At 47.2% G+C, this 576,716-nt stretch overlaps 3 protein-coding genes and 1 pseudogene across 14 annotated transcripts in view; 3 read left to right on the forward strand and 1 right to left on the reverse strand.

The window, feature by feature from the left end:
* The first annotated feature begins 200,289 nt into the window (after positions 1 to 200,289).
* Positions 200,290 to 478,376, forward strand: LOC147120130 (melanophilin-like). 4 transcript variants are annotated; one of them, XM_085985693.1, is made up of 18 exons: positions 200,291 to 200,647; positions 204,918 to 204,948; positions 229,532 to 229,702; positions 280,973 to 281,194; positions 308,985 to 309,121; positions 313,930 to 313,983; positions 315,996 to 316,081; positions 327,839 to 327,967; positions 331,857 to 332,058; positions 341,341 to 341,585; positions 344,392 to 344,475; positions 415,516 to 415,752; positions 443,285 to 443,488; positions 445,154 to 445,324; positions 450,529 to 450,621; positions 452,937 to 453,003; positions 471,718 to 471,818; positions 474,127 to 478,376. In XM_085985693.1, exons 3-18 carry the CDS (start codon positions 229,593 to 229,595, stop codon positions 474,151 to 474,153), a joined length of 2,169 nt encoding a protein of 722 aa, XP_085841819.1. In that variant the 5' UTR covers positions 200,291 to 200,647; positions 204,918 to 204,948; positions 229,532 to 229,592; the 3' UTR covers positions 474,154 to 478,376. The 4 variants fall into 4 exon arrangements, with proteins under 4 accessions (XP_085841821.1, XP_085841819.1, XP_085841820.1 ...); XM_085985695.1 differs by lacking the exon at positions 450,529 to 450,621 and having other exon boundaries at positions 200,290 to 200,647; XM_085985694.1 differs by lacking the exon at positions 204,918 to 204,948.
* Positions 373,847 to 382,085, reverse strand: LOC147120131 (uncharacterized; annotated as a pseudogene).
* Positions 478,377 to 497,322: 18,946 nt separating the features above from the next.
* Positions 497,323 to 506,345, forward strand: prlh (prolactin releasing hormone). Its single transcript, XM_085985707.1, has 3 exons — positions 497,323 to 497,411; positions 497,641 to 497,784; positions 504,598 to 506,345. Exons 2-3 carry the CDS (start codon positions 497,685 to 497,687, stop codon positions 504,759 to 504,761), a joined length of 264 nt encoding a protein of 87 aa, XP_085841833.1. The 5' UTR covers positions 497,323 to 497,411; positions 497,641 to 497,684; the 3' UTR covers positions 504,762 to 506,345.
* An 8,018-nt stretch (positions 506,346 to 514,363) lies between these two features.
* LOC147120133 (calcium-responsive transcription factor-like) overlaps positions 514,364 to 576,716 on the forward strand; it is a 73,557-nt gene continuing 11,204 nt past the window's right edge. The window contains exons 1-14 of one of the 9 annotated variants that reach the window (XM_085985698.1): positions 514,364 to 514,456; positions 522,746 to 522,831; positions 523,959 to 524,083; positions 524,616 to 524,846; positions 526,055 to 526,168; positions 531,146 to 531,266; positions 532,869 to 532,995; positions 548,423 to 548,507; positions 550,032 to 550,221; positions 554,724 to 554,841; positions 558,143 to 558,286; positions 565,117 to 565,356; positions 567,046 to 567,208; positions 574,799 to 574,874. In XM_085985698.1, coding sequence (XP_085841824.1) covers positions 523,973 to 524,083; positions 524,616 to 524,846; positions 526,055 to 526,168; positions 531,146 to 531,266; positions 532,869 to 532,995; positions 548,423 to 548,507; positions 550,032 to 550,221; positions 554,724 to 554,841; positions 558,143 to 558,286; positions 565,117 to 565,356; positions 567,046 to 567,208; positions 574,799 to 574,874 — 1,720 coding nt within the window. In that variant the 5' untranslated portion in view covers positions 514,364 to 514,456; positions 522,746 to 522,831; positions 523,959 to 523,972. The other 8 variants (XM_085985699.1, XM_085985700.1, XM_085985703.1 and 5 more) reach the window with 8 other exon arrangements.

Genomic DNA, 576,716 nt, shown 5'->3' on the forward strand with positions numbered 1-576,716 from the left:
AATTTAATCAGTGGGATGTTTTTTAAAATTTTATTTCAAGTTTAAGTAGTGTTTTGGGCCCCTTACTTTTCATGAGTTTGACAGCTAATACTATCAAACTCATGAATGAAGTTTCCCCTCCCCTGATTGGCTGCACAGTGCTCACCTGATCCCAGCCGGCACATTGAACTAAGTACGCCGCTGGATCAGGTTAGCACAGCGCACCGACATCTGAACCGGGCCAGTCACAGGAAATGCAAGCAGGCCCAGGCTTCAGATGTCGGCGCGCCGGGTGAGTACACATCGGGGGCTTGCACGCGCAGCAAGCACCCAATCCTAATTTCAGGGCCACTGTATTTTCAGTTTCTAGATATTTTTCAATTGCATCTTTGAGTAAGGATTCCATCATCTTTCCTAAGTTAATTGGTCCATATTTCCTACATTACAACAGTGACTGCACTTCATTGGATGTAAAGCGCTTTGAGACATCCGATGGTCATGAAAGGCGCTATATAAATGTAAGTTTTTTTAAAAATGTAAGCCTTTCTATAGTTCCCTGGACTTGTTATATCTCCTTTATTAAATATAGGAATCACATTAGCTGTCTGCCAGTCCTCTGGCACTATTTCCTTTTCTAATGAACTTTCATATAGAGAGAGAGAGCTTGAGCACAGAGCGTGGAGACCGAGCTGGGAGAACGCAAATAGAGTGGCTCGCAAGCAGAATGGAGGAACTTGGTGAATGCAAGAATTTGGTGGAGAGGAGGAAGCCGGGTGAGACGTCTAACTGAAAAGGAGGAGTGGAGCAACAGAACCCAAGATCTCTACATTAATAGACAAGACAGCAGACCTGTGGGAGAGCGAGAGCAGCGGTTGCAGATAAAGGTAGGAGCAAGAGCCCAGAGCCTAGAGGGAGCGCGAGCATCAGGGAGTGAGGTAAGTGACATCAGCACAAGGGAAGGAGTTGATTGTTTTTCTTCTTTAAATCGTAAGTTTATTTCTGTTAAGTTACTTAATAGTCTATTAAGTAGAGGAATGGCAGGGTACCTCAGTCCCGTGGAATGCACATCTTGTGCCATGTGGGAAATCCAGGGCACCAGCGGCAGCAGCGAGAGCGGCCCTGGGTGGGGACTGAGCGCGGAGACCAAGGAGTTAACGAGCGGGGAGCAAGAGTGGCCCAAACACACGGGTGGCAGCAGCGAGAAGTAAAAAGTAATCGAAGTGTGATGTCACCAGAAAGCAGGTAAGTGATTGGTTGGTGAGTATTTCGCTCTCGCTTTTTCCAAACTTACTTTTTGTGGTTTAAAGTTTCTAGGGTCTCTGTTGTGTAGCGGGGAGTGGTAGTAAACAAGGGCCCTTAAGTATATCATTTAATTGTAGTGTAATTAGTGGTATTGATTTGATTTAATTTAATTTGAATTAATTAAAGGGTAATTCATGGCAGGACAGCTCGGCCCCGTGGCATGTTCTTCCTGCACTATGTGGGAAATCAGGGACACTTCCTGTGTCCCTGACGACCATGTGTGCGGGAAGTGTATCCAGCTGCAGCTACTGACAGACTGCATTGCAGCGCTGGAGCTGCGAATGGATACATACTGGAGCATTCGCGATGCTCAGGATATTGTGGATAGCACGTTTAGGGAGTTGGTCACACCACAGGTAAAGGCTGCACAGGCAGGAAGGGAATGGGTGACCACCAGGCAGAGTAGTAGGCGCAGGCAGGTAGTGCAGGGGTCCCCTGTGGCCATCCCCCTTTCAAACAGATATACCACTTTGGATATTGTTGAGGGAGATGGCTTATCGGGGGAAGGCAGCAGCAGCCAACTTCTGGCACCATGGGTGGTCCTGCTGCACAGGATGGGAGGAAAAAGAGCGGGAGAGCTATAGTGATAGGGGATTCTATTGTAAGGGGAATAGATAGGCGTTTCTGCGGCCGCAAACGAGACTCCAGGCAGGTATGATGCCTCCCTGGTGCAAGGGTCAAGGATGTCTCGGGGTGGCTGCAGGGCATTCTAGAGGGGGAGGGTGAACAGCCAGTTGTCACGGTGCATATAGGTACCAACAATATAGGTAAAAAACAGGATGGGGTCCTAAAAGCTGAATATAGGGAGTTAGGAGGTAAATTTAAAAAATGGGACATCAAAGGTAGTAATCTTGGGGTTGCTACCAGTGCCACGTGCTAGTCAGAGTAGAAATAGAAGGATATTTCAGATGAATACATGGCTAGAGGAATGGTGCAAGGGGGAGGGATTCAAATTCCTGGGACATTGGAACCGGTTCTGGGGGAGGTGGGACCAGTACAAACTGGATGGTTTGCACCTGGGCAGGACTGGGACTGATGTCCTGGGGGAGTGTTTGCTAGTGCTGTTGGAGAGGGTTTAAACTAAAATGGCAGGGGGTTGGGAACCAGTGCAAGGAGACAGAGGAAAGGCAAGCAAGGATAGAAACAGAAGACAGGAAGGAGAAAAGCAAAAGTGGAAGGCAGAGAAATCAAGGGTGTAAATCAAACAGGGCCACATTAAATAAGAATCTAAAAGGAGTGTTAAAAAATCAAGCCTGAAGGCTTTGTGTCTTAATGCGAGGAGCATTCGTAATAAGATGGATGAATTTGCTGCGCAAACAGATGTAAACGGATATGATGTAATTGGGATTATGGAGACGTGGCTCCAGGGCGACCAAGACTGGGAATTCAACATCCAGGGGTAGTCAATATTCAGGAAGGACAGGAAAAACGGAAAAGGAGGTGGGGTAGCATTGCTGGTTAAAGAGGAGATTAACACAATAGTAAGGAAGGATATTAGCTCTGATGATGTGGAATCTGTATGGGCAGTGCTGCGAAATACCATGGGGCAGAAAATGTTAGTGGGAGTTGTATACAGACCCCCAAAAAGTAACGCTGAGGTTGGGGATGGCATTAAATGGGAAATTAGAGATGCGTGCAATAATGGCACAGCAGTTATCATGGGTGACTTTAATCTACATATAGATTGGGCTAACCAAATTAGTAACAATAATGTGGAGGAGGAATTCCAAGAGTGTTAACGGGATGGTTTCCTGGTCCAATATGTCGAGGAACCAACTAGAGATCAGGCCATCTTAGACTGGGTATTATGTAATGAGAAAGGATTAATTAGCAATCTTGTTGTGTGAGGTCCCTTGAAGAGGAGCGATCATAATATGATAGAACTCTTCATTAAAATGGAGAGTGAAGTAGTTGACTCAGAGACTAGGGTCCTGAATTTAAATAAAGGAAACTACGATGGTATGAGGCACGAGTTGGCTAGGATGGATTGGGGAACGTTACTTAAAGGGTTGAAGGTGGATAGGCAATGGCAAACATTTAAAGATCGCATGGATGAACTACAGAATTTGTTCATCCCAGTTTGGCATAAAAATAAAACAAAAAAGGTGACTCAACCATGGCTAACAAGGGAAATTAGGGATAGCATAAGATCCAAGGAGAGGACATATAATATGGCCAGAAAAAGCAGCAAACCTGAGCATTGGGAGCAGTTTAGGATTCAGCAAAGGAGGAAAAAGGGATTAATTAAGAGGGGGAAAATAGATTATGAGAGTAAGCTTGCAAGGAACATAAAAACTGACTGTAAAAGCTTCTATAGATATGTGAAGAGAAAAAGATTGGTGAAGTCAAGCGTAGGTCCCTTGCAGTCAGAATCAAGGGAATTTATAACAGGGAACAAAGAAATGGCTGACCAATTAAACACGTAATTTGGTTCTGTCTTCAAAAAGGAGGACACAAATAACCTCCCAGAGATGTTGGGGAGCATAGGGTCTAATGAGAGGGAGGAATTGAATGAAATCAATATTTGTAGGGAAATGGTGTTAGGGAAATTGACGGGATTGAAAGCCGATAAATCCCCAGCGGCTGGACCTGGACCTGGGGGAGAACAGCGACCGAAGCTGAGCATAAAAAGCGGCGGCAGCAGCGAGGCCCGACCACAGCGGCTGGATCTGGACCTGGAGGAGAACAGCGACCGAGGCTGAGCATAAAAAGTGGTGGCAGCAGCGAGGCATACCAACTCAGCAGCGGGGAGAGAGGTAAAAAGTAATCAGAGTGTGACGTCACCAGGGAGCAGGTAAGTGATTGGTTGGTGAGTATTTCTCTAGTTGTTAAACTTTACCTCTGTGGTTTATAGTTGCTAAGGTCTTTCTGGTGTAGCGGGGACTGTTGGTAAACCATACAAGCGCCCTAGAGTATATCTTTAACTGGTGATATTGAATTAATTTAAATTAATTAAAAGGGTAAGTCATGCCAGGAGAGCCCAGCCCCGTGTTATGCTCCTCTTGCTCTATGTGGGAATTCAGGGACGCTGCCAGTGTCCCTGATGACCATGTGTGCCAGAAATGCATCCAGATGCAGCTCCTAGCAGACCGCATGGAGGCGCTGGAGCTGCGGATGGATAGGCTTTGGAGCATTCACGATACTGAGAGGGTTGTGGATTACACGTTTGATGAGTTGGTCACGCCGCTGGGTAGGGTTGCACAGGCAGAAGGGAAATGGGTGACCATCAGGCAGAGCAGTAGAGACAGGCAGGTAGTGCAGGGGACCCCTGTGGCCATCCCCCTTTCAAACAGGTATAGCAATTTGGATACTGTTGAGGGGGATGACTTACCAGAGGAAGGCAGCAGCAGCCAACTTCCTGGCACCAGGGGTGCTTCTGCTGCTCAGGAAGGGAGGAAAAAGACTGGGAGAGCAATAGTGATAGGGGATTCTATTGTAAGGGGAACAGATAGGCGTTTCTGTGGCCGTAGACGTGACTCCAGGATGGTTTGTTGCCTCCCTGGTGCCAGGGTCAAGGATGTCACTGAACGGCTGCAGGGCATTCTGAAGTGGGAGGGTGAACAGGCAGAGGTCATGGTTCACATTGGGACCAACGACATAGGTAGGAAGAGGGATGAGGTCCTGCAGCAAGAATTTAGGGAGCTAGGTAGCAGATTAAAGAATAGGACCTCAAAGGTTGTAATCTCTGGATTACTCCCGGTGCCACGTGCTAGTGAGTATAGGAATAGGAGGATAGAGCAGATGAATGCGTGGCTAAAGAGTTGGTGCAGGAGGGAGGGCTTTAGTTTCCTGGATCACTGGGTCTGCTTCTGGGGAAGGTGGGACTTGTACAAGTCGGATGGGTTGCACCTGAACCAGAGCGGGACAAATATCCTTGCGGGGAGGTTTGCTAGCACTGTTCGGGGGGGGTTTAAACTAAAATGGCAGGGGGTTGGGAACCTGAGCAGGGAGACAGAGGAAAGGAAAACAGGGACAAAAGCAAAAGATAGGAAGGAGAAAAACAAAAGTGGCCGTTAGAGAAATCAACGGTTTAAATCAAACGTGGCCACAGTAAATAATAATTCTAATAGGCCTAAAAGCGTTAAAAAAACAAGCCTGAAGGCTTTGTGTCTTAATGCGAGGAGCATTTGTAATAAGGTGGATGAATTGGCTGCGCAAATAGCGGTAAACAAATATGATTTGGTTGGGATTACGGAAACGTGGCTCAAGGATGGCCAAGACTGGGAACTCAACATTCAGGGGTATTCGATATTTAGGAAAGATAGGCAAAAAGGAAAGGGAGGTGGGGTAGCATTACTGGTTAAAGAAGGGATTAATACAATTGTAATGAAGGATATTAGCTCTGATGATGTGGAATCTGTATGGGTAGAACTGAGAAATACTAAGGGGAAAAAAACATTAGTGGGAGTGGTATATAGACCTCCAAACAGTAAGGCGGAGGTTGGGGATGGCAGTAAAAGGGAAATTAAAGAAGCGTGCAATAAGGGCACAGCAGTCATCATGGGTGACTTTAATGTACATATAGATTGGGCCAACCAAATTAGTAACAATACTGTGGAGGAGGAATTCCTGGAGTGTTTACGGTATGGTTTCCTGGACCAATATGTCGAGGAACCAACCAGAGATCAGGCCATCTTAGACTGGGTATTATGTAACGAGAAAGGATTAATTAGCAATCTTGTTGTACGAGGCCCCTTGGGTCGGAGCGATCATAATATGATCGAATTCTTCATTAAGATGGAGAATGAAGTAGTTGACTCAGAGACAAGGGTCCTCAATTTAAATAAAGGAAACTACGATGGCCTGAGGAGCGAGTTGGGTAGGATTGATTGGGGAATGGCACTCAAAGGGTTGACACTGGATAGGCAATGGCAAACATTCAAAGACCGAATGGATGAGCTACAGAATTTGTTCATCCCAGTTTGGCATAAAAATGAAACAAAAAAGGTGACTCAACCGTGGCTAACAAGGGAAATTAGGGATAGCATAAGAATCAAGGAGAGGACATATAAATTGGCTAGAAAAAGCAATAATCCTGAGGATTGGGAGCAGTTTAGGAGTCAACAAAGGAGGACAAAGGGATTAATTAAGAAAGGGAAAATAGAATATGAGAGTAAGCTAGTAGGGAACATAAAAACTGACTGTAAATCTTTTATAGATATGTGAAGAGAAAATGATTGGTGAAGTCAAGTGTAGGTCCCTTACAGTCAGAATCAGGGGAATTTATAATGGGAAACAAGGAAATGGCAGACCAACTAAATACATACTTTGGTTCTGTCTTCACAAAGGAGAACACAAATAACCTCCCAGAGATGCCGGGGAACATAGGGTCTGATGAAAGGGTGGAACTGAAAGAAATCAGTATTTGTAGGGAAATGGTGTTAGGAAAATTGATGGGACTGAAGGCCGATAAATCCCCAGGGCCTGATGGTCTACATCCCAGGGTACTTAAGGAAGTGGCCCTAGAGATAGTAGATGCATTTCTGGTCATCTTCCAGAATTTGATAGACTCTGGAACGGTACCCATGGATTGGAGGGTAGCTAATGTTACCCCACTATTCAAAAAACGTGGTAGAGAAAAAGCGGGGAATTATAGACCGGTAAGCCTGACATCGGTAGTGGGGAAAATGCTAGAGTCTATTATAAAAGATGTAATAGCAGAGCACTTGGCAAACAGTGACAGGATCGGACAAAGTCAGCATGGATTTACAAAAGGTAAATCATGCTTGACTAATCTACTGGAATTTTTTGAGGATGTAACTGGTAAAATAGATAAGGGAGGACCAGTGGATGTGGTGTATTTGGACTTTCAGAAGGCTTTCAATAAGGTCCCGCATAAGAGATTAGCATGCAAAATTAAGACACATGGGATTGGGGGCAAGGTATTAACTTGGATAGAGAACTGGTTGGCGGACAGAAAGCAAAGAGTTGGAATAAATGGGTCATTTTCCGAGTGGCAGGCAGTGACTAGTGGGGTACCGCAAGGATCGGTCCTAGGACCCCAGCTGTTCACAATATATATTAATGATCTGGACGAGGGAGTTGGATGTAATATCTCCAAATTTGCAGACGACACAAAGCTGGGTGGGAGGGTAAGCTGTGAGGAGGATGTCGTGAAACTCCAGCACGATTTGGACAGGTTGGGTGATTGGGCAGAAACATGGCAAATGCACTATAACGTGGATAAATGCGAGGTTATCCACTTCAGTGGCAAAAACAGGAAGACAGGTTATTATCTGAATGGCAATAGATTGGGAAAAGGGGAAGTGCAACGAGACCTGGGTGTCCTTGTGCACCAGTCGCTGAAGGTAAGCATGCAGGTGCAGCAGGCGGTTAAGAAGGCAAATGGTATGTTGGCCTTCATAGCGAGAGGTTTTGAGTACAGGAGCAAGGATGTCTTGCTGCAGTTGTACAGAACCTTGGTGAGACCACACCTTGAGTATTGTGTGCAGTTTTGGTCACCTTACCTGAGGAAGGACGTTCTTACCATGGAGGGAGTGCAGCGAGGATTCACCAGACTGATATCTGGGATGGCAGGAATGACACATGAGGAGAGATTGGGTCGATTAGGCTTATATTCGCTAGAGTTTAGAAGAATGAGAGGGGATCTCATTGAAACTTATAAAATTCTAACAGGACTAGACAGACTAGATGCAGGAAGGATGTTCCTGATGGCGGGGGAGTCCAGAACCAGGAGTCACAGTCTAAGGATAAGGGGTAAGCCATTTAGGACTAAGATGAGGAGGAATTTCTTCACCCAGAGAGTGGTGAACCTGTGGAATTCTCTGCCACACAGGGCAGTTGAGGCCAATTCATTAAATATATTCAAGAAGGAGTTGGATATATTTCTTGAGGCTAAAGGGATCAAGGGATATGGGGAGATAGCAGGGACAGGGTACTGAATTTGGATGATCAGCCATGATCTCATTAAATGGCAGAGCAGGCTCGAGGGGCCAAATGGCCTACTCCTGCTCCTATCTTCTATGTTTCTATGTGCAGGAAGTGTCATCAGCTGGAGGAGCTCAAGCTCCAGGTTTGGCGTCACTGCGGTTCATCCGTGAGGCTAAGAGCTACGTGGATAGCAGGTTTCAGGAGGTGGTCACCCCACAGCACAAGAGTGTGCAGGCAGAGAGGGAATGGGTGACCGCCAGACAGAAAAGGAGGACCAGGCAGGTCGTGCAGAATTCCCTTGATGCATCTCACTCTCTAACCAGTATACTGGTGAGGGCAATGGTTCCTCTGGGGAGTACAGCCAGAGCCAAGTCCACGGCCCCACGGGTGGTTCAGATGTACAGGCGGGGGGAGTAGGAAGATCGGGAAAGAAATAGTGATAAGAGATTGAACAGTTAAGGGAACAGATAGGCATTTCTGCAGCCGCAGACGTGATTCGAGGATGGTATGTTGCCTCCCTGGTGCCAGAGTCAAGGATGTCACTGAGCGGCTGCAGAATATTCTGAGGGGGCAGCCAGAAGTTGTATTCCACATCAGCATCAATGACATAGGTAGAAAAAGGGATGAGGTCCTGCAGGCAGGCAGATTTTAGGGAGCTAGGAAAGAGATTAAAAAGCAAGACTTCAAAGGTAGTAATCTCTGGATTACTCCCAGTGCCACGAGTGAGTATAGAAATGGGAGGATAGAGCAGATGAAAGTGTGGCTGGAAAGATGGTGCAGGAGGGAGGGCTTTACATTCCTGGGACATTGGGACCGGTGCTGGAGGAGGTGGGACCTGTACAGGTCGGACGGGGTGCACCTCAACAGCGCCGGAACCTATACTCTGGAGGGGGGTTCACTGGTGGTGTTGGGGAGGGTTTAAACTAATTTGACAGGAGCATGGGCACCAGGAAGTAGCATTAGAAAGGAGAAATAAGGTGCACAAAGGATTGGAAGAGACAGATAGCACTAGAGTAAGAAATAGTATGGTATTAGGTAGGTCAGATTAAGAGAGAATACAAGAAGGTCTAAGATAGGTTTACAGTGCATGTGTGTAAACACACAAATTGTGGTAAATAAGGTTGGTGAGCTGCAGGCGCAAATAGACACATGGGAATATGATGTTATGGCGATAACAGAGACCTGGCTCAAAAAAGGGCAGGATTGGGTACGAAATATTCCTGGATATAAGGTGTTCACTAAAGATAGGAAAGGAAAGATAGGAATCTACTGGAATTTTTTGAGGATGTAACTGGTAAAATAGATAAGGGAAAACCAGTGGATGTGGTGTACAGTATTTGGATTTTCAAAAGGCTTTCGATAAGGTCCCGCATAAGAGATTAGCGTGTAAAATTAAGGCACATGGGATTGGGGGCAAAGTATTGACTTGGATAGAGAACTGGTTGGCAGACAGAAAGCAAAGAGTTGGAATAAACGGCTCTTTTTCCAAGTGGCAGGCAGTGACTAGTAGGGTACCGCAGGGATCGGTCCTTGGACCCCAGCTATTCACAATATATATTCATGATCGGGACGAGGGAACTAGATGTAATATCTCAAGTTTGCAGATGACACAAAGCTGGGTGGGCATGTGTGCTGTGAGGAGGATGCCGAGAAACTCCAGTATGATTTGGACAGGTTGGGTGATTCGGCAGAAGCATGGCAGATGCAATATAACGTGGATAAATACGAGGTTATCCACTTTGGTGTCAAAAACAGGAAGGCAGATTATTATCTAAATGGCATTAGATTGGGAGAAGGGGAAGTGCAACGAGACCTGGGCGTCCTTGTGCACCAGTCGCTGAAAGTAAGCATGCAGGTGCAGCAGGCGGTTAAGAAGGCAAATGGTATGTTGGCCTTCATAGCGAGAGGGTTTGAGTACAGGAACAAGGATGTCTTGCTGCAGTTGTACAGGGCCTTGGTGAGGCCACATCTTGAGTATTGTGTGCAGTTTTGGTCACCTTATCTGAGGAAGGATGTTCTTGCCATGGAAGGAGTGCAGCGAAGGTTCACCAGGCTGATACCTGGGATGGCAGGAATGGCGTATGAGGAGAGATTGGGTCGATTGGGCTTGTACTCGCTGGAGTTTCGAAGAATGAGGGGATTGTAATGTCCGAGTATAAATAATACACGGACTGCAGGAGAACAATAAAACAGGTATTTACTTGAACAGAGGGTACTCTTTTTGTTCTTGAATAGAGGGTAACTTAAGACTGAAATACAGAAGCCTGCTATGGCTTTATATACAAGGGTGGTCACTGCCGGTACTGCAGTATAGAATCAGTTCTTCTCTTAAAGGTACATACACAACAATTCCTCCCCTTTTAGATAAACAGTACATAACATTCATTTAACAACTAAATAATAACTAATTACAATTACAATTTTCTCTGTACTATATACATCAACTGAAATAATCATTTATAAGTTCAGTCTTTCAGGAGGCTTCCTGATCCTGACTGGATAGCTACTTTCTCGAGTATCCTGTTCTTGCGGCGGAGTTGATTCTGGCTCATTGTCATTGGTTGGTTCATCAGCTTCCAATACCACTGCTTCTGAGGTAGACGCAATCTGTACTTCGGGTTGATTACCAGGTGCACCTGCTCGTGGTATGGGTTTGGCTTGTTCCTGTGACTCTAGAATCTGGTCAGCATGGTGTCTCATGATGCTCTCTCCAACATCCACTGTGTACATTAGTGGTCCCTGCTGTGTGCATATCGTTCCTGGCTGCCATTTTTCTGTTCGGTAGTCGCGGGCCAAGACTGGTTGCCCTATCTTGAAGCTCCTGGTTGGCTTCTCATTTATGTGCTGGAATTGCTTATCCTCAACATCTCGTCTTATGTTTGGTTTGAGCAAATCCAGGCGACATCTTAGCCTTCGGTTGAAGAACATTATGGCTGGAGCTTGGTTGGTGACTGCATGTGTCGCATTCCGGTAAGCAAACAAGAAATTATCCACCTTGTGTTGTAGTGGTATGTCGTCATTATGCATTGCCTTTATGGCCTTTTTAAAGGTCTGAACAAACCTCTCAGCCAATCCATTTGTGGCTGGATGATATGGGGCAGATGCTTCACCCCATTATTCCTCAGAAACCTCCGGAAATCCTCTGACACAAACTGTGGCCCATTGTCGGAGCAAATCTGTTCTGGCAAGCCATTCCTGGCGAAGATGGTCCGTAGGACTGCAATAGTTTTCTCCGTGGTGGTGGAGGACATTTTAATGACCTCTGGCCATTTCGAATGGGCGTCCACAGCAATTAGGAACATTGAGTCCATAAATGGACCAGCAAAATCAATGTGTACCCGTTGCCATGGAGATGAGGGCCACTCCCATGGATGTAGCGGGGCCTGTGGTGGAACGTTTTGGACCATCTGGCATCCTATGCATCTCTTGGTCATATCCTCGTTTTCTTTATCGATTCCCGGCCACCACACAAACGCCCTGGCTAGGCTCTTCATTTTTACCCCTCCCAGATGACCCTCATGAAGCTCATTGAGCAATCTATCTCTCAACTTGGGTGGAATTACCACTCGGGATCCACACATCAAGGTCCCCCTGTAAGGGGTTTCGTTCCTCGAGAGGTTTCCCTGAGGTTTCTCTCTCGAGAGGCCTCTCTCTCTTGCACAGTAAAACCTTGAGTGGTTCGACCCACTCACCCCTTAGATTCTATATTCTGGACTTAGGCGCAGGAACTACAATGTAGAGAAGACTCTTGTAGACCAAGTTTGATGAATCAAAATGAAATTTTATTGCAAATGGAAAAATATCAAATCAAATGCAACACAGATAAGAGTACAGTACATGGGAGGGAAAAACAAACACAAACAAATCATAACGACATTATACTAACTAAGGCAAATACAGGCATCTTATACTCCAGAAAGATCATCATGAAATAAGGAAGCACATGGAACATCGAGGGACAACAACTCATGTTAATTGTACCCTTAAATCCACCCCTTATTAAACCTATCTAGATCTGATTGTGAAGGGCCAGAAACATGCTCACCAATCCCACTAGGAAGTGCAAGGTTTTGAAAACGAGTCTGTGTTTGGTCCTTTCAAGCGTTTCGTCTCCACGTGGATCGTGGAGCCCCTGCGAACTGCGCCACACCTCTCTCCTGAGGTGGGGGTCAGGGGCGGCTGGACACCGGCAGGCCTGGATGTCGGCGAGGTCGAGGATCGTCGGCTCGACCCTGGTCAGGGGAGCCTTGGGCTGGTGTGACCCCTTCTACCTTCAGCTACGGCCCGGGGATGGTCGATAGTCTTCCCCGGGGCGGGACGCTGGTTCCGAAATGACTCTTTATACAGTCAGAATTGTCCTTCTGATTTCTCCAACGGTGGAGCAGAGTCCGCTGATCTTTCCCCAAGCCAGCTCCTCTTTGTCCAGCTCAAAAGCTGGATAGGCTGCTGGGGCTGCAATGACTGTCTGATTTTAAAACTGTCCTTTTTCTCAGCTCTCTTTGTGACTGTCCGAGCTTGTTGATTCAAGCTTCCTCCAGCGTCTTCTTCCAAGCTGTTTCTTCCTCCTCAAGCTGCGTGTCCGGGGTGCTGCGCTCCGTGCCCCAACTGCTGAAAGGTCTCTTCAGTTATATCTTTCTTCCCGAGGCCTCACTTCCCGCCCAAAATCAGGTTAGTCTTTGTTTTAACTTTGGCGGGCTTTGAGCACAGCGGGGCAGTTATTATATTTTAAATAATTTTAAGCGGCTGGTAACAGGCCCATCTCTGGTTGGAAATGGCTTTCATTGTTTTGAATGTCCTGCTGATCTAGTTATCTAGTCCTGGGTGCTGTTCTCATGAATATGAAATTGTCCCCTTTTGTCTGGGACAGCATCTTGATGGCCTCTGTCTCCAGGCCGATCTTGAGTGGATCTGCATCTAATCCATATGCATGCCTGTGGGTCTGGTTTCGTTCTCTCAGGAACGGCTTCCAGAACTTACTGTGGATTGAATCCACAAATCTGTCTGAGGTTGCGCAGGAACCATTTTAAAGTGTCCCAATAAGTTGGTCACATGGTATGGTGGCCATTTTGTATGCCCCTTTTTCTGGGCTTCTTTTAAAACAGTCTTAGAATCACGGCCTCTTCTGCCATTTAACCCTTATTAATATGAAATCCAATTTTGCGAATCCTACACCCCGGCACACTGACAGCTGTTCTCTCCTTGGCGAGAATGCTGGCAACAGTGAGTCGCCATGTGCTGGCCATCCCGTCACCGTCAAATCATAGACCCGAGAGAGTGTCGGGTCATTTCGGGTTTCCTTCTCTATACTTGAGTTTGTAACAGGTAGACATTCGACTATGGTCGCATGGAATAGCTCAGCAGGGTCCACTGCAGGTGCTTCCTCTACCGTAGGCAACGGTAGGCGCGACAGCCCATCAGCGTTTCCATGCTGTTTCGTACCCTTGTACTCTATGCCGTACTGATGTGCCCCTAGAAAAAGTGACCATCTTTGCAGCCATTGCGCCATCATCACCGGAACGCCCTTCTTTGGGTTAAAAATGGAGACCAGGGGCTGATGATCAGTCAGTAGGGTGAATTTCTGCCCGTGCAGATAGTGATTGAACTTCTTCACCCCCCACACCAGGCTGAGGGCCTCCCTGTCAATCTGGGTGTAGTTACGCTCGGCTGAGGTTAACGAGCGCGACGCAAAGGCTATTGGCCTCTCTGAACCGTCAGGGAATTTGTGTGACAGCACCGCTCCGATGCCGTAGGGAGACGCATCACATGCTAACCGAATCGGTAGTGTTGGATTGTAGTGGGCCAATACTTCTTTTGAAGTGATTAGGCATTTACATTTCTGAAAGGCACGCTTACACTCATCACTCCATTTCCATGTTACTCCAGTTTGCAGTAGGGCATTCAGTGGGTGCAGAATTTTAGCTAAATTCGGCAAGAACTTATGGTAGTAGTTCACCAACCCGAGGAACGACCTCACTTGCGACACATTTTCCGGTGCTGGAGCCTTGACTACAGCCTCAATCTTGTCCGGCGACTTATGCAACCCTTCCTCATCAATCATGTGGCCACAATACGAGATTTGTCTCATGAAGAACTCGCATTTGGGGCGGTTGGCTCGTAGCCCATATTCCTGTAATCTCGTGAGCACCTGCTCCAGGTTGGCAAGGTGTTCACTGTCATTTTCGCCCGTAACCAGGATGTCGTCCAAATAACACTGGGTCCCCGGGATCCCTTGCAGGACTTGTTCCATCGCACTCTGCCAAATAGCCAGGGCTGATGCTACCCCGAATACCAGTCGATTGTACTGGTAAAGGCCTTTGTGAGTGTTTATCGTGAGGTATTTCCTAGATGCTTCTTCCACCTCCATTTGTAGATACGCTTGGGCCAGATCAATCTTTGTAAAGCGTTTCCCTCCAGATAGTGAGGCGAAAATATCTTCTATCCGTGGAAGTGGATATTGTACTGTGTGCAGGACTGGGTTCACAGTTACCTTGAAGTCCGCACAGATGCGAACCTCCTTCGGTTCCCCGAGCGTGCTGCTCAATGATTTCTTCATTACAGGAACGATGGGTGTGGCCCACTCGCTCCAGTCCACCTTGGACAGCACACCCGAACTCTCCAGCTCTGCTTCAACGGCTGGGCGGATCGCATAAGGTACCGGTCTGGCCTTAAAAAATTTTGGGTTTGCGTTATCTTCGATTTTTATCGTTGCGGTTACTCCTTTTAGAGTCCCAAGCCTTTGTTGGAACACCTCTTTCACGTCAGTTAGAATTTTTGACAGTCATCCAGGTGTGACGCCATCATCCTTTTTATCAGTCACAGTTAGCGCCTGAATGGAATGCAAATCCAATTGTATTTTTCGGATCCATTCACGTCCCAATAGTGGTGGTCCTCCATCCGGTAGTATATATAGATGCAGTTTCTGATTTTCCTTGCCATTGTATTCAACTGGCACCCTTATTTTTCCTCTGGGATAGACTTTTTGCCCCGTGTATGTCTTCAATACAATGGACGTGTCCTTCAAGGGTATGTGTGAGAATAGCCGTTCATAGTCTCATCGATTCATGACAGTTAGGGCTGATCCTGTGTCCAATTCCATCTTTACTGGGGACCCTGCTATCATGAGGGTGACCCAAATGGTTCGGTGATCCTCCTTTGCGATCACGTTGTGTAACTTTAGACAACTTAGCCTCCTGCTCCCGGAGTCCTTATCACTCTTCTGGTCTTCCGAACTACTGTCTGTCAATTTCTTTACTTTCTTGTAATTTTCCTTAGTAGTTCTTGTAGTGTTGGTTTTCTTTTCCGACCTGCAGACTCTTGCTATGTGTCCCATTTTCCCACATTGCCTGCATACTTTGTCCTTAACCCAGCAGTCCTTCTGATCATGGGTTGTTCTGCCGCAGCGATAGCACTTTTCTGCTCCATACGCCATTTTGTTAGCACGGTATTCTTGTGGTTTCTGTTGTATTTCCGCAGCTCCCCGTGCTGCTGCTTCGTAGGATACTGCCACGCTGAAAGCCTGTTCTAGCGTCAGGTCCTTTTCCGAAAGTAGTCGTTTCTGGGTTCCTTCACTCTGGAGCCCGCAGACAAACTTATCCTGCAAGGTGTCTGCCAGTCCTGCTCCGAACTGGCAGTGCTTCGATAACTTGCGTAGTTCTGTAAGATAGTCAGCATTGCTCTCATCTTTGTGCTGGTTTCTTTTATGGAACTTGAATCTTTCTGCTATCAGCAGCGGTGTAGGGTTTAGGTGTTCCTGTAAGGTATTAACAATCTCTTCAAAACTTTTCTCCATTGGTTTAGCTGGGGTAATTAAATTCCCCAATAGGCCGTACGTTCTCGCGCCCATCAAATTTAATAATACCGACGCCTTCTTTCCATTGGCCACCTCATTGGCATTGCAGTACACTTCAATTCTTTCCACATACGTGGTCCAGTCTTCTACCTCGTTGTCGAAAGCAGTGATACTGCCACTCTTCGGCATCTTGGGTGATTTAAAATGGCGCCTCCCGCGCTTTTTCGTCTTCCCCAATGTAATAAAATGGCGCCTCCCGCGCTTTTCCTTCTTCCCCAATGGAATAAAATGGCGCCTCCCACGCTTTTCCTTCTTCCCCTTGCTGCCACGCTGCTCCTAGCGTTCTACAAGGTAATGGCGGTGACCCGCGGCTTTGGCGCGTCTCACTTTTCCTTCCCCGTGTTCTATCCTCTCCATGCTGCCCTGTTCTTGAGCACCGACCGCGCCCTGTGCGCTCCACCCTCTCTCTTTCTCTCTCTTCCTCCCGACGATGCTGCACGGTCGCTTTGCAGAGCTGCTCAATCGAGCCCGAGCCCGCCGCAGTCCAGAAGGGTCAGCGCACTACCTGCTACCAGCACGACTTGCTGGAACACCTCGACTGGGGAGCCAGGCCCAGCTCTCCACAGCCTCCCCTGCAACTCTCCGATGGATCCCTAGGCGGTTGCCCATGGTCGACGCCCGCCGTTCTGACTTCGACCTCCAAAAAGCTTCTCTTCAGGGAAAAGATCCCCGTGAGGTGATGCAGTACTGCAGGTGAGTTCAAATCTGCCCGTCGCCAGTGTAATGTCCGAGTATAAATAATACACGGACTGCAGGAGAACAATAAAACAGGTATTTACTTGAACAGAGGGTACTCTTTTATTTGGACCCAAAAAAAAACCCAATTGGACTGTAAATAAACAAAAGTTCAACTAAAACTTAACAAATCAAATTAAAATTTGGTTTTCCGGGTTGATAATGCACTCCAGTCCCCGCGGCGCCCAACGGTCGCGGAAATACTCAAGCGCGCCGGCGGACACCGCGTGCTCCATCTCCAGGGCCACCTGGGCGCGAACATGGCCGCGGAAGAGATGCAGGCAATCCGGCTGGACGACCACCTCGACCGCCCGCTGCCTGGACCAATTGATGGCTCTGTTAACCAGGCCCAGGAGCAGGCCCACAAGGAGGTCCTCCAACCTGTCCGCTCCCCTCCGCACCGGGTGACCGTAAATCAAGAGCGTGGGACTGAAGTGCAACCAAAAATCGAGGAGCAGCCCCTTCAAGTAGTGAAAGAGGGGCTGCAACCTCTCACACTCCATATAAACGTGAAACACGGACTCCTCCAGGCCGCAAAAAATGCAGGCGGCCTGGGAGTCCGTGAACCTACTTAAAACCTTATTGCACGGGACCGCTCCGTGCAATACCCTCCAGGCCAAGTCCTCGATGGAACAAGGGAGGACTCCCGCGTAGAGAGCCCTCCATTTGGGACCTCCGCCACCGCCAGTCGGCAAGACGCCACGCCAAGGCGTGTCCGGACGGTAGACGAAGATGGCAAAGTGGAGTGTGTGCAGGAGCAGCCCGTACAGGAAACCTCTCCGCGCGGAATGAAAAGGCACGGAGGGTATTTCCTCGAGACGGCTCAAGTTGTGAGGCGCCGGTTCCCGAGGGGAGTTTCGGGGCCGGGCGCCGATGAGGAATTCCGTCCGAACGGGGGTAAGCTCGGACAGGATCGCCCCATGTGCTTGAGCCGCCTCAATACACCTAGTGGAGTCGGGGCCCAGTGCCGCTTTCACCGATTCGATGGCTTCGACCGCGAGCCGGACATTGGCCCAGGACAGGCGCCGCGCCAGCTCCTCCGGCGCCATCCAGCCCGCTCCTCCGCCATCGAGCAGGTCCCCAACTCTGGTCACCTTGCCAAGCACAGCCCTGCCCTCCGCCAGCCGCCCGAACCCGCGTTCGTGGAGGAGCGGATTCCTGAGCAGCGGCTCCCGAAGGACAGCCGTCGCTCCTGACGGGGGAGAGCTCCGCCTGGGAGCGACGTAGTTCCAAACCCATAGCAGTTCCTGGTAGAAGACAGGCAGCTCCCGCAGGCCGGCACGCCTGCCGTCCACTTTCGCGAACAGGAGCTGCGTGTCGTAATTGAGGCCGTGCAGCTGGCGGAAGGAAAACGTCTCCAGCACACACCATCTCGGAGGATTCTCGACGTACAGGTATCGCTGCAGCGTCTGAAGATGGAAAGTCGCAGCCTGGGTGCGAAGGCACACCAGCGCCTGACCGCCCTCCCTAAGCGGGAGACACAGAACCGCGGCAGAGACCCAGTGCTTCCTTTTGTCCCAGAAGAAGTCGATGAGCTTCTTCTGCATCTTGGCGGCAAACGCAGGGGGAGGGATCAAAGTGACCAACCGGTACCACAACATGGCGGCCACCAGCTGGTTTATGACCAGCGCTCGACCCCTGTAGGACAACACTCTGAGCAGTCCTGTCCAGCGTCCTAGGCGAGCGGTGACTTTGGCCTCCAGCTCTTGCCAGTTCGCCGGCCTGGCGTCCTCGGCAGGGCTAAGGTAGACTCCCAAATAGAGGAGGTGCGTGGTGCTCCAGGCGGAAGGCCTGAACTCCTCCGGCAGGGAGTCCACCCGCCACTGACCCACCAGGAGTCCGGAACATTTCTCCCAGTTGATCTTGGCGGAGGATGCGTCCGAGTAAATCTGCTGGCATTCCCGCATCCTCCGCAAGTCAGCGGGATCCGTGACCGTGAGGAGCACGTCATCGGCGTAAGCCGAGAGGACCATCTCCATGCCCGGCCCTTGCAGAGCCAGTCCCGTCAACCTCTTCCGCAAGAGGCGCAGGAAAGGCTCCACGCAAATGGCATATAACTGACCGGACATGGGGCATCCCTGACGCACCCCGCTCCCGAAGTGAAGGGGCGCCGTCAAGGACTCGTTAACTTTAATCAGGCACTCCGCGGCGGCGTACAGAAGTCAGATCCGTGCGACGAAATGCGTCCCGAACCCGAATGCGCGCAGAGTCCCGAAGAGATACTCGTGATCCACCCTGTCGAATGCCTTCTCCTGATCCAGGGAAAGGAAGGCGACCGACAGACCAGCCCTCTGGGAGTGGTGGACCAGGTCCCGGACCAGATGGATGTTATCGTGGATGGTCCGGCCCGGGACCGTGTAGGACTGGTCGGGGTGGATCATGTGGGCCAGCACGGTGCCAAGGCGAGCAGACATGGCCCTGGCGAAGATTTTATAGTCCGTGCTGAGGAGGGAGACCGGGCGCCAGTTCTTAAGGAGGCGGAGATCGCCCTTCTTAGGCAGCAGGACAATGACCGCCCTGCGCCAAGAGAGGGGCATCTCCCCGGTCACCAAACTTTCCCCCAGGACCCGCGCGTAGTCGCCTCCCAAGACGTCCCAGAATGCCCTGTGGAACTCCACGGTCAGCCCGTCCAGCCCCGGGGACTTTCCCCTAGAGAGCTGGCGGAGGGCGCCGGTCAGCTCCGCCAGGCTTAGCGGAGCGTCCAATTTTTCGGCGCCCTCCGGGCTGACCTTCGGCAGGTCCTCCCACAAAATTCTACGCGCATCCTCGCTGGACAGATCCGGAGAGAACAGAGCCCCGTAATAGGCGCGGGTCTCCACGCTGATTCCCTCCGGATCCGAGACCAGTGATCCGTCGTCGGCCAGCAGCCCCAAGAGCTGCTTACGGACCCCCCGTCTTTTTTCCAGCGAGTAGAAGAAGGGGGAGCCTCGGTCCAGGTCCCGCAGGAGCTGGATCCGCGACCTCACGTACGCGCCTCGGGACCCGATGAGCTGCAGGTCCTTCAGCGCGCCCTTCTTCTCTTCATACACCTTCCGCAGGGCCGGTTCCTCGACGACCTGACCGAGACGGGACTCCAGGTCGAGCACCTCCTTCTCCAACCGCCCGACCCGGGCCTCCCGCCTCTTGGTCGACCCCTTCGCGTACTCCTGACAGAAGAGACGGATGTGAGCCTTGCCCACGTCCCACCATAGCCTCAAGGAGGGGAAGCCCCCCCGCTTCCTTCTCCAGTTGGCCCAGAACCGATGAAACGAATCCCGGAACCGCGCGTCCTCCAGCAGCAGGTTGTTAAAATGCCAGTACGCGGACCCCCCCCCCGCGCGCGCAGTGGAGTGAGCTACGCCCACACCAGGTGGTGGTCCGTGCACGGCACCAGCCGCATGGAAGCCACCGGAACGCAGGAGACGTATGCCCAGGAAATGTAGAGGCGGTCGATTCTGGACCTTCCTCCCCCAGACCTCACGCTAGTGAAGGCGCTGGAGTCGGGGTGGAGATTTCGCCAGACGTCCACCAAGTCAAAGGACCCGACCAGGTCCCTCAACTTCTCCATCGCCGCCGGGCTTTGCGGGGGACCCGAACGGTCCCTCGCCTCGAGGGTGCAGTTAAAATCCCCCCCGAGGATGACGCACTCGCCTGCGTCGATGGAGCCCAAAAGAGCAGACACTTCTTCGAAGAAGCGTACTTGCTGTGCACCGGTCTGAGGGGTGTACACGTTCACTAGATGGAGCGGCACGCCCCCCAGGCGAACAGTGACCTGGAGCAAGCGGCCGGGCACGTGCTCCTTGACCCCTAAGATCTCCGGCTGAAAATGCGGGGCCAGCAAGATAGCCACCCCTCTAGAATTGTTGGAGAGGTGACCCATGCTGACCCCTCCATGCCACTCCGGGAGCCATGTGGCTTCGTCTCCCGGAACGGTGTGGGTTTCTTGCAGGAAACACACCGCATACTTCCCGTCCCGAAGGACCGAGAAGTTGTTGAATCTGCGGCGCGCCTCCCTGCTGCCGTTGATGTTGAGGCTGGCTATGGTTATCTTCATGTCAGAAGTATAGTGCAACCTCTACCTACACCTAACGGGGGGAGGGAGCGCAGCCGCTGGTCAGCCGCCAGTTCCTCAGCAGCCCAGTGAGAAACGTTCTGAGCCGACGCAGCTCGAGTGGGTCCACGCCCTCGTCCGCGCCCATGATTTTAACGGCGGCGCGGATGGACACGATGAGCAGCGCCAGCTCCGACCACCTTTCGAGGGCCAACCAGATCTTATTTTGCCAACCCCGGCACGTGGCCATAAAGTCCCGGAGTTCCCTTACGGGAATGAGGAGAGACTCGGCGAGGGGCACGAGGTCATCCAGCGCCTCGTGGACGGTGGAGTCCAAATCGTCCTCCGTGCCCATCACCGAGTCCCCATCCTCCTCCAGGGGGTCGTCACCAGCGGCTGACCTGTCCGTCGCGCAGTGTGCAGCGAACGGCTCAGCCGCACCAGCCGGCCCCGCCTCCGCCCGGATCCCACCCCCAGGATTGGCGGCAGAGGATTCCTCCCTGGGCTCCTCTAGGGGCGCCAGGCCAGAAGATGGCGGCGGTTCGGAGTCCCCCCCCGCCTCAGACGCCAGAACGACCGGAGAAACCGGGGAGAGAACAATTCCCAGCTCCTCCAGTACGTCCGGCACCAGAGACGCAGCCAGGGGGAGATCCTCCTCCCCGCCACCAGCCTCCGACCCAGCGGATGGGGTGTTTTCAATTAAAATCTCCACTGGGACGAGCAGCCCCTGGGAGATGTCCAGGTCACATTGGGCGAGCTCATTTTCCTCGAGCTCGCCCGACCCAGACCCCAGGCTGCCCGACCCAGCGAGGGGTAACGGCACCGATAAAATGACAATAGCCGCGGGTTGTTCCGCGACCCCCCCCCACGGGCAGGGTCTCGTCCCCATCCCCGGGAGTCACGTGCCGGACAGACACATCTGCCTCAGCCTCCCGAGGGACAGGCGAACCCTGCCGATCGCTGGTGATGACGACAGCAGGGGGGGGGGCACAGTACCCGCGGCGGGCGACGACTCCCCCCTGCTCGGAGGGACCTTCCTCCTCCCGGCCCTCCTCCTCTTCCAGGGGGTCGCGCCTTTTTAGCATGGAGGGAGCGAGGGAGACCTCCATGTCTGCAGAGGCCTCCTCCTCTGCTCCCTCCGGCGGAGCAGGTTTGTCGGGTTCCTCGGGCCCGAGCCCGGCCGCAGGTATTGGCGTTACCGCTGCGGTCACAGGCTCGGGCACGAGGCCCCTCCCACTCGCGTCTGCCCCGATTAACTCCGCGAGGAGCGCGGGTGTAAGGGGCGCAAGGGGCAAGTGCTGGCCATCCACAGGGGGACCCGCCCTCAGGTGTTTATTTTTCCGCCGCGCCTTCTTTCCGGCCGGACGCGCTCCCTCCCCCCCGCCGGAGGCCTTGGTGGCATCGGCCCCCGACGTCGACCGTGCATCAGACGTTCCCGACGCGCGGGCAGATCCGGGGGTGGAGCGGCGGCGGCGCCAGCCTCGGCCGCACGAGATGATCCGGCGGCCTTGGAGGCGGGGCAGTTTTTTCGGATGTGCCCCACCTCCTTGCAGGCGTGGCACCGCACACCGTCCGACGTCCAGAAGACGCGCTAGGCGGTCCCCTCATGGTGGACGACGAACGCCCTGTCGGTGTCCTCCTCCCGCGCCAGCTGGATAAACAGCTGGCGCCGGAAGGAGAAGACGTGGCGAAGGCTGGCTTCCCGGAAGCCGAGCGGGATGGGCGTAATCCCCGACCTCGCCTCCCCAAGTTGGCATAAATGGGGGAGGAGGAGCTCACCAGGAACATAGGGCGGGACGTTCGAGATGACGATCCTCTGCGCGGTGGCCTCGAGAGGATCCACCAGCAGGAAGGTCCCGCCCACGGTGAGCCCCTTGGCGATGGCCAGGGACACCGCCTGCTCCGACCCCAGGAAGAACACACCCTTCCCGCACATTTTTGAGGCCGCGACGATGGCTGAGGGGCCGACAACCCCAGCCATGGCTTTAACGCAGGCCTCAATGATCATAGTGGGGTGAGTGTAGCTCTTCACCCCAAGCTTTTTTGTCATAAGTTTAAAAGGTGACGGGGCAGCAGAAGCAGCGGGAGCAGCTGTGGCTGTGGCTGCCACTCCCGCATAAGTCCTGGCTGGCCCCGCCACCGGCGAAGATGCAGTCACCATTATGGGGTGTTTTTATAAGGGCTACACTCACCCCAAGTCACAGGCCTGAAAGTGTTAATGGCCTCAGGTATTTTTTGATCCTCTATTGAGCAGAGGGAGCTGTTTAAAATGAAGACACACCTCTCCCCTTATTGATTGAAATTGGGAGAGGGGCCTTCTCCCCTCTGCTCAATAGGCAATTAATAAAAAAAGATGAAATTGAGGTGCCTCAGAGAAATAGGCAGAGAGAGACAAAGAGAGAGAGAGAGGGGGGGTGGGAAGGAGGGAGGCCGCAAAGGCAGGGTTGCCACTCAGGATGGTGGGTGGGTGGGTGTTGGCAGGGGTGCCCTCTCCGATGGGAATTTAAAGTCTTTGAAGGTGGTCTTCTGGCAGGGGGAGAAGGTGTCTTCACCTGGGAAAGCTGGAGATGCCCCAGCCTCAGTCCCACACCAGGTCTTAACGATGTAATTGGACTTCACCTAGGCAGCTCCAGCTGTCCCAGGTCAGGCAATTGAAGGGGTGCTTATTAGTGGTGTGTGTGGCCTAGTTTTTAACAAGAGTCACACACACACACACACACAGACACCCCTTGATGATCTGGCCTTGTTTCTTCTTTTCTCCCCCCACCTAAAATACAAAGTCTTTGGGAGAGTGCACCAAATAACACCAACCTGAAAGATGATGTTGTTCTTCCCTCCTTCCAAACAGTTGGTGGTTGTTGGTTGTTTCTCTCCCCTCTCTCCCTCTCCTGAAGTGGAGGCCAATTTGGGGAGGCAGTAATGGAAAGGCCTCTCCCCTGGTTGGTGTTGTTGCTGGCCTCCCTTCTCCTTCTCCTTCTCTGTCCTCTCTCTCCAGGCACCTCAGTTGCTGTGATGATGGTGGAGGTGGAGGTGGTGGTGGTCTATCGATATCCTCCTCTTCCTGGTCAGGAGACCACCACTTTCCACTCTCCTGGTTTGGCTGCTCCTTCTCCTCCTGCTGACTGAGGCAGCTGCACAGCCAGAATTGCTGGAACAGAGGGTAACTTCAGACTGAAATACAGAAGCTTGCTATGGCTTTATATACAGGGGTGGTCACTGCCGGTACTGCAGTATAGAATCAGTTCTTCTCTTAAAGGTACATACACAACAGGGATCTCATCGAAACTTATAAAATTCTAACAGGACTAGACAGACTAGATGCTGGAAGGATGTTCCCGATGGTCGGGGAGTCCAGAACCAGGAGTCACAGTCTAAGGATAAGGGGTAAGCCATTTAGGACAGAGATGAGGAGGAATTTCTTCACCCAGAGTGTGGTGAACCTGTGGAATTCTCTGCCAAAGAAGGCAGTAGAGGCCAATTCATTAACTATATTCAAGAAGGAGTTGGATATATTTCTTAAGGCTAAAGGGATCAAGGGATATGGAGACAAGGCAGGAACAGGGTACTGAATTTGAATGATCAGCCATGAGCTCATTGAATGGCGGAGCAGGCTCGAGGAGCCGAATGGCCTACTCCTGCTCCTATCTTCTATGTTTCTATGTTTCTATGTTTAGGAGGTGGTGTGGCAGTATTGGTTAAGGAGAATATTACAGTGCTGGAGAGAGAGGATGTCCTGGAGGCGTCAAGGACAGAATCTATTTGCTTAGAGTTGAGAAACAATAGAGGTGCCGTTACACTACTAGGTAGTTACTATAGTTATAGTACTATAGTTACACTATAGGCCACCTACCAGTGGGAAGGATATAGAGGATCAAATTTGTAGGGAAATTACAGAGAGGTAATGGGGGGCTTCAACTATCCTAATATGGTCTGGGATAGTAATAATGTAAATGGCAGAGATGGTAAAGAATTTCTGAATGTGTTCAGGAGAACTTTCTTGATCAGTACGTTGCCAGCCCAATGAGGAATGAAGCATTGCTAGACCTGGTTCTGGGGAATGAGGTGGGTCAAGTAGAGCAAGTGTCAGTAGGGGAACATTTATGGAACAGTGATCATCATATCATAAGGTTCAGATTAGCTATGGAAAAGGACAGGGAGCAATCTAGAGTAAAATTATTTATTGGAGGAAGTCCAATTTCAGTGGGTTGAGTATTGATCTGGCCCAGGTCAACTGGAATCAAGATTGGCAGGCAAAACTTTAATCGAACAATGGGCTGCCCTTAAAGAGGAGATGGTTCGGGTACAGTCGAGGTACATTCCCACGAGGGAGAAAGGTAGAACAATCCAAGCCAGAGCTCCCTGGATGATGAAAGAGATAGAGAGTAAGATGAAGCAGAAAAAGGGGGCGTATTACAGATGTCCGGTTGAGAATACAAGTGAGTATCAGGCTGAATATAAAAAGTTCAGAGGGGCAGTGAAAAAGGAAATAAGATGGGCAAAGAGAGGGCATGAGAATAGATTGGCAGCTAACATAAAAGGGAATCCAAAAGTCTTCTATAGGCATATAAATAGTAAACGGGTAGTAAGAGGAGGGGTGGGGCCGATTAGGGACCAAAATGGAGACCTACGCATGGAGGCAGAGGGCATGGTTGAGGTACTATAGGAATACTTTGCATCTCTCTTTACCAAGGAAGAAAATGCTGCCAAAGTCATAGTGAAAGAGGAGGTAGTCGAGATACTAGATGGGATAAAAATTGATAAAGAGAAGGTACTAGAAAGGCTGGCTGTACTTTAAAGTAGATAAGTCACCAGGATCCTAGGATGCTGAGGGAAGTAAAGGTGGAAATCGCGGAGGTTCTGGTCATAATCTTCCAATCCTCCTTGGATACGGGGGTGATGCCAGAGGACTGGAGAATTGCAAATGTTACACCCTTGTTTAAAAACGGGTGCAAGGATAAACCCAACAATTATAGGCCAGTCACTTTAACCTCGGTGGTGGGGAAACTTTTAGAAATGATAATCCAGGACAAAATTAAGTCACTTAAGACAAGTGTGGATTAATTAAGGAAAGCCAGCACGGATTTGTTAAAGGCAAATCGTGTTTAACTAACTTGAATGAGTTTTTTGATGAGGTAACAGAGAGGGTTGATGAGGGCAATGTAGTTGATGTGGTGTACATGGACTTCCAAAAGGCGTTTGATAAAGTACCACATAATAGGCTTGGCAGCAAAGTTGAAGTCCATGGAATAAAAGGGACAGTGGCAGCATGGATACGAAATTGGCTAAGTGACAGGAAATAGAGAGTAGTAGTGAACGGTTGTTTATCGGACTGGAGGAAGGTACACAGTGGGGTTCCCCAGGGGTTGGTACTAGGACTACTGCTTCTCTTGATATATATTAATGACTTAGACTTGGGTGCATAGGGCACAATTTCAAAATTTGCAGATGACACAAAACTTGGAAGTAGAGTGAACAGTGAGTAGGATAGTGATAGACTTCAAGAGGACATAGACAGGCTGGTGGAATGGGCAAACATGTGGTAAATTAAATTTAACGCAGAAAAGTGCGAAGTGATACATTTTGGGAGGAAGAACGAGGAGAGGCAATATAAACTAAAAGGTACAATTCTAAAGGGGGAGCATGAACAGAGAGATCTGGGGGTACAAAAAGAAAATACTGCAGATGCTGGAAATCTGAAATAAAAACAGAAAATGCTGGAGAAACCCAGCAGGTCGGGCAGCATCTGTGAAGAGAGAACCAGAGTTAACGTTTCAGGTCAATGACCTTTCGTCAGAACTGGAAAAAAGCAGGAAATGGAACAGATTTTTAAGCAAGTGAAGAGGCTGGGAAAAGGGGGGAGGGGATGAAAGAACTAAAGGGAAGGTCTGTGATAGGATGGAAGGTGGGAGAGATTAAGAGATATTCAAGGCAAAAGGAGATGGTAATGGAACAGGTTAAGAAACAAAGGATGGCTCTAGATGAAGTGTAAATTGTGCTGGCAGAATGAAAGGCAGCTGCCTTGTGGAGGAGAAGAAAAAAGGACATAAATATATATATTTATCTGAGGTTATGATTTGAAATTGTTGAACTGTATGTTGAGTCCGGAAGGCTGTAAAGTGCCTAATCGAAAGATGAGGTGCTGTTCCTCAAGCTTACGCTGAGCTTCCGTGGAGCAATGCAAGAGGCCGAGGACGGTGAGGTCTGAGTGGGAATGGGGCGGTGAATTAAAATGACAGGCAAGCGGAAGCTCTGGGTCCCCCTTACGGGCTGAATGGAGGTGTTCCACAAAGCAGTCACCCAATCTGCATTTGGTCTCCCCAATGTAGAGGAGACCACATTGTGAGCAGCGAATACAGTATACTAAATTGCGAGAGGTACAAGTAAATCGCTGTTTCACCTGGAAGGAGTGTTTGGGGCCCTGAACAGTGGGAAGGGGGTAGGTATAAGGTCACGTGTTGCATCTCCTGCGCTTGCACGGGAAGATGCCAGGCGAAGGGGAAGGGGTGTTGGGGGTGATCGCAGAGTGGACAAGGGTGTTGCGGAGGGAGCGGTCTCTACAGAATGCTAAAAGGGGAGGTGAGGGGAAGATGCGTTTGGTGGTGGGATCATGCTGGAGGTGGCGGAAATGGCGGAGGATGATCTGTTGAATGTGGAGGCTGGTGGGGTGAAAGGTAAGGACAAGGGGAACTCTGTCATGGTTCCGGGAGGGAGGGGCAGGGGTGAGGGCAGAAGTGCGGGAGATAGAACGGACACGGTCAAGGATCGTGTCAATCACTGTAGAGGGGAATCCTCGGTTGAGGAAAAAGTAAGACATGTCAGAAGCACTGATATGGAAGGTGGCATCGTCAGAGCACATGCGGCGGAGACGGAGAAACTGGCAGAATGGAATAGAGTTGTTAGGTCAGTGTATCTTAATGTGTCCTTCAATAATCAGACAACAGACTGCAGGGAACGATTCAACAGGTGTTCACTCAACGTGGTTCAAACTGCAACTGTAACAACAGATTACTACTCAGCGTTATATACAGGTGTGGTCACTGCCGGTACTACAGTATACATGAGCTGTAGAAAGTAGTTCCCCCGCTTAAAGGTACATGTAGTGTATGTGCCTTTAAGTCAGAACTACTTTTTACAGCTCCTGTATACTGTAGTACCGGCAGTGACCACACCGGTATATAAGCTGTGCGAATGCCTCTGTACCCCAGTCTAGAGATTACCCTCCTCCAGTAAAGACCTGTTATTTGTTAATGTACAGCATCTGTGTGATTATTTATCCACTGAACCACGGATCTAACAGTACATACATTACAATTCCTCCCCTTTTAGATTAACAGAACCATAACACTCATTTAACAATTAAATATCAAACTAATTACAATTAACACTTTTAACATGCAACATTAGCTGACAATAGTCTATTTATAAATTCAGACTTTGGGGAGGCTTCCTGATCCTTTCTGGATAGCGCCTTTCCCGAGTGTCTTGCTCTTGGTGCGGAGGCGATTCTGGCCCCCTGTCGTCGGTTGGTTCATCAGCTTCCGATGCCACTGTTTCTGGGGTAGATGCTACCTGTACGTCGGGTTCATCACCAGGTACGTATGGGCGAGGCATGGGGTTGACTTGTTCCTGTGACTCTAGGACCTGGTCAGCATGGCGTCTCACGATGCTCTCCCCAACGTCCACTGTGTACATTAGTGGGCCCTGCCGTGTGCATATCGTTCCTGGCTGCCATTTTTCTGTTCGGTAGTCGCGGGCCAAGGCTGGTTGCCCTATATTGAAGCTCCTTGTTGGCTTCTCATGGATGTGCTGGAATTGCTTACTCTCAATATCTCTTCGTACGTTTGGTCTGAGCAAATCCAGGCGAGATCTTAACCTTCGGTTAAAGAACATCATGGCTGGGGCCTGGTTGGTGACTGCATGTGTCGCATTCCGGTAGGCGAACAGGAAATTGTCCACCTTGTGCTGCAGCGGAATGCTGTCATTGTACATAGCCTTTATTGCCTTCTTAAAGGTTTGTACGAACCTCTCAGCCAATCCATTTGTGGCTGGATGATACAGGACGGATGTCTAATGCCTTACCCCATTCTTTTTCAAGAACCTCCGGAACTCTTCGGACACAAACTGTTGTCCGTTGTCGGAGCAATTCTGTTCTGGCAAGCCATTCCTGGCAAAAATGGTCCGTAGGACTGCAATAGTTTTCTCCGTGGTGGTGGAGGACATTTTGATGACCTCAGGCCATTTCGAGTGCGCATCCACGGCTATTAAAAACATTGAGTCCATGAATGGACCAGCAAAATCAATATGCACCCGTTGCCATGGAGATGAGGGCCACTCCCATGGGTGTAGAGGGGCCTGTGGTGGTGCATTTTGGACTTTCTGGCATCCTGAGCAGCTCTTGGTCAGGTCCTCGATTTGTTTATCGATTCCCGGCCACCACACAAGCCCTGGCTAGGCTTTTCATTTTTCCCCCTCCCAGATGACCCTCATGAAGCTCATTGAGCACTCTATCCCTTAACTTGGGTGGAATTACCACTCGGGATCCACACATCAAGGTCCCCAGGCACACTGACAGCTGTTCTCTCCTTGTCGAGAATGCTGGCAACAGTGAGTCGCCATGTGTTGGCCATCCCTTCACTGTCAAATCATATACCCGAGACAGTGTCGGGTCATTTCGGGTTTCCTTTTCGATACAAGCGTTAGTTACCGGTAGGTAGTCAACTAAAGTCAATTGGAGTATTTCGACAGGATCCACTGCTGGTGCTTCCTCCGCAGTAGGCAATGGCAGGCGTGATAGCCCATCAGCATTTCCATGCTGTTTCGTTCCCTTATATTCAATCTCATAGTGGTGTGCCCCTAGAAAAAGTGACCATCTTTGTAGTCGTTGCGCAGTCATCACCGGAACGCCCTTCTTCGGATTAAAATGGAGACAAGAGGCTGGTGATCAGTCAGCAAGGTGAATTTCTGCCCGTGCAGATAGTGATTGAACTTTTTCACTCCCCACACTAGGCTGAGGGCCTCCCTGTCAATCTGGGCGTAGTTACGCTCGGCTGAGGTTAGTGATCGTGACGCAAAGGCTATTGGCCTCTCTGAGCTGTCTGAGAATTTGTGCGACAGCACCGCTCCAATGCCATAAGGCGACGCATCACATGCCAACCAAATTGGTAATGCTGGGTTGAAATGGGCCAATACCTCTTTCGATGTGATTAGTATTTTGCTCTTCTGGAAAGCTCGTCTACATTCGTCACTCCACTTCCATGGCACCCCAGTTTGTAGTAGGGTGTTCAGTGGGTGTAGTATTGTAGACAAATTTGGCAAGAACTTATGGTAGTAGTTTACCAGCCCGAGGAACGACCTCAGTTGTGACACATTTTCCGGTGCTAGAGCCTTGACTACTGCCTCAATCTTCTCTGGGGACTTCTGTAACCCCTCTTTATTGATAACGTGGCCACAATACGAGATCTGCTTTCTAAAAAACTCGCATTTGGGGCGCTTAGCTCGGAGCCCATATTCCTGCAATCTAGTGAGCACCTGCTCCAGGTTGGCAAGGTGATCACTGTCATTTTCGCCCGTGACCAGGATGTCGTCCAAATAACACTGGGTCCCTGGGATCCCTTGCAGGACTTGTTCCATTGCCCTCTGCCAAATAGCCGGAGCTGATGCTACCCCGAATACCAGCCGGTTGTATTGGTAGAGACCTTTATGGGTGTTGATTGTGAGGTATTTTTTTGATGCTTCTTCTACCTCCATTTGCAGATACGCCTGGGCCAGATCAATCTTAGTGAAGCATTTCCCTCCAGATAGCGAGGCGAAAATATCTTCAATCCGCGGAAGTGGATATTATACGGTGTGAAGGACCGGGTTCACTGTTACCTTAAAGTCCCCACAGATGCGAACCTTCCTTGGTTCCCCAGGCGTGCTGCTCAATGACTTTTTTATCACAGGGACGATGGGTGTAGCCCACTCGCTCCAGTCTACCTTGGACAGTACACCTGCACGTTCCAGACTCTCCAGCTCTGCTTCGATGGCTGGGCGGATCGCATAAGGTACCGGTCTGGCCTTAAAAAATTTTGGGCTTGCGTTTTCTTCAATTTTAATCATCACTGTCATGCCTTTTAGTGTTCCGAGTCCTTGCTGGAACACTTCTTTCACATCAGTTAGGATCTTTGACAGTCGCCCAGGTGTGACGTCGTCATCCTTTTTGTCAGCCACAGTCAGTGCCTGTATGGAATGCCAATCCAGTTGTATTTTCCGGATCCATTCACGTCCCAGTAATGGTGGTCCTCCATCTTGCAATACATACAGGTCTAGTTTTGGTGTTTCCTTACCGTTATATATAACGGTCACCCTTATTTTTCCTTTGGGGTAGACTTTTTGCCCCGTGTACGTCTTCAAAATAATTTTTGTGTCTCTCACGGGTATGTGTGAGAATAGCCGCTCGTAGTCCCGTTGGTTTATGACTGTTAGAGCTGATCCTGTGTCCAATTCCATCTTTACCTGGACTCCTGCTATCTTGAGAGTGACCCAAATGGTTCGGTGATCCTCCGTTGTGATCACATTATGTAGTTTCAGACAACTCAGTTCCCTGCTTTCGGAGTCGTTATCACTCTTTTGTTCATCTGAACTATTCTCCGTTATCTTATGTACCTTTTTGTACTTCCCTTTGGTCGGTTTCTTATTGCTGGTTTTCATTCCCGACCTGCAGTCTCGTGCTATGTGTCCTACTTTTCCACACTGTCTGCACACTTTGTCTTTGAACCAGCAATCATTCTGGTCGTGTGTTGTTCTGCTGCAGCGATAGCACTTCTCTGTTCCATATGACATTTCATTTGTGCCATATTCACAGAATCACAGAATCACAGAAACCCCACAGTGCAGATAGAGGCCATTTCGGCCCATCGAGCCTGCACCGACACATATCCCACCCGATCCCCGTAACCCCATGTATTTAATCCCCCTAACACTAAGGGTCAATTTATCACAGCCAATCAACCTAACCCGCACATCTTTGGACTGTGGGAGGAAACCGGAGCACCCGGAGGAAACCCACGCAAACACGGGGAGAATGTGCAAACTCCACACAGACAGTCGCCCGAGGCCGGATTCGAACCCGGGTCCCTGGCGCTGTGAGGCAACAGTGCTAACCACTATGCCACCGTGCGGTCTCTGTTGTATCTCTGCCGTGCCCCGTGCTGCTGCTTCATATGATACCACAATGCTGAAAGCCTTTTCCAGCGTAAGGTCCTTTTCAGATAAAAGCCGTTTCTGGGTTCCTTCACTTTGAAGCCCACACACAAACTTGTCCCTTAAGGTATCTGCTAGTCCCGTTCCAAACTGGCAGTGTTTCGATAGCTTGCGCAGTTCCGCTAAATACTCAGCATTACTTTCATCTTTATGCTGGTTCCTTTTGTGAATCTTAAATCTTTCTGCTATCAGCAGCGGTGTGGGGTTTAAGTGGTCCTGTAGGATTGACACTTTGTTTTCAAAATCCTTTTCTACTAGCTTCTCTGGGGTTACTAGGTTTTGTAGTAAGCCATACGTTTTTGCACCCATTGAATTCAACAATACCAGCGCTTTCTTGTCATCTGGCACTTCATTCGCCTTGCAGTATACTTCTATGCGTTCGACATATGTCGTCCAATCTTCGACTTCATTGTCGAACGCTGTGATACTGCCACTCTTCGGCATTTTTGGGTGTGGTTAGACTGGCTTAAAATGGCGTCTCCCGCGCTTTCCTTTCTTCCCCGCTGCAGCTTAAAATGGCATCTCCCGCGCTGCTGCCAACGCCGCTCTCGGCGGTCCTCGTGGCAAATGGCGACACCCTGTGGGTTTCGGGTGCTGCTCCTGCGCTGCTGCCAATGCCGCTCTCTGCAGTCCTCATGGCAATGGCAGCGCCTCGCGTTTTCCTGCATGCCTCTCTCCCCCATTGACGCTGCTTGGCCCTTGAACACCGGCTGCGCTCTGCTCTCTCTCGTCTCTCTCCCCCGTTGATGCCGCTCGGTCCTGAACACCAGCTGTGCCCTGTGCGCTCTGCCCTCTCTCTCTCCCCCGTCGACGCTGCTCGGCCTTTTTCTGTGCCGCTCGGTCGGGCTCTAGCCTGCCGCTGTCCGGGAAGGGTCTGCGCAGTACCTGTTGCCAGCCCGTTTCGCTGGAACACCGTGACTGGAAAGCCAAGCCTGGCTCTCGACAGCCTCCCCTGCGATGCTCAAATCTCCGCTGGATGACTGGGCGGTTGCCCGTGGTCGACGCCCGTGCTTCTGGACTCGACCTTCTTCCACTGTTCTCCAGGAGCGAATCCCTGGGAGGTGATGCAGAGTTGCAGGTAGGTTCGAATCTGCCTCGTCGCCAATGTTAGGTCCGTGTATCTTAATGTTGTGTCCTTCAATAATCAGACAACAGACTGCAGGGAACGATTCAACAGATGTTTACTCAACGTGGATCAAACTGCAACTGAAACAACAGATTACTACTCAGCGTTATATACAGGTGTGGTCACTGCCGGTACTGCAGTGTACATGAGCTGTAGAAGGTAGTTCCCCCCCTTAAAGGTACATACATTACAAGAGTCCTTACAGGAGGTGGGGTGGGAGGAAGTGTAGTCCAGGTAGCTGTGGGAGTCAGTGGGCTTGTAGTGAATGTTTGTCAATAACCTATCCCCAGAGATGGAGATGGAGAAGTTGAGGAAGGGAAGGGAAGAGTCGGAAATGGACCATGTGAAGGTGAGGGAAGGGTAGAAATTGGAAGCAAAGTGAATGAAATTATCTAGTTCAGGGCGAGAGCAGGAAATGGCACCGATACAGTCATCAATGAGCCAGAAAAAGAGGTGATGGAGGGGACCTGAGTAGGACTGGAACAAAGTGTGTTCCACATATCCCACGAAAAGGCAGGCATAGCTAGGACCCATGTGGGTTCCCAAAGCAACACCTTTGATTTGGAGGAAGTGAGTGGAGTCAAAGGAGAAGTTGTTCAATGTGAGAACAAGTTCAGCCAGGTGGAGGAGGGTGGTGGTGGATGGGGACTGGTTGGGCCTCTGTTCAAGGAAGAAGCGGAGCGCCCTCAGGCCATCCTGGTGGGGGATGGAGTTGTAGAGGGATTGTACGTCCATGGTGAAAAGGAGGCGGTTGGGGCCAGGAAAATGGAAACTGTTAAAGTGGCGGAGGGCGTCAGAAGAGTCGCGTATGTAGGTGGGAAGAGACTGGACAAGGGGAGAAAAAATAGGGTCGAGATAGGAAGAGATAAGTTCCGTGGGGCAAGAACAGGCTGAAACGATGGGTCTACCAGGGCAGTCCTGTTTGTGGATCTTGGGAAGGAGGTAGAAGCAGGCTGTGCGGGGTTGGGGGACTATGAGGTTGGCGGCCGTGGGGGAAGATCTCCAGAGGAGATGAGGTCAGTGACAGTCTTGGAAACGATGGCTTGATGTTCGGTGGTGGGGTCATGGTCCAGGCGGATGTAGGAGGAGGTGTCGGAGAGTTGGCGTTCAGCTTCCGCTAGGTAGAGGTCGGTTCGCCAAACAACAACAGCACCACCCTTGTCAGCGGGTTTAATGACAATGTCGGGGTTGGATCTGAGAGATTGGAGTGCTGCAAGTTCAGAGGGAGGTAGGTTGGAGTGAGTGAGGGGAGCAGAGAAATGGAGATGGCCGATGTCACAGCGGCAGTTTGCAATGAAAAGATCTAGAGAGGGTAAGAGGTCAGAGGGAGGGGTCCAGGTGGAACTAGAATTCTGAAAGCGGGAGAAAGGGTCAGCCGTGCGGGGGGAAGACTCCTAGCCAATGAAGTGGGCACAGAGACGAAGGCAGCGGAAAAAGAGCTCAGCATCGTGCCGAGCTCGAAATTCATTGAGGTGGGGGCATAAGGGGATGAAGCTCAGGCCTTTGCTAAGGACTGATCGTTCAGGGTCAGAGAGGGGAAGGTCAGGGGATAGTGAAAATGCGGCAGGGGGTGAGATTGGGAGAAGGGATGGGGTCAGAAAAAGTGAAGGGGAAGAAGGTTCCAGAGGGGCGTTGGTGTCCAAGAGTTGCTGAAACTTGCGATCCTTGACACCTGAAAGGAAGAAAAAAAGTTTTTTGTTAAAGCGCCGGATGAGGCGAAGGATGAAATGGAACTGCAGACCAGGACAGCTTTGAGATAGAGTGAGTTAGTGCTGCTGAAGAGAGAGGTTGAGGGTGTTCATGTGGCATCGCATGGCATCCAGCGTGGATCTAAGGATACGGCGAAAGCAGTGGTTTGAGGAACGTTGAATATCTTGGAGATATCTGTAGTCCTGGGTGGATCCAAAACACGGAGGGTGGAATTTCAGTTGGAATCCACGTGGAGTAAGTCGGAGCCGGAGACAATTGCTGAGGAAAGATATGTGGCTGTGAAAGTGAGTTTTGGTAGAAACCTGATCAAACAGGAGAAAGGAGACAGAAAGCAATGAAGATGTACAAGGTAAAAGAGACAAACGGAACTCCCGTCGGAGAGAAGAGCAGAACTTCTTCAAGGTGGGCAGTCCTGGAAGAGAAGTGGCAGTGAATTAAACACTAATACACAGGTATCACAATTGTGCGGGACAGGCTCGATGGACCAGAGAGTCTTTACCTGTCCGCCATGGTTTGTATGTTCATATGTTCGTAATTACTCCAACTGACACTAAGGGCTGGATTTTGTCAATGGGGAGCTTTTGGAGGCGGGACTCCCACTTGCCGGGTTTCAGTCCCGCCTCCATCAACTTCTGGCCAACCCACGCTATTTTCCCTTGATTGACTTTGTTAAGCCCGCCCAGCGGGCTTAGCAGGCCAATTAAGGGAAAGCCAGTTTCAGAGCACGTCAACGTATGACATTTCATCTGTCAAATTTTTGACAGATGAATTTTCATCATTTGACAGCTCTGTGAAGCTGTCAAACGCTGACATTCTCTGTAGTTTGATGAGTTCTTGAATTCAAGACCTCATCAAACCTCTTTCTTTTGCAGAAATTAGATGGTTGTTGCATTGGAAAATGCAACGGCCATCTGTCATCTCTACCACGGAGGTGCGAGACTCTCCGCATACCCACCGACTGAAGCCTGCAGGAAGAAACAACGGTAAGTAAACTTTTACTAACACTTTCCACTTACCTCAGATACTCACCTCTCCACACTTGCACCCATCACTTAGCTTCACAGCACACTTTTGCACCTCTCCAACCCCCGCAGACCCACTGCTCGCCTCGGTGACCCTGTCGGGGTTCGGAGCCTTCGGGAAACCCGCGCTTGTGTAGGTAAAATGGGGATAATCCTCTTATCTGCCTGTTAACTACCTGTTAACAGGCAGATAAGTGGCATTAATCCCCTTCCCACCTCCAAGGAGTCCCCCCGGGTCCCCTCCCTCACCTCTTTTTCCGATACATTGATGACTGTATCAGTGCCATTTCCTGCTCTCGCCCCGAACTTGACAATTTCATTCACTTTGCCTCCAATTTCCACCCTTCCCTCACCTTCACATGGTCCATCTCTGACTCTTCCCTTCCCTTCCTTGACTTCTCTGTCTCCATCTCTGGGGATAGGTTATCGACCAATATTCACTACAAGCCCACTGACTCCCACAGCTACCTGGACTACACTTCCTCCCACCCCGCTTCCTGTAAGGACTTCATTCCATTCTCCCAGTTTCTCCGTCTCCGCCGTATCTGCTCCGACGATGCCACCTTCCACACCAGTGCTTCAGACATGTCTTCCTTTTTCCGCAACCGAGGATTCCCCTCTACCGTGGTTGACACTGCCCTCGACTGTGTCAGTTCTATCTCCCGCACTTCTGCCCTCACCCCTGCCCCTCCCTCCCGGAACCACAATAGGGTTCCCCTTGTCCTCACCTTTCACCCCACCAGCCTCCACATTCAACGGATCATCCTCCGGCATTTCCGCTACCTCCAAAGTGATCCCACCACCAAACGTATCTTCCCCTCCCCTCCCCTTTCAACATTCCGTCGGGACTGCTCCCTCCGAGACACCCTAGTCCACTCCTCTATCACCCCAAACAGCCCTTCCCCTTCACCTGGCACCTTCCCGTGCAAGTGGAGGAGATGTAACACCTGCCCCTATACCTCCCCCCTTCCCACTGTCCAGGGCCCCAAACACCCCTTCCAGGTGAAACAGCGATTTACTTGTACTTCTCGCAATCTAGTATACTGTATTCGCTGCTCACGATGCGGTCTCCTCTACATTGGGGAGACCAAACGCAGATTGGGTGACTGCTTTGCGGAACACCTCCATTCAGTCCATAAGGTTGACCCCGAGCTTCCGGTTGCCTGTCATTTTAATTCACCGCTCCATTCCCACTCAGACCTCACCGTCCTTGGCCTCTCGTATTGTTCCACGGAAGCTCAACGTAAACTCGAGGAACAGAACCTCATCTTCCGATTAGGCACTTTGCAGCCTTCCGGACTCAATATCGAGTTCAGCAGTTTCAGATCATAACCTCGGCCCCTATTACACATTTTTTCTTGTAATTTTTCCACTCCTTTTCTCCCCCCCCCTTTCCTTTTGTTTCTCTCTCACACCTGGCAGCTATCTCTTGCCCTGCCAGTACACTTTACACCTAATCTCAGCCTATTACCATCTCGTCTAGCTCTTTTACTTCTTTTGTTTCTTTCACTTCTTTTGTCCGATCGCAGCCCTGCCTTCGATCTATTTTCTTTTCTTTCCAGTTTTGAAGAAGGGTTCGACCCGAAACGTCAACTCAAATTTCTCTCCACGGATGTTGCCTGACCACCTGAGTTTTTCCAGCATTTTCTGTTGTTATTTCCAAGGAGACATGACCCGGCGTGGGTCGGCTACCCGCCTCCTGGCAAGATGGCACAGAGTCGGGTTGGGGGCGGGTTGGGCACCACCCCCCAAATTCAGCCATTTTCCCGGCAGTCCTGCCTCCATACCCACCTCTCCAGGGCTGGCAAGATTGTGCCCTTAATGAGGTGCAAAGAGTGTGAACCACTAACAATTCTTCAGTCTGATTGGTTAAGGAGATACCTGCTGCTTTCCCTGTTCACTCAGGTCCAAAATGCCCTGTAGGGGGCGCTGTGCTTTTCGGATGTTGGCTGACAGTAACTTGCCGTGCAAGACCCCATCGAAAGTCTATGGGCAAGTGCAAATCTAATGAACGGCTGATACCATTCGTTCATCCCTCAGAGCAAAATCCGAACCATTAATTTTCAAACTTTTTGGGCCTTTTTGAGGCAGCCTCCGATGGGCACTTTAAGAACTACTGGTTATGCTGCTCTGCACTTGGAGGATCTAGTCAGATCTAGCACATGTTCTGCATAATTGCTGTCCAGATTCACATCCGGGTCCCACAGCTTCCATAGGACCCCAATTCCAATAACCAAGTCAGCATTCTGCCTGTTTCAGGCGGGCGCTCTGGGTGACTAAAATTTGCCTGATTCAATTTTGCATGAGATGCATTTTAGGGTTCAATTGGACGTGAGAGATCATGACCCGATTTTGGAGCCATCTACCCAAAAAATGGGTGCATCAATGGCCAATCTCTCCACCTCGCACCCCCCCCCCCCGCTCACACCCCGCCATATGTCTACCACTGAAAATAAGCATAATTTTTTGAATATGTGCTGGCAGCAAGGAACCATTTCTGTCACCAGTGAATATCGTAAAATCAGAAGTGCACTGCCCACGATTTGCACCCATTGAAATCGATTGATCTTATTTTATTTTTAATATTACTGTTTGATTAATTTAAACTAAGGTTGCCCCACAATTCCCCCAATGTGTTTAATTCTTTCACTAAAAATTAAACAACCTGTTGTAGAATTATTGTGGAGTTTTATTTGAACAGCAGTTGAAATGCAGCCCGAGCTGATGATGCTTTGTGAGGGGCCTAAGTCGACAATACTGGGCCAGTCTCCACTCATCTGCCACACATATTATCATATGTTATCAATTATGATTCTTGTGGAGATCTTTGTTGTGTTCTATTTTTTTTTGACCAAGGTTTATTGTTTTGTTTTTGTCATGATGAGAAATAGAACGCATTGCACTTTTTTGCACCAAATGTCATTCTGACCTTCGGTGTCAGATAATCTATGGGGTAAATACATATTAAATTTCTGTTTCTCTGTTCCAACAATATACTGAGACTGATCTTCCTCTCCCAGGACTGCCCAGGAACATATTAATGCAAAGGCTACAGCAACCCAAGCAGCAGACTGAGCATCCTTGCAATCTGCTTTGGAGGGAGTGGGTAAGAGGGTAGTGCTGTAGTGCCAAGCAGTAGGTGGAGGAACAAGGAAAACAAGTGTGGGTATGAAGACTGATGGTTTGGGAATAGGAGGAGGGGGCTAGCTTGAATATGAGGCTCCTCTTATTCAAGGTGAGATGAAGCGTTGTATGTGTAGGGGTCAAAGTTCCCATTAAGCTGCGCGCAGTGGTCTGGAGGTCCTGCATAGGCCGCTCACAGGCTTTTCAATACAAGAAACCGTGCATGCGCAAAAATTTAAATGGGCCATGCTGCTCATTAAAGGGACCGCGCACCCAAAGAAATTAGAGGGAACATTGGTAGGGGGAAGCAGGAGTCTTACTTTGTGGTAGGGAAACAGTCATTAATAGCTTCAGAGAGACCTTCATTACTGATGCGCCATCAATTACTCAAAAGACTGAGGTTGAGCGAGTAACAATCAGGCTTTTATTAACTAAAGAATGAAGGTCTTGTCTCGAGTGGTCGACCCATCCAGAATACTAAGGGACTGGGAGGTAGTCACTTATATACCTGGAATAGTGGGAGGAGTCAGCCGAGGCATGTCCAGACCTGTACCTAGTGGAATACACATACCTCTACAGACAGGTATAACAGTGGTTTACCACAATTACTAAATGAAAAACTATTTTTTATAAATGCAAGTCTTTCTTTTTCTTTCTGATCTGCCACTAGTGCTATTACAGGAAATCTATGTGCAGAACCCTCTGACACTCATTTGCATAAAATTTACATTGCTGCATCTTCTCCTGGTGCAGTCTAGAAAAGCCAAAGAGGAGAACGGTTCAGGAAAAAATGGGGGGAAAAGTATCATCTATTGTTTGCTGTGTTGCACCAGTTTTTTTCAGGTATTAAGTGGGAGCATGGCAGAGGAAAATTAGTCCCATCATATCATCTACCACATAAAGTATTATCATCGCACCACTCTGCCATTTTCATTTCCCACATTTCAGTAGAAAGACTGCTGATTTAATGCTAGATTGTTGGTAGTTAAAGGTACTATCAACCCACACCTACTCGGGTCTGAGGTGAGTCTGACTCCCTTCTTTTCATTTAGTTCCTTCACAAAGCTGGCATCTCATCCGTCTGGGCGGCATTGGAACTTGGAGCTAAGAGATTAAAGAAATGGTGTGATTAAGCCACTGTGCTAACTAGTTCAATGGATAAATCGGGAGGAACGAAACAGTCATGCACCCTGTGCGGTCATTGGTCTGCTGGCCTTGCCTAATTCAGCAGGGTTGGCTCAGTTCAATAATTATAAAATGGTCTTTGTGCATGGCGTGTACAGCTCTCTAATTGGAATGATCACCAGACCAATGACAGCACAGGGTGCATGACTGTTTTGTTCCTCCCGTTTTATCTATTGAACTAGTTAGCACAGTGGCTTAATGATGTGAAACTGGTCATCCATTAGTAGTTTGTGTCCTTTCTCTGCCCTTAAAACAGGCTCAATAAGGCCCATTTCCTATTCCCAGTAGTTTAACAACATTGTTGCCTCCTGGACTGATCCCTCAATCACTCAATGTTCCCGAGGTTGATTTTTCTTTAGATTAGACCATATCAGTAAACTCGTCCCCACTTTCTGCCGTAAAACAGGAATGTGCACCGGAGTACTTGTGCCTGCTGCATCCTCAGTGGAATTTCAGGCCTTATAAAGCTCTCACCTAATGTGTTGACGTCACAAGCATCACGGGTGAGCAAGGTTTAGAACAGCGCAGTGTCACATTCTCCATTATTAAGCACCTTTATGTAATTCAGTACATCAACTTGCCATCTCTCACCAATTTATAAAACCTTGTGCTGGACATGTGTAGCGTTCAACACTGAAAAATGTCAAACTGTTCAGGCCTTACAGTTAATTTTCAAAATACTGCTTTAGAACAGAGGAACATAACCTTCATAGAATTCCCATGAGCACGGCCCCTCGCTGGGAATCTCTGAATCGACCCTCTGATGTCATCACAGCGAGGAGGCGGGGAGAAGGACGAGTGTGTAAAGGAAACAAAGAGAAAAGCTGAGAGCAATGATCATAATGGTGCCAATAAGATGGAGACAACCACCTGAAATTTCTGTGGAGGATCCGCCCGGAGAAATGGTAGAAGTACTGTAGTTGAAAATGGCTATTGGCACTACGTCTCTGGGGGTTTCAGCAGAAGATCGAAAAACCCCGAGGAAGTTAAGGGCCTACAAAGATTACAATGGAGAAGGAGGTTGAACCTAGAAAGCAGGAAACTGTCTTGGGGTTATTTTGGCCAAAGGATGAAAACAGGCACTAAATGGGTGCTGTGCTAATAAGAAACGCTTGTTTGAAAGTGTGGATTTAGCACGCAATTTTCAGACTAATTGATGATTATCATGATTTAAACATGTCTGCAGGCGCTGAAAGTGACAACTGCAGGTTTAGCGCTCAAGCGCTGATTAAGTGCAATTTTCCTGGAGCTGTATATGTAGCCTACACTTTCCCACTTCCACTGAAGGAGTGGACTGCGCTGGCTGGGAGAGAAGCCAACGTGGAAGGATGTCTCAGCCACATAGAGAGAGGGCACCCAGGTTCTCCAATGTGGCACTGGAGATCCTGGTGGAGGAGGTGCAGAGGAGGGGAGAGGTCCTCTACCCACAGGGGGCAAGGGGGCGACAGAGGCAACTAATGTGGTGCATGTGGGAGGAGATCACCTGGGAGGCGACAGCCAGGAGCCCTGGCCTCAGGATATGGCTCCAAGAAATTTAATGACTTGACACGAGTGGTCAAGGTATCATCCCATCTCACAAACACACTTCTCAATAACTGCACCACCACCTGCAGCATCACAACCTCAACACACTTCATCCACCATCTAGCTAACACTGACATTCACACACCCCACAATATTGCATCCTTCACGGACACCTCTCACGGTGCTTCAGCCATGTGAGGCATCACACGCTCACAAACACACCTGTCAATACATTCATTCACAATCACCACAATTTCTCTTCCAGGAAAAAATAGCACGTAACCGGTGGCCGCAGGACCTGACCAGCAGAGGTCAACTACGCCTGCATGATATCACTCCCCTTGTGGAGGCAGTGCTGGCCATGATCAGGAGGGGAGTGGGAGACGCTGTGGCCAGAGGCAGAGCAGGGGGCATCTCAACTAGAGGTATGTGACCACTCCAGCTTCCTTACAGATACACAACTATTCCTGATCCCTCATCCCCCAAAGCTATCCTCACTCCCAAGCTCCATATGGTCTCATCACCCACATCCTGCTGTAGTGTCCACAAGCGCTGCACCCTAACACTTCCAGCTTTATCATTGCAGGCTCCCAGGAGCAAGATGCAGCTCACCTCCTGGAGCAAGTGCAAGACGAGCAACAGTCACCTTGCCCCACTGGAGGGGGAGAGCGAGGAAGAATACACTGTGTCAATGGCTAGCACTGTCCCAGGCACCAGCTCACAGACAGGCACCACGCGTAACTTAGAGGCTATCTTAGAAGAGGGATCCTCACAGTGGGGTGCACCGGGCACTAGTAGGCATCAACCATGCATAGTGCCACCTTTCTGGGGGGCAAGATCACATATTAGTTCTGTTGTAGAGGAGTTAGATGAGGACCTCGCAGGGTCAAGATTCAGAAGAAAGCTGATGGGTTTGACAAACCAAATTCTTGGTGCAATGGAGAGCCTGCCTGAAAGCCTATGCGTCATGTCTAGGGGGATAGAGAAGTCCGCCTCCACCTTGGTCCGTGGCTTGATGCAGAGCCTGGAACCCATCCTCTCCAGCGTGGAGAGGCTGGACAATTCCATCCAGCGACCTGTGGAGCCCAACATCATGTAGCGTCTGATGACTGAGGTCGTAACTTCCACTGTAGTCATAGCAGCTTTCATGGAACGACAAACTGCTGCAATGGTGGCTCTGGGCTCCTCAGTTGAAAGGAGCTTGCAGAGTGTCTCCGATGGTCAGAGATCTGTCCTCCACCAGGTCACTGGGCTGGCTGAGCAGATGTCCCGAGGTAGTGGTGTGGGAATCATGGAGCAGTAACCTACTGGCCTCTCTCCGTATGCCAGCATTGCTGCTCCCTCCCCCGCCACTCCACTATTTCCCTTGCAATTGCCTGTCAGCCAGGCAGCCCAGACTGCTGAAGCCCATGCTGAGATGGGGCAGTCCAAGGCGGGGCCATCACGGCCCACACCCTCTCGAGGGCAACGCAGGAGGACATCTGAACTGTCCTCTTCAGATTCTCAGCAGCATCCACCTCGCCTGCTGCTGCCAATGAGGTTGCACTTCATAGAAGCACTAGTGTTAGAAATCAGGGGTGTTCAGAATGTACAGTATCTGGTTTTGCAGATAGAACTGTGATGCAAGTAATGCTGTATTTACATGATTGTATTAGAATTAAAGACAGAGGCCTAGAAATTGAGTGGGGTTAGCGCCCACTTTGAGGCGCTAGAGGGCCTAGCGCCGCAAGTACAGCCGATTGAGAAATTCACTTGGGCGCTGCCATCGGCGTTAGCCGGTTGCGCTGCGCCGGCACCGATGACGTCATCGGTGTGCGCAGCGTCCCGGTTGCCGTGGCAACGCGCCCGAACGCCGAAATTGAGTTGCGGCCGCCTCGCCCGTGGCAGCCGCAACCAACGATTTTTCAAAAGTTCGCTACGGGTCTTAGCGCCGGCGCATTAAGGTCGCGCGGCGGCCGGCCGCTTTCCCGGCGGCCGCCTGCCCGCACCTCCCTCCCCGGACTCCTCCAACACCCCCCCGCGGCACAGATGCATGTGGGCCGCGAGCCCGGCACTTCTCCGAGGTGCCGGGCTCATTTTTCTCCACAGATCAACGGCCAGCGGTCGGTTGCAGGCAGCTCCTCCTTAACGGAAGGAGGAGGCCTGCACTTCCCCAGCCTGCCGCACCGCATCGGGTGCCGCAGCGGCGGATTAGCGCCGCAATGCGGCAGTCAGCGCCCATTGCGAGGCGCTGACACCCTCCAGTAGCGCCGGCAGCCGTCTGGGCGCGGCGCTACTGAATTTTTGGCGCGCGCAGGGGGACTTAGCGCCGGCGCTAAATTTCCGGCGCTAAAGCCCTGGCGCGGCGCCAACTCAATTTCTAGGCCAGAAAGTCTCTCAGCCTAGTCTTCGAATAATTAGATAGATGCGTAGAATCTGCCTGTGGTTTGGTTCCCTGCGGACGTTCTAGCATTCTGCAGTGTGACGGTCACAAATAATCTTGTTTTCAAGTTAGGATTTCAACCTTGTTTATGTTTCTCTAATTTAACCAACCAAGGCCCAACGTTATATTTTTCCATTACTGCTAATAACCATATTATAATGCTAAGTTAGGATTTTGACTTTGTTTAACAAAACTGCTTTAAAATGCGTAAGTTAACAAGTGTGTGAGAATAGAATAGAAGATATCTTTGGGAATTTAATGATTCATTCCATAGTACAATAGTCTGATAATGAAATAGTCAGTTTTGCATAGCTAAAGCTGCATGGACAGCATGAACCTAAATAACTGATAACAAGCAGTTACGAACATCTGATGGCCGAGAATGGCATGTCCGACTCCAAACTAGGGACAAGAGAGATAAGACACGAATTCCAAAGGAAGAACCTTCAGAAAGATTAAACAATAAGACAAATTGAATGAGGTAATGAGACCCCCTTTTGGAGAGGGCTTTAATCCAAGAATCCAGACAAAGATTCTGACGCCCCATTGGTTGATAAGGTTTTAGAGGAACCTCTATAGGTTAAATGGTCTTGTCAATAACTTGGCCTCAGGCCCACCCCTAAAAAGAGAATAAAAGTGACACCCTGAGTGCTTGTCCACACAGACAGTGGAGGGGAGAGCCGAACAGAAGCTGGGCTGGTCGAACGCTCTTTTGAGAGTGACCCCACACTCACCAACTCGAAGGCCCTAGAGAGAGAGAGAGAGAGAGGCCGGAAGCCAGAGAACTGTTCACGCATGCCAGCCGTCTGTCCGATTGGGACCGGTACCAGCTACTTGTCACGGTTGTATGTTTTTGCTGTATAACTAACATGTTATATTCCGTCTTAAACTCTGATTAAACACAATGGGGGAGAAATTCGGTATCGCCCCATTTGGGGCGCAATTATCGGCCGGGCGCAAGGATTAGCGCCTGGCACTAATTATCGCCTCCGACTGCAAACTTGGCTTTTATCGCCCCTGGAGGTGATTGGAGCGCTAAATCAGGCGCTTCACATCTGTCTTAAGGTGCAAAGGCCAAGGAGCGAGGCGCTAACTCACAGCGCTGGAGAAGCTCATGTGATGTCAGTCAGCAATGGAACACAGACACACTGGCACTGGCCAATTCTTAAAGGGGAGGTCTGATGAATGGTCATCAACCTGAAATGTTAACTCTGTTTCTCTCTTCACAGATGCTGCTTGCCCTGCTGAGTTTCTCCAGCATTTTCTGTTTTTATCTTAAAGGGGAGGGTTTATCTTGGTCTCCATCTACATCCTGTTCATTGCAGCCTTGAGTCTCGGCCTGGAGAGACCTGTACATCAAATCTGCTGGAAAGAACAATGGAGAGGCCCAGGGAAAGAGCTCAGAGTGCAGCCCCCACAGTCTCTTCTAAATAGATACAAGGAAGGGCAAATCAAAATGAACCTGCAAAGTGCTGCTCAGTACCCAAAACTCCTTCACACAGTGTAGAATCTCTCCAGAAGTCTCTCTCTCTCTCTTTCAGAATGCATGGTGCAAAAATGTCACCAACAAAAAAAGGCAGGAAGCGGTCGCCTTTAAATAGCACTCCCCCAGTCCCTTCCCGACTGCAAGACGCTCCCCTCAACCTGTCATTGCTAGCGGCAGGCGTTAAGGCAGGGGGCGCCACTCAGTTTCCAGTCCGGGGCGTTGCGCACTCGGCTGACGTCACGATCTGTCGGCGCAGGAAATCGTGGCGGTAGTGTTTAACGCCGCCGCAAAATATCCGGTCAATTTCGCGAGAGGCACAGATATCGCCGCGCCTGGGCGCTAGTTGGTTTGCGCCCCACTTAGTGCCCTCTTAAGGCACTAACGGGTGGCACTACCAACTGAATTTTTCCCCCAATATACCCACCATTATTGGTTTGCAGTCAATACTGATTATTTGAAAGGCTAGAGGTAAGCTACTAATTGGCCTAATCTCTACACTAGATTACACAAGAGCACTTCTAGATAGCCACTAAGGGTAAGCACCACAGTGAATAGTTTAATATTTTTAAGTGCAGTTGGTTGTGTCATGTTTACCTTGGTTTTTTTTTGAAGTAGATCAAGAGTGATGATGGTAATTGGGTAGTGGTGGAAACAGTGTGATCTTTTTGGGGAAGGGATTGAAAGGATTGAGTGCAGATGATGGACTGCCTAATGGATACTAAGTTGTGGAAGGTACATCATGTGGCAACAGTGCTTTGTAGTCTGATGGTGGAGCACCTCTCTCAAAAACACTCTTCAATGAAATGGCGGCGAGCGTCCCTCCCAGGTGCGGGCCGTGTACCTGGAAGCCTCTGGTGCCCCCCCGGTTCCCCTCCACTTCCTTCTCCTCCTCTTCCTCTTCTTCCTCTTCCTCTTCTTCCTCCTTCTCCTCCTCCTCCTCTTCCTCCTCTTGTGGCTCCTCAGCTTGACCCTCTGGCACAATTGCTGGTGGTAATGCAGGTCTATCATGAGCATCAGATTGTGGAGTCTGCAGCAAATCACAGCGAATCTGGGCACCTTCTCGGCCGAGCACTGCAGGGCACCTCCTGACTGGTCAAGGCATTTAAACCTCTATCAGGACCCCAATGGTCTGCTCAATGATATTCCTGGTGGCTGAGTGGCTCTCATTGTATGAGTGCTCAGTTGGTGTCTGGGGCTTTGAGGGGAGTCATGAGCCATCAGGGGGTATCTCTTGTCACCTAGTAGCCAGCCATGCACATTGTATTGGAACTCAAAGATTTATGGGACAGATGACTGTCTCATTATAAACCCATCATGGCAGCTCCCTGGACAGCAGGAATGCACCTGCAGGATGTGTTGCCGGTGGTCGCAGACAAGCTGCACATTGAGGGAATGGAATCCCTACCTGTTCCTGAACACCTCCGAGTTTAAATGAGGGGCTCACATGGCCACACGTGTGCATGCTCCCTCAACTATGGGGAATCCTGCAAGCCTGTCGAATCCTAGACTTTTCTGCCTCTGATCTTCTCTGGCAATAGGGAATGAAATATAGCCATGCCTCAGAGCGTATCGAGGCACAAAGACCTCCCTTATGCAGATGTGCACAGAGGATTGTGAGATGTGAATTATATCACCTGAGGCAGCCTGGACGGTTCCAGTAGCATAAAAATAAAATGCTACTGTGGACCTTGACTACCACAGGCAATGCAAACCTGGCTGTGCTGTGACATCTGAGTCTTCGTTCCATGAGGCCACAGATCTGTGTAATGACCTCTTTTTGATAAAGCGCAGCCTCCTCATGCACTGGACTTGGGTCATGTGAATGTAGGAGTAGTGCTCTCTGTAGTGTCCGCGCCTTAATAATACACGGACTGCAGGAGAACAATAAAATAGGTATTTACTGAACAGAGGGTAACTTAAGACTGAAGTACAGAAGCCTGCTATGGCTTTATATACAGGGGTGGTCACTGCCGGTACTGCAGTATAGAATCAGTTCTTCTCTTAAAGGTACATACACAACAATTCCTCCCCTTTTAGATAAACAGTACATAACATTCATTTAACAACTAAATAATAACTAATTACAATTATAATTTTCTCTGTACTATATACATCAACTGAAATAATCATTTATAAGTTCAGTCTTTGAGGAGGCTTCCTGATCCTGACTGGATAGCGTCTTTCTCGAGTATCCTGTTCTTGCGGCGGAGTTGATTCTGGCTCATTGTCATTGGTTGGTTCGTCAGCTTCCAATACCACTGCTTCTGAGGTAGACGCAATCTGTACTTCGGGTTGATTACCAGGTGCACCTGCTCGTGGTATGGGTTTGGCTTGTTCCTGTGACTCTAGAATCTGGTAAGCATGGCGTCTCACGATGCTCTCTCCAACGTCCACTGTGTACATTAGTGGTCCCTGCTGTGTGCATATCGTTCCTGGCTGCCATTTTTCTGTTCGGTAGTCGCGGGCCAAGACTGGTTGCCCTATCTTGAAGCTCCTGGTTGGCTTCTCATTTATGTGCTGGAATTGCTTATCCTCAACATCTCGTCTTATGTTTGGTTTGAGCAAATCCAGGCGACATCTTAGCCTTCGGTTGAAGAACATTATGGCTGGAGCTTGGTTGGTGACTGCATGTGTCGCATTCCGGTAAGCAAACAAGAAATTATCCACCTTGTGTTGTAGTGGTATGTCGTCGTTATACATTGCCTTTATTGCCTTTTTAAAGGTCTGAACAAACCTCTCAGCCAATCCATTTGTGTCTGGATGATATGGGGCAGATGTGTAATGTTTCACCCCATTATTCCTCAGAAACCTCCGGAAATCCTCGGACACAAACTGTGGCCCATTGTCGGAGCAAATCTGTTCTGGCAAGCCATTCCTGGCGAAGATGGTCCGTAGGACTGCAATAGTTTTCTCCGTGGTGGTGGAGGACATTTTGATGACCTCTGGCCATTTCGAATGGGCATCCACAGCGATTAGGAACATTGGGTCCACAAATGGACCAGCAAAATCAATGTGTACCCGTTGCCATGGAGATGAGGGCCACTCCCATGGATGTAGCGGGGCCTGTGGTGGAGCGTTTTGGACCTTCTGGCATCCTGTGCATCTCTTGGTCATATCCTCGATTTCTTTATCGATTCCCGGCCACCACACAAACGCCCTGGCTAGGCTCTTCATTTTTACCCCTCCCAGATGACCCTCATGAAGCTCATTGAGCACTCTATCTCTCAACTTGGGTGGAATTACCACTCGGGATCCACACATCAAGCTCCCCCGGCACACTGACAGCTGTTCTCTCCTTGGCGAGAATGCTGGCAACAGTGAGTCGCCATGTGCTGGCCATCCCTTCACCGTCAAATCATAGACCCGAGAGAGTGTCGGGTCATTTCGGGTTTCCTTCTCTATACTTGAGTTTGTAACAGGTAGACATTCGACTATGGTCGCATGGAATATCTCAACAGGGTCCACTGCAGGTGCTTCCTCTACCATAGGCAACGGTAGGCACGACAGCCCATCAGCGTTTCCATGCTGTTTCGTACCCTTGTACTCTATGTCGTACTGATGTGCCCCGAGAAAAAGTGACCATCTTTGCAGCCGTTGCGCCATCATCACCGGACCGCCCTTCTTTGGGTTAAAAATGGAGACCAGGGGCTGATGATCAGTCAGTAGGGTGAATTTCTGCCCGTGCAGATAGTGATTGAACTTCTTCACCCCCCACACCAGGCTGAGGGCCTCCCTGTCAATTTGGGCGTAGTTATGCTCGGCTGAGGTTAACGAGCGCGACGCAAAGGCTATTGGCCTCTCTGAACCATCAAGGAATTTGTGTGACAGCACCGCTCTGATGCCATAGGGAGACGCATCACATGCTAACCGAATCAGTAGTGTTGGATTGTAGTGGGCCAATACTTCTTTTGAAGTGATTAGGCATTTACATTTCTGACAGGCACGCTTACACTCATCACTCCATTTCCATGTTACTCCAGCTTGCAGCAGGGCGTTCAGTGGGTGCAGAATTGTAGATAAATTCGGCAAGAACTTATGGTAGTAGTTCACCAACCCGAGGAACGACCTCAGTTGCGAAACATTTTCCGGTGCTGGAGCCTTGACTACAGCCTCAATCTTGTCCGGCGACTTATGCAACCCTTCCTCATCAATCATGTGGCCACAATACGAGACTTGTCTCCTGAAGAACTCGCATTTGGGGCGGTTGGCTCGTAGCCCATATTCCTGTAATCTAGTGAGCACCTGCTCCAGGTTGGCAAGGTGTTCACTGTCACTTTCGCCCGTAACCAGGATGTCGTCCAAATAACACTGGGTCCCCGGGATCCCTTGCAGGACTTGTTCCATCGCCCTCTGCCAAATAGCCGGGGCTGATGCTACCCCGAATACCAGTCGATTGTACTGGTAAAGGCCTTTGTGAGTGTTTATCGTGAGGTATTTCCTAGATGCTTCTTCCACCTCTATTTGTAGATACGCTTGGGCCAGATCAATCTTTGTAAAGCGTTTCCCTCCAGATAGTGAGGCGAAAATATCTTCTATCCGTGGAAGTGGATATTGTACTGTGTGCAGGACTGGGTTCACAGTTACCTTGAAGTCCCCACAGATTCGAACCTTCTTCGGTTCCCCAGGTGTGCTGCTCAATGATTTCTTCATTGCAGGAAAGATGGGTGTGGCCCACTCGCTCCAGTCCACCTTGGACAGCACACCCGAATGCTCCAGACTCTCCAGCTCTGCTTCAACAGCTGGGCGGATCGCGTAAGGTACCGGTCTGGCCTTAAAAAATTTTGGGTTTGCGTTATCTTTGATTTTTATCATTGCCGTTACTCCTTTTAGAGTCCCAAGTCCTTGTTGGAACACCTCTTTCACGTCAGTTAGAATCTTTGACAGTCGTCCAGATGTGATGTCATCATCCTTTTTATCAGTCACAGTTAGCGCCTGAATGGAATGCCAATCCAATTGTATTTTTCGGATACATTCACGTCCCAATAATGGTGGTCCTCCATCTGGTAGTATATATAGATACAGTTTCTGTGTTTCCTTGCTGTTGTATTCAACTGGCACCCTTATTTTTCCTCTGGGGTAGACTTTTTGCCCCGTGTATGTCTTCAATACAATGGACGTGTCCTTCAAGGGTATGTGTGAGAATAGCCGCTCATAGTCTCGTCGATTCATGACAGTTAGGGCTGATCCTGTGTCCAATTCCATCTTTACTGGGGACCCTGCTATCATGAGGGTGACCCAAATGGTTCGGTGATCCTCCTTTGTGATCACGTTGTGTAACTTTAGACAACTTAGTCTCCTGCTCCCGGAGTCCTTATCACTCTCCTGATCTTCCGAACTACTGTCTGTCAATTTCTTTACTTGTACTTTTCCTTAGTAGTTCTTGTAGTGTTGGTTTTCTTTCCCGACCTGCAGACTCTTGCTATGTGTCCCATTTTCCCACATTACCTGCATACTTTGTCCTTAACCCAGCAGTCCTTCTGATCATGGGTTGTTCTGCCACAGCGATAGCACTTTTCTGTTCCATACGCCATTTCGTTAGCGCTGTATTCTTGTGGTTTCTGTTGTATTTCCGCAGCTCCCCGTGCTGCTGCTTCATAGGATACTGCCACGCTGAAAGCCTGTTCTAGCGTCAGGTCCTTTTCCGAAAGTAGTCGTTTCTGGGTTCCTTCACTCTGGAGCCCGCAGACAAACTTATCCCGTAAGGTGTCTGCCAGTCCTGCTCCGAACTGGCAGTGCTTCGATAACTTGCGTAGTTCCGTAAGATAGTCAGCATTGCTCTCATCTTTGTGCTGGTTTCTTTTATGGAACTTGAACCTTTCTGCTATCAGCAGCAGTGTAGGGTTTAGGTGTTCCTGTAAGATATTAACAATCTCTTCAAAACTTTTCTCCATTGGTTTAGCTGGGGTAATTAAATTCCACAATAGGCCGTACGTTCTCGCGCCCATCAAATTTAATAATACCGACGCATTCTTTCCATCGGCCACCTCATTTGCCTTGCAGTACACTTCGATTCTTTCCACATACGTGGTCCAGCCTTCTACTCTCGTTGTCGAAAGCAGTGATACTGCCACTTTTCGGCATCTTGGGTGATTTAAAATGGCACCTCCCGCGCTTTTTCTTCTTCACCAATGGATTAAAATGGCGCCTCCCGTGCTTTTCCTTCTTCCCCAATGGAATAAAATGGCGCCTCCCACACTTTTCCTTCTTCCCCTTGCTGCCACGCTGCTCCTAGCGTTCTGCAGGGTAATGGCGGCGACCCGCGGCTTCAGCGCATCTCACTTTTCCTTCCCCTTGTTTTATTTTCGCTACGCTGCCCGGTTCTTGAGCACCGACCGTGCCCTGTGCGCTCCACCCTCTCTCTCTCTCTTTTCCTCCCGACGACGCTGCACAGCCCCTTTTGCAGAGCTACTCGATCGAGCTCGAGCCCGCCGCAGTCCAGAAGGGTCAGCGCACTACCTGCTACCAGCACGATTTGCTGGAACACCTTGACTGGGGAGCCAAGCCCAGCTCACCACAGCCTCTCCTGCAACTCTCCGAACTCCGATGGATCCTTGGGCGGTTGCCTGCGGTCGACGCCCGTTGCTCTGACTTCGACCTCCAAGAAGCTTCTTCTCAGGGAAAGATCCCCGTGAGGTGATGCAGTACTGCAGGTGAGTTCGAACCTGCTCGTCGCCACTGTAGTGTCCGCGCCTTAATAATACACGGACTGCAGGAGAACAATAAAACAGGTATTTACTGAACAGAGGGTAACTTAAGACTGAAGTACAGAAGCCTGCTATGGCTTTATATACAGGGGTGGTCACTGCCGGTACTGCAGTATAGAATCAGTTCTTCTCTTAAAGGTACATACACAACACTCTCTGAATACCCTGGGTGGATAGGACCTCCTCGCCCTCCTGTACCTCTCCCCTACAGTAGCTGGTGCTGCTCTGCCTGGGCTCATCTCCTCCTCCAAATCCTCATGCAGAGCAAGGGGGACCCCTAGAAAGATACCCTCCCTTTCTCCTGGTGACTTTTATAAGGTGTCCAATAAAGTATAATGGCACAGTACTCACTTTTTAGAGTGAATTTCCTGGAAAAATGTTGATCGAGTGTTGCTGAAGTCTTGACTAAGTGTCCCAGAAAGTCTCCCGGTGTGTCTCAAAAGCCTTCTTCAAATGTAGTGTAGTCAGCCGATCTCAATCAGCAAGTGAAAACTGAAACCTGAGCATGGCTTTAAGTTGCGCTCGAAATCCTCAGCAACGACTTGTTTACTCCTGTTCAGCTGGTCGGTGTTAGGAGAGGTTGTTAAATGATGTGTGCTGTCCATCAAAATGGCATACAGCCTCTTTAATGAGTGCTGGCTGGCAATTGTCAATCAGCCCCTCCGGGCAGCCGTTCCTAGCACGCGGTTTAACTCCTTTACCAAGATGGCGTCTTGCACTAAACGCAGGCTAAATCGGTGTTGCAGTTCAAGACCCCACCTTGGCCACCTCAGAGGCTCTTGAGCACCTAAAGTATCCGTGGAAAATCAGCCCCCTGTGCTTTAGATGCTTTAAACCAACAGTGCCCAAGACATATTCTGGAGGTCAAATCTGGTCTGCGAGGTCCTTTGAACCAATCTGCAAAGTCCCTGCTGATTCATTTCTTGTTTGTGTACATGTGTGCAAAGCTCATTTTAATTTCAGCTCTTCCTGGTCCTGGTGGACTGGACAAGGATGTTCGCTGATGGTGGGATTTGACTAATCAGGGATCAGCCTTCAACAGTCCTCCAGATATTGGAAGTTTAAAGAGCTGAAGCTTCCAAGTTCTGACTTTGGAGGAGAGCACGCGATTGTAAAATAAGGGGAGGATGGGGAGGAAGCGAGGATGATGGGGCAAGGAGTGTAGGGGTTTTGCACAGGCGTGTTCGGGTCAGTCAGCTTTGCCTCTGAATACCTTCCTTGAGCAGTTCGAATCGCTCGCCCCCTGGGTTCTGGACACTGGACTTAGATACAGGCAGCGATACAGAGAAGACTCGAGTAGACAGGTGGTTGGATGCAAACAAAACCGATAGCACCCGATAGTCCACCGTGGCCCTCCAGGAATTGTCCGGTTTTCTAACCGGCCACAACGGAGAGTTCACATGGGTGGCTATCGGCCTCAGAACTCCCTGCTGTACTAACGAGAACATGGCTGCTTCCATGTCCGGCTCTGCTTCCCTGGGGAAGTTATGCTGTTTCTGTGGTCGGGTCATGGGGTCCCCGTCTACTCTGACCTCAAACCCTGTAACCCTCCCGCAGTCGTGTTTGTGAGTGGCAAATGCGGCCAAGTGGGCCTGCACAAATGCCTGGAACTCTGGTGGGGTGTTGCTGACCATGAGCCCGAGGTTATAATCCTCTTTGGGCTTCATGGTGCAGAGGGTCCCCTTCCCTTCCTTACCCGGGATAACTACGATCTCACCGTTCTTTACCTTTCCTGCCCCCCAGAGGCAGTGATTCCTTAAATACACCAGGATCCCGTGACCTACGATAAAATCGGCCCCCAGGACCCCTCTTCCACCCTCCACTTCCCAATTCATCAGGGCACACGTCCACTTGGAGCGGAGCAGTCCTATCCGAATGGCGAGCGGGATGGAGACCGAGCTAGCCTGTTCCTTACCCGTGAACCCCGATAGACTGTATGGGACCCCGCTAGAGAGAGGTGAGGTGGTGGGGTTAGCTGAGTAGATCACGGTGCATGATGCCCCCGTGTCCAACAGATAGGTCCCTGTCACCTTTTCCACCTCCATCTCCAAAAGGGGTCTCCTCCACTCATCATATCAGAGCGAACACAGATACACAGGCTGTGCCGGCTCTAGTCACGGCCGTGGGTTGGATGGGGCTGACGGGGTGAGAGCACTGGTGGCGGCTGCTACTCTCCCCTTGGCCAGTCAGTAAGGACCTCATGGCATCCAAAAGCGACTCAACTTCTGCAGAAGGGGTCCCTACCCCCGCCTTTTGGGCTGGCGCTGTGGGATGCTTTCCCTTGTTATCCTTCCAAGGGTTCTTACACTCCTTCCGCCAGTGACCATCCTTCCCACACCCGTAACAATTGGTCTTTGTGCTGGGGAGATTACTCCCTTCCTGGTGCCACTCTTTCCTACCTGGTCCGGGTTTTACCTCATGCAGCTTACCCTTGGGTGGGTGTGCATCGGCTCCCCTACCGTTTTTATAGGCCAGAGTGAGCTGCCTAATTACCGTGATCTCTGTGGTCTGGGGATCTTTGGGGTCGAACCAGGCTTCTGCCTTGGCCCGGATCTGTGGCAAGTTGTTCGCCACGAGACAACGGAGCCAATGCGTCAGAGAATCCCCGTTCAGGAATCCCCGGTCCCGCGTCCCCGGGCAGGCTTTCCGGTACACCGGCCACAACCGGTCCGCAAAAGCCTGCGGGGTCTCCCCTGAGAGTTGTACCGTCTTCTCCACGCGGGGGAAAGGACTTCCCTCATCCATCCCCATGGCCTCCAGAACCGCGTCTCTAAGCTCCTCGTACCCGCTCTGTCCCCTCTTACACTCTTCAGAGAGGGATTGGAGGAGATTACTCTCCAGGGAGAATAGCAGCATCTTAGCCTTTTCAGCGTCATCGCAGTCGTTGACGCTGACGGCCTGCTCTATTTCCCTGAAGTGGATCGAGGGGTCTCCCTTGGCAGAAAGCTTCGGGACATGGTTGACCATAACCCTAAGCTGTTGGGTGTTAAAGGGTAATACGAATTGGTTTTGGAGGGTCCCTCATCTTCGCCATTGGCGGGTGGGCTGAACCTCCGATGCTGGGCACATCGGCTCCGGTTCCGACTTTTCGGGCGGGGGTTGCTCTACCTCCGCCCTCCACCTCTGGCTCCACTCTGGGCTCCACCCCCCCTTGCTGCCAAACCTCGCTGAAACTTGGCGCTATGGGTGGTGGTCGTGAGGTCTTCTCTCTCAACCGGGTCGTCCCTAGGCACTACCGGTGACACTGGAACTGTCCTCCCCTCGTTCCCCATAAAATCTGCCTGACCTGCCTTTGGGCTTATGAGGCATACCATGCCTTTTGCCCTCCGGAGGGCCCGGCTCAGATTTTCTATCCTCTCTTTGCAGGGGCCGTGGCCTGCCTCCTCAAACCCCTGTTCATTAGCTAGCTTGTAAGTGGCTTTTACCTCCTGCACTTTCTCTTCCTGTTCCCTAACCTGCCTTGCCATGCGGGCGTTTTTCTCCCGCAACCTTGACTCATTTCCCTTGGCCTCGGTGACTTGACACCGTAGGTATTCCAACTGGGCCTTGTGTTCTCTCACTAGATGTACTCTTTCTTGGTTCAAAGCCTGCAGAGCTACTAACAACTTTTCCCCCGCGAGAGCCTTATCCTGGATCTCCAGGGCTGACTCCCTTAACTCGATTGCCTTTGCGGCAACAAGCCCGTCGAGAAGCTGGATCTGCTTTTTAAAGCACATCAGCCAAACTGCTTTCTCTAAGGACTTCTTGTGTTCCTTTCCCTCTGTCCACTTGGCTGCTGCATCTACCGGACGCCCAGCCTTCAACAGAGTGGTGATCCACTTCTTAGTGATATTCACCTTGCTAAAAACATAATCAGAAATCCTTTCCTCCATCACGGTTCGCTCATCTGAACAATTGTCTACCGTATCGCAACCTTATTACCGGTGTCCTGCCACGGTCGCCATTTCTGTAGGGGGTTTTGCACAGGCGTGTTCGGGTCAGTCAGCTTTGCCTCTGACTACCTTCCTTGAGCGGTTCGAATCGCTCGCCCCCTGGGTTCTGGACACCGGACTTAGATACAAGCAGCGATACAGAGAAGACTCGAGTAGACAGGTGGTTGGATGCAAACAAAACCAAGATTTTTATTGAAGAGGAAAACTTGATGCAATCTTATGGAAAATCACTAGTGTACACTTCTACAGGCAAAAATTACAAGGGAGTCATAATAATACTATACTTATATACTTATACAGGGAAATGGGGAACACACGGCACATCGAGGGAAAACAATTATCTTAACAATCCCCTTATCATTATCCCACCCCCTATACCTAACTAGGCTAAGCTATGAGGGGTCCGAATTCATGCTCACCAATCAAAAAGGGTTTGTTAGACTCAAAACAGCGGTTGGGTTCGGGGTTCGCTCTTGGTGCTCTCTGGAGCCTGCCATCGTCACGTGGGCTCCGGGTGCTGCAAGGGCATTGTCCAGGTTCGAGTACCCCAAAGTTAAAGTCTCTGCTTGGGTACTTTACCTTGCAGGGATGGTCCTTCGTCGACAGTTTGAGTTTGCATGAAGGTAGTTGCGGGTCAGCTGGGGCTGAAGGCCCGATGATTCGAAGCCTTCCCTCCGGTGGTCTTCCCTCCTCCTCCCCTCTTAGCGTCCCGCTTCGCCTGGCCTGAATTGCCCATGTTCACTCGACCTGGTGCCGGGGCGAGTCCAGACAGCGTGGGAGAGGGCACGGGCAAAGGCCAGGGGGTAAGCGCGGGACGGGGGAAGAGCGGCAGCCATGAGGGCGAGGGGCCGAAGAGCCGGGGAGCGGCAGCACCAGCACCAGCACAGCAGTGGAGCAGCAGGAGAGCAGAGCAGGAGTTCACCGATTGCTACCTGGGGGCCTTCAATTATACCTTCATCGAAAAACCCTTATCTGTGCGCCAAATCAGGTTAGTTCTTTGTTTTAATTTTGGCGGGCTAGTTAAAATAATGGTAGCAATCTATACTGACGGTTTTTAGATGGCCGGTATTTGCATCTACCGGCCCGATAATTGACTCGTATTGTCCTGAAAGTCCTTGATGGGCTTGTCCAGCCTCGATGGATGTGCTTAATCTGTTTCTGATTATGTATGCAGACTGTTTGATGGCTTTGCTTAATCTGTTTCTGATTATGTATGCAGACTGTTTGATGGCTTTTAACTGTAGGCCTCATTGAATTTAGATCTGCCTCCAATTCGGTCTAATACATAATTCACAGTTCTGTCTGGGTCCCAAAACACAAAGTTCTTTTCACAGAAAACCTGCAGCCTTAGTTTCGATTTCCCCCAAGCTGTTTGCGCTGCAGAATCCATTTTGGAGACCCGTAAGCTTTCTGCCACGAGGCACGGACGCCATCTTGGGTACCCTTTTTAATTCAAAAATGTCCACGCAGGGTCCCTTTTATCGATAATAACCTTCGGGGGGATGCACAAATTTTGCAAATCTTACAGGAGGGGAGGATTGGAAGTGTTTTCTATATGTGTTCTTGGCAATTTTGTGTAACAGGTGTTGGAATTTTTGTGTACAGGGAACTTGCTTTTTGTGTGTATGGGGGGAATCGCATCTCTGGGCAATCAATTGCGGCCCAGTCACTGGAGGTCATTTTAACTTTCTCTGATCGTGTAAATGGATGATATTGGATCAGCCACTCATTATACACACAGCCCAATTTCCCTTTCTGTTGAAGTCAATAGAAAGGAAAATCGGGAGAGGTGTATAATGGGCAGCTGATCCGATATCACCCGTTTTACACCATCGCCGAAAGCTAAGATTATCCCTGCTGGTTTACACACGTATTTCCAACTCCAAGGTCCAAAAGGTTTGTCACCCCTGCTTCCAGGGACAAAAAGATGAGAAACAGTTTAGCAGTCACCCTCCAGCATTTGAGTGCATTGAATTATTATTTATGCACCTGCTACATTTTAATGTCATTGGCCGCAATATTTACTGAGCCGTGTGTTCGCAGCGGGGGTGGGGGGAGACATGGACGGCAAACCAAGAGGTACGGGTTTCTCCGAACGCCCTGCAGTCGGTGGGGTGGGTGGAGAGATCGGGGGAGAGACCGGGGGAGGGGGGAGAGATCGGGGGGAGGGGGAAGAGATCGGGGGGAGGGGAGAGATCGGGGGGAGGGGAGGGGAGGGGGAGAGACCGGGGGAGGGGGGAGAGATCGGGGGGAGGGGGGAGAGATTGGGGGGAGGGGAGAGATCAGGGGGAGGGGAGGGATTGGGGGAGAGACCGGGGGAGGGATTGGGGGAGAGACCGGGGGAGGGGAGAGATCGGGGGAAGAGGGGAGAGATCAGGGGGAGAGGGGAGAGATTGGGGGGAGGGGGAGAGATCGGGGGAGGGGGGAGAGATCGGGGGGACGGGAGAGATCGGGGGGAGGGGAGGGTTTGGGGGAGAGACCGGGGGAGGGATTGGGGGAGAGACCGGGGGAGGGGAGAGATCGGGGGAAGAGGGGCGAGATCAGGGGGAGAGGGGAGAGATCGGGGGGAGGCGGAGAGATCGGGGGAGGGGGGAGAGATCGGGGGGACGGGAGAGATCGGGGGGAGGGGAGGGATTGGGGGAGAGACCGGGGGAGGGATTGGGGGAGAGACAGGGGGGGAGAGACCGGGGGAGGGGAGAGATCGGGGGGAGGGGAGAGATCGGGGGCGAGACCGGGGAGGGGAGAGATCAGGGGCGAGACCGGGGAGGGGATTGACCGGGGGAGAGACCGGGGGTGGGGGGAGACATCGGGGGGAGAGATCAGGGGGGGGGGAGAGATCGGGGGAGAGACCGGGCGGGAGGAGAGATCGGGGGGAGGGGAGAGATCGGGGGAGAGACCGGGTGGGAGGAGAGATCGGGGGGGGAGGGGAGAGATCGAGGAAGAGACCGGGGGGGGGGAGATATCGGGGGAGGGGAGAGATCGGGGGGGAGGGGAGAGATCGGGGGGGAGGGGAGAGATCGGGGGGGAGGGGAGAGATCGGGTGAGAGGAGAGATCGGGGGGAAGGCAGAGACCGGGGGGAGGGCAGAGACTGGGGGAGAGACTAGGGAGTGGGGAGGAGAGATCCGGGGAGAGGAGAGACCGGATGGGGGGGAGAGATCGGAGGAGAGGAGAGACCGGATGGGGGGGAGAGATCGGTGGAGAGGAGAGATCGGGGGGAGGGGAGAGACAGGGGGAGAGATCAGGGGGAGGGGAGAGACAGGGGGAGAGATCGGGGAGAGGAGAGACCGGGGGGAGGGGAGAGCCCGGGAGGAGGGGAGAGACCGGGGGAGGCGGGAAAAGACCGGGGGAGGCGGGAAAAGACCGGGGGGGAGGGGAGAGACCGGGGGGAGGGGAGAGACCGGGGGGGAGGGGAGAGACCGGGGGGGGGGGGAGAGACCGGGAGGGAGGGGAGAGACCGGGAGGGGAATGGAGAGACCGGGGGGAGGGGAGAGATCGGGGGAGAGACCCGGGGGGAGGGGAGAGATCGGGGGAGATACCAGGGGGAGGGGGGGAGGGGGGAGAGGAGAGATCGGGGGAGAGGAGAGATCGGGGGGAGGGCAGAGACCGGGGGAGAGACTGGGGGGTTGGGGGGAGAGATCGGGGGAGAGGAGAGACCGGATGGGGGGGGGAGAGATCGGGGGAGAGGAGAGATCGGGGGGAGGGGAGAGACTGGGGGAGAGACTGGGGGGGTTGGGGGGAGAGATCGGGGGAGAGGAGAGACCGGATGGGGGGGAGAGATCGGGGGAGAGGAGAGATCGGGGGGGAGGGGAGAGACAGGGGGAGAGACAGGGGCGGGGGGAGAGATCGGGGGAGAAGAGTGACCGGGGGGAGGGAAGAGACCGGGGGGAGGGAAGAGACCGGGGGGAAGGGAGAGACCGCGGGGGGAAGGGAGAGACCGGGGGGAAGGGAGAGACCGCGGGGGGAAGGGAGAGACCGGGGGGGGGGGAGACCGGGGGAGAGACCGGGGGGAGGGAGAGACCGGGGGGGAGGGAAGAGAGACCGGGGGAGGGAGGAGGGGAGACCGGGAGGGAGAGACCGGGGGGAGGGGAGAGACCGGGGGGGAGGGGAGAGACCGGGGGGGAGGGGAGGGGGGAAGGGGGGAGGAGGGAGGAGACCGGGGGAGGGGAGGGGAGGGAGGGAGGAGAGACCGGGGGGGAGGGGAGAGACCGGGGAGGGAGGGGAGAGACCGGGGGGGAGGGGAGAGACCGGGGGGAGGGGAGAGATCGGGGGAGAGACCGGGGGAGGGGAGGGATCGGGGGAGAGACCGGGGGGAGGGGAGAGATCGGGGGAGAGACCGTGGGGAGGGGAGAGATCGGGGTCGAGACCGTGGGGAGGGGCGAGATCGGGGGAGATACCAGGGGGAGGGGGGGAGTGGGGAGAGGAGAGATCGGGGGAGAGGAGAGATCGGGGGGAGGGCAGAGACCGGGGGAGAGACTGGGGGGTTGGGGGGAGAGATCGGGGGAGAGGAGAGACCGGATGGGGGGGAGAGATCGGGGGAGAGGAGAGATCAGGGGGAGGGGAGAGACCGGGGGAGAGACTGGGGGGTTGGGGGGAGAGATCGGGGGAGAGGAGAGACCGGGGGGAGGGGAGAGACCGGGGGAGAGACTGGGGGGTTGGGGGGAGAGATCGGGGGAGAGGAGAGACCGGATGGGGGGGAGAGATTGGGGGAGAGGAGAGATCGGGGGGAGGGGAGAGACCGGGGGGAGGGAAGAGACCGGGGGGAGGGAAGAGACCGGGGGGAAGGGAGAGACCGCGGGGGGAAGGGAGAGACTGGGGGGGAGGGGAGAGACCGGTGGGGGGAGGGGAGAGACCGGGGGGGTGGGGAGGAGAGGGGGGGGAGGGGAGAGACCGGGGGGTAGGGGAGAGACCGGGGTGGGTGGGGAGGGGAAGGGGGGTAGGGGAGAGACCGGGGGGGTGGGGAGGGGAGGGGGTGGAGGGGAGAGACCGGGGGGAGGGGAGAGACCGGGGGGAGGGGAGAGATCGGGGGAGAGACCGGGGGGAGGGGAGGGATCGGGGGTGAGACCGGGGGGAGGGGAGAGATCGGGGGAGAGACCGTGGGGAGGGGAGAGATCGGGGTAGAGGCCGTGGGGAGGGGAGAGATCAGGGGGGGAGGGGAGAGACCGGGGGGGGAGGAAAGAGACCGGGGGGAGGGGAGAGATCGGGGGAGAGGAGAGACCGGATGGGGGGGAGAGATCGGGGGAGAGGAGAGACCGGGGGGGAGGGGAGAGACCGGGGGGAGGGGAGAGACCGGAGGGGAGAGACCGGGGGGAGTGGAGAGATCGGGGGAGAGACCGGGGGGAGGGGAGAGATCGGGGGGAGAGACCATGGGGAGGGGAGAGATCGGGGGGAGGGGAGAGACCGGGGGGGAGTGGAGAGACCGGGGTGGGCGGAGAGATCGGGGTAGAGGAGAGACCGGGGGAAGGGGAGAGACCGGGGGGGAGGGGAGAGACCAGGGGGAGGGGAGAGACCTGGGGGAGGGGAGAGACCGGGGGGGAGGGGAGAGACCGGGGGGAAGGGAGAGATCGGGGGAGAGATCGGGGGGAGACCGAGGGGCGGGGTGGAATCGGGTGAGTGGAGAGACCGGGAGGGGAGAGATCGGGGGGGAGGGAAGAGATCAGAGGGGAGAGATCGGGGGAAGGGAGAGATTGGGGGGAGGGAGAAATCAGGGGAGAGACCGGGGGAGATCAGGGGGGAGATCAGGGGGAGGGAGAGATCAGGGAGGGGAGAGACCGGCGGAGATCAGGGGGGAGATCAGGGGGAGGGAGAGATCGGGGAGGGGAGAGATCGGGGAAGAGACCGGGGGAATGGGGAGGGGGGAGTCCGGAGGGCGGAGATCGGGGGATGGGGAGAGATCAGGAGGAGGGGAGAGACGAGGAGGGGGGAGATCGGGGGGAGATCGGGGGAAGAGATCGGGGGAGGCGGGGAGGGGGAGATCGGGGGGGGAGATGGGGAGGGGGGAGATCGGGGGGAAGAGATCGGGGGAGGGGGGAGATCGGGGGGGAGAGATCGGGGGGAGACGGGGAGAGGGGAGATCGGGGGAGATCGGGGGAAGAGATCGGGGAGGGGGCAGATCGGGGGGGAGAGATCAGGGGGAGATGAGGAGAGGGGAGATCGGGGGAGATCGGGGGGAGATGGGGAGGGGGGAGATCGGGGGGGAGATCGGGGGGAGACGGGGAGAGGGGAGAGATCGGGGGAGGGGAGAGATCAGGGGAAAAAACCGGGAGAGGGGGGAGAGACCGGGGGAGTGGGGATGGTGCATCCGGAGGGGGGAGATCGGGGGATGGGGAGAGATTGGGGGGAGGGAGAGACGGGGAGTGGGGAGATCGGGGGGAGGGGGGAGATCGTGGGGGGATACGGGGAGGGGGAGAGATCGGGGGAGACGGGGACAGGGGAGATCGGGGGGGAGATCGGGAGAGGGGAGAGATTGGGGGAGGGGAGAGATCAGGGGAAGGTGGGAGTGGGGAGGGGGGATTCCGGAGGTGGGAGATCGGGGGATGGGTAGAGATCGGGGGGAGTCCGGAGAGGGGAGATCAGGGGATGGGGAGAGATCGGGGGGAGGGGAGAGACCGGGTGGGGGGAGATCAGGGGGGAGAGATCGGGGGGTGATGGGGAGGGGGGAGATCGGGGGGGGAGATGGGGATGGGGGGAGATCGGGGGGAGACTGGGGGGGAGATATCGGGGGGAGACGGGGAGAGGGGAGATCGGGGGGAGATAGGGGCAGGGGAGAGATCGGGGAGAGACAAGGGAGGGTGAGATCGGGGGGAGGGTGAGATCGGGGGGAGGGGGAGATTGCGGGGAGGGAGAGATCGGGAGAGGGAGAGATCGGGGGGATTGAGGGAGGGGAGAGATCGGGGGAGTAACCGGGGGTGGGAAGAGATCAGTGGAGGGGGAGATCGGGGCCTGGCAATCAGGGGTCAGTGATTGTGGTGGGGGGTCGGTGATCGTGGTTGGGGGTTCGGTGATCGCGATGGGGGGGTCGGTGATCGCAATGGGGGGGTCGGTGATCGCGGTTGGGGGGGTCGGTGATCACGGTGGAGGGTCGGTGATCACGGTGGAGGGTCGGTGATCATGGTGGGGGGGTCGGTGATCGCGGTGGGGGGTCGGTGATCGGGGTTGGGGGGGTCGGTGATCGTGGTTGCGGGTCAGTGATCGCGGTTGGGGGGGTCGGTGATCGCAGTTGGGAGGGTCGGTGATCGCGGTGGTGGGTCAGTGATCACGGTGGGGGGTCAGTAATCGCGGTGGGGGGGTCGGTGATCGCGGTGGGGGTGTCGGTGATCGCGGTGGGGGGTCAGTGATCCCAGTGGAGGGTCGGTGATCGGGTGGAGGGTCGGTGATCGGTGTGGGGGGGTCGGTGATCGCAGTAGAGGGTTGGTCGCGGTGGGGGGGGTCGGTGATCGCAGTGGAGGGTCAGTGATCGCGGTGGAGGGTTGGTGATCACGATGGGTGGGTCGGTGATCGCGGTAGGGGGGTCAATGATCGTGGGGGTGTCGGTGATCGCGGTGGAGGGTCGGTGATCGCGGTGGAGAGTCGGTCGCGGTGGGGGGTCGCTGATCACGGTGGGGGTGGTCAGTGATCACGGTGGGGGGTCAGTAATCGCGGTGGGGGGGTCGGTGATTGCGGTGGGGGTGTCGGTGATCGCGGTGGGGGGTCGGTGATCCCAGTGGAGGGTCGGTGATCGGGGTGGAGGGTCGGTGATCGGTGTGGGGGGGTCGGTGATCGCAGTAGAGGGTTGGTCGCGGTGGGGGGGTCGGTGATCGCGGTGGAGGGTCAGTGATCGCGGTGGAGGGTTGGTGATCACGATGGGTGGGTCGGTGATCGCGGTAGGGGGGTCAATGATCGTGGGGGTGTCGGTGATCGCGGTGGAGGGTCGGTGATCGCGGTGGAGAGTCGGTCGCGGTGGGGGGTCGCTGACCACGGTGGGGGTGGTCAGTGATCGCGGTGGAGGGTCGGTGATCATGGTGGGTGGGCCGGTGATCACGGTGGGTGTGTCGGTGATCGCGGTAGGGGGGTCGGTGATCGCGGTGGGGGGTCAGTGATCGCGGTGGAAGGTCGGTGATCGCGGTGCGGGGGCCGGTGATCGGGGTGGGGGGGGTCGGTGATCGCAGTGGGGGGGGTCGGTGATCCTGGTGGGTTGTGGTGATTGTTGTGGGGGTCAGTGATTGCATGGCTTAAAAATAGAAATCGTGTTAAAATGGAGGTACACAGCCTCTTTAAATGATTTTGCTGTCCGACCCACCTCCTGCCAGTGGATTGGTCACTCGCCCAAATGTCCCGCCTCCGTTAAAACTGAAAGTGGTCAGGTTCAAGGTGGGTTGGGTTCGGGTCAAAATTTTTAAACATTTTTACTTCCCACCCGACCCAAACCCACCCGTTTTTGAGGGTTAAAATTCTGCCCATTGTCTCTACGTACATTGAATTTTAACACCCATAAGTTAAGTGCATCTTTGAGGGGCTGAATGTTTAATCAGTATTAAATATCAATATTCCAATGCAGGCCGTGTTGTTTCAAGCAGGTAATGTTTTATGTTCACTAGTCGAAGATGCAGCTTTTTAATCTGTCTACCCTTTTAATAAGCAGCAGATAAACTGGGCCTGTTAATGGAAATGGAAAACTTTAATATATTGAAAAAAGCCAAAATGTCTGCTTCAGCATCTGAAAGTGATAAACTTTTGTTTATTCAAATATCTTAGTGTATGATTCTTTTTAAGCACCCTGCTGTGCAAAAACATGTAAACTACATATTCCAGATGCCAGAACATTAAATTTTTTGATCTTTAATGTGCAGTTAGACTCTTGACTTGGTTTAATTATCTCTTATTAGTAAATACCACAGAGAAAAGTGCTTTTTTTCCAGCATATCAAGTCTCGCCACATGACCTCCGATCATAATCTCTTCTTTCTTTTGCCCTCAAAACTGGGTAACACCTTATTTCCCCTTTTTATACCGCTAGCCATCTGTGCTTGATGTATCTGGGCATCTCTCCTATTCCTCTCAATACTGCTGATTTTTTATAAAGCTCATCATTTAAAAGCACCTGTCCCGCATTCGCAGAGAATCTGTAGGTACATTTAAATCTCACCAATATATTAAAAACTGTGCCTTGGCCTTTCTCTTAAGTTTGGCAACTTAAAAAATTAACAAAGCAATAACTCCTCCAATAGCAACCAGCAATTCAGTCCTATTGATTTTGATACAGAATATATGCTACCTGAAATTTGAATTGAAAAGTGTCAAAGTAATGGATAACAGACGCAAAGATCAAAATGACGGTGAATGAATCCACTCACTAGTTGCCCATGTCTACTTTTACTGGAGCTTTGTAATGGGAACCTTATTTCACCACCTGTTTGTTATAAATTGGACCATGTAGCATCCGTTTTTTAGGCGCTAAGCGGCAACTGAGACTCAAAAATTGGGTCCGAGATGCGCGCATACATTTCCGATGGGAAGTGCCATCTTGCTAAAGGGGTTTGTACATCTAATGACCGCCGGCAGCATGCAGAGCAGCGAGCTGATGAGGCAAATCAGTGTGCAACGCAGATTTGAAGCCACTCCTGCTATTTTTGAACGCCACACTTCAGCCAACATACAGCTGAACACGTGTTAAATGGAATGAAGAACCCCCCACCAGCACTATTTAAAGGGATCATGAAGTACCTAGAGGCTGCTGATGCAATTGTAAGAGCTTTTGGAGGTTTCCTATACTTGGCTAAAGTTTGAGCTGTCGACAGGGAATGGTCTGGCTTGTCTTGCAGTACATTTTTGTCACATAAAATATTGTGCTGAAAGAAGTTGCTTCCAGACATGGATGGGCCGGTTAGGGCTTCCTCTGGGAATTGAGCATGACTGGGAGAATGAAGAGAGGCCACGCAGAGCAGGACAAGCTGCTCGAAGAGGGAGGAGGAGGAGGGGGGAAGGAGGTCTCTCAGCAGGAGGCCTTACCCATCATGGGCCATTAGGGAGCAATTCAACTTTAGCGAGGACCAATGCATGGGGCACCTTTGCTTCACAAAAGAGGTCATGAGTGAAATCAGCCAATTGCTGCAGCCAGAATTGTAGCCTCAAAACCGAGCAAGGACTGCATTGCCTGTGGTTGTCAAGGTGACCATGGCTCTTAATTTTTATGTGTCTGGTTCCTTTCAGGCTGCTGCCGGAGATACAAGCAACATCTCGCAGTTTGCCGTCCACTGCTGCTTAAGGGAGGTCACTGAGGCTTTCTGTACAAAGAGAGAGAACTTAATCTCATTCCCTCTTGACAGAGAGAAGCAGGCGGAGCGAGCACAAGGGTTTGCATGGATTGGAAGCTTCCCCATGGTGCAGAGTGCCATTGACTGCAAGCACATTGCCTTGTGTGCTCCTCATCTGAACTCTGTCATTTTCCTGAACCGAAAGTGATTCCACTCCTTCAACGTGTGTGACCACAGGCAGCGCATCATGCTGGTAAATGTCTGTTATCCTGGCAACAGTCACTATTACATCATTCTGCGGCAGTCCTCTGTTCCTCCTGTATTTGACCCACCATGGCAAGTCAAAGGCTGGCTACTGGGCGACAAGGGTTATCCCCTCATGACATGGCTCATGAATCCAGTCAGGAATCCATGCATGCGCACAGCAGAAAGAAAGAAAGACTTGCATTTATTTAGCGCCTTTCATGATCAGTGGACGTCCCAAAGCGCTTTACAGCCAATTAAGTACTTTTTTGAAGTGTAGTCACTGTTGTAATGTAGGAAACGCGACAGCCAATTTGTGCACAGCAAGGTCCCACAAACAGCAATGTGATAATGACCAGATAATCTGTTTTTAGTGATGTTGATTGAGGCATAAATATTGTCCAGAAAACCGGGGATAACTAACCTGCTCTTCTTTGAAATAATGCCATGGGATCTGTTATGTCCGCCTGAGAGAGCAGCCGGGGCCTCAGTTTAACGGCTTATTACAGCAGGCCTACAATAAGAGCCATACTGCCACAAGGAATATTATAGAGCACACCATCGGCAACATTTCCGCTGCCTGGACCATTCTGGAGGAGCCCTGCAGTACTCAGCTGAGTGGCCATCAAGATTTGTGGTAGTATGCTGAAAAGCAGGAGCATGAGGAAGAGGAGGGGGAGGTGGAAGTGGGGGTTACAACGTAGACAGCCCCTTTCGACTCGGGCTCTGCGTGATCAGATTATTCATGAGCGATACCAGTAACCTCAACTATAGTTCCCCATTCACCAACAGTCCCACACTCCTTACCTTTCCTCTATCACTGACCATCACATCATCCTCTTTCAGACAACACAAAAATAAAAACCACCAGCAAATGCAAATTCAAATCCGCTTTTATAAATTAACTCTTTCAATAATTTTTAAAAATGAAACTAATCACCCTTGTACATTCCCTTAGTGCCTGTCTTCCGTGTGCATTTGCCTATCCTAGTGCTCCTACGAGGTGCTTCCCCAGTGACTGCAGCATGGGCGGTGGAAGACTGCTAACCTTCAATTGAAGAGACTGCAGATGGCCTTGGAGGACGACCTCGAGCAGCTCTGGGCCGAGAGGGCCCAGCTTCAGAATGCACCATCTCGGCCTGGGCTGCAGCAATCTGGGCTGGCTGGTTGGCTGGCAGGCAAAAGCAAGGGCACTGGCAGAATGGCAGGGGTGGGAGAACGAATGCTATAATCCTGTAAGGATACAGCAGGTTCATGCTCCAGGGAGCCTCTGCTGCTCTCCCAGGGCGGTGCCTCAGCAATCCTACTGATCAGTTGGAGAACAGATTGATGGAGTGCTGTGTTGCTCTGGAAGCCCCTTTGAACAGTGGTATCCACAGCCATGATGACACCAGTCTGAGCTTCCACTGCAGCACTCAGACATTGGGTGGCTGCTGCTTGTATTGCAGTGGAAGCTGAGACATCGGCCATCAGATGCTGCAACATGGTTGGTTCCACAGGTGTGTTGATGGGGGTGGCCACCCATTCCATGTTGGAAAAGATGGGCTCCAAGGTCTGCACAAAGCCCTGTGCCAAGTTGGTGCTGGACTTCTCCATGCTTCTTGACATTGAATGCAGGCCTTCTGGCAGACTTTCCAGTGCACCAAGCATTTGGTTATCTACACCTATTAGCCTTCTTCTGTAGCTTGCCCCATCGAAGTCCTCCGCAGCAGAACTAGTGTGCAACCTCGGGCGAGCTGGCACCTGCGCTATCCTTTCCACCCACTCTGGCTCCTGCGCACTTGTGCCCGGTGTCTCACCATATGCAGATCCCTCCTCTGTCCTAGCCTCTAAAATACATCCAGTCTCTGAGCTGGTGGCTGCGAGTGTAAGATCGAGTGATGGTGTCTCTTCATCTTCACTGTTCTCTTCCTCCTCTGACTGGGAATGTTCCTCTTCTTGGGTATCTGAAATGAAAACAGGACAAGGTTGTGGTGAGGGGAGAGGAGAAATTAAGAAGTGCGTGCTTACAGCATCTGCAGCTTGTGAGTCAGAAGAGATTGAGGGATGAGGGAGAAGTGGGATGAAAGAAGGAGAATTAGGTATGCGGATACTCTCATCATCAATTCCTCCAGTGCCGCTAGTGGCCACAGCTTCAGCAATGCCTCTTCCCATGATGGCCAGCACTGACTCCTCCATGGGGGTTAAAACATGCAGGCACGCTTGCCCTCCTCCAGTTCTTTGCTGCTGCCTCCTGTTATGCACCACCTTCTCCTGCAAGAAAGAGGGAAGTGTGTCAGTGAGTGTCCTGCAATGTGTTTGGGTGATGTGCCTGTCATAGTTAAATAGCTGTCAGTGTGTGGCAGCTGTGAGTTGTGGCTGTGAGGCTTGCCACAGTGCTAATTACATGATGGTGAGGTAAATCACACGAATTGAAGGGCTGAATACTGATTGATAATGATCCTTGGTAGGTGGGTAATGGGGGTGTAGGGAATTGAGCTGTGGATGAGGCTAGTGGTGCAGTTGATAGGATATGCCATTTGAAGAGTGAATTCACTCACCTTGACAATTCATGTCAGATCATTGAACTTCTTCCTGCACTGCATCCATGTTCTTGGAGCTATGCTCCTGGCATTGACTTCTGTCGCTACTTCTTCCCACTGCCTCTTGAGCATATGTCTGGAGGCCCTCCTACCACCCCGCACCAACCCCCCCACCTCCCCACCCCAACCTCCCAGCGGTTTTCTAAGATTTATGATTTTGGTTCAACATAATACAGTATATTCTTTTAAAAGCTCATTGGATAGGGTACTGTTGCTTTGAATAATTAGGTTTTGTGTTATTTGTTTAAGGGATGATTTCAAAAATCCTGGGCACAAACAAAATTCTTTTCATGTAAGATGTTTAGACTACAGTATTTGAGGACTTGCTGCTGTGTGTCAATGAAAAAATCAACAGAACTTTCAAGTAGAATTTAAGAGAGCAAACACAGGCGGTTCTGTAGCTTGTGTTTGTAAATGATTAGAAATTGTATTACTAAAGGTGAAAATGTCTCAGTGCTGGTTAAAATTTCACACACACTATTTAGACTTGCAGCTGTAAAGGCGCTTTTGATCATAGACATATGTTGACCTCATTCGTTTACTGCCAAGATGATAAATTGCTATTTTGCAATCCAGTGCAGCTTAATGGATAAAGCTGGACATGTTTCAGTGAGTGGATGGTTGCTGTCAAACAAAAGAACTCCACCATAAAAGCCCAGGGCCAATAAGCTGGTTAGAAACAGGAATGCTCATTTATGGCACACAAAGAACGTTGCCTCTTTGAAAGAGGTATGAAGGCCAGATATGTCCAAAAAGGTTGGTTTGGTGACCCCCGCCTAAGCTTGGGTTTTAAAAGTTGCAAAGTTTTGAGATTTTGTTAGGGAGTGAGTTAGAGCAGGAAGTAGTACAATGAGTCTTGATTTGAACATAATGTGGATGTGGGGAAAAGGAAGAACAGGCCATAGAAGTTATGATGGAGGACATGAGGCTTAAATGGGGAACTTCCTTTGGGGTACAGCACCACAAGTCTCCAGGGCAAGTTGCCCAATAAGAATAACAAGAAGTAGTATGGAATAACAGTGTGAATTCCATCAGCAACAGGCTATGTACCTGCAGACAATGTCAGAAGAAGTGGAATGATCTTGCCAGCCAAGGTAAGAATACACTGTGGGCCGTATTTTGCGACCCCTATGGGTGCGTACAAGGCGAGTACATGCCCATAAGGGCCGCGCAAGTTCCGGGTTTAGGCGCACGAAGCACATGCGCTAAAACCTGGAACTTGCAACCTGTCAAGAATCTTCTTGACAGATCATTCGCATCCCCGGGAGAAGGGCCTCTGCAGGTGGAGAGTTGTGCTATTTGCATAAGGCCTGCTTTTACCAGCATAAGAGTTTTAAAAAATAGAAAAATAAAATTTTATCACTCATTTATACATTAAAAACCTTGTCCAATAAGGTAAGTTTATTTTTAGCCCTGTTAAAACATATTTTTAAAAATTCAAAAAATTAAATTTTTGTTTAAAATATTTAATTAAATGGCATTTTAATTAATTTTAACTATGTAGCTTTCTAAAAATTTATTTCATGTGTTTGTGTATTTTTTAAGTGATCCCCATTCATACTTATGGGAGTTCCGTATGTACAGAAACTCCGTAAGTATGAATGGGGATTCCCTTTTATTGGTTGGGCCGGCCCACGTGATCCCAGGGGCGCTTGCGAACTGCATGCACCCCTGGGATATGTGGGCCTCTACCCGCATGTACCCGGAGAGGCCCAGGACTGCAAATCTTCACACCTCCCGGGCCACCAGGTTAGTGTGTAGATATTTTACAGGTCGGAGGCCCCTGCCCGCGGGAAGCCTCCGATCGCAAATTTTGGGCCACTGTCTTTTCATTCTTTCAATGCATAACCGATAAGTATTACAAATACTTAATCCTCACACTGTTTTCAACACCTTTCAATACTTTTCATGAATGCTTTTTAAGTGTACTCAGCACCACCAGCATTCCCCTGGAAGTGTTACTTCACTTGCAACCATGCATGCCTTCAGTCCAAAGTAATCGTCTTATCTAATGTAGCTCCATGATTCATGTAGATGTCGTCACACCCACTGTGGGCTGCATGCTGTCACTATCATCAAGACCATTGCAATCACTCCTTCTATTCTACTTCAAGTAGAAGACAGCCAATGACATAAGAGAAAGAATATGCACAAGCCTTCATACAGACTCCATATGAGAAGGAAGTCCTGCAATTCCTGGGAGAGAGGTTACAGAAGGAGTAGGAATGGCCCAACACTGGTTCATACTAACAACTTTCTCCTGTTCATTCACTCACAGGTGACAAACCACATACTGCAGCACTTTACCATGTCACTCCTATTGGAAGCTTTATGTGAAGGCTGTACAATCTCGCCCTCTTTTTCTCTAGGTGTTCTAGTGGAAGCTGAGCTAGGCTCCAGTGATATCGTCTCTGCTCACTCTGTCCCTCATTTACTCTATACCTCCCAAGAACTAGCTTAGATACATCCATCAGGGGCAGGGGGATTATATAGTGATGTAGAGAGAAGAGTGCTAGGTGAGATGACGACCGTGACAATCGGGAGGACCTCTGGGAAACCTATACTTCTGACTTCTGGATTTCCCGGCCGCTAAACCACCACCCACCCCCCCCCCCGCCCCCCGCCCCCATCCCCCTCACCCCCCCGCACCCTTCCCGCCTCCCTGTTATTATCGGGGCCTATATTTCTGGAAGTAATGGGAAGATGTAGACAAGACTTAACGCAGGGGCACATTTCCAAATTAAGCACTGTCTCTTTTAGCTAGCATCAGGTTCTGTTCTGCCGCCTCATCTGGCTCCTCCTGCTCTTACAAGTGGTCCCCTTTATCCGACTAGAAGCCTGCCTCCTATGGAGCCTCCATGATGATGTCTCCTTGCCGGACAAAGTTGTGCACCATCCAGCACATTACCATAACGCTTGGAAACTTAGCCAAGCTGTGCTGCAGGATGCCCTTAGGTCTACTGATGCACCTGAAATACTGCTTCAGCATTCCAATGATGCGCTAAACAGCGACTCAGATAGATGCATGCATTGCAATATACCTGTGTGCAGCTATTTTCTAGAACACCACAGAGTTGTCATCAGCCATGTTTGTAGACAGTCGCCTTCATCACCCAGGCGTCACCCTGAGACATGCCTTTGTGAGACCATCGACCATCTTAAAACAAAGGCATTGTTACAGCTACCTGAGAAGCAAGCATTGACTTCAAAAATCCAGTGCTGTGGCTGCAAAAGAGAGGAACAATCAGAGAATAAAATTATTTTTGATTCAAGTAGGCATTGGCAAAGTACAATGGGGCACATAAGATCACACTGGTGTAATTTATAGCGCCATGCACCTTCAGAAATCCTACCATTTGGTAAGATTGCAAAGCCGTCTCTTGCTGCTAGTGGTTTACACTGAGAAGATGAAATTGGCTGCTTGAGCAAACAAGGCAAAGGTCACATGGCTGATACATTTATTACACTGTAGATTGACTAATATGGGTGGTGTTGCCTACGGCACCTTGGAAGGATCCAAAGGCATATAACTTGCAGGCTGTTATGAACTTCAAAAGCCATTGGCAGCACATGTCTGTGGAAGAGTTTAGTTGCAGGTCACTTTGCAGCATGTGACGCAATTAAGTTACAGCCTCCCTTATGAATCTCAGCCTGTGCAAGCACTGTTGTAATTCTGTGAGTCCCAATCAGCAGAGGTACCGGCACATGGGTGCAGAGCAGCTCGGGTGCAACCGTTGATACTCATTTTATATGGGTGAGTAGATGGCAAAAGGTTAGGCATGTAGGAACATTAGAGAATGACATGAATACTTAAATATTGTGATCAGGATGACATTAACACATTTGGGCTGATTTTAACCCCCGCCCGGCAGGAATGGTGCGGGCAGGAGGTGTAAGATGATAGGGGAGGTTCAGGTGCATTCCCGACGATTTCTCACCCACACCAATTGTACTTGCCTGAATTCAGGCATGAGATGGCCACCCGTCGCAGAGGAGCAGGGACCTAACTTAAATGGCAAAGTTGTGTCCCGATGCTGTCATTGGGACGCGGGCACCATTTTAACCTCGGGCTCGACTATGGCTTGCACAGGTCCCCACCCAATAATCTACCCTAGTATTGCTGCAAACCCAACAGAAATGCAGTAGAAAATCCTGTCTGGACTCATACATGAAAAGTAGCTACTTCGTCAGAGGCCAGCTAGTGCCCCATGAAACCACATCCAGTACAAATCAGTCCTTCAGGAGAGGAGGGGAGAAAATTGAACAAGTAAATCACATAGTTGAGATTTTTTAAATGTTGATGTGTGAATTATCAGCTGTTTACAAGATAAAATTATCACTTATTTGCGTAAAATAAATGCATGGTGTGTGAGCTATTTTGCTTAGTGTGTTACCTGTGTTTATTCTGGTTATTTTGCTAGTTAAAAACAGATGCTGTTGAACAGCTTATTTGCCCATCGCATTGAGTTCACACCTATGATTCCCCACAGAGCAAGGCCACAGTCTCAGAAACCAGCTAAGGAAGGTGCTGGGCAAAGCTTTGCTGCAGAGAGGGAAGAGAAACCAGAAGATAGGTCGATCCTCGCGTGTGCACTATTGGCCATTGATTATAGAGCAGCTCTCTTTCTCACTCCCCCATTTCCAATTTTATCTTCTGCTTTCCTCGAAAGTGCTGATTTATTCTGGTGTCCGGTGCTACAGGTGCTGGCAGTCCTTTAGTACCTCATCTAAGTGAGAATTCTTCAACACTGATGCCAGGCAGTGAATATTGGCAGGCTGTTTGTCCTTGGAAAATCCTGTAATCACCTGAAGCTCAGGCACAGTTTCCAATGAAGGTCACTAGTTGGTGATGAGGAGTGGAAACCCTGACTGGTATTTTGAGTCCCCTCCAAGTCACACACCATCCCGACTTAGACATGTATCACCATTCCTTCATTGTCTCTGGGTCAAAATCCTGCAACTCCCTACCTAACAGCACATGGGAGCATCTTCACTGCACGGACTGCAGCAATTCAAGAAGGCTCACCACCACCTTCTCAAAGGCAACTAGGGATGGTCAATAAATGCCAACCTTGCCAGCGATGCTCACATCCCGAGAATGTTTTTTTTATTAATTCAGTACAGCTCAGCAATTGAACCTGGGGACTTTTTGGTTTATTTGGCTCATTACCACACTAAGCAGTGCAATTATCACACCAGCCAGAGTGGGAGATAAAGACTGGTATCTTGCACCCTCTAATTATAGGGGCAGGGGGTTGTTTGGGCGAGTGAGATTGTCCTTCAGTTTGTCCCTGCCAGGCTGTGGCTTTAGGCTCTATCCTGCAGCCTATAGTCCTTGCAGCTTGGTTACAGATGGAAACTGTATCGTGGCATCTGAAAAGAAGAATTATCACGTTATACATGGGCCACTGTTATATCTTGCCATTTGCTCCTAGTCACCTGTACCAATCATCAGCTTTAGACCTTATTGCTACACTACCAGATTGACACCAATGCTGTAACTATTCGTATTGACTTATCTCTGCTTTCTATTAGAAGGAATCACTGTTCTTTCCTTTTGCATTATAACTTTTTATGTGATGTTTAAAAGCTTGAATAAAACATGGTTAGAAAAGGATAAATGACTATGAGAGAAATAGGTTAACCTCCAGAACATGAGTTCAAATCTAGGTCAGACATATAGAATAAAAGTTTCCTTCTAGCTGATTTTAAATGATCTAAGGATAAGGGGTAAGCCATTTAGGACAGAGATGAGGAGGAATTTCTTCATCCAGAGAATGGTGAACCTGTGGAATTCTCTACCACAAAAGGCAGTTGAGGCCAATTCATTAAATATATTCAAGAAGGAATTTGATATATTTCTTAAGGCTAAAGTGATCAAGGGATATGGGGAGAAAGCAGGGACAGGGTACTGAATTTGGATGATCAGCCATGATCTCATTAAATGGTGGAGCAGGCTCGAGGGGCCGAATGGCCTACTCCTGCTCCTATCTTCTATGTTTCTATGTTTCTAAACTGTTTACTATCCAATTAAAAATTATAAATCACTGTTTATCCAGAAAGAACTAGCAAAATATCTACCATTTCCAATTTACTGTCGCACATTTCTTTAAACATCTGTTACCAATCATGATTCATGCTCTTAAAAAGTACGGCATTCCAGTTACATAGTTTTAACTTTTGGACAGGCCCAAATGCCATCCAGATTTCAACCACTGAATAAATAGGATTAGTAGTGTCGGCTCCTCAGAGTGGAAAGTCACAGTCATGGGATAAGGATAAGAGGATGGATTTAGAAGGGATCTCTTCGAAATATCAATCATGTCTAACTGAAATATTCACTGTCGAACTCAAACTATGACAGAGGATCTAGCTTGAAAAACAGGAACTGAGTTGTGCTAAGAGTTATACTTGACTTAATGAAGCAATTTCCTTGGAATTATTGGAAAAGCGCTTGCTCTCTATCCCCCATTCCCAGACAGAATATAAGAAAAAGCTAGTTGTTCAAAAGGCAATTGTTCTCCTCACCTGCCTCCTGAACAAATGCCCTGAAGTGCACAAGAACCGTGACTGATCTCACAATCCCCTCAATCTCAATGGTAAGTGTGCCCAGCCTGTTGCCCAGTGAATGAGTGCTATCAGCATTATGCAGGGTTGCCCTGCCCTCTCCACTAGTGGTGAGAAGAAGCATGCTTTAACTGTGGAGCAGGCTGGCCTCCACTACTGTGGACAAACATCTGTGAGACATCTGTCAGTTGAAATGAATATCATGTGGACCTCACTTGAAACTGGAGAGATATCAAAACATATGGGCCTCCTTCCTGTGTGCCTACTATGCCCTGCCTGTCACTCCACCATCCCACCCACCCTAGATGTACCAAGACATCAAAAGGACTAGAAAGTTTCCAATTCCGCACAACTCTCCTAAATCCTACGAAACACCTTAACACCATCCTGCTGCTCACTCCAAGTAAATAATGTACCACGCTTTTGGCTGAAACCAGCAGTCAGCAAATTGACATCAATTGTGTCTTTGTACAGTGTTACTCAACTGTATAAAACTCTCTGTGGGAAATTTTCACTTTATGTCCACTGAAGTCTACGGAAAGGAAAGTCGAGCAGGCTGTATAACAATCGACAACCGATCTTACATCCATGCTGCAATTGAAAATTATCCCCTATCTCTAGAGCTTAAGAAGAACAAAAGAGGAGAGTCCAGAGGTGCAGAGACCATAATACCATCGCTAAAATAGCGACAAGGTTGTTTGTAATGGAGAAAAAGTTGGAGACTAGAGGTGAGAGAAGAATTACTTATGAGATGACCAGCTTCATCTTGTGTCCTCTCCAAGAGTGCAAGAAAGGTGCTAGAAGAGGCTCCCCTGATGTACGAGCGAAATTCAGGAAAAGAAGTGTTTGACAAAAAAAAGAAAACCAAACTTTTTCGAGATTGTTTTAGCAATGGGGAAATGTAGGGGTTCCAGTTACAATCGAATAAGATAGTGAAGTTAAGAATGTGATTAGGTGAAAGACAAAGGGTGGGAGGTAAGAGGCAGTAGCTATTGATTGAATTAGACTAAGTGCCATACCTAGAGATATTAGGATTTATTAATCCCATGCTCCAAGTGGGAAGTCATATCAAAGGGAGCACAGGTCAGAGATAGGAGTACAACACATTAGTAGCAATTCTCTTTGAGTATTGCCCTCCACTAGGATTGTAGGCTCAATGAATTTACTCTATTAAGGATTAATATGTAGACTTTACAATGTTTATTATCCAATAAAGATGAGGTACAATATTAAAGATGGTTCTTATAGTGATACATGTATGCAGTTAACCTATGATTAGCAAGGTATAGCTTTAGGAAAGTAAATTTGCATAACATTTCACATTGCATATTATGTAATAAATTTATATTCATTCATTTAGTTAAATGCATTTTGCATAATTCTTCCAAATAGTTCTTACCAATTGGTAGCTTACCAATTCTGTATTATGACAAGCTGGTATATTATGCATTATTTAATAAGATCCGCATGAATTTCTGTCCATTAACAGATTTTGAAGAGGCTATTCTCGAAATTGTTGCCTTCTCCAAGGCTTTGAAGGAGCAGGAATTGAAGAAGTGAGAAGCTACCCAGAGGCATACAGTTAGTATCATGCATTGCCTACAAAACAACAGTGACAACACTTCAAAAGAACAGTAATTAATTGGATGTGAATCACTTTGGGGCATTCTATATAAAAGCAAATGCTTTCTTTATTCTCCGGTCCATCCTTCTCACCACCACCCTGCCCTCCACCCAGCATCAAAGCATACCGTGAAGCTCAATACCCTCAGTACATATTCATGTAAGCTATAACTGAATCTTCTTCTTCTTCTTAGGCAGTCCCTCGGAACCGAGGATGACTTGCTTCCACATTAAAATTGAGTTTGCAGGTGACTGATGAGTCCAATGCGGGACCTACAGTCTCTGTCACAGGTAGGGCAGACGGTGGTTGAAGGGGGCGGGTGGGTGGAGTGCTTGGGTTGACGTGCACTCCTTGTGTTGCTTGCGCTTGGCTTCCGCTTGCTCCCGGCGAAGAGACTCGAGGTGTTTGGCACCTTCTCGGATGCTTTTTCTCCACTTTGTGCGATCTTGGGCCAAAGATTCCCAGGTGTCAGTGGGGATGTTGCACTTTTTCAAGCAGGTTTTGAGGGTGTCCTTGAAGCATTTTCTCTGCCCACCTGGGGCTCTCTAGCCATGCCGGAGCTCCGAGTAGAGCGCTTGTTTTGGGAGTCTCGTATCGGGCATGCAGACGATGTGACCCGTCCATCGGAGCTGATCGAGCGTGGTCAAAGCTTCGATGCTGGGGATGTTGGCCTGAGTGAGAACACTGACGTTGGTGCGCCTATCCTGCCAATGAATTTGCAGGATCTTGCGGAGGCAGCATTGGTGGTACCTCTCCAGTGCTTTGAGGTGCCTGCTGTACAAAGCATATAACTGAATAGTTGTATAATGACTGAATATACACTAATGACTAACAGTGGCCCAGAAATTCGGGTCGGAGGCTTTCCGTGGGTGTAAGCCCCCGACCTGCACTTACTTTGCGCGCCGGCCGTTGTGCTGTGGGCCCCCGTGGAATTGCGATCCTGGGCCTCCTCCAACTGACGGTGCGCAGTGCTTGCGTATCCCAGGGGCGCAGTTAGTTCGATGCGTCCCCTGGGATCACGTGGGCCATGGAGAGCCAATCGGAGCAGGGAATGCTTCATTCATAAGTTTGACAGGAAGGACTGTCAAACTTATAAATACTATAAGCCCCAAAACATCACTAAATCTTCAAATACATTTTTTTTAAATCACATTTTTTAAATAAACTATAAATTACATGACATAACTATTTTAAACAATAATTTAAATTTTTGAAAGAAATAATTTTATTTTCTAACGGGGCTAAAAATAAACTTACCTTTCTTTAAAGTATTTAAAAATAATAAACCTGTGGAAAAATGTTTTAATTTTAATTAATTCACCACTTACCTTGTAAAAAGCAGGCCTTGCGACTGCTTTTTAAATGTGTAAATTCTGGAGATTACCCTCCTGGGAAATCCTGCAAAAAAAACGTAAGTTCGATGCGCACGTGCAGCCTCTCCTGTGCACGCGTTCCACCTCTGAACCCCTTCTTTCAGGGGAACGGAAGTGCCGGTTTCCCGCGCATGCGCAGTGCATGCAGGAAACCGGCACTTCCATTGGGCTTACGGGTGAGTACCCTGTGCGTACTCACCTGTGGAGACCCGAATTTCTGGGCCAATATATGTTCCTCTTCTATTTCTGCACTGAGCCCCAGGGCATTGCTGTAGGAACAGGGCCAGGAAATGCTAAACGCCTCACAGCATCCAGCTTCACCCATCCTACCTGTGTCAGCTTTGTCTTGGGTACATCCACTCTAGGGGGAATTATAGAGTAACAGGAGGGAGCTGCACAGAGAACAGATGGTGGTGGCAGAGGAGGAGCAGGAGCCAGTTGCATGGAGGGCCACCTGCTATCTGTCCTCAGTTGTTGAGCCCTGGGTTTCCAACCTCTAAAGGCCGCTGTTTAAAAGGAAGCTATTTTCTGAATACAGATTATTGATACAGTGATTGGAGGGCATGCCAATCCATCTGGGGGTTAATTTGGAAGGGTCTACTGGTCTACCCACATCTTTGCAACAATCAAGGACAGATTTGCAATCTTGCAGTCTTGCCAGGTCAGCACAAGACGACTCCAGGGGCATCTGCAGGGCAGCCCCCTCTATCACAATCCTAAGGCAAGTTGCAGCATCTCTCATGAATGCGGAGATGGCTGCCCTAGAGTTCATGTGGAATAGGGCACCTCTTTGCTTCTACAGGTTGGAGGATTGGGTAGAGAGGTCCATAAGGCAGGGCATCACTGGTCTGATTGGTGCCATGAGGTCTATTCAGTGGGCATGGTGGGATAGTGTTCAGCAGCATGAGCATTGCTGGAATGGGCATCAATGATGGTGCTGTCTGTCAGGATGACAAGACATCAGGACCCTCCCGCTTCCCTGCTCCAATGACGCCAGGTGTGGCAGAAACCACCCCGTAGCTACAGAAGTGGCGGAGCCAGTAGCTGGGCCATCTCAGGACACAGTTCACAGAGGTCAAGGATCTCAATCCTAAGAGGCTCTCATCGACAGAGAGCAGCTAGCCACCTCATTTATTCTTGCCACTGGGAATCATCTACAAAGAGCACTAGGTTTTAGATTTCACAAATCATACACTGGAAGAAGTACCAGAGTGAAACAAAGCTAGGCACACATACACTTCACATTTAAGGAAATAAAATTTGGTTGATCAGAAATTCAACTGTTCTGGTGAAATTTTTCTTGGTTTGATGAAGATATGGAGAAGATTGTAGATGCAAGGGGTAGACAGAGGATTTAGCTGAAGGTCTTGCCTGTGAGAGCTTGGTGTATAGCTTCAGCTGCAGACAGAATCTTCCAGGTCCTCCCACTTATCTTGTGCACCTTTTGTTCCAGTTGGTTATCCTCTTGTTCTGGATGCTCCACAGTAATACCTCATTGGATGCCAAAGTTATGCAACAAACTAAAATGACCCTAGAGACTTTGGCCAGGCTCAACTGTAGAATGCCGTCTGATCTGCCAAGGTGTCTAAAAGTGTTGCTTCAACATGCCTATGGTATGCTCTAAAACTATCTTGTTGATAAACACGAGAGGGACAAGCTTGGAACTGTTGTCTCTGTGCCAGGAATGAGAGGTCACAAGGCAGAGTCACTTGTAGATTTATTGGAGGAAGTAATATCACAGACAACACACACAATGATGCAGATACTGCAGGAGACTTCACATTACAGTTGCTGAGCTCAGCAATGATCAACACAAGGCCGGCCTAACTTTGCATTATACTAGTCTCGCTTTTATCCCTCAGCTAAAAGGCCATACATCTTATCCTGCATTCCATGAACTTTACCCTTGGTTGACACTTAGCTTATCAATCCACAGATCTGGTATCAGCAGATGAAAGTTTCATAGTGAGTCTCAGGACATAACGAAAGCTGTCATGTCTCCTTATATATACAGAAAAGGTAAATATATAGTCATTAAACAGGTAGATTTATCTACCAGAAGCTCAGAACTATACAAGGAATCAGAAAACTATCTTTTATGACCACAGTTGGTATGAGCCTTGCAACGGGCCTTGGCGATTTGGGCTGTTTTGTTGACATTCTACAGATACTGCCTGTTTCAGTAAATTTCTGGAGAGACTGGGGGAGAAATTGGGTGGAGCCGCAAACGGGTCACCAAGCTCGCCTGGGCGCCGGATTTAGCACAGCGTTTGGAGCAGTAGCAACTGCCGGAAATTCAGCTTGAGCACCCCAAGAGGGACACGGGGCGAGGCTCGAGGCGCTCCGTGTCCCTCTTAGGGCGCTGAAACTGAATATCGCAGCGCAACGTGCCGCAGCGCCACACGCTGCGGCACGGCGCACTGCGGTACTGCAGGTCTTCCTCCCATTCTTAAGGGGGAGGGGCCTGCACCAGCGCAATCAGAGATTGCGAGTGCCGGCAAAAGAGCCCGGCACCGAGGAGAAGTGCCGGGCTCTCGTAAAACAGCCGGCAATGCCGCGGGGGGTGATCAGGAGGCCGGGGACGGAGGCGCTGGCAGGTGGCCGCCGAAAAAAACGGCCGCCCCGCACCTCCACCTTAATTTGCGCCACTGCCGCCACAGGAAGGCCCCGTGAACCGGGCGCCATTTGCGAACGGCGCTACAGAGGCGGTCGCTGCCAAATATCGCGATTGGGGCAGTAGCGGGGCGCTGCGCACACCAATGACGTCATCGGAGGTGGCGCAGCGCAACAGGTTAACACCGCCATTAGCGCCCCAGCTAAATATCGCGGGAGGCGCAGCCAGTGGCGCTAAAGCCACTGAGTACCCTCTTTAGGCGCTAACTGGTGGCGCAGCCCACCGAATTTCTAGGCCACTGTCTTTAACCACAAAATGGAGTCCTGAACACAAAATGGATTCTTTAATACAACCTTCCCTGCTAGAGTTCCTCACAATCCTTGCAGCTGCATGGACTTTCTTGTATCTGTGCTCAGCATTTGTCATACAAATTTTATGAGCGAGGACTCATAAAGTTAGCCTTGGTTTTCTAGGAGCTAACCTTCAACTCTTCTTTATGGTCAAATAATGACTGGAGCTCAGGTTTCAACATGTGACATAACCCTGTCACAGCCTCTATAGCGAATCATAGTTTATAAAGTTAGAGATTCTCTGACAAGTTCAGGTGAATGCATCTCGGCCTGGATATCTAGGTTTTAGGTGGTGGTGAGTGCGAGCTGCATGCCTCACCTCCCTGACATCCTTCCTCCGCTCCTCTTTTTCTTCCCCCAATAAATGTAAAGAGATTTTCCTTTGAAACACCCAAGATGTAAACTTTATCGATACAAAATGAAAATGGCAGTTCCAAAAACCTTGGCATAAACACGCCAGACTCCAAAAGTATGAATCCAAATTCAAGTGATCCTCCAATCTGCCATGATAGTACAGTTTGGGGTTTTCCTTAACACTTTTGTGTTAACTGACTGCAAAAAAGGTGACGTTCATAAGAGACTGAGGTAATCTGCAACTTGCTCCCCTGTACATGTTTTGCATGGGTTAATGAGCCAGGATTACCAAGAAACCTTTAGTTATTGTAACTATTGTTAACTGGGATATCCTTCTCCCCCTCCAGATGCTTGTCTCCAAACTTAACCCTATCTTAAGCCATTGTTGCTCAAGTCAACCTGTCTTTGATTTTGAAACTTTGCTTGTGTTCAGGTTTTCTGAAACCTTTCTAATTGCAGCCCTGTTGCTGCAATATTGGCCACACATGGGAATTTTGTATTATGGAGACTGCTGTTAGTGCTCACATCATTCAGCAGCTTGAAACTTCTTGACTACTCCATGATCATCAGTATGGTGTTTGTCATGACATTTGCAATAGTGATCTTGTTGTCTATGTTTGTCCACTGACTCAACTTTTAATACTTGGGTGAATCATCTATCATTGCCTTGGATAGCTCCCAGAATCTTTTGAAATGACCTTTTGCTAAAACTATAAACTTGGTTATATAACTTCTTATTGTTCTCTGCTGCAGTTGTTGGCTCCTACTTCAGTTTCCATTAATTCAGTTGTCTCCCAAGGATCTGATCTCCTCTCCCACTTTGTTCCCTGCTCATATCCCTGGCTTCCTGCACTCATCCCTAATCCTCCTGAATTTTTGCGCACTGACTTCATTTAGATTGCGTAAAACTCTGGCCTAGAAATTGGGTTTTGGCGCAGCGACGGCTTTAGCGCCGGAAGTTAGTGCCGGAGCTAAGTCGCGCTGGGCGGGCCAAAAGTTCACTACTTCTGCGCCCAAACGGCTGCCGGCGCTGCTGAAAGCTGTTAGCGCCTGAAAACTGGCGCTATGCGCTGAATTTCGGCGCTATTCCGGCGCTGCGGCGCCCGCTGCGGTGCGGCAGGTTCGGGAAGTGCAGGCCTCCTCCTTCCCTTAAGGAGGAGCTGCCTGCACCCGGCCGCGGCCCGCGATAATCTTTTTAAAAATGAGCCCGGCACCTCGGACAAGTGCCGGGCTTGCTTCTGTTCCGGGGGGGGGGGGGGGGGGAAGTCCGGGGAGGGAGCTGCGGCCAGGCGGGCGGCGGGGAAAGCGGCCGGCCGCCGCGGGGCCTTTAATGCGCCGGCGCAACGTTCTGTAAGGCACCTCTGCCAGAACGTTGCTTGCGGCTGCCACGGGCGAGGCGGCCGCAACTCAATTTCCGAGTTCGGGCGGGTTACCATGGCAACCGGGACGCTGCGCACACCGATGACGTCATCGGTGCCGGCGCAGCGCTACCGGCCTAACGCCGATTTAGGGCCCCTGTCAATTTCAAAACTGGCCATAACTTCGCCGCTAGGCCCTCTAGAGCCTCAAAAGCGGCGCTAAGGCCAGTGAATTTCTAGGCCTCTGTCTCTCTCTCGCTCTCTCCCAGTCACTCACTTATCTCCACCTAAAGCTGTTTCCTCTTTTGTACCAAATGCAGCTTTTCCTCTTAAGAATACATAGGCATAGAAATTCGGTGCCAAGCTCGCCTGGGCGCCGGAATTTCCGCTCCAATCGGAGCCGCTTGCGCCAGTGCGATATTCAATTTCAGCGCCCCAAACGGAAGCGGGGTGCTGCTGGAGGCGCCCCGCGTCCCTCTTGGGGCGCTGAAACTGAATATCGCAGCGCAACGTGCCGCAGCACCACACGCTGCGGCATGGCGCGCTGCGGTACTGCAGGCCTTCCTCCCCTTCTTAAAGGGGAGGGGCCTGCACCAGCGCGATCTCCGATCGCGAGTGCCGGCAAAAGAGCCCGGCACCGAGGAGAAGTGCCGGGCTCTTGGGACACAGCCGGCACTGCCCGGGGGGGGTGATCAGGAGGCTGGGGAGGGCGGCGCGAGGAGGTGCTGGCAGGCAGCCAGCGAAAAAAATGGCCGCCCCGCAACTCCCCTTTAATTTGCACCACTACCGCCACAGGTAGGCCCCCCTGAACCGGTCGCGAATTGCGCCCGGTGCTACAGGGGGGGCGCGACCCAATATCGCGTTCGGGGTGGTAGCGGGGCGCTGCACACACCGATGATGTCATCGGTGGCGGCGCAGCGCTACAGGCTAACGCCGCCATTAGCGCCCCGCTAAATTTTGCGGGAGGCGTGGCCAGTGGCGCTAAAGCCACTGAGTGCTCTCTTTAGGTGCTAACTGGTGGCGCAGCCCACCGAATTTCTAGGCCATAGACTTCCTCTTTTGTAAAAAGTTATCAAAATGCACTACTGTGTGCAATATTTAGGTATGCGTTTCTGATACTGTTGAAACAAGATCTAAATATGTGATAGGAGGCCCTGTCCCATTTCCAGGCTCCTTGACATAACCTCTTCTTTTATTGCTATCAGGTCTTGTCTGAACTGTTCCCTTCCAAGCACGCCAATATCTATTGTCTGTACTGTCCCCCCAAATTTTGCTGCTCCCTACATCCTTGCCATGTTGAAATGTACCATTATCTCATTGCCACCTTTTCCCTTTCCCCAGGGCATCAACTATAGAAGCACTGAGCTGCAGTCTTCCTTTCTTCCTACAATCTTCAGGCTGTTAAAAGTGGATGAGTGGTGTTACCCACTTCCTCTATTCTGATTGTCTCTCCTTTTCTCCTTTGCTGTTTTGAACTACAGGCCTTTCTCTTTAGCCTTGATTGATGAATTTAAAAAAATCTTTAGTAGAAAATACTACCATAGCAAAGACTGTTGGAGCATTCAACCAGAGAAAAGCATCACCTTGCAACCACAAGTCTGATGCAGCAGTCGAGAGCAGGCTTTCCCTTCCTCCTTTCCCCTTCTGGTGACCGGCCAACTGTGGCCAGCTCAAACACCAGGTACCACGTGTACTGTTCAGTGCCATGCCATGGGCTTAACAGTCAGACTTGGTGATCTGAGCAAACATTCGATACTGTGAACTGATATTCCGCTCCCTTTACTCAAATTAGTAGTACTATTTTATAATGTCCCTGATGAACAGGCTGAATGAGCTGCAGTTTGCAGCACTTGAGATTCAAATAGAACAACGGCAAGGGGGATGAGCAAATCTCCCACGGCAACGCGTAGGTTAGGTTGGATGATGTGCTGCCTTGTCAGTTTTACAGTTACACCTGCACAATATATACTGCTGAAGTTGAGGTGAATGTAATTTGGGTTGTCACTTTGAAGACCTGACGATCTAATTTTTGTAACTACGGAATTCCTGAGGTGAATAACAGCCTAATTCTTCGGCACATGCTGAGCTCAATATGAAGACAATTCGTTCGGCATAGTTTGGCAGCTGGTGATAAATCCTTAGCTTCTCTTACTCATCTCTCCCCCCCATCTGAAAAATCAAGAATTGCCTTGCTTTTTTCCTTTTTTGTAAGGTTGTTTTAAATTGGAACTGTGACACTCCACTAATAAGGGGTATGTAACTATGCATCTACTACCACTTAAGATTGAATATTCACATTTACAAGGACATACATAAAGCCTGCAGTGTATTTGGTGATGGAGTGTAGGAGTGCACCCTTTAAGGATACATGGTATAATTTCCCTGCATTCTTGAAATGAATTGTCCAGTCAGTGTTAAGTCTCCTGCATTTGCCAAAAGTTCAATTAAACAGGAGACATTTTTGCTCCAGTTTTGCAATACAGATATTTGCAGTAGTGTGTGATGTCTAGAATGTTAATGCAGCACTTCTAAATGGCAGAATAGATATATTTCTTTCAAATAGTAATCTGGAAATCTTCACTTCACAGTTTTCAGATACTGGGGCACTTTGGCCAAGGCCGGCAGATTTATCCCCTTTTATCATTACAGATGGTTCAGAACAGTGCTGCAGATAAATTCTTGATGATGTAGCTTCCATTCTAAAGGTTAGAAATCCTGGCCACATGACTGGATTAAGGCCATTAGGTCCTATTCTCTCAGTTCTTGAAAACTATGAAACAAGAGCATTATGAGCAGCACTAAATGTCACAAGTGAACCAGAGTGCTGTAGTGAAGAACAGCTGTAGCATTAAGGGGGAGAAATTCGGTATCGCACCGTTTGGGGCACAATTATCGGCCGGGCGCAAAGTTTAGCAACTGGCACTAATTATCTCCTCTGACTGCAAACTTGGCTTCTATCGCCCCTGGAGGTGATTGGAATGCTAAATCAGGCACTACACCACTTAAGGCACTAACGCCGAGGAGTGAGGCACTACCTCAGAGCGCTAGCAAAGCTCATGTGATGTCAGTCAGCAATGGAACACAGACACACTGGCGCCGGCCAGTTCTTAAAGGGAGGGTCAATCTTGCTCTCCATCCACACCCTGCTCATTGCAGCCTTGAATCTCAGCCTGGAGAGACCTGTACATCAAATCTGCTGGAAAGAACAATGGAGAGGCCCAGGGAAAGAGCTCAGAGTGCAGCCCCCATAGTCACTTCTAAATCGATGCAAGGAAGGTCAAATCAAAATGAACCTGCAAAGTGCTGCTCAGTACCCAAAACTCCTTCACACAGCATTGAATCTCTCCAGCAGCCTCTCTCTCAGAATGTGTGGTGCAAAAATGTCACCAACAAAAAAAGGCAGGAAGCGGTCGCCTTTAAATAGCGTTTCCCCAGTCCCTTCCCAATTGCAAAACCTTCCCCTCAACCTGTCATTGCTAGCGGCAGGTGGAAAGGCAGGGGTCGCCACTCAATATCCGGTCCGGAGCGCTACCAGGGCGTTGCATGCTCGATTGACGTCACGATCTGTGGGTGCAAGAGATTGTGGCGGTAGTGTTTAGCGCGGCCGCAAAATGTCTGGTCAATTTCGCGAGCGGTGCAAACATCACCACGCCTGGGCACTAGTTGCTTTGCGCCCCATTAGCGCCCTAACGGGAGGCACAAAGCAACCAAATTTTTCCCCCCAAATCTTTACAAGCTTGGAGTTGTAGATGTGCAGTGGAAGATACTGCATCTTTTGCATTCAGTTTCTATCCTGTTCTTTGTGGACCAAAATGCTGTACCAGTTCTCATCTGCATGACTGCATCTTGGAGTTGATGTAATGTAGCAAGCACTGCCTTACTAGAAAACCTAATGTTGTGTATAAGACTGAAGCAGGCTAGAAAGTGAGGTTTAGACCACAGAGGGGAAGGATGCCTTGGAGAAAGATGAGTTTGTTCTTGAAGCTTGTATTGAGCTTTACTGGAACAGTGAATGAGCCAATGAGAAGAGAAGGCCCCATGTTTTCTATCTCTGCCTTCTTTCTCTCCCATTTTCTCATTTTCCCAGGGCTCCCTTAACTTCCTTAACTTCTTTTTATTTAATTACATTGCTAATGTCCTTCAGGGAAGGAAATCTGCCATCCGTACCTGGTCTGGCCTACATGTGACTCCAGACCCACAGCAATGTGGTTGACTCTTAACTGCCCTCTGAAATGGCCCAGCAAGTCACTCAGTTGTAACAAACTGCTACAAAAAACAATAATAAGAATTAAAACAGATGGACCACCCGGCATCGACCTCGGCACCGGCTTCAGAAATGACAAAGGCACACCCAACCCAGTTGACCCTGCAAAGTCCTCCTCACCAACATCTGGGGACTTGTGCCAAAATTGGGAGAGCTGTCCAACAGACTAGTCAAGCAGCAGCCTGACACAGTCATGCTCATCGATAAATACCTTTCAGCCAATGTCCCAGATTCCTCCATCGTCATCCCTGGGTATGTCCTGCCCCACCGGCAGGACAGACCTACCAGGGGTGACGGCACAGTGGTATACAGTCCTAATGCAGGGGCCCTGCAAGTCCTCAGCATTGACTCCAGGCCCCATGAAGTCTCCTGGCTTCAGGTCATATATGAGCAAGGAATTCTTCTGCTGATTACTGCCTACCGCCCTCCCTCAGCTGAAGAATCAGTACTCCTCCGTGTTGAACACTACTTGGAAGAAGCACTGAGGGTAGCAAGGGCACAGAATGTAATCTGGGTGGGGAACTTCAATGTCCATCACCAAGAGTGGCTCAGTAGCACCACTACTGACCGAGCTGGCCGAGTCCTGAAGGACATAACTTCTAGACTGGGCCTGCAGCAGGTGGTGAGAGAATCAACACGAGGGAAAAACCTACTTGAACTCGTCCTCACCAATCTACCTGTCACAGATGCATCTGTCCACAACAGTGTTGGTAGCAGTGACCACTGTACAGTCCTTGTAGAGACGAAGTCCTGTCTTCACACTGAGGATACCCTCCATCGTGTTGTGTGGCACTACCACCGTGCAAAATGGGATAGATTCAGAACAGAACTAGCAGCTCAAAGCTGGGCATCCATGAGGTGCTGTGGGCCATCAGCAGCAGCAGCAGAATTGTATTCCACCACAACCTGTAACCTCATGGCCCGGCATACCCCTCACTCTACCTTTAGTATCAAGCCAGGCGACCAACACTGGTTCAATGAGGAGTGCAGAAGAGCATGCACCAGGTATACCTAAAAATGAGGTACCAATCTGGGGAAGCTGAAACAGAGGACTACATGTGTGCTAAACAATGGAAGCAGCATGCTGTAGACAGAGCTAAGCAATCCCACAATCAACGGATCAAATCAAAGCTCTGCAGTCCTGCCACATCCAGTCGTGAATGGTGGTGAATGGTGGTGGACCATTAAACAACTAACGGGAGGAGGAGGCTCAATGAACATCCCCATCCTCAAAGATGGTGGAGCCCAGCACGTGAGTGCAAAAGACAAAGCTGAAGCATTTAAAACCATCTTCTGCCAGAAGTACCAAGTGGATGATTCATCTCGGCCTCCTCCTGAGGTCCCCACCATCACAGAAGCCAGTCTTCGGCCAATTCAATTCACTCCACGTGATATCAAGAAAAGGCTGAGCGCACTAAATACCGCGAAGGCTATGTGCCCCGACAATATCCCGGCTGTCGTGCTGAAGACTTGTGCTCCAAAACTAGCCGCGCCTCTAGCCAAGCTGTTCCAGTACAGCTACGACACTGGCATCTACCCGACAATGTGGAAAACTGCCCAGGTATGTCCTGTCCACAAAAAGCAGGAAAAATCCAATTCAGCCAATTACCGTCCCACCAGTCTACTCTCAATCATCAGCAAAGTGATGGAAGGTGTTGTCGACAGTGCTATCAAGCAGCACTTACTCACCAATAACCTGCTCACTGATGCTCAGTTTGGGTTCTGCCAGGACCACTTAAACATTCACTCCCTCCACCACCAGCGCACCGTAGCTGCAGTGTGTACCATCTACAAGATGCACTGCAGCAACTTGCCAAGGCTTCTTCAACAGCACCTCCCAAACCCACGACCTCTACTACCTAGAAGGGTAGCAGGCACAGGGAACACCATCACCAACAAGTTCCCCTCCAATTTACACACCATTCAGACTTGTAAATATATCACTGTTCTTTCATCGTCACTGGGTCAAAATCCTGGAACTCCCTCCCTAAAAGCACTGTGGGAGTACCTTCACCTCACGGACTGCAGCGGTGCAAGAAGGCAGCTCACCACCACCTTCTCAAGGGCAATTGAGGATGGGCAATAAATGCTGGCCTTGCCAATGATGCCCACATTCCAGGAACGAATAAAAAAAAAATTACATGCACTTCATGATCTTTTGGACCATTCCACTCATTATTCCTCGCTGGGTTTGTCTCTTATGTCTGTACATTTTGTCCCCATCCCCTTTTCCTGATTGTATTAATATGCCCATCTACCACTTCAGGTTTTGAAGGGTCTGTAACCAAAAAATGAGCTTACTGACCTGTGTTTCCAGCATTTTCTGCTTTTTTATTTAAGACTTCCACCATATGCAGTATTTTGCTTTTATTACCATCCAAATTGGCTTTGTTTCAGGAAATAAGAAGAAATTCATGCTAACTGTTTTTTAAAATGGAAAATGTATTGCACTAACATGACTTCTGCCCAGACCCACCTGGGGAATTCATGCAGTCATGGTGATTGGCACATGGTGATTCAAACTGTGCCTGGCTATTGACTGTTTAAAACAAGCCATGTTTTGTGATTCCCTGTAATCCTCTCCATGTTGCCTGGTTTGTCGTTCCACTCAGCAACGGGAAGGAAACAATCCAACTGAGGTTCGAGCTGAAATCCCTTTTGAAATAATTGATTTTGATGGAAACCATTTCCTTGCCTATTAAAGTGGCTTGTTGAGATTCCACCGTCCAAGAAGGAGCAACTGGGAGACAGGATGGGAATAAACATGATGCAGCTGCTCTTGGGAAGATAGACTTGCATGCAGGGAGGATTGTAATACAAGTGGCCCAAGCCATTTGTCTTCTAAATTGCTTTGATGCAGTTGCTATGAAATAAGTACCCAATGTTCGAACTCTTGCTCTGCAACACTCTTCAATGCCCCATGACAATGGTACTACAAACAGACAAAATAAAGGCGTAAACTGCCCCAAAGGCTCCTCAAGTCACTCCACTGAGGATCTGATGTACAGACCAGGAAGGTGGTCTGTGTTGAGTTAGCTGAATGCCAGCTAGGCAGTAATTGGGATACTGTAATTGGCCTCAACATGGAGGTTTATCGAAAGTCCAAATCTGTCTGGTTTGACATTGCTTATGACTTTTATTGGCTCTTAGCAGTGGATATTGTCTGAAAATCAATATGATGCCCCTGTGGTTGGATAGGCTGCCAATACTTGCTCAAAATGTAAGACCTAGTGCAGCACAGAGCGAGAAGACCAAGACCATCCCGGGGCTGATCTGAAACCTGTCATCTGATGACCTTTGTGGCAGCAGTTGGGGTGTTGGGGGGGGGGGCATTTCAAATCAGCCCTCGTCTCGGGAGGTGAGAGGGATGGATGGGGGAGGGAGGGGGTGAAATCAGCTAGGGTTCCAGCTCTGACTTCATGGCCATATCTGCTGGAATGTGTTAAGAGGACTGGGTCTTGCCAAAACTCGCTGTTCTGGCTCATCTTTTAGAGGATATAGGTGCTAATGGGCACCAGTGAAACACTCCAACTTACAGAAGCCTGTGCCATCAAGGGATGAGGGAATGAATGTGGAAGTAACCATGCGCTCTCATCTATTGTACCAGTTTTATCCCTGTGCTGGGAGGTCCTGTTGCTGAGACCATGCATGAAGGATGTTCGTGTTTGACAAGCTGAGCAACAATTATTTTTCTTTGGTAATTTTAAAGCAGGTTACTTTGACATTGTACTTCTAAATCTGACAGTGTGATCCTACATTTTTGCCACCTTTGTTGCAACACCTCAAATGAAACCCACAGCACGAGGAGTCAAAGAATGATGGCCAAAATCTGTAAAAGCCTGCCTTTTGGAGAGAGGGGTGTTAGTTGTAGCTTCAGTGCGCCCTTTCTCGAGGTGAAGAATACATTCAAGATGGACTTGTTTGTGCCTTGGGACCACAAGAATGCACTTCACCTTGTGAGGAGGGAGACGATGGGACAAATGGAGTTCTCCCACAGTGCACATTCATGCTGATTTCAGATCAATATCTTGGCAGTGCCTCTGTATGACCCTTCTATTCCCTGCAGCCATCAGGATGACACTTTCCCTGAAACAACGGTGTCCATTTAATACTGGAGTCAGGTTGTTCTTGGGTATTTGGTTAGGACATGCAATGTTAGTTGATTTGAAAAAATGATTCTCACTGGTATCACTTCAGTATAGGTAGAACTCAGACTGAAGTGTCTAAAACTGCTGTCTCATCATTGCCCACTTGAGGGCAACTGTGAGTATAGCCCATCACAGCATTGAAGGCAAATGAAGTTAGATTAGAAACTTCATTGCATTGAAATTAAAAGCAACGCAGGGCAAATCTGAGTGATTATGTAAATATAGTTGAAATAAATACAGATGAGGGAGTTCAACTGACACATCTGGCCCATCCTAGTATAGATACCATAAGAAGCCCTACCACCGCCCTATGTACAGAACATCAGCAACAAAATGGAGGAATCACAGGCAGTAATTAGAAGTGAAGAAATTAATGTAACAGGGATAATGGAAATGTGGCAATAGGACAGGATGTTAAATATTGCAAGCTATAATTTATACAGGAAAGGAAGAAGGGATAGTGGGGTAGTTACGTTAATCATAAAGAACGTAATGGTAGTAGCAAGAAAGGACATAATTAACAGATAGGAGCAGAATCCAGATGGATTGAAAAGAAGGATTTGTCACCTCTGTAGAGTATACTATAGACCAGCAAATTGTGGAAAGGAAGTGGAAGGGGAAATATGTAGGCATATCTATGAAATGAGTAAAAAAAACACAGAATCATAATCATGGGGATTTCAAGTGCCTCCAAACAAATTGGCAAGGAGTGTGAGTGAAAGGGGTGAAGTTTTTACAGTGTGTACAAGAGTCCTTTCTGCCTAATATATAAGAAGACTAACAATGGAGGAAGCACTGCAAGACCTAGCAATGGGAAAGGAACCAGAGCAGATAATAGAATTCATGCCACAGAAGTGCCAGGCAATGACTAGCTCCAACAAGCGAGGGTCTAACCACTGCCCCTTGACATTCAATGGCATTACCATCACCGAATCCCCCACCATCAATATTCTGGGGGTCACCATTGACCAGAAACTTAACTGGACCAGCCACATAAATACTGTGGCAACAAGAGCAGGTCAGAGGCTAGGTATTCTGCAGCGAGTGTCTCACCTCCTGACTCCCCAAAGCCTTTCTACCATCTACAAGGCAAAAGTCAGGAGTGTGATGGAATACTCTTCACTTGCCTGGAAGAGTGCAGCTCCAACAACACTCAAGAAACTCGACACCATCCAGGACAAAGCAACTCGCTTGATTGGCACCCCACCCACCCCTTTAAACATTCACTCCCTCCACCACCGGCGTACCGTGGCTGCAGTGTGTACCATCTACAAGATGCACTGCAGCAACTTGCCAAGGCTTCTTTGACAACACCTCCCAAGCCCACGACCTCTTCCACCTAGGAGGACAAGGGCAGCAGGCGCATGGGAACATCACCATCTCCAAGTTCCCCTCCAAGTCACACACCATCCTGACTTGGAAGTATATCGCCAATCCATCATTGTCGCTGGGTCAAAATCCTGGAACTCCCTCCCTAACAGCACTGTGGGATTACCTTCACCACATGGACTGCAGCGGTTCAAGAAGGGGTTCACCACCACCTTCTCAAGGGCAACTAGGGATGGGCAATAAATGCTGGCCTTGGCAACGACACCCAGATTCCATGAACAAGTAAAAAAAATAGAAGTAAGCGTGGATGAACATCTAGGGAGTAGGGATCACAATATAATATGGTTGAAGGTATTAATTGAGAGATATAGATAGTGCAAAGATCAAAATAATAGATTGGAAAAAAGCAACTGAGGGGATGAAGTTGGAGCTAACGAAGGTAAGCTCTAGAGAAATATTGACAGACAGAAGAACAACAATGGGCAATATTTAAAGGAGAGATAAATAGAGTTCAGGAGAAATATATTCCACTAAAAAATAAAAATAAACTAGCCAACAATGAAATATCATGGTTAATTAGAGGTGAGGATAAAATGGAATCTAAAGAAAAATGCATACACAAAGTACATCTATATATATAAAGGAGTCGATCTGTCTGTCCTTCTGTCTGTCCTTCTGTCTGTCTGTCCTCGGGTGTGCGTCTGTCCGGCTATGCACTCGAAAGTTACAGAGCGTACCTACACGTGCGTTACTTCAAAAGAAAGCTTACCATTCCAAAACGGCCGTAAGCGTATTTACGTTTCGGCTGGACAAAAATTGTGCCCGCGGTATCCGAAAAACCTTCAACATTCCGCTCATTATCCACTCATTACCATAGAGTGACATTGAGGTCGACCAATCGTACGGTCGACCAACCCAATGGTCGACCAATCAATGCGTGGCGGGGGCGGGTTCGTCGCATGTGCAGCCGGGCCCTCCTAGAGTCGAGTGACAGGATGATTGACCAATCCTATGCTTCGGTGACATGACGATCGACCAATCAGTGCGTGTGTGGGCGGGCCTTATCGTTCTGAACTGAGGTGAGTGGCCGCCATCTTTATTCTCACCTTCTGTGTGTTTATTTGTTAGGAGCGATTTTTTTTTTTTTTTTAATGTGTAAAACGTAAAAACACAATGTCTAAAACGTTAAAACACAATGAAGATGGTATCCCATCTTCTTAACAGCCGTTTAAAAAAAAATAACTTTTGGTGTTTTCAGCAAGAATGCGCGTTCCTTCTCTGTGGCAGCTTTTTAAAAACATTAAAAAACTTTCAAGATGGCCTCCCATCTTCTTAACATCCGTTTATAAAAAAAAATGAAAAAAAAATTTCTGTTTGTTTCACAGACTGCGCGTTCCTTCTCCGTGGCAGCTTTTTTTTAAAAAATAAAAAAAATTCTGTTCGTTTCAGACTGCGCGTTCCTTCTCCGTGGCAGCTTTAAAAAAAAAAAAAAAATTCTGTTGGTTTCACAGACTGCGCGTTCCTTCTCCGTGGCAGCTTTTTTTTCAAAAATAAAAATTTTTCTGTTCGTTTCAGACTGCGCGTTCCTTCTCCGTGGCAGCTTCAAAAAAAAAAAATTCTGTTGGTTTCACGGACTGCGCGTTCCTTCTCCGTGGCAGCTTTTTAAAAACATTAAAAATCTTTCAAGATGGCCTCCCATCTTCTTAACACCCGTTTTTGAAAAAAAATTTTTTTTGCTCTTTCACTGACCCCCTCAAAACACTCCTCCCCTCCTCCCACTCTCCCTCCTCCTCCTCCCCCCTTCTCACTCTCTCCCCCCCTTCTCACTCTCTCCCCCCCTTCTCTCTCTCTCTCTCTCTCTCTCCCCCCGGTGCCCCCCTCCCTCCCTCGCCCCCCCTCTCCCTCGCCCCCCCTCTCCCTTGCCCCCCCTCTCCCTCACCCCCCCCTCCCTCGCCCCCCTCTCCCTCGAACCCCCTCTCCCTCGCGCCCCCCCTCCCTCGCCCCCCCTCTCCCTCACCCCCCCTCTCCCTCGCACCCCCCTCTCCCTCGCCCCCCTCTCCCTCGCCCCCCTCCCTCGCCCCCCCTCCCGCGCCCCCCCTCTCCCTCGCCCCCCCTCTCCCTCGCCCCCCTCTCTCCCTCACCCCCTCTCCCTCGCCCCCCCTCTCTCCCTCGCCCCCCCTCTCCCTCGCCCCCCCTCCCTCACCCCCCTCTCTCCCTCGCTCCCCCCTCTCTCCCTCGCTCTCTTCCCCCTCTCTCCCTCGCTCTCTTCCCCCCTCTCTCCCTCGCTCTCTTCCCCCCCACAGTCGCTTGCTCTCTTCCCCCCCACAGTCGCTCGCTCTCTTCCCCTCCCACAGTCGCTCGCTCTCTTCCCCCCCCACAGTCGCTCACTCTCTTTCCCACCCCCCACAGTCGCTCGCTCTCTTTCCCCCCCCAGTCGCTCTCTCTCTCTCTTCCAACAACATGTCCTCGAAAAAGCCTCGGCACCGCCGGGCACTCCAGCTAGTAAACAATAAAGGAGAGGATGACAAAATGGAATATTCTGAGTTTAGGAAAGAGATTACTGTATTAGGAAAGCAAAGTGAAAATAAAAAATGAAAATATCGAAGACTACAGAAATAAATTATAGTAATCTGGGATGTAATGTTTAAGTTATCCACCAGATGGAGCCAAATACTAAGGGATCACATTCACCAGTTTTTAAGGTAATGTGGCATTGCATTATGGGTATGACTCAGAGGTGAATCCTCCATCTTGCATCGTGCAGTTAGAAATACTGTGTTTTGCTTGCAGCCTGTAAGAGCTATGTCTCTCTGCTACACCATGTAATAAACAGTTGGGTTTTCTGCCTAAGAACTCGCTTCTCTCAGTTTCGGACCTTACTACTCGGATATCACATATTGGCGACAAGGATCAACTGATCACATCATGACGGAGGAAAAAAAATAACAGAGCGCTGAATAACCGATCATGGCTGCTATGGTAGGAAAGCTCTCTGCATTTGATGTTCAGACTCAGACCTGGGATGAGTACTGCGAGGTGCTGATGCATTTCTTTGAAGCAAATGATATAGACGATGTCGGGAAAAGGAGAGCTATTTTGCTCACTTCCGTGGGAAGTCAGACGTATAGTTTAATGAGAAACTTATGCAGTCCTGCAAAGCCGGGAGACAGTACATTTGCTGAATTAGTGGCCTTGCTGAAGGAACATTTCAATCCCAGACCGAGTGAGATTGTACAGTGTTTCAAATTTAATTCATGGAACAGGAACCCGGGAGAGACTGTATTGGACTATGTAGCAGTGTTGAGAAAATTGGCACACGATTGCAATTACGGGAACAACCTGAAAGACATGCTGAGAGATAGGCTTGTTTGCGGGATAATGGATAATTGAACGCAGAGGAGATTATTGTCCGAGATGGGGCTTACGTATGAAAAAGCATTGGAACTTGCTCAAGCCATAGAGATAGCGAACCGAGATGTAAAAGAAATACAAGGTTCAGACTGGTCTACTACAAAGCAAGTTGGAGGTCAGGTTAATGGGCACAAGTTAAATATGCATCAGAAACCACAACGTGAGCATGTAAAGGCATGTTATAGATGCAATGGCGATCACCTGGCGAGGGAATGCAGGTTCCTGGAGGAAAAGTGCCACAAGTGTGGAAAAAAAGGACATATAAAATGTGCATGCAGGGCAAAAGCAACCGTGGAGGAATACAAACCAAAAGGGGGAGAAAAGCAAAACCTAGGAAGAGAAGTGAAAAAACAGGGAGCACATCACAGCAGCGGAGAAGTTGAGAAAGAAGACGACATGTTCATAATGCATAGTATGCTAGAGAACATTCCAAAAGTGGATCCTATCACTTTGCAACTGACAGTAAATTACTCTAAGGTCAACTTTGAAGTGGATACAGGATGCGGCGTAATCATAATGAACAGGGAGGAGTACTCAAAATTGTGGAACCGTGCAAAAGTCCCAGAGTTAAAGTCTTGCTCTATGCAGCTTAAAACATATACCGGTGAATGAGTGGCGACATTGGGTACAGCTACTGTAACTGTGCAACACAGGGACACCGTGGAACAGCTATCTGTAGTTGTAGTATCGGGTTCTGGACCAAACTTGTTAGGTCGGGGCTGGATACAAGAACTTAAATTAGATTGGGGAGCAATAAATCAAATAGAGGGAGGCAAACAATTGTCTTTGCAAGAAGTGTTGATTGAACATGAGAACGTGTTCAAGGAAGAACTTGGCATATTTAATGGCCCCCCAGCTAAGATTTATGTAGACAAGGAGGCACTGCCAAGGTTTTTTAAACAACGACCTGTGCCGTATGCCATGAAACCGAAGGTAGAGGCTGAGCTTGACCGTCTTTTGAGAGAGAACATTCTGGAACCCGTGAAATGTTCAGAATGGGCAGCTCCCATTGTACCTGTTTTAAAACCGGAAAATTCGGTAAGACTCTGTTGAGATTATAAATTGACAGTAAATAGGGTGGTCACCCCGGATCCAGAGGTGGGCAGTGACGTTGCGGGCATATGAGTATGTCATCGTTTACAAGGCGGGCAAGTACCATGGGAACGCAGATGCCTTGAGCCGTCTTCCACTGCCAGGTACACCTATCCGTGCAGCTCCAGAGGACAGAGTTTTGATGTTGGAGGACACGGACACGGCAATTGTGACCGCAGAACAAGTAAGGACATGGACCGGTAAAGATCCAGTACTGTCTAGAGTCCAAGAATATGTGATGAGGGGTTGGCCACAGCATCTGGAAGGGACTGATTTCACACCTTACAGTGTCAGGAAGACAGAGCTGAGTGTGCAGGATGGTTGCGTGTTGTGGGGAGCACGAGTGATTATTCCACAGCCAGCACAACAGTCTATCCTAGGGCAACTACATCAGTGTCACCCTGGAGTTTCGCGTATGAAAGCCTTGGCAAGGAGTTACTTGTGGTGGCCAAAGCTAGATGAGGAGATAGAAAATCTTGTCAAGACATGCAGTACTTGTCAAGTACACAGGAAGGCATCAGCAGCGGCTCCACTCCACCCCTGGGAGTGGCCGGATAAACCATGGAGAAGATTACATGTAGATTATGCGGGTCCATTCATGGGAAAGTTGTTCCTCATAATCATTGATGCACATTCCAAATGGATGGATGTGTATCCTGTAAATTCTGCTTCATCTACTGTTACTATAGACTGCCTGCGTAGGAGTTTTAGTAATCAAGGGCTACCGGAGATCGTAGTAAGTGACAATGCCACGTGTTTTGTGAGTACAGAAACAAAAGAGTTCATGAGAAACAATGGCATAGTGCACGTGACCTCAGCTCCATATCATCCGTCTTCAAATGGACTTGTGGAGAGAGCCGTACAAACATTTAAGGAGATGATAAAAAAAAGTGCGGAAGGGAGTTTGGCAACCAAGGTGTCACGAGTTCTGTTCAGCTACAGAATAACACCTCAATCTACCACAGGACTCTCTCCTGCTGAGCTGTTGTTAGGATGTCGACTACGCTCCACTCTTGACCTGGTTCACCCAGACCTAAAAAGGAAGGTGGAAAACCGACAAATCAAACAAAAGGAGAACCATGACAGAAGGACAAAGAGCCGCAGTTTTGGAGAAGGAGATGCGGTCCTTACCAGGAATTTCAGTTATGGTCCAAAATGGATTCCTGGCATCATAGACTCAATGACCGGTCCAGTATCATATACGGTCATGGTGGGAACTGGTCAGGTAGTACGCAGACATGTAGATCAGATACTGACCAGACAAGGGGAAATCGAACTGGAGGTTCCAGAGGAGATGTTGGAAGACAAGTTGGCCCCCAGTTATCCAAATGCATCGGTGGTACCACCACCACGAACAGAGCCAGTTCCACCTGGACCCCTTCGTCAAGAGGAAACCATCATAGCAGAGTCAGATACTCTGAGTACTGCTCAGGAGCAGCAGGTGGCTCTACCACAACCAAGCAGGGACTTGACTGTAAGACGTTCACCAAGGGCTCACAAGCCACCAGAGAAATTGATAACGACCTGCTAGATTTGTTCAGTATGGACTATCGTTAAAGGAGTTTCCTTATGGGACTTTTTAAGAAGGTTGTTAAGAAATTAATGTAAACTTAAGGGGGGGGGATATAGTAATCTGGGATGTAAAGTTTAAGTTATCCACCAGATGGAGCCAAATACTAACGGATCACATTCACCAGTTTTTAAGGTAATGTGGCATTGCATTATGGGTATGACTCAGAGGTGAATCCTCCATCTTGCATCGTGCAGTTAGAAATACTGTGTTTTGCTTTCAGCCTGTGAGAGATGTTCCTCTGCTACACCGTCTAATAAACAGTTGGGTTTTGTTCCTTAAGTTCTCGCTTATCTCAGTTTCAGACCTTACCACTCGGATATCACATAAATAAAGGGGTAAAAATTGGGTGCCCTTTGGGGCACTACCTTCGCCAGGGCGCTAATTTTAGCGCCCTGAAAAAGTTAGCACCCCTGCGGCCAATTTTCCCAGGTAGTGCCCCAAGAGGGAGGAGGGGCGCTACTGGAAGTGCCCTGTGTCCCTCTTGGGGTGCTGCGAGGCAATATCACGGCAATACATCACGCCATGGTACTGCAGGCCTTGCTCCCCTTATTAAAGGGGAGGGGCCTGGTGTAGCGCGTCCTGGTGCCCAGCTGGGCCACCAGGGATTGGGAGTGCCGGCAAACGAGCAAGGCACTCAAGAGGAGTGCCGGACTCACGGAGAGCAGCCGGCACCCCGCGGGGGGACTTCACGGGGGCCGGGGACAGCAACGGGAGCTGGTGCTGGCAGGCAGCCAACAACAAAAATGGCTGCCCACCACCTCCCCTTTAACTAGCGCCGCCCTGGCCGCAGGTAGGCCCCCCTGACCCCGGCGGACATAGCATCCGGCAGTAAGTCGGGGGGCGCCACCCAATGTTACAGCTGGGGCACGAGCGGGGCGCTGAATTTTGCAGGAGGTGTTAGTGGCGCTGCGCCCAGGCACTAATTGATTTGCACCCAGTTAGCGCCCTCTCAGGGCATTAACGGGAGAAGCACATCAACCAAATTTAGCCCCCAAAGTACCTATAGGCACATAAGTAACAAAAGGAGAATTAAGATAGAGATAGGGCCACTAAGGGATGAGCAAGGTAAACTCACAGGAGATGATACTGAAATGGCAGGGATATTAAATAGATACTTTGCATCAGTTTTCACTGAAGGGGCTAACAAAGAGGAAATGACAATAGTAGAAGTCAAGATGGATATTATAACTGTTAAGATGGAAAAAAAGGAGATACTAGCCAAACTTAAGGAGGTCAAGAACCCAGGTCCAGATAGATTGCACCCATGGATACTCAAAATAAACTAGAGAGGAGATAACAGAAGTATTAGTATCCAATATTTAAATTTCAATAGGAAAAGGAACAGTGCCAGAGGACTGACAAACAGAAAATGTAATTCTGATCCTCAAAAAGGGAGCTAGAACTAACCCAGGGAACTACTGACCAGTTAGCTTAATGTCAGTGGTAGGAAGATACTGGAAAATTTGCTAAAAGATGAGATAACATAACATCTAAAGATGAAGAACATAATATTAAAAAATCAGCATGGATTTCTAAAAGAAAAGTCATGTTTAACCAACCTTATTGAATTATTTGAAGAAATAACAGAAAGAGTAGATACGGGTAAAGCAGAGGATATGGTATACATGGACTTTCAGAAGGCTTGTGATAGGGTGCCGCATAGGAGACTTATGATAAAGGTCAGGGCGTGTGAAGTCAGGGGTCAGGTAGTAGAATGGATTGAAAGATGCTGCAAAACAGAAAACAGGGTAGTGTATTGATTTCTTTGTGAGTTCAATGACGAGGCATTTATGAAAGAGAATGACTTTTAATCTAAAGCTTGTTCAACTCTTTTATACAGCTTTTACAGGAGACACGATGCTTGTGATGCATCTAGAACAAAACTGAAACAAAACTCAAACTGCTTGTCTCTCACATGACCTCTGCTGGTCAGGCATAAGTAATCAATACCTGCAAACATGCTGGTAAGGCATCATAATCAAACAGGCAATTAACATCACTATTTGCTGAATCATTACATCTCCTTTTCTTAAAACAAAAGTATTTTACTTTTAACTAACAACCTGTTTTCTTTGTATTAATCTGCATTTTAACTGTAACACTTAATGAACTTACATTATCATTATCATGATCAAGGTTTTTTAACCTTGCTTTGTGTGTTCACATGAAATATGTCAATACACTAGAACTTGAAGAAAGAATAAGATAACATTACTTCCTTCTATAACAATAGTCCTTAAATTTGCTCAATGAGTCTCTCAGGAGGCTTCACGTGTCTTGAGGATTTTCTGATTGATTGTCCTTGAATCTGAGTTGTTGCCTCAGATGATTGGTTCTCAGCTGTGTGATCAGGTTGTTCAACAGTATCAGTCTCTTGACCTGCTGTGGCTGGTCCCATGAGAAGATCTCGACGATTTCTTCTCAGAACAGCACCCTCATCTGTCTGAATGGTGTATGATCTTGGTTGAACTTCACTCAGGACAGTTCCCTTCTGAGTCCATGTGTTTGTTTTGTCTTTCAACCTTACTTGGTCACCAGTGTGGAGTTCAGGTAGGTTTTGTGTTCCTCTGTCATAGTAGTACTTTTGCTTTTCTTTCTGTTGCTCTTTGAACTTCCTCACTTTCTCCCCCTCTTTTGTTTTCACAAGGTTCTCCGGGATGGGTAGGTTTGACCTTAGCCGATGTCCCATCAGGAGTTGGGCTGGTGACTTACCACACTCGAGCGGCGTTGTGCGGTATACAAGCATGCTTTGGTAGAAGTCAGTTCCACTGTCTTTTGCCTTGTACATCAGTCTTTTCACTGTGTTTGCGGGCTCTCCTGGGTCAACAGCTCTGGACAACGTGTCTGCTGTATACATCAGCTTACCCGGTGTGTACGCAACATTCAGTTCATCATAGACTGTCTCTCCTTCGCTTTTCACAACGAGGACTCTCTTTACCAGGTTCAGTCTCTCACAGGCTTTTAAACCTAGTATGGCTTGCACATCCTTTGGCACCACGATTAATGCTAGCGTGTGCTCTCTGTCCTTGTGTGTTACTTTGACAATGCATCTTCCTTTCACTGGTATTTCAGTACCTGAGTATCCTGTCACTTTCACTTTGATTCCATGTATCTTTGGTCTGGGTCTAATTTTCTTAAAATCAGTCTCTGATATCACATTAACTTGTGCTCCAGTATCCAATTTAAATGGAACGCGTATGTCATTCACTTTTAGTGTCAACATCCAGTCTCTTTTTTCTTCTTCGTTTTCAGACACAACATCTACATTGAACTCCTCTATCTTGCTTTCATCTACTGTATGGACCTTGCTTTGTTGCGCTTGGTTCTTACAGCAACGGGCATAATGGTTGTTTTTGTTGCAACTATTGCATGTTTTACCATATGCTGGACACTCTTTTGGTGGATGCTGTGTACCGCATCGACTACATGTCTTTCGATTGTCCCTTTTATTTTCGTTCGCTGGCCACGCCTCTTTTTTCACATTGGCGCTCTTTTTGTTAAACAGTTTATGTCCGTTCATTCTCACTGCATCCACGTTGCAGCTATTGTCACTGAACAGCTCCTTTGCCTGCAACTTCACAGTCTCTGTAGCCCTACACAGTGCTATGGCTTTTCCCAGGTCTAGATCTTGCTCTCTTAGCAGTCTTTCCCTTAGACCATTATCTGGAATACCACACACCAGTCTGTCTTTTATCAGCGAGTCTGTCAGTCCCCCAAATTCACACGATTTGCTTCTGTTTCTCAGTTCAGTCACATACTGATCAATAGTCTCACCCGTTTTCTGTACACATGTGAAAAATCTGTGCCTCTCAAACGTCACGTTACGTTTAGGTATGCAGTAGGCCTCAAACTGTTCCATTATTTTATCTAGCTTCATTTTGTCTCCATCAGCAGTGAATGTGAAGTTATTATACACCTCCAGCGCTTCATCACCCACGACATGTAAGAACAGTGACGATTTTCTTTTATTACTTTTCTCGTCAGCTCCGATTGCTGATAAATACAACCCCACACGTTGTTTGAACCTTCTCCAATTTTCAGCCACATTACCTGTCAACTGAAGCGTCGCCGGTGGGAGTAAACCTTCCATTTTTCACTTCGTTAGCTATTCTCTAATGGTAAGTAACGATGTTCTCTTTTGGCTTGCTAATCTGTGGAGAGCTGATTTAACTTCAGATTTTTTCTCTTCATCTCTTTCAATCACTTCTGACACCATGTATTGATTTCTTTGTGGGTTCAATGACGAGACATTTATGAAAGAAGATGTCTTTTAATCTAAGTCTGTTCAACTCTTTATACAGCATTTACAGGAGACACGATGCTAGTGATGCATCTAGAATGAAACTGAAACTAAACTCAAACTGCTTGTCTCTCACATGACTTCTGCTGGTCAGGCATAAGTAATCAATACCTGCAAACATGCTGGTAAGGCATCATAATCAAACAGGCAATTAACATCACTATTTGCTGATATCATTACAGGTAGGAGTTAAGGGAAGTTTCTGAGAACTGGCAAAATGTGGGAAGTGGTGTCCATAGGGACCCGTGCTGGGACCACTGTTGTTCACCATATATGTAAATGACTCGGACTCAGGAATTGGAGGTATGGTGTCGAAATTTGTAGATGATACCAAATATAGCTAATGTGTAAGACTGCACTAAACTACGAAAAGACAAAGGCCTAGAAATTGGGTTTTGGCGCAGCAACGGCTTTAGCGCCGGAAGTTAGTGCCGGAGCTAAGTCGCGCTGGTCGGGCCAAAAATTCACTACTTCTGCGCCCAAACGGCTGCCGGCGCTGCTGAAAGCTGTTAGCGCCTGAAAACTGGTGCTATGCGCTGAATTTCGGCGCTATTCCGGCGCTGCGGTGCCCGCTGCGGTGCGGCAGGTTCGGGAAGTGCAGGCCTCCTCCTTCCCTTAAGGAGGACCTGCCTGCACCCGGCCGCGGCCCGCGATAATCTTATTAAAAATGAGCCCGGCACCTCGGACAAGTGCCGGGCTTGCTTCTGTTCCGGGGGGGGTGGGGGGGAAGTCCGGGGAGGGAGCTGCGGCCAGGCGGGCGGCGGGAAAGCGGCCGGCCGCCGCGGGGCCTTTAATGCGCCGGCGCAAACTTGTGCAAGGCACCTCTGCCAGAACGTTGCTTGCGGCTGCCACGGGCGAGGCGGCCGCAAGTCAATTTCCCAGTTCGGGCGGGTTACCATGGCAACCGGGACGCTGCGCACACCGATGACGTCATCGGTGCCAGCGCAGCGCTACCGGTCTACCGCGGCGGAAGGGCCCCAGGCAATTTAGGCGCCGGCGCCAATTGCAGCGCTAGGCCCTCTAGCGCCGCAAAATCGGCGCTAAGGGCACTGAATTTCTAGGCCATAAACTGGTTTGTAGAGTGGGTGGTTAAATAGCAAATTAAATTCAATATAGCAAAATGTGAGGTTGTTTATTTTGATAGGAGGAATAAGGAGGCAGTTATTCCTTGGAAGGTAAGAAAATAAATGGGGTAGAGGAGCAAAGAGATCTGGGAATACAGACACAGAAATCTGTATAAACATAAGTTGATAAGGCCATAAAGAGTGCAAAGTGCCAGGGTTCATTTCTGGAGAAATAGAATACAAAAGCAGGGAGGTAATGTTAAATTTAAGAACCTTGGTTAGGCCACACTTGGAGTAGTGTGCTATTCTGGTCTCCTTGTGACAAAAAAGATATTGAAGCACTGGAGAAAGTACAGAAAAGATTTACAAAGATGTTACCAGAATTGAGAGGTGCTACTATCAGCAAAGGTTGAGCAGGCTGGGGCTCTTTGCTCTGGAAAAGAGAAGACTAAGAGGAGACCTGATGGAGATCTTTCAACTTATGCAGGGATTTGATAGGTTGGACATGGAGAAACTGTTTCCACTTGTGGATGAATCCAGAACAAGGGGGCATAAAGATAGCCACTAACAGATCAAATAAAGGATTTAGGAGGAATTTCTTCTCAGCAGTGAGAATGTGGAACTCCCTGCCACATGCAATGGTTGAAGCAGAGAGCATTCACACATTTAAAAGGAGGCATGCTGCATACCTGATGGAGAAGGGATTAGAGGGAGATAGGGGGCATGGTAGGAAGAGGTAATTAGAGTGGGAGGAGGCTCATGTGGAGTGGGACAAGGTGAGTTCCACAAAGTGAGTGGGCTTCAGCGTTGCCCAGTTTGTTGGGTTCTGTTCTTCAAGTCAGAAGGTTGTGGGTTTGAGCCTCTACTCATTGGAGTTCAGAAGAATGAGAGGCGATCTTATCGAAACATATAAGATTGTGAGGGGGCTTGATCGGGTGGATGCGGGGAGGATGTTTCCACTGATGGGTGAGACTAGAACTAGGGGGCATAATCTAAGAATAAGGGGCTGCCCTTTCAAAACTGAGGTGAGGAGAAACTTCTTCACTCAGAGGGTAGTAAATCTATGGAATTTGCTACCCCAGAGAGCTGTGGAAGCTGCAACATTAAATAAATTCAAAATGGAGATAGACAGTTTCCTAGCAGATAAGGGAATTAGGGGTTACGGGGAGAGGGCAGGGAAGTGGACGTGAGTCTAGATTCGGATCAGCCATGATCCTATTGAATGGCGGAGCAGGCCCGAGGGGCCGTATGGCCTACTCCTGCTCCTACTTCTTATGTTCTTATGACAGGGGACCATAATCTGGGCTGCCCCTCAGTGTAGTGCTGTGATATGGATAAGCTGTTGAACAATTGGAAGAGGAGCTGGGGAATTTCTTGGGTTGGCCAACATTTATCACTCAACCAGTGCTACAAAAAACAGATTTACTGGTCACTTGAGTTTTAAAAGAAAGAATGTTTTGTGATTCTGTCATTGCTCTCCATGTTACTTGGCTTCTCTTTTCACTCAATAGCTTGTATCAAAAGAATTCAATTCATGTTCCAGCTGAGATCTTTTAATTGTGGTAGGTTTTTTTTAAGCAGTTTGTTTCCAATTCCCCCCTCCATAAAAAAAGAAAGACATGCATTTATATAGACCCTTTCACCACCTCAGGATGTCCCAAAGCCAATGAAGTACTTTTTAAAGTATAGTCACTGTTGTAATGTGGGAAACGCGGCAGCCAATTTGCCACAAGCAGCAATGTGATAATGACCAGATCATCTATTTTAGTAATGTTGATTGAGTGATAAATATTGGCCAGGACACCGGGGATAACTCTCTGCTCTTCTTTGAAATAGTGCCATGGGATCTTTTATGTCCACTTGAGAGAGCAGACGGGACCTCGGTTTAACGTCTCACCCGACAGACGGCACCTCCAACAGTGCAGCACTCCCTCAGTGCAGTGTCAGCCTAGATTTATGTGCTCAAGTCTCTGGAGTGAGCCATGAAGAAACAACTGGGAAACAGGATGGAAATAGAGACTGTGTGGTTAGTCTTATGAGAGACATGCATGCAGGGAGAATTGTAGTTGAACTTGTAACCCAGGGTCAATAGTCTCCTAAGTTGCTTTGATAGACATGCTGCAAAATAAGTCTGCAATGTTAGGGCTTGATTGACACACTTTTCCTTGAATAGATTGCAAACAGTAATTAGTTTAATAAGCTGCTTCAAGGGCTGAACATGTTTCTGCAGTAAGGATCTACAGAGCTGGAAAGTCCTAGGTTCCATATATGGACTGTGCTGAGTTCCAGATAGGCTATAGTTGGGATACTATTGGTCTCAGCATTAGTCAACTTTCACATTGTTGATGGCCTTTCCACTTACGTGAATATTGGATGAAGGGACTCGGATTAAATTAAGAAATACAGAAAGAACTTGCACTTATATAGCGCCTTTCACTACCTCGAGATGTCCCAAAGTGCTTTACAGTCAATGAAGTACTTTTAAAGTGTAATCAGTGTTGTAATGTAGGAATTATGCCCTTGTGGTTGGATAGGTTGCCTATCCAACGTGCAGGTTGACCCATGAAGAGTGGCCACATGGATGGCATGCTGGAGGGGAAATAAAGCCTGTGGAATGCTACTCTAGCAAAGAATAGATGCTTGCAAAATTTATTTTGTTAAACAAAAGGTCGACATAGTAACATTGATTTCACCAATTTACAATGTGTAGATCACATCCTCCATACATTTCCATAAACGCATAGGAGGTGAGAACATGCCCAGTGACTTCTTCCTACACCACTGTCAAGTGAGACAGCAATTTACCCGTATTTTGTCCAAACTAGTAGACAATATTCACTGCACTTGATGCAGTTATTTCTGCTGGGGAGACCAAGCACAGATTAGATGAATACTTTGCCAAACACCTCCACTGTGTCATAATAAAAGCAAAAATTGCTGGAAATATTCAGCAGGACAGGCAGCATCTGTGGAGAGAGAAACAGAGTTAAGGCTTCAAGTCGATGACCCTTTGTCAGAACTGGGAAAAGTTCTCCAGTTTCTCTCTCCACAGATGCTGCCTGACCTGCTGAGTATTTCCAGCATTTTCTGTTTTTATTTCAGATTTCCAGCATCCGCAGTATTTTGCTTTTCTACCTCCACTGTGTCTGCAGGTGCTACCCTGTGCCTTGCCACTAGGGTCGGAGTGATCATAGTATGATCAAATTCTTCATTAAGATGGAGAACGAAGTAGTTGACTCAGAGACTAGGGTCCTAAATTTAAATAAAGGAAACTACGATGGTCTGAGGCGTGAGTTGGATAGGATTGATTGGGGAATGTCACTCAAAGGGTTGACGGTGGATAGGCAATGGCAAACATTCAAAGACCACATGGATGAACTACAGAATTTGTTCATCCCAGTTTGGCATAAAAATAAAACAAAAAAGGTGACTCAACCATGGCTGAAAAGGGAAATTAGGGATAGCATAAGATCCAAGGAGAGGGCATATAAATTGGCCAAAAAAAGCAGTAATCCTGAGGATTGGGAGCAGTTTTGGATTCAACAAAGGAGGACAAAGGGATTAATTAAGAAGGGGAAAATAGAATATGAGAGTAAGCTTGCAGGCAACATAAAAACTGACTGTAAAAGCTTTTATAGATATGTGAAGAGAAAAAGATTGGTGAAGTCAAGCGTAGGTCCCTTGCAGTCAGAATCAGGGGAATTTATAATGGGGAACAAAGAAATGGCAGACCAACTAAATACATATTTTGGTTCTGTCTTCACAAAGGAGGACACAAATAACCTCCCAGAGATGCCGGGGAACATAGGGTCTGATGAAAGAGAGGAACTGAAAGAAATCAGTATTTGTAGGGAAATGGTGTTAGGGAAATTGATGGGATTGAAGGCCGATAAATCCCCAGGGCCTGCTAATCTATATCCTAGGGTACTTAAGGAAGTGGCCCTAGAAATGAGAACATAAGAGCATAAGAAGTAGGAGCAGGAGTAGGCCATACGGCCCCTCGGGCCTGCTCCGCCATTCAATAGGATCATGGCTGATCCGAATCTAGACTCACGTCCACTTCCCTGCCCTCTCCCCGTAACCCCTAATTCCCTTATCTGCTAGGAAACTGTCTATCTCCATTTTTAATTTATTTAATGTTGCAGCTTCCACAGCTCTCTGGGGTAGCAAATTCCATAGATTTACTACCCTCTGAGCGAAGAAGTTTCTCCTCATCTCAGTTTTGAAAGGGCAGCCCCTTATTCTAAGATTTTGCCCCCTAGTTCTAGTCTCACCCATCAGTGGAAACATCCTCACCGCATCCACCCGATCAAGCCCCCTCACAATCTTATATGTTTCAATAAGATCGCCTCTCATTCTTCTGAACTCCAATGAGTAGAGGCCCAACCTACTCAACCTTTCCTCATACGTCAACCCCCTCATCTCCGGAATCAACCGAGTGAACCTTCTCTGAACCACCTCGAGAGCAAGTATATCTTTTCTTAAATATGGAAACCAAAACTGCACGCAGTATTCCAGTAGTAGATGCATTGCTGATCATCTTCCAACATTCAATGGAATCTGGAACAGTACCCATGGATTGGAGGGTAGCTAATGTTACCCCACTATTCAAAAAAGGTGGTAGAGGGAAAACGGGGAATTACAGACTGGTAAGCCTGACATCGGTAGTGGGGAAAATGCCAAAGTCCATTATAAAAGATGTAATAGCAGAGCACTTGGAAAACAGTGACAGGATCGGATGAAGTCAACATGGATTCACAAAAGGTAAATCGTGCTTGACTAATCTACTAGAATTTTTTGAGGATGTAACTGGTAAAATAGATAAGGGAGAACCAGTGGATGTGGTGTATCTGGACTTTCAGAAGGCCTTCAATAAGGTCCCGCATAAGAGATTAGCGAGTAAAGTTAAGGCACATGGGATTGGGGGCAAGGTATTGACTTGGATAGAGAACTGGTTGGCAGACAGAAAGCAAAGAGTTGGAATAAACGGCTCTTTTTCCGAGTGGCAGGCAGTGACTAGTGGGGTACCGCAGGGATCGGTCCTTGGACCCCAGCTATTCACAATGGGCCAGAAATTCGGGTCCAAATGCGTGAGTACGGTCTGGGTACTCACGCATCTGGCCGGACGAAATGCCGGCGTTCAGGAAACACCGCGCATGCGGGGAACGCCGGCATTTCCAGTCCTCTGAATGAAGGGGTTCAGAGGCACAGCGCGCGCGACTGCACAGGCAGCGCGTGCGCAGTGAAATTCCCTTTTTTTTTCAGAGTTGCGCGTGTGTAAAGGCCTCCGGTTTTTACGCGAGGAAAAAACAAGTGTAAGTATTTATTTTTACAGGTAAGTGGGCTTTTAGTACAATATAGAATTTTTTTTTCCACAGGTTTGTTATTTTTAAAGAATTTACAGTAAGGTACGTTTAGTTTTAGCCCCGATTTTTTATAAAAATTTTTTTTTCAAATTTTAAAATTATTGTTTAAAATAGTTTTTCATAGTTATTTATGGTTCATTTAAGTATTGCAATGTTTTTTTAAATTTTCTTTCAGGTTTAAGTAGTGTTTTGGGGCCAGCAGTTTTCATGAGTTTGACAGCTCTCACTGTCAAACTTATGAATGAACTTTTGCAACCTCCCATTGGTTGCCCAGTGCCCACGTGATCCCAGCCGGCTCATCGCACTAAGTACGCCGCTGGGTCACGCACGCACAGCGCGGCAGGACCTCAAGCTGGCCAGTGAGGGGAAATGCATTGCGGGCCAGGATTTAAATGTCAGCGCGCCGGGTAAGTGCTCATTGGGGGCTTGCACGCGCGGTAAGCACCCGACCCGAATTTCTGGCCCAATATATATTAATGATCTGGACGAGGGAACTAGATGTAATATCTTCAAGTTTGCAGACGACACAAAGCTGGGTGGGCGTGTGTGCTGTGAGGAGGACGCCGAGAAACTCCAGTATGATTTGGACAGGTTGGGTGATTGGGCAGAAGCATGGCAGATGCAATATAACATGGATAAATGCGAGGTTATCCACTTTGTTGTCAAAAACAGGAAGGCAGATTATTATCTAATGGCAATAGATTGGGAGAAGGGGAAGTGCAACGAGACCTGGGCGTCCTTGTGCACCAGTCGCTGAAGGTAAGCATGCAGGTACAGCAGGCGGTTAAGAAGGCAAATGGTATGTTGGCCTTCGGAGCGAGAGGGTTTGAGTACAGGAACAAGGATGTCTTGCTGCAGTTGTACAGGGCCTTGGTGAGACCACATCTTGAGTATTGTGTGCAGTTTTGGTCGCCTTATCTGAGGAAGGATGTTCTTGCCATGGAAGGAGTTCAGCGAAGATTCACCAGGCTGATACCTGGGTTGGCAGGAATGACATATGAGGAGAGATTGAGTCGATTGGGCTTGTACTCGCTAGAGTTTAGAAGAATGAGAGGGGATCTCATTGAAACTTACAAAATTCTGACAGGACTGGACAGACTAGATGCAGGAAGGATGTTCCCGATGGTCGGGGAGTCCAGAACCAGGGGTCACAGTCTAAGGATAAGGGGTAAGCCATTTAGGACAGAAATGGGGAGGAATTTCTTCACCCAGAGAGTGATGAACCTGTGGAACTCTCTGCCACAGAAGGGGGTGGAGGCCAGTTCATTAAATATATTCAAGAAGGAGTTGGATGAATTTCTTAAGGCTAAAGGGATCAAGGGGTATGGGGAGAAAGCAGAGACCGGGTACTGAATTTCGATGATCAGCCATGATCGCATTGAATGGTGGAGCAGGCTCGAGGGGCCGAATGGCCTATTCCTGCTCCTATCTTCTATGTTTCTATGTTTCAATTCCCCTATCCCACTCAGACTTTGACCTCGGTTTTTGGCCTTCTACACTGTGCCAATAAAGCTTAGCATCAACTCAAGGAACAGCACCTAGCCTTCATTTTGCAGGGGGAGCATTGCAGTTCTCTGATTTTAATATTGACAGTCTTCAGACCTACCTTAACTATAGATTTCACTTTCAGCAGGAAATACTGATGGGATGGGTGTGCTGGTGTTTATTGTAGGTGGTAGAGACAGGGCAGGTTGGTGGTTGAGAAGGGGTCCCTTAGTCAGAACACCATGCTGGCGGAGGGATGGACTGCATGCTTGGTATCACCCTACTTTTCTCTTCCTTTGGGCTCCTAGGATGTTGAATCCTGCTCCACTTGATCTGTTTTTTGCCTCACTTTCTACCTGTTTTACCCCTATTCCAATTGCTTCACTACTTACACAATCTGTCTCAAATGTTTTTAACGTTTTATTCATCCTATTGTCTTGTTAATATAGTTCAGACATTTGACCATCTCTTGTTTTCACTAAAGCACTTAACAGATAATTCTAATTCTTCACACCTGTCATTTTTGTTACGTCCGTGTATAAGAAGACACAGGTTGCGGAGAACTGTAAAATAGGTGTTTACTCAACGTGGCTCACACTGCAACTGATCTGTACAGATTACTACTCAGGGCTATATACAGGTGTGGTCACTGCCGGTACTACAGTATACATGAGCTGTAAAAAGTAGTTCCCCCCTTAAAGGTACATACATTACAATTCCTCCCCTTTTAGATTAACAGTACCATAACACTCATTTAACAATTAAATATCAAACTAATTACAATTAACACTTTTAACATGCAACATTAGCTGAAAATAGTCTATTTATAAATTCAGTCTTTGGGGAGGCTTCCTGATCCTTTCTGGATAGCCCCTTTCCCGAGTGTCTTGCTCTTGGTGCGGAGGCGATTCTGGCCCCCTGTCGTCGGTTGGTTCAGTAGCTTCCGATGCTACTGTTTCTGGGGTAGATGCGACCTGTACGTCGGGTTCATCACCAGGTACGTATGGGCGAGGCATGGGGTTGACTTGTTCCTGTGACTCTAGGATCTGGTCAGCATGGCGTCTCACGATGCTCTCCCCAACGTCCACTGTGTACATTAGTGGGCCCTGCCGGGTGCATATCGTTCCTGGCTGCCATTTTTCTGTTCGGTAGTCACGGGCCAAGACTGGTTGCCCTACATTGAAGCTCCTTGTTGGCTTCTCATGGATGTGCTGGAATTGCTTACTCTCAACATCTCTTCGTACGTTTGGTCTGAGCAAATCCAGGCGAGATCTTAACCTTCGGTTAAAGAACATCACGGCTGGGGCCTGGTTGGTGACTGCATGTGTCGCATTCCGGTAGGCGAACAGGAAATTGTCCACCTTGTGCTGCAGCGGAATGTTGTCATTGTACATAGCCTTTATTGCCTTCTTAAAGGTTTGTACGAACCTCTCAGCCAATCCATTTGTGGCTGGATGATACGGGGCGGATGTGTAATGCCTTACCCCATTCATTTTCAAGAACCTCTGGAGCTCTTCGGACACAAACTGTGGTCCGTTGTCGGAGGAAATCTGTTCTGGCAAGCCATTCCTGGCAAAAATGGTCCGTAGGACTGCAATAGTTTTCTCCATGGTGGTGGAGGCCATTTTGATGACCTCAGGCCATTTTGAGTGCGCACCCACGGCTATTAAAAACATTGAGTCCATGAATGGACCAGCAAAATCAATATGCACCCGTTGCCATGGAGATGAGGGCCACTCCCATGGGTGTAGAGGGGCCTGTGGTAGTGCATTTTGGACTTTCTGGCATCCTGAGCAGCTCTTTGTCAGGTCCTCGATTTGTTTATCGATTCACGGCCACCACACATAAGCCCTAGCAAGGCTTTTCATTTTTACCCCTCCCAGATGACCCTCATGAAGCTCATTGAGCACTCTATCCCTTAACTTGGGTGGAATTACCACTCGGGATCCACACATCAAGGTCCCCCGGCACACTGACAGCTGTTCTCTCCTTGTCGAGAATGCTGGCAACAGTGAGTCGCCATGTGCTGGCCATTCCTTCACCATCAAATCATATACCCGAGATAGTGTCGGGTCATTTCGGGTTTCCTTTTCGATACAAGCGTTAGTTACCGGTAGGTATTCAACTATAGTAGAATGGAATATTTCGACAGGATCCACTGCTGGTGCTTCCTCCGCAGTAGGCAGTGGCAGGCGTGATAGCCCATCAGCATTTCCATGCTGTTTTGTGCCCTTATATTCAATCTCATAGTGGTGCGCCCCTAGAAAAAGTGACCATCTTTGTAGTCGTTGTGCAGTCATCACCGGAATGCCCTTCTTCGGATTAAAAATAGAGACAAGAGACTGGTGATCAGTCAGCAAGGTGAATTTCTGCCCGTGCAGATAGTGATTGAACTTTTTCACTCCCCACACTAGGCTGAGGGCCTCCCTGTCAATCTGGGCGTAGTTACGCTTGGCTGAGATTAGTGATCGTGACGCAAAGGCCAATGGCCTCTCTGAGCCGGCCAAGAATTTGTGCGACAGCACCGCTCCAATGCCGTAGGGTGACGCATCACAAGCCAACTGAATTGGTAATGCTGGGTTGTAATGGGCCAACACCTCTTTCGATGTGATTAGCGTTTTGCTCTTCTGGAAAGCTCCTCTACATTTGTCACTCCACTTCCATGGCACCCCAGTTTGCAGTAGGGTGTTCAGTGGGTGTAGTATTGTAGACAAATTTGGCAAGAACTTATGGTAGTAGTTTACCAGCCCGAGGAACGACCTCAGTTGTGACACATTTTGTGGTGCTGGAGCCTCGACTACTGCCTCAATCTTCTCTGGCGACTTATGTAACCCCTCTTTATCGATAACGTGGCCACATTGCGAGATTTGTTTTCTAAAAAACTCGCATTTGGGGCGTTTAGCTCGGAGCCCATATTCCTGCAATCTAGTGAGCACCTGCTCCAGGTTGGCAAGGTGATCACTGTCATTTTCACCCGTGACCAGGATGTCGTCCAAATAACACTGGGTCCCTGGGATCCCTTGCAGGACTTGTCCCATTGCCCTCTGCCAAATAGCCGGAGCTGATGCTACCCCGAATACCAGCCGGTTGTATTGGTAGAGACCTTTATGGGTGTTGATTGTGAGGTATTTCTTTGATGCTTCTTCTACCTCCATTTGCAGATACACCTGGGCCAGATCGATCTTAGTGAAGCGTTTCCCTCCAGATAGTGAGGCGAAAATATCTTCAATCCGCGGAAGTGGATATTGTACGGTGTGAAGGACCGGGTTCACTGTTACCTTAAAGTCCCCACAGATGCGAACCTTCTTTGGTTCCCCAGGCGTGCTGCTCAATGACTTTTTCATCACAGGGACGATGGGTGCAGCCCACTCGCTCCAGTCTACCTTGGACAGTACACCTGAACGTTCCAGACTCTCCAGCTCTGCTTCGACGGCTGGGCGGATCGCATAAGGTACCGGTCTGGCCTTAAAAAATTTTGGGCTTGCGTTTCCTTCAATTTTAATCGTCGCTGTCATGCCTTTTAGTGTTCCGAGTCCTTGCTGGAAGACTTCTTTCGCATCAGTTAGGATCTTTGACAGTCGCCCAGGTGTGACATCGTCATCCTTTTTGTCAGCCACAGTCAGTGCCTGTATGGAATGCCAATCCAGTTGTATTTTCCGGATCCATTCACGTCCCAGTAATGGTGGTCCTCCATCTTGCAATACATACAGGTCTAGTTTTGGTGTTTCCTTACCGTTATATATAACGGTCACCCTTATTTTTCCTTTGGGGTAGATGTTTTGCCCCGTGTACGTCTTCAAAATAATTTTTGTGTCTCTCAAGGGTATGTGTGAGAATAGCCGCTCGTAGTCCCGTCGGTTTATGACTGTTAGAGCTGATCCTGTGTCCAATTCCATCTTTACCTGGACTCCTGCTATCTTGAGAGTGACCCAAATGGTTCGGTGATCCTCCGTTGTGATCACATTATGTAGTTTCAGACAACTCAGTTCCCTGCTTTCGGAGTCGTTATCACTCTTTTGTTCGTCTGAACTATTCTCCGTCATCTTCTGGTACTTTCCTTTGGTACTTTCCTTTGGTAGGTTTCTTATTGCTGGTTTTCTTTCCCGACTTGCAGACTCGTGCTATGTGTCCTACTTTTCCACACTGTCTGCACACTTTGTCTTTGAACCAGCAATCATTCTGGTCATGTGTTGTTCTGCCGCAGCGATAGCACTTCTCTGTTCCTTATGACGTTTCGTTTGTGCCATATTCTTGCGGTCTCTGTTGTATCTCTGCAGCGCCCCATGCTGCTGCTTCATATGATACCGCCATGCTGAAAGCCTTTTCCAGCGTAAGGTCCTTTTCAGATAAAAGCCGTTTCTGGGTTCCTTCACTTTGAAGCCCACACACAAACTTGTCCCTTAAGGTATCTGCCAGTCCCGCTCCAAACTGGCAGTATTTCGATAGTTTGCGCAGTTCTGTTAAATAATCAGCATTGCTTTCATCCTTATGCTGGTTCCGTTTGTGAAACTTGAATCTTTCTGCTATCAGCAGCGGTGTGAGGTTTAAATGTTCCTTTAGTATCGTTACTATGTCTTCAAAACTCTTTTCCATTGGCTTCGTTGGGGTTACTAGATTTCGTAATAAACCATACGTCTTTGCACCCATTAAATTTAACAATACCAACGCTTTCTTGTCATCTGACACCTCATTTGCCTTGCAGTACACCTCTATTCGTTCGACATATGTAGTCCAATCTTCGACTTCATTGTCAAATGCGGTGGTACTGCCACTCTTCGGCATTTTGGGTGTGGTTTAAAATGGCGTCTCCCAATGGCTTAAAATGGCGTCTCCCGCGCTTTCCTTCCTCCCCTGCTGCTGCCGACGCTGCTCCCAGCAGTTCTCGTGGCAATGGCGGCGCCTCGCGGGTTTTTGCCTGTCTCTCTCTCCCTCTCTCCAACGCTGCTCGGCCCCTGAACACCGGCTGCGCCCTGTGCACTCTGCCCTCTCTCTCTCTCTCCCGTCGACACTGCTCGGCCCTTTGCTGTGCCGCCCGGTCGGGCTCTAGCCCGCCGCTGTCCGGGAAGTGTCTGCGCACTACCAGTTGCCAGCCCGTTTCGCTGGACCACCTCGACTGGAAAGCCAAGCCTGGCTCTCGACAGCCTCCCCCGCAATTCTCGAGTCTCTGCTGGATGACTGGGCGGTTGCCCATGGTCGACGCCTGAGTCTCTGGCCTTGACCTCCAATCCACTGATCTCCAGGAACGAATCCCCGGGAGGTGATGCAGAGTTGCAGGTAGGTTCGAACCTGCCTCGTCGCCAATGTTACGTCCATGTATAAGAAGACAGAGACTGCAGAGAACGGTAAAATAGGTGTTTACTCAACGTGGCTCACACTGCAACTGATCTGTACAGATTACTACTCAGGGCTATATACAGGTGTGGTCACTGCTGGTACTACAGTATACATGAGCTGTAAAAAGTAGTTCCCCCCTTAAAGGTACATACATTACAATTTAAATATGGTTAATCTGTCATTCCTTGCAGTCTTGATTAAGGGTCTACACCTGAAGCTAACTTTTTTGTTCTCTCCATAGATGCTACTGACTGACCAAGTGTTTCCAGTATTTTCTATATCTGATGAATGTCTGGTCAGTCTTTGCTTCAGTTGCCCTGTGACAGGAGCTTGGAATGTCTTGAGCTACTCCTGGAGTGAGTCCTCAGTACCATAGAATCATAGAAATTTACAGCACAGAAGGAGGCCATTCGGCCCATTGTGTTTGTGTCGGCTGAAAAAGAGCTATCCAGCCCAATCCCACTTTCCAGCTCTTGGTCCATAGCCTTGTAGATTACACCACTTCAAGTGCCTATCCAAGTACTTTTTAAATTTGATGATGGTTTCTCCCTCTATCACCCTTTCAGGCAGTGAGTTCTAGACCCCCACCAGCCTCTGGGTGAAAAAAGTTCTCCTCAACTCCCCTCTAATCCTTCTACCAATGCTTTCTGGTTATTGATCTCTCTGCTAGGGGATATAGATCCTTCCTTTCCACTCTATCTAGGCCCTTCATAATTTTATACACCTCAATCAGGTCCCCCCCTCAGCCTCCTCTGTTCCAAATAAAACAACCCCAGCCTATCCAATCTTCCGTCATAGCTAAAATTCTCCAGTCCCACCAACATCCTCGTAAATCTCCTCTGTACACTCTCTAGTGCAATCACATCTTTCCTGTAATTTGATGACCAGAACTGTATGCAGTATTCTAGCTGTGGCCTAACAAGTGTTTTATACAGTTCAAGCATAACCTCCCTGCTCTTATATTCTATGCCTTGGCTAATAAAGGGAAGTATTGTTGAGGCTGCCGCGGAACATGAATGGAGGCCGAACCGATCTGAGGGACACATGGCTTTTTATTACATTCTCTTGAGAGATGGCTGCCCCAGCTCTTCTCTCTGCTAAACCCGAAAACCGAAAGAGGGCGACGCCCGCGCTTTTGTGTACACACTGAGGGCGACGCCCGCTCCTTTGTCATGCCTTAAAGGCAGCATGCTTCTTAAAGGCAAGGTGCCCGATTTATTGTCCACGGGCGCAAAAGTGGATTGCGCCCGTTTAGGTGGTGATCCGCCACACAGCTCCCCCCAGAATCCGCTTAGGAGGTGTGGACGAGACGGTGTGGTGGTCTGATTGGCCGGCCGGAGCAGCTCTTGTAGGACGCCGGTGGACGTGGAATGGCCGGGCGTGGAGCAGCCGGGTGTACTGGCTTGAGGGCAGGTCGGCCGCATGGCGGTGGATGAGCTACTGGGACCTGCTCACCGGGCTCTGAGTGTGCTGGCTTGAGTCAGTCAACCGACACTTTTTCAGTCCTGTCGCCCACTTGTAGGGCGAAAAATTTGTCCCCAGCCTGTAGCACTTTGTAGGGCCCGTCGTACGGGGGTTGAAGGGGTCCGCGGTGGGCGTCGTGCCGGACGAAAACGAACCATGCCTGGTGCAGGCTTAGCGGGACGTGTGAGGTGGATTCGGCGTGCCGGGCAATGGGCACCGGGGCGAACTGAAGCGCCGGTGAGGCGAAGTTGTGGCGTTGCTGGTCGGCTGACCAGGGTGTCGTGGCGGTGGGCAGGAACTCGCCGGGTACGTGCAGCGGCTGGCCGTACATGAGCTCTGCTGCCGATGCGTGGAGGTCTTCTTTAACCGCAGAGCGCAGGCCGAGGAGGACCTATGGGAGTCGGTCGGTCCAGGCGCCGTCCTGGAGGCTGGCTCGAAGAGATGCCTTCAAGGATCTGTGGAACCGCTCACACAGTCCATTGGCTTGGGGGAGCTACGCTGTGGTGCGGTGAATGGTCACCCCGAGATTGCGTGCGATGGCGGTCCGGAGTTCAGAGGTAAATTGCGGACCTCTGTCCAGCGTCATGTCAGAGGGGACGCTGAACCGTGCGACCCAGGTGCTGACGAAGGCTCTGCCGATGTCGGCGGTGGTGATAGAGGTCAGTGGAATTGCCTCGGGCCAGCGCGTGGTGCGGTCGACGATCGTCAGCAAGTGCGTGTGGCCTTGCGACGGCGGCAGGGGCCCGACGATGTCCACATGGATGTGGTCGAATCTACATGAAGGGACAGTGAACTCCTCGAGGGGTGCTTTCGTGTGTTGCTGCACCTTGGCCCGTTGGCAGGCTAGGCAGGAGTTGGCCCAAGTACGCACATCCTTGCGAAGGCCGCGCCAGACAAAGCGGTTGGCTACCAATTTGATGGATGCGCGGGCGCCGGGGTGGGAGAGGTTGTGGAGAATCTCGAATACCCGGCGGCGCCAGGACGCTGGACGATGGGCCGAGGTTGAGATAGGGATATGTCGCACTTCACCGTGACTGCGGTCGGGCCGCAGGCGACGTCGGCCAGGCGTAGCCCTGGTAGGTTGGTAGGTGCGGAGAGCAGATCAGGGTCCGTGAACTGGTCTGCTGCGAGTTGAGCGTAGTCGACTGCCAGGTGTGCGGCGTGGATGGTGGGGCGGGAGAGGCAGTCGGCTAACACGTTGTCTCGGCCGGAGACATGTTGGATGTCCGTGGTGAACTCAGACACTGCCGCGAGCTGGCGCTGCTGCCTGGCGGACCAGGGGTCGGTTGTCGTTGCCATTGCGAATGTCAGGGGTTTGTGGTTGACAAACGCAGTGAAGGGGTGGCCCTCCAGCAAAAACCGAAAATGGCGGACCGCCAGGTACAGCGCGAGGAGCTCGCGGTCGAAGGTGCTGTACTTGACTTCCGGGGGGCGTAGTTGGCGGCTGAAGAAGGCAAGTGGTTGCCAGGCGCCGTCGACCCACTGCTCGTACACGGCGCCCACCGCGTGGTCGGAGGCGTCCGTGGTGAGCGCTACTCTGGCATTGGGCCGTGGGTGCACGAGCAGGGTGGTGTCGGTGAGCGCGGTCTTGGTGGAGTTGAAGGCGGCTGATACGTCTGCCGTCCATTCGACCGCCATCTTGCCGCTCCTGCCCCGGAGGGCTTCATACAGGGGCCTCATGAGGGACGCCGCTTTGGGGATGAAGCGGTTGTAGAAATTCACCATCCCGAGGAACTCCTGGAGTGCTTTGATGGTGGTGGGGCGGGGAAATTGCTGGACGGCCTGCACCTTGGTGGGCAGGGGAATGGCCCCAGCATGGGTGATGTGGTGGCCGAGGAAGTCGATCTTGTCCAGGCCAAACTGGCACTTGGCTGGGCTGAGGATGAGCCCGTAGTCGCTGAGGTGCCCGAACAGGATGCGAAGGTGTTCGAGGTGTTCCTGCTTGGAGGAACTGGCTACCAGGATGTCATCCAGGTAGACGAACAGGAACTTCAGGTCCCGAAGGACCGAGTCCATGAGCCGTTGGAATGCCTGGGCCGCGTTTTTGAGGCCGAAGGGCATCCGCAGGAACTTGAAAAGCCCGAAGGGGGTGATTACGGCCGTCTTGGGGACGTCCGCGGGGTGGACGGGGACTTGGTGGTAGCCGCGCACCAGGTCGACTTTGGAAAAGACTGAGCGGCCGGCCAGTCTAGCCAAGAAGTCCTGAATGTGCGGCACGGGGTACCGATCAGGGGTGGTGGCGTCGTTGAGGCGGCGGTAATCCCCGCAGGGGCGCCAACCCCCGCCTGGTTTGGGGGTGTTGTGGAGTGGGGAGGCCCAGGGACTGTTGGAGCGGTGGATGATGCCGAGCTGTTCCATAGTGGCAAACTCGGTCCGCGCAATCTCCAGTTTGGCCGGGTCCAGCCTGCGGGCGTGGGCGTACACTGGGGGGCCTGTGGTGGGGATGAAGTGTTCCACCCGGGGTTTGGCGACCTCCGCGGAGAAGGTCGGGTTGGTGAGGGCCAGGAATTCAGCCAGGAGTGCCGAGTAGTCATCCGTAGCCCGGGCGTGGCACTGTGACGCGATGTCGGTGGGTTGATGGGGGGCCATGGCACCCAGGATGGGGGACATGGTGTTCATGTCCACGAGGCGGTGTCGAGGGATGTCTACCAGTAGGCCGTGGGCGCACAGGAAATCTGCGCCGATGAGAGGGGAGAGTACCTTGGCAGTGATGAACTCCCATCTGTAGCGGTGACCACGAGGTCGAGGGTGACTGTGCAGGTGCCGTACGTCCGGATGTCCGAGCCGTTAGCAGTAGCCAGCGCCTGTCCTCGTTCGCCCTTTTGGATGTCGAGGGCGGAGGCCGGGATGATGCTGTGCTGAGCTCCAGTGTCGCACAGGAACCGGCGGCCGGTTTTGTCATCCGTGACGTACAGCAAGGAGCCCGCGTGGCCCACGGCCATCGCGGGGGCTGGTACGGGGGCGGACTTGAAGGAGCAGGGAGGTGTGCACCGTTGTGCCCTGGCACCGAACCGTGCGTGGTAGTAACAGTAGCCCGGGTTTGTGGGGCGCGAAGGCCCCGTGGGCCCCGTGGCTGGGCCTTGTGGCCGCGAGGTGGCCGGTGAGGGGCGCACCCAGGCTGTGGCTGCCCGGTCTGGAGCGACGTCGCGGCTGGAGTGAGCGGACAGCAGCTTGTCGGCTTCGTCGGCCAGGACTTCTATGTCCGTGAGGCTGGACGCCACGATCGCTGGGCGGATGCTGGGAGGTAGCTGGCGGATGAACAGCGTGCGGAAGAGGGACCCGGGTGGGCTCTCGTCGGTGAGTGAGAGCATGTGGGAGAGGAGGTCTGACGATGAGGCGTCACCGAGGCCTGGAAGGTTGAGGAGGCGGCAGTTTCGCTGGTATGTCGAGGTCATAAATTTTTTAAGGAGCACAGCCTTAAGATGTGCATACTTGCCCTCCTCTGGTGAGTTCTGCAGCGCTATCCAGACCTTTGTGACTGTGGAGCTACCGAGTGATGCGATGAGGTAGTCATACTTCGTCGCATCTGTGGTGATGTGTCGCATCCGGAATCGGGACACAGCTTGGAGGAACCAGGCTTCGGGCTGGTTTTCCCAAAACTCCGGCAGTTTCACGGAAACTGCGTTCGTGTCCACCATTGCAGTGCTCGGAATATGTTCTGAGCGTTGGGGTCACCAATGTTGAGGCTGCCGCGGAACACGAATGGAGGCCGAACCGATCTGAGGGACACATGGCTTTTTATTACATTCTCTTAAGAGATGGCTGCCCCAGCTCTTCTCTCTGCTGAACCCGAAAACCGAAAGAGGGCGACGCCCGCGCTTTTGTGTACACACTGAGGGCAACACCCGCTCCTTTGTCATGCCTTCAAGGAAGCATGCTTCTTAAAGGCAAGGTGCCCGATTTATTGTCCACAGACGGAAAAGTGGATTGCGCCCGTTTAGGTGGCGATCCGCCACAGTATCCCATATGCCTTCTTAACCACCTTATCTACCTGTCCTGCTTGTTAGGTCCGTGTATCTTAATGTTGTGTCCTTCAATAATCAGACAACAGACTGCAGGGAACGATTCAACAGGTGTTTACTCAACGTGGTTCAAACTGCAACTGAAACAACAGATTACTACTCAGCGTTATATACAGGTATGGTCACTGCCGGTACTACAGTACACATGAGCTGTAGAAAGTAATTCCCCCCCTTAAAGGTACATACATTACAATTCCTCCCCTTTTAGATTAACAGTACCATAACACTCATTTAACAATTAAATATCAAACTAATTACAATTAACACTTTTAACATGCAACACTAGCTGAAAATAGTCTATTTATAAATTCAGTCTTTGGGGAGGCTTCCTGATCCTTTCTGGATAGCGCCTTTCCCGAGTGTCTTGCCCTTGGTGCGGAGGCGATTCTGGCCCCCTGTCATCGGTTGGTTCATCAGCTTCCGATGCTACTGTTTCTGGGGTAGATGCTACCTGTACGTCGGGTTCATCACCAGGTACGTATGGGCGAGGCATGGGGTTGACTTGTTCCTGTGACTCTAGGATCTGGTCAGCATGGCGTCTCATGATGTTCTCCCCAACGTCCACTGTGTACATTAGTGGGCCCTGCCGGGTGCATATCGTTCCTGGCTGCCATTTTTCTGTTCGGTAGTTGCGGGCCAAGACTGGTTGCCCTACATTGAAGCTCCTTGTTGGCTTCTCATGGATGTGCTGGAATTGCTTACTCTCAACATCTCTTCGTACGTTTGGTCTGAGCAAATCCAGGCGAGATCTTAACCTTCGGTTAAAGAACATCATGGCTGGGGCCTGGTAGGTGACTGCATGTGTCGCATTCCGGTAGGCGAACAGGAAATTGTCCGCCTTGTGCTGCAGCGGAATGTTGTCATTGTACATAGCCTTTATTGCCTTCTTAAAGGTTTCTACGAACCTCTCAGCCAATCCATTTGTGGCTGGATGATACGGGGTGGATGTGTAATGCCTTACTCCATTCTTTTTCAAGAACCTCCGGAACTCTTCGGACACAAACTGTGGTCTGTTGTCGGAGCAAATCTGTTCTGGCAAGCCATTCCTGGCAAAAATGGTCCGTAGGACTGCAATAGTTTTCTTCGTGCTGGTGGAGGACATTTTGATGACCTCAGGCCATTTCGAGTGCGCATCCATGGCTATTAGAAACATTAAGTCCATGAATGGACCAGCAAAATCAATATGCACCCGTTGCCATGGAGATGAGGGCCACTCCCATGGGTGTAGAGGGGCCTGTGGTGGTGCATTTTGGACTTTCTGGCATCCTGAGCAGCTCTTGGTCAGGTCCTCGATTTGTTTATCGATTCCCGGCCACCACACATAAACCCTGTCTAGGCTTTTCATTTCTACCCCTCCCAGATGACCCTCATGAAGCTCATTGAGCACTCTATCCCTTAACTTGGGTGGAATTACCACTCGGGATCCACACATCAAGGTCCCCCGGCACACTGACAGCTGTTCTCTCCTTGTCGAGAATGCTGGCAACAGTGAGTTGCCATGTGCTGGCCATCCCTTCACCGTCAAATCATATACCCGAGACAGTGTCGGGTCATTTCGGGTTTCCTTTTCAATACAAGCGTTAGTTACCGGTAGGTATTCAACTATAGTCGAATGGAATATTTCGACAGGATCCACTGCTGGTGCTTCCTCCGCAGTAGGCAGTGGCAGGTGTGATAGCCCATCAGCATTTCCATGCTGTTTTGTGCCCTTATATTCAATCTCATAGTGGTGTGCCCCTAGAAAAAGTGACCATCTTTGTAGTCGTTGCAGTCATCACTGGAACGCCCTTCTTCGGATTAAAAATGGAGACATGAGGCTGGTGATCAGTCAGCAAGGTGAATTTCTGCCCGTGCTGATAGTGATTGAACTTTTTCACTCCCCACACTAGGCTGAGGGCCTCCCTGTCAATCTGGGCGTAGTTACACTCGGCTGAGGTTAGTGATCGTGACGCAAAGGCTATTGGCCTCTCTGACCCGTCCAAGAATTTGTGCGACAGCACCGCTCCAATGCCGTAGGGCGACGCATCACATGCCAACCGAATTGGTAATACCGGGTTGTAATGGGCCAATACCTCTTTCGATGTGATTAGTGTTTTGCTCTTCTGGAAAGCTCGTCTACACTCGTCACTCCACTTCCATGGCACCCCAGTTTGCAGTAGGGTGTTCAGTGGGTGTAGTATTGTAGACAAATTTGGCAAGAACATATGGTAGTAGTTTTCCAGCCCGAGGAACGACCTCAGTTGCGACACATTTTCCGGTGCTGGAGCCTTGACTACTGCCTCAATCTTCTCTGGGGACTTATGTAACCCCTCTTTATCGATAACGTGGCCACAATACGAGATCTGTTTTCTAAAAAACTTGCATTTGGGGCGGTTAGCTCGGAGCCCATATTCCTGCAATCTAGTGAGCACCTGCTCCAGGTTGGCAAGGTGATCACTGTCATTTTTGCCCGTGACCAGGATGTCGTCCAAATAACACTGGGTCCCTGGGATCCCTTGCAGGACTTGTTCCATTGCCCTCTGCCAAATAGCCGGAGCTGATGCTACCCTGAATACCAGCCGGTTGTATTGGTAGAGAACTTTATGGGTGTTGATTGTGAGGTATTTTTTTGATGCTTCTTCCACCTCCATTTGCAGATACGCCTGGGCCAGATCAATCTTAGTGAAGCGTTTCCCTCCAGATAGCGAGGCGAAAATATCTTCAATCCGCGGAAGTGGTTATTGTACGGTGTGAAGGACTGGGTTCAGTGTTACCTTAAAGTCCCCACAAATGCGAACCTTCCTTGGTTCCCCAGGCGTGCTGCTCAACGACTTTTTCATCACAGGGACGATGGGTGTAGCCCACGCGCTCCAGTCTACCTTGGACAGTACACCTGAACGTTCCAGACTCTCCAGCTCTGCTTCGACGGCTGGGCGGATCGCATAAGATACCGGTCTGGCCTTAAAAAATTCTGGGCTTGCGTTTTCTTCAATCTTAATCGTCGCTGTCATGCCTTTTAGTGTTCCGAGTCCTTGCTGGAACACTTCTTTCACGTCAGTTAGGATCTTTGACAGTCACCCAGGTGTGACGTCGTCATCCTTTTTGTCAGCCACAGTCAGTGCCTGTATGGAATGCCAATCCAGTTGTATTTTCCGGATCCATTCACGTCCCAGTAATGGTGGTCCTCCATCTTGCAATACATACAGGTCTAGTTTTGGTGTTTCCTTACCGTTATATATAACGGTCACCCTTATTTTTCCTTTGGGGTAGACTTTTTGCCCCGTGTATGTCTTCAAAATAATTTTTGTGTCTCTCAAGGGTATGTGTGAGAATAGCCGCTCGTAGTCCCATCGGTTTATGACTGTTAGAGCTGATCCTGTGTCCAATTCCATCTTTACCTGGACTCCTGCTATCTTGAGAGTGACCCAAATGGTTCGGTGATCCTCCGTTGTGATCACATTATGTAGTTTCAGACAACTCAGTTCCCTGCTTTCGGAGTCGTTATCACTCTTTTGTTCGTCTGAACTATTCTCCGTTATCTTATGTACCTTCTTGTACTTCCCTTTCGTCGGTTTCTTATTGCTGGTTTTCTTTCCCGACCTGCAGACTCGTGCTATGTGTCCTACTTTTCCACACTGTCTGCACACTTTGTCTTTGAACCAGCAATCATTCTGGTTGTGTGTTGTTCTGCCGCAGCGATAGCACTTCTCTGTTCCATATGACATTTCGTTTGTGCCATATTCTTGCGGTCTCTGTTGTAGCTCTGCAGCGCCCCGTGCTGCTGCTTCATATGATACCGCAATGCTGAAAGCCTTTTCCAGCATAAGGTCCTTTTCAGATAAAAGCCGTTTCTGGGTTCCTTCACTTTGAAGCCCACACACAAACTTGTCCCTTAAGGTATCTGCTAGTCCCGTTCCAAACTGGCAGTGTTTCGATAGCTTGCGCAGTTCCGTTAAATACTCAGCATTACTTTCATCTTTATGCTGGTTCCTTTTGTGAAACTTAAATCTTTCTGCTATCAGCAGCGGTGTGGGGTTTAAGTGGTCCTGTAGGATTGACACTATGTTTTCAAAATCCTTTTCTACTGGCTTCTCTGGGGTTACTAGGTTTCGTAGTAAGCCATACGTTTCTGCACCCATTGAATTCAACAATACCAGCGCTTTCTTGTCATCTGGCACTTCATTCGCCTTGCAGTATACTTCTATGCATTCGACATATGTTGTCCAGTCTTCGACTTCATTGTCGAACGCTGTGATACTGCCACTCTTTGGCATTTTTGGGTGTGGTTAGACTGGCTTAAAATGGCATCTCCCGCGCTTTCCTTTCTTCACCGCTGCGGCTTAAAATGGCGTCTCCCGCGCTGCTGCCAACGCCGCTCTCGGCGGTCCTCGTGGCAAATGGCGACGCCTTGTGGGTTTCGTGCACTGCTCCTGCGCTGCTGCCAACGCCGCTCTCTGCGGTCCTCGTGGCAATGGCAGCGCCTCGCGTTTTCCTGCGCACCTCTCTCCCCCGTTGTTGCTGCTCGGCCCTTGAACACCGGCTGCGCTCTGCTCTCTCTCGCCTCTCTCCCCCGTTGACGCCGCTCGGTCCTGAACACCGGCTGCGCCCTGTGCGCTCTGCCCTCTCTCTCTCCCCCGTCGACGCTGCTCGGCCTTTTTCTGTGCCACTTGGTCGGGCTCTAGCCCGCCGCTGTCCGGGAAGGGTCTGCGCAGTACCTGTTGCCAGCCCGTTTCGCTGGACCACCTTGACTGGAAAGCCAAGCCTGGCTCTCGACAGCCTCCCCTGCAATGCTCAAATCTCCGCTGGATGACTGGGCGGTTGCCCGTCGTCGACGGCCGTGCTTCTGGACTCGACCTTCTTCCACTGTTCTCCAGGAGCGAATCCCTGGGAGGTGATGCAGAGTTGCAGGTAGGTTCGAATCTGCCTCGTCGCCAATGTTAGGTCTGTGTATCTTGATGTTGTATCCTTCAATAATCAGACAACAGACTGCAGGGAACGATTCAACAGGTGTTTACTCAACGTGGTTCAAACTGCAACTGAAACAACAGATTACTACTCAGCATTATATACAGGTGTGGTCACTGCCGGTACTACAGTATACATGAGCTGCAGAAAGTAGTTCCCCCCTTAAAGGTACATACATTACACTGCTCCCTTCAGGGATCTGTGGACATGCATTCCAAGGTCCCTCTGTTCCTCTACACTTCTCAGTATCCTACCATTTAATGGCCCAGAAATTTGGGTCTCCACGGGTGAGTACGCATGGGGTACTCACCCGTAAGCCCAATGGAAGTGCCGGTTTCGTGCACGCACTGCGCATGCGCGGGAAACTGGCACGTCCGTTCCCCTGAAAGAAGGGGTTCAGAGGTGGAACGCGTGCGCAGGAGAGGCAGCGCGTGCGCATCGAACTTACGTTTTTTTTGCAGGTTTTCCCGGGAGGGTAAATCTCCAGAATTTACACTTTTAAAAACCGCCTGCTTTTTCAAGGTAAGTGGTGAATTAAAATTAAAATATTTTTTCCACAGATTTATTATTTTTAAATACTTTAAAGAAAGGTAAAATTTTTTTAGCCCCATTAAAAAATGTAATTAATTTTTTCCAAAATTTAAATTATTGTTTAAAATAGTTAGTTCATGTAATTTATAGTTTATTTTCAAAATGTGATTTTTAAAACATTTATTTGAAGGTTTAGTGATGTTTTGGGGCTTATAATATTTATAGGTTTGACAGGTCTTCCTGTCAAACTTATGAATGAAGCATTCCCTACTACCATTGGCTCTCCATGGCCCACGTGATCCCAGGGGGTGCATCGAACTAACTGCACCCCTGGGATATGCAAGCACTGCGCGCCGGCAGTTGGAGGAGGCCCAGGATCGGAATCCCATGTGGGCCCACAGCTCAACGGCTGGCGCGGTAGGTAAGTGCAGGTCGGGGGCTTGCATCCGCGGAAAGCCCCCGACCCGAATTTCTGGGCCATTGTGTATTCCCTTTCCTTGTTGGCCCTTCCCAAATGGATTACTTCATATTCTCTAGATTGAATTCCATTTACCACTTTTCTGCCCACCTGACCAGTCCATTGATAACTTCCTGTAGTTGACAGCATTGTTCTGCCCATCTGATCAGTCCATTGATAACTTCCTCCAGTCTACAGCTTTCTTCTTCACTATCAACCACAAGGCCAATTTTTGTATCATCTGCAAACTTCTTAATCATGCTCCCTACATTGAAGTCTAAATCATTGATATATACCACAAAAAGCATGGGATCTAGTATTGAGCCCGGCGGAACCCCACTGGAAACAGCCTTCCAGTCACAAAAACATCTGTCGACCATTACCATTTGCTTCCTGCCACTGAGCCAATTTTGGATCCAACTTACCACTTTACCTTGGATCCCATGGGCTTTTAATTTTCTGACCAGTCTGCCATGTGGGACCTTGTTAAAACCCTTGCTGAAAACCATGTAGACTACATTAAATGTGCTACCCTCATCGACCATCCTTATTACCTCCTGAAAAGATTCAATCAAGTTAGTCAGATATGATTTTCCCTTAACAAATCCATGCTGACCTTGACTAATTCTAAATTCTAAATGACGATTAATACTGTCCCTCAGAACTTTTTCCAATAATATGCCCACCACCGAGGTTAGGCTGACTGGCCTGCAATTACTTTGTCTATCCCTTTTTCCCTTTTCAAACACGGTACAACGTTAGCAGTTCTCTCGTTGTCCGGTACCACAACTGTAGCCAAAGGGGATTGCAAAATGATGGTCAGAGCCTCTGCTATTTCCTCCCTTGCTTCTCTTGACAGCCTGGGATATATTTCATCCGGGCCTGGCGATTTATCTACCTTCAAAGATGCTAAAACCCATAGGGGTAAAAGTTGAGTCGCGCCCCCTTGCCTCCTTTGGGGCGCTACCTTCACCAGGGCGTTAATTTTAGTGCGCTGAAAATGTTAGCGCCCCCATGGCCGATTTTCCCAGGTAGTGCCCCGAGAGGGAGGAGAGGCGCTACTGGAAGCGCCCCGCCTCTCTCTTGGGGCGCTGTGAGCCAATATTGCACCGCGGTACTGCAGACCTTCCTCCCCTTATTAAAGGGGAGGAGCCTGGCACAGCGCGTCCTGGCACCCAGCTGGACTACCAGGGATCGGGAGTGCTGGGCTCACGGAGAGCAGCCGGTACCCCGCGGGGGGGCTTCACAGGGGCTGGGGACAGCAACGGGGGCAGGTGCTGGCAGGCGGCCAGCAACAAAAATGACCGCTCACCACCTCCCTTTTAATTAGCGCCGCCTCGGCCGCAGGTAGGCCCCATGACCCCGGCGGACATAGTGTCCGGTGGTAAATCGGGGGGCGCCACCTAATATTACAGCCGGGGCACGAGCGGGGCGCTGCGCACGGCGATGACATCATTGCCGGCGGTGCAGCACCACACAGCACTAGCGGTTAGCACCGCCGCTAACCTCCCACTAAATTTCGCGGGAGGCGTTAGCGACGCCACGCCCAGACTCTAGTTGATTTGCACTAATGGGAGGCACAAATTAACCAAATTTAGCCCCCTTAACATTTCCTCTCTCACTATGTGCCCTTGTGCTATGTGCCCTATTTGTACTAAATTGCCATTGTCTGTTCATTTTCACAAGGACACCAGTGACTGGTGTTAGCCATGGCTCAGTGGTAGCACCCTTGCCGCTGACTCAGAAGGTTATGGGTTCAAGCCCCACTCCTGAGACTCGAGCACGTAATCTAGGCTGGCACTTCTGTGCAACACTGAAGGAGTGTTGCACTATCAGAGGTGCAGTCTTCTGTATGAGACGTTGTACCGAGGCCCCATCTGCCCTCTCAAGTGGATGTAAAAGACCCCATGGTTCTATTTGAAGAAGAGCAGACTAGTTCTGCCTGGTGTCCTGGCCAACATTTATCTCTCAACCAACACCTAAAACAGATAATCTGGTCATTTATGTCATTGCTATTTCTGGGAGCTTGCTGTGTACAAATTGGCTGCTGCATTTCCTACATTACAATACTTCAAAAGTAGTTAATTGGCTATGAAGTGCGTTGGGACATCCTGAGGTCATGAAAGGTACTATATAAGTTCAATTCTTTTCTTTCTTTTGGTGTGGGAAATAGGACTCTTACAGCACACCTGCCCTAAATGTTCACCTAGTGGGCACTAAGCTGTACAAATAAGAGAGGTCTTGGGTCTGGTCTGATCTCAGCTTTTTTTAAATTCATTCATGGGATGTGGGCATCGCTGTCAAGCATTTATTGCCCATCCCTAATTGCCCTTGAGAAGGTGGTGGTGAGCCGTCTTCTTGAACCGCTGCAATCTGTGAGGTGAAGGTACTCCCACAGTGCTGTTAGGGAGGGAGTTCCAGGATTTTGACCCAGCGACGATGAAGGAACGCCAATATACTTCCAGGTCAGGATGGATTGTGACTTGGAGGGGAACTTGCAGGTGGTGGTGTTCCCATCCGCCTGCTGCCCTTGTCCTTCTAGGCGGTAGAGGTTGCGGGTTTGGGAGGTGCTGTCGAAGAAGCCTTGGCAAGTTGCTGCAGTGCATCTTGTAGATGGTACACACTGCAGCCACGGTACGGCGGTGGTGGAGGGAGTGAATGTTTAAGGTGATGGATGGTGTGTCAATCAAGCGAGCTGCTTAGTCCTGATCAACCCTCTGGCAGAACTTGGTGTTCAATGGTAAATAAGTAATCCAGAGTGAGGGAAATCAGTTTGGGTTTCAACTCTGATTACTTTCTGGTGACATCTGCTGGAATGTGTTGAGGGCAGGATTTCAGCAAACCTTGCTGTTGAGGCTCCTCTGGATGAAAGCACACTTGAGGTACCAAAGGGCTGCTGGCACCAATTGACCATAATTGAGTCAGTGCCTTCAGGAGAAGTGGTTGTGGGGAACAGCTGTGGGTGGAAGTAACCAAGCTGCTTTGTTCTATTGCACCAATTTTATCCCTTGGCTCAGAGGTCCTGATACTAATTCTACACATTAAGAATGCAACTTGAGCAAAAATTCTTACTGCTTTCAGGATGGAACTTAACAAATATGGTCATGTGGCGGTACCACCTGTGGTGTATGTAACTTGTTCCACCTTAAGAGAACTTAAACCTGTTCCACCTTAAGAGATGTACTACTTTCTCTGGCTGCTGTATACGGTAATACCGGTGGTGACCACACCGGTATATAAGTGCTCTGTAGTAATTTGCTGGGTAGTACAGCCCTAACCTCCGAATAGTAAAGACCTATTGAAAAGTTATTCTTGTAGTCTGTGTCAGTAATTGACCTTAAATATAACTGGAACACACAGACTTAACAGTGGCGACGAGTCCGATCTTACCCTGCGGCAGTTTACATCCACGGCAGCTTCGTCCTCAGAACGGGCGTCGAGAAGAGGCATCCACCCTCATCATCCTGCTGAACAGCACGTCGCGCGGGAGGCATCGAGGACCCGGAGTGAAGAAGAGAAATTCTGAACTTGAAGCCCCCATCAGCGGCAGACAGCTATCTTCCTTCTACCACAGTGGTGGGTAAGCCAATCAGCGAAAGTCGGCTGCGTTGGCTGTAGCGAAGGGGAGGGAAGACGGAGGAAAGAGGGCGGTGAAATCGACCGCGGCCGGTGAGGAGGGCCGGGCCGCATTCGGGCCGAAAGGCGCAGCGACTGGGGCAGCTGAAGGCGCGAGAGCCGCGGTGAATTCAAATGCAGCGGGTGCACATAACCGGGCTGCAAGAGGGGCTGCGAGGCGCGACGGCAGGGAAGCGCGAATGCCCACGGGAACCGCGGTGGAGTAGAAGCAGCGTCGGGGGAGTTGTTAACCACTGGGGAGGCGAGACCGGCAGCAGCACAGCAATCACCATTGCAGCCAGCGGGTGAAGAAGACGAGTGCGGGAAAGACCGCCAAGCGCGGGAAGCCACCATTTTGGAAAAAAAAAAATTGCAAAGATGCCTAAACATGGGAACATTAATACTTTTGATAGCAACATCGAAGATTGGACCACGTATGTAGAACGCATAGAAGTTTATTGTAGAGCAAATAAGATACCAGATGGGGAGAAAGCACTAACCTTATTAAACTTAATGGGTGCGAAGACATACGGGCAATTGAAACACCTTCTATCACCAGAGAAACCGGTGGATAAGACTTTCGCGGATATTGTTACCGTCCTGAAAAATCATTTAAGCCCCACGCTGCTGATGCTAGCGGAATGATTTACATTTTACAGCAGAAAGCAGCTGAAAGATGAAAGCAATGCTGAATTTTTAATTGAATTGCGTAAACTAGCAAAATAATGTCAGTTTGGAACAGGACTAACAGATGCGCTAAGAGATAAATTTGTGTGTGGATTGTTAAAAGAAGAGACACAAAAGCGACTGCTTGAGGAGAATGAGCTGACGCTTGATAAAGCTGTCGCTATGGCAGCATCGCACGAAGCCGCAGCGAGAGGCACCGTGGTAATGCAGCTACGGTCACCGGAACTCAGCACAAATCAAATGGTCTTGGGTACAGTAAAATGTTATCATTGTGGAAAGACAACGCATGATCAGAACCAGTGCTGGTCCAAAAATAAGGAATGCAGAAAATGTGGCAGGCTTGGTCACATAGCTAAAGTATGCCGGTCAGGAGAGAAGACCAGCAACAAAAAGTCACCACAGGGGAAGTACAGAAAGGTACACAAGGTGACAGAGAACAGTTCGAACGAACAGAAGTCAGATTCAGACGCCAGCAGTAATGAACTGGGTAGCTTAAGAGTACACAACGTTGGTAAGGAAGCAGACCTCCAGACAATTTGGGTCACACTTCAGATAGCAGGAGTCCAAGTGAAGATGGAATTGGACACTGGATCGGCATTGACAGTCATGAATAAGAAACATTACAAAAGGTTATTCCAACATATTCCCCTACGGGATACGGAGATTGTATTGAAAACATACACGAGGCAAAGAGTATACCCCATTGGAAAGATAGAGGTAAAGGTGGTCCACAAGGGCAAAGGAAGCCGAGGAATGGACTTATATGTGCTACCTGAAGGAGGTCCACCACTACTGGGACGAGAGTGGATTAGAAAAATGAATATGGACTGGCATTCCTTAAAAGCACTAACGGTAGATGCCAGGGAAACAGATGTCAAACCTAAACGATTGTCCAGAATATTGGACGATGCTAAAGAGGTGTTCCAGCAGGGACTGGGAACACTGAGAGGAATTACGGCAAACATCAAGATTGAAGAACATGCACAACCAAAATTTTTCAAAGCCAGACCGGTACCCTATGCGATACGACCTGCTGTGGAAGTGGAGCTGGAAGCACTAGAACGTTCAGGAGTACTGTCTAAGGTAGACTGGAGTGAGTGGGCTACGCCCATTGTTCCCGTGATGAAACGTCCTTCGAGCAACAAGCCGGGAGAACCAGGGAAGGTTCGCATCTGTGGAGATTTCAAGATCACTGTTAATCCGGTGCTTCACACGGTGCAGTATCCGCTTCCGCGGATTGAGGATATCTTCGCTTCATTGTCGGGCGGGAAACACTTCACCAAGATAGACCTGGCGCAGGCGTACTTACAGATGGAAGTTGAGGAAGAGTCATGCCAGTACCTCACGATCAACACGCATAGAGGCTTGTACCGGTATAATAGACTGGTTTTTGGAGTGGCATCGGCTCCAGCAATTTGGTAGAGGGCCATGGAGCAGGTATTACAGGGAATTCCAGGCACACAATGTTACCTGGACGATATTCTGATTACAGGAGATGGTGGCGAGGAACACCTCGCATATTTGGAACTGGTGCTCATCAGATTGAAAGAATATGGACTTCGAGTTAATCGGCAGAAATGTGAGTTCTTTCAGAAGCGGATCTCGTACTGTGGCCATGTCATTGACCAGGAGGGACTTCATAAGTCTCCTGACAAGATCGAAGCGGTTGTGAAGGCTCCCGCTCCGGTTAATGTATCTCAGTTGAGGTCGTTCCTAGGATTGATTAACTATTACCATAAGTTTCTGCCAAATTTATCCACAGTACTGCACCCGCTGAACGCTCTTTTGCAGAAGGGAGTACCATGGGAGTGGAGCGAGGACTGTAAGAAGGCCTTTCGCAAAAGCAAGGAATTGATAACCTCAGAGGAAGTGTTGGCTCACTTCAACCCAACACTGCCTATTCGTTTGGCTTGTGATGCTTCTCCATATGGTATTGGGGCAGTACTCTCACACAAGTTGCCAAATGGCACGGAGAGGCCAGTCGCGTTCGCATCCAGATCATTGACCTCCGCTGAGCGCAACTATGCTCAGATAGATAGGGAGGCTCTCAGCCTTGTGTGGGGAGTAAAGAAGTTTAATTATTACCTGCAGGGCCAAAAGTTTACGCTTCTGACAGACCATCAGCCGTTGGTATCCATTTTTAACCCTAAGAAGGGTGTGTCGGTGATGACAGCACAGAGACTCCAGAGATGGTCCCTTTTCCTAGGGGTACATCAATATCAGATAGAATTCAAAGGTACAAAGCAGCATGGTAATGCTGATGGGCTGTCGCGCCTGCCACTACCTGAAGAAGAGGAGACAACGAAGGTTGACCCTGTTGAGTTATTTCACTCGACCATCATCGAGTGTTTACCAGTCACCAATGCAAGTATTGAAAGAGAAACCAGGAACGACCCGACACTGTCCCGAGTCTACGAGGTGACAGTGAAGGGATGGCCAGCACATGGTGATTCTCTGTTACCGGCATTCTCGGCAAGACGAGACCAGCTGTCCGTCTGTCAAGGAACATTGATGTATGGAACGAGAGTGATTATTCCTCCTAAGTTAAGGGAAAGAGTTCTAAAGGAACTGCATGAAGGTCATCTGGGGGGAGTCAAGATGAAAAGCCTTGCTAGGGCTTATGTGTGGTGGCCGGGTATCAACCAACAGATAGAGGAGCTGACGAAAAGCTGCTCAGGGTGCCAAAAAGTGCAAAATGCACCTCCGATTGCACCGCTGCATCCATGGGAATGGCCTTCAGCCCCATGGCAACGCGTACATATTGACTTTGCTGGTCCATTCATGGACTCCATGTTTCTAATTGCGGTGGACGCACATTCTAAATGGCCAGAAGTGATCAAGATGACTACCACTACTTCAGAAAAGACAATTGCGGTCTTAAGAACGATATTCGCAAGGAACGGATTGCCAGAACAAATATGTTCCGACAACGGACCACAGTTCGTGTCAGAAGAATTCCAAAAATTCTTAAAGAAGAATGGGGTGAAACATTATACCTCTGCCCCATATCATCCGGCTACAAATGGGTTGGCCGAGAGATTTGTACAAACATTCAAAAAGGCAATAAAGGCCATGAGCGAAGATCAGATTCCACTACAACATAAGGTGGACAAGTTTCTACTGGCATATCGAAACGCCGCTCATGCAGTGACAAACCAAAGTCCTGCCATGATGTTTTATAACAGAAGGTTGCGGTCCAGGTTGGACTTGTTAAAACCAAATGTGCGGAGGGAAGTTGAAAACAAACAGTTCCAGCATATAAATAACAAGACCACTCGGAGTTTCGAGGTAGGACAACCAGTGTTGGCCAGGGACTATGGAAACGAGAAATGGCAATCCGGAACAATTCGGGCCAGACAAGGACCCCTGATGTACACGGTAGATGTTGGTAAAAATGTAATACGGCGTCATGCTGACCAACTGGTAGAATCGAGAACAAGGGTCGAACCCATGGTTACGACAGAGACAACCGTGGAAGAAGTTAGTGAACCTGAAGCATCTACCTCGGCAGTGAATGTACCTGATGATGATGTCCAAGACATAAGAGACCAACTAGAGGAGTCACCTCAGCAACAAGAATCAGAGACCCCTGAAAGGCGTTATCCAACTCGAATCAGGAGGCCTCCTGTGAGACTGAACCTTTGAACTGTTTCTACATGAAGTTGTATATGTATATATGTTATTATGTTATGTTAAATGGGGATATTACTGTTAAGCTAAAAAGGGAGGATTGTGGTGTATGTAACCTGTTCCACCTTAAGAGAACTTAAGCCTGTTCCACCTTAAGAGATGCACTACTTTCTCTGGCTGCTGTATACGGTAATACCGGTGGTGACCACACCGGTATATAAGTGCTGTGTAGTAATTTGCTGGGTAGTACAGCCCTAACCTCCGAATAGTAAAGACCTATTGAAAAGTTATTCTTGTAGTCTGTGTCAGTAATTGACCTTAAATATAACTGGAACACACAGACTTAACACCACCGGTTGTCCCTTACATTGAGATACATAATTCCCTTTAACTTACCTTACTGTATGTTTAACTTACCTTTTGGGGCCGTTGCCCTTTTAACTTACCTGTTGGGGCCATTGCCCCTTTAAGACGCACCCTAGCACGCTGACGTCATGTCACATACGACATGACGTGCGTGCGGCGGCTGTCGGCCCGACTCGGCCTTCCAGGACGGCTGCTGGCACAGCCCGGCCTAGCGTCTTCGGCCGCATCGGCCAGCCAACAGGAGCGACGGGATCTTCCGCTCCCACGGCAAGCATCGGCTCAGCCTGGCCTCCAGCTCCCACTCCTGCGCTCGCGACTTCAGCCTCAACGGCCAGCGACGCAACGACGCGCATCACGTGATGCCCTAAGCACGGGAAACGCGAACAACGTGATGATGTCACAACACAAACGTGATGACATCATCACGCTCTCCACAGGACTGCGAACTCAGTCCTCGTGGAGTCCCCGCTGGGACAAGACCTATACCACGGTGCTCCTACAGTCAGCCATCTTACCTGCCATCTTATCTGATGTAATTAGTCTGTTCCTGTAAATAAACAACTTGTTAATAGTTCATCGAAGTCAAACTCTCTTATTTAGTGGTGATCTACACGAACCGCTACATTGGTGACCCAACGACGTGAGTACAGGAGCTCATCAATTCCAATGCTACAATTGGTGAACCCGTATCCGTGAACGATTTTCACGGTAGCAATGTGCGGCTGAACCTTGTCTTCTCACAAGACGACCAACGCACAACCGACGAACAACCATGGAACAGCAACCGCCTAACACCAATTCCTCGAAAGGCGACCCCGTCTTTGCGAACGTATTTGCAAGGTCAGCACAGCCTGGAGCAGATCCCGTTTGACACGGACAAACCACAACCAGACCCCGTTCGTTTTTTTTTCTTTTGTGAGCAATTTTCACAAAAGAAGCATGCCATGGAAGCACCAGCCGTTTTGCTGTCGCTACCGCAATCCAGGGAGCCACAGTCTCCATCGTGCTTTATAAAGGTAGAAGCCCCGTTCAACGAGAACATCGATGCGGCGCCGACCACGCACTTGCTCACGGTCCCCGTACTCTTCTTTCCTACTGCCACACGGATCGTCCGCCTCTACGTCCACAGCGACAGCAAGTCTAAATCTCTCCAAGCGCAGGGTACAGCATGTTTGGGCCCACAAAATCGGAGTGCGCCTTGCGGGGATACCATGAGGACTCACCCCCGCGAAACACGAGGACTCACTCCTCGCGCACAAGGACCCACCCTCGCGAAACACGAGGACCCATCCCTCGTGAAAAACGGCGACTCCTTCTCCGCCGACGACGCACCAGCCCTTCAGCCTGCTGGTTGTGTTACCTACTACACGATTCGGCGTGAACAAAAGGCGTGCCGCCCTCCCGGCTGTTTTCTCCTAAATCTACAACTGTTACAAGTGTTGCCGCCCTCCAGGCAGAGTTAACCCCTCCTGAAAGCAACAACAACCTGGACCGTTGCCGCCCTTTCTCCAGTTTTCCCTTTAACAAACGCAAACGTCTACTGAAGCTGCACACATCGAGGACGGGTCCAACGGGCATCCTGCGGCTGCGATCAGCCACGTGAAAGTTGCTAGCCTCACCGATCACAGGTTAACGCAGTAACTCTTCACCCTCTGTTGTGTTAACGTCGTAGCACTATGGCACGCACCGTTCTGTGCATTCCAGCCTCCCGAAGGTTTCGCTCACCTGTCGGCGAGTTCACTCACCTCGCCTGTCAAGTCCTTCTGGAACGTTCTTTTGGCGTTCCTGCAGAGTTCATTATAACAAGGACTTGTTCCAACATCAACAGAGTCATCGCCCGCGTCCGCCCAACCTGCCCGTCACTCTGACAAGGCCTGCTGTTTCGCACATCTCCACGGTCCTTCGCCGGACGGATACATTTTATTTGCCATGACGCGCGTAAGGATCCGCTCACGAGCAGCATCTTCAGACCTCGCCTACCAAGTCGAGACAGCACGACCGCTGTGACCACCAGCTCGTCAGACCATCTCATCCTTGGACTTTCATTAAAGCGAATTCTGGGGGGGCCTATGTGGCGGTACCACCGGTTGTCCCTTACATTGAGATACATAATTCCCTTTAACTTACCTTGCTGTATGTTTAACTTACCTTTTGGAGCCGTTGCCCTTTTAACTTACCTGTTGGGGCCATTGCCCCTTTAAGACGCGCCCTAGCGCGCTGACGTCACATCACATACGACATGACGTGTGTGCGGCGGCTGCTGGCCCAACTCGGCCTTCCAGGACGGCCGCTGGCACAGCCCGGCCTAGCATCTTCAGCCGCATCGGCCAGCCGACAGGAGCGACGCGATCTTCCACTCCCACGGCAAACACCAGCTCAGCCTGGTCTCCAGCTCCCGCTCCCGTGCTCGCGACTTCGGCCTCAACGGCCAGCAATGCAACGACGCGCATCACGTGACGCCCTAAGCGCGGAAAACGCGAACAACGTGATGATGTCACAACACAAACGCGATGATTTCATCACACTCTCCACAGGACTGCGAACTCAGTCCTCGTGGAATCCCCGCTGGGACAAGACCTATACCACGGTGCTCCTACAGTCAGCCATCTTACCTGCCATCGTACCTGATGTAATTAGTCTGTTCCTGTAAATAAACAACTTGTTAATAGTTCGTCGAAGTCAAACTCTCTTATTTAGTGGCGATCTACACGAACCGCTACAGTCACTTATTTTACAGTTACGTCATTAATGCTGATGGCACTTCCAGCAGGAAAAACAGGAAATGAAGTGGCCTTTTATCATTAGCAAAGCTTTGGGGGAGAAATTCGGCATGTTAGCGCCTCCCATTAGTGCTTGAGGGATCGCTATCAGGGCGCTAATGGGTTTGCGGCAGGGTGCGGCAAAGCCGACGCCGCACGCGACATTCACCCTGGACTTAGCACTGCCAATAACATTTAGCGCCTACGCCTTTAGCGGCTGCCAGATCGTGACGTCAACATGTGTGGAAGGCCCCATTAACGGCCCAGATGCAAAATTGACTGCCACCCCCAGCCTTAGTGCCTGGTGCGAACAATGGCAGGAAGAGGAGGCGTGATGCAGTCGGATGGCCCGTTTGATTTTAGTGGCCAATCAATGCTGCCTTCTCAGTTTGACATAGGGAAACAGCCATTTTCAGTGAGGTAAACGTTTATCACTTTCAGGAGTGTTCCGACTGCTAAACAATTTGTCAGTTTCACTGTGCTGAGATTTCGAACTCCTACACTTGGATACGTTAATGGGGGCTGTACTGGCACTCAACCTCGCCCTCCAGCATCAACATCGGAGGCATCGGAGGCAGAGACAAAGATTAGAAAATGTGGCCAGAGGGAGGAGGGCCAACAGGGCTCTCAACAGGAGGCCTGACGCTCCCAGGGTATTCCGGGATAAATGTATCAGTGCTAATTTGATCCTGTGAGAGACAACATCATTCATGTCTGAGGCCAATCCCAGGAGCGAGGGCGAGCCCAGCAGCGAGGTCAAGGCCCAAGAGTGGCGCAGCGTGGACCAGAGCAGGATCGGGGCCCAGGGAAGGTGCGGCACAGGCCAACAGTGAGGTCGGGAGGACCACAATGCATCCTACGAAACCCAGGCAGAGAAGGCCCACGGGAAGGAGGGAAGAGGACAGCAGCAATATGTTTGTGTGTGTGTGCTAGTGTAGGTGGTTTGCCTTGGTGGTTCGAATCACCTCTCCTACTTAGTTCTAGACGACAGAAATTACAGTGAACAGGATTGGAACACAGACAAGCTTTTTGGACTCAACCGTACGGTGTTTAATAAGGTTAACACACACACCCGCCTCCAGTACGTAAAATACCTGGTGACGTAAAACAAACAGTACAACAATACCTGGACTACACTTCCTCCCACCCCGCTTCCTGTAAGGACTCTATTCCATTCTCCCAGTTTCTCCATCTCCGTCGCATCTGTTCTGACGATGCCACCTTCCATGCCAGTGCTTCCGACATGTCTTCCTTTTTCCTCAACCGAGGATTCCCCTCTACTGTGGTTGACATGGCCCTTGACCGTGTCCGTTCCATTTCCAGCACTTCTGCTCTCACCCCTTCCCCTCCCTCCTAGAACCACGATAAGATTCCCCTTGTCCTCACCTTTCACCCCACCAACCTTCACATTCAACGGATCATCCTCCGCCATTTCCTCCACCTCCAACGTGATCGTACCACCAAACACATCTTCCCCTCACCTCCCCTTTCAGCATTCTGAAGGGACCACTCCCTCCGCGACACCCTGGTCCACTCCTCAATCACCCCCAAAAGCCCTTCTCCTTCACCTGGCACCTTCCCGTGCAAGCGCAGGAGATGCAACACATGCCCTTTTATCTCCTCCCTTCCCACTGTCCAGGACCTCAAACACCCCTTCCAGGTGAAACAGCGATTTACTTGTACTTCTTGCAATTTAATATACTGTTGTTGAGATACCGCGGCAAACGTGGGAGTCGAGACCAGAGTTGATGGAACACAACTGCTTTAATTTACATCATGGCAAAACAAGTGCTTAAAAAGCCCGCGCAACCACTTAAATACTCCCCAGACAGGAAGTGCTCCCGGCAGCCTGTCCCTACGGGAAACAAGCTGCCGGAGGAAAGGGCCCACGGCTGGGGGCGGCTGCTGCCGGCAGTGCGCCTGCGTAAACTGTCCGTGCTGCTGTGAGCGGATTATGTCCAATGGTGGCATGTCGCCACACTGCATTCGCTGCTCACGATGTGGTCTCCTCTACATTGGGGAGACCAAACGCAGATTGGGTGACCACTTTGCGGAACATCTCCGTTCAGTCCGTAAGGGTAACCCTGAGCTTCCGGTCACCTGTCACTTTAATTCTCCGCTTCACTCCCACTCTGATCTCTCTGTCCTCGGCCTATTACATTGTCCCAATGAAGCTCAACGTAAGCTCGAGGAACAGCACCTCATCTTTCGATTAGGCACTTTACAGCCTTCCAGACTCAATATCAAGTTCAACAATTTCAGATAATAATCCCTGCCCCATTTTTCATGCTGTATGATTTTGCCATTCCCATTTGCAACATTTTCACAGTATGTTGTTTCAATTCCTTCCTCCCCTCCTAAATCCGCCCCCCCCACCCCCCCGTCTCTGCACCTGCTTAATATCTGTTACATTTCCAGCTTTTTCCAGTTCTGATGAAGGGTCCCAGACCTGAAACGTTAACTCTGTTTCTCTCTCCACAGATGCTGCCTGGCCTGCTGAGTATTTCCAGCATTTTCTGTTGTTATTTCAGATTTCCAGCATCCGCAGTATTTTGCTATTGTAGTACAACAATACAACTTGGCCTGTCGAACAGACCCATCTCGTATTAAGACGCCTAAAATCACATTGTGTTGCTATACAGTGTATAACATGGACTTGTCCCACGAACCCCGGAACATACATTATATAATACACACAGAACCTCCCCACTAAACCCCTCTGGCTTGGTTGGGACACACAAGACCCCCTCACACAGTACCGGTGGTCTTAAGGATGCATGGGCTTGGACAATGCTCACCCCGATTGTCCATTTTCTTGCTCGCTGCTTCCCTGTGTAGACCGTGTCTCCTGGTTCCGTATCGCCGATGCAGTATCCAAGTCCCAGTTTCGAGGTTCATTCCTACAGTCGAAGAGCAAGGCAAGGCTCTTGTCACTCGTAGTGGTTTCTTCTCTCTGTCTCGGATGGAGTGCTCGGTTCTTGGTTCAGAGATGAGGGCACACGAAGGCGAGAGCAAGCGAGAAAGAGTGAGAATGGCCAAAGCTGCCTTCTCTTATACCCTAAAAGTTGCAACACTGTGTATTGCAGTGATGTCTTTTTAATCACCTTTCTTTGTCTGGTTTCCCGCCTTTCGGGGCTATCCCATCTAGGTGCTAGTGTTAATGGCAGATGATGGGCTGCACTTCTCACCCGATCCTGGGTTAAGTGGTTTCCCATCAATTTCCAATGGCCCTCCATCTTCTGCCCGTCACCGTATGAGCCACCTACTCAGGCCCATTGTTTCCCACAGAACTCTGTCTGCTCAGACATTCTCCTGTAATCAGTTTGTAGGCCTGGCTGGAATCTCCTGTCCATCACGAACACCTGGGCCCCTCCCATCTTCTCCAAACAGGCTGCTGGTCAATCAGCAGTAACAATCATACAAAATGTCTGATACAAAAAAATCCTTGGCGTCTGCGCTGATGCTTACAGACCCCCCTTTGATATTTCAGTGTCCCCACTGGAATATCAAGCATCCTTGTCTTCTTCCACTGTGTCGAAGCATCATGAGCCCCAACCAAGCCATTCATTACCTTTAAAATCCCCAGGTTCTGTTCTTTAATCACAAATACATACTTATACAACTTTTTACAGAGAACAACACTCCTGGTTACCCTTTAATCAGGGCCTGCCAACGACTTCGGAGTGCTTTGCTTCGCTTTTTACAGGAGAGCCGTAACAAGTACAATACCACCAAACTCTGTATAATTACAAGAGCGTGCGAACATATCCAGATCCACGGAGGGATCTCGACATTTAACCCAATGTCCCACCAGGGCGGGGAAATCATCCCTTTAATTTCCTCCCCTGTGTCCCGGTTTCGCTGTTCGAGCGTGTAAAAATGTTTTGTGACAGCTCAATGGCTTTTATTAATTTTGTGAGGTGTTCAGGCAGAGGCTGTATCTCGTACGCGAACCATGAAACGTACTGCTGCAGATTCTGTACCGTGTTGTTAACCACGAGATGTACTGTGGATGGCTCTGAAATGGGAAGGATGCACTCTTGCGCCACCTGAACTCCTGTGTGGGGTTTGAAGAAGAAAGTCGAATCAGTGACCGGGCACCAAGTGTCATTGTGTACCCGATACTGGTCCATGCTTGTCGTGACACAGTACGTCCCATCACCCACATATGCTACCTGAGGTGGAACATGGCTTTGGGCCATCACCTCCATGGTGCAATTAATGGGCTCTGCACTTTCCAATTCAAACCCACACTGGTCGATCGAATGCATTCAGGTGCTGGGGACACAATGACCCAGTAATTCGGGTCCCAACGCGTGAGTACGCACGGGGTACTCATGCGTAGACCTGATGGAAGTGCCGGTTTCTTGCATGCACAGCGCATGCGCGGGAAAACGGCACTTCCGGTCCCCTGAAAGCAGGGGTTAAGAGGTGAAACGCGTGCGACGTATGAGGTAGTGCGTGTGCGTTGAACTTCCTTTTTTTTCCAGGTTTGCCCGTGCGTGAAGGCCTCCACTTTTTACACTTTAAAAAAGCAGACGTAAGGACTTCATTTTAAAAGGTAAGTGGTCAATTAATTAAAATTAGAACATTTTTTCCACAGGTTTATTATTTTTAAATACTTTACAGTAAGGTAAGTGTATTTTTAGCTCTGATTTTTTATAAAATTATTTTTTTCAATAATTTAAATTATTGTTTAAAATGGTTATTTAATGTTATTTATAGTTGATTTAAATAGTGATGTTTTTTAAAAATTTATTTTAAGGTTATGTACTGTTTTGGGCGCCCGGAGTTTTCATGAGTTTGACAGGTCTTATGTCAAACTCATGAATGGGCTTTTCCCTCCTCCGATTGGTTGCCCGTGGCTCACGTGATCCCAGCCGACGCATCGCACTAAGTACGCTGCTGGATCACGCAAGCACAGCGCGCCGGGAGCTGGACCGGGCCACAGACAGGAAATCCACGCAGGCCCAGGCCTCAACTGTCGGCGCGCAATGTAAGTGTAGGTCGGGGGCTTGCACCCGCGGGAAGCCCCCGACACGAATTTCTGGGCCAATATTACGTGTGCGCCCCTGCTCTGGCACGCCTTGAGGTCAGTGCCGGTCATGGCGTGCTCCCACTTTATAACAAGCAGTGGGGCCCCATGATACCGCACATGCACCCCATCCCTCAAGACGCCAATGTTATCGACCCGGTATACCGGCACTGGCTGCGGTAACCCACCCATTACCAGCATCCGCAGTACAATCCCCATAACCGTGTGGTTGGACCATCCACAATCAACTGGGACTGGGTAGGCTTTGGAAGCTAATTGGAGCTGACACGGGCTCATCGAATTATGATATGGGCTGAGCACTGTGAGGTGCCGGTTGCTAACCCATGACGGGACACGACCTTGTTGTAAGTCCTCCAGATTACTGCATCCCTCGTTTAGCAACCACGCACCGTACAACACACACGCATCACTTCTGGCTGCCCGTGCCGAGGCATTCCTGTCCTCCCGTATCAAATCGTTGATGGTCTTGGCGTGTGTCTCCAGCTCAGCGATGACCTTTTTTAAATGAATGGTCATCGCCTGGTCTTCTTTTAGCTGCAAACCTTCCACCCCGTTCTCTTCCCCCAGTATCTTTCGCAGCTGGTCCCTTAAACTATTAATCTGCATCTGCAGCTGGATATCATCCATACTATTGACGAGGGATGTGCCCGTGCTAAAAGCCGTGGCCATGTCATTAACCGTCCCTCACTTTGTCTACCTGGATTGCCTCTATCGTACACATCCATGCCATACAGTTTCTCCCGACTCACATCTCCGTAGCTGAGCTCGAAAAATTGGCGGAACATTACTTTAATAAGGGCTTCGTAAAACTGCTCGGTCTCCTGCGGACACCACTCGGGCAGCTGCACCCAGTTTAAATTTAAGAAGACTGAAGCGGCCGCATAATGTACATCCTGGAATAAAACCTTCCCGGTCGGGACTAAAACTAAACCATTCCCTGGGCCTGGTGTGGTGGCAGGACACCTAACTTCTGTCTCCTGTACCGGTGGGGCTGTGGGCAGGGGCTTCCTATCGTGCACTACCAGTTCAGTGGAATTTATTGTGTTGGGAGGGTCTGGGACTACGCAAGCATCCAAACTCCGATCCCATCCCATACCGGCCCCGGAATTCTGCCATTGCCATATGAAAGCAATTGACACACCTGTAATGATCAGTAACCTGTCATTCTGGAATGGTACACTAGGTGGTGCTGTATGTATATAAGAGTGGGCTACCCACAATGCACTAGGCTACCCACAAGGCAGCAGTCAAGATGGAGGCCTCTACAGATACTGTGCCTAGTCCACATGTGCTCAATAAAGTATCAAGCAAAAGCTAGCTGTTCTTAATAAAAATGACTAGTTATTAATGAACATAACATGGTACCAGGATTGGTAAGATCTGCTGAATATTGTGCAATGCGACATGGAGAATTTGAAGCCACCAGAGTGTTTGAAACTCACAGGAAATGTCAACTACAATTGGCAGACTTTTAAACAACAATTCGAACTCTACATTGCTGCCATCAGGTACGGTACGAAGCCAGATGCAAGGAAAATAGCGTTGCTGCTCATGGTTGCAGGCCCACAGGCAATAGAGGTATTTAATACATTTGTATTTAATCCAGAGGAGAACAGAGAAAAATTAGATGAAGTGCTAAAGAAGTTTGATACACATTGTTCTCCCAAAAAGAATGAAACCTATGAGAGGTACATCTTCCATTCTCGGACACTGCAGCAAAATGAGACTTTTGATAGCTTTTTGACTGATCTGAAACTGAAAGCACAGACATGTAATTTCTCTGAGCTGAAAGCATCCATGATTCGTGACCAGATTGTGTTTGGTATTCATGATAAAAAAGTCAGCGAACATCTGTTGAGAGAAACCGAACTAACATTGGAAATTGCTGTGAAAATATGCCAAGCTAGCGAGCTAGCTCGAAAGCACGTGAAGACTTTCAGTGAAATCAATAATGATGCGATTCTAATGAGTGATAATGCTGCTGTCGGTGCTGTGTCCTACAAGGGGAAGAAACATGGGCAGAACAGAAGTGAAAAGCAATCGGAGGAAGGAATTTTTAATTGTAAACGCTGTGGTTACAAACACTAGTTAAAACAATGTCCAGCGTTTGGAAAAATGTGCACAAAATGTCATGGAAAGAATCACTTTGCCAAACAATGCTTTTCAAAAGTAAAAACTAAGAAAGGGCAACGAGTCAATGTAATTGAGGACACTGATTTAAGTGACACATGTTTTGTAGGAATGGTGTCATGTGACAATATCAAAAAAGATACAGAAAATGTGCAGCCCTCAGGAATTAACAATGCTGAACATAAAGTTAATGCAGTAAAAGAGGACAAATGGATGATCCCACTGCAGGTAAATGGAGCATTAGTTACATTGAAACTAGACACTGGGGCAAAAGCAAACTTAATCAGTATGAGTGACATTAACAATATGAAAGAAAAGCCCAAAATACAGAAAAAGTCAGTACTACTGAAGGACTATAATGGACAGAAAATAGATAGCTTAGGTGTATGCAGACTTAAAGTGACAGTCAAAGACAAAGTGCATCATCTCATGTTTTCTGTTGTGGCTGAAGGACTTGATTCACTACTGGGTGACAAAGCTTGTGAGGACTTAGAACTGGTTAAGAGAGTCTACCGTATAAACTGTGCCATAAGCAGACCAGATGACTCGGTGGATTCTGTAGTGAATAATTTCCAGGATGTGTTTAAAGGATTTGGAGTTCTACCATTCACTTACAAGATCCAGCTAAAGGAGGATGCTCAGCCAGTGGTACATGCTCCACGAAGAGTTCCAGCACCCCTGCGTGACCGGCTCAAGAATGAACTGGACAGAATGACCACACTAGGAGTCATCAGGAAAGTCGAAGAGCCAACAGACTGGGTTAACTCCATGGTATGTGTAAAGAAAAAGAACAATGATCTAAAAATATGCATGGATCCAAAGGACTTAAATGCAAACATAAAACGTGAACACTACCAGATTCCCAAGCGAGAAGAAATCACCAGTGAAATGTCAGGTGCCAGATACTTTACAAAGCTCGATGCCTCACAAGGATTTTGGCAACTAAAACTGGATGAAGAGAGCACCAAATACTGTACCTTCAACACACCATTTGGCAGGTATTGTTTCCTCAGAATGCCTTTCGGGATAATATCTGCATCTGAAATCTTTCATAGAGCGATGGAACACATAATTGAAGGTCTGGAAGGAGTTCGGGTCTATGTTGATGACATCATCATCTGGGGCTCCACACTGAAAGAACACAATGAGAGACTGACTAAAGTGCTGCAGAGCATACGCCGGAATGGACTGAAGCTCAACAAAGCCAAGTGTCAGTTTGGCGTCCAGGAAGTCACTTTCCTAGGAGATAATCTATCTGGTAAAGGAATAGAGCCAGATATGGAAAAAGTAAACGCCATACTCAAAATGCCCCGACCCACTGACAAAAAAGGAGTGCTACGCATCATGGGGATGATAAACTTCATTGGAAAGTTCATTCCTAACTTGTCAGCCAAGACAGCCTGTCTGCGAGATCTGCTACGTAAAACAAATGAGTTCGCATGGACAGAAAGACATGAACAAGAGTGGATAAACCTCAAAACAGTACTGACAACTCACCTTCTTTGACCCAACAAAAAGAATCAAAGTGTCAACAGATGCATCAAAAGATGGCCTAGGTGCGGTCTTGCTACAAGCAGAGGGTGAAGATTGGAAGCCTGTTGCCTATGCCTCCAGGTCTATGACTGATACTGAGTGTCGATATGCCCAGATTGAAAAGGAATGTCTAGGCTTGGTAGTTGGACTAGAAATGTTTCATGGCTGCATATATGGACTTCCCACCTTCACAGTTGAGACAGACCACAGCCCACTGGTTGCCATCATAAAAAAGAACCTGAATGAGATGTCTCCAAGGATTCAACGACTCATGATGAAGCTGCAAAGATATGACTTTGAACTGATCTACACACCAGGCAAATACATATTGTTAGCAGGTGCACTATCCCGAGCACCCACAATGAGTCATGTGAGTTCTACTGAAGAAGACGTGGATGTTCATGTGAGCATGGTCACTGCTGCGCTGCCCGTGTCAGACACAAAATCAAAGCAACTAGCAGAAGAAACAGTAAAAGATACAGTGTTACAAACAGTAATAGAGAACATTCATCATGGTTGGCCAAAAGGTTCCTGTCCAAAATATTTTCACATAAGGTCAGAATTGAGTGTCGCAAGTGGACTATTACTAAAACAGAACAGAATAGTAATTCCACAGGCTCTACGTCAAGACATGCTCAAAAGGATTCATGAGGGACACCTCGGAATTGAAAAATGCAAAAGGAGAGCAAGAGACACTGTTTATTGGCCTGGCATAAATAAGGACATTGAGAACATGATAGGCAAATGTGAGACATGTCAGAAACACCAAAACAAACAAACAAAGGAACCAATGATAGTAGCTGACATACCAAGAGCACCATGGCAAAAGGTTGGTGTGGACCGTTTTCCTTTAAATGGTAAAGACTATCTAATAGTGATTGACTACTATTCTAACTATCCTGAGATGGCGCTGCTCTCAAGCACCACAGCAAGCAGTGTCATAATGCATGTGAAATCCATCTTCGCCAGACATGGAATTCCCAGGATTGCCGTTAGCGACAATGGTCCGTGCTTCAACTGTAAGGAGTGGCAACAGTTTGCAGCACATTATGACTTTCAACACATCACATCCAGTCCTTTGTATGCTCAGTCGAATGGTAAGGCAGAGAAAGGTGTTCAAGTTCTCAAGCAGCTACTGAAGAAAGCGACAGAAAGCAAGTCTGATCCTTATCTCGCCCTGCTGAGCTACTGAGCCTCACCTTTAGACTCTGGTTCTTCACCTGCTGAACTCCTAATGGGTCGCAAGCTGCGTACCACGCTACCCTGCTGTGCAAAAGAAAAGCAGAGTGAGGAACTGAGACAGAGACTTCAACTGTTAAAGCTGAAACAGAAATCATACTATGACAAGTCATCCAAAACTCTGAAACCATTGATAAGGGATGATGTTGTCAGGATTGAGGATCCAGATGCATGGAACAGGAAAGCTACAGTTCTTGAGGAAGTAGGACCAAGGTCATACACTGTTAGAACTGAGGAAGGACAGATTCTCAGGAGGAACCGCCGTTCCCTCCTACAAACACAAGAGACTATTGAAGAGCAAATCGATGACAATGCCGCAACTGAATCTTGTCACTCACCACCAGAACAATCTAACACAAATACACATACAGGCTCTCATGAAAACACATCAGACTTACCTGTGCTGAGAAGATCCACATGTGAAGTAAAAAAGCCTGATAGACTTAATCTTTGAGTACAAAGAAAACTACATTGAAAATGTATTGACTGTTGAAGATGTTTATGTTGTTATGATTGATTGATATTGATTGATACTGATTTTGTTTAACCTCAAAGGGGGATGTAATGATCAGTAACCTGTCATTCTGGAATGGTACACTAGGTGGTGCTGTATGTATATATAAGAGTGGGCTACCCACAATACACTCGGCTACCCACAAGGCAGCAGTCAAGATGGAGGCCTCTACAGGTACTGTGCCTAGTCCACATGTGCTCAATAAAGTGTCTAGCAAAAGCTAGCTGTTCTTAATAAAAACGACTAGTTATTAATGAACATAACAACACCCGCTCGGCAGATGTGTTTTGACCCCCACACACACACATAAATCCCCTGTTCTTCCTTCCACCACTTGTTCCAGCACACTTCCACTCCCCCCTTCGTCCCCGTGATCTGTTGGTATATGTTGTTCCCCAGTCTTTCCCAGTCCGCTGACCTGTTCCCCTTGTCCTGGCTTAACTTCCTAAGCCACCACCACCATCCCAGGGGAATGTGTCCCTTGCATCTTAAGCACACGCACTTGCCCTCGGTCACCCTAACCCATGTGGCTGTGATCTTCAGTTGAGGACATGGTAGGGAAGCCTCCCCGTACGTGAACCCAGCGTGGCTGGAGTATTTTGTCATATTGGACCCCAGCCACCCTGGCCATCTTCCTTCGTGAAGTAGGCTGCCATCCCGTCTGTGTCTGCACCCCCCCCGCCCCCAACCCCCTTAGTCACAGTGGGTCCGTCCCCCCCAGTACAGCCGTAGAGGAGGGACGACTCGGTGTCCCCTCTCCTGCTGTGCCCCGTTCCGGCCAACATCAAGATCACGCTCAGTCTCAGGGCTGTCTCCATTCCGTCCTCGGCTTCCTATGAAAAGAAAGCAACAATCCCTTTCTGTGAGAGGGTTTACCTCCACAGGCCTGGCTTCGTTATATACAAGAACTCTGTACATTAAGACCATGTACATCACTACCCGTGTTGCCGGGTGCCCCCGCTAAGGCTCTTCTCGCCAGGGCCTTTTGCGGCTCACGGTCGGCATGTAAGGAGGCGTCCACGGCGTCCTCAGCCATGGGTCCCTACTGCTCCTCCTTACTGTCCCAACCACCGGGTCATTGTCATCCCAAATCATGGGAGGAAGATCCGCGTCCACCATGCTCATTATTGGGCCTTGGTATGGTTTGACTTATGTTGTTCTCTCCCCTGGGTTAAACTGCTTGCACTGGTTAATATGGAACCACTTTGTGCATTTTGGGAGTTGGGGCTTGCCTTATCCATTATGCTATACGACCCCATGTATAGTGGCTCAAATGCCCCTACCTGGGCATAGTTCCGTACCATTACCTGGCCTCCCACCATCCACTCGTGGGTTTTCTGGGGCTCGAGCAGCAACCAATTTTTCCGGTGCTGGTTCCCCATGTTAATGGCTGCCTGCCAGTGAATCTGTTTTAATTTATCATACAGATTCTGTACAAACTTGTCCCAGTTCACTTCCCGGACTTGGGCTTCCATTAGGACCGGTGCCAAAGTGTGGGTGGGGGTGCGCATGACCTTCCCGGTCATGAGCTCATGCGGGGAATACCCTGTACTTCTGGAGAGGCTGGTCCGGACACCCATTAAAACTAACAGCAGGACCTCATCCCACTTTTTCGGGGATGACCCGGTCTCTTTCCTTAGCTTTTCTTTAATTGTCCGGTTAAGGCGCTCCACAACCCCCGATGACTGTGGGTTGTGAGCCACATGCTACTTCCCCTCAATCCCTAAAAGCTTCAAGGTGGCCTGCATTACTTGCCCCGTGAAATGACTCCCTTGGTCGGACTCCATGACCTGTGGCAGTCCCCACCGGGAGAACACTTCCTTTACCAAAATCCTTGCCGTTGCCAAAGCCGTGGCTGCTCGGCAAGGGAAGGCTTCCACCCACTTGGAGAACACGTCCACCAGGACTAGGCAGTATTTGTTACCTGCCTGTGTGGTGGTAGTGGTCCGATGTAATCGACCTGGAGGGACTGCCATGGTCCCTCTACCCTCCTTGTGTGTCCTATGGGGACTTTCCTATGCTGAGGATCGGGATTGTTTGCTGCGCACACCAGGCAGTCCGCGCAAAATTCGCGGACATCCTCCATGACTTGCAGCCACCACCCTGCCTGTTCTACCCTCTGTCAGGTAGTTTCCGGCCCTGGGTGTCCTGCTCCTGGGCCCCCGTGGGCCAACTGGAGGAAATCAAATTCGCTTGGGAACTATCCACCGATCCTCTTTAAATAGCATCCCCTCTTTAACGGTAATGTCCGCTGCCCTGAACGGACCCTCTACCTCTTCGCCCTTTTCCTTCCTCCCCAGGATAGCCTTAAGGACGGGATCCTGGGCTTGGACTTGTTTTAAGTCCGGGGCCAAAGTTACCCCAGGTGTTCCTCCTTTGTCCCTGAGTGCTGCTACCGGGCCTACTTCATAGGGATCCCAGAACTCTCCTTCCCTGGCCCCCTGCTTGGCCAACTCGTCGGCCCTTTGGTTACCTTCCCCTCTGGGCTTTGTCTTAGAGTGGGCCTTGACATATATATAGTGATCTCCCCGGGTGTCCGTTGTTGAATCCGTGAATGTTGATGTATGGTGTTCTTCAATAAATCGACAGAGACTGCAGAGGAATAATTAACAGGTGTTTACTGGATGCAGGTTACTCTAAAACTAACGTACAGATCCCTACTCAGGGTTTATATACAGGTGTGGTCACTGCCGGTACTACAGTGTACAGGAGCTGTAAAAAGTAGTTCTCCCCTTAAAGGTACATACACTACAATTCCTCCCCTTTTAGATTAACAGTACCATAACATTCATTTAACAATTAACACTTTTAACATGCAACATTAACGGCAAATAGTCCATTTATAAATTCAGTCTTTGGGGCGGCTTCCTGATCCTTTCTGGATAGCGCCTTTCCTGAATGTCTTGCTCTTGGTGCGGGGGCGATTCTGGCCCCCTGTCGTCGGTTGGTTCATCAGCTTCCGATGCTACTGTTTCTGGGGTAGATGCTACCGGTATGTCGGGTTCATCACCAGGTACGAGAGACCTGGGGTTGACTCTTTCCTGTGACTCTAGGATCTGGTCGACATTGCGTCTCACAATGTTCTCCCCAACATCCACTGTGTACATTAGTGGCCCCTGCCGTGTGCATATCGTTCCTGGTTGCCATTTCTCTGTTCGGTAGTCGCGGGCCAAGACTGGTTGCCCTACATTGAAGCTCCTTGTCGGCTTCTCATTGATGTGCTGGAATTGCTTATTCTCAACATCTCTTCGTACATTTGGTTTGAGCAAATCCAGACGAGATCTCAACCTTCGGTTAAAGAACATCATGGCCGGGGTCTGGTTGGTGACTGTATGTGTCGCATTTCTGTAGGCTAACAGGAAATTGTCCACCTTATGCTGCAGTGGAATGTCGTCATTGCACATGGCCCTTATTGCTTTTTTAAAGGTTTGTACGAACCTCTCAGCCAATCCATTGGTGGCTGGATGTTACGGAGTGGAGGTGTAATGCCTTACCCCATTCCTTTTCATAAATCTTCGAAACTCTTCGGACACAAACTGTGGTCTGTTATCAGAGCAAATCTGCTCTGGCAAGCCGTTCCTGGCAAAGATGGTCCGTAGGACTGCAATAGTTTTCTCCGTGGTGGTGGAGGACATTTTGATCACCTCAGGCCATTTCGAGTGCGCATCCACAGCTATTAAAAACATTGAGTCCATGAATGGACCAGCAAAATCAATATGCACCCGTTGCCATGGAGATGAGGGCCACTCCCATGGGTGTAGAGGGGCATGTGGTGGTGCATTTTGGACCTTCTGGCATCCGGAGCAGCTCTTTGTCAGGTCCTCGATTTGCTGATCGATCCCCGGCCACCACACATAAGCCCTAGCAAGGCATTTCATTTTCACCCCTCCCAGATGGCCTTCGTGAAGCTCATTGAGCACTCTCTCCCTTAACTTGGGTGGAGTTACCACTCGGGATCCACACATCAAGGTCCCCTGGCATACTGACAGCTGTCTTCTTCTGGATGAGAATGCTGGCAACAGTAAGTCGCCATGTGCTGGCCATCCCTTCACCGTCAAATCATATACCCGAGACAGTGTTGGGTCATTTCGGGTCTCCTTCTCTATACCAGCGTTAGTTACTGGCAAGCATTCAATTATAGTCGAATGAAATATTTCGACAGGATCCACTGCTGGTGCTTCCTCCGCAGTAGGTAGTGGCAGGCGTGATAGCCCATCAGCGTTTCCATGCTGTTTCGTACCCTTATACTCGATATCATATTGGTGCACCCCTAGAAAAAGGGACCATCTTTGTAGCCGTTGCGCAGTCATCACCGGAACGCCCTTCTTTGGGTTAAAGATGGAGACAAGTGGTTGGTGGTCAGTCAGCAAGGTGAACTTCTGCCCGTGCAGATAGTGATTGAACTTTTTCACTCCCCACACTAGGCTGAGGGCCTCCCTGTCAATCTGGGTGTAGTTACGCTCGGCTGAGGTTAGTGACCGAGACGCAAAGGCTACTGGCCTCTCCGAGCCGTCTGGGAATTTGTGCGACAGCACCGCTCCAATGCCATAGGGTGATGCATCACACGCCAGCCGAATTGGTAGTGCTGGGTTGAAATGAGCCAACACCTCTTTTGATGTGATCAATTCTTTGCACTTCTGGAAAGCTCGTTTACATTCGTCATTCCACTGCCATGGTACCCCCGTTTGCAGTAGGGTGTTCAGTGGGTGTAGAACTGTAGAGAAATTCAGCAAGAACTTATGGTAGTAGTTCACCAACCCGAGGAACGACCTCAATTGTGACACATTTTCCGGTGCTGGAGCCTTGATTACTGCCTCAATCTTTTCAGGGGACTTATGTAACCCCTCTTCATCAATAACGTGGCCACAATACGAGATCTGCTTCTGGAAAAACTCGCATTTGTGGCGATTAGCTTGGAGCCCATAATCCTTCAATCTAGTGAGCACCTGCTCCAGGTTGGCGAGGTGATCACTGTCATTTTCGCCCGTAACCAGGATGTCGTCCAAATAACACTGGGTCCCTGGAATCCCTTGCAGGACTTGATCCATTGCCCTTTGCCAAATAGCCGGAGCTGATGCTACCCCGAACACCAGCCGGTTGTATTGGTAGAGACCTTTATGAGTGTTGATCGTGAAGTACTGTTTCGAGGCTTCTTCTACCTCCATTTGCAGGTGCGCCTGGGCCAGATCAATCTTAGTGAAGCATTTCCCTCCAGATAGCGAGGCAAAAATATCTTCAATCCACGGACATGGATATTGTACACTGTGAAGGACTGGGTTCACTGTCACCTTAAAGTCCCCACAGATGCGAACCTTCTTTGGTTCCCCAGGCGTATTACTCAACGACCTCTTCATTACAGGGTGTAGCCCACTCGCTCCAGTCCACTTTGGATAGCACTCCTGAATGTTCCAAACCCTCCAGCTCTGCTTCGATGGCTGGGCGGATCGCATAAGGTACCGGTCTGGCCTTAAAAAACTTTGGGCTTGCATTTTCCTCTGTTTTGATCGTTGCTGTTATGCCTTTCAGTGTTCCGAGTCCCTCCTGGAACACTTCTTGTGCGTCAGTTAGCATTTTTGACAGTCGTCCCGGTGTGACGTCGTCATCCTTTTTGGCATCTACAGTCAGTATGGAATGCCAATCTAGCTGTATCTTCCGGATCCATTCACGCCCTAGTAGTGGCGGTCCTCCATCTGGCAATACATATATATCCATTTTTGGTGTTTCCTTGCCGTTGTATATCACGTTCACCCTTATTTTTCCTTTGGGGTAGACTTTTTGCCCCGTGTACGTCTTCAAGACAATCTCTGTATCTCTCAAGGGTATATGTGAGAATAGCCGCTTGTAGTCCCTTTGGTTTATGACTGTTAGGGCTGATCCTGTATCCAATTCCATTTTCACTTGGACTCCGTCCATCTTGAGCGTGACCCAGATAGTTTGGTGATCCTCCATTTTGATTACATGATGTAGTTTCAGACAACCCAGCTCCTTGCTTCCGGAGTCTGTATCACTTTTCTGTTCGTCTGAACTACTCTCCGTCACCTTATGTACCTTTTTGTACTTCTGTGGAGATTTCTTGCTGCTGGTTTTCTTTCCCGACCTGCAGACACTTGCTCTGTGTCCTACTTTTCCACACTGTCTGCACACTTGGTCCTTGAACCAACAGTCCTTGTGGTTGTGTGTTGTTTTGCCGCAGCGATAACACTTCACTGCTCCATATGACATTTCATTTGTGCCATATTCTTGCGATCTCCGTTGTATCTCTGCAGCGCCCCGTGCTGCTGCTTCGTGTGATACTGCCATGCTGAAAGCCTTGTCCAACGTAAGATCCTTTTCTGATAGAAGCCGTTTCTGGGTTCCTTCACTTTGAAGCCCACACACAAACTTGTCCCTTAAAGTATCTGCTAGTCCCGTTCCAAACTGGCAGTGTTTCGATAGTTCGCGCAGTTCTGTTAAATACTCAGCATTACTTTCGTCTTTATGCTGGTTCCTTTTGTGAAACTTAAATCTTTCGGCTATCAGCAGCGGTGTGGGGTTTAAGTGGTCCTGTAGGATTGCCACTATGCTTTCAAAATCCTTTTCCACTGGCGTCTCTGGGGTTATTAGGTTTTGCAGTAAGCCGTACATTTTTGCACCCATGGAATTCAACAATACCAGTGCTTTCCTGGCATCTGGCACTTCATTCGCCTTGCAGTACACTTCTACACATTCTATATATGTTGCCCAATCTTCGACTTCATTGTCGAACGCTGTGACACTGCCACTCTTCTGCATCCTTGGGTGTGGTTAGACAGGCTAAAAATGGCGTCTCCCGCGCTCTCCCTTCTTCGCCGCCAGCTCAAAATGGCGTCACCCGCGCTTCTTTCCTCCCCGCGGACGCTGCTCAGCCCTTGAAACCCTGGCCGCGCTCTGCGCATTTTCCCTTCTCTCGTTGACGCCGCTCGGTCTTCAACCTCGGCTGCGTCCTGTGCGCTTCACCCTCTCTTTTACCCTGTCGACGCTGCTCGGCATTTTTGTGTGCCGTCTATCGGCTCCAGCCGCTGCCATCCGGGAAGGGTCTGCGCTGTACCTGCCACCAGCCCGCTGTGCTGGATCGTCTCGACTGGGGAACCAAGCCCAGCTCTCCACAGCTTCCTCTGCGATGTTCAAGTCCTCTCCGGATGGTCGACGCCCGCACTGGTGGAATCGGCCTTCTTCTACAGAATTGCAGGTAGGTTCGAATCAACTCGTCGCCACTGTTGAATCTGTGAATGTTGATGTATGGTGTTCTTCAATAAATCGACAGAGACTGCAGAGGAACAATTAACAGGTGTTTACTGGATGCAGGTTACTCGAAAACTAACGTACAGATCCCTACTCAGGGTTTATATACAGGTGTGGTCACTGCCGGTACTACAGTATACAGGAGCTGTAAAAAGTAGTTCTCCCCTTAAAGGTACATACACTACACCCGTGACCTCCAAAATCCTCCCTAGCATCAGTGCTGTTGCTAGGGGCTTCCCATCCGTGGATTTAAAACTGCGCCGAGCCCAGATGGCCAGGTACTCGGAGCACAAATTACATGTAAACCTAAAAAAGGGTATCAGGACTGCCAAAAGGAAACAGACACTGCGGATTGAGGATCATTTCCACAACAACTCGGACCCCTGGCGCATGTGGCAAGGCATCCAGTCCATCACTGACTACAAGAGTAAAAACACCAGCCCCCCGATTAGCGATGCCTCCCTTCCGGAGGAGCTTAACAACTTCTACGCTCACTGTGACAGGGACAACGGGGAGCCGGCTACCAAAGCCTTGCCACCCCCGGAAGACCAGGTGCTCACTCTGTCGACCTCCGACGTAAGGGGTGTTCTATGCGGAGTGAACACACGTAAGGCTGCTGGACCTGATAGCATCCCTGGACGGGTACTCAAGGAATGTGCTGATCAGCTGGCTGATGTCTTCACCGCCATCTTCAATCTGTCATTGGCCCAGGCAGTAGTCCCTACATGCTTCAAGACCACTACCATTATTCCTGTGCCAAAGCAAACGGCTGTGACGTGTCTGAACGACTATCGACCTGTCGCACTCACACCCATCATAATGAAGTGTTTCGAGAGACTGGTCCTGGCTCACATCAAAGCCAGTGTTCCCGCCTCTCTTGACCAACACCAGTTTGCCTATCGTGCAAACAGATCAACGGAGGATGCAATCACAACTGCTCTACACTCTGCACTGAATCACTTAGACGGTAAAGAGACCTACATCAGAATGCTGTTCATAGACTACAGCTCAGCATTCAACACTATCGTCCCCAACAAGCTGGCCACCAAACTCCACACTCTTGGCCTGAACACTTCCCTCTGCAACTGGACCCTGGACTTCCTAACAAACAGACCCCAGTCTGTCAAATTAGGTAACCACACCTCCCCCCCACTGACCCTGAACACGGGGGCCCCACAAGGATGTGTGCTGAGCCCCCTCCTCTACTCCCTCTTCACCCACGACTGTGTGGCTGTTCATGGTTCCAACACCATCATCAAGTTTGCGGATGATACCACGGTGGTAGGCCAGGTCACCAACAACGATGAGTCAGCCTACAGGGAGGAGGTCCAGCATCTCATGAAGTGGTGCGCCGATAACAACCTGGCCCTTAACATCAAGAAAACCAAGGAAATCATTGTGGACTTCAGGAAGTCTAAAGGCGGAAGTCACACCCCCATCCACATCCATGGGGCTGTGGTGGAAAGGGTGGACAGCTTTAAGTTCCTCGGAGTCCACATCACGGAAGACCTCTCCTGGTCCCTCAATACCTCCTCTCTGGTGAAGAAGGCCCAGCAGCGCCTATATTTCCTAAGGAGGCTGAAGGGATGTAACCTGTCACCCCTGATCCTCTCTAACTTTTACCGCTGCACAATAGAGAGCATCCTGATGAACTGTATCACAGTATGGTATGGCAGCTGTAGCTCCTATGACCGGAAAGCCCTGCAGCGGGTAGTCAAAACTGCCCAACGCACTACTGACCATAGAGCACATATACCAGAAACGCTGTTTACGGAGGTCACTGACCATCATCAAAGACCCTACCCACCCCAGCCACAGTCTGTTGGCCCCCCTGCCATCTGGGAGACGCTACAGATGTATTCGCACCCGAACGACCAGATTTAGGAACAGCTTCTTTCCCAGGGCTGTCATCCTACTGAACTCGACAAATAAACTCTAAAGTCTGCACATCTGCCAATGCACTTTATTATGTTTATGTTAATGTATTACAAGCCAAATAAATGTTGAATGTTTAAATGTCTTAATCTAAATGTACACTCTCGGGAGCCGCAAGCCTACATTTCGTTGTACTGCACTTGTGCACTAACAATGACAATAAAGTTGATTATGATTATGATTATGAATCCGAGCAGAGGGTGTTGGGGGTGGGGAACTCATCGGGGTGGGTGGTCACATACAGCACCACCACCACCAGTTCGGCGTGCTGAGCGCTCAGGGTGCTGGGGAGTTTAAGGGCCTTAGCTATCTTAGCCATGGGGTCATAGATCCCGCACCCGGTGAAGCGCTCCCCCTTTGCTACCAAACTGGACCCATCCACGTAAATGTCCCAGCCCGTCGGGTGTAATCCGGCCCGGAACCCAACATCCACGTCCCATACCCCTTCTACCGTACACGTGAGGGCCGTACCTGGGTAAATCAAATTTGCTGCCAACTTGGGCTCGGTCAACCCTTGCACTCTCAGATTCATCTGCGAGAGCAATAAAATCCAGCGAGCAATGCAAGCACTGCTCACTGTCCCTTTATTCTCCCGGTCAACAACATTTGAGTGGGGTATGGTGGGTGAGTAGAACTATCAGGGATGATCCCATAAAGAGCTGTGAGTGCTTTACGGCCCAATGCGTGGCCAGGAGATGCCTCTCGCAGTTGGAATATCCCCGTTCTACCTCGGCGAGAACCCTAGATGAGTAGACCACGGGGCGCTCCTGGAGCAACAGCACGTTCAAACTATCCCCACTGGCTGCTACCTCTAAAAAGAATTCCTCCCCACCATTGATGGCCCCCTATGTGGGAGCTGTCTGCAAATCCTCCTTGAGGTGTGTGAACATTTTCTGGCAGTTCTGATCGCACTCCCATCCTTGCAGGGGAGCCGAAGCAGAGTGGCTGCCATGGCTGCTAGCCCACAATAAAATCCCTGCAGTACCCTGTGAGTCCCAGGAAGGATCTTACCCCTGTTACGTCCTTGGGGACTGGTAACTCCTGTACTGCCTTTCTTTTCACCTCATCTATGGCCCTTTCCCTTGCCCTTACCGTCAGCCCGAGGAATTTGACTTCCTCGCAGCCGATCTGGGCTTTCTTCGGGTTTACTTTAAACCCGGCCTCCCTCAGCAGCTCGAGCAGCTCGGTCAGCAGTGGCCCATGCTCCTCCCCCTCGGCGGAGAACAAAAGCAAGTCGTCCACATACTGTACTAGTTGCTGAGGTCGGCTAAAACCCTTTAAGGCGTCCTCCATACACTGGTGGAATATGGAAGGGCTGTTAAGAAAACCCTGGGGAAGGCATGTCCAGGTGTACTGTTGCCCTTTAAAAGTAAAGGCAAAGTTGTATTGGTCTTCCCTTTTTAGAGGAATCGACCAAAACCCATTGGAGATATCCAGCACCGTAAAAGTGGTTGCGGTCGCTGGAATGCTCCCTATCAAATCGGCAACAGCTGCAACTTTGGGCGCGCAGGCTGGGATGTTTTTATTGAGCACCCGATAGTCCACAGTGGCCCTCCACGACTGGTCGGGTTTCCTAACCGGCCAGAGTGGTGAGTTCACATGGGTGGCGATCGGCCTCAACACTTCCTGTTCTACCAGGGATCCCAGTGCCATTTCCAAGTCGGCTTCTGCCTCTCTGGGGAAATTATACTGCTTTTGTGACCATGACATGGGGTCCCCATGTACTCAGACTTCTACCCCAGTCACCCGGCCACAGTCGTGTTTGTGCGTGGCGAACGATGCGAGATTGTCTCTCACATTCGCCTGATACTTGGTTGGGGTATTACTGACCAATTGCTCCAGGTCATAACTCCCCTTGGGCTTCATAGTACACACACTACCCCTTCCTTCCCCGTCCTTAGGGATTACTATAACTTCTCCCTCCTTATCGGAACTCACCGCTCCCCAAAGGCAGTGATTCCTCAAATCTGTAATGTATGTACCTTTAAGGGGGGGAACTACTTTTTACAGCTCATGTATACTGTAGTACCGGCAGTGACCACACCTGTATATAACGTTGAGTAGTAATCTGTACAGATCAGTTGCTGTCTGAGCCACGTTGAGTAAACACCGTTTGTACCGTTCTCCGCAGTCTGTGTCTGATTATACACGGACGTAACATTGGCGACTAGGCAGATTCGAACCTACCTGCAACTCTGCATCACCTCCCAGGGATTCGCTCCTGGAGAACAGTGGAAGAAGGTCGAGTCCAGAAGCACAGGCGTCGACCACGGGCAACCGCCCAGTCATCCAGCGGAGATTTGAGCATCGCAGGGGAGGCTGTCGAGAGCCAGGCTTGGCTTACCAGTCACGGTGGTCCAGCGAAACGGGCTGGCAACGGGTACTGCGCAGACCCTTCCCGGACAGCGGCGGGCTAGAGCCCGACCGGGCGGCACAGAAAAAGGCCGAGCAGCGTCGACGGGGGAGAGAGAGAGGGCAGAGCGCACAGGGCGCAGCCGGTGTTCAGGACCGAGCGGCGTCAACGGGGGGGAGAGACGAGAGAGAGCAGAGCGCAGCCGGTGTTCAAGGGCCGAGCAGCGTCAACAGGGGAGAGAGGCGCGCAGGAAAACGCGAGGCGCTGCCATTGCCACGAGGACCGCAGAGAGCGGCGTTGGCAGCAGCGCAGGAGCAGCGCGCGAAACCCAAAGGGCGTCGCCATTTGCCACGAGGACCGCCGAGAGCGGCTTTGGCAGCAGCGCGGGAGACGCCATTTTAAGCCGTAGCGGGGAACAAAGGAAAGCGTGGGAGACGCCATTTTAAGCCAGTCTAACCACACCCGAAAATGCCGAATAGTGGCAGTATCACAGCATTCGACAATGAAGTCGAAGGTTGGACGACATATGTCGAACGCATAGAAGTATACTGCAAGGCGAATGAAGTGCCAGATGACAAGAAAGCGCTGGTATTGTTGAATTCAATGGGTGCAAAAACGTATGGCTTACTACGAAACCTAGTAACCCCAGAGAAGCCAGTAGAAAAGGATTTTGAAAACATAGTGTCAATCCTACAGGACCACTTAAACCCCACACCGCTGCTGATAGCAGAAAGATTCAAGTTTCACAAAGGGAACCAGCATAAGGATGAAAGTAATGCTGATTATTTAACAGAACTGTGCAAACTATCGAAACACTGCCAGTTTGGAGCGGGACTGGCAGATACCTTAAGGGACAAGTTTGTGTGTGGGCTTCAAAGTGAAGGAACCCAGAAACGGCTTTTATCTGAAAAGGACCTTACGCTGGAAAAGGCTTTCAGCATTGCGGTATCATATGAAGCAGCAGCACGGGGCGCTGCAGAGATACAACAGAGACCGCAAGAATATGGCACAAACGAAATGTCATTTGGAACAGAGAAGTGCTATCGCTGCGGCAGAACAACACACAACCAGAATGATTGCTGGTTCAAAGACAAAGTGTGCAGACAGTGTGGAAAAGTAGGACACATAGCACGAGTCTGCAGGTCGGGAAAGAAAGCCAGCAATAAGAAACCTAACAAAGAAAAGTACAAGAAGGTACATAAGATGACGGAGAATAGTTCAGACGAACAAAAGAGTGATCACGACTCCAAAAGCAGGGAACTGAGTTGTCTGAAACGACATAATGTGATCACAATGGAGGATCACCGAACCATTTGGGTCACTCTCAAGATAGCAGGAGTCCAGGTAAAGATGGAATTGGACACAGGATCAGCCCTAACAGTCATAAACCGACGGGACTACGAGCGGCTATTCTCACACATACCCTTGAGAGACACAAAAATTATTTTGAAGATGTACATGGGGCAAAAAGTCTACCCCAAAGGAAAAATAAGGGTGACGGTTATATATAATGGTAAGGAAACACCAAAACGAGACCTGTATGTATTGCAAGATGGAGGACCACCATTACTGGGACGTGAATGGATCCGGAAAATACAACTGGATTGGCATTCCATACAGGCACTGACTGTGGCTGACAAAAAGGATGACGACGTCACACCTGGGCGACTGTCACAGATCCTAACTGACGCGAAACAAGTGTTCTAGCAAGGACTCGGAACACTAAAAGGCATGACAGCGATGATTAAAATTGAAGAAAACGCAAGCCCAAAATTTTTTAAGGCCACACCGGTACCTTATGCGATCCGCCCAGCCGTCGAAGCAGAGCTGGAGAGTCTGGAACGTTCAGGCGCACTGTCCAAGGTAGACTGGAGCGAGTGGGCTACACCCATCGTCCCTGTGATGAAAAAGTCATTGAGCAGCACGCCTGGGGAACCAAGGAAGGTTTGCATCCGTGGGGACTTTAAGGTAACAGTGAACCCGGTCCTCCACACCGTACAATATCCACTTCCGCGGATTGAAGATATTTTCGCCTTGCTATCTGGAGGGAAACGCTTCACTAAGATTGATCTGGCCCAGGCGTATCTGCAAATGGAGGTAGAAGAAGCATCAAAAAAATACCTCACAATCAACACCCATAAAGGTCTCTACCAATACAACTGGCTGGTATTCGGGGTAGCATCATCTCTGGCTATTTGGCAGAGGGCAATGGAACAAGTCCTGCAAGGGATCCCAGGTACCCAGTGTTATTTGGACGACATCCTGGTCACAGGCGAAAATGACAGTGATCACCTTGCCAACCTGGAGCAGGTGCTCACTAGATTGCAGGAATATGGGCTCCGAGCTAACCGCCCCAAATGCAATTTTTTTAGAAAACAGATCTCATATTGTGGCCACGTTATCGATAAAGAATGGTTACATAAGTCCCCAGAGAAGATTGAGGCAGTAGTCAAGGCTCCAGCACCGGAAAATGTGTCACAACTGAGGTCGTTCCTCAGCCTGGTAAACTACTACCATAAGTTCTTGCCAAATCTGTCTACAATACTACACCCACTGAACATCCTACTGCAAACTGGGGTGCCATGGAAGTGGAGTGACGAATGTAGACGAGCTTTCCAGAAGAGCAAAACACTAATCACATCGAAAGAGGTATTGGCCCATTACAACCCAGCATTACCAATTCGGTTGGCATGTCATGCATCACCCTACGGCATTGGAGCGGTGCTGTCGCACAAATTCTCGGACGGCTCAGAGAGGCTAATAGCCTTTGCGTCACGATCACTAACCTCAGCCGAGTGTAACTACGCCCAGATTGACAGGGAGGCCCTCAGCCTAGTGTGGGAGTGAAAAGGTTCAATCACTATCTGCATGGGCAGAAATTCACCTTGCTGACTGATCACCAGCCTCTTGTCTCCATTTTTAATCCGAAGAAGGGCGTTCCAGTGATGACTGCACAACGACTACAAAGATGGTCACTTTTTCTAGGGGCGCACCACTATGAGATTGAATATAAGGGCACGAAACAGCATGGAAATGCTGATGGGCTATCACGCCTGCCACTGCCTACTGCAGAGGAAGCACCAGCAGTGGATCCTGTCGAAATATTCCATTCGACTATAGTTCAATACCTACCGGTAACAAACGCTTGTATCGAAAAGGAAACCCGAAATGACCCGACACTGTCTCGGGTATATGATTTGACAATGAAGGAATGGCCAGCACATGGCGACTCACTGTTGCCAGCATTCTCGACAAGGAGAGAACAGCTGTCAGTGTGCCGGCGGACCTTGATGTGTGGATCCCGAGTGGTAATTCCACCCAAGTTAAGGGATAGAGTGCTCAATGAGCTTCATGAGGGTCATCTGGGAGGGGTAAAAATGAAAAGCCTAGCCAGGGCTTATGTGTGGTGGCCGGGAATCGATAAACAAATCGAGGACCTGACCAAGAGCTGCTCAGGATGCCAGAAAATCCAAAATGCACCACCACAGGCCACCTCTACACCCATGGGAGTGGCCCTCATCTCCATGGCAACGGGTGCATATTGATTTTGCTGGTCCATTCATGGGCTCAATGTTTTTAATAGCCGTGGATGTGCACTCGAAATGACCTGAGGTCATCAAAATGTCCTCCACCACCACAGAGAAAACTATTGCAGTCCTACGGACCATTTTTGCCAGGAATGGCTTGCCAGAACAGATTTGCTCCGACAATGGACCACAGTTTGTGTCCGAAGATTTCCGGAGGTTCTTGAAAAAGAATGGGGTAAGGCATTACACATCCGCCCCGTATCATCCAGCCACAAATGGATTGGCTGAGAGGTTCGTACAAACCTTTAAGAAGGCAATAAAGGCTATGTACAATGACAACATTCCGCTGCAGCACAAGGTGGACAATTTCCTGTTCGCCCACCGGAATGCGACACATGCAGTCACCAACCAGGCCCCAGCCATGATGTTCTTTTACCGAAGGTTAAGATCTCGCCTGGATTTGCTCAGACCAAACGTACGAAGAGATGTTGAGAGTAAGCAATTCCAGCACATCCATGAGAAGCCAACAAGGAGCTTCAATGTAGGGCAACCAATCTTGGCCCGCGACTACCGAACAGAAAAATGGCAGCCAGGAACGATATGCACACGGCAGGGCCCACTAATGTACACAGTGGACGTTGGGGAGAGCATCGTGAGATGCCATGCTGACCAGATCCTAGAGTCACAGGAACAAGTCAACCCCATGCCTCGCCCATACGTACCTGGTGATGAACCCGACGTACAGGTCGCATCTACCCCAGAAACAGTAGCATCGGAAGCTGATGAACCAACCGACGACAGGGGGCCAGAATCGCCTCCGCACCAAGAGCAAGACACTCGGGAAAGGCGCTATCCAGAAAGGATCAGGAAGCCTCCCAAAGACTGAATATATAAATAGACGATTTTCAGCTAATGTTGCATGTTAAAAGTGTTAATTGTAATTAGTTTGATATTTAATTGTTAAATGAGTGTTGTGGTACTGTTAATCTAAAAAGGGAGGAATTGTAATGTATATACCTTTAAGGGGGGAACTATCTTTTACAGCTCACGTATACTGCAGTACCGGCAGTGACCACACCTGTATATAGCACTGAGTAGTAATCTGTACAGGCCAGTTCCAGTGTGAGCCACGTTGAGTAAACACCTGTTGTACCGTTCTCCTGCAGTCTGTGTCTTATTATACATGGACACAACAACGGTCACCCGGGCAAGTGTCGCGGCTTCCTCATACAGTGTTCCCTGGCATTCGAGCTCCAGCCTTCCAGATTCCCCTCCGATTGCTCTAGGGTCGCCTACATCATCTCCCTGCTCACCAGGAGAGCCCTCGCTTGGGCCACGGCCATGTGGGAGCGACAAACCCCTGCCTGCTCCAACTGTCGGATGTTCACCGAGGAGATGAGGCGAGGCTTCGACCATTGAGTTAGCGGGCAAGAGGCGGCCAATAGACTGCTCTATCTCCATCAGGGGAATCATAGTGTATCGGACTATGCCATAGAATTCCGTACTCTCGCCACGGCGTTTTGAATCAACTGGGTGTAATGAATCACCTGGGCATATTGAATCTCCTGGGCATATTGAATCTCCTGGGCATATTGAATCACCTGGGCATATTGAATCTCCTGGGCATATTGAATCACCTGGGCATATTGAATTTCCTGGGCATATTGAATCACCTGGGCATAATGAATCACCTGGGCATATTGAATCTCCTGGGCATATTGAATCTCCTGGGCATATTGAATCACCTGGGCATATTGAATCACCTGGGCATACTGAATCTCCTGGGCATATTGAATCTCCTGGGCATATTGAATCTCCTGGGCATAATGAATCACCTGGGCATATTGAATCTCCTGGGCATATTGAATCTCCTGGGCATATTGAATCACCTGGGCATATTGAATCACCTGGGCATACTGAATCTCCTGGGCGTATTGAATCACCTGGGCATAATGAATCACCTGGGCATATTGAATCACCTGGGTGTAACGAAGTCCAGTCAAGATACTCCGGAAGATAAACCCAGTTATCTACCGTCTCCTGTTGCCTCAATCCATGAGGATCCACCCATCCTTCCATGTCTCCCATCTCAAACCTGTGCGGACCAGTCCCCTATCTCCAGCCACCAGTCCACCTCCAGCCCCTCGACTAGTAGGGGGCCAGCCCACCTACACTGTCTGCCGTTTCCTTCGCTCCCGACGGGTCCGCGGGTGACTCCAGTATTTGGTGGACTGGGAGGATTACGGCCCTGAGGAGCGCTCCTGGGTTCCGGCTCGGGACATCCTGGATCCTGGGCTTATCTGGCAGTTCCACTGGCGCCAGCCAGAGACTACTGTGGGTACATCAGGTGCCATCCCAAGGGGGGTGCTACTGTCAGGGTCCCAGCTACACGTTCCTCTGCTGGCCGCCAGAGGGCGGTTTAGGAGGCCTCAGTACACTGCTGCCATGTCTCTGTACCTCTCTCCTCACCTGTGTCTCATTAGAGTAATTGTCTCATCAGAGTAATCAGGCCTGTTATTTAAGCTGACTGTTTGCAGCCCGTCATTCAGTCTTTAGTTCTCATGCCTGCAAGTCACAGGTTAGTTTCTAGTCCTTTCACTGCGTTTTGTATACTCGCTTTTGTTTCTTTGAATTGTTACTTTGGTCTTTTATTTTGAAGAATTCTCTGTACGTCCGGTATTTGAAGAGCCTTCTACTAAAGCATCTTTTGAGTTTTACTCCATCTCAGGTCTCTGGCTGTCTGTCTGCATTTGGGTCCACTACCACACACGTAACAACTGACCACCAATTCTTCCGGCTTTTGTCTTCTCGACCTTATTCTCAATGGCCGCACTTATTTTTCCACCCGGCTTGGGGTGCTCAAAAACCTATGCAGTGATGTGCTCCTGGGACACGATTTTCAGGAGCAACACAAAAGACTCACTTTCGAGTTTGGAGGGTCAAAGCCGGAGCTTACTATTTCCAAAGTACCGTTTTATGTGCTTTCGGCGGCTTCGCTCGATGAGCCCTCCTTGTTTGCCAATCTTTCCCCCCAATGTAAGCCCATAGTCAATAAATCACAACGTTTCAGTCAAGATGATCTATCCTTTATCGAGGCAGAAATCTCTCACCTTCTAGCGAATGGTATCATTGAGCCATGTTCAGCTTCCTGGCGGGCTCAAGTCATCGTTGTTAAAAATCCTCTGAAGCCACACAAGAAAAGTCTTTGCATCGATTACTCGCAAACTATTAGCCAGTATACCGACCTAGATGCCTACCCACTACCATGCATCAATGACATGGTCAATAACCTTGCCAACTACAGGGTATTTTCAGCTTTTGACTTAAAGAGCGCATATCATCAAGTACCATTAAAGGACTCTGACAAGAAGTATACGGCCTTTGAGGCCAATGGTCGGCTTTACCAGTTTTGTTGCCTTCCGTTTGGGGTCACCAATGGGGTGGCCGTCTTTCAATGGGCAATGGACAGCCTAGACAAACAGGAGAACATAACGGACACTTTTCCATATCTGGATAATATCACCATTGCTGGTCATGACCAGAAGAAGCACGATGCCAACCTCCAGAAATTTCTTGACATTCTCCGTCGTCGCAACTTAACCTTAAATGAGTCCAAATCCGTGAAATCAGTACCATCAGTCAACATCCTTGGCTATTAGGTGGGCAATGGTGTCATCAAACCAAATCTGGAGCGACTTTGTCTGCTTCAGGAGCTCCCTCCTCCTACGAATCTCGGCTCTCTTCGTCGGGCCCTCGGCATGTTCACCTATTATGCGAAGTGGATACCCCACTTTTCCAACATGATCCAGCCCCTGCTTCACGCGAAGTCATTTCCGTTGGAGGCAATGGCTATTTCAGCTTTCGACCTCCTCAAGCAACAACTGGAAAAAGCCACGCTTAGTTCCATTGATGAAAATCTCCCTTTCGTGGTCGAGTGCGATGCATCAGAGGTGGCGATCTCGGCTACCTTGAATCAAGGTGGTCGACCCGTTGCATTTCTATCCAGAACTTGAGGGTAGCATGCTCCATTATCTTCCTGTCGAGAAGGAGGCTACAGCTATCATCGAAGCAGTACGTAAATGGAGTCATTTTCTCGCTCGTCGCCATTTCACGCTTATAACCGATCAGCGCTCCGTGGCCTTAGTGCGTTTCCGGTTATCCAGCATAAAGGTCAAGAATAACAAAATACAGCTCTGGACATGGAATTGGATGCCTTTGGCTACACCATACATTATCGACCCGGCAAAGATAATGTGGCCCCGGATACCCTCACGTGTGCATTCTGCTCTTCTATGTCAACTTCGACTCTTGCGGGTCTTCATACTGACTTATGCCATCCTGCCGTTACCTGTATGTTACACTTTGTGCGATCTAAAAATCTCACATTTTCTACGGAAGACGTGAAAACAACATGCTCCACTTGTAGAATATGTGTGGAATTAAAACCACAATTCTTCCGTCCGTCGGATGGTTCGCTCATACACGCTACACAGCCTATGCAGCGACTCAGCATTGACTTTAAAGGGCCATTGCCTTCCTCAATGCGAAACACCTACTTGCTTACTATGGTGGACGAATATTCACGCTTTCCCTTTGCTTTCCCCTGTCCCAATATGCTTACTTCCACAATGAACAAATGCCTCGATAAGGTCTTTTCCCTTAGCGGTATGGCCAATTTCATCCACTCTGATCGGAGTCCCTCCTTCATGTCAAGCGAACTCAAAAGTTATCTTTCCCAACGGAGAATTGCCACAAGTAAAACGACACCGTATCATCCTATTGGAAACGGACAGATTGAGAGATACAACGCTATCATTTGGAAAGCTGTTCGTCTTGCACTAAGGTCACACAACCTACCAGACCAGCAGTGGGAAACTATGCTCCCTGACGCGTTGCATTTCATCAGGTCTCTCCTTTCTACCTCCAGCAATGTTACTCCACACGAACGATGCTTCGGGTTCCAGTGTTGTTCTACTCATGGGACGTCCCTACCATCATGGTTGGCAGCTCCTGGCCCCATGCTGCTCCGAAGATTCGTCTGATCCTCCAAGAGTGATCCCCTCGTCTACGAAGTAGAACTAACGGATGTCAATCCTACATACGTGTACGTGCGGTACCCTGATGGCCGGGAGTCCACAGTATCACTTCGGGATCTGGCTCCCTGCCCAACTGGTCCCACGGACCCAATCAATAGAGGGATCTGTATTAACGACGCTGATACTCTGCGCTCCTCCGAGGATGACGCCCACCCGGGACGTCAAGGAATATGCCAGCTGCTCCGCCGGACCAGCCCGGGGAACAGAGCGCTCCCTGGGGGATGACCACCCGAAGCCAGGACGCCGGTCAGTCACCGACTACTGAGCAGGGTGATGCTCCCCGCAGGATGACCACCTGAAGCTAGGACGCTGGTCAATCACTGACTACTGAGCAGGATGATGCTCCCCGCAGGATGACCACCTGAAGCCAGGACGCTGGTCAATCACCGACTACTGAGCAGGATGATGCTCCCCGCAGGATGACCACCTGAAGCCAGGACGCTGGTCAATCACCGACTACTGAGCAGGATGATGCTCCACACGGGATGACCACCTGAAGCCAGGACGCTGGTCAATCACCGACTACTGAGCAGGATGATGCTCCACACGGGATGACCACCTGAAGCTAGGACGCTGGTCAATCACTGACTACTGAGCAGGATGATGCTCCCCGCAGGATGACCACCTGAAGCCAGGACGCTGGTCAATCACCGACTACTGAGCAGGATGATGCTCCCCGCAGGATGACCACCTGAAGCCAGGACGCTGGTCAATCACCGACTACTGAGCAGGATGATGCTCCACACGGGATGACCACCTGAAGCCAGGACGCTGGTCAATCACCGACTACTGAGCAGGATGAAGCCAGCTGGGCGCCTGTGGGGGTCCGCACCTGGAGTCACGATCTCCCCAGTCCGCCTCAGGTCGATCAAGGCGACACGGGCTCTGCCAGCCTGCCGGTACGAACCAAGCGACCCAGGGACCAAGACTCGGTCCGAAGAAACGTGCCTTCCAGCCACAAACGGAGATCCAAATGACTGCGGCTATTCGTAGTCCGATTAATCCGATAGAAGGAAATCCCCGGGCTACCAATCCTTCAGGCGGGAAACATAGAAACATAGAAGATAGGAGCAAGAGTAGGCCATTCAGCCCCTCGAGCCTGCTCCGCCATTCAATGCGATCATGGTTGATCATCCAAATTCAGTACCCTGTCCCTGCTTTCTCCCCATATCCCTTGATCCCTTTAGCCTTAAGAATTATATGCAACTCCTTCTTGAATACATTTAATGAATTGGCCTCTACTGCCTTCTGTGTTAGAGAATTCCACAGGTTCACCACTCTCTGGGTGAAGAAATTCCTCCTCATCTCAGTCCTAAATGGCTTACCCCTGATCCTTAGACTGTGACCCCTGGTTCTGGACTCCCCCAAAATCGGGAACATCCTTCCTGCATCTAGTCTGTCCAGTCCTGTCAGAATTTTATGTTTCAATGAGATCCCCTCTCATTCTTCTAAACTCCAGCAAGTATAAGCCCAATCGACCCAATCTCTCCTCATATGTCATTCCTGCCATCCCAGGTATCAGCCTGGTGAATCTTCGCTGAACTCCTTCCATGGCAAGAACATCCTTCCTCAGATAAGGCGACCAAAACTGCACACAATACTCAAGATGTGGTCTCACCAAGGCCCTGTACAACTGCAGCACGACACCCTTGTTCCTGTACTCAAACCCTCTCGCTATGAAGGCCAACATACCATTTGCCTTCTTAACCGCCTGCTGCACCTGCATGCTTACCTTCAGCGACTGGTGCACAAGGACACCCAGGTCTCGTTGCCCTTCCCCTTCTCCCAATCTATTGCCATTCAGATAATAATCTGCCTTCCTGTTTTTGACACCAAAGTGGATAACCTCGCATTTATCCATGTTATATTGCATCTGCCATGCTTCTGCCCAATCACCCAACCTGTCCAAATCATCCTGGAGTTTCTCGGCATCCTCCTCACAGCACACACGCCCACCCAGCTTTGTGTCATCTGCAAACTTGGAGATATTACATCTAGTTCCCTTGTCTAGATCATTAATATATATTGTGAATAGCTGGGGTCTAAGGACCGATCCCTGCGGTACCCCACTGGTCACTGCCTGCCACTCGGAAAAAGACTCTCTTATTCCAACTCTTTGCTTTCTGTCTGCCAACCAGTTCTCTATCCAAGTCAATACCTTGCCCCAATCCCATGTGCCTTAACTTTACACGCTAATCTCTTATGCGGGACCTTATCGAAAGCCTTTTGAAAGTCCAAATACACCACATCCACTGGTTCTCCCTTATCTATTTTACCAGTTACATCCTCAAAAAATTCCAGTAGATTAGTCAAGCACGATTTACCTTTTGTAAATCCATGTTGACTTTCTCCGATCCTGTCACTGTTTTCCAAGTGCTCTGCTATTACATCTTTTACAATGGACTCTAGCATTTTCCCCACTACCGATGTCAGGCTTACCGGTCTATAATTCCCTGCTTTTTCCCTACCACCTTTTTGGAATAGTGGGCTAACATTAGCTACCCTCCAATCCATGGGTACTCTTCCAGATTCCATCGAATGTTGGAAGATGATCAGCAATGCATCTACTATTTCTAGAGCCACTTCCTTAAGTACCCTAGGATGTAGATTATCAGACCCTGGGGATTTATCGGCCTTCAATCCCGTCAATTTCCCTAACACCATTTCCCTACAAATACTGATTTCATTCAGTTCCTCCCTCTCATTAGCCCCTATGTTCCCTGACATCTCTGGGAGGTTATTTGTGTCCTCCTTTTTGAAGACAGAACCAAAATATGTATTTAATTGGTCTGCCATTTCTTTGTTCCCCATTATAAATTCCCCTGATTCTGACTGCAAGGGACTTACGCTTGACTTCACCAATCTTTTTCTCTTCACATATCTATAAAAGCTTTTACAGTCAGTTTTTATGTTCCCTGAAAGCTTACTCTCATATTCTATTTTCCCCTTCTTAATTAATCCCTTTGTCCTCCTTTGTTGAATCCTAAACTGCTCCCAATCCTCAGGTGTACTGCTTTCTCTGGCCAATTTATATGTCCTCTCCTTGGATCTTATGCTATCCCTAATTTCCCTTGTTAGCTACGGTTGAGTCACCTTTTTTGTTTTATTTTTATGCCAAACTGGGATGAACAAATTCTGTAGTTCATCCATGCGGTCTTTGAATGTTTGCCATTGCCTATCCACCGTCAACCCTTTGAGTGACATTCCCCAATCAATCCTACCCAACTCGTACCTCATACCATCGTAGTTTCCTTTATTTAAATTCAGGACCCTAGTCTCTGATTCAACTACTTCACTCTCCATCTTAATGAAGAATTCTATCATATTATGATCGCTCTGACCCAAGGGGCCTCGTACAACAAGATTGCTAATTAATCCTATCTCATTACATAATACCCAGTCTAAGATGGCCTGATCTCTAGTTGGTTCCTCGACATATTGGTCCAGGAAACCATCCCGTAAACTCTCCAGGAATTCCTCCTCCACAGTATTGTTACTAATTTGGTTAGCCCAGTCTATATGTCGATTAAAGTCACCCATGATAACTGCTGTGCCCTTATTGCACGCTTCTCTAATTTCCCTTTTAATGCCATCCCCAACCTCCGCATTACTATTTGGAGGCCTATATACCACTCCCACTAATGTTTTCTGCCCCTTGGTATTTCTCAGTTCTACCCATACAGATTCCACATCATCAGAGCTAATATTTTTCCTTACAATTGTTTTAATCCCCTCTTTAACCAGCAATGCTACCCCACCTCCCTTTCCCTGTTGCCTATCTTTCCTGAATATTGAATACCCCTGGATGTTGAGTTCCCAACCTTGAAGAATGACATGAATCAACTGAGCGGCCTGCTGGTGGCGCTGTCCAGGGAGAGTATAAATGCTCGGGCATGGGCTCAGCTTGCGCAGGACATTCTTAACAGGAACTAGTGAAGGACACAACTAGAGCTCCATGTTGTAAAGCAGTTGATTAAAGCTTTGTTAATGCTTAGACCAAGTGCCTAGTAGTTTTCTTACGTCAGTCTGTGTAGTACAGTGATGTCTTTTTAATCACCCTTCTTTGACTGGTTTCCCGACTTTTGGGGCTATCCCATCTAGGTGATAGTGTTAATGGCAGATGATGGGCTGCACTTCTCAACCGATCCTGGGTTAAGTGGTTTCCCATTAATAGCCAATGGCCCTCCATCTTCTGCCCGTCACCGTATGAGTCACCTACCCGGGCCAATTGTTTCCCAGAGAACTCAGTCTGCTCAGACATTCACCCGTAATCAGTTTGTAGGCCTGGCTGGAATCTCCTGTCCATCACGAACACCTGGGCCCCTTCCATCTTCTCCAAACAGGCTGCTGGTCAATCAGCAGTAACAATCATACAAAATATCTGAAACAAAAAAATCCTTGGGGTCTGCGCTGATGCTTACACTAGGCCGTTGTAGCAGAGCCTGATCTCCAATCATCTTGGACCTCCTTGTCATTGGACCAAGACCTTGCTCTGTCAAGCCCATGTGGTAGCTGGTGTGCAACGGCCACCCCACGATAAAAAAATTCACGCTCAGGCATCTTCCACCCTTTAAAATGAAGTTCGGGACCTGGAACGTCAGGACCCTCATGGACAACCCCAACAGTGACAGACGCCATACTGCTATTGTTGCCCAAGAGCTCAGACGTTTCGACATAGACATCGCCACCCTAAGCGAGACCCGGCAGGCAGGGAAAGGCCAGCTCTTGGAGCAAGGCGGTGGTTACACCTTCTTCTGGAAAGGCAAACCTGAAGAAGAATGCCACCTCCATGGGGTAGGCTTCACCATAAAAAGTGAACTGGTCGGGCGTCTCAGAGACTCCCCTAGTGGTATAAACGAGCGCCTCATGACTCTTCGGCTCACCCTAGCCCAGAACCAGTGTGCTACGATCTTCAATGCGTACGCCCCAACACTGAAAGCCACAGATGAGACCAAAGAGGAATTCTACTCCAGCCTCGACAGGTCCCGAGTCCCAACAACAAGCTGATCCTCCTCGGCGACTTTAATGCCAGAGTTGGAAAGGACACAGAGGTGGGGAACTGTGATTGGCAGAGAGGGGGTAGGGAAAGCCAACTCCAACAGTACCCTACTCCTGTCGAAATGCTCAGAACATGGCCTTGTCATAACCAACACCTTGTTCCGTCAGAAAGACAAGTACAAGGCTTCATGGCAGCACCCTCGCTCCAAGCACTGGCATCTGTTGGACTACGTCATCATCCGAGCAAGGGACTGCAAGGACGTCCGCATCACCCGCGCCATGACAGGAGCTGACGACTGCTGGACAGACCACCGCCTAATCCGCTCTGTCATCTCCATCAATGTAGCCCCCAAACAGCGGCGGCAACAGAAGCAATGCCGCAGGAAAATCAAAGCTGGAGCACTCAAAGACCCCGCTAAGAAAGCTCTATTCAGCCTGCGCCTCAGAAACAACCTGACGACTCACAGTGATGCAGAGACACAGAGTATCCACAGCACCTGGTCTGCACTCAAGGCCTCCATAATCAGCACCTGTGAAGAGACGCTTGGTCACTCAACCAGGAAACACCAAGACTGGTTCGACGAGAACGACCAGGAGATCCAGGAGCTAATAAGCCGCAAGCGCAAGGCATTCCTGATCTGGAAACAGCAACAGAACTCGAGAGCAAGAAAGCAGCTCTACAGATGCCTGAAGGCCGATGTCCAACAAAAAACTCGTGAACAAAAGAACAGATGGTGGGTGGAGAAAGCGCAGGAGATCCAGCAGCTAGCCGACAACCATGACATGCACGGATTCTTTAGCGCAGTCAAGACCATCTACGGGCCAAGCACCCAAGGTCCTACCCCACTGCGGGCCAAAAATGGTGAGGTACTCATCAAAGGCAGAGAGGCAGTCAGTGCCCGCTGGAAGGAGCACTTCGAAGATCTCCTTAACTGAGACTCCGTCTTCGACGCGAGTGTACTCAACTCCATCCCGCAGCATGCTACCTGCCACCATCTCAGTACAACCCCAGCCCGGCATGAGGTTGAAAAGGTCATCTGATGACTGAAGAACAACAAGGCCTCAGGAGCAGATGGAAGCCCCGCCGAGGCACTAACGCATGGCGGAGAAGCACTACTGGCGCGAATTCATGAACTCATTTCTCTTATCTGGAAGGAGGAGAGCATGCCAGGGGATCTCAGAAACGCCATAATTGTGACCATTTTCAAGAAAGGTGACAAGTCCGATTGCGATAATTACAGAGGAATTTCCCTGCTGTCTGCCACAGGGAAAATCATCGCAAGAATCCTCCTCAATCGCCTTCTCCCAGTGGCCGAAAAGCTCCTCCCAAAGTCGCAATGCGGATTCCGCCCACTAAGGGGCACAATGGACATGATCTTCACCGCGCGTCAATTACAAGAGAAATGCAGGGAACAGCAGCAACCGCTGTACATGGCCTTCTTTGATCTCACAAAGGCCTTCGACACTGTCAACCATGAGGGATTATGGAGTGTTCTCCTCAAATTCGGCTGCCGTCAAAAGTTTGTCACCATCCTCCGCCTGCTTCACGACGACATGCAAGCCGTGATCCTGACTAACGGTTCCACCACAGACCCAATTCACGTATGGACCGGGGTCAAGCAAGGCTGTATCATCGCACCAACGCTCTTCTCGATCTTCCTTGCTGCAATGCTCCATCTCACCCTCAATAAACTCCCCACTGGAGTGGAGCTAATTTACAGAATAAACGGGCAACTGTTGAACCTTCATCGCCTCCAGTCCAGATCCAAGGCCGTCCCATCCTCTGTCGTTTAATTACAGTGTGCAGACGACGCTTGCGTCTGCGCTCACTCGGAGGTCGAACTCCAAACCATCATCAACGCCTTCACCGAAGCGTACGAGAGCATGGGCCTCACACTAAACATCCACAAGACAAAGGTCCTCTACAAACCTGCCCCCGCCACACAGTACTGCCCAATTATCAAAATCCATGACAAGGCCTTGGACAACGTGGACCACTTTCCATACCTCGGGAGCCTACTGTCAGCAAGGGCAGACGTCAATGACGAAGTCCAACACCGCCTTCAGTGTGCCAGTGCAGCCTTCGGTCGCCTGAGGAAGAGAGTGTTTGAAGACCAGGACCTCAAACCTGGCACTAAGCTCATGGTCTACAGAGCAGCAGTGATAACTGCCCTGCTGTATGCCTCAGAGACATGGACCATGTACAGCAGGCACCTCATAGCACTGGAGAGGTGCTATGAGGTGCACCTCCGCAAGATCCTGCAAATCCATTGACAGGATAGGCGCACCAACATCAGTGTTCTAGCATAGGCCAACATCCCCAGCATCGAAGCTTTGACCATGCTCGATCAGCTCCAATGGACGAGCCACATCGTCCGCATGCCCGATACGAGACTCCCAAAACAAGCGCGCTACTCGGAGCTCCGACATGGCACGAGAGCCCCAGGTGGGCAGAGGAAATGCTTCAAGGACACCCTCAAAGCCTCCTTGAAAAAGTGCAGCATCTCCACTGACACCTGGGAATCCCTGGCCCAAGACCACACAAAGTGGAGGAGAACCATCCGGGAAGGCGCCAAACACCTCGAGTCTCTTCGCCGGGAGCAAGCGGAAGCCAAACGCAAGAAGCGCACGTCAACCCAAGCACCCCACCCACCCGCCCACCCCTTCAACCACCATCTGCCCCACCTGTGACAGAGACTGTACGTCCCGCATTGGATTCATCAGTCACCTGAGAACTAATTTTTAGTGTGGAAGCAAGTCATCCTCAGTTCCGAGGGACTGCCTAAGAAGAAGATTCCGGGAGCACTTCTCCTACATAAATTTAACTGAGGAACAGTGTCTTAGAAGGCACAGGAGGTGGTCACAGAGCTCTGCCAACTTCCTCAGCCAGACCTTGAGCCTCAGATCAGGGCGAGCTCGGCTCCTCAGTGGCAGTCAAGGTCACCGCCGCCCTCAATTTCTACACCAGCTGATCCTTCCAGTCTGCAGCAGGAGACATATCTAACATTTCACAGTTCGCCATCCATCGCTGTATCCTGGAGGTCACAGAGGCTCTCTACAGAAGGAGAAAGGACTACATTTCCTTCCCCATGACCAGAGAGAAGCAAGACGAGCGTGCATGTGGCGTTGCCAGGATAGAGGGTTTCCCCATGGTGCATGGCGCCATTGACTGCACCCACATGGCTTTGCGGGCACCACATAACAATCCTGAGATCTTCCATAACCGCAAAGGATACCACTCACTTATTGTGCAGTTGGTGTGCAACCACAGACAGTGAATCCTCACAACAACACCCACTATCCTGGCAGTAGCCACAATGCCTTCATCTTGTGTCAGACCGGTGTGCCAGCACTCTTCCAGCCACCACATCAAGCTAGCGGCTGGCTGGTCGGAGACATGGGCTATCCGTTCTCCACCTAGCCCATGACATCCTTTCGCAACCCCAACACTCCGGGTCAGCACGCATACAATGAGAGCCATGCCGCCACCAGGAACACCATCAAGCAGACCTTCGGAGTGCTCAAGCAACGGTTCCGCTGCCTTGATCGTTCGGGAGGAGCCCTCCAGTACTCGGCTGAGCAGGTATCACTTTTCTTCATGGTGTGCTGCATGCTGCATGACTTGGCCATTATGAGGGCCGAGCCATTGCCACCAAGCATAGCGGCACCACCTCAGGAGGAGGAAGAGGGAGAGGAGGAGGATGAGGAGGAGGACAAGGAGGAGTAGGAGCTACAGGAGGAGGAACAGCAGCGAGGGAGGAGGCAGCTGCTCAATCGGCCTTCCGGAAGGGCAGTCCATGACTGCCTGATCAGACTGCAGTTCCAATAATTTCTACCCCACATCCCGGTTGCTAACCACATCTCCATCATTCCATCCATTTTGCTTGCCATATCGCAGCACAAAGCTGAAATGAGAGACCGCACAAAATCAGCAAATTTACATTAATAAATTTATCAACATTCAGTAAACACACATATACAACAACAATATTAACTAATCACTCTTGTGCAAACCCTTACTTCCCCTCTTTACAGTACCTTTTCCTAATCTACCGCTCTTACGTAGTCTGTCCCCAGTGGCTGCAGCAGGGCTGGTGGAAGGCTGCTGAGTGACAGTGCCAGAGACTACAGATGGCCTTGCAGGACGCCCTCGACCAGCTCTGAGCCTGGAAGGCCCGGCTATAGACTGCAGCACCTCAGCATGGGCGGCAGCAGTCTGACCTGGCTGGATGACAGGCAGCAACAAGGGCAATGGCGGAGTTGCAGCAGTGGGAGCAGGAATGCTGTCATCGTGAGAGAGGACAGCAGGTTCCTGCTCGACTGACCCACTGCCACTCCCCCGGGGCAGCACCTCAGCACCCCTACCAATCTGCTGGAGCACAGTTTGCTGGCCTGCTGCGACACCATGAAAGCTCCAGTGGACTGTGGTGGACCCAGCGACGATGGCAGCAGTCAGAGCTTGCGTGGCATCAAGCTGAGACTGCATGAGAGCAGTCTGAGACTCGATGGCAGCAATCATTGACTGCCTTACAGCAATAAGACGTTGTGTCACTTCCGCCTGTGCTGCAACGGAAGCTGCCACATTGCCCATGAACACGCAGCATGAGGTCTGGGTCCCCACGGTCTCTCAGGGAGTCCACCATCCTTTGCAGACTGCCAAGGATGGGCTCCATGGTGGGCGTAGAGCTCTGTGCAATGTTGGAATGGACTCTTCCACACTCCTTACCATTGCCGACGGGCTCTCGGGCACCCTTGCCATTGCACCTATGATCTCAGTGTGCATGGCCATTATCCTTCTTGTGAACGCCTCCCCATCGAGCACCTCATCTGAGACCTGTGCAGCAGAACTCGTGGGCGAACTTGCCCTCCGGGGAGCTGGCTCCCAAGCTACCCTTTCCCCCTTGCCTTGCTGCATCCCGCTCGTCCCCGGTGCATCACCCAGTGCAGACCCCTCTACTAAACTTGCCTCTAAAGATTGCATAGTGCCAGTATCTGAGGTGGTCCCTGCGGGTGAGACATGCAGTGACATGGTGCTTTCTTCCTCCTCCTCTTCTCCCACCTCACTCTCACTGGGAAGCTCAGGGACAGGCTGGTCATCTGGTTGCTGATTACCTGAAAGCATAAAGGCACAAGACTCACGTAAATGTGAGGGCAGTGGGGCAGGAAGGGAGCAAGGAATGCAGACAGTATAATGAGCTGGAAAGTGGGAAAGGCTTGTGCTGTGAGGATAAAGTGGGATGAGAGGAGAGGGAATGAACGTACCATTGCCCCCAAGGGAGTCACGGTTGCTGACGGCCACAGCGCCCGCCATCTGGCACCCAATGACTCTCAACACTCACTCCTCTAGGTCTGTAATCTGTTGGATATCTGCTTCACCCACGCTTGTTCAGTGCTGCTCCCTCCTATTGTGGGCCAGCTTGACCTGCGAGAGAAAGGAAAGTGTGTGAGTGACTGTGCAGCTATGTGTTTGGGAGGTGTGCCTGCCATAGTTGAATATCTGTGATTGTAGGCAAGGCGTGAGATGTGGATGTGAGTTTGAGTAGGTGGAGATGCTTGGCGGGTGAGTGTTGGGGGTGTGGTGGTTTATGCAGTGTGTACAGACTGAGGTTCAGATGCTGGTATGTAAGACTTGTTGAAGCATGTACACACCCTGACCACCCGAGTGAGGTCGTTAAATTTTTTACGGCACTGTGTGAGGGTCCTGAGGACCACACTGCTGGCCGAGACGTCCTGGGCCACTTCCCTCCACATTGCCCTGAAGACATGGCCAGTGGCCGGAAACAGCACTGCCCTCCTTCTTTCGACAGCCGCGACCAATGCCTCCAATGCCTTGTCACTGAAATGGCAAGCTCTCTCCCTGGGACTGGGATCAGCCATGAGGATAAGAGGTGTAGCTGTTGAGTTGCTTGGAGGTCGCCTTCAGAGCTAGCAATGTTGAGAATGAGGTTGTGCAGAATGATTGAACCTCCCCTTTAAGAGCTGGAAGGAGTCAGTGTGAATGATGAGTCCCGATTGGACTGCACCAGAAATTGGTTATCGCTCTGCGGGTAGCGCCCCGCTCTCTGTGTGTAGCGCCCTAAGTTAGGTGATTAGCACTTGATTTAGCGCTCCGGTTCTTTATTGGCGCGCTAACAATCAATTTAGCAGGATGTCAGAAGGATTAGCGCCTGGCGCTAATTCTACAACTTTTTTAAATTTAGCGTCCCAACCGGGATGATACCGAATTTCGAGCCCTTTGTCATATGGAAATGATTCTCCTTCCAGTTTTTAAATGAAGTATGAAGAGAGTCTGAATTGTAACAGTTCCTTATATGAATAATTGCCACCCAACTTGAAAATATTATTCAAATAGCATGGGATGAATTAGCCATTTAATACAAAATTATCCCAATAATCTAATATCTGAAATCTACAAAGTTATCTCTCCCTTTTTGATTTTGATGTGTAGGGAGGGAGGATCATGTCAGCTTGATGAATATTTGTATTGTATACCGCACTGCATGGGAATAATTTCATATGAGATGCAATTGAAAGGAATGATTATAATACGTTATATGTGGTCTGAGATCAGGCTTGTGAGCTTTGGAATGTTCAGTATTTTAAATGGAACATTGAAACATTTGTTTACCAAAGCTACAATGATTAGATTATGAGGAAAGACTACATATGCGATGATTTGACTTGAAGTTTTTAGGATTTTGAAAGGAATTTATAGGGTAAATAGAAAGAAACTTTTTCCGCTGGTGGGGGAGTCAGGCCATTCAGGAGAGAAGTTAGAAAACATTTTCTCACGCAAAGGGTGTTAGAAGTGTGGAACTCTCTCCCATAAATTTTAAATATGAGATCGATAGATTTTTCCTAGACAAGGATAACAAAGGATATGGAGCTAAGGCGGATGGATGGAGGTAAGATGCAGATCAACCATAATCTCACTGAATGCCGGAACAGGCTCGAGTGGCTGAATGACCTGCTCCTGTTCCTATGTTCTAATGTTCAAAAAGTCCCCACATTTTTAAGAAGAAATTTTCATGACTTGGACTTCAATATGCAACACAATTAAAGATTTTCATGAGATGCAGCTTGAAGCTGAGATTTTTGTGCAGTTAAAGCACACTTCTGAAAATATGTTACTTTTTAACAATCTTTTGGGGCTGATTTTTAACTGGTTGCCTGGTACAAATGGGGTAGCCATCACGTAACTTAACACCCCATTTACACTGATACTCTAGCCACCACCATTTTGGTAAGGGCTTTTAGATAGGTGGCCAGAACACCCGCCTGTTTTAGCCATGAGGCCACATTTAATATGCAAATCACGGCCTTCGAAAAAAAATAGGATCTCAACTGCAATTTTGACGTACAAATGGGCAGAAAGTACACAGCACAAGCTTTGCCTATTAGTACCTGCATTGAGCGGCCTATCCAGCAGTCCTTAAAAGAGACTGCTGGAGGCTCCTCAAACTAGTCCAAAACCAAATCTTTTATGAGGTCAGGTAGAGCAGCAGTGCTCCTCCTGGCCCCCCAAAAATACCCAGCCTGTTTGCCACCCCATCTCCACCTGGCCCAGATGGTCAGGCGGTTTCCAGGTGGGAGCTGCCAGATTTCTCACCCTTCCCAAGCTGTGGCGGACGGCCGATTTGGTGTGCACAGCTCGGTGGATCCATGCACTTGAAGCCTAGGCCTTAAAATGGCTCAGGGCTCACAACAGCAATAACAAGTGGGCAGCAACCCTGCGGCATTATGGACATCTACAGTCTCTACCGGAAGTCCAGCAAGAACCTGTATGGGAAGGAAGCATCAATGGAAAAGATACAAATGACAAGGGCACAAAAAGCAGTGCAAATCCAACATGGCCAATTCAACAGTGCTACCAAGCGGCACTTAGTTTGGATTCCGCCAGGACCACACAGCTCCAGATTTCATTACAACCTTGGTCCAAATATGGACACAGGAGCTGAATTCCACAGGTGAGGTGAGAGTGACTGCGCTTGCCATCAAGGCAGCATTCAACCAAGTGTGGCACCAAGAAGCCCCAGAAAAACAGATGTCAATGGGGATCAGGCAGAAACTATCCACTGGCTAGAGTCATACCTGGCACAAAGGAAGATTTTTAAAAAATTAATTTCTGGGATGTGGGCATCGCTGGCAATGCCAGCATTTATTGCCCATCCCTAATTGCCCTTGAGAAGGTGGTGAGCCGCATTCTTGAACTGCTGCAGTCCGTGTGGTACAGGTTCTGTCTTCAAAAAGGACACAAATAACCTCCCAGAGATGTCGGGGAACATAGGGTCTAATGAGAGGGAGGAACTGAATGAAATCAGTATTTGTAGGGAAATGGTGTTAGGAAAATTGACGGGATTGAAGGCCGATAAATCCCCAGGGCCTGATAATCTACATCCTAGGGTACTTAAGGAAGTGGCCCTAGTAATAGTAGATGCATTGCAGGTCATCTTCCAAAATTCTATAAACTGTGGAACAGTTCCCATAGATTGGAGAGTAGCTAATGTAACCCCACTATTTAAAAAAGGTGGTAGAGAGAAAATGGTGAATTATAGACCGGTAGTGGGGAAAATGCTAGAGTCCATTATAAAAGATGTAATAGCAGAGCACTTGGAAAACAGTGACAGGATCGGACAAAGTCAACAAAAGGTAAATCATGCTTGACTAATCTACTGGAATCTTTTGAGGATGTAATTGATAGAATAGATAAGGGAGAACCAGTGGATGTGGTGTATTTGGACTTTCAGAAGGCGTTCGATAAGGTCCCGCATGAGAGATTCGCGTGCAAGGTTAAAGCACATGGGATTGGGAGTAAAGTACTGACTTGGATAGAGAACTGATTGGCAGACAGGAAGCAAAGAGTTGGAATAAACAGGTCTTTTTCCGAGTGGCAGGCAGTGACTAGTGGGGTGCCGCAGGGATCGGTGCTAGGACCCCAGCTATTCACAATATATATTAATGATCTAGACGAGGGAACTAGATGTAATATCTCCAAGTTTGCAGACAACACAAAGCTGGGTGGGCGTGTGTGCTGTGAGGAGGATGCAGAGAAACTCCAGTATGATTTGGACAGGTTGGATGATTGGGCAGATGCATGGCAGATGCAGTATAATGTGGATAAGTGCGAGGCTATCCACTTTGGTGGCAAAAACAGGAAGGCAGATTAATATCTGAACGGCAATAGATTGGGAAAAGGGGAAGTGCAACGAGACCTGGGTGTCCTTGTGCATCAGTCACTGAAGGTAAGCATGCAGGTGCAGCAGGTGGTTAAGAAGGCAAATGGCATGTTGGCCTTCATAGCGAGAGGATATGAGTACAAGAGCAAGGATGTCTTGCTGCAGTTGTACCGGGCCTTGGTGAGACCACACCTTGAGTATTGTGTGCAGTTTTGGTCGCCTTATCTGAGGAAGGATGTTCTTGCCATGGAGGGAGTGCAGCGAAGATTCACCAGACTGATACCTGGGATGGCAGGAATGACATATGAAGAGAGATTGGGTCGATTAGGCTTATATTCGCTAGAGTTTAGAAGAATGAGAGGGGATCTCATTGAAACTTATAAAATTCTAACAGGACTAGACAGACTAGATGCAGGAAGGATGTTCCCGATGGTAGGGGAATCCAGAACCAGGGGTCACAGTCTAAAGATAAGGGGTAAGCCATTTAGGACTGAGATGAGAGGAATTTCTTCACCCAGAGAGTGGTGAACCTGTGGAATTCTCTACCACAGAAGGCAGTTGAGGCCAATTCATTAAATATATTCAAGAAGGAGTTAGATATATTTCTTAAGGCTAAAGGGATCAAGGATGATATGGGGAGAAAGCAGGGACAGGGTACTGAATTTAGATGATCAGCCATGATCTCATTAAATGGCGGAGCAGGCTCGAGGGGCTGAATGGTCTACTCCTGCTCCTATCTTCTATGTTTCTATGTACTTCCACAGTGCTGTTAGGGAGGGAGTTCCAGGATTTTGTCCCAGCGATGATGAAGGAATGGCGCTTTATTTCCAAGTCAGGATGGTGTGTAACTTGGAGTGGGACTTGGAGGTGATGGTGTTCCCATGCGCCTGCTGCCCTTGTCCTTCTCGGTGGTAGAGGTCGTGGGTTTGGGAGGTGCTGTCATAGAAGCCTTGGCAAGATGCTGCAGTGCATCTTGTAGATTGCACACACTGCAGCTACAGTGCACCGGTGGTGGAGGGAGTGAATGTTTAAGGTGGTAGATGGGTTGCCAATCAAGCGGGCTGCTTTGTTCTGGATGGTGTCGAGCATCTTGAGTGTTGCACTCATCCATTACACTCCTGATTTGTGCCTTGCAGATGCTGGAATTGCTTTGGGGAGGTGAGACACTTGCCGCAGATTACCCAGCCTCTGACCTGCTCTTGTAGCCACAGTATTTATGTGGTTGGTCCAGTTAGGTTTCTGGTCAATGGTAACCCCCCAGGATGTTGATGTTGTGGGATTCGGCGATGGTAATGCTGTTGAATGTCAAAGGGCAGTGGTTAGACTCTCGCTTGTTGGAAACAGTCATTGCCTGGCACTTGTGTGACGCAAATGTTACTTGCCACTTATCAGCCCAAGCCTGGATGTCGTCCAGGTCTTGCTACATGCAGGCATGGACTGCTTCATTATCTGAGGCGTTGCGAATGGAACTGAACATTGCAATCATCAGCGAACATCCCCACTTCTGACCTTTTATAATGAAGGAAAGGTCATTGATGAAGCAGCTGAAGATGGTTGGGCCTAGGACACTGCCCTGAGGCACTCCTGCAGCGATGTCCTGGGGCTGTGATGATTGGCCACCAACAACCACAACCATCTTCCTTTGTGCTAGATATGACTCCAGCCAGTGAAGAGTTTTCCCCCTAATTCCCATTGACTTCAATTTGACTAGGGCTCCTTGATGCCACACTCGGTCAAATGCCACCTTGATGTCAAGGGCAGTCACTCTCACGTCACCTCTGGAATTCAGCTCTTTTGTCCATGTTTGGATCAATACTGTAATGAGGTCTGGAGCCGAATGGCCCCGGCGGAACCCAAACTGAGCATCAGTGAGCAGGTTATTGGTGAGTAAGTGCCACTTGATAGCACTGTCGACGACACCTTCCATCATTTTGCTGATGATTGGGAGTAGACTGATGGGGCAGTAATTGGGCGGATTGGATTTGTCCTGCTTTTTGTGGAAAGGACATACCTGGGCAGTTTTCCACATGGTCGGGTAGATGCCCGTCTTGTAGCTGTACTGGATCAGCTTGACTAGAGGCACGGCTAATCTGGAGCACAAGTCTTCAGCACGACAGCCAGAATGTTGTCAGGGCCCATAGCCTTTGCTGTATCCAGTGCGCTCAGCCATTTCTTGATATCACATGGCATGAATCGAATTGGCTGAAGACTGGCTTCTGTGATGGTGGGGACATCAGGAGGAGGCTAATATGGACCATCCACTTGCCACTTCTGGTTGAAGATGGTTGCAAACACTTCAGTCTTGTCTTTTACAATTGTGTGCGCGGCTCCGCCATCATTGAGGATGGGGATGTTCATGGAGCCTTCTCCTCCCTTTAGTCGTTTAATGGTCCACCACCATTCATGACTGGATGTGGCAGGACTGCAGAACTTTGATCTGATCCATTGACTGTGGGATCACTTAGCTCTGTCTATAGCATCCTGCTTCTGCTTTTTAGCATGCATGTAGTCCTGTGTTTTAGCTTCCCCAGGTTGGCACCTCATTTTTAGGTACGTCTGGTGCTGCTCCTGGCATGCTCTTCCGCACTCCTCATTGAACCAGGGTTGGTCCCCTGGCTTGATGGTAATGGTAGAGTGAGGGATATACTGGGCCATGAGATTACAGATTGTGGAGGAATACAATTCTGCTGCTGCTGATGGCCCACAGCGCCTCATGGATGCCCAGCTTTGAGCTGCTAGATCTGTTCTGAATCTATCCCATTTAGCATGGTGGTAGTGCCACACAACACGATGGAGGGTGTTCTCAGTGTGAAGACAGGATTTCGTCTCCTCAAGGACTGTGTGGTGGTCACTGCTACCAATGCTGTCAACGTTGGTCCCTTACAGGCTGAGACAGGAGAAATTATCATGGGGAAATAAGGAAATGGCAGAAATATTAAACAGATATTTTGTATCTGTCTTCACTGTAAAAGACACAAAAAGCATACCAAAAAGCAAACCAAAGGTCTAATGAGGGCGAGGAACTTAACGTAATTAATATCAGTAGAGAAAAGTACTAGAGAAACTAATGGGACTAAAAGCTAACAAATGCCCTGAACCTGACGGCCTACATCCTGGGTTTCTAAAAGAGGTGGCTGCAGAGATAGTGAATGTATTGGTTTTGATCTTCCAAAATTCCATAGAACGGTCCCTGTGGTTTCGAAGGTAGCAAATGTAACACCGCTATTCAAGAAAGGATGGAGAGAGAGAAAACAGGGAACTACAGGCCAGTTATCCTGACATCAGTCATCAGGAAAATGGTGGAATCCATTGTTAAGGAAGTGGTATTAGGGCACTTAGAAAATCATATGATTAGGTAGAGTCAACATGGTTTTATGAAAGGGAAATCGTGTTTGACAAATTCATTAGAGTTTTGTGAGGATGTAACTAGCAGGGTAGATAAAGGGGAAACAGTGGATGTAGTATATTTGGATTTCCAAAAGGCATTCGATAAGGGGCCACATAAAAGATTATTACACAAGATAAGGGCTCATGGGGTTGGGGGTAATATAGTAGCATAGTTAGAGGATTGGTTAACGGACAGAAAACAGAGAGTAGGGATAAACAGGTCTTTTTCAGGTTGGCAGGCTGTAACTATTGGGGTGCCGCAAGGATCAGTGCTTGGGCCTCAGCTATTTACAATCTATATTAATGATCTAGATGAAGGGACCGAGTGTAATGCATCCAAGCTTGCTGACGATACAAAGCTAGGTGGGACAGTAAGCTTTGAGGAGAACACAAAGTGTCTGCAAAAGGATATAGATAGACTAAGTGAGTGGACAATAAGGTGGCAGATGGAGTATAATGTAAGGAAATATGAGGTTATTCATTTTGGTAGGAAGAATAGAAAAACAGAATATTTTTTTTAAATGGTGAGAATTTTTTTAATGTTGGTGTTCAGGGAGATTTGGGTGTCCTCATGCAAGAAACACAGAAAGCTTGCATGCAGGTACAGCAAGCAATAAGGAAGGCAAATAACATGTTGGCATTTATTGCAAGTGGTTGGAGTATAAGAGTAAGGAAGTCTTGCTACAATTGTACAGGGCCTTGTTGAGACCACACCTGGAGTACTGTGTACAGTTTTGGTCTTCTTATCTAAGGAAGGATATACTTGCCTTGGAGGCGGTGCAACGAAAGTTCACGAGGTTGATTCCTGGGATGGGAGGGCTGTTGATGAGCGATTGTGTAGAATGGGCCTATACTCTCTGGAGATTAGGAGAGGAGATCTCATTGAAACATACAAGATTCTGAAGAGGATTGACAGGGTAGATGCTGAGAGGTTGTTTCCCCTGGCTGGAGTGTCTAGAACTAGGGGGCATAGTCTCAGGATAATGGGTATGCCATTTAAGGTGTGGAGATGCCGGTGTTGGACTGGGGTGGGCAAATGTAAGAAGTCACACAACACCAGGTTATAGTCCAACAGTTTTATTTGAAATCACAAACTTTCGGAGCGCTGCTCCTTCGTCAGGTGAAGTGGAGAGATGCCTATAGACACAGATTATATAGTCAGAGAATAATGCCAGATGATTATAGGTAATCTTTCTAACTGCCATTTATCACACCTCAGCAGAGAGATAATCACAGCAATCAAAGTTGTGAATGGTGTCCCAACAGGTCAGTCAGGAAAACATTACATCAAAGAACAATGAGGTGGGGTCACAAGGGGTAAAATGTTGCAGATGCTGCGACAACGGATGAACGGACACCGCGCAACAATCGCCAGGCAGGAGTATTCACTCCCAGTCGGGGAACACTTCAGCAGTCAAGGACATTCAGCCTCCAATCTTCGGGTAAGCATTCTCCAAGGCGGCCTTCGAGACACACGACAACGCAAAATCGTAGAGCAGAAACTGATAGCCAAGTTCCGCACTCATGAGAACGGTCTCAACTGAGATCTTGGGTTCATGTCACGCTACATGTAACCCCACCTGACGTAGGGTCATCCAGACTCGAGTCGTTGGCTTGTTCTCTTTACACAGATGCGGCCAGACCTGCTGTGATTTCCAGCAAAGAAAATGTTTTTTGTCTGTTTTTTGTTTTTCATACAGACCCCAGCATCTGCAACATTTTACCCCTTGTGACCCCACCTCATTGTTCTTTGATGTAATATTTTCCTGACTGACCTGTTGGGACACCATTCACACCTTTGATTGCTGTGATTATCTCTCTGCCGAGGTGTGATAAATGGCAGTTAGAAAGATTACCTGTAATCATCTGGCATTATTCTCTGACTATATAATCTGTGTCTATAGGCATCTCTCCACTTCACCTGATGAAGGAGCAGCGCTCCGAAAGCTTGTGATTTCAAATAAAACTGTTGGACTATAACCTGGTGTTGTGTGACTTCTTACATTATGCCATTTAAGACTGAGATGAGGAGGAATTTCTTCACTCAGAGTGCTGTGAATCTTTGGAATTCTCTGCCCCAGAGGGCTGTGAAAGCTGAGTCTTTGAGTATATTCAAGACTGAGATAGATAGATTTTTGGACTCTAGGGGAATCAAGGGATATGGAGATCGGGCAGGAAAGTGGAGTTGAGGTGGATGATCAGCCATGATCTTATTGAATGGCGGAGCAGGCTCGAGGGGCCGTATGGCCTACTCCTGCTCCTAAATCTTATGTCATGGATAGATGCATCTGCAACAGGTAGATTGGTGAGGACGAAATCAAGTAGGTTTTTCCCTCATGTTGGTTCTCTCACCAGCTGTCGCAGGCCCAGCCTGGCAGCTATGTCCTTCAGGACTCGACCAAGCCACTCTTGGTGATGGACATCAAATTCCCCCACCCCGAGTACATTCTGTGCCCTTGCTACCCTCAATACTTCTTCCAAGTGGTGTTCAACATGGAGTATTGATTCATCGACTGAGGGAGGGCGGTAGATGGTAATAAGCAGGAGGTTTCATGTTTGACCTGATGCCATGATACTTCATGGGGTCCGGAGTCAATGTTGAGGACTCCCATTGCCATTCCCTCCTGACTATACACCACTGTGCCACCACCTCTGGGATCGTGATGGAGGAATCTGGGACATTGGCTGAAAGGTATGATTCTGTGAGTATGACTATGTCAGGCTGTTGCTTGACTAGTCTGTTGGACAGCTCTACCAATTTTGGCACAAGTCCCCAGATGTTGGTGAGGAGGACTTTGCAGGGTCGACTGGGCTGGGTGTGCCTTTGTCCTTTCCGAAGCCGGTGCCGAGGTCGATGCCGGGTGGTCCATCTGTTTTTATTCTTATTATTGTTTCTTGTAGCAGTTTGTTACAACTGAGTGGCTTGCTAGGCCATTTCAGAGGGCAGTTAAGAGTCAACCACATTGCTGTGGGTCTGGAGTCACATATAGGCCAGACCAGGTACGGATGGCAGATTTCCTTCCCTGAAGGACATTAGCAATGTACAGAAGCATTAATGAAATAAAAAGAAGTTAAGGATGTTAAGGGAGCCCTGGGAAAATGAGAAAATGGGAGAGAAAGCAGGCAGAGATAGAAAACATGGGGCCTTCTCTTCTCTTTGACTCATTCACTGTTCCAGTAAAGCTCAATACAAGCTTCAAGAACAAACTCATCTTTCTCCAAGGCATCCTTCCCCTCTGTGGTCTAAACCTCACTTTCTAGCATTATCATTGCCGAATCTCCCACCATCAACATCCTGGAGTTCGCCATTGACCAGAAACTTAACTGGACAGGCCACATAAATACTGCGGCTACAAGAGCAGGGCAGAGGCTGGATATTCTCTCCACCATCTACAAGGCACAAGTCAGGAATGTGATGAAATACTCTCCACTTGCCTGGATGGATGCAGCTCCAACAACACTCAAGATGCTGGTCACCATCTAGGACAAAGCAGTCCACTTGATCAGCAGCCCATCCACTAAGTTAAACGTTCACTCCCTCCACCACCAGCGCACCGTGGCTACAGTGTGTACCATCTACAAAGTACACTGCAGCAACTCGCCAAGGCTTCTTCGGCAGCACCTTCCAAACCTACGACCTCTACCACCTGGAAGAACAAGAGCTGCAGGAGCACGGGAACACCACCACCTCCAAGCTCCCCACTAAGTTGCATACCATCCCGACTTGAACATATATCGCTGTTCCTTCATCATAGCTGGGTCAAAATGCTGGAACTCCCTACCCTAACAAGACTGTGGGAGCATCTTCACCAAATGGGCTGCAGCGGTTCAAGAAGAAACATAGAAACATAGAAGATAGGAGAAGGAGTAGGCCATTCGGCCCCTCGAGCCTGCTCCACCATTCAATGCGATCATGGCTGATCATCCAAATTCAGTACCCGGTGCCTGCTTTCTCCCCATACCCCTTGATCCCCTTAGCCTTAAGAAATATATCCAACTCCTTCTTGAATATATTTAATGAATTGGCCTCTACTGCCTTCTGTGGTAGAGAATTCCACAGGTTCACCACTCTCTGGGTGAAGAAATTCCTCCTCATTTCTGTCCTAAATGGCATACCCCTTATCTTTAGACTGTGACCCCTGGTTCTGGACTGCCCCGCCATCGGGAACATCCTTCCTGCATCTAGTCTGTCCAGTCCTGTCAGAATTTTATAAGTTGCAATGAGATCCCCTCTCATTCTTCTAAACTCCAGCGAGTACAAGCCCAATCGACCCAATCTCTCCTAATACGTCATTCCTGCCATCCCAGGTATCAGCCTGGTGAATCTTCGCTGAACTCCTTCCATGGCAAGAACATCCTTCCACAGATAAGGCGACCAAAACTGCACACAATACTCAAGATGTGGTCTCACCAAGGCCCTGTACAACTGCAGCAAGACATCCTTGTTCCTGTACTCAAACCCTCTCGCTACGAAGGCCAACATACCATTTGCCTTCTTAACCGCCTGCTGCACCTGCATGCTTACCTTCAGCGACTGGTGCAGAAGGACGCCCAGGTCTCGAAGCACTTCCCCTTCTCCCAATCTATCGCCATTAAAATAATAATCTGCCTTCCTGTTTTTGCCACCAAAGTGGATAACCTCACATTTATCCACATTATAGTGCATTTGCCATGTTTCTGCCCAATCACCCAATCTGTCCAAATCGTACTGGAGTTTCACGACATCCTCCTCACAGCTTACCCTCCCACCCAGCTTTGTGTCGTCTGCAAATTTGGAGATATTACATCCAATTCCCTCGCCCAGATCATTAATATATATATTGTGAACAGCTGGGGTCCTAGGACCGATCCTTGCGGTACCCCACTAGTCACTACCTGCCACTCGGAAAACGACCCGTTTATTCCAACTCTTTGCTTTCTGTCCGCCAACCAGTTCTCTATCCAAGTCAATACCTTGCCCCCAATCCCATGTGCCTTAATTTTGCATGCTAATCTCTTATGTGGGACCTTATCGAAAGCCTTTTGAAAGTCCAAATACACCACATCCACTGGTTCTCCCTTATCTATTTTACCAGTTACATCCTCAAAAAATTCCAGTAGATTAGTCAAGCACGATTTACCTTTTGTAAATCCATGTTGACTTTGTCCGATCCTGTCACTGCTTACCAAGTGCTCTGCTATTACATCTTTTATAATAGATTCTAGCATTTTCCCCACTACTGATGTCAGGCTTACCGGTCTATAATTCCCCGCTTTTTCTCGACCACCTTTTTTGAATAGTGGGGTAACATTAGCTACCCTCCAATCCATGGGTACTGTTCCAGAGTCTATCGAGTTCTGGAAGATGACCAGCAATGCATCTACTATTTCCAGGGCCACTTCCTTAAGTACCCTGGGATGTAGATTATCAGGCCCTGGGGATTTATCGGCCTTTAGTCCCGTCAATTTTCCTAACACCATTTCCCTACAAATACTGATTTCTTTCAGTTCCACCTTTTCATCAGGCCCTATGTTCCCCGGCATCTCTGGGAGGTTATTTGTGTCCTCCTTTGTGAAGAGAGAACCAAAGTATGAATTTAGTTGGTCTGCCATTTCTTTGTTTCCCATTATAAATTCCCCTGATTCTGACTGTAAGGGACCTATGCTTGACTTCACCAATCTTTTTCTCTTCACATATCTATAAAAGCTTTTACAGTCAGTTTTTATGTTCCCTGATAGCTTACTCTCATATTCTATTTTCCCTTTCTTAATTAATCCCTTTGTCCTCCTTTGTTGAATCCTAAACTGCTCCCAATCCTCAGGATTATTGCTTTTTCTGGCCAATTTATATGGATCCTTGCCAGACTTGCCCTTGAGGGTCTCGTACAGGGGCTGCATGAGCAGAGCTGCCTTGGACACGAAGCGGTGATAAAAATTTACCATCCCAAGGAACTCCTGCAGGGCTTTGATGGTCTGTGGGCGTGGAAAGGACGTCACCGCCGCTATTTTTGCTTGTAAAGGCACTACTCCCTCTGGTGTAATGCGATGCCCCAGGAAATCGATGTGCGGTCGACCAAACTGACACTTGGCCGGGTTGAGAATCAGGCCGTGTTGGCTGAGGCGACGAAAGAGAGTGCGCAGGTGCGCAATGTGTTCCTCCTTGTTCCGACTGGCCACGAGGATGTTGTCTAAATAGATTTAAATGAAATTGAGGTCCCGCAGCACAGAGTCCATGAGACGCTGAAGGTCTGAGCAGCGTTCTTCAAACGAAAGGGCATCCGCAGGAATTCAAACAGGCCGAATGGGGTGATGACTGCAGTCTTCTGCACGTCCTGCGGGTGTACCGGGACCTGGTGGTATCCTCGGACCAGATCCACCTTTGAAAACACGGTGTTCCCAGCCAAATGGGCAGAGAAATCCTGAATGTGGGGGATCGGGTATCGATCAGGAGTGGTAGCGTCGTTAAACCGTCAAGATGGCGGCCGTGACGGTCCGGTGCTGAGAGCGCTCTCCCTGCTTCGGGCGGCCAGCTCTCGCCGCTCACTCCCACAACCGGAGCGAGGTGCTCGGTGAGTCGGGCAGAGGCAGCGCAGCGCAACGAGCAGCAGCAGCAGCCATGACAACCCACTGCAGCACGTCGGCCAGCAGCTCCATGGTGGGAAACTTGCAGTCCAACTGGGAGGAGGGGAGCCGGGCATGGCGGCCAGAGGTCGGATCGTGAGTGGGAGAAGCAGGCCACCACACGTGGAGCCGGCAACAGTGAGGAGGAGGCTGCGGTGACGAGGAGGACGAAGCGGCTGAGGGACATCGTGCTCCCACTGCCACGGGAAGCCATTGTATTGACTCTCTGAACGCGACGCTGTATGTATAGCTGACGCGTCCCTACGGGGAGTAAGCATTCCATTGTAATTGTACTTGTACTGGTTACATATGGCAAATAAAATTCAACCGAAAATTGAACTGATAGTCGCCGCATGGCCGCCATCCGCCGCCAGGTTTCGGTACAATGTGGAGAGGCAAAGACCAGGGACTATTGGACTGGCGAATTATTCCCAGGCGTTCCATCATAGCGAACTCCACCTTCGCGACCGCCAGTTTGCCGGGTTCGAGGCGCCGGGCCCGCGCGTGGACCGGGGTGCCAGTGGTAGTGATATGGTGTTCCACACCATGCTTCGTGTCCATAGAGGAGAACGTAGGCCTGGTCAGGTCCGGAAATTCTCCGAGCAGGCGAGTGAACTCGTCCGGAGTTGGGAAAGCGCAGGAGACGGTGCGCGACATGGTGTTGCCCCGGTGACAGGGAATGGAGTGAAACGTGGCCGCGTTGACCAGCCGCCGGTTCCGCACATCGACCAGGAGGCCATTGGCGCACAGGAAATCCACGCCGAGGATGGCTTGTGAAAACCTGGCCGTAACAAATTCCCAAGCAAATCGCTGGCCGCCGAAACACACCTGGACCCGCCGTTTGCCAAAGGTCTGGATAGCACCGCCATTAGCTGCTTCGAGTGAGATACCGTGCCTCCCAGATTGAATAGGAATCGTCGACCAGAGATGGAATCGGTGATGAACAACAGCTTGCCAGAATTTCCGATTGTCATCGCAGCCACGGTGCACCCATCAGACCCGCTCTTCTGTCGCCGGGGTTGCAGTTGGAGATTTTTTTTTTGGGAGCGAAGTTGCAGGGAGGGCGGCAACATCGGGCTTTCGCGCCAAACCGCGCGTGGTAGAAGCACAGCCCTGCAGGTTGAGGGGCTAGGGCGGCGTCCGTGGTGAGACCACACCTTGAATATTGTGTGCAGTTTTGGTCGCCTTAACTGAGGAAGGACGTTCTTGCCATGGAAGGAGTGCAGCGAAGATTCACCAGGCTGATACCTGGGATGGCAGGAATGACGTATGAGGAGAGATTGTGTTGATTGGGCTTATTCTCACTGGAGTTTAGAAGATTGAGAGGGGATCTCATCGAAACCTATAAAATTCTGTCAGGCCTGGACAGACTAGATGCAGGAAGGATGTTTCTGATGGCCGGGGAGTCCAGAACCAGGGGTCATAGTCTAAGGATAAGGGGTAAGCCATTTAGGACTGAAATGAGGAGGAATTTCTTCACCCAGAGAGTGGTGAACCTGTGGAATTCTCTGCCACAGAGGGCGGTGGAGGCCAGTTCATTAAATATATTCAAGAAAGAGTTGGATATATTTCTTAAGGCTAAAGGGATCAAGGGATATCGGGAGAAGGCAGGGACAGGGTACTGAATTTGGATGATCAGCCATGATCTCATTGAATGGCGGAGCAGGCTCGAAGGGCCGAATGGCCTACTCCTGCTCCTATCTTCTATGTTTCTATGTTTCTATGCCTCGTGGCAGCGCAGTACTGCTGCGTCACCGCGAAAATGTTATCCGCTTCGGCTGCAAGCTCAGCGCAGTCTGTGACCTCAGACCGGGCCAGGGCAGCCTGTACCTGCTCCGGTAACTGACTGAGGAATAGCTCCCTGAAGAGGAAGCATTGCGGTTCGGAGCCAAGGAGCATGAGCATTTGGCTCATGAGTTCCGACGGCTTGGCGTCCCCGAGGCCAGGCATAGCGAGCAGTCGGCGGGCGCGCTCCGACTTCGTGAGCCTCTGGCCACAGGGGATGTACCAGAGGACTGGAGAACAGCTAATGTAGTACCATTATTCAAGAAGGGTAGCAGGGATAAACCAGGGAATTACAGGCCAGTGAGCCTAACATCTGTGGTAGGGAAATTATTGGAAAAAATTCTGAGGGACAAAATTAGTCTCCACTTGGAGAGGCAAGGATTAATCGGGGATAGTCAGCATGGCTTTGTCAAGGGTAAATCATGTCTGACCAATCTGATTGAATTTTTCGAGGGGGTGACTAGGTGTGTGGATGAGGGAAATGCTGTGGATGTGGTTTACATGGACTTCAGTAAAGCTTTTGACAAGGTCCCGCATAGGAGACTGGTCAAGAAGGTAAGAGCCCATGGGATCCAGGGGGCCTTGGCGCGTTGGATCCTAAACTGGCTGAGTGGCAGGAGGCAGAGGGTGATGGTCGAAGGTTGCTTTTGTGACTGGAAGCCTGTGTCCAGTGGGGTACCTCAGGGATCGGTGCTGGGTCCCTTGCTGTTTGTGATCTACATTAATGATTTGGATGAGAATGTAAAGGGTATGATCAGTAAGTTCGCGGATGACACGAAAATTGGTGGGGTGGTAAATTGCGAGGAGGAAAGCCTCAGGCTACAGGACAATATTAACGGGTTGGTCAGATGGGCGGAAAAGTGGCAAATGGAATTTAACCCGGAAAAGTGCGAGGTGATGCATTTTGGACGGACAAATAAGGCAAGGGAATACACAATGAGTGGTAGGACCCTAGGAAGTACAGAGGGTCAGAGGGACCTTGGTGTACATGTACATAATTCCCTGAAGGCAGCGGAACAGGTAGATAAGGTGGTTAAAAAGGCTTATGGGATACTTGCCTTCATTAGCAGAGGCATAGAATATAAGAGCAGGGAGGTTATGATGGAGCTGTACAAAACGCTGGTGAGGCCACAGCTGGAGTACTGTGTGCAGTTCTGGTCGCCTCACTATAGGAAGGATGTGATTGCTTTGGAGAGGGTGCAGAGAAGATTCACCAGGATGTTACCTGGGATGGAGCGCCTCAGCTATGAAGAGAGACTGGACAGGCTGGGGTTGTTTTCCTTGGAGCAAAGAAGGCTGAGGGGGGACCTGATTGAGGTGTACAAAATGATGAGGGGCATAGATAGGGTAGATAAAGAGGAACTTTTCCCCTTAGTAGGGGGGTCAATAACAAGGGGGCACAGATTCAGGGTAAGGGGCAGGAGATTTAGGGGGGATTTGAGGAGGAACTTTTTCACCCAGAGGGTGGTTGGAAGCTGGAACTCACTGCCTGAAAGGGTGGTAGAGGCAGGAACCCTCACAACATTCAAGAAGCATTTGGATGAGCACTTGAAATGCCATTGCATACAAGGCTATGGACCAAATGCTGGAAAATGGGATTAGACTGGACAGGGAGGGATGGGCGGCGCAGACACGATGGGCCGAAGGGCCTCTTTCTGTGCTGTAAAACTCTATGACTCTATGACTCTATGACCTGCAGCAACCGCGCCTTGATCGTTTCATACTTGCCGTCGTCCGGGGGGTTTTCGAGCAGGCTGACGATCCGCGAGGCGGTGGAGCTGTCAAGCATGGAGACCACGTAAAAGTAACGGGTCTGATCCGCAACGATGTTTCGTAGTGCGAACTGGGCTTCGACCTGGATGAACCACGAGGCCGCTTGTTGTTCCCAGAATTGCAGTAGCTTCAATGCAACGGTGTTTGTTTCCATGCTTCGCTCCTTCTGCGAAAAACGTTCGCAAAAGTTGGGGTCACCAATGTAGGAATGTCTAGTTCCTATCAAGAGACTGAGGTCGACTCAGGCGATCAAACAAACGATGTTTAATGAAAAACTAACAGAGTTTAACAATAAAATGCAAGAGAACTACGTATACAGGTCTAGTCAGTTCGGAGGCTCCACGAGGACTGCTAGGGCGGTCCCGTGGTTGGCGTCATGACGTCATCACGTTTTTCCCGCCGATGGGGATCACGTGATGAACGACGTGGCGTCATCACGTTTGCCCGCGCTCTTAAAGGGACCGCGCTCTGTACATGCAAACAGTAAAAACAAAGATACAGACTCAGGCTGTAGCTAACATATTGTTAAAGGGAATTATATACAGTTGGTCTGAGTCCCTTAGTGGCTCCGCCACATTGTAATAAAGGCCAACATACCATTTGCTCTCCTAATTGCTTGCTGTACCTGCATGTTAACTTTCAGTGATTCGTGTACAAGGACACCCAGGTCCCTCTGGACACCAACATTTCCCAATCTCTCACCATTTAAAAAATACTCTGCTTTTCTATTTTTCCTACCAAAGTGGAAAACTTCACATTTCTCCACATTATATTCCATTTGCCATGTTCTTGCCCATTCGCTTAACCTGTCTATATCCCCTTGCAGCCTCTTTGCATCCTCCTCACAACTTACATTCCCACCCAGCTTTGTATCATCAGTAAACTTGGATATATTACATTTAGTCCCCTCATCCAAATCATTGATATAAATTGTAAATAGCGGCGTCCCAAGCACTAATCCTTGTTGTACCCCACTAGTTACAGCCTGCCAACCTGAAAATGACCCATTTATTCCTACTCTCTGTTTTCGGTCCGTTAACCAATCCTCAATCTATGTTAGTATGTTGAGCCCTAATTTTGTTTAATAACCTCTTGTGTGACACCTTATCGAATGCCTCTGAAAATCCAAATACACCACATCCATTGGTTCCCCCTTATCTATTCTGCTTGTTACAACCTCATAAAGCTCTGACAGATTTGTCAAACACGATTTCCCTTTCATAAATCCATGTTGACTCTGCCCAATCCTATTATTACTTTCTAAGTGCCCTGTTACCACGTCCTTAATAATAGATTCTAGCATTTTTCCTACTGCTGATGTCAGGCTAACTGGTCTTTAGTTCCCCGTTTTCTCTCCCCCTCCTTTCTTAAATAGTGGAGTTACATTTGCTACCTTCCAATCCGCGGGAACCGTTCCAGAATCTAGCGAATTTTGGAAGATGATAACCAATGCATCCACTGTCTCTATAGCCATCTCTTTTAAAATCCTAGCATGTAGGCCATCAGGTCCAAGGGATTTATTGGCTTTCAGTCCCATTAATTTTTCCAGTACTATTTCCTTACTAATTTCTTTCAGTTTCTCGTTCTCACTAGACCCTTGGTTCTCCATAAACCTCCTTTTTCTGTTTTATTTTAACTTTTAATTCTTTTGTCATCCAGGGCACATTAGCTTTGGATGCTCTACCTTTTCCCTTCAAAGGACTATGTCTAGTTTGTACCTGAACTATCTCTTCCCTGAATGCCTTCCATTGCTCCGTTACTGCTTTTCCCTGCAATCACCTTTTCCAATCTACCTGTGCGCTATCCCTTCGTAAATTACTGAAATGAGCTCTTCCCCAGTTGAGCATTTTTACCTTTGATATTTTCTGGTCTCTTTCCATAATAACTTTAAACTAAATTATGTTGTGGTCACTGTTAGCTAGGGGACCTCCTACTGTAACATCCTCCACTTGTCCTACTTCATTTCCCAGAACCAGATCTAACACTGCTTCCTTCCTTGTTGAACTGGAGACATATTGATTGAGAAAGTTCTCCTGTGCATATATCAGAAAATATTCTCCTTCCCCACCCTATGCGCTATGTTTTTCCCAGTCTATATTAGGGTATTTAGGGTCTCCTCATATTACAACTCTATTTTTGTTACACGCCTTGGTAACCAGGAATATCAAGAACCATTCCTGGCTTTGCTTGAGCCATGTCTCTGTTAATGAAGCCATTAATCCCATGTTGCAATTTCTGTCTGCAGCTCACCAACCTTATTAGTTACACTATGGACATTGACGTACATACAATTTAATATCTCCTTCCTCACTTTTGCTATTTTCCTCAATCCTGGTCCCTGCAATTTTTGGGATATTCCTAATTTTGCCGCTGTTTATATGTCTCTGCCCTCTGATCTCATTTCTGCCCCTCTCTGCTATTTCCTGGTTCCACTCCCCCTGCCAAATTAGTTTAAACCGTCCCCCCAGCAGTACTAGTTTTACTGAGTTACCCTGTGTACATCAAACTCCCAGCTCTGAGTTACCCTGAAGCAGTTGACAAAGACTTGCACTAACCTGCAGTGTCTGTTCATTCTTTCTCACAGTCTGTTGCTTTAACATCATGTGGTCAGATGCCCATTTGAAACATTCCCTCAGTTGCATGTGATGATTTCTTCCCGGCGAGTGTGGAGAGGCTGTGACCCCGCGGGGCGAGTAGATAAAGCTCTGCAATGAGCCGTGACCTGTAATTGTGCGGTGCGGGGACAGAGAGCTCAGGGAGTGACGCAGGGCTAAGGTAGCGCAGTTCGTCAGCGACACTGAGACCTCCTGAACTTAAGTACAGTTCATCTCAGTTTAAAAGGAAATCCCGACTTTCCACTCAGTTGCATCCTGGTGGCGACCTGCATTGGTAAGCTATTGAATTATTAAACTAAAATAGGGAAGGTTATTGAAACAGGATATTGCAGTTACTAAAACTTAGTGCTAACAATGCATGGTATTAAAATTTGACACTGAAATGTACTGTTCTAAAAGTGTGGCATCATTCAAAATGGAGTATTATTAAAATGTAGTGATGTTAATGCATGGTATTAATATAGTGATAATGCATCTTGTTAAAACGAGTGATATTAATTGATGGCAATAATCGAACTGCAAGGCTTTTCTTGTTTCTGTTTGCATTCTAGTGTCTGATTTTTCATTCATAATAAACACATTGTGGGAATAATTCTATTTATATGTGCCGCGCGTGGTAAAAATGTGTTGTGAAGTTTTCTTTTGACTTGCTGTTTCTAAAAGGACACAGATACAATTTCACTCGAAACATCAGAGTAAATCGTCGCATGTGCATCTACAATGTCACGTAGAATTCTTACTGCAGAGTGTGATGGGAATCCGGTGTGGTGCAAGTTAGGAAGGGGTTAAAATGTTTTCTTACTCGTCAAAAGAATGCTAAAAAAACTTTAAAAAAATACAAGTATTGTAAAGAGTTTGCAAAGTTGCTTGTAGGTGTGTTGCTGTTTACAGATTTTACTTCAAGACAGTTTCTATGGCAACCAAAGGCCTCCAAACTTAAATGTCAAATCTTTCAATGTAATTTATTTGACACCAAGTTGAACATGCAAATTCAAATTTTAGAAGAAATTGAGAAGAACTAAATGCTTAAAAAATAAATCTTCAGTGTCCATTAAAAATAACTAGGGATATTTCAAGCCTGTATTTTTGGGGTAAATCTGAAGGGATCTGGTTTTGAATATTGTTTGCAAGTTCACCAGTAAGATCCAATTCATATTAAAAATAAACTTCCTATTTGCATCAAATTCAAATTAGCATTGAATATTTAGCAGGTAGACATTTCTATAGCGCCTTTCACAACCTCAGGATGTCCCAAAGCGCTTTACAGCCAATGAAGTACTTTTGAAGTGTAGTCACTGTGGTATTGTTGGAAACGTGGCAGAACTAAGAGAGGAAAATTCAGGAGCGTAACCACAAATTAGAGGTGTAGGCGTTAATTCCCGCAGGACCTCTCCCGCTCATCAGCCATGACTTCAGTGTAAGAACACCGGAAACGCAGATTTCTGTGGCTCTTCTGTCAAAGTTACGGCGGACAAGCGGGAGGACACCAACTCCCACACAAAAATTTACCCTCAAGTACTTTGGTCCTGGTACTTTTAGGAAACAAATTATAAATATTAATCTTAACACACATCGGGGCCCTGGAGCTGCAGTCTAATTTGGTAACATTACGGTTATGATATTTTTATGAGGAAGGGAGTGTTAATATGAGCCTGCCCAATGCTCCTAAATCACGATGACAATCGTCTGTCTCCATCACTGTTCTTTGTACCTCAATTGCTAATTGTCAGCATAATTTCGGTACATTGGGCAGGAAAACTTAAAACAACGACAGCATTTTAGTGTAGAATAACATCCCAAGACGCATCACAGAGGCATAATCATAGAAAAGGGCGCTGAGCCAGAGTAGGAGATATTAAGAGGGAGGACCAAAAATTTAGTCAGAGAGGTGGATTTTAAGGAGGTGTGGAAAGAGGGTAGAGAAGCGTAGGGTTTTACGGAGAGAATTCCAGACCATGGGGACTAGGTAGATGAATGCATGGTTGCCAGTGGTGAAATGAAGGGTGGGATGCACAAGAGACCAAGTTCAGAGGCATGGACAGCTTGGGTGGGAAGGGGCGGGGTGGGGTTGTAGTGCTTGAGAAGGCTACTGAGAGAGATAGGGAGGGGTGAATCCATCAAGGGATATAAACACATTATCAGCATAAAATCTCAAAACTAAAGGTGACACTAGGGTCTTACTCCAGATATAAGTTAACTTTTTAAAGTAAAAATTTATCAAAAGAAAAGAAAGACTTGCATTTATATAGCGCCTTTCATGACCACCGGACATCCCAAAGCGCTTTACAGCCAATGAAGTACTTTGTGAAGTGTAGTCACTGTTGTAATGTAGGAAACGTGGCAGCCAATTTGCGCTCAGCAAGCTCCTACAAACAGCAATGTGATAATGACCAGATAATCTGTTTTTAGTGTTGTTGATTGAGGGATAAATATTGGCCAGGACATAAGAGCAGCATAAAATTATATTTTTAGAAGTTAAATATTTATAATTATTAAAGTCACAAGACTATCATATTTGTTGGTGTCAGCTTTGGCTCAGTGCTAGCATAGGCTTCTAAACCGGAAGGTCATGGGTTCAAGCCCCACTCCAGAGACTTGAGCATATAATCCAAGCTGACCATTCACTATAGTACGGAGAGAGAGTTTCGGAGAATGTTAAACTGAAGCCCCATCTGCCCTATTAGCTGAATGTAAAAAATCCCACGGCACTTTCCAAAGAAGACCAGGAGAGCTCTCCCAGTGTTCCAGCCAATATTTATCCCTTAACCAACATCGCTAAAAGTTATCTGGTAATTTATCCATTGATGTTTGTTGGACCTTGCGGTGGGCAGATTGCTGTGTTTCCCTACATTATAACAGTGACTGCTCTTCAAAAGTACTTCATTGGCTGAGAAACACTTTGGGACGTTCTAAGGTGTTGAAAGGCACGATATAAATGCAAGTTCTTTCTTCGTGTTAGGTTTTTGACTGTTAGGCCTCGGAGAGATGTCAGATTAATGACATTAAGATTTTGCTGTTACATTAAAGTCAGCTCACCAGGTTAAATCCACAATATGCAAAGCTTTGGGAATGTGGGTTAGATTCAGACAAAACATCTGGAGAGAATGATATGTCTTGCATATCACATCAGTTTAAGACAATGGGGTTTTAATAAAGAATTCTAGTGACATTCACATGAGCGCAGTCAGGAGTCAGCCGTTTGTTTGCCTTTTGGAGAATTGATAGATTCCTTCCTGTATAATGAAAGAATCACAAGACTGCAAGATGTATAGTAAAAGTTCACTTGATTTAATTGTGCGGTGCCAATGGTGAATATGGTTCATGTTTTCCAGCTGTGTTTGTCTCTTGTGAACTTCTCCATTATGGTTGTGTGTGTGCTCTAATACCAAGTGCTCCCCAAGTTGGTGTAGCTTTGGCATGTGGTGCCCAGCTAAGTGGTGAGGTGCATGGGATACAGAAGGCCTGCTACCTTTGCCTGTGACTAACCCCAGAGCATCTGCTAAGGGTTTTAGAATCCTTCCTTCATAGTTGCATGTAATCATTTTCCAAGTGAGTTATGGCTGGCCATGACTGCTTCTTGGGAATATGGATGCCATAGCCTCTGTAGCATTATTGAGTGCATTCAGGAGCTATGCTCCCACTATATGCTTATGTAACATTATGATCAATGGCAGACTGCAATGCCAATGACTCTTACTCCATGATGTCACTTGTGGGAGGCAACACTATATACCTGGGTGTTGAATTTATCCAACCTCGCCAGATCACATTCCTCTGTCACGTGACTCCAGAATATTGTTGCAGTGGCTTACCAGCCGCTACATGAAATCAAACCAAATGAGATCATTTCCCTCTGCCTCTACCTTTTATGCACATGTGCACAATTTTTGTATGTTATTGTAACATATTCAAATCATAGAATTTCCAACTGACATGGCACCTAGGAGTTCTGCATTCTCCTTTAATCTCCAGCAAACTTGCACTTTTCAAGTTCTCCCTGCTGGACAGGCCTACAATGTTTATCAGGCTTTCATGGTTTATGGTTTGAAGGGTTCACCACCTGTCCCATGCTGCCACCTCTGATCATTTTCAGTTTTCCCTTTAAACATTAGAACATTGGTGACTGCAATGGTCATTTAGCCCATGAAAATTCCTTGCTGAAGTACATTCTTTTCCCCAACATGGCATGTATAATGTAATTTGTATAACCTTGTACTTTTTACTTCTATAGCTTACTTACTACAGCCTTGCTAACATTTACCTGTATCAGTACTGCACTTTTGGCATCAGTCACTGTACATTGTATGCAGTGCCTTGCACATGAAAGGGAGGATTAATGCATGGAGAAAGGAATAGAGGGATACGGGGCAAGGTGGAAAGAAGTAATTAGAGTGGGAGGATGCTCGTGTGGAGTATAAACACTGGCATAGACCACTTGGGCCAAATGGCCTGTTTCTGTGCTGTAGATTCTATGTAATCCTACATCTTTAAAAAAAAAACTGCTACTGCAGCTTTACAGTAATGTTCGTGCCTTATCTTTTTAGGTGCTGCAACTTCTTCCAGACTGTCCTTCAGGTTGGTGACATTTTGTGGACTGTTTGAAGCAAAATACTGTTATATTTGCCCCTAATTTCTCACTTCAGAGTGCCCCCCCCCCCCACTTCGAAAAGCTGTTCTCGTGTTTCTGCGTTGCAGGGACGGTTAGCTCTTTACAGCTAGCAGGAAATAGAACAGCAGTATGGGAGGTCGCCTAAGTTTCAACTACAAAAGATGAATAAATGGCAAGTATTGTGCCAGCTGCAGCATAGAGCAGTGCAGCCGACACAAAGGGAAAACATGATGTCAAGGTCACTAAATGCAAGCTTTTTCTGGTATTGGTCTAACTACACCGTGGTTTGAGGCCGCCATGAGGAGCATTTCAATGTGGCATTTCTCACAAAAGAGCAATATTGGTGATGTGGCATAGGGATGGGAGAAAACCTGAACAAGGGAGAGAAAACCTTATTTAACAACAGACCCAAAAATTTTAATCTGCTCGGTTATCACGGTAAATGCACAGCTCCGGGTGTCGAACTGTGTTGACTCATGCTCTCGCATGAATGTATCTATCGGCAAATAATTTTTTAGTGTACTCCTAAAGGGTGGCTTGTGTTTACCTATTGAATTCCATCTATTTACATCCAATAAATACTTAGCAAACAAAACCTAAACATATTTTCCGATTACACTTACAAAGCACAGGGAAGTGTCGACATATAGGTACGGTGAGCCACTCCTTTGGTATGTGGAACTGAATCTATGTACCTGAAAAGATTTTGTCTAGTTATTGTTGTAGGCAGCAAGTGTACAATCCACATGTGAATCATTTCTATCTAAAAGTAATAGTGCCAGCAGGTGAAGTGATTTTGATGCTGTTTATGATTGGTTTCTGGCAGGGAGTAGAAAAGGTACTTGGAGTGGAAATGTCAAATTACCCTTTTAAGCATTGTCCATACATACCAACCTAGAAAATTAGCAGAAGGTGACACAGCCCCACAAAGACTGACATCTCAACACAACCCTGAATCACCTCCATTACCTCCATGAACTTGTTGCCCCTTGGCAGCAGCATGCACACACATGGGGTCATCTTTTGTGTGTACACCGACACGCAGCTGTGACTCTCTGCCACCTCTCTCAACCCTTCCACTGCCTCTATGCTGTCAGACTGCTTAAGGAACGTCCGATCTTGGATGCATCTTAACCTCCTTCAGCTAAACATTGGGGAGACCACAGTTATAGTCTTTGGCTCCCATCACTGACCCCCATCTCCATCTGCGGCCACTGTCTCGGGCTATACCAAACTGGTTACAACCTTGGCACTCTGTTCGATCCCAGCTGAGCTTTTAACCTTGTACTCTCTTCCACACCAAAAACACCCACTTCCACCTCCAGAACATCGCCTGCCTCAGTCCGTCCACTGCTAAAACCGTCTTACTCATCTTTGTCATGCCCAAACTTGATTACTCCAATACTTTCCTGGCTGGATTCCCATCCTCCATTCTCCACCCTCCATAAAATCCAGCTCATTCAAAAATTCTGCTCCTCCTATCCTATCCCAGACCAATCACCTAGGTCCTAACTGATCTACAATCTCCTGTCCCAGTGGAAAAAGCTGTTTTTTCTTGCAAAACGCTGAAAAGTTGACACATGGGTTAAAAAGCGGACGGTTGGCATGTATAAGTGTCCCACCACTGCTAGCCCCATCCTCATTAGGAGAGATATCTAGACATGTTCCAGTGGCATCTGGAGAGTTGCAACTCTTGTTGCTACTTAACCCCAATTAACCCTTAGCAGGATTCCTACCGTCTCCTTACCATATTTCTGGCCTAATGACTGCCAGAGCACTGTAGGCAGTGACTTTGAATATTTAATCTGGTGCTGAGCAGCAGTTGTGCAGAATGCATCAAGCATTGCCAATTTACCACTGGTGGTTGAACCTACTTTAAAGTATTGGGATTATAAGAAAATAATATTGAAGATTTATGATTAATGAGTATCTTTATGTTTCTGTTTGTATTCTAGGCGGAGTTAAATCCTGACAATATTTTAGAAGTCAGCTGGTAGTCATGTTCACTGTTTTCATTTTCAAAAATTGAAAACTGCTGCTCTTCATCATGACTGAATTCATTGTTTGTCATTCACTGCAGCTATTTGGAAGGAAGTATTGTTATATTTACAGAAAGAGACTAATCATAGAAAGCCCATTTTATGGTCCTGTGGTGTGTGTTGAAGCTTTTAGTCTGGGGCAATTTTAAACAATGAAAGTATATTTTATAAAATAGCTCATCACTTTAAATAACGTATTGCAGCAAGTTAGAAATGAGGGCATATTCACAGAAATCACAGAAACCCCACAGTGCAGATAGAGGCCATTTCGGCCCATCGAGCCTGCACCGACACATATCCCACCCGATCCCCGTAACCCCTACACCAACACATATCCCACCCTATCCCCGTAACCCCACGTATTTAATCCCCCTAACACTAAGGGTCAATTTATCATAGCCAATCAACCTAACCCGCACATCTTTGGACTGTGGGAGGAAACCGGAGCACCCGGAGGAAACCCACGCAAACACGGGGAGAATGTGCAAACTCCACACAGACAGTCATATTGGTCCTGTACAGTGATAAAAAGCACAATGCTGCGCTTCAAACAGCTTATCCTGACTTCACAGAGCACTCTCCAACTGCAGGACTAGGTATGAAAGAGGGTAAAGAAAGAACATGCATTTATATACCACCTTTCACAACATCAGGTTGTCCCAAAGCTCTTCACAGCGAATGAAGTACTTTTGAAGTGTAGTCACTGTTCTAATGTAGGGAATGCAGCAGTAAATTTCTGCACAGGAGGGTTCCACAAACAGCATGAGAGACCTGGCCAGATAATCTGTTTTAGTGACGTTGGTTGAGGTATAAATATTGGTCAGGACACTGGGCGAACTCTCCTGCTCTTCGAATAGTGCCATGGGATCTTTTACATCCACCTGAAAGGACAGATAGGACCTCAGTGTAATGTCTCATCTGAAAGATGGCACCTCCGACAGTGCAGCACTCTCAATGTACTGCACTTAATGGTCAGCCTAATTTATGTGCCCAAATCTCTGAAGTGGGTCTTGAACACATGATCTCTGACTCAGAAGGCAGAAATGCTACGACTGAGCCAAGGGAAAGAACAGTGTGCTTTTTCCCTCTGTGATCTAACTTTGAATTGAGCCAAGACTAATAGGAAAAAGCTATTCTCTCTTTCAGCAGAATGTAAGGGCTTTAAGTGAAATGGGCTTGTGACAGACCCAACACAGTTCCTAATGGAGGTTAATGCGTAGTACCCAAAGTGCGTGTAAACTGGAAGATGCCACTTTTCATATCCTTCGCCCTGATCGCCCGGCGGGAATGAAACAATGACTTGACGAAAATGGCAGTACATCACTAACAACCCATTCCTGCTCCCACCATGGCTGCCACCATTTCCGTTAGGGTCTTCATATAGAGCGACTCAGGTGCCCACCCATATGGCACGCACTGGACATTGATGCAATTTTGAGCTACCGATGATGCATGCTCTGCCCATTGGTATCAGGCGGAGAGTGGCATAACTAGTAGGGCATGAAGTCAAGTATAGAGGACCTTTGGACCTTTATTTTCTCCAGGATCACTGTTCAGAAGAACTGAATATGGGGAAAGTCTTGAATGTATGTAGGAATGTTCCCTTGTGGCCTTTGGCTCTTCCTCTCAAGCATTTACTCATCAAAAACAACAACTTGAATTTATATAGCACCTTTAATGTATAAGAACATCCCAAGGCACTTCACACAGGAGTAAGGAAAACAGGCGCCAAGCCAAAGTGGCAGAAATTAGGAGGGATGAAAAAAAGCTTGATTGAAGAGATGAGTTTCAAGGAAGGTCTTAAAGGAGGAGATGGAACTGGAGAGGCAAAGAGTTTTAGGGAGGGAATTCCAGACAGTGGGGCCTAGGCAGCTGAAGGCACTGCTGCCAATATTGGGGTGAAGGGAGGGTGGGATGCAGAGGAGGCTTTAGTCAGAGGAATGGAGAATCGGGGGGGGGTGGGGGTGATTGTAGGGCAATGGTTATAAAGCTAAGGGGTGCAAAGCCATAAGAACATATAAATAGGAGCAGGAGTAGGCCATTCGGCCCTTCGAGCCTGCTCCGCCATTCAATGAGATCATGGCTGATCTTCTGCCTCAACTCCATTCACCGGCCCTATCGCCATATCCCTTGATGCCCTTACTAGTCAGTAATCTATCGACCTCTGTTTTGAATATACCCAATGACTGAGCCTCCACAGCCCTCTGGGATAGAGAATTCCAAAGATTTACCACCTTCTGTGTGAAGAAATTTCTTCTTATCTCAGTCCTGAATGGCCTACCCTTTATCTTGAGGCTGTGGCCCCTGGTTCTAGACTCCCCAGCCAAGGGAAACATTCTCCCAACATCCATCCTATCAAGCCCTGTAATAATTTTGTATGCTTCAATGAGACCCCCTCTCATTCTTCTGAATTCAAGAGAATAAAGGCCTAGTTTACTCAATCTCTTCTCATACGACAGTCCTGCCATCCCAGGAATCAATCTCGTGAACCTTTGTTGCACTCCCTCTATGACAAGTATATCCTTCCTTAGGTAAGGAGACCAAAATTGTACACAGTACTCCAGGTGTAGTCTCACCAAGGCCCTATATAATTGGAGTAAGACTTCTTTACTCCCGTACTCAAATTCTCTTGTAATGAAGGCCAGCATACCATTTGCCTTCCTAATGGCTTGCTGCACCTGCACATTCACTTTCAGTGACTCGTGTACAAGGATACCCAGGTCCCTTTGAGCATCTGCATTCCCCAATCTTTCACCATTTAGGAAATACTCTGCCTTTCTGTTTTTTCTACCAAAGTGGATAACTTCACATTTATCCACATTATATTCCATATGCCATGTTCTCGCCCACTTACTGAGCCTGTCGAGATCCCCTTGAAGCCTCTTCACATCCTCTTCGCAACTGACACTGCCACCTAGCTTTGTATCATCAGCAAATTTGGAAATGTTACATTTAGTCCCCTCATCCAAATCGTTGATATAGATTGTGAATAGCTGGGGCCCAAGCACCGATCCTTGCGGTACCCCACTAGTCACAGCCTGCCATCCTGAAAAAGACCCGTTTATCCCTGCTCTTTGTTTTCTGTCTGTTAACCAATTTTCAGTCCATGCTAGTATATTACCCCCAATTCCATGTGCCCTAATTTTGTTCATCAACCTCTTGTGTGGGACCTTATCAAAGGCCTTCTGAAAATCCAGATACACCACATCTACCGGTTCCCCTTTGTCTACTCCACTAGTTACATCCTCAAAGAACTTCAATCGGTTTGTAAAACAGGATTTCCCTTTCATAAATCCATGTTGACTCTGCCCAATCTTACTATTAGTTTCTAAGTGCCCAGTTATTGCATCCTTTATAATAGATTCCAGCATTTTCCCAACTACTGATGTGAGGCTAGCAGGTCTGTAGTTCCCCCTTTTCTCTCTCCCTCCTTTCTTAAATAGCGGTGTTACATTTGTTATTAATCTGCAGGAACCATTCCAGAATCTATAGAATTTTGGAAGATGACAACCAATGCGTCCACTATTCCAATGGCCACCTCTTTCAAAACCCTAGGATGTAGGTCATCCGGTCCTTGGGATTTATCGACTTTTAGTCCCATTAATTTTGCTAGTACTGTTTTTTTACTAATAATAATTTCTTTAAGTTCCTCATTCTCATCACACCCTTGGTTTTCTCATATTTCTGGGAGGTTTTTTGTGTCTTCCTCCGTGAAGACAGAAACAAAGTATTTATTTAATTTCCCTGCCATTTCCTCATTCCCCATTATAAATTCTCCCATCTCTGACTGTAAAGGACCTACATTTACCTTCGCCAGTCTTTTCCTTTTCACATACCTATAGAAGCTTTTACAATCCGTTTTTATATTTTTTGCTAGCTTGTGCTCATATTCCATTTTCCCTTTCTTTATCAATTTCTTGGTCCCCCTTTGCTGATTTCTAAAAAGATCCCAATCCTCAGGCTGACCGCTTTTTCTGACAACTTTGTAAGCTTCCTCCTTTGACTTAATACTAGCTTTAATTTCTTTTGTTAGCCATGGTTGGATCACTTTTCCTTTTGGGTTTTTATGCCCTAGAGGAATATATGTTTGTTGCAAATTATGCATTATTTCCTTGAATGTTAGCCATTGTATGTCCACCTTCATACCTTTTAGTGTAGTCTCCCAATCTACCATGGCCAACTTGTCCCTCATACCCTTGTAGTTTCCTCTGTTTAGATTGAAGACTTTAGTTTCAGGTTGGACTACATCACTCTCAAACTTAATGTAAAATTCAATCATATTATGTTCACTTGTCCCTAAAGGCCCCTTTACCACAAGATTATTGATTAGCCCTTTCTCATTACACAGTACCAGATCCAGAATAGCCTGTTCCCTGGTTGGTTCCTCCACATACTGATCCAGGAAACCATCTCGCATGCATTCCAAGAATTTGTCCTCCATACCATGAGTGGTAATTTGATTTGCCCAGTCAATATGTAGATTAAAGTCCCCCATGATTACTGTATTGCCTTTGTTACATGCACTTCTAATCTCTTGATTGATACTATGCCCTACATTACCACTACTGTTTGGTGGCCTATACACAACTCCCACCAATGTTTTCCGCCCTTTGCTGTTTCTTAGCTCCACTCAAACTGATTCCAGTTCTACATCACGATCTGCCAAGCCAAGATCTTTTATCTCTACCGTACCGATCTCATCCCTTATTAACAGCGCTACGCCACCTCCTTTTCCTTTTTATCTGTCCTTCCTAACTGTTGAGTACCCTGGAACATTCAGTTCCCAGCTTTGGTTACCCTGCAACCATGTCTCTGTAATGGCAATTACATCATACCCATTTACTTCTATTAGTGCCATTAATTCATCCACCTTGTTGCGAATGCTACGTGCATTTAGATAAAGTGCCTTTAACTTTGCCTGTTTAATATTTTTCTGCACTTTGACCCTCTTTACTGTTGGCCTTTGTTTCTGCTCCCTACTAGTTTTGCTGACTACTTTTCTAACTTGCACTTCAAGCAATGTTTCTCTCCGTTCTGGGCCCACACTTAGGTTCCCAGCCACCTGACAAACTAGTTTAAATCCTTCCCAACAGCACTAGCAAACCCCCCCATGAGGATGTTGGTCCCGTTTCTGCTGAGGTGTAACCCATCCAGCTTGTACAGGTCCCACCTTCCCCAGAATCGGTCCCAATGCCTCAGGAATTTAAATCCCTCCCTCCTACACCATCTCTCCAGTCAAGCATTCATCTGGTCTATTCTCCTATTTCTGCTCTCGCTAGCACTTGGCACTGGGAGTAATCCTGAGATTAGTGCCTTTGAGGTCCTGCTTTTTAATTTATATCCTAGCTCCTTATATTCTGCTTGCAGGACCTCGTCTCTCTTTCTGTCTATGTCGTTGGTACCGATATGGACCATGACCTCTGGCTGTTCACCCTCCCCCTTCAGAATGTCCTGCAGCCGCTCAGTGACATCCTTGACCCTGGCACCAGGGAGGCATTTAAATACGAGAATGAGCATTTAAAATTTTTAGATGTTTGGCATTCAGGATCCAATGTAGGTCAGTGAGGACAGGCGTGACAGGTTAGTGGGACTTGCCCATCCCTAATTGCCCTGAAAACGTACTGGTGGGTCTTCTTGAAATGCTGAAGTCTTTGTGGTGATGTTACTTCTATGATGATGTTAAGTTGAGAATTCTGGGATATTGACTTAGCAATAATGAAAGAAGGTAATCTGTGTCCGAGTCGGGATGGTGTGTAACTTGATTTTCCATGATGCTACTGCTCTTGTTCTTAGTGGTAGAGGTCTCAGGGGATGGAGGTGGTACTGAAGTAACCTTGGTGAATTGCTGCAGTGCATCCTGCAGATTGTACCTTCTGCAACCACAGTGCGCTGGAGATAGAGGGGGGTGGGTATTCAGTATAGTGGCATGGTCGCCAAGCAAGAGAATTGCTATATCATGGGTGTTGTCAAGCTTCCTGAGTGTTAGTGGAGCTGCACCCATCCAGGCAAGTGGTAAGTTGAGCCTTGTAGATGGTAGAGAGGCTTTGAAGGGTTAAGAGGTGAGCCATTTGCCGCAGAGGACCCAGCCTCTGCCCTGCTATTGTAACACAGTGTTGAAATGGCTGATCCAGTTAAGCTGCTGGTCATTGGTAACCTCCAGTATGCTGATGGTAACCTCCAATATGTTGATGGTGGGAGACTCAACATTGGTGATGCTGTTGTAGGTCAAGGGGAGATGGCTGGCTTTTCTGTTTGAAATGGTCATTAATTGACACATGTGGCCCATTTGTTGCCTGCCACTAATTAATTCAAGCCTGGATGGTACCACAGTTTTAGGCTGGCATAGCTGCTTCATTATCAGAGGAGTTGTGATTGGAACTAAATAATGTGGAAATCTCAAGACATCCCACTCCTCACTTTTTGACAGAGGGAAGGTCATTGATGTAGCAGCTGAAAATGGTTGGGCCAAGGACACTTCCCTGAGGAACTCCTCTGGTGATGTCCTGGGGCTGTAATGATGGGCCTCTGAAAACCACAACCATTTTCCTTTGTGTGTGATATGACTCCAGACACTGCAAGGGTTTCCCTTTGACCTCCACTGATCACAGTTTTGCTAGACTCCTTGATATAAGAACATAAGAAATAGGAGCAGGTGTAGGCAATTTGGCCCCTCGAGCCTGCTCCGCCATTCAATAAGATCATGGCTGATCTGATCTTGGCCTCACCTCCATGTTCCTGCCTGCTCCCCATAACCCTTGACTCACCTATAGTTCAAAAATCTGTCTCTCCACCTTAAATATATTCAATGACCCAGCCTCCACAGCTCTTTGGGGTAGAGAATTCCAAAGATTCACGACCCTCTGAGAGAAGAAATTCCTCCTCATCTCCATTTTAAATGGGTAACCCCTTATTCTGAAACTATGCCCCCTAGTTCTAGATTCCCCCATGAGGGGAAACATCCTCTCAGCATCCACCCTGTCAATCCTCCTCAAAATCTAAGATCACCTCTCATTCTTCTAAACTCCAATGAGTATAGGCCCAATCTACTCAACCTTTCTTCATAAGGCAACCCTTTCATCTCAGGAATCAATCTAGTGAACCTTCTCTAAACTGCCTCCAATACAAGTATATCCCTCCTTAAATAAGGAGACCAAAACTGTATGCAGTACTCCAGGTGTGGTCGCACCAACACCCTGTAGAGTTGTAGCAAGACTTTTATACTTTTATACTCCATCCCCCTTACAATAAAGGCCAACATTCCATTTGCCTTCCTAATTACTTGCTGTACGTGCATGCTAATCTTTTTTGTTTCATGTACCAGATCCCTCTGTACCGCAGCATTATGTAGTCTCTCTCCATTTAAATAATAATTTGCTTTTTTATTCTTCCTACCAAAATGGATAACCTCACTTTTTCGCTATCTGCCAAATTTTTGTCCACTCACTTAATTTATCTATATCCCTTTGCAGATTATTTGTGTCCTCCTCACAACTTGCTTTCCCACCTATCTTTGTATCATCAGCAAATTAGGCTACTCAATTCCTTCATCCAAGTCATTAATATAGATTGTAAATAAATGAGTCCCCAGCACTGATCCTTGTGGCACCCCACTAGTTAGAGTTTGCCAACCTGAAAATGACCCATTTATCCTGACTATGTTTCCTGTCAGTTAGCCAATAAATACTCAGCCAACTGCTATCTTGATATGGAGGGCAGCTACTCACTTTTTCTCTAGCATTCAGTTTTTGTGTCCTTGTCTGGATCAAGGCTGTGATGAGGTCTGGAGCTGACTGGATGTGGTGGAACTGAAACAGCATGAGTGACCAGGTTATTGGTGAGTAAGTGTTGTACCGCATTGGGGAAATGATGACTCATCCTGAGATATTTCACTCCCACTTAGTAACTTCTTCCTTCAGCCAGACGCTAAGATAGGATTGTTTTTCCATTGTTGCTCCACCCTAGGGGAATTGTGAGTTTGTTGGTCATTACTTGTCTTGCCAGTGTTTCCAGCCTCCCAGGATACTCAACCAGATGGCGAGATGTAGCCTTGCACTGTAGCACAAGCTGGGAGCAGCTGAAACCAACCCACTGAGAACGGGCAGGTTTGAAGACTGGGATTTGAATGATGTCCTTCTGAGTTGAAGACTAGTGCGTTACTGATACTTCAAATAGCCCTTTTTGTCCTAGCCGATGAGGGATGTTACTTTTAGGGAATGACACATTTTTCTATTGCAGACAGCAAATGTCAACAACTCCCATGCAAGAAGAGTGCAACCAGCTGCATAGTAAAGCATCCTGAACTCTACCCCAAACAGTGCCTTAGCCCTAGCCTCTGAATAGTGCTCCTTACTGCACCAGTGCAACACTTTTATTTTGCACAATCAGCAATCCTTATCGCCTCTGTTAATGAGAATGCTAAATTAAGGGCAGTTTTGTGCTAGGAGCTCACGTCCATGAGTAACCGGTTGAAATTGGCCAAACTCATTTCACTAGAGAAAGGAGACTTTCATCCCATCAGCTTAGACCGGTTTCAAACGCAGGTCCCAGAAGTGAAAGGACTGTGTAGTGACTTACTACACCACACAATCCCTCACTTCAAGGAACTTTGCTTCAATATTTACACAATATCTGTACCATGGTAACTTTGACAGGACTGCCCCAGATTCTGCACAGCACAGAACTCATTTTTTTCATTTATATTTGAAACACTATCAAGAACGTTCTTCAACTTCTACAAGGTTTGTTAGTTTTCCTCATAAATTCTTGAAATCTCACCGTTGCAACACAAACAGCCTTAAACACCACCAAACTGACAATAATCCTATAAGGGCCTTTTCTGGAATGTTGGGCTACAGCAGAGTTACTCATATAGGCCAGGGACCGTTTGCTGATCATTTCCTTTCACCTGTGGCCATTGGCCGCGCTGCTGGATCTCCATTCTTATTTAATTGTAAAGAAAGAACTTACATTTATACAGCACCTTTCATGACCTCAGATGACATCCTTTGTGACTGTGACAAAGGTAAACTATCCCTCCTTGTCCTTCTTGACTTGTCTGCAGTCTTTGACATGGTTGACCATTCCGTCCTTCTCCAACGCCTCTCCACCATCGTCCAGCTGGGTGGGACTGCACTCGCATGGTTCCATTCTTATCTATCTAATTGTAGCCAGAGAATCACTTGCAATGGCTTCTCTTTCCGCTCCCGCATCATTACCTCTGGTGCCCCCAAGGATCTATCCTTGGTCCCCTCCTACTTCTCATCTACACGTTGCCCCTGGCGACATCATCCGAAAACACAGCGTCAGTTTCCACATGTATGCTGACGACACCCAGCTCTACCTCACTACTTCTTCTCTTGACCCCTCCACGGTCTCTAAATTGTCAGACTGCTTGTCCGACAGTTCTGGATGATCAAAAATTTTCTCCAATTAAATATTGGGAAGACCGAAGCCATTGTTATCAGTCCCCGCCACAAACTTCGTTCCCTAGCCACTGACTCCATCCCTCTCCCGAACATCTGTCTGAGGCTGAACCACACTGTTCGCAAACTTGGTGTTGTGGCGGTACCACCGGTTGTACCTTATATAAAGACACATAATTCCCTTTAACTTACCTTTTGGGGCCGTTGCCTTTTTAACTTACCTGTTGGAGCCATTGCCCCTTTAAGATGCGCCCTAGCGCGCTGACATCACGTCACGTACGACGTGATGTGCGTGCGCTGGCACAGCCCGGCCTGGCGTCTTCGGCCTCAACGGCCAGCCGACGGGAGCGACGCGATCTTCCGCTCCCGCGGCAAGCACCGGCACAGCCCGACCTCCCGACTTCGGCCTCAATGGCCAGCGACGCAACGACACGCATCACGTGACGCCCTAAGCACGGGAAATGCGAACGGCGTGATGACGTCACAACACCAACGCGATGACGTCATCACGCTCCCCACAGGACTGCGAACTCAGTCCTCGTGGAGTCCCCGCTGGGACAAGACCTATACCACGGTGCTCCTACAGTCAGCCATCTTACCTGATGTAATTAGTCTGTTCCTGTAAATAAACAACTTGTTAATAGTTTGTCGAAGTCAAACTCTCTTATTTAGTGGCGATCTACACGAACCGCTACAGTGTCATATTTGACCCTGAAGTGAGCTTCCGACCACATATCCACACCATAACAAAGACCGCCTATTTCCACCTGCATAACATTGCCCGTCTCCGCCCTTGCCTCAGCTCATCCGCTGCTGAACTCCTCATCCATGCCTTTATTACCTCTAAACTTGACTATTCCAACGCACTCCTGGTTGGCCTCCCACATTCTACTCAACGTAAACTTGAGGTCATCCAAAGCTTGGCTGCCCATGTCCTAACTAGCACCAAGTCCCGTTCACCCATCACCCCTGTGCTCGCTGACCTACATTGGCTCCCGGTTAAGCAGCGCCTCGATTTCAAATCCCTCCATGGCCTCGCCCCTCCCTCTCTCTGTAATCTCCTCCAGCCCCACAACCCCCCGAGATATCTGCGCTCCTCTAATTCTGTCCTCTTGAGCATCCCTGATTATAATAGCTCAACCATTGGTGCCTGTACCTTCTGTTGCCTCGGCCCTAAGCTCTGGAATTCCCGGCCTAAACCTTTCCGCCTCACTACCTCTCTTTCCTCCTTTAAGACGCTCCTTAAAACCTACCTCTTTGACCAAACTTTTTGGTCACTTGCCCTAATTAATCCTTAAGTGGCTTGGTGTCAAATTTTTTGCCTTAAAATACTCCTGTGCAGCACCTTGGGACGTTTTACTACGTTAAAGGCACTATATAAATACAAGTTGTTGTTTTTTTTGTCCCAAGCGTATTACAGCCAATGAAGTACTTTTGAATTGGATTCACTGTTATAATGTAGGAAATGCAACAGCCAATTCACGCACAGCAAGAACCCACAAACAGCAATGTGATAATGACCAGATACTGTAATCTGTTATTGTAAAGATGCTGCTTGAGGTATAAATATTGGCCAGGAATCCCCTGCTCTTCTTCAAATTAGTGCCATGGGATCTTTTACGTCCACATGAGAGGGCAGATGGGGCCTCGGTTTAACGTCTCATCCAAATGACGGCAACTCCGACAATGCAGCACTCCCTCAGTACTACACTGAAGTACTAGCAACAACTTGTATTTATATAGCGCCTTTAACGTAGTAAAACATCTCAAGGCGCTTCACAGGTGCGTTATAAAACAAAATTTGACACCAGGCCATATAAGGAGCTATTAGGGCAGATGAACAAAAGCTTGGTCAAAGTAGTAGGTTTTAAGGAGCATCTTAAAGGAGGAAAGAGAGGTGTAGGGTTTTCGGCAGGGAATTCCAGAGCTTAGTGTAAGGGGTGGTGTGTGGGTCAGCTTCGCCTCTGACTTATGAACGGTTCGAATTGCTCCCACTCCCTTGGTTCTAGACCTGGACTTATTTGGGGGTTGTAATGAAATTGCAGCAAACAACTGAATTTGATACAAGAACTTTGGTTTTTATTTGAGAAGGAAAAATACAATACAATAATCTTAACACTCTAATAAAATGGGGAATCACTTCAACATACACGAGGGAAAAATTACAGTAGACAAATACCTCGCCCCTCCCAATCCCACCTTACTAGCTAAGTTGGACTGTAAAGGACCAGGGATAATGCTCACCAAACGCAGGAATAGTTTGTAGAGTGGAAAAACTTGCAGATCTTTGGTTTCTTCTGCGTTGGTTTCTTGTTGGTCGCGGTGGCCCAGTATTACCTGGTTGGCTTCTGGTAATATTTGGTTTCATGGGGCCCTTGGTGCCGCGAGGTGTCCGATGATGTGTTACTACTTCTTCGAGAGAGAACTGCTTCCAGATGCTTGCTTCTGAAACCGCCGAGTTTCGATAGTGTTTTAAACTTGAACGATGGGTCTCTCTTTTCTTCTCGAACTGGTTGAACTGTTTCTGTTGAACTCCTTCTGCTGAACTGTACTTATCGAACTCATCGAACTGATTTCTTGTGGAGACAAGTATTTAGTTTATACTAACTGAGGCCTGCTTATCTGCCCACCAAATCAGTCTCGGTTCATTGTTAAATTTTGGGTGGGCTCGTTAACATTGATTGGTCCCATTTATTTAATTGGTTTCGGGATTGCTTCGAAATTGGTTTAAGTATGTGAAGTGGTTTTGGATGTCTCTCTGAGTGGTTAAACTGTTGTGCGATTGTCTTCTAATCTTAGATTTCCTGTAAGGCCTTGAAATTCTGTGCAGGTTGGCTGGATGATTTGTTTTATGCATGTTTTTAATGGGTCTTGGATCTTAGGTGAGGCTGGTTTTTCATTGATTCATTGTTTGAATGTAAATTCCTGGATAGGGGCCGAGTTTCGTTTATTATTTCTCCCAGACAGTTTGGCTACCTCGAATATCCAAAACTGTTCCTTTGCAGAGGTCGATCCCACATTCCTGTCCCAGCCTTTTCTACAAGCCCGTACATGCCCATTTAAAATGCCAAGTCTGTGTTTAATCTTTGCATCCACCTGCTAGGCCCAACCCTGCATTTTATCTCCCAGGTTTCTTTTGCAGTGGTCCAAAATTGTTTTTAACAGGGTCATCATTCCATTTTGGGGTTCTGCTAAGTTTTGCGAATCTTACATTAGGGCCTTGGCAGCTGAAGGCACGGCCACCAATGGTGCAGCGATTAAAATCGGGGTTGCGCAAGAGGCTAGAATTGGAGGAGCGCAGAGACCTCGGAGGGTTGTAGGGCTGGAGGAGGTTACAGAGATAGGGAGGGGTGAAGCCATGGAGGGATTTGAAAAAAAGAATGAGAATTTTGAAATCGAGGCGTTGCTTAACCGGGAGCCAATGTAGGTCAGCGAGCACAGGGGTGATGGGTGAACGGGACTTGGTGCAAGTTAGGCCACAAGCAGCCGAGTTTTGGATGACCTCAAGTTTACGGAGGGTAGAACATTGGAGGCCAGCCAGGAGTGCATTGGAATAGTCAAGTTTAGAGGTAACTAAAGCACGGATAAGGGTTTCAGCAGCGGATGAGCTGAGGGAAGGGCGGTGACGGGCAAAGTTCCGGAGGTGCAAATAGGCGGTCCTAGTGATGGTGCTGATATGATGTTGAAAGCGTATCTCTGAGTCAACTATGACAACAAGTCTGGTTCAGCCTCAGACAGTTGCCAGGGAGGGGAATGGAGTCAGTAGCTAGGGAACGGAGTTTGTGGGGAGAGGGCCTAAGGCACTAGAGTCGGATGTGAACCCACAAGCTTCTGACTCAGAGGCACTAATGCTACCAGCTAAGCCATGGTAGGCTATTGATGGGTTCTATTGCTGTTCTGTTGCCTCATTCTGACCAAAAAAGAGCAAAGGAATACTCTTTCCAGAGGAAAGAACAGACCCAGAAAAGACTGTTGACCATCTGGCTTCAAAAATAAATACCTATCACAATCTCTCAGATATCTATCCAATTCTCCCTTCAGTTTCTCCATATTGTGCCATATTGTGCCTTCATTGGTCAGACTATTCCACATTTGTAACACCCTCTGTATAAAGTAATTAAATCTAAACTGTGTATCTTCCCTCTCCTAACTTAAGTCTGTGCCCCCTGGTTCCAGAGGCTGTAGCAATCTTGGACGTATTATCAGGCCTCAATTTATCTGTTACCTTAAGAATGTTGAATGAAGGAAAGATTTGAATTTACATAATGCCTTATTACTTCTCTGAAAAAATGTCTCAATGTGCTTCACACAAATTATGTTTGATGTTAAGTCACTGTCACATAGACGAAATACTTAAATAATCTCTCCCCTGAGCTTACTCTTCATGAGAGTAAACAATAATTCATTCCTCTCGCCTCCTTTCATCTGCCGGTTTGTGTCATTTCCCGTAATTTGTGTGAATTCCCTTCAATCTGTCCTAACTCGGTTTCATTAAGGTAGGTATCCATTTAGTTGCCTTCTGCTATGCTTCCTCCGATGCCTGGGTAGGAGGAGGGGGAACAAGTGGAAGGGCTTCACTAAAACTGAACGGCAATAGTTCCATTAAAACTATTGTTCATGGACTTTGTTTTCCCCTATCCGGTGGGGAAGTGCATCTGACCTCTTATTTGACAACTGCAAAGGTGGCACATTTGAATTTGGAAGCTCGACCTGATGGAGGTCTTTAAGATTATGAAAGGGTTTGATAGGGCAGATGTAGAGAAAATGTTTCCACTTGTGGGCCAGTCCAAAATTAGAGGTCATAAATATAAGATAGTTACTAATAAATCCAATAGGGAATTCAGGAGAAACTTCTTTACCCAAAGAGTGGTAAGAATGTGGAACACACTACCACAAGGAATAGTTGAGGCAAATAGCATAGATGCATTTAAGGGGAAGCTGGGTAAGAAAATGAGGGACAAAGGTATAGAAGAATATGCTGAGAGGGTTAGATGAAGAAGGATGGGAGGAGACTCGTGCGGAGCATAAACGCCGGCATAGACCAGTTGGGCTGAAGGGCATGCTTCTGTGCTGTAGACTCAGTGGGCTTAAGCTTAAAAGGCATGGGTTCGGGTCGGGTCAGAGGGTAAAATTCAAAAAATCTGAAGCAGAAACCCAACCCGCCTCGAACCCGCCCACGTCCGGTGTTAATGGAGGTGGGACGAGGGGCGGGCGACCAATCTGCTCGCGGGAGGCGGGTTGGTCATTTAAATAGTATAATGAGTCTGGCTGCCTTCATTTTACCAGTCATTCTATTTTTAACTGTTGGCTGGGTTTCCCAGGCCTCTGGAAATCCGGCAGACAAAAGGAGGCGAGAAGGACGGGATTCATGAAGTAAGTGCCTTCACAGCACTGCTGGTGGGCCAGGAGGGGCAGAAGTGCTTCCTCCAGGCCCAACAAGCTAGCCAGTAAACTAACTACCCCGCCCCCCCCACCCCCCGAAGACCATCTGTCTGCTCCCCCCGCCATCGAACCGCCACCACCCCCTGCCCCCCCCGCCCCAATGACCATCGGACACCCCAAACCACCATCGGACCCCCCCCAACCACCATCTGCTTCCCTTGACCACCATTGGACACCCCACAATTGGACCCCCTGGCCACCATCGGACCCCCCTCCTCACGATTAGCCCCCCCCCGACCACCATCAGAGCCCCCCCGGCCACCATCGGACCCCCCTCCTCATGATCAGGGCCCCCCCCCCCGACCACCATCAGAGCCCCCCCATCTACCATCGGACGTACCCCCCATGATTGGGACCCCCGCGATCGCCCCAACCCCCGCAATCGCCCACCCACCCACGATCTCCCCCACCCCACCCCACCTCCCCCCCCCCCCCCCCCCACTAGACTTACTTGCTCTCCTCAGCTGCGGCCTTGTGCTGCAGGCTTCCTCACCCAACAGGCTGCCTGTGGGCGGAAAACCAACAGAAAACAATTTAAAGTTAAAAACTGCAGGACTTTCGGGAAGCCTGATCTGCCAGGTTTCCTGACCTCGAATCAGACCACCCGCACAGATTATGCCTCCGGGCTAAAATCCAGGTCAATGCAACTTGATATATGGGGAATGGGAGGAAAGACCCTGATCGCATAACTTGGTGTTTAGTGAAACAGAGCACTACTGAAAGTGGTGTACCAGTCAGCCACTGTTGTGATTGTGGACCTCAACAAAAAATTCGGCAGTAACCCTGCTCTCCATGAAGGGCAATGTAGTAAGCAGGGAAAATTGCCAATTCTTCTTAATAGGTTGGACATGTGTAGACCAGAATTAGAAAATGTTCAGTTTAACTACATATCCCAAAAATATCATACCACTTTTCAAATCTGTATGCAGCTGTGAATGTTAGGATCTATACTATCATGAATACAGACATTCAGTTAAAGCTACATCACAATGTTCTTTTTATGTTTTAATTAAGAAGCTCTTCCCAAAGTAAATTAAAAATTAACCAGCTTCTGGTTTCCTTTAGTGGCTGTGCTATATATAGTCATTAAAAGTTGTTGTGGGACGGAAGGTAGTATTTATCTAGTAATAAGAGACTGTATGTATCTGAAATGTTGGGTGGAAAGGGACTAGGCTTGGGTATGATGTGTGCCCCTGCCCCTTATTCACATAGCCTGTTGACACTCATTAACTAGACTCACACATGAAGAAAGGCCAATTAGCTGAAGTAGTGGATGATTGCCATGTATTCTAGCATGACTCACCACCTTTGGGATAAAAGGGAAAAAATGTTAAATGTATGTGATCTCTTATATGAGCTATATAATGTCAAGTATGTGTGTGGATCTGAGACCACACATTGTCATTTTAGAACAACCTTTTTGTTGAGAAAACTAGGTGAAAGGCTGAGGCCCATAGTGCAGGACACTCCCACACTTGAAAGACGTAGGAGAGAAGTCTAGGTTTAAAATAAACCTGTGTCCTATGCCTATCATATGGTCTCCATATTTAAGGAAGGATATATTTGCATTGGAGGCAGTGCAGAGAAGGTTCACTAGGTTGATTCCTGGGATGAAGGGGTTTACCTATGATGAAAGGTTGAGCAGGTTGGGCCTATACTCATTGGAGTTTAGAAGAATGAGAGGTGATCTTATTGAAACATATAAGATTCTGAGGGAGATTGACAGGGTGGATACTGAGAGGATGTTTCCCCTAGTGGGGTTATCTAGAACTAGGGGGCATAGTTTCAGAATAAGGGGTCGCCCATTTAAGACGGAGATGAGGAGGAATTTCTTCTCTGAGGGTCATGAATCTTTGGAATTCTCTACCCCAGAGGCATGTGGAGGCTGGGTCATCTATCTATTATATACTAGCTGAAGTGCCCGGCGGTGCCGAGGCTTTTTCGAGGGCATGTTGTTGTTGGAAGAGAGAGAGAGAGAGCGACTGGGGGGAAGAGAGAGAGTGACTGGGGGGAAGAGAGAGAGCGACTGGGGGGAAGAGAGAGAGCGACTGGGAGGAAGAGAGAGAGCGACTGGGGGGAAGAGGGGAGGGGAGGGGGAGGAGGGGGAGGGGAGGGGGAGGAGGGGGAGGGGGAGGAGGAGGAGGGAAGGGGGAGGGGTAGCGGGAGGGGGGAGGGGTAGCGGGAGGGGGAGAGGGGGAGGGGGGAGGGGAGGGTGGGGGAGGGGAGGGGGGAGGGCGGGGAGGGGAGGGCGGGGGAGGGGGAGGGGGAGGGGAGGGGGAGGGCGGGGGGGAGGGAGGAGGGGAGGGTGAGGGGGGGAGGGAGGGGGGGAGGAGGAGAGAGGAGGGGGGGAAGAAGGGGCGGGGGGAGGGGGAGGAGGGGGGAGGAGGAGAGAGGAGGGGGGGAAGAAGGGGCGGGGGGAGGGGGAGGAGGAGGGAGGAGGAGAGAGGAGGGGGGGAAGAAGGGGCGGGGGGAGGAGGGGGGGAGGAGGGAGGAGGAGAGAGGAGGGGGGGAGGGGAGGGGAAGGGGGAGAGTCCACGAGCCCCCTGATCCCCGTCCCCCCAAACTCCCGAGCCCCCTGATCCCCACCCCCCGAACTCCAGAGGTTGGCCCCCCCGAGACTCGCACCCCCACCCCCGAGGCTCGCCCACCACCCACCCCCACCCCCGAGGCTCGCCCACCACCCACCTACCCCCGAGGCTCGCCCCCCCCACCAACCAAGCACCGAACTCCGGAGGCGCGATCTTCCGAGCACCGGCCTCCCGAGCTGGCTTCAACATTGCGGCTGTGCGAGACGGCCGGAGGGCCCGGTTGCCAGGGTAACCGTGATGCTGACCAAGCCCCGCCCCCCCGGCCGAGCCAGAGAGAGAGACGCCGCGTCTCAGCTGCTCCTGCTGCGCGCGCGCCGCCCCCCCGAGGGTCGCGCCGCCCCCCCGAGGGTCGCGCCGCCCCCCCGAGGGTCGCGGCCCCCCCCCCCGAGGGTCGCGGCCCCCCCCCCCCCCCGAGGGTCGCAGCCCCCCCCCCCGAGGTGAAGACCGCCGATTGCGGCTGTGCGAGACGGCCGGCGGGGCCGGTTGCCAGGGTAACCGTCGACGCTCAGCAAGCCCCGCCCCCCGGCCCGAGCCAGAGAGAGACGCCGCGTCTCAGCTCTTGCTGCGCGCACACCCTAGCGGCGCTGGGCTGAGGCTCGGCCCTCCAGCCTTCGAGTGGGGCCGGGAGGTGCCTAGCTCGGGCGTGGGTGCGGAGGAGACGCCGAGGCTTCTAGGCCTACCTGGAAAAACGGGGAAAGGTAGGAAAATTAATGAGATTAGATAAGTTAATTACTTTCTAAATCATTTTTTTTTAAAACAATATGTGTTTTAAAAGCAACGTTTTTTTTTTTAAGACGCAGAAAGCGGGAAAAAGAAAGGAAAAGTTTGGAATCAAGATGGCGGCGACTCACCTCGGTTCAGAACGATAACTGACTCCTGTAATCATGGAACTTGAACTGAACAGTGTATATGTTGTAATCACTCAAGCTCAGATCCTGACTAAACCATTTGTGCTTCATTTTTTTTAAACTTTCTGTAATTTGTTTCAGATGGATTTAACTGCGCCTATGTTTCTCTGATGTGGCCATGACAGATATTTTAGAATAAGAACAAACAGCTAAATTATCCAATTTATCAGTCTATTGAGCAATATTTTCATATATTTAAAAATTATAAAACCATTTATTACAATTATGATTTGTAATAAATAACTTTAAAAAATCAGCTTAAAATGATACGGGAAAGGATTATAGTAAGACAGAAAGGATCTACGGCACACTGATAAAGAAGAGCTCCTTTAACTCAATTCTGTCACATGCTGGACACATGTTTTTCCTACTTGCTGCATCCTCACTGTGCTAAGATTGATCAGTAAATAATACTTGCATTTGTATCATGCCTTTCATGTCAAAATGCCTCAAAATACTTTATAAAACAAATTAAAGTTAGCTAAACTAGAGGCCATCAATATAAATAGTCACCAAGAAATCAAATAGGTAATTCAGAAGAAACTTCTTTACCCAAAGAGTGGAGAGAATGTGAAACTCGCTACCACAGGGAGTGGTTGAAGCGAATAGTATAGATGCATTTAAGGGGAAGCTAGATAAGCATATGAGGGAGAAGGGAATAGAGGGTTATGCTGATAGAGTTAGAGGAGGAAGGATGAGAGGAGGCTCGAGTGGAGTATAAATGTGGACATGGACTGGTTGGGCCGAATGGCCTGTTTCTATGCTGTATATTCTATGTAATTCTATGACAGTTGCATAAGACTCATCATACTTTCTCCTCCTGAAATACATCCAGTTACAGGGCCTTAAAACTGTGGAATCCATTATCTCCCTCAATCTTTAATTCCTCCTAAAAGCTGCATGTGTTGGAGTCACCTAAATACTACTGCATGATTTCTCTAGACTTCGCTCCTGTTCTTTTTAATTCTGATGGTGTTTCACAATATAGGCCTTGGGCCTTCACCTTGATTCTCAATTTGTAAAAAGCTTAAAAAAGAATTAAAACAAAAGGTAGATAAAGTACATCTTTAATGTCAGACTTGCTTTATTGTACGGTAATATAAAAATGTTTTTAAAACTCTAAAGTGCAGTTAGATGTTTGGGTTTTGCCTCCCATTTTTGAGCTATGGACCTGAAGAATCCAAGTGATGTAAAAGAAAAAGAAAGACTTGCATTTATATAGCGCCTTTCAGCCAATGAAGTACTTTTGAAGTGGAGTCATTGTTGTAATGTGGGAAACGCGGCAGCCAATTTGCACACAGCAAGGTCCCACAAACAGCAATGTGATAATGACCAGATAATCTGTTTTTGTTATGTTGGTTGAGGGATAAATATTGGCCAGGACACCGGAGAGAACTCCCCTACTCATCTTCGAAATAGTGCCAGGGGATCTTTTACGTCCACATGATAGGGCAGACGGGGCCTCGGTTTAACGTCTCATCCGAAAGACGGCACCTCCGACAGTGCAGCGCTCCCTCAGTACTGCACTGGAGTATCAGCCTAGCTTTATGTGCTCAAGTCCTTGGAGTGGGACCTGAACCCACAACCTTCTGACTCTGAGGTGAGAGTGATACCCACTGAGCCACAGCTGACATGTAGAAGGAATGGATGAAAATTAAACATTTAATCTTAAATAAAGGATTAATTTTATATCTAATGTGTATATATACGCTTGCCATGGATCCATGATGGGTTATCAGAACTGATGTTGGTTTCTTAGCATATAAATAATTTATCATGTGGAGTATTATAATGCAGTATTCCATTTTTTGGATGTACTGTAATGTACTTCGCTGCAGTGTGTTTGTTGTAAACCAGTAGTGCTGGCACTGATTTAATGATGTTGAGAATAGTGTTGCATGAGTTGCTCGGATTTTGCCCTTGAGTCCACCCACAGGCACATTCCTGTCATTCCATTCTTCGCTGTGCATTCCTCTCTCTTTCCTCTTCCTTAGGGTACAGTAACCTAATGGTTCCAGCAACCTAGAGGTTGAGAGTTCAAATCCCACCATATCAACTTCTGAAATTGAATTCAACTAACTCTGGTCATTTTGTGGGCTGACATCAGAAAAAAATGACCATGGAAGCTTCTGGGTTATTGTAAAAACCCACCTGGTTCATGAATGTCTTTCAGGGAGAGGAACCTGCCACTTGTACCCGTGACTTGCTGCTCCCAGAATTCTTCAGCCAGAAGTGGTAACGCCTGCACATTGGTGAATCTGCATTTTCACTGAAAAAAAACATTCTTTTGTGCCAAAGAGATGCTTTTTCAATTGCATTTTATAACACCAAGAGTAAGTTCAATGATTTGCACTCGAGGGTAAAATTACTGATCCCACAATCCCAGTGAGGAGCCATACCCCTCGAGGGTCAGAGCATTGGCGACACAGTGTCACGGCCCTATCTCAAACTACACTCAACCTGTAACCCACCACCGCTCCAGTGAATTTGCCTTTAAAACTCTTCTCAAACTATTGTCGTTCACTGCTGAGTTCCACAGCGATGACTTGCACTTTACCTTACCGTGAGTTTATATTATATTTCTCATAAATGTCCCGTAGGTTTGAAGCAGTGAAATTGTAAATGTTTGAGGTGCTATTTGGCTTGTGGCAGTCGTTGTGTGGTTATCACAGAGTGCATTGCTCGGTTAGCAAATTGCGCAAGGTGACAGGTGACAGGAACTGGCCCGGCACTGAATACTTATCAGGCTCAGGAAAGTCCGACCATTCTGATTGTGATGCTGTTCTGTAAACTGGATCAATTCTAGCTATAGTCTCTCAGCAAAAGAAATGTCTCAAAATAATAATCTACGAAGGCTGTTGTTTCCAAATGCATGCTTCTGACAAGGAGACTTGCCTGCCTGGAGCACCAATCAGGAAATTGTGGGGTGCTCTCCAAAATTCTCCATCTGTTAATTTTAATGATTTCCTGATATGTACTTGCAGCGGGTGAGGGTCTCTGCCAGGAACTGCATTTGTAAAAAGTGGCTTTATGGTATCTACTCTCTCAATAACACATGTAGTTGCTATTTAAAAGGACTCCTAAAACATTTGATACTAAAATAAATTCATCTGGATTGCTCTGTCTGATTCTAGTCAGCTAATGGATGGAAGTAAAATATTGCCCTTGGCAAGTTACAGAGAAAAGAAAGACTTGCATTTATATAGCGCCTTTCACAACCACTGGATGTTACAAAGCACTTTACAGCCAATGAAGTATTGTCACTATTGTAATGTAGGAAATGCGGCAGCCAAAGTTGCGCACAGCAAGCTCCCACAAACAACAATGTGATAATGACCAGATAATCTGTTTTTGTTATTTTGATTGAGGGATAGATATTGGCCAGGACACCAGGGATAACTCCCCTGCTCTTCTTCAAAATAGTGCCAAAATTTTTTACATCCACCTGAGAGAGCAGACAGGGCCTCAGTTTAACAACTCATCCGAAAGACAACACCTCTGACAGTGCAACACTCCCTCGGCACTGCTAGCCTAGATCTTTTGTGCTAGAAGTCCCTGGAGTGGGACTTTGAACCCACAACCTTCTGACTCAGTAGGCGAGAGTGCTACCAACTAAGCCACAGCTGACTCAGAGACAAGTTTCAAAGCTGGTTCTGCTTATCGGGGATTCAAACAATGGTAAAACTTAAAGAAGTTGGACTTGTTTTCTTTGGAAAGGAGAAGACTTCAGAGTGACCTGATTTCAAGTTTTCAGGATTATGAGGAGTTGGGAACGCCGATCCATACAAATCATTAACTCTGGTGAAGGACTGAAATATCAAGTCACAAATTTGAAAAGTAGGAATTAGGAGTAAGGTGGCAACTTCTTCCACCCAAAAGTTAGTAGAGTTGTGGAATAAGTCACCAGGGGAGGCATTTGAACTGGAGAGCGTAAATGGGTGGAAGAGACAATTGAATGTATTTTTGGAGAGGGAAAGAGTAGAGGGATATAGTGAGAAGGTGAGGTTGATCAATGAAAAGGGGACAGGCCTGTTGGGCTGTATGGTCTTTTCCAGTTCCTAAAATTCCTTATCTGTTCTATGATTTTTTTTAAATGTAACCAGTATATATGTTGCTGCAATTTATGAATTTGAAATGTGTGTTTACACAGATTTCTTCAGTTTGTTCACTGGCACTCTTGTGGGTGTTAAGGTCAAGAGAATACTTAGAATATGGCAAAGAAGTTGGATCTGACAAAACTAACAGAAGACGAGGCCCAACATGTCTTGCAGGTTATTCAACGAGATCTGAATCTGCGCAAAAACGAAGACGACAGACTCGGGTAAGCACAGCTTAGTAAAATAAAATAGAGAAACTGGTTCTTAATAAATATTTTGCATCATCTTCACAAAAGAGAAGGACGATGCAGACATTGTAGTTAAGGTAGATAAATCGCCAGGCCTGGATGGAATGTAGCCCAGGCTGTTAAGAGAAGCAAGGGAGGAAATAGCGGAGGCTCTGACCATCATTTTCTAATCCTCTCTAGCTACAGGTGTGGTGCTGGAGGACTGGAGGACATCTAACGTTGTACCGTTGTTTAAAAAGGGAGAAAGGGATAGACCGAGTAATTACAGGCCAGTCAGCCTAACTTAGATGACGGGTAAATTGTTGGAAAAAATTCTGAGGAACAGTATTAATCGTCATTTAGAAAGGCACGGATTAATCAAGGTCAGTCAGCATGGATTTGTATGGGGAAGGTTGTGTCTGACTAACTTGATTGAATTTTTTGAGGAGTTAACAAGGAGTGTTGATGAGGGTAGTGTGTTTGATGTAGTCTGCATGGATTTTAACAAAGCTTTTGACAAGGTCCCACATGGCAGACTGGTCAGAAAAGTAAAAGCCCATGGGATACAAGGGAAAGTGGCAAGTTGGATCTAAAATTGGCTCAGTGGCAGGAAGCAAAGGGTAATGGTCAACAGATGTTTTTGACTAGAAAGCTGTTTCCAGTGGAGTTCCGCAGGGCTCAGTACTGGGTCCTTTGCTTTTTGTGGTATATATCAATGATTTAGACTTCAATGTAAGGGGCATGATTAAGAAGTTTGCAGATGATACAAAAATTGGCTGTGTGGTTGATAATGAGTAATAAAGCTGTAGACTGCAGGAAGATATCAATGGACTGGTCAGGTGGGCAGAAAAAGGGCAAATGGAATTAACTCCGGAGAAGTGTGAGGTAATGCATTTGGGGAGGGCTAACAAGGCAGGGGAATACACAATAAATGGTAGGACACTGAGAAGTGTAGAGGAACAGAGGGACCTTGGAGTGCATGTCCACAGATCCCTGAAGGTAGCACAACAGATAGATGAAGTGGTTAAGAAGGCATATGGGGTACTTGCCTTTATTAGCCGAGTCATAGAATATAAGAGCAGGGAGGTTATGCTTGAACAGTATAAAACATTTGTTAGGCCACAGCTAGAGTACAGTGTGCAGTTCTGGTCATCACATTACAGGAAAGATGTGATTGCACTAGAGAGGGTACAGAGGAGATTTACAAGGATTTACCAGGACTGGAGAATTTTAGCTATGAGGAAAGATTGGATAGGCTGGGGTTGTTTTCTTTGGAACAGAGGAGGCTGAGGGGAGACTTGATTGAGGTGTATAAAATTATGAGGGACCTAGATAGAGTGGATAGGAAGGACCTATTTTCCCTAGCAGAGAGCTCAATAACCAGGGGGCATCGATTTAAAGTAATTGGTAGAAGGATTAGAGGGGAGTTGAGGAGAACTTTTTTCACCCAGAGGGTGGTGGAGGTCTGGAACTCACTGCCTGAAAGGGTGGTAGAGGCAGAACCACTCCTCACCTTTAAAAAGTACTTTGATATGCACTTGAAGTGCTGCAACCTACAGGGCTACGGACGAAGAGCTGGAAAGTGGGATTAAGCTGGATCGCTCTTTTTCGGCCGTCACAGACACGGTGGGTCGAATGGCCTCCTTCTGTGCCATAGATTTCTATGATTCTATGAAGTGAAGGGCCGCAGCATAAGACATGAGGAGAGCAGGTGAGAAATCAAACTCTTTAGGTGCCAGGAAGCTTGGGTTTTTAAAAGCCTGTCGATTATAAGAGGAAGGAAAAACTGAGGCAGGTAAGGAGTTCCAGATTTGACGCCCTGGGAAAAAATTGTGAAAGTAAAGAAATGAAAGGTGCAATTTCATAACTGTGAAGACGCAGGGACAAGGTGAAGGAGCCTTTAGAACTGTACACTTTGAGCGGAACAAGAACTGGTTCCAGCATATCAATTTTTAATATTTCTCTAGTGGTGCACTGGTCTCATCACAACACAGTCACAAGTTTGCAGCAGTGCTGCTCTGTTCTGCTATTCACAATGGCCTGTATTTTCCAATTGGAGGCTTCCTGCGTGTGGAGGCCTCCGATCTGGAAAAAATCTACGCCCTTACCTGAGGACTCCAGAGGTCCGGCCATTTCCACTCCTGGGCCTCTCCACAACAAAATGCGCAGGGTCCACGTATCCCGGGCCGCAGGCGGTTTGCAAGCGTCCCTGGGATCACGAGGGTCATGGGGAGCCAACAGGAGAAGGGAATCTCCCTTCATACTTTTGACAGCTTAGACATGTCAAAAGTATGAATGGAGATCACTCCAAAAGACATCAAAACATTAAATACATTTTTTTAAACCATTTTTTAAAAATTAGTTAAAATTACCTTTAAATAATTTTAAACAAGAACTTAATTTTGAAAAAAAAACAGGGCTAAAAATAAACTTACCTTTTTTAAAAGTATTTTTAAATTATAAATGAGTGAAAAAAACTTTTTTTTAAACTTTTTAAAATCTCTTTATTTACGCTTTTACCCAGCGTAAAATTTCTAAGGGTTTTCAGCGGGCAGAGGTTCTTCAGAAAGTGGAACTCTCCACCCTCAGAGGCCCTTCTCCAGGGCAGGCGTCCGATCTGTCAAGAGGATTCTTGACAGATCGGAAATGCCGGTTTTCAGCGCATGCGCTTGGCATGCCTGAAACGGGCACTTGCGAGGTCCCTACGGGTGTGTACACAGCGCGTACCCACCCGTAGGGATTGGCAAATACGGGCCAATATCTTTAAAATTCACTTCCAGATGCTCAGCTGATCCCAGTGTGCACGTAATCTAGGTTTAGTTTGTACCTTATTTACATCCTGTGATGCTCATAGCACCCAAAACCCAAAGTTTCCCCAAAGGCTCCTGATTGAGGACAGAATTGGACATGGCTCTGGATCTTTCCTTGGTCCAGTAGCTTTCTCATACTTGTTTAGCTTCACACATAAAAAATGGCTACTTGGGTGAAGCACTGAAGGGAAATCTTTGGAACCATACCCAGCATAAGAAGAAGAGGGAAGGGAATTAAGGGAAGAAAATAAATTACAGTTGCTGTATCAGTGCATCTGAGAGACCTGGGGGGAGAAATTCAGTATCGCCCCGTTTGGGGAGCAATTATCGGCCAGGCGCAAAGTTTAGTGCCTGGCGCTAATTATTGCCTCCGACTGCAAACTTGGCTTTTATCGCCCCTGGAGGTGATTGGAGCGCTAAATCAGGTGCTACACACCTGTCTTAAGGTGCAAAGGCCGAGGAGCGAGGCGCTACCTCAGAGCGCTGGCGAAGCTCATGTGATGTCAGTCAGCAATGGAACACGGACACATGGCCCCGGCCAGTTCTTAAAGGGGAGGATCGATCTTGCTCTCCATCCACACCCTGCTCATTGCAGCCTTGAATCTTGGCCTGGAGAGACCTGTCCATCAAATCTGCTGGAAAGAACAATGGAGAGGCCCATGGAAAAAGCCCAGAGTGCAGCCCCCATAGTCTCCTCTAAATCGATGCAAGGAAGGTCAAATCAAAATGAACCTGCAAAGTGCTACTCAGTGCCCAAAACTCCTTCACACAGCGTTGAATCTCTCCAGACGTCGCTCTCTCTCTCTCTCTCAGAATGCGTGGTGCAAAAATGTCGCCAACAAAAAAAGGCAGGAAGTGGTTGCCTTTAAATAGCGCTCCCCCAGTCCCTTCCCGACTGCAAAACGCTCCCCTCAACCTGTCGTTGCAGGCGGTAAGGCAAGGGGCGCCACTCAATATCCGGTCTGGGCCATTGCACGCTCGACTGACGTCACGATCTGCAGGCGCAGAAGATCGTGGTGGTAGTGTTTAGCGCCGCAAAATATCTGGTCAAATTCGTGAGCGCCGCAAACATCGCCGTGTCCGGGCGCTAGTTGCTTTGCACCCCATTAGCGCCCTCTTAGGGTACTAATAGGAGGCGCTAAGCAACCGAATTTTTACCCCCTTATTTGGAAAGATTACCTGGAGCTCAGGGCTGATTACTGTATTACTGTTCTGAAGCAATATTTCCAGGCCTTTGTAAGTGCTTATTGAAACACTGAGGTACTGAGGCACGGTGCCATGTGCTAGTGAGTACAGGAATAGGAGGGTAGAACAGATGAATGTGTGGCTGGAGAGATGGTGAAGGAAGGAGGGCTTTAGATTCCTGAGGCATTGGGACCATTTTTGGGGAAGGTGGGACCTGTACAAGCCGGATGGGTTACACTTCAACAGAGCCGTGACCAATATTCTCACTAGTGCTGTTGGGGAGGGTTTAAACTAGCTTGGCAGGGGGATGGGTACCAGCATATAGGAATAAAAAAGAGGAATAAGGTGCATAAAAGAGTGAGTGTGTTGGATAGTACTAGAGAAGAAAGTAGTACTAGAGGCGGAAGTAGTACCATATTAGAGAGGAGCAGGCTAAGAAAGGCTACGAAAAATTCAAAAATTGGTTTAGAATGCATGTACATAAACGCAGAAAGTGTGGTGAATAAGGTTGGTGAGCTACAAGCACAATTAGCTATGTGGCAATATGATGTGGCAATAACGGAAACATGGCTTAAAAAAGGTGAGGACTGGACACTTAAGGGTACCATGTGTTCAGAAAAGATAGGGAAGGCAAAAAGGGAGGTGGGGTGGCAGTGCTGATTAAGGAAGACATTGTAGTGTTGGAAAGGGAGGATGTTCTTGAGGGGACAAGGACAGAATCCATTTGGTTAGAGTTGAGGAGCAAAAAAGGTGTGATCACACTATTGGGGGTATTCTACAGGCCTCCAAATAGCGAGAGGGAGGTAGAGGAGCAAATCTGCAGGGAAATCGCAGAGATAAGCAAGAGCTGTAGAGTGGTGATATTGGGGGACTTTAATTACCCAAATATCAATTGGGATAATACTAGGGTAAAGGGAAAGAAGGGGGAGGAATTTCTGAAATGTGTTCAGGAGAATTTCCTTGACCAGTATGTTCTTGGCCCAGCTAGGAAGGAGGCATTGCTGGATCCGGTGCTGGGGAATGAGGTGGTCCAGGTCGACCAAGTGTCTGTGGGAGAACACTTGGGTACGACTGATCATCGTATCATAAGATTTAGATTAGCAATGGAGAGGAGAAAGGAACAATCTAGAGTGGAACTTCTAAACTGGAATAGGGCTAACTTCAATGGGATGCGAAAGGTTCTAGTCAGAGTAAAATGGAACCAAAGACTGACAGGAAAAGCAGTAACGGAACAATGGGAGATCTTTAAGGAGGAGATGTTCCAAGTACAGGCTAGGTACATTCCAACAAGAGGGCAGGGTAAGGGAACCAAAGCAAGGGCTCCTTGGATGACGGGGAGATAGAGAAGATAATGAAACAAAAAAAGAGGGTGTATGATGAATGTCAGGTGAATTCTTCAAGGGAGAACCAGACCAAATACAATAAGTTCAGAGGGGAAGTGAAGATGAAAATAAGATTGGCAAAGAGAGAATATGAGAGTGGAATGGCGGTTAACATAAATGTTGTGTCCGTCAGTATTAAGATACAGACTGCAGGAGAACGGTACAACAGGTGTTTACTCAATGTGGCTCACTCTGGAACTGAACTGTACAGATTGCTACTCAGTGCTATATACAGGTGTGGTCACTGCCGGTACTGCAGTATACATGAGCTGTAAAAAGTAGTTCCCCCCTTAAAGGTATATACATTACAATTCCTCCCCTTTTAGATTAACAGTACCATAACACTCATTTAACAATTAAATATCAAACTAAATACAATTAACACTTTTAACATACAACGTTAGCTGAAAATAGTCCATTTATATATTCAGTCTTTGGGGAGGCTTCCTGATCCTTTCTGGATAGCGCCTTTCCCGAGTGTCTTGCTCTTGCTGCGGAGGCGATTCTGGCACCCTGTCGTCGGTTGGGTCATCAGCTTCCGATGCTGCCGTTTCTGGGGTAGATGCGACCTGTACGTCGGGTTCCTCACCAGGTACGTACGGGCGAGGCATGGGGTTGACTTGTTCCTGTGACTCTAGGATCTGGTCAGCATGGCATCTCACGATGTTCTCCCCAACGTCCACTGTGTACATTAGTGGGCCCTGCCATGTGCATATCGTTCCTGGCTGCCATTTTTCTGTTCGGTAGTCGCGGGCCAAGACTGGTTGCCCTACATTGAAGCTCCTTGTTGGATGTGCTGGAATTGCTTACTCTCAACATCTCTTCGTACGTTTGGTCTGAGCAAATCCAGGCGAGATCTTAACCTTCGGTTAAAGAACATCATGGCCGGGGCCTGGTTGGTGACTGCATGTGCCGCATTCCGGTAGGCGAACAGGAAATTGTCCACCTTGTGCTGCAGCGGAATGTTGTCATTGTACATAGCCTTTATTGCCTTCTTAAAGGTTTGTACGAACCTCTCAGCCAATCCATTTGTGGCTGGATGATATGGGGTGGATGTGTAATGCCTTACCCCATTCTTCTTCATAAACCTCCGGAACTCTTCGGACACAAACTGTGGTCCGTTATCGGAGCAAATCTGTTCTGGCAAGCCGTTCCTGGCAAAAATGGTCCGTAGGACTGCAATAGTTTTCTCCGTGGTGGTGGAGGACATTTTGATAACGTCAGGCCATTTCGAGTGCGCATCCACGGCTATTAAAAACATGGAGTCCATGAATGGACCAGCAAAATCAATATGCACCCATTGCCATGGAGATGAGGGCCACTCCCATGGGTGTAGAGGGGCATGTGGTGGTGCATTTTGGACTTTCTGGCATCCTGAGCAGCTCTTGGTCAGGTCCTCGATTTGTTTATCGATTCCCCGCCACCACACATAAGCCCTGGCAAGGCTTTTCATTTTTACCCCTCCCAGATGACCCTCATGAAGCTCATTGAGCACTCTATCCCTTAACTTGGGTGGAATTACCACTCGGGCTCCACACATCAAGGTCCCCCGGCACACTGACAGCTGTTCTCTTCTTGTCGAGAATGCTGACAACAGTGAGTCGCCATGTGCTGGCCATCCCTTCACCGTCAAATCATATACCCGAGGCAGTGTCGGGTCATTTCGGGTCTCCTTTTCTATACGAGCGTTAGTTACCGGTAGGTATTCAACTATAGTCGAATGAAATATTTCGACAGCAATCCACTGCTGGTGCTTCCTCCGCAGTAGGCAGTGGCAGGCGTGATAACCCATCAGCATTTCCATGCTGTTTCGTGCCCTTATATTCAATCTCATAGTGGTGCGCCCCTAGAAAGAGTGACCATCTTTATAGTCGTTGCGCAGTCATCACCGGAACGCCCTTCTTCAGATTAAAAATGGAGACAAGAGGCTGGTGGTCAGTCAGCAAGGTGAATTTCTGCCCGTGCAGATAGTGATTGAACCTTTTCACTCCCCACACTAGGCTGAGGGCCTCCCTGTCAATCTGGGCGTAGTTACGCTCGGCTGAGGTTAGTGATCGTGACGCAAAGGCTATTGGCCTCTCTGAGCCGTCCGAGAATTTGTGCGACAGCACCGCTCCAATGCCATAGGGTGACGCATCACATGCCAACCGAATTGGTAGTGCTGGGTTGAAATGGGCCAATACCTCTTTCGATGTGATTAGTATTTTGCTCTTCTGGAAAGCTCGTTTACATTCGTCACTCCACTTCCATGGCACTCCAGTTTGCAGTAGGGTGTTCAGTGGGTGTAGTATTGTAGACAAATTTGGCAAGAACTTATGGTAGTAGTTTACCAGCCCGAGGAACGACCTCAGTTGTGACACGTTTTCCGGTGCTGGAGCCTTGACTACTGCCTCAATCTTTTCTGGGGACTTATGTAACCCCTCTTTATCGATAACGTGGCCACAATACGAGATCTGTTTTTTTAAAAACTTGCATTTGGGGCAGTTAGCTCGGAGCCCATATTCCTTCAATCTAGTGAGCACCTGCTCCAGGTTGGCGAGGTGATCACTGTCATTTTCGCCTGTGACCAGGATATCGTCCAAATAGCACTGGGTCCCTGGGATCCCTTGCAGGACTTGTTCCATTGCCCTTTGCCAAATAGCTGGAGCTGATGCTACCCCGAATACCAGCCGGTTGTATTGGTAGAGACCTTTATGGGTGTTGATTGTGAGGTATTTTTTTGATGCTTCTTCTACCTCCATTTGCAGATACGCCTAGGCCAGATCAATCTTAGTGAAGCGTTTCCCTCCAGATAGCGAGGCGAAAATATCTTCAATCCGCGGAAGTGGATATTGCACAGTGTGAAGGACCGGGTTCACTGTTACCTTAAAGTCCCCACAGATGCGAACCTTCCTTGGTTCCCCAGGCGTACTGCTGAACGACTTTTTCATCACAGGGACGATGGGTCCCACTCGCTCCAGTCTACGTTGGACAGTACTCCTGAACATTCCAAACTCTCCAGCTCTGCTTCAACGGCTGGGCGGATCGCATAAGGTACCGGTCTGGCCTTAAAAAATTTTGGGCTTGCGTTTTCTTCAATTTTAATTGTTGCTGTCATGCCTTTTAGTGTTCCGAGTCCTTGCTGGAACACTTCTTGCGCGTCGGTTAGGATCTTTGACAGTCGGCCAGGTATGACGTCGTTATCCTTTTTGGCAGCCACAGTCAGTGCTTGTATGGAATGCCAATCCAGCTGTATTTTCCGGATCCATTCACGTCCCAGCAATGGTGGTCCTCCATCTTGCAATACATACAGGTCTAGTTTTGGTGTTTCCTTACCATTATATATAACGGTCACCCTTATTTTTCCTTTGGGGTAGACTTTTTGCCCCGTGTACATCTTCAAAATAATTTTTGTGTCTCTCAAGGGTATGTGTGAGAATAGCCGCTCGTAGTACCGTCGGTTTATGACTGTTAGGGCTGATCCTGTGTCCAATTCCATTTTTACCTGGACTCCTGCTATCTTGAGAGTGACCCAAATGGTTCGGTGATCCTCCATTTTGATCACATTATGTAGTTTCAGACAACTCAGCTCCCTGCTTTCGGAGTCAGTATCACTCTTTTGTTCGTCTGAACTATTCTCCGTCACCTTATGTACCTTCTTGTGCTTTTCTTTTGGAGATTTCTTATTGCTGGTTTTCTTTCCTGACCTGCAGACTCGTGCTATGTGTCCTACTTTTCCACACTGTCTGCACACTTTGTCTTTGAACCAGCAATCAATGTGGTCGTGTGTTGTTCTGCCGCAGCGATAGCACTTCTCTGTTCTGTATGACATTTTGTTTGTGCCATATTCTTGCAGTCTCTGTTGTATCTCTGCAGCGCCCCGTGCTGCTGCTTCATATGATACCGCAATGCTGAAAGCCTTGTCCAGCTTAAGGTCCTTTTCAGATAAAAGCCATTTCTGGGCTCCTTCACTTTGAAGCCCACACACAAACTTGTCCCTTAAGGTATCTGCCAGTCCCGCTCCAAACTGGCAGTGTTTCGATAGTTTGCTCAGTTCTGTTAAATATTCAGCATTGCTTTCATCCTTATGCTGGTTCCGTTTGTGAAACTTGAATCTTTCTGCTATCAGCAGCGGTGTGGGGTTTAAATGTTCCTGTAGTATCGTCACTATGTCTCCAAAACTCTTTTCCACTGGCTTCGCTGGGGTTACTAGATTTCGTAATAAGCCATATGTCTTTGCACCCATTAAATTTAACAATACCAGCGCTTTCTTGTCATCTGACACCTCATTTGCCTTGCAGTATACCTCTATTCGTTCGACATATGTAGTCCAATCTTCAGCTTCATTGTCAAATGCGGTGATACTGCCACTCTTCGGCATTTTGGGTGTGGTTTAAAATGGCTTAAAATGGCATCTCCCGTGCTTTCCTTCCTCCCCCGCTGCTGCCAACGCCGCTCTCGGTCCTCATGGCAATGGCAGCGCCCTGTAGGTTTCGCGCGCTTCTCCTGCGCTGCTGCCAACGCCGCTCTCGGCGGTCCTCGTGGCAATGGAAGCGCCTCGCGGGTTTCTGTGCGTCTCTCTTCCCTCTCCTCGACGCTGCTCGGCCCCTGAACACTGGCTGTGCCCTGTGCGCTCTGCCCTCTCTCCCGTCGACGCTGCTCGGCCCTTTGCTGTGCCGCTCGGTCGGGCTCTTGCCCGCCGCTGTCCAGGAAGGGTCTGCGCACTACCTGTTGCCAGCCCGTTTCGCTGGACCACCGCGACTGGAAAGCCAAGCCTGGCTCTCAACAGCCTCCCCCGCAATTCTCGAGTCTCTGCTGGATGACTGGGCGGTTGCCCGTGGTCGACGCCCGTGTCTCTGGCCTTGACCTCCAATCTACTGGTCTCCAGGAACAAATCCCTGGGAGGTGATGCAGAGTTGCAGGTAGGATCGAATTTGCCTCGTCGCCAATGTTGTGTCCGTCAGTAGTAAGACACAGACTGCAGGAGAACGGTACAACAGGGCTCACTCTGGAACTGAACTGTACAGATTACTACTCAGTGCTATATACAGGTGTGGTCACTGCCGGTACTGGAATATACATGAGCTGTAAAAAGTAGTTCCCCCCTTAAAGGTATATACATACATTACAATAAAAGGGAACCTAAAAAATCTTCCACCGGCATGTAAACAGTAAGCGGGTAGTAAGAGGTGGGGTGGGGCCTATTCGGGTCAAAGAAGGTGATATTTGCTTAGAGGCGCAGGGCAAGGCTAGAATACTCAATGAGTTCTTTGTATCGGTGTTTACTAAGGAGGTGGATGTTGACAAAATATCAGTGGAAGTGGAAAAGGTAGAAGCAATGGAAGTTGTGAAAATTAATCGACAGGATTTACTTGACAGGCTGGGTATGCTTAGAGTGGATAAATCGCCTGATACAGATGGCTTGCATCCCAAGTTGCGAAGGGAATTGGGGGAGGAGATAGCGGAAGGGCTTGCCATAATTTTCCAATCCTCCCTAGATGCAAGGTAGGTGCCTGAGGATTGGAAAGTGGCAAATGTGACACCATTGTTCAAGAAAGGGTGTAAGGACAATCCAAAGTAACTACAGGCCGGTCAGTTTAACATCAGTGGTGGGTAAAGTTTTAGAAACAATAATCAAGGAAAAAATTAACGGGCATTTGGAGAGGTTTAAGCTAATTAAGGAGAACCAACACGGATTTGTAAAAGGCAGATCGTGTTTGACTAATCGAATTGAATTTATTGAATTTTTTGATGAAGTAACAGGGAGGATTGATGAAGGGAATGCAATGGATGTTGTCTACATGGATTTTCGGAAGGTGTTTGACAAATTACCACATAGAAGGCTGGTTAACAAAATTGAGGCTCATGGAATAGGTGGGTCAGTGACAGCTTGGATAAGGAATTGGCTTAAGGACAGAAAACAGCGAGTTGTGGTAAATGGCTGTTTTTTAAACTGGAGGATGGTAGACAGTGGTGTTCCCCAAGTGTCAGTGCTGGGACCACTGCTTTTTTTTGATATATATAAATGACCTGGATATTGGAATACAGTGTAGAATTTCTAAATTTGTCGATGACACCAAACTTGGGGGTGTGGCTAACAATGATGATGATACCAATCGACTGCAACAGGACATAGAAAGGCTAGTAGAATGGGCAGACAAGTGGCAGATGGAATTTAATACAGAGAAGTGTGAGGTGATGCATTTTGGCAGAAGGAACAGGGAGAGGCAATATACACTTAATGGCACAGTTTTAAAGATAGGGATAGAGGGACCTGGGAGTTAATGTGCATAGGTCCCTGAAGGTGACGGGACATATTGCGAGAGTGGTTAGCAAAGCATATGGGATCTTGGGTTTCATAAATAAAGGTATTGAGTACAAAAGTAGAGAAGTTATGCTGAACCTTTATAAAGCGCTGGTTGGACCACAACTGGATTATTGCGTCCAGTTCTGGTCACCATACTTTAGGAAGGATGTGAAGGCACTTGAGAAGGTGCAGAGGAGATTTACTAGAATGGTTCCGGGGATGGGGGATCTTAGCTACAAGGACAGGTTGGAGAAGCTGGATTTGTTTTCATTAGAGGTTGCGGGGTGATTTGATCGAGGTGTACAAGATTATGATGGGTTTGGATAGGCTAGACAGGGAAAGGCTGTTCCCACTAGTTGATGGTACAAGGACTAGGGGACACAGATTTATGGTTTTGGGCAAGAGATACAGGGGTGATGTGAGGAAAAACTTTTTTACGCAGCGAGTGGTGAGGACCTGGAACTCGCTGCCAACGGAAGTGGTGGAAATGAAGTCACTCAATCTTTTTAAGGGGAAACTGGATAGGCACTTGAGAGAAATAAACTTGCAGGGCTACGGGGATAGAGTGGGGGTATGGAACTGACGGGATTGCTCCACAGAAAGAGGTAACTGACTCAATGGGTCGAATGACGTTTTGTGCTGTTATGACTCTATGGGGGAAAAATTTGGTTGCTTTGTGCCTCCCGTCAGCGCCCTAAGAGGGCGCTAATGGGGCACAAAGCAACTAGCACCCGGGCCTGGCGATGTTTGCACCGCTCGCAAAATTGACCAGACATTTTGTGGCGGCGCTAAACACTACCACCACGACCTCCTGCGCCCGCAGATCGTGACGTCAGTCGAGCGTGCAACACCCGGTAGCACCCTGGACCGGATATTGAGTGGCGCCCCCGTCTTACCGCCTGCTGCTAGCAATGACAGGTTGAGGGGAGCGTTTTGCAGTCGGGAAGGGACTGGGGAACGCTATTTAAAGGCGACCACATCCTGTGCTCGGTGACATTTTTGCACCACGCATTCAGAGAGAGAGAGAGACTTCTGGAGAGATTCAACGCTGTGTGAAGGAGTTTTGGGTACTGAGCAGCACTTTGCAGGTTCATTTTGATTTGACCTTCCTTGCATCGATTTAGAAGAGACTATAGGGGCTGCACTCTGAGCTCTTTCCCTGGGCCTCTCTGTTGTGTATGTAATATGTGTGCTACTTTGAACCTATGGACAGGACTGCACTACTTGTTGGGCATAGTGATACGCAGTACCACTCCTGGCCATAGGGGTATAAATAGTACTGTGGGTACTGATCCCCCTCAGTTCCCGCCTGTGGGCATGAAGTAAAGACCTATGTGCAGTCCCTACCTCCAACCAGTAAAGGCCTGTTTGAGTTATACGTTTAAGTCTTTGTGTTAATTGTTCAATACAATACACATACTTAACACTGGCGACGAGTCAGGCTCTTACCCTGCGGCAGTTATTCCAGGCGGCTTCGTCCAAAGACAGGACGTTGAAGAGAGGTTTCAATCCTCAACACCCCACTCAAAACTGAAGGGCAGCAGAAATCCTGACAGCTTCCAGCGACTGGAAGAGACAGGCATTAGGACCCTGAAGCCTCCATCAGCTTGTGAACCGGAGTAAAGACAGGACTGGGGAAGAGAGAGAGGTAGGGCGATAGCGATCGGCAGATAAGGGCCGGGCCGCTTTGAAGTGAGGGGCGCAGCCGGGCCAGCGATCGGGACCAAAGATAAGAGCCGCACTCGGACTGAAAGGCGCGGCGGCTGCAGAAGCTCAAGGTGTGAGAGTCGCGGTGCACAGCGCGGGCTATCGATCACGGCGAAGATAAGGGCCGCACTCGAGGGCTGAAGGGAGACGGCGTCGGGGGACGGGTGAAGACCGCCAAGTGCGGGAAAACCGCCATTTTGTGGGCGGAGGACGACGGCAAGAGCGGGAAGCCGCCATCTTTGATAACAAGTAAAGAAAATAAAATCTGAGAAATTGCAAATCTACAATGCCTAAACACGGGAATATTAGCACCTTTGATAGTGACCTCGAAGATTGGGCCATATATGTTGAAAGAGTAAAAAATTATTGTAAGGCCAATAAAATTCGTGACCAAGATAAAGCTCTAACATTATTAAATTTAATGGGTGCGAAGACGTACGGGCAATTGAAACACCTGTTATCACCAGATGAACCGGCGGATAAGACGTTCGATGAGATTGTTACTGTCCTGAAAGATCATCTAAACCCCACGCCGCTGATGCTAGCGGAACGATTTAAATTTTACGACAGAAGGCAGCTACAGCATGAAAGCAATGCTGAATATTTGCTGGAATTGCGTAAATTAGCGAAATATTGCCAGTTTGGAACGGGATTGACAGATGCACTACGAGACAAATTTGTGTGTGGTTTATTTAAACAGGATACACAAAAGCGACTGCTCGAGGAGAATGAGCTGACGCTTGAGAAGGCGGTCACTATGGCAGCAGCACACGAAGCCGCAGCGAGAGGCACGGCAGTAATGCAGCTACGGTCACCGGAGCTCAGTACACACAAATTGGGTGTGAGTTCTGGCAAATGTTATCGTTGTGGAAAGACAACGCATGATCAGAACCAGTGTTGGTTTAAAAACCAAGAATGTAGAACTTGTGGTAGGCTTGGACATATAGCTAGAGTATGCAGGTCAGGGAAGAAGACCAGCAACAAGAAGTCACCGCAAGGAAAATACGCAAAGGTACACAAGGTGACCGAACAGGAGTCCGATTCAGACGCTAGCAGTAATGAACTGGCTAGCTTAAGCTGTAATGAACTGGCTAGCTTAAGAGTACTCAACGCTGGTAAGGGTGCAGACCTCCAGACAATTTGGGTCACTCTTCAGATAGAAGGAGTCCAAGTAAAACTGGAATTGGACACTGGATCGGCATTGACGGTCATAAATAAGAAAGATTACGGAAAGTTATTCCAACATATTCCCCTACAGGATACGGGGATTATATTGAAAACATACACGGGGCAAAGAGTGTACCCCATCGGGAAAATAGAGGTTGCAGTGGCCCACAAGGGCGAAGACAGTCAAATAATGGACTTATATGTGATATCTGAAGGAGGTCCTCCACTACTAGGACGGGAGTGGATTAGGAAAATGAATATGGACTGGCATTTCCTACAAACAATAACGAGTGAGAACTCGGTGAAGATAGTCGGCCCAGACTCTGGAACGGATGATGGTAAGCCCAACTCAGGTGCAAAAGACAAAGTTTCAGCACAGAATTCCACTGAGCAACAACAACATAGTTTAACTGTGGATTCTGAGTCTGGCAAGTCTACTGATGTGCCCATTTCTGAGGGACACCGGGCTCGAACTCAACTCCATTTCAAACTACAACAGCAATTAGAACAAATGCTTCGCCGTTTTGAGCAAGAGTTGAATGCAACGAAAGAGTTCTTTGATATAGAGTTGGAGAATCTGGAAAGACAACAGAAGCAGCTGATGGAGAAAATGGAGCAGGAGCACACAAAACGTCTGATGTCAGAGGAGTTAACGGTCAGCCAACTCCTGCATATGCTGAAGGACAGGACTCTGAAATGGGAAAAACTTGAACATGAACTTCAATATTCAAACGAAAGGGGTTCGGAGCTCTCAAAGGTTATTGGAAGAGCTGAGGTGGCAACACAGACTGAGATGACTGCAACAGAGCAGCCCTTGGATGCCAAAAGTACGCTGACTCACGTCAACGTAGAACAACAGACCGCTGAAACAGCTGCTCCGGTAGAGGGATTGCATAGTCCGATCAATCAATCTCCAAAGGAAGTTGAAGTATTAAAATCACAAATGAGGTCACTAGTAAACGACTTGCTGAAAGCCCAGAAAAAGCTGGATGCAGAGGTACACATGAAGAAGTCTCTTCAGGAAAGATGTCTGGATTTGGAACAAGAGCTGGCTAACGTCCAGCTAGGTATGGAGGAAATAGACGACCCTCTCACTGGTCTAGCTCAGGACGACACCGAATATTACGATGTCCTGTCCTGCCCAGCTTGTAACTTCGACTCCCAAAGTGCAGAAATCATGGAGGAGCACCAAAAGTCTACGGAACATCGGGAGAAGCTGGCTCTACGACGGAAACAGGAGGAAGAGAAGGAGGAACTGCGCATGCAGCTGGCAGCTGTGGCAGCTGACAATGGAGCCCAGAGAGTCTCCAAGAAGCAGAAAAGGAAAAGTAAAAACAGAAGATGACCCATCTGAACCATTATCACCTCTACCAGATCACACACGTGGTCCCTCCGAACGGAGCCAATTCAGTTCGGAAGTTCAAACTGTTAAATCCATGGAAGGACTATTGAATGAGTCACTCTAGCAACGTGAACCGACTACACCACAGAGATTGAATCTGTGAACTGTTTTCCGCAGAGACTGAATCTGTGATCTGTTTTTGACATGAAGTTATCTATGTATCTATGTTATTCTGTTATGTAAACCTGAAGTTATATATGTATATATGTTATTACGTTATGTTAAATGGGGAGATGACTGTAAAGCTAGGAAGGGAGGAATGTTGTGTATGTAATATGTGTGCTACTTTGAACCTATGGACAGGACTGCACTACTTGTTGGGCGTAGTGATACGCAGTACCACTCCTGGCCATAGGGGTATAAATAGTACTGTGGGTACTGATCCCCCTCAGTTCCCGCCTGTGGGCATGAAGTAAAGACCTATGTGCAGTCCCTACCTCCAACCAGTAAAGGCCTGTTTGAGTTATACGTTTAAGTCTTTGTGTTAATTGTTCAATACAATACACATACTTAACACTCTCCATTGTTCTTTCCAGCAGATTTAATGTACAGGTTTCTTCAGGTCGAGATTCAAGGCTGCATTGAGCAGGGTGTGGATGGAGAGCAAGCTCGACCCTCCCCTTTAAGAACTGGCCGGCGCCAGTGTGTCTGTGTTCCATTGCTGAATGACATCACATGAGCTTCGCCAGCGCTCTGAGGTAGCACCTTGCTCCTTGGCGTTAGCGCCTTAAGAGAGGTGTGTAGCGCCTGATTTAGCGCTCCAATCACCTCCAGGGGCGATAAAAGACAAGTTTGCAGTCGGAGGTGATAATCAGCACCAGGCGCTAAACTTTGCACCCGGCAGATAATTGCGCCCCAAACAAATTTCTCCCCCTATGACTCTATGACCTCGATGACTCTAAAAGGAGGCATAACTCTGGTTCTTTGTGTTACACATTTATTAAATTACTCTAAGTCTCTGATACTGGTCAGTAAGAACTGGGTAAAGCAACACTTCCTTCATGAAAACATGTGTTGCTGTAATTTTTTGGGAATGGAGAAACGCCATGTGTTCTCATGGATAACTCCCAGCTCTTCTTCAAAATAGTGCCATGGGATGTTTTATGTCCACCTGAGAGAGCAGACAGGGCCTTGGCTTAATGTCTCAACCCTAACCATGGCACCTCTGACAGTGTAGCACTCCCTCAGTATTGCACTGGAGTGTCAGCCTAGATTTTTGTGCACAAGTTCTGGGGTGGGACTATGAACCTACACCCTTTCTGACTCAGAGATGAGAGTGCTACCAATTGAGTCACGGCTAACACCCAAGTGTACAGAAGAGACTTTTATCCTCTCAGTCTGAATTGGGTTCAAACCGGCATCCCAGGATTTCAATGTTTTTTAAAATTATTTCCTGGTTTTAATTTTTAATAAAACATTTAAGTTCCACAGAAGATCCCAGGTTCAGTCTCTGGTCTGTGCAGAGTCACCTGATCTCAGGCACAGTGTGAAAGTTGCCTCCAATTGAGGAGAAAAACAGCCATGATTCTCGTTCTCAATTGCCATCCATTGACCCATGTTGAAAACGTGAAAATGTGTGTTTGTCAAACACTCACTGCCTAGGCTCACAAGAGAAGATTGGCCACTTGAGTGAGGTAATGGAGGGCTGCTGGTACTTGTGGAACTGAACCCCAGCATGAGTCATTGTCTTCAAGAAAAGACAGGGGAATCTTAAGAGAAAAAGTACAAAATTACCTTTTTGGTGGGCAGAGCATGTGTAATGGAGGTCTCTGCTGCTGAATGGGGTTTCCTTCATCTCAAGTCCTGGCTGAACTCAGTTGTTCATTTTACTCAGGTTCATGGAGCACTAGGCATGGTGTGGTGAAGGAAAAGGAGTTTATTAAAGCAAAGCAACTGGTAAAATAGCATGACACATGGATCAGCACTTCTGTAACAGCAGAGCAGGGCTTACTCCAATACATCAACTAAAATCTTATAGCTCCATCACATTGGAGGTAAACATCATTTCCAACACATTCTTCCAGTACAGTACAATTACATGTATGAATGGCTCTGCCTAGTAGTATTACCTGTGGAAAAGGCGGAGAGAGGGAGGGACTGAACTCAGTGAAGGAGAAAGCCAAGCGGGTAAAGAAAGTGAGTCCATTTTTGTTTTGTTATATTAGTAGCATGTAGTTAGAAGCCACTGGTGCTACCTTTGCCTTTTCTATTGCAAGATGACAAGTATGGGGTTTCCATTCCTTGATGGATACTTAATGACTCTACCAAAGCTCCATAAAGAACTAAGAGAGTTCAGCTTTGTCTTCACTCCATGTTGGGGTCTTCATAAGAGGAGAGGGGAAATTGGTGGCCGGGTGGAGGAGAAATTCTCAGCCTGCTTGTGGTGATTAATTATTGTTCAATTCCAAAATACTTCACAAAGTTAACTGAACAAGCTAAGTGTGAACACTGGAAGCATAAACAAACATGAAGATATATATCGTGCTTGTTTATACACAGGTGTTTTGTATCTGGGTGAATTTTTGTGCTCATCAAGGGAAAGGTGTTATCCCAAGGGAATGCAACACTTTTCCCATTTCAGGAACCCAATTGCAACATCAAACATCTCCAGGTCACCTATAGCATTGTTACATGTAAAACAAAACTCCCTTTACATTACACCAACAAGGTACTCAAAAGAGCATCTACTGTTACATTAGGGTGCTATTTCCATCTCCTGCACCAGCCATCTTTTGGCCTATGATAGAGATTATTCATTAGGCTGTTGGCCTGTTTCCACTCAGAATGGAATTGAACCTTCGTTAAACTCATTTCATGCAGGACTCCTCATAGCGTAGGCTGAATCTTGTGCTCGTGAAAAAGGGGAATGGAACACTTTTTCTAGTTCAGACAGCAAGTGGCATCATCAACCATGCCCAGGTCAGATATAGAATAATTAGATGCAAAGTAAACCTCCTTCTGCTCTGCCTCAACAGTGTGGTTCAGCCCGATGTCAGATAACTATCCCCTGTTGCATGATGGAGATATTTTTCTGTTGCCTATAATAATCTTGCTGTGGCCTTTAAGTAAGATTGGCAACTTACTGCTGAATTGGGTGATGGTTTTGTGCTCTGGACCCTGTTAAGATAATACTGTTGTGACCGGTAAATCCATAAATCATGCGAAGAGTATTAGTCAAAGGATATCAGATGAATCTTGTTACTTCAATTCCTCTTAAGAAAACTGGCTTAGACCATGTCTAAGGCTTGTTAAATTGTGGCCTGCCTCTGAATTATATTACAGCAAGTCAGATTATATTAGCAGGTAAATAAACCAAACTCCTATCCATTTACTGTGTTTGCGGTACACTATTTAGTGAAGGAGTTAACTTTGTCTGGCCACAAGCATCAATGACAGTGTTTAGATGCAGAAATCTCTGAAGTAATGTTACTTTATTAACATATTTCTGATACTACGATTAATACCATCATAAGATTAAATATTAAGGTGCATACAAAATACCTGTTAGATATAGTTAATTAACACAGTTTAAATCATTACAAGCATAATTTAAGTGCATCAAAGCATCACCAGAATTCTACGTATTCAGAATAGAGTTACACTTGATGTGCAAGATTATACATTGCACAGCTGACAGATTAACAGCTTTGGACAAAAGTCTATTCAAGTATGTTTAAACTCTTATTTCAGTGCATAGCTGACTTGCTACTAGCTTTGACAATCTTTGAACTGATACAGCCTCATCTATTCGTGTTGGCTGTAGTAGAGAAGGGCTGATCTATGTCCCTCTGGTCACTCGTGTTCACCATGGGACACCTGCAAGGTTGATCTCTGTCTGTAGCCATGGTGTTTCTTCCTTCTTCCGCCCTATGCCTATCTTCCTGTTAGACCTACCCTTGCCTTTCTAAATGCATGTAACCATGCAAACTTCTGTCCCTCTGTTCCTAGACACTTAACAATTACGGACAAATAATGCATTTTCTTGTACCTAAGATGACTTCTCAAACTTTTTAAAGTCCCACACTTAACATTCAGAAGACTTGCTTCATAAGCTAATGTGGACACTCAGATTTATCTTGATTTCTCCTAACTTCTCTTAATTTCTCAAGACCTTCCCTTCTAGCTTCTGTAGTTTCCTATTTGAGTGTGACAAACCCAATATTTTATACACTTAATTTTATTAAGTAAAATCCCTTTTTTCTGCCTATTTGTTACCTGACTAACCAAGATGATCCATTTGTCACAGACATTAGCTTTGTTATGTCACTCATTTTCAATATACACATGTCAACAACTTCTGAAAAATAACCCAACCAGCATCAAATAAGCATTCAAAGTTTGGCTATTTTTCTCTTTGACTTGTTAAAAAATGTCAAGAGTGCGTTATTCACTCATTTAATACCAGACAAACATTTAGTTGCAGATAGTCTTCTTCATAAACAACCAAAAGAGTACCTTCGCCTGGAAATGTTGTTGGGGGTTCTCGAGTGGGAGATTGGCAGCAGCCAATGGAGAAACACAATAGCTGGATAGAAAAACAGTAACTGGATAGAAACATAGGAAATGGATAAAAGTGTCCGCTTATGCTGTTTCTGTTGGGATTTTGCCGAAGTTGTGAAGAGCGACCGAGAGAACCCCATGGAATTTCAGGGTCACTGTCTCTGTCAGATAATACAGTTTATACACGAGGGCGCCTGACAATAACTTGGCATCAGTTAATTCTAAAAGTCTTCTGCTCTATGGATGCTGCCTGAATTTCCCAGTGTTCTTGTTTTATCCCATTGAGTTTTCACAGAATTCTGCAGTGTGATTTAATACACCATTTTCCAGGCCACTTTTCTTACAGCCCATGCCCACTGGATTGAGATTGCTGGAACTCATTCCATGTAATGCCCTTGCAGCCAGAAGACAGAAGACTTTTGTTTGTGGCTGTTTGATTTTGGTAATTGCACTTATGCGAGTCTGCTTGCTGTGGACAAGTAGTGATTCAACGATCCGGGCAATGTAATGTTTACTAAAACTTTTGTCACGTAGACTGAATGTCCAGGGATCAAAACCACCCACTAAGCAAACAAAATCCTTCATTGTATATTTGGAGTAGGCGTGAGTTGTTCTTGTGACTAAAGTATGTCAGAGTACAGTTTTAATGTTCTTACTCCTTTAAATTAAAAAAGGTCTTTGGATACTTAACCGGCGACAATCTGCCTACCAATAAAATCCCAGATTTCATTTTGGCCAAGCAGAAATTAAAATTTTGGGTGAAATTTGGGTTCTTGTTGATTTTTTTTTTCCAATTGCTATTGCCTACCCAAAGTACTTAGGAGGGGGATGCATTGAATATTTAGATAATTCAGGTAAGCAGCCATTTCTTATCAACTTGACTCAATTGGTACCAGTCTGAGTCCAAAGATATTTGCGGTGAAATTGGATAGGGGTGGGGACGCAAAACAGGCAGAATCGCATTTGCCGACCGTTATACGACACTCCCAATATTCAGTTCTATTGACGTTAATGGAACGGAATATCGGGTGGAGCATGGAACAGGTGACCACTGTGATACTGCCTGTTTTGCGTCCCCACCTATGTCTAGTTTCACCTCACTCCAGGACTTAAGCACATAATCTAGGCTGACACTTCAGTGGGAGTGCTGCATTGTTTGAAGTACAGTCTTTTGAATGAGAAGTTATCAAACCTCCTCTATGACTTCTCTGGTGCCTGCAACTGACTGCTTCTGAACAGGCCGTGGCCATGTCAACCTCATACAAATGAATGTCAGAGTACTTTGCACCCAGATTTCCTCTAACAGCAATGAGTGTAGTTCAGGGGCAAACTGGCCCCAGAAAAACCTGGCGCTACTGATTCCTGAACTGTTGATTAAGTGAGATCAGTCTTGAAGGAAATGCTGGTATTGGCAAGAAAGGCCTTTATTTTTGACTTTAAGAATAAAATATAGTTTTGCAGCTTCTGTACCCGTTTCAGAATTCTCTTAGTATTTTATCCTTAGTGATGGAGGTCACATTCAGTATGGTGTCACTACCCCATCCCCACCCCCGCCCCCACACCCCCTTTTGTGATGCAACTTATTTTGAGGTTGTTACATTGTTATAGTATCACATCGTTAAATGGAACTACTTTGGTATGGAACTACTTTGGTATGGTGTAGTTATATTGCTATGTGGCACACTGTGCACGGGCAGTGCACAGTGCAGCATCGGACATCTTGTATCACTCCGCACCATGCGGCAGCACAGAAACAAAGCAGAACTACAGCTAAGTAAAAGCAGTAACTAAAATGAGCTAAAAGTGTCTATTATTTATAGTATAAGAACACAAGGAGACACAACATGGTGGCAGCAGTATAAGTGAGTACAAATTGTGCTAAGCGAACTACGAATAAGACGAAAAGTGATTTTATGAGCTGCTTGTGAGTGCCGGTGTCTGCGTTGATTGAGATTGAATCGTACGGGAAAGTAAAATGACGGCTGCCGCTGCACTGACTGTGCAAATGCAACCCCTCATGAACTGGGAAGCTGACGATATAGTAGAAGCATTCCGCAAGTTCAAACAGAAATGTGAGCTTACATTCAAAAGCTTCCTGAAGGGTACTACCAACGAGGAAAAGGTTAGTTACATTCTGTTGTGGACAGGGGAAAAAGGCCTAGATTTGTATAATAGCTGGAGTTTGACTGAAGAGGAAAAAGAAAACCCTGCGGCAATTTTTGATAAATTCAGCAACCATCTAGAGCCTAAATCCAATCACCATATACACAGGTACAAATTCCAGAGTCTAAGACAGGAACCCGGTGAAACAGCTGACAATTTCCTGACAAGGTTGAGAAATGAAGCCAGCAAGTGTAAATTTAAGGAAATGGAGGAAAGGCTTGTGGACCAGCTGATATGGGGGTCAGCACATGTAGAGGTACAAAAAGCCCTGATAGGAAAAGAAAAGCTCGGAATAACAGAGGCTATAGATACTGCGAGAGCTCATGAAGCCATGAAGCAGCAAATGAAAACGCTGGTTTCTCAAACGGCTGACATGCGGACGGCTTCTGAGACGGACAACAGAGTGGATGCAGTGAGAGAAAAGTACAACACACAAAGACATGCACATGACAATGGGGGAGACATGTGCAGAAACTGTGGAAGACCGCACGATTACACAGACAAGAGGAAATGTCCAGCATATGGAACAAGCTGCAATGCATGTGGCAAACTAAACCACTGGGAAAAGAGGTGTAGAACGAAGAAAGAAGGAACATACATCAAAAACAAAGGCGGACAGCAGAACCAGAGAAAGAAACACAATATCCATGCCATGGATGAGCAGGATGATGATGATGATCCCGACAATGCACTAAACATCGAAACCATAAAGATACAGCTTCACGAGATGTCCAGAGCGGAAAATACTCCGAGGACAGAATTGCACACCATCATCCAAATCAAAAAAAGGTCAAAGGTCGGCCCACAACCATCAACTTAAAGTTGAAGCTGGACACGGGCTCAGAGCAACATTCCCCCATTGAGACTGTACCAGAGAAGATGGCTACCCGAAAAAATGGTTGTTTAAAGGCAAGTAATGTCATGCTGACAGCATATGGGGGGAGTGAGATTAAACAACTCGGAATAACCTTTATCAAAGGGACACATAAAAGAAAGAACATCAACTGCATGTTCTGTGTCACCGACACTGAGGGGCCAGCGATCCTGGGATTAAACAGCTGCGAGAAGTTAATATTGATCTCAGTGCATCACGAGCTGACGGAAATGTCACTGAAGATAGACAGCAACACCCCACTGGAGAACCGCCCAAAAATCAAGAGTAAAAAAGACTTGATAGACATGTGTCCGGAATGTTTCGATGATACAGTGGGATGTTTCGGAGATTTCCAATACCACATCACCATCAATCCAGAGGTAAAGCCCGTTATCCATGCTCCACGAAAAGTACCTATTGAGCTGAAGACAAAGCTTGAAAGAGAGCTAAAGGAGATGGAAGAAAAGGGAGTGATCGTAAAGGTCACTGAACCCACAGACTGGGTAAATTCAATTGTGGTACGAGAAAAGCCAAACGGGCGTCTCAGAATATGTTTGGACCCCAAAGATCTAAACCAGGCGATAAAGAGGGACCACTATCCCACCCCAACGTTAGAGGAGATTACGCCATCACTGGCAAGAGCCAAGGTTTTCTCAAAACTAGATGCCAGAAATGGATATTGGAACGTGAAGTTGGATGAGGAATCAACAACACTGACAACATTCAACACACCATTTGGGCGTTACAAATTCCTGAGGCTACCATTCGGGTTAAAGGTCAGTCAAGATATCTTTCAACAGAAAGTAGACGAGACATACAGAGGCTGTGAAGGAGCTATAGGAATAGCTGATGATATTCAGATCTATGGAGCAGATGAAAGAGACCATGACATGTACCTACATGAGGCCATGGAGCGCACCAGGAAGGCTGGCATCAAGTTAAATGCAGATAAGTGCATAGTTAAAGTCAAGGAATGCCAATTCTTCGGTATGATTTATACACCAGAGGGAGTCAAGCCAAGTCCAGAGAAGATTGCGGCGATTGCTGAAATGAAACCACCCAAAGATAAGAAAGAGCTGAGGAGTTACCTCGGCTTGGTCCAATACATGAGTTCTTTCATCCCACACATGTCGGAACATACAACAAATCTCAGCGAGCTATTGAAAGAAGACGCCGAATACCAATGGTCTGAATCACACAAAAGGAATTTCAAACAACTTCAAGAACTGTTGTGCAAGGAAACAAGTCTGTCATATTATGACGGAAGAAAACCAGTCACTCTGCAAGTAGACGCTTCTACCAGAGGACTAGGGGCAGCTCTGGTGCAGGAAGGAAAGCCGATAGCTTTCGCATCAAAGGCCTTGACGTCAGCCGAGACGAGATACGCCAACATAGAAAGAGAACTATTAGCAGTAGTGTACGGATGCGAGAAATTCCATACATACCTATATGGCAGGCGATTTACAATAGAGAGTGACCATCGTCCACTAGAACAGCTCTGGACAAACAGGGGGCAATGGGGGGGGAGGAGCTAAACACGACTAAAATCACTAAGGAGATGGTACTCAGTAAAATAATGGGACTTAAGGCGGATAAATCCCCCGGACCTGATGGCCTACATAGGGTCTTGAGAGAAGTGGCGGTAGGGATTGTGGATGCATTGGTGATTATTTTCCAGAACTCCCTGCACTCAGGAAAGGTCCCGGCAGATTGGAAAACTGCTAATGTAACACCCTTATTTAAGAAGGGAAGTAGACAAAAAGCTGGAAACTATAGACCAGTTAGCCTAACATCTGTGGTTGGCAAAATGTTGGAGTCCATTATTAAGGAAACAGTAACAGAGCATTTGGATAAACATAATTTAATAGGACAGAGTCAGCATGGTTTTATGAAGGGGAAGTCATGTTTGACAAATTTGCTCGAATTCTTTGAGGATGTAACATACAGGGTGGATAAAGGGGAACCAGTGGATGTAGTGTATTTGGACTTCCAAAAGGCATTTGACAAGGTTACACACAAAAGATTACTGCTCAAGATAAGAAATCACGGGATTGGGGGTAATATACTGGCATGGGTGGAAGATTGGCTATCTAACAGAAAACAAAGAGTTGGGATAAATGGTTCATTCTCGGGCTGGCAATCAGTAACTAGTGGTGTTCCGCAGGGGTCAGTGCTGGGACCCCAACTCTTTACAATCTATATTAACGATTTGGAGGAAGGGACCGAGTGCAACATATCCAAGTTTGCCGACGATACAAAGATGGGAGGGAAAGCAGTGAGTGAGGAGGACATAAAAAACCTGCAAAAGGACATAGACAGGCTAAGTGAGTGGGCAGAGATTTGGCAGATGCAATATAATGGTGGGAAGTGTGAGGTTATGCACTTTGGCAGAAAAAATCAAAGAGCAAGTTATTATCTAAATGGAGAGAAACTGCAAAGTGCTACAGTACAAAGGGATCTGGGGGTCCTGGTGCATGAAACACAAAAAGTTAGTATGCAGGTGCAGCAGGTGATCAGGAAGGCCAATGGAATCTTGTCTTTTATTGTGAGGGGGATGGAGTATAAAAACAGGGAAGTCTTGCTGCAGTTATACAGGGTATTGGTGAGGCCACACCTGGAATACTGCGTGCAGTTTTGGTTTCCATATTTAAGAAAAGATATACTTGCTCTCGAGGCGGTTCAGAGAAGGTTCACTCAGTTGATTCCGGAGATGAGGGGGTTGACGTATGAGGAAAGGTTGAGTAGGTTGGGACTCTACTCATTGGAGTTCAGAAGAATGAGAGGCGATCTTATCGAAACATATAAGATTGTGAGGGGGCTTGATCGGGTGGATGCGGGGAGGATGTTTCCACTGATGGGTGAGACTAGAACTAGGGGGCATAATCTAAGAATAAGGGGCTGCCCTTTCAAAACTGAGATGAGGAGAAACTTCTTCACTCAGAGGGTAGTAAATCTGTGGAATTTGCTACCCCAGAGAGCTGCGGAAGCTGCAACATTAAATAAATTTAAAATGGAGATAGACAGTTTCCTAGCAGATAAGGGAATTAGGGGTTACGGGGAGAGGGCAGGGAAGTGGACGTGAGTCTAGATTCGGATCAGCCATGATCCTATTGAATGGCGGAGCAGGCCCGAGGGGCCGTATGGCCTACTCCTGCTCCTACTTCTTATGTTCTTATAAGAAGAATCTGTGCAAAGCGCCTGCAAGACTGCAAAGACTACTTCTAAGGCTCCAAAGCTATGACTTCACGCTTAAATATAAGCCAGGAAAGGAAATGGTGCTAGCAGATGCGTTGTCTCGATTGTCACCATTTGAGAAACACGAGGTGGAGGGCCTAACAGTAAAAATCCACCACCTAGTGAATGTTACCCCTACAAAGCTCAGTCAAATCAGAGATGAAACTAGCAAAGATGAGGAATTGCAACTACTCACACAACAAGTAATACAGGGGTGGCCGGAGAGAATCCAGCAGGTACAGGCGACAATTCGTCAATACTGGACGATTAAAGATGATATTGCAGTAGAAGACGGTATTCTCCTTGCTGGATCGAGGATCATCGTGCCAAAGACGATGCAGACACAACTTCTCCATCTCATACATGAAGGCCACATGGGAATGGAGAAATGCAAGCTGAGAGCCAGATCAGCTGTATACTGGATAGGCATGTACAAAGATATCGAACAGATGGTCTCTGCATGTGGTATATGCCAGAAATACAGAAATGCACAACAGAAAGAGGAGATGCTACCTAGTGAAATACCTTCAAGACCATGGCACACCGTTGGGGCAGATCTCTTCATGTGCAATCAAGAATGGTATCTCATAGTGGCAGATTACTATTCCAAGTTTCCTTTTGTGAGAAGGATGAAAGACTTGAGAGCCACAACTACCACCAGGATTGCAAAGAGCTTGTTTGCTGAACAAGGAATCCCGGAAAAGGTAATCTGTGACAATGGAACCCAGTTCACATCGAGTGAATTCAGAGCTCTGGCAGAAAAGTATGGGTTCAAAATAGTAACCTCATCCTCACATTTCCCAAGGGGACAGGGGTTCATCGAAAGACAGATCCAGACTGTCAAGAGAACTCTCATCAAAAGTAGTGAGATGGGGGAAGACCAAGACCTTGCCCTCTTATCACTCAGATCAATACCACTGAAAGCAGACATGAAGTCACCTGCAGAATTGCTGAATGGGAGGAAGTTTAAGACTACACTACCAGCAAAAATACATCCTCTCCAGGACCAGGAGGACTTCAGACAAAAGCTGGCAGAAGCACAAATCGTAGGAAGCAAACATTACGATAAACATGCAAAGACGCTACCAGAATTGCTGAATGGACAATCAGTGCATGTGCAAGACCCGGTGTTGAAAACCTGGAATCCAACCAAGGTCATTGGAAAAGCTGATACTCCAAGATCCTACTTCGTAGAGACTGAACCTGGTAACCAATACAGACGGAACAGACTCCACATCAGACCTTCACCTGAACTGGATAAGCAGCAGACAACATCAGCAACATTGACAACACCAGCTACCACAAGCAGTACAACACCAGAAACAAGCGCTACAAATCAAACAACCACGAGCATGCACACTCCAACTCCAAAGGTGACAGCAACGACAACAACGAGAGCGGAACACACCAAAACACCGCAGAGAGGAATGGTCACCACCAAATCCACAAGATGGAGGGACAACATCCAACCACCTGAGCGATATCGCGAATAAAAAAAAACTCACGATTCTTTGTAGTTGATGATAATAGTTTAGATATAATATTTGTTAATTTAAATTGTTAAATTTCATGTTTTAGTTTTTTGAGAAAGAGGGATGTTACATTGTTATAGTATCACATCATTAAATGGAACTACATTGGTATGGAACTACTTTGGTACGGTGTAGTTATATTGCTATGTGGCACACTGTGCACGGGCAGTGCACAGTGCAGCGTCGGACATCTTGTATCACTCCGCACCATGCGGCAGCACAGAAACAAAGCAGAACTACAGCTAAGTAAAAGCAGTAACTAAAATGAGCTAAAAGTGTCTATTATTTATAGTATAAGAACACAAGGAGACACAACAGAGGTAGACAAGGGGAGGCACCCAAAAGCCCTATTTCCAGCTGCTGAATTAATTCTAGGCCTCCCCAATGCGCTTTTCCCTAATTGCTCTCAGACAGAGTGGTGTGAATGAAATATTTTTACACTTTTTGGATCCATTATTAGAATGAGGGACTCCCAATCCAAGTATAGCATAAGTTAAACAAGTTAGCTTTGTCTACACTATATTATCAAGCACTCCCAAGATAGGAAAACAGATTACAGCTCACTTTACATTGTTCCATTAAGTACTTCTCAGTTATATATAGCACAAGTTAAGAGTAACGTTACTCTGCACTGTTCTATAAAGCACTCTCGTGCCTGGCTAGATGCAGAGGCAGGCTCTCTCTACATTGCCCTATCAAACATATGAATGTATGGAAATGAGAGACAGGAAGAGACCAACTGATCCAATTAGCCGAACCCATAGGCCTAGAAATTCAGTGGGCTGCGCCACCCGTTAGCGCCTTAAGAGGGCGCTAAGTGGGTAGGAAGCCACTGGCCACGCCTCCCGCTAAATTCAGCAGGACGCAAATGGCGGCGCTAGCCGTTAGCGTTGCACCGCTACCGATGACGTCATCGGTGTGCGCAACGCCCCGCTAACGCCCCGATCGCGATATTTAGATGCGCCGGACGCTATTTGCGACCGGTTCAGGGGGGCCTACCTGCAGCGGTAGAGGCGCTAATTAAAGGAGAGGTGCGGGGCGGCCATTTTTTTTGCTGGCCACCTGCCAGCACCTCTCCGCGCTGCCGTCCCCGGCCTCCTGAGCACCCCCCCCACCCGCAGAGTGCCGACTGCGTTCCAAGAGCCTGGCACTTCTCCTCGGTGCCGGGCTCTTTTGCCGGCACTCGCGATCCTCGATCGCGCTGCACAAGGCCCCTCCCCTTTAAGAAGGGGAGGAAGGCCTGCAGTACCGCTGCGCGCCGTGCCGCAGTGTGTGGCACTGCGGCACGTTGTGCAGCGATATTCAGCTGCAGCGCCCCAAGAGGGATGCGGGGCACCTCCAGTAGCGCCACGCTTCCCTCTGGGGCGCGCAAACTGAATTTCCGGCGGGCGGCCACGACTGCTTCCGGGGCGCTATTTTTAGCGCCCTGGCGAGGCTGGCACCCCAAACGGGGCTATAGTGAATTTCTAGGCCATATAGTTTTGATGCCTTATGTATCATGATACAGACACTCTCTACCCACCTGGAGCCATATAATCTCCTAGGAGAGGTGAAAACCAGTGCAGGAGATTAAATTTACCTTCATTTATATTACAGGGTATCTACCTCTTGTGTGAGGTGATTCAATCAAGGGAAAATAACGTGGGTTGGCCCATATTTGATGGAGGCGGGACTAAAACCTGACAAGTGTGAGTCCTGCCTACAAATGCTCCCCATTGGCAAATTCCAGCCCAAAGTCACAGAAGGAGATATCAGGACTGATGACCAAAAGCTTGGTCAAAGAGGTAGGTTTTAAGGAGCATCTTAAAGGAGAAGAGAGAGGTGTAGAGATTTAGGGATGGAATTTCAGAGCTTAGGGCCAAGGCAGCTGACGGCACGGCTGCCAATGCCAGAGCAATTCAAATCCGGGATGCACAAGATGCCAGAATTGGAGGAGCGCAGAGATCTTGGAGGGCTGGAGGAGGTTACAGAGATAGGGAGGGGCAAGGCCATGGAGCGATTTGAAAACAAGGATGAGTATTTTAAAATTGAGGTGCTGTTGAACCGGGAGCCAGTGTAGGTCAGTAAGCAAGGGGGTGATGGGTGAACAAGACTTGGTGCAAGTTAAGATTCGGGCAGCAGAGTTTTGGATGAGCTCATGTTTATGTAGTGTGGAAAATGGGAGGCCAGCCAGGAGAACAATGGAATAGTCAAGCCTAGGGGAAACATGAGGGTTTCAGCAGCAGATGAGCTGAGGCAGGGGTGGGGTCGGGCGATGTTACGGAGGTGGGAGTAGGTGCTCTTAGTGATGGAGCAGATATGTGGTCGGAAGTTCATCTCATACAGCGCAGAAGGAGGTCATTCGGCCCATAGTCCCTGTGCCGGATCTTTGGTAGAGCTATCCAATTAGTCCCACTCCCCTGCTTTTTTCCCATAGCTCTGCAAATTTTTTCCCTTCAAGTACAGGAAACTCTTTGGTATCCGGCACCGACGGGACCGGCGTGTTGCCGGTTTATCAAAAATTCCGGATGACGGAGAGGGTTATCTACCGAGGCTATTTTTAACAAAGAAAAATAAAAAAAACAAGAAATGTGCAGTATACAGTAATTGGGTACTCACCTACAGAATGATGTGTTAAATGGATGGTGGAAGATGCTTGATTAAGTACAGTACTGCCAGTTGAGGGTAATCCATAACTCTTTAATTACTTAACAGTAAAACAAAACTTATAAACGACTGTACAGTACAGTATAAAGTACTGTGGTTGACTGTACACTTATTCCAAGTCAACTGGTCCATCAGGAATATCCATGTCAGCTGGGTCATCAGGATCATGCACTTCAACAGATTCTTCAGGCACTTCCACTGCTTCAACTCTTTTGGAAGCTTTCTTAAACATGTCCCGGATGTCTGCTTGCTTAGTGGACTCTTGCCTTCTTTGTAGAAAGGTGGAATGCAGAATATGGAGGTGCATAACTTCTTGGGCAGAATAGCAAGAATGGCTTTCAGCAAATTTGAGTAATGAAACAAAATCTTCTGCAGCTTTAGCCCAAGAAATCTTGTTCTCTTCAGAAATCCCATCCTCTTCACTTTCCATCTCACTTTCCTTTTCTTTCTTTGGATTCAAAACATTCTCCATTATTTCATCATCACTTAGCATATGCACAACAGCAAATTCTCTATCTGCATCAACCCACTGCTCAATATCACTTTCACTGAGGTGACGTAGAGGGTTTGCTGGGCCTACATTTTTCACCATGCCAGCCATTTCCATTACTGTAGTCCTCTTGGGACGAACATTGAACCCATGAAATTCCTCCTCTGAAGAAGAACCTTCAGCAAACATTACAGAAGGCCACAATTTGCGCCAGGCTTGTCTCAAAGTGTGACCTTTTACCAAGTTCCAGGAACATGCAACATTAAAGATGGCATCTTTAAGATTGTATTCCTTCTGAAATGCGTGAATACCTGTATTGTCATCTTGGCTTATCAGTTTACGTAGGAAGTCTTTCTTGTAACGACACTTGAGATTTTGGATAACGCCCTGGTCCGTGGGTTGTATGAGAGAGGTTACATTTGGTGGCAAATAAATGGTGAAAATATTTCCCGAAACCAACTCGGATTCATGCAGATGGGCTCTACAATTATCAAGCAATAAAATGCATTTGCTATCTTCAGCTTTCCCTATTCTACGGAAATGTTCCCTCACAGATGGAACAAAAATATGATGGAACCAATTCAAAAAGATTTCCTTATCCATCCAAGCATTTCTTTGAGCTTTGTACTCAACAGGTAAGTGCCTCACATTTTTAAATGCACGGGGATTTTTATACTTCCCAGTGACAAGAAGTTTAACCCGGTGTGATCCAGCAGCGTTCACACATGTTAGCACGGTTACACGATCTTTATTTTTCTTGTAACCTGAAGCATTAACCTCACTAGCCCCAGCAATCGTTGATTCTGGCAAAAACCTCCAAAATAAGCCAGTTTCATCGGCATTGTAAAGCTGTGCTGGCGACAAATCATGTTGTTGCACAATCCGATTGAAATAATCGCAGTATTCTTCTGCAGCGTCGTGATCAGCTGATTTCTTCTCCCCAGAAATATCGAGTCGTCATATCCCGTGCCGTACCTTGAAGCACGTTAGCCATCCCTCAGAGAAAGCACGCTTGTCAGTGAGCTCCATCTTTGCGTAGAAATCCTTTGCTTTTTCGATTAGCATGGGTCCAGAAATCGGAACACCCTCTGAACGCTTAAGAGAAAACCACTCATAAAGCACGGTATCCAGCTCTTCAAGCTTAGGCTTACGAAGCGTACGCCATTTCTCTACACTCTCTTAGATGTCTCCGAGCTTGAATAAAACTTGAGCAGCTTATGCTTCTGCGATTTGATGTCATAGATTGTTGACGAACCGATTTTGAATTCATTCATAATGTTGATATGCTTCTCTCCCCTTTCTAGTCGTTGGCATTTATCGATTTTCTGTTTTAAAGTTAACACCACTCTCTTCCTTTTGCTTGGACCAACTTTTGGGATTTCCATAATGCAATCCAATGACTACCAGCAGCGTGGGAGACACACAGTACCCCTGTAAAATGGCAGATCAGAAGAGAGTGCCGGCAGCGCGGGAGAGTGAGACTCCTGATAGAGTTTTTGAGGTGCTCTGACTTCCGATAGCGCCAAGAGGCCGAGTAGTGGCAGTTTGGAGAACTACCCCCACTGACTAACTCGGCCACCGCTGGAGACTTGGACTCGGACTCGGCAACATTGCTGGTTATTGAGGTGTTGTTTTTGGAGTGAGAATTTTGCCGGTTAATAGAGAATTACGGATATTTAGGTGCCGTTTATGAGAGTTTCCTGTATTTAGATCAAATATATTTTCCCCACTAGTACCCAGCTGTGATCAGCTAGCTCAGTATCTGCTACAGATGAATAGAGGATTTTCCTGATGTGCATGGATCAGTAGCACGCCACATGGTACACTAATCCACTGAACCATCAAGGAGTTTTCATTGAAAGATGCCATTATTCAATTTGATGTACATGTTTTGGATGAGGACAAAAAACTTTAAAATGTATTAAATTTTTTTGCATGCTTGTTTACTTAACAAATACTGTGCTGACAGTAAAAAGAATAAGCAGTCATGCTGCATTAGTCTGTAAATCGACTGTTCACTGACATGCTTTAACTGGTTGTGCGTGGATCATTACAGAGGAGCCTTGTAGCACAATCATATCATTCCTAGCCTGGCACATCAACATTGTTCCACTGTGTCACATTGCAACTGTTTGTACTGCAGGAGATGGCACATTTCCTAAAGTATGGAATAAAAACAGAAAATGCTGGAGATACTCGGCAGGTCAGGCAGCGTCTGTAGAGAGAGAAACAGAGTTAACGTTTTAGGTCGATGACCCTTCGTCAGAACTGGAAAAAGTTGGAGATGTAACAGATTTTTAAGCAAGTGTAGGGGCAGGGAAAGGGAGGGGAGGAGAGAACAAAAGGGAAGGTCTGTGATAGGGTGGAAGGCAGGAGAGATTAAGAGACATTAAGAGATGGTGCAAGTCAAAAGGAGATGGTAATGGGACAAGTTAAGAACCAAAAGATGGCTCTAGATGAAGTGTAAATGGCAGAATGAAAGTAGGCACTTTACAGCCTTCTGGACTCAACATAGAGTTCAACAATTTCAGATCATAACCTCGGCCCCATTCCTTTTTTTTTTCATTTATTTTAATTATTTATTTTTTCTCTCTCCCACATGGCAGCTGTCTTTCATTCTGCCATTTACACTTCATCTAGAGCCATCTTTTGGTTCTTAACTTGTCCCATTACCATCTCCTTTTGCCTTGCACCATCTCTTAATGTCTTTTAATCTCTCCTGCCTTCCATCCTATCACAGACCTTCCCTTTTGTTCTCTCCTCCCCTCCCTTTCCCTGCCCGTACACTTGCTCAAAAACCTGTTCCATCTCCAGCTTTTTCCAGTTCTGACGAAGGGTCATCAAACTGAAACGTTAACTCTGTTTCTCTCTCTACAGATGCTGCCTGACCTGCTGAGTGTTTCCAGGATTTTCTGTTTTTATTTCAGATTTCCAGCATCCGCAGTATTTTGCTTTTGTCCTAAAGTATGGAGTTTTGTATCAGCCAATATTTTACTTTCAGGGAAAGAATTTTTGGAGCAGACTGTTCCAGGAACTAAGCCTGCCCAGCAGCTCTTTGAAAGGGTGATCATGGCCTGTTAAGACAGCACTGCTCATAATAAGAAAGGATAAATAACCTGCATTTATATAGTGCCTTTCACAAGCTCAGGATGTCCCAAAGTGCTTCACAGACAATGCAGTACTATTGAAGTGTAATCACTGTTGTAATGTGATCTTGGTTGAGGAGTAAATGCTTCCCAGGACAGTGGGAGAGCTCCCCTGCTCTCCTTCAAATAGTGCCATGGGATGTTTTACACCCAACGAAGAGGGCAGATGGAGCCCTGGTTTAACTCATTTGAAAGACAGCACCTCCAACAGTGCAGCAATGTCTCAGTACTCCACTGGAGTGTCAGCCTAAATTATGTGCTCAAGTCTCTGGCGTGGAGCTTAAACCCACGACCTTTTGACTCAGAGGCAAGAGTTCTATCACTGAGCCACAGCCATCACTGATCCAATGCCATTAGTTGCCTGCTCCCCCTTCTCCTGTACTCCTGTCCAGAGCTGCTGCACCCTAGGCTCTCACTCATGGACTGCCCTGCCCAGTTGTTTGGTGTTGACAGAGTCGGGTTTAATGCAGTTCATTCTTTCCTTACTGTCGAACAAACAAAGGCATGGGAATGGTATTAGAAGGCAGAGATACTCCAGTATTGTAGAGTAAATAGCAATACTAAAATAGAACTGTTTGGAGGAACTGTAAATTAGTACTATTGGAGAAAACAATTTGCAGCTGCTGTCACTGTGCCAGGAGTGCAGAGTCTTAGCTTTACAGATTTTATTCTCGGAAATGATACTCTCAGACTACACGCACGACATTGCAAAGGCTGCGCTAGACCTCTTGTTATAGTTGCTGAGTTCTGTCACAGGGTGATTCGCCCTCTGGGTCTTCCATGATTTCCTTACAATAGTCTCGCTTTTTAAGATCCTGTTTTCCTTGTATCAGCCAGACAAAGGACAATCATGTGTCTCATTTTCAGCTGGATTCAACCAGAAGTTAAGCTTCATGCTTTTGAGTATAGTGGGTGGGACTGCACTCACCTGATTCCATTCTTATCTATCCAGTCGTAGCCAGAGTATCACCTGCAATGGCTTCTCTTCCTGCTCCCGCACTGTTACCTCTGGCGTCCCCCAAGGACCTATCCTTGGCTTCCCCTCCTATTTCTCATCTACATGCTGCCCCTCAGCGATATCATTCGAAAACACAGTGTCAGTTTCCACATGTACGCTGATGACACCCAGCTCTACCTCACCACCACCTCGCTCGACCCCTCCACTGTCTCTGAATTGTCACACTGCTTATCCAACATCCAGTACTGGATGAGCAGAAATTTCTACCAACTAAATATTGGGAAGACTGAAACCATTGTCTTCGGTCCCCGCCACAAACTCTGTTCCCTAGCCATTCCATCCCTCTCCCTGGCAACTGTCTGAGGCTGAACCAGACTGTTTGCAACCTTGCAGTCATATTTGACCCCGAGATGAGCTTATTTCCACCTCCATAACCTCGCCTGACTCGGTCCCTGCCTTAGCTCATCTGCTGCTGAAACCCTCATCCATGCCTTTGTTACCTCCAGACTTGACTCTTCCAACGCACTCCTGGCTGGCCTCCCACGTTCAACCCTCCGTAAACTGAAGGCCATCCAAAACTCTGCTGCCCGTGTCCAAACTCGCACTGATTCCCATTCACATATCACCCCTGTGCTGACCTACATTGGCTCCCAGTTAAGCAACGCCTCGATTTTAAAATTCTCATCCTTGTTTTCAAATCCCTCCATGACCTCGCCCCTCCCTATCTCTGTAATCTCCTCCAGCCATACAACCCCCGGAGATCTCTGCACTCCGCCTATTCTGGCCTCTTTAATTACTCCACCACTGGTGGCCATTCCTTCAGCTGCCGAGGCCCTAAGCTCTGGAATTCCCTCCCTAAGCCTCCCTGCCTCTCTACCTCGCTTTCTTCCTTTCGTCATCTGCCCTAATATCTCCTTATGTCGCTCGGTGTCAAATTTTGTTTGATAACGCTCCTATGAAGTGCCTTGGGACATTTTACTATGTTAATGGTGCTACATAAATGCAAGTTGTTGTTGATACTCTGTTTCTGCGCTACAAACCTAATGCTTGCTTTTGTTTAGTCTTACTGAGCTGAACAGGGAGTGTGAGTAGGCTTTACAATGATGTAATGTTCATGATACGGACACGGCTGTCAGGAGATATGGATGTCTTGTGATGTTAGGAATCTGTCTTGATAGGGCAACTATAATTATACAGAATGAATGATGCAAAATACATCAGCTGCTGGAAATCTGAAATAATAAAAAGAAAATGCTGGAAACACTCAGCATGTCAGGCAGCATCTGTGGAGAAGGAGAAGTTAATGTTTCAGGTCAGTGACCTCTGGTCAGAGTTCAGAACCGATGCTGCCTGACCTGCTGAGTGTTTCCAGCATTTTCTTTTTATTTCTGCCTTTTAAAATACCTCGTTACTCCATCAGAATTGTTTGGAATTTGAATTGTTCCCTCAGTATAACTCAGTGCCATTTTTAGTTTGATATCAGGTTGATGTGTATGTTTTCATAATGTGTGAGTGGTTTTAGATGTCTGTGATGATCGATGCACTTCCTAATGGCAATAAATGAACAATAAATGGATATTTCAGCAGTCAGCATATTGCATCTCCTTTTGATCTGCATAAAATGTAACGAAGAGCATTAATGTAGGTTCTATTATAGAGATATGTTGATGAAATCATTAATTCATGAAGCATAATATACACGCAGCCTATTTTCAATGTCTTCAGCCTGTCTGTTAATGGATTAGGACATTAACCTCCTCAAGCCTGTTCTGCTATTCAGTTAGATCATGGATGACCTGTACCTCAACTCCATTTACTCACCTTTGCTTTATATCCCTTGATACCACATAACTAATAAAAATCTATCGATCTCAGTCTTGAAAATTTCAATTGACCCAGCATCCACATTTCATGTGGTGTAATGATATGGAAACTATTCTATTAGGCTTGGCACAAGTCTAATTTGCATGTTCCATCAACGAGTAGATACAGTCCGTTCATAAAAAACGAATCAGCCATTCATCTAATTGATGGTGGAGATGTGAATTGTATCTCCACAGATAGATTTGTGTAATGCTCTGCAGTACTGGCCAATATTTATCCCACCACCAAGATCACTAAAAGAGATTATCTGTTCATTATCGCACTGCTGTTTGTGGGAGCTTGCTGTGAGCAAATTGGCTGCCACGTTTCTTACATTACAACAGTGACTACACTCCAAAAGTACTTCATTGGCTGTAAAGTGCTTTGGGACATCCTGAGGTCCTGAAAGGTGCTATATAAATGCAACTTCATTCTTTTACTGTGTGAGTTCTATTTCATCAACTGCATTTAATATATTTAATCACATATTTATATGTATGTAGTACTGCATAATCTGAATCCGCCCAAAATCGCCCAGTTTGATAAGTTTTGTATCTGGAAGGTGGGAGAGCATCATCAAGCTCCAATTTCAGAATACCTCAATGTTGCATTGGCCATTTGTGACTTGCAGTATGTTACAAATCAGCTCTGCAGCTTTTTCTTATTTCAATATCGTCAACAAATCATGATATAAATTGGAAATTTATGAATAAAAAGAAGTCACCAAATTGGTAAATTGATTGTAGAATAAAATGTCAAGGAAAGGCAGTGAAGTGGACAGTATAAATGGGTATGTGTTCCTGGTGAGAGGCAGAATTTAAGGATATGACAAGTGAGTGGTTTTAATTTATCCAGGAAGAATCTTCATGCTGGCCCTAATTACCTTCTCCTGTTGCTATCATTTCTTATGCTCTGATCTTGGTTTAATGCAGCCTTATTTTCTCATTGTAATTATTGTTTGTATTTTCATTGGGATCCATGTCTTACATGACTACATTTAGTATTGTGCTGGTTTTGGAAGAATTAACAGTACTAAGCCTCATGGAAAACTTTTTTTCTCATAATATTGGCTGATGCTGTTAATTCATAGGCATAAATAACTGTGCTAATTGAGGTGATAGCATGAACTTTGGGTGTTGCTTTGTGGTAATTAAAGCAAGAGACTGCGGGACATCATTTGACAGCTATTTTGAAGATCATTTGAGCAAATGAACCTAATGGAACTATTCCACCATGAAGTGCAACTTCAAAAGAAACTTTTTGTGATGCAGTAGCCTATACAAAAGGCAGAGTGGGCTATGCTACTGCTAGTGAACAGAATTTTTTTTTTGACCATATTTAGAATTTTTTGAAGAAGAAAATCTTCCTACCATTGACCTGCTGTATTGCCCATTGGAATAACACCACTTTTGGATGTCTTAACTTTACAATCAATAGCTGATTTTATTTATTCCAGTTTACCACCTCACCTATTAGAAATAAATGGCTTGACCTGTGCAAATGACTTTGGAGCCAAAGCAAACAGGAGAAGTCCAAAATTCTCTTCAATGAATCTTAAAGAACATGCTAAACAATTTGCCAAATTCTAATTTTAAGAAGAATTGTCATCTGTAAGATACATATATCTGACTAAATCATTGTACCTATATGTCACAACACTCACATTTACATGCAAAGGCCAATTTTGCGAGGCTGGTGACACGGAGCCTCACTGGTGACACAGGATGTCACTGGTAACACAGAGCCTCACTGGTGACACAGGACATCACTGGTGACACAGGAGCCTCACTGGTGACACGGGACGTTACTGGTGACACAGGAGCCTCACTGGTGACACAGGACATCACTGGTGACACGGAGCCTCACTGGTGACACAGGACATCACTGGTGACACAGGAGCCTCACTGGTGACACGAAGCCTCACTGGTGACACGGGACATCACTGGTGACACGGAGCCTCACTGGTGACACGGACCCTCATGGGTAGGGGCTGTGGATGGTGAAGTCACGCACCCAATTTGTAGTGTGCCATATTTTGTGAGACTCAATTTTTCTGGACCAAATGAGGCTGTACTTCAAGCAAGGTGTAATTCATGTTTACGTCGAATCATTAATTAAATAATATCCCACACCAAAGGTCATGATTCTCAGCAACGCTCCACCCCATCATGCACCTTACTCTTATAAAATGGGTGCTTGGCAACTCAACATACCTGGCTGGGTTTAGTCTAATCTTTAACGCAAGGTTGCACACCATTTTTCCCTGTGAATTTCTACATTTTTGCCACACCTTCAGTTTGCTAGGCAAGGCTTTAGTGCTGTCTTGGCAATTGCTGATTCATTGTGGATAGCAGCTAACAAAGTTAGGAGGTTGGTGTAATGATATCAGCAAATAGTGATGGTATTTGCCTGTTTGATTATTTATGCCTTACCAGCATATTTACCTGATTGATTATTTATGCCTGACCAGCAGAGGGCATGTGAGAGACAAGCAGTTTAGTTTTGGTTTCGTTTTAGATGGATCTCTAAGATGGTGTCTCCTGTAATGCTGTTAACTGAGTTGAACATACTTTAGATAAAAAGACATTCTCTTTCATGATTGTGTCGTCATTGAACCCACATAGAAATCGATACAGTTGGGATTCCCTTTGGTTTGTTTCCAGTGTGCTGCATCTCTTCAGGTTTATTGACGTCTCAGGCATTATATTCCTTCCCATCAATACCCTGTATTTATACATCCTACCACTCCTACCTGGATATGTCAGAGGAGAGCTGCCATCACTGCAGGGACAATGACCGTATGTTGCAGGCAGACTTGCAAACAATGTAAAGGTCTTAGACAACCTTTCCCTTGGCTGTAAAAGTTAAAATGGCATTAAGTTTCCGTGCAACAAGATACTTCTAGACAACCACATGGACATCTATCAGACTGGCTAGTCTGCAGGTCATAACTGCACAAAGCAAGTGGCTGATGTCATGTTTACTTTTATGGTCGGATCTTACGAATAAACACTGCTGGCAGGGAACCTCGCCCACCAGCTGTGTATATCAGGAAATCATAGGCCCAATAAAATCTTTACTAAATAGGGGAAAATAAAATAGATGAGTAAATTAAACACCAGAATGGTTTTTCCTAAAGAATGTCAAAAACCTACAGCGTAAAAAAGTTTTATTGCAAACTGATTAAAAGTTAAATTAAGTTGTGTTCACTTTTGATCTTACAACATATATGAATATCAACAATAGTCTTTAGTTTAATAACTTTTTTATTGGTGTTAATATATAACTCACTACCACATTAAAACCTGTATTTTCAGATTAACTTTACAGAAGTCAAATTTAAACTATTTAAATTTCTCTTTATTTATAGATGTGTTAACTTTCTGTGGTGTTTTGAGCAGAGAAGGTTGAGAGGAGATTTGATAGAGGTGTTTAAAATCATCAGGGGTCTGGACAGAGTAGATAGGGAGAAACTGCTCCCTTTGGCGGAAGGGTCGAGAACCAGAGGACACAGATTTAAGGTGATTGGCAGAAGAACCAAAGGTGACATGAGGAAAAAAGTTTTTGCGCAGCGAGTGGTTATGATCTGGAATGCACTGTCTGAAAGGGTGGTGGAGGCAGACTCAATCACGGCTTTCAAAAGGGAATTGGATAAGTACCTGGAGGAAAAAAATTTGCAGGATGACGAGGACAGGGTGGGTGATGGGACTAGCAGAGAGCCAGCAGAGACGCGATGCGCTGAATGGCCTCCTTCTGTGCTGTAACTATTCTATGATTCTATGAGCTGAATGAACTGCATTAAACCCGACTCTGTCACCTACAGCAACAGCTCATAGAATCATAGAATGGTTACAGCACAGAAGGAGGCCATTCAGCGCGTCGCGCCTCTGCTGGCTCTCTGAAGTCCCATCACCCACCCTGTCCTCGTCATCCTGCGAATTTTTTTCCTCCAGGTACTTATCCAATTCCCTTTTGAAAGCCGTGATTGAGTCTGCCTCCACCACCCTCTCAGACAGTGCATTCCAGATCATAACCACTCGCTGCGCAAAAAATTTTTTCCTCATGTCACCTTTGGTTCTTCTGCCAATCACCTTAAATCTGTGTCCTCTGGTTCTCGACCCTTCCGCCAAAGGGAGCAGTTTCTCCCTATCTACTCTGTCCAGACGCCTGATGATTTTAAACACCTCTATCAAATCTCCTCTCAACCTTCTCTGCTCTAAGGAGAACAACCCCAGCTTCTCCAGTCTATCCACATAACTGAAGTCCCTCATCCCTGGAACCATTCCTGCAAATCTTTTCTGCACCCTCTCTAAAGCCATCACACCGTTCCTAAAGGGTGTGGTGCCCAGAATTGGACATAATACTCCAGTTGAGGCCAGACCAGTGTTTTATAAAGGTTCATCATAACTTCTTTGCTTTTGTACTCTGAGCGGGGAGTTTTGCCAGCCCTGGGGAGGCAGGTATGGAGGCGGGACTGCCGGGAAAATGGCAGAAACTGGGAGCAGGTACCGAACCCGCTCCCAACCCACCTCCGTGCCATCTTCCCGTGAGGCGGGTCCCCGACTCGCACAGAGGCCCGTCTCCTCGAGGCAGAAAGGGGCAGCCAATTAACTGCCTGTTAACAGGCAGTGAAGAGGATTGTCCCCATTTTACCCACACAAGTGCGGGCTTCCCGACGGCTGCGAACCTCGCCAGGGTCAGCGAGGTGAGCAGTGAGTCTGCGGGGGTGAGAGGGATCGAAAAGTCCGCTGTGGAGGTGAGTGATGGGTGCAAGTGTGGAGAGGTAAGTATGGGAGGTGAGTGTAAAGTGTTAGAAAAAGTTTCCTTACCTTTGCTTCTTCCTGCAGGCTTCAACCCTTGGGGATCCGAAGGCTCCTCATCTCCACGGCGGAGATGACAGAATGGTCCGATGCAGCAGCCATCTGATTTCTGCTAAGGAAAGAGCTTTGGTGAGCCTTGAGTACAATGACTCACCTTAGAACAGAGATTGTCAGTGTTTGACAGCTTCTCAAAGCTGTCAAACGCTGACAATTCATCTGTCAAAATTTTTTGACAGATGACATGTCACACGCTGATGTCCTCTGTCAACGGCTTTCCCTTAATTGGCTGGCTAAGCCCGCAGGGAGAGCTTAACAAGGTCAATCAAGGGAAAATAGCGTAGGTTGGCCGGACGTCATTGGGGGCGGGACTGAAACCCGACAACCAGCAGTCCCGCCCCCATTGATAAAATCCAGCCCTATGCTTCCATTTATGAGGCCCAGGATCCCGTAAACTTTTTTAACCACTTTCTCAGCCTGCCCTACCACCTTCAACGATATGTGCACATATACCCCCAGATCTCTCTGTTCATGCTCCCCCTTTAGGATTGTACCCTTTAGTTTATATTGCCTCGCCTCGTACTTCCTCCCAAAATGTATCACTTCGCAATTTCCTGCGTTAAAATTAATCTGCCACGTGTCTGCCCATTCCACCAGCCTGTCTATGCCCTCTTGAAGTCCATCACTATCCTCCTCACTGTTCACCATACTTCCAAGTTTTGTGGCAGATTTCCTTGTGATTTTGCAATGAGCCTTTATCTCTTGCCATGTGGTTAAAGTCACTTTACACACCCTCTGCTCTCCGGAGTTAAGCTTTCCCACCTGCTGCTGAGGAATTAGGGTCTGGAGATGCAGGGCCAGTGAAGTCCAGTTCATACGAGTCTTTTACATCTGTTGGCCTTGTGGAAGATACCTCCAGACAAAGGATATCCTCCTGCCACCAAACTCTACACTCCAGGGTCTGTTACTTAGATGGGCTTTTACTACTGTTCTTGGGTTTCAATGCAGCGTTCAGCCATTAGAGTTTCTCTGTCAATGGCTATAATCTTCACCCTCCCATGATATTGCAGTGCTATCTTGTTTGTTTAGCATGCATGTGAAAGAATCGTATATGGAGATATAAGAATAAGAAAAGGTGATTTGGCTCATCAGATCCCTTGCCTCAGTCACTGGATCATGATGAGGATTTTTCACCTACTCAATCCATGGGCACTGAGGCCAATTGTAGAACCTCAGTGCCTTTACTGCAAAACACTGGGGAATCCTCGGCAATGTTCTCTTTTAGCTCAAAATATTCCATAATGTTACTGATATAATTGTCCACTTTCAGATTTTATGTTCCTGCTGCACCAAGATTGAGTGTTACGAGGTAAAATTTAGATGAAAAATCATGTATTTAGGATACAGGTCATAAGGACTAGTAAATATCACATGTCAATGACTAGCTGTGCTTTCTTCACTCATGATTGTCCTGCTTTACCAGAACACAGAGTGCTTTGTTCATTCTGTATACAAAGCTGTCTGTGTCTATTGATAGTTTATCGAACAAAATGTCGACTTCAGTATTTGTTATGTTATCTTACCACAAGTACATATAAAGTGAGATATATTTGTATTTTGTCTTTAACATTTTGGGCCTTTATTTTTTAAAATGGCGATGTGTCTCAAGAGGGTAGTGAACCTGTGGAATTCTCTACCACAGAAGGCAGTGGAGGCCAAGTCACTGAATATATTTAAGAAGGAGATAGATAGATTTCTAGACACAAAAGGCATCAAGGGGTATGGGGAGAGAGCAGGAATATGGTATTGAGATAGAGGATCAGCCATGATCATATTGAATGACGGAGCAGGCTCGAAGGGCCAAATGGCCTACTTCTGCTCCTATTTTTCTATGTTTCTATGGATTGGATTTTGCCAATGGGGAACTTTTGGAGGCGGGACTCCCACTTGTCAGGTTTCAGTCCCGCCTCCATCAACTTCTGGCCAACGCATGCTATTTTCCCTTGATTGACCCAGCGGGCTTAGAGGGCCAATTAAGGGAAAGCCGGTTACAGAGAACGTCAACGTATGACGTTTCATCTGTCAAAAATCGTTTGACAACTCTGTGAAGCTGTCAAACGCTGACATTCTCTGTAGTTTGATGAGTTCTTAAATTCAAGACCTCATCAAACCTCTTTTGTAGAAATTAGACGGGTGCCCAACCCGCCTTCAACCCGCCTGCATGCCATCTTGCCAGGAGGCGGGTAGCCGTCCCGCGCTGGGTCCCATCTCCTTGGAGGTGGGAAGGGATTACAGCCACTTAATTGCCTGTTAACAGGTAGTTAACAAGCAGAAAATAGGATTGTCCACATTTTGCCCACACAAGTGCGGGCTTCCCGAAGGCTCCGAAACCCGCCAGGGTCACCGAGGCGAGTAGTGGGTCTGCGGGGGTCGGAGGGGTCCAGAAGTGTGCTGTGAAGGTGAGTGATGGATGCAAGTGTGGAGAGGTGTGTATCTGAGGTAAGTGCAAAGTGTTAAAAAAAAATGTACTTACCTTTGTTTCTTCCTGCAGGCTTCAATCGGTGGGTATGTGGAGAGTCTCGCACCTTTGCAGTAGAGATGACAGCTGCTTTAACAGATTCTGCCATTTTCTCAGCAGTCCCGCCTCCCCAGGGCTGGCAAAATCCAGCTCTATGTTTCTATGGCACATTATACAATTTGCAGTCAATGCCACATAGATTAGAAAGGTCCTAAGTGCAGTTGCCAGCCTTTGCTGGTCTCAACTAGGGTAGTAATAGGGGGCGCTACAGGTGAGCTATAATGCATCTGGGTTAGGGAAGTGAAAAATCGGCCAGGCCTCCCGCCCTGATTATTGTTTAGTGACTTTTGCTGTTAAGCGCGCATGTATAAACATCAGGTGCGGACAGAATCAGGAAGGAAATGATTCACAAAGACTTGATTGATCTCTGCAAATTACTGTAGTGTGTTAAAAAAAATCATTTTTGTCATGCAGTAACTGACAACTTACAGAAAGTAAGTCACAAAACATCAAGATTAAGGTTGCCCAAGTTGTTGTGAAATGGCCACGAGTACCAGGTCACATCTGAGAGATGGAGACTGCACAGAAATTGACACCTTTGCCTTTGTGGCTATGACTAATGCTTTGCTGGGCAATTTCCAATACAGAAGTGAAAGTCACAGCACGCATATGGAATATATAGTAGAAAGTAAAATCTCTTGTAAATTTAATTTTAGGATTCATGTCATGTAATCATACATCAGATATTAGTGCCCTTGAAAGGGTACTCAGTTGAACAATAAAGATGGGTCCTTGTATTAGGAATTTAACTGGTGATCCAAGGTCAAGGAAGCCAGGCTTGCTTTCTTTGGGAAAGAGGAGACTTTGAAGTGATCTAATTAAGGTTTATAAGATTATGAAAGGAATTTGCAAAGCAGAGCCAAATAAATTCTTCACTATGGTAAAGAGTGAAAAAAACAATGGGCACAAATACAAATTAGAAGGTTTATAAGCAGGCAAGTTAGGTGGAACATCTTTCATCCAAAGGATAATAGGCTTATTAATAAGTTACCACGGGAACGTATTGAAGCAGACAGTATAAATGTGAGCAATAGGCAATTAGATGTGTTTCTGCAGAGGAAAGGCGTTAAGTTCAATCAAAAAAGACTTCTTGGGCCCAATAGTCTTTTCATGTTACTAAAAACTCGTGTGTTATCGATAATGCTGGTCATTCCTAGTTATGATCAGATACATTTCCTTACTATTAATAATTTATCCAACAGAATTCTGAATTTTACATTGATCTACATGTTGGTGCAGTTGTACATTTTGTTGGTAGTGTTTACAGGAGTACACATATATATATGTCTGTTAATGAATACGTGGCTAGAGGAATGGTGCAACAGGGAGGGATTCAAGTTCCTGGGACATTGGAACCGGTTCTGGGGGAGGTGGGACCAGTTCATACCGGACGGTTTGCACCTGGGCAGGGCTGGAACCGATGTCCTAGGGGGAGTGTTTGCTAGTGCTCTGGGGGAGGGTTTAAACTAAAATGGCAGGGGGTTGGGAACCTGAGCAGGGAGACAGAGGAAAGGGAAACAAGGATAAAAGCAAAGGATAGGAAGGAGAATAACAAAAGTGGCAGTCAGAGAAATCAACAGTATAAATCAAATGTGGCCACAGTAAATAATAATTCTAATAGGTCTAAGAAAGTTAAAAAAACAAGCCTGAAGACTTTGTGTCTTAATGCAAGGAGCATTCGTAATAAGGTGGATGAATTGGCTGCGCAAATAGAGGTAAACGAATATGATTTGGTTGGGATTACGGAAACGTGGCTCAAGGATGGCCAAGACTGGGAACTCAACATCCAGGGGTATTCGATATTCAGGAAAGATAGGCAAAAAGGAAAGGGAGGTGGGGTAGCATTACTGGTTAAAGAAGGGATTAACACAGTTGTAAGGAAGGATATTAGCTCTGATGATGTGGAATCTGTATGGGTAGAATTGAGAAATACTAAGGGGCAGAAAACGTTAGTGGGAGTGGTATATGGACCTCCAAACAGTAAGGAGGAGGTTGGGGATGGCATTAAAAGGGAAATTAAAGAAGCGTGCAATAAGGGCACAGCAGTCATCATGGGTGACTTTAATCTACATATAGATTGGGCTAACCAAATTAGTAACAATACTGTGGAGGAGGAATTCCTGGAGTGTTTATGGGATGGTTTCCTGGACCAATATGTCGAGGAACCAACCAGAGATCAGGCCATCTTAGACTGGGTATTATGTAACGAGAAAGGATTAATTAGCAATCTTGTTGTACGAGGCCCCTTGGGTCGGAGTGATCATAATATGATTGAATTCTTCATTAAGATGGAGAATGAAGTAGTTGACTCAGAGACTAGGGCCCTAAATTTAAATAAAGGAAACTACGATGGTCTGAGGAGCGAGTTGGGTAGGATTGATTGGGGAATGTCACTCAAAGGGTTGACGGTGGATAGGCAATGGCAAACATTCAAAGACCGCATGGATGAACTACAGAATTTGTTCATCCCAGTTTGGCATAAAAATAAAACAAAAAAGTGACTCAATCGTGGCTAACAAGGGAAGTTAGGGATAGCATAAGATCCAAGGAGAGGACATATAAATTGGCCAGAAAAAGCAATAATCCTGAGGATTGGGAGCAGTTTAGGATTCAACAAAGGAGGACAAAGGGGTTAATTAAGAAGGGGAAAATGGAATATGAGAGTAAGCTTGCAGGGAACATAAAAACTGACTGTAAAAGCTTTTATAGATATGTGAAGAGAAAAAGATTGGTGAAGTCAAGCGTAGGTCCCTTGCAGTCAGAATCAGGGGAATTTATAATGGGGAACAAAGAAATGGCTGACCAACTAAATACATATTTTGGTTCTGTCTTCACAAAGGAGGACACAAATAACCTCCCAGAGATGCCGGGGAACATAGGGTCTGATGAAAGGGTGGAACTGAAAGAAATCAGTATTTGTAGGGAAATGGTGTTAGGAAAATTGATGGGACTGAAGGCCGATAAATCCCCAGGGCCTGATAATCTACATCCTAGGGTACTTAAGGAAGTGGCCCTAGAAATAGTAGATGCATTGCTGGTCATCTTCCAGAACTCGATAGACTCTGGAACAGTACCCATGGATTGGAGGGTAGCTAATGTTACCCCACTATTCAAAAAAGGTGGTAGAGAAAAAGCGGGGAATTATAGACCGGTAAGCCTGACATCGGTAGTGGGGAAAATGCTAGAGTCCATTATAAAAGATGTAATAGCAGAGCACTTGGAAAGCAGTGACAGGATCAGACAAAGTCAGCATGGATTTACAAAAGGTAAATCGTGCTTGACTAAGCTACTGGAATTTTTTGAGGATGTAACTGGTAAAATAGATAAGGGAGAACCAGTGGATGTGGTGTATTTGGACTTTCAGAAGGCTTTCGATAAGGTCCCGCATAAGAGATTAGCGTGCAAATTTAAGGCACATGGGATTGGAGGCAAGGTATTGACTTGGATAGAGAACTGGTTGGCGGATAGAAAGCAAAGAGTTGGAATAAACGGGTTGTTTTCCGAGTGGCAGGCAGTGACTAATGGGGTACCGCAAGGATTGGTCCTAGGACCCCAGCTGTTCACAATATATATTAATGATCTGGACGAGGGAATTGATGTAATATCTCCAAATTTGCAGACGACACAAAGCTGGGTGGGAGGGTATGCTGTGAGGAGGATGTCGTGAAACTCCAGTACGATTTGGACAGGTTGGGTGATTGGGCAGAAGCATGGCAGATGCACTATAATGTGGATAAATGTGAGGTTATCCACTTTGGTGGCAAAAACAGGAAGGCAGACTATTATTTGAATGGCAATGGATTGGGAAAAGGGGAAGTGCAAAGAGACCTGGGTGTTCTTATGCACCAGTCGCTGAAGGTAAGCATGCAGGTGCAGCAGGCAGTTAAGAAGGCAAATGGTATGTTGGCCTTCGTAGCAAGAGGGTTCGAGTACAGGAACAAGGATGTCTTGCTACAGTTGTACAGGGCCTTGGTGAGACAACACCTTGAGTATTGTGTGCAGTTTTGGTCGCCTTATCTGAGGAAGGACGTTCTTGCCATGGAAGGAGTGCAGCGAAGATTCACCAGGCTGATACCTGGGATGGCAGGAATGACGTATGAGGAGAGATTGTGTCGATTGGGCTTATACTCACTGGAGTTTAGAAGATTGAGAGGGGATCTCATCGAAACCTATAAAATTCTGTCAGGCCTGGACAGACTAGATGCAGGAAGGATGTTTCTGATGGCCGGGGAGTCCAGAACCAGGGGTCATAGTCTAAGGATAAGGGGTAAGCCATTTTGGACTGAAATGAGGAGGAATTTCTTCACCCAGAGAGTGGTGAACCTGTGGAATTCTCTGCCACAGAGGGCGGTGGAGGCCAGTTCATTAAATATATTCAAGAAGGAGTTAGATATATTTCTTAAGGCTAAAGGGATCAAGGGATATGGGGAGAAGGCAGGGACAGGGTACTGAACTTGGATGATCAGCCATGATTTCACTGAATGGCGGAGCAGGCTCAAGGGGCCGAATGGCCTACTCCTGCTCCTATCTTCTATGTTTCTATGTTTAACATAGTTGTCTATATTGGTACAACGTTACAGGCTTTTGGATTAGAATGTTTTATTGGTGGGGAGGAGGAGTACACGGGGTACCCTACCTTGTGCAGGAGTGTAGTTGGGTTGGGTTGCTGTTTTTGAGGTGTGCTTCTGACTTATCCATAAGGGTATGCTATAGTATTTACAGGCAGTGGGTATGGGGGAGTCTGATTCTATAGATCTCCAGGCGGGGTATCCAGACTGCTCAGTACTTTTCCAGTTTACAGCAGAGATCAAACAGCACTACCTCCAACTGGCACGTGTCCCACAGCTACTCTACCCACAGGTGTGTGGTGGTGGCCAATAGAGTTTACCAGAGGAGGATCCACCTTCTCTCTGCTAGGAGCTGAAGTTGGAATAGCCTGCACATAGTGGGGGGATCTTCAACCAATAGATTGGAAAGCAGATCTGAGAGCTTCACAAGGTTGGTCATGATCTTTCGTGCATTCTAGCTGGATTTGGGAGCCGGATTAGAAAATGTAATAATAAATCACATTAAGTAGGGTGCCTGTAGCAGCGGATCTCCTGTGGCATTGCTCATGGTCAGTCGGAAGTGAATTTTTTAAGTAATAATAGGGGTGGTTTGCCATGTAACGCACAAGCTCTTGTTATCGGGTTAACTGATTTTTGGTGACTAAATAAGTCAAATTACATTTTCAGTACATGACATTTTGCACTATTACCAGAATTGTGACAGAATTCTGCAATTTTTTCCATTTCTATGAAAACAGCAATTCCGTGGCCTTGGTTTTATGTTCCTTTATGTATATATTTTCTTAGCTTTTTAAAAGCTCAGGCTACACAGCAAAATGGTAGGCAACGTTGATTTCAAATATCTGTCTATAAAGTCTAATTGTTTTTTTCAGCTCACTCTAAATAAAACACGGGTTGTAAACCCCACCTTCCTCCTCCTCTTGCTGACCAACTGTCTCTGATTTATGCATTCTCTCTGAATTAAAAATTAGGCAGCTATTAACAAATGTGAAGCATTAACCAAAAAATTCATTCTGCTCGTTTTCAAATAATTTGGAAAAAGTTCAAATGAAGAAATCCTTTTATATGAGGAAATCTGCCTTTCCACTTGCAGTGAGTGAATGGCAGGGCTGACTGCAGGGAATGTTGGGCAGCATCACCCATCAGCTGACAGAGCAATACATCTAGGGCTTTGGAGCGATGCTGAGGCCTTTAAGCAGAAATATTAACCAGAGTACTTCCATCACAAAAGAAAATCTTATGGTTGTTATACTTTAATTTTTAAATTTTTCGTGAAATATTTTAATGAATATGAAAGGAGTATCACCAGAGTCAGAGGAATTCAAAAATATGATTCTGCATTGGGAGCAAATCAAAACTTGGAGGGGGGGGGAAGCGAAGTGGGACACAGAATGTGTAACTTTGTACGTTGGGGTACCATTTGTATAATATTAATAGATTATACATTTTAATGTATAATGCGCTCACAGAGAGTTCATGAAACCAAGCTTTTCAAACTGAAAGGTGCCTCTGACTTACTTCTTGGACTGTTGGTTTTGGGTATCTGGTTCTACATATTGTAAAGACTGGTGTATGCATTGAACTTTCATACATAAGGATAGATTTTACTAATCTTCACTGAGCTTTACACACTGGATACATGCCTCAGGAATTCAGGTTAGGAGCTCAGTGAATCCCACAGGATTTTCAAAATAAATTCCTGATCAACTCTACCAATGCACAAATTTGTAAATTTTATCTGATAATTTTTATATTCTCCAAATTTAGCGGAACAATTTATACTTGGTTACAACCTATAATATTTTGATTGATATGGAAACCATAAGAAAAGAGCGTGAATTGTGCATGGGGGCAACTTATACACCAGATTTTACAATTGTTTTTTTTTTGTTGCTTTCATTCACATCTTTTTTCCTACATTTTCCTCCTGTCCCTTCTACCCTGCTTCCTGTCGTCTAGGAAACTAAAGTTTGAGATTGAGGAAGAAGGGGTTAAGAGAAAGTTTCTTACAAAGCAAACCAAGTTTAATGAAGGTCATTGCATTCACTGCCTGGAACCCTTCCAGTTCCTGGTGAACAGCAAGCGTCAATGCCTGGATTGCTCTCTGTACACCTGCAAAAGCTGCAGCAAATTCAACAGAAAGGAGTATGGCTGGGTGTGTGATTCCTGCCGGATTACCAGGTGAGGCATTGCATGGAACCAGTCTCCCTTATGCATGCACATCCCATTTTTTTCCCCTTCCCATGGAATCCCATTTCCTTATGCATGCACCTCCCAATTTTCTTCCTCTCCCACGGAAGCCCTCTTCCTAATGTACACACCTTTCATTATTTATTTCCCTTGCCATTTGCTCTCCTGAAGGTGCTGACTCATGCTAGAGTTTCCACAGCTGCTGGTAGCCCCCCATTACCTTGACAAAGTGGTCATTCTTCATTTGTAGGCTCAGACTTTGAGTTTTGGCAAGCGAGGTAGAGCAATTCAGTGTCAAGCTTGATCCTGTCCTCATCCAGCATTATATAAGTACACTTTCCACTATGATCAGGAGTGGGATACGCAGACCGATTTTCCTTTTGTTAGCTCAGGAACACTGAGGCCAATTGTAGTGTCCCAGCTGCCAATTAACTCAGCATAGCGAGGGGATTGAACCTTCCTGGGTTGTGTTGCTCAGTACCAGACCAGATAGTGAATTTATACTTTTTTTTTAAACGCGTTTCTTAAGAACATTTATGATTTTATTCTGTGGGAACATAGACTGGAATCCAACTGTAGTTTAATTTTTTTATTCCAAATTTCACCCCCTTCCCTGAAGGTGCAACCCTGTGCTAAGTCAGTAGCAACCTTCTGCTATCTAGCTCAGGTGTCTATTATTCACATGTAAGCCTAGATAGTGAGGAGCTATTTACTGTAGAGGGCATCACAGCCAAGCTAATCCATTCAACACTCAACATCCACACACCTGAAATTTCCAGCAAGGGTCACTGGGTAGCAGTCAAGAGCTGGAACTCGAATGTAGCATCTGTAGGCTGGATTTTCTGACAAATTCTAGTCAGTGGTTGGAAAAACCTAGCACCGTGTGTCAGAGCAGCAGGTGCCTTGATCTATCTACATGGAGCGATGAAAGTCCACTTGTAATGCATCTGTCGATATGAAGCTTGAGCTTCACCTCCCTTTGCTGTCCCAAGTTCATCTGCAGTATGGTGCGTGTGTGCTCAAGTTGCCATCCAGCTGGTGGAAACCAGTTTGGATGGTAGCTTTTATTCTTTTGACACATCATCCCCAATACATGACTACAATGCTTTCCAGGAATCAACAAGAGCTTCTCTCAGAACTGCCACTCTAGGTATCGTCTTTCAGATGAGATATTAAACCGAGGCCCCGTCTGCTCTCTCAGGTGGACGTAAAAGATCCCGTGGCACTATTTCAAAGAAGAGCAGGAGAGTTATCCCCGGTGTCCTGGCCAATATTTATCCCTCAATCAACATCACTAAAAAGCAGATTATCTGGTCATTATAACATTGCTGTTTGTGGCACCTTGATGTGCGCAAATTGGCTGCCGCGTTTCCCACATTACAACAGTGACTACACTTCAAAAAGTACTTCATTGGCTGTAAAGCACTTTGAGACATGCGGTGGTTGAGAAAGGCGCTATATAAATGCAAGTCTTTCTTTCTAAAGGTCGTTCCTTAGGTCATTGCCAGTTGTACAGAAAGCCCCAGGATGATTTGAATGATTATCTGTAATGGGCAGGATTGCATCAATCCAGAAGCCAAAAAGTCTATTGTGATCAAGGAGGCAGTTTAAAATATGCTTCATTCTTAGTCCGAATCCCAGATCAGTTACTTGATTGTCTTTTTACATTAATGAAAAACTCAGATGAAGTACCACTTCCCATCATACAGCGCACCACCATGGTTTAGAAGAGTAGATGAGAAGAAAAGGTAAATCTAAAAGTGATGGTTAAACCGCATGGATTATTCTATTGATGCATTTGTACTCTTTCCTTGAAAGCTTCTGTAATGTACATACCTTTAAGGGGGGAACTATGTTTTACAGCTCATGTATACTGCAGTACCGGCAGTGACCACACCTGTATATAGCACTGAGTAGTAATCTGTACAGATCAGTTGCAGTGTGAGCCACGTTGAGTAAACACCTGTTGTACCGTTCTCCGCAGTCTGTGTCTTATTATACACGGACGCAACATTGGCGACGAGGCAGGTTCGAACCTACCTGCAACTCTGCATCACCTCCCGGGGATTCGTTCCTGGAGATCAGTGGATTGGAGGTCAAGGCCAGAGATTCGGGCGTCGACCACGGGCAACCGCCCAGTCATCCAGCAGAGACTCGCGAATTGCGGGGGAGGCTGTCGAGAGCCAGGCTTGGCTTTCCAGTCGAGGTGGTCCAGCGAAACGGGCTGGCAACAGGTAGTGCGCGGACCCTTCCCGGACAGCGGCGGGCTAGAGCCCGACCGAGCGGCACAGCAAAGGGCCGAGCAGCGTCGACGGGGGAGAAAGACAGAGGGCAGAGCGCACAGGGCGCAGCCGGTGTTCAGGGGTCGAGCAGCGTCGGAGAGAGGGAGAGAGAGACGCGCAGAAACCCGCGAGGCGCCGCCATTGCCACGAGGGCCGCCGAGAGCGGCGTTGGCAGCAGCGGGGGAGGAAGGAAAGCGCGGGAGATGCCATTTTAAGCCATTGGGAGACGCCATTTTAAACCGCACCCAAAATGCCGAAGAGTGGCAGTATCACCGCATTTGACAATGAAGTCGAAGATTGGACTACATATGTCGAACGAATACAGGTATACTGCAAGGCAAATGAGGTGTCAGATGACAAGAAAGCGTCGGTATTGTTAAATTTAATGGGTGCAAAGACGTATGGTTTATAACGAAATCTAGTAACCCCAACGAAGCCAATGGAAAAGAGTTTTGAAGACATAGTAACGATACTAAAGGAACATTTCAACCCCACACCGCTGCTGATAGCAGAAAGATTCAAGTTTCACAAACGGAACCAGCATAAGGATGAAAGCAATGCTGATTATTTAACAGAACTGCGCAAACTATCGAAACACTGCCAGTTTGGAGCGGAACTGGCAGATACCTTAAGGGACAAGTTTGTGTGTGGGCTTCAAAGTGAAGGAACCCAGAAACGGCTTTTCTCTGAAAAGGACCTTACGCTGGACAAGGCTTTCAGCATTGCGGTATCACATGAAGCAGCAGCACGGGGCGCTGCAGAGATACAACAGAGACCGCAAGAATATGGCACAAACGAAATGTCATATGGAACAGAGAAGTGCTATCGCTGTGGCAGAACAACACACGACCAGAATGATTGCTGGTTCAAAGACAAAGTGTGTAGACAGTGTGGAAAAGTATGACACATAGCACGAGTCTGCAGGTCGGGAAAGAAAACCAGCAATAAGAAACCTACCAAAGGAAAGTACAAGAAGGTACATAAGATGATGGAGAATAGTTCAGACGAACAAAAGAGTGATAACTACTCCGAAAGCAGGGAACTGAGTTGTCTGAAACTACATAATGTGATCACAACGGAGGATCACCGAACCATTTGGGTCACTCTCAAGATAGCAGGAGTCCAGGTAAAGATGGAATTGGACACAGGATCAGCCCTAACAGTCATAAACCGACGGGACTACGAGCGGCTATTCTCACACATACCCTTGAGAGACACAAAAATTATTTTGAAGACGTACACGGGGCAAAAAGTCTACCCCAAAGGAAAAATAAGGGTGACCGTTATATATAACGGTAAGGAAACACCAAAACTAGACCTGTATGTATTGCAAGATGGAGGATCACCATTACTGGGACGTGAATGGATCCGGAAAATACAACTGGATTGGCATTCCATACAGGCACTGACTGTGGCTGACAAAAAGGATGACGACGTCACACCTGGGCGACTGTCAAAGATCCTAACTGACGCGAAAGAAGTGTTCCAGCAAGGACTCGGAACACTAAAAGGCATGACAGCGACGATTAAAATTGAAGAAAACGCAAGCCCAAAATTTTTTACGGCCAGACCGGTACCTTATGCGATCCGCCCAGCCGTCAAAGCAGAGCTGGAGAGTCTGGAACGTTCAGGTGTACTGTCCAAGGTAGACTGGAGCGAGTGGGCTACACCCATCGTCCCTGTGATGAAAAAGTCGTTGAACAGCATGCCTGGGGAACCAAGGAAGGTTCGCATCTGTGGGGACTTTAAGGTAACAGTGAACCCGGTCCTTCACACCGTACAATATCCACGTCCGCGGATTGAAGATATTTTCGCCTCGCTATCTGGAGGGAAATGCTTCACTAAGATTGATCTGGCCCAGGCGTATCTGCAAATGGAGGTAGAAGAAGCATCAAAAAAATACCTCACAATCAACACCCATAAAGGTCTCTACCAATACAACCGGCTGGTATTCGGGGTAGCATCAGCTCTGGCTATTTGGCAGAGGGCAATGGAACAAGTCCTGCAAGGGATCCCAGGGACCCAGTGTTATTTGGACAACATCCTGGTCACGGGCGAAAATGACAGTGATCACCTTGCCAACCTGGAGCAGGTGCTCACTAGATTGCAGGAATATGGGCTCCGAGCTAACCGCCCCAAATGCGAGTTTTTTAGAAAACAGATCTCGTATTGTGGCCACGTTATCGATAAAGAGAGGTTACATAAGTCCCCAGAGAAGATTGAGGTAGTAGTCAAGGCTCCAGCACCGGAAAATGTGTCACAACTGAGGTCGTTCCTCGGGCTGGTAAACTACTACCATAAGTTCTTGCCAAATTTGTCTACAATACTACACCCACTGAACACCCTACTGCAAACTGGGGTGCCATGGAAGTGGAGTGACGAATGTAGATGAGCTTTCCAGAAGAGCAAAACACTAATCACATCAAAAGAGGTATTGGCCCATTACAACCCGGCATTACCAATTCGGTTGGCATGTGATGCCTCACCCTACGGCATTGGAGCGATGCTGTCGCACAAATTCTCGGACGGCTCAGAGAGGCCAATAACCTTTGCGTCACGATCACTAACCTCAGCCGAGCGTAACTACGCCCAGATTGACAGGGAGGCCCTCAGCCTAGTGTGGGGAGTGAAAAAGTTCAATCACTATCTGCATGGGCAGAAATTCACCTTGCTGACTGATCACCAGCCTCTTGTCTCCATTTTTAATCCGAAGAAGGGCGTTCCGGTGATGACTGCGCAACGACTACAAAGATGGTCACTTTTTCTAGGGGCGCACCACTGAGAGTTGAACATAAGGGCACGAAACAGCATGGAAATGCTGATGGGCTATCACGCCTGCCACTGCCTACTGCGGAGGAAGCACCAGCAGTGGATCCTGTTGAAATATTCCATTTGACTATAGTTGAATACCTACCGGTAACTAACGCCTGTATGGAAAAGGAAACCCGAAATGACCCGACACAACACATGGCGACTCACTGTTGCCAGCATTCTCGACAAGGAGAGAACAGCTGTCAGTGTGCTGGGGGACCTTGATGTCTGGATCCCGAGTGGTGATTCCACCCAAGTTAAGGGATAGAGTGCTCAATGAGCTTCATGAGGGTCATCTGGGAGGGGTAAGAATGAAAAGCCTAGCCAGGGCTTATGTGTGGTGGCCGGGAATCGATAAACAAATCGAGGACCTGACCAAGAGCTGCTCAGGATGCCAGAAAGTCCAAAATGCACCACCACAGGCCCCTCTACACCCATGGGAGTGGCCCTCATCTCCATGGCAACGGGTGCATATTGATTTTGCTGGTCTATTCATGGACTCAATGTTTTTAATAGCCGTGGATGCGCACTCGAAATGGCCTGAGGTCATCAAAATGTCCTCCACCACCACGGAGAAAACTATTGCAGCCCTACGGACCATTTTTACCAGGAATGGCTTGCCAGAACAGATTTGCTCCGACAACGGACCACAGTTTGTGTCCGAACAGTTCCGGAGGTTCTTGAAAAAGAATGGGGTAAGGCATTACACATCCGCCCCGTATCATCCAGCCACAAATGGATTGGCTGAGAGGTTCGTACAAACCTTTAAGAAGGCAATAAAGGCTATGTACAATGACAACATTCCACTGCAGCACAAGGTGGACAATTTCCTGTTCGCCTACCGGAATGCGACACATGCAGTCACCAACCAGGTCCCAGCCATGATGTTCTTTAACCGAAGGTTAAGATCTCGCCTGGATTTGCTCAGACCAAACGTACGAAGAGATGTTGAGAGTAAGCAATTCCAGCACATCCATGAGAAGCCAACAAGGAGCTTCAATGTAGGGCAACCAGTCTTGGCCCGCGACTACCGAACAGAAAAATGGCAGCCAGGAACGATATGCACACAGCAGGGCCCACTAATGTACACAGTGGACGTTGGGGAGAGCATCGTGAGACGCCATGCTGACCAGATCCTAGAGTCACAGGAACAAGTCAACCCCATGCCTCGCCCATACGTACCTGGTGATGAACCCGACGTACAGGTCGCATCTACCCCAGAAACAGTAGCATCGGAAGCTGATGAACCAACCGACGACAGGGGGCCAGAATAGCCTCCGCACCAAGAGCAAGACACTCGGGAAAGGCACTATCCAGAAAGGATCAGGAAGCCTCCCCAAAGACTGAATATATAAATAGACTATTTTCAGCTATTGTTGCATGTTAAAAGTGTTAATTGTAAATAGTTTGATATTTAATTGTTAAATGAGTGTTATGGTACTGGTAATCTAAAAGGGGAGGAATTGTAATGTATATACCTTTAAGGGGGGAACTATGTTTTACAGCTCATGTATACTGCAGTACCGGCAGTGACCACACCTGTATATAGCACTGAGTAGTAATCTGTACAGATCAGTTGCAGTGTGAGCCACGTTGAGTAAACACCTGTTGTACCGTTCTCCGCAGTCTGTGTCTTATTATACATGGACGCAACAGCTTCTTCTAGGTCATTTACTCACGTTCTCTTGTTAAAACTCCTGCCATCTGCCATTACCTGTGATTGACAATGAATCTGCTCAGCTGGTGATGCTTAGTTCCTCTGTACAGTTTATGTGCATGGGATGTTTACCAGTGTTTGTGATACAGATGTAAATGTTAATGTGTGGATTATTGCAATGTGCTGGGTTAGTGCTAATGTGATTGTAACACCGGGTGGAATTTCTTGTGAATGTGTAATCAGGAAGTTACACCCGAAATTGCTCCTATTCATGCGCCCATTTTGCTGATGTCTATTTACACCCAAATTTCCTGCCAATCTCATTAACATACACTGGAACGTAAAAATGGGCATAGCAAATCGGAAAGCAGCATAAACAGTCAGGACCCAGGAAAGCAGCAAACTCACACTATGGGCTCATAGAAACATAGAAGATAGGAGCAGGAGTAGGCCATTCGGCCCCTCGAGCCTGCTCCGCCATTCAATGCGATCATGGCTGATCATCCAAGTTCAGTACCCGGTACCTGCTTTCTCCCCATACCCCTTGATCCCTTTAGCCTTAAGAGATATATCCAACTCCTTCTTGAATATATTTAATGAATTGGCCTCTACTGCCTTCTGTGGTAGAGAATTCCACAGGTTCACCACTCTCTGGGTGAAGAAATTCCTCCTCATTTCTGTCCTAAAAAGCCTACCCCCTTATCCTTAGACTGTGACCCCTGGTTCTGGATTCCCCGACCATCGGGAACATCCTCCCTGCATCTAGTCTGTCCAGTCCTGTCAGAATTTTATAAGTTTCAGTGAGATCCCCTCTCATTCTTCTAAACTCCAGCGAGTACAAGCCCAATCGACCCAATCTCTCCTCATACGTCATTCTTGCCATCCCAGGTATCAGCCTGGTGAATCTTCGCTGAACTCCTTCCATGGCAAGAATATCCTTCCTCAGATAAGGCGACCAAAACTGCACACAATACTCAAGATGTGGTCTCACCAAGGCCCTGTGCAACTGTAGCAAGACATCCTTGTTCCTGTACTCAAACCCTCTCACTATGAAGGCCAACATACCATTTGCCTTCTTAACCACCTGCTGCACCTGCATGCTTACCTTCAGCGACTGGTGCATAAGGACACCCAGATCTCGTTGCACTTCCCCTTCTCCCAATCTATTGCCATTCAGATAATAATCTGCCTTCCTGTTTTTGACACCAAAGTGGATAACCTCACATTTATCCACGTTATATTGCATCTGCCATGTTTCTGCCCAATCACCCAACCTGTCCAAATCATCCTGTAGTTTCTCGGCATCCTCCTCACAGCACACACGTCCACCCAGCTTTGTGTCATCTGCAAATTTGGAGATATGACATCTAGTTCCCTTGTCTAGATCATCATTAATATATATTGTGAATAGCTGGGGTTAAAGGACCGATCCCTGCGGTACCTCACTAGTCACTGCCTGCCACTCGGAAAAAGACCCGTTTAATCCAACTCTTTGCTTTCTATCTGCCAACCAGTTCTCTATCCAAGTCAATACCTTGCCCCCAATCCCATGTGCCTTAACTTTACACGCTAATCTCTTATGTGGGACTTTATCGAAAGCCTTCTGAAAGTCCAAATACACCACATCCACTGGTTCTCCCTTATCTATTTTACTAGTTACATCCTCAAAGAATTCCAGTAGATTAGTCAAGCATGATTTACCTTTTGTAAATCCACGTTGACTTTGTCCGATCCGGTCACTGTTTTCCAAGTGATCTGCTATTACATCTTTTATAATGGACTCGATTTTCCAAACCCCAAGGAAGCGGGAGTGGTGGGAAAATTGCAGAATCGGGGGGCAGGCACCCATCCCGCCTCCGTGCCAATGTCCCAGGAGGCGGATAGTCGACCCGCGCCGGGTCCCGCCTCCCCGAGGCGGGAAGGGGATTAGTGCCAATTAACTGCCTGTTAACAGGTAGTTAAAAGGCAGTTTTTTGCCTAATCCCTATTTTTAGCCCTGAAGTGTGAGCTGTCCGACGGCTCCGAACCGCGCCAAGTTAGTGAGGCAGACCGCCGGTCTGCAGGGGTTGGAGGGGTCGAGATGTCCGTTGTGGAGGTGAGTGATGGGTGCATGTGTGCAGAGGTAAGTGTGTGAGGTAAGTGTAAAGTGTGTTTGCTTACCTTTACTTTCTCCTGCAGGCTTCCTTCCTTCAGTTCTCGGGAGTCCCTCAGCTCACCAGCACAGAAAGCAGAATGGCCGCTGAACTGTCAAAAGCTGCAGCCTCTGCTTTCTGGTCTGGAGAGCTCTCTAAGTGAGTCTGAGTAGAAGGACTCAAGTTAGAAGACAGAGGCCTAGAAATTGAGCGGGGTTAGCGCCCAATTAGAGGCGCTAGAGGGCCTTGCGCCGGAATTATAGCCGCTTCGGAAATTGATTTGGGCCCTACCATCGGCGTTAGCCGGTAGCGCTGCGCCGGCACCGATGACGTCATCGGTGTGCGCAGCATCCCGGTTGCCGTGGTAACGCGGCCGGATGCCGAAATTCAGTTGCGGCCGCCTCGCCCGTGGCAGCCGCAACCAACGATTTTTCAAAAGTTTCTTGCTGGACTTAGCGCCGGCGCATTAAGGTGGCGCGGCGGCCGGCCGCTTTCCCGGTGGCCGCCTGCCCGCACCTCCCTCCCCGGACTCCTCCACCACCCCCCCGCGGCACAGATGTGTGTGGGCCTCGAGCCCGGCACTTCTCCGAGGTGCCGGGCTCATTTTTCGTGCGATTCCACCGGCCAGCGGTCGGCTGCAGGCAGCTCCTCCTTAACAGAAGGAGGAGGCCTGCAGTACCCCAGCCTGCCGCACCGCATCGGGTGCCGCAGCGGGGGATTAGCGCCGCAATCCTGCATTCAGCGCCCATTGCGAGGCACTGACACCCTCCATTAGCGCCCGCAGCCGTCTGGGCGCGGCGCAGCTGAATTTTTGGCGGGCGCAGCGGCAATTAACGCTGGCGCTAAATTTCGGGCGCTACAGCCCTGGCGGAGGCAAACTCAATTTCTAGGCCAGATTGTCAGTGTTTGAGAGCTTCACAGAGCTGTCAAACGCTGATTTTTCATCTGTCAAATGCTCTTGACAGATGAAATGTCAATCGCTGACGTCACCTCTCTCTCTTAGGCAGTCCCTCGGAACTGAGGATGACTTGCTTCCACATTAAAAATGAGTTCTCAGGTGACTGATGAGTCCAATGCGGGACCTACAGTCTCTGTCACAGGTGGGGCAGACGGTGTTTGAAGGGGCGGGTGGGTGGGGTGCTTGGGTTGACGTGCGCGCCTTGTGCTGCCTGCGCTTGGCTTCCGCTTGCTCCCGGCGAAGAGACTCAAGGTGTTCGGCGCCTTCCCGGATGCTTCTCCTCCGCTTTGTACGGTCTTGGGCCAGGGATTCCCAGGTGTTGGTGGGGATGCTACACTTTTTCAAGGAGGCTTTGAGGGTGTCCTTGAAGCATTTCCTCTGCCCACCTGGGGCTCTCTTGCCTGGACGGAGCTCTGAGTAAAGCACTTGTTATGGGAGTCTCGTATCAGGCATGCGGACAGTGTGACCCGCCCATCGGAGCTGATCAAGCGTGGTCAAAGCTTCGATGCTGGGGATGTTGGCCTGAGCAAGAACACCGATGTTGGTGCACCTATCCTGCCAATGGATTTGCAGGAGCTTGCAGAGGCATTAAGCTCATGGTCTACAGAGCAGCAGTGATACCCGCCCTGCTGTATGTCTCAGAGACATGGACCATGTACAGCAGGCACCTCAAAGCACTGGAGAGGTACCACCAACACTGCCTCCGCAAAATCCTGCAAATCCATTGGCAGGATAGGCGACCAACGTCCGTGTTCTTGCTCAGGCCAACATCCCCACCACCGAAGCTTTGACCACACTCGATCAGCTCCGATGGACGGGCCACATCGTCCGCATGCCCGATACGAGACTCCCAAAACAAGCGCTCTACTCGGTGCTCCGGCACGGCAACCAGCAGGGGACCCAAATCGGTGCGAGGCTAGCACCAATTAAAACTAGCCTGCGGTTCTTAAAGTCAGCTTGCACATCTTAAAGGTACTGAAAGTCGTTGTAGAGTGTGTGACCTAAAGGAAGAGTGAAGGTGGCGCAACATGGCAGAGAGAGGGCTCCTATATTTTTGGATGCAGCACGCGAGGCGCTGGTGCAGGAGGTGGACAGTAGGATGGATGTCCTGTATTCACAGGGGGCCAGGAGGTCCTCTAGACAGATGCTGTGAAGGGATTGGGAGCAGATAGCCGTCGTTGTCAATGCCAGCAGTGCAGCCCTGCAGACCGGGACGCTGTGCAGGAAGAAGTTTAATGACCTCACACAAGTGGTCAGTGAATTCATCTTCAAATGCCCTATACCACAAACTGCACACACTGTTCAATTCACCACACCCCCATTACTCACCGACCAACAATCTCATACCTTACATTCATGCCACACAAGTGTTGGGCAATGACTATCTCCAACAAGTGAGAGTCTAACCACCGCCCCTTGACATACAATGGCATTACCATCTCTGAACCCCCCGCCATCAACATCCTAGGGGTCACCATTGACCAGAAACTTAACTGGACCAGCCACATAAATACTGTGGCTACAAGAGCAGGTCAGAGGCTGGGTATTCTGCAGCAAGTGTCTCACCTCCTGACTCCCCAAAGCCTTTCCACCATCTACAAGGCACAAGTCAGGAGTGTGATGGAATACTCTCCACTTGCCTGGATGAGTGCAGCTCCAACAACACTCGAAAAGCTCGACACCATCCAGGACAAAGCAGTCCGCTTGATTGGCACCCCAGCCACCACCTTAAACATTCACTCCCTCCACCACCGGCGTACCGTGGCTGCAGTGTGTACCATCTGTAAGATGCACTGCAGCAACTCGCCAAGGCTTCTTCGACAGAACCTCCCACACCCGCGACCTCTACCATCTAGAAAGACAAGGGCAGCAGGCACATGGGAACACCACCACCTCCAAGTTCCCCTCCAAGTCACACACAATCCTGACTTGGAAATATATCGCGATTCCTTCCTCGCCACTGGGCCAAAATCCTGGAATGTCCTCCCTAACAACACTGTGGGAGTACCCTCACCACATGGACTGCAGTGGTTCAAGAAGGCAGCTCACCACCACCTTCTCAAGGGCAATTAGTGATGGGCAATAAATGCTGGATTTGCCAGTGACGCCTACATCCCATGAACGAGTAAAAAGAAAATATGCTCCATCTCACCCTTACAAACTAACCAATGCCGCAATCCTCATACTCACATCTCACTGTTTGCACACTCTCCCAGCTATTCAACCATGACAGCCACATCAGCCAAACACAGTGAACCACACTCACTGACACACTTCCCTCTCTCTTGTAGGACAAGGTGGCGCACAATCATCGGCAGCTGCAGCTAACTGGAGAGGGCCAGGCACACCTCCATATCCTGACCCCACTTGAGGAGAGGGTGCACGCCATAATTGGAGTGGCTGTGACAGAGGCCTTGGCCAGCAGCAGCGCTTAAAGCATTGAAGATGATGGTATGCTTATACCTAATCCTCCTTCTCACATCCCATTTCCCCCTCATCCCACAATCTCTTCTGACTTACAAGCTGCAGATGGTGTTAACATGCACCTCTTGCTTTCCCTCCACTACCCTCGCCACAACCTTATCCTTGTGCCTTTCTCATTTCAGAGACCCAAGAAATCCAACCTGGCCAGTCGGTGCAAGAGGAAGAGGGGAGTGATGATGAAGAAACACCGTCACTCGATCTGACAGTCGCAGCCACCAGCTCAGATACTGGCTCTGTGCGGACTTAGGAGGATAAGTTAGAGGTGGGATCTGCACATGGTGAATCACTGGGCACGAGTGGTCTGCAGCCAGGCCAGGGGAATGGATAGTGCAGGTGCCAGCTTCCCTTGAGGGCGAGGTCGCACACAAGTTCTGCTGCAGAGGACTCAGAGGAGGACTTCAACGGGGCGGCCTACAGAAGAAGGCTGATGGGTATGCATAATGAAATGCTTGGTGCATTGGCAGGTCTGCCAGAAAGCCTGAGTGCAATGTCAAGGAGCTTGGAGGAGTCCAGCACCAATCTTGCACAGGGCTTTGCTCAGAACTTGGAGCCCATCCTCTCCAGCATGGAAGGGGTGGGCGGATCCATTAGCGCTCTTGTGGACCCAACCATTATGCAGTGGCTGATGGTCGATGTCTCAGCTTCCATTACAGCACAAGCACAAGCCGCCCAATGTGAGTGCTGCAATGGAAGCTGAGATATTGGCCATCAGACTGCTGTCATCATGGCTGAGGTTTTTTATTTGTTCATGGGATGTGGGCGTCGCTGGCAAGGCCAGCATTTATTGCCTATCCCTAATTGCCCTTGAGAAGCCATGATGTGGAGATGCCGGTGTTGGACTGGGGTGGACAGTGTGACTTCTTACATTTGCCCTTGAGAAGGTGGTGGTGAGCCACCATTTCAGTGGGCAGTTAAGAGTCAGCCACATTGCTGTGGGCCTGGAGTCACTTATAGGCCCGACTGGTTAAGGACGGCAGATTTTCTTCCCTAAAGGACATTAGTGAACCAGATGGGTTTTTATGACAATCCGGTAGTTTCATGGTCACCATTACTAATACTAGCTTTTTTAATCCAGATTTTTTTAATAAACTGAATTTAAATTCCCCAGCTGGTGGGATTTGAACTCACATCTCCAGATCATTCATCCAGGCCTCTGGATTACTAGTCCAGTAACATAACCACGATGCTACCATACCCTTAAACCAGTGTTCAAATTGGCTTGCAGGATTGCACAGCAGTGCAGCAATCTGTCATCCAGCAGATTACTGGATTGCTGAGGCGCTGCCCCGGGGAGTGGCAGTGGCTCTGTGGAGAAGAAACCTGCTGTCCTCTCTCCACTGCCACTCTGCCAGTGCCCTTGCTGTTGCCTGTCAGCCAGCCAGCCCAGACTGCTGCCGCCCATGCCGAGATGGTGCAGTCTGAAGCTGGGTCTACTCGGCCCAGAGCTGCTCATTAAATATATTCATTAAATATATTCAAGAAGGAGTTAGATATATTTCTTAAGGCTAAAGGGATCAAGGGATATGGCGAGAAGGCAGGGACAGGGTACTGAATTTGGATGATCAGCCATGATCGCATTGAATGGCGGAGCAGGCTCGAAGGGCCGAATGGCCTACTCCTGCTCCTATCTTCTATGTTTCTATGCTCGAGGTCATCCTGCAAGGCCATTTGCAGGCTCCCCCACTGAAAGTCAGCAGCCTTCCACCAGCTGCAGCCACTGGGTAGCACTGTGTAGGAGCACTAGGACAGGCAAAGGCACTTTGAAGACAGAGGGGGCGATTTTGCCAGCCCTGGGGAGGTGGGTATGGAGGTGGGACTGCTGGGAAAATGGCAGAATTTGGGGGTGGGTGCCCAACCCACCCCCAACCCACCTCCATGCCATCTTCCCAGGAGGCGGCTAGCCGTCCCGCGCCGGGTCCCGGAGAGAAAAAAAGGGGGAAGGGCACAAAACAAAGGTGTGGATAAAAAATATATGTAAAAATGTAATGGGGGCCGAGGTTATGATCTGAGATTGTTGAACTCGATATTGAGTCCGGAAGGTTTCCCCTTTCTTTCTCTCCCACAATGCAGCTGTCTCTCATTCTGCCAGCGCATTTCACACCCAATCTAGAGCCGTCTTTTGTCTCTCCACTAGTCCTATCTCCATCTCGTCTCATTTTGAATACCTCTTAATGTCTCTTCACTTCTCTCTTGTTCTTTCATCCCCATTTCCCAGCCCCCAAACTGGCCTTTTAATCTGTTTCATTTCCTGTGTTTTTTCAGTCCTGACGAAGGGTTTTGACCCGAAACGTTGACTCTCTTTCTTTCTCCACGGATGTTGCCTGGCCTGCTGAATGTTTCCAGCATTTTCTGCTGTTATTTCCCTTAAGTGTATGTTGTTGACAGCACTGAGCATTCTCACTGCTTGATCACCATCTTGTGGTAGGACGGCAGTATTTGGCTGTTTTTGTGTCAATGAAATAACATGCTGACCTTAATTTCTAAATAATTGCAAGTTTGTGCAAAACTTATATCACTCTGCAATATGTTCATTGTTTATTATTTTAATTGTTTGCAAATGCTTTTCTTGTATCCCGTTTAATTACTGACAATGATCTCTGTCTTTCTTGTACCTCCTAAACTCCAAATACCGTGTCCGACGTGTTCTTTCTCTGCTTCATTTAGTTCTTACAGTCTCCTGATCCAACTCATTCTTTCCTAGGTGTGAAGAACTGTGAACACCCTTGCCACCCTCAGCCTATCCTTTCTCCTACAATCCACTGGTTTCTAAGGCCCAAGCTTGTGGTCACCCAACCACTACTCTTTGATTCGCCTTGTTTTCTCCCCTACCCTTTTCAACATGGTGGTGCCCTGTGTGATGAACACGGGAATCTGTCATGTCTTCTTATATTATAAAATGTGAACATTGTGGCCCTGACCTTTTGCAGGGTTGTCCCAGTTTCCCACTGTACCTGTGGGAGACCAGTGGAACTCCCAGAGATACAATGTAAATGTCTTAAAACATATATTTACGCCATTTCTCCAGGAGTACTGCTGATCTCCCACCAAAGTTACAAGGGGAGATTGGGACATCCTCCGCAGAAGTTCAGGGTCTATATATTTTTTAATGACATTTTAACTAGTCCAATGCTCTGGGTTCCTTTTAACATGGACTTCAGCCAGTGATTCCCCCCAGGGTAGGCTATTGTTTTTGTAGCTTGGGATGTGAAGTCGAGTCATCTGGTTTGTAGCCCAGTTGGCAATTGAACTATAGTTAATAAAATTCTAGATCCTTTGTAGAACAATGGGTGTGTTATTCTGTAAAGCATATCAAGTATCAGAAGATTCAACATCCATCCACGTGTCAGAAGCCAGTAGCTCACACTCTGCCTGCTTGGAAAATATATGTAATTGATTTAAAAACTTGTTTAACTGCTTACGAAGAAAGATCTGGAACTCCTTAAACGAAATTTGCTTAATGAGGGAAATGATCTTTAGTATTCAGCAAGCTGCCCTGAATAGGTAAACACACCTACATGGTAGCCTGAGGGCCTTCAGCTCAGTTGGAAGCCACAGTTCGAGTCAATGTGATGAGAATGGACTCCAAGGCACTTAGAATCTGGTTTTGCTTCATCAAAGCTTGGTTTAATGCATGAACTGTACTTAACAGCTTGTAATGATTTCATAGGTTGATCTCGGTTTAATGTATTGGTGAAATTAATTACTGTATTTCTTCTCATTTGCTAAGTTAGTTTTTGCTTCCGTATAATTTTTTTTTTGCAATAAATGTTTAGTTTAGACTGAAATACATGGTCTGTCAAGGTGGCGTTCTTCTGCCAATATGGTGAGATCAAGAGTACATGATGCCATTCCATACTATTTCCAGTGAATATCCCAAGAGTATAAGGGTTCATTGCTCACCATGCAGCCTGCTATCGCAGATAGTTATCATATAAGGTCAAGTTTTGGTTAATAGGAAGCACGGACTTGCCTATGGAAGCTGTGTTTTATGGAGAGCATGAATAAAGAGCATTGCGAGGTAGCCTGAATTGTAACATCCTACCTTCCATCTACATTTCTCAGTTTAAAAAAAAACTCCACGATGTAAGTATGATCTTATATAATGTGAAACTGCAAAACAAAAATAGCATTACCAAGAGTATTGCATTAATTATATAGCTCATCTGTGGAAGAAGGAGATTTTTTTTTTCATCAAGGGAATCCAATATACTGTGAAGTTCTACAGCCCTGAAGAAGGCACAGAAGTTGGATGCTTTTAAAATAGACTAAGGATGTTGTGTAATAACCAAGAGGGCACTTTACTAATGAAGAACAGCCTGCAGGGTGAGATGGTTGAAATAAGAAAGGCTGTGTGCCAAATGGTTTGAGATTGGTACCCCAAGAAGTTGATGAGTTGGGATAAGACTACTTGGTGGGCTACAGTTGAAATGATCAGAATGTGTATAGGAAGCATAACAAAGGAACTGGCAGAAGAGAAAGAAAAGTGCTAGACATCTGTGGATGACCTGGTTAGTGGTGATAAGGACATCCTACATTATTCTGTGAGGTATTGTATCATCTTTGCATTATTACCTAAAACCAGCAGAACCACCAAAGATTTAAAAAAGGTCTGTGGCGGTACCACTGGTTGTCCCTTACATTGAGACACATAATTCCCTTTAACTTACCTGTTGGGGCCATTGCCCCTTTAAGACGCGCCCTAGCGCGCTGACATCACGTCACGTACGACGTGATGTGCGTGCGCCGGCACAGCCCGGCCTAGCGTCTTCGGCCTCAACGGCCAGCCGACAGGAGCGACGCGATCTTCCGCTCCTGCAGCAAGCACCGGCACAGCCCGGCCTCGCGACTTCGGCCTCAACGGCCAGCCGACAGGAGCGACGTGATCTTCCGCTCCTGCAGCAAGCACCGGCACAGCCCAGCCTCGCGACTTCGGTCTCAACGGCCAGCGACGCAACGACGCGCATCACGAGACGCCCTAAGCACGGGAAACCGGAACAACGTGATGACGTCACAACACAAACGCGATGACGCCATCATGCTCCCCACAGGACTGCGAACTCAGTCCTCGTGGAGTCCCCGCTGGGACAAGACCTACACCACGGTGCTCCTACATTCAGTCATCTTACCTGCTATCTTACCTGCTGTAATTAGTCTGTTCCTGTAAATAAACAACTTGTTAATAGTTCGTCGAAGTCAAACTCTCTTATTTAGTGGTGATCTACACGAACCGCTACATTGGTGACCCAACGACGTGAGTACGGAAGCTCATCAATTCCAACGCTATAATTGGTGAACCCGTATCCGTGAACGATTTTCATGGTAGCAACGCAGCCTGACCCTCGTCTTCCCACAAGATGACCAACGCACAACTGACGAACAACCACGGAACAGCAACCGTCTAACACCGATTCCACCAAAAGCAACCCCGTCTTTGCGAACGTCTTCGCAAAGGAAGCGCAGCTTGGAGGTGAGCCCGTTTTTCACCAACGATCTCAGAGGTAGAGCACGACCAACAGCAACCGTCGTCCACCAGCGCTACAATTGGTGGGTTTGTGAACGTCTTTCACAAACGAAGCACGCTATGGAAGCATCAGCCGTTCTGCTGTCGCTACCGCAATCCAGGGAGCCATGGTCTCCCTCGTGCTTTATGAAGGTAGAAGCCCTGTTCGCCGAGAACATCGATGCGGCACAGACCACGCACGTGCTCACGGTCTCCGTATTCGACTCTTCTATCGCCACACGGATCGTCCGCCTCTACGTCCAAAGCAACAGCAAGTATACATCTCTCCAAGCGCGGGGTACAGCATGTTCGGGCCCACAAGATCGGAGCGCGCCCCGCGGGGATACCACGAGGACTCACCTCCGCAAAACACGAGGACGCACTCCTCGCGCACGAGGACCCATCCCTCGCGAACCACGAGAACCCATCCCTCGTGAACACCGATGACTCCTTCTCCGCCGACGACGCACCAGCCCTTCAGCCTGCTGGTTGTGTTACCTACTACACGATTCGGCGTGAACAAAAGCGTGCCGCCCTCCCGGCTGTTTTCTCCTAAATCTACAACAGGTTCAAGTGTTGCCGCCCTCCAGGCAGAGTTTACCTCGCCCGAAAGCAACAACAACCTGGACCGTTGCTGCCCTTTATCCAGTTTTCCCTTTAGCAAACGCAAACGTCTGCTGAAGCTGCACACATCGAGGACGGGTCCAACGGGCATCCTGCGGCCGCGATCAGCCACGTGAAAATTGCTGGCCTCGCCGATCACTGATCAACGCAGCAACTCTTCACCCTCCGTTGTGTTATCGTCGTAGCACTATGGCATGCACCGTTCCGTGCGTTCCAGCCTCCCGAAGGTTTCGCTCACCTGTCGGCGAGTTCACCGACCTCACCAGTCAAGTCCTCCTGGATCGCCCGTCGGCGTTCCTGCAGATTTCGTCGGAACAAGGACTTGTTTCAACATCAACGGAGACATCGCCCGCATCCGCCCAACCTGCCCGTCACTCTGACAAGGCCTGCTGTTTCGCACGTCTCCACGGTCCTTCGCCTGACGGATACGTTTTATTCGCCATGACGCGCGTAAGGATCCGCTCATGAGCAGCATCTTCATACCTCGCCTGCCAAGTCGAGACAGCACGACTGCCGTGACCACCAGCTCGTCAGACCATCTCATCCTTGGACTTTCGTTAAAGCGAATTCTGGGGGGGCCTATGTGGCGGTACCACTGGTTGTCCCTTACATTGAGACACATAATTCCCTTTAACTTACCTGTTGGGGCCATTGCCCCTTTAAGACACGCCCTAGCGCGCTGACGTCACGTCACGTACGATGTGATGTGCGTGCGCCGGCACAGCCCGGCCTAGCGTCTTCGGCCTCAACGGCCAGCCGACAGGAGCGACGCGATCTTCCGCTCCTGCAGCAAGCACCGGCACAGCCCGGCCTCGCGACTTCGGCCTCAACAGCCAGCCGACAGGAGCGACGTGATCTTCCGCTCCTGCAGCAAGCACCGGCACAGCCCGGCCTCGCGACTTCGGCCTCAACGGCCAGCGACGCAATGACGCGCATCACGAGACGCCCTAAGCGCAGGAAACGCGAACAACGTGATGACGTCACAACACAAACGCGATGACGTCATCACGCTCCCCACAGGACTGCGAACTCAGTCCTCGTGGAGTCCCCGCTGGGACAAGACCTACACCACGGTGCTCCTACAGTCAGTCATCTTACCTGCTATCTTACCTGCTGTAATTAGTCTGTTCCTGTAAATAAACAACTTGTTAATAGTTCGTCAAAGTCAAACTCTCTTATTTAGTGGCAATCTACATGAACCGCTACAGGTCAAAGTATAAAAGGTGGGTGGTGGTTGTTAAATCCGTGAATCTTGATGGGTGGTGTCCTTCAATAAATAGACAGAGACTGCAGAGGAACAATCAACAGGAGTTTACTGGATGAGGGTTACTCTAAACTAACAGTACAGATCCCTACTCAGGGTTTATATACAGGTGTGGTCACTGCCGGTACTACAGTATACAGGAGCTGTCAAAAAGTAATTCTCCCCTTAAAGGTACATACACTACAGTGGTGAATGACCAGCAATGGTTTGGACATCTAAGAAACTCTTGAACTTCACACGTGAATTTTGATTTACTGCCTTGTGATCCACCTCCACCACTAAGGATCTTGTAACATTTGCATATTGAATTATCATTGGCCCACAGGCATCTGTAAGGAATACCTATTATATTCACATGTGATCACATGCTGAGTTGTCATTGGCCCGCAGGCACCTGTAAGGACTGCTATTGTTTTGAAGACCCAGGCGAGGGGTCCTAACTCCATCTTGTCCCCACTGTGCTGTATGATTGAGATTACAGACCTGATGCTTCATAAAAGAGTTTAAACTGTAATACTCCGTTGTCCTGCAATTTATTATCTTTGTACAAAGTGTGCAAAACAAGACATGGGCCCCGATTTTCCCCCAGCCGTCGGGCGGGGTTTCAGGTGGGCGGGGGCTGAAAATCTCGAATTTGGGGGTCCTGACACCATCCCGCCCAAAAACCCGCCCCACGTAAGTTTCAGGGGTGGTGGGTACCCGCCCTGCACTGGGACCCACCGAAACCAGGCGGGAAGGGATTAGTGCCAATTAACTGCCTGTTAACAGGCAGTTTTTAGCCTAATCCCTATTTTGAGGGGTTTCATGTGGGTTTCCCGACGGCTCCAAACCACGCCAGGTTAGAGCAGGCGGGCCGTCGGGTTGAAGGAGTTGGAGGGGTCGCGATGTTGGCGCTCAGGTGAGTGATGGGTGCATGAGTGTAAAGGTAAGTGTGTTTGGTGTGTCTAAAGTGTGTAAAGAACTTTTACTTACCTGTACTTACCTTCACAGCCTTCCTGTAGCCGTCGGGAGCGCATCACTCAGCCGGAACTGAAAGCTGAACGGCTGCGATCTGTCAAAAGTGACAGCCTTCAGCTTTGAGTGCCGGTAAGAGTTCTAACTGAGTCTGTGCAGAATGACTCATGTCAGAACTCAGACTGTCAGTGTTTGACAGCTTCAAACAGCTATAAAACACTGATATTTCATCTGTCAAGAACTCTTGACTGATGAATTTTCAGTCTGTGACGTCACCTATTGCCGGGTGGCCCTTAATTGGCCTGCTGAGCCCGCTGGGCGGGCTCAACAAGGTCAGTCAAGGGAAAATTGCGCAGATTGGCCGGACATCAAAGTAGGCGGGTCAAAAACCCGAAAGGGGAAGTCCTGCCTTCTTCCCGACAGGTTCGGGAAAATCTACCCCATGGTGTCAGAACAGGGATTTGAAATGGACATCGTTGGAGCTCCCTTGCCTCGAATGAATTGGGAATCTTTGAACTTACATAGAGAATGGAGCAAGTTCAAGCAACGCGTGCAGTTGATATTCTCAGGTCCGTTGAAAAGCAAAGGGGAGGAAGAAAGATGCAGCTACCTACTCCTGTGGATCAGAGAAAAAGGGAGAGACATTTTTAACACATGGTCTCTCACCGCGGATGAAGCAAAGGTACTGAAAAGTTATTTTGACCGTTTTGAATCATATGTGATGCCCAAGACAAATACGATATTTGCTAGGTACAAGTTTCAGGAGAAAGTACAAGGAGCTAGTGAGTCGTTTGAACAGTTCGTGACTGAGTTAAAACTACTGGTAAAAGACTGTGTCTTATGCAGATAAAGATGAGATGGTCAGAGACCGCATCGTGTTTGGAATACATTCAGCTAAAGTGAGAGAGAAACTTTTGAACGTTGGGTCCGGGCTAATGCTGGACAAAGCTATGGACATAGCTAGATCGCACGAGATAGCCCAAGCACAGTTGAAAACCATAACCGGCGCCACGAGCAGCTCGAGTGAACAGACAGTGCATGCAGTTAATAGACACACACCAAAGAACACCGCCCAGAGAGCGTGTTTCAGAACAGAAAGAACAGAGAGAGTTCTAAAAATGGGCGACGCAGACATAAAATGCTTCAAAAACTGTGGATACTGTGGAAACAAGATGCATGGAGAAAAGGAGTACTGCCCTGCCAAAGGAAGGCAATGTGGTAAACGGAACCACTTTGCTAAAGTTTGCAGGACTGTTTTCGGAAAAACAGTACACACAGTGAGTGACAACCAAATGCCAGATAGAGAGCCAAATGCAGAGAAACTGTTTATTGATTCTGTGTCACAGAAAAAACAGATTTCAGAGACTGAGCATGCTTTTGCTGATATTGAGATAGGAAAACAGGGCACAGAGCTTAGGTTTAAACTAGACACTGGAGCTCAGGTTAATGTAATTCCTCTGAGTGAGTATCACAGCTTGAAGAATGAGTGTGAGCTACAGCCCACCTCACACAGACTGACCAGCTATGGGGGTGAGCAGCTCAATGTAAAAGGCACATGCGTGATGAAATGCAAGTACAAAGAAAGCGACATGATGTTGGATTTTTACATTGTTGACACTCAAGCACCTCCAATGCTAGGTCTAAAGGCATCTTTAGACATGGACCTCGTCAAGCTAGTGCTATCATTGATAGCACCAGTTGAGAAGCAGACAGTCATGGAGGAGTTTGCTGACGTTTTCAAAGGAATCGGACTATTCCCAGGTGAATGCACCATTCACCTTGACCCAGCAGCAACCCCTGTGGTTTGCCCACCGAGAACGATACTCCTTGCTCTACGTAGTCGCCTGAAGGAGGAGCTGCAGAGCATGGAGAATACAGAAATCATTGTCCGGGAAACAGAACCGACAGAGTGGGTCAACGCGTTAGTAGTGGTTGAGAAACCACGTACAGGCAAGCTCAGAGTCTGTCTCGACCCCAGAGATTTGAACAAGGCTATCAAACACCCTCACTACCCTCTACCAATGCTAGATGACATCACACCCAAGCTAGTGGGAGCACGTTACTTCAGTGTAATGGACGTATGATCAGGATACTGGACTATCAAGCTCACGGAAGAGTCATCTAAGCTAACAACGTTCAACACACCATTTGGACGCTACCGATTTCTGCGTTTACCATTTGGTCTTAGCTCAGGATGAATTCCAGCGGAAGATCGACGAAACCTATGAAGGCCTCGACGGAGTAGTCGCAATCGTAGACGACATCCTCATCTATGGCAGGAATAGAGAGGAACATGACAGGAACCTCCGTGCGATGCTACAAAGATCACGGGAGAAAGGTATCCGGCTCAACCCCGAGAAAAGCATAATCGGATCCACCGAGATCAGTTATTTTAGGCATCGCCTCTCAACTGATGGCATTAAGCTGGATCCAGAGAAAATCTCCGCCATCAAGAAGATGGAGCCGCCGAAGAACCGCGCAGAGCTAGAGACAGTACTAGGCATAGTTAACTACTTAGCCAAGTTTGCCCCGAGCCTCTCCGAAATCAACACACCTATACGTCAGTTGCTCAAACAATCCAATGAGTTCCTGTGGGACAAACAACATGACACAGCATTTCAGAAAATGAAAGTCCTAATCACCAGAGAACCAGGACCAGTTCTTGCCTACTTCGACCCCACCAAAGAGCTCAGACTACAAGTGGACGCGTCAAAGTATGGAGTAGGCGCAGTATTACTGCAAGAAGGAAAGCCCATTGGCTGCGCTTCCAGATCTCTCTCAGACAGTGAAATCAACTATGCTCAAATCGAGAAAGAGCTATATGCAATTCTGTTTGGATGTAAGCGTTTCCACCAGTACGTCTATGGCCAACAAGTCATTGTGGAATCCGACTACAAGCCCCTCGAGTCAATCATGAGGAAACCACTAGCCGCAGCCCCACCAAGGCTACAGAGAATGATCCTTCAGCTACAGAAATACGACTTCACAATCATTCACCGTCCAGGCAAAGATATTCCTGTCGCAAATACGCTCTCCAGAAAGTCTCTTAGCTACCAGGACAGCAGCCTCAGTGAAGGCATGGATGTGCAGGTGCACATGGTGTACAACAGCTTACCTGTGAGTGACTCAAAACTGAAGGAGATCCGAGCAGGAACAGAGAAAGATGCACAACTCACACTGCTGAGCAAAGTCATACATGAAGGATGGCCTGAGGAAAGGAGGAAATGCCCTCAGAGCATATCTGAATTCTGGAACCACAGAGACGAACTGTCACAAATCAACGGAATCATCTTCAAAGGGGAGAAAATCATCATTCCTACCAGTCTCAGAGAAGAGATGTTGACAAAAATTCATGCTGGACATATGGGCATGGAAAAATGCAAACAAAGAGCACGTGACATTATGTTTTGGCCCGGAATGTGCAAACACATTGAGGACATTGTCGGAAAATGTTCCATTTGTCTAGAATGCCGCCCATCAAATGTCAGAGAGCCCATGATACCTCACCGTATCCCAGACAGGCCCTGGCAGGTCGCGGCAACGGATCTGTTCACATGGAACAACGAGGACTACATAGTGACTGTTGATTACTACAGCAGATTTTTTGAACTGGACAAGCTTCACAGCACCACATCTGCAGCTGTGATCCACAAGCTAAAGGCAGCCTTTGCCAGGCATGGCATTGTAGAGACTTTAGTCTCAGACAATGGCCCCCAATACAAATCAAAAGAGTCTGAGTCGTTTGCCAAGGCATGGGATTTCACACATGTCACATCAAGCCCACATTACCCTCAAAGTAATGGCCTTGCTGAAAAAACTGTCCAGATTACAAAAACACTCATGGACAAAGCCAAAGCGGAAAAAGAGACCCCTACATCAGTCTCCTTGAGTACCGCAACACTCCCGTTGACAACTTCAAGTCACCAGCACAGCTGTTGAGCCGTAGAGCCAGAGCCAGAGGTTGTCAGCTGCAAGCAAGTGCATGCAAAACCTGTACAGAGACAGCAACACCAAAAGCGATACAATGACAGGTCAGCTAGACTACTGCCGCCGCTGCACAATGGAGAATCCGTCAGAATCCAGGAGCATGACTGCTGGAAGCCAGCCGTCGGCATCCAGCCAGCTGACACTGAGCGATCGTATCACGTCCGCACCCCAGAAGGACAGGTGTACCGCCACAATCGCAGGCACCTCCTGAACACCAAGGAACAACACCGTCATTCCGATGAGAGGATCAGTTCCACAGAGTGTGATGAACAGAGCAATACACAAAACACATCATACTTACCTGAACCTAAACCTGAACCTGATTTGTTGACCAATTCAGGAGCATGCTCAGTTCCATACCACACAAGGTCGGGATGAGAGGTCAAGCCTAGAGTTATCCTTGACTTGTGAACTGTCAAAGAGTGTAGGCGGATCGCTGCCCTAAAAAAAAAACTGTACATCGTTATTGAAATGTTGAGATGTTTTCAGCGCTAGTTAAATGCTGAGTTTACTTATATGTTTATGCTACTGAGAACATTAGGTAGAAGAAAGGTTTAAAAGTAATGCATAACATTTTTCTTTTAAAAGAAAGGGGATGTAATATTTGCATATTGAATTATCATTGGCCCGCAGGCATCTGTAAGGAATACCTATTATATTCACATGTGATCACATGCTGAGTTGTCATTGGCCCACAGGCATCTGTAAGGACTGCTATTGTTTTGAAGACCCAGGCGAGGGGTCCTAACTCCATCTTGTCCCCACTGTGCTGTATGATTGAGATCACAGACCTGATGTTTCATAAAAGAGTTTAAACTGTAATACTCCGTTGTCCTGCAATTTATTATCTTTGTACAAAGTGTGCAAAACAAGACAGATCTCCTCTATAATATACACAGCATGATGATCTCCCAGTAATTTATTCTAGGTTAAAAGAAAGGCTTGTATTTATATAAGAACCTTAACACATCTCTCACAGAAATCTCAAAGTACTTAACATAGATGAATGACTTTGAAGTTCAGTGAATTATATGTGGGCGAACACAACAGTCATTTTGTGCACAACGAGATCCACAACCAGTAGTGAGATCCCACAACCAGTAGTGAGATACATGAGCAGTTAATCTGGTTTTAAAGGTGTTGGTTCAGGGAACAATAGTAGGCAGGACATTGAGAGATTTCACTGCTGCCCTTCAAAAAGTGCCATAGAATTTTTAACCATACAACCAGGCAGATGGGACTTGGTTTTATATCTTATCTGAAGGATGGCACTTCCGATAATACGGTACTGCACCGCAAGGTAAGCCTACATTTTGTGCTCAATTCCTGGCATGGTGCTTAAACCTACAACCTTCTGAACCAGAAGTAACAGTGGAACCGACTAGCCAAACTGACGCACAATTCCTGTAATCTTGTCCTGATGGTGTCATAAAAATGTTATCTGAAAAATATCTTGCCTCAGGATTTGGATGACCGTAAATCTCTGAAACCAAATGGATGTTTTATTTAGTGCTCTTTGACCTGAAGTATGTTAGTGGTGGGGCAGCCAGTGATAGCATCAGTCAGGTATATTTTGAGTCACTGGATAGCAATCAGGGACAGGAATCCTGGCTAATCAAATCCAAAGTTTCTAATTTTATAGTACTGATGAACACTGAGCATCAAGCTCCAAATTCATTCATTGAGACAAATCAAGAAGCAATGCGATGTGGTTGGATTTTAAAAGCCTGTTGACTGCGGGAGGAAGGGAAGATCTGAAGGAGTAAGAAATTCCAGAGGGGAAAAAATTGGATTAAGAGCTGAGAAGCCAAATGGTTTTTTAATATTCATTCCTGGGATGTGGGCATCGCTGACAAGGCCAGCATTTATTGCCCATCCCTAACTGCCCTTGAGAAGGTGGTGGTGAGCTGCCTTCTTGAACCGCTGCAGTCCGCGTGGTGAAGGTACTCCCACAGTGCTGTTAGGAAGGGAGCTCCAGGATTTTGACCCAGCGACGATGAAGGAACGACAATATATTTCCAAGTCAGTATGGTGTGTAACTTGGAGGGAAACTTGCAGGTGGTGGTGTTCCCATGCACCTGCTGCCCTTGTCCTTCTAGGTGGTAGAGGTCGCGGGTTTGGGAGGTGCTGCCGAAGAAGCCTTGGCAAGTTGCTGCAGTGCATCTTGCAGATGGTACACACTGCAGCCACGGTACGCTGGTGGTGGAGAGAGTGAATATTTAAGGTGGTGGATGGGATGCCAATCAAGCGGTTTGCTCTGGATGGTGTTGAGCTTCTTGAGTGTTGTTAGAGCTGCACTCATCCAGGCATGTGGAGAGTATTCCATCACACTCCTGGACTTGTGCCTTGTAGATGGTGGAAAGACTTTGGGGGAGTCAGGAGGTGAGACACTCGCTGCAAAATACCACCTCTGACCTGCTTTTGTAGCCACAGTATTTATGTGGCTGGTCCAGTTAAGTTTCTGGTCAATGGTGATCCCCCAGGATGTTGATGGTGGGGGATTCGGCAATGGTAATGCTGTTGAATGTCAATGGGTGGTGATTAGACTCTCGCTGGTTGGAGATAGTCATTGCCTGGCACTTGTGTGGCGTGAACGTTACCTGCCACTTATCAGCCCAAGCCTGAATGTCATTCAGGTCTTGCTGCATGCGGGCATGGACTGCTTCATTATCTGGGGAGTTGCGAATGGAACTGAACACTGTGCAATCATCAGCGAACATCCCCATTTCTGACCTTATGATGGAGGGAAGGTCATTGATGAAACAGCTGAAGATGGTTGGGCCTCGGACACTGCCCTGAGGAACTCCTGCAGCGATGTCCTGGGGCTGAGATAATTGACGTCCAACAACCACAACCATCTTCCTTTGTGCTAGGTATGACTCCAGCCAGGGAGGGGGAGAGAAAGGTTAAGATAAAGTGCAAGAGAGTGAATTTAAGGAAGAGACAGAAGAAGTAAATATGGCAAAAGAAGGAACTTTAAAAAAAAATCTGGCACTTACTTTATGTAGGGACTTAGTATCAGTGAGAGATGGCAGTGGTAGTGCCCCATCTGAGTAACTCCACTGTAAAACTGGATTTCTGCCAAATCGTAGACTTCTGGTTCCAACTCCATGCCTCTGTTTTTTCAGGATTGTGAAGACTGGGTCACTGGACTGGTTTTACAACCATGTGAGGTCTCGTTTCAAAAGCTTTGGAAGTGCAAAGGTGATGCACTCTTTACACAAAAGACTTCAGCCTGAAGAAAAACACTCCCTACGACATTTAGGTACACTACTCATTCTTTCTAGCTGTGATTGTCACTAACCTTTTGTCCACGGTTACACTCCCAAGTGCTCGAGAATATGGATCTAATTTTTTATTGAGAGAACTAGGTGAATGGCTAATGCCCTAGAGTACTAAACACTCAAGGTTAAATAGAATAGTAAAGAAGATAAGAAATGAAGTAATAGTGATTATGTGATGCAAAGCGTGAAGTTGAAGGACTCATAAGATTTCAACAATTCATTTATTTGCTGATTTATTTGAAATACTTTGAAGTATTATGAAGTAAAGCATTATATTGTGATGATAGCAAAATACTGCGGATGCTGGAAATCCGAAATAACAACAGAAAATGCTGGAAAAACTCAGCAGGCCAGGCAACATCCGCGGAGAGAGAAATAGAGTCAACGTTTCAGGTCAAAACCGTTCGTCAGGACTGAAAAAACACAGGAAATGAAACAGATTAAAAGGCCAGTTTGGGGGTTGGGAAATGGGGATGAAAGAACAAAAGAGAAGTGAAGAGACATTAAGAGGTATTCAAAACGAGACGAGATGGTGATAGGACTAGTGGAGAGACAAAAGACGGCTCTAGATTAGGTGTGAAATGCGTTGGCAGAATGAGAGACAGCTGCCATGTGGGAGAGAAAAAAGGGGGAAGGGCCAAAACAAAGGTGTGGATAAAAATATATGTAAAAATGTAATAGGGGCCGAGGTTATGATCTGAAATTGTTGAACTCGATATTGAGTCCGGAAGGCTGTAAAGTGCATTATATTGTGATTATCATCAGTCTTCCTTTTGCATCTGTGTAATTAAAAATTGTGTAACTAAAATTGATTACCAGCTTTAGCCTGAATGATATTATTTTCTACCTTTTTGGAAAGGACAGGAGTGCATGGAGGTTAGCCTGCTCACTCTCTGGTGTGAAACAAAACAGTAATTGGCTCATTGTTAATCCTGTGGCATGCCACTTCAACTCGTAATGCATATAAGGATGCACGCTTCTGATCATAGGAGATGTGGGACTGCCCTATGAAAACTGCATTTTGCTGCAAACATGGATTAAAGAAGTTGGGAGAGGGCCTGAATTGTATGAAGGGGGTTCCACAGTTTTGAGGTTGTGAGAAAGAAAGTTGTGGGAGGCAACATAGGAAGGAGGAGCAGTATTTTTAAGGAAGTTCAGATGACAATGACTACATAGTGCTATCAATATAGACAGGCAAGGGGTTGCAACCACAATTCTCCACACGGTGAGCACTCAAATTCAAACATTTCATCCTGGACACAGGTGCTCCCCTAGTTGGTGTGTGTTAAAGTATAGTTACTATTTTTTTGGCCAAAACACTCAGCCATTCGTTTGCCACCTACAGACTCAACTATTCCAATGCTCTCCTGGAAGGCCTTCCATCCTCCACCCTCCATAAACCTCAACTCATCCAAAACTCTGGTGCCCATATTCTAACCCCCACAAGTCCCGCTCACTCATCACCCATTTGTTCGCTGACCTACATTGGGTCCCAGTCCCCCAACATCTCGAATTTAAATTTTCATCACCGTGTTCAAATCCCATTTCTACAATTTCCTCCAGCCCTACACCACTCCGAGAACTCTGCATTCCTCCAGCTCTCTAATCTTGTGCATCCCCCACTTCCTTTTGCCCACCATTGGCGAAGGCGCCTTCAGCTGTCTAGCTCCTAAACTCTGGCATTCCCTCCCTAAACCTCTCCGCTTCTCTAGCTCTCCCTTCTTTAAGACCCTCCTGAAAACCTATGTCTTTGACCAAGCTGTTTGTTATCCATCCTAATAGCTCCTTCTTTGGCTCAATATCAAATTTGGTCTGATTACACTTCTGTGAAGCACCTTGGGATGTTTTTCTATGTCAAAGGTGCGATATAAATGCAAGTTATTGTTTTCTGGTTCGAATTTTTTTTTTGTTTAAATGCTTTTTAAATGCAACCCGCATTTGTGCATCAGGTTGATTCACATGATACTTTGTACACATATGTCTTGCACTTGCTTGAGTGGTATTGTATGAGGAGATGTTGGAGTGAGGCATCAGCTCCGACTCTGGGGAAGTCTGATGGATGGGAGGGCACATTGAGAGGTTTAGGGAGTGAACTTCAGAGCTTAGCGCCTTGGCAGCCGAAGGCATAGCCGCCATTGGTGGAGCAAAGAAAATCGGGGATGCTCAAGAGGCCAGAATTGGAGGAGTGTGGATATCTCGGAGGTTGTAGGGCTGGAAGAGGTTACAGAGATAGGGAGGGGCGAGGCCATGGAGGAATTAGAAAACCAGGATGAGAATTTTAAAATTGAGACGGTGCTTAACCAGAAGCCATTGTAGGTCAATGAACACAGGGGCGATGGGTGAATGGGACTTGGTGCGAGTTACAATATGGGCAGTAGAGTTTTGGATGAGCTTAACTTTATGGAAGGTAGAAGATGGGAGGCCGGGCTAAAGTGCATTGGAATAGCCAAGTCTGAGGCAGGGGCAGAGTCAGGCGATGTTACGGAGGTGGAAATAGGTGGTATTAGTAATGGCGCGGATATGTGGTCAGAAGCTCATCTCATGATAAATTATGACACCAAGGTTGCGAACAGTCTGGTTCAGCCTCAGACAGTGGCCAGGGAGAGAGATGAAGTCGGTGGCTAGGGAACGGAGTTTGTGACGAGAACCAAAGACAATTTCTTTGGCCTTCCCAATATTTTGGTGGAGGAAGTTTCTGCACATCTAGTATTAGATGTCGGACAAGCAGTCTGACAATTTAGAGACAGTGGAGGGGTCGAGAGAGGTGGTGGTGAAGTAGAGCTGGGTGTCGTCAGCGTACATGTGGAACCTAACATTGTGCTTTTGGATGATGTCGCCGAGGGGCAGCATGTAGATGAGAAATAGGAGGGGGCCAAGGAGAGACTCTTGGGGGGACACCAGAGGTAATGTTTCAGGAGCAGGAAGAGAAGCCATTGCAGGTGATTCTCTGGCTATGACTGGATACATTAGAATGGAACCAGGCGAGTGCAGTCCCTGGACAATGGAGGAGAGACGTTGGAGGAGGATGGTGTGCTCAACCATGTCAAAGGCTGCAGACAGGATAAGGAGGAGGAGGGATAGATTACCACGGTCACAGTCACATAAGATGTCATTTGTGAATTTGATAAGAGCTGTTTCGGTACTGTGGCGGGACGGAAACCTGATTGGTGGAATTCAAACATGGAGTTCCAGGAAAGATGGACATGGATTTGGGAGGCGACAACGCGTTCAAGGACTTTGGAGAGGAAAGGGAGGTTGGAGATGGGCGATTGATTACAAGGACAGAGGGGTCAAGAGATGGTTTTTGAAGGAGAGAGGTGATGATGGCAGATTTGAAGTGGAGGGGCACTGTAACTGAAGAGAGAGAACCGTTACCAAATCAGCTAACATAAGGGCCAGGAATGGAAGTTGATTGGTCAGCAGTTTAGTGGGAATAGGGTCAAGGGAGCAGGAGGTGGCTCTCATGGACTAGATGAGCTCGGAGAGGGGATAAGGGGAGATAGGAGAGAAACTAGAAAAAGATGCAAATTCATAGCTAGGGCAGGGAGGAACCTTAGAGGAAGTTTAGCCCAGTGGGCTAGGGGAAGGGAGGGAAGTGGCAGAGGCAGCTGAATGGATGGTCTCAATCTTAGTGACAAAGAAGTCTATGAGCTCCTCACACTTGTTGTTGGAGGTGAGGGTGGAGGAGACAGGGGAGAGGGGTTTAAGAAGACATTTTGCTGTAGAGAAATGAAGCCGCGGCGGGGGGCAGCAGGTGGGGGGAGTTGTTACCTTTGCATTCCAGAATGATGCTGGAATAGTGGGCAGTTTCGGCAGACGAGCAGGACCCGACAGAGTTTTCTGTGGTCCAGCTAGATCTGGCGATGAATGGCTAAACCAGTTATCTGCCATATACGTTCAAGTCTACGTCCCTTGGACTTAAGGGAGCGGAGATGAGGGCCGTACTGGGGGAGCGACCAGGGTGAGAGGGAGTAATGCTTTTAATGGAGACTAGAGCATCAAAGGTGGAGGTGAGGATGTTGTTCAGCAGTTTGGTAGCTGCAGAAATGTTGTGGTGAATGGAGAATCAAATGCTGGACAGTTGGGATTTTGAAAATGCAGTTGTAAGTGAATTGGGAGAGAGTCTCGAGCAAAATGCCATGAAAGCATGGCGCTTGATCCGGGTGATTGAGAGATCGGTCATGGTCTTCGTAGCTTCTCAAGTTGCTGTTTAAATTGGATGGATGTCAGGGCACAATCAACAGAAAGGAAGGAGTGTGCTGACTTTGAGTTGGCCTTCTACATTTTGTAGCACGTGGAGGTTGGATTGTTTACTTCCATACCCCTCCTCATTCCTTCTGCATTATCCAGCGGCTGAGATCTTGTTCCTAGATCTCTTTCAGGCTTTCGATGCTACTGGGCACTGGCATGGTGAGCATGTAACAAAGGGTAGAGGAAGATCTGCTGAAGCTTCCGAGATTCTAGAGGCAAAGTTCCAGGGTGGAGTTTCCGAAGTGTCACTGGGTTATGATGGGAACAGAATAGGTTGGACGATCTAAGGTGGAATTTGTCAGCCAGCTATTGCAAGGTTATGATGTGCCCCTAATGGAGAAACTGGTCTAATTCCCTTCTCATGGCAGATTCTATGCCCTGTTTTTTCTTTCCCATGGGTATCTTCAGTGATTTGCATGCCTTCTTCCAGGCTATTTTGTTACTGCTATTATGTGATGCATTCAAGTCTCTGTTATATTGAGGAATAACATAAATCCAGTTTATACTTTATTCTTAATACATTTATTACCTCTTGTAGACTCACACTATGAACAAGGTGGATTTGACAATGCATCAGACAGTTATTTGCATGGTGAGTAAACAACAGAATACTTTATTTGTTTTCCATTTTACAGTAACTCTATTGACACCACTTTCTAGTTCCCAGGTTTATTCAGTGATACTAATAATACAGCCCCTGACTATTTGCCACCTGTGGCCCTCAGCCGACTTGCTGATCCATCTGCCATTTGAAATGAAAAATACACAGTACAGAGTGGGTAATTGCTGGAGTAGTCCCACTTGTCACCCGGCTCCTGAGTGTGGCTTTCGAGCGAGGCACTGATTGGGATCCTGGCCCGCGGCAGAGTTAGTGAATAACATTGGGTTAAATACACACTTGTGGAGAATCTTAAATGTCTGTGGCAGCTAGATACAGTATCACTTTGTGCTGGAGATATATGAGACTTTTCTGAAGTAGAAATGAAGTGAGCTGATATTTTTGTACGAGGTTCCTCCTCATCTCTTGTGTCCACACAGTCTGAGGGGGCGTAACCATCAAGGAAATGTGTCTGATCAACCTCTCTGCTTGGAAGGTGGAAGAGCCAAAGAGCCATATTCATTTTCATCACAGAAACACCACGAGACTGATTTAATGGCCCATTTGGTAATTAGCCATACAGACCAGGGAAGGTCCAATGCCGAGTCCACGCTAATTTAGCTGGACACAAACAGGGCAGCGGTAAGGTGCTGCCTGAATGATTAAGAGATTAAAACAAACTTGTCAAGCTTCCCACTCCTGATTGTCATACTGTAATGCTTACTGGAAGATGTGCGTGAGGACAGGATCGGGGTCAGCAGCGAAGACTCATGCGGTGGAATAGCCCACCAGCAGCGAAGACTCCCATGGTGGAATAGCCCACCAGCATTCCTGGTCAAGGCTCACACATTGATGACCATTTGAGTGATGTACCCGGGAGTGGCTGCCACCTGTGAAACTGTACTCTGCCATGAGTCAATAACTTCGGGAGAAAATTGGGGGAGACTGCTTTCCCAAAAATGTCTCTTCCTTTGAAGGGGATTGAGTGATATGGTATGCTAGCACACAGTTATCAATCACCGCTGGATCTTATCTTCGTTGTAAAGATTCTAAGTGAAGTAAATTGTGGGCAGTCTTGACCTAGTTCTTGTGGATTTGGGAGTATGGCAAAAACTGCCCACAGGACACAAGAATGGCTGGTGTGAGAAATTAAACATCACACTGGTCTAGTAAGGAGTGGTCATGGGCGGAGTGCTCTGTTTTATGGCCGAAACTAAAAGAGCAGTTACAATTGAGTAACAAGGTGCATTCTGCATCTAAACCTGGCAGTACCTGACATCGAAGTGCTGGATGCTGATGATGGATGGGAGAAGTGCTGAATTCATTAGCACCAATAACCATCACCTTGATAGATTCAAAAAGTAAATATTACCCTCCTTTTCCAAATATTTCATAACTGTAAGAAAATAGTCCAGAGCAAGTAAAATCCGAGCCCATTGCACGCAGAGTCCATGTGTTCTATCATGGACTTTCTCCAGCAGGACAGAAAAAAGAAAACTTGATGGATACTTTTTATTCAGCAAACTAACTCTTTCTGTGAGTTAAATAAGACCAGCTGCTGCAGCTCCTGATATCCTGTCAGCTCCCACAGTCTGTTAGCCAACATGTGGCTGCTTCATTTGTTTAAGTGGGAGAGACTCAATTGACCAAATATCTCCTAAATTAAAAAGGCACCCCACTGTCAACAACAAGAGCAGGAATTGTTTTAATTCCTCACACTCACTAATTAAGCATGGAGTTGGTTAATACCAGTTTGTGTCGAGCAGTCACACTTGCTTCCTGTTTCTTGGCCCAAGCGTGTGCTTTCTGATTTGGTGTGCGTGTTGGGGCGAGGGCAGCGCGGAATTAAACCGTAAGTGGAATTGACGTTCTATATCCTTCTCCTAAAGTGCACAACATTACGTGACCCTAGAACACACAGCTTTGTAGGGTGTTGAGATTTCGCAGTCAGGTACCATTTGCAGCATTAATGATGTGTTTTTCTCTTCTGTTTTTCCTTCCTGCAGGTGAATACAATCCTCAGACGACTGAAGGGCTCATTGAAGAGGATGAAGATACTTTAGATAGCTCAGAGGCTCAGCGCTATAGTGTAGTAATGTCCCTTTTCCTTTTTGCTTTTTGAAAATGTCAATCATTTGTGCAGTAAGATTTTACTTCAAACACGGTACTGCGTTTTCAAAGAACTTCTTTAATCCTGGCGGTAATTTGGTAATTGCATTTATTACTCGAGATGTATGCTAACATCCACCAAGTACAACTAGATCTATAAATATACACTATACTGTTGAACCCAGTTGCATTAATGGAGATGGAATCTTAATTGAAGCTAAATGTAGATCTCAAAAGACATCTATACAAAAGACAGATCCCGTGGAGGGTTTTGGCAAGAAAATTAAACTATGGGCTGCATTTTGAAAGTTTAATTAGCATTGGTTTTAACTAAACACCCTGGCAACAGAATTCGGCTCTGTAGCGCTCCTTGTTTGGGTGCTACAGGTGCAGATTCGAGTGCAAAATGGTGTCTGCAGCGCACACGCACACATCTGGTGCAGGCCGCGCTGAACGCCATCTTGGGCAGGTCGTTTGCATGGGCACAGGGAGCGTGCACCTGAAGTATGCAGAGTAGACTGATCGTGATGTCAATTAGCGTGTAACACTGATTTGACGCTAGCGCTGCCATTTTGGAGCTCAGCACTCCAGCTAACGCCCTCTCAAAAACACGCACAGCTGAACACAGGAAGGACCCCCCACCAGCGCTATTTAAAGGGATCATCACCAAATTGCAAGCTTGTTTGTAGAAGTGTTTGGTGGTTTGTACGGTTATTTCAAGTTGCTAAAGTCTACAGGGAATGGTGTGGCAGGTGCTGAAGGACTTTGTCCTGACTTCAAGGATTCTGCACAGACCACTTGCTCTCAGACATGGGTCCAGTAGTAGGCATTCCACTTGGCCTACAGCATGACAGGGAGAATGAGCAGAGGCAACACAGAGCACGACAAGCTGGCAACAACAACAACAACTTGTATTTATATAGTGCCTTTAATGTAGTAAAATGTCCCAAGGCGCTGCACAAGAGTATTATAAGACAAAAACATTTGATACTGAGCCACATAAGGAGAAATTAGGGCAGATGACCAAAGGCTTGGTCAAAGAGGTAGGTTTTAAGGAGGAAAGAGAGGTAGTGAGGCGGAGAGGTTTAGGCAGGGATTTCCAGAGCTTAGGGCCTAGGCAACAGAAGGCACGGCCACCAAAGGTTGAGCAATTATAATCAGGGATGCTCAAGAGGGCAGAATTAGAGAAGTGCAGATATCTCGGGGGGCTGTGGGGTTGGTGGAGACTACAGAGACAGGGAGGGGCGAGGCCATTAATGGATTTGAAAACAAGGATGAGAATTTTGAAATCGAGGCGTTGCTTAACCGGGAGCCAATGTAGGTCAGCGTGCACAGGGGTGATGGGTGAACGGGACTTGGTGCGAGTTAGGACATGGGCAGGCAAGTTTTGGATGACCTCAAGTTTACATAGGGTAGAACGTGGGAGGCCAGCTAGGAGTGCGTCAGAACAGTCAAGTCTAGAGGTAACAAAGGCATGGATGAGGGTTTCAGCAGCAGATGAGCTGAAACATAGAAAAATAGGAGCAAGAGCAGGCGATTCGGCCCTTCGAGCCTGCTCCGCCATTCAATATGATCATGGCTGATTCTCTTATCTCAATACCATATTCCCGCTCTCTCCCCATACCTCTTGATGCCTTTTGTGTCTAGAAATCTATCTATCTCCTTCTTAAATATATTCAATGACTTGTCCTCCACAGCCTTCTGTAGTAGAGAATTCCACAGGTTCACCACCCTCTGAGTGAAGAAATTTCTCCTCATCTCAGTCCTAAATGTCCTACCCCATATCCTGAGAATGTGACCCCTCGTTCTAGAACCCCCAGCCAGGGGAAACATCCTCCCTGCATCCAGTCTGTCTAGTCCTATCAGAATTGTATACGTTTCAATGAGATCCCCTCTCATTCTTTTAAACCCTAGTGAATACAGGCCTAGTCGACCCAAGCTCTCTTCATACGACAGCCCTGCCATCCCAGGAATCAGTCTGATGAACCTTCGCTGCACTCCCTCTGTCATAAATCGCAACTTCTACAAGAAGTAACTCAGGAAGTACTACTGAGCGGCCAGCTGAGGGCGCCGCCCGAGGAGTATAAATACTCGGGCATGGGCCCACCTTGGCCAGAGACAGTCTGGAAACAGGAAGTTAGTGACTACTAACTAGACCTCCATGTTTTGTTACAAGTCGATTAAAGCCTTGCTTTATGTACAACCAAGTGCGTAGTGAGTCTTTATTACGTCACCCTCTATGGCAAGTATATCCTTTCTTAGGTAAGGAGATCAAAACTGCACACAGTATTCCAGTGTGGTCTCACCAAGGCCCTGTATAACTGTAGTAAGACATCCTTGCTCCTGTACTCAAATCCTCTTGCAATGAAGGCCAACATACCATTTGCCTTCCTAACTGCTCGCTGCACCTGCATGTTTGCTTTCAGTGACTGGTGTACAAGGACACCCAGGTCCCTTTGTACATCAACATTTCCCAAATCTATCACCATTTAAATAATACTCTGCCTTTCTGTTTTTCCTACCGAAGTGGATAACTTCACATTTATCCACGTTATACTGCATCTGCCATGTATTTGCCCACTCACTCAACATGTCTAAATCGTCTTGAAGCCTCTTTGCATCCTCCTCACAACTCACTATCCCACCTAGTTTCGTGTCATCAGCAAACTTGGAAATAGTACATTTGGTTCCCTCATCCAAATCATTGATATATATTGTGAAAAGCTGGGGCCCAAGCACTGATCCCTGCGGTACCCCACTAGTCACCGCCTGCCACCCTGAAAAAGACCCATTTATTCCTACTCTGTTTCCTGTCTGTTAACCAATTTTTAATCCATGCCAGTATATTACCCCCAATCCCATGTGCTTTAATTTTGCACACTAACCTCTTATGTGGGACTTTATCAAAGGCCCTCTGAAAATCCAAATACACCACATCCACTGGTTCTCTCTTATCTATTCTACCAGTTACATCCTCAAAAAACTCCAGTAGGTTTGTCAAACATGATTTCCCTTTCATAAATCCATCTTGACTTTGTCTAATCCTGTTGATATTTTCTAAGTGTCCTGTTATCACATCCTTTATAATAGACTCTAGCATTTTCCCTACTATTGATGTTAGGCTAACCGGTCTATAGTTCCCTGTTTTCTCTCTCCTTTTTTAAATAGTGGGGTTACATTTGCCACCCTCCAATCAGCAGGAACTGTTCCATAACCTATAGAATTTTGGAAGATGACAACCAATGCATCTACTATTCCCATGGCTACCTCTTTTATTACTCTGGGATGCAGATTATCAGGCCCTGGGGATTTATCGGCTTTCAGTCTCATTAATTTCTCCAGCACTATTTGTTTACTAATACTAATTTCCTTTAATTCCTCCTTCTCACTAGACCCTTGGTTCCATAGCATTTCTGGAAAGTTACTTGTGTCCTCTTCCATGAAGACAGAACCAAAGTATTTGTTTAATTGCTCTGTCATTTCCTTGTTCCCAATTATAAATTCTCCCATTTCTGACTGTAAGGGACCTACATTTGTATTCACTAATCTTTTTCTTTTTACATACTTGCAGAAGCTTTTACAATCCGCTTTTATGTTCCTAGCAAGTTTACTCTCATACTCTATTTTTCCCCTCTTAATCAATCTCTTGGTTCCTTTTTGCTGAACTCTAAACTTCTCCCAATCCTCAGGCTTGCTACTTTTTCTGGCAACTTTATATGACTCCTCTTTGGATCTAAAACTATCCTTAATTTCTTTTGTTAGCCATGGTTGGGCCACTTTTCCTTTTGTGTTTTTGCACCAGAAAGGAATGTATAACTGTTGCAATTCATGCATTTGTTCCTTAAATGTTATCCATTGCCTATCCACTGTCATGCCTTTTAACGAAGCTCCCCAATTTATCATAGCCGAGGCAAGGGCGGAGATAGGCGATGTTACGGAGGTGGAAATAGGGGGTCTTAGTTACGCCGTGGTTATGTGGTCGGAAGCTCATTTCAGGGTCAAATATGACACCAAGTTTGTGAACAGTGTGGTTCAGCCTCAGACAGATGTTAGGGAGAGGGATGGAGTCAGTGGCTAGGGAACGGAGTTTGTGGCGGGGACTGAAAACAATGGCTTCGGTCTTCCCAATATTTAATTGGAGAAAATTTCTGCTCATCCAGAACTGGATGTCGGGCAAGCAGTCTGACAATTTAGAGACTATGGAGGGGTTGAGAGACGTGGTGAGGTAGAGCTGGGTGTCGTCACCGTACGTGTGGAAACTGACGCTGTGTTTTTGGATGATGTCACCAAGGGGCAAAATATAGATGAGAAATAGGAGGGGGCCAAGGATAGATCCTTGGGGGACATCAGAGATAATGAGGCAGAGAGAGGACGGGGAGAACGGCTCTCAGCAAGCAGCCATACTCGCCCAGGGTGTTCAGGGAGCAATACTCCTACCTGAACTTCAGCGAGGAACAGTGTGTCAGACATCTGCGCTTCACCAAGGACGCCCTCACTGAAATCTGCCACCTGCTGCAGCCTTAGAGCAGGGTGAGGACCACTTTGCTAGTGGCTGTGAAGGTCATGGTGGCTATGAACTTTTATGCATCGAGCTCATTCCAGGCTGGAGCAGGAGATATTTGCAACATCTCCCAGTTTGCCATTGTCTGTTGCATAAGGGAGGTAACTGAGGCTCTGTGTCCCAAGAGAGCTGAATACATTTCCTTCTCTCTGACCAGAGCGCTGCAGGCAGAGCGAGCACGCGGCTTTGCTGGGATTGCAGGCTTCCCCATGGTGCAGGGTGCCATTGACTGCTCTGAGATATACCGCAACCAAAAGGGATTAAGGAGAGCCAACACTGATTGGTAAAAGGCAGATCGTGTTTGACTAATCTAATTGAATTTTTTGATGAAGTAACAGGGAGGATGGATGAAGGGAATGCAATGGTTGTTGTCTACATGGATTTTCGAAAGGCGTTTGACAAAGTACCACATAGAAGGCTGGTTAACAAAATTGAGGCTCATGGAATAGGTGGGTTAGTGGCAGCTTGGATAAGGAATTGGCTTAAGGACAGAAAACAGCAAGTTGTGGTAAATGGCTGTTTTTCAGACTGGAGGATGGTAGACAGTGGTGTTCCTCAAGGGTCAGTGCTGGGTCACTGCTTTTTTTGATATATATAAATGACCTGGATATTGGAATACAGAGTAGAATTTCTAAATTTGCTGATGATTCCAAACTTGGGGGTGTGGCAAACAGTGAGAATAATACCAATCGACTGCAACAGGACATAGAAAGGCTGGCAGAATGGGCAGTCAAGTGTCAGATGGAATTTAATACAGAGAAGTGTGAGGTGATGCATTTTGGCAGATGGAACAGGGAGAGACAATATACACTTAATGACACTGTTTTAAAGAGTGTGCAGGGACAGAGGGACCTGGGAGTTAATGTGCATAGGTCCCTCAAAGTGGCAGGACATATTGAGAGAGTGGTTAACAAAGCATATGGGATCTTGGGCTTCATAAATAGAGGTATTAAGTACAAAAGTAGAGAAGTTATGCTGAACCTTTATAAAGCGCTGGTTAGACCACAACTGGAGTATTGCATCCAGTTCTGGTCACCACACTTTAGGAAGGATGTGAAGGCCCTTGAGAGGATGCAGAATGAATTTACCAGAATGGTTCCGGGGATTGGGGATCTTAGCTACAAGGACAGGTTGGAGAAGCTGGATTTGTTTTCATTGGAGCAAAGGAGGTTGAGGGGTGATTTGATAGAGGTGTACAAGATTATGATGGGTTGGGATAGGCTAGACAGGGAAAGGCTGTTCCCACTAATTGATGGTACAAGGACTTGGGACGCAGATTTAAGGTTTTGGGCAAGAGATACAGAGGGGATGTAAGAAAAAAACTTTTTACGTAGCGAGTGGTGAGGACCTGGAACTCGCTGCCGATGGAAGTGGTGGAAGCGGACACACTCAATATTTTCAAGGGGAGACTGGATAGGGAAATAAACCTGCAGGGCCTCGGGGATATAGCGGGGGAATGGGACTGACTGGATTGCTCTACAGAGAGCCGGCACGGACTCGATGGGCCGAATAGCCTCCTTCTGTGCCGTTATGACGCAATGACTCTATGATTCCCGTCCCTCAATTTCCAGCTGGTGTGCGTCCATAGTCACCAAATCATGCAGGTCAATGCCCGGTATCCTGGCAGCAGTCATGTGATGCCTTCATTCTGCGGCAGTCCACTGTGCCATCTGCATTTAAGCCACCACGACAAACCAGAGGGTGGCTACTGGACTATCCGTTAAAAACATGGCTCAATACTCCGGTACGCAACCCACGCACACGTGGGCAGCATTCACACAACGAAAGCCAGGCTGCCACACGAAACATCATTGAGCATGGTGAAGCAACCTCTCCGTTGCCTGGACCACTCGGAGGAGCCCTGCAGTACTTGGCAGAGCGGGTGTTGAGATTCGTGGTGGTCTGCTGCATGCTGCATAACCTTGCCATCATGAGAGCACAGCCCTTGCCACCAGCCATATGGCAACCAGCTGAGGAGGATCTCACATCTAAACTATCCTCTACGCGGAGTGTCAGTGTCTGAGCTGGTGGCTGCGTGTGTGAAATCGAGTTACGAGTCACTGCCTTCTTCCTCTTCCGGTTCTTGCTCCTCCACCACTGTCTGGCCAGGTTGCAGTTCTTGGGTATCTGAAAGGAGAAAGACACAAGGGTAGGGTTGTGGTGAGAGGAGTGGGGGGGGGGAAGCAAAAGGTGCATGCATACACCATCTGCAGCTTGTAAATCAGAAGAGATTGTGGGATGAGGGAGAAGTGGGATGTGAGAAGGAGGATTAGGTATGATGATACTGTCATCTTCGATTATTTCAACCCTGCCGCTGGCCATGGGCTCAGCAATGGCCGCTCCAATAATCTTCAGCACTGTCTCCTCCATGAATGTTAGGTCATGCAGGCGTGCCTGTCCCCCTGCATGTATCCCCTGCTGCCTCTAGTTATGAGCCACCTTGTCCTGCAAGAGAGAGGGAAGTGTGTCAGTGAGTGTGGTGCAATGTGTTTGGGTGATGTGCCTGTCATGGTTGAATAGCTGGCAGTGTGTGCAAGCTGTGAGATATGGGTGCGAGGCTTGAAGCAGTGCTGTGTGTGTGAGGGTTGGGTGAAGCTATGAGTCCTGATAGATAGAGATTGTTGGTAGATGAGTGATGGGGTGTGGTACATTGAGCCCCAGTGTAGAGGCTAGTGGTGCAGTTGGTGGGATATGGCATTTGAAGATGAATTCACTGACCTTGCCCACTCATGTGAGGTCATTGTACTTCTTTCGGCACTGCATCCAGGTCCTCGGTGCTTGATTTCTGGCATTGACCACCAGGCTATCTGCTCCCACTGCCTTCTGAGAGTTTGTGTGGAGGGCCTCCTGGCCCCCCTGTGGATAGAGGACCTCTCTTATCCTGTCTACCTCCTGCACCAAGGCCTCCAGTGCAACATCTCAGAACTTCGGAGCATGCTCTCTGCCCTGTTGTGCCATTATTCAGTGTTCTTCCTGCTCACACTCTCTTCCCCAGCCACATCCAGCACCCGCTCCAGCCAGAATGCACCTCCCCTTTTAAGTGGTGCAGGCCAGCTTTAAGTGGTGCAGGCTAGCTTTAAGTGGTGCAAACCTCACACGAACTTGGGCCCCCTGCTGAGGTGCTGAGCAACTGAACAACGTGTTTAGCACTTCCGCACCGCTGCAAACATTTTACTTAGCAGGCAGCATAAGTTTTGTGTGCTGCCTGCATCAGACTCAATGGGTGCGGGCTAATCACGCATCATGCTACCTGCGCCCATTTTCAGGGGCTATCGAATTTAGCCTCCCTGGTGCTCCACTGTACATTGAAAGGAAAATTTGCAGTTTTATAGCCTACTGGGCTAGAAAATACTTATTACAGATTCTACTGTCCCAATCTCGCTGTATCTGGTTTGTATTGCGAGCTTAATTTTTCCACTATCTATATTTGGTTTGGGTTAATAACTCCTTTTCCAAATCTCTGTATCTAATTTGTATTACCTGCTCCATTTTCCCAATCACTATATCTAGTTTGTTTACTATGTCCATATTCCCAATATCCATATCCAGTTTTTATTAGTAACTCCATTTTCCCAATCTCTGTCTGGTTTGCATAATAACTCTATTTCCTGATCTCTGTATCTGTTACTAGCTCCATTTTCCTAATCTCTATATGTGGTTTTTATCGCTTGCTCACTTTTTCCAATCTCTATATCTAGTTTGCTTTTCTAACTCCATTTTCCTAATCACTGTATCTGGCTTGTATGCTAATTGAAATTTCCAATCTCTGAATTACTACTATCAGGTGCCTTGTGTGAGAGAGCATCAAATGGAGGCCAGATGCCACCCACAGGAAGATAGTCATCCAGCGTCATTCTCAGACTCAATTGTAGGAGGCGATGAGGAAGTAACTTGCAGAGAAAGAAGACTTTTTACCCTCAGCAAAATGTATATAAAATGTTTAGTTTTTCCTAACCGGAGCCGCACCCGACTGGAGTGAATATTGGCAATTCAAGCCTGCGCTGCATATGATAGTCCAGTCATTCATTTAAATAGTCAGAACAATGTGTGCACCATGTATCCGAATTCCAGATTTATAGTCCCAGTGGATGAGGCTCCGTACCAGAAGTATAAAATCAGAAATTTGCCTCTTACATCTCCAACTTGCTCAGTTCCCCCAAAAGTGCTCAAATTTTCAGCCTGAACTCTGGAATTCTTCCCTGAATCCCTTTGCTTTTCCACCTCTCTTTCCACTTACAAAAACCTCCTTGAAACTCCTCTCTTCAACAGCGACTTTGGTCACCTCCTGTAAGTTCTCTCTCATATTCTGCTTGATGCTCTCCGACTTCCTATCAAATACCTTGGGATGTTTGTTAACTTGAGAGGCACTTTTTAAATTTGAGTTGCCTGGGCAACACAGCAATGCTGCATGATGGCTAAGATTCAGGAGAAATTCAATAGGGTTTTGCACTCCTGATCACTGTGCAGTAACCTCCTCTGGAAACAGCATTCATGTGGCCATTGCCTGTGCCTTTGTTGGTTCATCCTAAACAGAGTGGAGAACCCGTCCTTACCTGGCTGTCAGCTTACCAATCTTGGCAGACCACACTTCCACTTAGCTTCCTCCCCTTAACTGCATAATCTTACAGGGGATTGCACTGAAATAGGGACGGCCAATTGCCAGTGTAAACTCGGTTAGTGTTTTAATGCTATGATCCATCAGAGGATGTAATGACTAGCTTTAAATCATAGAATCAAACAGCACTGAGGTCATTCGGCCCATCGTGTCTGTGCCAGCTCTCCGAAAAGGTTATCCAATTAGTCCCACTTGCCTGCTCTTAAGATGGAGAGTGAGATAGTTGACTTAGAGACTAGGGTCCTGAATTTAAATAAAGGAAACTACAATGGTATGAGGTGCGAGTTGGGTAGGATTGATTGGGGAATGTCACTCAAAGGGTTGACGGTGGATGGACAATGGCAAACATTCAAAGATCGCATGGATGAACTACAGAAATTGTTCATCCCAGTTTGGCATAAAAATAAAACAAAAAAGGTGACTCAACCGTGGCTAACAAGGGAAATTAGGGATAGCATAAGATCCAAGGAGAAGACATATAAATTGGCCAGAAAAAGCAGTAAACCTGAGGATTGGGAGCAGTTTAGGATTCAACAAAGGAGGACAAAGGGATTAATTAAGAGGGGGAAAATAGAGTATGAGAGTAAGCTTGCAGGGAACATAAAAACTGACTGTAAAAGCTTTTATAGATAAGTGAAGAGAAAAAGATTGGTGAAGTCAAGCATAGGTCCCTTGCAGTCAGAATCAGGGGAATTTATAATGGGGAACAAAGAAATGGCAAACCAATTAAATACATACTTTGGTTCTGTCTTCACAAAGGAGGACACAAATAACCTCCCAAAGATGTCGGGGAACATAGGGTCTAATGAAAGGGAGGAACTGATAGAAATCAGTATATGTAGGGAAATGGTGTTAGGGAAATTGATGGGATTGCGGGCCGATAAATCCCCAGGGCCTGATAATCTACATCCTAGGGTACTTAAGGAAGTGGCCCTAGAAATAGTAGATGCATTGCTGGTCATCTTCCAAAATTCGATAGACTCTGGAACAGTACCCATGGATTGGCGGGTAGCTAATGTTACCCAACTGTTCAAAAAGGGTGGTAGAGAGAAAACGGGGAATTACAGACCAGTAAACTTGACATCGGTAGTGGGGAAAATGCTAGAGTCCATTATAAAGGATGTAATAGCAGAGCACTTGGAAAAAAGTGACCGGATCGGACAAAGTCAACATGGATTTACAAAAGATAAATCATGCTTGACTAATCTACTGGAATTTTTTGAGGATGTAACTGGTAAAGTAGATAAGGGAGAACCAGTGGATGTGGTGTATTTGGATTTTCAAAAGGCTTTCGATAAGGTCCCACATAAGAGATTAGCGTGTAAAATTAAGGCACATGGGATTGGGGGCAAGGTATTGACTTGGATAGAGAACTGGTTGGCAGACAGAAAGCAAAGAGTTGGAATAAACGGCTCTTTTTCCGAGTGGCAGGCAGTGACTAGTGGGGTACCGCAGGGATCGGTCCTTGGACCCCAGCTATTCATAATATATATTAATGATCTGGACGAGGGAACTGATGTAATATCTCCAAGTTTGCAGATGACACAAAGCTGGGTGGGCATGTGTGCTGTGAGGAGGATGCCGAGAAACTCCAGTATGATTTGGACAGGTTGGGTGATTGGGCAGAAGCATGGCAGATGCAATATAACATGGATAAATGCGAGGTTATCCATTTTGGTGTCAAAAACAGGAAGGCAGATTATTATCTGAATAGCAATAGATTGGGAGAAGGGGAAGTGCAATGAGACATGGGCGTCCTTGTGCACCAGTCGCTGAAAGTAAGCATGCAGGTGCAGCAGGCGGTTAAGAAGGCAAATGGTATGTTGGCCTTCGTAGCGAGAGGTTTGAGTGCAGGAACAAGGATATCTTGCGGCAGTTGTACAGGGCCTTGGTGAGACCACATCTTGAGTATTGTGTGCAGTTTTGGTCACCTTATCTGAGGAAGGATGTCCTTGCCATGGAAGGAGTGCAGCGAAGATTCACCAGGCTGATACCTGGGATAGCAGGAATGACGTATGAGGAGAGATTGGGTCGATTGGGCTTGTACTTGCTGGAGTTTAGAAGAATGAGAGGGGATCTCATCGAAACTTATAAAATTCTAACAGGACTAGACAGACTAGATGCAGGAAGGATGTTCCCGATGGTCAGGGAGTCCAGAACCAGGGGTCACAGTCTAAGGATAAGGGGTAAGCCATTTAGGACAGAGATGAGGAAGAATTTCTTCACCCAGAGAGTGGTGAACCTGTGGAATTCTCTACCAAAGAAGGCAGAAGCATATATTCAAGAAGGAGTTGGATATATTTCTTAAGGCTAAAGGGATCAAGGGATATGGAGAGAAGGCAGGAACAGGGTACTGAATTTGGATGATCAGCCATGATCTCATTGAATGGCGGAGCAGGCTCAAGGGGCCGAATGGTCTACTCCTGCTCCTATCTTCTATGTTTCTATATTTCTGTTTCCCCCTTAGCCCTGTTTAAAATGTGTTTTCTTTTAAAATATAACAAATATAGGAGTAATTTTGAATTGAGAAGTACTTGACACTTTTACTACCCTGTATTCCTCAGTTACGCAGAAACAAGCGTCTGCTTTCGGTGCATCCTATTGACTTTGATTTGGACTCGGAATACTCTGCCCAGTCTCGCCGTCAGTCTCTCCAGCTTCCTTCACCACTTTATGATGGGAATGGTTTTCAGGTAATGCCCACAACTCTTCAGCTACACTGGAGCCTTATTATTTGCCCTATTTCAAGGCTGTCGCAACAGACAAATGCACTGCATAGTAGGCTGCTGCTGTGCAGACCAGGGAGTTGCTGGGTTCAGTTCCTGGCCGGTGCTGAATTAGCTGATCTCGGGTGGGGATGATGGTAAGGAGCTCTACAATTAGCCTTGGTGTTCCTGGACTAGAATCATAGAATCTTACAGCACAGAAGGAGGCCATTCAGCCCGTCATGACTGTGCCAGCTCTTTGAAAGAGCTATCCAGTTATTCTCACTCCCCTGCTCTTTCCCCATAGCCCTGTAAATTTTACCTTTTCAAGTATATTTCCAGTTACCATTTGAAAATTCCTTTTGAATCTGCTTCCACCACCCTTTCAGGCAGTGAATTTTAGATCATAAATAATTCACTGCATAAAAAAAAATCTCATCTCCCCTCTGGTTATTTTGCCAATTATCTTAAATCTCTATCCTCTGGTTACCAACCCGCCTGTTACTGACTAGGGAGAAGAAAATCAGTTGGGTTCCTGTTCCTGATTTCTTATCCATTCGTTCCTGCTGAAAAATGCTTATGTGTTGGACAAGATTAGGCTTGGCTGTGATGCCTCCCCACATTCAATCAGCCTCCTGACAACTGGGTTCTAATATGAAGAATGAACCTTTAAGCAAAGTACCAGAGAGTGGCTGAAACGTGTGCATCTGAACCCCAGCATAAGTCAGTACCTTCAGAGGAGGAGCAGAGAGTGAGAATAAACCCCAAATTGGTCTGTAGCCTCAGTATACCATGTAATGTGTTTACACATTAAACCCTGGATAATCTTAAATTTTTCAAATGTCTTATATTTTTGTACTGGTGCAGAAAAATATCAACAGTTTCCAGAGTTAATTGAGGACATGTTGGTGGAATAACTGAGGCAAATTTATTCCCTTTTTAAAATGCATGAAAACAGTAGACAAAAATATGACAGTAATGAAGTCATTCAAAACATTCTAAAACACTTTACACATGACTGCACTTGCATGTTTCAAGCCAGCATTTAGACAGACCAAGCTTTTTTTTAATGTAATTTTTCCTGTGGGAAACTTTGTTCTTATTGGTGTGATGGATATTGACACTGGGGATTGGTATATTTTCCCACTTCAGGCACCCAGTGTCAGCACTGAGCAGTCCCAGCTTGGTTTAGAAAGAGAGCCAAGCTCCCTCCACTCTATGTCAACAAGACATCAGAAGACCATTCTTTCTAAACCAAATGTGAAATTGATCCATTTCTCACAACAGCAATCCTGGAAAATGTTGCAACTTTTGGTACCAGCCCCTGAGACCCATCTTATGTTCCCATTCTGTCTTTTCAAAGGAAAGTGCTTCCCTTCAATTTGCTCCAGTCCTTTCCCTCCAGAAGGCATTTACTTGTGCTGGGGTACGGTTCTACGTGCACTGACTGCCCTCCAATACCTTGCCCACCTGGCTGTTTTTTATCTGGTGGCCTGGACAGTGAACGGTGGCCGGCTATTTTTTTTCCATGAAGGACAGCACAGCTGAATGTGATTCTTATCACATTCAGAAATTTTTAAAAACCAGCGAAGGATGACTAAAAAAATAATAAAGAGAGAGAAGATGAATTATGAGAGTAAACTGGCAAGAAACATTAAAACAGATAGTAAGAGCTTCTACAGGTATATAAAAAGGAAGAGGGTAGCTGAAGTAAATGTTAGTCCCTTAGAGGATGAGACTGGGAAATTAATAATGGGGAACGGGGAAATGGCAGAGACTCTGAACAAATATTTTGTATCTGTCTTCACTGTAGAAGACACTAACAACATCCCAATAATGGATAATCAAGGGGCCACAGGGAGTGGGGAACTAAAGACAATCACTATCACTAAGGAAATAGTACTTGGTAAAATAATGGGCCTAAAAGATGACAAGTCCCCTGGACCAGATGGCTGGCATCCCAGGGTCTTAAAAGAAGTGGCTGCAGAGATAGTGGATGCATTGGTTGCAATATACCAAAATTCCCTGGACTCTGGAGAGGTCCCAGCAGATTGGAAAACCACAAATGTAACACCCCTATTTAAGAAAGGAGGGAGACAGAAAGCAGGAAACTATAGACCAGTTAGCCTAACATCTGTCATTGGGAAAATGCTGGAGTCCTTCATTAAGGAAGCAGTAGCAGGGGGCATTTGGAAAATCATAATGCAGTCAAGCAGAGTCAGCATGGTTTTATGAAAGGGAAATCATGTTTAACAAATTTGCTGGAGTTCTTTGAGGAGGTAACGCGCAGGGTGGGCAAAGGTGAACCAGTGCATGTGGTGTATTTGGATTTCCAGAAGGCATTCGATAAGATGCCACATAAAAGATTACAGCATAAGATAAGAGCTCACGGAATTGGGGGTAATATATTAGCATGGATAGAGAATTGGCTAACAGAAAGCAGAGAGTTGGGATAAATGGGTCATTTTCGGTTGGCAAAAGGTAACTAGTGGGGTGCCACAGGGATCGGTGCTTGGGCCTCAACTATTTACAATTTACATTAATAACTTGGATGAAGGGACCGAGTGTAATGTAGCCAAGTTTGCGGATGATGCAAAGATGGGTAGGAAAGTAAGTTGTGCAGAGGACTCAAAGAACCTGCAAAGGGATATAGACAGGCTAAGTGAGTGGGCAAACAGTGGCAGATGGAGTATAATGTGGGAAACTGCGAGGTTATACACTTTGGCAGGAAAAATAAAAAAGCAAATTATTATTTAAATGGAGAGAGATTACAAAATGCTGCAGTTCAGAGGGACCTGGGGGTCCTTGTGCATGAAACACAAAATGTTAGCATGCAGGTACAGCAAGTAATCAAAAAGGCAAATGGAATGTTGGCCTTTATTTCAAAGGGGTTGGAGTATAAAAGCAGGGAAGTCCTGCTACAACTGTACAAGGTATTGGTGAGACCACACCTTGAGTACTGAGTACACTTTTGGTCTCATTTAAGGAAGGATATATTTACATTGGAGGCAGTTCAGAGACGATTCACTAGGTTAATTCCAGAGATGAGGGGATTGACTTATGAGGAAAGGTTGAGCAGGCTGGGCCTATACTCATTGGAATTTAGAAGAATGAGAGGTGATCTTATTGAAACATATAAGATACTGAGGGGGCTCGACAAGGTAGATGCACAGAGGATGTTTCCCCTCATGGGGAAATCTAGAACTCGGGGGCACAGTCTCAGAATAAAGGGTCGCCCTTTTAGAACTGAGATGAGGCGGAATTTCTTCTCTCAGAGGGTCGTAAATCTGTGTAATTCTCTGCCCCAGAGAGCTGTGGAGGCTGGGTCATTAAATACATTTAAGGTGGAGATAGACAGATTTTTGCAAGATAAGGGAGTGAAGGGTTATGGGGAGCGGGCAGGGAAGTGGCTTTGAGCCCAAGATCAGCCATGATCTTATTGAATGGCGGAGCAGGCTCGAGGGGCCAAGTGGCCTATTCCTGCTCCTATTTCTTATGTTCTTACCTGACATTGACACGTACACACTTTCCAGTGTGGATCAGGGAAATGGGATCACTAGCACGGACCATGGCTGATTTCTTCCATTCTCCAACTCATTGTTCCTGAGGACAATTATAGCACACTTACTGCCACCTTGGATATGACCAACTAAACCACTAGAGTCTCAGGATAGAGACTTCCCTGGTCTGTATGGCTCAGCTCCACACTGGGCTGTGCCCTTGGTAACTGAGCTATCGGGACAGTTCCTGTGTTTGTCTTTATTGGCATATTGAAGTCTGCAAAGCCATGTTTGTTGGAGTAACTTATGTGACAGTCCTCTCTTACTGTCGTCTTTGGCAGAGACCATTATTTTTCTTCATTTCCTTTTTCTTGCAGTCATTTTCCTTCACTGGCAATGGTGCGGCAGAAGAGCGTTCCAGGAGGGGGTCTTTGATTGGAGAAGCAGACCTTTCCTCAGTATTTCGGAGCATCCTGCAAGAGCGAGAACAGAACTTGATGCCAGAGCAAGAATATAGCACCGAAGTCCGACTAGAAATCAACGCAAGAAGGAAAAGCTCGGAAAAGTCTTCCAAAATTGGTATGTTTCTCTTGTCTTCACTTCAGATATGTTGCATGGTATGTAATGGACTCCTTTATACAAAGGTATATGGTATCTTGGGAAAACAGTAATGTTTGAATACCAAAACTTTTCTGAGGTGAAGCACTGAGTTAGCAGCTAGTCATTTCACCTTTGGGATCCACATCTAACTCCAGCTTGGAATGACAGAATGAAAGACTTTTATATATTCATTGTCTGGACAGAAGCATCACTGGAAAAGACGGCATTTATTCCTCAACCCTAGTTGCCCTTGAGAAGGGGTGATGAGCGTTCTTCTTGAACCACTGCAGTCCGTGTGGTGTAGGTGCTCCCACAGTGCTGTTAGGGAGGGAGTTCCAGGATTTTGACCCAGCGACTATAAAGGATCGGCGATATATGTCCCAAGACGGGATGGTGTGTGACTTGGAGAAGACCTTGGAGGTGATGGTGTTCCCATGCATCGGCTGCGCTTGTCCTTCTCCTGACTCCGCTGGCTGTAAGAGTTGTGCAGGAAATGAATAGGTTTGGCAACAGTTTCTTGCAGCTGTCTGTCTCCAGCACAGAAGTACCCATGATTCCAGCACGTTAGAAGTAAGGGGCAAATGTTATGATTTAGTACTCTTGGTGCAAAACAGCAATGGGAATTTCAGACATAGAGGTCAGCCTGCATGATTTGCAGCCTGTGTGATTTTCCATCCATTCATTGCAATGGATGTCACCCTCAGTTCTATACTCAGGCCACTAAATTATAAAATGTACCCCTAAATTGGTAGTTGCACTCAGAGCAGGAAATGTGTGGAAAATGGAACTGAGGGGTGCTCTTTTAAGGTTGAAATCAGCAAGTACATTATTGAGCAGTGTATAGGGATGCTGGCTATGAATCGAAGTTGTGCTGTACCTGACTTGAAAGTGTTTGATGCTGATATTGGGACCTCGTCCTTCTCTATCTCTATAACCTCCTCCAGCCCTACATCTCTCCGAGAACTCTGCATTCCTCCAACTTTGGGCTCTTGTCCATCCCCCACTTCCTTCATTCCCCTATTCGAGGTCATGCCTTCAGCAGTCGAGGCCCTGAGGTCAGGAATTCCCTCCCTAAACCTCTCTGCCTCTCCGCCTCTCTCCTCCTTTTAGACCCTCCTTAAAACCTACCTCTTAGAGCAAGCTTTTGATCACCTATCCTAATGTCTCCTTCTTTGGCTCGGTGCCAATTTTTTGTCTGACTATGCTCCTGTGAAGCACCTTGGGATGTTTTACTACGTTAAGAGCACTATATAAATGCAAGTTGTTGTTGTAGTAAAATGTTCTGTTTCTTAGTAGACCATAAAAGTTCACCAAATTTCACTGCATCATTTCAGAACCTTTAACAATAGAAAAAAGCTGTTTTGAAAATTGTGTGATAATTATCCTTGGTGGAGAAATTCGGTTGGCAGCACCTCCAATTAGCGCCTAAAGAGGCCGAGAAGTGGGGCGTTAGCCAATTTTCGGCCGGGCGCAGTGAACCCAGCGCCTCCTCCCATATTGAGTGGGCATTTTGCGCCGGCGCTAAACCTTAGCGCCCGCTCACGGGCGCAGGCAGATCATGACGTCATTTCAGTGTGCAACGCCTTTTGGGCGCCCCGGACCGGAAATTCAGTGTTGCGCCCCTCCGTTCCGCCTGGCGCTAATAAGGACGGCTTACCTGGAACGTTCCCCAGTCGCTCTCGGGCTGGGGGGGCACTCTTTAAAGGGGACTGCACTGGTATAAAAGCGGCAGCCATTTTGGGAGCACAACTTCCTCGAGACTTTCACAGAGTTGCTGAGCTGCACTCTGAGAGCCATTGCACCAGTGAGCCAGCGCTGGCCAGAGGAACTTCAGCCTTCTGACCATCACCTTGCTGCTGGTGAGTATTTACAACATTTACAATTTCTTGTGCGCTATTATTATGGGGGCTGCATTGGAGGGGAACGTCCTGCTGCTGAACCATCTGGAAAGGGCACAGAGGCGCAGGGAGAGAGGGGCAGGAATGGCCAGACGGAGGAGGGCCAACAGATGTTACCACACCAGACCTTACGCTGCCAGGGTTTTCCAACAGCAGTTCTCTTACTTGAACATGTCAGAGGAGCAGTGTCTTAGAAGGCTGCGCTTCAGAAAGGAGGTGGTGACTGAGCTGTGCCGCCTGCTTCAGCCAGATCTGCAGACTCAGATAAGGTGCAGGGCCTCTCTGTCGGTGGCTGTCAAGATGACTGTTGCCCTGAATTTCTATACGAGCGGCTCCTTTCAGGCCGCAACTGGGGACATCGCCAACATATCGCAGTTTGCGGTGCATTGCTGCATCCGTCAAGTAACAGATGCCCTATTTAAAAGGAGGTGGCAGTACATCTCCTTCCCTGTGACACTGGAGAAGCAGCGGGAACGCGCAGAGGGCTTCGCAGCAATAGCGGACTTCCCCATGGTGCAGGGCGCCATTGACTGCACACACGTGGCTTTGCGGGCGCCTGTTTTGAATCCGGAGGAGTTCCGGTTCCATTCCTTGAATGTTCAGCTGGTCTGTGACCACCGACAGCTGATCCTCGCAGTCAATGTGCAGTTCCCTGGCAGCAGCCACGACGCCTTCATCCTGCGCCAGACTTCAGTTGCAGACCTATTCGAGGCCCCGGCTCACCCAGGAGGCTGGCTTCTCGGTGACCAGGGCTATCCTCTGTGCCCATGGCTGATGACCCCGCTCCGTTCGCCCAGCACTCCTGCTGAAGAGCGCTTCAATGCGAGCCATCAGGTGACGAGGAACATTGTGGAGCACACAGTCGGTGTGCTGAGGCAGTGGTTCCGCTGTCTCGACCATTCCGGAGGCGCCTTGCAGTACTCACCAGAGTCGTCATCATCCTCCTCGAACTCCTCCTTGAACTCCTCCTCGAACTCCTCCTCCTCCTCGAACTCCTCCTCCTCCTCGAACTCCTCCTTGAACTCCTCCTCCTCGAACTCCTCCTTCTCGAACTCCTCCACCTCCTCCTCGAACTCCTCCTCGAACTCCTCCTCCTCGAACTCCTCCTCCTCCTCCTCGAACTCCTCCTCCTCGAACTACTCCTCCTCGAACTACTCCTCGAACTCCTCGAACAACTCCTCCTCCTCGAACTACTCCTCGAACTCCTCCTCCTCGAATTACTCCTCCTCGAAGTCCTCCTCCTCCTTGAACTCCTCCTCCTCGAAGTCCTGCGCACTTCTTGCCTGTGCTGCCCCGAAGTCTTGGACACTACTTGCCAGTGCCTCGATGGATTCAGGCATCCTTGCCACTGCAGCCATGAGCTCAGTGTGCCTGAGCCGAACCTGGGTGCTCATTTCTGCGAGGGAACACACCTCTTCTGCGCTCTGTGCAGCAGTACTCGCGGCCTGACTCGCCCTCCGGGGAGATGGCCCCCGAGCTTCCCTACCCCCCTTGCGTGCTGCAGCCCGCTGGTTCCTGGAACTGCTTCCTCCTCAGAGCATTCCCCCCCGCTCCCCTCCAGGGAAGTAGTCTCCCCAGTCTGCAGAGGGGCTGGCTCGCCTGAGGGTGGCAGGGATGGTCCAGCTTCCTCCTGCTCGTCGCCTCTGGAGGCAGTGGCAGCTTGAGGGCCCGGCTCCCGAGCTGGTGATGCAGCATCTGAAAGCAGGGAGGTTGAAGAGTGGCTTTAGCGAAATGACAGGGTGGCAGCAAGGGATGCATGAGTGCTTCAATGCTCTGACATGGGTCCAGAGTGAAAAAGCATGCTGGTGGGGGGAAGAAGTGGAAGGAGAGAGTTCAAAAAGGTGATGACCTTACCATCGCTGTGCACAATGGGGTCGGCAGCTCCAGTGGTGACAGGACCAGTCATCCGGCCTCCAACAAAATCTGGTGGACTCGTTCCTCCAGGTCCGTCAGTGTCTGCAGCTGAGGAGGGCCTCCTCCGGTGCGAAGCTGCTCCCTCCGGTTCCTGGCCAGCTTGGCCTGCAGGAGAAAGGACGGGAAGTGATGAAACATGCTGGCCTGAGCTGACATCACATGCCCCCATGGTAGAATAGCCCTTCCATTATGCATTGAGCTGACATCACATGCCCCCCATGGTAGAATAGCCCTTCCATTATGCATTGAGCTGAATGTGCGTGTGTGTTTCCAGAAAGGGCCATGGGTGCTGGCTGACAGATGGCCATTGCGGCTTCGCGCACCCTCTGGCCATAATGTCAGGTGCAGACGGAGGGATGGAGAAGATGGCGTAAAAGGCACTCACCCTAACGACCTGAGTGAGGTCGTTGAACTTCTTCCTGCATTGCACAGGAGTCCTGGCCACCACGCTGGTTGCAGTGACTCTTTGACAAACTTCCCTCCAAGCCCTGCGGTACTCGCTCTGATGAGGCCTCCTGCCATTGTCGGGATACAGCACAGCTCGCCGGCGCTCCACTTCGCCAACCAAAGCATCCAATGCCCCATCGGTAAAGCGCTCCGCTCTCTGCCTCACCCTCTCCATATGTTCAAAGTTTGGAACGCCACAGAAAGCACAGCGCCGATTTTGAGGCCTACAAGGCACAGAGTGTGGCTGCTGCTCCTAATTGACCCGCCCCTTTAAGAGCTGGCCGGCGCCAGCGTGTCTCGGGATAATCGATTAATGACAGCACCTGCGCTGCGCCCGGCCGCCGACATATTGAGTAGCGCCGCCGGGTTAGCGCCTTAAGACTCCCGTGCAGCGCCTGAATCAACGCCGCAATCACCTTTAGGGGCGCAGCAACCCAATATCGCGATAAGTTGCGCCTGGCGATAAAATTTGCGCAGCGCCAATTCTAGCGCCCCAAACGGGGCTATACCCAATTTTTCCCCCCTTATGTTTTAAAAGCCCTGGCAAAGTTATTGATCAGTCCACCAGATAACAGTTTCTGGGTCAAAATGCTGGAATATCCAACCAAAATCCATCATGGGAACACCTTCTCTTCTCTTCTTAGGCAGTCCCTCGGAACCGAGGATGACTTGCTTCCACACTAAAAATAAGTTCTCAGGTGACTGATGAGTCCAATGCAGGACCTACAGTCTTTGTCACAGGTGGGGCAGACGGTGGTTGAAGGGGCGGATGGGTGGGGTGCTTGGGTTGATGTGCGCTCCTTCCGCTGTTTGCACTTGGCTTCCGCTTCCTCCCAGCAAAGAGACTCGAGGTGTTCGGTGCCTCCCCGGATGCTTCTCCTCCATTTTGAGTGGTTTTGGGCCAGGGATTCCCAGGTGTCAGTGGGGATGTTGCACTTTTTCAAGGAGGCTTTGAGGGTGTCCTTGAAGCATTTCCTCTGCCCAGCTGGGGCTCTCTTGCCGTGTCGAAGCTCCGAGTAGCGCTTGTTTTGGGAGTCTCGTATCGGGCATGCGGAAGACGTGGCCCATCCATCAGAGCTGATCAAGCATGGTCAAAGCTTCAGTGCTCGGAATGTCGGCCTGAGCGAGAACACTGACGTTGGTGCGCCTATCCTGCCAATGGATTTGCAGGATCTTGCGGAGGCATACAGGAGGGCGGCTATCACTACTGCTCTGTAGACCATGAGCTTGGTGCTGGGTTTGAGGTCCTGGTCTTCAAACACTTCCTTCCTCAGGCGACCGAAGGCTGCACTGGCACACTGAAGGCGGTGTTGGACTTCGTCATCGACGTCTGCCCTTGTTGACAGTAGGCTCCCGAGGTATGGAAACTGGTCCATGTTGTCCAAGGCCTCGTCATGGATTTTGATAACCGGGGAGCAGTACTGTGTGGCGGGGGCAGGTTGGTAGAGGACCTTTGTCTTAAGGATATTTAGTGTAAGGCCCATGCTCTCGTACGCTTCGGTGAAGGTGTTGACGATGGTTTGGAGTTCGACCTCAGAGTGCGCGCAGACGCAAGTGTCGTCTGCATACTGTAATTCGATGATAGAGGATGGGACCACCTTGGATCTGGACTGGAGGCGACGGAGGTTAAACAGTTTCCTGTTTGTTCTGTAGATTAGCTCCACTCCAGCAGGGAGCTTCCTGAGGGTGAGATGGAGCATTGCAGCCAGGAAGATCGAGAAGAGCGATGGTGCGATGACACAGCCTTGCTTGACCCCGGTCTGTACGTGAATTGGGTCTCTGGTGGATCCTTTGGTCAGGATCATGGCTTGCATGTCGCCATGAAGCAGGCAGAGGATGGTGACAAATTTTTGAGGGCAGCCGAATTTGAGGAGGACACTCCATATTCCCTCACGATTGACGGCGTCGAAGGCCTTTGTGAGGTCAAAGAAGGCCATGTACAGCGGTTGGCGCTGTTCCCTACATTTCTCTTGTAGTTGACATGCGGTGATGATCATGTCCATTGTGCCCCTTAGTGGGCGGAATCCGCATTGCGACTTTGGGAGGAGCTCTTCAGCCACTGGGAGAAGGCGATTGAGGAGGATTCTTGCGATGACTTTCCCTGCGGCAGACAGCAGGGCGACTCCTCTGTAATTACCGCAATCGGATTTGTCACCTTTCTTGAAGATGGTCACAATTACGGTGTCTGAGATCCCCTGGCATGCTCTCCTCCTTCCAAATAAGAGAAATGAGTTCATGTATTCGCACCAATAGTGCTTCTCCGCCATGTTTTAGTGCCTCGGCGGGGATTCCATCTGCTCCTGAGGCCTTGTTGTTCTTCAGTCATCGGATGGCCTTTTCAACCTCATGCCGGGCTGGGGTTGTGCTGAGGTGGTCGTGGGTAGCATGCTGCAGGATGGAGTTGAGGACACTCGTGTTGAAGACAGAGTCTCAATTAAGGAGATCTTCAAAGTGCTCCTCTCAGCGGGCACTGACTGATGAGTACCTCTCCGTTCTTGGCCCGCAGTGGGGTAGGACCTTGGGTGCTTGGGCCGTAGATGGTCTTGACTGCGCTAAAGAATCCACGCACATCGTGGTTGTTGGCTAGCTGCTGGAGCTCCTGTGCTTTCTCCACTCACCATCTGTGCTTTAGATCGCACGTTTTTTGTTGGACCTCGGCCTTCAGGCATCTGTAGAGCTGCTTTCTTGCTCTCGAGTTCTGTTGCTGTTTCCAGATCAGGAATGCCTTGCGCTTGCGGCTTATTAGCTCCTGGATCAACTGGTCATTCTCATCGAACCAATCTTGGTGTTTCCTGGTCGAGTGACCGAGCGTCTCTTTACAGGTGCTGATTATGGAGGCCTTGAGTACAGACCAGGCGCTGTGGACACTCTGTGTCTCTGAATCACTAGGAGTCGTCAGGTTGGTTGTGAGGCGTAGGCTGAATAGGGCTTTCATAGCAGGGTCTTAGAGTGCTCCAGCGTTGATTTTCCTGAGGCATTGTTTCTGTTGCCGCCGCTGTTTTGGGGCTAAATTGATGGAGATGACAGACCAGATTAGGCGGTGGTCTGTCCAGCAGTCGTCAGCTCCTGTCATGGCGCGAATGATACGGACGTCCTTGTGGTCCCTCGCTCGGACGATGACATAGTCCAGCAGATGCCAGTGCTTGGAGCGAGGGTGTTGCCTTGAAGCCTTGTACTTGTCTCTGATGGAACAAGGTGTTGGTTGTAACAAGGCCATGTTCTAAGCATTTCGCCAGGAGGAGGGTACCGTTGGAGTTGGCTTTCCCTTCCCCCATCTCTGCTGATCACACCTCCCCAGAGGTCTGTGTCCTTTCCAACTCTGGCGTTAAAGTCGCCAAGGAGGATCAGCTTGTCGCCCGTTGGGACTCGGGACAGGGATTGTTCGAGGCTGGAGTAGAAGTCCTCTTTGGTCTCGTCTGTGGTTTCCAGTCTTGGGGCGTACGCACTGATGACCGTAGCGCACTGGGCTCGTCCTCGCTCCTGGGTCCCGACCTCGCCCCTGGGCCTCGACCTCGCTCCTAGGTCCCGACCTCCTTATAGTGTGTCTCTTTCTAGTGAGTGTGTCCCGTGGTGTCTCCTTCCAATGAGTGTGTCCCGCGGTGCATCTCCTTCTAGCGAGTGTGTCCCACGGTGTCTGCTTCCAGTGAGGAAGGAGACACCTTCATGGGAACACCATCCGCATAAAGACTGCAATGTTCAAGGAGAAGATGCACCACTACCTTATCAGGGCAACTAGAGATGTACGATAAATGCAGCCGTGCCCATGTAATCCCCATTCTTAGTAGTTAAATTGTGAGCATATTTTTGAAATTCAATGGGAATTTTTACCAGTCCATTAATGTCATTGAACAGGAAGGAAATCAGAATCGAAGAAAAACAGAAGCAGAAATGATTGGTGGGGGGGGGACCAATAACAATCTGATGAAAATAGCCAAAGTCAGAACAGGGGGGAAATTACACTTGTCACCTTTACCGAAAATGTTGGTGTGACTACATGATGAGTTTTGCTATCATGTCCACTGTTGTGTATGTACCTTTAAGGGAATAACTGGTCTCAGACTGCAGTACCGGCAGTGACCACCCCTGTATAAAAGGCCCTAGCAGGCTTCTGTAGTTTCAGTTTCCAGGTTGTCTCCATTCAGTAAAGACTTGTTATAATCAACTCCTGCAGTCCGTGTCTCAATTATAGACGGACTTAATATCCACGCCTCAACTTTTTCACTAAAATTATCAAAAGAGGAATTTCAATCCCACTGTTTTTGGCAAGCGGGGAGGAGAAATAGGTGCCGTACATCAGCATCTGTTTATAGCACAGGGCCTATTGACTTTAGGAATTTCAGAAACTTACTCATGAAAATGAATATAGAAAGGCAATTTCAAATCCATTCCTACTTTATTGAACTAGAAAATAAAAGAAGTGACTGGTTGAGGTATGAGACAGTGAATTTCTACCTTTTCCCTTAGTTTTCTCCCCATTTCTGCGAGCAGCACTGACTCATGTCAGGGATGGCAGCTGTTTGGTACCTCACCAAAGTGCCCATTGTTCATAGATGAGTATTGGTATTTGTTTGTCAATGGGGCTATTATCACAAAGCTGGGGGAATGCTACTCCCACATGGCACTAGCTTAGATTAGCTAGCTCAACCCAGACCAGGGAATGAACATGGAACTTTCTTACTCAGTGTGACTCAGTACCACACCATATGGTGTATTTGGCCCCCAGGGTTTGCCAAGCTAAACTCTTCCTCTTTTTCCTTTGCTATTCTTGTCCAACTATTGATTGCAAGGAAATTCAGTTCCAGGATTTTATGACACAATATTTGGTGAAAAGTTTCTAATTCTGGAGCATCCATTACTGGAACTAAATCAAACCCATGTAAGATGCACTGGACCAATATTGCAGGCAGAAGCATGTGTTTCGCAGTAGAAGATGGGTCCTCTAAATTCACATTAACATCTTTGATTTTTCCTTGTCCCTCACTTTCACGTTAATTGACATCAGATGAGGTGGTGCATCGTGAATTCAGACTTCCCCACACTCGATCCGTTCCTGGAATATGGGCCTCCACTGGAGAAGCAGAGCTGCACCGTTCACTGCCTCATCAGAAGCATGGGACCCAGTACTACGCTGACACGGAAAGCTCTGACAATGACGAGGCTCCTGAGCATCCAGTGTACCAACGCCACTTTGTACGATACAGGAACAAGAGTTCCTCACAGGAAAATTCAGGCTCTGGAGGAAGTCAGGTAAATCTTCAAAGAATGCAAGCGATCTGGATTCTACCAATGTACACAATTATGTATCAGACACAATTTTACTTCTAATTAATTTGGCATCTATATTATAGTTCTGCCTTTAGAGCTAGCGCTGTAAGCAGAGACAAGAGTGCTTCTATAGCCAATCGGATTGGCCAAGTGACTGCAACCGTCTTCTCTGGTCCTGTTCATTGCTATGTATGAGACCCACCTCCAAATGTAAAGCATTACCAGAGGAAAACATAGTCTGTGACAGCACTGAATGTTGATAGGTATCATTTTTTCTCGCTGTGGGCATTCTGAGCATTAGAAACATTAGGAGCAGGAGTAGGCCACTCAGCCCCTTGAGCCGGCTCCATCATTCAATTAGATCACGGGTGATCTCCACCTCCACTCCATTTACCCGCCTTTGCTCCATATCCCTTGATACCCTTACCTAACAAATACCTGTCTATCTCAGTCTTGAAAGCTCCAATTGTCCCTGCATCCACAGCCCTATAGGACAGTAGAACATATTTCTCCCATTGCTGGCCTGTATTGACTTCCCCCAAGGAGAAGGTCTAATGCCAATAGCTTAAAATCAGATTGTGACCTTGGAATTGCACATTGTGCTGTTGTTTCAGTGTTGATACTGGTGCTGCGGCTGTATTTTGCAATGTAAATGGGGTTAATTCACAGAACCAGCACATTGTGTCCTGCAGTATAAACATGCTATAAGAAAAGCACAGCATTCAACAGGGTGGGTGCTGTAGTAAGCCTCAGGCAAGCTCCTATCATCTAATCTCTGAAAAGCCAGTAAATGCTGCCCTGATTTCAAGGACATAACAATCAAGATGCAGGCTTACTATTTTTTTAATTGAAGATTTACCAAATAATAACTTTCCCAAAATGGTACAGATATTATCCCATTCTCCTTTTTTCAATTCCCTGCTGTTTAAAATGATTTCTTTAGTCTAGTTAATTTGTGCAACTCATTTTCACACTTGTCTTATTTTGATCCTGTTCTATATGCAGTGTGCTTTGGTGATGGCTCTGAAAGGAGATCTTTAGTGTAAGAGTAAGTACGAGGAATGGTGCACACTTACCTTAACACAAATCCTTTGGGTTAGGGTTAAGTACAAGAAATGGTTGCACACTTACCCCAACACCAATCCTTTGGATCGGGGGTAAGTATACTGCATGGTTTAGAGTCATAGAGTCATAGAGTTTTTACAGCACAGAAAGAGGCCCTTCGGCCCATCGTGTCTGCGCCGCCCATCCATCCCTGTCCAGTCTAATCCCATTTTCCAGCATTTGGTCCATAGCCTTGTATGCAATGGCATTTCAAGTGCTCATCCAAATGCTTCTTGAATGTTGTGAGGGTTCCTGCCTCCACCACCCTTTCAGGCATTGAGTTCCACATTCCAACCACCCTCTGGGTGAAAAAGTTCCTCCTCAAATCCCCTCTAAATCTCCTGCCCCTTACCCTGAATCTATGCCCCCTTGTTATTGACCCCCCCCACTAAGGGGAAAAGTTCCTCTTTATCTACCCTATCTATGCCCCTCATTATTTTGTACACCTCAATCAGGTCCCCCCTCAGCCTTCTCTGCTCCAAGGAAAACAACTCCAGCCTGTCCAGCCTCTCTTCATAGCTGAGGCGCTCCATCCCAGGTAACATCCTGGTGAATCTTCTCTGCACCCTCTCCAAAGCAATCACATCCTTCCTATAGTGAGGCGACCAGAACTGCACACAGTACTCCAGCTGTGGCCTCACCAGCGTTTTGTACAGCTCCATCATAACCTCCCTGCTCTTACATTCTATGCCTCGGCTAATGAAGGCAAGTATCCCATATGCCTTTTTAACCACCTTATCTACCTGCTCCGCTGCCTTCAGGGATCTATGTACATGTACACCAAGGTCCCTCTGACCCTCTGTACTTCCTAGGGTCCTACCACTCATTGTGTATTCCCTTGCCTTATTTGTCCGTCCAAAATGCATCACCTCGCACTTTTCAGGGTTAAATTCCATTTGCCACTTTTCCGCCCATCTGACCAACCCGTTTATATCGTCCTGTAGCCGGAGGCTTTCCTCCTCGCAATTTACCACCCCACCAATTTTCGTGTCATCTGCGAACTTACTGATCATACCTTTTACATTTTCATCCAAATCATTTATGTAGATCACAAACAATAAGGGACCCAGCACCGATCCCTGAGGTACCCCACTGGACACAGGCTTCCAGTCACAAAAGCAACCTTCGACCATCACCCTCTGCCTCCTGCCACTCAGCCAGTTTAGGATCCAACGCGCCAAGGCACCCTGGATCCCATGGGCTCTTACCTTCTTGACCAGTCTCCTATGCGGGACTTTGTCAAAAGCTTTACTGAAGTCCATGTACACCACATCCACAGCATTTCCCTCATCCACCCCACTAGTCACCCCCTCGAAAAATTCGATCAGATTTGTTAGACATGATTTACCCTTGACAAAGCCATGCTGACTATCCCCGATTAATCCTTGCCTCTCCAAGTGGAGATTAATTTTGTCCCTCAGAATTTTTTCCAATAATTTCCCCACCACAGATGTTAGACTCACTGGCCTGTAATTCCCTGGTTTATCCCTGCTACCCTTCTTGAATAATGGTACTATTTAACTAACGGTTTACATTTAACTCAACACCAAACTTTTGGATTCAGCCGGCACCATCTTATCTGACACTGAAGATTCTCTTTAAACTGGTTGAGTTGCATAATCTATTCATCCTGGTGCTGGTGGTGGCGAGCTGGTGATGGCTTTGAAACTTTCCATACTTGCAGATTTCAGACCTGTCCAAACGCATGTCTTCCATTGAGCGAATGCTAAGCAGACTGGAGGAGAAGATGACTCCCAACTCTGAAGAGGTAATCATTTGGGATTGTAAAATTACACTGATTAATGGTTGCTTTCAAAGGAAAACGGTTTTAAGCTTTGTGTCTTTCCATTATTAATAAATATAAAGCATATTTTGATCTGTGACAGCCAGGGTAAGTGAATTGTATAGTTACCATGTGCAGCAAGATTTGCTGCCTGACTGCTGGAGTTTTGCATAAAAATTCCCAGAGGCGGTGATAACACTGGTTTCTGAGCTCATCTGAATGATAACAAATAACTTGCCCTAACGACCAGTTGCCAGAAGGGAAGGTAATCCTACCTGAAGCCACCTAAACCAGGATTGCTGGAGAAAACTGGGTGAAATCTGTAACTTGGCTGTTGTGCCTCAATAAGTTGGATCTTCCAAACCAATCCCGCATTGTTGCTTATTTCTTCATATCTGTCTTGCGTTACTTACATGTGGCCAACCAGGGAAAAGAGAGCCTAGAAAGTTCCCCTTCATTGCAAAGCCCCTGTGCAACGGAATAATGGGCTGGACTTAGTTCATTTTTGCAGCTGTATGACTTGAAAAGGGGCAATGTTATGAAGATGAAGCATTTTGTATTTCCTTCACAGCTGTGCTTTAAGATGGGGGGGGGGTGGGGGAATGTGTAACAATGGGCTGAATGGAAAATGAGGTAGGTAGATTGACAATGGGGGGAATTTTAATCCCAAAAACAGGTGGGTTTGGGTAGGGTGGGAAGTAACAACGTTAAAAATCTCAAGCTTGAACCCAACCCATCTCAAATCCACCCACTTCTGTTTTAACGGTGGCAGGGCTGGGGGCAGGCGACCAACTCGCTCTCAGGAGGCAGGTTGCTCATTTAAGTATTTTAATGAGGCTGCATGCCTCAGATTTTTTTCTCTGTTCCAGCTTTAATACTGGCCAGCCAGGTTTGCCGGCCCTCAGGAAACCCGCCAGCTAAAGGGAGGCGAGCACTGCTGCATAGAACAGCTAAGTCCTTGCCCAGCACTGCTTTTGGGACAGGAGGAGCTGAGTGCTTTCCCCCGGTCCACCAGGCAAACCTGTTAACGTTCCCAGCTTTCGGACCTCCCACCTGTCACGATGTCCTCGAGAGCCCTTGAGCTTCTCCCCTCCTCTCCTGATCTCTACAGCCCTCCGCGATCTTTTCCCCCCCTCAGCAATCTCTCCAAAACCCCATCGATATTCCCTCCGATCTCTCTGGCACCCCCCATTGATGTCGTTCTCCCCCTCCCGATCTCTCCAGCCCATCAATGTCCAACCCCCAATCTCTTCACCTCCCCCCACCCCCCCCCCACCCCCATCGATCTCTCCTTCCCTCCACTCCCTGGCTGCAGCATGGTGCTGTAGGCCTACCCTTCCGACAGCCAGCCACCCTCTCAATCTGGCTGGCTGCGGCAAGGAAACAGAGCCCAAAAATGGTAACGGCAGGACCTGAGGGAAACCCGTTCTTTTTGGTTTTCCTGACCGCAAAACTGCACCCACTCCATTCCCTCCCCACCTCCCATTAATATCGGGGCCAATATCTCACGTCCAGCCATATGAAAATCATACTCCGTTTACACAAAAATGCTTTGTTTATTCTCAGGATGTTTACTAATTGGAGATATATGTTCATGCTGGCATTCAGCTGTGGAATGGATTTCAAATGATGCTGCAATGATACACCATGAGGGAGAAATTCAGTTGTTAGCGCCACCCGTTAGCGCCTTAAGAGGGCGATAAGTGGGGCGCAATGCGGCTAGCGCCCGGGCGCGGCGAGACCTGCGCCTCTCGCGAAATTGAGCGGACATTTAGTGGCGGTGCAAAACCGCAATGCCTGCTCAGCTGCGCGCAGATCCTGACATCATTTCATGGTGCAACGCCCTTGGGGCGCCCCGAACCGGAACTTCAGTGGCACCCCCCTCCTTTCCGCCTGGCGCTCCCAGCGACTGGTTGACTGGAACGGTTCCCAGTCGCTGTGGGGCTGGGGGGGCACTATTTAAAGGGGGCTCTTCCTGGCTTCTTTGTGGTAGCCATTTTTGGACCACTCCTGTGATAGACAGAGCGATTTGCAGAGAGACAAAGGGAGAGAGCTTTCTGCATTGAGTCAGCGCTCGCAGAGGTACTTCTGGCTTCGGCCCAGAACTTTGCAGTTGGTTTGATTTTACACTGGCATAACCTTGAGTGGCCACATACTATGGGGGCTGCAATGGGTGGAAACGTTGGGTTTCTCCATTGCATTGAGAGGGCTCAGAGACGCCAAGAGAGAGTGCCAATCATGGCCAGACGGAGGAGGGCCAACAGGCGTCAGCACAGGAGGCCTTACCCTCCCAGGGTATTCCGCCAACAGTTCTCCTACCTCAACATGTCTGAGGAGCAGTGTTTGCGGAGGTTTCGATTCAGCAGGGAGGTGGTCACTGAGCTCTGCCACCTGCTTCAGTCAGATCTGCAGCCTCAACTGAGGAGCAGGACGTCTCTGTCGGTGGCAGTGAAGGTGACAGTGGCTCTCAACTTCTATTCCACCGGCTCCTTCCAATCCGCTACTGGGGACATTGCCAATGTCTCCCAGTTCGCGGTGTATTGCTGCATCCGCCAAGTCACGAATGCCCTCTTTAAAAGGAGACGTCAGTACATTTCCTTCCCCATGACCCTGGACAAGCAGCAAGAGCGCGCAATGGGATTTGCAAGAATAGCGGGCTTCCCCATGGTCCAGGGCGCCATTGACTGCACGCATGTGACTTTGCGGGTCCCGCAAGAGAATGCCGAGGATTACCGCAAATGGAAGGGGTTCCATTCGTTGAACGTCCAGTTGGTGTGTGACCACAGACAGCTAATACTAGCTGTCAATGCCCGCTTTCCAGGCAGCAGCCACGACACCTTCTTCCTGCGCCAGACTTCTGTGGCAGACCTTTTCGAAGCCCTGGCTCACCCAGGAGGCTGGCTTCTCGGGGACAAGGGCTATCCTCTGTGCACCTGGCTGATGACCCCGCTCCGTGCACCCAGCACCCCTGCTGAAGAACGATACAATGAGAGCCATCAAGCGACCAGGAACATCATTGAGCACACAATCGGCATGCTAAAGCAACGGTTCCGCTGTCTGGACCATTCCGGGGGAGCCCTTCAGTACTCACCTGAGCGAGTCTCCCATTTCATTGTAGTGTGCTGCATGCTGCATAACCTGGCAATCCTCAGGACTCAGCCACTGCCACCAGACATTGGAGCACCAGCAGAGGAGGAGGAGGAGGAGCACCAAGACGGGAGGGAGGCACAAAGTGCAAGGGCCGTCTGTCAACAGCTTATTGCAAGTCGGTTCTGGGCCCCCTCTGAGGGAATGGCTTGTGCCATTGAAAGAACATGAATGGAACCATTCCGCAACTCCTGAGCCGGTCAAGGCAACAAATAGTTCAAAGAGCAAACATGCACAATCTGAATAAAGACACTTCTTTATTTAACAAACTGTGTGCCCTTCCCGCATGACAAAGTAATAGAGAGAAACCCCCAAAAAAGCAGTCAGACACATAACTGGCTCTCACAACCTGGAGACAATTAACAAAAGAGTAAACAAAAAATGACCACGATCCTCGGCCTTCACTAAAAAAATTAACAGCATTTTGCCACACCTCCTACTTTTTGCCCTTTGAGGGTGATCTGCTTCGCTTGCGAGATTGGCCCCTTCCCACCCTACAGCTCCTCCGCAATGGGACCCCAGTGGCTGCAGCAAGGCTGGGGGAAGGCTGCTGAGTGTCAGAAACTGAGTCGGCAGATGGCCTTGGGGGACAGCCTGGACCAGCTCTGGGCCGGGAAGGCCCGACTGCTGACTGCTCCAACTCTGCATGGGCGGCAGCAGTCTGTCCTACAGGTGGTGGCAGCTGCAGTGGAGAAGTGACAGTGCTGGCAGCAGGAATGCTGCCATCCTGACAGAGGACAGCCACTCCCTGGTCGGACGACACACTGGCACTCCCACGGGACAGCGCTGCAGCATGCGGAGCAATCTGCTGAAGAACAGACTACTGGCCTGCTGCGGCGCGGCAAAGGCCCCGGCGATTCGTGCCCGATCCAGCGAGGGTTGCAGCAGTGAGTGCTCGTGTGGCCTCAATCTGCGTCTGCATCAGACCAGCCACTGACTGCATTGCACCACTAAGCACATGCGTGGAAGCCACCTGTGCTGCACCGAAGTCCTGCAGACTCCTTGCCTGTGCTGCACCGAAGTCCTGCAGACTCCTTGCCAGTGCTGCGCCGAAGTCCTGGACACTCCTTGCCAGTGACTCAATGGATTCGGGCATCCTTGCCACTGCAGCCATGAGCTCAGCGTGCCTCTGCTCCGCCTGGGTGCCCATTTCAGCGAGGAGCCGCACCTCTTCTGCGCTCACTGTAGCAGGACTGGAGGCCAGACTCTCCCTCCGGGGAGAAGGCCGCCCTGCTGGGCCCCGGAGCTTCACCCTCCTCAGACCCTTCCCCCTGCTCCCCTCCAGGGAAGACGTGTCCCCATTATGGCCATGGGCTGCCTCGGCTGAGGGTGGCACTGATGGTCCGGCTTCCTCTTCCTCCTCGCCTTCAGAATCACTCACAGTGGCAGCTTGAGGGCCCGCCTCCTCACCTGGCGAATCAGCATCTGAAAGCAGGGAAGCACAAGAGTTGCTTTAGCGTGAGGACAGGGCGGTAGCGAGGGAGGCATGAGTGCTGCAATGCACTGTATTGGTTCGATAGTGGCAAAGGATGCTGGCGTGAGGCACAAGTGGAAGGAGAGAGGTCAAAAAGGTGATGACCTTGCCATTGCTGTCCAGAACGGGGTCGGCATCTCCAGTGGCGACGGGGCCAATCATCCGGCCTGCCATAATCCGCTGGACTCGCTGCTCCAGATCGCTGGGGTTTTGAATGTGAGGCCGGCCTCCCCCCGCTCCGTTGCTGCTGCCTTCTGTTATGGGCCAGCTTGCCCTGCAAGAGAAAGGACGGGCTCTGAGTACAGTGTGAAGCTCTGATCTTGGCTGCACTGCCTCCCATGGTCGAATAGCCCTTACAGTGTGTAAAGTGCTGAATGTGCGTGTGAGTATCATGAAAGGCCCATAGGTGTTGGATGAGGGCTGGGCATTGGGGCTTTCAGGACCCTTTGGCCATAAAGTGAGGTGCACAAGCAGGGATGAAGAGGATACTGAAAAGGGTACTCACCCTGACGACCCGAGTGAGGTCGTTGAACTTCTTCCTGCATTGCACAGGGGTCCTAGGCACCATGCTGCTGGAGGTCACGCTGTGAGCCACCTCCCTCCAAGCTTTGCGATAGTCGTTGGGCAGCGGCCTCCTGCCACTGTCCGGAAACAGGATAGATCGCCTGCGCTCCACTGCGCCAACCAGAACCTGCAGGGTCCCCTCACTGAACCGCTGCGCTCGCTCCCTGGCCCTCTCCATGGTCCTAGGCGTTAGAATGTGGCAGCAGGTCTGTCCAGGCCAAGAATCAGGGCTCCGATGCGCAGGGTGTGGCTGCAATCCAAGATCGAACCTCCCCTTTAAGAGCTGACCGGCGCCAGCGTGTCTGCGTGCAATCGCTAACTGGCCGCACCTGCGCTGCGCCCGCCCTCGGTGGTAGCGCCTCGATTCTCCAGCTTAGCGCCTTAGGACAGTTGTGCAGCGCCTGTTTTAGCGCTCCAAGCACCTCCTGGGGCAAAGCAGGTCAATTTAGCAGTAGGTGGCGATAATTTGCGCGGGCGCTAAATTTCGCGCCCGCTCGAGTATAACGCCCCAAACTTGGCGATACTGAATTTCTCCCCCCATGTGTTTTCAACCATATTATTTAGCATGAATACTACTGTGTACTAACGCTGTGGGTGCAGACACAGAGTGAAACAAATGTACATCTTTAATAACTAGCTTACGGTTTGTTAAGATGAGTGATGGTTTTTTTTGTAGATTTGCAGTAAAAGGGAACTAAAGGAAGGAAGAGTAAAGGAGAGCCCCAGTTAAAAAGACATTCCTGAGAAATCAGAGCAGAGGGATGCTATGAAATTGAGAGGCTCTGGCTACGGTTCTGCATGCAGTAGAACTCCTAGCCTTGGTGGTGTCAAGGAAATGGGTATCAATCAAAAGACCAACTTCTTCCTCCCTTGTATCCTTGGAGATACAGGGAGAGGGAGAATATCAGTAGACAAGCTATCCCAGGCTACTCTCGCATGCCTACAAATACAGATATGTATAGCGCAATGCTAGCAGGGAATGGGAGCAGATCCTCAATGGACAGGAATGGAATGGTTTAAGCTGAAATGATGGAAAATCTCCTCCAATATTGCCTTTCTCTTGACAATATTATTCTCACCAACAAAGATACTAAGAAAATGACTGAAAAACCCTTGCCAGATACAAAACACATTTGTGATGACAGCTTGATTATTAATAATGGAATATCTGAATTCCAACAGAAATATCTAAATATAAAACAAAACACAGGGCAGAATCTTATCTTCCAGGCCGAGTTCGAGGTGGGACTGCTGGTTTTCAGGTTCCAGTCCCGCCCCCAGCGACGTCTGATGAACAGACGCTATTTTTCCCTGATTGGCCTTGTTAAGCCCGCCCTGCGGGCTTGCCGGCCAATTAAGGGAAAGCCAGTGTCAGATGACGTCAGTTGATGATGCTTCATCTGCCGGTTTTCTTAAAGGCATATGCACCACACTTGTTTGACAGTGTTTGACAGCATTGAGGTGCTGTCAAACACTGACAATCACTGTCCAAAGCTGAGCCCTTGCACCCAGGCTCTCAAATTACTCTCTCCTTAGGATAAAACAGATGGCAGCTGCAGCTGAGATTGCAGAAGCCATCTGTCACTTCTCCCGATGAGATGAGGCTACACAAACACTTCGCAGCTTGTCACCTGCAGAAACATCTAAGCACATTAAAAATTACTTTCACAACATTTTCTTACCTCTGATACTAACCAGTGTCCCATTGCATCCTTCACACCATTTCTGCAGCTGTCATCCAAACACCTACGGAACAATAGCCCCACAACACGCCTCACTTACCCTGGCGGGGTTCCCCGATGTCGGGAAGCCCGCAGCAGCAGTCGAAAAATTGGAAAAAGCCTCTTAACTGCCTGTTAACTACCTGTTAACAGGTAGTTAAAAAGTGACTATAATCCTCTTCCTACCGCTAGGAGTCGGGTCCCTGCGCAAGTTGGGGACCCGACTCCCGGGAAGATTGGTTGGAGGTGGGTTGGGAGCGGGTTTGGGACCCACTCCCATTTTTGGGGACTTTCTCAGCAGTCCCACCTCCATACCCGCCTCCTCGGGGCTGGTAAAATCCAGCCCACAGAGTCTGTGTGCTGAGTATTCAACCTAAGGGATTTGTCATTTGCCTATCGCACAGGTTTCTGTCTCATGTAGGGGAGAATTTTCTGAAATTGTAACAGAAATCTTCATAGCCGCAGGTCCCAATTTCTCAGAACAGATCTTTATTCCCCCAAAAGCAAAATACTGCGGATGCTGGAAATCTGAAATAAAAACAGAAAATGCTGGAAATACTCAGCAGGTCAGGCAGCATCTGTGGAGAGAGAAACAGGTTAATGGCTGGAATTTTCCCCTTAAAAAAAAAATGGGTGTGTCTGGAGTGTGGGGGCAGTTAAATTGTTAAAAATGGAATTCCAGACCTGATCCCACCCACTTCCCGTTTTAACAGAGACGGGACTGGAGGGGTCGGACAGTCAACCCGCTCCTATGGGGCGGTACCTTCATTTAAATATTGTAATGAGATTGGCATCCTCTTTTTCCCTGTCCATTTTCAATTTACCTGCCTGAGGACAGGTGTCACGCAATTCGTGAAACCCAACAGTTAAACCGAGGCAGGGACTGCTGCATCCAGAGGGTAAGTGGATTTATACCTATCTCCTGGATCCAGGGACCCTACTCAACCCACCCCCGGCAATCGGAGACCCCACCACGAGGCCTCCGATCGCCCCTCTAGACCTCCTCCCCTACCCCCCCCCCCCCCCCAATCTCACCGATGATGCTGAGGCCGGCCACAATCCTGAGGCCGGCCACAATCCTCCGGTGGCCAGCGCCAACCCTCTCTCCGCAACCCCCCCCCCCCGACTCCCGCTGATCCCCAGCCGAACCCTCCCCCCTGTCGATCCCCCGCGATCCCCGACCCCCCCCCCCCACCGATCCCTGCCTTAGCCCATGCTAACCCCCAACCCCACCCCCGCCAATCCTCAATCCCTTCGATCCCCGGCTGACCCCCCCCCTTCCCGATCCCTGACCCCCTGCCAATCCCTGATCCCCTGCCGATCCTCCAACCACCTCCTAATCCCCGATCCCAGGCCGACCCCCTCCCTGCCGATCACCAACCCACTGCCGTTTCCCCTCCCCCCTCCCCCCATGATCCCCGACCATGTCAACCCCGTGATCCCTCCCCCGGACCAACCCCTCGCATCTGAGGCCTACCCGCCGCAGCTAGCCAGCCTCTCAATCTGGCTGGCTGCGGGCGGGAATCCGAGGCCTCACATTCAAATCAGGCCCTGCCATTAAAGTCGGTAGGGCCTGTGGGAAACCCGTTCTCCTGGGTTTCCCGCCAGCCTTGGAGGACCCCTGCCCCCAATCTGCCTAAATTCTGGCCAACGTTTCAGGTCAATGACCTTTCGTCAGAACTGGCAAATGTTAGAGATGTAACAGGTTTTAAGCAAGTACAGAGGCAGAGAAAGGGGGAGGGGAGGAAAGAACAAAAGGGAAGGTCTGTGATGAGTCATAGACTCATAGAGTCATAGAGTTATACAGCACAGAAAGAGGCCCTTCGGCCCATCGTGTCTGCGCCGTCCATCAATCCCTGTCCAGTCTAATCCCATTTTCCAGCATTTGGTCCATAGCCTTGTATGCAGTGGCATTTCAAGTGCTCATCCAAATGCTTCTTGAATGTTGTGAGGGTTCCTGCCTCTACCACCCTTTCAGGCAGTGAGTTCCAGATTCCAACCACCCTCTGGGTGAAAAAGTTCCTCCTCAAATCCCCTCTAAATCTCCTGCCCCTTACCCTGAATCTATGCCCCCTTGTTATTGACCCCCCTACTGAGGGGAAAAGTTCCTCTTTACCCTATCTATGCCCCTCATCATTTTGTACACCTCAATCAGGTCCCCCCTCAGCCTTCTTTGCTCCAAGGAAAACAACCCCAGCCTGTTTAGTCTTTCTTCATAGCTGAGGCACTCCATCCCAGGTAACATCCTGGTGAATCTTCTCTGCACCCTCTCCAAAGCAATCACATCCTTCCTATAGTGAGGTGACCAAAACTGCACACAGTACTCCAGCTGTGGCCTCACCAGCGTTTTGTACAGCTCCATCATAACCTCCCTGCTCTTATATTCTATGCCTCGGCTAATGAAGGCAAGTATCCCATATGCCTTTTTAACCACCTTATCTACCTGTTCCGCTGCCTTCAGGGATCTATGTACATGTACACCAAGGTCCCTCTGACCCTCTGTACTTCCTAGGGTCCTACCACTCATTGTGTATTCCCTTGCCTTATTTGTCCGTCCAAAATGCATCACCTCGCACTTTTCAGGGTTAAATTCCATTTGCCACTTTTCCGCCCATCTGACCAACCCGTTAATATTGTCCTGTAGCCTGAGGCTTTCCTCCTCGCAATTTACCACCCCACCAATTTTCGTGTCATCCGCGAACTTACTGATCATACCTTTTACATTCTCATCCAAATCATTTATGTAGATCACAAACAGCAAGGGACCCAGCACCGATCCCTGAGGTACCCCACTGGACACAGGCTTCCAGTCACAAAAGCAACCTTCGACCATCACCCTCTGCCTCCTGCCACTCAGCCAGTTTAGGATCCAACGCGCCAAGGCACCCTGGATCCCATGGGCTCTTACCTTCTTGACCAGTCTCCTATGCGGGACTTTGTCAAAAGCTTTGCTGAAGTCCATGTAAACCACATCCACAGCATTTCCCTCATCCACACACCTAGTCACCCCCTCGAAAAATTCAATCAGATTGGTCAGACATGATTTACCCTTGACAAAGCCATGCTGACTATCCCCGATTACTCCTTGCCTCTCCAAGTGGAGACTAATTTTGTCCCTCAGAATTTTTTCCAATAATTTCCCCACCACAGATGTTAGGCTCACTGGCCTGTAATTCCCTGGTTTATCCCTGCTACCCTTCTTGTATAATGGCACTACGTTAGCTGTTCTCCAGTCCTCTGGTACATCCCCTGTGGCCAGAGAGGTTCTGAAAATTTGTGTCAGAGCCCCTGCAATCTCCTCCTTTGCCTCATACAACAGCCTGGGATACATCTTGTCCGGGCCTGGGGATTTATCCACTTTTTGGCCTGCTAAAACCGCTAGTACCTCCTCCCTCTCGATGCTAATATGTTCAAGTATGTCACAGTCCCCTTGCCCGATTTCTATGTCTACATCGTCTTTCTCCATAGTGAACACAGATGCAAAAAATTCATTTAAAACCCCGCCTACATCATCTGGCTCTACACACAGATTGCCACTTTGGTCCCTAATGGGCCCTACCCTTTCCCTGGTTATCCTCTTGCCCTTAATATACTTATAAAACATCTTAGGATTTTCCTTTATTTTGCTCGCCAGTGTTATTTCATGGCCCCTCCTCGCCCTCCTAATTTCTTTTTTAAGTATGCCCCTGCACTTTTTATACTCCTCTAGGGCTTCCTCCGTCTTTAGTCTTTTGTAACTGCCAAAAGCCCCCCTTTTTTTCCTAATGCATTTTTGTATATCCCTTGTCATCCAAGGTTCCCTTTGCTTGTTGGTCCCACCCTTGACCTTTACAGGAACATGTTGGCATTGTACTCTCTCTATTTCCCTTCTGAAAGTCTCCCACTGTTTTGATGTGGATTTTCCTATAAGTAGCTGCTCCCAGTCCACTTTGGCCAGATCCTGCCTTATCATATTAAAATCGGCCTTCCCCCAATTTAGAACCCTTATTTCCGGGCTGTCTTTGTCTTTTTCCATGACCACCTTAAATCTCACCGAATTATGGTCACTGTCGTCAAAATGCTCTCCTACTGACACTTCCACCACTTGCCCGGCTACATTCCCTAGAATTAGGTCCAGTACCGCCCCCTCTCTTGTAGGACTTTCTACATGTTGGCTCAAAAAGCTCTCCTGGATGCACTTTAAGAATTCTGCACCCTCTAAGCCTTTCACACTCTGACTATCCCAATTAATATTGGGGAAGTTGAAATCCCCCACTATTATTACCCTATTATTTTCGCACTTCTCTGAGATTTGCCTACATATCTGTCCCTCTATCTCCCCCTGACTGTTTGGGGGCCTATAGTACACTCCCAGCAAAGTGCTTGCCCCCTTTTTGTTTTTAAGTTCTACCCATATGGCCTCATTAGAGGAACCCGCTAATATATCATCCCTCCTTACAGCAGTAATTGACTCCTTAATTAACATTGCAACACCCCCTCCCCTTTTACACCCCCCTCTGTCTCGCCTGAAGATTCTATACCCCGGAATATTGAGCTGCCAGTCCTGACCCTCCCTCAACCATGTCTCCTTGATAGCAACAATATCGTACTCCCATGTGTTCAACAACAACTTCAGTTCATCCACCTTGTTTGCAAGACTCCTTGCATTAAAATAAATGCCTTCCAGCCTTGCCATATTCCCTTTTGCCTTCACATATTTGCTCTGCCTTCCCAGCTGACTTGTTTTTTCCTCCGTATTTGGCTGTAAATCACCCCCTACTATAGCTCCACTCTGTATCCCATCCCCCTGCCAAGTTAGTTTAAACCCCCCCCCCCAGCAGTGCTAGCAAACCTCCCCGCAAGGATATTGGTCCCCCTCTGGTTCAGGTGTAAACCGTCCGACTTGTACAAGTCCCACCTTTCCCAGAAGCAGACCCAGTGATCCAGGAAACTAAAGCCCTCCCTCCTGCACCATCCCTTTAGCCACGCATTCATCTGTTCTATCTTCCTATTCTTATACTCACTAGCACGTGGCACCGGGAGTAATCCAGGGATTACAACCTTTGAGGTCCTGCTCTTTAATCTTCCACCTAGCTCCCTAAATTCTTGCTGCAGGACCTCATCCCTCTTTTTACCTATGTCGTTGGTACCAATGTGGACCACGACCTCTGGCTGTTCACCCTCCCCCTCCAGAATGCCCTGCAGCCACTCAGTGACATCCTTGACCCTGGCACCAGGGAGGCAACAAACCATCCTGGATTCACGTCTACGGCCACAGAAACGCCTATCTGTTCCCCTTACTATAGAATCCCCTACCACTATTGCTCTCCCACTCTTTTTCCTCCCTTCCTGGGCAGCAGGAGCACCCCCAGTGCCAGGAAGTTGGCTGCTGCTGCCTTCCCCTGGTGAGTCATCCCCCTCAACAGTATCCAAATCGGTATACCTGTTTGAGAGGGGAATGGTCACAGGGGTCTCCTGCACTACCTGCCTGCTTCTATTGCTCCGCCTGGTGGTCACCCATTTCCTTTCTTCCTGTGCAGCCCTTACCTGCGGTGTGACCAACTCACTAAACGTGTTATCCACGTCCCTCTCAGCATCGTGAATGCTCCACAACCCATCCACCCGCAGCTCCAGCGCCTCAATGCGGTCTGCTAGTAGCTGCAGCTGGATGCATTTCTGGCACACGTGGTCATCAGGGGCACCGGCAGTGTCCCTGAATTCCCACATAGAGCAAGAGGAGCATAACATGAGGCTGGGCTCTCCTGGCATGACTTACCCTTTAATTAATTTAAATTAATTCACTATCACCAATTAAAGTTATCTCTAAGGCGCTTGTATAGTCTACCAACAGTCCCTGCTACACCAGAAAAGACCCTAGTAACTATAAACTACAGAGTTAAAGTTTAAAAAAGAGAAATACTCACCAACCAATCACTTACCTGCTCCCTGGTGACGTCACACTCTGATTACTTTTTACCCCTCTCCCCGCTGCTGAGTTGGTCGGGCCTCGCCTCTCTCCTGCTTTTGTACTGCCGCCTCGGTGCTCTCCTGGTCCGATCTGGTCGGGCCTCGCCTCGCTCCTGCTTTTATACTGCCGCCTCGGTGCTCTCCTGGTCCGATCTGGTCGGGCCTCGCCTCGCTCCTGCTTTTGTACTGCCGCCTCGGTGCTCTCCTGGTCCGATCTGGTCGGGCCTCGCCTCGCTCCTCCTTTATACTGCCGCCTCGGTGCTCTCCTGGTCCGATCTGGTCGGGCCTCGCCTCTCTCTTGCTTTTGTACTGCCGCCTCGGTGCTCTCCTGGTCCGATCTGGTCGGGCCTCGCCTCGCTCCTCCTTTATACTGCCGCCTCGGTGCTCTCCTGGTCCGATCTGGTCGGGCCTCGGCTCTCTCCTGCTTTTGTACTGCCGCCTCGGTGCTCTCCTGGTCCGATCTGGTCGGGCCTCGCCTCGCTCCTCCTTTATACTGCCGCCTCGGTGCTCTCCTGGTCCGATCTGGTCGGGCCTCGCCTCTCTCTTGCTTTTGTACTGCCGCCTCGGTGCTCTCCTGGTCCGATCTGGTCGGGCCTCGCCTCGCTCCTCCTTTATACTGCCGCCTCGGTGCTCTCCTGGTCCGATCTGGTCGGGCCTCGGCTCTCTCCTGCTTTTGTACTGCCGCCTCAGTGCTCTCCTGGTCCGATCTGGTCGGGCCTCGCCTCTCTCCTGCTTTTGTACTGCCGCCTCGGTGCTCTCCTGGTCCGATCTGGTCGGGCCTCGCCTCTCTCCTGCTTTTGTACTGCCGCCTCGGTGCTCTCCTGGTCCGATCTGGTCGGGCCTCGCCTCGCTCCTCCTTTATACTGCCGCCTCGGTGCTCTCCTGGTCCGAGGCAGGAGAGATTAAATGACAAAAGGGATGATGATGCAAGGCAAAAGAGGGTGGTGATAGGACAAGTAAAGAAACAAAAGATGTGCCTGGAGGAGCTGTAAATGGCAATAGCAGAATTATTACCAGCACCTGCCGTCTGAAAAAATGGGAGCAGTGGTTATAATACTTCTTTATTCCACTTGGTTTGTTACCAAGTTCAGTACAGTGCTGGACAAAAGCAAGCTGACAATAGATTATTGATCAGTATATTCAGGCCACAGAATGTGCTGGGATCAAACCCAACAATATCTGTGATTAGACCTGTTTCAGCAGGGGTTCTACATTGCTGCAGCTTGAATCATTCTTTTCTGTTTAATTCACAAACACACTTGAAGTTACTAGCAGGCTTTCTGATTGTTACAGAGCTACACATCACGACACCTGGTGACAATACAAGCACTGTTATTAAAGTACCTGACAACAGCTAGATATTAAAGGGAAGGAGAAAAAAGAAGAGCTTGTGTCTGTGCTATAAGTAAAAGAGGGAGAGAGATTTCAAATTCCAGTCCAATCATATTAGCCCGGATTTTGCAGTCAGCAGCGAAGTGACACAAAGACAGCTGCCCACAAACTTTTAGCGGGCTCTGCAGCATCAATTTTTCCGATGTTAATTTCATTCTGCTGCCATCTATAGGGGATCTCTGGCGTCCAGCAACAGTAGTCATCAAACAGGCTAAGCAGCCAATCACACTGAAGCATTCTCACAGGCAGCAAACCAGGAAGTAAAAAGCAGGTTTTATTGCTCACTTTTGAAAGCAAAATAAATATTGGGACATACACATGGGATTAAGGTAGAAGCTGAAATATCATAAACAAACTTTAAAAAAAATTTAAATTAATTTTTATTATTTTAAAAATCTATGGAATTTTTATCATGGAATGGAAAAAATGACACTCCACAATATAAAATTAATTTTTCAGGGCCAGAGAGACTGTTGAGCAGTAATTATGACTTAGTAAGCCATTAAAAACTCAGTTACACCTCATTCAACAAGACTTAACTTTTTTAAAGGTTTTTACAGCAAGAATAGAGTGTAAAAATTGGTAGTTCACGTCAATTCAGTGATTATTAATTGATTTCCATCTGCGAGGACTTCAACAGTGCACCCTGTGGAGCAGCAGGGTATCACTGACACCAACTTCAGTATTTCCATGTTTAAATGCACATGTGCAGTCTCCAGAAGTTGCTGTCAGTTTTACAGAGTAATGACGGCAAACGCTGACAGTTTTGCCGTCATTATGACCACAAATAATTCCAGGCCATTATATCAGTCTGAAGTAACCAATTATGTTCTGTTGAGATGGCCTGGACCCCCGAAGAAAGGCATTTTTTTTTACTATCAGCCTCCTTACAAAGTGAACACAGGATGGAGTCTCAATAGCTGGTGGCCAACGGAGTCTCAAGCAACACGGGGCTAGTGGGCACCTAAGATACACCCATAGTCGTGTGGATGGTTGCTGGCCTCATGCAGATGAGGGACCTTCCCATTGAAGCCACAAACTGCAGCGGGGTCAGCACTGGAGGGCGCTGGTGAGTGTGATCTCAACGTACCTGCTGGGATTGCGTCCCGCAGATTTTTGGCCCTGTTATCACTAACAAAGGACCTCTAATTGACTTCCTCGTCCCATTCACAAGATAATTACAGATGAGGGAGACTATCATCCCATATTATTTCATTTATCCAGAAGCACGCTATAGTCTCCCTATTTTCTAAAAAGCACCTACACCACTTTGCCCCGAAGTCCATTCCAAGTATTGATCATTCACTCGATGACGTGAAACTTCCTGATATCAGTTCCAAAATTATATTTTACTAGTTTGAACTTATGTCGCCTTGTCCTACACCCACAATTTAATTTAAAGTAATATTCCAGATTTACCATTTCCATATCATTTACTATCTTATATACCTCTATAAGATTCCTTCTGTGGTGCCTCCTTTCCCAACTGAGTCTCTTCAATCTTTCCTCATAACTTAAAACCCTGACATCAGAGATTAGCCTCTTGGTTCTTCCCTGCATTGTATTATAGGCAAACACAGTAGCCAATTTGCACACAGCACAGTCCCAGAAACAGCAATTAGATAAATGACCAGATAATCTGTTTTAGTGAAATAAAAACAGAAAATGCTGGAAATACTCAGCAGGTCAGGCAGCATCTGTGGAGAGAGAAACAGAGTTAACGTTTCAGGTCAGTGGCCTTTCATCAGAACTGGAAAAAGTTAGAGATATAACAGGTTTTAAGCAAGTACAGAGGCAGGGAAAGGGGGGAGGGAAGGAAAGAACAAAAGGGCATGTCTGTGATAGGGTGGAAGGCAGGTAAGCATAACTGTAGTGTATGTGCCTTTAAGTCAGAACTACTTTTACAGCTCCTGTATACTGTAGTACCGGCAGTGACCACACCGGTATATAAGCTTTGCGCATGCCTCTGTACCCCCAGTCTAGAGACTACCCTCCTCCAGTAAAGACCTGTTATTTGTTAATGTACAGCATCCGTGTGATCATTTAATAATAGCATATCCACTGAACCACGGATCCAACAGTGGCGACGAATGTCGATTCGAATCTACCTGCAACATAAAAAAAAAATAGTCGAGGCCAGGAACACGGGCGTCGACCACGAGCAACCGCCCAGCAGTCAGGCAGAGATCCAACTTCGCAGGGGAGGCTGTGGAGAGCCGGGCTTGGTTCCCCAGCCACAACGAGCAGTAAGAGACCGACGACAGGTCCAGCGCAGACCCTTCCCGAGCAGCGGCAGCTGGAGCCAACCGACGGCGGAGAGAAAGCCGAGCAGCGTCGACGGGGTAAGACAGAGAGTGAAGAGCGCAGGGTGCAGCCGGGGGTTGAACACCGAGCGGCGTCGAGAAAAATAAAACAAACCGGAGAGAGAGAGGGTAAGAAACAGCCGGGTTCTAGACTGAGCGGCGTCGAAAAATATAAAAAGAAGAACGCGCAGAGCATAGCCAGTGCTCACGGGCTGAACAGGGTCCGCGGGGCGAAGAAAGGGGAGACACCATTGAGCCGCGGAGAAGAAGGAAGTGCGCGGGAGGCGCCATTTTTAGAAGCCGCAGCGGAGAAGAAGGGCGAGCGCGGGAAGGAAGGAAAGCGCGGGAGATGCCATTTTGTGCCAGCGGAGAAGAAGGGGAAGCGCGGGAGGCGCCATTTGTGATAGTTAACTCACACCCAAGGATGCCGAAGAGTGGCAGTATCTCTACGTTCGACAATGAAGTCGAAGATTGGGCGACATGTGGAACATATTGAGGTGTACTGCAGGGCGAATGAAGTGCCAGATGCTAATAAAGCACTGGTTCTGTTACATTCCATGGGTGCAAAAACTTATGGGTTACTGCGAAATCTAATAACCCCAGAGAAGCCGGTAAACAAGAATTTTGAAAGCATAGTAGAAATCCTACAGGACCACTTAAACCCCACACCGCTGCTGATAGCAGAACGATTTAAGTTCCATAAAACGAACCAACACAAAGACGAAAGCAATGCTGAGTACCTAACGGAACTGCGCAAGCTATCGAAACACTGCCAGTTTGGAGCGGGACTAGCAGACACGTTAAGGGACAAGTTTGTGTGTGGGCTACAAAGTGAAGGAACCCAGAAACGGCTTTTATCAGAAAAGGACCTTACGCTGGACAAAGCTTTTAGTATGGCAGTATCACACGAAGCAGCCGCAAGGGGCACTGCAGAGATACAATGGAGACCGCAAGAATATGGCACCAATGAAATGTCCTATGGAACAGGGAAGTGCTATCGCTGCGGCAGCACAACACATGACTAGAAAGATTGTTGGTTCAAGGACCAAGTGTGCAGACAGTGTGGGAAAGCAGGACACATAGCAAGAGTCTGCAGGTCTGGGAAGAAAACCAACAGTAGGAAATCTCCACAGGAGAAGTACAAAAAGGTACACCAGGTGATGGACAGTGGTTCAGACGAACAGAAAAGTGACACAGACTCCGGAAGCAAGGCGCTGGGTTGTCTGAAACTACATAAGGTAACCGAAATGGAGGATCACCAGACTATCTGGGTTACACTCAAGATAGACGGAGTCCAAGTGGAAATGGAATTGGACACAGGGTCAGCTCTAACAGTCATAAATCAAAGAGACTACAAGCGGCTATTTTCACACATACCCTTGAAAGCTACAGAGATTGTCTTGAAGATGTATACGGGGCAAAAAGTCTACCCCAAAGGAAAGATAAGGGTGAAAGTGACATATAAAGGCCAGGAAATACCTAAAATGGATATATATGTATTGCCAAATGGAGGACCACCACTGCTAGGACGTGAATGGATCCGGAAGATACAATTAGATTGGCATTCCATACAGGCATTGAAGGTTGAGGCCAAAAAGGATGACGACGTCACACCTGGACGACTGTCAAAAATGCTAACTGACACAAAAGAAGTGTTCCAGGAGGGACTAGGAACACTAAAAGGAATAACAGCAATGATTAAAACAGAGGAAAATGCAAGCCCAAAGTTTCTGAAGGCCAGACCAGTGCCTTATGCGATCAGACCAGCTGTTGAAGCAGAGCTGGAAGGGTTGGAACGTTCAGGAGTACTGTCCAAAGTGGACTGGAGCGAGTGGGCTACACCCATCGTTCCTGTAATGAAGAGGTCGTTGAGTAATACGCCTGGGGAACCAAAGAAGGTCCGCATCTGTGGGGATTTTAAGGTGACAGTGAACCCAGTCCTTCACACGGTGCAATATCCGCTTCCACGAATTGAGGATATTTTCGCCTCGCTATCTGGAGGTAAATGCTTCACCAAAATTGATCTAGCCCAGGCGTACTTGCAAATGGAGGTAGAAGAAGCTTCGAAACATTACCTTACGATCAACACTCATAAAGGTCTCTATCAATACAACCGGCTGGTGTTTGGAGTAGCCTCGGCTCCGGCTATCTGGCAAAGGGCGATGGATCAGGTCCTGCAAGGGATTCCAGGGACCCATTATTATTTGGACGACATCTTGGTCACGGGCGAAAATGACGGTGATCACCTCGCCAACTTGGAGAAGGTGCTCACCAGATTAAAGGAGTATGGGCTACGAGCTAATCGCCACAAGTGTGAGTTTTTCCAGAAACAGATCTCGTATTGTGGCCACGTCATCGATGAAGAGGGGTTACATAAGTCCCCTGACAAGATTGAAGCAGTAGTCAAGGCTCCAGCACCGGAAAATGTGTCACAACTGAGGTCGTTCCTCGGGCTGGTAAACTACTACCACAAGTTCTTACCAAATTTGTCTACGGTATTACACCCGCTGAACACCCTACTGCAAACAGGGGTACCGTGGAAGTGGGATGATGAACGTAGACGAGCTTTCCAGAAGTGTAAAGAATTGATCACATCAAAAGAGGTGTTGGCCCATTTCAACCCAGCACTACCAATTCGTTTGGCATGTGATGCATCACCCTACGGTATTGGAGCAGTGCTGTCGCACAAATTCCCAGACGGGTTGGAGAGGCCAGTAGCCTTTGCGTCTCGGTCACTAACCTCAGCCGAGCGCAACTATGCCCAGATTGACAGGGAGGCCCTCAGCCTAGTATGGGGAGTAAAAAAATTCAACCACTATCTGCATGGGCAGAATTTCACCTTGCTGACTGACCACCAACCACTTGTCTCCATCTTTAATCCTAAGAAGGGCGTTCCAGTGATGACTGCACAGCGGTTACAAAGACGGTCCCTGTTTCTAGGGATGAATCAATATGAAATAGAATATAAAGGCATGAAACAGCATGGGAACGCTGATGGGCTATCGCGCCTGCCACTGCCTACTGTGGAGGAAGCACCAGCAGTGGACCCTATCGAGATATTTTATTTGTCAATAATTGAACAATTGCCAGTAACAAACGCGGATATAGAGAAGGAGACCCGCAATGATCCGACGCTGTCACAGGTATATGAATTGACGGTGAGGGGATGGCCAACACATGGCGACTCACTGTTGCCAGCATTCTCATCCAGAAGAGAACAGCTGTCAGTATGCCAGGGGACAGTGATGTGTGGATCCAGAGTGGTGATTCCACCCAAGTTAAGGGAGAGAGTGCTACATGAAGGTCATCTGGGGGGAGTGAAAATGAAAAGCCTTGCTAGGGCTTATGTGTGGTGGCCGGGAATCAATCAACAAATCGAAGACCTAACTAAGAGCTGCTTAGGATGCCAGAAGGTCCAAAATGCACCACCACATGCCCCTCTACACCCATGGGAGTGGCCCTCCTCTCCATGGCAACGGGTGCATATTGATTTCACTGGTCCATTCATGGACTCAATGTTCTTAATAGCAGTGGATGCTCATTCAAAGTGGGCTGAGGTGATAAAGATGTCTTCAACCACTACAGAGAAAACGATTGCAGTCCTACGGACCATATTTGCCAGAAACGGTTTGCCAGAGCAGATTTGCTCTGATAATGGACCACAGTTTGTGTCCGACGAGTTCCAAAAATTCATGAAAAGGAATGGGGTAAGGCATTACACATCCGCCCCGTATCATCCAGCCACAAATGGATTGGCTGAGAGGTTCGTACAAACCTTTAAGAAGGCGATAAAGGCCATGTGCGACGATGAAATTCCACTACAGCATAAGATGGATAATTTCTTATTAGCCTACCGAAACGCGACACATGCAGTTACCAACCAGACCCCGGCCATGATGTTCTTTATCGAAGGTTGAGATCTCGTCTGGACTTGCTCAGACCAAATGTGCGAAGAAATGTTGAGGACAAACAATTCCAGCACATCAATGAGAAGCCGACAAGGAGCTTCAATGTAGGGCAACCAGTCTTGGCCCGTGACTATCGAACAGAGAAGTGGCAACCCGGAACGATATGTACAAGGCAGGGGCCATTAATGTACACAGTGGATGTCGGGGAGAACATTGTGAGACGCCACGTTAATCAGATCTTAGCGTCACAGGAACGCGTCAACCCCATGTCTCGAGTACCTGGAGATGAACCCGACATACCGGTAGCATCTACTTCAGACCCAGTAACAGTGGAACCCGATGAAAAGGGGTCAGAATCGCCTCCACACCAAGAACAAGAACCTCTGGAAAGGCGCTATCCCAAAAGGGTCAGGAAGCCGCCCCAAAGACTGAATCTATAAATGGACTTTTGTTGTTTAATGTACATGTTGAAATGTTAATTGTTATTTGAATATTAGGGGTATTACTAATCTAAAAGGGGAGGAATTGTAGTGTATGTGCCTTTAAGTCAGAACTACTTTTACAGCTCCTGTATACTGTAGTACCGGCAGTGACCACACCGGTAAGCTTTGCGCATGCCTCTGTACCCCCAGTCTAGAGACTACCCTCCTCCAGTAAAGACCTGTTATTTGTTAATGTACAGCATCCGTGTGATCATTTAATAATAGCATATCCACTGAACCACGGATCCAACAATAACCCCCGAGCTTCCGGCCACCTGACAATTTTCTTCACCTCTCTCAGTTCTTGGGAAAAATGATTTTCAACTAGGAAAAACAAAAATAGAAAGTGCTGGAAATCCGCAGTAGAGCAGTCAATATCTCTAAAGACAGGTTAACTTTTTGAGTGTAAGACCCTTACTTAGAGATCATGTATCTTGATTTATTTACTTGAAGGAGAATATGCGGGTCCAGGGATGGGGAAAATTGTGGGTATTTTCCCTCAATTCCCAGAGAGAAACAGTGATCTATTGGTACTCCCTATTGTTAAATGTGATTGTTCAATTGCTTTAAAGTAGTTTGTTAATCCCTCCTTCCTATGCAGTTCATGTAACAACTCTATCGCTCCTCCCCCCTCTACCTCCACCTCCATTGCATGCTAGTGCTCTTCTTCCATTTCTCTCCTCCTCCTGGATCATAATGTTTTGTAAGCTCAAGAATTCCCACCTACAGTGTGTGTTAGCATTTGATTTCACCCTCACTGGCGGGCTCAGATACATCCAGTAGGAGCTGCGAAAAGCAGTGAGGGCTGAATTAGGGAGTGAAGAAGGCAATTTTTGCAGATTCCTAATTAAAAAGCTTTGCCACAAACTGGGTTTGTGGGGAAGGGTCATTAATTGGAACACCCACTCAATTGAGAGGTAATTGCAATGTGTTAAAAAAAAGGAAAATAAAACTGCAAATGCTGAAAATATACAGCAGGTCAATCAGCATATGTGGAGAGAAGCTGATGAGTTAATGTTTTAGTCCTCTTCAGAGCTAAAGACTGAAAGATGAACAATCATTTTAATGGACTCAGAAGGGGAGAGAGAGGAAGGATAGCACAAGCAAACAACAACAGATACTCCAATCAAAAAGGCAGTTAATGGATTAATGGCCTGCAACCTGTTTGAAACAAATGGAGGATATTGTTTACTGATATAAGAGGACCTCTTAGACAGGTGTTAAATAAAAAATAGAACTTAGAATCATAGAATAATACAGCAAGAAGGAGGCCATTCGGCCCATTGTGCCTGTGCCAGCTCTTTGAAAGAGCTATCCAATTAGTCCGACTTCCCTGCTCTTTCCCCATAGCCCTGCAGATTTTTCCACTTCAAGTATTTATCCAATTCCCTTTTGAAAGTTATTATTCAATCTGCTTCCTCCAACCTTTCAGGTAGTGCATTTCCGATCATAACAACTCACTGCGTAAAAAAACTGTTTCCTCACGTCGCCCTTGGTTCTTTTGCCAATTCGTTTAATTCTGTGTCCCCTGGTTACCGACCCTTCTGCCACTGGAAGCAGTTTCTCCTTATTTACTGTATCAAAACCCTTCATGATTTTGAACACCTCTATCAAATCTCCCCTTAACCTTCACTGCTCTAAGGAGTACAACCCCGGTTTCTCTAGTCTCTCCATGTAACTGAAGTCTTTCATCACTGGTAAATCCAGTAAATCGCCTCTGTACTCTCTCCAAGACCTTGACATCCTTTCTAAAGTGGGGCGCCCAGAGTTGGACTCAATACTCCAGCTGGGGCCTAAGCAGTGTTTTATGAAGATTTAGTATAACTTCCTTGCTTTTGTACTCTGAGGGGAATTTTAAACCCCAAAAATGGGTGGGTTTGGGTCAGATGGGATGTTAAAATGTTAAAAATCTGAAACAGGAACCGGAAATAAAGGTTCTAAATTGGGGGAAGGCCGATTTTAATATGATAAGGCAGGATCTGGCCAAAGTGGACTGGGATCAGCTACTTGTAGGAAAATCCACATCAGAGCAGTGGGAGTCATTCAGAAAGGAAATAGAGAGAGTACAGCGCCAACATGTTCCCGTAAAGGTCAAGGGTGGGACCAACAAGTCCAGGGAATCCTGGATGTCAAGGGATATACAGGTAGACTACCCTTTATCTGGACTTCCGAAAACCGAAACCCTCTAAAAACCCGAAGGTTTTTTCGGTCAGCGTAAGTCGTGCGCACGACATGACCAGAGTGGCGCACGACTTACAGGCCTAGCCGGATAAGGGATAGTGTAGCATTTTTCCGCACTTCTGAAAACCGAAATCGCTCAGCGTAAGTGTACCAGCCTTTATCCGCACATCCGAAACCAGAAAACCTCTGAAAGCCGAAAGTGGCGCAAAGCATGACCCGACGCTGCCGATGTTTGACCCACGCAGGTGTTATGCTGCTCTGTGTGATATTTGCTGCTCTCTTAGATATTTGCTGCTATTTGCTGCTCTCTTAGATATTTGCTGCTCTCTTAGATATTTGCTGCTCTCTTAGATATTTGCAGCTCTCTTAGATATTTGCAGCTCTCTTAGATATTTGCTGCTCTCTTAGATATTTGCTGCTCTCTTAGATATTTGCTGGCTTTTAACAATTTGTGAAAATGCTAAAAAGAGCTGCAGATACCCCAATGGGTAACAGTAAGAAGCAGAGAAGGAAGCATCGCTCATTATCGATATCGCAGAAAGTGGAGTTATTGCAGAAGCTTGATCGTGGTGTGTCTGTGCGACATCTTACTGAAGAATATGGTGTGGGAAGTACCACCATATATGACTTAAAGAAACAGAAAGACAAGTTGTTGAAATTTTACACTGACAGTGATGACCATAAACTAATGAAAATTAGGAAAACATTGCATAGGGCAAAAAATGAAGATCTTGACCGTGTGCTGATTGAGTGGATTCGACAACGCAGAGGTGAACGTGTGCCACTGACTGGTTTGATGGTCATGAAGCAAGCTAGAATATACCATGAAGAACTGAACATTGAAGTTGAGTGTGAATATTCAGAAGGTTGGCTGCATAAATTTAAGAAGCGTCATGGCATAAGATACCTGAAAATCTGTGGTGAAAAAGCTTCAGCTGATCATGAAGCAGCTGAAAATTACATAGATGAGTTTGCAAAAATAATATCGGATGAAAACCTCGGTCCTGAACAAATTTACAATGCTGATGAAACAGCTCTGTTCTGGCGCTACGTTCCTAGAAAAACAATAGCAACGGCTGATGAGAGTGCACCAGCAGGTTTTAAGGATGCTAAGGACAGGTTGACTGTTCTTGGGTGTGCCAATGCTGCAGGCACACACAAGTTAAAGTTGGTAGTGATTGGAAAAAGCCAACATCCGAGATGTTTGAAAGGTGTATGCAATTTACCTGTGCATTATTATGCGAGCAGGAAAGCATGGGTAACCAGAGGAATATTTTCTCACTGGTTCAATAACCACTTCGTACCAGCGACACGAGCTCATTGCAGGCAAGTTGGACTGGAAGAAAACTGCAAAATTTTATTGTTCCTGGACAACTGCTCCACACATCCCCCTCCTGAACTTCTTGTGAAAAGTTATGTTTTCGGCATTAACTTTCCCCCTAATGTGACATCTTTAATACAGCCTTGTGACCAAGGAATTTTACGCTCCATGAAGAGCAAGTATAAAGACGTTTTTTTGAACTCTATGCTTGATGCAATCAACAGAGGCGAAGGAATCCAAAGCTTCCTGAAAGAATTCAATGTTAAGGATGCCATTTATGCAGTTGCTAATGCTTGGAACGATGTTGACAAACCAACATTAACAAATGCTTGGCACAGACTTTGGCCTTCAACGATGTTTCATGAAGATGGACCTGCAGATGACGAGTTTGAAGGATTTCCTGTCAGTCAGGAGAAGATGATGATATCAAACCTCCTCACTTACGCCAAAGGTTTATCATCCGAAAGTGTAAATGCGTTAGAGGAAGCTGACATCGAAGAAGTGCTGAACATTGACAATGATGCACCTGTTGTGAATTCATGGAGTGATGGGGAAATTGCTGAAATGGTGTTAAATAAAGACAAGCATGAGGACAGTAGTGATGATGACATTGTGAACACAGGTGAAAAAATCCCCATAGACGGTATGGTGACAATGTGTGATCAGTTAATTGCTGGCCTTGAAAAACGTGCATTTATCAGTGAGCAAGAGATTATGCAAGTTTACTCAATTAAAGAGAGACTGCTTAGACAGAAACCAATGTTAATGAGACAGATGACACTGGAAGAAGTCTTTAAAAAGGCCGTCTGTCGTAGTCATGCTTCATCACTTGAGAATCCTGTTCCTGGCCCATCTTCAGATGTCCAACTCCAACCTGATGACAATGATGCCAACACTGATGTACCCTCTTCTCCAAGATCCTCAAGCCAGATGTAATGCTGCTTCATCACTTGAGAATCCTGTTCCTGGCCCATCTTCAGATGTCCAACTCCAACCTGATGACAATGATGCCAACACTGATGTACCCTCTTCTCCAAGATCCTCAAGCCAGATGTAATGCTGCTTCATCACTTGAGAATCCTGTTCCTGGCCCATCTTCAGATGTCCAACTCCAACCTGATGACAATGATGACAACACTGATGTACCCTCTTCTCCAAGATCCTCAAGCCAGATGTAATGTACCTTTATTGCATGTTTATGTACAGGTATTTAGCTTAGTTTGTACCTGTACATGTTTGAAGTTTTACTGAATGCTTTCCTTACAAATAAACTGTACTACAGTATTTATCCCTGTAACTACAGTATTTATAGTCGTTATTTTCGGATAAGGGATAGTGTATCCTTTATCCGCACTCCCGAAAACCGAATTACCTCTGAAAACCGAAGTGTTTTCGCGCACCTTCCGAAATCCGAAATTTTCCTAAAACCGAAACACGGCTGGTCCCGAGGTTTTCGGATAAAGGATAGTCTACCTGTACTAGAATGGATTAGGAAAAAAAGGGAGGCTTTTGGCAGATACAAAGGACTAAAAATAGTGGAAGCCCTAGAGGAGTATAGAAATTGCAGGGGGGTACTTAAAAAAGAAATTAGGAGAGCGAAGAGGGGGCATGAAAAAACACTGGCGAGCAAAATAAAAGAAAATCCCAAGGTGTTTTGTAAGTATATTAAGGGCAAGAGGATAACCAGGGAAAGAGTAGGGCCCATTAGGGACCAAAGTGGTAATCTGCGTGTAGAGCCGGAAGATGTAGGTGAGGTTTTAAATTAATATTTTGCATCTGTGTTCACTATGGAGAAGGACGATGTAGGCATAGAAATCAGGCAGGGGGATTGTGATATACTTGAACAAATTAGCATTGAGAGAGAGGAGGTACTAGCGGTTTTAGCAGGCTTAAAAGTGGATAAATCCCCCCAGGCCCAGACGAGATGTATCCCAGGCTGCTGTGTGAGGCAAGGGAGGAGATTGCAGTGGCTCTGACACAAATTTTCAGAACCTCTCTGGCCACAGGGGAGGTGCCAGAGGACTGGAGGACAGCTAACGTAGTACCATTATTCAAGAAGGGTAGTACAGATAAACCAGGGAATTACAGGCCAGTGAGCCTAACATCAGTGGTAAGGAAATTATTGGAAAAAATTCTGAGGGACAGAATTATTCTCCACTTGGAGAGGCAAGGATTAATCAAGGATAGCCAGCATGGCTTTGTCAGGGGGATATCCTGTCTAACCAATTTGATTGAATTTTTCAAGGGGGTGACTAAGTGTGTGGATGAGGGTAGTGCAGTTGATGTAGTCTACATGGACTTCAGTAAGGCTTTTGACAAAGTCCCACATGGGAGACTGGTCAAGAAGGTAAGAGCCCATGGGATCCAGGGCAATTTGGCACATTGGATCCAAAATTGGCTTAGTGGCAGGAGGCAGAGGGTGATGGTCGAAGGTTGTTTTTGTGACTGGAAGCTTGTGTCCAGTGGTGTATCGCAGGGATTGGTGCTGGGTCCCTTGCTGTTTGTAGTGTACATTAATGAATTAGATATGAATGTAGGAGGTATGATCAGTAAGTTCGCAGATGACACGAAAATTGGTGGAGTGGTAACTAGTGAGGAGGGAAGCCTCAGGCTACAGGATGATATAGATGGGTTGGTCAGATGGGCAGAACAGTGGCAAATGGAATTTAACCCTGAAAAGTGTGAGGTGATGCATTTTGGGAGGATTAACAAGGCAAGGGAATACACAATGAATGGTAGGACCCCAGGAAGGACAGAGGATCAGAGGGACCTTGGTGTGCATGTACATAGATCCCTGAAGGCAGCAGGACAGGTAGATAAGGTGGTTAAAAAAGCATATGGGGTACTTGCCTTCATTAGCCGAGTCATAGAATATAAGAGCAGGGAGGTTATGATGGAGCTGTACAAAATGCTAGTTAGGCCACAGCTGGAATACTGTGTGCAGTTCTGGTCGCCACACTATAGGAAGAAAGTGATTGCATTGGAGAGGGTGCAGAGGAGATTCACCAGGGTGTTACCTGGGCTGGAGCGCTTCAGGTATGAGGAGAGACTGGACAGGCTGGGGTTGTTTTCCTTGGAGCAGAGAAGGCTGAGGGGAGACCTGATTGAGGTGTACAAAATTATGAGGGGCATAGATAGGATAGATAGAATGGAACTTTTCCCCTTAGTAGAGGGGTCAATAACCAGGGGGCATAGTTTCAAGGTAAGGGGCAGGAGGTTTAGAGGGGATTTGAGGAAAAACTTTTTCACCCAGAGGGTGGTTGGAATCTGGAACTCACTGCCTGAAAGGGTGGTAGAGGCAGGAACCCTCACAACATTCAAGAAGCATTTAGATGAGCACTTGAAACACCATAGCATACAAGGCTACGGACCAAGTGCTGGAAAATGGGATTAGAATAAACAGGGCTTGATGGCCGGCACGGACACGATGAGCTGAAGGGCCTCTTTCTGTGCTGTATAACTCTATGACTAACCCACCAGGAGGCGGGTTGGCAATTTAAATACATTAATGAAGCTGGTAGCCTCTTATTTAACCCACTTTGCAGGTTTTACAGTGGGCGGCTGGGATTCCCAGGCCTTGGGAAACTCGGCAGCTGAAGCAAGGATAGCTTGTGAGGAGACGTTATGAGCCTTCACAGCACTGCATGTGGGCCAGGTGGAGCAGGAGTACTTTCTCCCGGGCCCCAAAATCTCCCCCCACCCCCTCCCATCCCCTGACGTGATCAGACCTCTCCCGGGATTGGACACCCCCCACCCCAGGGTTCAGGATCGAACCTCCCCCGGGATGGGACGTCCTCCCACTGCTTGTGGGCCAGGAGGAGCAGGAGTGCCCGCCCCCAACCCCCCCCGCAATGATCTATCTGCTCCCCCTCCCCACCATAGAACACCCCTGACCATCATCTGGGCCTCCGATGACTGTCTGCTCCTCCCAAGCACCATTTGCCCCCTGACCACCATCGGACCTCCCCGAACACAATTGGACCCGCCCTCTGACCACCAGCTGCCCCCCCTCTCCCCCCCCCCCCCCCCGTCCACCATCAGACCCACCCGACCGCCATCTGCTCCCCCCAACTCCTAAGGGAAACCCCACCCACCCCCCGCTCACGAACGGAACCACCACGATTGGCACCCCTCCCCCAGAATTGGACCTACCCCCATGATTGGACCCCCTTGCAATCGGGACCCCTATCCCACAATCGGACGCCCCACCCCATGATCAGAATGCCCCTGTGATCGAACCCCACCCTGACAATTGGGAACCCACCCCCCCACAACTCCACTCCGCCTACCTGATCTCCTCGGCTGTGGCCTTGTGCTGCAGGCATCCTTTCCCAACAGGGCTTTCTGTGCTGGTGAGATGAGGGACTCCCGAGACCTGAAGGAAGGAAGGCTGTGAAGGTAAGTAAATGTAAGTAAAACTTCTTTAAAGACTTTACATACACCAAACACACTTACTTCTGAACTCATGCACCCATCACTCACCTGAACACCGGACATCTCGAACCCTCCAAGCCCTTCAGCCCGACAGTCCGCCTCACTAACTTGGCGTGGTTTGGAGCCGTCAGGAATCCCACACTTCAGCAATAAAAATAGGGATTAGGCTAAAACTGCCTGTTAACTACCTGTTAACAGGCAGTTAGTTGGCACTAATCCCCTTCCCGCCTTTGAAACTGGCATGGAGGCGGGTTAGGGGCAGGATGGGTTCGTGCCCCCCGATTTCGGGATTTTAACCCCCCACACGCCTCCAATCCCGCCTCCACGGCCCAATGAAAATACTGCCCAGGGAATGGGGAGCTATAGAGTCAGGGAGTGGGGAGCTATAGAGTCAGGGAGTATGGAGCAATAGAGTCAGGGAGTGGGGAGCTATAGAGTCAGGGAGTGGGGAGCAATAGAGTCAGGGAGTGGGGAGCTATAGAGTCAGGGAGTATGGAGCAATAGAGTCAGGGAGTGGGGAGCTATAGAGTCAGGGAGTGGGGAGCAATAGAGTCAGGGAGTGGGGAGCTATAGAGTCAGGGAGTATGGAGCTATAGAGTCAGGGAGTGGGGAGCAATAGAGTCAGGGAGTGGGGAGCTATAGAGTCAGGGAGTGGGGAGCTATAGAGTTAGGGAGTGGGGAGCTATAGAGTCAGGGAGTGGGGAGCTATAGAGTCAGGGAGTGGGGAGCTATAGAGTCAGGGAGTGGGGAGCTATAGAGTCAGGGAGTGGGGAGCTATAGAGTCAGGGAGTGGGGAGCTATAGAGTCAGGGAGTGGGGAGCTATAGAGTCAGGGAGTGGGGAGCTATAGAGTCAGGGAGTATGGAGCTATAGAGTCAGGGAGTGGGGAGCTATAGAGTCAGGGAGTGGGGAGCAATAGAGTCAGGGAGTATGGAGCTATAGAGTCAGGGAGTGGGGAGCTATAGAGTCAGGGAGTGGGGAGCTATAGAGTCAGGGAGTGGGGAGCTATAGAGTCAGGGAGTGGGGAGCTATAGAGTCAGGGAGTGGGGAGCTATAGAGTCAGGGAGTGGGGAGCTATAGAGTCAGGGAGTGGGGAGCTATAGAGTCAGGGAGTGGGGAGCAATAGAGTCAGGGAGTGGGGAGCTATAGAGTCAGGGAGTGGGGAGCTATAGAGTCAGCGAGTGGGGAGCTATAGAGTCAGGGAGTGGGGAGCAGTAGAGTCAGGGAGTGGGGAGCTGTAGAGTCAGGGAGTGGGGAGCTGTAGAGTCAGGGAGTGGGGAGCTGTAGAGTCAGGGAGTGGGGAGCTGTAGAGTCGGAGTGGGGAGCTGTAGAGTCAGGGAGTGGGGAGCTATAGAGTCAGGGAGTGGGGAGCTATAGAGTCAGGGAGTGGGGAGCTATAGAGTCAGGGAGTGGAGAGCTATAGAGTCAGGGAGTGGGGAGCTATAGAGTCAGGGAGTGGGGAGCTATAGAGTCAGGGAGTGGGGAGCTATAGAGTCAGGGAGTGGGGAGCTATAGAGTCAGGGAGTGGGGAGCTATAGAGTCAGCGAGTGGGGAGCTATAGAGTCTGGGAGTGGGGAGCTATAGAGTCAGGGAGTGGGGAGCTATAGAGTCAGGGAGTGGGGAGCTATAGAGTCAGGGAGTGGGGAGCTATAGAGTCAGGGAGTGGGGAGCTATAGAGTCAGGGAGTGGGGAGCTATAGAGTCTGGGAGTGGGGAGCTATAGAGTCAGGGAGTGGGGAGCTATAGAGTCAGGGAGTGGGGAGCTATAGAGTCAGGGAGTGGGGAGCTATAGAGTTGTCGAAGTCTCGACTTCCGAGTAAGACTCTTTAAACACAAAGTATCGTCAAAGGAAGACTTTATTAGTTCTTGTATACAAGGGAAGCGGACATGTAGACAATGGCTACGCTGACCACTTCTAAGATCATAGGCAAAAGGTAACACATTTATAGTTAAAGCAAGCCTTCAGAATCACATGATCGAAGTCTGAGATCATAATTAGTAACAAGAAAAATATAGTGTTAGTCAAACTGTAATCAAGGATAAAAAGGACTGGGACAAAAGGAATGCCTACAGATAGGGTTATCTAATCTATAAGTTCTGTTCTCCTCTGACTCCCCATCCTGGTTTATACATGACTCAAGGACTCTGTTCATCTAGCTATGAGAAAGAGATAGGGAGGCTTGCAGTATGTACCTTTGAAGGTCTTTGTTCTCATTAACAGTTGAGGTCATTTTGTTAATTGGAGAGTTCTGCTTTTTCAGCAGAACTAGCAATTACAATCTATGGAAGCCATTTTGTGTTTTCTATTCTGTACCTTGTGAAGCCATTTTGTAATATAAAAGTACACTTCCTCATTCCGCCCTTTTGTCCTTACTAGGACAATCCAATCCTAAGGATTTTACTTTATTCACTGTGCTCTATTCAGTTGCCGGGGCCTTTATTGTCTATTGATACATTTTGGGCATATGTCTGCTTTATACTCCTGCAGTTTATGTTAGCCTGCAGGTTTTATTCCATTTCCTGCAGCTTATGTTAGCCTGCAGGTTACAGTCTATGTCCTGCAGCTTATGTTAGCCTGCAAGTTTCTCCTTTATTTCCTGCAGCTTATGTTAGCCTGCAGGTTGGGCGTGACTAAACACCTTCTAAGGAGATAGGGAACAAACAGCTTATAGAGGAGGACTAAAAATATGGTGGTGACTGTAGTGTATGTACCCGTCTATCTTTAAGGGAACTATTGAATGTAACCGTTCACCTTTAAGGGAACTACTTTAGGTGTGGCACTATTTGTTTGGCTTCTGTATACTGTAATACCGATAGTGACCACACCAGTATATAAGTGTTGTGCCAGGAGTTATTGGGCAGATTCGCCCGGACCTTCGAATAGTAAAGACCTGTTTTGTTTGTTACTTCTGAAGTCTGTGTATTTATTAACTGCACAACCCACAGACTTTACAGTGGCGACGAGTCCGATCATACCCTGCGGCAAGATTACCAAAGCAAGAAGAGCGTCGAAGAGAGGCAACCGCCCTCGTCGTGCTGCTGGAAGAAAACACGAGGCTGCAGCAGGAGAAAGGAGGAAGACTTTAGCAACAAAAGCTTCCATTAGCAACAGGCACTGACTACCCTTCTACCACGGTGCGGAGTGAGCCGATCAGCAGGGAACAAGGCGGCCGAAGAGACTGTGAGTAGGGGAAGGTGTAGAAGTATCCGGAGGGTAAGGGCAGAGCACTCGACCTCGGTCGAGGGGGAGCTGTGCCGGCCAAAAGTCGGGTCCAACGGCGTCGGGTGACAGCCGGACCGCGATCGGCGGGAAAAATCCGGGCAGCGACCGCAGCCACGAAGCGCTGAGCCTGCGAGTAGGCGCGGGAAGAGAAACCCAGCCGCAGCCGGGGAGGGAAACACCGGTCTGCGAGAGGGCTGGGGAGGCGGACGGGAACCGTGCGGGTGAGAGCCGGGTGCGGAGAGAGAGACTGCGAGGAGCCAGTCCAGCGGCTGAGCTGTTCTCCACCAACGGGGTACTCAGAGCCAGCAAAACCGAACGTGCGGGAGTGGGTGAGAGACACAGCCGAAAACGGGGTGAGAGACTGCGCGAGAGCCAGTCCAGCGGCTGAACTGTTCTCCACCAACGGGGTACCCAGGGCCGGTAGCACCGAACGTGCGGGTGAGAGAGCGACAGAGCCGGGTACGGAGAGAGAGACTGCGCGAGAGCCAGTCCAGCGGCTGAACTGTCCTCCGTTAACGGGGTGTACCCAGCGCCGGTTGGGCCGTGCGGGCGGGAGGAAAAGACATAGCCGAGTAAGGGGAGCTGTGCGGAAGCCAGCCAGCGGCTGAACCTGTCCGCTGTGGGGGAAGCGTACCCCTTCCACCGGGAAGAAACGCGGGAAGCCGCCATTAGGCGGAGAAGACGCCAGAAGCGGGAAACCGCCATTGAAGTGGGCGGGGCGAGAAAGGAAGAGCGGGAAACCGCCATTTTCGCGGGAAAACCGCCATCTTGATTGACATACCGCCATTGAAGTGGGCGGGGAGAGAAGGAAAGAGCGGGAAACCGCCGATTTCGCGGGAAAACCGCCATCTTAGAAACAAACAAATAAATAAGAATACTTAAAGAAATACTGGTGCTGCTCCCAAGGGAAGAAAAATGCCTAAGCGAGGGAATATTAACGACTTTAATTCGGAAATAGAAGACTGGGCCACGTACGTGGAACGCATAGAGATCTATTGCGAAGCCAACAAAATAGAGGAAGACGACAAGGCGATAACATTGCTAAACTCGATGGGGGCAAAAACATACGGGCTCTTGAAGCATCTAATAGCACCAAATAAACCAGCGGATCAGACCTTCGAAGAGATTGTGGCTGTGCTGAAGGACCATTTGAACCCCACACCGCTGATGCTGGCTGAACGATTCAAATTCTACGCAAGAACGCAGAGGAAAGACGAAAGCAATGCGGAATACTTGGTCGAACTGCGTAGGCTAGCGAAATACTGCCAGTTCGGAGGGAATCTGACAGAAGCGCTGCGGGACAAGTTCGTATGCGGATTGTCCAAAGAAGGGACGCAGAAGCGACTACTGGAAGAGAACGACCTCGCACTGGACAGGGCTGTCCTTATAGCTGCATCGCACGAAGCCGCAGCGAAAGGAACGGCGGAAATGCAACTAAAGGCGGCGGCACTTGGGGTGGACCAAATTACTTCAAGCACAACAAAATGCTACCATTGTGGGAAGACCACGCATGACCAGAATCAATGTTGGTTTAAGAACCAAGAGTGTAGGAAATGTGGCAAACTGGGTCACATCGCGAAGGTATGCCGGTCCGGGAAAAAGACCAATAATCAAAGGAAGCCACCACAAGAAAAGTACAACAAGGTACACAAGGTGGCTGAGAAGAGTTCAGACAAACAGAATTCAGACTCAGACCCAAACAACCAGGAGCTGGGTAGGCTGAGAATCCACAATGTGGGTAAAGAAACGGATCTACAGGCCATCTGGGTCATACTAAAAATAGCTGGAGTCCAAGTAAGAATGGAGCTGGACACTGGATCAGCTCTATCAGTCATCAACCGAAGGGACTACCACCGGCTATTCTCTCACATACCTTTAAGAAATACCAAGTTCGTATTACAGACATACACGGGGCATAACGTATACCCCGTGGGGAAAATAAGAGTCAAGGTGAAAGATAGGGGTAAAGAACACCCAAGAATGAACTTGTACGTATTACCTGAGGGAGGACCACCACTTCTAGGACGGGAGTGGATTAAGAAAATAGACATGGAATGGCATTACCTAAAAGCCATAATGAGGGAGGACTCGGTGCAAGCTATTAGCTCAGATTCTGAAATGGATGATGATAAGACCAAGTCGAATATGGAAGACAAGGCTAAAAGGGACTTGCCGACGATGGGAAAGAAAACGAAGACATGCAGAAGGACTTATGGTACCAAGAAGAATAAAGCTGCAGAGCAGAACTCCAGGTTGACAGAGAATTCTGAGCCTGTTCAAGCAAAGGATTCATCCATGACGGAAGAACACCGAGCTCGGACGCAAACTTATGTCAAAGTACGACAACAATTAGAACAGTTGAGTGACCGTCTCGTACAAGAGATGAAAAATATGGAAAGGTTCTGGGACACCGAATGGGAGAACCTGGAAAGACTACAGAGACAGCTAGCTCAAGCAGAGAGCGACCATAGAGCCATCGTGGTCAAATACCAATCACATTCCCCTGATGCTGTTCAGGAACTAGAATATTTACAGAATGAACCAAAGGAAGAGGAATCTTCAGGGAGCCAGGATTTTATTCCAGTTCTTCTCTACGACTCCTTACAAGCAGAGTGTGAGAAGTTGAAAGAACAGTATGAACAGGCCCAGGCTACAATTCTGGAGGGGGTTAACTCGGCAGCCTCCGAAAAGCTAGTTTCAGTAGAAGCATATGAACAACTAAAGGTTGAACATGAGCAAGAAATCCAAAGGCTGCAGGAAATTCTTGATGAGCTCAAGGCCAAGACAGACTCATCGGTAGGAGATCCATCCATAGATGAGAAATTAGAGGTGAAAATCATGGCAGAGCATGAAAGACAGGATGTCCAAGAACTTATAAAAACATTGAAGGACACCCAAGACAAATATGAGGCGGCAATGACCGAGGTTCAACAACTTGAAGAACAGATTCAACTGGGAATCCTTTCAGTGGAAGAACAGGACACTAAGAATGGTCCCTGAACATGAACTAGAGAGCATCAGGGCGCAACTTTTCCGAGCGCTGAAAGCCAAAGTTCAAGAGGAACGTAAGGTGGAAGTATTGGAGAAAGAGGTGGAGGAAATGGAGAAGACTCTGATCCACCATGTTCCCAGGGAAGAGTTAACGGTCAGCCAACTCCTTCATATGCTGAAGGACAAGACTCTGCAAGGGGAACAATCTGAACACGAGCTTCAATCTTCAGGGGGAACGAGTTCGGAGCTCTCAAAAGTCACGGAGATAGCTGAGGTGGCAACACAAATTTTACAAGGATGCCAAAAGTACGTTGAATCACGTCAAGGTGAACAGAAGAATGTGGAAACCGTTACTTCAGTAGAAGGGTTAAATAGCCTGATAACGCAATTACCAATGGAAAGGAAGGTATTGAACTCACAAATGAGGTCCGTCGTGAAGGAATGGCAGATAACCCAGGAAGAGCGGGATGAATATGAATGCATGAAGAAGGCTTTTCAAGAAAGATGTTTAGGGAAGGAACCACCGTCAGCTAACGTCCAGACGGGTGAGGAGGAAGAAGTAGTCTCTCTCGCTGGCCTAACTCAGGATGAACCCGAATATTACCATGACCTGTTGAGTGACACTGAATATTACGAGGATGTGGTCTGCCCAGCTTGTGATGAGAACTCTCAAAGTGCTGAAATCCGGAGGAAGCACTTAAGGTCTAAGGAACATAGAGAGTTGGTGGCGCTACAGCTGGCAGCCGAGAAAGGAGCTCCGAGAGTTTCAAAAAGGCAGAAAAGAAAAAGAAGAAGCAGAAGATAATAACTGTCTAAAATATTAGCACTTCTACCATTCCAGGCGGGACATTACGAAAGGAGCTAAATTAGTTGAAAAACTGGAAAATGTCAAGACAGCCAGTTGGTTGTAAAAGTCCGCACTGCTGGTTCAACAGGACGAAGGTTCAAGCTGTTACGTCAAGAAAAAGGCTATGGAGGAGTCACGCTAGCCAGGTAATCCGGCTACACCAAAGAAATGTTGTTCGGAACGAGTCAAGATCAGAGACTGAATCTATGAACTGTTTCCGCAGAGACTGAACCTGTGAACTGTTTCCACCGAGATTATATTTGTAAATTGTTTTATATGACATTGACTCCACCGAGATTATATCTGTAATTTGTTTTATAGGAAGTTGAAGATATGTATGTTTAACGGGGACTCTGTAAGTAATAAGCTAAAAAGGGAGGATTGTAGTGTATGTACCCGTCTATCTTTAAGGGAACTATTGAATGTAACCGTTCACCTTTAAGGGAACTACTTTAGGTGTGGCACTATTTGTTTGGCTTCTGTATACTGTAATACCGATAGTGACCACACCAGTATATAAGTGTTGTGCCAGGAGTTATTGGGCAGATTCGCCCGGACCTTCGAATAGTAAAGACCTGTTTTGTTTGTTACTTCTGAAGTCTGTGTATTTATTAACTGCACAACCCACAGACTTTACAGTGACCCGCACAGTTTATGCCTGACCTGCGGGGTCTTCATGAGCTCAAGTGCTCCTGGAGTCCTCTTTCTTTTCCCTAGCCTGTTGTTCCCAATCTAGCCCCTAAATGTTTATCCTATTCAATCATTTCATTTCTTCCCCTAGGGGACAATTCTCCTCTTTTTCATTTACTTCCCTCTGCATCATCATACTTCCTCCTGGTATAGCTGCCTCACCTAGCCTATTGCAACAGCATTTAATCACTGTGAAAAATAGAAAAATACATACAATCACTGCTATCACTACTACTAATCCATGCAATAATCACAGAATCACAGAATCACAGAAACCCCACAGTGCAGATAGAGGCCATTTCGGCCCATCGAGCCTGCACCGACACATATCCCACCCGATCCCTGTAACCCCTACACCAACACATATCCCACCCTATCCCCGTAACCCCACATATTTAATCCCCCTAACACTAAGGGTCAATTTATCATAGCCAATCAACCTAACCCGCACATCAAATAATGTTTGTCCTATTGACCCCAGCCATCCCCCCAATACCCAGTCAAACCATCCTTGGTTCTTTGGGTTTTCATACTGACTCACTGCGTCTCTAATATGTTTAACGATGTTGGTTATATGTACAAAAAAGTATTCACGTGTAATTCTCGTTTCTTTCGGGATCTTTCCCCATCTCCCTGGCATACTAGACTCAGTAGTCCGATTAGTATACAAAATATAAGTAACGTCTTCATTGTTTAAGTCTTTCAAGATTCAATTGTCTCTATTCGGTGCCTTCTTGCAGTGGGATGCGTGAATCCAGGAAGATCTTTCCTTGACTTTTATGGCTGTGTTTGTTGTTAAGAGCACTTGATACGGTCCTTCAAAGCATGGCTGCAGACCATTCTTTCTTTTGAAAACTTTTACGTAGACGTCATCTCCAGGTTCCAAGTTGTGGCACTTTCCTTCTGCTGGTTCCGTTTGAGCTTCCCTTACCGTAAATGGTGCTGAGAATGGCAGTCTTTGGGGTCGCCCCATGACGATCTCGTGTGGCAACAGTCCAGTTGTCCTGTTAGTTGCTGCTCGCATTATCATCAATGCTAAGGGTAATAGTTCGACCCATTTAAGTCCAGTTTCATTGCAAAGTTTAGAAAGTTTATTCTTCAGCACTCCATTATGTCTTTCTACCAGTCCTGAAGATTGTGGATGATGACTGCAGTGAAAATGCTGATTAATCTGCAAAGCTTTACATAGTTCCTTTACAATTATTCCAGTGAAGTGCGATCCCCTATCGCTTGAAAGCTGCATAGGTATTCCAAACCTTGGTATGATTTCTTTCAACAAACACTTTGCTACTGTTACAGCATCGTTCTTTTTACATGGAAAGGCTTCGACCCATCTTGAAAACATATCTATAATTACCAATACATACTTAAATCCTAGACATGGAGGTAAATCAATAAAAATCCATTTGTAAATTTACAAAAGGGCCTGATGGATTCGGGTGGGAGGCAGGCTGTACTTTCTCTGTTTTACCTGGATTCATTTCCTGGCAAGTGGTGCACCTTTCACTGATTTGTTTTGCAATTGCCGAAATACCTGGTGCATACCATGTTTGATTAATATAGTCTGCCATCCCCCCTTTGCCCGCATGCGTGAACACATGAACGCATCGGGCAATCCATGGGAGTAAAGATTTAGGAGCCACCATGTGGCCGTCATGGTGAACCCATACCCCTTCAGGCATTTTAAAGCAAGAATCCCTTGCCCAACTTAACACTTCGTCCGAGTTAGCCTGTGACTGAAAGGCTAAAACATCATTAATAGAAGGTGGGTCATTGTCTGATTTCTGTTGACGCAGAACAAAGGCTGAAACTTGTGGCCCTGTATCAGACAAAGCTGCTGACTTAGCAGCTCTGTCTGCTCGTTCGTTACCCAGTGATATCTGATCCTGACTACCTGTATGAGCCTGACATTTAATAACTGAAATCTTAGTGGGACACATTAGAGCCTTTAAAAGATTATTGATTTGTTCAGCATTCTTAATAGTTGATCCTGAGGAAGTGAGAAATCCCCTTAATTTCCAGATCTGTCCGTAATCATGAGCAACTCCAAAAGCATACCTAGAGTCGGTATAAATATTAACGGTTTGATCAGTAGCCAGTATGCAAGCTCTTGTAAGAGCGAAGAGTTCTGCTTGTTGCGCTGAAAAGGATTGAGATAGTGAGAGTGCCTCCACAATCGAGTGATCATCTGATATGGCATATCCAGCCCTAGGTGATCCCTTGTCATCCCTAAGGGCTGACCCGTCTACGTAGTACACTAAGTCACTATTGGAAATAGGAGTTTCTGATAAATCTGTTCGGGGCTTAGTCACCAATTGGGTGATCGTTTCGCAGCAAAAACGGAGGACCATTGGCCCTAGATCTCTTGGGTGACGGCCGTTTGCGACAGCGAGAGTGCAGTGTGGTTTAGAGTCCTTGACTTGAAACAGTTCCCATGCTTCTGGAGTTAACGTTACGGCAGCTGCTATTCCTTCGGGTCCAATAAAGATTGTTCGAATTTTAAACAGGAAGTTCTGGCCCAAAAAAGGTTTGTAACAGTTTTTTATAGTTGTGTCCTTTCCCGTGTCATCATAAAAGGCAGTGCAATGCAGATTCATGTGCTAGCTGTCTAATTTCAAATCCTTCTGGTACTCTGAGGCTGTTCTTGAGGCACATTGCAGTGCTCCTACAATCATCATTAATGTGTGGCTTAATTCTTGTTTTTTGTTTGTCCACTGGTAGACGATGGGAGGGGAGCATTCTTGTAAAGGGCACATAGTACATCTATCGGTAGGGATGTGCACCTGCAGTCCTTTTTCTGAACAAATTATTGTTGCCTGCATTTTGCACAGCAAATCTCTCCCTAAAAGGTTCATGGGGGCTTCATCTGATAGAAGAAAGGCATGCTGGCCAGAGAAATTGTCTGCTTGTATTTCTAATGGTTGTGACCACGTCATAGTCTGTGAGACGCCGGAAAGTCCTACACATGTGACATTCTTTCCAGTACACGGAGTTCCTCTAGCGTATTGCTTTGTTAATAGTGAGGTTGTGGCTCCTGTGTCAACGAGAAAAGGGACTCTATTGCCCTGCATTTCTATGGATAAATATGGCTCATCGCTAGAATTTAGTGATACTGAAGGTAATTGAAGAATGTGGGTAACGTTCGGGGCTGTTTCTCCGCGTCATGCTGAATAATTTTGCCCTGGGGATCCGAATTGTCCTTCCGTATTTTGACCTCCCCAAGGATTCCCTGTTGTAAAACCTGTCTGCGGACGAGTGTGAACCTGGGCTTGGGTATTTACATTGTTTGGGGCACCTCCCCACCCTTGATTCTGCTGCTTGGGGAACGGGCAGTCGGACTTCCAGTGTCCGATCTGACCACAGTTAAAACACGGAGAGTTTGCGCCTCTTCCATTCCACTGGCCTCTGCCAGTCCCTCCTCTACTATTTCCTCTAAATCCACCTCTGTTATACCCTCTGCCTCGTCCTCTGTAGTGGCCCTGATAATAAATGGTAGTCTGGGCAGTCGGAGCTGCGGGAGCTGTCTGCTCCATTAAGAGGGAAACCTTACTCTTTTGGTCTCTATGTCTCTCCTGAATTCCTTTCAGAATTTGTGTTAATTCAGGAGTTGTTTTATGTCTCCAATCTAGGCAGACTAAAGTCAATGGTTCTTTAAGTTCTGTTCTGAGACCATTTACAAGGGCATTAATTAAAGGGATCTGGTAATTTTCCTTGGTCATTCCAGAATGTTGCCCCATAATTGCTTCTATTCTTTCTATATAATCCTCAACGTCTTCGTCCTTTTTCTGAGTGGTTTCAATTATTTTTTTTATTTTTGTTTTCCAATTAGTTCTTTTTGGGAATTTAGCATGCATTATTGTATATAAGTTGGTCCAGAATGCATCGTTTGGTAGTGTTTCAGGATTCCAGTGCTGATTTATTCTATGGTCGTTAATATGGTTGAAACTACCTGGACCATCTGTTAAAAGGTGGTATTTGGAATCTTTTAACCAAGCTCTGAGTAGCTGGTCGACGTCCACAATAGTGGGCTGATGGCAAATAACGATGCTTTTGAGCTCATTATTGCTTTTTCTAAATCCTCTGAAGGGTCCGGTAACTCATGGACTATTGTCCGTAGCTCGGAACGGGTGTTTGTCTTTCTTGGTCCATTTAGACCATTTAGATAAATCATTTGTGGACATTCGACCATAGTTGTTAAAGATGTAAAAAAAAGCGGGAGTCCCTTTTTCTGGGATCTTACTCTGTGAAACTCCCATCTTAGTAAAGTTTTAGTTCTTAATTTATACTAGGCACTCTTCTTCTAGATCGCAAGTTTCGCCCTTTACCCCCTTGCGACTATTACTGACTGTCCAAAGGACCATAAGTGATGAACAATAAAAAGTAATAACAACAATCAAAGAAATGACAAGTAATGCAACAGCCCAAACAGGCAAACAGACAAAATGCTCAGACATTGATCTTATACTCTAAACTAAACAAATAGTCAATTCTCAGTTTGCGTTGTATGCCACTACAAGCTGAGTCCTTAACATTTAACTTATACTTTATGTGAAAGTTGACAACATTATGTGAATGTTGTCAACAATTAACAAACAAAACGGAAAACAATGGTTGCGATAATTCTTAACCTCTATGTTCATATAAAATGCTTATGCTTTAATGCGAGGGGCTTGAACCCTCGTAGAAGGTATCTCAATGGAGAATAATCCTGAGCCTGGTAATACAGGTCTTTAAAACACAGTGACAATCCTCAAACGATACTTTCTGCCGCGGGACTTTAACCCCGGCTCAAGGGACACACCCTTGATACTGCAGTTTTAACTTTTAGCGCTCTCTTTCACAACCTGGTACCTTTATTAGTCCGGGACGCGTCTCCTTTGCCCGATAGTTTTGAGACCTGAGCCGTCAGTATCCTCCTCCTTTTAACGTTAAAATAAAAGAAGCAAAAGTTACAGGATTCAACTCAAATCTAAAACACGAGTCTTAACTTGATCGCAGTACTCCCTTCGGAAGGAACAGACTACACCAATTCAGTATCTAATGAGAAATCCTTATTATGTGATAAAACATCACTCTGGCCATTCAGGATCTGTCACTAGAAATTCACGATGTCTTTGTCCGTGACTTACCGAAAGGCAGCAAGCGATCTCGGTGGAACCTCCAAGTGAGACTGTCGAAGTCTTGACTTCCGAGTAAGACTCTTTAAACACAAAGTATCGTCAAAGGAAGACTTTATTAGTTCTTGTATACAAGGGAAGCAGACATGTAGACAATGGCTACGCTGACCACTTCTAAGATCATAGGCAAAAGGTAACATATTTATAGTTAAAGCAAGCCTTCAGAATCACATGATCGAAGTCTGAGATCATAATTAGTAACAAGAAAAATATAGTGTTAGTCAAACTGTAGTCAAGGATAAAAAGGACTGGAACAAAAGGAATGCCTACAGATAGGGTTATCTAATCTATAAGTTCTGTTCTTCTCTGACTCCCCATCCTGGTTTATACATGACTCAAGGACTCTCTTCATCTAGCTATGAGAAAGAGATAGGGAGGCTTGCAGTATGTACCTTTGAAGGCCTTTGTTCTAATTAACAGTTGAGGTCATTTTGTTAATTGGAGAGTTCTGCTTTTTCAGCAGAACTAGCAATTACTAATCTGTGTAAGCCATTTTGTGTTTTCTATTCTGTACCTTGTGAAGCCATTTTGTAATATAAAAGTACACTTCCTCAGAGTCAGGGAGTGGGGAGCTGTAGAGTCAGGGAGTGGGGAGCTATAGAGTCAGGGAGTGGGGAGCTATAGAGTCAGGGAGTGGGGGCTATAGAGTCAGGGAGTGGGGGCTACCGAGTCAGGGAGTGGGGAGCTGTAGAGTCAGGGAGTGGGGAGCTATAGAGTCAGGCAGTGGGGAGCTATAGAGTCAGGGAGTGGAGAGCTATAGAGTCAGGGAGTGGGGAGCTGTAGAGTCAGGGAGTGGGGAGCTATAGAGTCAGGGAGTGGGGAGCTATAGAGTCAGAGAGTGGGGAGCTATAGAGTCAGGGAGTGGGGGCTACCGAGTCAGGGAGTGGGGAGCTGTAGAGTCAGGGAGTGGGGAGCTATAGAGTCAGGCAGTGGGGAGCTATAGAGTCAGGGAGTGGAGAGCTATAGAGTCAGGCAGTGGGGAGCTGTAGAGTCAGGGAGTGGGGAGCTATAGAGTCAGGGAGTGGGGAGCTATAGAGTCAGGGAGTGGGGAGCTATAGAGTCAGGGAGTGGGGAGCTATAGAGTCAGGGAGTGGGGAGCTATAGAGTCAGGGAGTGGGGAGCTATAGAGTCAGGGAGTGGGGAGCTATAGAGTCAGGGAGTGGGGAGCTATAGAGTCAGGGAGTGGGGAGCTATAGAGTCAGGGAGTGGGGAGCTATAGAGTCAGGGAGTGGGGAGCTATAGAGTCAGGGAGTGGGGAGCTATAGAGTCAGGGAGTGGGGGCTACCGAGTCAGGGAGTGGGGAGCTGTAGAGTCAGGGAGTGGGGAGCTATAGAGTCAGGGAGTGGGGAGCTATAGAGTCAGGGAGTGGGGAGCGATAGAGTCAGGGAGTGGGGAGCAATAGAGTCAGGGAGTCGGGGGCTCTAGAGTCAGGGAGTCGGGAGCTATAGAGTCAGGGAGTGGGGAGCTATAGAGTCAGGGAGTGGGGAGCTATAGAGTCAAGGAGTCGGGAGCTATAGAGTCAAGGAGTCGGGAGCTATAGAGTCAGGGAGTGGGGAGCTACAGAGTCAGGGAGTGGGGAGCTATAGAGTCAGGGAGTCGGGAGCTATAGAGTCAGGGAGTGGGGAGTTATAGGGCTCGATTTTAAGTCAGGTACGAGCTGTTGTCGTGTTATCCGAATTTCGTGTTTCCCACACGAATCTAAATGGATGTGGGAGATTGATGCAATTTTAACTCAATTGGCCAATTGATTTCCAACGTGTGGAAAGCCTTTGCAAAGGGGTTTCTCATGACTGAAAGTCCCCTCCAATGACATCATCATTGCTGCTGCATTTAAGGTCCACAGCAAGCCTTGCTTCTTCTGCAGGCTTCCAAGCTTTCTCCATTTGGTGTCAGAGGGACCTGCAGGAAAGATGACAAGCGAGATGGCAAGAGCAGCTCCTCGCTTTGACGAGGCGGCACTGCAGGCATCAGTCGATGGGGCTAGGGCCAACATGGAGGTCCTGTTCCCTTCATCAGGGAGGAAGAGGCCTCCCACTCAGACCAAGGCTGTGTGGATGCAGGTGACTGAGGAGGTCAACTCCTTGGGAGTCACCCGCAGAACCTGGATACAGTGCAGGAAAAGATTTCATGACCTTCAGCGCACTGGAAAATGAGTATGAATTTCCCATCACCCTCAATCTGATCCCCATTGCCTTTCCTCACCAGCACTCAGCTTTAGCAATGTCTTTCTCCACATCCCACTTGACACTGACATCCATGCACCCTTACCCATTCCCTCTCTCTCTATGCTCACATTCACATAACTACTCAACCATGCAGCCCTCACACTCCCTATCACTCTGATGCTTTCAACACAACTGACAACATACAGGGAGGGCCCTTGGTCTTGCAACCTCACTCCATCTTTGTCTCCTTCTAAGTATCTAGGCTATGCAATCTCTACACTCACTCCTTCATTCTCACTCAACCTCCACTTGTCTCCCTCATTGCAGGAAAAGAGAGCTCACAACAAAAGAGAGCAAGCCAGGACAGGAGGAGGGCCACCCTCAATAGCCCACCTGACCTCCTGGGAGGAGGCTGTCCTGGAAATTATGGGCATTGAGGATGATTCGCGCGTGAGGGGCGGACAGACGGGTGCAACACAGCAAGCTGGTGACAGAAAAGTTTCCCATCTCTCTCTTTGACATTGCACGAGTCGCTGATAATGATTGTGAAGCTGCAACAGATGCACTTATGAGCATCTGCAAAAAGCTATGTGCATGTAGCCTTTGCATCACATCTATGACTCTGTCCTTTACTCCCCCACAGGACCATCACAAGCATCCGTCCCCCCTAGCCAGGAAGAAGAGGCGGAGCAGCCAGACTCTTCAGAGGAAGCTGCAACTATTGAGGGCGCAGCGTCAGCAGAATTCACCGCACCCAGCACCAGCGCAGACACTCGCACCTCGGTGGGACCTTCGGGACATAGAGTAGTGTTGTCACCTGGTGTATCACAGCTCACAAGTGAGCATCAGCAGATTGTGGAGACAGGGACAGCAGTGGAGAGTCCTCGTCGGAGGGCGCAGGACTCTGCCAGCTCGGCTCAGCAGCATGTCGACCCTCTGCCTCTGGGTCCATCCATAAGATCAGAAGTGATGGAACTCCAGGCACAGATGCAGGAGTCTCTGGCAGGTTTTGTCTCTAGGGTCGCTGCGAGTGTGGAGCAATGGAGGAGTCCATAGCGAACATGAGCAGAGCCTTTGTGGAGTCATTGGTGCATAAACACATCACCAGGGAAAGGATGGCTACCTTCGTGAAAATGCATGCTACCTCCATGGTAAGGCTTGCTACCGTAGAGGAGAGTATGGCTACGGTAGAGGAGAGGAGGGCTAAGGCCATGGAGGAGCTTAAGTCGCCAGGGTATGGAAAACATGGTCATTGTTCAGAATAGAATGACATCTCTTGAGGAGCGATGGGCATCTATTGAACAGAGAAACCAGACCTTCATGGAAGTCCTTCTGAGTTGGACTGCTATTGCAGATACGAGTCCCCATGGCCCCCCTGATGTGCAGCAAGGTGCTCTCCAGCCACTTGCAGGCGCTGAGGGGGACCTGACCCATGAGAGGGAGGTTAGTGGCAGACCTCAAGGAAGTGGGGGTTCCTCTCCAAGCGCTCACACTTCCATGCCACTGCAGAGCCCTCGGTCAGAGCCCCACCAGAGTCCACACCCAAGTGAGATAGACATCTCCACCCCGCACAGCCGCAGGAGCAGCAGACTGTTGACAAGCCCTCACAGGCTCGCAACCCCAGAGGACGCCCACCAAAGGTGTCGAGACAGGAGCAGCAGGAAAGTGAGCAAGGGGCCTCCACATCTGCTGCAGCCACAGGGGAAGCACTACATAGGAACACGTGTAAGAGGAAGATAAAGCACAAGTAGTCACAAGGGTGGAATTTTGTGTTTAGTGTAAAAATGCCATCATGTCGTAATTGTGCATAAAAATTCTGATGGTAAATGTTGCAGTTGTGGAGTCTGTCATTTCGCTATTGGGACTTCCACATTGAGGCCTTAGGAATACTTGCAACTGTCAGTATGGTGGTCAGAGTGCTAGGAATCCGTTGGTTCTTGGACATTGTCAATGCTCTGGTAAGAAGCTGCGAGGCAAAAGTGTTTGATTGACTAGGCTAAGCAAATCTGGCCAGGATGAGTGCGTTCCTTGCATCCCGGGCAGCAATGTTCTCACGTAATGCTGCTGCTGGTTGATGGGCCTCTGCAGGATGTTTGTTTTCGCCCTCCTCCTCCTCCTCATCTGAGGAGGATATGTGAGGAGCCACTTGGTCCTCAGGAATCTGCAAGCCATGACGCTGTGCCATGTTGTGAAGTGCACAGCAAGCCACGATTCTGGAGACCCTGGCTGCTGAGCACTGCAGGGCTCCACCTGATCTATCCAGGCATCTGAAGCGCATCTTCAGCAAACCAATGGTTTGCTCGATAATGGATCTGGTGGAAATGTGGCTGGAGTTGTAGCGCTCCTCAGCTTCGTTGGCTGGCCTCCTCAATGGCATCATTAGCCACGTCCTCAGGGGATAGCCCTTGTCTCCAAGTAACCATCCGTTAAATTGGTCTGGCGGACTGAAAAGCGGAAGGCACACTAGACTGGCGCAGTATGAAGGAGTCATGGCAACTGCCAGGGTACATGGCACAAACATGCAAAATTTCCTTCTTGTGGTCACACACCAGCTGAACGTTGAGGGAGTGGAAGCCCTTGCGGTTGACAAAAATACCTGGATTGCGATGGGTTGCCCTAAGGGCCACATGTGTGCAGTCAACGGCACCCTGCACGCTTGGAAAGCCTGCCAGATGAGCTAATCCAACCGCTCGCGCCGTGACACTTGCTCGATCCTTGGTGAAATGGATGTGATTGTGCGCGAGGGCAAAGGGATTTGGTTACCTTTACTGATGCAAGTGTGTGTGGCCACCTGGGAGATGCCGCTGATGTCTGCTGCTGATCCCTGGAATGAGCCTGAGGCAAAAAAGTTGAGTGCTGTGGTGACTTTGATGGCCACTGGTAATACTTGTCCACCTGGTCCTCTGGGCAGCAGGTCTTGCTGTAGCATTGCGCAGATGTCAGTCACTACCTCTCGCGAAAGTCGGAGCCGCCTTTGGTACTGCTGCTCAGACATGTTGAGATAGGTGACCCTGCGTCTGTAGACTCTGTTTGGGGGGTATCTCCTGCGCCGACGGACTTCCAGGCGCTGGCCCCTTCTGGCCTGTGCAGCCTCAGGTGGGTGAGCAGCAGCCTGTCGCTCCTGCTGCTGCTGCTGTTGCTGGTGCTGCTGTTGTTCCTGCTTCTGCTGCTGCCACGGCTGGTGCTCGAGCTCCTCTAATGCCAAGATGGGAAGGAAATAAAAGACTCCCATGCTTCTGGTATATGCCTCTGTTGAGGAAGCGCTGAGTGAAGATGGCGAGAGGGGTTTCCCAGGAGGCCACACTGGAGATGGGTGTGAGGCTCCAACCTGGTCCTAGTAAATGTCCTAGTAAAGGATCCCCTTGGAATGAGTGACCATAACATGGTTGAATTCTATATTCAATTAGAGGGTGAGAAGGTTGGATCTCAAACAAGCGTGCTAAGCTTGAATAAAGGAGACTATGAAGGTATGAGAGCGGAATTGAGTAGAGTGGATTGGGAAAATAGATTAAAGGGTAAGACGATACATGATCAATGGTGTACATTTAAGGAGTTATTTTACAAATTCCAAAAAATATATATTCCACTGAGAAGAAAAGGGTGTAAAAGAAAAGACAGCCATCCGTGGCTAAGTAAAGAAATTAAGGATAGTATTCGACTAAAAACAAGGGCATATAAGGCAGCCAAATCTAGTGGGAGGATAGAGGATTGGGAAAACTTTAAAAGACAGCAAAAAAATAACAAAAAGATTGATTAAGAAAGGGAAGATAGATTATGAAAGTAAATTAGCAAAAAATATAAAAACAGATAGTAAGAGTTTTTATAGTTATATAAAAAGAAAAAGGGTGGCTAAAGTAAATGTTGGTCCCTTAGAGGATGAGACCAGGAAATTAATGGTGGGAAATATGGAGATGGCAAAAACACTGAATGAATATTTTATATCAGTCTTTACAGTAGAAGGCACTAAGCATATGCCAACACTGGACAAACAGGGGGCTAAAGGGGGGGAAGAGCTAAACACGATCAAAATCACTAAGGAAGTGGTACTCGGTAAAATAATGGGACTCAAGGTGGATAAATCACCTGGACCTGATGGCTTACATCCTAGGGTCTTGAGGGAAGTGGCGGTAGGGATTGTGGATGCATTGGTAATAATTTTCCAAAACTCCCTGGACTCGGCAAAGGTCCCGGCAGACTGGAAAACTGCTAATGTAACACCCTTATTTAAAAAGGGCAGTAGACAGAAGGCTGGAAACTATAGACCGGTTAGCCTAACATCTGTGTTAGGTAAAATTTTGGAGTCCATTATTAAGGAGACAGTAACAGGACATTTGGATAATCATAATTTAATAGGACAAAGTCAGCATGGTTTTATGAAGGGGAAGTCATGTTTGACAAATTTGCTGGAGTTCTTTGAGGAAGTAACATATAGGGTGGATAAAGGGGAACCAGTGGACGTAGTGTATTTAGACTTCCAAAAGGCATTTGACAAGGTGCCACACAAAAGATTATTGCTTAAGATAAAAAATCACGGGATTGGGGGTAATATTCTGGCATGGATAGAGGATTGGCTATCTAACAGAAGGCAGAGAGTTGGGATAAATGGTTCATTCTCAGACTGGCAATCAGTAACTAGTGGTGTTCCGCAGGGGTCAGTGCTGGGTCCCCAACTCTTTACAATCTATATTAACGATTTGGAGGAGGGGACCGAGTGTAACATATCAAAGTTTGCAGATGATACTAAGATGGGAGGGAAAGTAGTGAGTGAGGAGGACATAAAAAACCTGCAAGGGGACATCGACAGGCTAAGTAAGTGGGCAGAGATTTGGCAGATGGAATACAAACTGGAAAGTGTGAGGTTATGCACTTTGGCAGGAAAAATCGTAGAGCAAGTTATTATCTTAATGGCAAGAAACTGGAAAGTACTGAAGTACAAAGGGATCTGGGGGTCCTGGTGCACGAAACTCAAAAGGTTAGTATGCAGGTGCAGCAAGTGATTAAGAAGGCCAATGGAATGTTGGCTTTCATTGCTAGGGAGATAGAATATAAAAATAGGGAGGTATTGCTTCAGTTGTACAAGGTATTGGTGAGACCGCACCTGGAATACTGCGTACAGTTTTGGTGTCCATACTTAAGAAAGGACATACTTGCTCTCGAGTCAGTACAAAGAAGGTTCACTCGGTTAATCCCGGGGATGAGGGGATGGACATATGAGGAGAGGTTGAGTAGATTGGGACTCTACTCATTGGAGTTCAGAAGAATGAGAGGCGATCTTATTGAAACATAAGATTGTGAAGGGGTTGGATCGGGTGGATGCGGGGAAGATGTTCCCGATGATGGGTGAAACTAGAACTGGAGGGCATAGTCTTAGAATAAGGGGCTGCTCTTTCAAAACTGAGATGAGGAGGAACTACTTCACTCAGAGGGTGGTAGGTCCATGGAATATGCTGCCCCAAAAAGCTGTAGAAGCTACATCATTACATAAATTTAAAACAGAAATAGACAGTTTCCTAGAAGTAAAGGGAATTAAGGGTTACGGGGAGCGGGCAGGAATTTGGACATGAGTCTAGGTTCGGATCGGTCATGGCCCTGTGGGTAGCGGAGCGGGCCCAGGGGCCGTGTAGCCTGATCCTGCTCCTATTTCGTGTGTCTAATTCTGTTAGATTCAGGAGATGGTTCTGTGATAGTGGATTGGCGGTTAGGATCAGATCAGCCATGATCTTATTGAATGGCGGAGCAGGCTCGAGGAGCCGATTGGCCTACTCCTGCTCATATTTCTTATGTTCTTATGTTCTTCCACAGGTGTGGCTGAGCCTTGTAAAAGTTGCCCTAGACCTGAGACCACTAAGCCCTGCCACCTGCAAATGATGGCTGATCAAATCTCCTCTTTAATGGTTGACCTGCAGTTGATAGTCAGCAATCCAATAGTGCTCCCGCCAGGTTTCACATGCATGATTCCCACCAGGCATGTTTTACGCGGGAAAAGGGTTAAATTTGCAAGGGCCTGTTAAAATAGGATTATAGAGGCCATTTAGTGGTAATTAAGGGCCTTAAAGACCAGTCCCGCCTGTTGGATGCCTGAGACATGCCTCAGTTAAAATTGCTCGAAGTCGGGAACCAGGCCGGGGTGGGGGGGGTCCCGCCCGCCATTTTTTGCGATTTTAACCCCCCGTCTGCCTCAAAGCCTGCCTCCCGGCCCAATGAAAATCGAGCCCATAGAGTCAGGGAGTGGGGAGCTATAGAGTCAGGGAGTAGGGAGCTATAGAGTCAGGGAGTGGGACTAATTGGATAGATCTTTCAAAGAGCTGGCACAGACATGATGGGCCGAATGGCCTCCTTCTGTGCTGTATGATTCTATGGCGGTGCTCAGTGCCTAATCGACTTGGAATGTTCTGAATGTTTTCTGTGAGCATTTCACCCTGCTTAGATGACCCTCTGCCTTCCGAGGCAACGTGTAAAGAAGGGAGTGCTAGCACCTTCAGAGGCTCGAGATCCACATTCAGAAGGCAGGTTTCCAAGGGTCTCTGTAGACCCGGTGACGGTGGACGCAGATATGAGCAGGTGCCATCGCAAATACTGGATACCGCTGACCACCACTTTCCTGGCTGGAGACTCTGAGTCCATTCAGATAGGCCAACGGTGTGTTTGTTTATTTACACTGCTGGCCCCGAACTTCAGGTCACTAGTAACATGATGTTTCAAAACTGCATGTGTGCAGTTGCTGCTGGAGCTCTGAATCTGCCCTGTGTTCAGAACACCAGAAGCCACTGGAGGGGGTTCCACAATATAAGTCTGCTTTTAAAATATATTCCAAAGAATGCTGATTTTATATTAGCCTCGTTATAATTGGGCTCTGGGAGACTGGTGTCCCTTAAGCCAACCCTCGGCATTTATGCTGCTAAATCCAGGTGGCAGATTTGTAGGCCTAATGCTGCCAGGATAAAGGAGGCGTATTTAATAAGTGCAAACACTGGTAGCCAACTCATGTTCATCAATCCCTCAGAGTCTGAATTTTTAATAAAGCCAATATAAAAGCAGCTAAATATTCAATGAACTACTGAAATTCATCAGCCTGTTGCGGGTGTCACCAACCCAAAACAATGAATTATCGCGACTCATTTTGTAGTAGAGACCTCTTAAAGGAATCCATACTGTGTGTGGGGTGCGGAGAGAGAGGAGAATACTGTAGGAGTCTACGTATTCCTAGCAAAAAATACTGAACTCGGAGAGGTTCAACAGAAAAGGTTTAATTGTTGAGGCTGCATGCTGAACACAAAATGGAGTCAGAGACTACACAAAGTACGACTGCCTTTCATCAATGCACAGCTTCAACTGCTCCTCCCCCGCTCTGGGCTTAACTGTGTTGCAGATCGAGTTTCTTAAAGGTGTGATCCTTCTTAAAGGCATGACGCCTGATTTATAGTCTACGGACCGGAAAGCGGATTGTGTCCTTTCTGTGATCGGTACGCCACACAGCTCCCCCCAGAATCCGCTAGTAGGGAGTGTACGAACCGGCGTGGCGGCTTGATGGCACGGCCGGAACGGCGGTTGGTGTCGGGAGCGGGGCGGTTGGACGCGTCGGGCTCTTAGGCGGTCTGCCCCGCGGTGGGGGTTGGCCCACTTGAACGGGTTCGTCGGGCTCTAGGTGCGCCAGCTTGAGCCGGTCGACCGACACCTTGTCAGTTCTGCTGCCCACTTCGAGGAGGAAGAACTTGTTCCCCGTCTGGAGTACCTTGTAGGGTCCATCGTATGGGGGCCGTAGAGGTCCTCGGTTGGCGTCATGGCACACGAAAACAAATTTGGCCATGTGCAGGCTAGGTGGTACGCGGGTTGCTGGTTCGCCGTGCCGGCCGGTGGGTACCGGAGCGAACTGTTGTGCTCGGTTGGTGAAAGCGCGGCGTTGCTGGTCAGCCGACCAGGGGGTCGTGGCGGTGGGCAGGAACTCTCCGGGTACACGCAGCGGCTGGCCGTACACGAGTTCCGCCGCCGAGGCTTGCAGGTCTTCCTTGACCGCAGAGCATAGGCCGAGTAGCACCCACGGGAGGTGGTCGATCCAAGCCTCATCCTCGAGGCTGGCGCGGAGGGACGCCTTCGTGGACCTGTGGAATCGCTCGCACAGTCCATTGGCTTGGGGGTGGTTAGCCATGGTGCGGTGAACGGCCACCCCGAGGTTTCGGGCGATGGTGGCCCACAGATCAGAGGTGAACTGCGGGCCTCTATCCGACGTCATGTCGGGGGGGACGCCGAACCGAGCGACCCAGGTACCGATGAATGCCCTCGCGATGTCGGCGGTGGTGGTGGACGTCAGTGGAATGGCCTCGGGCCAGCGGGTGGTACGGTCCACGATTGTCAGCAGGTGCGTGTGACCTTGTGATGGCGGCAGGAGGTCGATGTGGACGTGGTCAAACCTTCTTTCTGGCACGGTGAACTCCTCGAGTGCGGCTTTGACGTGCTGGTGGATTTTGGCACGCTGGCAAGCTATGCAGGATCTGGACCAGACGTGCATATCTTTGCGCAGGCCGCGCCAGACAAATCGGTTGGCCACCAGTCTAATGGACGCACGGGTGCCGGGGTGTGAGAGGCCGTGGACGATGTCGAACACCCGTTTTCGCCAGGACGCTGGGACTACGGGGCGGGGTTGTGCCAAGGAGGTGTCGCATTTGACTGTGACGGCGGACGGGCCGCAGGCGACGTCGGTCAGTCGCAGCCCTGGGAGGGTTGTGGGCGCGGAGAGCAGATCGGGGTCGGTGCATTGCTCCGCTGCCAGTTGAGCATAGTCCACTGCCAGGTGGGCGCCGTGGACGGCGGGGCGGGATAGGCAGTCGGCCACCACGTTGTCTCGACCGGAGACGTGCCGGATGGCCGTGGTGAATTCGGACACCGCGAGCTGGCGTTGTTGCCTGGCTGACCACGGGTCCGCAGATTTCACCATCGCGAATGTCAGGGGTTTGTGGTCGACAAACGCGGTGAAGGGGCGGCCCTCCAGAAGAAATCTAAAATGGCGGACTGCCAGGTACAGTGTGAGGAGCTCGCGGTCAAAGGCGCTGTATTTGGCCTCCGGGGGGCGCAGTTGGCGGCTGAAAAGGGCCAGCGGTTGCCAGGCCCCGTCGACCCACTGTTCGTACACGGCGCCGACCGCGTGGTCGAAGGCGTCCGTGGTGAGGGCCACCCTGGCATTGGGCTGTGGGTGAGCGAGCATGGTGGCGTCGGCGAGCGCCTTTTTGTCGAGTCGAAAGCGGTCAACATGTCCGCCGACCACTCGATCGCCATTCTGTCTTTCTTACCCCGGAGGGCTTCGTATAGGGGCCGCATGAGGGAGGCCGCTCCGGGAATGAAGCGGTTGTAAAAGTTAATCATCCCCAAGAACCCCTGGAGGCTTTTGATGGTGGTAGGCCGGGGGAACTGCTGGACGGCTTGCACCTTGGCGGGCAGGGGAATGGCTCCATCCTGCGTGATGTGGTGGCCGAGGAATTCGATCCTGCTGAGGCCGAATTGGCACTTGGCTGGGCTGATGATGAGCCCGTGCTCACTGAGCCGCTGGAACAGGGTGCGGAGGTGCTCGATGTGTTCCTGCTTGGAGGAACTAGCTACCAGGATGTCATCCAGGTAGACAAAGAGGAACTTCAGGTCCCGGAGGACCGAGTCCATGAGCCGCTGGAAGGCCTGGGCCGCGTTTTTGAGGCCGAAGGGCATTCGGAGGAACTCGAATAGCCCAAAAGGGGTGATTATGGCCGTCTTGGGAACGTCCGTGGGGTGGACTGGCACCTGATGGTAACCGCGCACCAGGTCGACTTTGGAGAAGACTGAGCGGCCGGCCAGTCTAGCCGAGAAGTCTTGAATGTGCGGTATGGGGTACCGATCCGGCGTGGTGGCGTCGTTTAGGCGCCGGTAGTCCCCGCAGGGGCGCCATCCCCCGTCGGGTTTGGTGACGATGTGGAGTGGGGAGGCCCAGGGGCTGTTGGAGCGGCGGATGATGCCGATCTGTTCCATTGTGGTGAACTCGGCCCGCGCGATCTCCAGCTTGGCCGGGTCCAGCCTGCAGGCGTGGGCATACACCGGTGGGCCTGTGGTGGGGATGAAGTGTTTAACCCCATGCTTAGCAATCTTCACGAAGAAGGTCGGGTTGGTGAGGGCTGGGAACTCAGCCAGGAGTGCTGAGTAGTCGTCCGTTGAGCGGGCGCGGCACTGCCACGCCATTTCGGCATGTTGGGGGGGGCCATGGCACCCGGGATAGGTGACATGGTGTTCATGTCCACGAGGCGGCGCCGAGGCATGTCGACCAACAGGCCGTGGGCACACAGGAAATCCGCACCGAGGAGCGGGGAGAGCACCTTGGCGGTGATAAACTCCCAGTGGTAGCGGCGGCCTGCGAGGTCAATGGTGAAGGTGCGGGTGCCGTACGTCCGGATGTCGGTGTCGTTGGCAGCAGCCAGGGCCGCGGCCGCCTCGCTGGATCTCGAGGGCGGACGCGGGGATGATGCTGTGCTGCGCGCCCGTGTCGCATAGGAAACGGCATCCGGAGGCGCTGTCCGTAACGTACAGCAGCGCGCCTGCTTGCCCCACAGCCATCGTGTAGGCCGGTGTGGGGGCGGTTGGAAACGTGCAGGGATGGCTGCAGCGGCGTGCCTGTGCGCCGAACCGGGTATGGAAGTAGCAGTAGCCCTGGGTCGGAGGGACAGGGGGGCCTCGTGGCCGAGCTGTGTGGCCGCGCGATAGAGGGTGGAGCGCGCGCCGACGCTGCGGAGGCCAGGTCGGGGGTGACGGCGTGGTTGGAGCTGGCGGACAGGAGCTTATCGGCTTCGTCGGCCAGGGCCTCGACGTCCGTGAGGCTGATGCCACGATCGCCGGGCGGATGCTGGGAGGTAGTTGGCAGATAAAGAGCGTGCGGAAGAGGGAGCCGGGCGGTTTCTCGTCGGTCAGAGCAAGCATGTGTGAGAGCAAGTCTGACGGCGTGGAGTCACCGAGGCCCGGGAGGTCGAGGAGGTGGCAGTTGCGCAAGAATTGGGAGGCTGTGAATTTTTTAATGAGCGCGGCCTTGAGATGTGTGTACTTGCCTTCCTCCGGAGGGTTTTGTAGTGTTGTCCAGACTTTCGTGATTGTGGAGCTGCCCAGGGAGGCGCGGAGGTAGTCGTACATCATTGCGTCGACGGTGATGCCGCGGAGTCAGAATTGCGATTCGGCTTGAAGGAACCAGGCGGTGGCCAGGTTCTCCCAGAACTCCGGCAGCTTCACAGAAACTGCGTTTGTGTCAGCCATGGTTACGCTTAGGAGTCGTCCTGAGCGTCAGGGTCACCAATGTAGGAGTCTACGTACTCCTAGCAAAAAATACTGAACTCTGAGAGGTTCAACAGAAAAGGTTTAATTGTTGAGGCTGCATGCTGAACACAAAATGGAGTCAGAGACTACACAAAGTACGACTGCCTTTCATCAGTGCACAGCTTCGACTGCTCCTCCCCCGCTCTGGGCTTAACTATGTTGCAGATCGAGTTTCTTAAAGGTGTGATCCTTCTTAAAGGCATGACGCCTGATTTATAGTCTATGGACCGGAAAGCGGATTGTGTCCTTTCTGTGATCGGTACACCACAATACCTTCAATGTGAAATACTCATGCTCTTCCATGTACCTTGTTTTAAAAATAAGTGGTTTTCCTGCCTGCCGATAGGAGTTACATTTTTTGCCAGTTGACGCCAGTCTGCAGGACTCACTGTGGACAAATTAGCTTTATTCTTGAACCTACAAACTAGTCCAATAGTTACAAAGTGATGCAAAGAATTGAGTTCTAAATAAGACCAGTCTGATGTCACAAAGAAAGAAAGACTTGGATTTATATAGCGCCTTCCACGACCACCGGACGTCTCAAATCGCTTTACAGCCAATTAAGTGCTTTTGGAGTGTAGTCCCTGTTGTAATGTGGGAAATGCAGCAGCCAATTTTACGCACAAGCAAGCTCCCACAAACAGCAATGTGATAATGACCAGATAATCTGTTTTTGTTATGTTGATCAAGGGATAAATATTGGCCAGGACACTGGGGATAACTCCCCTGCTCTTCTTTGAAATAGTACCATGGGATCTTTTACGTCCACTTGAGAGAGCAGACAAGGCCTCGGTTTAACGTCTCATCTGAAAGACGGCACCTCAGACAGTGCAGCACTCCCTCAGCACTGCACCGGAGTGTCAGCCTAGCTTTTTGTGCTCAAGTCCCTGGAATGGGACTTGAACCCACAACCTTCTGACTCACAGGCGAGAGTGCTACCCACTTTTTTAAATATATATTATTCATTGAACGATAAAAACATTTACAACATCGTGATCATTCCATTGTATCATATAAATCCATTCCGGTGCTCTGCACAGCCATTCCTCCACCACATACAGGAAACTTTGGTTTATTCGGAGGTTGTATGTCCGGAAACCTCGCTCTAACGGCAGAAATCAGCAGCCGTTTTGTTAGGTTTTTTTTCTTCTCCTAGCATTTTTTTAAACAGTCAGCCTCTGGAAAGCCTCTCTGAAGCTGTTGCTAAGTTACAGAGACGCTTCCAAGGTATGGGCCGACTGTTTACAAGCTGTTGCTAAGCAACAGTGTTGTCAGATACGGAGATGAAAACCTCCGTATCCTTCAACATTAGCGCTGGTCTGTCCGGAAGTTTTCATAGATCGGCATCACGCCGGTCCCATCGGTGCCGGATATCGTGAAGTTTCCTGTATTAACATCAAAATCTGAAATTTAATTTGTCTCCCATAACATATACTTTATGTATATTGTTATGTACTTTAAAAATTGATCAGTAATCATGGCTCCGAATAAGGGAAGTGTGCCTGATAATCCTCCCCATCATTTAATCTCCGGCCCTTCCCTCCTCTCATGCTCCTTCCCAACTTTCCCGGGCAGCTGTTGCTTTCTCCTGCAACCTCCGGCTCTTTTTACCTCCTGTTTGAACCTTCCCTGCAGTTTCAGCCTCTTCCTTGCATTAGGTTTGGGCTGAGGAGCTGCCCCTTCTCCCTCCTCTGCCCCTCTCTAACCTTTCCCTTTCCACACGATGCCACCCCACCCCCCACTTCCATGTCTCTGTCCCCCACTGACTCCTCACTCTCAAGCTCTTTTGTAACCTCCTGTCCCTGCTCCCCATCAGATATATAATCTCCCTTAGAGAGTCTTTCTGCTATCACGGTTTCTCCAACAATGCCACTCCCTTCGGCCTCATCTCCACCACTGACCCTTGCTCCCCGTTTCTTCTCTCACTGGGACTATGGCGCATCTGCACCTATCTTGCTCCCTTCCGGCATCTTTGTCTCCCCACTCCCATCCTGCTGCCCCTTTAAGGTTCATGCCTCTTGCACCCTCTCCTTGTCGTGCCCCCTCCTGCTCCCCGAGATGTCCGACTTCCGTCTTTCTTTGGAGTACTTACACTTACCCCGCACCCCGTCCCCGCATCCTCTCATCCCGCAGACACCAGATTCTTTAGGGAGAGCCGAGCCATATTATGGCTCAACTCTGCCCTCGACCCGTGCTGCCCTCTGCCGTCTTTGTCCTTTTCCACTGTACTTGCTGTGTTTTCCACCATCTCCATCCTGTTCTCTGCTCCACAATTTTCTACCTCTTCGTGCGCTCTTTTCTCCTTCCATTCACCAGCTGTGTCCTCCGCCTGCTCCGCTCCACCAGCCGCTCCACTCACATCTCCTGCTCCTTCTCCCAACTCCTCATCACTCAAGGGGCTTCCTTCTGCCTCACACTCACAGTGAGTGGGACCTTTGTGACACACCCCACAGCTCTCCGCCTTGCAGCTCTGTGCGATGTGTTCAGACTCGCCGCAGTTATAACAGTGCAAGTCTGGACAGTTTCTTACAAGGTGGTCGTGGCCAAGACAATAATAACAAACCTTCACCTGGTTATCATGCAGTACCCGGAGGTACTGCACTCCTTCCATTGTCCTGAATTTCATGCTGTATGGCAATGACTTAACCCCCTCTGGGAACCGCACCTTTACATAACGGGTTCCATCTGCTACCTGTGTTCCTGGATAGTATCTCCTCTTTATTGCCGAGCATATTTTAATGTCCCATGACTCCAACTTTTTTATTAGCACATTGTCCTCAATATAAACCGGCAGGTTTAAGAATGAGACCACCACCTCTTCAGAATATAGCAGAGATACCTACAAGAACTTATCTCCAATCTTCAAACTCAGTAAAAGTCTTTCCACTTCCTCTTGGCCATTGACCATCACCTCAAACCCAACATTCGGCTTTGGTCAGCAGGCAAAGCAGCTTCCCTCGCCGCAGTCCTTATGTACCACCTGGATAATAACCCAAGCTCGCATCTCCTTATCCTCGCACTGAACCACCACTGTGTTTTCTTTCCTAAACCTCCTGGGGTCCCAGCCCAAATCTTTGGGCCTTTTTTTCTCCCTTCCCCCAATATTTTCTCCCCTGATTAAATTCATCCTAGAAACATTGTCCTCTGAGGGGCCGAGCACTCCGGGCCCCACATGGCTGCTGTTTAAGGACCAAAAAGGCCCTAAAAACTGAAGAAAAACCAAAAACCCACCACCAACTTTTTACAAACTCACTCCAACTCCCTGCAGTAATCAAGCACCCAGCAGCACCTGCTCACTCCTAGCCCCGCCCACCTAGAGAGTGCCACCCACTGAGCCACAGCTGACACAACAAAGAGCACCATCTGCCGATAGACACCCTGCAGTATTTCAGCAGAGAAGCTTGTAGGCCCACGGGGCCTCTAAGAAGCTGCCAGTGAGCAGCTAAAGGCAATTTATTGGACGATTCAGCAGGAAAAAAAATGTTTTTTTTTAAAAAAAGCTTTATGGGGGAGTGTTTTGCATTAAGCACTATCAATGCCCATAATTCCTCGGGGTAGGGAGGACAAGAATCAGCCAGCGTTCTCATTCCTGATTGCCATCCGGTGACCACTGTCCTCTGTGTATGTCAGTTGAGGACTGGATCAAGCTCAGCTATGTTGTCCCCCACAATCAAATAGTCAGCCAATGTTCAGTGTCTAGGCTGACCCATTGAAGAATGTACACTTGAAAGAGAGCTGTTGGCACCTGTAGAACATGGTGCAACAGAAGAGGAGAAAAATGGGATTCCTCAAACTAACATAGCAGTGGGAAACTTTCAAAATTCCAGCATGTAATGCGTTCAAATGACAATGTTCAAAGTTTTAAATTGGTGAAAACCTGAGAATGAGTATGAATTTTTATAGCCTAGCATAAGATGTTAACAATGGACTAGAAGAAGTAAAATAAGGGCCTAAGAGTAGATTGCTAGTAAGAATCCGTTTAAACATAAACATAGAAGATAGGAGCAGGAGTAGGCCATTTGGCCCCTTGAGCCTGCTCCACCATTTAATGAGATCATGGCTGATCATCCAAATTCAGTACCCTGTCCCTGCTTTCTCCCCATATCCCTTGATCCCTTTAGCCTTAAGAAATATATCTAACTCCTTCTTGAATATATTTAATGAATTGGCCTCAACTGCCTTCTGTGGTACAGAATTCCACAGGTTCACCTCTCTCTGGGTGAAGAAATTCCTCCTCATCTCAGCCCTATATGGCTTACCCCTTACCCTTAGCCTGTGACCCCTGGTTCTGGACTCTCCCGCCATCGGGAACATCCTTCCTGCATCTAGTCTGTCTAGTCCTGTTAGAATTTTATGTTTCAATGAGATCCCCTCTCATTCTTCTAAACTCTAGCGAATATAAGCCTAATCGACCCAATCTCTCCTCATACTTCATTCCTGCCATCCCAGGTATCAGTCCTGCAATGTCCGTGTGTAATTGAGACACGGACTGCAGAAGTTGGTTATAACAGGTGTTTACTGAATGGAGACAAAACTGGAACTACTATACAAAGTTACTGCACAGGCTTATATACAGGGGTGGTCACTACTGGTACTGCAGTATACAGGGGCTGCAGGATATAGTTCCTTCTTCAAGGTACATACACTACAATTCCTCCCCTTTTAGCTAAACAGTACATAACATTCAATTAATAATTAAATAACATATTTACAATTACAGTTGCTATATACATTAGCTGAAGTTAATCAATTATAAATTCAGTCTTTGAGGAGGCTTACTGATTCTGTCCGGATAACGCCTCTTTGGGGTATCAGGTTCTTCTGGCAAAGTTGATTCGGGATCAACGTCGTTGTTTGGTTCGTCTGCTTCCAATATCACCAATTCTGAGGTAGATGCAATTGGTACTTCGGTTTCATCACCAGGTGTATAGGATCGTGGTGTAGATTTGACGTTTTCCAGTGACTCTAGAATCTGGTCAGCATGGCGTCTTACAATGCTCTCTCCAACGTCCACGGTATACATTAGAGGTCCTTGCCGTGTGCAGATCGTTCCTGGCTGCCTTTCATTCATATTCTGAAACTGCCTGTCCTCCACATCTCTTCTGATGTTTGGCTTAACCAAATCCAAGCGGCATCTTAGTCTTCGATTGAAGAACATCATGGCTGAAGTTTGGTTGGTAACCGCATGTGTTGCATTCCAGTAGGCAAACAAGAAGTTATCCACCTTGTGTTGTAGGGGTATGTCTTCATTACACATTGCCTTGATAGCCTTCTTGAATGTTTGAACGAACCTCTCAGCCAATCCATTGGTGGCTGGATGATATGGGGCGGATGTGTAATGCTTAACACCATTGTTCTTTAAGAACCTCTGGAACTCTTCAGACACAAACTGTGGTCCATTGTCGGAGCAAATCTGTTCAGGCAGCCCATTTCTGGTGAATATGGTTCGTAAGACTGTGATAGTTTTTTCTGTGGTGGTTGAGGACATTTTTATTACCTCTGGCCACTTTGAATGTGCATCCACCGCAATTAAAAACATCGAGTCCATAAATGGACCAGCAAAATCAATGTGTACCCTTTGCCATGGAGATGAGGGCCACTCCCATGGATGCAGAGGGGCTTGTGGTGGGGCGTTTTGGACCTTCTGGCATCCTGTACAGCTCTTGGTCATCTCTTCGATTTCTCTATCGATTCCCGGCCACCACACAAACGCTCTGGCTAAGTTCTTCATTTTTACCTCTCCCAGATGACCCTCATGAAGCTCATTGAGCACTCTATCCTTCAATTTGGGTGGAATTACTACTCTGGATCCACACATCAAGGTTCCTCGGCACACTGACAGCTGTTCTCTTCTCGGCGAGAATGCTGGCAACAGTGGTTCGCCATGTGCTGGCCATCCCTTCACCGTTAAATCATAGACCCAGGAGAGTGTCGGGTCATTTCGTGTTTCCTTTTCTATGTTTGCATTCGTCACAGGTAGACATTCGACTATGGTCGAGTGGAATATCTCCACAGGATCCACTGCAGGTGCTTCTTCCACCGTTGGCAACGGTAGGCGCGACAATCCATCAGCATTCCCATGCTGTTTAGTTCCTTTGTACTCGATGTCATATTGGTGTGCCCCTAGGAAAAGGGACCACCCCTGTAGCTGTTGTGCTGTCATTATCGGGACGCCCTTCTTAGGGTTGAAAATGGAGACAAGAGGTTGATGATCAGTTAGTAGAGTAAATTTCTGTCCGTGCAGGTAGTGATTGAACTTCTTCACCCCCCACACCAGGCTGAGGGCCTCTCTGTCAATCTGGGCGTAGTTACGCTCAGCTGAAGATAACGAGCGTGACGCAAAAGCTATCGGCCTCTCTGAACCATCAAGGGATTTATGTGACAGTACCGCTCCAATGCCGTAGGGAGACGCATCACACGCCAGTCTTATCGGTAGTGATGGGTTGTAGTGAGCCAATACTTCTCTTGAAGTGATCAGGCCTTTACAATTCTGAAAGGCCCACTTACATTCATCGCTCCATTTCCATGCTGCTCCAGTTTGTAGCAGGGCGTTCAGTGGGTGCAGAATTGTGGACAAATTCGGCAAAAACTTATGGTAGTAATTCACCAATCCGAGGAATGACCTCAGTTGCGACACATTTTCAGGCGCTGGAGCCTTAACTACCGCTTCAATTTTGTCAGGGGACTTATGTAACCCCTCTTCATCAATCACGTGGCCACAATACGATATTTGTTTCTTTAAAAACTCGCACTTGGGGCGATTGGCTCGTAGCCCATGTTCTCTTAGTCTAGTGAGCACCTGCTCTAGGTTGGCAAGGTGTTCACTGTCATTTTCACCTGTCACTAGGATGTCGTCCAAGTAACACTGAGTCCCCGGAATCCCTTGCAGGACTTGTTCCATCGCTCTTTGCCATATAGCCGGAGCTGATGCAACTCCGAATACCAGTCGATTTTACTGGTAAAGACCTTTGTGAGTGTTTATCGTGAGATATTTCCTAGAGGATTCTTCAACCTCCATCTGCAAATATGCTTGCGCTAGGTCAATTTTTGTAAAATGTTTCCCTCCAGATAGTGAGGTGAAAATATCTTCTATCCTCGGAAGAGGATACTGTACTGTGTGAAGGACTGGGTTCACAGTCACCTTGAAGTCCCCACAGATGCGAACCTTCCTTGGCTCCTCAGACTATTGTTTAACGTTTTCTTCATGACAGGAACGATGGGTGTCGCCCACTCGCTCCAGTCTACCTTAGTTAACACGCCTGCATTCTCCAGATTCTCCAGGTCTGCCTCGACGGCTGGGCGAATTGCATACGGTACCGGTCTTGCTTTGAAAAACTTGGGAATTGCATTCTCTTCTATTTTTATCGAGGCGGTTACGCCTTTAAGAGTTCCCAGTTCTTGTTGAAATACCTCTTTAGCGTTAGCCAAGATTTTTTGACAATCGTCCAGGTGTGACGTCGTCATCCTTTTTACCAGCCACAGTCAGTGCCTGAATGGAGTGCCAGTCTAAACTTATCTTTCTGATCCATTCACGTCCCAATAACGGTGGTCCACCATCTTGCAGTATGTACAGATACAATTTCTGTATTTCCTTGCCGTTGTATTCGACAGGCAGCCTTATTTTCCCTCTGGGGTATACTTTCTGCCCCGTATATGTCTTCAAGACAATGGATGTGTCTTTCAAGGGTATGTGTGAGAATAGCCGCTCGTAGTCTCGTCAATTCATGACGGTCAGAGCTGATCCTGTATCCAATTCCATTTTGACTTGGGACCCTGCTGTCGTGAGGGTGACCCAAATGGTTCGGTGATCCTCTTTTGTGATTACGTTGTGCAGTTTGAGACAGCTTAGTCTCTTGTTCCCGGATTCACTATCGCTCTTCTGGTCTTCGGAACTACTGTCCATCATCTTTTGTACTTTCCTGTACTTTTCCTTAGTAGTCTTTTTGTTGTCGTTAGTCTTCTTCCCGGACCTGCAAACTCGTGCAATGTGTCCCATCTTTCCACATTGCCTGCATGTTTTGTCCTTAGACCAGCAGTCCTTCTGGTCATGGGTTGTTCTGCCGCAGCAATAACATTTTTCAAATCCCCGTGTCATTTCATGGGTGCCGTATTCCTGTGGCTTTTGCTGTATTTCCGCAGCTCCCCTTGCTGCTGCTTCATACGATACTGCCACGCTGAAAGCCTTATCTAGCGTCAGCTCTTTCTCTGAGAGTAACCTCTTCTGGGTTCCTTCACTCAGGAGTCCACAGACAAATTTGTCCCGTAGGGTATCTGCCAGTCCTGCTCCGAACTGGCAGTGCTTTGATAGCTTGCATAGTTCCGTAAGGTAATCAGCATTGCTCTCATCTTTATGCTGATTTCTCTAGTGGAATTTAAATCTTTCTGCTATCAGCAGCGGTGTAGGATTTAGGTGTTCCTGTAGGATATCAACAATTTCGTTAAAACTCTTCTCCATCGGTTTGACTGGAGTGATCAGGTTCCGCAATAGGCCGTACGTTCTTGCGCCCATTAAGTTTAGTAGTACCGATGCCTTTTTCTCATCGGCTACTTCATTTGCCTTGCAATATACTTCGACTCTTTCCACATACATGGTCCAGTCTTCTATTGCATTATCGAAGGCAGTGATATTGCCAGTCTTCGGCATCTTGGAGATCTAAGATGGCGCCTCCCGCGCTTTGCCTTCTTCCCCAATTGAACAAACTGGCGCCTCCCACGCTTTGCCTTCTTCCCCACTGGATTAAGGTGGCGCCTCCCGCGCTTTCTGTCTTTTCCGCTGCTGCCAGCGCTGTTGCTGACGTTTTTATGCCTTGATGGCGACGCCCTATGGTCTTCGCGCGCTTCCCCCCGCGCTGCTGCCAACGCCGCTCTCCGCGGTCCCCGTGGCAAACTGCAGCTCCTCGCGGCTTTCTGCGCTTCTAATTTATTTTTCTTTTATTTTAATTACTGTTCCCGTCGTCAGAGCAGACCCTATGGGACACTTCCCTCCCTCTTCTCGGGTCTGTACGCTGCCTGGCTTCGTAGCACCGGCCACGCCCTGTGTGCTCCACCCTCTCTCTCTCTCTCCTGTTCCTGACAACGCTGCTCGGCCCCGTTGAAAAGCCGCCCGATCGAGCTCTAGCCCGCCGCAGCCCAGGAAGGATCAGTGTACTACCTGCCACCAGCCCGATTAGCTGGAACACCATAGACTGGATAACCAAGCCCAGCTCTCGACAGCCTCTCCTGCAAATCTTCGAATTCGATGAATCAGAGGGCGGTTACCCACGGTCGACGCCCGTTTCTTCTGTTTGTTTTTTTTCTCTTTTTGGATTTCTTCCTTCTGGTTTCGACCTCTAATAAATTCGCTTCAGGGATGGATCCCCGTGAGGTGGTGCAGAACTGTAGGTAAGTTCGGATCTGTTCGTCGCCAATGTAATGTCCGTGTGTAATTGAGACACGGACTGCAGAAGTTGGTTATAACAGGTGTTTACTGAATGGAGACAAAACTGGAACTACTATACAAAGTTACTGCACAGGCTTATATACAGGGGTGGTCACTACTGGTACTGCAGTATACAGGGGCTGCAGAATATAGTTCCTTCAAGGTACATACACTACAAGTCTGGTGAATCTTCACTGCACTCCCTCCATGGCAAGAACATCCTTCCTCAGATAAGGCGACCAAAACTGCACACAATACTCAAGGTGTGGTCTCACCAAGGACCTGTACAACTGCAGCAAGACATCCTTGCTCCTGTACTTGAATCCTCTCGCTATGAAGGCCAACATACCATTTGCCTTCTTAACCGCCTGCTGCACCTGCATGCTTACCTTCAGTGACTGGTGCACAAGGATACTCGGGTCCTGTTGCACTTCCCCTTTTCCCAATCTATTGCCGTTCAGATAATAATCTGCCTTCCTGTTTTTGCCACCAAAGTGGATAACCTCGCATTTATCCACATTATACTGCATCTGCCATGCATCTTCCCAATCACCCAACCTGTCCAAATCATACTGGAGTTTCTCTGCATCCTCCTCACAGCACACATGCCCACCCAGCTTTGTGTCGTCTGCAAACTTGGAGATATTACATCTAGTTCCCTCGTCTAGATTATTTATATATATTGTGAATAGCTGGGGTCCTAGCACCGATCCCTGCGGTACCCCACTAGTCACTGCCTGCCACTCGGAAAAAGACCCATTTATTCCAACTCTTTGCTTCCTGTCTGCCAACCAGTTCTCTATCCAAGTCAGTACCTTACCCCCAATCCCATGTGCTTTAACTTTGCACGCTAATCTCTTATGCAGGACCTTATCGAAAGCCTTCTGAAAGTCCAAATACACCAAAGATTAAACTTTGAATAATGAAAGATATAAGTTGGTTTGGGTGGAAAGCGAAGAGAGGCAATATGGAACTAATAAGTAGTGCATTAGGAAAAAGCGGCAATAATTACAGAGAATTTTAGTTTTTCAGTGCTGCGGGAAGAGGGAGTTGAGTTCATGACACAGATTTCACATCATGGTACAAGTACACAGGTAGAAGAAAGAGTTCATGAGATGGATGGACCAGATTTCAGGAAATTTCATTTTAAAGTAGATTGATTGAAATTTTTCCCAGCTGTTGTCCATTCAATTTCCTTCCAAGGGTTTAAACCAGAAGTCAGGTACTCATGGTCGGCCTATTGGAATCTTCTTACAGTAACACTCTGTTATTGCATGCCAGTCAATCCTCATTACTTCGGTTTGGTCACTCTGTCCTTCCTAGATCTTCTGTGCACACCATGGGGGGAATTTTAACCTCAACAAAACGGGTGGGTTCGGGGCGTGTGGGTAGTTAAAGTGTTAAAAATCTGTATCCCGACCCAAACCCACCCAGTTCCGGTTTTAACGGAGGTGAGACAGGGGTCAGGCAGCCAACCTGTTCCCAGGAGGCTGGTCGTCTATTTAAATATTATAATGAGGCTGGAAGCCTCTGCTTTAACCTCTACTTTGTAGTTAACTTTAGCTGGTCGGGTTTTGCACACCTCGTGAAACCCGCCAGCTAAAGGAAGGCAGGGACTGTTGGATCCAGGAGATAAGTGGGTAAGTGCCTTTACACTTCCCTCCTGGATCCAGGGTCCCTACCTAACCCGCAATCGGAGCCGCCCCCTCGAGGGTCCGATCCCCACCATGAGGCCACCAACCTCCCCCATCCCCACCAGGCCACTTTTCCCACTCACCAGGCCTCCAGTTCCCTCCCAAAGGCCTCTGATCCCCCACCCCCACCCAGACCTCCCATCCTCACCACGAGGCCACCACCATCCCCGGCTCCTCTGGCCGCCGAACTTTTCTGACACCACCCACCACCCCGTCCCCCGCTCCTCCAGCCCTCCTTGTGCTCTTCCCAGCCCAGGATCTCTACATCCCCCCAAACTGCTCCTCCGGCCCGCACTCTCTAATACCCTCTCCCCCTCCCCTCCCCCTGCTTCTTCAGCCGCTCCCCGGCCCCCGATTCCATTGCGAACCCACCCCCCCCCCACCACACCTCTGGCCGCTCCCCGGCCCCAGCACAATCCCTCCCTCCTGCCTCTCTGCAGCCTAGTGCCGCAGGCCTACCTGCCCGGAGCCAGCCAGCCTCTCAGTCTGGCTGGCTGCAGGTGGGAAACAGAGGCTTCCCATGCAAATGTAGGGGGTGGCGTGTGGTGGTGTTTGGCGCGTGCGTACGCCCAGTCAGTTATGCCCCTGACCGTTTAGTGAGCAATTCGAATCGCTCCCACGCCCCTGGGTTCTAGACACCGGACTTAGATACAAGGCGGCGGTACAGAGAAGACTCGAGTAGACAGGTGGTTGGATGTAAACAAAAACCAAGATTTTATTGAAGATGAAAAACTTGATACAATCTCATGGAAAAATTACCAGTGTACACTTCTACAGGCAAAAAATACAAAAGAATAACTATACTTATATACTTATACAGGGAATGGGGAACACACGGCACATCGAGGGAAAACAACTATCTTAACAAGCCCCTTATCCTTATCCCACCTCCTATACCTAACTGGATTAAGCTATGAGGGGTCAGAACTTCATGCTCACCAATCAAAAGGTTTGTTAGACTCAAAACAGCGGTTGGGTTCGGGGTTCGCTCTTGGTGCTCGCTCGAGCCTGCCGTCGTCACGTGACCTCTGAGTGCTGCAAGGGCGTTGTCCAGGTTCGAGTACCTCAAAGTTAAAGTCTCTGTTTGGGTACTGTACCTTGCAGGGATGATTCTTCGTCGACAGCCGCCAGATTGAATTGGTGTGCAGATATTCGAAGGTCGGCTGAGGCTGAAGGCCCGATAATTCAAAGCCTCCCCTCAGTTCATCTCCTCAGTTGGTCTTCTTCAGTCGGTCTTCCTCAGGCGGCCTTCCCTCCGGTGGTCTTCCCTCCTCCCCTCGTCGCGTCCCACCTCGCCTGGCCTGAATTGTCCGTGTCCGCCCGACCCGGTGCCAGGGCTAGTTCCAGATGGAGTGGGAAAAGGGCACGGCAAAGGCCAGGGGGTAAGCGTGGGATGGGGAAAGAGCGGCAGCCACGAGGGCGAGGGGTCGAAGAGCAACAGCACCAGCACACCAACCAACAAAGAACACACCATGAACACACCGATTGCTACCCGAGGGCCTTCAATTATACCTTTGTCGAAAATCCTTATCTGCGCGCCAAATCAGCTTAGTTCTTTGTTTTAATCTTGGCGGGCTATTTTAAATAATGGTAGCAATCCATACTAACTAGTTTTAGATGGCCGGTAATCGCATCTACCGGCAAGGCTATGACATGGGTCCACAGTGAGAAAGCATGCTGGCGGGGGGAACAAGTGGAAGGAGACAGTTGTAAAAGGTGAGAACCTTACCATCGCTGTCGACAATGGGGTCGGCAGCTGCAGTGGTTACAGGACCACTCAGACGTCCTCCAAGAATCTGGTCGACTCCTCGAGATCCGTGAGAGTGACCACTTGTGGAGGTCCTCCACCGGTGCGAAGCTGGTCTTTGCCAATCCTCGCCAGCTTGGACTGCAGGGGAATGGAGGGGAAGTTATGTTACATGATGCCCTGAGTGATCATCTCATGCCCCCCATGATGCAAGAACCCTTACATGATGCCCTGAGTGATCATCTCATGCCCCCCATGGTGCAAGAGCCCTTACATGACGCCTTGAGTCAAATGTGCATGTGTGTGCCCAGAAAGGGCCATGGGTGCTTGCTGGCAGATGGCCAATGGGGCACAGCCCACCCTGTAGCCATAAAGTCAGGTGCAAATGAAGGGGTGCAGAAGTTTGCAGAAACAACACTCACCCTCACGACCCGAGTGAGGTCGTTGAATTTCTTTCTGCGTTGGACAGGGCTCCTGTTCACCATGCTGCTGGAGTTGACCCTCTGGCATACATCCCTCCAAGCTCGTCGGTAGTCCTTATGATTCGGCCTCGTGCCATTGTTTGGGTAGAGAACATCTCGCCGGCGCTCCACTGCGGCCACCAATTGCTCCAGAGCCTCATTGGTGAAGCGCTCTGCTCTCTGTCTCACCTTCTCCATCTGGTCCAAGTTTTTAGCGCCAGAGAAGGGCCTGCGCCGATTCTGAGGCCTGCAAGGCGAAGAGTGTGGATGCTGAAGCTGACTGACCCACCCCTTTAAGAGCTGGCCGGCGCCTGGAAGTCTCGTGGTCATCAGTAATTGAGAGCACCTGCGCTGCACCCGTCCGCTCCGATATTGGGTTGCGCCGGAAGTTTAGCGCCTTAGGAGTCCCGTGTAACGCCTGAATTCGCGCCTCAATCCCCTTTAGGGGCGATGCAACCCAATATCGCGCCAGGCGGCGATAAGTTTCGTCTGGCTATAAACTTTGCGCAGCGCCAGTTCTAACGCCTCAAGCGGGGCTATACCCAATTTCTAGGCCAAAGTCTCTCTTCACAGAATCCTGCAGCTTGGGTTTCGATCCACAAGCTGTCTGCGTTGCAGAGTCCATTTTAAAATCCCACAGGCTTTCTGCCACGAGGCACGGACGCCATCTTGGGTACCCCTTTCGATTTAAAAGTCCACGCAGGGTCCCGTTTATTAATAACAGCCTTCGGGGAAATGCAGAAATTTTGCAAATCTTACACATATCAGGCCCTGCCATTAAATTTGGCAGGGCCTGTAGGAAACCCGTTCTCCCTGGTTTCCCGACCGCTTCGGAGCCCCCCGTCCCCAACCCGCCTTCTACATTAAAATTCAGCCCCATGTTATAAAACATCCATCCTCGGTTTCTGTGCCTTTACGAAGTTCCATCTCTCCACATCATACAGAAATGTTGACTGGACAATGGCCTCATACAAATAACAATAGTGGAAATACTTAGCAAGTTCAATCAGCATCTATATAGAGAAAAGATAGATAAATGATTCGTCAAAACTTGCCCACTCAAACCGTTAAATGTATTTCTTTTTGCTGGCGGCTGTTCCAGACCTGCTGTGTATTGCAGACCTTTTCTGTTTTTATTTTAAGAGTTACAAGATTTTCTGTTCCCCTCATTCTTCCAAAGCAGTCCCAGTGGGAGCAATGTGTCAGACCACCCCCTTCTCATGATAGTTGAAAAAGGGTGGAAATCATTGTGAGAAAACTTCAAACAGAAATGACTTTTTTTTTAAAGGATTAGATAAGAGAGTCAGTCAGTCTGAACTGGTCTCTTATTCCCTTTCACTTTTCTCCTTTTTTCACACTCTCTCCTCACAATCTTCCCCGTGGATTTTTGTGTTTCTTGCCTCATGCCCCTTCCGCTGTGTTTTTTCTGCTGTGCTTTCTTGTATGCTCGCTTCCCTTCCCTCCTCCAAACAGATTCATCCACAAAGAAAGCTGGCGAGGTGCTTGTGACTTCAAACTCCTGCAGTAAATGTTTTTAATGTTCAATAAACAATATATTAAAAAAAGTGGGTAGCACACTTGCCTCTGAGTCAGAAGGTTGTGGGTTCAAGTCCCACTCCAGGGACTTGAGCACATAAATTTAGGCTGACACTCCAGTACAGTTCTGAGGGAGTTGTCGGAGTTGCCGTCTTTCGGATGAGACGCTAAACCGAGGCCCCGTCTGCCCTCTCAGGTGGACGTAAAAGATCCCATGGTACTATTTCGAAGAAGAGCAGGGAAGTTATCCCCGGTGTCCTGGCCAATATATCTCCCTCAGTCAACATAACAAAAACAGATTATCTGGTCATTATCACATTGCTGTTTGTGGGAGCTTGCTGTGTGCAAATTGGCTGCCGCGTTTCCCACATTACAACAGTGACTCCACTTCAAAAGTACTTCATTGGCTGTAAAGCGCTTTGGGACGTCCAGTGGTCGTGAAAGGCGCTATAGAAATGCAAGTCTTTCTTTCTTTATAATAACAGAAAAAGTACTTGTCGTTATAGCAGCATGATGTATTCGTATATCAGCATATTGTGCTGTGGACTAAGGAAGAATTTCCTGCAATGGCAAGTTGTTTATACAGACTGGGCCATTGGGAGAGATGCTAAACAAAAGCACATCCCCACAGGAAAGATAGGAGGAGCAAACTGGAGGGAGAGTCCGGCTGTTCTCATGCACATTCTAGTGCATAGTTGCAGAGGAAGATGAAGGTTTAGGAGTCGGCCCACCACTTGCTCCATCAGATGATGTGGAAGAACCTAAAATCAAAGAAGGGGAAGAAATGCATATCCAAACATAGTCTGCACCCATAAATCGATTAAACAATATCAAAGAACCTCTCCAACAGATAGTTTTAATATTTTTTTAATTCTCATTGATTTTGCAGTCACCAGTCCACACAGAGAGGCAACCAGTGTCGTCTCCAGTTGGCTCTGAGGCTTCAGGTCTTGATTTGACAGACGCAGACCTAGAAGAAGAAAAGCTGAAGAAGAAATTGGGCGAGTTGGCCAGCAATATCAGTGACAAAGGCCCTTCATCTGAAGAGGAAGAGGTAAAAAGGAAAACTGAAAGACCGCATGAAATGACTTCATCCAGTGAAGACCTGCACAGTGAGGTTCTAAAGGTATGATGTGAGCCTTGAGATGAGGCCAGGGTTGTCCTCTTCAAGATGTTAGAATGTTTCAGGTTCAGCTCTCCTGCTAAATTGTGTTGTCAGAATGGCCACTTAGATAGGGTACCAGAGAGCTGCCACTGCCTATTGAACTATACCCAGGACAAGTCTCCGGCCTCCAGCGATAAGGGGAGAAAATGGAGGTGAGGGAGAGAAGGTTTTCATATTGGCAGTGGGGTACATAAGAACATAAGAACATAAGAAATAGGAGCAGGAATAGGCCACTTGGCCCCTCGAGCCTGCTCCGCCATTCAATAAGATCATGGCTGATCTTGGGCTCAAAGCCACTTCCCAGCCCGCTCCCCATAACCCTTCACTCCCTTATCTTGCAAAAATCTGTCTATCTCCACTTTAAATGTATTTAATGACCCAGCCTCCACAGCTCTCTGGGGCAGAGAATTCCACAAATTTACGACCCTCTGAGAGAAGAAGTTCCTCCTCATCTCAGTTCTAAAAGGGCGACCCTTTATTCTGAGACTGTGCCCCCGAGTTCTAGATTTCCCCATGAGGGGAAACATCCTCTGTGCACCTACCCTGTCGAGCCCCCTCAGTATCTTATATGTTTCAATAAGATCACCTCTCATTCTTCTAAATTCCAATGAGTATAGGCCCAGCCTGTTCAACCTTTCCTCATAAGTCAAACCCCTCATCTCTGGAATTAACCTAGTGAATCGTCTCTGAATTGCCTCCAATGCAAGTATATCCTTCCTTAAATAAGGAGACCAAAACTGTACGCAGTACTCAAGGTGTGGTCTCACCAATACCCTGTACAGTTGTAGCAGGACTTCCCTGCTTTTATACTCCAACCCCTTTGAAATAAAGGCCAACATTCCATTTGCCTTTTTGATTACTTGCTGTACCTGCATGCTAACTTTTTGTGTTTCAAGCACAAGGACCCCCAGACCTCCTTATCTGAGGAAGGACGTTCTTGCCATGGAAGGAGTGCAGCGAAGATTCACCAGGCTGATACCTGGGATGGCAGGAATGACGTATGAGGAGAGATTGTGTCGATTGGGCTTATACTCACTGGCGTTTAGAAGATTGAGAGGGAATCTCATCGGAACCTATAAAATTCTGTCAGGCCTGGACAGACTAGATGCTGGAAGGATGTTCCCGATGGTCGGGGAGTCCAGAACCAGGGGTCACAGTCTAAGGATAAGGGGTAGGACATTTAGGACAGAAATGAGGAGAAATTTCTTCACCCAGAGAGTGGTGAACCTGTGGAATTCTCTGCCACAGAGGGCGGCGGAGGCCAGTTCATTAAATATATTCAAGAAAGAGTTGGATATATTTCTTAAGGCTAAAGGGATCAAGGGATATGGGGAGAAGGCAGGGACCGGGTACTGAATTTGGATGATCAGCCATGATCTCATTGAATGGCGGAGCAGGCTCGAAGGGCCGAATGGCCTACTCCTGCTTCTATGTTTCTATGTCCCTCTGAACTGTAGCATTTTGTAATCTCTCTCCATTTAAATAATAGTTTGCTTTTTTATTTTTCCTGCCAAAGTGGATAACCTCGCACTTTCCCACATTATACTCCATCTGCCACTGTTTGCCCACTCACTTAGCCTGTCTATTTCCCTTTGCAGATTTTTTGAGTCCACTGCTCAACTTTCTTTCCCACCCATCTTTGTATCATCTGCAAACTTGGCTACATTACACTCGGTCCCTTCATCCAAGTCATTAATGTAGATTGTAAATAGTTGGGGCCCCAGCACCGATCCTTGTGGCACCCCACTAGTTACCGTTTGCCAACCAGAAAATGACCCAATTATACCGACTCTCTGCTTTCTGTTAGTTAGCCAATTCTCTATCCATGTCAATATATTACCCCCAACTCCGTGAGCTATTGGCCCAGAAATTAGGATCGGGGGCTTGCCGCGCGTGCAAGCCCCCGATGTGCAATTACCCGGCGCGCCGACAGCTGAAGCCTGGGACTGCTTGGAATTCCTGTCACTGGCCCGGTTCAGCTGTCGGCGCGCTGTGCTTGCCTGATCCAACGGCGTAGTTAGTGCGATGTGCCAGCTGGGACCAGGTGAGCACTGGGCAGCCAATCAGGGGAGGGGAAACTTCATTCACGAGTTTGATAGTAAGAACTGTCAAACTCATGAAAACTACGGGCGCCCAAAACACTACTTAAACTTTAAATAAAATTTATAGAAACATCCCACTAATTAAATGAACTATAAATAACTTTAAAAAACTATTTTAAACAATTAATCAAATTTTTGAAAAAAATAATTTTTTAAGAAATCGGGTCTAAAAATAAACTTATCTTACTGTAAAGTCCTTAAAAACAATAAAGCTGTGGAAAAAATGTTATAATTTTAAATAATAGACCTTACCTTAAGAATCAAGTCCTTACGCCTCCTTTTTACATTTCTAAAAAGTTCAGGCCCTTACACACGGGCAAACCTGTCAAAAAGAAGGAAGTTCAACGGGTGCGCGCAGAGTCCTGCGCGCACGCGTTGGACCTCTGAACCCCTTGGAGGAAATGCCGGTTTCCCGCGCATGCGCTGTGCATGCTGAAATCCGGCACTTCCAACGGGCCCACGTGTGAGTACCCCGTCCGTACTCACGCGTTGGGACTGGAATTACTGGCCCCTTATCTTTTGCAGTAACCTTTTATGTGGCATCTTATCGAATGCCTTCTGGAAATCCAAATACACCACATCCACTGGCTCACCCTTGTCTACCCTGCTTGTTACATCCTCAAAGAACTCCAGCAAATTTGTTGAACATGATTTCCCTTTCCTAAAACCATGCTGACTCTGTTTGACTGCAGTATGTTTTTCTAAATGCCCTGTTACTGCTTCCTTAATGAAGGACTCCAGCATTTTCACAACAACAGATGTTAGGCTAACTGGTCGAAAGTTTCCTGCTTTCTGTCTCCCTCTTTTCTTAAATAGGGGTGTTACATTAGCGGTTTTCAAGGTTAAAACATGTCCTTGAAATCGTGCTGCTTTACCTATTCATTCAAAAAAAAAAAGCCTGGGATTGGCTGATAGTGACCACAGCTTAAGCATGAGAAGCTGTACCATTTTCGCAGGGTAAGTGCTCCATAATCAGCAGGAGAGCTACTGTAGTGTTCATAGTGCGAACAGGGCCAGCTTTTCCATTGCAGAATACATGACCTGTATGTAACTATTGAAAAAAGTTGCATGAAACAAGGCTCATATGCAAAGTGTGTAAAGCAAGATTGGGTGGGACAGTGGGTTAGACTCTCCTTGTACTTTTGAGTTAAAATTCAGCCAGACTGATGGGATCAAAGACACTTCTGTTTGGTGTCTTAGATTCACCACAGAAAATGACTACCCACAATTTTTGCAAATTGGCAATCTCATTCAGAGAGACCATGAGATAGCTGGGGCTGAATTTTGTTGGCGCTCAGAGTGCGGGTTTGGAGGTGCGTCCACTGTCAAAATCGAAATGGGAACCCGCTTCCATGTAAGTTTCCAAAGCATCAGGTTTGCGATTTCAGAACAGACCCGACACCAAGCGGTGGGGGAGGCATTTATGACAGTTAAATGCTTGTTAACTATAATTTTGCCAGCCTATTTCTATTTTATCACTTTTTTTTACGAGGTTCCCATCGCTCGGGGATCATAATGTCAGGTAAGTAGGTCGGGTTCTCTATGTCTCCCCATTGTTGTGAATAGGTGACAGCTGCAAAAGTGGTATGAAAGCTACCATTTCACAGCTGGTCACTTTCCAATGTCAGAAGCTTGAGCTTTCAGGACTTGGAAGACACTTTTGAGCTGTATGCAGTTTGGAAGTGTTTGGAGCAAACTCTCTATCGACTGTCACCTCCTTGGAGCAAGCTCTCTCACCATTGACAGATCGCTTCTGTCATCTCAACTTCAGCTGCCATCTATTCCAGCCCTTGAAAAAATCTCACCTTGGTCCTCTGAATCCCTCCACGATCAGCCCCAACACCCACATCACCAGGCACACCAGCATCACCAACAACAACAACAACACCAACCTTCTCCGCAATCACCTGATGCAGGATACAGGGCATCAGCACCCGGCCACATTGCTGCCTGGGAGGCCAGCGATGGCATCACTATGGCCAGATTTACTTCACTTGACGCTGTACACCCTGGCTGCCAAATGATGCGTCAGGTTGACACCACCTCACACCAGCACCATAAAACATCCCTATAATGTCCAAGCCATTCCTTTCACACTCATCACAATTGAGGGGGGGGGTGCAGACTTATGTCTCAACATTCACTGGAACTCACTAAGACACTTCTCAAGGTGAGCACAGATCTGTCTAATAAGGTCAAGTATTGAAAATATAGATTTCAATGTTTGACAACACATTAACAGAAATTTCACATGAACATTGGCTAAACCACCCAGGTGCCTACCCTTGTGGGTTGTTAGTAGGTATGCTTGCAGTAGGATGAGGGTGAGTGTGAGGAGTGGCTAGTGAGATGGGGAAGTGAAAATGTAGATAGAGAGGGATGGGTGGAGGTGCAAGGTAAGTTGGTGTGAGTAAGGATGTGCAGGAGTAGGGTAGGGAAGGCAGAGTGATGTGGATGTGATGAGTGGCACAGCAAGATGAGGTTGAGTGTGGCTTGGCAGTAACATTTCGTGATCTACTGATGGTGTGGAGATGCCGGTGTTGGACTGGGGTGGACAAATGTAAGAAGTCACACAATACCAGGTTATAGTCCAATAGTTTTATTTGAAATCACAAGCTTTCGGAGCGCTGCTCCTTCGTCAGGTGAAGTGGAGAGATGCATAAAGACACAGCTTATATAGTCAGAGAATAATGCCAGATGATTACAGGTAATCTTTCTGTGGTAAACCACTGTTTGAATTCCACTGTGTACATGCCTGGACGTGCCTCGGCTGACTCCTCCCACAAGTCCTAGTATAAAGGTGACTGCTCCCCAGCCCTTTGTATTTCTGGACCGGTTGACCACTCGAGGCAGACCTTCATTCTTTTGTTAATAAAAGCCTTTAGTTACTCTCTTAACTCTCAGTCTTTTATGAGTAATTGATAGCGCATCAATTTTATTAACAAAATTTTTATAATGGAGAAGATCCTCACACCAGCATGCCTGGACTTAGATCATCGGGAGGCGGACTCATCCACCAAGTTTACTCACTGGCTTAAGTGTTTCGAAAAATTCCTGACCGCTTCAGCAGCAATCAAATCGGACGAGGACAAACTGGATGTCCTGACCTCCAAAGTGAACCACCGAGTGTACTCAGTCATCCAAGACGCGACCTCGTACGTGGACGCTATCAAGCTCCTCAAGGACCAGTACAGGCGCCCAGTGAACGAAGTGTACGCCAGGCACCTTCTGGGGAGTCGTAAACAACAACCTGGGGAATCGACCGTGGAATACCTTCAGGCACTGTCTGTGCTTGGCCGGGCCTGTGGTTGTAAGGATGTAAAGGCTGCCGTGTACACAGAGGAACTTATCCGGGACGCTTTTGTAGCGGGCCACAGATCCAATTACACCCGACAGCGACTGTTGGAGCAGAGTGACCTCGACCTCAACAAGGCCTCTGAACTCGCACTATCATTGGATGCGGCCTACCGGGGCATGGATGCCTACTCCTCTGCACCGTGGACGCCGCGGGGAATGACAGCCTGGGACACGGTAGGACCGCCTCATAGCGCCGTGCCACCCCAGCCACACCCCAGCAACGGCCCAACTACCGCAGCAGTGTCCCAAGGCCAGACAGCAGTGCCCCAAGGCCAGAAATGCTACTTCTGTGGCCAGGCAAAACACCCCAGAGCGCGCTGCCCGGCGAAAAACGCGATCTGCTCGGGCTGCGGGAAGAAGGGACACTACGCTAACGTCTGCAGGGCCAAAGCCACCCCGAACCCCAGCAGCGCCGCATGTGGGCCATGCGGGCCGCCATCTTGGGCCTCCCCGGCCATGTGCGAACCACCGGTACAGCAGCCATTTTGGACACCTCCAGCCACATGGGGATCATGGACGCCGCCATCTTGGACGACAGCCGGAACGCAGCAGGCCCCCCACACCGCCTCATCTGATACCCGCAGCGACACACCGACCCCTACGCTGGCATCCGTTACACTGGACCAAGCGAGACCGCACCAGCTGGCCAGTTCCACAATGGACATTAAGGTAAATGGCCACGATACAATCTGCCTTTTTGACTCTGGGAGCACGGAGAGCTTCATCCACCCCGACACGGTGCGGCGTTGCTCTCTCCCAGTCCTGCCTGCGCACCAGCGGATTTCTATGGCCTCCGAGTCCCAGTCGGCGGACATCGGCGGCTACTGCGTAGTGACACTCGTAGTAGACGGGACCGTGTACGATCATTTTAAACTTCTGGTCCTGCCCGACCTCTGCACTGCCGTCCTGCTGGGGTTAGATTTTCAGTGCCACCTTAAAAGTGTTACGATGGCGTACGGTGGACCCCTACCCCCACTCACAGTCCGCAGCCAGCAGCTCCCAAATTGCCCGCCGCGCACCAGGTGCAACCTCTCCACACTCAGAGTCACCCTCCCCCCCCACTGTTTGCTAACCTCACCCCCGACTGTAAGCCCATCGCCACAAAGAGCAGGCGATACAGTGCCGGGGACAGGGTTTTCATTAAAACCGAAGTGGAGCGGCTCCTGAAGGAAGGGATTATTGAGGGCAGCACCAGCCCCTGGTGAGCCCAGGTTGTGGTCGTTAAGACCGGCGAGAAGCAGCGCCTGGTCATCGACTACAGCCAGACAATAAATCGCTACACCCTGCTGGACGCCTACCCACTCCCCCGCATAGCTGATATGGTCAACCAGATCGCGCAGTACCACGTCTTCTCGACCATTGACCTGAAATCAGCGTACCACCAGCTCCCTATCCGCCCTGAGGACCGCCAGTATACTGCCTTTGAGGCAAACGGCCGCCTCTACCACTTCCTTAGGGTTCCCTTTGGCGTCACCAACGGGGTCTCCGTCTTCCAAAGGGAGATGGACCGGATGGTAGATCAAAATGCGTTGCAGGCCACTTTCCCATATCTGGACAATGTGACCATCTGCGGCTGTGACTTGCAGGACCATGACGCAAACCTCGAAAAATTCCTCCGCACCGCCCAACTCCTGAACCTGACATATAACAAGGAGAAGTGCATATTCCGCACAAACCGCCTCACCATCCTTGGCTGTGTTGTGGAACACGGAGTCATCGGCCCCGACCCCGACCGGATGCGTCCCCTTATGGAACTCCCACTGCCCCACTGCCTCAAGGCCCTGAAGAGGTGCCTAGGGTTTTTCTCCTATTATGCCCAGTGGGTCCCCTACTATGTGGACAAGGCCCATCCGCTGATCAAGTCCACCTCTTTTCCCTTGACGGCAGAGGCCCGCTTAGCCTTCCACCGTATCAAGGAAGACATTGCCAAAGCCACCATGCACGCAGTGGACGAATCCATCCCCTTCCAGGTGGAAAGCGACGCGTCCGACTTTGCCCTGGCCGCTACCCTCAATCAGGCGGGGAGACCCGTGGCCGCCTTTTCACGAACCCTCCAAGGCCCGGAGACCAGACACTCCGCTGTTGAGAAGGAGGCCCAGGCGATTGTGGAGGCTGTGCGTCATTGGAGGCACTACCTGGCCGGAAAACGATTTACCCTGCTCACTGACCAACGTTCAGTTGCTTTCATGTTTAACAACAAGCAGAGGGGCAAAATCAAAAATGACAAGATCTTGAGGTGGAGAATCGAACTTTCCACCTACAATTACGAGATCTTGTACCGGCCCAGGAAGCTCAATGAACCCCCGGATGCGCTATCGCGTGGCACCTGCGCCAGCGCGCAGATCGATAGACTGCGGGCCCTCCACAATGACCTCTGCCACCCGGGGGTCACCAGGTTCTTCCACTTCATCAAGGCCCGCAACCTGCCTTACTCTATTGAGGAGGTCAGGACCATGACCAGGAACTGCCAAGTCTGCGCTGAGTGCAAACCGCACTTTTATAGACCAGACAGGGCCCACCTGATAAAAGCCACTCGCCCCTTCGAGCGCCTGAGCGTTGATTTTAAAGGGCCTCTCCCCTCCTCCGACCGCAATGTGTACTTCCTCAATATTATTGATGAGTACTCCCGTTTCCCGTTCGCCATCCCCTGCCCGGACATGACCAGTGCCACGGTCATTAAATGTCTGAACGACCTCTTCACCCTGTTCGGTTTCCCCAGCTATAGCCATAGCGACCGGGGCTCATCGTTTATGAGCGACGAACTCCGTCAGTACCTGCTAACTAGGGGTATTGCCACAAGCAGGACCACCAGTTACAACCCCCGGGGGAACGGACAGGTGGAAAGAGAAAATGCGACAGTTTGGAAGGCCGCCCTGCTAGCCTTAAAGTCTAGGGGCCTTCCAACCTCCCGCTGGCAGGATGTGCTCCCCGATGCGCTCCACTCTATTCGGTCACTGCTCTGCACTGCCACTAACGCCACCCCTCATGAGAAAATGTTTGTCTTCCCAAGGAAGTCCACATCGGGGACATCGCTACCGCCATGGCTGACGTCCCCAGGGCCGGTCCTACTGAGAAGGCACGTGAGGACCCATAAAACGGACCCCCTGGTCGAGAGGGTCGACCTCCTCCACGCCAACCCCCAGTATGCTTACATTGCATACCCGGACGGGCGGGAGGACACAGTCTCCATAAGAGACCTTGCACCCTTGGGGGCCGCAGTAACCCACTACTCACTACCACGCCCCCCCACGATCCGATATCCAGCCCCAGCAGACGGCAGGCCTGGGCCCCGCGACCCGCTCGACATCTACGAGGATGACACGCCTGTGCCACAGCCCACGCAGGACTCGACGCCGGAAGCTCCACTACCCCTGCCGTCGCCACGCCGATCACAGCGAGCGGCAGACAAGACCTCCGGAGAGACTCCAATACACTAACTTTTAATACACTTCACCCCGCCGGACTCAATTTTAAACAAGGGGTGAATGTGGTAAACCACTGTTTGTATTCCACTGTGTACATGCCTGGACATGCCTCGGCTGACTCCTCCCACAAGTCCTAGTATAAAGGTGACTGCTCCCCAGCCCTTTGTATTTCTGGACCGGTCGACCACTCGAGGCAGACCTTCATTCTTTTGTTAATAAAAGCCTTTAGTTACTCTCTTAACTCTCAGTCTTTTATGAGTAATTGATAGCGCATCACTTTCTAACTACCATTTATCACACCTCGGCAGAGAGATAATCACAGCAACCAAAGGTGTGAATGGTGTCCAAACAGGTCAGTCAGGAAAACATTGGGGCTCATAGTATTTATAAATTTGACAGCACTTCCTGTCAAACTTATGAATGAAGCATTCCCTGCTCCGATTGGCTCTCCATGGCCCACGTGATCCCAGGGGACGCATCAAACTAACTGCGCCCCTGGGATACGCAAGCACTGCATGCCAGCAGTTGGAGCAGGCCCAGGGTCGGAATTCCACGGGGGCCCACAGCTCAATGGCCGGCGCGCAAGGTAAGTGCAGGTCGGGGGCTTGCACTCATGGGAAGCCCCCGACCCGAATTTCTGGGCCAATAAGTGTCTAATCCACCATTTGTCAGTAACCTAATTTTAAATCACTGAAAATTACTTTAAAATACTATACTGAACCATTTACTGTACTAGTTTCATTGGTGTACAGTAGTCAGTTTCTTAATAAATTAAATAATTTTTAATATTTAAAAACTTTTAAAATGTGCCTACTAGTGCCTCTGCACCTAAAAAAAAAAAAAGCTGAATTTGAAGAGGCTCCTCGAACCCTCGCAAATGGGGGCAATTATTTCGATCTGGGAGCGTGGCCAGTTTTGTGGGTGGGGCTGACTTCCAGCGTGATGTTTTTTAAAGCAGCGTTAAAGATCGTGGAAACTCAATTTACACTCGATGTAACTTGCACTTAAAATTCCGTGATTTTTTTTGCTGGTTTGGCCGGTTTCAGGCAAATTGTGCTGTGTAAAACCAATGCAAACTAGCAGAAAGTCTAGGCCATCGTTGGATTAAAAGGGAGTTGACAGAGGGTGATGAGGACAGGCCTCTCCTGACATGCCCAAGTAGGAATGTCAGGTCCTGGGTTTACTGATGGGGTTGACGACTCTGATTGGACATATTGCTGGAGGTTTCATCACATGACCTCCAATACTTTTATAACTAATAAACAAAAGCCCACCCACCGCGTTTCCCGGCCAATTAGAGGAAGCGGGTCTGGTGACTTCATTTGATGACACATCATCAGCCGGTTTCCTTAAAGGGACCATGGCCAACTTTATTTTGACATTTGTGCTGTCAGTGTTCTACAGCATTGAGGTGCTGCAAACACTGACAATCACTGCACTAAGGTGCAGGACCACACCCAGGCTCTCCCATAACTCCCTCCATATGCTTATGGAGGGAGTCACAGCACGCAGGGAGGTCCTTGTCCTCTTCCCTTCCCATGGGCGGAAGAGACCGCCCCAGGAGATCAACACAGCCTGGTTGCACATGCACAGGAGGGCACAAGCTGGAATGTGGTCAGGAAGACCTGGGTGCAGTGCCGCAAATGTTTCAATGATCTCAGTAGATCACAAAACGTTCGTACAAAGCCACACTCAACCTCATCCTGCTGTGCCTCTCATCACATCCCAATCACTCTACCTTCCCTACCCTACTCCTCCACATCTTTACTCACACCAACTTACCTTGCACCTCCACCCATCCCTCTCTATCTACATTATCACATTCTCATCTCACTAGCCATCCCTCACACTCACCCTCATCCTAGTTCAATCATACCAACCAACAACACACAAGGGTAGGCACTTGGGTGCTTTATGCAATGTTCATGTAAAGTTTCTGTTAATGTGGTGTCAAACATTGAAACCTTTATTTTCAACACTTTGCTTTCTTGGACAGGTTGTGTGCACCTTTGGAAGTGGCTCAGTGAGTTGCAGTGAATGGTGAGACATAACGGTACCCTCCGCAATGGTGAAGAGTGTGAGAGGAATGGCTTGGTCATTGTAGGGATGCTTTATAGTGTTGGTGTGGGGTGGTGCCAACCTGGCACATCATGTGCCAGCCAGGGTATACAGCATCAAGTGAAGTAAATCTGGCCATGGTGAGGCCATCCCTGGCCTCCCGGGCAGCAATGTGGTCTGTCCTGTGCAGCATCAGGTGATTGTGGAGAAGGTTGGTGGTTTTGTTGTTGGTGCTGCTGGTGTGCCTGGTGTTGCTGTTGTTGGGGCTGATCGTGGTCAGATTCTGAGGACCAGGGTGAGAGAGTATAAAGGGCACCCATGCTGATGGAATAGATGTCAGCTGAAGTGGAGATGACAGAAGTGATCTGTCAATGGTGAGAGAGGTAATGAGGTCAGACTGGGTGAAGACTTGTGTAAAGACTTGCAGCATGATGAATCTGTTGTGGAAATGCAGTGAGGAAGAGCTTGCGGCTGAGGGAAGATATCTCTGTAAGGTGGGAGCTTTTTCTTTACATTTGAAGCTGTCAACTCATTAGCTGATTCAGTGGCCACTGACCTCTCACCACAGCTTCACAGACGTGGCCTAGCAACAGCGTGAAGCCCATAGGCGAACTGTCAAATTCAAAAGGTCAGTTTAAAACCATTGTCAAGCCACTAATCATTTAAATTGGCTCCCCCGCCACTGCATGTTGGGTCTGCTCAGCGCTGACAGACCCGACATTTGGTAAAGGTGCATGGTGGCAGGTTCACAGTGTGGTCCCGACCCGCTAGGGGAAAAAAAAACTTTCCCACCTGACCCGCCACCGGTCGTGCCCACTGACCACCCCCCACCCCCCCCCCCCCCCCCCCCCCCCCGGAAAATCTTGGCCTTTGTACCTGAAGTGGGAAAATATACAAATTCCAAAAATTAAAAATTAAAATGTGTGAAGAGCAGCTCCTGTCTCATGTTCCCAATGACGCACATTTCATGGAATAGGAGGAGGCGAGACGGGAGGACTGGTTTCAATCCCAAAATGTAAATTAATATCTTCATCATACTATACTTGTGCCAAAACTGCACTGCGTTGCTGAAGTCCCCTCCCAGAAATATGCTATCGTTACCATAGCTGGAGTAAACCTGAGAGTGAAATAATATCTTCCTCAAAACGTACATTCTTCAATTTTAACACCCTTGAAGAGCTCAAAAACTAAGAAAAATACCCTGATAAGACTTTTTCTACATGGAAACTGTGGATGTAATAATCAGTTTTTAAATTACATTCTTCTGTGTATAGACCAATTTTCCTCTTCCGATACATACTGCTGAAGTGGTGCACGTATTACGGATAAGACTTTCTGCTTTTTGTTGTTTTCCCTTGATTTTCTTTCACCTTGACCAATGAACACCACCAAAAAACATTATCTGGTCATTCATTCATTTGCTGTGGTGAGACTTTGCTGTGCATAAAGTGGCTGCCACATTTGTCCAAATAATAATGACTCCACCTTCAAAAGTAATCATCGTTTGCAAATCACTTTGGGACATCTTGTGGACATGATAAGGCACACACCACTGCACTGTGGTTAAGACCAGGAGGATGAGCTAGGTCATTCTGAACTGACCAGAAAATCTGAAAGACTGACCCACTCTTTGCCTGTTTTTCCCCCCTCCCTTTATGTTGGAAGATGCTACCATTTTGCTTATTGTGTGTTGTTATCAACCACAGCAATATGGCTGACATCAACAACACACCATCAATAAGTAAGGAACACCTTTCCTGTGGCAATGCAGTTACCTCTGTATATTTGTAAATAGGGAATATTTATAGTTTAAACATCAGGCTATGGCTGTCATCGAGTAAGACGATGAAGCTTTAATTTAAAAAGGTAATATGTTTGTGTGCATATGTGACGGATGCAGTAGTCCGTGCGATCCACATCTTAATGAAAGGAAGCTTTTCTAGTGTTCCATTATCCCATCTATTAAAAGGGAGAAGAAGCTGTACCTCCGCCCCATTAACCTGAACAGCAACTCTGCTTAATTTGGTTTCCTAATGGTTCTTTTGTCTCACTTTCTTTTTGCTCTTAAGCAGCTGTAGAGTGTGCCTGGTTGAATATAGGGTGCGTATATTTTCTTTTTTTTTGTTTTGATATTAAGTAAAATAAATGTGACACACAAACATTTTCAGATCTGTTGTGGTATTGATAGCACTAGGGAATATAACCTCTTAACAGGATCAGAAATGAGCAACATCTTGCCTAATGTTGACCTTTCCCCTCCCATATTTCTCATCAATAGTCAGACTTCTTGTTTTGAAAATGAGGCAAAGATACGATGGCCTTTTCATCCAGGTATAAGCACTAAATGTAGATGAGGGAGGTGGGGGTCAACAGTGCAGAGAAATACAAACAGAAAAGGAAATACAACAGGATCCTAATGGTTCTCTCTAGTGTGAACCATTTAGACCAGAAAGAACCCGGCCTGTGCTGTTAGCTAATCTCAGCTGGTGCAGCGGAAGGGGCACTACAGTTGTCCTTCTCAATCCCGGGTAGGGAGGGGAAAATAATCAATCACAATTTCCACTCCTTACCACTATCCAGTAACTGCTGGATAGTGTGTGGAAGTAACTGTTGCGTGAGAACAAGACCAGACTTGGCTGTGATATCCTGCATGACTATATAGCCTGCTGACACTATCCAGGCTCATACATGAGACACCACAGCATGTGAACCCCACTATGAGTTGGTGCATTCAGGAGGGGAGTAGAGGGGAAAAAAGCTAGACATGAAAGGAAAGAAAAGTATCAGGAGAAGTACTGGTACCTGGAAGACAAAGGAGGAGAAGCTTCACTGTCTGCTGTTCAGGTGCCAAACAGTTGGGGGAGGGAAGAATAGGGAATACTTTGCTATAGCGAGCTGAGTGCAAATTCCACCAGGCCACTCGTGTGCAGCTTCTCGTGACCAGTAACAGCATCTTTTGTCTGGTCATCTATGTGACCTCAAATTTAGAAAGACAAAATAAAGTGCTTCTAGGGGGAAAAAAATAACTTTAACAAGGGCAACGAAGCACAATATATCAGAAAATAGCATAATGACAGATATCACCAAGGACCGCCTAAAATCTCATTATTTTTGCAATAATAGTGATTTTTTTTTTGTTTTAGTGTAGTTGTGTGCTGATAAATGTGAGAAGCATCCGTGCTGTGGAATGAAAATTTTGACAACAGTGTCAGCTTCTAATACTCATTAGTCAGGTATGTTATGGACACAGGCTATAAGCTTTCACTGCACTGCCCCAGCAAGAACATTCAGTTCAGGTATTGCACAGGCCAAATACAAAATAAAGATTCCTGTGGAGAGTGGTCCAGAAAAGGCTGTATGGATGGTGCCTTAATTTCAACCCCAGAAGATTTCTTCTCTACCACACTTCTGTCATTTTTTCACTTCTCGCTCTAGCCACCATTATTGCATTTTCTAAATGAGATTGCCAATTTATACCAAATTGTGGTCAATTCTGTAAATCTTTCCTCTTCAAGTATTTAGCCAATTCTCTTTTGAAAGTTATTATTGAATCTGCTTCCATCACCCTTTCAGGCCGTGCATTCCAGATCATAACAACTCGCTGCTTAATAAAATGTCTCCTCAACTTATCTCTGGTTCTTTTGCCAGTTAACTTAAATCTGTGTCCTCTGGATACTGACCCTTCTGCCACTGGAAACAGTTTCTCCTTATATACTCTATCAAAACCTTTCATGGTTTTGAACACTTCTATTAAATCTCCCCCTAACCTTCTCTGCTCTAAGGAGAACAACCCCAGCTTCTCTAGTCTCTCTATGTAACTGGTCCTGCATCCCTGGTAGCATTCCAGTAAATCTAAGGCCTTGACATCCTTAACGTTTGGTGCCCAGAATTGGGCACAATATGCCAGGTGGGGCCTAACCAGTGATTTATAAAGGTTTAGCATAACTTCCTTATTTTTGTAGTCTATGCCTCTGTTTATAAAGTCAAGGAATCCATATGCTTTTTTAACAGCCTTATCAACGTGTCCTGCCACCTTCAACGATTTGTGTACATACACCCCCGGGTCTCTCTGTTCCTGCACCCCCTTTAAAATTGTACCTTTTGGTTTATGTTGCCTCTCCACACTCTTCCTAACAAAATGAATCACTTCACACTTCTCTGCATTAAACTGCATGTACTATAAGTCTGCCCATTTCATCAGCCTGTCTATGTTCTCCTGCAATCTGTTATTATCCTCCTCACTGTTTATGCATTGTTTCGTGTCATCCACAATCTTTGAAATTATGCCCTGTATACCCAAGTTCAGGTGATTAATATATATCAAAAAGAGCAGTGGTCCTAATACTGACCCCTGGGGGACGTTACCGTATACTTCCCTCCAGTCTGAAAAACAACCGTTCACCACCACTCTGCTTTCTGTCTCTCCGCCAGTTTTGTATCCACGCTGCCACTGTCTCTTTTAATCCCATGGGTTTCAATTTTGCTAACATCTATTATGTGGTACGTTATCAAACGCCTTTTGAAAATCCATATACACATCGACTGTACTACCTTCATCAACCCTCTTCATTACTTCATCAAAGAACTCAATCAAGTTAGTCAAACACGATTTGCCTTTAACAAATCCATGCTGGCTGTCACTTACTAACCCATATTTTTCCAGGTGACAATTAATTTTGCCTCGGATTATTGTCTCTAAAAGTTTCCCCACCACAGACGTTAGGCTGACTGGTCTGTAGTTGCTGGGTTTATCCCTTTCTCTTTTGACTGTACTTACATGAAGCAACTAGTTTCCTGACAGTATCAACATATGGCCAGTTGCACATCAATATCACCATCTTCCCAACACTACCCCCCCCCGCCCCACCTCCAGAACATGTGTTTTATGTGCTCAAGCACATTTGTCTCTCAGCCAATGTATTATATATTTCCCTCCAGCTGATCTATTTTGTTGAAGTCTTTCTCAGTTTCTTCCCATTGTTGATAATATCTCTGAATATGTAGTCACCATCCCTGGGTAAATGGCACGTTTATTTATGTACAGATTTTACCTTTTTATGACTGCTAGGTTCAGCCTGGCAATGTTCAAAACAATTCCACTGTGTAGACCAGCCCTCATAGTTGATAGAGCCTTTTCTGGACCACTCTCCACAGGAAACAGGCATTCTATTGGCATGACATTGAAACCTTTCGGGACAAGTCCATTCTCATTTCACCCCTGGGACAAGGCCAATTTGAGAATGGCCTAAACTAGAGACATGATCCTTTGCTTAAAATAGGGAGTGATGCTCGCATGGTGCGATATCACAGGTGTGCAGTCCTTGTAATGATGGTGTTCTTACAATGGTGTCAGCTGGAGATGATGAAGGAACAGAGATATATGTCGAAGCCAGGATGGTGTGTGATATGGAGGGGAATTTAGAGATGATGATGTTCCCACGACATTGCGGCATTCGTTTTTCTTTATCCCTTAATTATCCTTGTGACATGTGTTGACAAACCAATAATTATAACATAGTTCTGCATTCCAATTCATAAGTCTAAGGGCATAAAAATGGTTTATTTATAACAGCTGGAATTGCCAGTGGGACAGACACTAAAGTTTCAATATCTTACAATTAAGGTTGTGATAAATCCATGTAGTGAGACAAGGAACTCGAAGAGGCGAGGTATGAGGATTGATACGAGTGCTTTATTGAACGACTGCGAGACAACCAGGCAGGCCTGCTTCCAGGCATTGCACCTTTGCTGACCTTAGCAGGAAGCTAACCCCTGACCTTAACAAGAAGCAACCCCTGACCTTAGCAGCAGCATTGGCTACAGCACCACCTGGTGGATAACCTTAATCATAACATCCCAGATTACTATATCCCTCCCCCCTTCAGATTTCAGTATGAATTTCTTAACAAACAACCATTCCTAAGGGTCACATAAGAAGTCTCCATTCACCATGTTCCATACTTGATGAATCTAACAGGTCAGTATCAATCTCTCTGGTGGCTTGCGAGTCCTTTGTGAACGTCTGACAGTAAAGTCCCTGCTTGTTTGTGGTAAAGCCACCAGCTGCTCCTGAGCAGTGCTCGGAGTATCTGACTCTGCAACGATGGTTTCCTCTTGACGAATGGGTTCCTGTGGCATGGTCTCTGTCCCTGGTGGTGGCACCACAGATGCACTTGGATAACTGGGGGCAAACCTGTCCTCAGCCATTGCATCTGGAACCTTCATTTCAATTTCCCCTTGTCTGGTAAGTATCTGATCTACATGTCGGTGTACTACCCTACCATCACCCAACATGACCTTGTATGATACGGGACTGGTCATTGAGTCTATGAAGCCAGGAATCCACTTGGGTCAATAACTGAAATTCCTGGTAAGGACCGCATCTCCTTCTCCAAAACTTCGGCTCTTTGTTCTTTTGTCATGGTTCTCTTTTTGTTTGTTTTGTCTGTTTTCCATTTTCCTTTTTAGGTCTGGGTGGACAAGGTCAAGAGTAGAGCATAGTCTACGACCTAATAACATCTCAGCAGGAGAGAGTCCTGTGGTCGATTGAGGTGTTATTCTGTAGCTGAACAGAACCCGTGACACTTTGGCTGCTAAACTCCCTTCTGTACTTTTTTTCATCATTTCTTTAAATGTTTGTACGGCTCTCTCCGCAAGTCTATTTGAGGATGGATGATATGGGGCCGAGGTCACCTGCACAATGCCATTTTTTCTCAAGAACTCTTTTGCCTCTGTACTCACAAAACAAGTGGCATTGTCACTTACCACGATCTCCGGTAGCCCTTGATTACTGAAGCTCCGACGCAGGCAGTCTATAGTAGTAGTGGCAGAAGCAGAATTTACAGGATAAACATCCATCCATTTGGAATGTGCATCAATGATTATGAGGAACATCTTCCCCATGAATGGACCCGCATAATCTAAGTGCAATCTTCTCCATGTTTTATCCGGCCACTCCCAGGGGTGGAGAGGAGCCGCTGCTGGTGCCTTCCAGTGTTCCTGACAAGTGCTGCATATCTTGACTAGATTTTCTATCTCCTCATCTAGCTTTGGCCACCACAAGTAACTCCTAACCAAGGCTTTCATACGCGAGACCCCAGGATGACACTGATGTAGTTGCTCTAGGATAGACTGTCATGCTGGCCGTGGAATAATCACTCGTGCTCCCCACAACACGCAACCATCCTGCACACTCAGCTCTGTTTTCCTGACACTGTAGGTTGTGAAGTCAGCCCCTTCCGGATGCTGTGGCCATCCCCTCACCACATATTCTCGAACTCTAGACAGTACTGGATCTTTACCTGTCCATGTTCTTACTTGCTCTGCAGTCACAAGTGCCGTGTCAGTGTCCTCCAACATCAACACTCCGTCCTCTGGAGCTGCACGGATAGGTGTACCTGGCAGTGGAAGACGGCTCAAGGCATTTGCGTTCCCATGGTACTTGACTGCCTTGTAGACGATGACATACTCATATGCCCTCAACGTCACGGCCCACCTCTGGATCCGGGGTGACACCATCTGTGGAACTGCTTTCATTTCATTGAAAAGCGAGATAAGAGGTTTATGATCGGTGCATATGGTGAACTTCCTGCCATATATGTACTTGTGGAACCTCTGTAACCCAAACATTACTGCTAACCCCTCTTTGTCTAACTGGGAATAGTTTTTTTCCGCTGGTGTTAGAGTTCGGGACGTAAACCCGATTGGTCTTTCAGTTCCATCTTCCATGCAGTGTGAAAGAACTGCCCCCACCCCATAAGGTGAAGCATCACAAGAGAGAATGATGTCTTTCTCTGCATTGTACTGAACCAGCACATCCGACGACAGCATCAGTTTCTTGGACTGTTCAAATGAAACCCCCTGCTCCTCTCCCCACTGCCACTGTGTCTCCTTGCACAGTAGTTTGTGAAGAGGTGCTAACACAGTTGACAAGTTTGGTAAAAACCTGTTATAATAGTTCAGCAGTCCCAGGTAAGCTTTTAACTCAGCCACATTGGTAGGAGCAGGGGCGTCCTGCAGTGCTTGTACCTTCTCCTTGAGTGGATGGAGCCCGGTGGCGTCCACTCTGTGTCCCAGGAACACTGCCTCATTCCCCAGGAAAGTGCACTTACTCCTCTTGAGCCGGAACCCTGCCTTCTCCAATCTCTGTAGTATCTCTCTCAGCGTGCTCAGATGCTCCTGGTCGGTTCTTCCCGTCACCAGAATGTCATCCAGATAGATGGAAACATGTGGAATCCCTTGCAGTACACCTTCGATTGTCCTCTGGAAGATAGCTGGACTAGATGAGACACCAAACGGTAAGCGGTTATATGTAAACAAGCCCTTGTGTGTATTTATGGTGACATACTTCTTTGATTCGTCATCCAGTGTAATCTGCAAGTAGGCGTGACTCATATCCAACTTTGTGAATTTCTTTCCTCCAGCCAGGTTTGCAAAGAGGTCCTCTGTTTTGGGAATAGGATACTGCTCTAGTTTGGACACCCGATTGACTGTCAATTTATAGCCTCCACAGAGTCTTACCGAATTGTCTGGTTTTAAAACAGGTACTATGGGAGCTGCCCATTCCGAACATTTCACTGGCTCCAGTATGTTCTCTCTCAATAGACGGTCAAGCTCAGCCTCTACCTTTGGCTTCATGGCATAAGGCACAAGTCGTTGTTTAAAAAACCTTGGCGGTGCCTCCTTGGCTACATAAATCTTAGCTGGGGGGCAATTAAATGTGCCAAGTTCCTCCTTGAACACATTCTCATGTTCACTCAACACTTCTTGCAAAGCCAACTGTTTACCCGCATCTATTTGATGTACTGCTCCCCAGTCTAATTTAAGTTCTTTTATCCAGCCCCGACCTAACAGGTTTGGTCCGGTACCCGATACTATAACTACAGGTAGCTGTTCCACTGTGTCCCTGTGTTGCACAGTTACCTTAGCTGTACCTAATGTCGCTACTCGTTCACCTGTATATGTTTTAAGATGCAGGGAGCAAGGCTTTAACTCTGGAACTTTTGCACGGTTCCACAATTTTGAGTACTCTGCCTTGTTCATTATGGTCACGCCGCACCCTGTATCCACTTCAAAGTTCACCTTAGAGTCATTTACTGTCAGTTGCAATGTGATAGGAGCCACTTTTGGAATGTTCTCTAACATGCCATACATTATGAACATGTCCTCTTCTTCCTCAGCTTCCCCGCTGATGTGGTGTGCTCCATGTTTTTTCACTTCTCTCCCTTGGTTTTGCTGTCCTCCCCCTTTTGGTTTGGATTCCTCCACAGGTGATTTCGCCCTGCAAGCTCGTTTTATGTGTCCTTGTTTCCCACACTTGTAGCACTTTTCCTCCAGAAACTGGCATTCACTCACCAGGTGATCGCCCTTGCATCTATAACATGCCTTCACATACTCACGTTGTGGTTTCTGACGCATGTTCAACTTGTGCACAACAACCTGACCTGCAACTTGCGTAGCATTAGCCCTGTCTGAACCCTGTATTTCTTTTACATCTCGGTTCGCTGTCTCTATGGCTTGAGCAAGTTCCAATGCTTTTTCATAAGTAAGCCCAGTCTCGGATAATAATCTGCGCTGCATTCGGTCGTCCATTATTCCACAAACTAGCCTATCTCTCAGTATTTCCTTCAGGTTGTTCCCATAATTGCAATCTTGTGCCAATTTACGCAACACCGCTACATAGTCCATTACACTCTCTTCCTCTTTCCTGTTCCTTGAATTAAACTTGAACCGCTGTACAATCTCACTAGGCTTAGGGTTGAAATGTTCTTTTAGCACGGCCACTAATTCAACAAATGATTTGTCTCCAGGCTTTTCAGGACTGAGCAGATTCCTCATCAAACTGTAGGTTTGGCTTCCCACTGAACTAAGCAGAATGGCTTTCCTTTTTCCGGCATTTGCTTTGAGAAAATAACCCAACACTTCACAGTATTCCTCCCAAGTTTGTGCTTGAATATCAAAAGCGGAAACCGTTCCTACCGTGGCAGCCATGCTCTCTTCCAACTGGTAGCTAACTGCAGCTCGTGATTTTGTTGTTTAAACGTCCTGGCAGACTTCTCTTATTCAGGGTCCTGTTTTACCTCCTCGCCAAATGTGATAAATCCATGTAGTGAGACAAGGAACTCGAAGAGGCGAGGTATGAGGATTGATACGAGTGCTTTATTGAACGACTGCGAGACAACCAGGCAGGCCTGCTTCCAGGCATTGCACCTTTGCTGACCTTAGCAGGAAGCTAACCCCTGACCTTAACAGGAAGCAACCCCTGACCTTGGCAGCAGCATTGGCTACAGCACCACCTGGTGGATAACCTTAATCATAACATCCCAGATTACTATATCGGTCATCAAAGTTGGTCGTTGTTAAGATCAGGACAAGGCACTGTCTTTTAGCACAGGCTGGCTTGGTAACCAGAGCCAAGAGAGAGTCAAAGGTCTGTAATCTCTATTGCATCCAGGACTGCATAGGCTCCTTGTGATATGATCTCTAAACTTTTTTTTAAAAAGTTACTAAAACACATTTTCTTGTCATTTTGAGATTGATTTATCTCTTTACATGGCTCTTATTGAAATGTTAAGCAAATGTCAGTCTTGAATTAAACATAACTTAATTCATAAAATATACATTATAGATCTTGATGCATTAATTATATATATTAAATAATCAATCCATCTAGAAAGAATGCAAGAAAGATGGTTGTGGTGGTTGAAGGTCAATCATCACAGCCCAGGACATCGCTGCAGGAGTTCCTCAGGGCAGTGTCCTAGGCCCAGCCATCTTCAGCTGCTTTATCAATGACCTTCTCTCCATCATAAGGTCAGAAATGGGGATGTTCGCTGATGACTGCACAGTGTTCAGCGCCATTCGCAACTCCACAGATAATGAAGCAATCCATGCCCGCATGCAACAAGACCTGGACGACGTTCAGGCTTGAGCTGATAGTGGCAGGTAACATTCGCGCCACAGAAGTGCCAGGCAATGACTATCTCCAACAAGCAAGAGTCTAACCACCTCCCCTTGACAGTCAATAGCATTACCATCACCGAATCCCCCACTATCAACATCCTGGGGGTCACCATTAACCAGAAACTTAACTGGACCAGCCACATAAATACTGTGGCAACAAGAGCAGGTCAGAGGCTAGGTATTCTGCGGCGAGTGTCCCACCACCTGACTCCCCAAAGCCTTTCCACCATCTACAAGGCACAAGTAAAGAGTGTGATGGGATACTCTCCACTTGCTTGGATGAGTGCAGCTCCAACAACACTGAAGAAGCTCGACACCATCCAGGACAAAGCAGTCTGCTTGACTGGCACCCCATCCACCACCTTAAACATTCACTCCCTCCACCACCGGCGTACCGTGGCTGCAGTGTGTACCATCTACAAGATGCACTGCAGCAACACGCCAAGGCTTCTTCGGCAGCACCTCCCAAACACGCGACCTCTGCCACCTAGAAGGACAAGGGCAGCAGGCGCATGGGAACACCACCACCTGCAAGTTCCCCTCCAAGTCACACACCATCCTAACTTAGAATTATATCGCCGATCCTTCATTGTCGCTGGGTCAAAATCCTGGAACTTCCTACTTAACAGCACTGTGGGAGTATCATCACCACATGGACTGCAGCAGTTCACGAAGGCGGCTCACCACCACCTTCTCAAGGGCAACTAGGGATGGGCAATTGCCAGTGACGCCCACATCCCATAAACGAAAATTTTTTTTTTTTATATAGCACCTTTTACATCCTCAGGTTATTTTAAAGCGCTTCGTAGTCAATTAAATGCTTTTCAATTCTTGTTATCTAGGCAAACATGGCAGCCAATTTTCACACAGCGAGGTCCCACAACCAACAGTGTGATAAAAGATCAGATAATCTGTTTTTGGTGATGTTGGTTAAGGGATAAATGTTGGGCAGGACACCAGGAGAACGCCCCAGCTTTTCCTCAGAGAGTCTGTTGGGATTCTTGACATCATTTTGAGAAAGCAGATCGGGCTTTGATTTAACATCTCATTTCCCTCAGTACCAAACTGAATTATCAATCTAGATTATGGACTCAAGTCTCTGGAATGGGTTTTGAACCCACCACTTCTGATATCTGTACTTCCTGTCACCTTTTTGATTATAAATTCCTGTGTTCACATTTTTAATGGTAATTTTCTATGTAAATCGGTCGCATTGTAATTACAGTCTCTATCCAGAGGCGGTGCTACAGTGCCACCCCATGGCTGGAGGTTGAAATAACAAAGTGGACATAGGAATTTATAATGAAGATATAAAAATAAGGACAGAACGTTTGACTTTAAAATGAAAACTGAGTTACATTTGCACACCCTAGTCCAATTACCGCCCATCCATGAACCCTGCCTTATCTGAAGACTACACTTGGTCTTCACTCCCTGTTTCAACATCGCAGGAGAGTGATTAGCACTGCACTAAAAACTTATGTTTGTGCGCACGTTCTGTATACAAAATCTTACTTCTTATTATGTTTTTGTAACTTCTGTGTCAACTTTCTTCATTATAAATCCTTATGTCCACATTTACTGACTCAGGATTCAGATGATCTATTTTCCTCCCCATTTTCTTCCATCCTCTTCTATAGGCACTGAACCATGCTCGTTACACTTCCACCGCTGTCAGGATCCCTTCAGAAACTCACCTTGTGGCTAATCTTCATTTTTGAGACCAGAAGGTTTGTCTTCGGGGAGGGGGAGGGTGCATAGAAACAGGAGTAGGCCATTCAGCCCCTCATTTAATGACACCATGGCTGATCTGTGTCTTAACTCTATCCACCTGCCTTGGCTCCATATCGTTTTATACCCTTGTCTAGCAAAAATCTATCGATCTCAGATTAAAAATTATGAATTGAGCTAGCATCTACTGCATTTTGTGGGAGAGAGTTCCACATTTCTACTTACCTTTGCGTGAAGAGGTGTTTCCTAACTTCTCTCCTGAATGGTCTGGCTCTGATTTTAAGGTTTTGTCCCCTTGGTTTAGACTCCCTCGCCAGCAGAAAAAAAATTATCTCTACACTATCAATTCCTTTCAAAATCCTAAAAACCTCAATCAAATCACCCCTTAACCTTCTGTATTCCAGGGAATGTAAGCCTAATTTATGAAATCTCTCCTTGTAATCCAACCCTTGGTGCCTAAGTAATATTCTAGGGAATCTGCGCTGCACTGCTTCCAAGGCCAATATATCCTTTCTAAGGTGCAGTGCCCAGAACTGTCTACAGTACTCCAGCTGTGGTCTAGTCAGGGCTTTGTATAGCTGTAGCAAAACTTCCTCCCCTTTGTATTCTAACCCTCTAGTTATAAAGACTAACATTCAATTTTTGTATCTGACTACTACACGTTAGTGATCTGTGTACATGGACCCCTAAATTACATCGTTTATCCTGTTCTCACCCAATGTCCACTCGCTTACAGTAATGGTTGTAGTATTGGATTAGTAACCCAGAGGTCATGACTTCAAATGCTGTCATGGCAAATTGGGAAATTGGGAGCAAGTTTTGCTACAGCTAATCGCATAATGTGGACTGGAATCACATGTAGATCAGACAAGGTACGGGTGGCAAGTTCCCTTCCCTGAAGGACATCACTGAACCACAACGCAATAGCTTTTATGATCAAGTTACCCACATTCTGAGCACAAATTAAAAACTTGCCTTTTCCAGCAGGAATTACTGGATAGTGATCAGGAGTAGGAACTCGCCCAGGAACATTGAGGCCAATTGTAGCACCCTTGTCACTGCCACAAACGACTGAGGTCAACTAACTCTGTACAGACTGTGGATGACATGTTCATGGGTTGCAATTTATCAATTGAGAGAAGCCCTGAGATAATATTTTTGATATCTTCTCAACACCTGTACAAGATTATTACTGGTTTGGATAGGCTAGACGGGGAAAGGCTGTTCCCACTAGTTGATGGTACAAGGACTAGGAGACACAGATTTAAGGTTTTGGGCAAGAGATACAGAGGGGATGTGAGGATTTTACGCAGCAAGTGGTGATGACCTGGAATTTGCTGCCGACGGAAGTGGTGAAAGCGGAGACACTCAATGTTTTCAAGGGGAGACTGGATAGGCACTTGAGGGAAATAAACTTGCAGGGATAGAGTGGGGCAATAGGACTGACTGGATTGCTCTACAGAGAGCTGGCACGGACTCGATGGGCTGAATGGCCTCCTTCTGTGCCGTTATGACTCTATGATCTCATATGTTCAACGTGCAGTACATAGATTACTAAAACTGCACTAATTGTAGAAAAAGGGGAGATGGTTGTAGAGGGAGGGATGCCATGTGCAGGACGCAGCCATTATATAAAGCATGGTAGCCTAATAAGTCTGAAGCGGATGAAAGTGAAAGCACAGTAGACCTAATTAAAGCATGCCAATGTTGAGCCTCACTGACTTCCACCAGGTCAATACCAAAAACCCTTAACTAAATAGTTGTGCATTACAGAAGCAGCAGCAGCATGTTTACCACTCATAAAGTGTGCTTCAGAAATGCTCCATGCTCTTGCTAATGACTAATGACAAGCTTAACCTTTTAAATTCATGTACCTTTCAAAGCATTTTTATATACTCTTGAAGGTGAAGGATCTTAGTGCTGGAAAATTGAACACTCTCCATTTCAGGCTCCCAGGGGGCAATTTTGTGAATGGGGGCATGTTGGAGGCGGGACTGCTGCTTGTCGGGTTTTAGTCCTGCCTCCATCGATTTGTGGCCAATCCATGTTATTTTCCCTTGATTGACCTTGTTAAGCCGGCCCAGCGGGCTTAGCAGCCCAATTAAGGGAAAGTCAGTTGCAGAGCATGTCAACGTATGATGTTTCATCTGTCAAAAATGTTTGACAGATGAATTGTCATCGTTTGACAGCTCTGTGAAGCTGTCATACAGTGACATTCTCTGCGGTTTGATAAGGTCTTGCATACAAGACCTCATCAACCTTCTTTTACAGAAATGAGATGTTGTATCTGAGAATGCAACGGCCATCTCTCATCTACAACACAGATGTGCGAGAGTCTCCGCATACAAGCCGACTGAAGCCTGCAGGAAGAAACAAAGGTAAGTACACTTTTAAAAACACTTTGCACTTACCTCAGATACTCACCTCTGCACTCTTGCACCCATCACTTACCTTCACACCACACTTTTGCACCCCCGCAGACCCCCTACTCACCTCGCTGAGCTGGTGGGTTTTGGAGCCTTCGGGAAGCCCACACTTGTGAGGGCAAAAAGAGGATAATCCTATTTTCTGCCTGTTAACAGGCAGTCCTGCCTCCATACCCGCCTCCCTAGGGCTGGCAAAATCGCCCCCCTAGTTTCAGAAATGAGGGCCTAGAAATTGGGTTTTGGCTTAGCCAGGGCTTTAGCGCCGGAAGTTAGTGCCGGCGCTAAGTCCCCCTGCGCGCGCCAAAAATTCAGTAGCGCCGCGCCCAAACGGCTGCCGGCGCTACTGAAGGGTCTTAGCGCCTGGAAAAGGGCGCTAACTGCCGTTTAGCACCGCAATTCCGGCGCTGCGGCACCCGATGCGGTGCGGCAGGCTGGGGAAGTGCAGGCCTCCTCCTTCCGTTAAGGAGGAGCTGTCTGCACCCGGCCGCGGCCCGCGCAAATCTGTTTAAAAATGAGCCCGGCACCTCGGACAAGTGCCGGGCTTGCATCTGTTCCGGGGGGGGGGGGGGGGGAGAAGTCCGGGGAGGGAGCTGCGGGCAGGCGGCCGGCGGGAAAGCGGCCGGCCGCCGCGGGGCCTTTAATGCGCCGGCGCAAACACATGTTGGACTCTGTTGCCAGAGTCTTAGTTGCGGCTGCCACGGGCGAGGCGGCCGCAACTGAATTTCGGTGCTGGGGCCCGTCGGCATGGCAACCGGGACGCTGCGCACACCGATGACATCATCGGTGCCGGCGCAGCGCTACCGGTGCAACGCCGCTTTAGGGCCCCAGGGAATTTTTCAACGGGCCATAACTCTGGCGCTAGTCCCTCTAGCGCCTCAAAAGCGGCGCTAAGGCTAGTGAATTTCTAGGCCGAGCACTCTCATGACAGTTGTTAGACAAAGCACTGTTAGATGAAGAGTAAAGCGCCTACTCTGGCTCAGCAATGTTCTTCAGCCCTAACCACAGCACTCCCTTCTGTGATAGTGTGAAACTTTTCCATTTTGCATACCAGCTATCCCATGGTCCCCCCTGGATGAGACTACCTATTTAAGGATAGATATTACTGTTGCTGATGTTAGCTTATATTTATTTTAACCAGGCTAATGCCTCCATTAAGATAACGGAGAGGGAAGTTTGATGCTACCATATTAAACATTCGTACGATAACATCGGTGATGGTAATTTCCACTCTATCGTGCCTAATGAAAAGCAGTTTTGTGCTTTGAGCCAGTGTTCACTAAGAACTGAATTGAAACTGGAAATCTTGTTTCACATTGAACCATCAAAGCCAACAGACGGAGAAGACTTTCATGCCATCAGCCTGGGTGGATTTAAAATATCTTTACACTCGTACATTTTTTAACGTTTTCTATTATGTGTGTGGCATTCACAGCGCTCAGCAGCAGTGGCTCTTTGCAACATCACAACGACAGCTTTAAGGACCATTAACGCAACTGAAAAAGCATTGCATGACTTTGCAGAAGTAGATGGCCCAGTTAACGAACTTCTCACAAATCCCAGTTTGCACCTAAAGTCCAGTGAAAAAGACTTAAGTGTGAGCGAGGCTGATGAAGCATACAGAAAACTTGAGGAAAACGTAAGAGCAATGGTCTACCTCATAAAAGAAATATATATTAATATTAATACATATGAGACATCTTCCTGTTTCCTCACAGTTCTTTCATATTCAATAAATATATAAAGGGAAGGTCCGAATTGATCCATCCCTTTGTGGATGTGTACTGTGCTTAAGATGTTTACCAGCTAACTGCACCTCTTGGCATGGTACTTAACTATGCAGACCAGGAAAGACCCATGTTCCCCTCAACTATGCTGAGTTAGCTGACCTCAGACAAGGAAGGAATTGGGGCATTTCCATTTGCCTCAGCACCCTTTGGCTGTATAGCTCTCCAGTGATTCCCGCTGGAAAGTTAGTGCATGTGGACATTGGATCAGGCTTAACTGAGGTGGCTTCTGCGGTAGAATAACCTGGCAACACATTGGCCTGGAATTTGCTGTGGGTAATGACGGGGAAACTGTCAGTCTTCGCTGTTATTACCCCTCTAAAACTGACCACAACTTCAGGATTTAGCGCATGCACATCTAAATGCGGAAATCCTGAAGTTGCGGTCAGTCATTGGCTGCTCGGACAGAGACTGCGCTGTGCCCTTCCTCCCCTCCACATAGCCGGCAATCAGTGTAATCAGTGAAACTGACAAAAATTAGGGCTTTTCTACGGTAATATCGCTATTAACTACCCCATTAAAAGTTAGGCCTTTTGGAATATGCGTAACTGGGGTATTAACAGCATAATAACAAACGTTATGGTCCTGAAAAACTAATTTTTATATTTGTGGAGTGACAAATTTCTCCATTATAAAAGTTACTAGGTTTTTTTAAAAAATTGTTTTTTTTAAGTTTGTTCATGATATTTCAGGTTCTACCTTATCCCCATGTGAGAGCCCCAATCTTTATTTCGCTTTCTGTAACATTTTTAAAAAGTCCGGATAAAAGCAGCTTCTCATTTCCTGGTCTCCTGTCTATGAGAATTCTGCAACGTGATTGGCTGCTCAGACAGCTTGTTGCTGTCACAGCAGATCACACTCGGGATTCCCACTACAGAGCGCTGAAATCAATTGAACATCGAAAAAGGCAAACTTCTTGCCACAGAGATTGCGTGATCTCTTCGGGCAGCTTTCTTCGGGGCCAGCAACGAGCACCTTTCCTTCACCGCTGACCGATAATTCCAGGCCAATGTCTAGGTTGATGCATGGAGTAGTCACTTAGCAAAGTATTCAGGGTTACTGGGAAACTATACCCAAAGAGGGGAAGAAAATTAAGGATATTAGGATCTTTTATTTCCTAATTGAAAAGCACACTACAGAAGGTTTATCGTTTGATGCAAGGTAAACACTTGCCATGTGGGAAACACAGCAGCAATTAAACCTATCTTCTATATTTCTCCTATCTTCTATGTTTCTATTAAAGGGATCAAGGGATATGGGGAGAAAGCAGGGACAGGATACTGAATTTGGATGATCAGCCATGATCTCATTAAATGGCGGAACAGGCTCGAGAGGCCGAATGGCCTACTCCTGCTCCTATCTTCTATGTTTCTATGTTAAATGACAGGTTGTTTCCTGCTGACCCAGCAGATATCCCTGCCTGAAATTTTGCCAGTGCTCTTGACGTGTGCCTCTAGCATATGAGGTTCTGTCATAGACAGAAAGAGGGAGTAATTTGGCACATTGTGTTCCTGTAGGTGTATATGACAGCCAGCACAAATTACGGCCTGGAAAGGCAGCTGAAGGACCTGGAGGAGCGAGCACGAAGCAGGCAGAGTCACACCACCACAACAACAGACTCTGAGCTCTCAGAACTGGAAGACAAGGTGGCTTCAGCTGTTGCTAAGGTTCAATACACTGAAAGCGAGGTACAGTGTAAACCCCTACAGGTCTGAAAGACAGTTTAGCAGCTGCACGTTGAACCTGAGGAAGGATGGTGCCCCATCCTCAAAGGCTCAGTCGATAAAAACATTGCTCAGTGCATGTACAGAACAGGAAGGTTGCCAGGTTTGATCTGTGATCTGTGCTGATAGAGCTGGTCTTCGATGGTATGGTAGAAGAGAAACTGTAATTGGCTTCATTGTCCCCTGGATTAGCGAGGGGGCTAAAAAAAAATCAGGCTACGTTCTTATTCTTGATCACGATCCAGTGGCTTCTGCTGGAAGTGCACTTTCGTAGACATAGGATGAGGACAGATCAGGCTTGGCTATTATGCTTCGCACTTTCAAATAGTCTGCTAATTTCACGATCTAGGCAGGGTTTACTCAGTGTTTTTTGGTTGAGAGCCACAATCCTAATCAATGCCTTGCTCAAAGGCAACTCTTGAGTACACTGCACCACTCACTGATGGGATGGGGCTCTGTGAGTGCATTTCCTCACACAGTAAACTCCTGATTTCAATCATGCCATTGTGGGGAGCTGGCAAGTGGAGGTTGGACAGTCTACCACAGAAAGAGGGGAGAAAACTATAGCCCAGTTTATCATTAGTAATATTAGTGGATGATCACTTAAGGGGTTCGGATGACATTCCTCTAGCCACCTTTTTAATACAGTATTAACCCATTTATTTTAAATGGATCAATTAAAAATATTTCCGCTTCCACCACAATAACAGAGAAAAGTCACGTGATGCACTAAGTGTTCATCCTCGATATTGCCAATGGTAAATTCTGTCTTAAAGAACCAGATTTTTCTTTTAATTTGTTGTATTTGAATGGGTCCTTTTACTCCCTGTAATGAAGTTAGGTAACTCTGCCTCCTCATTGCATTTCCTTGCTTCCTTTGATTGGAGACCAAGCAAATGAAAAGGAACAGCACGGCATCTCAGTTTAGCTGGCATTCCACAACTGGGCATCAACAAGAACAGCTTGATTTTATTTAACGCCTTTAACATAGTAAACGTATAAAGGCATTATGGAAGGCCAAGCATCATAGGTGCAGGGAAGATGGGCTGCAAATGGTCACCAGGATGTATTATGAGTAGCATTGATCTAGGCTTTTTCATGAAGAGTGGCCTTTTAGCTGAGGTGACAGTGGGCTGTTGATGCTGATGGAACTGTACCCCATGTGTCAGTCCCCTCAAGAAAAGAGGTGAGAAGATAAATAAAAGAATAAAAGAAACCTGAATTAGATTGGATAGTGTAAAAGCTTTAGAAATGTGATAGGTTCAGATGAAATACAACATCAATAATTAGCTTATTTGTCATTTTAGTTCACAAATGGTAATCTACAAAACTTGTGGCAGAAACTGGAATAGGGATATAATTCCATTTTAAAAAATCTCTACTATCATCAATGTTACTATTTTCCGCTTGACAGTAATGTTCTAACACATCTCACTGCATGCAATGAACCCTATTTGGTGTGTTCAGTGCTCCTTGGTTTGTGCACGGTTGGTTACCAGAGTTGGTAAGTTTGGTAGGTACTGTAGATGTATTCAATTTCAGATTTGAGAGACTGTGAACATGAGTTGATAGATAGCATAGTGCCCCCAATTGTTGCCTCTGTTACCAGGACACTAAGACTAATTCTGACCTCTCCCTCATCTGGGTTGCCACCAGTGATGATAGCAATGCCTGCCAATCTTTTCCATATAGCCTCCACGTTCGATGCCTCATCCCCCTGAGATCCTGAATGCTCTTTCACCCCCACCGCTTCCCTTGATATAGGAGTCACTTCTTCAACCTCTAATCCACAGGCTGCAATCTGCTATACACTTCCTATTTGACCAGCCAGACGTCCGCTGCTAGAATTGGCTAAACCACCTCAACTGTACTGTCACTCCCTCTCCTTGGCCAACACTGTTTACTATTGCAGGGTCATCATGGAGAGCAAAAACAACTCCAAACTCCTCCTCTGGACCATAAACCACCTACTCAGTCCTCACCGCGAACCCTAAATATGAGAAACTCGGTGACTTAATTATGTCCAAAATCAAGGCTATTGGTATAACTGCTGCCTCTGAGCATCCCATAACTTTCCTTCTTTCCTTCTTCCAAGCCCTTAACCATCCTGTTCTCTGCTGTTTGCCCCCAATTTTGCTCTCAACACCTTCATCTCATCCATTAAGTCTTCAGCTGCTCCCTCAATTCACTGCGTTCCAGCTTCTAACACCTTAGCCTCATGATTGCAGATATGATGAAACTGTTCCTATCTGCCAGCTGCATCCCTCTCCCTTTGAAGACTAATGTTATCAAGAAATCCATCCTTCATCCCCTCCATTCTCTCCAACTTCTGTGCAAAATCCTGACATACATTGTTGTCTCACAAGTTTGCCTCCACTTCTTAATTGATTCCCTCCAAACTGGTTTCTGACCTGTCCAAGCACTGAAACCACACTGGTCTAAGTCACAAATGACATTTTGTGTGACAGTAACCATGGCTTTCTGTCAATTTTCCTCTTCCTCATTAGCCACTCCATCTTTGACACTGTCGGCCATTTCATCCTGCTCCAGCATCTTTTCTCTGCAGTCCACCTCCAAGGCGCTGCTCTCTCCAACTTAAATGTCTGAAAAACCAAAGCCATTTTTTCTGATCCTACTGGCACCCATGTGACTCTGGCAACCTCCCTTGCTGCCATCGAAGGCTTAGTCAAAAGGTACAGAACCTTGGCGTACTGCTTGACCCCTGAATTCACATTCCTTCCTCCCAGGCCTCTGCCAACACTACTGCAAAACCAGCCACCAGGAGTTACATGATAGCAGCCCAGAGTGACTTGTCTCACTCAATTTTTCTTCCATCCTTCCCTCGGCTCATATCCACTCCATTTCCACCTCAGCAATGTTGCTTCAGTTCGCACCTCTCCCCATCTGCTGCTGTGTTCATAATCTCCAGCACTCTTCTAAACCAGCCTCCTAGCCATAACTCTTACATGAGAACAGGACGGCCTGTCTTATTGCTTCAGAGGATGTGTATGCCTGGCATTCCCCACCAACACAGGCTTAGCTCTGACCAAAGACTCAGTCAGCCTATTGAGCCCAATCCTTCCACAGGCCACTCCATTATGGATTCTATGCATAACCCCCTGAAAGAAGGTTCTGATTTAATCCCCACCAAAGGTAAATCAAGCAAAACTACAGTATATTTATCTAACCTAATTTTCCATACTTCGCTAGTTGCCTATCTTGCTTACAAAAGCAAAATACTGTGGATGCTGGAAATCTGACATAAAAACAGAAAATGCTGGAAACACTCAGCAGGCCAGGCAGCATCTGTAGAGAGAGAAACAGAGTCAAAGTTACAGGTCATTGACCTTTCACCCCAACGCCGAACAGCCAGTTCTGATAAAAGGTCATCGACCTGAAACTTTGACTCTGTTTCTCTCTCCACAGATGCTGCCTGACCTGCTGAGTATTTCCAGCATTTTCTGTTTTTATTGCCTGCCTTGCTTGGTATTTTCTTTCATTTTCTCTCTAATTTTCACTGCCACGTTTTCCTCTCCTGCACACAATGATTTCTTGTTGGGGTACAGTTTTACATTGTCTTCCAGTATCTTGCCCAAGTGGTCATTATTCATGCCTGAGCCTTGATGGTGAATATGCACTGGCAACTGCAGCAGAATCTGATCGTGTTCTCAACTGCGTACTTTCAATGAGGCCACTGGATAATGAAACAGGAAACTTGGATAATATTCCCCTTCTGAGAGTAATAATAAAATGCCCCTACTGGCACCCCAACTATGAACAGCATAGTCGAAGGATCAAATCTAGGACTTTGGCGATGTGTATGGTTGAGCTACTTACTGGAGAAACTTATGGAGACATTGGGGGTGCTTTGGGTGACATTTTCATGGTCACCATAAAATGAGTACGGTGACTGTCCAAGGCTCAGAAATGTCCATTCATAGGATTGCTGTAACAACAGACAGCACCCTCTCACATTCCAGAAGGCCATAAAATAAGTTTCTATGTCTCTGGATAGTGTGCTCTGCCTCTGACTATGTATTTTCACTGTGTCGCCCTGGCTGTGTGCCTTCCGCAATTATGAGGGAGTTTTAACTAAGAAAAAACAGGCGGGCTTGGGTCGGGTGGGAGGTTAAAGTGTTTAACATCTGAAGCCTGACCACAACCCGCCTCCAACGCGCCCACTTCCAGTTTTAACGGAGGCGGGGGGGGTGGGGGGTTGGGGGCAGGCAGCAAACCCACTCCCAGGAGACGGGTTGACACTTTAAATATGATAATGAGGCTGGAAGCCTCGGATTTAACCTGCTTTTCAGGTGTAACTGTGGCCGGCCAAGGTTCCCGGGCCTCGGGAATCCCGGCAACTGCAGTGAGGTGAGGACATTCCTTGTGGGTCTGGAGGAGTAGGAGTGCTTCCCGTGGCTTCCCAAGCTCCCCCACCATCTGAACCACCAACCCCCTCCCCAATACAAACCACCCAGCCCGGGATCGAACCCCGCCACCCCACCCCTGAGGTCAGGAATCAGGCCCCTCCAGGATCAAAAATTGGTCCCCCACCCGCCCCACGGGGTCAGGGATTGGAACCCCCTCGGGGTCAGGGATGAGGCCGCTCCTGGGATCGGACCCCTCCACCACCCCCGGGGCTCGGACCTACCTGGGGACTGCAGCCTCTTCTCCAGCATTCCTCACCCAACTGGAAGCCATGCCAGGCTGACTTCCGGGCGGGCAACCTGCCAGTGATGTCACGCGCATGCTGTGGAGTTTAACCTCCGGGTTTCCCACGCGCTACCGGGCCCATACCACCCCGCCCCCCCACCCCGCTCCCGGCGAGTCCAAAAGGTCAAATTCTCCCCTGTATGTCATTAACAGATATATATTGATTGGATTTCGTCTCACATATGATTTTTGTTCTTTCCCCTGACTAGTCCCTTGACGGCAATTAATACAACCCATAGAGCTGACCGGTTGGCTGAGGGAGGCTAAGATTGGTTGCAACTTGGCACTCATTTGCCAGCCCATCATCTTGGTCAAAGAATGATGCATGGTGGATGTGGGGCCGGGGGGTGGGGTGGGAAACTGAATGCAAAGAAAAAAGAAAAGGGTGCACAGTATCTTTAAACGAGAAAAGCCGATGTATCTGCTATTTGAATTGTCAGTGAGGTTTTGTACTGCAGGTTTCTGACATAGAAAACCGGATTGCAGCTCTGAGTGCTGCTGGGATGAATGTTTCCACTGAGGATAAGGCCAAAGGAAAGCAGGACGGACAGGTGTGTGTGTGGGTGTCAATGTATTATCATCGCTAATGCTGACTAAATTATAGTGGGAAACAGAGGGTCAGACAAAGTCCATGAGCTGGAAGTGTCTCTTTAAGTACGTAAGAAAATGCCGGCGAGCTCCCCACTGCTTCAGTTGCTATAGACATTGCCGTAAAGACGAGGAAAATGTGAGGGTTCAGTCGCTGGTCTTTACTGAGTCGGCTGATCTCGGCCAGCCTGCGTTGGAGCTGTTATAATTGGTTGCACTGTCCACGGGGTCAGGGAGAGGGAAAACCAGCCATGGGTTTCCACTTCCTGATCACTGCCCAGTTGCATAGTGTATGTGCGCGGATATCAACTGAGAAAAGGTTGGGGCCCAGTGATATCATCACTGTCAAATGGCTCGCTGGAACTCCCTGCCTAAGCTCAAACTTGAAGCATAGTCACTTGGATGAGATACTGGATGGGAGCCAGTATCTGGAGCTATTCTTCAGGGGAAAGGGGAAAAAAAGAGGAAAAGATGATGGCAGGCCTACAGAGGTCAGGAGGTAAATCCCATCCAAGATCCCCATCACCCCACAGGGTTTAATAGAGGAGGTGGGGGGGGAGGGGTTTAAGAAGTTGGGAAGGACGTTTCCCTTGACTGTGGATAGATTGTTGGGAATAGTGATCTTCCTTGATTCCACCTCTAATGCATCTGTTGAACATCACTTATTCCTTTGTTTATCTTTTAATATAGTTAAGCATTTCTGAGTATCTTGATACATTGTTTTGAAAGGGGATATGACATCTACATGACAAATATTCGCATTCCTTGCCTCGGAATTTGACAGTTATTGTCGTTGCCACCTGCCCGCTAAAGCACCAAGCTCCGTGTCTGGTTTCCACATTATTTTAAATGTACTTTATCCAATTTTACACACTAGAATTGCTGGAGAAATCTCCACGTGTGTCTTTAGAGAGGCTAAGGGTGACATTTCAAACTTACTGTGGAATTTATCCTTCAATCGTAGAAACGTTAATGCCATTTAGATGGACAACATGGTAGAAATATTAAGTGGATGGTGTCCTTCAAAAGAGTATAAATGTCTTTCAGTCCACCACTTAGAAGGTAAAACCTGGGAATTTGAAAAGTTCAGCTGCAGAGAAGAATTCGATTGAGACCAGTGATTTATTTGGTTTAAAAAGCCTTATGGTGCTTGCTCAGTTGATCAGTAAACTTCCCATTGTGGAACTGAGCCAACAGACCAGGGAAGTTCCAGTATTGATCCCCAATGTGTACCACATTAGCTGATCATAGGTGGTGGACAAAATGCTTCAATTGGCTTGTTGCCTCAGTTCTAAGGAAGGGAAAAACCAGCTGGGGTATCTGTTCCCGATCACTAGACAGTAGCTCTTGCTGGAAAGTGGGCATTTGGTGAGGACAGAATTGGGCACAGCTGTGGTACCCTCCAGACAAATATCCAGCGGCACTCACTGTTTCAGTTTAAATTGGAAAGAATGGTAGCTTCAGCAAGGTACCAGAGGGTGGCAGATCATCATCTTCAGGAGAGGATAGGAGGAGAGAAAGCTGGAGTCTGTAAACAAGAGAAAAATGAATTTGGGCTCAAATTGAAGTATAAAGTTGCTTTATCTGGAATAATCTTGGAACTATATCTGTACTCTCAGTGGCCCATAACTCCCCGAATAATTGGGTGCCTGGGGCCACCTCTACACCCCAGAGAGTGCAGATTGTGCGCAAGTGTCATTAAGGCCCCATTCTCATTGAAATGAGGCCTGCTTCCTATAAAGAGACTGGAAAGCCTAAGATGTGCTCGAGTCACTCTGCAAATAGACGCTGCAAGAAAGAACCGCAAGAACTTTAAAAAAAAAACTTTTAATTTAACCTGCATGGTCCTGTTCTTCCAATAGGGATCATCCAACTTACCTATGGCCAAACTGTTGGTCCTAAAGGCCAAATTTGGTCAGGCGCCATCCCCTTCTTCACACCAGCCCTCCACCCCGCCTCTTCCCCAGGTCCTGAGGTGTCAGCAGGAATTCACACTCTGATGAAATAGCTGATCTCCCAGCACATCCTTAGCAACACATTGAAATCAAAATGTTAATATTACAATGAGCTGATCTTGCATTAAGGGCCGAGGTCAGCTCATTGGTGCACGGAGTGCCTCTGGAGAGCACTGGTCACACTTATTAGTCCTCTTAATCCTTGAGAATTATGTTATACATGGAAGCTTTATTTGTGCACAGAGAAATAACCCATGACCTTTGCATTGTGTGATATGTATGAATGATGATTCATTTTACAACTGATTTGTTATCTTTTACAGGCAATGATGGTGCAGCAGCCTCCTCGTCGAAAAAATTCAAATCCAACTGGAAATAAGGAATCAAAAAGTCAGTTAGAAATAGTAGCAGTTTTAATTAGAATATGTATGCATTTTGAATAGAATATTTGTAATAATTTTGATTGGAATATGGGTTGGTCTTAGATTGTAGTACAATGAGACCTCTCATCAATGTCCCACAAAGATGTTCTGAGGTGTTTATTGCCTGCTTGCTTAAACTTATTTACACCTCCGTTCAGTCTGCAAGCGTGACCCCGAGCTTCCGGTCGCCTGTCACTTTAATTCTCCCCTCCACTCCCGCTCTGATCTCTCTGTCCTCGGCTTCTTACACTGTTCCAAAGAAGCTCAACGTAAGCTCGAGGAAAAGCACCTCATCTTTCTATTAGGCACTTTACAGCCTTCTGGACTTATCATCGAGTCCAACAATTTCAGACTATAAATTGGCCCCTGTATTTCTTTATATTTTTTTCTCGTTTCCTCACGTTAGCTGTTAATGTTGCTTCCATCATCATTCATACCTCATCTAGAGCCATCTTTTGTTTCTTAACTTGTCCCATTACCTCTCCTTTTGCCTTGCTCTACCTTCCCTTTTGTCAGTCAATCACTCCTGCCTTCCATCATATCACAGACCTTCCCTTTGTTCTTTCCTCCCCTCCTCCCTGCCCCTGTTTAAAAATCTCTCTTCCCTAATCTTTTCCAGTTCTGACAAAGTGTTCGATGCGAAACGTTGACTCTGTTTCTCTCTCCTCGATGCTGCCTGACCTGCGGAGTGTTTCCAGCACTTTCTGTTGTTATTCCCTTTCCCCTGTTTCTATCCCCTCTGTCCTAAATGATACATAGAAACATAGAAGATAGGAGCAGGAGTAGGCCACTCGGCCCCTCGAGCCTGCTCCGTCATTCAATGAGATCATGGCTGATCATCCAAATTCAGTACCCTGTCCCTGCCCTCTCCCCATATCCCTTGATCCCCTTAGCCTTAAGAAATATATCTAACTCCTTCTTGAATATATTTAATGAATTGGCCTCTACTGCCTTCTGTGGCAGAGAATTCCACAGGTTCACCACTCTCTGGGTGAAGAAATTCCTCCTCATCTCTGCCCTAAATGGCTTACCCCTTATCCTTAGACTGTGACCCCTGGTTCTGGACTCCCCGGCCATCGGGAACATCCTTCCTGCATCTAATCTGTCTAGTCCTGTTAGGATTTTATAAGTTTCAATGAGATCCCCTCTCATTCTTCTAAACTCCAGCGAGTATAAGCCCAATCGACCCAATCTCTCCTCATACGTCATTCCTGCCATCCCAGGTATCAGCCTGGTGAATCTTCGCTGCACTCCCTCCATGGCAAGAACATCCTTCCTCAGATAAGGCGACCAAAACTGCACACAATACTCAAGATGTGGTCTCACCAAGGCCCTGTACAACTGCAGCAAGACATCCTTGTTCCTGTACTCGAACCCTCTCGCTACGAAGGCCAACATACCATTTGCCTTCTTAACCGCTTGCTGCACCTGCATGCTTACCTTCAGCGACTGGTGCACAAGGACACCCAGGTCTCATTGCACTTCCCCTTCTCCCAATCTATTGCCATTCAGATAATAATCTGCTCTCCTGTTTTTGACACCAAAGTGGATAACCTCGCATTTATCCACGTTACATTGCATCAGCCATGCTTCTGCCCAATCACCCAACCTGTCCAAATCATACTGGAGTTTCTCGGCATCCTCCTCACAGCACACACGCCCACCCAGCTTTGTGTCGTCTGCAAATTTGGAGATATTACATCTAGTTCCCTTGTCTAGATCATTAATATATATTGTGAATAGCTGGGGTCCTAGCGCCGATCCCTGCGGTACCCCACTAGTCACTGCCTGCCACTCGGAAAAAGACCCGTTTATTCCAACTCTTTGCTTCCTGTCTGCCAACCAGTTCTCTATCCAAGTCAGTACCTTGCCCCCGATCCCATGTGCCTTAACTTTACACGCTAATCTCTTATGTGGGACCTTATCGAAAGCCTTCTGAAAGTCCAAATACACCACATCCACTGGTTCTCCCTTATCTATTGATGAGCACTCTCTAGTGCTTTATTTAACCTTTCCTCCTCCCTCCCACCCTTTCAGTTCCTGAACTTTACCCAATTCCTTTCCCCTTACCCCTTTCATTGCTTATGCTGCCCAACTCTCTTGCACATTCTTCTTCCTTCCCTGCATCCTCACTGTGTTAAAATTGAGACTCATTGTACTGCTTCCTACTCTAACTCATTTTTCCCCAGCACCTCAAGGCTATGGGTCTTCTTATTTCCTAGTCTCACTTTCCTACAATCTACAAGTTTCGTATTGAAATGTAAGTGTTTCTAAAAAATATTGGAACAGTATCTTGAGCAGTCATGATTGCTACTAGATTGCCTAGCTCCAGCCTATATAATCTCAATGGGCCAGAAATTCAGATCGGGGGCTTGCCGCGCATGCAAGCCCCTGATATGCACTTACCCGACGCACTGGCCGTTGACCTCCAGGGACGCCTGGAATTCGATTTTGAAAAAGAAGAATCCCGGGCAGCGTATGATGTCACGCCGCCCAGGAGTGCAGCCAGCGCGAAGCCTGCAGCGCGCTGTGCAACTGAGACACGCCCCTTGAGGTCTCAGTTTAACAGGACACGCCCCCAATGTTTCTGCCAAGCTGCTAAGCATTTTTACATGCAAAGCAGCAGTTTAAATAGGTTTTTGGAAGTTTTTTGAAGATTTTGGTAACTTTTATAAACTTTTAAAAACGTTTACATTATTTTGAAGAATCTGAAGTAGTTTTAAACAGAATTAAAGCAATTTAAAGACTTTTAAAAGCCCTAAAAGAATTTTTTTAATTCCGTTTATTTATTTAGCAATGTCGTCGTCATACGTGTCTTCACACTGTTCCCTTTGGGGAACTGTATGAAGTGGTGGAAGGATTTATGGCCATGATTAACGCTCATTCCGTGACCGTAACCATCTTTGAACCAGCCATTAGGGCGGTTAGTCCTATGGCGGGAGGGTTTTACGGGCTCCCACAAGCTATACAAGGAGGGGGGGCCACCCACACCCACGGACGCAAATATCCCACTGGATGTCAACCCAGAATTTAGAGCCGGAGCTCTGACTCCACTTGCCGGGACTGTCTGGAGTGGGGTTCGAAACCCTACCCTGATCTGGCCCAGCGGCGGGGATCCTACCGCTATGCCAAAGGCCCAATCCGATTAGCAAAGTGAAATGGCTGGAATGAGCACAATTCACGGCATTAAAAGAACTCACAATTGAACTGATGATGACCTCAGCAATCTCCTCAAGGAGGTGGAGGCGCAGCGCCTGCTCATCATTGGTAATGAGAAGTCAAAGGCGCCGCAAAAAGGGCAGATGATAGCTTGGTCTTTCAAGTGGCAGCATAGGGCTCCAGTCACGGGGAGGGAAAAGGCGCAGGAAACGTATGGGTGTCACCTTTTGTGCGGAGTGGGCCTTTTGCGTAGCAGTAAGCATCCCCGCCGCTGGGCCAGAAGGAGTAGGGTTTTGAACCCCACTCCAGACAGTCCCGGCAAGTGGAGTCGGAGCTCCAACTTTAAATTCTGGGTGGACATCCAGCGGGATACTTGCGTCCGTGGGTGTTGGTGGCCCCCCCCCCTCAGATGGGTTGTGGGAGCCCGTAAAACCCTCCCGCCATAGGACTAACCACCCTAATGGCTGGTTCAAAGATGGTTACGGTCACGGAATGAGCGTTAATCACGGCCATAAATCCTTCCACCACTTCATACAGTTCCCGAAAGGGAACAGTGTGAGGATACGTACGACGATGACCTCTTGCGCAATGCACCTCCTTGGGCCCTCAGTCGCAGATGCGAGGGGGCAAGTCGTGCAATTGTTAAATTTTTCATTTTATTGACATGTAAAATGTTGGCCCAGTAATTCCCTTCCAAATGCGCGAGTACGGTCGGGGTACTTACGCGTCTGGCTGGAGGAAATGCCGGTTTTCAGCATGCACAGTGCATGTGGGGAAAACCGGCATTTCCTGTCCTCTGAACGAAGGGGTTCAGAGGCAGAACGCGTGCGACTGCACAGGCAGCGCGTGCGCAGTAAAATTCGCCGCTTTCATTCATGCTTTCAGTGAGGTCAAGTCATTACAACTTACACATGAAAAAAGCATGGGTACAGTTGCTCCAGAGGCTGCGGAGGAAGATATTTCTTATCGTGGAGCTTCTGAAAGTATGTATGTCTGTATATATTCCTTTGCGTGTCATGTATATATTCCTTTACTTATGTGTATGAATGTATTATTTAATTATGACTTTCAGAGAAAGTAACTTATTGGAAAATCATAATTACAAACATACATTCATACACATTAGTAAAGGAATATAAAACATACCTACATATACGTAAAGGAATATATGCGGACATACATACATAATTACTTATTACTGATGAAAAGTTTCTTTCTTAAAAGTGCTGGAAATGTTACATTACTCATTTTAGAACACTCATTTTCACATTCCATTCACACAGCCACAATTGCTCCTTCTACCTACCGTTCTGAAAACCCATTAAAAAAAAAAAATTTAAACTTTAAAACTTACTTAAAATAACTTCCCTCCCTTTCCCAAACAAAAATATTGCCTTTCAGAAGCTCCACGATAAAATATATCTTCCTCCGCAGCCTTGGAACAACTTTACACCTGCTTTTTTCAAGTGTAACTTGTAAGGACTTACCCTCACTGAATCCATGAATGAAATCGACGAAGTTCACTGCGCAAGCGCTGCCTGTGCAGTCGCACGCGCTGTGCCTCTGAACCCCTTCGTTCAGAGGACTGGAAATGCCGGCGTTCCCTGCATGCGCTGTGCATGCTGAACGCCGGCATTTCCAACGGCCAGATGCGTGAGTACCCAGACCGTACTCACGCATTTGGACCCGAATTTCTGGCCCAATATTATTTTAACAGTTATATTTCATTTCATTTATGTTGTGTACATGGCTTAAAGGGGAAAGAATATGTAGGAAACAAACACCTAGCGTCGGCGGGAAACTCGAGCGGCAGCAGCGGGGCTATAAAAGGCTCCAGAGACCAGGTAAGGCCTCAGAGCATCGGTGGGAAACTCGAGCGGCAGCAGCGGGGCTATAAAAGGCTCCAGAGACCAGGTAAGGCCTCAGAGCATCGGTGGGAAACTCGAGCGGCAGCAGCGGGGCTATAAAAGGCTCCAGAGACCAGGTAAGGCCTCAGAGCGTCGGCGGGAAACTCGAGCGGCAGCAGCGGGGCTATAAAAGGCTCCAGAGACCAGGTAAGGCTCCAGAGACCAGGTAAGGCCTCAGAGCGTCGACGGGAAACTCGAGCGGCAGTAGCGGGGCCATAAAAGGCTCCAGAGACCAGGTAAGGCTCCAGAGACCAGGTAAGGCCTCAGAGCGTCGGCGGGAAACTCGAGCGGCAGAGCGGGGCTATAAAAGGCTCCAGAGACCAGGTAAGGCGTCAGAGCATCGGCGGGAAACTCGAGCGGCAGCAGCGGGGCTATAAAAGGCTCCAGAGACCAGGTAAGGCTCCAGAGACCAGGTAAGGCGTCAGAGCGTCGGTGGGAAACTCGAGCGGCAGTAGCGGGGCTATAAAAGGCTCCAGAGACCAGGTAAGGTTCACTAATCTCCGAACTCGGAACTCAAAGGGAAGGAGAGAGGTAAAAAGAAATTGAAGTGTGACGTCACCAGAAAGCAGGTAAGTGATTGGTTGGTGAGTATTTCTCTCTTTTTAAACTTAAACTCTGTGGTTTATAGTTTCTAAGGTGTGATATTTATCATCTAGTTTGTTTGTAAACCAGAGCCCTTAAATATATCATTTTGCTGTAAGGTAACTTCAATTCTGCGGTTTATATTTTCTAGGGTCTCTCTGGTGTAGCGGGGACTTCTGCCATACAAGCGCCCTAGAGTATATCTTTAATTGGTGGTATTGAATTAATTTAAATTAATTAAAGGGTAAGTCATGTCAGGACAGCCCAGCCCCGTGTTATGCTCCACCTGCGCTATGTGGGAATTCAGGGACACTGCCGGTGTCCCTGATGACCATGTGTGCCGGAAATGTATCCAGCTGCAGCGACTAGCAGACCGCATTGAGGCACTGGAGCTGCGGATGGATGAGTTTTGGAGCATTTGCGATGCTGAGAGGGTCGTGGATAACACGTTTAGTGAGTTGGTCACACCGCAGGTAAGGGCTGCACAGGCAGAAGGGAAATGGGTGACCATCAGGCGGAGCAGTAGAAGCAGGTAGGTAGTGCAGGGGACCCCTGTGGCCATCCCCCTCTCAAGTAGGTATACCGATTTGGATACTGTTGAGGGGGATGACTTACCAGGGGAAGGCAGCAGCAGCCAACTTCCTGGCACCAGGGGTGCTTCTGCTGCTCAGGAAGGGAGGAAAAAGAGTGGGAGAGCAATAGTGGTAGGGGATTCTATCGTAAGGGGAACAGATAGGTGTTTCTGTGGCCGTAGACGTGACTCCAGGATGGTTTGTTGCCTCCCTGGTGCCAGGGTCAAGGATGTCACTGAACAGCTGCAGGGCATTCTAAAGGGGGAGGGTGAACAGTCAGAGGTCATGGTTCACATTGGGACCAACAACATGGGTAGGAAGAGGGATGAGGTCCTGCAGCAAGAATTTAGGGAGCTAGGTAGCAGATTAAAGAGCAGGACCTCAAAGGTTGTAATCTCTGGATTACTCCCGGTGCCACGTGCTAGTGAGTATAGGAATAGGAGGATAGAGCAGATGAATGCGTGGCTAAAGAGTTGGTGCAGGAGGGAGGGCTTTAGTTTCCTGGATCACTGGGCCTGCTTCTGGGGAAGGTGGGACTTGTACAAGTCAGATGGGTTGCACCTGAACCAGAACGGGACAAATATCCTTGCGGGGAGGTTTGCTAGCACTGTTGGGGGGTGTTTAAACTAACTTGGCAGGGGGGTGGGATACAGAGTGGAGCTATAATAGGGGGTGATGTACAGCCAAATATAGAGGAAAAAACAAGTCAGCTTGGAAGGCAGAGCAAATATGTAACGGCACAAGGGAGTAGGGCAAGGCTGGATGACATTTATTTAAATGCAAGGGGCTAGATTTTCAGTTGCTAGCGCCAGCAGTTAGCGCCTTAAGAGAAGTGATTTTCGGGCGCTATGCGTGTAGCGCCCGTGCGCAGCACAGTTTGCGCCCCGCCCCAAATTAAGTTACCCGTTAGCGCCGGCGCAAAGTTTAGCGCCCGCCCGGATGCGCGCGCAGAAAATGACGTCACATCCTCGTGCAACGCCCTTTGGCCGCCCCGATTCCAAACTTCAGTCGGACCGCCCCATTGTGCGGCTGGCGGCCGGAGCGTTTGGAAAAAGGAACGCAACACAACCAGCGCGGGCCCCGGGGGGCGCAAATTAAAGGGGACGTGCTCTCCAGTATAAAGGCCAGCCTTTTTTCAGAAAACACTCTTGTGCAACGCATTTCTGGAGACACAACAAGGAGGATAGCTAACTGGTTTCAAGCAGCAAGAGCTCAGGTATTTTTGGACTCAGGCCAGAGCGCTGCAAGTGGCCTTTTGGAAATTTGAGTGTTTGCCAGGATTTGATGGGGGTTGCATGGGGTGCCAACGCGGAGCTGCAGCTCCATGTCCGTAGGGCTCGCAGACGCATTGTGAGAGGGGCAGCCCTGGCTAGAGGCAGAGGGGGCTACAGGCGTCGGCCACGTAGGCCTTACCCAGTCAGGCTATACCGCCAGCAGTGCTCCTACCTAAACATGAGTGCCGCGCGATGTGTTAAAAGGCTCCGATTCCGAAAGGAGGTGATTGCAGAGATCTGCCACCTGCTTCGCCGAGATCTGCGGCCAAAGCTCAGGTGCAGGACGTCTCTGTCGGTGGAAGTGAAGGTGACGGTGGCATTGAACTTCTATGCCACCGGCTCCTTCCAATACGCTGCTGGGGACATAGCAAACATCTCCCAGTACGGCGCGCATCGCTGCATCCGCCAGGTGACCGAAGCACTGTTCAGAAGGAGAAGCCAATTCATCTCCTTCCCCATGGCCCTGGAGAGCCAGCATCAGCGCGCATTGGGATTTTCCAGACTCGGGGAATTCCCCTTGGTGCAGGGCGCCATTGACTGTACGCATGTGGCTTTGCGGGCCCCTCTGGAGCATGGCGAGGAGTATCGCAACAGGAAGGGCTACCATTCTCTGAATGTGCAGCTGGTCTGTGACCACAAGCAGCGCATCATGGCAGTCAATGCCAGCTTCCCAGGCAGCAGCCACGATGCCTTTATCCTGCGGCAGAGTACTGTGCATGACATGTTCCAGGCACAGCCTCCCCCAAGAGGATGGCTACTCGGGGACAAAGGCTATCCTTTGTGCACCTGGCTCATGACCCCGCTCCGCGCGCCCAGGACCGCTGCTGAAGAGGCCTACAACGAGAGCCATCAAACCACCCGCAACATCATCGAGCAAACTATTGGGGTCCTCAAGCAGTGGTTCCGCTGCCTTGATCGCTCCGGAGGAGCTCTCCAGTATTCGCCAGACCGGGTCTCCCAATTTGTGGTGGTTTGCTGCATGCTACACAACCTGGCTATCCGCAGGACTCGGGCACTGCCACCTGACGTTGGACCAGCACCTCAGGAGGAGGAGGAGGAGGAGGAGCAGGAGTACGTTCCCAGGAGGGAGTGACCAGGGCCAAGGGCCGCACAACGCCACCTTATTACACGGTACTTCTAAGCCCCCTGTCAGGGAATGGCCAGGGGCCATGAGGGAAGATGAATGCAGCCGCTCCGCAAGCCCTCAGCCGGCGAAGCCAACAAACACTAAGAAGAACAACCATGGAGACTGCATGAATAAAGATAATTATTTATTACACAAAAATGAAAAGCCCTTCCCACATGAATCCCCAAAAACAATAAACGGGCCCCACAAAAAGCCCAACAAACGACTCACTCCCACAAACTGGGGAGGAGTCACTCCACATTTCTTCAAACCGGGCCTCAACGTCGGCCTAACGCAAAAAATAAGCCCTCCAACAACACAACCATGGGCAAAATAAAGATGGCCACCGCCATATAAAAGGAAAGCTGGCCACACCCTCTACTGAGTGGCCCGCGAGGGCGAGACCTTGCCCAGCCTTTTGCCTCCCCTGCCCGGCCTGCTGCTCCTTCGCAGGCTCTGCCCAGTGGCTGCTGCGAGGCTGGGGGAAGGCGCCTGAGGCTCAGATGCCCTTCCGCCAGATGCCGCTGGGGGGCGGCCTACACGGCGTTTGGGCCTCGAGGGGCCGTCTGCTGAGTGGCACACCTGAGCCTGGCCACCATCAGCTGCAGCCGCTTGCCCTTGACGCCCCAGTGGGGGAATGGCGGCGACGGATGGCGCAATGTGGGCCAGCTGGCGTCTGGGATGCGCTGGCTGGTGCTGTGGCGCGGTGGCACTCGGCCGGGCCCGCACTGCAGGATCCGCAACAATCAGCCGAGGGGCGGCTTGCTGGGATGGTCCAGCGCGGCGGCTGCCCTGGCGATGCCTGCCTGAGACAGCGCGTGTGGCAGCAGTGAGTGCCCCTGTTGTCCTGGTGTGCGCCTGCATCACATCCGCCAGGGTCTTGACGGCATCAGTCAGCATGCCGCCGCTCGCGGCAGTTGCTGCCCCGAACTCGCGCACACTGGTCGCCAGCGACTCGATGGCCTCAGGCATGCGCCCCACCACGCTCATGAGCTCCGTGTGGCGCCGGTCCGAATCCTCGGCCATCTTATCCAGCTTCCGCACCTCCTCCGAGGTGAAGGTGTCCGGACTGGAGTCGCGACTCTCCCGCTGGGGAGGAGGGGGCCGAACTAGGGGACCCTTGCCACGTTGGTGGCGGCGAGTGTGCCGATCAGCAGCACTCCCCTCTGATCCTTGCCCCCTTTGGGGGGAAGGCCGCGGGCCACGCGCATGGCTCCTGGGTGGCTGGACGCCACTGGTCCCAGAAGCTGCATTGCCCTGCGACAGTTCCTCCAGGCACTCGTCCAGTGAGGAGGTGTCAAGCATTTCCTCCTCTCCTGCGGGACATGACTGTTCCCCCGATGGTCCGGCTCGCTCCTCCTCCTCCTCCTGCTCGGAGGTGCTGTCACTGGCAGCTTCAGGGTCCTGGTCGTCACCAGCTGAAAGCAGGAATGCACAAGAGTAGCTTCAGAGTGAGGAGACGGCGTCAGCGAGGGAGTTAGGACTGGTGGCATTCAGCGCATTGGTGGGACAGTGGCAAAGGAGGTAGCTCGGATGGGCCAGTGCGACGCGAGAGGGCCAAAAGGCGAGGTCCTTACCATTGCCAGGCAGTGGAGGGTCGGCTACTCCGCACACTGTGGGGACGAGCACACGGGCTCCCATGAGCACACACACGCGCTCCTCCAGCCGAGTGAGCTTCTGCAGCTTGGCGCGGCCACCCCTGGCACGGGCCTGGCGATTAAAGGCTAATTTAGCCTGCAAGAGAAAGGACGGGCTGTAAGTGCGCAGTGTAGCCCTGATGTAGTGTGCACTGCCTCCCATGGTGGAATAGCTTGGCCAGAGTGAAGCCCTGATGTAGTGTGCACAGCCTCCCATGGTGGAATAGCTTGGCCAGAGTGAAGCCCTGATGTAGTGTGCACTGCCTCCCATGGTGGAATAGCTTGGCCAGAGTGTAGAGTGCCGAATGGCCAATTGATGCTCATGACTGTCCCAATGCTGCTGGCTGAGGGCTGGCCAATACGACTTTCAGCTCCCTTTGCCCATCATGTCAGGTGTACATGCAAGAATGAGGAGGAGACTGGAAAGGGTACTCACCCTGACAATCCTGGTCAGGTCGTTGTATTTTTTACGACATTGTTTGTGGGTCCTGGGGGCATCGCCGGTGAACGTCACCCTCTGGGCGATCTGCTTCCAGGCTTTGGTGTAGTCGTGGTGGGTTGGATTCCTCCCACTCTCTGGGAACAAGATCTTGCGCCTCACCTCCAGAGCTGTGACCATTATGTCCAGCTCACCCTCTGAGAAGCGCAGGGCACGCTGACGGGCCTTCTCTGGCGTTGCCATGACTCCCTGGGGCTGAGCAGCAGTGTTGAGGCCTCTTTGCAAGGCTGCAGTGTGCAGGGCGTGGCAGCAGACCAATTCGTCCCTTCCCCCTTTAAGAGCTGGTCAGCGCCACGGGGTCTGCTGTCAGTCCAAAAATGACCGCACCCGCGCTGCGCCCCGCCTGGGCGCTATCCCTCTGGACCGCCGGCTTAGCGCCTAAAGATAGTAGTGGAACGCCTCTTTTAGCGCTCCACCAACCTCTTAGGGCGAAGCCACTGAATTTCCGGCAACGGGGCGCTACTTTGGGGCGGGCGCTAACTTCGGGCGGGCGCTAAGGTTAGCGCCCCAAAACTGCCTATACTGAAAATCTAGCCCAAGGAGTCTTGCGAATAAGGTGGATGAACTGAAGGTGTTGATGAACACATGGGAGTATGATATTGTTGCTATTACGGAGACATGGTTGAGAGGGGCAAGACTGGCAGCTCAATATTCCGGGGTATAGAATCTTCAGGCGAGACAGAAGGGGGGGTAAAAGAGGAGGGGGTGTCGCAATATTAATTAAGGAGTAAATTACTGCTGTAAGGAGGGATGATATATTAACAGGTTCCTCTAATGAGGCCATATGGGTAGAACTTAAAAACAAAAAGGGGGCAAGCACTTTGCTGGGAGTGTACTATAGGCCCCCAAACAGTCAGGGGGAGATAGAGGAACAGATATGTAGGCAAATCTCAGAGAAATGTGCAAATAATAGGGTAATAATAGTGGGGGATTTCAACTTCCCCAATATTAACTGGAATAGTCAGAGTGTGAAAGGCTTAGAGGGTGCAGAATTCTTAAAGTGCATCCAGGAGAGCTTTTTGAGCCAGCATGTAGAAAGTCCTACAAGAGAGGGGGCGGTACTGGACCTAATTCTAGGGAATGTGGCCGGGCAAGTGGTAGAAGTGTTAGTAGGTGAGCACTTTGGTGACAGTGACCATAATTCGGTGAGATTTAAGGTAGTCATGGAAAAGGACAGAGATGGACCGGAAATAAAGGTTCTAAATTGGGGGAAGACCGATTTTAATATGATACGGCAGGATCTGGCCAAAGTGGACTGGGACCAGCTACATGTAGGAAAATCCACATCGGAGCAATGGGAGTCTTTCAGAAAGGAAATTGAGAGAGTACAATGGCAACATGTTCCCGTAAAGGTCAAGGGTGGGACCAACAAGCCCAGGGAACCTTGGATGTCAAGGGATATACGAGAATGGATTAGGAAAAAAAGGGGGGCTTTTGGCAGATACAAAGGACTAAAGACAGAGGAAGCCCTAGAGGAGTATAAAAAGTGCAGGGGGATACTTAAAAAAGAAATTAGGAGAGCGAGGAGGGGCCATGAAATAACACTGGCGAGCAAAATAAAGGAAAATCCTAAGGTGTTTTATAAGTATATTAAGGGCAAGAGGATAACTAGGGAAAGAGTAGGGCCCATTAGGGACCAAAGTGGCAATCTGTGTGTGGAGCCAGAAGATGTAGGTGGGGTTTTAAATGAATTTTTTGCATCTGTGTTCACTATGGAGAAGGACAATGTAGACATAGAAATCGGGCAGGGGGACTGTGATATACTTGAACATATTAGCATCGAGAGGGAGGAGGTACTAGCGGTTTTAGCAGGCTTAAAAGTGGATAAATCCCCAGACCCAGACGAGATGTATCCCAGGCTGTTGTGTGAGGCAAAGGAGGAGATTGCAGGGGCCCTGACACAAATTTTCAAAACCTCTCTGGCCACAGGGGATGTGCCAGAGGACTGGAGAACAGCTAACGTCGTACCATTATACAAGAAGGGTAGTAGGGATAAACCAGGGAATTACAGGCCAGTGAGCCTAACATCAGTGGTAGGGAAATTATTGGAAAAAATTCTGAGGGACAGAATTAGTCTCCACTTGGAGAGGCAAGGATTAATCAGGGATAGTCAGCATGGCTTTGTCAAGGGAAGATCATGTCTGACCAATTTGATTGAATTTTTCGAGGGGGTGACTAGTTGTGTGGATGAGGGTAGTGCAGTGGATGTGGTATACATGGATTTCAGTAAGGCTTTCGATAAAGTCCCGCACAGGAGACTGGTCAAGAAGGTTAGAGCCCATGGGATCCAGGGTGCCTTGGCACATTGGATCCAAAACTGGCTTAGTGGCAGAAGGCAGAGGGTGATGGTCGAAGGTTGTTTTTGTGACTGGAAGCCTGTGTCCAGTGGGGTACCGCAGGGATCGGTGCTGGGTCCCTTGCTGTTTGTGGTCTACATTCATGATTTGGATGTGAATGTAAAAGGTATGATCAGTAAGTTCGCAGATGACACGAAAATTGGTGGAGTGGTAACTAGCGAGGAGGGTAGCCTCAGTCTGCAGGACGATATAGATGGGTTGGTCAGATGGGCGGAACAGTGGCTAATGGAATTTAACCCTGAAAAGTGTGAGGTGATGCATTTTGGAGGGGCTAACAAGGCAAGGGAATACACAATGAATGGTAAGACCCTAGGAAAGACAAAGGATCAGAGGGACCTTGGTGTGCATGTACATAGATCCCTGAAGGCAGCAGAACAGGTGGATAAGGTGGTTAAAAAGGCATATGGGATACTTGCCTTCATTAGCCGAGGCATAGAATATAAGAGCAGGGAGGTTATGATGGAGCTGTACAAAATGCTGGTTAGGCCACAGCTGGAATACTGTGTGCAGTTCTGGTCGCCACACTATAGGAAGGATGTGATTGCTTTGGAGAGGGTGCAGAGGAGATTTACCAGGATGTTACCTGGGCTGGAGCGCTTCAGCTATGAAGAAAGACTGGACAGGCTGGGGTTGTTTTCCTTGGAGCAGAGAAGGCTGAGGGGGGACCTGATTGAGGTGTACAAAATTATGAGGGGCATAGATAGGGTAGATAGAAAGGAACTTTTTCCCTTAGTAGAGGGGTCAATAACAAGGGGGCATAGATTCAAGGTAAGGGGCAGGAGGTTTAGAGGGGATTTGAGGAAGAACTTTTTCACCCAGAGGGAGGTTGGAATCTGGAACTCACTGCCTGAAAGGGTGGTAGAGGCAGGAACCCTCACAACATTCAAGGAGCATTTGGATGAGCACTTGAAATGCCATAGCATACAAGGCTACGGACCAAATGCTGGAAAATGGGATTAGGTTAGACAGGGCTTGATGGCTGGCGCAGATGCGATGGGCCGAAGGGCCTCTTTCTGTGCTGTATAACTCTATGACTCTATGACCCCCCCCCCCCAACTACAAATGACCTCTTATCATTAGTCTTGGTGCCTTTAATAAAAAAAACAATTATAAGTATTTGCTTTCAAATAAATATTTTTAATATCTATAGCAAGTCCCAGGTACCACTATTTACATAACATAAGAACATAAGAAGTAGGAGCAGGAGTAGGCCATACGGCCCCTCGGGCCTGCTCCGCCATTCAATAGGATCATGGCTGATCCAAATCTAGACTCACATCCACTTCCCTGCCCTCTCCCTGTAACCCCTAATTCCCTTATCTGCTAGGAAACTGTCTATCTCCATTTTAAATTTATTTAATGTTGCAGCTTCCACAGCTCTCTGGGGTAGCAAATTCCATAGATTTACTACCCTCTGAGTGAAGAAGTTTCTCCTCATCTCAGTTTTGAAAGGGCAGCCCCTTATTCTAAGATTATGCCCCCTAGTTCTAGTCTCACCCATCAGTGGAAACATCCTCACCGCATCCACCCGATCAAGCCCCCTCACAATCTTATATGTTTCGATAAGATCGCCTCTCATTCTTCTGAACTCCAATGAATAGAGGCCCAACCTACTCAACCTTTCCTCATACGTCAACCCCCTCATCTCCGGAATCAACCGAGTGAACCTTCTCTGAACCGCCTCGAGAGCAAGTATATCTTTTTTTAAATATGGAAACCAAAACTGCACGCAGTATTCCAGGTGTGGCCTCACCAATACCCTGTCTGACTGTAGCAAGACTTCCCTGTTTTTATACTCCATCCCCCTTGCAATAAAAGCCAAGATTCCATTGGCCTTCCTGATCACCTGCTGCACCTGCATACTAACTTTTTGTGTTTCATGCACCAGGACCCCCAGATCCCTTTGTACTGTAGCACTTTGCAGTTTCTTTCCATTTAGATAATAACTTGCTCTTTGATTTTTTCTGCCAAAGTGCATAACCTCACACTTTCCATTATATTCCATCTGCCAAATCTCTGCCCACTCACTTAGCCTGTCTATGTCCTTTTGCAGGTTTTTTATGTCCTCCTCACTCACTCCTTTCCCTCCCATCTTTGTATCGTCGGCAAACTTGGATATGTTGCACTCGGTCCCTTCCTCCAAATCGTTAATATAGATTGTAAAGAGTTGGGGTCCCAGCACTGGCCCCTGCGGAACACCACTAGTTACTGATTGCCAGCCCGAGAATGAACCATTTATCCCAACTCTTTGTTTTCTGTTAGATAGCCAATCTTCCACCCATGCCAGTATATTACCCCCAATCCTGTGATTTTTTATCTTGATCAGTAATCTTTTGTGTGGAACCTTGTCAAATGCCTTTTGGAAGTCCAAATACACTACATCCACTGGTTCCCCTTTATCCACCCTGTATGTTACGTCCTCAAAGAATTCGAGCAAATTTGTCAAACATGACTTCCCCTTCATAAAACCATGCTGACTCTGTCCTATTAAATTATGTTTATCCAAATGCTCTGTTACTGTTTCCTTAATAATGGACTCCAACATTTTGCCAACCACAGATGTTAGGCTAACTGGTCTATAGTTTCCAGCTTTTTGTCTACTTCCCTTCTTAAATAAGGGTGTTACATTAGCAGTTTTCCAATCTGCCAGGACCTTTCCTGAGTCCAGGGAGTTTTGGAAAATAATCACCAATGCATCCACAATCCCTACCGCCACTTATCTCAAGACCCTAGGATGTAGGCCATCAGGTCCGGGGGATTTATCCGCCTTAAGTCCCATTATTTTACCGAGTACTATCTCCTTAGTGATTTTAATCGTGTTTAGCTCCTCCCCCCCCCCCCATTGCCCCCTGCTGGTCCAGTGTTGGGATATTTTTAGTGTCCTCTACTGTAAAGACTGATACAAAATATTTGGGAAGGTCATGGTGATGGAATCTATTACAGGGAAGTGTGTGAGAGGTTTTCCTGCCTAGTGCAGCAAAGTCATGCCTCACACTTGCATCTTTAAAACAGATGTTATCACCATGAAATTAACTAGTTAAATGATGACACAAGAGACCAGCTCCTGACACTAAGGTATTATAGGGTATTTATAATTATTTAATTAAAGACACCAAGACTAACCGTAAAGGGACATCTATGTTGGAAAGTGATTGTTTCATATACTTCTCTTCCCCTGTAGTGTCAAGGGCTTATGAGTGGCTTTGTCCAGCCCCATCCTTAAGCATTCACCATTGAGTATCCGGGGAGCAGCAGCATGTTGTTTGAAAGAAATCATTGACAGTAAATGTTAAAATAAATTGTTTCAGCCATACGCAAGATGGACAATCCTTTTGGAAGAAAAAGCTCACACGATCAAAGTCAATTAGGGTGGATTGTAATACACCTTCAGGTTTCTCTATGGACAAAATACAATAGCGCTTTTAAACGAGGCTGGAGTAGAATTTTCTATCAGACCAGCAGTGGTTTATTTGTAATTTTGATTGATTTTCCCTTGATGTTTGTGGATGTCAGTGGCCAATGTGCTGGTGAACACATTTTCCCAAGACTCCTTTCCTTTGCCTGATACCGTTAAAAAGCGTTTGCTTCGTCTATGACCATTGCAGAATTTCCTTAAGCACACAGCCTGTTCCAAGTTAACCAGAAGCTCTGGTGTCCACAGCCTGCAGCTGTGGCTTCACTGCCCTGTATAATGGAACTGGACCTTACAGGCATGGAAAGTCCCATGGTGTGCTGAGTTAGTCAGGGTACTGTAATTGGGTCTCTGGGCTTTTTTTATATTCATTAGTGGGGTATGGGCATTGCTAGCAAGACCAGCATTTATTGCCCATCCCTAGGTGCTCTCGAGAAGATGGTGTTGAGCCGCCTTTTTGAACCGCTGCAGTCTGTGTGGTGAAGGTACTCCCATAGTGCTGTTAGGTAGGGAGTTCCAGGACTTCAGCCCAGCGGCGATGCAGGAACGGTGATACATGCCCAAGTCAGGGTGGTGTGTGACTTGGAGGGGAACTTGGAGGTGATGCACCTGCTGCCCTTGTCCTTCTAGGTGGAAGAGGTCACGGGTTTGGGAGGTGCTGACGAAGAAGGCTTGGCGAGTTGCTGCAGTGCATCTTGTAGATGGTATACACTGCAGGGGAGGGGAAAAATCTGCTGGGGTTCCTGCTCCTAATCACTGTTCAGTAGACATGCTGCAAAGTGCATATATGGATATCAGGGCTGGATAGGATCATTTGTGAAGTCACCTATGGTTGAATAGTCAGCGAACACTCTTAATCTATGTTTGGGACCGGGGGACTGCCAGCATTTTTATAGAACCATAATCTCCGCATGTTAGTTTCTTTGGGAGAAGAGGTGAGAAAATTGGGACAAACACAGTACAATTCTACAGGACAGTTTGGCTGCAACTCAATGTTACACCCAAAGTGACCTCAGGCTCTGGCTCATTGAAAAAGCATAACTCCAGATCTGATGGGAGTTTTATTTTCTCAATTCAAAAGACCCTGAGGAAGGTGTCAGGGTCCTCTGAGATTCTCACACTCTCAGTCCTCTGGTTCAAGTCATAAGACCTCTCTACCTAACTTGAGAAACTTCCCAAAGGTTTAGTTGGTAAATGCAACACTTACTGTGGTTCTGAATCACACAGACCAGAAGGTCCCAGGTTCAGTTTATGTGCACAGTGTGATTTCTTTTTAAATGCATTAACTGTAAATGGATCTTTTACTTCCTGGTTTACAGCTAGATAAGTACATGAGTGAGATAGGAATACAAGGATATGCTGCTAGGGTGAGATGAAGTAGGGATGGAGGAGGCTCGCGTGGAGTATAAGCATTAAGTATTAGCATGGGAAGACATTATATTAAAAACCAGACAATTGGCCATCTGAGGGAAATTGAATAAATGGGAAAGGAGAAAATAAGCTGAAAAATAGAGGGGTCCACACCCTTACTTCCCTTTAAAAACATCAGTATCAAGATTGCCTTATTTTCACAGTCAGTGATGTGATTTAAATTCTTTTTAAAGGCCTAGGGAAAAGGATATTAAAGCTACAATAAACAGGACTGATTTATAAATATACTATTACATAGAATTTACAGCACAGAAACAGGCCATTCGGTCCAAGAGGTCTATGCTGATGCTTATACTCCACGCGAGCCTCCTCCATCCCAACTTCATCTCACCCTAGCAGCATATCCTTGTATTCCTATCTCACTCATGTACTTATCTAGCTGCCCCTGAAATGCATCTATACTATTCGCCTCAACTACTACACGTGGTAGCAAGTTCCACATTCTCATCACTGTCCTGGTAAAGAAGTTTCTCCTGAAGACTTAGTGGATTTATTAGTGACTATCTTATATTGATGACCCCCTAGTTTTGGTCTCCTCCACAAGGGGAAACATCTTCTCTACCTCCTCTCAAACCACATCATAATTTTAAAGACCTCTAGTCGATCACCCCTCAGCCTTTTATAGAGAAAAGAGTCCCAGCATGCTCAGTCTTTCCTGATATTTGTAACTATATACTATATATAAATACATATTGCCTTTCAGTAATTAATATTCCTTTTCCACAGCTGTCAAGAATGATGCATTTGATCGAAATTCACAGTACAGAGGATCGCTCACCCAACGAAATCCAAGTAACAAGAGCAGAAGATTGGACCATGTTTATGGGGTATGCTGAAGCTCCATCTTATTGTGAGGGTCCTGAAGCAAAGAAGTACAATATTACTCATAATATAGCCTGGAGCCTTTTGTGGCTTGCTTCCCCTTCGCTTGTAGCCCTCAACAGACTGCTGTGCTGTGTGATTCCAGGTCTCCATCCATGGCCTGCTCAGCTCCTAGATGTTGTCAGAGCTGGAATTCAACTCCCTCAAAAACTGCCTTTGGCAGGAAGGGGTTGTCTAGGTTGCCTCCTCCCTTCCACTTCCTCATCTTCCTCCTCCTCATGCTCCTGCTCCTCAGCTGCTCGCCACATAGCTGGTGGCAAAGGCTGTCCCCTCATGATGGCGAGGTTGTTGATGCGAGCATGCAGCAGACCACCACGAATCTTGACACCCGCTCTGCTGAGTACTGCAGGGCTCCTCCAGAGTGGTCCAGACAGCAGAAGCATTGTTTCAGCATACCAATGGTCTGCTCTATCACATTGGGTGTGGCAGCATGGCTTTCATTGAATGCATGCTGCGCACGTGTGCGTGGGTTGTGCACCGGAGTCACCAGCCATGTCATCAGCGGATAGCCCTTGTCGCCCCTTTGGTTTGCCGTGGTGGCTCAAATGCAGCTGGCACAATGGACTGCCCCAGAATGAAGGCATCATGACTGCTACCAAGATACTGGGCATTGACCTGCATGATTCACTGCCTATGGTCACACACCAGCTAGACGTTGAGGGAGTGGAATCCTTTTTGGTTCTGGTAAAGGGCAGAGTTGACAAGCAATGTGCGTGCAGTCAGTGGCACCCTGCACTATGGGGAATCCTAGCAAAGCTGCGTGCTCACTCCGCCTGCTTGTCTCTGGCAAGAGAGAATAAAAATGTAATTTGCTCTCTTTGAATAGAGAGCCTTAGTGACGTCCCTTACGCAACAGTGGACAGCAAACTGCGAGATGTTGCAAATATCTCCAGCTCCAGCCTGGAAGGAGCCAGACACACAAAAGTTCATCGCCACGATCACCTTCACAGCCACTAGCAGTGCGGTCCTTGCCCTGCTCTGAGGTTGCAGTTGTGGCTGCAGCAGGTGGTAGATTTCAGTGAGGACGTCTTTACTGAAACTCAGACGTCTGGCACATTGTTGAGGTTCAGGTAGGAGAACACCCTGGGCGGATATGGCCTCCTGCTGAGAGCTTTTCTCCCCCTTCTCCTCCTCCCTCTTCCAGCAGCTTGTCCTGCTCTGTGGTCTCTGTTTATTCTTCCAGTCATGCTGTATACCAAGGGAAATGCCTACTAGTGCACCCATGTCTGGGAGCAACTGGTTTGTGCAGAAGCCTTGAAGTCAGCAAAAAGTCCTTCAGCACCTGCCACACCACTCCCTGTAGACTTTTGCAACTTGAAACAATTATAGAAAGCACCAAACACTTGTAGAATTGTAGCAACAGCCAGAAGAAATCAACTAACCTGTAAGTAGTTGATGATCCCTTTAAATAGCGTTGGTGGGGGGGGGGGGGGGGTCCGTCATGCTGCTGAAAGTGTGTTCCGCTGTGTGAGAATAAGAGAGGGTGTTGGCTGGAGCGTTGAGCTCCAGAATGGCAGCACTGACATCAACTCAACGTTGCACTCTCATTGACGTCATGATCTGCCTGTCCTACATACTTCTGGCGGATGTTCACTACGCGCCCTCTAATGCCTGCACCAATATGGCGTTCAGCGCGATCCACCCCACAATTGTATGCGGCACCGTGGACACCATTTGGAGCTAAAAAGGCACTCGTTGCACTCAAAAAACAGGCACTAACAAACCCAATTTCTCGCCAAGAGAGTATGGCTTCTTATGCTTCTCAAACTGGAAAACATAAAATCTTGTAATTTAAAAAAAGTAACTTAAAAATAAAGCAGTGTTTGAGTAAGCATAGAGTACAGACAGCTATAAAAAAAATAATGTTCTGTGGGCAGGTTTTTGGTGAAAATTTACCTATCAGCAAATTTGATATTTGATAAACAACAAACTTTTTAAAAAGCAGCTTTTAAAAAGCCTTTTCGTTTTTTTTAAGCAGTGTTTAGAGTTCTTCTGTATAGGCTGTTTGGCATAATAACTCAAGGAAGCATTAATGGGTGTCGGGGTCAGTCCTGCACCTTTTCCTCATTGGTAATATTTTACATCCCTGTTCCACGCTGTGGAAAAAAAAGTATCAAAGGATAGAGAATTGTAAAAGGATAGAGAATTATATCACCAAAAATCAAGGGGGAAAAAATAACAGCTGGCCTGTTATTTTTACTCATTACTGTTCTCCCTAAATGTTCACACTTTACTTGTTTGCTTGCTAAACAGAAACCAGTCGTGTCTAAGCGACCTTAAAGAGAAAAGCCATCAACGTGACCTGCGGCTGCAGCTTTTGAAACACGTGTTTCCCAGAATCGGAACAAAAATCTACATTTCAAAGAGCAATCAGCTTGTTAAATGATACATAGGACAAAACAGCTTGTGTGTTATATGTTTGTTTTATGCAGTGTTATGCACAATTGATCCGTTGAGTAATGGATATCCTTTGCATTGAAATGTATGCATGTGCATTCTACCATGTCGCGTCAGCTCTAATACTCTTTGCAATTCTGATGTTTTGATACAGCGATGCTTTGCATATTACAGATTTTTAACACTTCTTTTGTGACAATTTTATATATCAAGTACAGAACCCTCAGTAGCTCAGCTGCTAAATTTACTGCCCGCTGAGTAACTGAGCCATAAGGTAGATCCCAGGTTCAATTCCTGGTCTGCGTGAGGTAAATGATCTTAACTGGGATGGCAGTTGGGATACAATGATACAATTGCCATCATTGTGCTGGCCATTGCAGAGAAAAATCAGCCACGATTTTCAATCAATCTGTACCCAGTGATCCGTGCTCGGAAGTGCATGTGGGGATATCAGGCAAGTACAAGATCAGGCTCAACACTTATTATTAGGTTCACACATGAAGAGTCGTCACTTAGATGAGATGCAAGAGGGTAGTTGGTGCTTGAGGAACCATACCACAACATGAGTGAGCATTCTCAAGAGAGGAGGGGAGAAAATGGAGGGCAACTACTGTGGGGCATAAGTAGTGTACCAACAAACAACATTTAGCCGAAGTATGTTATTGTCCAGTGAACTTATCTGGTTTGTTCGAGCCCTCTGTAGGAGGAAGTAAGTTGAAATGTCCCTGAGTAATTCAGTGACAGAAAGTTTTAGATGCAGGGCTAAAGTTCTCAATGAAAATATTAAAGTGTACCTTTTATTTTTGCCGCATTTTGTGCTGGTCAGGTGAGGAATGCTTGTGCTGTGGAATGGAACACTCCAACGTTGGCACTTGAGGGTAACTTTACAAGTCCTTCGAGAAAAGACCATATCGCTCGTCAAGCCCATCCCATCCAGTCAACAGTGCAATCTTGCACACCCTCACCCCCTTACTACATTATCTCCTGGGAGAAGCAAAAAAAATACTGCAGTTAGTTTGGGAAAAACGCTGAGAAATTTCTCTCTGACTCCCTAAGGCAATCAAGGAAAGCTGTCTGAGTCTGTGGTTGCCCGTGACTCATAATAACAACTAACTAGCAGGTCACCCTCTATAACTGGAAATGGCCTTTTCTCTGAGGAACTTCCTTTTCAAGGGTCTGTAATAACTCCATACTCAACACATTTCGGCAGTTAATTCCACAGGATGATAACGCTCTGTAAAAAGAAATACTTCCTGGCATCTAACCTAAATCTGCACCTGTAGCTTTTATAGTCCTGATGTTTAGTCCTACCATTACCATCTATTTCAAATATCCTATCTGACTGGCCACATAAAAAGGGGTTTTCATTATGGAAACAACACAGAGCATGATCTGCTGGATGTAGAAGCATGGAAGCAAGAAAAAGATCGAACTGGACTGTGTCCAATCCTTTTATCATTTTTGAACTTCAACCATGTCCCCTCTAAATGTGTTTCTCCAAAGTAAGTAAGGCTAATTCTTCCAGCCTGTCCTCATAACACAAAGCTCTAAAATTTGGCATCATTCTGGTCTGCACCCTCTGCAGAGCCCCAATAACCTTCATCAGGAAGCAAAACTGCACAATGCTACAAGTGCGGGCATAGCAGAACCTTATATAGGCTAAATATATTACTTTCATTTTGTACTTGATGGTCCTAACAATACAACCTATTTGTTTTCCCTATACCTATCTGATACTGTTTGTGCACCTTTAACAAGTGATCAACTACTATCCCGGGATTCTTTCTTACTCTGTTACCTTCAACGGTTACAACTACATGATATAAACCTGCCTGGAATTTCCTAACTGCATGACATCTGCCACACACTGGCCCATTCACCTAATTTATCTAAATCAGCCTGCAACCTATCGATTTGGTGTGAATTACTAAGCCCTGTGCACATTTGTATCATCCTTGATTTTAAGAATGGTTCCTCTAGATTATTAGTCAAAATGATGAGCAACAGTTATCCCAGCACAGAACCCTGCAGAATCCATCCGTAACTGGAACCCTTACTCTGCTCCATCAAGCACTCCGGGATTGGATATAAGAGATGCAGAGTAAAGTTTCCCCTGCTGTGCCCTAATAGTGCATTAACTCCAAATTAAGAAATCCATTCCCTGCTGTGATACTTCTAATTCCCATGGCAAACATCCTTGTAAACTGTCTGAGGGAAGTTGTCAATTGTTGTTGAATTAATGCCATAAATAAAATAGTCAAATGAATATGCAAGGATGATTTAATATATTGTTCAGATGCAGTCATTATATGCAATGGAATGACTACCAGCATTTTGAAGACAGTTAATTAACATTAATTATATTGATTAAATCCCACTCACATTGTTGCTGAAGCAGATCTATGACAACCTTTACGTGCATCCAACGTCATCTGAGATGATTCAGCTTAGAAAGAAATCGCCACCTGAAAACAGCAGCGGTTCATTGTCATTATTATGGTAGCGTGCATGCTCTCACTTTCACTCACATTCAGTCTCACTTGCTCACTCTGTCGTCACTCAATGTCACTGACATGCTTTTACATGCTGAGACGCTCACTCAATTCATTAACAGTCACATCCTGTTCCTTTCACTTACATGGTCGCTCAGTAACACCCTGTCTCTCATTCATGATTGAGAAAATGTTACATAGGAACAGGAGTAGGCCATTTCACCCCTTGAGCCTGTTCCACCATTCAATGAGATCATAGCTGATCTGTGACCTAACTCTATATACCCGCCTTTGCCCCATATCCCTCAATAACTTTGGTTAACAAAAGTCTATCAATCTCAGATTTAAAATTAACAATTGACCTAGTGTCAACTGCCATTTGCGGAAAAGGGTTCCAAACTTCTACCACCTTTTGCGTGTAGAAGTGTTTCCTAATTTCACTCCTGAAAGACTTGGCACTAATTTCTAGTGTTGGATTCCCCAACCAGCGGGAAATTTTCTCTCTACCCTATCAGTTCCCCTCAATATCTTGAAAATTTCGATCAAATCACTTCTTAACCTTCTAAATTCCAGGGAATAGAACCCTAGTTCGTTTAATCTCTCCTTGTAATTTAATCCTTGAAGTCCGTGTATCATTCTGGTAAATCTACGCTGCACTCCCTCCAAAGCTGATCAATCCTTCCTAAGGTGTGCTGCCCAGAACTGAACACATTACTCCAGGTGTGGTCTAACCAGGGCTTGTTCATCAGACAAGAACAGAGTTACAGTACCTCTGAGACCCTGACACTATAACTGCACTCAGTGAAGCAACTGACCCAAACTACAGAGGTATAACTCCCACCAGATGCTCATTCCAGTTGTTTCATTCCAGTCATTGACATCTGCAAACCCAAACGGGTCAAGGATTTTTGATTTCCAGAGCTCTGCAATACTGCTGTATGTATAGCACAGGGCTGACCTTTCCTCGTGGATTCTATGATATTTCCTCTTTAATATTACACCCTTTCCCACTACTGGAAAATGATTGAAGTATAGAAATAGTTATTCAATTAGGGTTGGTACCTATTGCGAAATCCAAAACAGGATGGATCGAGAAGTTGGGGGGGGGGGGGGGAAGAGACTGTTGAAATCAAGTTTTAAAATTCTGAACATTTTCCTTTGATAATGAAAATCCATCAAAAAACCTAATAATTAATGCCTCCATGTCATGAATAAATGACAAAAATTAAATGTTAACTTAAAAATTGAACTCTGAGCTTCTGGTTTGAATTTTAAAAATTTCCAGACAACATATCCAAAAAGTGAGCTATCTGGTCCAATATCTGAGTGGGGGCAACACTGTATCAAATACACATGGTCCTCAATTGGCCAAAGCAATTGGGCCTATGTCATTGCAACTCACTAATGGTAATGCTTGGCATATCCTAGAGAAAGTTGGGTCAGCTTCTGTTTATTAGTAGAGTTTTAGAAACATCAATCCCTCTTTGATGTGGAGAGCACAGAACTTTGCCCTGAGAGAAATGCCTTAATCCTAATGATTCTCATTTTAATCGCTCAATAACTATGTATTTGTTTTATTCTTCAACAAAATGGACAATAAAAGTTTATCTTCAATTTTCAGCTCTCCTGTTATTTCTTATGTTAAAGACATGCACTAGTAACGGAGGGGGTTGATGAGGGTAGTACAGTTGATGTGTATATGGACTTTCAAAAGTCGATTGATTAAGTACCACATGAGAGACTTGTTAGCAAAATTGAAGCCCATGGGATTAAAGGGGCAGTGGCTATGCGGATAAGAAATTGGCTAAGGGATAGAAAGCAAAGAGTAGTGGTGAATGGTTATTTTTCAGACTGGAGGGAAGTGTGCAGTGCTGTCCCCCAGGGGTCGGTGTTGGGACTACTGCTCCTTTTGATATAAATGACATGGGCATAATTTCAAAGTTTGCAGATGACACAAAACTCAGAAATGTAATTAACAGTGAGAAGGATAGACTTCAGGGGGACATAGACTGGTGAAATGGGCGGACACACGGCAGATGAAATTTAACACAGGGAAGTGTGAAGTGATTCATTTTGGTAGGCAGAGTGTGGAGAAGCAATATCAACTAAAAGGTACAATTTGAAAAGGGGTGCAGGAGCAGCGAGACCTAGAGGTGTACATACACAAGTATATCAAGGCTGCATGACAAGTTGAGAAGGTTGTTAAAAAGGCATACAGGATCCTTGGCTTTATAAATAGAGGCATGGAGTAAAGAGGCAAGGAAGTTATGCTATACCAGATTAAGTGAAATGAGTTTGAGCATTTTCAACCCAGTTTCTAGCAGGGGTGGGCATTGACTATAACATTGTCACTAATTTATTTCAATATCACATTTACTCATTGTGCCATTAGGGAAGCTCAATCAAATTTTAAATTTTGATATTGTAAGCTCACACGGTAAAGGCAGTGTGTAACTGCACTATGCCGTCTAGAATCAAAGAATGATACAGCACAGAAGGAGGCCATTCAGCCCATTGTGCCTGTGCCAGCTCCTTGGTAGAGCTATCCAATTAATCCCACTCCTCTACTCTTTCCTCATAGTCCTGTAATTTTTTTCCTTTCAAGTATTTATCCAATTCTCTTTTGAATGTTACTATTGGATCGGCTTCCACCACCCTTTCAGACAGTGCATTCCAGATCACAACAATTTACTGTGTAAAAAAAAATGTCCTCATGTTGCCTTTGGTTCTTTTGCCAATCACCTTAAATCTGTGACCTCTGGTTACCAACACTTCTGCCACTGGAAACAGTTTCTTCTTATTTACTCTATCAAAACCATTCATGATATTGAACACCTCTACCAACTCTCCTCTTAACCTTCTCTGCTCTGAGGAGAACAACCCCAGCTTCTCCAGTCTCTCCACACAACTGAAGTCCCTCAGCCCTGGTACCATTCTAGTAACAGAGTGGCTGCTGCCAATAAACCGGAAGCTGCTGCCAATGACCGGAACCTGCGCAGAAGCGTTCTGCGCATAAATCTGTGGTGGTTTAATTATTAATGTATAATAATATCGCTGGGGGAGGGTTGCGACGATTTATTTGTTTGGAGCGCGAGCTACATGTGAAGGGAAAAGAGAAGAAAATTAATAAAAATGGATGTTTGCCGATTTTTGCTGGTGCAGATTTTCTTTTCCTGACGTGGCTCTGTTCAGCAGAATTGCGTTAATCTTCACACTTACCAGCAAACATTGACTGTTCACGTCGCACTTGGGATCCTTTAACATGGATTCAATTTTTTCTAACTGCGCCTCCAAACTTTCTTCAGACGACATGGTGTCCACGTTATGTTATGAAGTTTTGTCCCAATTATAAAGTAAACAAAACCTATACAAAATAAAGCACTTCTGATATGACTGTGACAGCCTCCTCACAGAGCAACGAACAGATGTATTTAACAATCGCTGCAAACGGCTTCACAGCATAGTTTTACCCACAGCTTTTTTTTACTCAGAACCATAAGAACTTTCATGGAACTTCTGCGAATTATCTGCCGCATTTTTGTGATGGCGACAATATTTTCTTTTCCGTTGGCAAACCAAAAAAACACTGAAACTGTGCATGCGCAACCAATTCATTTTGTTGGCAGCAGTCACATCCTTCTAATAAATCTCTTCTGCAGCCTCTCTAAGGTCTTGACATCTTTTATAATTTGGAAAAATCTGCGCCCTTACCTAAGGGCTCCCGGGGCACACACGCTTCCGCTCCTGGGCCTCAGCAAACTTGAAGTGCGCAAGGCCCACGTATCCCAGGGGCGCATGTAGTTCGCAGCATCCCTGGGATCACGTGGGCCATGGGGAGCCAATCACAGAAGGGAATCTCCCTTCATACATTTGACAGGAAGACCTGAATGGAGATCAATGAAAATACATAGTAAAACTTTAAATAATTTTTTTAATCACATTTTTAAAATTACTTGAATTTGCAATAAATTAAGTATTTTAAACAAAAATGTAATTTAAAAAAATAATAATAATTAAAGTTTTTTACGGGGCTAAAAATAAACGTACCTTTTTTTAAAGTATTTTTAAATGATAAATCAGTGGAAATTTTTTTTAAAACTTTTTTCAACTCTTCTCCTTGTAAAAGCAGGCCTTATGCCTGCTTTTACCAGGCGTAAGAATTGTAAGGGTTTTCTGTGGGCGGAGGGTCTCCAAAAAGCGGAACTATCTGCCCGCAGATGCCCTTCTCCCGGGCAGCCGGAGGATCTGTCAAGATTCTTGACAGATCGGAAATGCCGGTTTTCAGCGCATGCACGGTGCATGCCTGCAACCGGCATTTCCGATGTCCCTACGGGTGGGTACACAACGCGTACACACCCGTAGGGATCGGAATATCTGGGCCAATACTTCAGCTGGGGACTAACCAGTGTTTTATAAAGGATTAGCATAACTTCCTTGCTTTTGTACTCTATTCCTCTATTAATAAAGCAAGGATTCCATATGCTTTTTTTAACAGCCTTCTCAACTTGTCCTGCCACCTTCAAAGATTTGTGTTCATATGCCCCCAGGTCTCTCTGTTCCTGCACCCCCTTTAAAATTGTACCATTTTGTTCATATTGCCTCTCCTCATCCTACTAAAATATATCACTTCACAGTTCTCTGTGTTAAATTTCATCTACCATGTGTCTGCCCATTTTGCCAGTCTTTCTATGTCCTCCTGAAGTCTGTTACTATCCTCCTCATTGTTTACTACATTTCTGAGTTTCATATCAGCTGCAAACTTTGAAATTATGCCCTGTATACCTAAGTCCAGGTCATTAATATATATCAAATAGAGCACTGGTACTAATACCGAGCCCTGGGGCACACCTTTGCCTACTTCCCTCCAGTCTGAAAAACAACCGTTCACCACTACTCTCTGTTTTCTGTCCCTTAACCAATTCTGTATCCATGCTGCCACTGTCCCTTTAACCCAATGGGCTTTAATTTGGCTAACAAGTCTATTATCTGGTACGTTGTCAAACACCTCTTGAAAGTCGATATACACCTCAAGCATGCAATCAACAGGAGTGTAACATTTGCAATCCTCCAGACCTCTGGCACCAACCTCTTATTCAAGAAGGGTTGGAAGATTGTGGCCAGAGCCTCTGCAATTTCCTAGACTGCCAACCTTTTAATACATTGTGGCGGATTGCCACCTAAACGGGCGCAATCCACTTTTCCGTCCGTGGACAATAAATCAGGCACCTTGCCTTTAAGAAGCATGCTGTCTTTAAGGCATGACAAAGGAGCGGGCGTCGCCCTCAGTGTGTACTCAAAAGCGACGGGGGTTGCCCTCAGTCTGTTTTCGGGTTTAGCAGAGAGAGGAGCTGGGGCAGCCATCTCTCAAGAGAATGTAATAAAAGCCATGTGTTCCTCAGATCGGTTCGGCCTCCATTCGTGTTCCGCGGCAGCCGCAACATTGGTGACCCCGACGCTCAGAACGTATTCCGAGCACTGCAATGGCGGACACGAACGCAGTTTCCGTGAAACTGCCGGAGTTTTGGGAAAACCAGCCCGAAGCCTGGTTCCTCCAAGCTGAGTCCCGATTCCGGCTGCGACACATCACAACAGATGGGACAAAGTATGACTACCTCGTCGCATCACTCGGTAGCTCCACAGTCACGAAGGTCTGGATAGCGCTGCAGAACTCACCAGAGGAGGGCAAGTATGCACATCTTAAGGCCGCGCTCCTTAAAAAATTTACGACCTCGACATACCAGCGAAACTGCCGCCTCCTCGACCTTCCAGGCCTCGGTGACGCCTCACCGTCAGACCTCCTCTCCCACATGCTCTCACTCACCGACGAGAGCCCACCCGGGTCCCTCTTCCGCACGCTGTTCATCCGCCAGCTACCTCCCAGCATCCGCCCAGCGATCATGGCGTCCGGCCTCCTGGCCGACGAGGCCGACAAGCTGCTGTCCGCTCACTCCAGCCGCGACGTCGCTCCGGACCTGGCAGCCACAGCCTGGGCGCGCCCCTCACCGGCCACCACGCGGCCACAAGGCCCAGCCACGGGGCCCACGGGGCCTTCACGCCCCACAAACCCGGGCTACTGTTACTACCACGCACGGTTCGGCGCCAGGGCACAACGGTGCACACCTCCCTGCTCCTTCAAGTCCGCCCCCGTACCAGCCCCCACGATGGCCGTGGGCCACGCGGGCTCCCTGCTGTACGTCACGGATGACAAAACCGGCCGCCGGTTCCTGTGCGACACTGGAGCTCAGCACAGCATCATCCTGGCCTCCACCCTCGACATCCAAAAGGGCGAACGAGGACAGGCGCTGGCTGCCGCTAACGGCTCGGACATCCAGACGTACGGCACCCGTACAGTCACCCTCGACCTCGCTGGTCGCCGCTACCGATGGGAGTTCATCACTGCCAAGGTACTCTCCCCTCTCATCGGCGCAGACTTCCTGTGCGCCCACGGCCTACTGGTAGACATCCCTCGACACCACCTCGTAGACATGAACACCATGTCCCCCATCCTGGGTGCCATGGCCCCCCGTCAACCCGCCAGCATGGCGTCACAGTGCCACGCCCGGGCCACAGATGACTACTCGGCACTCCTGGCCGAATTCCCGGCCCTCACCAACCCGACCTTCTCCGCGGAGGTCGCCAAACACGGGGTGGAACACTTCATCCCCACCACAGGCCCCCCAGTGTACACCCACGCCCGCAGGCTGGACCCGGCCAAACTGGAGATCGCGCGGACCGAGTTTGCCACTATGGAACAGCTCGGCATCATCTGCCACTTCAACAGTCCCTGGGCCTCCCCACTCCACATCGCCCCCAAACCAGGCGGGGGTTGGCGCCCCTGCGGGGATTACCGCCGCCTTAACGATGCCACCACCCCTGATCGGTACCCCGTGCCGCACATTCAGGACTTCTCGGCTAGACTGGCCGGCCGCTCAGTCTTTTCCAAAGTCAACCTGGTGCGCGGCTACCACCAAGTCCCCGTCCACCCCGCGGACGTCCCCAAGACGGCCGTAATCACCCCCTTCGGGCTTTTCGAGTTCCTGCGGATGCCCTTCGGCCTCAAAAATGCGGCCCAGGCATTCCAACGGCTCATGGACTCAGTCCTTCGGGACCTGAAGTTCCTGTTCGTCTACCTGGACGACATCCTGGTAGCCAGTTCCTCCAAGCAGGAACACCTCGAACACCTTCGCATCCTGTTCGGGCGCCTCAGTGGCCACGGGCTCATCCTCAGCCCAGCCAAGTGCCAGTTCGGCCTGGACAAGATCGACTTCCTCGGCCACCACATCACCCATGCTGGGGCCATTCCCCTGCCCACCAAGGTGCAGGCCGTCCAGCAATTGCCCCGCCCCACCACCATCAAAGGACTCCAGGAGTTCCTCGGGATGGTGAATTTCTACAACCGCTTCATCCCCAAAGCGGCGTCCCTCATGAGGCCCCTGTATGAAGCCCTCCGGGGCAGGAGCGGCAAGATGGCGGTCGAATGGACGGCAGACGTATCAGCCGCCTTCAACTCCACCAAGACCGCGCTCGCCGACGCCACCCTGCTCGCGCACCCACGGCCCAATGCCAGAGTAGCGCTCACCACGGACGCCTCCGACCACGCGGTCGGCGCCATGTACGAGCAGTGGGTCGACGGCGCCTGGCAACCACTTGCCTTCTTCAGCCGCCAACTACGCCCCCCGGAGGTCAAGTACAGCACCTTCGACCGCGAGCTCCTCGCGCTGTACCTGGCGGTCCGCCATTTTCGGTTTTTGCTGGAGGGCCACCCCTTCACTGCGTTTGTTGACCACAAACCCCTGACATTCGCAATGGCAAAGACAACCGACCCCTGGTCCGCCAGGCAGCAGCGCCAGCTCGCGGCAGTGTTCGAGTTCACCACGGACATCCAACACGTCTCCGGCCGAGACAACATGGTAGCCGACTGCCTCTCCCGCCCCGCCATCCACGCCGCACACCTGGCAGTCGACTACGCTCAACTCGCAGCAGACCAGTTCACGGACCCTGATCTGCTCTCCGCACCTACCAACCTACAGTAGCTCGTCCACCGCCACGCGGCCGACCTGCCCTCAAGCCAGTACACCCGGCTGCTCCACGCCCGGCCGTTCCACGTCCACCGGCGTCCTACAAGAGCCGCTCCGGCCGGCCCATCAGACCGCCGCACCGTCTCGTCCACACCTCCTAAGCGGTTTCTGGGGGGAGCTGTGTGGCAGATCGCCACCTAAACGGGCGCAATCCACTTTTCTGTCCGTGGACAATAAATCAGGCAACTTGCCTTTAAGAAGCATGCTGCCTTTAAGGCATGACAAAGGAGCGGGCGTCGCCCTCAGTGTGTACTCAAAAGCGCGGGTGTCGCCCTCAGTCTGTTTTCGGGTTTAGCAGAGAGAGGAGCTGGGGCAGCCATCTCTCAAGAGAATGTAATAAAAGCCATGTGTTCCTCAGATCGGTTCGGCCTCCATTCGTGTTCCGCGGCAGCCGCAACAACATCCTCTTTACCTATTTTTATCCTATCCAATATTGCTACTGCCTCCTCCTTTACTGCTACATTGGCAGCATCCTCTTTTCTAGATGCAAAGTAATCATTTAGTACCTCAGTCATGCCCTCTGCCTCCATAAGATGATCTTTTTGGTCCTTAATCGGCCCACCCTTCCTTTGACTACCCTTTTACTATTTATGTGTTTATAAGAAAACTTTTGTGCTCCATTTTATGTTAGCTGCTTATCTATTCTCATACTCTCTCTTTGCCCCTCTTATTCCCTTTTTTAGATCTCCTCTGTACCTTATATTCATTTGGTTCTCTACTGTATGATGAACTTTACAATTGTCATAAGCATCCTTTTTTCAGTCTCATTTTAATCTCTATATCTTTAGTCATCCAGGGAGCTCTAGCTTTGGATGCCCTTCATTTCCCCCTCATAGGAATGTGTCTACTCTATACTCGAACCATCTCCTCGTTGAAGGCCTCCCATTGTCTGCCCATTTGGCCACCAAACTCCACACTCTTGGCCTGAACACTTCCCTCTGCAACTGGACCCTGGACTTCCTAACAAACAGACCCCAGTCTGTCAAGTTAGGTAACCACACCTCCCCCCCCTGACCCTGAACACGGGGGCCCCACAAGGGTGTGTGCTGAGCCCCCTCCTCTACTCCCTCTTCACCCACAACTGTGTGGCTGTTCATGGTTCCAACACCATCATCAAGTTTGCAGATGATACCACGGTAGTAGGCCAGATCACCAACAACGATGAGTCAGCCTACAGGGAGGAGGTCCAGCATCTCGTGAAGTGGTGCGCCGATAACAACCTGGCCCTTAACATCAAGAAAACCAAAGAAATCATTGTGGACTTCAGGAAGTCTAAAGGCGGAAGTCACACCCCCATCCACATCAATGGGGCTGTGGTGGAAAGGGTGGACAGCTTTAAGTTCCTCGGAGTCCACATCACGGAAGACCTCTCCTGGTCCCTCAATACCTCCTCTCTGGTGAAGAAGGCCCAGCAGCACCTATATTTCCTAAGGAGGCTGAAGGGATGTAACCTGTCACCCCTGATCCTCTCTAACTTTTACCGCTGCACAATAGAGAGCATCCTGACGAACTGTATCACAGTATGGTATGGCAGCTGTAGCTACTATGACCGGAAAGCCCTGCAGCGGGTAGTCAAAACTGCCCAACGCATTACCGGCACCCGGCTACCGACCATAGAGCACATATACCAGAAACGCTGTTTATGGAGGTCACGGACCATCATCAAAGACCCTACCCACCCCAGCCACAGTCTGTTCGCCCTCCTGCCATCTGGGAGACGCTACAGATGCATTCGCACCCGTACGACCAGATTTAGGAACAGCTTCTTTCCCAGGGCTGTCATACTACTGAACTCCACAAATAAACTCTAAAGCCTGCACATCTGCCAATGCACTTTATTATGGTTACGTTTATGTTAATGTATCACAAGCCAAATGTATGTTGAATGTTTAAATGTCTTAATCTAAATGTACACTCTCGGGAGCTGCAAGCCTACATTTCGTTGTACTGCACTTGTGCACTAACAATGACAATAAAGTTGATTATGATTATGATTATGATTGTTCGATTACTGTTTTGCCTACCAATTTTTGGTTCCAATCCACCTGGGCCAAATCCCTTTTCAACTCGCTGAAATTAGCTTTCCTCCAGTTAAGTATTTTTATGCTTGATTGTACCTTGTCCTTTTCCATAACTATTCTAAACCTGATGATATTATGATCACTGTTTCCCAAATGCTCTCCCACTGAAACATGCTCCAATGGGCTCACTTCATTCCCCAGAACTAAATCCAGCTTCCTCGTTGGGCTGGAAACACACTGATCAAGAAAATTCTCTTGCATACATTTCAGGAATTCCTTCCCCTATTTGCCGTTTACACTGTTACTATTCCAGTCTATGCTAGGATACATACACTCCAAACCAATCTTCGACTGCTTTGCATTTGCTCTCTGTCTAATCCCTCCTATTTATGAATTATTCTTTACTCTAGTATTTGCCTCTCACAATCCTCTGTGCACCTTGTTTCTCCTTTCTAATGTTTCATCCTGATACCCATCCCCATGCCAAATTAGTTTAAACCCTCCCCCACAGTACAAGTTAACCTTCCCATGAGGACATTGGTCCAGCTCTGTTAAGGTGCAACCTGTCCACCTTGAACAGGTCCCTCCTGCCCCAGAATTGGTCCCAATGTCCCAGGAATCTGAAGCCCTCCCTCCTGCTCCATTTCTCCAGCCACACATTAACCTGTTTTATCCTACTATTCCTATACTCACTAGCACGTGGCATTGGAAGTAATTCAGAGATTACTACCTTTGAGGTCTTTCATTTTAACTTCCTAGCTCCTGAAACTCTGACTGCAGGAGCGCAACCCTTTTCATTCCTATGTCATTGGTTCCCACATGGACCATGACTTCTAGTTGTTACCCTTCCTCTCTCAAAAGCTGGGTGGGAATGCAAGGAGGATGCAAGGAGGCTTCAAGGGGATATAGACAGGCTAAGTGAGTGGGCAAGAACATGGCAAATGGAATATAATGTGGAGAAATGTGAAATTATCAACTTTAGTAGGAAAAATAGAAAAGCAGAGTATTTTTTAAATGTGGAGAAATTGGGAAATGTTGGTGTTCAGAGGGACCTGGGTGTCCTTGTACACGAATCACTGAAAGTTAACATGCAGGTACAGCAAGCAATTAGGAAAGCAAATGGTATGTTGGCCTTTATTACAAGAGGATTTGAGTATAAGAGTAAAGACGTCTTACTGCAATTATGTAGGGCCCTGGTGAGACCACGCCTGGAGTATTGTGTACAGTTTTGGTCTCCTTACCTAAGAAAGGATATACTTGCCGTAGAGGGAGTGCAACAAAGGTTCACCAGACTGGTTCCTGGGATGGGAAGATTGTCCTATGAGGAGAGATTGAGTAGACTAGGCCTATATTCTCTAGAGTTTAGAAGAATGAGAGGTGATCTCATTGAAACATACAAACTTCTTACAGGACTTGACAGGGTAGATGCAGGGAGGATGTTTCCCCTGTCTGGGGAGTCTGGAACCAGGGGTCACAGTCTCAGAATAAGGGGTCAACCATTTAGATGAGGAGAAATTTCTTCACTCAGAGGGTGGTGAATCTTTGGAATTCTTTGCCCCAGAGGGCTGTGGCGGCACAGTCGTTGAGTATATTCAAGACACAGATTGATAGATTTTTGAATATTAAGGGAATCAAGGGATATGGGGATAGTGCAGGAAAGTGGAGATGAGGTAGAAGATTAGCCATGATCTTATTGAATGGTGGAGCAGGCTCAAAGGGCCAAATGGCCTACTCCTGCTTCTATTTCTTATGTTCTTAAATGTTCCGCACCCTCTCAGTGATGTCCTTTACCCTGAAACCAGGGAGGCAACACACCATGTGGGACTCATGTTGGTGGTTGCTGAAATGCCTGTCTATCCCCCTGACTATCGAATACACTATGACCACTGTTTTGCTGTGACCCCCCTGTGCAGTCATTTGACCCACTGTGTTGTAGATGTGCTCTAGGCTGCAGTTCCCCAAGGTGTCATCACCCTCACTGGTATTCAGTGCTGAAAAACGGTTTGAGAGTGCCACACTCGCAGAGGATTCCTGCACTGCCTGTCTCTTCTTACCCTGCCATGTGGCCACCCACTTATTATTCTCTTGAACTCTCTGTAATTGCGCGGTGACCATATCCTGAACATGCGCTCCAGGAAATTCTCAGCCTCCCATGTGCCCTGCAGTGACTCCAGCCACTCCTCAATCTCAGAAACCCTGAGCTTGAGTTTGAGCAACTGGAGGCACTTCTGCACATGTGGTTATCCAGGACACATGAAGCGTCCTGGAGTTCCCACATGGCACAGGAATTGCAAGCAATGGGTCTCAGCTGTCCTATCATTTTGCTCAAAACAATCCCTTTAGATCGAATGAATTACTCTGATTGTTTATATATTTACTGTTGCCACTTGGGTTAAATAAACTAATGGGAGGAGGAGGCTGCAAGAATATCCCCATCCTCAATGATGGTGGAGCCCAGCACGTGAGTGCAAAAGACAAGGCTGAAGCGTTTGCAACCAACTTCAGCCAGAAGTGCTGAGTGGATGATCCATATCGGCCTACTCCCAAGGTCCCCATCATCACAGAAGCCATTCTTCAGCCAATTCGATTCACTCCACGTGATATCAAGAAACGGCTGAGCTCACTGGATACAGCAAAGGCTATGGGCCCTGACAACATCCCAGCTATCGTGCTGAAGACTTGTGCTCCAGAACTAGCTGTGCCTCTAGCCAAGCTGTTCTAGTACACCTACAACACTGGCATCTATCCGACAAATGTGGGAAACTGCCCAGGTATATCCTGTCCACAAAAAGCAGGACAAATCCAACCCGGCCAATTACCGCCCCATCAGTCTACTCTCAATCATCAGCAAAGTGATGGAAGGTGTCATCGACAGTGCTATCAAGTGGCACTTACTCACCAATAACCTGCTCACTGATGCCCAGTTTGGATTCCGCCAAGGCCACTCGGCTCCCAACCTCATTACAGCCTTGGTCCAAACATGGACAAAGGAGCTGAATTCCAGAGGTGAGGTGAGAGTGACTGCCCTTGACATCAACGCAGCATTTGACCAAGTCTGGCATTAAGGAGCCCTAGTAAAACTGAAGTCAATGGGAATCAGGGGGAAAATGCTTCACTGGCTGGAGTCATACCTAGCACAAAGGAAGATGGTTGTGGTGGTTGAAGGTCGATCATCACAGCCCCAGGACATCGCTGCAGGAGTTCCTCAGGGCAGTGTCCTAGGCCCAACCATCTTCAGCTGCTTCATCAATGAAATTCCCTCCAACATAAAGTCAGAAATGGGGATGTTCGCTGATGACTGCAGTGTTCAGTACCATTCGCAACTCCACAGATAATGAAGCAGTCCATGCCCGCATGCCACAAGACCTGGACGACATTCACGCTTGGGCTGATAAGTGGCAGGTAACATTCGCGCCACAGAAGTGCCAGGCAATGACTGTCTCCAAAAAGCAAAAGTCTTACCACCTCCCCTTGACATTCAATGACATTACCATGGCCGAATCCCCCACCATCAACATCCTAGGGGTCACCATTGACCAGAAAATTAACTGGACCAGCCACATAAATACAGTGGCAACAAGAGCAGGTCAGAGGCTAGGTATTCTGCGGTGAGTGTCTCACCTCCTGACTCCCCAAAGCCTTTCCACCATCTACAAGGCACAAGTAAGGAGTGTGATGGAATACTCTCCACTGGCCTGGGTGAGTGCAGCTCCAACAACACTGAAGAAGCTCGACACCATCCAGGACAAAGCAGCCCGCTTGATTGGCACCCCATCCACCACCTTAAACATTCACTCCCTCCACCGCCGGCGCACCGTGACTGCAGTGTGTACCATCTATAAGATGCACTGCAGCAACTCGCCAAGGCTTCTTAGACAGCACCTCCCAAACCCGCGACCTCTTCCAGCTATTAGGACAAGGGCAGCAGGCACATGGGAACACCACCACCTGCAAGTTCCCCTCCAAGTCACACACCATCCTGACTTAGAATTATATCACCAATCCTTCATCGTTGCTGGGTCAAAATCCTGGAACTCCCTACCTAACAGCACTGTGGGAGTACCATCACCACATGGACTGCAGCGGTTCAAGAAGGTGGCTCGCCACCTCCTTCTCAAGGGCAACTAGGCATGGGCAATAAATGCTGGCATTGCCAGTGATGCCCTGATCCCATAAACGAAAAAAAAAATTACTTAACACCCCTTTCCCTCTCTGCACCGAATTCCCACACTCACCAAATTCCCATTGCCACTCTGTTTAGCAAGCCACTCCGTTTAGTAGATTTGCCCAGCTCTGTGCACTCAGTGTAGAAGATTTGGCTTTGTTTCCTGGCCTGCATTGAAGAGAAAAACCTGCCAGTGTTCCTGCTAATGATTGCTACCTAATGAAACTACGATGGTATGAGGTGCGAGTTGGGTAGGATTGATTGGGGAATGTCACTCAAAGGGTTGACGGTGGATAGGCAATGGCAAACATTCAAACACCGCATGGATGAACTACAGAATTTGTTCATCCCAGTTTGGCATAAAAATAAAACAAAAAAGGTGACTCAACCGTGGCTAACAAGGGAAATTAGGGATAGCATAAGATCCAAGGAGAGGACATATAAATTGGCCAGAAAAAGCAGTAAACCTGAGGATTGGGAGCAGTTTAGGATTCAATAAAGGAGGACAAAGGGATTAATTAAGAGGGGGAAAATAGAGTATGAGAGTAAGCTTGCAGGGAACATAAAAACTGACTGTGAAAGCTTTTATAGATATGTGAAGAGAAAAAGATTGGTGAAGAGAAGCATAGGTCCCTTGCAGTCAGAATCAGGGGAATTTATAATGGGTAACAAAGAAATGGCAGACCAATTAAATACATATTTTAGTTCAGTCTTCATAAAGGAGGACACACATAACCTCCCAGAGATGTCGGGGAACATAGGGTCTGATGAAAGGGAGGAACTGAAAGAAATCAGTATTTGTAGGGAAATGGTGTTAGGGAAATTGACGGGATTGAAGGCCGATAAATCCCCAGGGCCTGATAATCTACATCCTAGGGTACTTAAGGAAGTGGCCCTAGAAATAGTAGATGCATTGCTGGTCATCTTCCAACTTTCGATAGAATCTGGAACAGTACCCATGGATTGGAGGGGAGCTAATGTTACCCCACTATTCAAAAAAGGTGGTAGGGAGAAAACGGGGAATTACAGACCGGTAAGCCTGACATCGGTAGTGGGGAAAAAGCTAGAGTCCATTATAAAAGATGTAATAGCAGAGCACTTGGAAAACAGTGACAGGATCGGACAAAGTCAACATAGATTTACAAAAAGTAAATCGTGTTTGACTAATCTACTGGAAATTTTTGAGGATGTAACTGGTAAAATAGATAAGGGAGAACCAGTGGATGTGGTGTATTTGGACTTTCAAAAGGCTTTTGATAAGGTCCCGCATAAGAGATTAGCGTGTAAATTTAAGGCACATGGGATTGGGGGCACGGTATTGACTTGGACAGAGAACTCGTTGGCAAACAGAAAGCAAAGAGTTGGAATAAACAGGTCTTTTTCCGAGTGGCAGCTAGTGACTAGTGGGGTACCGCAGGGTTCAGTCCTTGGACGCCAGCTATTCACAATATATATTAATGATCTAGACGAGGGAACTAGATGTAATATCTCCAAGTTTGCAGACGACACAAAGCTAGGTGGGCGTGTGTGCTGTGAGGAGGAGGATGAGAAACTCCAGTATGATTTGGACAGGTTGGGTGATTGGGCAGAAGCATGGCAGATGCAGTATAATGTGGATTAAGGCGACGTTATCCACTTTGGTGTCAAAAACAGGAAGGCAGATTATTATCTGAATGGCAATAGATTGGGAGAAGTGGAAGTGCAACGAGACTTGGGTGTCCTTGTGCACCAGTCGCTGAAGGTAAGCATGCAGTTGCAGCAGGTGGTTAAGAAGGCAAATGGTATGTTGGCCTTCGTAGCGAGAGGGTTTGAGTACAGGAACAAGGATGTCTTGCTGCAGTTGTACAGGGCCTTGGTGAGGCCACATCTTGAGTATTGTGTGCAGTTTTGGTCGCCTTATCTGAGGAAGGATGTTCTTGCCATGGAGGGAGTGCAGCGAAGATTCACCAGGCTGATACCTGGGATGGCAGGAATGACGTATGAGGAGAGATTGGGTCGATTGGGCTTTTGCTCGCTGGAGTTTAGAAGAATGAGAGGGGATCTCATTGAAACTTATAAAATTCTAACAGGACTAGACAGACTAGATGCAGGAAGGATGTTCCCGATGGTCAGGGAGTCCAGAACCAGGAGTCACAGTCTAAGGATAAGGGGTAAGCCATTTAGGACAGAGATGAGGAGGAATTTCTTCACCCAGAGAGTGGTGAACCTGTGGAATTCTCTACCACAGAAGGCAGTAGAGGCCAATTCATTAAATATATTCAAGAAGGAGTTGGATATATTTCTTAAGACTAAAGGGATCAAGGGGTATGGGGAGAAAGCAGAGACAGGGTACTGAATTTGGATGATCAGCCATGATCTCATTGAATGGTGGAGCAGGCTCGAGGGGCCGAATGGCCTACTCCTGCTCCTATCCTCTATGTTTCTATGTTTCTATGACTTCTGGGTGAGGAAAGGATTGGTTTTAGCTGTGATGTCTTCCCCTTAGGAACAAACATAGGAACAGCAATTCAGCCCCTTGAGCCTGTTCCAACATTCAATTAGATCATAGCTGATCTGTATCTTAACTCCATCTACCCACCTTGGTTCCGTAACCCTTAATATCCTTGCCTAAAAATCCCAGTTTTGCAATTTTCAATTGACCCCCAGCCTCAACAGCTTTTTGGGGGAGAGAGTTCCAGATTTCCACTACCCTTTTGTGTGAAACAATGCTTCCTGACATCACCCCTGAATGGCCTAGCTTTAATTTTAAGGTTATGCCTCCTTGTTCTGGACTCCCCATCAGAAGAAATAGTTTCTCTCTATCGATCCTATCATCTCCTTTAATCATCTTAAACACCTCGATTAGATCAGCCATCCAGTCAAATAGCCTGACAACATTCACTGTCTGGGCTCACAAGTGAAGAATGGCTACTTGGGTGATGTACCAGTGGCTCCTGTGGAACTATACCCTATGCCAGCCACATTCAATGCCTTCATAAGGGGAAGAAACTAACAACAAAATGACGAGACACTTTCTTCTGCCATCTGTGGTTAGCATACTCTGAAAAGGTTCCACATTTTCCAGAAATATTTGTTTTGCCAAACTCAGGACAATGAGCAAAGTAGACTGAAGCCCAGCACATTCATCATCACTCTCACCCCAGGTGTGACGGATCTTTAGCTGTCCATTGTGTTCTGCTCTAGAACAGGTCATAGAGTCATAGTCATAGAGTCATAGAGTTTTACAGCACAGAAAGAGGCCCTTCGGCCCACCGTGTCCGCGCCGCCCATCCACCCCTGTCCTGTCTAATCCCATTTTCCAGCATTTGGTCCATAGCCTTGTATGCAATGGCATTTCAAGTGCTCATCCAAATGCTTCTTGAATGTTGTGAGGGTTCCTGCCTCTACCACCCTTTCAGGCAGTGAGTTCCAGATTCCAACCACCCTCTGGGTGAAAAAGTTCCTCCTCAAATCCCCTCTAAATCTCCTGCCCCTTACCCTGAATCTATGCCCCCTTGTTATTGACCCCCCTACTAAGGGGAAAAGTTCCTCTTTATCTACCCTATCTATGCCCCTCATCATTTTGTACACCTCAATCAGGTCCCCCCTCAGCCTTCTTTGCTCCAAGGAAAACAACCCCAGCCTGTTTAGTCTTTCTTCATAGCTGAGGCGCTCCATCCCAGGTAACATCCTGGTGAATCTTCTCTGCACCCTCTCCAAAGCAATCACATCCTTCCTATAGTGAGGCGACCAGAACTGCACACAGTACTCCAGCTGTGGCCTCACCAGCGTTTTGTACAGCTCCATCATAACCTCCCTGCTCTTATATTCTATGCCTCGGCTAATGAAGGCAAGTATCCCATATGCCTTTTTAACCACCTTATCTACCTGTTCCGCTGCCTTCAGAGATCTATGTACATGTACACCAAGGTCCCTCTGACCCTCTGTACTTCCTAGGGTCCTACCACTCATTGTGTATTCCCTTGCCTTATTTGTCCGTCCAAAATGCATCACCTCGCACTTTTCAGGGTTAAATTCCATTTGCCACTTTTCCGCCCATCTGACCAACCCGTTTATATCGTCCTGTAGCCTGAGGCTTTCCTCCTCGCAATTTACCACCCCACCAATTTTCGTGTCATCTGCGAACTTACTGATCATACCTTTTACATTCTCATCCAAATCATTTATGTAGATCACAAACAACAAGGGACCCAGCACCGATCCCTGAGGTACCCCACTGGACACAGGCTTCCAGTCACAAAAGCATCCTTCGACCATCACCCTCTGCCTCCTGCCACTCAGCCAGTTTAGGATCCAACGCGCCAAGGCACCCTGGGTCCCATGGGCTCTTACCTTCTTGACCAGTCTCCTATGCGGGACTTTGTCAAAAGCTTTACTGAAGTCCATGTAAACCACATCCACAGCATTTCCCTCATCCACCCCCCTAGTCACCCCCTCGAAAAATTCAATCAGATTTGTCAGACATGATTTACCCTTGACAAAGCCATGCTGACTATCCCCGATTAATCCTTGCCTCTCCAAGTGGAGACTAATTTTGTCCCTCAGAATTTTTTCCAATAATTTCCCTACCACAGATGTTAGGCTCACTGGCCTGTAATTCCCTGGTTTATCCCTGCTACCCTTCTTGTATAATGGTACTACATTAGCTGTTCTCCAGTCCTCTGGTACATCCCCTGTGGCCAGAGAGGTTCTGAAAATTTGTGTCAGAGCCCCTGCAATCTCCTCCTTTGCCTCCCACAGCAGCCTGGGATACATCTCGTCCGGGCCTGGGGATTTATCCACTTTTTGGCCTGCTAAAACCGCTAGCACCTCCTCCCTCTCGATGCTAATATGTTCAAGTATGTCACAGTCCCCTTGCCCGATTTCTATGTCTGCATCGTCTCTCTCCATAGTGAACACAGATGCAAAAAATTCATTTAAAACCCCGCCTACATCATCTGGCTCTACACTTGGTCCTAACCCAAGTCTCATACAATGAGATTCTTGAGCCAGTTACTAGGAAAGAGTAGCTGAGGTGGTTTTCCATTACCTTCCTCACAGTTTTTATCTTCAGACTATCTTCTCCTAGGTAGGCTGTAACCAAAGCTAAAGAGTCCCACCACCCATCAACCATTTGCAATGGGGGGGGAGCACCTCCAGCCATCAGATTCAAGTACCTCTTCTGTATGTCGCAACACTCTGGTCTCTGCTCGCTGTGGCTGTCTGGAGTGGGGCTCAAACCCAACCCTTGACTCAGAGGCAGGAACACTACCAAAGAGCTAGTGGTCACTTCCTCCAGCTGGAGGTGAACCCAGTATTTAGAGACCATATTCTAGTTTCCACTCAGCAGGTCCTTCTGAAGTGGGGCTCAATTCCTTCACCTACTGACTCAGAGATGGGAATGCTATCACCAAGCCAATCTTTAGCTATAAGGCGTAGGAAAAGGATACACTAGGATGCATATGAAAGGACAGAAATGGAATGGATATGGTCTCAACACCAGAACCATTAATCTCATTGAAGACTGAACCAACTAAAAAGTATTTTCAATTCCTTTAGTTGGATCCTGTGTCACAAACTGTTAGCAAATAAAATTGCCTCTCATCAATAATTGATCAACATCCCCTCACCAGCAAATCCTATATATGCAGAACTCAGCAGGGATTTTATATTCCATCTATTATGCAATATTTGTTATTGCTGTTTTATCAACTTTAACTATTGGAAAGGTGTATGATAGAAGAGTTCTATGATTAGGTTGCAGTTTGAAAACATTTCAATTGGTTCTTATGTTTTAAACGAGAGATAATGAGAGACTGGAGGACAGAGAAGCAAAGGAAGCTCAGAGAGAAGCAAATTCTATATAGAGGCTGAGGCAAAAAGAGGGTCAGAGAGAGCTCGGCCAAGACAATGATAGGCAAACACCAAGAGAGACACTAACATGTAGGCTCGAGATTATGGGTTCTCCATATTCGCGGATGAATGCTTTACACATGGGTTAATGGTTCCACTAAATTTAGGAATGTCCAACAAATGCAGTAAGCGTTTGTCCACCATTATTGCCAACGGTGATTTCTGGGCTATAGATTGAGAGAGACACTGAAAGATACTAGATACGGGAGGTACAGAAATACAGGGCTAGGGAACCCCCAACCATGAAAGACGGAAGAACCTAACGAACAAGGGCAGGGGAATTTGAGGCGGGGAGTTGCGAGGCATAACCCCTGCAGATAATGCTGCCCCCAGTGTCAGTCAGTGAGCACTGAGGAGTGACGCTTGCAAAGTGGAACTGGGCAAAGTGGATTCGGTCAGTCACTGACGTAATCGCGAAATAATAATGGAATAAAAAGCAGATCACAGTGAGTCGGATCAGCCGCTTCACAAAGCACCTGTTTGGTAACGAGTGGTGAGTAACCCCGGGCAGGAGCTGGCAACTCCTGGATAGCTCTGCCTGCAGTAGATGTACAATTAAAGCAATGGGGCACAAATGCATTTTAACTTTTCATTTGCAGTTCAGAACTATTCAAAGTTCAGAGGTTTAAAAAAAAAATATTTCCCGCAGTTGTGCATTCAGTAGCATTCTGTACTTTTATTTGTAATGTATACTAACGCACGGCGCTTGTTTATTCCCGCAGCACTTGGCTCTGTCAGGAAGAATTTGTCCAAACCCTGTCGAGGAATGAAGCTACTGTCGGTTTGCTGCGTCTTTTGCCTGCTGCTGTGCATCGCGTTTCCTGATGCGGATTCCCGGGTCCAAGGATCCTCGGTGGAAATCAGGAGTAAGTGGTCGCTTTACCCAGTTGGTGATGGGAGGATTGATTTGTGTGTATTCTTGTAATTTCAGTCAGGCGATTTCTGGTAGCTCGTCCGAACTAAAGGGGAAGGGACAGTTTAGGCGTGATTGTAATGGAAAAATTAAAAGGCAGGAGAATAAAAGTGTTGTAATGTTACCAGTACCTTTTGTAGGGGGTCTGGTGCTTGTTAAAAGTGCATGGAGTTGCCTGATTTGAGTTAGACGGGGTAATTTTTGTCCCAAGTTTGTCGAGACTGGAGCTTTGCCCATCTTCTGTGCATAGCAGGATATGGTGGGTGTGCTGCCCTCAATCTTCTATCCTGATGGAGGGGGAAAGGTGCCCGGTATTCCCGCAATGTCCTGGTGTGAGTGCCAGGCGGGGGAGGTTCCATGCCGGTAGCGCAAACTGGATAAATTGTGCCCTATATCATCAGCTCCGTGTCGCCTATCAGTCAGGGGGAGAACACATTTCTTTGTATGCGTGGCAATGCTAACATTCGCAAAGAGCTAATAGAAGAGTGTGTGCTGCTGCTAATATTGAAGAACATTAGAAGGTTGAACAGCAGGAACCTTTACACTTCCCTTCACTCTGGTTGCATTTATGCTGCAGCTGGTGCGAAGTCAAAGTGATGTTAGACTACATTCTCCAGGTTGATCCGCAGTGCTTCTCGCAATGTAATCTGTGCAACTTCACACCTGAATTATACTGCACTGTTTGTGTGAATATAAAGCCAAACCACTTCGCAAAATGTGCAGTATAACTACCCTGCTTTGCCCTGCTTTGGAAACCTTAAAAAATGATTCTTTTATGTGTTTTAGAAAGGAAAAACTCTAGTTGCTAAATAAAGAGATCACTTTTCCAAGACTTAAGAACTTTATTTATTGTCATCTGTAATATTAAAAAGTTTCAAAGTATTTTGGGAGTGATTTTTTTTTAAATTTTGCTGTTAGGAATTAGAGAGATGGGTGTCCTCTTCAACCTGATGATTTCACACTGCAATGTTGGGATTTATGCCATTAAGTTGTGGGTTTCAAAAAATGGTTATTAACTAAACATTTTTTCATTGTATCGGTGGGTGTTGTTGTTATATTGCTACCAGATTGCATTAGGAAATTTAAAATGCCAATGTAGGGGGAAAAGGTTTGCTTAATTGGGGGCTTGCTCAGGGATAGGATGGTGCAGTGTCTTTCTACCTCTGACACTTGGGATGTAATCCTGCCCAAAATAATCACTGCCAGTTGCAGTAGACCCAAATCAAATTGATTTGTGCGATCTCAGCTCAGTTAATAGTCTGTGTGGACCCACAGCACTACATGTCTCACAGAGTTCTGTACTACTTTTGCTCCAAATTGTTACTCTCACTCAAATGCCAGTGGATGGCTCTCGGGAGAAATGGTGCAACTGGGGGTGCTCCTCTTGAGGTTGGGACAAAGGAATATACAGGTGCAGAGTAAAAGGAACTTAATTGCATTCAACTATGGTGTACCCAACTTGGGAATGTGTGGCGGGGCAACATAGAGGGAGCTTTGACCTGCATCTAAATCGTGCTATAGGAATACTCAGTGGGGCACCATAGAAACATCTGGGAGAACTCTGGACAATGTAGAGAGAACTTCATCTTGCATTTAATCTGTGTTGTACCTAACCTAGGCATGCTTGACAAAGCAGAATAGAGGCAGTTTAATTTTGCATCTAGCCTGCGATGTACCTGACCTGGGAGAGCCCGATGTTGACAGTGATGTACAAACACTGGCTCCGTTCTCCAGCCCTGATGCCTCTCAATTGATGAGTGCAAAATTTGCCCAAAAAAAATTAAAAACAGGAAGAAAGTTAGTATTTCAAGTGAAGACTGTTGCTGCAATTTTGCCCTAGTCTCTTTTTGCTCTGCACCATGATCGGTCATATGTTAATGTGAGCCCTGATCAAACTGCTCAATGGGCAACCACAACAGAAGTGAGGGGTGAGAGTTCTTTTTAAAAACTACAAATGCTGAAAATCTGAAGCAAAACCAGAAAATACACAACAGGTCAGTCACCATCTGTAAAGAGAAAATGCAAGTTAATGGGGGGAAAAAAACACCTTTTGAGATGGTACTCCTCTCAGCCTCATTTACATTACAGTACTACTACCAAATTTGGTATCCGAAGCAACGCTGCAATATCAACACACCATAAGTTAATATATCAGGTTTCTTACACCTGCTGTGCTTTCTTGGGGAGGGGAAGAGGAATGTTTGAGAGATGGCTGTTGGTGTGCGGTGTAAACATCAACAAATTACTCTCCCAATGTTGTAGTAAATAAAAGTACCACCTAATGCAGCACGGTGGCATAGTGGTTAGCACTGTTGCCTCACAGCGCCAGGGACCCGGGTTCGAATCCGGCCTCGGGCGACTGTCTGTGTGGAGTTTGCACATTCTCCCTGTGTTTGCGTGGGTTTCCTCTGGGTGCTCCGGTTTCCTCCCACAGTCCAAAGATGTGTGAGTTAGGTTGATTGGCTATGATAAATTGACCCTTAGTGTTAGGGGGATTAAATACGTGGGGTTACGGGGATAGGGTGGGATATGTGTTGGTGTAGGGGTTACGGGGATCGGGTGGGATATGTGTCGGTGCAGGCTCGATGGGCCGAAATGGCCTCTATCTGCACTGTGGGGTTTCTGTGATTCTGTGAATGTCACAGAAAGCCATTTAGACGACAAGACTCCAGGTTTAAAACCTGGCCTGTGCTCAATGACTGATCTTACCCAGGACAGTAGTCAATGTGCTACAATTGGCCTCATCAACCCTGGGCTAGGGAGGGAAATAATTATTCGGGGTTCCTGCATCTGATTGTTTTCCAGTGATCCGTATCAGAAAATGAATAGGGATAGGGTCTCAGGGTGAGGACAAAATCATGTTCAATTGTGTTATCTCTTGCAGTCAACTAGTACTTACTATGCATGCTTACAGGAATGATGGCCTCTTAGCTGAGGTACCAAAGGCACTGTACCTTAGCAAGAGTCAAAGCCTTGAAGAGAAAGGGTGATAACATTGGCAGTTGAAAAAGAGAGAAACCCAGCAACTACAGGCCAGTCAGTTTAACCTCGGTAGTGGGGAAGCTTTTAGAAACAGTAATCTGGGACAAAATTAACGGTCACTTAGATAGGTGTGGATTAATTAAGGAAAGCCAGCATGGATTTGTTAAAGGCAAATCGTGTTTAACCAACTTGATTGAGTTTTTTGATGAGGTAACCGAGAGGGTTGATGAGGGTAATGCGGTTGATGTGGTGTACATGGATTTCCAAAAGGCATTCGACAAAATGCCACATAATAGGCTTGCCAGCAAAGTTGAAGCCCATGGAATAAAAGGGACAGTGGCAGCATGGATACAAAATTGGCTAAGTGACAGGAAACAGAGAGTAGTGGTGAACAGTTGTTTTTCGGACTGGAGGAAGGTATACAGTGGTGTTCCCCAGGGGTCGGTTCTAGGACCACTGCCTTTCTTGATATATATCAATGACTTGGATGTGGGTGTACAGGGCACAATTTCAAAATTTGCAGAAAACTTGGAAGTATAGTGAACAGTGAGGATGAGCGTGATAGACTTCAGGAAGACATACACAGGCTGGTGAAATGGACGGACACGTGGCAGATGAAATTTAATGCAGAAAAGTGTGAAGTGATACATTTTTGTAGAAAGAAAGAGAAGAGGACATATAAACTAAATGGTACGATCCTAAAGGGGGTGCACAAACAGAGAGACCTGGGGGTGTGTGCGCACAAATCGTTGAAGGTGGCAGGGCAGGTTGAGAAAGCAGTTAGAAAGGCTTATGGGATCCTGGGCTTAATAAATAGAGGTATAGAGTACAAAAGTGTGGAAATGATGATGAACCTGTATAAAACACTGGTTCGGCCCCAACTGGAGTAGTGTGTCCAATTCTGGGCACCACACTTTAGGAAGGATGTGAAGGCCTTAGAGAAGGTGCAGAAAAGATTTACGAGAATGATTCCAGGAATGAGGGACTTCAGTTATGTTGATAGACTGGAGAAGCTGGGGTTGTTCTCCTTGGAGCAGAGAAGATTGAGAGGAGATTTGATAGGGGTGTTCAAAATCATGAGGGGTCTGGACAGAGTAGATAGAGAGAAACTGTTCCCATTGGCAGAAGGGTCGAGAACCAGAGGACACAGATTTAAGGTGATTGGCAAAAAAACCAAAGGCGATGTAAGAAAAAACTTTTTTATGCAGCGAGTGGTTAGAATCTGGAATGCACTGCCTGAAAGGGTGGTGGAGGCAGACTCAATCTTATCTTTCAAAAGGGAGTTGGATAAGTACCTGAAGAAAAAAATTTTGCAGGGCTACGGGGAAAGGGCAGGGGAGCGGGATTAGCTGAGAGTCGGCACGGCCTTCTTCCGTGCTGTAACCATGCTATCATTCTATGATTCTTAAGACCTAAGGTGCTGATAGAACCTGATTAGATGGCAACTTAAAGCACTGTTTGCAGAGTGCATCTTGAATCCTGAAGGTAGAATGAGCTATCAGGCTCAACTCAAATTTCTCTCCACGGATGTTGCCTGACCTGCTGAGTTTTTCCAGCATTTTCTGTTGTTATCTCCAGAACTGGTTGAATTGGTAATTTTAGTTAGTAAGGGGGAATAGTTTAGTAAATGCAGAACAGCACTATTGGCACCTAAAGTGCCTTCAGCACCTATTTTTTCAATCAGTGTGAAATTGTCAATAAAATTATTGGAAGAACAGTTTGATAGTCAGTAAATGTCCAGCTAATTGAACACACATCTCGATTGTTTTGTGCCTTTATTTGGGGTATTCCAACTGGATTGCTTGTACATTTCTAGTCACATAATCATAGGAAGGATATTATTGTCCTTGTGCGAGGAGGGTGGGGGTTGGCGAACAATGACGATGATTCAGAATATTAAGAATTTAAATTAACACGTTAAAGAAGCTGGGCTTATTTTCTTTAGAAATGACATTGGGGTACAACTTGGTATGCATTACACCTATTTTTTGGGCATAATATGGACGCAAAGCATACCAATTTAGCAGTGCGACGCCCTGTGACAATCTGTGCAAGCATAGGTCCCACTGCTAAATTTGTGTGACCTGTTTTTAGGTGTCCCAGGCAGATGCCTAAAACAGGGGCTCGGCCCTTGAATATGTAAATGAGGGCCTTACACTCGATGACCCCTTTTAGAAATTTGTCTCCGCTGAGGGTGACGGGACCATCCCCGCTCAGAAATCTTCAAGGGCCCCACACCAAAGATTGGTTGCGAATATTTTTTAAATTTAAATAAAACCTTTCCTGTGAAGCTGGAGTGCTCCCCTGACTCTACAGGAGTCTTGTAGCCTGATCCAAACCTGCTCCCAGGATTTGCCTGAGGGCTCCAGCCAGCAAAGCAGATGGTCTGAAATTTAAATCTTCGATTGGGCGAGCTGATAAGAACGTGACAAGTATGCTGATGAGGCCCGAGGATCAATTATTAGCGATCCCTGGGCCTCTTGCTGAAAAACGGGTCCAGACTAATTTCTACCCCTTTGAACTAATTGAAGTTTTCAAAATTACGAAGGAAATTGGCAAGGTCGATCAAAGCAAATCGTTCATTGTGTTAAAGATTTTCCAAAACCAAGGAGAACAAATTAAAAGAATTAGGACAATAGCAAAATATTGCGGATGCTGGAAATCTGAAATAACAACAGAAAATGCTGGAAACACTCAGCAGGTCAGGCAGCATCGAGGAGAGAGAAACAGAGTCAATGTTTCGGGTCGAACCCTTCGTCGGAACTGGAAAAGGTTAGAGAAGAGAGATTTTTAAGCAGGGGCAGGGAGGAGGGGAGGAAAGAACAAAGAGAAGGTCTGTGGTAGGATGGAAGGCAGGAGAGATTGACTGACAAAAGGGATGATGGTGCAAGGCAAAAGGAGAGGTAATGGAACAAGGTAAGAATTAGGACGTTGGGAGTAATGGAACATCACACAAAGCATAGGAATAAATTACTGAGGAAGGCCATTAAACACAGACAGTATTAAAAAGGCATGAGAGATGTGAATTTCTGTAGAGAGGAAGATTGAGGGATTTAATAAAAAGGTGAGTAAGTAAGATTGAGATCAATTGAAAAAGTGATAGGCTTGTTGAGTCTAATGGCTTTTTCCTGTTCCTAAAAATTCTTGTATTCTTATTTCCATATGCTTGCTTGGTTAAATACTTTGTAGCAGCACCATTACCCATCTTTAAAAAAAAATTATTTTTACGTTTCTTTCTCCTCCTCGATTTTGATTTATGTTTGTCTATGGTAGACTCCTCTCTATACTTGAAAGAGTAAGTGGGTGATCTGCTGCCAGGCCTCTACTAGTGCCACTCTGTAAACCAGGCACTAGGAGGTGTACAAAAGAAGCCAGTTACTCTGTTTCCCCATCTCACCTTTTCCTTCCTTTTGTGAGGAGGTATCTGGCCTTTGTCTCAGGCACCCAACTGACAGTGTTGAGATCAGGAACTTGCCCTGTACAGCACTAGCTTTTGGTGTCCATTTTAAACCCCCCTTCCTCCCCTTCGAATGAACAGTCTGCCAACATTCATTATCTGATTCTCGACTCAAGTGATGAATGGAAACTGGGGCAAGGTACAGAAGGGCAAGATACTGAAGGGCTTCCAACACCCTTGGGACCATACCTAGTATGGGTGACTGCCTTCAGGTCAAGAGGGGACATAAATTGAAGCAAAATGAAAGATTTTTTTTTCTTGCATCATATGAGCCAGTAACAGGATGTAAAGTGCTAATAATATAAATCCTCATGCTTTGTTTTGCAGATGCTGATATTGATTCCTCTTGGTATACTGGACGTGGAATAAGGCCTGTGGGCCGTTTTGGAAGGAGAGGATTAACCTTGGAAAACATCAGAAAATACAAATTTGGTACTCGTCGTGTCTGCATCCCAATCCAAGAAAGTGAAGACTCCAACCAGGATGAATAAACTAAAATCCCGCCTGTAACTCTGTATACTTGCAAAGCCAACATTTTAAATTCTCAACGTACTTTCTGTAATTGTGTAATGAAAACATATCACAAACTAATGACTCTCTATCAAGCATGAACCGTGTTAAAAAGCCAATGTCCATCTTGTATAGAATGTCAAATGTCAAAACTTTAATGTTGACTATTAGAATCCCAAGTAAAATAGATTTTTGGAGTCTCAATCCAATTAATAGTCAATGTGCATCTACAGTACTAACCTGCCATTGTTCTCCTGTATTATTTGGCAGGACCATAGAGGAGCATTTAGGAAATAGTACAGCTGTGTCAGGGACTGTTGTTCTACTCTTCTCTAAACCTGTAGCTCTCTTTCACCCCTCAGAACTCCAGTAAGAACTGTTCTACTCAATGTACTTGTTATCTTTCCCCCCTGTTCTCTTTGCCTGTGTAATTTCTGGTTCCTCTTTAGTAATTTTTCAGTTATTTTTCAATTTTGTTTCATTCTGAAAATGTTCTTTAAATTTAGTTCAGATTCAGTCCGAAACATTTTTTTTCAGCTGAATTTGTTCTTGCGACTGTTTTGCATTCTGAGCAAGTCATGTTAACACATGTGAAGTGCATATTTTCCTATATTGCATAACAACCCATTAAGGACAGAGTTTCAGGCAAAAAAATGGTAAGACCATAGCAGTATTGGCCTTCATGATTCATACGTCTGCTACTTGGCAGTAAATTGCCATATTCAGTCACAGCAGCCACAACATGCCTGTGGGAAATAGAAAAGCTCAGTGGTAAAACCCCCGAGATATCTGCGCTCCTCTAATTCTGCCCTCTTGAGAACCCCTGATTATAATCGCTCACTCTTTGGTGACCGTGCCTTCTGTTGCCTAGGCCATAAACTCTGGAATTCCCTGCCTAAACCTCTCCGCCTCGCTACCTCTCTTTCCTTCTTTAAGATGCTCCTTAAAACCTACCTTTTTGACCAAGCTTTTGGTCACCTGCCATAATTTATCCTTATGTGGCTTGGTGTCATATTTTTTGTCTTAAAATATTCCTGTGCAGCGCCTTGGGACGTTTTATTATGTTAAAGGCGCTATATAAATACAAGTTGTTGTTGTGGTGATGCTCTACAGAGATTATGGTTAAGGCACATTATTGGGACAGAGTAGAGAGCTTTATTTCATGTTTTGCTTACATTATACCTTCCTGCAAGTGCTTGCTGGCAACGCGATGTCAAAACTGGAAAGTATTCCTTTATCAGTATTGACATCCCGCACCATTATAAGCTTAAAATAATTTATCAAACATTTCTAAAGATCTTCCTATTTGTCCTTTTTGATGAGGTGACTTTTCAAGCAGTTTGATGCACAGCAGCTAATTTGAGTCCTACGGTGGTACCTGCACCAACCATTAGGGTCATGGGTTCTAAACTACCATTTTAACCCTTCTTTCCTCAAAGACTTTCACCAAGTCTTGACTGGATAGTGTTGTGTAGCAGCAGAGCATTGTGTCTGACTATTGTACTACCCTAGCCAAAGACAAAATTGTGATGATGACAGGGAGTAGTTTGTGTGTGTGTGTTGGGGGGGGGGGCTTAGTTTCACCTAAAGTAAAGATTTTAGCAACGGAATAAATTGATCCTAACTTAGACTGAATGTTGTGCCTCTGTTGTTCTAACATTTGCCCCCTTTTAGGACTTTCAGCCATTGTTCCTTTTACTTGGTTGTTTAATTGAAAAAGGATTTCCTCATGCTCTGTCCTCTATTTGTACCAAACAACAATCTAGGATTTAAAGCCCAAAATCCATTTTTGCTTCATTATGGCATCCTCTCTTTGCCTTCCTTTCCATTTGCTTATTAACCTAGTCCATTGGTATACCTAATATATCCAGTGGTTGCTTGCAGCCCACCTCCCTTCACCTGTGGCCCTCATGCTGCTTCATTTGTCTCTGGGCCTCTGTCCATGGGCTGCTTGACCGTGGGATGTTAGAAACTAGGATTCCATGCCATTCCCTCTTCTCTTACTCCCCAAAGATAGCTTTAATATAACTATTGATCCCATTCTTATGGAGACGTACCTGACATCCATTCAGCAACTGTTCATGGTGGAACGATTCATCTTGTCGGGAATCAAGGGAACAGACACAGGAAGAAAGTACCTTTGTTGTACTTTCCATCTAGCTGCAGCATACTTTGTAAAGCAGTTCACAATCTCAAGTGATTTGGACACTTTATTTTTATTTGTAACCTTTTTATATGTATGATGAAGGAAAATGTGTTCCTGTGATAAATTGCAACTAACATTTTCTAGTAATTTAAACCTCAGATTAGATTTTACATCTCTAAATGTTTTCAGTTGGGTTTTTTGTTGACGTGATCCAGTGTTTTAGACTGCTTTAAGTCTGACTGCTGCTCTATATTTGATCTTTTCTACAAAAGATTGAAGTATTTGAGGGTGCTTCTTTCAGATAAACCAACAGAAATGTCTATATCCACTTGGTCATACAGCAAAGTTTTGATAACTGTACTTTCAGAAAAATATCCAGTCTATATTCCCTCGATGGCTTAATGGGTCATTCATCAACACGTATGGTTCTGAACTATAAAAATCAAATAATCCCCAATTTAATCTATAGTCCTTGCTGAATGAATGGATCTCAGCCAGAGTTGTGCTTGAGGTTCTACAACTGGACTCTACACCCATGGACGAGGGCGAGTGAGAACATCAACCAGCACTTCTGGTTGCTATCCAGTGACTCCTGTTGAAAAATACAACTGTGTGGATGTCAAGGGAGGACACGTTTTGGGTGTAGGTGTAGTAACCTCCAGAAAAGTATTTTATTCCCCAGCAGTGACATTCCTCACCTTGATAAATGCAGAGTGTGAAAAAGTATATTGATTGAATGCTGTATGTCAAATGCTTAAAATGGGATGTTATTGTATTCAGCGTAGGCTATTTTATCTTAACAAGTCTTGGAACTTCTCTTGTTGTCTGTATCTCTAAAGATCAGCAGTTCCACTCCCCTGTTCACAAATGCCCTTGTACTAATTCTGCATTCGATGCGGCTGTGGCATGTATGTGTATTCGGATGAACCACCTACTGCACAGAAAAGATAAACATCTTATTTGGAATGTTAACCAAAAGTTTTATTGAAAGGAGTTTCAACCATAAGTGCCTATTTTAAGTATCAGACTGTAATTAACTTTTTTCTGTACTTTTCCATTCCCTCTTTTCGTCTGTCCTGACACCATCATCAGGGAGTTGGTTTGAAGGAGTTACTGAGCTGACAGTAGAGTGAAACAGGTTTGAACATTCACACATAACCAAAACAGCACCCCTCTGTTTCCCACTGTATCTTACTTCTCTGCTTTGGAGGTTGGTGACTAGTGCTGTCTGCACCGATGAATTTTATCAGCCCCTGCCCATTCCATCACATCAACCAACTGCAATTTTTCTTTATATAACAGAAAATGCTGGAAAAACTCAGCAGGCCAGGCAACATCCGTGGAGAGAGAAACAGAGTCAACGTTTCGGGTCGAAACCCTTCTACATTTCTAATTTTCTTTGCCTTCTTCTCAATCTATTACTATCAGCTTTTTTCAGTGCCAGCTTTAACAACTATTACATGTGCCCACAGTAATTTCACTATCTGGTGCTCCCAGTAGGCACTGCTGGATTGCAGAATTACTTCTAGTATGGTGCCATATTTACCCTCATCACTTCTGTCTTCCCATACTGATTAAAAAGTCCATCCGTTAATCATTCTTCTTCAACTAATTGTCATCTTACATCTGTAGCACCGTAACTCAAAAATCTCCAGTCTTCAGTGCTCAAAGCCGAAATTTCAAATCACCCAATGCTGTTAACCACACAACACTTAAATATTCTACATTACCACCAGCCTAATTTTACAGTTGCACTGCAACTTCTTCAGGTTGTGAAGAACTACTACCCTGCCTTCCTACTCGCCTGCTGCCACTATTTCAGGCTTCAATCGCCCTTTGATAAGCCCACACTGTGCCTCTCTTGGCATTCTGCAAAGGGCTCATCAAAGCACCCATCGCTGCCTACTTACGAGTAGCAACCAAACTGGCCCATCCTCCTCTTTCATTGGCCAGTGCACTTGCTGAGGTTTAATCTTGCTAACTTCCTTCCCAACCTGCTCACTCTCCCCCCACAACACCACTATCCCCTTGGACTCTGCCAACGGGCCAATTATCGATGATCCTCTCCACATTTCATCCTAAATATTCGTTCACTCATGAACAAGACCCTTGTATCCATGAACTTATTGTGGATGATTGCATTGACATCAGGGCTTTGACTGAAACTTGGCTCATGGGCGGCGACACCTTGTCCCTTATTAAAGCCTCACCACCTGGCTACACTTTGCACCACCTGTCCCGCCCATCAGCCATGGGGCAACCTTTATCACCAAAGTCTCTCTGCCTACACCGCTAGTACCCACACCTCTTTTGAGCACCTCACTTTGTTCCACTTCTTTTAAATCCTCATTGTTTAATGACATCCAGCCTCACCCTGAGTTTCTCACCGAGATAGCCTCCCTCATCTCTTCACTGAGCAATTCCTTATCCTTGGTGATTTTAATCATTCTTTTAACTCACCTTGCCCTCTATAATTTCACTGCCCTCCTGTCCTCATTTAATCTCCCCCTCCATATAAACACTTACCCATATTCATGGTCATCCCTTCAAACTTGCCACCTCTCGTGGCCTCTTTATTTCCATGGTCTTGATCATAGAAGAGCCCATCCCCGACCACTTCCTTGTATCCCTCACTACATGCTCCTACTGCACTCTGTGTCTGTTCCTGGAAAAAACTCTTCCTCCCCCCACAATACTTCTACAGCCATCAATCTGTTCAGCTACTCCCTCACCTCCACTTTTGATGCTCTTGTCCCCATGTAAATGGTTTCCTCTCCTCATATATTGTCCCTCTCCCTTTCAAAACCTCAGTCAACACCCCGTCTTCAAAAAGCCCACCATCAACCCCTCTGTCCTTGCAAACTACCACCCCATCTCCAAGCTCCCTTCTCCAAAGTTCTTGTCACCTCCTAAATCTGTGTCCATCTTTCCGGCAACTCCATGTTTGAATCTCTCCGATGAGGTTTCCATTCTTGCAACAGCTCATCAAAATCACAAATGGCATTGTGTGTCTGTGACCATGGTACATTACCACTCGTCCTTTCTGCATACTTTGATATGGTTGACCACAGTCCTGCAACTCCTTTCCTCTGTTTTCCAGTCCAGTGGGATTGTCCTTGCTTTGTTCTACTGTTACCTATCTGATCGTAGCCAGAGCATCTCCAGTAATGGCTTCTCTTCCCACCCTCACACGGTTACCTCTGGAGTCCACTAAGGTTCTATTCTTGGCCCCTCCCCTTCCTATCTACATGCTGCCACTTGACAACACCACCCAGACATGGGGTCACTTCCACGCGTACACTGACAACAACCAGCTCTACCTCTCCACCGCCTTGCTCAACCGCTCCGCTGCCTCTGCCGCAATTTCCTCCGGTTAAATATTGGGAAGACGGAAGCCATTGTATTTGGCCCTTGCTACAAACTCTGTCCCCTTGCCAGCAATTTCAGTTTTGGGCACTGCACCTCAGGAAGGATATACTAGCTTTGGAGGGGTACAGCGCAGATACACCAGAATAATACCAGGGCTTAAAGAGTTAAATTATGAGGACAGGTTGCATAAACCTGGCTTGCAGTCCCTTGAGTTTAAAGGTTGAGGGGTTATCTAATTGAAATGTTTAAAATGATATACAGATAGGGTAGATGCAGAGAAGCTATTTTCTCTAATGGGAGAATTCAGAACAAGGGGGCACAATTTTAAAATTAGAGCTAGGCCATTCAGGAGTGAAATCAGGGAGCACTTTTTCACACAAAGAGGAGTGGAAATCTGGAACTCACTCTAAAAGGCTGTGGAACCTGGATCAATTGAAAGTTTAAAGGCTGAGATTGACAGATTTTTTTATTAGGTAAGGGTATCGAGGGATATGGATCAAAGGTGGGTAAATAGAGTTGAGGTACAGATCAGCCATGATTTAACTGAATGTCTGAAACGGTTCAAGGGTGTGAATGGCCTCTTGTTGCTATGTTCATTCCCCCTCCCCTGGCTATTGTCTCAGGCTGAACCAGGCTGTTCGCAGTATCAGCAGCCTATCTGACCCCAAGCTGAGCTTCTGACCTCATATCCTCTGCATCGCAAAGACCGCCATCTTCCATCTCGGTAACATTGCACACCTCCATCCCTACTTCAGTCCATCTGCTGCTGAAACTCAACTTTTCCAATGCTTTTCTGGCTGGCCTTCCATCGTCCACTCTTCAGCTCATCCAAAATTCCAGTTGATATCCTATCCCACAAGAGGACCCACTCACCTAGCACCTGTCTTAGGTGACCTACATTGTCTCTTCCTTCGGACTCTGACCTTTTGTGCTTTCCCCCTCCCTTCACTCCATTAGCAGCCGTGCCTTACGCCATCCCGTGTTGTGGAATTCCCTCTCTACACCCCTCTGCTTTTCCACCTCTATAAAATGAACCTCTTTGACTGAGCTTTCACTCATCCCCAATAGCTCTTTATTTGGCTCAGCATCCATTTTTATCTGTTTACACCTCAGTGAAGCACCTTGAGAATTTTTTCTATTTTAAAGGCAATATATAAATGCAAGTTGTTGTTGAAGTGTTGCGGTCTTCTTTTGTATCTGCAATTGGTACTGTATGAATGTTCTTCGGATTATCAATTGATCTTCAAACCTTGTGTCTCAAAATGAATTAAGTATGTGCTGAAATGATTGGGTGACATATCTCTTTACTCTTCTGATCTTGGTTTATGTTTTAGTTCATTATCAACTTTACAGCTGTTTGATCCCAGTACATATTTATAATTATTCATCTACTGATTCTACATTCCCTTACACTGTTGAGTTTAGTAACTTCTCTCAGCCAGCACCCGATGAATCTTTATTGATGTCAATTCAACTCGTCATCCTGTGGAGTTCAGAAACTACTCTTGGCAAACACCATGTTTTAATTGCTTTATATTTATTATTAAGTTATTCAATTTTCTCACATTGTCAAGCTCAGTTAATATGGTAAGCACTCTGTTAATGACTATTTGTCAAATTGGCTCCCTTGCATTGTTGAACTCAGCAATTCTCCCAATGATGTTATCAACATCAGTTTGAATAATATTAACAAGGAATCAGTAAAAATAAACAAGGAATGGGAAAAAATGTTGCATTTTTTAAAAATGGGTCAGTGACTCTGTTTTGAAAGGAAGAAAGTGTTTCTGGAGTAGAGTTTATTTGCAGAATGGGTAAAACATTACTATTCCCATCCTTATTTGTGCACTTAAGAACTGAGACCTGCTTAGTTCTATTGCATTTTTATCGTGCCTGCTTTTCCTTGATCACTTAACTTACAGCCAGCTTCTAATGGCGGTGTGCAATCAAAATTCAATTGAGTGCATTTTGTATCTCCTCGGAAACGCAGCTAATGTTACCCCACTATTCAAAAAAGGTGGTAGAGAGAAAACGGGGAATTACAGACTGGTAAGCCTGACATCGGTAGTGGGGAAAATGCTAGAGTCCATTATAAAAGATGTAATAGCAGACCACTTGGAAAACAGTGACAGGATCGGACAAAGTCAACATGGATTTACAAAAGGTAAATCGTGCTTGGCTAATCTACAGGAATTTTTTGAGGATGTAACTGGTAAAATAGATAAGGGAGAACCAGTGGATGTGGTGTATTTGGACTTTCAGAAGGCTTTCGATAAGGTCCCGCGTAAGGGATTAGCGTGTAAAGTTAAGGCACATGGGATTGGGGGCAAGGTATTGACTTGGACAGAGAACTGGTTGGCAGACAGAAAGCAAAGAGTTGGAATAAACGGGTCTTTTTCCGAGTGACAGGCAGTGACTAGTGGGGTACCGCAGGGATCGGTCCTTGGACCCCAGCTATTCACAATATATATTAATGATCTAGACAAGGGAACTAGATGTAATATCTCCAAATTTGCAGACGACGCAAAGCTGGGTGGGCTTGTGTGCTGTGAGGAGGATGCCGAGAAACTCCAGGATGATTTGGACAGGTTGTGATTGGGCAGAAGCATGGCAGATGCAATATAACGTGGATAAATGTGAGGTTATCCACTTTGGTGGCAAAAACAGGAAGGCAGATTATCTGAATGGCAATAGATTGGGAGACGGGGAAGTGCAACGAGAGCTGGGTGTCCTTGTGCACCAGTCGCTGAAGGTAAGCATGCAGGTGCAGCAGGCAGTTAAGAAGGCAAATGGTATGTTGGCCTTCGTAGCGAGAGGGTTTGAGTACAGGAACAAGGATGTCTTGCTGCAGTTGTACAGGGCCTTGGTGAGACCACATCTTGAGTATTGTGTGCAGTTTTGGTCGCCTTATCTGAGGAAGGATGTTCTTGCCATGGAAGGAGTTCAGCGAAGATTAACCAGGCTGATACCTGGGATGGCAGGAATGACGTATGAGGAGATTGGGTTGATACTTGCTGGAGTTTAGAAGAATGAGAGGGGATCTCATTGAAACTTATAAAATTCTGACAGGACTGGACAGACTAGATGCAGGATGTTCCCGATGGTCGGGGAGTCCAGAACCAGGGGTCACAGTCTAAGGAGTAAGCCATTTAGGACAGAAATAAGGAGGAATTTCTTCACCCAGAGAGTGGTGAACCTGTGGAATTCTCTACCACAGAAGGCAGTAGAGGCCAATTCATTAAATATATTCAAGAAGGAGTTGGATATATTTCTTAAGGCTAAAGGGATCAAGGGATATGGGGAGAAAGCAGGGACCGGGTTCTGAATTTGGATGATCAGCCATGATAGCATTGAATGGCGGAGCAGGCTCGAGGGACCGAATGGCCTACTCCTGCTCCTATCTTCTATGTTTCTATGAGTCCAGCCCAGGCTGTTATGAAGGACTACCTTTTCTGGTGGCTATGGGGTCTTATCTGAAATGAGCGATTGGTATTTTCAACGCACCTGCCCCACACAAGAACAGGGATCTGCCATTCAGCCTTTGGAACCTGTTCCATATAGAACAAAATCTCCTCCCCCAAGTTCAACAGAGAAATTGCTTATCAAATAGTAACCCTGGCGTTGAAAGTTGCTATGCGGGGCGCACTGGCCAGCTCGCATGGCAATTTAGCAGCAAGACTTGATAACCTTCCACAAGAACAGCTATGCAGAGCCGCCATCCTCGTTTCCCCCCCTTCACAGTTGCTTTATGTACCCTCGTTCGGCGCTGGGGCTATTTGTAGCCCAGTGTCTGTAACGCGACGGCCGGCCTGCTTCAGCGGCTTGAGGCCGCTCCGGGGTACGTGACGCACCACGCTGCTATCACATTAACCGTGCGACGTCGCCATCTTTCTTTTTCCTCCCCGTGTGAGAGAAGAGCCTGAAACGGAACCAGCTTTATCCAAAAGCGCTCCACCCGCTCATCAACTGGATCGTAACTCGACAGGGGCGGGTGACTGACCGAGAACGAAAGGTTGGGGCCCGCACATTAGCGCGCAGGCCTCCTTCTCTCCAACTGCCCGTGGCTTCACTCTGGCGCTGCGCAGGCGCCCTGCGCGGCGGGCGGCGCATGCGTGGTGCGGGCGGCCCGGCTCTCCATGGCGGATGTGTTGGAGTGAAGACGAGGTTGAGTAGTCTCGTTCCGGTGTTTTGCTTGCTGTCTGTCCGTCCCGCGCTCTCGCTGCCTCTCAGTCCCTGGGACCCGCCGCCGCTGCCGCACCCGGGAGGAGAGGGAAAAGAAAGGGAAGGGAGAAGCAGAGCAGCCTCGGCCTAACGGGCGCTCTTTTAGTCGAGCTGCGGGGCAACAAAATGGCGAGAATCTGCCACAGGCTGTCAAATGGGGGGCCCCACCTGCCCGAGTGAGGGGCAGGGGTAACACTGCTGCAGCGAGGTGTGGAGGGGCCTATGCATTTCCCCCCGTGCACAGAATATTACCGCCGCATTTTTTTTAAAGTAACATTTTTAACATCTTAATTATAATAAATTAATATTTATTTAAATCGCAGCGTTCCTGCAAAATGTTGCTCCCTCCCCCTCTTCCACCCCCATTCCGCAACAGACGGTCTGAATGTTCACTTTTGAACCAGTGGGTATCGTGGGATGGTGGTGTTGGCAAAAGCTTAGGCCATGTTTTTTTTTAAAGAAAGCCAATAGGAAACTGTAGAATAGGATTTTGAAATTATAATTCTATCCTGAAATTTGCAGGATGTCTCAGTTCAGTTTCTCCCTCATATAAGCAAAGCCACTGGTTTTCAGTTTTCACAGAAAAATGCATAGAATAGTAGACTGCAAACCCTGAAGCACTGGTAAAAATTCTGGAATCTTGTGATAATAAAAATTGAATTTTTATTATTTCCGCACTAAACGAGTGGCACCTGCCTGCCCCATGTCTATTCTCTAAAACTCATTGACAGCTTCCTCCCCATAGGGAGATTGTATTGAAATGCTTGAATTATTTTGCCCCATCTAAATAATTCAGTTGAATTACTTTAATGTGGTAGGGATAACAACCCTTAGAATATTTTTTACTAATATAGGGGAAGAGGAGATTTATATAAAAATGTACCAAAGCATGTGGCAGGAGTATCTTGTCTCAACAAATGTTTTATCCACCATTGGTAGTTGCTGAATACATCACTTCATTGAAATAATGTCAGGTGTACTTAATGTGATTGTGCATTTGTTCATTTGCATTTGTAAATAAATGTGGTTTTTCTGTGAAGCTAATGCTGTTGGAAGTAAGTGATATTACACAAGGAATTCTGGGATAGAGATGTTTAGGTTACAGTCATTTGCATTGAAGGGTTCATGTTATGTTTTTGATTTTCTGTTTACACCTCTGAAAAGCTTTGGGACTTATTTCTGTTAAAGCCACTATAAATGTAAGTTGTTTTATGTTGACATGGGATCATAGGTAAGCTGTGCACCCAGTTGTGATATGTGAAATTACTATTGTGCATGTCTTCAAAAAAAAATCTTGGATTTTTATTTGTTAAAGGTGATACCCTTATATAAGTTATCATCTAGGAGCTAGATGAAACTGATATAGGTAGACTTCCCCTGCCACCCCCCCCCCTCCAAAACCCTTCTGTGGGGAGATGCCTAGTTTCCACTGCCCATAACACCATGGCTGAGATCAGGAACTCAACATGTGGAGAATCACAGGCACAAATACATGACCTGGCACAAGTATGTGGCCTACCACCCTGTGGCACAGTGTACTATGTCTCTGACATACATCTGAATTTCTAGGTTTCTTGGTGTAGGGTTGTTGGAGTGCTAATCAGAAATGAACCAGTTGAGTTAAAGACCCGTATTTGCAGTTAGTGGTGATGCAACAGCGATCACCGCTGACCCCGTGATCTCTGGCGCAAATGTTTGGTTGCTCGACGTGTAATTGATTGTAGCACTGTCAATAGGGGATTCCTAGCGTGATGCAGCTGAGATGACATCAAGCTGCCTAAGCAGCCAATCACAGAAGAATTCTCACAGACAGCAAACCAGGAAATGAAAAGCACTGATTATCTGCACTTTTTAAAAATGTTAAGAGAGCAAAATAAAGATTGGGATATACACATGGGGTTAAGATAGAAGCTGAAATATCATGAACAAACTTTAAAAAAAAGTTTTTAAATTAGTAATTTTTTTCATAATGGAGAAATTTCACAAATATAAAAATTAGCTTTTCGGGGCCATAACGATTGTTTGTTTAGCAGTCAATATGCTGTTAAAATCCCAGTTACACCTATTCCAACAAGGCTTAACATTTAATGGGGTATTTAACCGATATTAGCGTGGAAAAGCTCAAGTTTACATCAATTTCACTGATCGCCAGCTGCAGGGGAAAGGTGGGGGGTTGGTGTCCACAGTGCAGCCTGTGTCAGAGCAGTGATTGACTGACTGCAACTTTAGGATTTCTGCATTTACATGCGCTAAATCCTGATGTTACAGTCAGTTTCAGAGGGAGAAACATAGAAGATAGGAGCAGGAGTAGGCCATTCGGCCCCTTGAGCCTGCTCCGCCATTCAATGCGATCATGGCTGATCATCCAAATTCAGTACCCGATCCCTGCTTTCTCCCCATACCCCTTGATCCCTTTAGCCTTAAGAAATATATCCAACTCCTTCTTGAATATATTTAATGTATTGGCCTCTACTGCCTTCTGTGGTAGAGAATTCCACAGGTTCACCACTCTCTGGGTGAAGAAATTCCTCCTCATTTCTGTCCTAAATGGTCTACCCCTTATCCGTAGACTGTGACCCCTGGTTCTGGACTCCCTGACCATCAGGAACATCCTGCATCTAGTCTGTCCAGTCCTGTCAGAATTTTATAAGTTTCAATGAGATCCCCTCTCATTCTTCTAAACTCCAGCGAGTACAAGCCCAATCGACCCAATCTCTCCTCATACGTCATTCCTGCCATTCCAGGTATCAGCCTGGTGAATCTTCGCTGAACTCCTTCCATGGCAAGAACATCCTTCCTCAGATAAGGCGACCAAAACTGCACACAATACTCAAGATGTGGTCTCACCAAGGCCCTGTATAACTGCAGCAAGACATCCTTGTTCCTGTACTCAAACCCTCTCGCTACGAAGGCCAACATGCCATTTGCCGACTTAACCACCTGCTGCACCTGCATGCTTACCTTCAGCGACTGGTGCACAAGGACACCCAGGTCTCGTTGCACTTCCCCTTCTCCCAATCTATTGCCATTCAGATAATCTGCTTTCCTGTTTTTGCCACCAAAGTGGATAACCTCGCATTTATCCACGTTTTATTGCATCTGCCATGCTTTTGCCCAATCACACAACCTGTCCAAATCATCTTGGAGTTTCTCGGCATCCTCACCGCACACACGCCCACCCAGCTTTGTGTCGTCTGCAAATGATGGCGAACACGAACAAAATCTGGGCCCTTCGGTCTTTGTTCTGAAACTGGCTTTGTGGATCTGAAATTCTGATACATGCTTAAAACACCAACTCTGGTACGAGGAAAACTCTCTTAATTAAAGATAAACCTTAAGAAATCAAGTGCTACTATATCAAGCTTCTTTTGTAGGCATGAAATTCCTACATTTTCTTCACTGTTAATGTAATGCCAGCTTGCAGCTGAGAAGCCAGCAGACTGCTTGGGGGTGTGCACCATGGCCTGGCAATAACTTGCACTCTGTTTTTCTCTCCCTCCTCCCCGCCCCTCATGGAAGTTACCTTCCCATAAAGTTGTGGTTGAGATTAGGACCTCAATGAAGTTATGAATCAAATCTTTAATGCTCTATTTTGTCACCTCTTGTTGGTATTCCAATCAGTATGTGTCCCACCATTTGGACTGATTTTTATGCCAACAAATTTCATGCATCAATGTATTCTCCCTCAAGCGCATGCAAGCGAATGTAAATGTACAACACTTTAATCAAATATGTGCCTGTTCACAAACTCTTGAAAATGTAATAAAATGTTTTTAAAAATCAAATGATTACAGTGAGCTATCATGAACATTTCTATTTTTGTTTGTCTTGGTCTTGTCTTTTTTGTGAAATATTTTTGTTTTTAAGCAGCGAGTGCTGACAAGTGGGAGAACTGGTTGACGGAAGTTATTTAGTGAGGTGGTATCAGGGAACTGAATTAACATGAGTAGAGATAGAGTCAGGAACAGAGGGTGTTGGCTGGGAGGAGTTGTGAACCCAAAAGGTACGGGAGCTGAAGTAACATTAAGTACCCCCCATTAGCTTTGGGCATTCACCTTTGACTGTGTATGTTAATTCATCATACAACATGGAGCTTTGTAACTGCAAACTAGTTACCATGATATCAGTACTCACTGTTTCAACAATTTTTTGGTAATCACCCAGATGATGGGACTCACTCTTGTGTAGGGTGAAATAATACTTGTTTTAAAATGGAGCTGTGTTAAATAAACAATACTTTATAAGATTTATTTTTTCCTTCAGGCTATTGTTATTTGTGGGTGTATTTTGAAATACCTTTGTGAATGAGTTGTATTTTTAGAAGTGACCTTGTATTATATTACTATAAATTCTAATCAGGCTGAAAAAGTGTCTTTATGGCTGCAAATCCAAAGGAATAATATCTTTGCGTATTATACTTGGAGTATAATATATAAATAATATATTTTTGCCTCCCATCGTTGTCCCTGTTGCGTGTTTGCTTGAGAGGTATGGTAGTGAGCCTTATTGTGTCTGTCCTTGTTCCACGTGCTTTCTGGAAATGAGATCAGAGGCACCATGCTAATCTTGGTAATGGGGTGACATGATGGTGCATAGTATTAAAACAGCAAAACCAGCCTATGGTTGAGGTTCTCCACATGATGCATTTCCAATGCCGCTCTTGCAGCTGTGGGGAAAGCTGAGGCCTGTCTCTTGAGTGAGGGTAAAACAGAAGGAAAGTGACTAGCTGTTCTTGCCCACTTCCCAGTGACCAGTTTCAGGGCAGTATTGGCAATTACCTAGGACTATGTTGCCCACTATCTAGACCATGATGGTACATAGAGATCAAAAAAGCAGAAGGGGAGAAACAAAGACTCACCCTCAACAAATTAAATTACCGGGCTTGGTGAGGATAACATGAAAAACTACTAACTACAAATTTGTTTACATTTGTTTTGAAGGTCTTTTGAAAGAAATAATATCCCGTTTCCCACCCACTACTGCTGTTTTAAGTCCTAATCTAGCATCCCCTTCCTGAGTTTGCTTCTGATTGCAAACTAAGCTTGGTTAGAGCAGATACCAATTACAGTTCTGTAGAGCTCCCACATAGAGGACTTTTGCCTGTGAGTAACTAGTAGAAGCTAAGTGTACTGTGTTATACTTCACACATCAGTTTTTAGAGAGGGAAGGATTAAAAAGCCTGCACGACAACCAAACATTAGGGCGGGGAGAGGAAATCAGTTCTTTTTAAGAACATGATTTCCATAAGTAGCTTTAATGAAAAGTTGAAAGCTTTTTTTGTTATACTGTTCTTCAGCCAGATGATGGCAATGTTGTACAATGAAGGACAGTATGTGGTCGTTTTGCACTGTATATTGGCTGTACCTCTTTTTGCCACTCTCCTTTTTGCCACTCTCCTTTTTTACACTCCCAATTTTCTTCTCTTGGCCTTTGAACATCCTGACTCACGTTAGTGGATACTTCATTAGGAGTAAAACGGAAAATGCTGGAAAACGCTCAGCTCAGTTAATGTTTCAGGCCGTTGACCTTTCATCAGAGGTGCCAGTTGCCTTCTGGTACTCTTTCCATGTTGCCATTCTTCGTGTGAGCCTAGACAGTGAGTGTTGACAAGCTATTCAATCATTGAAGACATCACACTTAAGGTTGATCCTGTTCTCACCTGGCAACCACATGTGAACCTTCCAGGAGTAATCTTTAGATAAAAACGTTGATGGATTTTTTCCCCTCCTTAGCTCAGAGGTACTGAGGCCAAGTGTACCACCTGCCTGGCTGAATCAACTAACTCAACACAAACCAGGAATTGAATTTCCTAGTCAGCATAGCTTAAATTCATGCTAGGCATTGCATTGAGAAATAGAGCTATCAGAGGTGCCATTCTTTAAAAGTGAGTGAGAAAGTGCATCTATTTGCCCCCTTTAATAAATTAGTCTTTTTGAATTGTTTTCAAGCTGTTGCATCCGGGCCCCACCTACTCTAGTTAGTGGAGTTGCTGTTGTGAATCAGTTGAGAATGATGCTCTAAGTGTAACTTAGCATTTAAAAAACATCCAAGTAATAACAAATTTCAGACATACAAGAATAGCAACAGGACATTTTATTAAGTACAAAAATGCAGCATATAAAGTTATTGAATATAGTGGCCCAGAAATTCCGTTGGCAGGCCTCCCGCGGGCGGAGGGCTACGATCCTGAAAAATCTGCGCCTGGACTGGAGGGCTCCCGGGAGGTGCAGAGTTCCGTTGCTGGGCCTCTTCAAACTGCCGGTGTGCAGGGCCCATGTACCTCAGAGGCGCAGGCGGTTCGCAGCATCCCTGGGAACATGTGGGCCACGGGGAGCCAATCAGAGAAGGGAATCTCCCTTCATACATTTGACAGGAAGACTTGTCAAATATATGAAGAGATCACCCCCAAAAAAGTAAAACTTTAAATAATTTTTTTTTTAAATCACATTTTTAAAATGACTTTAAATTACAATAAATTAAGTATTTTAAACAAAAATTTTATTTTTGGAAAAAAAATTAGTTTTTAACGGGGCAAGAAATAGACTTACCTTTCTTTAAAGTGTTTTAAAATAAAAATCTGGAAATTAAAAAACAAAACAAAAAAACTTTTTTCAACTCTTATCCTGGTAAAAGAAGGCCTTGGGCCTGCTTTTACCAGGCGCAAGAATTGTAAGTGTTTTCTGCGGGCGGAGGGTCTCCAAAAAACGGAACTCTCCGCCCGCAGAGGCCCTGCTCCCGGGCAGGCGGAGGATCTGTCAAGAGCTTGACAGATCGGAAATGCCGGTTTCCAGCGCATGCGCAGTGCATGCCTAAAACCGGCATTTCTGTTTGCCCTACGGGTAAGTACACAATGCGTACACACCCGCAGGGATCGGAATTTCAAGACTAGTATTTAATTCTATTTGTGAAAAAACACTAGTCATGAGTATGTTAAATAAAAATGGTGTTCAACATTATACCCAGCATTTGTATTTATTCAAATTATGTATATAACTTTTGTTTAGTACATAGTTAAAAAGAACCTTGTGTGTTGTGAATGGAGTTTGATCTTTTGATCTTGCAATGTAGGCTGCTTAGGGGGAGTTGTCATGTTGGTCATGTGTTTATCAGTTGGCATTTGGTTATCAAAGATGAAGTGGTTTTAAGTGTGCTAGTGAGCAGAATATTAGGAAGGAAATGCTGTAATGGAATGTGTGTTGGTTATAGGAAGAGAATACAGTGCAATTGTGCATGTACTTTCTAGTTATTACTTCACTGGTGGAGAGCTTTGTTTGTTTCTGTGTTATTTAGGCCGTGTCTATTAGTTTGGCATAGATGTATAAGTTTTCCCATAAGCTGTTTTTTTTGTATGTTGGTACTCCAAAAAGCAATGGCAATAGAAGTCGGGACAGTGAGATTGAATTTAAAACTGGTTCACTTGATCAGAAATTACTTCTAGGTCAGTTAGTTAAATTCTGTTCAGTGTACATGAAAGGACAAGCTTGTACCACGCTCTAGTTTTGAGCCACAGCAGAAAATGTGCATTTTACAGGACGCTATTGATTTTCATCTAAAGAATATACAGACATAGATAGGGTAATAGAAACAATAGGTAATTCCTTATTGATTTACTAGACGATTTTGAGGAGGTAACTTGCAGTACATTTGTAATGCAGCTATGGTCTCCAGTATGCTGCCGAGGAGAGAGCTCTGTGCAACGTGTTTGCATACATGCTCTGAACTCGTTACCTGGCAAGTACTCTGGTCCATGATTATAGAATTTGGGAGCATTTGCACTCTCTAAACTTCAAAGCAATACTCCAAGGGACCCTCTGAGCACCTTTTATAACCAGTTTGGCACAGCACTATAGTTACACTACATACAAAGGTAAATCCAAGCAGTGTGAAATTGCCTCCTATAGAACTTGACTTTGGAGTGATAATGCAGAAATCATTTTGCGGCGACACGAACAGTATAGTATAAACACACCATAAATTAACAGAGTAGGGCTTTACAGTGAATATAATTTACTTGGAAATTCACAAGATACAGTCTGATACTGAAGTCATTAATGAATACAATAGGATTAATAGTGAATGAGCTAACTGAATTAAATGTTAGCTAAGAAATAGAGAGCAGAAGGTGATAAAGGTTTGTTGAACAGAGATTGTTTTGAACCCTGCTGCTTAATTCATAAATAATTAAGGGAAGGGTTCTCCTTGTAACAATATAACATTTTGTAATGTTGTCAGGTAACTAGTACAGAGAAGAATCAAGACACTGAAAGGGATTTGGACAATCAAGTGGATTGGCTAACGAATAGTGGATGGATTATAGTGTAAGTAAATGTAAGAAAATGCACATTGGTACAGGAAACATACGCACACCTGAAGGAGTGTCCATTGAGAACATACTAAAGCATGAACAAAGAATCCTTTCAGCCTGCCCACGTCCATTCCTTTCACATGTCATGCACCATCCACTCTATCTTGGACTCTCCCGTAATCTGTTGAGGAAGGATTCTGCAAACTTTGTCCTGCTTGCCGCAAAGATAAATCAAGCACAAGTTCAGAATATCTTAATCTTGCATCCTTACATTTATTGTCTGTTCCAGTGTGCCACCTCACATTTATTCAAACTAACCCATTCATCTATTTGAACCAAATCATTTTGAATGCTATCTGTGTCTCGCACTTATATCTTAGTTATAATCTACTGTCATCTGTCAGTTTTATAATATTTTCAAGTACTCTGCTCCATGTCATATGAATTGAACAGAAGGGGCCCAGAAAAAAAGTCACTGTCTCGAAGACAGAACTTTTTCAATTTATCAATACCATGTGATTTTAAGGGCACCAACAGCCACCAGTATCTTGCCCAAGAAACTATTCATATGTGAGCCTTGACGGTGATTGTCAGCAGGCTATTCCACCATGGGGAGCATTACAGCTAACCCCAATCTAATCTTCATCCAACTTTCCATGAAGCACCACTGACTGACTCTCAAAAGGGGAGATCTGTCTGATTACTTTTCTCTGCTGAGGCTTGGGAAGACTCGGGCCAATTGTAATGCATTGATTAAATCAGCTAGCTCAGCATATACCAGCAAATTAAACCAGGTTTTTCCTGGCCTTTGTTGCTCAGTTCCATACTGAACCATAGGATGAACTCCATCCCCCTATTATATCTACCTCATTTGTCCATTAGAAAATATGCTTGTTCTCCTTTGCCTCATATATAAAGATAAAAATACTTTGAATCACCATTTTTATTACCATCTACAGTCTGCCTTTCTGTTGAATTCCTCTCTTTTGTATGCATTTTATATTATCCTTCTCGGACTTTTGTATGAATTGCAGTCTAACTATTGTTTGCTTCTTTATATCTTCAAATGTTTCTGCTTGGCCCTAATTGTTTTGATTTCTTTATTCAACCATTAAGTGTCATTTTCATTTTTTGTTTCAGTGGTTATTTCTGAGATGGCAGAAGATGTCAGTCAGGATGAGATCGGTATGGAAAGGAGCACTACATTATTGGGACCAGATGCTGACATAACTGAGGATTCTGAGGCAGAACAACAAGTTTTCCAGGTAAGATCACCGAATAGGCAAGCAAAATGTGCGACAGAAAATGATGGAAACATGCAGCAGGTCAGTCAGCATGTGTGGAGGCAACAGACAAATGAACGTTTCTGGTGCAGACCTTTCTTCAGAAGTAAAATGTGAGGGAAATTCCAAGAGGGTAGAATAAATGCTCAGTTGCAGGTAATGCAAATATCGTGGTGTCTTTCAATGCTGCTCTACATGCGGCCACTTTGAGGTTAATGGGAATGGCCTCGGTGACTTGTCCTCCAATTTTCTTTCAATCTCTGGGGAGTTTCCCAATCTCTGCTCAGCGCCCACTCCAATGATGCAGCTGAAATTAAATAGTCTCGGCACCTAGGTACTGTGCCACACTTTCCTCAGTTAAGGTAAATACCCCACTAGATTAAAAATTGAGGGTCCCTTAAGCCAAGCTTCTTTCAGATTGTCTCCCTGGTGTTATTGGACTATCTGTCCTTGCTGCTGCTTAAGTACAAAGGTTAATAAACTCAAATTTTGTGTGTTTTTTTTACCTTCAAAGCAATTGGCCTGGATAGATGATGGAGAATCTGCATTTGGAAGGAATGATCCCATCACTGTCATTCCTATCACAGTACACATTACGGATGACTCTCCTGCTTCTCGGAATCCTACAGTACAGGCCTCCCAGCAGGCACAGACTTTGTCCACTGAGCAGTTTCAGCTGATGGATCAGAACGGGCAGCCTATCCAGTATGAACTTCAATCATTGGGGGACACAAATGCACGTATGGTTAGTAACAAACAGCACTACATGAAAAAAATTATTTCAATTGTGTATGTTTCCCATTGACCCGTGCACGAATCCAGTGATGGGGAGTCCTGGACCCCTCAAAAAATGACAGGACTACTGTATGGTGATGGGATAATAACCCGAAAATGTAACATTTTTATTCTCCGTTAAAAATCTGCAAAAAAAAACAAATGTTAGTGTATTTAAGACTGGAGTTGAAGAACCCAGCACTTGTATTCTTATCTACAAAATTATATATAAAAATATAGGCCACAGTTATTGGGAAATCCTAAAATTAATTAATTTAGTTTGTTCAATACATTTGGTGAGTATACAAAGGGTCTATAAGTTAGAAGAAAATTACTTTTCTTTTTATGAGCGTGGCCTGTTAGCTCTAGCAAAAGAATGTTGGAGTTCCATACTAGGGACCCAGAAGCCTTTAACACTACAGCATGAGACAGGTTTCCTGGTAGCTATAGAAGGTAGTTTACTTGATTCCACTCTCAGCATTTAGCACAGTAGTGGTTTACGTCTGGTCTCCCTTTTTAGAGGAGTCCAGTAAGCCCTGGTAGAACTGCTGGTAGAGGGTTGGACCTCTAAGTTAGAGTCAAGGTCTTGACTTGCATTCCCTTCAATAGGAGAGTTATACCAGTCATTAGATGGTGGGAGCACACCATTTTTGTAACACTAGTCATACCTCACGGAACTACCCATCCTATTGTTTGTTCGTGAATTTACATAAAAAGGGGCCATGGAGAATGCGACTATTTAGACTATATAAATGCCCTGGCAAATGAAAGAGATAAAGGGCTAGAAATTTGTCTCGGGCGGTGGCAAAGAACAGGTGGTATCGGATTGGCCGCCTGTTATACGCAGTGCCTGATATTCAGTTCCTCTGCAGTCAATGCAACTGAATATCAGGAGCTGCGGGCAGCCAATCCGATACCGCCCGTTTTTTGCCACTGCCCAGGATGAATTTCTAGGCCAATGGGTTTAGGTGCCAACTGGAATTTGTCTTAAATGATAATGTAATGAATGCAATATTCAGTATGGACTATATGTTCCCAATATAACAGCAGTTTAGCATCGAGTCAGGTTACTGCTTGATTGGGATCTGTGTGTAATATGTACATTTACATACTTGTAAATTTTGTGAAAATCTTTAGAAATGCTTGTTTTTCATTTATTCAACCCCAAAAAACAAATAGGAATTATCATCCATAGGGGAATATCACCTGGGGCATCATCCCTTTAACAAAACTGATGCTTTGAGAGGTCAGGTGATCATCTCCCATTCTACTGTATCACATCATCAATCTGAGGTAGGCCTTTAGTTCTTTTACTCCAGTGTATTCAGACCTGTATCTGCCACACTAGAGAACATGCTATCACTGTCTCAGTTTTATTTTTGGTGTTATGATTTTAAGTCCTCTTTTTCAATATTTTTAAGGTATAGAAAAGAAGTTTCATCATAGTTTTTCAATTTTTGCTTTTCAGTCTTCGATTTTAGTTGAAAACAAGTTTGTAGAACATTCATTTTATACTGTCTTGGATTATACTGTCTTGGATTATGGCTTACTCAGGCATGCCTCTGTCAAACCCAGCTTTGTAGCTGCTGGTCAGTGCCAGTGACTGGCTTCAAAATTTACATCAACTACCACAGTTCATTTCCAATGAGGTAAATGAGGATACCTGAGGATACCTGCCATAGCAAGGATTCAAATCCTTCCAGAGGGAGGGGAGAAAAATTGGCAATAAAAAAAATCCAATCTGAAGTATGTTTTTCCTATCTAAGGACACAGGCTCAGAATAATTGACTCCATTATTGTATTGGAATCTTAAAAGTGTTTGATGCATCTCCAAGCAGTGAGACCTTGGGATCCACCTTGGCAAAGTACTCTTCTACACCCAGATTGGACAGAAATTGAGTACAAATAGAAAGTATGTACAAGATCGTCCCTTAAAGATACACTGGCAAATTACAATTTGCCTCACATACCTGGAGAGGTGTAGGGAAGGAGAGAGCCCTCACCAACAGTGGTCATGAGTAGGCTCCTATTGGCGCCAAAAGAGTTGCAACTCCTATACTGGCACAGTCTTTGGCACTGACTGGATTGGTTATCTTGCCCCTGAAACAGTATTGATCCTTTTCCCATAAAAAGGTTGCACCAGCCTGGGCAAGTATACCCTACTGTTGGTATGTTTACCCAGGATCGTATTGCTCTGAATTGAATTCCAAGTGCTTCTTAGGTTGCTTAGTAATCCATCTAGACTTTCCTTCTCCCATAAGCCTCATCCCTTTTGACTGAAGCTGCCTCAAGCAGTCAGTGCTGAAATTTCACTTCTCTTCCATTGAAGGTAAGTTTCTTCATGTGTACAGGTTATTAACTTCTTTGACAAAGGTTTTTCTTTAATCCTGTCTATCAGGAAATTGTTTCCTCCCTTCATGAAAACCCACTACTAAACAACAGTTAGTAAACTGTATAGTAGAGTGAACATCTTTGTGTTACTCCATCAGGAAAAATAATAGCTCATTCTGCCTGACCAGCGGGCACTTTTTGAGCCAATATGCAGGGGTTTTCCTCAATGCCATCGACAAAACAGCTACTTGGTAAGGTCTATATGCTCTGGAACATCACCGAACTCTGTCCCTGCCTCAGCTCATCTGCTGCTGAAACCCTCATCCATGCCTTTGTTACCTCTAGACTTGACTATTCAAATGTACTATTGGCCGGCCTCCCACGTTCTACCCTCCGTAAACTTGAGGTCATCCAAAACTCTGCTGCCCGTGTCCTAACTTACACCAAGTCCCGTCCACCGATCACCCCTGTGCTCGCTGATCTACGTTGACTCCCGGTTAAGCAACGCCTCAATTTTAAAATTTTCATCCTTGTTTTCAGATCCCTCCATGACCTCGTGCCCCCGCCCCCGCCCATCTCTGTAATCTACAGCCCCACAACCCTCCAAGATATCTGTGCTCCTCTAATTCTGGCCTCTTGAGCAACCCAGATTTCAATCGCTCCACCTCATTGGTAGCCGTACCTTCAGCTGCCATGGCCCTAACCTCTGGAATTTCCTCCTTAAATCTCTCTACCTCTCTTCCCTCCTTTAAGATGCTCCTTAAAACCTACCTCTTTGCCCAAGCTTTTGGTTATAGAAACATAGAAGATAGGAGCAGGAGTAGGCCATTCGGCCCTTCGAGCCTGCTCCGCCATTCAATGAGATCATGGCTGATCATCCAAATTCAGTACCCTGTCCCTGCCTTCTCCCCATATCCCTTGATCCCTTTAGCCTCAAGAAACATATCCAACTCTTTCTTGAATATATTTAATGAACTGGCCTCCACCGCCCTCTGTGGCAGAGAATTCCACAGGTTCACCACTCTCTGGGTGAAGAAATTCCTCCTCATTTCGGTCCTAAATGGCCTACCCCTTATCCTTAGACTATGACCCCTGGTTCTGGACTCCCGGCCTGACAGAATTTTATAGGTTTCGATGAGATCCCCTCTCAATCTTCTAAACTCCAGTGAGTATAAGCCCAATCAACACAATCTCTCCTCATACGTCATTCCTGCCATCCCAGGCATCAGCCTGGTGAATCTTCGCTGCACTCCTTCCACGGCAAGAACGTCCTTCCTCAGATAAGACGACCAAAACCGCACACAATACTCAAGGTGCGGTCTCACCAAGGCCCTGTACAACTGTAGCAAGACATCCTTGTTCCTGTACTCAAACCCTCTTGCTATGAAGGCCAACATACCATTTGCCTTCTTAACTGCCTGCTGCACCTGCATGCTTACCTTCAGCGACTGGTGCACAAGAACACCCAGGTCTCTTTTGCACTTCCCCTTCTCCCAATCTATTGCCATTCAAATAATCTGCCTTCCTGTTTTTGCCACCAAAGTGGATAACCTCACATTTATCCACATTAGTGCATTTGCCATGTTTCTGCCCAATCACCAAACCTGTCCAAATCGTACTGGAGTTTCATGACCTCCTCCTCACAGCATACCCTCCCACCCAGCTTTGTGTCGTCTGCAAATTTGGAGATATTACATCCAATTCCCTCGTCCAGATCATTAATATATATTGAGAACAGCTGGTCTCCCCATATATCTCCTTATGTGGCTCCTGTGAAGCGAATTGGGACGTTTTACTGAGTTAAAGATGCTATATAAATACAAGTTGTTGTATTTGTTCTCACAAAGAATACTTTTAACTTGACAGCTCAGCACAACAAGGGCTTGACACTACCATATTCTAAAGAAGATAATCCTGAGAAACCTAAAAACATAATAAATAGGAGTAGGCCATTTGGCCCCTCGAGTCTGCTCCGCCATTTAATGAGATCATGGCTGATCTGATTTTGGGCTCAGCTCCATTTCCCTGCCCGCTCCCCATAACCCATCACTCCCTTATTGTTCAAAAATCTGTCTATCTCCACCTTTAAATACACTCAATGACCCAGCCTCCACAGCTCTCTCGGGCAGAGAATTCCACGGATTTACAACCCTCTGAGAAAAGAAATTCCTCCTCATCTCAGTTTTAAATGGGCGACCCCTTATTCTGAAACTATGCCCCCTTAGTTCTAGATTCCCCCATGAGGGGAAACATCTCTGTACCTTGTTGAGCCCCCTCAGTATCTTAGATGTTTCAATAAGATCACCTCTCATTCTTCTAAACTCCAATGAGTATAGGCCCAACCTTTCTTCATAATTCAACCCCTTCATCTCCGGAATCAACCTCGTGAACCTTCTCTGAACTGCCTCCAATGCAAGTATATCCTTCCTTAAATAAGGAGACCAAAACTGTACGCAGTACTCCAGGTGTGGTCTCATCAACACCCTGTACAGTTGGAGCAAGACTTCCCTACTTTTATACTCCATCACCCTTGCAATAAAGGCCAACATTCCATTTGCCTTCCTGATTACTTGCTGTACCTGCATGCTAACTTTTTGTGTTTCATGCACAAGGATCCCTAGGTCCCTCTGTACTGCAGCATTTTGTAATCTCTCTCAAAGCAAATTATTATTTAAATGTTTATTTTTCTTACCAAAGTGGATAACCTCACACTTTCCCACATTATACTCCATCTGCCAAATGTTTGCCCACTCACTTAGCCTGTCTATTTCCCTTTGCAGATTCTTTGTGTCCTCTTCACAACTTGCTTTCCCACCTATCTTTGTATCATCAGCAAATTTGGCTACATTATCTCTGTCCCTTCAACCACGCTATTAATATAGATTGTAAATAGTTGAGGCCCCAGCACTGATCCCTGTGGCACCCCACTAGTTACCCTTTGCCAACCGGAAAATGACCCATTTATCCCGACTCTCTGTTTTCTGTTAGTTAGCCAATCCTCTATCTATGCTAATATATTACCCCCAACCCCATGAGCTCTTAACTTGTGTAGTAACTTTTTATGTAGCACCTTATCAAATGCCTTCTGGAAATCCAAATACACTACATCCACTGGTTCCCCTTTATCGACCTTGCTCGTTACATCGTCAAAGAACTCCAGCAAATTTGTTAAACATGATTTCCCTTTCCAAGTTGACTAGTAGTTTTTTTAAATCATACTTTGTAATATTTCCTGTTTGTATTTGTAGGTTGAACAAATGAAGTTAAATGGTATATTGCTGATCATAATCTTTCTCATTCTTTGAAAGATGTTCAGTGTCCACATACAAAATTCCCCCCACTCCACCTACCAGTCTACCTCTTCTTTTTCTGACTTAGTGTAGCATGGAGCTCTGTTCAGACCAACAGTTTTTGTTACTGTTTATTATGCATATGTTCTCGCGCTGGCTCCTTAGGCCTCATTGCTGCAACCTCCAGGCAAAGAATTAAATGCCTTTCTTGGATTTAGGCTGTGGTACACTGAGTGCAGCAAAGATCATCTAATAGATCAGGCGCCAGGGCACAGATTTGCTTAAAAAGACAACTAGCCCCTCCCCAATGCGATTCTATCTACTGAATGTAATCCATTATTTTCTGTAAAAACTCATGACTTTTTAAAAAATCATTTTTATGCTCTCTTTTACATTGTCCTATTCCCTGACAGAGGTTAGATGACCTGCTTTAAAATTTCTGCCATTTCTTCTCTTGATATGACTTTTTAAGGATGGCTGAGAAATAGTATAAGGTGACTCGCACTGTGATTTTTGCCTCCCTCCATATGGAAAAAAGTGAGAGAGTGCCTCTCTGACACGCCATGGGGTCAGCCTGCTTACCATGGCACCTAGGAAATGTGCAAATCTAACATGATTCATCCCAGATACTGTTGGTGGTTATTTCTAGATGATTGTTACCAGCCAGTCGGAGAATGGCCAGGTGCTTCACGTGATTCCTTCCAACCAACCTGGTGTTGCACAGGTGCTGATTCCACAGGGACAGCTTCTCGATGTTACAGGCTCACATGGTAAGGACAATTACTATATATGACCCTCATAACCATATCTGGCATTTCAAATTATGTATGATTGAGTGTGCCAGTCATCTAGCAAAAATAATGGAGTAACGGGCCTGGATGTTCACTTTTCAACCTTCAGGTAGGGAATTTCTGCACAGCGTGGGGCAGAGGATGAATATAACAGGAATTGGGGAAGGGGGAAAGAGAAAAGAAAGTAGCTGTTACACAAGTCAATTAATTTCATAAGCTATTGCTTGTTCACACAGTAAAACTATACATTTTAATTTTAATCAAATTGTTATTTAAGTAAAATATTAATGGTAAGCATCATGGGAAAATTCGGTTGATTTGCGCCTCCTGTTAGCGCCCTCGGGGCGCAAAGCAACCAGCCTGGGCACGGCGCTGCCAACGCCTCCCGCTGTTAGCGGCGGTGGTAAATGTTCGCGCCCCGTGGCGCTGCGTGGCCGGCAATGACGTCATCACCATCCGCAGCGCCCCGGCTGCGATCTTCGGTAGCGCCCCCTGACTTACCGCTGGACGCTATGTTAAACAGGGTCAATGGGGACTACCTGCGGCCGGGGAGGCGCAAATTAAAGGGGAGGTGCCGGACGGCCATTTTTGTTCCTGGCTGCCTGCCAGCACCTGCCCCCATTGCTGTCCCCAGCCTCCTGTGCAGCCCCCCCACGGGGTTCTGGCTACGCTCCGTGAGCCCGGCACTCCGATCCCTGGTGGCCCAGCTGGGCCCCGGGTCACGCTGCACTAGGCCCCTCCCCTTTAATAAGGGGAGGAAGGCCTGCAGTACCGCGGCGCGATGTGCCGTAGCACCATGATATTCACTTGCAGTGCCCCAGGAGGGAGGCGGGGCTCTTGGGGCGTTACCAGGGAATTTCAGGCGCGGGAGCGCGACCCAATTTTTCCCCCCCATGTCTTTCACTTCTATCCTAAATAATCAAAATAACAAAATAAAAGGCCCAACAAAATTTACATTGCCACAACTAATGTTTGGTGCAAACTTTATCATGCTGATGAATGGCTATTAAGCAAGTTATGTTAGATGGCAGGTTCTGTTTGAAGCACAGAAGAAGACCGTGAAAGGTTATTTTAGATGCATTGTTAAATTTTGTTAGCGTCCACAAAGCTGAGAGCAGGTATAAAAAATATATCCTGACTTTTTTATATATGGAGCTATATGCTAAATGGAGACTAACTAAAGGCCAATTGAAAAAAATACCAGAGTGGTTATTCTTAGTATTTTCAACAAGATTCATTTTTTTCAGCACCATTATAAATCATGATTCTTTAAGTAAAAATGCAAATGACTACAATGCCATATCAACTAAATGCTGGGGTAGCTTACCTGCTTGTTGTGATTCCAATGCAGCTTACTTGGCAATATTAAGGAGGGGGTGGGTAAATAAAATCAATACATTAAAAAAATTAAAACTAAATTTTTGAGAGGGGGGTCTGGGTATCAGAATGTTCTAGTTATTATAATATATAGCTCGTTCCACTCTGTTTTTCTCTATTTGACATATCATGTCTGTTTATTACACTCTGAGGATATGCTGTAAAGGTTTAATTTCTTAAAAGTTAACTTCAATTTATTGCCAGATACAACAGATGACAAACCGATAAGTGATGAGGTTCAGACAGTGACGGTAGCTGCAATAGCAGACAACACTGGCTATGTTTTGCACCCCCCGTCTTCATTATCATTGCCCAAAAAGACCTCACTCAGGTATGTATATCCTTATGTTAGAAAAAAGTGATGTTATAATAGTTTAGTCATGACATGTTTCATTTTTTCCCTATTTTAATAAAGAAAGACATGCATTTATATAGCACCTTTCATGACCACTTTATGACATTTTTACAGCCAATGAAGTACTTTTTGAAATGTAGTCATTATTGTCATGTAGGAAACGTGGCAGCCAATTTGTGCCGTTGGGATTTTTTACATCCACCTGAGAGAGCAGAAAGGCATCGGTTTTTTAACGTCTCATCCGAAAGTGCAGCACTCCCTCAGTACTGCACTGGAGTGTCGACCTAGATTTTTGTGCTCAAGTCCTTGGAGTGGGACTCGAACCCACAACCTTCTGACTCAGGCAAGGGTGTTACCAATTGAGCCATGGCTGACACTATGACTGAAAGCTTCTCAGCTATGTCTTATTCCACTAGTTAAATCACTCAAAGCTCCTTATTTAGTTTGCAAGTTGGAATGACATCTTAATTCTTATCATGAATTACTGCTAAATGATGTAATTGAAGATTACCTGGGTAAAGCACCCCTTTCTTAACTCTAGTTTTATTGTTTAAAAGAAAACACCAGCAATTGTACCATTAAGTGCTATCTGACATGTAGAAAATTTGAGCAAGGTAATTCATTTCAATGAGGGGCTGCTTACACTACTGATAGGTGACCATTTTTAACAAGTTTTTAAGCTTATGCACAGATGTTGAAGCAAACCCATAATAAGGGAATAAAGCAAATAAAATGCTGGGAGTAGTTTTATTACTTTAATATCAACCCTAAAAAAACGAAAGTAAATAGTTTTAGAATGGGGGAAAAAGCTGCTAGGCATAACAAACTTGCACCTTTTAAAAGATCAACCTCACCTATTCATCATAACCCTAATTTCTTTTTCTTTCCAGAAAATATCCAATATTCACTTGAATGCATTTATATTGTTGACATCAATGAACTTCCCTGATGATTTATGAGACATTTTATTAACCTTTAGGTGAAAAATAATTGAACTTGACTTTTCTATTTCTAACTTATTTTAACCTGTGATTCCTGATATTTGAAGCCTTCAAAAGGGCGGGAGGTTTAGAGGGGATTTGAGAAAGAACTTTTTCACCCAGAGGGTGGTCGGAGTCTGGAACTCACTGCCTGAAAGGGTTGTGGAGGCAGAAACCCTCACAACATTTAAGAAGCATTTGGATGTGCACTTGAAATGCCATAGCATACAAGGCTACGGGCCAAATGCTGGAATATGGGATTAGATTAGACAGGGCTTGATGGCCGGCGCGGACACGATGAGCCGAAGGGCCTCTATCCGTGCTGTATTACTCTATGACTCTATAAAAGTGACCAATTTTCCTTGCTCAACTCTTTTTATAGTTTTGAAAACTTCAATTATGTCAGCTTGAAATCTCCTCATTTCCAAAGCTTCATGAACACGTAAAATGCATGTAACAGGGGTAATACAGTAATCATGGGGGACTTTAACTTTCATATAGACTAGGCAAACCAAATTTACAGTAATAGTGCAGAGGAAGAGTTCATGTAATACATTCAAGATAGTTTTCGAGATCAGCATGTCGAGGAACCTACTAGTGAATTGGCTATTTTAGATCTAGTATTGTGCAATGAGACAGAGTTAATTAGTAACCTTGTAGTAAAGGAGCCTCTGGGAAGCAGTGATCATAATGTGATGGAATTTTATGTTGAGTTTGAAAGTGATTTAGTTAAGTACGAAACTAGGGTCCTAAGTCTGAACAAAGCAAACTACGTAGGTATGAGAGGCGAGTTGGCTAAGGTAGGTTGGGAAACTAGATTAAAAGATATGGCAGTAGAAAAGCAATGGCAAGCATTTAAAGAAATCATAATTCACAACGAATATACATTCCCATAACGAATAAAAACACCACGGGAAAAATGGTCCACCTGTGGCTCACAAGAGAAATTAAAGATAGTATTAGATTAAAGGAAGAGGCCTATAATGGCCCAGAAATTCGGGTCGGGGGCTTCCCGCGGGTGCAAGCCTCTGACCTGCACTTACCTAGCGCGCCGGCCGTTGAGCTGTGGGCCCGCGTGGGATTCCGATCCTGGGCCTGCTCCAACTGCCGGCGCGCAGTGCTTGCGTATCCCAGGGGCGCAGTTAGTTCGATGCGTCCCCTGGGATCACGTGGGCCATGGAGAGCCAATGGTAGCAGGGAAATGCCCATTCATAAAATTGACAGGAAGAGCTGTCAAAACCATAAATACTATAAGCCCCCAAAATCACTAAAACTTCAAATAAATTTTTTTTAAACACATTTTTAAAATAACTATAAAATAACTATTTTAAACAATAATTTAAATTTTTGAAAAAATTAATTACATTTTCTAACGAGGCTAAAAATAAACTTACCTTTCTTTAACGTATTTAAAAATAATAAAGCTGTGGAAAAAATGTTTTAATTTTAATTAATTCACCACTTACCTTGTTAAAAGCAGGCCTTGCGCCTGCTTTTTATATGTGTAACTCCTGGAGACTTACCCTCCCGGAAAAACCTGGAAAAAAAACGTAAGTTCAATGCGCACGCGCTGCCACTCCGGCGAACGCGTTCCGCCTGTGAACCCCTTCTTTCAAGGGAATGGAAGTTCCGGTTTCCCGCGCATGCGCAGTGCATGCACGAAACCGGCACTTCCATTGGGCCTACGGGTGAGTACCCCGTGCGTACTCACCCGTGGAGACCCGAATTTCTGGGCCATTGTTGCCAAAAAGAGTAGTAAGCCTGAGAATTGGGAGGATTTTAGAATTCAGCAAAGGAGGACCAAGAAAATGATAAAGAAATAGAAAATAGAATGAGAGTAAACTAATAAGAGACATAAACAGACTAAAAGCTTCTATAGGTATGTAAATAGGAAAAGATTAGCGAAAATAAAGCCAATTACATGGGTATGAGGGGCGAGTTGGCTAAAGTAGATTGGAAAAATAGATTAAAAGGTCTGGCGGTAGATAAGCAGTGGCTAGTATTTAAAGAAATATTTCACAATTCTCAACAAAAATACATTCCATTGTGAAACAAAAACTCCACGGGAAAAGTGATCCATCCGTGGCTAACTAAAGAAGTTAAGAATAGCATTAGATTGAAAGAAGAAGCTTATAATGTTGCGAAGAATAGTAATAAGCCTGAGGATTGGGAGAGTTTCAGAAACCAGCAAAGGATGACTAAAAAATTGATAAAAAGGGAAAAAATAGAATGAGAGAAAACTAGCAAGAAATATAAAAAAACAATTGTAAGAGCTTCTACAAGTATGTAAAAAGGAAGATTAGCAGCAAAAGTAAACGTTGGTCCCTTAGAGGCTGAGACAGGAGAAATTATTATGGGGAATAAGGAAATGGCAGAAACGTTAAACAAATATTTTGCATCTGTCTTCACAGTAGAAGACACAAAAAGCATACCAAATATGGTGGGGAACCAAGGGTCTAATGAGGGTGAGGAACTTAACGTAATTAATATAAGTAGAGAAGAAGTACTAGAGAAACTAATGGGACTAAAAGCCGACATCCCCTGGACCTGATGGCCTATATCCTAGGGATCTAAAAGAGGTGGCTGCAGAGATAGTGGATGTATTGGTTTTGATCTTCCAAAATTCCCTAGATTCTAGAACGGTCCCAGCGGATTGGAAGGTAGCAAATGTAATACTGCTATTCAATAAAGGAGGGAGAGGGAAAACGGAACTACAGGCCAGTTAGCCTGACCTCTATCGTCGGGGAGAATGCTGGAATCCATTGTTAAGGAAATGGTATTGGTGCGGCATCGGCAGCGGGTGGAGGCGGAGCTGAGCGGCAGAGCGACTACAAGAGGCCCCAGAGGCTCAGGTAGGCCTCAGTGCGGCATCGGCAGCGGGTGGAGGCGGAGCTGAGCGGCAGAGCGACTACAAGAGGCCCCAGAGGCTCAGGTAGGCCTCAGTGCGGCATCGGCAGCGGGTGGAGGCGGAGCTGAGCAGCAGAGCGACTACAAGAGGCCCCAGAAGCTCAGGTAGGCCTCAGTGCAGCATCGGCAGCGGGTGGAGGCGGAGCTGAGCGGCAGAGCGACTACAAGAGGCCCCAGAGGCTCAGGTAGGCCTCAGTGCGGCATCGGCAGCGGGTGGAGGCGGAGCTGAGCGGCAGAGCGACTACAAGAGGTCCCAGAGGCTCAGGTAGGCCTCAGTGCGGCATCGGCAGTGGGTGGAGGCGGAGCTGAGCGGCAGAGCGACTACAAGAGGTCCCAGAGGCTCAGGTAGGCGTACCAATCTCCAATCTCGGAAGGAGAGAGGTAAAAAGTATTCAAGGTGTGACGTCACCACAAAGCGGATAAGTGATTGGTTGGTAAGTATTTCTCCCTTTTTAAGCTTAAATCTCCTTGGTTTATAGTTTCTAAGGTGTGATATTCACCATCTAGAATCGAGGCAGAGGGTATTTAAGAATAATATTAATAAATTTAATTAATTACATAGAATGGGAGATCAGGCGATGTGTTGCTGCTGCAATATGTGGGAGCTGGTGGACACCATTGATGCTCACGGTGATCACATTTGCAGTAAGTGTTGGCTGCTCGAGGAATTCCGGCTCCGTGTTGAAGAGCTGGAGTCCGAGCTTCAAATACTGAGACACATCAGGGAGGGGGAGAGTTACCTGGACTCTGTGTATCAGGAGGTAGTCACACCAATTAGATTAATTAATTCAGATGTAGTCCGTGGCCAGGGTCAGGATGGTGTGACTAGAAGTGAGGCAGGTACGGGGATCCAGGAGGTGGTGTTGGAGGAGCCGCAGCCCTTGCACTTGTCCAACAGGTTCGAGGCTCTTACTCCCTGTGAGGATGGGAACAGGGACTGCGGGGAGGATGAGCAACCTGGCCACAGCACCGTGGAGCGGGGGGCCATTCAAGTGGGGGGAGTTAAAAGAAATGACTGGAGAGAAACTTGGAGTGGGAGGGGGAGGATCCAGTTGTCGTGGTCCATGTTGGTACCAATGACATAGATAGGACAAGGAAGGAGGTTCTGCTGAGGGAGTTTGAGCAGCTAGGGGCCAAATTAAAAAGCAGAACCACAAGGGTAATAATCTCTGGATTATTACCTGAGCCACGAGCGAATTTGGCTAGGACAAATAAAATTAGAGATTTAAATGCGTGGCTCAAAGACTGGTGTGGGAGAAATGGGTTTTGCTTCCTGGGACACTGGCACCAGTACTGGGGCAGGAGGGAGCTGTTCCGTTGGGACGGGCTTCACTTGGCCAGTGCTGGGACTAGAGTCCTGGCGGATCATATAACTAGGGCTGTAGAGAAGGCTTTAAACTAACTAGTGGGGGGGAGGTTCCTAGAGAGCAAATAATACAAATGACAACAGAGAAGGTCATAGACTTAGGTAGCAGTGGGGAAATTAAAAACCAGAGCATGTCAGGAAGCGGCAGAAGGTATGGAGTAAAAGGTAAAGTAATAAAAAGGGCAAAAGCAGGAACTAAGTGTCACAAAACATCTTTGAAAGTTCTCTATCTGAATGCACGTAGCATTCGTAACAAAATAGATGAGTTAATGGCACAAATAACTACATATGGGTATGATCTTGTGGCCATTACAGAAACATGGCTGCAGGGTGACAATGCCTGGGAATTAAACATACCAGGTTATTTAACGATCAGGAAGGACAGGCAGGAAGGAAGGGGAGGTGGGGTGGCTATGTTAATAAAGGAAGGAATCACTGTAATACAGAGAAATGATATTGGGTCAAAAGATCAGGACAATGAAACAGTTTGGGTGGAGGTAAGGAATAATAAGGGGAAAAAAACACTAGTGGGCGTAGTCTATAGGCCTCCGAACTGTGGCAACTCTGTTGGACGGAGTATCAATCAGGAAATAGTTGAGGCTTGTAATAAGGGAACATCTATAATTATGGGGGATTTTAACTATCATATTAATTGGACAAATCAAATTGGGCAGGGCTGCCTTGAGGATGAGTTCATTGAGTGTATTAGGGATGGGTTTCTTGAGCAGTATGTAACTGAACCAACCAGGGGGCAGGCAACCTTAGATCTGGTCCTGTGTAACGAGACAGGATTAATTAAAAATGTCCTAGTAAAGGATCCCCTTGGAATGAGTGACCATAACATGGTTGAATTGCATATTCAATTAGAGGGTGAGAAGGTTGGATCTCAAACAAGCGTGCTAAGCTTGAATAAAGAAGACTATGAAGGTATGAGAGCGGAATTGAGTAGAGTGGACTGGGAAAATAGATTAAAGGGTAAGACGATACATGATCAGTGGTGTACATTTAAGGAGTTATTTTACAACTTCCAAAAAGTATATATTCCACTGAGAAGAAAAGGGTGTAAAAGAAAAGACAGCCATCCGTGGCTAAGTAAAGAAATTAAGGATAGTATTCGACTAAAAACAAGGGCATATAAGGTAGCCAAATCTAGTGGGAGGATAGAGGATTGGGAAAACTTTAAAAGACAGCAAAAAATAACAAAAAGATTGATTAAGAAAGGGAAGATAGATTATGAAAGTAAATTAGCAAAAAATATAAAAACAGATAGTAAGAGTTTTTATAGTTATATAAAAAGAAAAAGGGTGGCTAAAGTAAATGTTGGTCCCTTAGAGGATGAGACCGGGAAATTAATGGTGGGAAATATGGAGATGGCAAAAACACTGAATGAATATTTTACATCAGTCTTTACAGTAGAAGACACTAAGAATATCCCAACACTGGACAAACGGGGGGCTAAAGGGGGGGAGGAGCTAAACACGATCAAAATCACTAAGGAAGTGGTACTCGGTAAAATAATGGGACTCAAGGCGGATAAATCACCTGGACCTGATGGCTTACATCCTAGGGTCTTGAGGGAAGTGGCGGTAGGGATTGTGGATGCATTGGTAATAATTTTCCAAAACTCCCTGGACTCGGCAATGGTCCCGGCAGACTGGAAAACTGCTAATGTAACACCCTTATTTAAAAAGGGCAGTAGACAGAAGGCTGGAAACTATAGACCGGTTAGCCTAACCTCTGTGGTAGGTAAAATTTTGGAGTCCATTATTAAGGAGACAGTAACAGGACATTTGGATAATCATAATTTAATAGGACAAAGTCAGCATGGTTTTATGAAGGGGAAGTCATGTTTGACAAATTTGCTGGAGTTCTTTGAGGAAGTAACATATAGGGTGGATAAAGGGGACCCAGTGGACGTAGTGTATTTAGACTTCCAAAAGGCATTTGACAAGGTGCCACACAAAAGATTATTGCTTAAGATAAAAAATCATGGGATTGGGGGTAATATTCTGGCATGGATAGAGGATTGGCTATCTAACAGAAGGCAGAGAGTTGGGATAAATGGTTCATTCTCAGACTGGCAATCAGTAACTAGTGGTGTTCCGCAGGGGTCAGTGCTGGGTCCCCAACTCTTTACAATCTATATTAACGATTTGGAGGAGGGGACCGAGTGTAACATATCAAAGTTTGCAGATGATACTAAGATTGGGGGGGAAAGTAGTGAGTGAGGGGGACATAAAAAACCTTCAAGGGGACATAGACAGGCTAAGTAAGTGGGCAGAGATTTGGCTGATGGAATACAATACTGGAACGTGTGAGGTTATGCACTTTGGCAGGAAAAATCGTAGAGCAAGTTATTATCTTAATGGCAAGAAACTGGAAAGTACTGAAGTACAAAGGGATCTGGGGGTCCTGGTGCACGAAACTCAAAAGGTTAGTATGCAGGTGCAGCAAGTGATTAAGAAGGCCAATGGAATGTTGGCTTTCATTGCTAGGGGGATAGAATATAAAAATAGGGAGGTATTGCTTCAGTTGTACAAGGTATTGGTGAGACCACACCTGGAATACTGCGTACAGTTTTGGTGTCCATACTTAAGAAAGGACATACTTGCTCTCGAGTCAGTACAAAGAAGGTTCACTCGGTTAATCCCGGGGATGAGGGGATGGACATATGAGGAGAGGTTGAGTAGATTGGGACTCTACTCATTGGAGTTCAGAAGAATGAGAGGCGATCTTATTGAAACATATAAGATTGTGAAGGGGTTGGATCGGGTGGATGCGGGGAGGATGTTCCAGATGATGGGTGAAACTAGAACTAGGGGGCATAGTCTTAGAATAAGGTGCTGCTCTTTCAAAACTGAGATGAGGAGGAACTACTTCACTCAGAGGGTGGTAGGTCCATGGAATATGCTGCCCCAAAAAACTGTAGAAGCTACATCATTACATAAATTTAAAACAGAAATAGACAGTTTCCTAGAAGTAAAGGGAATTAAGGGTTACGGGGAGCGGGCAGGAATTTGGACATGAGTCTAGGTTCGGATCGGTCATGGCCCTGTGGTTAGCGGAGCGGGCCCAGGGGCCATGTAGCCTGATCCTGCTCCTATTTCGTGTGTCTAATTCTGTTAGATGCAGGAGATGGTTCTGTGATAGTGGATTGGCAGTTAGGATCAGATCAGCCATGATCTTATTGAATGGCAGAGCAGGCCCGAGGGGCCGATTGGCCTACTCCTCCTATTTCTTATGTTCTTATGTATCAGGGCACTTAGAAAATCATAACATGATTAGGCAGAGTCAACAGTCAACATGGTTTTATGAAAGGGAAATCGTGTTTGACAAATTCATTAGAGTTTTTTGAGGATGTAACTAGCAGATAAAGGGGAACCAGTGGATGTAGTATATTTGGATTTCCAAAAGGCATTCGATAAGGTGCCACATCAAAGATTATTACACAAGATAAGGGCTCATGAGGTTTGAGGTAATATAGCAGCATGGATAGAGAATTGGTTAACGGACAGAAAACAGAGAGTTGGGATAAACAGGTCTTTTTCAAGTTGGCAGGCTGTAACTAGTGGGGTGCCGCAAGGATCAATGCTGGGGCCTCAGCTATTTACAGTCTATATTAATGACCTAGATGAAGGGACCGAGTTTACTGTATCCAAGTTTGCTGATGATGCAAAGTTAGGTGGGACAGTAAGCTGTGAGGAGAACACAGAGTCTGCAAAGGGATATAGATAGACTAAGTGAGTGGGCAGTAAGGTGGCAGATGAAGTATAATGTAGGAAAATGTGAGGTTATTCACTTTGGTAGGAAGAATAGAAAAACAGAATATTTTTTAAATGGTGAGAATTTTTTAAATGTTGGTGTTCAGAGAGATTTAGGTGTCCTCGTGCAAGAAACACAGAAAGCTAGCGTGCAAGTACAGCAAGCAATAAGGAAGGCAAATGGCATGTTGGCCTTTATTGCAAGGGGGTTGGAGTATAAGAGTAAGGAAGTCTTGCTACAATTGTACAGGGCCTTGGTGAGACCACACCTGGAGTACTGTGCACAGTTTTGGTCTCCTTATCTAAGGAAGGATATACTTGCCTTGGAGGCGGTGCAACGAAGGTTCACTAGATTGATTTCTGGGATGAGAGGGCTGTCCTTGATGCGAGATTGTGTAGAATGGGCCTATACTCTCTGGAGTTTAGCAGAATGAGAGGTGATCTCATTGAAATATATAAGATTCTGAAGGGGATTGACAGGGTAGATGCTGAGAGGCTGTTTCCCCTGGCTGGAGTGTCTAGAACTAGGGGGCATAGCCTCAGGATAAGGGGTAGGCCATTTAAGACCGAGATGAGGAGGAATTACTTCCATCAGAGGGTTGTGAATCTTTGGAATTCTCTGCCCCAGAGGGCTGTGGATGCTGATTCTTTGAGTATATTCAAGGCTGAAATAGATAGATTTTTGGACTCTAGGGGAATCAAGGGATATGGAGATCGGGCGGGAAAGTGGAGTTGAGGTCGATGATCAGCCATTGAATGGCGGAGCAGGCTCAAGGGGCCGTATGGCCTACTCCTGATCCTATTTCTTATGTTCTTAAACATGGGTCCCTTACAGGCTGAGCCAGGAGAAATTATAATGGGGAATAAGGAAATGGCAAAGAAATTAAACAAATGCTTTGGGTTTGATTTTAATAGCTATTTGGAGGCGGGTCAGTTGCGACAATTGGAAAAAATGGCTTCAGACACCCAACCCGCCTCCATCCCACCCCCACGCGATTTTCGTGAGTGTCTTTTCAGTTGCTCCCAAACTGACCCGACTCCAACCGGTGGGACAGGTAGTTAAGGCAGTTAAGAGCCTGTTAATTACCTTCATAATCCTATTTTGATAGAGGTTTCCCATTTTCGTGCCTTTGGCTCCTGTTTCCTGTCTTGTCAGAAACAGTCCAGCTGCAAGGAGACGAGTTTCTCGAGGACATGATATGTAGTCATTATTGGTGCAGAACTTTAAAAGTGCTCCTGTAACATGGCTGACATTCAAATGCAACAACTTTGTTGTTGGAGCTTTGGGATAAGATTTTGCAAATCTACTGACCTTGTGACTGGTCAAGCTGACACACATCTGCTGTTTGAACTGATTGGGATAATTTCAGGCCACTTTGAATGTGCGCTTGCAAGATTCTTGCCTCAACTGAAATCTATAACAACGGGATGGGAACGATTTACATCCTCTCATCCTGGTCGTCAGATTTGGAGGAAGATCAGCGCGGCTTAGTGCTGCCGGATGAACAAATGGCTCAGCACACAGCCTCCTTGCAGGACGAGGAAGAGGATGAGTAGGAGGACGGGGAGTGATGCCTTCCGGGGCCAGATGTGACCAATCCAGCAGCAGGCGATCACATTGATGGCTGTCAGGCAAGGGATGCACTCAGCCATGCCAGATTCGCGTAAGCCAACGCTTCAACCACAGGTGGCTGGCACATGGAGATGAATATAAATCCGACAGTCTCAAACCCCAGGCATCATCTGTCCAATAAACAGTGGTTTGCGCTCAGTGTCACCACCACCATTCTACATGGAAATCGCCCCGAGCCCTCACTCTTGAACTTCCATTTCCCAGAACACAGAGGCCACACTTTAGGTGATCTCAGCAAATCATTAAACCTTTTTCGACACTAAACCCATGTGCATCTGCTCACAGATCTTGAGCTCACCTCCTCAGCAATTTGCAGCCAAGCTGCCTTGGTTTGCTGCTGAGGGCTCTTCCTTCTGCTTCCAGGGAAGAGGAGCGCCTGACATCCTCTAACTCCCTCAACAAGAGCATGGAGAGAGCATTAATATTACTAAGCAAATGATTGGTACACATCTGGCATCTTTTTCATTTCATAGTCAGATAATAAAGTCATATATCAAAAAATCATGAATCTCTGGAATAATATGACCAGCAATATCATTCATTAAATTTTGCTCAGAACAGACGCTGTCAACTCCCCTTTCTAGATAATAAAGTACCAAGCCATCCCAATGACATTTGTATGCAAAGGGGACATGGCCCCTTTAAATTTTCAAACAAACAATGCGTCATCAGACGCGAGAAACTGACATCCTCCGAGCAATTGCCTGGAGGGACCCGCACGTCGGCCGTAACGAGGCCAATGAAGCCAAAATTGGAAGTGCTGGGAGGCGGCAGTCGGTTGCGGGTCCAAAAGCTGCAGAGCAGCGGACCCGCCCTCAACCTGCATCCGTTATTAAAATCGAGCCCCTTGTGTCTGTCTTCATGGAAGAAGATGCAAAAAACATTCTGGAAATAATGGAGAACCTAGGATCTAGTGAGAATGAGGAACTAAAAGAAATTAGCATTAGTAAGGAAATAGTACTGGAGAAATTAATGGGACTGAAAGACGATAAATCCCCTGGACCTGATTATCTACATCCTAGGGTTTTAAAAGAGTTGGCTATAGAGTTAGTGGATGCATTGGTTGTCATCTTCCAAAGTTCCATAGATTCTGGAACAGTTCCCGCGGATTGGAAGGTAGCAAATGTAACCCCACTATTTAAGAAAGGAGGGAGAGATAAAACGGGGAACTATAGACCAGTTAGCCTGACATCAGTAGTAGGGAAAATGCTAGAATCTATTATTAAGGACGTGGTGACAGGGCACTTAGAAAGTAAAACAGGATTGGGCAGAGTCAACATGGATTTATGAAAGGGAAATCGTGTTTGACAAATCTTATTTTTTTGAGGTAGTAACTAGCAGGATAGATGAGGGGGAACCAGTGGATGTGGTGTATTTGGATTTTTCGAAGGCATTTGATAAGGTGCCATAGAAGAGGCTATTGAACAAAATTGGAGCTCATGGGATTGGGGATAATACACTAGCAGGGATTAAGGATGCGCTAACGGACAGAAAACGGAGAGTAGGAATAAACGGGTCATTTTCGGGTTGGCAGGCTGTAACTAGTGGGGTACCGCAAAGATCAGTGCTTGGGCCTCAGCTATTCACAATCTACATCAATGATTTGGATGAGGGGACCAAATGTAATATATCCAAGTTTGCTGATGATACAAAGCTGGGTGGGAATGTAAGTTGTGAGGAGGATGCAAAGAGGCTTCAAAGGGGATATAGACAGGCTGAGCGAGTGGGCAAGAACGTGGCAAATGGAATATAATGTGGAGAATGTAAAGTTATCCTCTTTGGTAGGGAAAAATAGAAAAGCAGATTACTTTTTAAATGGTGAGAGATTGGGAAATGTTGGTGTCCGGAGGGACCTGAGTGTTCTTGTACACGAATTGCTGAAAGTTAATATGCAGGTACAGCAAGCAATTAGGAAAGCAAATGGTATATTGGCCATTATTACAAAAGGATTTGAGTATAAGAGTAAAGATGTCTTACTGCAATTATATAGGGCCTTGGTGAGACCACACCTGGAGTATTGTGTACAGTTTTGGTCTCCTTACCTAAGGAAGGATATACTTGACATAGAGGGAGTGCAACAAAGATTCACCAGACTGGTTCCTGGGATGGGGGGATTGTCCTATGAGGAGAGATTGAGTAAATTAGGCCTATATTCTCTAGAGTTTAGAAGAATGAGAGGTGATCTCATTGAAACATATAAAATTCTTACAGGGCTCGACAGGGTAGATGCAGGGAGGATGTTTCCCCTGGCTGGGGAGTCTAGAGCCAGGGGTCACAGTCTCAGAATAAGGGCATTTAGGACTGAGATGAGGAGAAATTTCTTCACTCAGAGGGTGGTGAATCTTTGGAATCCTCCACCCCAGAGGGCTGTGGAGGCTCAGTCGTTGAGTATATTCAAGACAGAGATCGATAGATTTTTAAATATTAAGGGAATCGAGGGATACGAGGATAGTGCAGGAAAGTGGAGATGAGGTAGAAGATCAGCAACGATTTTATTGAATGGCGGTGCAGGCTCGAAGGGCCGAATGTTTAGAAGAATCATTTAGAAGAATGAAAGGTGATCTCATTGTAACATACAAAATTCCTACAGGACTTGATATGGTAGATGCAGGGAGGATGTTTCCCCCGGCTGGGGAATCTAGAACCAGGAGTCACAGTCTCAGAATAAGGGGTCGGCCATTTGAGACTGATATCATTGCTTATGAGTAAGCAGAACCTTTTGAAGTCCTTTGAAGGTATGAAGATCATTGGTGGTTGCATTGTTTTTTTGGTGATATGTAGGGAATCCAGTCAGAATAGATTTCCATTTAAATAGCGTGCCAATGCAGAAGGTGGTGGTGAAGTCCATCTGAACCAAGTGTGTCCTCTCTAGAGCATAGCTCTTCATACTGATGTCTGTGAAGGGATCCACTAGGTCATCACATTTCTGTCCATGTGTCAACAGGGTTCTGTGTTTTTCTGTATTTTTTGAGGTACAAGCATGTTATTTCTGTTGCTACATAATTAATACTACATTTTCTGCAATGACCGCCTATTTTAATTTGGTTAGGTGAAGCTGTCTTTTGGAAGGTAGGACAGATGGTTGCTGGGAGTGTGTTAATATTTGCAAGGGGCCCTCCCTCCACACACAGATCTACAAACAACTTGCCTAAAGGGTAGAAACTGGAGGCGATGGAGAAATCAAAGATGTGATGTTTTCATCTCTGAAGCAGTTATAAAAATAATCTTATGATTAGCTAAACATTATACTTTTCACAATCTAATTAAAATATATCTGTGGAATTAAAAAATTGCTGTAAATACATAGCGGATCGGTCAGCATTTGGAAAAAGATAGGTTAACAGTTTGGGTGGAGGCCCTTCGGCAGAAAATTTGTAGTGGGTTTACACAGTTTCCTCACCAAAAATTGCACCGGTAAAGTAATAAGTTGTGCTGATTTTCTTTTTTATATGCACCTGAGTATGAGGTCCTTTTAATATATGTTTTGTTTAGAAATGATAGTTTTCACTCCATTTTATGAGATCTTGCCAACCATCGATTGTTCACATTTTCTTTTACGGTACTGCATGCTACCCTCCAGTGAAGCAACTCATCTAATTTTTTTTATCTCCCTCACATGATCTATTCTTGGTTATTCAGCTTCTGTGGCTCAGGAGGCAGGTGAGCAAGTCTGCCATCAACAGTTGCCCAAGGGTGATTTGATAGAGATGCCCTTCAAAAAAAAAAAAAAAAAAAAAAAATCCCCACCCATCATGTAGAGACGCCTGACTTCAGTGTTAGTCCACATGGCATTCTTCAGATTAGGAGCTCCTTCGCGTGAGAATTGAACTTGTGTTCCTCCACTCCAAGCACTGTGTTTTTGTTATACCCTCTTACACATATATTGAATCTTAAATATTTGTTGGTTAAGAATATTGGCTGCTGATGGAATGCAATCAAGTTACTGATATTGGTCCACTAGCCTGTTCATTTTCCCAATTGTTAAACACCAGTTTTATCTACATGAAATTCTTGAAATGAACGACTCCCCACAGGAAACAGAAGGAGATTGTCCCCTCTCTGAAGTAAAAAAAAATTTCCTCGGTGGATCCAGGCTACAATTCCGGCCTGGACCACCAGGTGGGGCCCACTTCCAGCCTTTGGTGGGCTGGTACATCTGATCTCCTCAGGCATGCTGTCACTGATGAAACAGCAGGATCCTCTGAGGAAAGCAGGAAGTCCCAATGTAGGGAGTCCTGATTCCTCCTCTGCTGCGTCTATGGCCTTGTTTGGAGTGAGTAGAAGCTCTGTCCCCAACAGGCCATGCACGAAGGTTACGACCCGGCATAACTGCACCCCAGCTTAATTTGCGACCTTTGTGCCGCATTTCCACCAGAGTTAAGGTAGTAGTGCGTCAGAAGGGCCGTGGATTTTAAGCCCCTAGACCTTGAGCTGCTTACCCTGTAGGAAGCTGGAGTTGACAGTTGAAACAAGATTCCATTTGGAGCATGTACAGTTGAACTTTGGTGAAATTTATGCTCAAGGTTGGGGAATATTAGCAGTGGAGAATGGAACATCTTTACCATTTGCAGCCAGCAGCAGGTTAAAACAGCTCTACATCTGGTAAATGAAAAATGGTTAAATGAAGGTACAGGAAAGGTACTCCTATACTGTGTCTTTCTTGCCTTTCTAACAGTATCACTGCAGTTACAATGCAATTCACAGCAATTATATAGAAAAGTACTTTAAATATTTCCACACTTTTTTTGTTTTTCAGAATGGTTGAAGACAATTTTCCTGTCCCACTGCAGCCACTGCCACACAATACCCCTGCTTGGGCTCGACGACTCCGGAGCTGTGAGGTTGATTAGCTACTTGTATACCTGCTTTATTTCTGGATATTGCCCCATGTTGATTTCTATTTCAGTAACATTGACTTTTAAAATGATTTTTATCTGTTGGGTGCAATAGACACTCTTGGGGAGTCAAATAAGCTGTGCTTCAGTATGAGATCAAATCTTTCTAAAGTTGCATTGTTTTATTTTTTAACATTTTTCAGGCGAGCACAATTTTTTAAATCAAAAGTTCGGAACAGAAAGTAAAGCAAACTACAGTCCATATACAAAAAGGGCATGCATATGTGATGTATAGAGTGTAGAAATTTATGCATCTAGAAATTAAAAGGGAAAGTTCTGGAAATGAACAACATGCAAGAATTCTGAGGAAAGGTTAATGTTTTAGGAGAGACCCATCTTTCTCTCTTTCAGATGCTGACTGACCTGTGTGCATTTCTAGCAGTTTCTGTTTTTATTTCAGATTCCCAGGATTCATTTTTTTAAAAATTTTTACTAATTTATACACCGAGTAGGAGGAGGACTTGCTGCTCCTGCTCTCCTAAATTGAGATAGGTATTGGGACTGTGGTCCTCGCTGGCCATCCTGGGCAATGCACTACCTGTAGCTGGTCTGGAGTGCTGCTCCGAACCACCTGCTAGGAGGCATGCAGGAGTGGCCCAAAGTTAACTTTCTTCCCTTATCCCTCAATGGAAAGCAGCCTGAGATTTTGTGCTATTATGTATTAGTGCTTCACAACCTCTACCAGGAGTGGATGGTTAAATATGAGCTCTGCACTGGCTTCACTGTAATTAGAAACTTCTGCACAAACCAGAAACATTATAGTATTGTATAAGGTCAGTGCTAGCTGGGTCTTGACACGATTACAATATTCTGTCATTTTTGTCTTGGCATATTACCTTTCGCAACCTTCCCTGCATGCACGCAGGGGTTAAACTACTTTCACTCCAGTGAGGCAGGCTAAAATAGCCCCAGCCTTTAGAGTATTCGCTGACGATCACAAAGATACAGTTGAGGGTGGACATTTTGTCCATTTATTTTATTTGTTCCTGGAAATCTGTGACCTCCCCCATGACAGCATCTAACCGCATCATGAAAGACTCAAGTTGTTGCCTCCATAAGAGCATCCAAATATTGATTACTCTTTGCTTGAAGAAGTGCCTTCTGGTATCCGTCCTTAACTTGCCTTTTACCAGATTGTACCTATGTCTTCTGTCCTGCAGTCATGGCTTAATTTAAAATAGTGCTTACGATTAATCTTGTCTATTCCATTTAGTATTATACACCACTATAAGGACCCCTCTCATTATTCATTGTTTAGCTGTGGATCAGGGTTTAGATGTTTCTCTTGTGGCTCAGTGATCAGAACCGAATGCAGTATTCAAGATGTGGACTGACCAGAACATCTCACAGTCTCACCCGATGGCATCAGACTGTAAGAGTTAGTGGTGATGAAAGGAACAGAGGGCAACAAGAAGAAAGCATGGCCAAAAGAATTGTACAAACATGTAATTGCCTTACTTATTATTCCAGAAAATTGGAGACTCCTACCGTGGGTACTGTGAGAGCGAAACTGAATTGGAAAATGTATTAACGGTGCACAAACAGCAAACACAAAGTGTCTGGGGGACACGACAGTCTCCGAGCCCTGCCAAACCTGCCACCCGGCTGATGTGGAAGTCCCAATATGTACCATATGATGGAATTCCATTTGTCAATGCAGGTCAGAACAGAGTGCTCTTCAGAAAATGGTTACCTTCCATTGGAGAGAGATTTTGTTGGCGATTATTAGATAACTAATGTTTTAAAAACTTTTTCTTAATCCCGCTGCCCCATTTTATATATCTTTACCCACAATGTTAGAGTTCTTGTTCCAACTCACTTCACACACCGTTCCCTGAACAGTAGAGTCCTGGGCCTTTGCCAATGTCACCTTTGTCCTAGGTGAGTTGAATTAGAGTGCGACAGATTGATTTTTCTCCATCTTCTATAATCTTAGAATTTTACAACATAAAAGGACGCTATTCAGCTCATCATGCTTGTGCCAGTTCTCTGAAAGAGCTATCCATTTAACCCCAATCCTATATCCTTTAAAATGTTTATTTTTCAAATATTTATCTACTTCCCCTTTAAAAGCTATTATGTATTCTGCTTCCACAACTGTTTTTGGCATGGTCATAACAACTTTCTGCATAAAAAAAATTCTCCTTGCCTCTTCTTTGGAATGATTTTAAATTTATGCTTTCCAGCTACCAACTCACCAAGCAGTAAAACCCTCTATTTCCTTCTCCCTCATATGCTTATCTAGCCTCCTTTTAAATGCATCTATACTATTCGCTTCAACCACTCCCTGTGGTAGCGAGCTCCACATTCTCACCACTCTCTGGGTAAAGAAGTTTCTTCTGAATTCTCCATTTGATTTCATAGTGACTATCTTATATTGATGGCCTCTAGTTTTGCGTTTCCCCACAAGTGGAAACACTCTCTCTCTTATATACTCTATCAAAACCTTTCATAATTTTAAAGACATCTATTAGGTCACCCCTCAGCCTTTTTTCAAGGGAAAAGAGACCCAGCCTGTTCATCTTTTCCTGATAGGTATATCCTCACATTTCTGGTATCCTCCTTGTAAATCTCTTTTTGCACTCCCTCCATTGCCTCTATATCCTTTTTATAATATGGCGACCAGAACTGTACACAGTACTCCAAGTGTGGTCTAACCAAGGTTCGATACAAGCTTAGCATAACTTCACTACTTTTCAATTCTATCTCTCTAGAAATAAACCCTAGTGCTTGGTTTGCTTTTTTATAGCCTTATTAACCTGCATCACCACCTTTAGTGATTTGCATATTTGTACTCCGAGATCCCTTTGCTCTTCTACCCCATTTAGATTATTTTCCAAGTAATATGTGGCCTCCTTATTTTTCTTACTAAAATGTAATCCCTCACATTTATCTGTGTTGAAATTCATTTACCAATTATATGCCCATTCTGCAAGTTTATTCATGCCTTGTAATTTGTTGCAGTCCTCCTCGGTATTGACTCTTCTCCCCCAATTTGGTGTTATCCACAAACTTGTATTTTTGATTCCAAAGTCTAAATTGTTAATATAAATTGTCCCAGCACTGATCCTTGTGCGACCCCACCCCACCTCCTGCCACTGTGAATAGCAACCCATTACCCCTACTCTCTGCTTTCTGTCTTGAAGCCAGCTAGCAATCCATCCTGCTAATTGTCCCTTGACTCCACATTCTCTGATCTTATTCATTAGTCTATTATGTGGTACCTTTTGTCTGTTTCAACTACAATAACGCTGCATCATATAAAGGAGCATAATCATGTGAAATAACAAGAATTGCTGCCTAGATAACCATATATTCCCAGGGTAAATAATGTAGTGTATGTACCTTTAAGAGCCCGTGTACTGTAATACCGGTAGTGACCACTCGGGTATATAAGCCTGTATAGCGTCTTGTATCTTTTAGTTCACCTCCAGACTTTGTTCAGTAAACACCTGTTAAACCAACTCCTGCATTCCGTGTCTCCATTAACACACGGATACAACAAATAAGTTTCAAATTAAATGTCTGTTCGGTATCAATATTATTATTATTAAGGTACAAGAAACAGATGTTTTTCTATAGTCTTCATAATTTAAGCCTCTCATCTTCAGTACCATCCTAGTGAATCTCTTCTGTACCCTCCATGGCCTTGACATCCTTCCTGAAATGGGGTGCACGGAATTGGATTCCGTTGTTTAGCTGTAGCCTAACAAATAATTTTTGTAGAGTTAGCATTACTCTTTGCATTTGCATGCTAGCCCCTGTTTATTAAATCTTTTTTTTTACAGCTTTACTAACTTGTCCTCTCCATTAAAAATTTGTCTATCTGAACACCTAAGTGTCTTTGCTCTTTTACTCCTTAAAGTTTTACCATTTAGTGTATATTTCTTAACCTTGTTCTAAATCCTAAATCCCAAAATGTATCATCTCGCATTTCTCAAAATTAAATTTCATGACTGCGCAACCTACTAACCTCTCTCTGTCCTCCTTGAATTACTCACCGTTAACCACACTCCCTAATCAAGCCCCTTATACTTGTCAAACACCTTTTGGAAATCATAAACGCAACATCCACTGCAGTTCCTTTATGAATACACTCTGTTATTTCATCAAATAATTTTTCTAAATTTGTCAGACACAACTTGCCTTTTACAAATCCATGCTAGCTGTCCTTAATTAACCTAATGTCTTTCTAAGTGAGTATTCATTTTCTACCACTACTGATATTAGGCTGACCAGTCTATGGTTACCCCTTATCCCTTCTTGAGCAGAGGTGTTGACCTCTAGTCCTCTGGTACAGCTTCCATGTCCATGATTGTGGTGAGAACCACTGCTATTTCCTTTCTGATTTCCTTCAACATTCTAGGATGCTTGCCATCAGGGCCTCCTTTGAAAGTCCTTATCCTCCCCTGATATTTGCAGCTTGAGTTCTAATTTGAATTTTGATCCCATACATTATTGTTCCTTGGGTTACAGATGTGACTGATGCTGCAATGACTTAGAAAATTTCAAGTGTGTTCCTCACACAATGCATTAAAAAAATATCTTCAAAAAAATCCAATGTTGACTTAATAAATCTGAATTTGTAAAATATTAGTGTACTTTTGTTGTGACTATATTTTGCAGTTTGGGATATGATCCGAGTTACCAGTGAAGGCAACACACAAAATTACTAGAATTAGAGTGCACTAGTATAATGGTTATGATCCTGGACTAGCAACCCAAAGGTTCAAATCCTATCAAGGCAAGTTGCAAAATTAAATTTGCCAGAGTAGAAAAAATGATCATGAGTTCTACCGGATTGTGGTTAAAAACCAAAATAGTTTACTAGGCAACTCAGCTTTCTTCTTCTTCTTAGGCTGTCCCTTGGAACCAAGGATGACTTGCTTCCGCATTAAAAATGAGTTCGCAGGTGACTGATGAGTCCACTGTGGGACCTACAGTCTCTGTCACAGGTGGGGCAGACGGTGGTTGAAGGGGCGGTTGGGCGGAGTGCTTGGGTTGACGTGCGCTCCTTGCGCTGCCTGCGCTTGGCTTCCGCTTGCTCCCGGCGAAGAGTCTCGAGGTGTTCGGAGCCTTCCCGGATGCTTCTCCTCCACTTTGTGCAGTCTTGGGCTAGGGATTCCCAGGTGTCGGTGGGGATGTTACACTTTTTCAAGGAGGCTTTGAGGGTGTCCTTGAAGCGTTTCCTCTGCCCACCTGGGGCTCTCTTGCCGTGCCGGAGCTCCGAGTAGAGCGCTTGTTTTGGGAGTCCCGTATCGGGCATGCGGACAATGTGACCCGTCCATTGGAGCTTTGTAAGACAAAGATCCTCTACCAACCTACCCCTGCCACACAGTACTGCCCCCCCGATTATCAAAATCCACGAAAAGGCCTTGGACAACGTGGACCACTTTCCATACCTCGGGAGCCTACTGTCAGTCAACAAGGGCAGACGTTGACGACAAAGTCCAACACTGCCTTCAATGTGCCAGTGCAGCCTTCGGTCGCCTGAGGAAGAGAGTGTTTGAAGACCAGGACCTTAAACCCGGCACTAAGCTCATGGTCTACAGAGCAGCAGTGATACCCGCCCTGCTGTATGCCTCAGAGACATGGACCATGTACAGCAGGCACCTCAAAGCACTGGAGAGGTACCACCAATGCTGCCTCCGCAAGATCCTCCATTGGCAGGATAGGCGCACCAACGTCCGTGTTCTTGCTCAGGCTAACATCCCCAGCATCGAAGCTTTGACCACGCTCAATCAGCTCCGATGGACGGGTCACATTGTCCGCATGCCCGATACGAGACTCCAAAAACTCAACTTTAAGAGGAAGCTAGCTAAGTACCTGAGGGAGAAAGGAATAGAAGGATATGCTGACGGGGTGGGAGGAGGCTCGTGTGGAGCATAAACACCGGCATAGACCAGTTGGGTTGAATGGCCTGTATCTGTGCTGTAATTTCTATGTAATCTATGATTCCTTCAGTTTTATGACATTTCTATCACCCTTGGGCCAGTATTTCTACATTGAAGCCTGACAGGATGTTGCAGCTCCATGTTGACCCTTTCTGATAATATGGATTTTAAACCAGCCTTTGTAAGCATTCAAGAGTTATACAGGTTTCATGAGAGTGTAATTTGACTGATTTATAACCTGATCATCATATACATGTGTTACTTTCAGGAAGTAGGGCCATAGTCATGGAATGCCAATTTGGGCCAAGGCGAAAAGGAGTTCAACCTAAGAAAACAGAACAAGAGAGCATCTCAAATCAGAATTATAAGGCAACTTGTGCTGCACGGTAGGAATCCCACTTGAATAATACGAACAAATGTGCAATCATTTTTAAATTGTCTGAAACTGATCCATTCAGGATAACATTGTGACTTTTGTGGGCTTCTGATATTCACTTCAGTGCAATGCAACACTAAAAGTGGAAGCAACAATGCCACCCTAGCTGCTCAGATCCTTTAATATGAGTCAGGGAAAAATTTGTATTCATGTCTCATGGGCAATAATAGGCAAGGGACAATGTTGATTGGGGGATGGCTACAATTGGTCTCAACGTCTTTAAGTGAGGGAGAGGATAAATTGAGCAATATTTCCACTTCTAACTGCTGTGCTAGTTAAGGTGGGAAACTTTGGGGAATGGGGGTTTGAACTTGCTTCCCATTACTGTGGTTCTGTGGCACTCTGTCCTTTCACCTGGAATTTACAGCACAAAAACACGCCATTCAGTCCAACTGGTCTATGCCAGTGTTTATGCTCAACACAAGCTTCATACTACTCTAATTACCTCTTCCCACCCGGCCCTCGTGTCCCCCTCCCCCTCTCTCCTCAAGCATCCCCTTAAATGCATTAACGCTCTCTGCTTCCACCACTCGATGTAGCAGCAAGTGCCACATTCTCACCATTTTCTGTACAAAGAAATTCCTTGTAAATTCTTTGTTTAATCTGTAAGTGTCTCTTATATTTATGCCCCCTTCTTGTGGACTCACCCATGTGGAAACAGTTTCTCCAAATTTACCCTACCAAACCCCTTCATAATTTTAAAGACCTCTATCTGGTCTTCTCTTAGTCTTCTCGTTTCCAGAGAAAAGAGCCCCAGCCTGCTGAATCTTTCCTGATAGATGTATTCTTCTATGGACATCAGAACTGCACAGAATACTCCCAAGTGTGGTCTAACCAAGGTTCTATATCAATTTAACATTACCTTCCTGCTTTTGTATTCTATTCCTCTAGAAATGAACCCGTCTTTATGGCTTTATGAACTTGTCTTGCTACTTTTAACTGTATGTATCTGTAGTCCCAGATCTCTCTGCTCCTCTACCACATTTGCTCTGGGAAATAGGTGACCTCCTTATTCCTCCTACCAAAATGAACCACCTCAACCTTCACTATTTGAATTTTATTTGCCATTTATCTGCCTATTTGGTGCAGTTCGCCACATTATTTCCTGTACCCCATCCTAAATTTGGTATCATTGCAAATTTCAACACCAGACCTCCAATTTCCGAGTCCAAATCATTTATGTATATGGTGAACAACAGTTGTTTCACCACGGATCCCTGCAGGAAACAACTTCCCACGTTGACAGTCCAAGAAACTTTCCTTAACTTCTGTTTTCTGTTTTATTACCATCTTTCACGTCATTATGCTACCTGGCCTCTGATGCCACACACCCTGACCTTTGTCATGAACCTTGTATGTGGCAACTTATAAAAGGCCCTTGTCTATTCTTTCTGTTATTTCTTTAAAGAATTCAATTAGGATGGTTAGACATGACTTTAAGAAATCCATGCTGACTTTTTTTATTATATTCTCTGTCTCTAGATGGTTTTTTATCTGTCCTGTTATAATATTTTTTTAACTAGTGACATTGCTCTCCTGTTAAATATGCAATTAATTTGCAATAAAATGTTGTATGGAGTTATAAGGAGCAGTGTGAAAAATATGCTTTGATACAAAAATAATTTATTTGGAGAAAAATTACCGTACCCGAGCAATATTGGCAGAGTTTAGAATCCTTTGAAGAACTTTGGCTGGCAGGAACTAAAACCAAACACAACTTTCCCTTTTTTTCTTTCGCCCCCCCCTCCCAAATTGTGTTTCTAAGTCTTAAGGTACTGATTCCACAGGCCCCAGCTTCAGCTACAAGTAGTCTGATTTGTTTTTTTGTTCTTGGAATGTAGACAACTTTGCAAGGCTGCATTTACTACCTGTCCCAGTTGCTTTGAGAATGTGGTAGTGGACAGCCTTTTGAGCCTCTGCAGCCCTTGTGGTGATGGTGTTAGATAAGCAATTCTGAGATATTGATCCAGTGACAATGAAGAAACAGTGATACACATTCAAGTTAAGATAATGTATGACTTGGAGGGGACCTTAGAGGGATGGTATTTCTACAACATTTAATGGGTACAGTAATGTAATGGTTATAGTGCTGGACCAGCAATCCTGAGGTCACAAGTTCAGATCCAACCATGGCAAATTGTGAATTTGAATTCAGGGAAGGAAGCCTGCCATGACTACCCTGTCTTACAATTCCAGTCATACATTACATGGTTGACTCTTAATGCCCTTCAAATTGGCCTAACAAGCTACTCAGTTGCAAACAACCACTACAAAGTTCAATAATAAGTTAAATAGTTGCTTACAAGAGGGCCAAATCAAGATTTTTCAACATGCCATGAATGGACCAATCCATCTGTCTTACTAGAGCCAAGTTGAAGGGTTGTGGAGAAGTTGCTAGTCTCTCTCATGTTTTGGACATGAACCAGATTTATATCTTACAGAGCACTGGCACATAAATGAATCAGCCTTCACCAGAATTTGGCAGGACACATTTGAAATGAGAATGGCTTATTTTGCCATATACTTGATAGCATTCTCACATCTAATAAGTTTTCAGATTCTCTCTGTGGTCAAAGTGAATTTTCTCTACTTTTAGTTGAGTGCACCCTACAGCGAAACTTACTAGAGCAGCATCCTGTGGTGGATGCCCCGATTCAGATTTGTGTAGTGCTGCCCAAGTATTTTGTTTCCTGTCACACCCAGATTTCTGGGTTTTAGGAGCTGAAATTTAATAGCTTGAATGTTTTGATAGCAAATCACTCTTCGACTAACAGACTTAGGTTATGCAGCTTGAAGGCTGCAAAAGCAATCAGTAATATTTCAAGGCTACCTTAGGGTTAGCACCCCATTTACAGAACAATCTTTGAGGCTTACTAGTTACCTTAAAAATGTCTACCACCATCAGCCCCCACGTGGTAAGCTCAAACCTGGTTATCCAATACTAACCCAACTTTAACCACATCCTTCCACTGAAGACCCAATTTAAGACCCAAGATGAGAACTGACCTGTCACTTCAAGAGCCTTTATGTAACACAGGAAGGGTACATACATGATTTCATGACTTCAAAAAGCTTTGAAGGACTTTGTTCTCCATTAATTCCCTGTTCTTAACTTAGGCTTACTTTTATGACATGTGGAAAATGCTTTCATTTGAAGAAGGTAGGTAATCTAACTTTCTTATTCTGATACTCTGTTACTATTTAAGAATGTTTGTGCAACTTGTCTGCTATTTACTTTTATTCTGCTGCAGAATCTACATTAAAAAAGTGCGGAAATTTCCAGAATACAGGGTTCCCACAGATCCTAAGATTGATAAGAAGGTTATTCGACAAGAGCAGGAAAAAGCCTTCAATATGTTGAAGAAGAATGGATTTGATGTAGGAGGAGTTGTCAGGTAGGGATTTTGCATGTAGAGAAGATAAATGGCTCAAGATTGGCTTGCTGGAGCATATCACGAAGTGCATTAGGAGCAATCTGTTACTCTCCATGTGACTGGTAAGTTTCCTTTCTGTTAAACTGTTGCTCCCTACTTAAGACTCTTTCTAACCATATAAAATAAATAAAGACTTGCATTTATATAGGGCCTTTCACAACCTCAGGATGTCCCAAAGCGCTTTACAGCCAATGAAGTACTTTTGAAATGTAGTCACTGTTGTAATGTAGGAACTATAACAGTCTGTGTATTAGGACTTTAGGTACTAAACAAGATAATGTGTTTGAGGGAAGATTGTGTTTTAATTTTCAATTGCAATTTTCTAAAATGAGGACACTGAGAAAAACAAGGTTTTCATCCCATGTGTCTTTTTTCAAATATGCCATTTTAGAGTTGGGTCAGCTCAAAGTGGACTCCAAGACTGATAAAGAATTAGCAGTGAATGTTACCAAGAATTCCCTCAAAGTTGAAATTCTTGCCAGCTGAGAGAAGTTGAGGTTCCTCCATGGTCCACAAAACCTTTTACAGCATTGATCACAATGTTCATCCGATGGATTGGGACTGATCTAGTGTCACATCAGCCATGGTCCGAGCATAAAACTGAATTTTTATCCCAGTATTGGAACCTAAGGCAGCTTCGGTGTTGGACACATAAGGCCCTTTGACATTTTTCATTTTCTGAGGTCAGTGATTGTATTCTAGATTTTTCTGAGACTTCCGTAGCTAGTCAGGATATGGAGGAAAAGCCCCTTTTAGTAAGTGCCGCAGTTGTTTGCTCCAGGTGATGCTTTGCTGCCAGAAACCCTTTGAAAATCCACATTGGGAGGTGGTTCTCGATGCCTTATCATAGCTTAATTTATATTATAGCACAGTCTCCAAAGGCATTAATGTAATATAAATGCAGCATTAGTAGACAAGCCCGCTACAATTTTTCAGTCAGCATTTCCTTTATGGACTTCGGCAAGGGTTCATTCAGCAAACCTGTTTCAAGTCAGGCTTGACAGACTCTGCACAGTCACAGAGGATCCCTCTATATTTAAGGAGCTTCCTTCAGGTTTACCTATTTTTAAGTTACCAAGTATGAGAAATTCGTCATTCATGGCAAAGCCAAGTGCAGCCAGAAAAAAGTTAAAATAGTAAAGATTTTCCATCAGCCCTTTGGAAAAGGCTGTTGGAATTACTAAAGAATTGCTTGACATGGGTACAACACTTAAAAGCTTCAAAAAGCAGCAGCGCTCAGTCCTCTGACATGGTATTGTGAAGATGATTCTGAAAAGCCTAGCTTGGCAGTTACAATACCTAGCTAGAGCCTTAACCAGTAAACAATACCCCTTTCAGACCAAAGGATGATTTACCCCAGAAGGTGGCAATCACGGCACCAGAAAGCTGGCCTCTATTCTCACATCCTTTTCTACAATGCAGCAATGCCTGAGTCACTGCCTCCCCTATTGCTGAAGGAACCTTCAGTGGAGGATTGTATCTGATGATTTTTATTAAGGAATGGCACCTAATGTTGTCAGATACTTGAGTGAGAGAGACTGTTGAGGAAGGATATGTTCAGCATTTCATAGTTACTCCTCTGAATGTTGGGGGGGAGGGGGGGTCTTTTTGGGACAGTTGAAGATGGGCACAGAAATGACTCTTATTTAAACAGTGAAGCATTGGAAGTGCATCACCAGGAAAACTCAGGGTTCTACTTCCACTACTTTGTAGTTTGTTTAAGCATGAGAGTTGTTAGCAGAATTTGTATTTCAGGGCCTTGATCTCCTCTCATCTGAAGAAGTTCACCCCATTCAGAGATCATCCAGGCAGGGAGAATGGCTTGCCACATCCAGCTTCAACAATGTATACTTCAATCCTGCAGGAAAAATTAATTTACAAATCGTGTCTATAGAGTGAGTTACTTCTGTTGAAGTTGCAATTGAAATGTCCAACGGGAGATCACAGAGCAGTTCTTACTTTGGCACTGCAAGACAGATGAGAATTATCTATTAACTTTTAGTTCACATTAGAAATGTTAAGTACATAAGTGACATATTCCTAGCAAGCTACTTTATTTAACTACACCTATGACATATGACATCACTACAAAAAGCTTGATAACACTATTCTCAATATGGTACACCAATAGTTTGTAGAATTAATTGTCTGGATTTTACAGTCGGCAGCGTACCTACTGTGTACGCCGCCGACATCCGAATAGAATACGCACTTACCTGATGGGGACCCTCCTTCGCGAACTTGCTGTTTGATGCTGCGCACTAGAGGGCAGTGTAATGGCCCACGGATCTCGGGTGCAGCATGTGCAGAAGCATACCTGGGATCATGTGGGCCTGGTGCTCCAATCAGTGGAAGCGCTGAGTTTCCTCTTACAGTGCTGACGGATATGTGGGAACCATTGCATTAGGCTTATAGGAGAAAGGAGGGTGCAGCAGACTGGCACCTGATACACTGAATGTTGTATAGTCCACTCACAGAACGGGCACGATCAATGACAACAGCACCATGAGACTTTAAAAGCTTTAATGTCAGGAAATAAGATATAAATATATAGTTAGGTTTAACATTTCATTCTTTATTTGGGATTTAGTATCGGTTGAGTTCAGCCCGTCACAACCACGTGAGGTACAGAGAACTGAACAGTGGCACTCAGATTGCCCCACACAAAAAAACTGGCGAAATGACAGCACCAAGCTTCAACATCAGAATTTCAATAATATAGAGATTAAATGTGTAGACACTAAAACAAACTAACAAAAGAAGCTGTTCGCAATTCTACGAAGCTCACAGCTAAATTATTCAAACTGAGCTCAGGTGCTTCCATCTGTTGTAATGTTCCAATTTCACTTTCTTGTGAGCTAAATAATGTTAAAACATGCCTAATGATGCTTTGGATCTTTTGAGGTATCCCCTTACGCCCTGCGCCTTTTTGCATCAGCCATAACATTTTCGTACTTAATTGCTGGGCAGTTGGGCAACTCTGTGCCAGCAGTGAGGATCATCCGTCGGTGCGGAACTTGACATCGCAAGTTCGGGGTTTAGCGCATGCGCTCCCAAACTTGCGGTCCATTCAAAGGTGATATGATGGCGTACTCTGAGAGTATGCCGTCATACCCACTGCAAATTCTGAACCATAGAATAGTACACCACAGAAGGAGGCCATTCGGCCTATAGAGACTGCACCGGCTCTTCCGAAGAACAATCCAGTTAGCCCCGACTCCCCTGCTTTTTCCCCATATCCCTACAATTTTTTCGCCTTCAAGTATATTTATCCAATTTCCTTTTGAAAGCTACTATTGAATCTGTTTCCACCACCAGTGCATTCCAAACCCTAACCACTTGTTGCATTAAAAAAAAGGTTTTCCTCATGTCATCTGTGGTTCCTTTGCCAAGCACCTTAAATCTGCACTCTCGTTATCGACCCTTCAGCCATTGGAAACTGTTTCTCTTTATTTACTCTATCTAAACCCTTCATGATTTTAAACACCTCTATCAAATCTCCTCTTAGTCTTCTCTACTCGAAGGAGAACAACCTCAGTTTCTCCAGTCTATTCACGTAACCGTAATGCCTCATTCCTGGAACCATTCTAGTAAATCTCTTACGTACTTTCTCCAAAGCCATCACGTCCTTCCTAAAGTGTGGTGCCCAGAATTGGACACAATACTCCAGCTGGGGCTGAACTAGTGTTTTATATAGGTTTAGCATAACTTCCTGATTTGTGCACAAACATCCCTGGGTCTCCCTCTTCTTGCACCCCCTTTAAAATTGTACCATACAGCATGTATTGTCTCTCATTTTTCCTACCAAAATGTATCACCTCATGCTTTTCTGCATTGAATTTCATCTGCCATGTGTCCATTCATTCCACCAGCCTGTCTATGTCCTCTTGAAGTCTATTACTATCTTCCTCACTGTTTACTACACTTCCAAGTTTTGTGTCATCTTCAAATTTTGAAATTGTGTCCTGAACCTCTAAGTCCAAGCCATTAATATATATCAAAAACAGCAGTGGCCCTAGTACTGAACCCTGAGGACCACCACTGTATACCTCCCTCCAGTCTGAAAACAGCCATTTATCACAACTCTCTGTTTTCTATCCCTTAGCCAATTTTGTATCCATGTTGCTACTGCCCCTTTTATACCACGGGCTTCAATCTTGCTAACAAGCCTATTATATGGTACTTTAGCAAATGCCTTTTGAAAGTCCATATACACCACATCAACTGCACTGCCCTCATCCACCCGGGATACTGGATGAATTAAACATAGAGATAGAGGAGGTACTACAAAAATTCAATCAAGTTAGTCAAACACGATTTGCCCTTAACAAATCCGTGCTGGTTCTCCTTTATTAGTCCACGCTCGTCTAAGTGTCTGTTAATTTTCTCCTGGATTATTGTTTCTAAAAGCTTCCCCACCACTGACATTAAACTGACTGGCCTGTAACTGTGTGAGGTTTATCCTTCTCTGCTTTTTTGTGCAAGGGTAACATTTGCAGTCCTATGGCACTCTCTCTTTCTCTTAGGCAGTCCCTCGGAACCGAGGATGACTTGCTTCCACATTAAAAATGAGTTCTCAGATGGCTGATGAGTCCAATGCGGGACCTGCAGTCTCTGTCACAGGTGGGGCAGACGCTGGTTGACGGAGCGGTACCTATGGCACTACCCCTGTATCTAAGGATGATTGGAAAATTGTGGCCTGTACCTCTGCAATTTCTACCCTTACTTCACTGAGCAACCTAGGATGCATCCCATCTGGACCAGGTGACTTATCCACTTTTAAGTACTGCCAGCCTTTCTAGTACCTCCTCTATCTCTATGTTTATCTCATCCAGTATCCCGACAACCTCCTTGTTTACCTTAACTTTGGCAAAGTCCTTTTCCTTGGTAAACACCGATGCAAAGCACTTATTTAGTACCTCAGCCATGCCTTCTGCCTCCACCAATGGATCTCCATTTTGAACCCTAATCGGCCTCACTGCTCTGACAACCCTTTTACTATTAATATGTCTATAGAAGACCTTTGGATTCTATTTTATGTTAGCCGCTAATCTATTCTCGTACTGTCTCTTTGCCCCCTTATTTCTTTTTTCACTTCTCTATTTTTTATATTCAGCCTGATTCTCCCTTTTTTTAAATCAAACTGACATCTGTCATATGTCCCCTTTTTCTGCTTCATCCTACACTCTAACTCCTTCGTCATCCAGGGAGCTCTGGCTTTGGTTGTCCTCCCTTTCCCCCCTTGTAGGAATGTACCTTGACAGTACCCGAACCATCTCTCTTTAAAGGCCACCCATCGCTCCATTACATTTCTGCCTGCCAGTCTTTTATTCCAATTTACCCAGGCCAGATCCCTCCTCAATTTGCTGAAATTAGCCCTCTTCCAGTTAAGTATTTTTTATTCCAGATTGCTCCTTGTCCTTCTCCATAACTAATCTAAACCTTATGATACTATGATCACTATTCCCGAGATGCTCCCCCACTGTGACATTCTCCACTTGACCCACTTCATTCCCCAGGACTAGATCCAGCAATGTCTCCTTCCTCGTTGGCAGGAAACATATTGATCATGAAAATTCTCCTGAACACACTTCATAAACTTCTCCCCTTCTCTGCCCATAACCTAATCAGTGCCCCATTCAATATTGGGTCGTTAAAGTCTCTAATTATCACTACTTTATAGTTCATGCACCCCTCAGTAATTTCCATTAAAATCTGCTCCTCTCTCTCCTTCCCATTATTTGCTGACCTATAAATTACACCAAGTAGCGTAATAGTTCCTCTATTGTTTCTTATTCCAACCAAATAGATTCTGTCTTTGACCCCTCAAGGACATTCTTTCTTGCACTGTAATATTTTCCTTAATAAAAACTGCTACTCTTCCTTTTGTTCCTGTCCTATATTGCCTGAATAGCTTGTACCCATAAAAATATTAAGCATCCAATCCTCCCATTTCTTGAGCCAGATCTCCGTTATTGCCATTACACCATATTCCCACCTGGCTATTTGCGCCTGCAGTTCACCCACCTTATTAACAACACTTCGTGCATTTACGAACGTGCACTCCAACCCTAACTTAAACCTCTTTGTATTTTCTGTGATCCCACCTAATTCTGTATTATTTTTAATTCTAACTGTCTCTCCCAGTCCTCTGTGCACTTTGTTTCTACTTTTTAATACTACATCTTGGTGCCCAACCCCCCCTGGCAAATTAGTTTAAACCCTCCCCCACAGCACTAGATAACCTGCCCGTGAGGACATTGGTCCCAGCTCTGTTCAGGTGCAACCCGTCCATCTTGAACAGGTCTCTCCTGCCACAGAACTGGTCCCGATGTCCTAGGAATCTGAAGCCCTCCCTCCTGCACCATGCCTCTAGCCACGCATTAACCTGCCATATCCTCCTATTTGTACTCTCACTAGCGCATGGCACTGGGAGTAATCCAGAGATTACTACCTTTGAGCGTGTTCAGAGTTACTTCACAGTAGAGTGTTAGAATTATTAACTTGGGATAGGGGCGGGAACTATTGCTTCCTCATTACATCTGAGCACATGATTTTCTTGCAACACAAGGTCAATTTTCTATTGCGAATTTGAAAAGATCATGGTTCTCTTTGCCTAATGATCATAATTGTGTATCTCTTTCAGTCTGCAGGCGAGCCGGTGAAATGATTTAGGTTTATAGAGACTCTCACATGGGGCCCGTCGTACTGGGAGTTTGTTGCCAGAATTCTATTCTGACCACTGACCGGTTTTACCCACAGTGTTATTGACCATGTTCATGTTGCCACAGGTGGTATGTGCAATTACCCACGCCACAGGCTCACCAGTACCATGATCAAGACGGCTCCTATTTACCACCACCTCCGCCGCCACCTCCTCCACCATTTGTCTCCATTGAGGAGGAAGATGTTGGGATGATGGATGAAAATGGGATCTTGCCTTCTCGTCTGCACCCACGGGTCACTGAGAAGATTCGAGAACTGGTTGCTCAGGGAATTGACCAGGTCTACATGGTCCGGAAGCAGCTAAGGTGCAGCAAAGGTTCACTAGATTGATTCCTGGGATGAGAGGGTTGTCCTATGAGGAGACACTGAGTAGATTGGGCTTATACTCTCTGGAGTTTAGAAGAATGAGAGGTGATCTCATTGAAATGTATAAGATTCGAATTCCAACAGCTTTATTTGAAATCACAAGCTTTCGGAGCGCTGCTCCTTCGTCAGGTGAAGTGGAGAAATGCATAAAGACACAGCTTATATAGTCAGAGAATCATGTCAGATGTTTACAGGTAATCTTTCCAACTGCCATTTATCACACCTCGGCAGAGAGATAATCACAGCAATCAAAGGTGTGAATGGTGTCCAAACAGGTCAGTCAGACCATTCACACCTTTGATTGCTGTGATTATCTCTCTGCCGAGGTGTGATAAATGGCAGTTGGCAACATTACCTGTAAACATCTGACATGATTCTCTGACTATATAAGCTGTGTCTTTATGCATTTCTCCACTTCTCCTGAAGAAGGAGCAGCGCTCCGAAAGCTTGTGATTTCAAATAAAGCTGTTGGACTATAACCTGGTGTTGTGTGACTTCTTACATTTGTCCACCCCAGTCCAACTCCGGCATCTCCACACCAAGGGATATGGAGATCAGGCAGGAAAGTGGAGTTGAGGTCGATGATCAGCCATGATCTTATTGAATGACCGGGCAGGCTCGAGGGGCCATATGACCTACTCCTGCTCCTAATTCTTATGTTTTTATAGCTTTGTTTTCCCGTACTTCAGGAAAATGAGAAAACTTAGACAGATATAGAAAATATACTTACAGAACAATGCAAAATTGTATGTCACTACTGTATGTAAATAATCCCACATTAATAATTCCCCATGTATGTACAGGATGCTTGTATTATAAAATGACAGTTGGTTAATTCTGCAGTTTATTTTCTGTAGTCACGATACAAAAGGGTGTTGTGAATTATGTCATATATACTCTGTTAGCTTTCTTTAATATTCTTTTATATTTTTCCTTCAGTGGACATGCAATTTTCCACTAAGAATAAGACTATATAGGAATTGAATTGATATTCTATCATAAAGTGGGCTGTCTTGTCAGCAAAATTTATTTTTAAAAGTCAGATGCAGAGATTTGCGATTAAAATCCTTTGGCTTATTTTTGTTTTTCTGGCTATTTTCATTTACGTAATGAGTGCTGGTGAAACTTGTTGGAAAAAAGTACTGAGGCTGACCATGTGAGGAATGTAAATTAAAAGCCATATAATTGACACTCAAAAAAATCAGAGTTAATAATTGTTAGCTACCCTGAAATTAACTCTGTTTCCTCACAGCCAGTTTTTTGTCGTCGACCATCTGTAAATGGATCAGAATGGGGAGAATTCAGAAGCAGCCAAGCAGATACAAATCCAACCAGTTGTTACCCATTTTGTTAGTCATTCCCACTTTAAATTATAGTTCATTCATTTTTTGGCTGGCTATAAGCCTTTTGAACCTCATCAGTGTGTTCTATTTGGTCAGGGCTATGTCAGTTAGGTCAGGCTGGGCTGTGTGTTTTGCTTTGTGTCTTGCTGAGTTAGTCTTTGTCACCATGTGTGACATTGGGCTGTGTCAGGATGTTTCATTATCTGACGTTGGGTGGGCTGAGCTATGTCCTATTGGGTTGTGATATGCTGGGCTGTAATTGATGATCTGTTTTCCTTTGTGCAGAAAGTTTGTGGAACGGGAATTATTTAAACCTGATGATGTTCCTGAGAGACACAATCTCTCCTTCTTCCCAACTGTCAATGACATCAAAAACCACATCCACGAAGCACAGTTAGCACTACAGAGAGGCGAGCTGGAGTACACATCCGGATCGATGACTGCAGCAGTAAGATATATGTTTGTTCTGGTGTGCAAGTAACTCATTGAGCTGATTAATAGTGGCACTGGGGAATGGAATATTCTTCCTGATTTGTTCAACCTTCACATGCAAATAGGAATTGCCATTGCCCACAGAGCAAGGTGATCTTCTCCCACTACTCGCCAGTCTACTCCATCAGAGCCTCAGTCTGTGACAGGTCTTCAGTTCTATACATGTCATGGGCAGCAGACCTGTGTTTTTGTCTCCCACACCAGAGAAAGTTCTATCAATGGTCATAGGTTTTTTTTTTGCTAGTTAAGTTTTGTTTTCTCATTTATTTCTTTGAGGTGTAGAGCAAATGTTTTTGTTTAGTTCTTGAATATTATTTTCTAGTTTGGGCTAAAAAAACAAAGTTGTTTGAATGATGCCATCTTAGATTATGGTCCATCCAAGTCCTCCTGAATTAATCTGACCCTGAACAACCCCAGCCTTGTACCAGTGCTTGGCTTCAAAATGTGCACCAATTGCTCAGATGTTTCCCAATCACAGAAACCCACAATATTGGCCTTTCATCATTGCATGACTTTTCCAAACATGAATCCTCACACTCTAAATGATGAGCTCAATTGCTAAAAGGGATGCTGGCCTCTAGAGTGATGCTGAATTCCTTTTTCACAGAGAGACTTCAAGATCCAGCTCAGTAAGGTACTGCCAGGCAAGACATAGAATCAGACATAAGTAGGAAACAGTCTCAGGGTCTGGGCCCCACACAGATTCATCCACCATTGTTTGACATGACACTAGTTGAGTGACCAGCGCTTCTCAGTTCCTGACCAGTATCCAGTTTGTCTCAGTCCCTAAAACAATATTAATTCAGGCTGCATCATGTCAAGCTGCAGCTAGAAGCGGCTGAGACCCTGGCACTGACCTGCTAATAGTATTTCATCTAAAAACACAAAAGTAGGCAACGTCCAGTGCAGATTAAAAGGTTGCAGTATGATTTCCCCATCTATGCTCTGTTAGCTGAACTCAGATGGGGTAAAAATTGAGGCACTACAATTGATCTCAGTGCTGCTGAGCTAGGGAGGGTCAGAGTTCCTGCTTCTGACTGCTGTCTAGTAATCCGTGCTGGAAAATGCACGTGAACATTGGGTGAGAACGTGATCAGCTGTGTTGCTATCTATGGTCAAATAGCCACTGCAACTTACTGTCATGGTTCACACATGAAGAATGTCCGTTTGGACAACATACTGTGGGGCTGTGACCACCATTGAAACATACAAAAGCAAAATACCATGGATGCTGGAAATCTGAAATAAAAACAGAAAATGCTGGAAATACTCAGCAGGCTAGGCAGCACAGGTGACCATTGAAATATATCCTTTTGGAAGAGGGGAGAAATAAACAAATATGAGTGTCTGAGGAATGCACTTTAAAGGGGCTCATTTAAGTATTCTTTTAGCTTGATGTCCTCAACCATCAAGGCTTTATTTCTGGATGTGGTCACCATTGGTAAACTGCATAACCGTTTCATAAAATCTTTGCCAATATAAGAAGTAGTCCGCATCAGCCAATGGAAGTCAGTTAGAGCAGGTGGCTTTTTACCCGAAGAAGTAAGATGGCCTTCTCTTCTGTTATAGGGAAGAGGCAGAGGAGTAGGATATGGAAATGGGGAGCAATTGCTAATCCAATAAAACCCTCAGGCCTTGATGTGAGGCTTCAGATGGACTGCTGACTCGATATATACATTTTGATGAGCAGAGTACAAGGGTTACTTCACAGCTAGGGGTCCAGCCTGTAACACGGATGAGCAAGGATCCCATATTGGACCTAGTGGATATGTCTGCCAAAACTTTGCCGATCCCAATGTGGGATCCAACAAAGATAATCTAGGAGAACATGATTCAGGTAATGGCTATGGCACTCCACCTAGACATACCTTGTCCCCCAGATTTTCAGAAATGTCTTGTAATACTTGGTAGGCAGCCAAACCTGGTGGTCATCTATCAGGTGCAACAACAACTTGCATTTATATAGCACCTTTAACATAGTAAAATATCCCAAGGCTCTTCACAAGACCATTATCAGTCAAAATTTGACACCGAGTCACATAGCGATATTAGGACAGGTGACCTAAAGTTTGGTTAAAGAGGTAGGTTTTAAGGAGCGATTTGAAGGAGGAGAGAGAGGTGGAGAGGGTTAGGAGGGGGGGTAATTCCAAAGTTTAGGGCCTCAGCAGCTTAAGGCATGGCTGCTACTGGTGAAGCAAAACAAATTGGGGATGCGCAAGAGACCAGAATTGGAGGCGTGCAGAGATCTTGGAAGGTTGTAGAGCTGGAGGAAGTTACAGAAATAGGGAGGGGCGAGGCCATGGAGGGGTTTGAACACAGGAGGAGAATTTTAAAATTGAGGCATTGCAGGACTGGGAGCCAATGTAGATCCATGAGCACAAGGGTGATGGGTGAACAGGACTTGGTGCGAGGTAGGATACAGGCCTCAGAGTTTTAGATGAGCTCAAGTTTATGGCGGATGGTAGAAACATAGAAACATAGAAGGTAGGAGCAGGAGTAGGCCATTCGGCCCCTCGAGCCTGCTCCGCCATTTAATGAGACCATGGCTGACCATCCAAATTCAGTACCCTGTCCCTGCTTTCTCCCCATATCCCTTGATCCCTTTAACCTTAAGAAATATATCCAACTCTTTCTTGAATATATTTAATGAATTGGCCTCAACTGCCTTCTGTGGTAGAGAATTCCACAGGTTCACCACTCTCTGGGTGAAGAAATTCCTCCTCATCTCAGTCCCAAATGGCTTACCCCTTATCCTTAGACTGTGACCCCTGGTTCTGGATTCCCCTGCCATCGGAAACATCCTTCCTGCATCTAGTCTGTCTAGTCCTGTTAGAATTTTATAAGTTTCAATGAGATCCCCTCTCATTCTTCTAAACTCTAGCGAATATAAGCTTAATCGACCCAATCTCTCTTCATACGTCATTCCTGCCATCCCGGGTATCAGTCTGGTGAATCTTCGCTGCACTCCCTCTATGGCAAGAACATCCTTCCTCAGATAAGGCGACCAAAACTGCACACAATACTCAAGGTGTGGTCTCACCAAGGCCCTGTACAACTGCAGCAAGACATCCTTGCTCCTGTACTCGAATCCTCTCACTATGAAGGCCAACATACCATTTGCCTTTTTAACCGCCTGCTGCACCTGCATGCTTACCTTCAGCGACTGGTGCACAAGGACACCCAGGTCTCGTTACACTTCCCCTTTTCCCAATCTATTGCCGTTCAGATAATAATCTGCCTTCCTGTTTTTGCCACCAAAGTGGATAACCTCGCATTTATCCACATTATACTGCATCTGCCCAATCACCCAACCTATCCAAATCATACTGGAGTTTCTCTGCATCCTCTTCACAGCACACACGCCCACCCAGCTTTGTGTCGTCTGCAAACTTGGAGATATTACATCTAGTTCCCTCGTCTAGATCATTAATATATATTGTGAATAACTGGGGTCCTAGCACCGATCCCTGAGGTACCCCACTAGTCACTGCCTGCCACTCGGAAAAAGACCCGCTTATTCCAACTCTTTGCTTCCTGTCTGCCAACCAGTTCTCTATCCAAGTCAGTACCTTACCCCCAATCTCATGTGCTTTAACTTTGCATGCCAGTCTCTTATGCGGGACCTTATCGAAAGTCTTCTGAAAGTCCAAATACACCACATCCACTGGTTCTCCCTTATCTATTCTACCAGTTACATCCTCAAAAAAATTTCAGCAGATTAGTCAAGCATGATTTACCTTTTGTAAATCCATGTTGACTTTGTCTGATCCTGTCACTGTTTTCCAAGTGCTCTGCTATTACATCTTTTATAATGGACTCCAGCATTTTCCCCACTACCGATGTCCGGCTATAATTCCCCGTTTTCTCTCTGCCACCTTTTTTGAATAGTGGGGTTACATTAGCTACCCTCCAATCCATGGGAACTGTTCCAGAGTCTATAGAATTTTGGAAGATGACCAGCAATGCATCTACTATTTCTAGGGCCACTTCCTTAAGTACCCTAGGATGTAGATTATCAGGCCCTGGGGATTTATCGGCCTTCAATCCCATCAATTTCCCTAACACCATTTCCCTACAAATACTGATTTCATTCAGTTCCTCCATCTCATTAGACCCTATGTTCCCCGACAGCTCTGGGAGGTTATTTGTGTCCTCCTTTGTGAAGACAGAACCAAAGTATGTATTTAATTGGTCTGTGACGTAATAAAACTCACTACGCACTTGGTTTGAGCATAAAGCAAGGCTTTAATCAACTTGTTTCAGAACACGGAGGTCCAGTTGTACCTCACTAGTTCCTTGTCTTACAAAATGTCCCTGGCAAGCTGGGGCCGACGCCCGAGTATTTATACTCCTTGGACGGCGCCACCAGCTGGCCGTCCAGCGTTATTTCACGAGTAGTTTCTTGATGAATGATGAGATTTATAACATTCTTCCTGCTTAAAAGATTTGGAAGTCCGACGACTTCCTCTTAGCGGATTAGGCGGACCACGAATAGCCATAGTCTTTTAGATTTTTGTTTATGGCTAGAAGGCACGTCTCCCCGGACCGTGTCTTGGTCCCTGGGCCGCTTGATCCGTACAGGCGCAGAACTGGATTCATCCTGTTGGATAGCCGGGGATTGACCGGCGTCCTGGCCTCGGGTGGCCATCCCACGGGGAGCTCTCGGCTCCCCGAGTGGATCCGGTGGGGCAGCTGGCAGATCTCTCGATGCCCCAGGTAGGGCGTCATCTTCAGGGGAGCGCAGAGTGTCTGCATCATCCCCGTGGGTCCCTCTATCGGTTGGGTCCGTGGAACCGGACGGACAGGGAGCCAGGTCCCGGAGCGAAACGCGGCCATCAGGGTACCGCACGTGCGTGTACGTGGGGTTGACGTCTGTGAGTTCTACCTCATCGACGAGAGGATCGTTTTTCGATGATTGGACGAATCTTCGGAGCAGCATGGGGCCGGGAGCTGCCAACCATGACGGTAGAGGCGTCCCATGGGTGGAGCGACGCTGGAAGCTGAAGAATCGCTCGTGAGGTGTGACATTGGTAGACGTAGAAAGCAGAGACCTGATGGAATGCAACACATCAGGGAGCATAGTTTCCCACTGCTGGTCTGGTAGGTTGCGTGACCTCAGCGCAAGACGAACAGCGTTCCAAATGATAGCGTTGTATCTCTCAACCTGTCTGTTACCAATGGGATGGTACGGTGTTTTTTTACTTGTGGCGATTCCCCGTTGGGAGAGAGAACTTTTGAGTTCGCTTGACATGAAGGAGGGACCCCGATCAGAGTGGATGAAATTGGCCGTACCGCAAAGGGAAAAGACTTGATCAAGGCATTTGATCACTGTGGAGGTAAGCATACTGGGACAGGGGAAAGCAAAGGGAAAGCGTGAATATTCGTCCACCATAGTCAGTAAGTAGGTGTTTCGCGTTGAGGAAGGCAATGGCCCTTTAAAGTCAATGCTGAGTCGCTGCATAGCGTGTATAAGCGAGCCATCCGATGGACGGAAGAATTGCAGTTTTAATTCTGCACAAATTCTACAGGAGGAGCACATTCTTTTCACATCTTCCGTAGAAAATGGGAGATTTTTAGATCGCACAAAGTGCAACATACGGGTAACGCCAGGATGGCATAAGTCAGTATGAAGATCCGCCAGAGTCGAAGTTGACACAGAAGAACAGAATGCCCGCGTGAGGGTATCCGGGGCCACATTCTCTTTGCCGGGTCGATAATGTATGGTGTATCCAAAGGTGGCCAATTCCATCCTCCAGAGTTGTATTTTGTTATTCTTGATCTTAGTGCGTTTCCGGTTATCCAGCATAAAGACCACGGAGCGCTGATCAGTTATAAGTGTGAAATGGCGACAAGCGAGAAAATGACTCCATTTACGTACCGCTTCGATGATGGCCGTAGCCTCCTTCTCGACAGGAGGATAATGGAGCTCGCTACCCTGCAAAGTTCTGGACAGAAATGCAACGGGTCGACCACCTTGATTCAAGGTAGCAGAGATCGCCACATCCGATGCATCGCACTCGACCACGAAAGGAAGATTTTCATCAATGGAACAAAGCGTGGCTTTTTCCAGTTGTCACTTGAGGAGGTTGAAAGCTGAAATAGCCGTTGCCTCCAATGGAAATGACTGCGTGAAGCAGGGGCTGGATCTTGTCGGAGAAGTGGGGTATCCATTTCGCATAATAGGCGAACATGCCGAGTGCCCGACGAAGAGAGCCGAGATTCGTGGGGGGAGGGAGCTCCTGAAGCGGATGAAGTCGCTCCGGATCTGGTTTGATGACACCGTTGCCCACCTAGTAGCCAAGGATGTTGACTGATGGTACTGATTTCACAGATTTGGACTCATTTAAGGTTAAGTTGCGATGACGGAGAACGTCAAAAAATTTCTGGAGGTTGGCATCATGCTCCTTCTGGTCATGACCAGCAATGGTGATATTATCCCGATATGGAAAACTGTCCGTTAAGTTCTCCTGTTTGACTAGGCTACCCATTGCCCGTTGAAAGACAGCCACCCCATTGGTGACCCCAAATGGAAGGCGACAAAACTGGTAAAGCCGACCATTGGCCTCAAAAGCCGTATACTTTTTGTCAGAGTCCTTTAACGGTACTTGATGATGTGCGCTCTTTAAATCAAAGGTTGAAAATACCTTGCAGTTACCAAGGTTATTGACCATGTCATCGATGCGTGGTAGTGGGTAGGCATCCAGGTCGGTATACTGGTTAATAGTTTGCGAGTAATCGATGCAAAGACGTTTCTTGTGTTGCTTCAGAGGATTTTTGACGACGACGACTTGAGCCCGCCAGGAAGATGAACATGGCTCAATGATACCGTCAGCTAGAAGGCGAGAGATTTCTGCCTCGATAAAGGATTGATCATCTTGGTTGAAACGTCGTGATTTATTGACTAAGGGCTTACATCGGGGGGGAAAGATTGGCAAACCAGGAGGGTTCGTCGAGCAAAACCGCCGAAAGTGCACAAAACGATACTTTGGAAATAGTAAGCTCCAGCTTTGACCCTCCAAACTCGAAAGTGAGTCTTTTGTGTTGTTTCTGGAAATCCTGTCCCAGGAGCACATCACTGCATAGATTCTTGAGCACCCCGAGCCGGATGGAGAAATAAGGGCGGCCATTGAGAATAAGGTCGATGAGACAAGAGCTGGAAGAATTGGTGGTCAGTGTCGTCCGAGCCATTGCAATTTCCCTGTCCGAGGGGTAAATACGCAGTTTTAACTTACTGACAGCCCACTCACTAATGAAGCTGTCAGAGCTGCATGAGTCGATTAGTGCACTCAAAATGCATTCATTTACCGAAACCTTCGTGGCTGCATGGGACAGACTTTGGGGGAAAAACAGCTGTGATGGGAGGAGGGGCAGTTTTAGCTTTGACAGCTGTAACCTTAGTAGTGATTCTTGGGGGAGGAGCAGTTTTATAGATTGCAGCTGTAACCTTAGTAGTGGCCTGTGTAAGAGCAACATTGGCTGAGTCACTGACTTCTGTGCTGCCTCAAATCTATTTCTGTTTAACTTATAAAGATGATTATTTTTCCAGCTGCAATGGACGGCTTCTAATGGGAGTCTTCACACAGAGACAGTGACAGTCACACTTGCATCTGCACAAGGGGATGGTAAGTGTTGATACAAATTTTAAATAGCATTTTGGTCTCTAATCCATAACCGTATTGTGAAACAAGAGTTGACAGTGACAACTCTTACCTTTATTTAAGATGTAAGAATATAGCAAGGAGAGAAAAGAGGAATGATCATTGAGATCAACTGTCACTTTCTTTTTAAGTTTCTCCATTTGACAGTGGTAGCACACTTGCCTCTGAGCCAGAAAGTTGTGGGTTCAAATCCCCTACAGAGGCTTGAGCACATAATCTAGGCTGACAGTTCAGTGCAGTACTGAGGGAGTACTGCCCTGTCGGAGGTGCCATCTTTCAGATGAGATGTTAAACCTCTCGGTCAGATGTAAAAGATCCCATAGTACTATATGAAGAAGAGTAGGGGAGTTCTGGCCAATATTTATTCCTTTTACCAACATCAGTAAAACACATTATCTGGTCATTATCTCATTGCTCTTTGTGGGACCTTGCTGTGCATAAATTGGCTGCCGCATTTCCTACATTACCACAGTGACTACACTTCAAAAGTACTTCATGGCTGTAAAGTGCTTTGGGATGTCCTGAGGTCATGAAAGGCGCTCTATAATGCAACTTCTTTCTTTCCTTCACTGTGCACATTCTCTGGCGAAGACGATTGGCAGACAGCATGCCTCTCTGTGTGAGACTGTTAAAGTTAATCATTAGGTGTGAGGAGACTATAGGTTGGCTTACCATGCAAGAGGGAGTATAGGGACTCCCAGTGAAGCCTGGAATAACTCTTCCATTCTTATTTCCTTCTACAGGAGACTTTGGTTTATCCGGAGGTTATATGTCCGGAATACTTGATCTAATGGCAAAAATCAGGAGCCGTTTTCTATAAGTTTTTTTAGTTCTTGTTGCTTTTTTTTTCCCAGTCAGGCACTGCAAGGTCTGTAGCTATAGCAACAGCTTCAGCTAGAGACGCTTGCAGCTGCAGCCGATGGTTTTGAAGCTGTTAACAGGGTTTGTTGATTCACACGGAGCTTTTCAGTTCCGTATCTCTCAACATTAACGCTGGTATGTCCGGCACTTTTGATGGTACGGCACCAGCTCGGTCCCGTCAGTGCCGGATATCAGAAAGTTTCCTGTATGTAGGAAGTGATTTGAATTATTCTGATGCCATCTTAAAAACATGAAGGAATTTCTGATACAATTAACTTGTTTATGCATTTACTAATTTTTCTGTAAGAAACCAATATTCCCCTTTGAAATGTAAATAGCCCTAAACAATATTCATATATTGTCTCCCCTCCCCAATACAAATGGAACTCTTGCAGCTTCTGTAGAAATGTAGATATCCCGAGACAAAATTTATGTATTGTCTCTTTCCTCCACAAAAACAAAGGAACTTTTTTAAGAACACTGCTAACTGAAGTCCAGCTTAAATTTACAATACTTTGTCTGGCAGAGACCATAAAAAAAAATACAAACATTTTTACTGTTGAAGGATTAATGAGATTCTGCTTCTGTCACATCTGCATCCAGTGTTGCTAGAGTGGAACTTCATGATGTCATATAAGAAAGTGTGCATAAAATGCATGCCCTCAGATTGCCTTTATTAAAGCTGATTGGAATTTTCCCCTGTAGTGTTACTGCAGAATGCTCACCCCCCAGTTCATTACATCTCAGTTGTGAGTGATGCCTGTCGCCCAGGTACCCCTAGCAATGTGCAATAGGGATGATGCGAGGCAGTCGCTCTCGCAGTCTCTCAGCATGCGTTTGGCATGTAGTGGTATTTGCGGACTAGATTGCCTTGTTCTAGTATGCTGCCTGGAGGATGTTACATGGCAGTGACCAGCCAGATTGGAGAAAACTTGGAAGTTAAAC

Source organism: Somniosus microcephalus, chromosome 4 (genome assembly GCF_052327205.1).
Source record: "Somniosus microcephalus isolate GS21.2 chromosome 4, FLI_Smic_1.0, whole genome shotgun sequence".
Lineage (NCBI taxonomy): Eukaryota > Metazoa > Chordata > Chondrichthyes > Squaliformes > Somniosidae > Somniosus > Somniosus microcephalus.

Bases quoted from the DNA above. Each gene is read 5' to 3' on its own strand.
- prlh (XM_085985707.1), top strand. From the start codon at position 497,685: ATGAAGCTACTGTCGGTTTGCTGCGTCTTTTGCCTGCTGCTGTGCATC. The intron at 497,785-504,597 runs GTAAGTGGTCGC...TTTGTTTTGCAG, and splicing joins ATCCTCGGTGGAAATCAGGA to ATGCTGATATTGATTCCTCT.
- LOC147120130 (XM_085985693.1), top strand. From the start codon at position 229,593: ATGGCAAAGAAGTTGGATCTGACAAAACTAACAGAAGACGAGGCCCAA. The intron at 229,703-280,972 runs GTAAGCACAGCT...CCTGTCGTCTAG, and splicing joins AACGAAGACGACAGACTCGG to GAAACTAAAGTTTGAGATTG. The intron at 313,984-315,995 runs GTGAGTAAACAA...TCCTTCCTGCAG, and splicing joins ATCAGACAGTTATTTGCATG to GTGAATACAATCCTCAGACG.